The 547103-nt window shown below is 39.1% G+C and overlaps 19 protein-coding genes and 2 long non-coding RNA genes across 64 annotated transcripts in view; 10 read left to right on the forward strand and 11 right to left on the reverse strand.

Annotated features, from left to right (window-relative positions):
- The window catches only part of LOC110829151 (nucleolar protein 4), a 260141-nt gene extending 215016 nt beyond the window's left edge, over positions 1 to 45125 (forward strand). The window contains exons 5-12 of one of the 2 annotated variants that reach the window (XM_087342916.1): positions 23673 to 23724; positions 37561 to 37691; positions 37957 to 38106; positions 38621 to 38836; positions 39753 to 39899; positions 40665 to 40877; positions 41055 to 41247; positions 42416 to 45125. In XM_087342916.1, the coding sequence (XP_087199042.1) occupies positions 23673 to 23724; positions 37561 to 37691; positions 37957 to 38106; positions 38621 to 38836; positions 39753 to 39899; positions 40665 to 40877; positions 41055 to 41247; positions 42416 to 42579 (1266 nt within the window). In that variant the 3' untranslated portion in view covers positions 42580 to 45125. The remainder of the gene's footprint in view (positions 1 to 23672; positions 23725 to 37560; positions 37692 to 37956; positions 38107 to 38620; positions 38837 to 39752; positions 39900 to 40664; positions 40878 to 41054; positions 41248 to 42415) is intronic. The other variant, XM_087342917.1, reaches the window with a different exon arrangement.
- A 5053-nt stretch (positions 45126 to 50178) lies between these two features.
- On the forward strand, positions 50179 to 88448 carry B4 (imaginal disc development protein B4). Its single transcript, XM_022062625.2, has 6 exons — positions 50179 to 50382; positions 79389 to 80056; positions 84906 to 85043; positions 85443 to 85648; positions 86278 to 86461; positions 86779 to 88448. Exons 2-6 carry the CDS (start codon positions 79609 to 79611, stop codon positions 87792 to 87794), a joined length of 1992 nt encoding a protein of 663 aa, XP_021918317.1. The 5' UTR covers positions 50179 to 50382; positions 79389 to 79608; the 3' UTR covers positions 87795 to 88448.
- A 2324-nt stretch (positions 88449 to 90772) lies between these two features.
- LOC110829162 (uncharacterized) lies at positions 90773 to 125836 on the forward strand. 5 transcript variants are annotated; one of them, XR_015533660.1, is made up of 23 exons: positions 90773 to 90967; positions 92404 to 92538; positions 94037 to 94181; positions 94766 to 94923; positions 95714 to 95835; positions 96765 to 96972; positions 98215 to 98394; positions 99916 to 100093; positions 100516 to 100715; positions 100816 to 101049; positions 102511 to 102692; positions 103079 to 103298; positions 104405 to 104539; positions 104819 to 104987; positions 105381 to 105523; positions 105733 to 105960; positions 106354 to 106488; positions 106575 to 106734; positions 107613 to 107807; positions 108421 to 109018; positions 109454 to 109746; positions 110981 to 123225; positions 123947 to 125836. XR_015533660.1 is itself a non-coding variant. In XM_022062609.2 (22 exons), the coding sequence occupies exons 4-22, from the start codon at positions 94858 to 94860 to the stop codon at positions 112237 to 112239; spliced, it is 4905 nt and encodes a 1634-aa protein (XP_021918301.2). In that variant the 5' UTR covers positions 90773 to 90967; positions 92404 to 92538; positions 94037 to 94181; positions 94766 to 94857; the 3' UTR covers positions 112240 to 125836. The 5 variants fall into 5 exon arrangements, 4 of the variants coding, with proteins under 4 accessions (XP_021918301.2, XP_087199057.1, XP_087199056.1 ...); XM_022062609.2 differs by having other exon boundaries at positions 110981 to 125836; XM_087342931.1 differs by having other exon boundaries at positions 104819 to 104981; positions 110981 to 125836.
- A 1402-nt stretch (positions 125837 to 127238) lies between these two features.
- LOC110829182 (sodium-dependent noradrenaline transporter) lies at positions 127239 to 189622 on the reverse strand. 6 transcript variants are annotated; one of them, XM_022062661.2, is made up of 16 exons: positions 189366 to 189622; positions 187815 to 188272; positions 149623 to 149736; positions 146619 to 146837; positions 145473 to 145604; positions 144850 to 145147; positions 142273 to 142406; positions 141900 to 142039; positions 139288 to 139391; positions 137165 to 137289; positions 135048 to 135160; positions 134462 to 134602; positions 133845 to 133944; positions 133295 to 133395; positions 132799 to 132966; positions 127239 to 131651 (listed from the first exon to the last, which is right to left on the reverse strand). In XM_022062661.2, exons 2-16 carry the CDS (start codon positions 187999 to 188001, stop codon positions 131553 to 131555), a joined length of 2175 nt encoding a protein of 724 aa, XP_021918353.2. In that variant the 5' UTR covers positions 188002 to 188272; positions 189366 to 189622; the 3' UTR covers positions 127239 to 131552. The 6 variants fall into 6 exon arrangements, with proteins under 6 accessions (XP_021918353.2, XP_021918352.2, XP_021918351.2 ...); XM_022062660.2 differs by having other exon boundaries at positions 187815 to 188364; XM_022062659.2 differs by having other exon boundaries at positions 187815 to 188374.
- On the forward strand, positions 132792 to 135288 carry LOC110829186 (uncharacterized). Its single transcript, XR_002542901.2, has 2 exons — positions 132792 to 132906; positions 133738 to 135288. It is a non-coding gene; the product is annotated as an uncharacterized LOC110829186 (long non-coding RNA).
- On the forward strand, positions 136299 to 213010 carry IFT52 (intraflagellar transport 52). 3 transcript variants are annotated; one of them, XM_087342953.1, is made up of 8 exons: positions 136299 to 136460; positions 143929 to 144043; positions 205137 to 205267; positions 205560 to 205777; positions 206631 to 206769; positions 207461 to 207758; positions 207862 to 208107; positions 211763 to 212436. In XM_087342953.1, the coding sequence occupies exons 2-8, from the start codon at positions 144041 to 144043 to the stop codon at positions 212057 to 212059; spliced, it is 1332 nt and encodes a 443-aa protein (XP_087199079.1). In that variant the 5' UTR covers positions 136299 to 136460; positions 143929 to 144040; the 3' UTR covers positions 212060 to 212436. The 3 variants fall into 3 exon arrangements, 2 of the variants coding, with proteins under 2 accessions (XP_087199079.1, XP_087199077.1); XR_015533661.1 differs by lacking the exons at positions 136299 to 136460; positions 143929 to 144043 and adding exons at positions 204839 to 204982; positions 212479 to 213010 and having other exon boundaries at positions 211763 to 212232; XM_087342951.1 differs by lacking the exons at positions 136299 to 136460; positions 143929 to 144043 and adding an exon at positions 204839 to 204982.
- Vps28 (vacuolar protein sorting 28) lies at positions 200820 to 204665 on the reverse strand. Its single transcript, XM_022062668.2, has 5 exons — positions 204535 to 204665; positions 203720 to 203783; positions 203239 to 203434; positions 202636 to 202737; positions 200820 to 202046 (listed from the first exon to the last, which is right to left on the reverse strand). Exons 1-5 carry the CDS (start codon positions 204566 to 204568, stop codon positions 201777 to 201779), a joined length of 666 nt encoding a protein of 221 aa, XP_021918360.1. The 5' UTR covers positions 204569 to 204665; the 3' UTR covers positions 200820 to 201776.
- Positions 212486 to 352576, forward strand: eya (eya transcriptional coactivator and phosphatase 2). 9 transcript variants are annotated; one of them, XM_022062646.2, is made up of 16 exons: positions 212486 to 212571; positions 214043 to 214224; positions 318125 to 318177; positions 339648 to 339757; positions 340771 to 340944; positions 341782 to 341941; positions 342650 to 342765; positions 343166 to 343407; positions 344525 to 344750; positions 345473 to 345753; positions 346085 to 346174; positions 347017 to 347236; positions 347802 to 347913; positions 348045 to 348166; positions 348382 to 348482; positions 348774 to 352576. In XM_022062646.2, the coding sequence occupies exons 1-16, from the start codon at positions 212538 to 212540 to the stop codon at positions 348852 to 348854; spliced, it is 2304 nt and encodes a 767-aa protein (XP_021918338.1). In that variant the 5' UTR covers positions 212486 to 212537; the 3' UTR covers positions 348855 to 352576. The 9 variants fall into 9 exon arrangements, with proteins under 9 accessions (XP_021918338.1, XP_021918343.1, XP_021918341.1 ...); XM_022062651.2 differs by having other exon boundaries at positions 345530 to 345753; XM_022062649.2 differs by having other exon boundaries at positions 344546 to 344750.
- A 133-nt stretch (positions 352577 to 352709) lies between these two features.
- LOC110829159 (neuropeptide CCHamide-1 receptor-like) lies at positions 352710 to 434784 on the forward strand. Of its 10 annotated transcripts, XM_087342962.1 has the most exons (6): positions 352710 to 353831; positions 354190 to 354290; positions 354952 to 355031; positions 402274 to 402521; positions 407249 to 407307; positions 434180 to 434784. In XM_087342962.1, the coding sequence occupies exons 4-6, from the start codon at positions 402471 to 402473 to the stop codon at positions 434289 to 434291; spliced, it is 222 nt and encodes a 73-aa protein (XP_087199088.1). In that variant the 5' UTR covers positions 352710 to 353831; positions 354190 to 354290; positions 354952 to 355031; positions 402274 to 402470; the 3' UTR covers positions 434292 to 434784. The 10 variants fall into 10 exon arrangements, 9 of the variants coding, with proteins under 9 accessions (XP_087199088.1, XP_087199080.1, XP_087199081.1 ...); XM_087342954.1 differs by lacking the exons at positions 402274 to 402521; positions 407249 to 407307; positions 434180 to 434784 and adding exons at positions 355528 to 355720; positions 361159 to 362904; XM_087342957.1 differs by lacking the exons at positions 352710 to 353831; positions 402274 to 402521; positions 407249 to 407307; positions 434180 to 434784 and adding exons at positions 353839 to 353946; positions 355528 to 355720; positions 361159 to 362904.
- Positions 355757 to 359030, forward strand: LOC110829152 (uncharacterized). Its single transcript, XM_087342964.1, has 2 exons — positions 355757 to 357773; positions 358385 to 359030. The coding sequence occupies exons 1-2, from the start codon at positions 357420 to 357422 to the stop codon at positions 358949 to 358951; spliced, it is 921 nt and encodes a 306-aa protein (XP_087199090.1). The 5' UTR covers positions 355757 to 357419; the 3' UTR covers positions 358952 to 359030.
- On the reverse strand, positions 363770 to 370081 carry LOC110829157 (calcyphosin-like protein). 2 transcript variants are annotated; one of them, XM_087342966.1, is made up of 5 exons: positions 369881 to 370081; positions 368099 to 368301; positions 366317 to 366494; positions 365892 to 366104; positions 363770 to 364614 (listed from the first exon to the last, which is right to left on the reverse strand). In XM_087342966.1, the coding sequence occupies exons 2-5, from the start codon at positions 368245 to 368247 to the stop codon at positions 364513 to 364515; spliced, it is 642 nt and encodes a 213-aa protein (XP_087199092.1). In that variant the 5' UTR covers positions 368248 to 368301; positions 369881 to 370081; the 3' UTR covers positions 363770 to 364512. The 2 variants fall into 2 exon arrangements, with proteins under 2 accessions (XP_087199092.1, XP_021918299.1); XM_022062607.2 differs by having other exon boundaries at positions 368099 to 368249; positions 369881 to 370080.
- A 5144-nt stretch (positions 434785 to 439928) lies between the features above and the next one.
- LOC110829158 (cytochrome P450 9e2-like) lies at positions 439929 to 448320 on the reverse strand. 4 transcript variants are annotated; one of them, XM_087342940.1, is made up of 8 exons: positions 448168 to 448320; positions 445869 to 446375; positions 445382 to 445549; positions 444416 to 444621; positions 443291 to 443480; positions 442601 to 442822; positions 441605 to 441859; positions 439929 to 441167 (listed from the first exon to the last, which is right to left on the reverse strand). In XM_087342940.1, the coding sequence occupies exons 2-8, from the start codon at positions 446245 to 446247 to the stop codon at positions 440995 to 440997; spliced, it is 1593 nt and encodes a 530-aa protein (XP_087199066.1). In that variant the 5' UTR covers positions 446248 to 446375; positions 448168 to 448320; the 3' UTR covers positions 439929 to 440994. The 4 variants fall into 4 exon arrangements, with proteins under 4 accessions (XP_087199066.1, XP_087199065.1, XP_087199064.1 ...); XM_087342939.1 differs by having other exon boundaries at positions 448127 to 448320; XM_087342938.1 differs by lacking the exon at positions 448168 to 448320 and adding an exon at positions 447036 to 448089.
- Positions 448321 to 449603: 1283 nt separating this feature from the next.
- LOC147874822 (cytochrome P450 9e2-like) lies at positions 449604 to 460530 on the reverse strand. Of its 3 annotated transcripts, XM_087342943.1 has the most exons (8): positions 460152 to 460530; positions 459665 to 459832; positions 458452 to 458657; positions 457316 to 457505; positions 456625 to 456846; positions 455632 to 455886; positions 454997 to 455194; positions 452715 to 453377 (listed from the first exon to the last, which is right to left on the reverse strand). In XM_087342943.1, the coding sequence occupies exons 1-7, from the start codon at positions 460528 to 460530 to the stop codon at positions 455022 to 455024; spliced, it is 1593 nt and encodes a 530-aa protein (XP_087199069.1). In that variant the 3' UTR covers positions 452715 to 453377; positions 454997 to 455021. The 3 variants fall into 3 exon arrangements, with proteins under 3 accessions (XP_087199070.1, XP_087199069.1, XP_087199068.1); XM_087342944.1 differs by lacking the exons at positions 452715 to 453377; positions 454997 to 455194 and adding an exon at positions 449604 to 450740; XM_087342942.1 differs by lacking the exon at positions 452715 to 453377 and having other exon boundaries at positions 454832 to 455194.
- Positions 460531 to 462143: 1613 nt separating this feature from the next.
- LOC147874823 (cytochrome P450 9e2-like) lies at positions 462144 to 472720 on the reverse strand. Of its 3 annotated transcripts, none has more exons than XM_087342946.1 (8): positions 472577 to 472720; positions 470320 to 470825; positions 469850 to 470017; positions 468847 to 469052; positions 467458 to 467647; positions 466766 to 466987; positions 465771 to 466025; positions 462144 to 465336 (listed from the first exon to the last, which is right to left on the reverse strand). In XM_087342946.1, the coding sequence occupies exons 2-8, from the start codon at positions 470696 to 470698 to the stop codon at positions 465164 to 465166; spliced, it is 1593 nt and encodes a 530-aa protein (XP_087199072.1). In that variant the 5' UTR covers positions 470699 to 470825; positions 472577 to 472720; the 3' UTR covers positions 462144 to 465163. The 3 variants fall into 3 exon arrangements, with proteins under 3 accessions (XP_087199072.1, XP_087199071.1, XP_087199073.1); XM_087342945.1 differs by lacking the exon at positions 472577 to 472720 and adding an exon at positions 471464 to 471603; XM_087342947.1 differs by lacking the exon at positions 472577 to 472720 and adding an exon at positions 471486 to 471602.
- A 2388-nt stretch (positions 472721 to 475108) lies between these two features.
- Positions 475109 to 482365, reverse strand: LOC147874824 (cytochrome P450 9e2-like). Of its 2 annotated transcripts, none has more exons than XM_087342949.1 (8): positions 482220 to 482365; positions 481053 to 481559; positions 480588 to 480755; positions 479591 to 479796; positions 478455 to 478644; positions 477737 to 477958; positions 476760 to 477014; positions 475109 to 476322 (listed from the first exon to the last, which is right to left on the reverse strand). In XM_087342949.1, the coding sequence occupies exons 2-8, from the start codon at positions 481429 to 481431 to the stop codon at positions 476150 to 476152; spliced, it is 1593 nt and encodes a 530-aa protein (XP_087199075.1). In that variant the 5' UTR covers positions 481432 to 481559; positions 482220 to 482365; the 3' UTR covers positions 475109 to 476149. The 2 variants fall into 2 exon arrangements, with proteins under 2 accessions (XP_087199075.1, XP_087199074.1); XM_087342948.1 differs by having other exon boundaries at positions 482198 to 482357.
- Positions 482366 to 483154: 789 nt separating this feature from the next.
- On the reverse strand, positions 483155 to 490230 carry LOC110829161 (cytochrome P450 9e2). Its single transcript, XM_087342935.1, has 8 exons — positions 490147 to 490230; positions 489153 to 489557; positions 488556 to 488717; positions 488104 to 488309; positions 487663 to 487855; positions 487195 to 487416; positions 486455 to 486709; positions 483155 to 484291 (listed from the first exon to the last, which is right to left on the reverse strand). The coding sequence occupies exons 2-8, from the start codon at positions 489553 to 489555 to the stop codon at positions 484122 to 484124; spliced, it is 1611 nt and encodes a 536-aa protein (XP_087199061.1). The 5' UTR covers positions 489556 to 489557; positions 490147 to 490230; the 3' UTR covers positions 483155 to 484121.
- A 5170-nt stretch (positions 490231 to 495400) lies between these two features.
- LOC110829154 (cytochrome P450 9e2-like) lies at positions 495401 to 501799 on the reverse strand. 2 transcript variants are annotated; one of them, XM_022062594.2, is made up of 8 exons: positions 501649 to 501799; positions 499191 to 499607; positions 498537 to 498698; positions 498151 to 498347; positions 497248 to 497437; positions 496901 to 497122; positions 496410 to 496664; positions 495401 to 495954 (listed from the first exon to the last, which is right to left on the reverse strand). In XM_022062594.2, exons 2-8 carry the CDS (start codon positions 499582 to 499584, stop codon positions 495785 to 495787), a joined length of 1590 nt encoding a protein of 529 aa, XP_021918286.1. In that variant the 5' UTR covers positions 499585 to 499607; positions 501649 to 501799; the 3' UTR covers positions 495401 to 495784. The 2 variants fall into 2 exon arrangements, with proteins under 2 accessions (XP_021918286.1, XP_021918287.1); XM_022062595.2 differs by lacking the exon at positions 501649 to 501799 and adding an exon at positions 500840 to 500988.
- A 1503-nt stretch (positions 501800 to 503302) lies between these two features.
- On the reverse strand, positions 503303 to 509061 carry LOC110829153 (cytochrome P450 9e2-like). Its single transcript, XM_087342936.1, has 8 exons — positions 508895 to 509061; positions 508045 to 508454; positions 507413 to 507574; positions 506731 to 506936; positions 505932 to 506115; positions 504733 to 504954; positions 504351 to 504605; positions 503303 to 503874 (listed from the first exon to the last, which is right to left on the reverse strand). The coding sequence occupies exons 2-8, from the start codon at positions 508442 to 508444 to the stop codon at positions 503705 to 503707; spliced, it is 1599 nt and encodes a 532-aa protein (XP_087199062.1). The 5' UTR covers positions 508445 to 508454; positions 508895 to 509061; the 3' UTR covers positions 503303 to 503704.
- Positions 509062 to 510908: 1847 nt separating this feature from the next.
- On the reverse strand, positions 510909 to 515804 carry LOC110829156 (cytochrome P450 9e2-like). Its single transcript, XM_087342950.1, has 7 exons — positions 515411 to 515804; positions 514810 to 514971; positions 514147 to 514352; positions 513067 to 513250; positions 512362 to 512583; positions 511980 to 512234; positions 510909 to 511257 (listed from the first exon to the last, which is right to left on the reverse strand). Exons 1-7 carry the CDS (start codon positions 515802 to 515804, stop codon positions 511088 to 511090), a joined length of 1593 nt encoding a protein of 530 aa, XP_087199076.1. The 3' UTR covers positions 510909 to 511087.
- LOC110829155 (ATP-sensitive inward rectifier potassium channel 8) lies at positions 514847 to 524904 on the forward strand. Of its 5 annotated transcripts, none has more exons than XM_022062602.2 (5): positions 514847 to 514987; positions 521626 to 521926; positions 522889 to 523071; positions 523570 to 523797; positions 524414 to 524904. In XM_022062602.2, exons 2-5 carry the CDS (start codon positions 521639 to 521641, stop codon positions 524798 to 524800), a joined length of 1086 nt encoding a protein of 361 aa, XP_021918294.2. In that variant the 5' UTR covers positions 514847 to 514987; positions 521626 to 521638; the 3' UTR covers positions 524801 to 524904. The 5 variants fall into 5 exon arrangements, with proteins under 5 accessions (XP_021918294.2, XP_087199089.1, XP_021918292.2 ...); XM_087342963.1 differs by lacking the exon at positions 514847 to 514987 and adding an exon at positions 516931 to 519082; XM_022062600.2 differs by lacking the exon at positions 514847 to 514987 and adding an exon at positions 519448 to 520389.
- A 4641-nt stretch (positions 524905 to 529545) lies between these two features.
- On the forward strand, positions 529546 to 542648 carry LOC147874825 (uncharacterized). The gene is made up of 4 exons (XR_015533665.1): positions 529546 to 529700; positions 529800 to 529973; positions 534751 to 534991; positions 542430 to 542648. It is a non-coding gene; the product is annotated as an uncharacterized LOC147874825 (long non-coding RNA).
- The last annotated feature ends 4455 nt before the right edge of the window (positions 542649 to 547103 follow it).

Genomic DNA, 547103 nt, shown 5'->3' on the forward strand with positions numbered 1-547103 from the left:
GAACGTCTTAAGATGTTGTTGGATCTATAAATTTTTCTCTTTTTCACACGTCGTATTTACCAAATGCATCACCAATGATTTTGTTCTTATGACTAGCTGGAGGCCTTAATTTTGGTATCTGTGGTTTATTTTATTTAGTGTTCTGTCTGGCGACAGGTCCACATGAACAGGATCCTTCCATCCTTTTCTCGGACTGGGACCTGTTCATATACGTTCTTGGCAGATGATCCAGAAGTGGTTTGCCATTGCCTTCTTCTGTGTGTGAATGGAGTAATTGTTGGGATGCCACGGAGAAACCGGGGAAGCCCCCGGAGGAAAACTCCGTGTTGCCTAGACCACGGCCTTGCCCAACACAAGTTATAAATTCGGGCACCGCCGGGAATCGAACCCGAGACCCCCCAGGATTACAAGGCCAGCGTTCTAACCGCTAGACCACCGTGGCTAAAATTTTTGGTGCCGTGGTATGGGGAGAAGAGTTTTGGGTCGCCGTGTAGCTCGCAGGCGAAACCGCTGATGATAATGGCTAGGACGACAGGGCCGCCTGCAGGAACATTGATGTGGGTGTGTGGGCAAGCACTGATGGGATGCCCGGGGGTGGAGGGGTGGGGGGGGGGTGGGGTTCTCTATCACGTTGATGGGATAGCAGAGTGTGGGGTACGCTGAGGTACAGGAGCATTGATGTGGGTGTGGGTGTAATCATCCCTCGCCGAGGGTTAGAGGAGGGTCAGTGGGTCCACTACATCAAACTGTCGGGGACTAGGCCGGTAGTAAAGGGTGGGAGGACGAATGTGAAAGGGGGGTGAGGCATGACAGCAGCGGGAGGAAGAGGATGAATCAGCAAGGGTGTATATATATATACCACAGGGGGGAATGGGTAGGCGCTGTGACGTCAACTGACAGAGCTCTCAGCAACCCACAGAGGTTGGATCAAGTATACTAACCTACCTACCTAGACACCCTTCGGGCTCCACTCACGTATTTGTTATAATTGGCAAAATCCTGTCTGCTGTATCATAGAGATGATAGTGGGCTGAATAGTCTGTAGATATGTTGCCTCCTAATTCGATTTAAGGCTGTGCCAGCTATGAGTGTGTTTTAATTGTATCGTCTTTCGTTGATAAACAAACAGGATAGACTTGAAGATGGCGTCTTCTGGGTTGTACCAGGGTTTCAGAGGTCTTTGCCGCCTACCAGAAGACGGCCATCTCCATACTCCCCGCCACGAGTTGTCGCTCAGATTATACGGCACAGACATTGTTTGTACTCATATCTAATCTTCATTACGATTAAGAAAGAGGTTCGCTTTCATGGCCTGACCCTCGATGGGTGACAGCCTTGTCTTCAGTCCCTGACGTTTTCGACGATGTGGGGCGGAAGGATTAGTTAATTTGGGCGATAGAAATAATTTTTTAAGGAACAATGTGATAAAGCACCATTTCATTTACAGTAAAGGAAAAATTATTCCTGGTGATTTAATAATCACCACGCCCTGAAGACGTATGGAGGAGTGTTGGTATAGCTCCCACCATACCTCGGCACTACGCTTAGATGAAAGAGTGGCTCCGGCCGCTTTACTCCCGAAGAAAGAACCCCGGCCACTCAGCCCACAGCCTAATCACTTTCTGTCAGAAATTCAAGCTGTCTTCCAAGATATTCGTTTGTCTTCAAGTCCAAATGAGAAATTCCAACTTTTTGAAAGTATTCGTAACTGTTCAGGCGCCTGAAATTTACTCCATAAATAAAGGTGACGGATATGGAAGCCAAGCTTTGCATTTGGAGCGTAGTTTGAATTTTTGTGGATTACGAGCAAGCCAAGAAAGTACGTACTCGCCCGCCGACCGCATGACTGCAGTGTTATCACCTCTCGACCCAGCCAGGCACCGGGTCCAATGGCAACTGCTATAGCGTGGTGTCATCTACCCTGACAACTGCAGGCAAACCTACGAACCGACTATCGGCTTTCGACACTGCCATCTATAAAGCGGGATTCTCACCCAGTGTCGCGTCTCCTTCAGAGCTGGTAACAATTATCACCACAGCATGGAGACCAACAGCATATATAATGAATGAGACTCACGGACGACCGAAAGGGGGTGGTCCTGCAGACTGGTAGTTGGGTGGAGCCCTGGTAAATTTTATTGCATTTGCCCCCCCCCCCCCCCCCTCAATCCCTGTATTTTTACAAGGAAAAACTCGTCTCATATATTTCATGGCGCGAAAAATATTTTGTACCAACGTCCACATAACTGAAGTTTTAAAGCGCCTGTTGTAATCAGGACATGGCCGATTGTAGTATTGCGGACAACACTTGATTTGATGATTTTTTTTTTCCGTTAATGTCTGCAGTCCTTCCAGGACCTTGTCTTCAAATAAGCAAGAAACATTTTACAGATGAGATGCTTCCACCGCGTTTGTTACTAATTAATGTCAAAATGAATTAAATTTTCTCGAAAGAACCATGCTGTATTGTTCATTTTATTTACAGACTGGTGATGAATTAGTTTTTGAAATAAGCTGTTATTTCATTGTTAAATCCTTGCCTGACTTAGGAGCACGCATTTCAGAACGCGGTGTCGTGGCGTCGGTTAACTCATCAATATGGGCGAGAGGACCTCATCAGCCACAAGACTGAGACTGCTCTTAGAAAAGGAGTGTTCTTGGTACCAGTAATGGGCTGTCTGGCTCAATGCTAATAGTTGTGTAAATCTTGTAGAGTTCTAATAGCCTTAATTGAAGAGCTAGCTATTATACATTTCATGTCGGCTTGTGTTTTCTTTTCCTAAGCCATTCAAACAATCTGCGTCAGATAGCTATAAATCACACTCATTGACGAACAAGAGACTTGGCTACTCTCGATTTTAGAAGAATGCTCGAAGAACTTGATCAGGATTTCTGCTGTTGTCCGTGTGAATTATTGAGTTCCGTGCATAAGCACTGTTTTCTCGTCCGGAATTGCAGAAAATACATGAGAGCGATGAATCCAGTGATCCCCATATTCTATTTCTCGGGATCCCACGGGGGGGGGCTTCGACTCGGTCCATTTTTATTTTTTTCACAAAATTTTGCTTGGTAACTTTATAGGGAAGGAGACCACCCAGAAGACATAGGACAATGCTATTTATTTAGTTAGTTAGTTTGTTTGTTTAACGATGCTTTTTCTGTAGCTGAGACTATATACCGTCGAAGGGCAATGATAAATTAATCTTTCGGAAATGGGGTTTGGAAATGTGGATTGAACTGGCATCTGGCTTAGGCGCTCTTGTGAATACTGCAGTGATTATTTAATAACGCTTCCAACAGCTTGGAATACATAACCCAGGTGTTCTATGTTGATAGACGTTGATGGTATATACCTTACAAGGTGCAGTGAGTATTCTCAGGCCATCAGCCGGGAATGGTAATACGAGTACAAAGATGGCTGCCTTCTGGGTTATTTGCCTTGTAGTCTGGTGGACGTTTACCGACGTTTCACAGGTGCTTGCTGCCTCCATCATCAGGACGATGGACGAAGGCAGCAGGCACTTCGAAAATATCAGTAGAATTGTATCAGATTACAAGGCGCAACAATCAGAAGACAGCCATCCAATGTTTCGGAAGCTGTCCTTGTCTCCCTTCATCAGGGATTCAATTGTCGCATATCATACATGAATCACAGATGAGGGGAGCAGATACAGTCGTGGATTCTTTGGAATCTAATTCCACGCACTCGAGGCAGATTGCCTTAGAAGACATTATACGAATGTTTAAAAATGTTATGTCATTCAAGGGGTCTGTAAGCTCAAGACTGCACCATTGCACAATAGAATAAGTGGAATTTACAACAAACTATATTACTGATTTTATTTTTTCTATCTGTGGGTTTTGACGCCGTGTGGACTTGCAAGTACATGCCATTTTGGATAAACGTACCCACGAGTCTACACGGCCCCAAAAACTCGAAATAATAATCCTCACTACTTCGAAAACCCCATACATTAGGATCCCTATATTACTAATTCATAGTTACACTGCTAACTAGGTGGCATAAACTGATTAGTGTGTTACAAATTAGCCCGCTTTTTTTTATCCATATTATACTAAGCCCGAGTCAGTGAGCGAGTCCCCTCGCGTTGATTTATGCTTCGTTCCACTCCACTGGGTCCTGTGTTGACCACAACACTATTATCCTTGAATGAACTGAAGAAAGCTTTCCACAGTACGTGTCACGCTTCGAACCGTTTGTTAATACAGGATTGGTCAACGAACCGAATTTAAGGAATGGTAGTTAAATACGCGTTTGGGCTATACAGGGTGATTTCTAATTATATATATTAAAAAGTAAAGTAAAGTTTGTCTCACTATACGCCATGTAGGCGTTTGGGGTGAGAGGAGATATAGCTCCTCTCTTCCTTGACCTCGGCACTAGATGGGGGTGAGTGATTAGCATCACGCCCCGGACGGCTTTACCCCCGGGAAAGGACCCCGGTACCAATTGTAGAGGAGGCTGGTTGAGCCCCAGAGCCGGTCTGCACGCAGAGGCTAGAGGAAGAATCCTCTGCCCCCGTCGGGGATCGAACCCCGGTTGTCCAGTCACTGTACTGACTGAGCTATCCCGGCTCATAATTATATATATATATATATATATATATATTACTTTATTTAAATCAAGCCAAAAATATCCCTAAAACATGTCACAGCTGGGATGTGGAAACATGGCGTACCGCGAATTATTGGCATCTCAGGGCTGATTTATGATTTTGTAAAAATCAAGGCGCTGTTGTGTTGAAATGTAATAAATCCTTGTCTCTTATTGAAAGAAGTTCCTGAAAATTCTATCCCATTAGTTTGAATACATAACTGAGACCTGTGATGCGAAGAATTGTTGATACATCTCCTTGGCAGAGCGGTTGTGACTATATGCTCTTAGAACTTTTTGACTTCATTTTAGGAGCACAAAACGGTCCTTATATTTATTGTGCGTAATTAAGGATCACTCTGTATTTATAGGCAGGTAGCAAGAGAACAGGCATGAGATGAAACTGTAAAGCTGTAGTTGTGAAAGTATAGAAGATTCAGTTCATCTCACACATAAACTACTGAAATCACGAAATGACTGAAAGCAGGTAATTGTGTTTTAAGCCTCGTTACAGTACATTAACACTCTCTTCTGATGAAAGACGAACCGATCTGATGGAAAATAAGCGATAGCGAAATGAAAACGGATCTTAAAATACGAGGGTTATTAAACGGAGAGGGGCATTGAATTGGATTTCGGGGTTCATTTGCCGGTTTTTGTGTTTGTGGTAATGAACTTTTGGGGGGGTTCCATAACAGAGAATATATCAACTGGGCGTTGTCACAGCCCTTTTCTGTCAGACCTACTTTCCTGACACGGTTAATTTCCAAATGGGACGGCCTCCCAGTTGATTGCAAAAATGTGTCTTGTCTGTAGGCCAGTCTTTTATTTTGTGCGGAATTTGCACTGAAGATGTCATGACCTATTGTGCGTGCGTGCTTTATTTTTATAGTACTGTGCGATATTTTGTTGGGAAAGTTTGTTAACTGCTCACTGTAGGCCTCTGAAGTGTTATGATCATATATTATAATATTTTAAAGCAGTTTCTCCAGAGACTGCAGCTGCCTTGTTTACTCCATTCTCAATTTGAAGCATTTCATGGGCTTTTAAGTTTCTCGCGGTGGGGTTTTGATGTCGTGTTGACTTGTAGGTAGACGTTTCGGAGGAACATAACTCACTCTATTGTCCGTACGCCAAGAAGATGGTTTCAGTAATTTCTTACGAAACGTCGGTTTCTAACAACAATTCCACACGGATTTACAACCCAGAAGACCAACACAGACATTTCGTGGGGGAAATTTAAATTGTATACGTCTTTTTAAATATGATTACTCAGATCCAAAATTGGAGAAATAAACTATACTGAATGTTGCTTGGAAAGCTGTCGTTGAATGAGATATGTAGCTGTTGCACTGTTTGAAGCATGAGAGTTATGTACAAACAAGTTTATATAAAAATTAAAACCCTCAAGGGAATGCAGTTTTTTTTATTGAACACAAACACCGGCAAAGTAATCCCTAGACACGTTGTACCGTGAATCAATTTCCATATTTCCCATGTAGCACAGTGTTTATCGAGAGATGGTCCTAAAATTTTGCATGAACAGAGGTTATATTTTTGAGGGCAGACGGGAAGTGTCGCGATGTGTGATTAATCCATTCTTCTAAGTTAGCCGATTAGGATGTCAATATAGTTCTTCATCTCGCCGCCTTGAGATCCTGAAATCTCACCAAGGAGATTTGGACTTGGGAAACTAACGTAGGATACAGTCCGGGCAAGAAAGGGATGACCCATAATTCAACTGCAGTCAGTACAGAGCTATAAAATGGAAACACCTGAGAAAAATAGCATTCTCTTCTTCTATTGCGCAGTTTTGTTGGCTTCGGTGTGTCAGGATGGACTAGTAGAAACTTTACACTGTTGTCTCTCTGAGTAACTGAATAAGGTCGGTCAGACAGTTGGCTGGTTGTCCGGACGGCGGCAAGGCGAGGCTCTCTGGCATCGCAGCAAGATAGTGACCAGAGCTAGAGGACGTTCCACGGTGGATTCGCCTCATGCAGGGGTCTAAACAGGGGTGTGCAAAATGCCGTCTGTGGCTCCCGTCAGTAGCAACTGGCCCTCGGCCAAGACATATTTCCTTTATGTAAGCACACCTCTGGTAGGAGTTTCAAGGCACAATCTGCGCTTTACGGACGCAGGAATGAGTCAGCAAAGGACGACTTCTTCCAATGTTATCTAGCTGACAGCGCTGATGTCAGTGCCTGGCTAACAAAAAGAACGGCGCGGTTTTTAGTTCCGTTTCTCGCCACAAAACTATTCTTTCTTGGTTGCGCTGTACTGTACAAATACCACTGTAATCTTTCCGCAAGATATCTCCGAGCTTCGTTGACCAATGCACGTTTTTGGGTAGCCAGTCTTGAAGCCTTGCCCTTTTACTGTAATTTAACTCAGACTCGCAGATGTTTTGCGTCCCGTATACCAGTAATTCACTGATATGTAACTCGATGGCGGTGTCCAGACGACCTCTAGGACGTGTTCCAGAAGTTTTGCCCATTCTGTATGTTCATTCGCGATGAACAAAAGTGACAAAAGGGTAGAAGTGTGTTGGTCCTTTAGAAAGAACGATTGGCACAAGTTTAAGTAAATAATAATTCGAAAGCAGAATGAAATTTATGAATCCACAGAATGAGATCCAAGGTGGATAGTCAGGAGGAACGGGTGTGTAGTACGACGTGGAGATTTATGTGGATGGATTTGTCTCTCTGGCTGCTGGAGTGGTAACGATCTGTGGGACGTTTCTCCTGTCTTGGCTGACAGGTGCTCGCTTTTATGTTTCTCCTCCATTTCAGATGCCCTAATATTGACATTAACATCCGAAACGCAGCCCAAGACATGAAATAATATCAGATCTTGCTGTCCAGCAAATCAAACCACGCTGAATTACCATGAATGGAATTTGTCAGTCGTTTTGTGTCGAATTCTATCTCTAGTGTTTTGATGTAGGTTATTTCGAAGACCGCATTAAAATCTTTCTAAATCTAAATTAAAGTACATTTCGTCAGAGAGGAAGCCCCCCCCCCCCCCCAACTTAGGACCGAGGGTATGATGATCATCTCTCACTTGAAGTCACCCGGGTTTGAACCGAGGTCTACGCAAGTTACAGGCTGAGGTAAAGAGAGAAACGAAATAAATTAACGTAAAAGAGAGACAAAGAGAGGGAGAAGATAAAGCAGGTGTGAAAATGGTAAAAAAAAGTAAAGAGAGAAAGTGCAAAAAGACGACTTCTCTGGCTGTGTCGTCGCGTCTGTGATGACGCAGTGGAATAGATAGGCCAGGGTCTTTTAGGTTTGTCCCGTGTGCCCGGAGAATGCCCGCTAGTCGCCGTTGCTACGGATTTGTTGTCAGTTCGTCTGGCGGACAGGTCAAGGAGACACGAACGATAGGGCTTCGTGTAACCAAGCAGTCCCTGCTGGCGTCTGGTTTGCATGCAGTGGTCCGTGTACCCGCATTTGAAGGAACATAACTGATACGAGCTTCCAGCATCTTTTTTCTTCACGTGTCGCCCTGGTGTTGTTCGTCTTGAACAAATGCTGTTTAATGCTTTCCCGGTACTGTTCAGTGATATATTTTTAGTCCTTTGTTTACAATCCCCGTGTCTCCGATGCGTTGCTATTATTATTGTTGTTATTGAACTAGCATTTCGGCCCTAAAATTAAAATTTTTAATTCTGTTTGATGCGCATCAGGTGATAATTTTGTCTGCAGGGACTTCGATTTACAGCGAAACAAAAAATGCAGTAAGTCATATTCTACAATTACAATAACTATGGTACTTTCCTATTTAACTGATGGTAATTCTGTTCAATATACGCGTGTATGTGTCCACGTACGCCACGGTGGTCTAGCGGTTAGGACGCTGGCCTTGTGATCCTGGGGGTCTCGGGTTCGATTCCCGGCGGTGCCCGAATTTATAACTTGTATTGGGCAAGCAAGGCCGTGGTCTAGGCAACACGGAGTATTCCTCCGGGGGCTTCCCCGGTTTCTCCGTGGCATCCCAACAATTACTCCATTCACACAGAGAAGAAGGCAATGGCAAACCACTTCTGGATCATCTGCCAAGAACGTATATGAACAGGTCCCAGTCCGAGAAAAGGATGGAAGGATCCTGTTCATATGGACCTGTCGCCAGACAGAACACTAAATAAATAATAAATGTGTCCACGTATTTTCCTTTCTGGTCCTATACTCAAAATTTTGACTTCTGTCGTTGGAATCATTGTCGTCATCAAAAGGATAAATTTTCCCCTGATTTTACTACGTTGTGTTTGTTTGTTTGAGTGTTTTTTTTGTATGTTCCACGTCTCCCCCCACCCCTAACTCGTGCTCACTTCTCAAGTGGCCTTTGGGCTGTTAAGTCAGCGCACACATAAATAAAGAATTGAATTTCACGCCGTGTTGCATTGTGTATGCCCATGAATTAGGTTACAGTGTTGTCCCTGCATCTCAGTGCAAGTGGCGTCTTGAAAATACATTTGAAATTGTTGAAGTACTACTCTTAAGATCGTCCTAAGTTGTTCGCTCTGCCCAGAATGGACGTCTTTTGTAATCCTACGCTGGAATGTTTACCGGAGATGCAAATGATTAAGATGAGCTTCCAGTTCCATCGGTAACTATCAGTATCAAATTCCACCTGCTCCGTATTCCGATGAACGGGTCTTTGTATTTTCGATACTACTACTGCTTTAATCGCTACATTTCGTTCCGTTGGCATAAACGTATAAGATTAAATATTGATGTTTTTCTATCCCGAAGTGTGATATTTGATTTCTTATGTTGTCTTTTTAAATTCTTAGCTTCGTGGTACAGAAAATTAAATATCTTGACTTGTCTCGCCTGGCTTTCGTATATGTACGTACCGTTTACAGCCACGGTGGTCTAGCGGTTAGAACGCTGGCCTCGGGTTCGATTCCCGGCGGTGCCCGAATTTATAACTTGTGTTGGGCAAGGCCGTGGTCTAGGCAACACGGAGTTTTCCTCCGGGGGCTTCCCCGGTTTCTCCGTGGCATCCCAACAATTACTCCATTCACACACAGAAGAAGGCAATGGCAAACCACTTCTGGATCATCTGCCAAGAACGTATATGAACAGGTCCCAGTCCGAGAAAAGGATGGAAGGATCCTGTTCATATGGACCTGTCCGCAGACAGAACACTAAATAAAATAAATACGTACCTTTATTCCTTTCCACGTGTGGACTTTCAGGTAGAAATCAACATTAAGGAGGAGCATTCTTTAGGCTTTATAAGCATTTGATGAGGAGAGAGGACAGACACAAACATAACAAAGGCTGTCGATGTAGGTATTGTGTGGGCTGCATTCCTTGTTCCATGCGTATTTATGACGAAACACAGGCAAAGGTTTCAGACCGGACACCCCGTGTATTGCATCACAATTGTATACGACGTCAACACTGACTGCCCAAGCGACTGCGTTAAGACAGAAGGTCACACCGATTTGCGAAGCCACTTTCTGCCCAGTTTGTTACTTGCTACGTTTAAGAGTGTGGCTGTAACTAATTGTTTACGGGGCCTGAATATTATTCTAGTTTTAGAGAACATCCGTTAGTCGTATATCAACAGCGGGCATTTCGTTATGTCGACTTGTCGTGGTCTCAAGTTAACTCTAAATATAACAAATAGACCGGACGTTTAGGACACTTGCCACTCAACTTTCTCCCTCCAGTCTTAATCGATATGGCAGAAATTACAGACGAATGCTAATACTAATACGCCTAGTAGCAGTGTGTTACACAATTTGTGATTTTCACCAAATGTCACAAGTGCCATTAGATAAAGGAGCATACGATGGTTGTGGTACGTACAATGAGTAGAAGGGGCGAGACATGCATACAAAATGTTGGTACGAAAACCAGAACGAAAGAGACTACATGATAGAACTAGGCTTAGATTAGTTGATAATAACATTTTTTTATGACGATGTGGACTGGATTTACCTGACTCTGGGATAGAAACCATTTGGCAGTCTCTTGTGAACACTTGAAGACCTTCGTGAGCCAGTCATCTTCGGACAGTTGATGTGTGAAGGTATTCAATTACTTCAAGCTTTAATTAGACTCGTGTCCTCATGTCCCTTCGCCTTCTATCATGTTTGTTACTTACACTTCTCAAGGAGTCTTGCTTCTGGAGTTAATTAACAATAATTTTACGTAAAAATAAAGTGAAATTACGACGTTCCTATCGTCTGCAGGTAAGACGAATTCTTCTGAGCACTCTCGATGACGAGGTTGAAGGGGGGGGGGGGGGGCTGAGCATCTGGCTGTAACTGGGGGCCGTGTCTCGACACTGATCACGGACCGTGAAGACTCGATATTTTGAAGCAATACGGGCAGGGGAGTGAGGCGTAGTCAGACAACAAGGTGGAGAAGTTTAGTATCTGGGCCTGACCCCCGGTTCCCTTCCATTTCCGGTGCCTGATGGGAAAACAATGGCTTCTGTTCTTTTCCGTTCTGGCTAGTCGTTTCACTCTCCTTCGTCTTCCGTCTCTTTCCTTCTGATTGCTACAGCTACTTCATGTTTGTTTTCTCGTCCTCCTTGAGGCTTCATAGATTCCTGTGGGCAAGACCGGCTTAGGCCAGTTGCCTTTCATATCTCTCTCTCTCTCTCTCTCTCTCTCTCTCAGTGCAGGTTGTGACGTCGTGTAGACTCGTGGGTATATACCAGCGTTTCGTAAACGCTTCTCTTCATCTTGGAGACAGTTTGTTTCTCTGGGACGCTGGCATCTACCTGCGAGTCTACACGGCGTCGCAACCCTTCTTCGAGTCTACACGGCGCCGCTCCTCAGAGGAATAACGACGTCGTCCCTCCCACCGTGGGAACCCCAAATTTCACGTTTAACCGTGGCCAGTTTTATGGCGTTTTAAAAAATTACATCGAACTCCATGTAGGAGATTTCTCCTTGAGAAGCCAATAGTCGCTTAGCTCGTCAAATTCTTCACATTTTATGGAACCTGAATGTATATTAGCGTGTTTACAAGAGCCCACCACGGGTGTATACCCTGAGCCAGATGAATTCAGTTTATTCTATTTCCTTTAGATTAATTTTAATATTATCTTCCCATTTGCGCCGGTCTTCCGAGTGGTATTTTCCCTTAGAGCTTCGCAAGCTTAATTTTGTGGGCATGTTTCATGTGCCTTATGCGCCCTGTATGTTCTGCCCGTCTTACATTTCTTGTGTTGATCATCTAAATAATATTTTTGAAGAGCTCGGTTTTAAGTTCCTTTTGTGACTTATCTAGTCTCCTGTCAGTTTGTGCATCTTATGACCACTTAGGATAATTGATATTTTATTAATCTACGTCGATTAAGTAATGAAGGTAGCTGTCAGCTTAAATGACCCTTCATCAGGATTATTTTTATTTTTATCGAGCTAAGGGCTCGGGTTTCATGCTTTAAACGCCGACGAGATCATACGAGCATTATTCTATGATGTGTGATCGATAGTTATGTAGGTCTTAAGGTTTGGTTTCAACTTTCCGAATAAAATTAAGATACGCTAATAATAAGTTGAAACTCGCCGACATCTAATGCTTCTAATTATCTATCAGCTTCGGAGAGAAATATCATTGTAAATAATTGTATAATGGAAATTTCTTGGTGGACGAGACAAAATATACAGCGTGACGGCTAAGAGTATCCAAGGGCGACTGTAGTAGCACAGGCGAACAAACAGGCGAGCAAGCCTGCTTTAATTGCGTTAATCAGCGTTCAGCCAGTAGTTCTCCACCCGTGTAAGGACGCTCCAGAGCTCTGCAGAATGCAACTACAGCTGCAGGCCAAGGTAAGAGATGTACACTGCAGCACGCGATATGACCTCACCATAAAGGCAAACGATTAACATAACACCATGGCGACAGGATTCCACACATAATCAGACGAAGTCGCTTCGACCGTCTGTACCCCTGCCTACAGTATCTGATGTTTTGAAACCCGGATTGATGCTAACTATATTATTAAAATGATACATAAAACATATTAGGTATCCGGTACGCAGTTGTGTGTAAGATTTGAGGTTTTCACAGCAGTGAGTATGAAGATTTCTGTCTTCTGGGTTGTTGCGCTGTGTAGTCTGGTCGATGTTAAACAATGTTTCAGAGGTCATACTGCCTCCGTCATCAGGGCGATGAGTATGAAGATTTCTGTCTTCTGGGTTGTTGCGCCGTGTAGTATGGTCGATTTTAACCAACGTTTCAGAGGTCATACTGCCTCCGTCATCAGGGCGATGAAGATTTCTGTCTCCTGGGTTGTTGCGCCGTGTAGTATGGTCGATGTTTACCAACGTTTCAGAGGTCATACTGCCACCATCATCAGGGCGATGAAGATTTCTGTCTTCTGGGTTGTTGCGCTGTGTAGTCTGTTCGATGTTTACCAACGTTTCAGAGGTCATACTGCCTCCGTCATCAGGGCGATGAAGATTTCTGTCTTCTGGGTTGTTGCGCTGTGTAGTCTGGTCGATGTTAACCAACGTTTCAGAGGTCATACTGCCTCCGTCATCAGGGCGATGAAGATTTCTGTATGCAGTTGTTTGTCAAAATCTGTGCACTTATTGCATTAGGATGTGGGGGGTACAAGTGGACGAACAGAGAGATAAAAGGTTGCTACGAATAACTGTGAAGTTCCGTTACTAAATATACTGTTTACCGGTGTTTATATAACCGAGCATTGTAAACAAACACGATTCAATAGATTATGCAAGCATACTTGTTTCCGGTTTATCATGATTACTATGCATGTAGTAGGCTACTTTACACATAAACAAAATTATTTTCTTCGCCTTCATTGACTGCCTGGGAACAATAAGAGTTCAAGGATTGGACCTTGTGGTAATCAGTGTTAACCGTATTTTCCCAGCCAACACTAAGAAAAACTGAAAATATAAAATCTTTGCCGGCTACTTGATTATTCCCTCATGTCCAGCGTAACATCGCTGACAACACCTGGCTGGCTGGCTGGAAGTGGCTAATGATGCACTTTTATCTGATAGATTCTGCCGTGATCCAGTGTATACAGTATGTAAGGCAAAAGTTATTTTTTATTTTTAAGGTTTTAGCTGGGCTAATTCTGCCCCATTCACTGTGCATGCTTTTCATCATGAGCGGTTTGGGGGGAGAAATTAACGTGAATAGCCAATGTGGCTTGTTACACTTTTCCTATACTCCCGTGAAATATTTACTATCTTGAAAAAGTTTCAAATAAAAGTCGTAGTTTCTTAATTAGATACGTATTTTGTGTTATTCATAAATATTTATATCAATAGCCGTTCCTGAGAAAGCTGGTAAAACCCAGAAGACAGCAGTATTCAGATCTCAAATACCAAATTTCATCCAACCGCGATCAGTAGTTATTTTTTTCAAACTCGGAAAATTAATAAAACAAACGAACTTTCTACTTGATTAATACTCTTTTATCCGTATGTTTGTATGGAACATTTTATTTGTTTTTTAATAACAAAATAAATATTTGAAATTGATTTAGGTGCTGGAATAAGGTAACAGTTAGAGTATAATTGCCGGGTATGGCTGTATTCTTGATTTATGTACGAGCTTTTGTACTGTTTATTTTATGGAATTGCAACATTGTATGAAGGAACTGTGCAAAGCAACAGGTAGGCTCTGTGTCCTTATAAGGAGCTCGATTTACGTGTATCTGTTCTCATCAGCTGAATGCTATTGTTTAATCCCCGTTTTTATCAGAAATTAATATAGTGGGCCCAAGATTATTTGTTTTGCTCTAAAATGAATTATGTTCTCTCAGTGTTATAAATCTACTAAGAATTTAGCAGAATTTAGCATTCATTACGATTAGTTGGAACGATTCAGAAATAATAAGGAATGCCACGTGTCCTTGACAGGATGACTTCGTGTGATTACGTCACAGCACAACATTTCCAGCCTGCCTATACCAAGTAGGAAAGCATCAATTCTGTTTTCGGTCATGAAGTTTTTCATGTCGATCGATTTTTTTTTAATTCAGTGGGACAACCGTCAACTCTGAAGATGGAAACTGTGTTTGCGAGAATAATTTTCGTGGGGTTTTACCCACATTCCAGTCTTGCTAGCGAATGCAGTTGCTGAAGTAGAACGACATTGCACTCAACGAATGTTTTCTCCCTTAGAGGTAGGTTTCAGGACTCTAAGCCACTCCACGTCACAGGGAACCAGCACAATTTCCTGACCAACACACAAACATTTTCCATGCTTGAACGTCTGAAAAGGACAAGAACTGAGTTTGGTTTTACTCTAAACTACGACACGGCCAGGCCAGGGGAAACTGTTATTTGAGTCGGTCGATTCTACACGTGGCAGGGAGTTAAAGGAATTTTATCTAATGTGACAGGAGCACTGCCCTTTAATCACCAAACTTGACGTGTCATATTATTAATGCCGTTTGTATAAACTCGTTTAGTTTTGTAAGAAACAACATTAGTGATTTTGTTATTTAGTAACAAACACGGGCCTGTCCTTTCTAATCCACATCTAGAAGTATAAATCTTCGAAATTAGTTTTGCACCTCTTCGTATTAGATGTTTTATATAATTATATTATGTTGTTATGTTGTCACAGATATTCAGGCGAGGAAGGGACATTGAATCCACGAATCTCCCTTTAATACGACTATAATTTCGATCGAAAACATCTTCCGATGTAAAGCGAAACGTTTCATTTAAACAGTTTTGGAATTTTTATGGTTTACAGTTCTTTGTATACTCCGCCTTCTGTGTAATTGTATGGTGAACCTAATTTTGTTTCAATGCAGACGATGGACAAAGTTAAAAAAATATCGCTTTTCAAACGTTTCCTTCTGGACTCACACAGAAACCTTCTTCCCTTCGAACTCTCCTCCTAGCTCGTCCGTTATTTGGCTATCGTGATAACCTCCGTGTAAGGTAAGAGAAGTGAGAACAAACGATGAATTGGAAGGGTGACGGGGAACAAGTTTGTTTTATTTATAAGTAAGAAGACAGAACAAAGTCACTGAAATTCAGTCCCAGTCTTGATCCAGAGTCCTTCAGAACACAAATAAGTTGTGTTTTCATGAACCAGATAACTTAGAAATGGATTAACCGGAAGGCATTTACCCGGAATTTAGAAAGATGTATGTCTTCTGGGTTAAATCAACGTGTAGTCTGGCAGAAGTTTAACACGGTTTCATAGGTTCTTGCTGCCTCCATCATCGCCCTGATGATGGAATCAGCAAACACCTCTGAAACGTTGGTTAAGTTCTACCAGTCTCACGGGAAAAATATTAATTGAATTTTAACTTGTAAATCAGCTACGAATCATTCAGAATCCTTTTCGTTTGGGAGACCAGTAGGTTCGTGGAATAGGTTATCCAGCTCGCCTTGCCATTGCTGCTGGTGGTTATGGACGTGGAGCGTCTGATGGTCATAGTCGAAACCACACTCCAGAGAGAGAGAGAGAGATGGCTATTTCACAGGTCATTAGCGACTGGCTAAGTGCGGAGTAGCGGGTGCCCAAATCATCGTCATGTAAGAGAAGGGCGACTTTAGTTGCCATAAAACTCAGGCGCAGATGTGGTTCTTATTGTTATTATTTCTTCCATTACCGACACCATGGTCGTCCAGATCATTAAGTTCACTTGTGTCCAGAATTGGGCATCACATTATGAACTTATTATGGAAGGAATGTTTTAACCGTGGTTCGGTTCATGTTAGGAGCGTTAGGATTTTTCTTTACCCTATCAGCCAGTCCCTGTTTAGCTTTTGAGTCTCAATTCACCTCTTTTACAGGGCGTACAGAGGACTTTCCGTCCTGATATTAAACCGGAATTAGTTCTCTTGTTTCGTCTGCCATAAAGTTTCAAGTTTTCTTTATGAACACAAACACTTGTCGAAACGACTAGTCAGGTCTCAGTTTTTGAAGATATCCAGCTGAGACAGAGAGAGGGCGAAATGATCGCATAATTTTTTGACGTAAATACGTCTATACGGAAGGGTCATTCGGTAAAACAGCGTTAGGAAAATGTGTAAGATCCATACCAACAATGTGTAAATATGGACCGACAATGGTCAGCTCTTATATGACCTCCTGCGTGCATAACAATGCAAGAAAAAATGATTCGAATTTCTAACACACGCCTGCAACAATATTGGCTGAGCATGCCGTAAGGCTCTTTTCTAATTTATTATGCATGCTGTATAATTGCCTGAATAAACCGTATTGCAATCCACTCCTTTACCTAAGAAACTAATTGTTATGTCATCTGTTTATTCGGCATTGTTATGTCATATTTACTGCCGTCAACAATCCGCTTTCGTTACTGTGCAAAGAGTTCTGCTGTGAATCTCTTGTAGAAGAAGTGCGTCGTAGAGTAGATAATATTGTGCTGTTAAAAACGTTTTAGAATATCACAAGTACTTATCTTATATAAGAATTATTAAGAAATCTGTGATCCTCCATTTTAGTTTTGATTAAATTGGTCATTGACGGTGGACGTCGTGGTCTCTTACAATTGAAGAAAGTTTGAGGCAAGGGATTCCTATTTATTATTATTGTTAATCACATTTAATGTTTTCATCTGCATTTGTGAACTCGTGTAAGAGAATTAGGCTTCTCTTCTTTTGACGTAAATACGTCTATACGGAAGGGTCATTCGGCAAACACAGCGTTAGTTACGAAGATGTGTAAGATCCAACGCCGAGTCACCTTTACACTTTCATTCCTCAGGATTGGTAAGAGTAAGGGTAATGTAACCCATATGTAAAGTGATCAGTAAATAAGGACCTTTAAGAATCTGTAATGTATTTTATTTATTACGTCGATATGTGATTTGAAGATGGAGGCGGTAAGTTTCTACGAAACAAGTATCCATACGGCGTCACAAGCCAGAAGATCACGGATGCCATCTGCATCGCCTTAAGAATGTGGGATTCCTACGCTGTGGTGTGTTTTCACTTTCAAATTTGAAATTTTTTTAAATCAACCTATTTGTAAACGCAAACGTTGAGTTTATAATTATGTCTGGGGTGCTGATAATGAACGAACTACATCAGAGTCCCCATTATCTGACATTCCATTTTATCCGACGTGCCGTGTCGGAACGCTCCGTTTTATCAACATTCAACTCGGCACGTAGCGGAAGGAATCACATCCACCCTCCACGTTCCTACCTTTTGTTTTCTCAGCTGCTTTAGGTGTCGGAATTTACTAATAGCTCATAAAGTAATGATTTTTTCTTCGTTAACATGTCAAGCGAAAATAGAAAGAAACGTGGTTGTTTCCATGGAACAAAAAATAGATCCTTACAAAGAGGCGAAGGTATGAGTGAATAATGGTTCTCAAGGTCTCTGCTCCACATTTAGTTAATCAGTGGTGAGTCAGTAGGCTATACCATTTCATAGAGATTGTCATTTAAGGCATTAATTATTTCTTAGCTTAATTAACCGCGTGTTTTATAGTGTCGAGTGGAAGAACGTTCATATTACATCGAGAAGGACGTATACTTAAATCGACCGTTGCCTGTTTTAAGGACTAAAGTACTTTTCTGTAGTGACTGAGGGAAATAACGAAAATACTGCCAGGACAGCAAGCTTCCGGGCTGAGAATTGAACCCAGGACGTCCCAAACACATGACAGGACCTGATATTATGAATTTAAACAGATTATTTTCGGTGTTTATGAAGCCAAGAGAACTTTCTTTCTTGTTTGGAGTCAGTGTAACTTGGTTTCACTGTCGAACGTAAATGATGTGGCAAAGGAAATGTAACAAAGGAGTGTGCAGTGGTTACTTTGGACATGTTTAACTTGCAGCAAGCTAAGACATTTATCGCAGGTTCCCTGGGCAATGTAACGGAACTGGGGCAGGACGAGGCGGCAGGAACTTTTTCCTTCACTGACATTTAGCATTCCACAACGTCTAAGTTCTGTTTGGCTGATGTGAGCTCAGGTTGTCTTTCCTTGCGTTTCACGATAAAATGTTAACACATAAATCTGTTTCTTTAGGTTCGCACCACGTCTCGTTTCTTTGACTTTCAGAGAAGTTAGAATAGATCCTGCAGGAAGCGCTGAGACACTGTAGTTTTACATTTCCGGTCTTCACGCATTTTTATGTTCGTCTTCGGGGCTGTAACGCCGTGTAGATTTATACGTAGATATGAATATTTCAGAGGAACATGCCGCTTCCATCTTGTAAGATTATGAAGTTTTCACAGCGGTGAGTATGAAGATTTCTGTCTTCTGGGTTGTTGCGCTGTGTAGTCTGGTCGATGTTAACAAACGTTTCAGAGGTCATACTGCCTCCATCATCAGGGTGATGAGTATGAAGATTTCTGTCTTCTGGGTTGTTGCACTGTGTAGACTGGTCGATGTTTACCAACGTTTCGGAGGTCATACTGCCTACGTCATTAGGGCGATGAGTATGAAGATTTCTGTCTTCTGGGTTGTTGCGCTGTGTAGTCTGGTCGATGTTAACAAACGTTTCAGAGGTCATACTGCCTCCATCATCAGGGTGATGAGTATGAAGATTTCTGTCTTCTGGGTTGTTGCACTGTGTAGACTGGTCGATGTTTACCAACGTTTCGGAGGTCATACTGCCTTCGTCATAAGTATGACCTCTGAAACGTTGGTAAACATCGACCACACTACACAGCGCAACAACCCAGAAGACAGAAATCTTCATACTCATCACCCTGATGATGGAGGCAGTATGACCTCTGAAACGTTTGTTAACATCGACCAGACTACACAGCGCAACAACCCAGAAGACAGAAATCTTCATACTAAGAATCGCCCTGATGACGGAGGCAGTATGACCTCTGAAACGTTGGTTAACATCGACCAGACTACACAGCGCAACAACCCAGGAGACAGAAATCTTCTTACTCTGATGACGGAGGCAGTATGACCTCTGAAACGTTGGTAAACATCGACCAGACTACACAGCGCAACAACCCATAAGACAGAAATCTTCATACTCATCGCCCTGACGACGGAGGCAGTAAGACCTCTGAAACGTTGGTAAACATCTACCAGACTACACAGCGCAACAACCCAGAAGACAGAAATCTTCATACTCATCGCCCTGATGACGGAGGCAGTATGACCTCTGAAACTTTGGTTAACATCGACCAGACTACACAGCGCAACAACCCAGAAGACGAACGTCGACATCTTCACCACCACGAGAACCTCAAATGTCATCCACAGTGTTTGATTGACGATGCATTCAACCATAAAGGAAACTTGTTAAAATCTGTTCTGACGACCTTAAAATCGCGAGTGTAGTGTGAAGCGAGGTCACGAAAAGCATTGCAGCGTGTCGATGAGCCACGAGCCAAGAACACTGCAGCGAGGTGGATGAAGGCCCTCCTGCATGTGTCACCTTGGCCCAGTTTATACGATTTCACTCACTGCATAACGTGAGCGCCTCGTAAGAAAGCAAACGCCTTCATGGCATCGTGTACAGGAGCATCCTACATTATCTATGCTCGTATCTGAACAACAGTGACTTCCGAAATCATATTCTCGGGACGAAGACTGTCTTTTGGGTTGTTGCCCCGTGTAGTACAGATCAAAGAAATCGCCAGACTTCGTATTACGTAACGTAGATTATGTTAATTTCATCTTGGCGATAGTTCGACTGCAGCCTTGCTTTCATTTGTGTAGTTACCATTAACACAGGCGACAAATACTAGAAATCTGTAGTCCCAGGACAGCACGAAATAACATCTAAATGTCGATACCTCAAGCAATATTCGAACCTCAGACATCGAGGCCAACGGGATTAAAACTTCAGTACATTCTCTATACAAACGATAATCGGTCGAAGCGTGAAGCTTACAACTCACTTTCATCTATTGCAGACGTTAAGAATGAGTGGAGCTTTACATCTGTGTCTCATGCGTCGTTATGGCTTGGTGGATATTCCCCCTTGCACTTTTTTGAAACAAATATCGTATTTACCCCACTCACACTTTTTTTAAAAAAATAATTTACCCATAAACCCGGGTGCGAGGCTTACACAAGTATGAGTCACTACGTACCCAAATGTATCTCTGTACCCGCTGCTTGCCTTTTAAAAGCGGTGTTGACCATTTCCTGTTTCAGTTATTATTTGAAAAATGGGCACGAATGATATGAGAATAAGGTGTTTCGCTGCGAGGGAAAAATTGGAGGTAATTCGAGTAGCTGAGGAAATCGGAAATCGGCCTGCCGGTAGAAAGTTCGATGTCAGTGAGACGTGTATAAGAGACTGGAGGAAGAAGAAGGACCTTCTACTGCAGATTACAAGTAATCGAAGAGTCTTCAGAGAATCCAAACCGAAGTTTGAGGTAACGGAAAAGGAGCTGGCGAGCTTAATTTTCGGGAAGCAGCAGTTCGGATACGCTGCATCGACGGAAACTGCTAGGACCAAGCACGCAACAAATTTTAAGGCAAGTCCAGGGTGGTTGGTGAGGTGTTTTGCCCGTAATAATTTACTTAATCGAAAAATGGGGTGCTTGGCTTACAGGAATGATTTCTTTCCAGGCCTTCAGTTTAGAAATATTGATGAAAGGGAATTCAGTAGGCCTACTTTTCTTCGTCGTGTGTTGCCGTGGTGATATCGCGTTAAATTTCGTCTGTGGTAGTGAATACGATTGTGCAATAAAGTGAAGTGGAACGAGCGTTGAAAAACATCACCTGTTGAACGCCTCGCTATCAATTTCCCTGTAACCGAGCGAAGAAGGCAGGAGGGGAGGAAGGAAGGCGTGATATTGCCGAGAATATTTACGATTTACATAAGCTCTGCTCCCTGTGGCAGTGGGTTAACTGTCGGAGGTTGCAAATCACCCTATATTATAAGTCGTAAGTGGCGTAGCTTCCATCGCAGATTTATTACCGACAAAAACCGAGGACGTTTATGAGTTAATCTAACAAGATTTTATTAAACAAAAGACGTTTTGTGGATTACGTTATGCAGAGGTGCATTTCCAAAGACAGCAGTTAGCGCGCGCGGAATACAGAGGTCGTAAATTTACCACCCACAATTTAGTGAACGGGTTGGATCAGCGGTAAGACGCCTGACTCTTATTTGAGATGCAGCGTCGTTTGAATTGCAGTGTACAAACGACTTTCCTGAATGAACATTTTCCGGAGCGTTACGAACCACATCGAATAAAAAGGAATGCACATTTTTATGAGCGAAACGTTGAGCTTACTCATTATTTGAGATTTCAGGTTCTCACAGCTGCGAATATGTAGATGGATGTCTTCTGGGTGTGCCGTGTAGTTTGTTAGAAGTTAATCGACGTTTCAGAGGTTCTTACCGCTTCGATTATGAGGGCGATCGCCCTGCAGATACGTCTGAAACGTCGGTGAAAACTACCTGACTGCCATTGTCTTGGCCAATATGCTTGGGCTTCGTATTAGAAAAATACTGACATGCTGGAAAACCTTATAAGGCGTTCCTCGAAATGATATCATAGTCGGGAGAGTCTATGAAGTCCCACATCGTTTTCATTCTCGTGAAGCTCATCCTACCTACAATGGCGAACCCTTTCACACAGGAAGGGCAAGGAGGCACAACATGGCGCAAGGCGTGCCTGTAAGTTGAAGTGCCACCCATGGAGATGCCTCATTGCTTACGTCATGTTTTTGGACAGTCGCGATGCTTTATTGTGGTTCTTATGAAGACATTTTACAGAGAAGTGGCCGCGCCTTCACGAATTTCGATTCGTTCTTTCCTTATATAGGAACTCAGGCCTCTTTTTTTTGTACGGAAATAGTATTTCCTAAACAGAGATTTTACAAACTCGTTGCAATTCCATAGTCTTGTAATCGTGACCGAATGACAACTTCATACGCTTCGTTCATGGAAACAGCTGCACGTTACATTTTCCTGGACGCAGAGAGGAATTACGATATCAGCTGCCAGCAACTACGTATGCAGATCCTTTATCCAGGAAAATCGTCTTAAAAATTAACTCTATTGAGTAGAGTCTATCTTGAGAAGCTGATAGCCACGAAATTTCTAACCTTTCATGGATCCCAAATGTTTATTACCGTAGTGGCTTGTTCCCTGTAGGCTTTCCAATTAATGTTATCTCATTTCTCCCATGCTCGCTACGTTAATATTTCATCTTATCCTCGTCTCTGTGTTTACACTCATAATACTTGATCTGGCGAAGAGCACAGACAATGAAGCTCCTAATTATTAATTTTTCTCTGTCCTTTTACATATTTCCTCTTAACCCCTTATTATTCCCCTCGGCGTCCTTTTTTTTAACACCCGTAAGTCTTTGTTTTTACGCGATCGATGATAGAGATTTGCACAGTTTAAAAAAGGAGAGGGAGGTATATTGTTCGCCCTGGAAGTTTTTTTATTACTGTAAGTTCTTAGTCGCGTTTTCAGTACTACTTAGTTGTGTTTAAGTCACAGTTTATTAATAAGCAGACGTTCCATTTATCTTTCGGACTGTACTGCCTTACCTGTTATTTGTATTTGTTGTTACAGAATGGCCCAAAACATACCTACCAAGTTTAAATTCAATTTACCTCAAAAATTGTGAGTATTTTTGAAGGAACTTTACTGACACACTGTATTGCTCAAGCCATTTGTTTATAACTTATTTTCGATAGACTTTGTAGGTAACCCCCCCCCCCCCCAAAAAAAAAAAAAAAAAAAATTGCGGCCCACTGTACCGAGTATTGGACATTTATCACTAAAGAGAACATTCTGAGGTCAGAAGAGGGACCCAGGCAAAGTTCGGCGTCGAAGTTTTAACCGGACAGGCACGTGATTGCAAACCTCGTCAAGAAATTTCGAAAGACAGGATCAGGCCTGTAGTCACACTATTGAATGAGATTGCAAAAGGTGTTCCGTGTTTAGGGCATGCGCATTGAACACGTCGTAATATAAATGGCCTAAGATGCTGATTTGAATGAGATTTCTATGTCTTATCGTGCGGGTGAAATAAAGCATTAAACTTGATAGTTTTATTTTGGGTCACTCTGTGTATTTGCATCCTCTGTTATAAATATCTAGTAACCTTGAAGAATCACTACTGTGGCTATATTTAAAACGGTATTTTTCTGTTTCATTTTAGGACAGCGTATCGACACCAGAGCCTGACGTTACAGATGACGACCATTTCCCAGGTAAGATGTTGTTAACCGAGTAATAATACACAACTTTCGTCATTGGCCAGTGGAAGGTCACTAAATTCTGATTGGAGTTTGGTTTGTTGGAGGGACACAGTGTAGACAATTTGCTCACGAGCCCTAGGATCCGGCACAGCTCTGAAATAATCTCTAGTTTGAAGATGGCTGTCTTCTGGGTTGTGTGGTGTGGTAGAAGTTTACCATCGTTTCAGAGGTGCTTGCTGCCTCCATCATCAGGGCGATGAGTAACTCTTGGAGATACAAATTTCTTCCCGCGTAAAGTTTTATATATGAATGGGCAATGCTGCAAATTAAACATTTCCTTATTGTCTTCTTTCACTGGTTGGCGAAGATAAATACTTTTCTTTTATGAGCTTGTCTCTTAGGTGACAGATGAAAGAAAAACAAAGAATTCCTCTGAGATTCGAAATCTTGTCACTGTACCAGGATTTACCTCATCTGCTGTCTTGCTTTGCGCAACAGCGTTCGCTGTGTAAAGAGCAAGGTCAGGGCAAATTTAATGAGCTGCAAGAGAGAATTCTCACATCTTGACTTTCAAAACAAGCAGTTACAAGTTTTCTTCTTATTTGAGCAAAAATTATTCCCTTGGAGAATACAGTAGTATTGAACGAGCTTTGCTTTATAGAAATGTCGTCATCAAAACAGCATAGAGTCTCCACGTTAACGAAACAGACGTGTCTTATTCATGACAGGAAACTCTGCTGTAGTTCTGTCTTACTTACGAAATACATAGTTTATAGTTTAAATGCGTCATATTTGTGTTTTAAAATTCAAATATATAATATAATTCAAGTCTATACACAAACTTTAAATTGTTGATGTTAAAATTTAAAATAACGATGAATAGCGCAAAATACAAATATTAATTTTAAATTTTAACATCAACAATTTAAAGTTTGTGTATAGACTTGAATTATATTATATATTTGGACATAGTTTATGTTTATTTATTTATTTATTATGTGGAATAAATCGGACGTGGTCTAATTTGAGGTGCTATCCCGCAATTCGTCTGGAGTAATTGAGGAAAACCACGAAGACGTCGGCCAAAATAGTCGATGCGAGTGACGATACTTGAACTCGGGTCCTCCCAGATACGAAACTGGAATGCTAACCACTCGGTCGTGACGTTAGGCTATTTTGCCCATTTATTTTATGTACAAAGGCTGTACCAACGCACTGAACACGGATCAAGATACAGCGATGTTGCGATGTTGCTTGTTATTCAGTCATCGGAGCCACGAGTGTAAGCGAACCGATGCTGACAATGTAGCTAATGTCTTGAAGCCCATACAGCGAGATTTGATACGTTCCCGGATTACAGACGCCGTGAATGCGTGTATCCTAACAGAAACACGAAGGAATTACATTACAGCGATCACGCTCAGTGCAGTCGAGTGAAAATGATACTTTGGATTGTCTGAACGGAAGCAGAATGACCCGATACCTCCTTGGCAGGTCGTCGAAGTTGGGGGGGGGGGGGGGGGGGTCGGTCCATACTGGAACTGCACTATAACAATGCCGCCTGACCGTGCAGTGTAAGTGAGCAACAGACTTCTTGAACAGCCAACCGGAAGTTGAGTAGCCTGACAGGTTGGCCAAGCATCAGATCAGACAAGTCGAGGAGACAGACAGGTCTGGACCGTGCGAGCGAGTCTGAGGACACAATTCACCTGGCAACATGAATAATGGATAAGCATATCGCAGGATGCTTCCACAAGTTGAGTTTGAACAGACTGACTCTATTTGGTAGGGTTCACACAGAACCAGGTAGCAGTAAGCGATAGGCGATATCATATCGCCTGTGCATTTCAAAGGGATCAAATTGCTAGTTTGTGAAAATGTCGGGGAAATCACTACATACACTCACGTGCTATAGTTTGAACAAATTTAATATTTAGTTGTTTTTCAGTTACGTATCCGCTATGATGCGCTTGCACACATGATCGTTCATTGGATAATGCAACAAGCCACTACAAACAACACCTCTCTTTAGCGATAGGTAATATGGCAGAGAAGTTGCTTTCGAAACATATCGCCTGTCATCGAGCGATAATTTCAAAAGCGATATCCCTGTCATTGCAGTGTGAAAGCTTGACTTTGTAATGTACTGTTACTAGTTGGAACTTGAAAGCTTCCGGATAATCAAATGTCCGTATCTTTTTTTCTGAGAGGAATCTCGTGCGTTATGCTTACCCTCAGAATTTCATGGAGATTTAATAGCCAGTTTTATGCACCGTATTCTTTCATCTGGAGGACGCATCACGCGCTCCAGAACTGTTCTGAACTTGCTGGAAAATACAAACTTCGCACCGATACTTCCGGGAACCGATCCCCGACCGTCAAGTACGGAGACCAAGGAGCGAATCGTATCCTTAACACCTAGGAAAAGAAATTATTGGGTCTAAAATTTGGGTGATGGGAGTTAGTACCTTGTACAACACGCAGGGACGCTAGTTCCCTGGGGTGGCTGTCAAGTCTGTCATGGCCCTGGAATTGAAAAGAAAAACATTCATAAAGGGCGCTGAGGTGTCCTTAACGTGGGACGTTAACTCATCACTTACAACCTTATCTCAGTTACATGGTCATTCGTCTTCATTAGTCATGGGTCAGATGACCCACCTAGTCTCAAGAGCTCAGAATTATATCGGTTAAAATGTGGGTCATAAACGAGGCTTTATGGATCTGAGCAGCACCTCGGCGTTTTGAGGATGTTCATAGGAATAACCCACACTCGACGAAGTACGGGACTTCGGACTGAACGACGGGACGTCCACGAAGACCGGTGACTCCAGCGTACACCAAGTTCCGTACCCAGTTGATAATCATCTGCATTCAGTTCAGTAAATAAATTTTAAGTTTTTGATTTTTTTTTTTTATTCCAACTGCTCCTCCGAGAGATGAAACTTACAGCCTCTCTCCTGTTAGGAATTTTGCAGTGGTTTTAAGTTCCAAGTCAAATTTAAAGCCCTTGAACGCGAAAAGAAAATTTGGAAGTCATCTGCGCTACTGACATTCGGATATTATGTGTGACGAAGTAAACTTTGAAGGGAGAAGGGTTGAAGGTCCGACGGAGTTTTTTTTCTCCCTTGAGGGGGTGGAGGAAGCCTTTTAGCGCCGACGGCGGGCGCCGCTCTGGTCGGGTAGTGACGCTGAGAAGGGGACGGAGTTGCGTGGGTCGGTGGGGAGGTGTACAAATGGTACCACGTGGAGTGGGCGTATTGGAGGTCCGGATAGCTGCTTCTTGTGTCGTTGGAACCCTCCTGATATACTGGAAAATAATTTAACGACGCTGTCTCTGCTGTAGAGGTTTTCGGTATTTAATGACGTGGGAGGGTGATCACGCGGTGGAATTATGGGCTCAAATACGTAGTTCCTGTTTGTTTGGCTTTCTAGTTATTTAACGACGTTGCATCAGTTACCGAAGTAAGAAGGCAGGGTGATATATGATGGGCTAGAAATGACTGGGGAGGTGTGGAACACATTTCTTAATTGGTCGTGTCGTATATAATTATGCACGTGCGAGTAAGGGTCTGGCGTTGCAGTAGGCTGATCCACCACACAGGGTGTCAGACTTTTTTTTTTTTTTAAAGATTCACTGCCTCAGAATGCTTCAGGCGGAAGACGGAATTAGGACGTTTTCGGCTATCAGTGACCGGATTCTGCTACTCCCAAGTGCTCCTAAGTTGCAGTTGTAAAAATCGCGAGGTTTTGAAGATCGCCCTGCATGAACATAGAATGAGGTGTAATGCGAATTGGGAGAAAATGATCGCATAGATGAGCCGTAGTCTCTTGTAGGCCGTGATCGTGTGACGGGCTTGTGTTAGTTGCCATGATTTTGTGAACGGACTGTAAGTAGAAACAGTAAAACCGATCCTTTTTTTCGTAACGAGATGTAGTAGAAACGGACGAAAGAAATGAAGATGGGGAAAAAAAGGGAAAGGAAAATGTAAGGAGAAGAGAGGTGGAGGATGGAGGAGGCTGGTGGAAAAATTAATTACCGGAGTTGGCGGTAGAGGGTGGTACGGGGGATGGGTCCGTAGACAGGCGAAAAAGAAGGGTAGACGAAGAAACCCAAGCAAAGAGGGCGAGGTGCCGTGGTGGTGGGTACGACTCCATCTAGTTTCGGGTGGGGGTGGGGGTTGGCAGGCGAAAGAGCGAATAAAGAAGGGGCGAAGCGGAAGAGAAGACATTTTATACACTCGTAATCTAACATACAATATTGCTCATGTAGGGTGACCTCAGTCTGGAACAAAATGTGTTGCGTGCAAAATTATTTCTCATCATGAAACCGCGGCTTCTGCATTATTCAGCGCGTATGCGCCAATGTATACTTTGGCTCGTTTTGTTTTAAAGGTGTTTCAGTTTGTAATGATCTGCTCATATTTAACGATAATTCGTTTCCTGTTGGATCAGTCACGAATTCATCACTTCTAGTTCCGTTTTATATTGGGCACGAAGAGACCATTTTTAGTTTAGGTCCTGTATTATATTCATTATCTGAATATGTTTGGAGATGGTCTCGTATTAGGGCCTAATATTTACTTTGTCACCATCTGTTCTTTTTAAATGACTTAAAACCTTATAAATTCCTACATTCTGAAGGCTATACCCCCCCCCCCCCCCCCACTTTCACTCGAAGACGAATATATATCACGATCGAATTTTTCCAAATCATTCCCATATATAGATTATTTCTCGCGTGGTGAGATTTCATTGTGGCGAATTTGAAGATGTCTTCCGGGATGTTGCGCCGTGTAATCTGGTAGAAATTGACCGACATTTCAGATGTGGTTACTGACTCAGGGTGATGATGGAGGCAGCAAGCACCTCTGAAACGTCGGTAAATTTCTACCAGATTACACGACGCAACAACTTTGAAGGCAGTCATCTCACGTCTAGCATCTCATTCGACACTTAATGCCTGATTCTTGAATAATACTTACATGGACCACATCAATATTGCTAATGTAATGTTTAGCTCATATGTGAGGTCACATGTAAGGTGCTCCTTAGCAGAACTCTGATCTAGAACATGGTGACAGGCTGCAGAGACGCAGGCGTGGGTGGGTGGTGGGAGTTTGGAGTAAGATTGAAGACGCCTTTCTCCTGTGTAAGGTAGGGTAACATCGAGCTAGAGGTTCTGGATGGAGAGATAAGATGGAGTGGTGAGAGAGATGGATGCTGACCTGGGGAGTGCAAAAAGGTCCACTGCTGGTAGAAATCGGGCGAAGTAGAATATTGTGAGCTACAACGATAATGATGATGATTATTATGGTGGTGGTACGTAGCAAAGAAAGAAAGGCTCGTATACCCATTATCCTGCAAAGAAAGGTAACAAATGAAAGTCAGTTTCCACAATGGGGGAGGGTACGAGGTTTTGACAACTTTATTTTTATTTCCCCGTCTTCAATGAAGTGTTACAGAAATATTTGTATCGCACGTAATTGCAAAGACGTGGTTACTTGTGATGTAACTAGTAAGGATTATGCACTCGTAGAAGACGATCATATTTCGAAGTAGGGTAGGACGTGTAGCTTAATAGTTTTGGGGTGTTGGCTCTGTTTTTGTCTATAGATTTTGTATTCAGTGAATGATAACTTTTGATACTCTTATTAATGTCGTAAAACAAACGGGCGGACGAACAAGACCTCCAGCACAAACAACTTCATGGGACAGAGTCCTTCTTGGGAAGCTAAAATAGCACGCTCAGCTAATCGAGAAATTCCTCGCCTTTTATCCGGTATAAACCTGGATGGATAATAGCTCTACAGTTTTCAAGATATGGATCCGATGCTTGGTTAATTCGAGAACCACAGGAGTTGTGGGAAAAAGTGTACTAGGAATAAAATTTATTTCATTTTAGTTTTGCAGATTTCGTTCGGAACATTTTTCGCTCAAGTGATTATTTATCGAGTTTCGCTGAAGATCCGAGCAGAAACACGCGTAGATTTTAACAGAAGTTGTAATATCTGCTCGAATTTTAGTGTGACTCCCCGATATAAAATTTCACTAAAATCCTTCACGCTGTTCTGTAGTTGTTACATGTGGGTGGACGGACAGACGGGCAAGGCGAAGCTAAAAAGCGGCTTATGAAATGTATTAAGGGTTTTAACTTTCTGTACTTTCCGATACGACTTGTGTTGTAAAGACGTTTGAAGAAATAAAATGATTTTTTTTATAATTCTCTTGTGTTGGTATGCTTGCATGTCAGGGAACTCATTTAGAATGCTTTCGGATTGTAGTGCATCATTTCTGGCGCTGAATTAGTCTGGGACGAGTCGTGACTAGGTGATTCGGCCGTGATCTTGCTGGGTCACGTGTTCCGATGATTAGGATCGCCATACACTTGCACTCTGACCTTCAAGATAGACACTTCCGCGTCTGTAATGTTTATTTCCGTATGCTTCTGTTTTCTTCGGGCTGATTTAACTGCATTATTGCGAAACATCCTTAGAATGAGATGTTGGTGCATCGCATTGAAGATGGGTGTTAAATATCGTAATCGAACAAGCTGTTTTGACCTGTGATTCCTGAGATAAACATCACTCCACCGAATATACAGCAGGGATTATTCGTCTCTCGAAGACGGCTGTCGTCTGGGTTGTTGAGCCGTGCAGTCTGGTAGATGTCCACCAACGTTTCAGAGGTCCGCCCTAATGATGGAGGAAGGAAGCACCTCTGAAACTACCAGACAACACGGCTCAACAACCCAGAAGACAACCATCTTCAGACTTACCGTCGTGAAAACCTCAAATCCTGTAAATTTTGTCTTTGTCTTTGAGGATGGTATTATGTCATTTCTTTGTTTTATATTTTGTCCTCTGTTTTGAAAACCCCGAACACATTAAATCCTTGAAAGTCGCTATGTCTTGAAGGCCGAGTCTTCCATCGTCTTTAGGCAGAAGGGGAGGTGCAGCTCCTTTTCTGTTCGATTTGGTCCATGGAATGGGAATATTTCGGTGTTAAGCGAAGTGAAGTCTTTTATGTTAACATTTAATGTAAGACTTGAGGTTCTCACAGCGGTGAGTATGAAGATTTCTGTCTTCTGGGTTGTTGCGCTGTGTAGTCTGGTCGATGTTAACCAACGTTTCAGAGGTCATACTGCCTCCGCCATCAGAGTATGAAGATTTCTGTCTTCTGGGTTATTGCGCTGTGTAGTCTGGTCGATGTTAACCAACGTTTCAGAGGTCATACTGCCTTCATCGCCCTGATGACGGAGGCAGTATGACCTCTGAAACGTTGGTTAACATCGACCAGACTACACAGCGCAACAACCCAGAAGACAGAAATCTTCATCGCCCTGATGACGGAGGCAGTATGACCTCTGAAACGTTGGTTAACATCGACCAGACTACACAGCGCAACAACCCAGAAGACAGAAATCTTCATACTCTGATGGCGGAGGCAGTATGACCTCTGAAACGTTGGTTAACATCGACCAGACTACACAGCGCAATAACCCAGAAGACAGAAATCTTCTTAACATTTATTATTCGCTAGATATTAAACTGTAGATGTTGTTACTCATTATGTCGTGGATTATAGAGTGACACATTTATTTCAATTAGGGTGAACATGATAGTATGATATTTACATCTGTACCCCAGTTCTAGCGATCGTCAGGATAAATCCCTTCATAATTTTGGATCGTTTATGAGCCTACCTTTTCATTTCCCGTTCTTTTTAAGACTCGCTTATTACAAAGCATTTTACGCGCTGCACTGAAGTGTTAATAGTTCAGAGATTAGTCTGGAATATCACTTCTTGTCTCTCTTATCGTCTTCATTATCCACACAATCTTCATTAAATTAACAGTTTTTGTTGGTTTCATCACATCAGTACGTAATTCTCCTCGCTTCGGTTCAGATTTCCTCGCAGTAGCGAGTGTACTCGTCTTTATTTGAGACGAGAGACAGGAGGGTGGAGGGTGGTTGGTCTTAAGAGGGTGCGCACTAGAGTAGGAGGAACGCGGGTTCGAAAGAGACAGCTACAGAGAAAAGAGCTAAAACACGAGGTGAAGTTTTATAGAAGAGTGGAATTGGGTTGCTATGGAGACGAACCAAACATACACCCAGGGGCACGACGAAGGACGGCGAGAAAATATTAAGAAGAAAATAAGAAGGCAGACTCTAAAACTGCCGAAGCAGTGGGCAAGGTGAAGTTTCGTGTTGAGTACGGGAAATTCAGAAATACGCGCCGCAGCAGTAACAAAGGACGTCGTGGACGTGTTGTGATTTTGGCACGTGGTGCCCACAAATGGGTTGTAGAGCCAAGAAACAACAACAACAACTATAACCTCAAGAATGTCGTGTTTCCTATCCCATAACACGGCCACGTGGACACGAAGTGTTTGCATACCATACCCACTGTTGTCACATTTTGTTTACAGTTCTATAGCTCATTCTTGAGGCTTTATAGTTTGCTGAGCACACAGCACATTCTAGACTCACTGCAAGATTCTGTATTTTATATAAACAGGCATTGTCTCCAAGCCCTACAGAACATTTTTGTTACAGTGTTAGGTTACGACTTTGCTCTGTTTCCTTTTCTGGTGTGGGCAGTATAATTATTACCGCTGTATGAATCACACTGTATCACTTTCTTTCTAGAATTTCGCTACGTCATTTATCCCACCTGTTGAGAAGCGTCAACTTGATTATATTCTGCTTCGATAATCGATTTTCCCCCCCAATTATTTTGGGGCATTCTGACATCTAGCGGTTGCGTTAAGAAGTAGGTGAATCGTTCCTACTGCGATCCTGCTGTAGTAGTATTACGAATGTGGCGCCAGATTGCAGTACTAATAAATAACAAGAATAATAAGTGAATCAGACGCCCAAAGGGGGCGTTATTGTTAGTATTATTAGTGGAATAATTTGTAACAATTTTCATGAGCGTATAAAATTAATATGTAACATGCAGTCTGTGCACTCGAATATTTTTCTAAAGTAAAATAATTTTCTTAAAATAAAGATTTCAACATCTGCAAATTTTATTTGCAGCATTTGTCTAATGTCGTGCTTTGTTAAATAGTTTCTCCGTAGACATTCTCCATACACGTCATAATTTTTAAGAATATTCTATTTTAATGACCAAACTCTTTAGGCTTGTCACTGGTACCTGAAATGTTGTTAATCTGTTTCATTTTTGTATGAACTTGTATGCGTTATGAAGATGGCTGTCTTCTGGGTTGTAGTGCCGTGTAATCTTGTAGAAGTTTGCCGACGTTTCAGAGGTCATTGCTGCCTCCATAATCAGGACAGCTCAGAAGAGAGTCATCTTTTGAGTCATTTAATCGTGAAGAAAAAAAAAAACGAATTGGAATGTAGATTTTGAAAAGTTGGTCACGTTGCCCGTATTTAGTCACTGTAAGGACTCGTTCGGTTCGAAGTGTAGAATTGCTAGTTTTATTGAGGGGCCTTGAATAAGGATCTTATGTCTCCCCCTTTCCTGTTCTGTTCTGGTGTTTCTCTGAGTAAATAGACCGCTCGTGTACGGGAAACTTCACAGTGTTTTCATTAGAAGCGTTTTTTTCCCTCCCCTTTTTCAGCCAGGGACATTATATACCAACACGACGTTAAAGGTCACTTGAGGCAAAAGAAATCTGAAGATAAATATCGAGAACCCGTGATCTGTGTTTATTAAATCAAGGCAGGTGGTTGGATACTAGCGGTGTTTTCAGTTTAGACTTCAGCGCTGTACGTGACACTTTTGTCAAATAAGAGCATGTTTAAAGAAAGAAGTGGCTGTTCGGGGGGGGGGGGGGGGGGGGGGGGCATAACGTGGCTGAGGAAAATCATGACCGTTTGCTTTTGATAATTCGATTTATAGTTTTTCTATCTTCACAGAAACTTGAAGATAACAGAATCTCTTCTCTACTTCATTTAACTGAAATATGTATAAACAAGGTGTATATAAGTAGTTATTTGGATTGAATTTAAAACTTCTAATTTATTGAAATTTGGACATTTAGGGCCACACGTCGTGTGCAATTCGAGAAATGAGTCTGACTGTGTACAACATCGGAGAGAGCGAGAGATTGGCATGTCAGATTCTACTGAATACGAAAATGTGATCTGAACCCTAAATTCTTGATGGCTCAAAGAGTTCTTCTCCGTTGCAATCCGCATTTCAGTACCGTGGAAGTTGGCGCCGTATTCCAGTTGTGGCAGGTTCGAATCTCTGTCGGAACAGTTACTACCCTGACTGATTTTCCGTGGTTTCTCTCAGTATCTCCATACGAACCCTGGGATAATGTATAATGTCTTCAAATAGGCAACGGTCACCTCCTACCTACGAAGACAGCGAGTAATAAGACAACTGTCTTATAGGATGTTGCTTCGTGAAGTCGCGCTGATGATGGAGGCACTAAGTACATGTGAAACATCCGTGAACATTTGACAAACTACACAGCGCATTCTACAAGACAGTCGTCTTCAACCTGCGAGCCGACCATGAATCGCGTTCCTCACTACATCTCGCCGGTTCATTTTATTGGAAAACGAATTGCATATCGTACCGCGCTGTGTTGATTTAGTGCGTATGTGTATTTGCCGTGCGAACAAAAAGGGGCCACGAATTAATTACCTGTTGGAATGATTTGCAACCCGTATCTCCCCTCAGGGCAACAAAACAAACCTCAAATTATCGGAAACACAAATCGATATATAAATCGCACATCATTTCCAGGCGCAATTAATTATCCGAGATGTATATCAGCAAACATGACATCATTAGAACAATTCTTTTCATCGTCATTTTGAAATTGGAGCATATTAGGACCGTACCCATTGAACCCCTGCCCCGATTAATTAGGGAAAGGCATTCTTCGAAACGGTAACATAGCATATTATTAATTTAACATCTGTTACGTGTAACGCGAATGACGTAACTGTACTTTAAAATTCCAAAATTTCTCATCGTTTGCCATCCACATTTTAGTAGATGTGGTTGATTGTGTTTCGTTTGTGTTCATTTTGAATTTCCGTATCGTATAAACAGGAATTCTGGACACCAACCTCTGTAAATACGAACTTTTCAGAAATATTACGTACTTTTTCCTTTTGAATAGGAGAAGCGAGATTTGTTAATTAATACAAATTAACAACTAACAGTATCATACATATATTTATTCTACAAGTCTATACACAAACCATTTTAATATATATCATAGAGTCTATGAACTGACATTCACCTGATCAGACCTGACAAGACGAGGACACACGACACATCAAACTCCTGAAATAATGAACAAATAACATAATACGCCACATAATATGCAAAAGAATCAGAAGATTAAAGGAACATCCACAACTACAACCTACAATCTACAATTAGTGAAAAGCGTGCATTAAAAAATATAGAATAGTTTTAAAAAATAAAAACCTGAAGATGATGCTGAGACATCGAAACATGTTGTAATATATAGCGCAAAATTGTAACATCGAGGAAACGATGAATAGCGCAAAATATTTATATCAATTTTAATTTTTAACATCAATATTAAAATGGTTTGTGTATAGACTTGAAGAATAAATATATGTATGAATTGAAAACACAAACATGACGCATCTAAACTATAAACTAACAGTATGCGTAGTTGGCCTGACTCAACACTTCAGGCGTTGAAGAACGTAATTGAAATAGTGAGGTTTCAAGTTTTCACAGCTGTGAGTAATATCCTTACAATTTAAATAGATTTGTAAATGTTAACGTTATTGAAATTTATTTGCGGTTCGCATTGAAAAATGGCCCGCACAACTCACTGTCTTCAATAGAGATCTAGACCCCTCTTGTTTGGACACAAAGAACGTTGTCATGGTGACCCAGTTTACCCGATAACCGCCGTCTGGTGACCTCCGTGGCAGTGGAAATGAACCCATTGTTCCACCGTCGAGTTCAAAACACTTTCATAAGTAGCTTGGGATTGTGAACATTAGCTTATTTGATAAAATGCTTTCGTGTTGGTCCCCACTACAGGTAGCTGCTTAACCCCCGCCACAGTATTCAAATGTAAGTTCTTCCACGTTATTGCTGCGAGAAACCTGTTGATCTGTCCGCTTTGTTAAAGAAGATATTTGGACCCAGGAGACAGATGTAAGTGGGGAAGTGAAATTGTTACTTTGGTTTGTAGTTCCGTTGTCGGGATCTGTTGGGAACTTCCTCGTATTGGAATTGTGCTGATGCCTTCACATAAAGAGCAATGAATCCTGGAAGTGAAGTTAATAAAACGTTTGAAGGTGACTTTTCTGTGATGTTGTTCCTTGATAACCTGAAATATTACTCACTAAGAATTTTTTTTTTCATTTGTGCTCCGACGAATTTAAGTAGGTTTAAATAGAGAAATAACGAACACAATATTGAGCTTATTAAAATTGTATTCGTCTTTAAAATAAAGGGAGGATTGACTAGACATATAACACTTTTGCAAACAAGTACGTAAACATTTTGTGTTGTAGGCTGTCGAGGAAGAAACATGTGGTAGACGTAGGCACATGTGAGGATAATATTAAAATAGATCTTGTATGAATCGGTTGTGAAAATTGAACTGGCTTGATTCTATGATAATGGTTGTGTAACAGTTTTAGATCAACTGAATGTCTTCTGCTCAAGGAAGACCAAGCATAGATATCCATGGTACTCAGGACACTTAGGTATTTTGTGTGACTGTTTTTGAGTCGCTGTGCAGTTACAAAACACGAATCAGTGAGCCCACTTTACTAAATTGCGTTTCTGAGTTCCACATTTGAAAAGTTGTTGACACAAACACACAGCGTCTGAGGAATTTTGTAGCAAGCGAGGATGATTTCGGTATGATAAACGCACATGTTCATCCAATATACATGCTCTGGCAACGTAAACAGACCAGCTCATGGCGTCAGATTCTCTCCATGCGAGGAATGTAATGTTTCACTGTTGTATCTCGTATAATATGAACCATAGCAACAAAAATGTGATGTTTTCAGAGTGAAAAAATGTTTTTTCACGGTTACTATATACGGAATATAACCCCCACCCACCCCGACCGCTCGTTTTTGTTTTGAAAAGTTTCAGGAATTGTTAAAATTAAATGCGATGCTGTTTTTAAAACACACAGAGGTATACATATGCCCCTAGGTAGGGGTGTCCAGCTCTCTTGATTACGAATCGTGGAATTGAAAGTCCTGTTCGATTCCTAACCTCTATCAAGTAGTACGTATCTTACTGGCCTTTGACTTCTGTACATTTTTTGAACCTCCAGAAATACTCACATGATTTGACAGGTTTTTAAATTTTATTTATTTATTTTTATAGTTGACGTAAATTTGTCTTCTCTCCTTCTAACTAAATACGCAATTAAAAAGTTTGTGTAATTTTAATAGCTTTTTTGCATGGGTATGTAACTTGGTACCTGGCAGAACAGAGATTAAGGGTACTAGAGAACAGGGTGTTGAGGTAAATGATTTAGATAAGCGTTTCTCAATCTATGGTACACGTACCATTGGTGGTACGCGAACTAAGTAAGAAAATCAAAAGATAATATTAAAATAAATAAGTTTTCCCTGAACGCATTTGGTTGGTTGTACATTTAATGTGTTAAATTAGAATTATTGGTACGCCAGCGATAAAGAATGAGAACCTCTGGTTTAGATGAAGGTAGATTTTCACAGATGTGTAGGAAAAAGCGATATCGAGTTCGCGTGTACACGATACATCGACTTTTATCGAAGCGGTTAACATTTCGTTCGTGGTTATGTTGAGAATTACGTTTATCTGTGTGTTGGTTTCTAGAATGATTACGAAAATAACTTTTTTACTTGCTACTTGCAGGACGTAATGGTGATATGAGACTAACTGATGACCGAGAAATGTCGGGTGATGACGTGGCTGGGTTGTGGACAGGCTATCATAATGCTTTGGGACTCAAGAAGTCCACACCTCCCGGTGCCAGAGAACAGTCGGTAAGTATGGGGACTATTTTCTGTAATGTTGCGCCATACAGTCTGGTAGTTTATCAGTGTTTCAGAGTCACTTACTGATTCCATTATTATTGAATTATTTTTGTATATTGGCATGCGTTTTAGTGTTTTAAAATGTAGAATTATAGTTCACGTCATTACCATGGGCCATGATTGATCAATTATCCTAAGTTTAGTTGAAATCAGACTATTTGTCCCCAGTGTATGAGCATACAGATTTTTTTTTTAATATTCTATGAAATTCCAGAGCCCTCTGCTATTAACCCAGGAGACATGTTCAGTCCATGACGAAACTTCATCAAGCGGTAACAAAGAGGATGAAGATGATGATGAAGACGAAGGGGAGGACAAGATTGATCCACATCAGTACGATCCAGAGCGTCTCAAGGCCTTCAATGTTAGTTATATTGACAACTTTGCGAATTAGTGTTTATTTTGTCGGGCAGAACTAAGTGAGGTTAGGTTAGCTTTAAATTATGAACACAAATTAAATGAAACTACTCACAAGTATTTTGGGCAAAGGCTGTGCTGCTAGATGCTGGCTTATCACTGCAGAGACATTGGTTCAAACCTGGGCGATTTAAAGTGAGATCCGTTGTGGACGAAGTGGCGCTGGAATAGCTTTTCCTGTAGTAATCGTCATTCCACTGTTATTTCGTACTCGTGTTTGGCTGGACATAGAGAGTAAAGGTAGCTTATTTTTAACAAACAGCGTCATTTTTATGAGTTGTAAAGGTGGATTAATTATGGGTGAGAATGTTGTGACGTTTATTTTGTGATTATTGGAAGCGGGAAGAGCAGGTAATTTTTTTTGTTTGCAATTGTTATACATGTCAAGAATATGCCAGTACGTATTCACAGAGATTCAGCATTTGCGGTCCGATACATTTTGTTTTTGTGTTTGTTATTAGATGTTTGTTCGGCTGTTTGTGGACGAAAACCTGGATCGCATCGTGCCAATCTCAAAACAGCCGAAGGAGAAGATCCAGGCAATTATCGACTCGTGTACTCGACAGTTTCCAGAGTTTGCGGAGAGAGCACGCAAGCGAATTAGGACCTACCTCAAATCGTGTCGTAGAAACAAGAGGTCCAGGGAGACCAATGGAGCCTGGGATGCTGTAAGGACTGTGAGGACCCAAACCTAACCTAACCTAAACTGTCAGATTCTGTCCTACAATAGCCAACCAGTGGAAAAATACTGTCCTCAAAAATAAAAAAAATTCCCACTCATCTCTTATTATAAACTTTTTTTTAAAAGACGGTTGGTCACAATTTTAATATAGTTTTCGTGTTCATTTATTTTAATGTATGACACACCACCAGGTCCAATTTATTTGGTTTAGAATTAAAATGTGGTGGACTCAGTCTGACATTGAAGTGGGATATTATTTTCCGAATGTCGCAACGTATCAGAAGGCACGGTTCTTAGAAATTCGTAAGTGGGTGCTCTTCTGTGGGACCTCAGCACACTAAATATTTATCTTGCTCTGTTCCTGTGAAATTATGGGTGTTTCCACCCGGCCGGATTGGTCTTCATCCAAATTTTCTCATGCAAATTCGGTGTCTTCCATTTTTTTTCGTGTCAAATACACACCATTCATTGGTGGTTAGGAGGATTCACGACCGTCAGTACATGGGTTCGACCGGGACTCATTTAATGACTCACGTGGGCTCAAATTGTTGATGAATGGATTACGCGTGGAAGAATATTATTTATGTATGAGGTTTCTTAATAACAAAATGAAGAGATTGAGTTCTGGAAATGTTTATGAATTTAAATTCACTTATTCTAAAAGCACGTTAAAGCACGTCCATTAAAAAATATTTGTAGTGGACCATAAAATGGCATTTTTGTTGCCTTGTCCACCTCTCGCAAAATGAAAGAGCTACGTAAATCTGTTTGCCGACACTTCAATTTTTAATGCACTTTGTTTATCTTCATTTCTAATCGCCAGGATACTTCTTTTCATAGTATAAGGAGAAAAAACACAGTTTTTCTGTGCGCAAATCTTTGATCTCGTGTGACGTGTTTTGTCGGCACAGACACGGCCCACGCCGGCGCATCTTACTTCAGTTCAGGCAGAGCAGATTCTGGCTCAAGCCTGCGAGAATGAGAGCCACAATGCCAAGAGGATGCGACTTGGTCTTGAACCCGTCAGCCAGCCACTGCCTCTTCTACCATCCACCGCTGTAAGTACAGGAGTCGAGGAGTCGATGTAAATGTGTTCAGCGTATTGTAACTAATAATCCGTGGCGTAACAGCCCTCTGAGAGTCAAAGCCGACTAGCTTGACTGCTGGCCTCACGTTCACATGCCCAAGCAGAGGTGAACGATCATCCAACCAGATATAGGGTGATGTGTGGTTAGCACGACGAACCCCCAGCCATTGCTAGTTTCCATGACTGGATTACGCTACCCATTCTACCTCCCCATTCCTCACGATGCTGGGTTGGCACCGGTCGAAAATCTCATGAGAAAATTTCTTCTCCGCCGAGACTCGAACCAGCGCGCATTCCGTATCACCGGTCCGAAGCACGATGCCTCAGACTGCGCGGCTACGGCGCAGGACACACATTTGTAACTACTTGTATAAAATTCTTGCCACTTTACTGACTGAATTACCAGACTTCTTTTCTCGTAATTAAAAGAGCTCTTCTTCTTCTTCTTCGTCCGTACTTGTATATTTTGGCTTGTGCGTGATGTGAACACATAATAGGGGTATCATGTCTATCCATCATTCTACATATTTTATCTCCTAAACCGTGTAATGAATATAATTGTTTAATGATGTGAGAAGCCTCACAAAATTTGTATGGGAAAATTTATGTTGATCGGTTGTCAGTTTATTATAACCCTACTTTACATATTTATAACATTTCTGGTTGTGTTTTGTCGAAACTACCGCCTCTGTTATTTTGTTGTAAAGGACTGAATACGTTTATTTCTATCATTTAGACTGATAGTCGGCCGTCATCCATGGACCACTACTCATCTCCTGTCGTGGTGGCCAGTGACGCATCAACTAAGCCTACTCTGTCTACAACCGCCGCTCCCACCATCAAGTCTGAGCCGCCACCGCTGCACCCTGTAGATACAGGTTTATCGCCGGCTTTCAACCCCGCTGCTTCTGTGGGCGTCAAGAATGCGGTGTCTTCCATCGATGCGATGGTACGTTCATTGTCGAGTAATGCCATATTTTGGCTGCCACTGGCGTCAACTGAATTATACACTTCTCCTCGCAAGAAATCCAGCGACTAGGATGAAGTTATGGTTGATAATATATTGCGTAAGGTCTTCGGCAACTGGTGCCAAAAGGTTTAATAGACCTCTGTCGTGTGATTGCAGACCAAAAGCGTGAACACGACAGCTTCAGTTGGAACAGCGGTCAATGGGAATACTACGTCGTCTGCCGCCGCACCTACGGCTCTGTACAGACCCAACTTCAGCCAGGCATTTCAGCGCGCTGCTGCTACTGGACCTTACACTAATCCGTTGTTCCCTACCCCCCCATTTGGTTCCGGCAGTATGATAAGCAACGGTGAGCATAATAATGACGCAAGCTTGTACATACACTGGGATACTGGGAAAGACCCGTTGTTCAAGTGCCTGAGCACTGCGGGTCGCAACTTTTTGTTAGCTTGATCTTATGGACATTCGGTAGGACTCCTTGGACGAGGGATCGGCCCGTCGCAAGGCCTCTACCTGTACACAGGACAGCACAACACAGAAAAACGTGGACAAACATCCATGGCGTGAGTGGGATTCGAACCCACGGTCCCAGTGACCACGCGGCCACTGCGGACCCCTTGTACATATACTGAATTTATTATTTAATAAATGTGTCACGTGCTCATACACTCATCATAAATGATTCTTTTATCGTAAACCAATGAAAATAATTCATGATTAAACTGAAGACAATCAAAATGGTTAGTGCATCTTGTTTGATGTTGTTCTGTAGGATTCTTTGCATAAAGACACAGAGAATTCAGTGTTAAAACCTTTTTAATTTTATCGACTGTAAGAAAGTGAGCCGACGTAGCTCAGTCGGTATAGTGACTGGCTACGGGCTGGGCGGCTGGGGTTTGATCCCCGACAGGGGCAGAGGATTTTTCCTCTAGCCTCTGCATCCAGACCGGCTCTGGGCCCCACCCAGCCTCCTGTCCAATGGGTTCCGGGTTCGATTCCTGGCGGTGCTCAGGTTTACAACTTGTGTCGGGCAAGGCCAAGGTCCAGGCATCACGGGGTTTTCCTCCGTGGCATCCCAACAATTACTCCACTTTCGTCATCATCTCGCAAAAAGGGGGTCACAGCAGGAGTGTTAAATGTCGTGGTCCCGATCGAACCCATGTACTGATGGGTCGTGAATCCTGCTAACCACCAATGAATGGTGTGTACTGAAGGGGGAAAGAAAAATAGTTTGAATATATTCAGATGTGAGGATTCGCTGAATGTGTAAGTCTGCTAAATATAAAAAGAAATTAGCCTTTCTATAGAGATTTTTGTAGAAATCTGACAAAGAGTTTAGGTGTTGAAAGATGCAAGAAACAGACTTGGCTTTCCTGAAAGACTCGTCAATTTTGTCCTTACATAAAGACGTGAAAATTGACGCTTGATTCAATACACTTTTGCAGCAAAATGGTTTGTTATAGATACTGTCACTTTATTTCAAATTAAACCCTGATTTTCTTTCTTCCCCTTTACAGGGCCGACAGATCTCAGCATGAAAACAAAACCTCTACTAAGCCACAAATTGAACACGGCTGAGATGGCAGCAGTGCGGCAACTTATAACAGGTTACCGCGAGTCAGCTGCTTTCTTGCTGCGCTCTGCTGATGAGCTTGAACAACTTCTTCTTCAACAGCAGTAAGCACTTGCAATCTGACAACTGTTTAAATGTTGTAAAGCGTTGCGTAACGCGCTTAAACAGCAGCAAATACTGAAACTGTGAAGGTAAATACTTAGTGACGTTGAAATTCATTTCCCCGCACACACATTGAGGTGTTCTTTATCACTTTGATATTTTCTTTGTGATTTTTCTGCCGAAGTAAAGAGACCGCAAATTGACGACCGAATTTATTCCTGTTACTAGTGACAAAAACAGGTATTTGGCTGTCAGATATTCTTCTGCATACTTGGACTGTTGTGGTATTGCGTTATCTGCAGCGTATGAACTATATGAGAGGCCCCCATAAAGCATGCCATGTTAAAAAATGCAGAATTACTTTGTAAAGTGCGTTCATAAGCGTGCTTGAAAGGTGATTGGTGAATCACGTGTTTTTGGCTTCACAGACAGTGCGATGAAGCGTATTTATTCAGTTGAATGACAGGATTTGATGCTGTTGCAGAATTGCAATTGTAGTAGCTGAATAAATGTTGATGTACTAAAGCAGAAGAGGTGTTACGTGAATGTAGATGATGCAAGTCTCAAAACATAACGGTTCATCATTTATGTGTGCGAACTGTGATGAGCAGGTGATGCTAACTCTTCTTACTTATTGGCAGTCGACCTCGTTCTAACCTGTAATTCTAGAATAATTTCAATTATAATTACAAGGAGAACATTTTTCTTATAAAACAAAAAATGTGTTATTTTGATTCCATGACATTTTAGAAAAAAAATGTGTCACCTACAGAAAGACTATAAATTTCTACTCTTAAGTTTTGTGTTTGTCTCGTGTTATCTTATTTTAAATTTTACTTCACTTTAATAGTGGGAGATAAAAGTACTGCACCAGCAACTTGTTCCTTGTTTTTTTTTTATATATACTTTACAATGGATTGAAGACATTTTCACTGTTCCTTTAAATGTTGCATTCAAGCTGTGGATCCAAGAGGAGACTGCACAAAGTATTCCTATGTAAAGTTTGAGTGGATAAAGCCTTTAGAAGAGCAAATTTATTTTCACGGTAGAATAGTAAACTGGAGTCGCTACTGGACACGTCATGATGTGAACCAAGATCCGAGTAAAAGCCTCGTGTAATAGAGCTTGTAACTTGATTTCAGTTTACCTGTGATCATGTAAGCCCTATGAGATTTCATGTTTCTTTATATCGATGAATTAAATTTTATTGGTAAAGTCGAGGGTGAAAACTAAATACATAAAATGTAACCGACGAATTATATATCAGTAGAAAATTTAACATTTATAAATATATATAAATCTAAAACAAATTAAAAATAAATATATCTATATTTCAAATTGTATTTTTCCTCCTCTCAATTTTGTGTTGAAATGTGTAATTTTTGTAGTGGAAGTTGATCGTACCAAAGAGGATGTACATAATTATTAATTATTAGCAGTGTTTTATAATTGGACCACATCTGTCATTCTGTCTGTATATCTCTGTCGATGTACTATGGTTCGTGTTCATTTTTTAAGATGATTGGTTATTCACAGATTATATATATAGTATATACATAACCTAGTTTTCAAAATACGGGACAGTTTTCTGGTTTACAAGGTACGCACGCAAGGGATAAATTACAATGGAGTGTGTGTCCAGTGCAGTTATTGAAGCCTGGAGTTTATTTTCTGGTTTACAAGGTGTAAAAATTGAGTTTAAACAAAACTATAGAAAAGTGTAATTTACTTATAACCAAAGACGAACACTTATCAGTGCTTCGGTCACGATACATGATAACTAGCTTCAAAGATGTAGCAATGGGTGCTGTTGGATAGACGTAATGGAAATGGCTTTTGAATTATGTGTTTATTAAACGGAATCTTCACCTTAGGATAACTCAATACGATCTGCACTGGATTATTATAAATGTTATTATTACATTAATATTTATCCGAAGCCCTTATTGTCAGATCCTATGGACAGTTTTTACATGTTATTTTTGAATGTCATTGTTAAAAAAAATTTCAAATTATTGTATTACTATCATCCTGTACTTTCTGATTGTACTTAGAATTACCAGAGTTTTCAACACGAGTGGAAATTAAAATCCAACGTACACAGTTTACGTGTTAAAAATATGATTGAATGAATTTAACATTTTATCAAAAATTCTGCTGGTGCCTGAGTGAACGTGTAAAACAAGAATTGTTTTAAAACCCAGTTTGATGTTGGTGTTCCAGCAAAATTAACTGCGGCTATTACGTGTAATTTAGGTAACTGACGTTCAGTGACGCTGAATTATCGTCACGACAAAGTGCTCTTCTGATGCAGCGCTGTTCTCAAGCAAATGCCGCACAAGTTGTCTCCCTAAGAAAATGCATTGAAACGTGAATTTGGAATAGTAGAAAACTTTTTCTCGCATCAAAGATTAATTGTATTAAACATTGAAATGGTTATTTTTATGTGGTAATTTTTTGCTGTTAAATTTTTTTTAATGCTGGAGTGGAAAGCGATACACGTTTTAAAAAATGAGTTCCTGTTAGTAAATATACGTGTTGGTAGATCTGTACTTGTTTTTGTATTTGTTGACAACATTTTAATTGTGTGTGTGTGGTTAGGTCATATGATTTATGTAGTTACTTCATTTCAGTACAGCTTTGTGCATAATTTTGCTCGTTTTCATCATAGCATTTGATACAACATTTGTGATAAGCCATAGAATTTTAATATTATCCTAAAGTATGAAAACAGGCTTTTGTGTACTATTTATGCCATAATGCAATAGCCCGACACCAACTCGACGACCATTTGCTCCGTAAACCTATAGTTATTAATAATTGTAGGTTGTAGATTCGGAATCTTACCCTCTCCAGGCCAACATCCCTTCATCAGGAGCTAGCTCTTTGTTGGAGGAGGGGGTTATGTGATCGAAAATTTATCAGCTGTTCTCTGAGCGTGCATAATACTGTCATCAGTGATGTGAAGAAATGATAAAATATTCTTATAATGATTCTGGGACGTAGCTTTCAGAAATATATAAGTTTCAAAAATGATTTTATTGGTTCAGTTAAGTTTGAGACTAGATTTTTCTATTATTCGCATCACAAATATCGGTTTTCGTTGCTGGCATCGTTACTGGAATCTGCGTCTGAACAAATTCATGTTTTTGGTGTGAGCAGTACAAATAACTTGACAGGCTTACAAGTTCATTTGATCACACACACATATTCAGAAAAAAAACCTTTTATAATAAATGTTTTCGCAATTGACAACACGTCGGTGTGTTGAATGTCTGCGTCAAGCCCTAAGTTAGCTGTAAATTGGGGGAAGAGGTGGCGATAATTTGTTGATATTTTGTGTGTTGCGTCCACTGAAATGCCGCTGATAATGATAATTTCAGGGAAATCAAATTTTGAAATTAAATAATGTTTGGAATCTTCATTGAACCGTGCACCAGTTATGTTATCGGAAATGTCGTCTTTACTTGCCATAGTGGGATTTTTGTTCATGACACACATAACGTCAAAATACGAGTTTATTGAAACAACAGATAATAGTGACGGGGGAGAACCATGAAACACAGGATCATGGCTATGGAAATATTGATACATCTGCTGTGATCCCACGATGAACTGCGTGGTGACGATGATGCTCGATGTAATCTTTGAGTGAAAAGTTTTCATTCACATCCTGCTATTGCGGGATTCTTATATAGGATTTCGGGTTCTCGTAGCGGTGGGTATGAAGACGGTTTTCTTCTGGGTTGTAGTTCCGTGTTGTCTGGTAGACGCTTACCAGTGTTTCAGAGGTCCTCGCTGCCTTCGTCATCAGGGCGATGATGTTGGTGGTAACAGTCACCTCTGCAGCTGTAAATAGTGTACATGAAATTCATATTCATGATTGAAAGTGGCCTTAGGTAAGACATCGGTTCTATTGCAAGCAACATTAGCGTTGCTTAACTTCCTATTTCTCTTTAAATCAAATACCCCACTAAGGCACAGTAAATTAATTATGGAATGGTTTTATTTATTGTGTAATGGATTGGATTAAATTATCAAATTAGGTCGCAAATGTGACTGTAACAGGAAGGCATCAAGGATAATTTATATTCTTGTTTTATTAGCCGTCATCCTTTTCACCCCAGCTGTACTGAAAGATACTTTTATCGATGATAAATAATGAGAATAAATTACGAATTTAGTAAGCAATTTCTAGGCAACGCTTCAACTTGAGCTATATTTATAATACTTTTTTGTCTCCTTAAAAGAGAAACTCTTAAGAAACTGGAGTGTCTTCATAGTAAAGTATTCTTAGTTTTAAGAGCACGGACGTACAATTAAATATTACAAGACAAAAATAATTGAATTGATTCTAGGGTTTAATAAGTAATTCCTTAAGTCACATAATTGAAAGTAATTAGAATATGAAAATTGCTCAATTTGAAGTTGCTTGAAAAATTGTTTGCATACTGGTTATTCGATTTAAAGTTAAAAAGCAAGTTTCATTACCTCAGGACGTAAGATTAAACATTATTCAGGCCTTAAATGCATTTCGAAATTAATGTCGTACTGTTTCACAAAGGCAGAAAATGTGGAATTTACATAGAGCAAACACCGTTACTTGCGTAGTGTGTTTGGTCAATTTTCTGAGAGAGTGAAACTATAATGTTGCTGTTTCCTTTTGTAGGTGACGTAAATGTGAAGTCTATAGATCTTTCTTATGACCTTGTCATGTGATCAAAATCATTTTTAATATATCTGACAGACATCAATGTAACTTCGATCTACAGTAGTTTTTACCCGATTTCTTCCCCCTTTAATGCTCATCCTGTAGTTACATAACTTGTGTAAACATTTTCAGCGTATCTTTCTTCCACGTGTTAACCATGTTGATCGTCCTAATCTGGACTTTATTCATGATCCATCGCCATGTTATTTGTAATAAATTTTCCTTTTCTGTATTTGAGCACATTTGTGCTGGTTCGACCAAGATTTGCTTGTGTTCTGCTTTAACGACCCTAAAATATGCAGAATGGAATGAAATATTACCAGTTAGATATCAATTGAAAGTGCAGATTATAATTTGTATCAAAGAATACATTTCTGAGAATTGTTTTTTTATTTCAGAGAAATTTAACAAGAGCGGAAAGATTTATTATTTGGAGTACGCTAACATTTCAAAGGTGTTTATCGTGCCACATTGTGTCACTGTTGCACTAATGCAGTCCTAACCCTTTTTTTGTGTCTTTATTTCTTTCACTGTGACCCCAGGTAATTATTGTGCAAGTCTCTTCCAGCATTGTTCTAATGTCATTTATGTATAACATGAACCCTTTGTCCTATTGTTGCACACCAAGGGGTTGCAACAATGGGACTTTTTCCTGCCATTCCTGCAAGAAATGTGACAGACGTGTATTGGACCATAAGGTGTTATTTACTCTCACTAGAGTGTAAAGTACGCATAAAAATTAGAATTTGGTTTAGGTATTCCATACAGATTAAAAATTGTATTAGATAATTTTCAAATATTTTTTCTGTTTTTTTTTTAAAAAAAAAAGTTCCGTTTTGGTGAAGATACTTGAATTTACATTTTCAAAATTGCTGTTTCCAATGTTATGAATGTGTAAAGCATTTCAATTACTGTTACTATAGGTCATTTTTCATATACACTTAGCAGCAGTGACTCATCGAAACAGGAAAATAATATTTGTACCCATACTGAACTTCTCTGACACTGGGGGTCATAACTTCTTCCTCATAACCTTTGCAGAAGTACAAACTAAACAGTTTTAATTCATTATTCCACATGTACCTAGCTGTAGGAAATTTTATTCTTAAAGTTTTGTCCAGTAAAGCAAACCTGAATATATGTTCATTATTGTGTATTGCATGCCCCCCCCCCCTTTTTCAAGCAAAAACATCGTGGCAGTATTTGTAACAATTTAATTATAATATCATAATCCTGTAAAACGTCATAATTTACGAACTGTTGTCATGTTGAGCTCGGATAAGGACAAAAACAAGCATGTTTTGAATTAGCGTACGTAAAAATCGAGTGCTAATTTTGAAATGCCAGTGTTGCTATCATCATATTTGCTCAAAGCGATGCTAAACTGAAAGAATGGGATGGTAGACAGTTATTTGTTTGTAACACTTCCTCACACATGCTTGTAGTCAATGCTGTGTGCAAGATTTTGTTTTGGTACTGAACTTGTTTGTTCTAACTTCTCCATATGTTGTATTTCTTTTATTTTAAATTTGCACAACAACTGTAACACTGCCAGTAGAAACAATGCAGAAATAAATGTTATAATTAAAATATCAGTTTTTCCCCTTGTTTCTGTAAGTAAAGAAATTGGTTTGACAATCGCAGGTTGTCAGCTACTGTTTTTTCATTCATCTGGAGAGCCTGAAGAAAACCATGAACAAATGGCACAGTTTGTGGTTGTGTTGCTGTGTGTGCTCTTAGAGGAAAGTATTGCCTTCACTTTCAGGGTTCAACCCAGTTGGCGTCTACACTACCACGAGAAGCTCTAACCTCAAAGGATAATCATATTACACATCAACTAGTTAATTAGATAGCATTGTTATGCTGTCAATAAACAATCCAATTTTAGTTGAAATTGGACAACAACGGGCAATCTACACGAAGACGGCGCCCTTTTTTCTCGCCGAAGTGACGATATGAAATTTGCCGGATAATTCTCCGGCCATTCACAAAGGTGCCGGTATAGTTACGTTGTGTGCGTGTTTTGTAACTTGTTTTATATAAAATATTGATCAGCCAGTACAAAGCGCTTCATGAAAAGGCATGAAGTAAGGAAGTATGGAATTGTGTGAAAGGTTCGAGGTACTTTAATATTTCTTAGAACGTGTGTTGATACCGTTCCAGGGCATAAGACGATTTTGAGGATGATGTCTGTGCTAAAGGAACGCGCTGCGATAGTGTTTAGATTGTTTGATCAACACGGGATATGACGCCATTCATGGTGACGGAACCTGTATGTCCAGTTCCTCACCAACGTTTTTAAAAGTTGTTCGTCCATTGTCTATATTGTTAAGTCTGTTGCTTCATACATGTTAATTAATGTGAGACTGATATTTATTTAATGTGCGCCATCGTTACAAATTCAATCCCTGATACGCTTGTGCTGCTGTAATAATGTGTTCTGCAGGAACTTTGGTATCTTACAGATTAAATTTCGCTCACATACGTTTTTATTCCTGGTGGCTAATTATTTCAGTTTAATTGCTGTTCTGTCCAGAACCTTAGACCTTATTTGGTAAATTTAGCAGTATCTCTTGTATTTGTTCTGAATTATCCCTTTTTCATAGCTGTCTTGTGCTCGCTTGCAACTAGCATTCTTGCTGTTACGAAGTGATTTATAATTTCTTTGCTTTTTACGATGTTGGATCAGCTTGCTACTGGTCAAAGGCTTTCTTAAACACCAAATAAATATGCAATTGGTAAGAGTTGAGGGAAATTTTCTTCTATTGACCTTGAGGGCAAGTTCATATTACTAGGAACGAAAGTGACCTTTTATGACATCACCGGTACTGTGATGTTTGACAGGTGGTAGCGGTGGCGGCGCATGCGTAGTGAGTTTCACTATTGGACTGAGCGGTCCAGTTGGTCTTCTAGAAACACGTTGTGCATGGCTGGTAGAAGGAGTGGTATACGATGATTCTCGCATGCAGTCGTGCAGAAATTGACGGAAATGTTTTGTGCGCAGTGGTAAAATTGAGTAATAATGTGATGTGATATCGTTGATAGTGAGTGTTAATTATACTGAAAGGATTTCTTATTTGTGTCATTACTACATTGTGGTAAGTGTTACAGTTCGTTGTACATTAAACCAACATAAACGTAAATGTGAATCACGCACAGTGAGCAGACATTCAGGCACTACTTTGCCAATTTATTATTAGTTTCAGAACATTTGTTCCATTTCAGAGCTCTTTGCATACATTTTGCTATTATCCTTAATGATAATGAATGTGAATAATGGTTTAACATGTTTTTTCCCCCTTAAATTAAAATGCCATGACGTGATGAATTCCAGTAACCTATGATACTGTATTGGGCATTATAATAAAGGTATAGAGTTTCGTAAAATATTTATAGTAGCAGTAATTATTACAACAGCGATAGTAACAATTATGCTAACACAACATGGGAAATAGTTATAATAGAAATGAGTTCACTTTCCAGATCTTGAAGTGTCGAGGTAATAATAAGGGTTGATTGTCGCACACTAATGGAGGTCTGTTAAAATTAATTTTGTGATGTGCCTGGCAACAGCAAACTCTGAAAGGGATTCAAAATATGTATTTTAGTGACACTAGCGTCTGGGACACACTAGGCGTGTAGGTTGCCATTAAGTATGGAATCCGTCATTTCGTAGAATGCTTAAGTTCCCATATTTCATACTTAATTCAACGCTGCAGTTATAGTATGTAATCAGACATTTATACGTACACTTTAACCAGGTAATACGTATAATAACTAATCGAAAGCTGGTAATGCGTGCAATGGAATTATGGTTCTTAATTAGTGACGTAAAGTGTGTAAGTCCATAGCTAACTATGCCCAGGTTAGCTTATTATTTTAACCCTGCTTGAGCTGTAAGATTTGTTATGAGATTTAATTAATCTAACTTGACTTAACCTAACCTTAGATAATCTTAATGTTTGGAATGCCTAGTAAATATCTCATTTTAAATAATAAGTACCCTAAACAGTTACTTTACAAAGGAACCAGGCATTGTATGAACTAGGTAACTTGCCAGTCTAGAATTTTCTGCGCGTTTTATACTTAACCGTTCAGTTAATGTATGAAATGCGTACGTATTCTATGAAGTAACGGATCAACGCACTTAAGTAGTTAACGTATGCAAATGTATACGTGATTTTGATGTTTTATGTTTATCTTTGAAAGGGAACTGTTTCGAAAGAACAGTGTTTCACTTTACTTAGTACTGTTACATGAAAACGCTTAAACCTACTGACAAATGTCGCTTGGTGTGTAGTATTGTTTACCGTGTAACATACTGTTAGGAGAAGTGACCACAGTTGCAATGCTATTATGCAACCCAAGTTTATTCCGGGGATTTGGCTAAGCTCTGGCAACAACATGCCTTTTTCCGGGGACAGTCTTAACGTTCTGTTGTGCTTGGAATGTGGACTAATGAGTTTCGTTTCTTCAGAAGCCGATTCTTCTGCGAAAAGCGTTTCTATCCATACACGTGATGAAATATATTTCTGGGTAATTCCATTATATCTACAGATTTAAAACTAGAAGCCACGGGAGAGTTTGCTTGAGTAATTTTATATTATTTAATTTTAACATATTAATGTGTACAGAAGCGTTATCTACGTTTTAGGAAAACACGTTGTTGTCTGTGACGTTTCCCCCCATTTAAAACATTTTAGTCTTTAGCTAATACTGACGTCAGAGTTTATTCCCGGACCGAAGTCCACGTCAATATTTGCTGTTCGTCGTCTTGTAAATTGCTTGTCAAATGCATATGATGAAAGTGTACTAAGTAATACGTAATGCCAAACCTATTTTGAGCTCTGCAATGTTTGTGGGAAACATATTGATATTTGCCTGATAACTTTTGAGTCGCCTGTACGAAATTTAATTGAAATTAATATTAGTAGTTTTAGATACGAAGCCAGTTGGGGAGACGGATATCCTCCTTATTATGCGTCCACTTTATTTACTTCGGGCAAGGAAGGCAAAATAGACTGATATAAATTTTGTTCTGCGAATTTAAATCGGTTCTAGAAGAGTTACAATTTATCATAAGGCCTCAGTCGTCCTCGAGACGTTTAATCCTCGGTTCGCTTCAACGGTCGGCGAGACAGGTATTTTTTGCCTGGGGCCGAGATTACATTAAGAAGGATGCGAGAAAGTTCACTGGTCTTGAGCTTAGTCGTCCTTTTTTGAGGCCCAACTAAGACTCTCTTTTACTGCGTCTTTGAACGCCCGTGACGAAAACTTGGGAAGCAGGAAAATTTGGAATATACAGAGTAGGCTATTTTAAAGGGGCAGAAACTTAACTCGGTGTCGCGATCTGAGATTAGTAATATAAAATTGATTCGTGGCTTAATAATATTCAATTACCATGCAGTTGCTTGTCCTCAGAGAAGGCAGTCCTGACGAAATTCATGGTTTATGTTGTGTTTTTATATGGGAAATAAATTTTTAGCTCAGAAATGCAAACATGTCTTGCGAAACTCGTGAACCAAAAACATGTTCGTTAAATACTCATTTATAACGCGTCAGATGTGGAGTAATATCGTGAGAAATACGAGATAATTTTTTTCTAACTATAACGTAAGAATTTTCAATTTCGTATAAAAATTCGCGGCGTATGTGATGGTTGAGGAACACGGGAATACTAAAACGAATGGAATAAACAAGGAATTCGAGAAAGAAGAAGAATGAAAGGAAATATGGAGAAGCATAGAATGAAAAGCAATTGTGGTGAAATAGAACAGTGGAATGAAGAAATAAACGTAAAAGTTAATAAGGAAATATGCTAGTGGGTTAAAATCTGTGTCATGTCGGTTAATGGCGCCGTTACCTTTACCGACATGAACTCTTTTGAGACCCGTGTTTCGTTCTTTGTATGATTAATATCTCCCGATGCGGGCGATTGAATATTTATGAGGGTTTTTTTAAGGCCGATGGTCGGTCTCGCTAATTTTGATGGCGAGTGGACGGTAGACGCATATAGGCCTACGGGTATGTAAATAACTTTCACTGCTTCGGTCTTGACAAGTTTGTTGGCTTCCATCCTCGAGCGTCCTTCTGACTTCCTCATATGGAAAAGAATAATTACAAACATGTGAACGTCGTATTGTCTGATTCAATGCGCATGAAGTATGATCCATGTCATAGTCTGTAAAAGATGTTTGTGCACGTAGAATTTTCTTGGAATTAAGTTTGTTACATTCTGGCTTACTGAGATCAGTCCGTGGCCTTGTCTGAAGGTTTCTCTGTTTTATGGAACTTCCTACTGTACAATCATGGGTTTATAAATGTCCAGCGTATCTTAATTTGAAAGTTAAACATTTTGTTACGAACAGTTGATAGTATGTGAAGTCTTCCTGTGAGTTTTTTTTACAGTGTCTTTTAGTGTTGGTTAAACAAATTTTTTCCTGTTTTCATTTCGCGGTGTTGGCGAAAGCCATCCACGAAGACTGTTTAGACAAACCAGATTACTGAAGATTTAATTAAATTTAGATTATACGCAAATCAGCGTAAGGTACAAAGTAAAAGGTAAATATTTTTAACGTTTATTGTGGTTCTTTGGATTGCGACAGTGTGAAATATGCCTGAAGATAAGGCAGAGTGGTGTGTTATCCGAAACGTCGGTAACCATTTACAAGTCGTTACAACCCAGAAGATCAATACCATCGTGGAAACCCGAAATATAAAAAACAGTTTGGGTGTCGCATTTGAGTGTAAGCAGCGAAATCAAGTGCTCCCTACTGCACCACTGGTTCAGTGAACCGCCCTGGGCACAGTTCAAGATTCCTCCAGAGTTGCGTAGGACACTCGAGCAGCAAGTGTTCCGGTCTGCCGGCAGCGATGAAACAAAGGAACGGTCGGTCACCTCTGTCCCACAGTCGCTCCTCGAATGGATTTCGCATGATTTCACCAGAATGAAACGTAACACAGTGTGCTGTAACCTGTTTATCAGTTCGGATCAACTGCAGAGGTTATTTAACGTCATGCGAGACGGCGGGATAATTACGTAAGGCGAAATTGAACAGACGGAGAGAAAATACAAAAATTTACATCGAAACTTGGTTCATAATTTTTGTTCTGCACCAGCGACTATGTCACGTGTTGAACACAAATTATGATAAGATTCATGGGACTTGTAGCACGCATGGGGGAGATAAGAAATATACCAAAAAACCTCAAGAGAAGAGACCATTTGGGAGACAAGGCTTAGGTGGAAGGATAATATTAAAATGCGTCTTCTAGAAATGGTGTGTGATAGTGTGGAACGGATTAAAATATAGAGTCCAGTGGCGGATTGTTGAGAACGTGACAGTGTACCTTCTAACATGCAAGGCCGGAAGTTTCTTTACCAGCTACGCGAGTGTCAGCTTTTCAGGAACTCTGATCCATGGAGTTGATTTAGCGATTTTCATTGTTTTATTATGGAAGTTATTACAAGCATAAAATCTTATCTGTTGCGTTTTATATAGGCGTAAAATTTGATTTTTCACTCTAAGGGCAAAAATTATACTAATTTCAAAATATTTTTATTACGACTTTTTTTAATGAAAGTAATGAACCTTCTGGTTCCATAATAACTGACGTTTATTGACCATTTAAGCAGCTGTCGGCTTCTAAAGGAAGACTATTTGAACTAGGTAATTCCTTACACGTAGCAGTTAGCAAGTTTTGTTAATTTTATACAAATATTGATATGTGTTACTAAAGTACTTATATTGTGTATATAACTTGATACATCACACACAGGAAAAAAATGGTGCATTTGAGATTTAAAGTTGTTACTCCGAAACGTCAGTGACCACCTACAGTCCACAGAAAATCCCTGCTAGGAATTCGATATACGCGCATGCGCAAGACGACGTCACAGTCCAGTGTACCACGATCGTCAACGGTACACTTCTGCTTTATTAGGTTGCTGCTTCTCACAAAATGTAAACAAATGAATATCGGTACATAAACGTGTTTTGGGACGGCACACTTAATGCGAGTCAACTGTCAGAATATGAAATTCGTTCCAAACAAGCGTAACTAACGACAGTCATTACGAGGGTCGCTTGTACACAGCGTGACGATTCGAAATTCGCCTGTCAAGTGTGGTGTCTGATGAGACAGCGAACATTTCTCGTCACGATGTCTGTTTCACATCCGAATACGATGAACAAATAGCAGCGGACAGCCGACTAGTGGTGGTCCTCCGGCTTGGGGGTTGACCTTAGGGACAGCAGTCCCTCACTGTAATAAAACAAGTAGATTGTTACATACGTGGGTGTCTTCTGGGGTGTTGCGCCTTGTGGTCTGGTAAAAGTTTGCTGTTTCAGGTGAGCTTGCTTCTTCTATCATCAGGGAGATTATTACAAATGGAATGGGCAGATCCTTCGGCTGGAAGGGACTGTGAGATTTGAGGTTTTATGGCGGTGAAGATACCAGTCTTGGTCTTCAGGGTTGTAACTCTTTGTGGACTTGTAGATAGATACCAACGTTTCGGAAGAACATAATCTCTCAATCTGCAGGCCGCGTGTTGCACAGAATCGTCGGTATCTACCTGCAAGTCCAGCATTGCAACTCAGAAGACCATCGGCATGGAAAGTGTCTGGATTCAATTGCGGTGTGTTAAGACGCTGTGGTGGGCTTTTGTAAAAATGGTGATGAATCTAGGTTCCATAAATGTAGGGTATTTGATCATCAGATGAGTAACTACGAAATTTTCAATGGAAATTACTTAAAATGGGCATCATCTTCACCACCGATAGAGACTTAATAAACTGAAAATCACGAGAAACACATTTTAAAATCGCTTATTATTCCGGTGTTTTTCGTTAACTGAAAAAAATGTTGTTTCTTATAGCAGATTGATTTATATGATACACACGTATGTATCTTATGCCCCGTTAATATCCTGCAACTAACTCCATGGAACAGAGTCCTGGAGAAGCTAATTAAGAACCAAGAAGTTTAGTATTCACAAGAATCCATTTTAATATTGTCCTCCCATGATCCTACATTTTAGCTCTTAAATTATTTTATTTTAGTGTTACAGGCCCCATTAATACTGTTAGATGGCTGGGTTGCTGTTGATGATCGTAACGAAAACATATAATAGGCGTGTAAACAGATGGTAATGTTAAATTAAAAATGCATGTTTAACTAAGTTTTCAGCTTCTTACGTCATTTATTGCAGTATATGATCAGGTTCGGCCAGAATGGGTTTAATAAAATTTCCGCCTGAAAACTTACATTCACAAACAATAAAATAGTTATTTTATTATGGATGTTACGTATAAAACAACACACTAACGATGCCACGAGGACTTGGAGCATGTAAGCATTTCTCACGAATGCAGTTCTAAAAATTTAATTTAGCTGCTTAAAATATGTGACAAAGCCAGAATATCTGTCTCAGCATTTCATTGTTTTTCGTGAAACACGTAAACTTATAAATAAGGTCCATTACACCGTCTATACAATAATTCTTATTTTAGGCGTATATTAATGTTAATTGAGGTGACGATTTGGAAGGAGGCGGTCTTTTGCCAATTTCATTGCACTATTTCAACATTCGCTAGAAAAATACGAAGAATCTCAGTCCGGATAAGTGATAACTCGTCCAAGATTATAACTGGGTACATAGATAATACGATTATAGACCGTTATCAGTACATGAGCGTGTTCGTACCCAGAGGATGATTTATTACATTCACGCTCCGGCCGTCATTTATAATGGTGACCTCAAATCTAGAGGTAACAGTACCACAATCCTTTCACTGCCATTACCGATTTAATTCGTGGATAGATTGTATCTACAGTGCCAGTCACAAATCCTCAGATTACTGCCAAGATTTAAAATTCCGCTAGAAGACATGCGAGCTAATGGTACAAAAATATGACCGTTAAATGGTTAATAAATTATATGCGAATGTGTAAACATTAGGATTTATTTTTATTAGTTAGAAATTAAGCTTAATCCTACACTTAAGTCTCAATTACCAAGAGACAGGCATTTCCTTAAGAAGCTGAAGGTCTTTAGAGTGATGTATATCGGTAATGATCAACTTTAAACATGCAATGCCACTCACGTATGTGATTGAATGCAACCAAACTTCCGTCCCGGCGAACACAGATTTCGGGAGCTGATAGCTTATAAAAAATATCGTATTTGCTCCGGTGTAGTCTTGTTGCTGGATGGAGTCCGAAAGAAGGTCATGGTGGCTTGTTTGCCTTGTGTACCTTTTTCCGTAGCACTTCACAGGTGCTGCTGATGAACGTAAAAAGCTGTCTGTTGTACATAATAGATCCCACGCTTCAGTAACTACAGAAATAATTTCTTTTTAACCTGAGAAGTGAGACTGGAGGAATTCGTTTTGCAGACAGCGTCCGTAGTATGTGACTTTTTAAAAGTTGCTACGCTTAATTTCTGAGCTGTTGAAAAAGAAGTTCATTATCTAAGATTTATTAATGGCATTGCATAAACACGCAATCAAACCCTATCCTCAGTCCTTTCAATCCATTTAGAATCTCCATAACCTGTTATTTTGACAAGAATTTTATTATTCTTCTCCCATGTACACTTCAGAGCAAGAAAAGTTTGATCTCATTGTAACATTTCAAACTTGTAGTGTTTTTTAGAGATACAATACGATTTCCGAATCTTAGCCTTGTTACAGGCTATCCTGAAAAGTTTTCCCCGATTTCCGTCAGTCTGTACAGGTTAAAGTCAGGATAAAATCATACATAATTATCTTTCTTTGAAGTCTTCACTGTTATATTGACCTCACCATTTGACGTTAATTTTTTTTCCAATAGTCTATTCCAGCGTAGTCGAACTGACCACTTGTAATCGTTAATTTGTTACTAGTTAGTACAAACCCATTTTTTTCGAAGTTGATATTCCGTCACTGGTAAAAGAACATTCTGCTCAGTGCTCTCACTAAAGCCATTGACTTCAAAAGCATAAGATGTACGTTCTACTGGTACAAATTTTTATTGTATCAGATACAAGCTGTTAAAATAGCGGAGTTCAAATAATTTGTGCAAGTTTACAAGCTGTCGCAGGAGTAAATTTAAAATAATATACAAAAATAGTGACTGTAGGGGTCTCATGGCCCTTGGGGTCCAACAGGAAAACTATTCTGACCCTAGCGAGGAAAATGTTGGACCACTCTGGTCTATTCTAATTACATATGCATCAATACACTTTAGCCTATGACTGCCTCGCTATTTAAAAGTCGTTTTCAAAATCCTAACTGAATTATCCTTGATAGCTAAATTTCTGAGAAGCAACTCTGTAGTCAGTGTGACGTAAGTAATGTCAAGTGTTTATGTTATTCGTCTGGGATGTGACGCCGTATGGACTCTCAGGCAGATGCCGACGTTTCTGAGAAGAACACCGTCTCCATCTTCAGCCATGAGAATTCTCCGACGTCACATCTGTTGCACAGAAAATATCAAATTATACAGGCGATATACCGGTAATAAAATATCCATACAGATATAGATCTATCTATATATCGATATATCTTGTCCGTTCCAACTTCTAATTGCGAAATCGAAAGCGAAAAGGACAAATACCGCTTGCTGGTGTAATCGGCTTCTTAAGAGACTGGCTGAGCACTCCTGAAAGAGATTGTTCACTTCAGACATGTGAAAGTGTGCGAACTTTCCAGGAAAAGCAGTGGATTGGCATGAATTTGAAGGGGCATCGAGGAAAAAAGTGGAGGGACCCACTCATTCGGTCACTGTTTCGCTCCTTGATATCTCTTGACGTTTGAAAAATGATTTGCTTTTACGTGGGCCCAAAATGATCCGTATAGCCCACACACGCGACTGAGCTGCGATAACGCACTTAACTCTGTGAGGCACGAAGTTCGTCGAAATAATATCTGAAGATCAAGATAAAGTGAAGATCACTATTTTGGGATTGTGCGTCTGGTAGAAATTGACCGACGTTTTAGACTCATCGCCTTAACGACAAAGGTAGTTAATTACCTCTGAAACTTCGGTCAGTTTCTACCAGATTACGCGATGCAATATACTCACTGGCATGAGAAACCGAATTTTCATTAAGGTAATTTTTTTAATTCTGTTTATGGGTCGGTGTTTGTTCTGAGAATCATCAAAACCTATAAATACACCCTGTGAGGAAAAGTTATTGAATGTTATAGTGCATACTTTAAAAGAATTAATAACGTTAAGTAATTAGAAGGGTCGTTAAGTAATCTAACAATAACAAAATAAACATACCTTAGTTTAATGACCCAGGGTAATGTAACTGAAGATAAACATGGTTGTGATTAATATAGCCGGTCCCGAGAATCGAATTCCTAACCTATGAACCCTGTAATCGCTTCTCATATGTTTAAGATAAAATTAGCATAGTACGATCTGTCAAAATTGAGGGGAATGAACCTCTTTTGTGTTGAACAGTAATACAGTTTATTGCAGCGTTATATTTGCAAATTGCATTGACACTACAGCATTAGTAAATGCCCCTATAAATTAAATTAAATTAAATGTAAAAACATCTTCACGGCGACCGAAGCCAGATTCTTGCCAAACGCTTCAACAAAACCGACCGCATGGCTCCAAACTCCGGCCAAACGCAGACTTCACTAGACCTCACCGTAGGTGCCACCATAGCCTCGTTTGCATATCTTGTTACAAGAGTTGCCACCATCAGAACTTAATTTTACATTTTTCCGCATCACACGAATGGCTCATTTGACGTAGGGTATGATTTTTGGAGTCGATTGATCGTAGAGGTTAGTGACAGATGCAAGATAATGTCGTGTCTCGAGTGTGCACAGATTCTATCTGCAGTTGATACCCTGTAAACAAGAAGTTGAAGTAGACACCTTTATTGTATCCGTGTATATCGGAAACTGAAAGCTACAAGCAAGAAATCGAAACGAGAACAAACATGAGTAAAACAGAGCGAAGAATGTTACGGAAACTCTGGCGTGCGTAGTAACCCGAATTCTCGCCCCAGAAATTGTGAGAAGTATTCTTTTATATCTCTGTCTGCATCTAATGGCTACTATTGTTTGCTCATAATGACAGTGTTTGTTGGACGAAAATGTGCATTGCAGAACGCAGCAGGAAAACAGTTGGCGTGGGCGATTTCACGCTGAATTCTATCAACCGTACAATCTCTCTAATTACACACTTGCGATTTCTGTGCTTGACAACGCCATATCAGCTGAGGTCCCGATTTCCGATGACTGTATTAAATGAGAGGTTTCCGTCAGTTAGAACGCCATTCCTACACGTTGTCTGCGTGTTTTGAGATCAAGGTGATATGTGACGGATTTCGGTAATTTCGTTTGTCCTTATTTGGAGTTTAGATCCGTGTTAAATCCTACAACACTCAGTGTTAGGTTCGTGATGGACAACGCGATCGGAGCTTTATTGTCCAATCCTATTAGTTTCCTCGTGCTACACATCATTCCAACAGTACTCATTGACATCTGGTGACGAATTTCCTTGAGGAGATTTCTCCAGGTCCTTATCAGCTTCTGCCTCTTACATCCAACTGTAACTGCACGTACGATAAATAAAAAATAAAGGAAGAGAAAACTCGGAAGGCCTACAAGTAAATTGTAGGATAATATTAAAAGTCTTTACTCAGTTCAGTCTGTTGGAAAAAAGATAACGTCAATTTATGTAAGATTTGAGGTTTTTACAGCGGTGAGTATGAAGATTTCATCGCGCTGATGACGGAGGCAGTATGACCTCTGAAACGTTGGTTAACATCGACCAGACTACACAGCGCAACAACCCAGAAGACAGAAATCTTCATCGCCCTGATGATGGAGGCAGTATGACCTCTGAAACGTTGGTAAACATCGACCAGACTACACAGCGCAACAACCCAGAAGACAGAAATCTTCATACTCTGATGACGGAGGCAGTATGACCTCTGAAACGTTGGTTAACATCGACCAGACTACACAGTGCAACAACCCAGAAGACAGAAATCTTCATCGCCCTGATGATGGAGGCAGTATGACCTCTGAAACGTTGGTAAACATCTACCAGACTACACAGTGCAACAACCCAGAAGACAGAAATCTTCATCGCCCTGATGATGGAGGCAGTATGACCTCTGAAACGTTGGTAAACATCTACCAGACTACACAGTGCAACAACCCAGAAGACAGAAATCTTCATCGCCCTGATGATGGAGGCAGTATGACCTCTGAAACGTTGGTAAACATCTACCAGACTACACAGTGCAACAACCCAGAAGACAGAAATCTTCATCGCCCTGATGATGGAGGCAGTATGACCCCTGAAACGTTGGTAAACATCGACCAGACTACACAGCGCAACAACCCAGAAGACAGAAATCTTCATACTCACCGCCGTGAAAACCTCAAATCCTCTACAGACAAATTACAGAATATAATCCTAAACCCTACTACAGTCTGAGTCCAGCGGGTTTAAATATAATTTTATTTTTGTAAAGAAGGTACCTGTGAGGATGTCTGTTGTCATTCTTCATGATTTATACTCCTAGCTGCGTGCACTGGTACACTACTAAAGCCTCAAAGTACGTCATTGCATCCAATTACGCAAGTAACAAACTAGGTCAGGGTGGTCCAATGTTTTTCTCCCTCGGACTAACAGCACCTCCTGGCACTGATTTTGGAAAATGCTAGCCAGTGTTCGTTATCATTAACAACACAGCGACAAATTGCTATAGAGTTACTTAATATTTTAAATTTAGTATTTCGACATATTTTATCTGACGTAAGTTTTATTTGGAAAAAGTACTTTTTACGGCAGGGTTTTAAAAGTCAGTAATATGCATGACGCTTGTACGATAGAATCACAATTATTCTTTTTCAGATTCGTCTTGGTAAATAAAATAGATGTTCTCGTAGAAACCATTAAGAAATTAACAAATAATTTCGCGGGCCTGGTTGTAAATGATCTCGGGCCGGATGTGATCCGCGGGTCGTCAGTTTTACCACGCTGAACTAGGTGACTAATGAATTGCCTGATTGACTTGGATCCGTGGTTATTGGCCTTTTTTGGTTCACTTACTGATCGGATAGGATTTTAAAATCGAACAGACGTTATTATCACCTGAACTGAATTTTCGCAATACAAAATAATACCCAAGAGCTTATTATTAAAGTTGTCGGAAATCTCGCATGAGGTCAGGTCGGTCGGTATAAAACAGAAGGACATATAATCGTAAGTGACTCTGTGCTAAAGGATATTAAAGCTCAACAGAAACTATTCTTTCCCTAAAAGGAAAGGAGAAAGTAGCTTGTAAAATGACAGATTGTCCAGCCGTGGTAAAGTAAGCACGCATATAAAGTAGGCGAAGTAGAATTTACAGACCAGCAGACCAATGGTTGGGAAACACTAGACTGCTCAGTTGGTTGACAGTCGCAATGACTAGCTAATTGAGAAGGTGACTGAATGACCAACAGATTCAGTGATTCATTGATAGTTTTTTTCATTTTATTAGAAAGTTCGCCTTGGTTTTAAAACCTGAATATTTATCATCGTAATCACAAAAAACAAAACATCCATTGAAATGTGTTTTAAACTAGTTCAAGTTCTTAATTCAACAGCTTTTTTTTCTTACTTTAATAGTGTTCTTCCATCTATGTCTACGCCTGCTTTGTGATATCTTCTCACGAGCTTTCTAAACCTACGTGATTAAGCTGTGTTTGGGGAATGTGAAGTCTCAAATGTTATTATTTATTTTTCTGAAAACATCTTTTAAAAGTATTGCATACCACAAAATATGTTAGCAGCTTGGTTGATTTCTCTGTCTGCATAACATAATACAACGTACCTGTATTAATTAAAAGAAAACCTCTCTCACCCGTTCACAAATTACATCTTAGATTCATTTCGTAGGTCCTTTTGCGTTTAAGCTTCGAATTTATTCAGTTTCGAAAAACATAATCTGAATCATTCCCCCCCATGTGCCCCCCCCCTCCCGAAGTGCCCAAAACCATTCTTTGTTTTTAAATAAACGAGTGCAGTTCTCGGGATTGCCCTGATGACGGACAGGCAAGCAGGTGCCTGTGGCGCCGTGCTAACCTGTGATGACATTTCTCCTAAAATTCCTCAGATTCTGTTCCCGTGGTAATTACCAGAGCAGTTAAATAAATGACTAATAATTGTTTCATCCTATTTTAAATTCCTTGCTGCAAGGTTCATTAAATGTCTGTCTGGTTCATACAGACACTGGCAACAAGTTGGTAATGCAAAGGTATGGATGTACAATTCGTTAAATATGTCAAGTCTCAACGTTTATCATGCTAAAATCTGTTATAACCTTTAAACGGTGTTCCTACGACTCTGAATGTTTTGGGTTTACATTACGATAACGCAAAGGATCCAACGTCGTCCAATCAGACGAAGGCAGGAAAAAATGTATTTCTCCCATTTATAATTATAGGACATATTTCTGTTTATTTCATTAGACTTTTAAAAGATCGTGTAATAATCTAAGTATATTTATGACGTTGGTTGGTCGTTTTGTTTCAGGCAATAAAATTATCCATTTCATTTTTATTTTTATTTTGTCGGACGTTCGTGAACGTAACCCCTCAATTAAGACATCGCGCTTATGGGAAATAGCGACTCGATTTACGAACTGTCTCCAGGAACGTAAGTATTCGAAAAAGCGAAGACTGTCTTTGTGTTTCTAATTGCATCTGTCGGTAGGATTGGCAAGTAAGGAATCTGCTTGATATTCCAGCGGCAAACTCTCGTGGATAGAATTGTGACATTCTAAGATCGACCTTTAATTCAACTGTCATTGTTAGTTTTCAGCACGACTTCGTATGCCTTGTTAGCCACGATATTTACGTGCTTATAACGTTTACAATGGCCGAGGGAAGAGTCACGAATTTTGACTGACCATTTTGGTTCACACTCCCTCTTACGGATTACGCACCGCACGAAAACGTGCTAAAATGGCGGAGGTATGTGCGACAATGTCCTTGCTATTGGTCGGTTTGTTCCTAACAAGGAAACATGACCTCTGACGAGAACTGATGGTGCAAGTCTTTGTGACTAATCGCCTGATGCATTATAGCCCCTGTAGGTGGTTCTTTGGTTGCTAGAAAATTTCCCGTCAAAATGATGAGAAATCTAAAGTAGTACTTAAACACATCTAAGTGTAATAAAGCAGAATATAGAAATTAAAATTAAGTAATGATCTGTAACAAACATTTATATCATTATTTATTTTTAGTTAATTAAATCATATAATACCATTTTGTGTAATGCAGTCTCGAATATGATCTTATATCGAGGTTATAATAACTGTACGTAATTAGTAGGCCTCCCTTAACAGCATTACCATGACAGCGTTTGTTTATCTCATTACAACGGAATAACAGCACAAATGTTATCTCATAAGACATAAAATCCCTTAACACCAGTAAATGATGACCAACCAACACTGTTTAATGCATTGACACTACACGGATTGCTGACCTTACGGACGTCTAATGATATGCGCTGATGATGTTCATGTTTAATGAATTGGGAGAGGTGTGGGAAGAATCGGTCGTGACCTATTTGAAACCAGACTTACCAGAAGGACTGAAGTGAAAACGCGAAAACGTAGATCACTACAGCCTGTTCTCTGTCGAGATTTGAACTGCGAACCCCCCAAACGCGTGTTAAAGGTTCATCCATGGCGCGCCTTTACAATTGAAGCAGCAAGCACAATGTCAGTTTTTACCACATTAGACGGCTCAACGTCCCACAAAAGTCTCTTCGCGTGGTAATGACGACAAATCATTTACTACCGGCTGTTTGTGGCAGATTCATGGTCCAACAGTAAATTTCATGAAAGTGTTATTGAATGTGCATAGATTTATTATCCAGTGTAAACACATTTAAATGAAAACCTTGGGAGACAGCATTAAGAGAAATATCTTCTTTGTACCATCTTCCATCCAACCTTGTATCTCGGCCCACACAATAAGTTGCTGATGCCACCTGCAAGACCACTTCGGGTTCTGCACAAAAAGCTTCTGGAATTTCCGCACTCCACTTTATCAGTGTTTCGGCTCCACTGCTGGTTGAAGGCCTCTGATGGAAGCATGAGATTTATTTGCACGTCAGCACATCATTTGGAATGGTTCCGTATGAATTTGTTCAAAACTCCTAAAGAAATTTAATGTTGGGAATTGAAAAATATGAACGCCAGACAGACATTTGCGATGTCTGATTTTAGGTTCCTCACTGCGGTGAATATTTCGTGTTGCCTCCGTCATCAGGGCGATGAATTGCCCTGATGACGGAGGCAGTATGACCTCTGAAACGTTGGTTAACATCGACCAGATTACATGGCGCAATAACCTAGAAGACAGAAATCTTCATACTCTGATGACGGTGGCAGTATGACCTCTGAAACGTTGGTTAACATCGACCAGACTACACAGCGCAACAACCCAGAAGACAGAAATCTTCATCGCCCTGATGATGGAAGCAATATGACCTCTGAAACGTTGGTTAACATCGACCAGACTACACAGCGCAATAACCTAGAAGACAGAAATCTTCATACTCTGATGACGGAGGCAGTGTGACCTCTGAAACGTTGGTAAACATCGACCAGACTACACAGCGCAACAACCCAGAAGACAGAAATCTTCATACTCTGATGACGGAGGCAGTGTGACCTCTGAAACGTTGGTTAACATCGACCAGACTACACAGCGCAACAACCCAGAAGACAGAAATCTTCATACTCTGATGACGGAGGCAGTATGACCTCTGAAACGTTGGTTAACATCGACCAGACTACACGGCGCAACAACCCAGAAGACAGAAATCTTCAGACTGCTTGATGTTTAGAGTATTGAGAACGAAACAGCTAATTTTTTGGTGCAGAAATCGTAATCAGACGTATCTTTCTTTTATCCATGGGAAAAGAGTTGCTGTTGCGTAGTTTATGAGACGGGAAGCCCCAAATCTGTCGACGTTATGGTTAGAATTTACTTTTTGTATTACACGAAATCAAATCCCGAATGGACAGTCGTCCGTCTTGTCATGTTACTTATCTGAATTCTTAAACGTGCTTTAGTGTTAATTGTTTGTGTAAATTTTTAATTGTGGTCGTATCGTTTTCACTTGAACGTTTCTGTAACTGGAAATTATAGTTTTAAAATTGGTAGCCGAAGTAAGTCAAATATGTGCCAGCAGGATTAAATTTTAACTAGTACGACTTATATACATATATATACATTTTAACCTTGGACGATGGACAAAGTCCAAAAATCGAATGAACCCGACTGTATCGCACCATCGTCAGAAACCTACAGAATCCAATATTACAACTTCATTTTCAGAATGATTTGTTTCTACGTAGAAGCTGGAAGAAAATGTAATTAAGCAAGGGAACTGCTACATGTAACATTTTACCACTCAGTTCCAGTGGTTCATATGAAACGTTATTCAAAATTGCGAGACCCTGGAACTCCAAATAACACAGAACTCGCACTGCACCTCCATTTCTGTTGCTGTTTAACGATGCTTCTCAATCAACACGTTACGTAGCGTTCAATGGTAGGAATGCATGTAGAAGAAACCTGTTTTGATATCTCGAAAGATATCGTAGAATTTGACTTGATGAAATGAGGAAAACCGCGAGAAACTTCAGTCATTAGATCCGATCTTCGGGTCGGGGATTCTAACGCGGGACTCTGGAATACGAAGCAACGTCCATTTCAGAATGAGAGAAAGGGTTGTAGTTTTATTACCGCAGAACTGCACGATCCTTCGTTCCTTCTGCGACTGAGATGCTGCTAGTTGGACGATCCTACCTGACAGGATCAAAAAGACGTAAGAAAGAATTATTTAAACAAATATCTGGCCGTGCCACATTCTCTGAGGTAACTGACTCGATCAAACACGTTTTGTAAAAAAATAAAATAAAAATAAACAGAACAAACGCTAAGAGCGGCAACTACTATTGTGACATAAGTTGTGAGTATAACAACATATCCTTGTGAAGAAAAGAAGACAATGAGCCAGACTGTATCCTTTATGAGCGCAGATTTCGACCGAAGGTTTCACATAATGGCGGAACGCTGTAATCTGTTTAAGGACAAGAACTCTAGTATGTCAGTTTTATGGGAAAAGAATCTAAGAACACAGGAAAAACCTGATCTCTTTTATAAAACGATGGAAACAAGAATTCATGGAGGTATGTTGATGTAAGTTTGTGTTTAGAAATTCTATTGCCATTTGCAGGAACAAGTTTACTAAGCAATTTTGTTTAGACCTAAGTAAAGACTGGCTGATGTCCTTACACATTGTATTTAAATTACGACATGACAGTTGTATCTTTGCTTTATTAATAGTAGGAGAAGTATTTGTTAACTAAACTTGTCACCCTCTGGTGAACCGTGTTCTTGTTGGTTGTGACACCATATAAGCCTTGCAGTCTTGTGGCTGGTTACCAAATTTTCGGGGGAACGTATCTGCTCCATCTTCAAGGTTCTTCATGAATAATGATTAGCATTTTCCTTGTGTCTGAGGGGATATCGATTCAATTTTCTGACGAATGTCACCACAGATTCCTTCAGCAGCCTTTCCAGTTTATTATTCACTGTCATCCTCCTATTCGACACTATTTCGTCTGAGATACTATAAATTAATAAGAATGAATGTCTTTGGTTCCCAGAAATAAACTCTAGGCGGAAATAAGTCTTAGCCTAATCTTTTTCTGTTACAAAGAAAGGCAAGCCTGTATCATGTACGTGTGTATATCACTCGTAGTAACATTTTAATCAACAGACGGATTTACATAGTACTTGGTATGACCAACGTACTACTGGAGGTCACGACGTCTTCGTAATTATCTATTTCCTGTCATCAGTAGCACCAACAAGTGAGCCGTCCTCATTTCTGACATTCTCACGAAGTTATATTGTACGCAGGGCTGTGGAGTCGGTTTCTAAGTCGGAATCGGTTCACGCTTAACGACGCTTTGAGCCACATGGTGTGGGAATAAAGCTTTGTAACTTTGGCTCCGGTACCTTAAGAATACAAACTGTCTACAAATCAACCGATTAGACGTGTATTTAAATATAGGTTATAAGTCTAAAAAGTAGGCTGATGATTCACGTGGTGGTGATGAAATCTCTTATGGTGCCATTTACCATTTTTTAGTAGGTTTACCCTTATTAATACATATTGAGCTTTTATGAAGGAGTCGGAGATATTAGTATCGACTCCACAACCCTGATTGTACGACAAGGAACTTCCCACATTTTTAATAAACGAGATATGATATTTGTACTTTAATTTATTATCTCAAAAGCGTTTTTATTTTATTATTTAGAGCGATTTTTTTTATAGAAGTTTATCGCCTTCTATTGAATATACGTTGCTGAAATGTAGTTTGGTAATAGGCATTCCAGGAATATTGAACTTTTAAGGTAAACCTTTTTTAGACAATAAAAACAACTTTTCGGCCACACGAAATTTACAGAGTGTTCCAAAAAATGTATACACACAAGGTTAATATTCCTTATTATAATATGTATACATATTTTTGGAATGTGCTGTATGTTTAGCTGTCCGTTTTCTGGAGATAACCAAAGCAGCTAGTGTCTGACATTTTGTATGGAGTTAGGTCGTAAATATACGTACACACCGATTATTTAAAATCTATAATTGTATTGTAACCAAAAATTGCTGACGACACAATACATGATAAAAAATTTAAAGTAGCTTAAATCTGTGCTAGTGGAAATTATGCATACTGATAGATCGGTTAATTGTATAATTGTTACTCTGTAGTTGTTGATAGCCTCATTATAGACGGATGTATCTTAAGCAAAGGGCGTCATAGGTTAATCCCAGAACTTTTTGGTTATGTTACCAGTTTTGTAAACAGAACTTAGATGTTTTTGACTTCGTTGACAAAATAAAGACAAACCCATGTAAAGTGATTGTGACGAGACACAACCTCGTGGCAGTCGGCTGCTTCGATAAAAAACTCGGATCGTATGCGCCTATAACAAAGAACAGGCTGTTTGTTGCTGGTGGAATTAATTATATTATCCTCGCCTTATGAAGGCGCGCCTGGGCGTACAAAGACCTTGTCCAGTGCACGTGCTGGAGGGTTGGCGACATTAATAAAACATTTAACGTAAGCTTTAATTTTATGGGAGGGATGTGCCGTGTTCCATTCCTCTACCTAACTCCATGTCCGGAATACACATTTGATTTTAACCTACTTTTATTTAAAAGGAAAGGTAGGCTTATGCTATCATGTGCGTCTGGTCCTACGAATAATTAATTAATCGACGGATTTTAACGAACATCATGATTACTAGATTTCAACCCATCTCATCACCTTTTATTTTCCAAACATCATTAATAACTAACATGGAAACCATGCGAACTTCTAAAGTGAAACGACATTAGCGTCACTTGATATAGCGTCATGAAATATATATACACATATTTTTAATATAATAGCCAATGTCAGTCAGCCTTGACTGTTCGAGTGCTCTGTTCGTGCGATGTGGAACAAATTTAAATGAACTTCTGACGGTATCGACTCTGTTAGCAAGAAATTCAAACGAGGTGGTGCATGTGATGGGGGTCTGGCGGAGTCTGCGTTTGGCGGGAGTTTGGAGTCAGGCGTGTTGATGCGTTTGGCAGACTTCATTCGCCGAAAAGATATTTTCACTTTTAAATTTAGTTAAGAGAATTTATGGCTTTTATACTTTGAATGGGATTTTCACTAAATTATATTACCGTTCAACACAAAAAGTTAATTCCCGTAAGTTTTATCGTGTAATATTACGCTGTTTGTCTTATAATAGACCTCCGGAAAATATGTATCGTTTCTTGCATTCAATTTTTGTAGGATGAAAGATACATGGTGATCGTGCGAAATTTGTATTCAGCTGATGATGAATTGCGAGAATATAAAATATTAATGTATAAATATGTCATAACATGTCTAGAATTTTTTTATGACTTTATGCTTTTAACAATTATAAAAAGGTGATGGTAATACGCTTGAAGATTACGGTTAACAAATGTGATGTGGGCGGATGGAAATGACACGCTGTAAATGAATAACCAAATTACATAGCTCCTAATGTGGAGCTGTTTCAAGACTCTTCATATAGAATGAGGCCTTTGAATGGAAGTGGCCGTCATGACTTACTCCCAGAACATTTTATCCTTTGATATATTTACTCGCAGGCAGTTTCATGACACTTTAAAGTGGTAACAAATGATAACTTGTGCTATACCTGTGTGTGCAAGTGAGGTGGAGCTGCTACAAACCCACGCCTCAACTCTTGCAAAGAATCAAGAAGAATGTGGCAAAGATATAATCGTTTCTGTCAGCACTGTCCTCGTATTACTTTAATACATTAGATTTATACGCGCGTTTATACCGATTAAAATTGAGCTCCACATGACAGAGTCCACCTTGAGAAGTTGATAGTCGCCTCAGCTAGTCAAGACATCCCCCGTCTTTTGTGGAGCCAGTAGGTTCACCACCGTGTTTACAAAAGCCCAACGTTGGTGTCTGTTCTGAGCCAAATGAATGCTTCAGTGTCCTCAGTTTTCGTTGTAACATTATATTTCCGTCTACGGCAGTGTCCTCCTATTGGTCTCTTTACCTCAAGAGTTTACAATGAAAATTATGCACGAATTTCTTATATTCCCGTGCGTGCTAAACGCATATTATCCTCCTTCATTTGTCTATGGTAATAATATCTGGCGAATAGCACAAAATACGAAGCTTCTTTTTTTTAAACTTTCACCCGCTTAGGTAAAATTCTCAGTCTTTGTTCTTCCGTTCAGAGACCAAGTTTGAAACCCACGCAAACGACGGGTTAAATCTTGTGTCTACACTTGTGCATTTTAACTTTTATAGTTTTTACATGACAGTCGGGAAAACAAAAGATTTTGAACTGCATGGTAGCAAGCATTTCCTGAATTTAATATTCCTCCCAGTTTATTCGTGAGTGTAATTTTGATTTATCATCGTCTTTCCAGCCTCTGTGTGGCCACTGTTTAAAATTCAGATTCTAATTCGAGAGAGTGGTCCATTTAGTTATTTAGTTAGTTAATTAGTGACGCAGGAATAGCGTTTAACCTTGTTTTCATAAACAGGCTGTTAATATTCGTCCGCTAGTATGGGAGTGGGTCGTGTAAATTATTGAAACAAGTATTGTGGAGTCAGATTGCCCTTTGAGCCATGATAATTAAGAACAGTTGTGAATTGAAATACATGGGCACGTTTGTATTATTGTTTCGTCATTTAAATACAAGACAGCCATGTGAAGTAAGTTTAATTTAATTTGATTTAATTTACCACTTCCTTTAACTGGTTTTTACAAGGTTTTCAACAAGAACTTGCTTTATTTACAGAAATTTACAGTCTAGTTCTATCTGCTAGGTGCTATAAACGAGAAGTGGGAAAAGTTTAAACATGAAACAGTGCAAACAGAGTTTCTGCCTTAGCACTCTTCAATCATCATGCTTTAACGTGTCACGATGTGTATCAGTATTACAAAAATCCAGTTTTATTCTTGTTCTTTTATGTTCGTCTGTTCTCACAGAGATCTAAAGTTTGTTAGTGATCGCTGTGTGGCAAATATGCTCCTCTTTACAAGCGCTGCTACAGTTAGGCAGCCTTTAGCTGTTATTCTAGTAATGGTAACCGAAACTTTGAAATAAATTAGTACGTAGTGGGGATGATATTTTTTTATTATTCTCAAATTGAAGGAGATTGAAAATAAATACGGAAGAAATGAGGAAAGGAGTTAAAGATAAAGGATTAAATTAAGGGAAGAAAGTATGTGGGAAATGAAGATACGAAACGTCATTCCACGTTGAGTTTCAGCGAGCATTTTCCACTAGTTTTATAATTATCTTGCAGGATTGCACAGGAAGATTATTTTTCCAGATTGCAGCCTTTATCGATTGAGTACAGTGTCTCTTCCGTCTGGAGTAAGGTGGCCAGAGCGTGAATCTAACCACTTAATGTTAGGAGTACTTTGAGCCTTTGTGGTGATCTCCTTAAACACGGGCAATTGTTCGTTTCTGACGAATGTTGAATCTTCATACTGTGCTCCATCTTTTGTCCATTTAATCGATTATCTGGTCTCTGAGATCCAAACCCCAATCACATTCTGTGTTCACTGGTTCATAGATCCACAGTTATGAGGTGTTTAATTTTCAAGTGTCTTCAGGAAAACGCTGTTTCATGTCGTCCCAGAAATTTCAGGGGGATTTGAACTCTGCAGCGGACAACTTTGTCTGTCTCGTAACTTCCTGGAAGCATAAGTTTTGTGTTTCCTGTTTAACACTGGGTGAACGAACTTTCAAATTTAAAGAAAAATTATAACTCTAGAAGTCTGAACAAAGAATAAGGTACATAGCCAAGACCAGTTACCAATAGCGTCTGTCGTCGAAAGAAAACAAAGCTTAAGGCATTGTGCAGGTCAAGTTTGGGGTCGTCAGTTCACGAATCCGTACATGGTCAGGCTTCGGAGGTCTTTTGGTCTTGAACCGAAGACCTCTGATGGACTTTGCGTGTCGCATGCTGAGTGTCCTTGAGTCCGTTGTATTTGTTTTGGTGAAGTGCTTTAAGAGGAAATACCTATGGTACACACGCATAACCTCACATTCCAACCTACAGCTTTACAAATTAGGAAGAGTTGAAGTGGAGGTATCAGGAAATGCGCGTGCTGACAAAAAAGTGGACGTTTGTATTTACACAGATCTTATAGGCGTATATACTGTGATTTACATTACGAAATTTTGGTCTGTTAAACCTTCAGATTCTTATACTCAGAGATGCAAGGTAAGGAAATTCACTGAAATTTTTTTTTGGGACAGAATAAACTGGAAGGAGGAAATAGGGACATAGATGATTATCATATTAACAGGTTGGCAAGACTGTTTTTATATATTACCTGTATGCATTAATTTACTCTAAATATTTATGGGCCCGGATGGTTTATTACCGTGCTCGCAGAAACCCGCCACTGGCCCCTATCATAAGCCAGATAAGTCCAGTCCACACCCTCCTAACCAATTTTTCGTTCTATCTTAATAAACGAACAGAATTGTTTTGCAATATAATAATAAGATACCGCCACGGTGGTCTAGCGGTTAGAACGCTGGCCTTGTAATCCTGGGGTCTCGGGTTCGATTCCCGGCGATGCCCGAATTTATAACTTGTGTTGGGCAAGGCCATGGTCTAGGCAAGACAGAGTTTTCCTCCGGGGCTTCCCCGGTTTCTCCATGGCATCCCAACAATTACTCCATTCACACACAGAAGAAGGCAATGGCAAACCACTTCTGGATCATCTGCCAAGAACGTATATGAACTGATCCCAGTCCGAGAAAAGGATGGAAGGATCCTGTTCATATGGACCTGTCCTCAGACAGAACACTAAATAATAATAAGATGAGGTGGTCTAGCGGATAGAACGCTGGCCTTGTAATCCTGGGGTCTCGGGTTCGAATTTATAACTTGTGTTGGGCAAGGCCGTGGTCTAGGCAACACGGAGTTTTCCTCCGTGGCATCCCAACAATTACTCCATTCACACACAGAAGAAGGCAATGGCAAACCACTTCTGGATCGTCTGCCAAGAACGTATATGAACAGGTCCCAGTCCGAGAAGAGAAAAGGATGGAAGGATCCTGTTCATATGGACCTGTCGTCAGACAGAACACTAAATAAATAAAAATAAATAATAATAAGAGTGAATTACGTAATCACGACCTTCGTAATTTTATGACTCTAAATGCGAGGCACATCATCCCAAGTCTGTCTGGCCACTTCATGATGTCTCGGTTACCTCCTGACATTATCTCATCTTTAAACACCGTCCTTGTGGATAGTGCGGAAAAAATTAGAGACGTGAACAAAGGAAACTGAGTAGCCCTGTTCCATTGCATTGTCTGTTCTAATGCCACGGTTTGAACAAAAGTAGGAATCTTCCTGACAGATTTAGCGAAAGAAAAGGACGAGGCAGACCTCCGTATATCAGAAACATTTGTTTATCTCAAGCTGAGATAACTCACACTAGAACCGTGTCTTACCTGAAGGTTGCTTCAGTCGTAGCACAGACGCAAGGCAATTGTTTTAGAAATTCCCTTAAACTTTGATCTCTCTCTCTCTCTTCCTCATACTCGATGTAATTGTTTTACGACACAGACTCTTTATTCTGTTACAACATGTGTGAACATAAAATAAAGTATTCTGTTCAGTGTCTTGCTTCATATTTGTTTGTATTTCTGGTTTGTATTTGAGGCTCTCACGGCTGTCAGGATGTTGTAGTTGGTCTTCTGGCTTGTAACGCCGTGAAGATTGGGACAGCATTCTCCTCCGAAACGTTGGTATATACCTACAAGAGAGTTACAACCCAGAACGCTTTACTTTTTGATAGTTATTCACGTATTATATTGTTTGTGGCTTAATTATTTATGACAGTAGTTCAAACTATATCGAATTATACGTTGATGGAAGCAGCAAGTATCTCTGAAACGTCTGTCAGTATCACACTACACGGTGCAACATCCCAGACGACTGCAGACTTTACACTCGTCGCCGAAGAACTGCAAATAATGCATTTAAATGATATAAAAGGAAGCGGTGGTGGTTTAATTTAAGGTATTCCTGGTATTTGGCTGAAGGGACTGAGGAAAATCGGAAAAATCCATCAGAATAGCCTGTCCGAAATCCATTTAGTACCATGTGAAATGAAACATGAGAACAGATGGGCGGACTGACAGTCCTTACCTCTGTATTATGTGTTTATTTTATTAAATTCGTGCAAGGGGCATGTGACAGACTGTGGGGTGTTTGTGGAAGTATTTGGTGAAGCAAGGTTGTGGGCGTATGGCAGGAATGGAACACGGACATTTGACCTCTGGCTGATTGCAGGAATGCATACCGCTAAGTTAACTGGCCACTCCACACGCGGAAATGTAGCGAACTTAATTAATGCTGGCGGCCAAGGAAGGAAAGTGACAGGACTAATTAAGGACTGAGAAAAGAAAGCAATATTCATTCGACTTCCGAACACGTTAGCAAAGATTTTTGAGACAACTTTCGTATCGGGGAAATCAGTGAAGCCGAACGGGAGTTATCAATTGAAGAAGAACGACTTCTAAAGCAGTGGAAGAACTTTGTTTAGAGAGACCATGAAAGATTTCTTGGGGGGCCTGCTTTTCCTTTACATATATGTTCCGTATTAATCCTTTACATGCTACGAAAGAATTAACTCTTTAAGAATATCGGTCCTTACTAGATTAACTTTATGCTTGAGAAGGCAGAACCTTTCCTGGTATCTTTCAACGGTTGAAACAAACTGTTCGTTGTATCTCAAGAATAAATTGTGTTCCCTGGAAATGCGCCAAGTTTCCTGTAACGAAACTATCATGGAAAGAGTTAATCACTTTGGACTTCGCTGGTACGGAGTATCTTACATATCTGGGTCTTAAAACTTTAGCACACTATTTAAAACGTAATTTTATTCGTGCAGCTCTTTGGCGTCTATCAGAACGAGTATCTTTTCAGAGATGAATTGGGAATAATAACCATTTAAAAGTTGTCATTGAACTGACAGAACTACGCGAGCAACTCAGATTTATGCAAACTAGCTGCACAACCTCGTTGTGTTATCAAGCAAGTCAGGTGGCCTTTACTTTATGACAGCTGGCGAATATCGTTTTGTGCAATTTGCATTGTGGAAGGCAAATCTTGGGTGAAAATACATGAAAAGAGGCAAGGAGTATGGTTTATGTAAAACGATAATTTGAAACATTTCCACCTGAACAGCAGCTGCATGGGTTCTTTAAAGCGCTCCGGTCAGTGACCTTGGGGACATCTATTGTAGTTCTTTGACCTTGCATCACGAATTCAGTCTTCATTTCCTCCAATCGTGCAGTAAACTGTTATTAAATTCCTTTCAGACAGACTTTAGGATCTCTTGATTCTAAATCGGTCTTCACAGTACAAAAGGAAGATATTCGTGCTTCAAACGAGATTCGAACCCACAGTTTCAATATTCTGGCAGCCAAACACAACGCCGTTTAGGTTGTACACCTTTTATTGTAGTTGGAACAAAGATTAAGGGTGTTTGGGGAAAGTAATTGGATCTAACAGGCAGGAGGTGATAGGTCATTTGTTGGGAGAGGTTCATAACATGCTCTTTATCCAATGTCATTAGCATGAATTGGCTGTCTTCTGGGTTGCTGTGCCCTGCGGTCTAGTGCAGTGGTATTCAACCTTTTTTGTTCGCGTACCCCCAGATATAATTTCTCTTCAACTTTGTACCCCCAAAGTTGCTGGTGCATAATTCAAGTTATACATAGTATATAATCTACATCTAAAATAAATTAAATAAATTACATTACTGATTATTCAGTGTTTATCATAAAATAATATATATATATTTAAATTTCACGTACCCCCTAAAATGTCGTCGCGTACCCCAGTTTGAAAACCACTGATCTAGTGGATGTATATCGACGTCTTGGTGGTCCTTGCTGGTTTCATCATCAGGTCAATGATCTCCGTGATGATGGAGGCAGCAAGTACCTCCGAAACGCCTGAATGTTTGTACCATACTACATGGCGCAGCAACCCAGAAGACCACCGCTTCATATCGCTGCCTTGAGAACCTTAAATCTGTCTTCAAATGTTGGTATAAAGCCAATGAACGTCCATTAATTTTTTTTGAATCTATGAACGTCGATGAACGAGATGAGATTTCAGGATCTCGCGGCGGCAGATACGAAGATGACTTGTCTTCTTGGATGTTCTTAGAAATTTACTGACGTTTCAGAGGTGCTTTCAATCTGTACGAGTCTACACGGCCCATCATCTCAGAAAATAGTCGTATTTAGTGCTAACGTGTTTCCCACGGTTTTATTAAAGCTGTAAATAAGCCCTTTTTGCGCCAAGTACCCCCCAATCTTCTCGTGGTCCGTTCATCTGAAGTCGTGTGTAATTGCGAATCTCAGATCTGTATCATTACAAGCGATTTAAATTTCACTTAGGAGGGGACGGGGGTCTGTATTATCCCTTATTTGAGAGCGCATGGACTATAATTATAATTCAAGCGAGTTGTCTAACTTATGTATTACATTCTCGTTTTAATTTATGAATGACTAGCATATGGCTATTATTTTAAATCTACTTCTCAATTTTAAAAGCGCTTCTTTGAACTTGGGAGGAATAAAGTGGTAACGGAACTGGAGAAAATTACATAACGAGAGAGTTGTATTATCAGTGGAATGAATTGGACAAAAAAAGTATCATAACTGATGTAGCAATAAATGCATGCAGTTGTTTTTTAAGTCTCACGGCGAAAGATCTGTTGGGAGTTCTAGACGTACATGGGAAGATATTTAAAATGAAGTTATAATGCTCGGCAGTGTGAATGTGTGAACTAGATATAGATGGCTTGTAGCGTTACAAAGTTACGGCATTTTAATTTTCTGTTTAGAATGAAAGGCAGTTATTTAAATGAAATGATCTGACCCAGTTATATCTGTGTCATAAAGCTACTGAATAACGTACAAGCAACTGTCACACGACATTAGCAAAATGTTGCGCTGACTCTACTGGAACTAATATACTAACGGTAAGCTCAATCAGACTGAGGCTATCACCTGCAACAGAATCAAGCATCACTCTTGTTATGAAGAAATTTTGCTCTGTACGTATAAGGGCTGTGGAGGTAACCCTACGGTTCCAGCATGAGCGCTCACTTTGGAAAGAACCCCCCCATCCCCTCTACCATAGGTCCAGAGGTCCTTTCTGGATGTTTCGATGAAGACATCACATTGTCATAACCCTCAATCTTAAGTTAGGGGCTTCAGCTCTGTCCCGGCATTTGGTTGTTCTCGGAGTAAAGACAGTTTAATTTGTAAGATTTGAGGTTTTCACAGCGGTGAATATGAAGATTTCTGTCTTCTGGGTTGTTGCGCTGTGTAGTCTGGTCGATGTTAACCAACGTTTCAGAGGTCATACTGCCTCCGTCATCAGAGTATGAAGACTTCTGTCTTCTGGGTTGTTGCGCTGCGTAGTCTGGTCGATGTTTACCAACGTTTCAGAGGTCATACTGCCTCTGTCATCAGAGTATGAAGACTTCTGTCTTCTGGGTTGTTGCGCTGCGTAGTCTGGTCGATGTTTACCAACGTTTCAGAGGTCATACTGCCTCCGTCATCAGAGTATGAAGACTTCTGTCTTCTGGGTTGTTGCGCTGCGTAGTCTGGTCGATGTTTACCAACGTTTCAGAGGTCATACTGCCTCCGTCATCAGAGTATGAAGACTTCTGTCTTCTGGGTTGTTGCGCTGCGTAGTCTGGTCGATGTTTACCAACGTTTCAGAGGTCATACTGCCTCCGTCATCAGAGTATGAAGATTTCTGTCTTCTGGGTTGTTGCGCTGTGTAGTCTGGTCGATGTTTACCAACGTTTCAGAGGTCATACTGCCTCCGTCATCAGAGTATGAAGATTTCTGTCTTCTGGGTTGTTGCGCTGTGTAGTCTGGTCGACGTTACCAACGTTTCAGAGGTCATACTGCTTCCGTCATCAAGGCGATTGAGGATGAAGATTTCTGTCTTCTGGGTTGTTGCGCTGTGCCCTGATGACGGAGGCAGTATTACCTCTGAAACGTTGGTTAGCATCGACCAGACTACACGGCACAACAACCCAGAAGACGGAAATCTCCACAGTTTAATTTGTATGAACTTGTGGTTTCTGGAAGCAGTTTTAAAAGAAATTTAATACGCGAACATGGGACATTTTCCTTTAATGATTCTGCTGTACGCAGTTATGAAAGTAATCAGCCATTTAACTTGATAATTTAAATAATCTTCCTGACATAGTAACTGATTGATCGTATCTAAATATTGACGCGAACAAGGTGGAACTCAGGATCAGATCTTGGAATAGATGACAGCGTGGCTTAATTTTGATCTGCTGGAAAGAATGCTACTTTTTTTCACTCCCAACGAAAGTGACTAAAATCATTGAAAGTGTCAATGATCTTCTCTTGACCAATTATTGTTTATTTGTGCTTACAGGCGAAACGTCTTATGCTTATTGAATCGGAAGAGAACGCTCATCCAAGCGTACTTTCCTGTGCAGTGAATTGACACTATGAGAAATGTAGTGTAACAAGATGTGACAGCAGATTATACAAGCCAAAATAGTCTTGAGTGTATGTAAACACTGGCAGATCTTTCATGATATCTGTGAAGGTATTTATTTAATAACACCAGATTATAAGGAAATCAATCGGAGATGTCTTCTGAGATTTCGACAAGAAGTGTCAGGAGCAACAACAGCAGTTCTTCTGCCGGCGGGAGACTTCAGTCGCTGTTGCCATCGAACCAACACTCGTCAGTACAGTTGTCAGTAAAGTATTCGTCCAGCCTGGAACATGCCTCTCACCAGAAAGAGAATGGCGTGAGGAGATCTGCCACGTCGTCATCTCTGGAGCGACTGACACCTCGTCAGTTCTTGGACAAGTACTCCTTGCCGAGGGTTGTGAGGGTAGTGACTCCCAGTGGCGATGGCGGGGACGGCGAGGCTGATGGGGAGCAGAGGAGGATGCTTTTGGGACCACTAGCAGAACCACTGCTTCTGTTCCGCCAGTACAAGAGCACCAAGGTCCAGGCCAGAAGTCTGCAGACTGCCAAGTTGTGGAAAACCGTCGGTCCTTCTTTAGTCATACCAGACTCCTATCAGGGTGAGTACATCTGTAGGCACTGAACGGGCTGTTTAGCGTTGTTGAAGTTCTGCCAAGGACAGAAAACCCTTCGTTATCGCAGACAGCGTTCCTGTTGTTTCGCAAGTCAGTAGTACACTGACTACTTTTCGTTACTTATTTGTTTTTACGATGAAATCAGTGACAATTTCTGCTCAGTTGTTTAGGAAAGGTAAGAGGTCGAGAGTGGTCACGGCTCTGGAAACGAGATTAAAAATTATTGCTGATTGTGAAGCTGGAAAACGAGAGGTGAATATCGGACGTGAAATGAAGGTTAGAATCCAAACTCCAAATTCCATTTCAAGACGACGGATGATTCACAGATTTTGCACTCTTAACTTTCTTCAGTAGCATTATTAAAATATTAAACATTTTCTTAACATTTAATTCAAAACATATTTTTGTGTATATGATATTAATCTATTTAATGAATTACTGTTAAAACAGTCTCTCTCAAACACCTGCATGGCGTGTAGTGGGACAGCTTTTCTTTAATTTTTAATTATCTGTTATACACTGACGCTAAAGAATACAGGATTTTTCTTTCATATGTACTCGTGAATAATTTTTATTTGAGTGATTAAGTGTTCTTTGTGTTAGAATAGTGTCTAGTAGCGGGCTGGACGACGGGGGTTCGATTCCCGGCAGGGCAGAAATTTTTTCTTAAACACGTCTCTGAGGCCCTCTCATGCTAATTCTTGCATTTTTCCATTAAGACCGCCGACTTGTCTGGAAGACTGCAGGAGGATTAAATAGCTCTTCTAAAGAATTATTCAAGCACGGTAATTTTACATAACATTACATTGTATTCTTTCTATTGAATACATGGCCTATTGGTGAACTGCGCCAACTTTTACTAACATACATACAATAGTACCACATCGAGAAGAGAACAATCAGACATGACTTGGCTACATATTTTATTAGCGTTCAGCAAAGGTTGTGAAACTTTCCAAGCACCAAATAATGATCTCACACGAGTATTACCTCAGACAGTGAGAAGTATCTAAGAAACCCGATGCGTCATTGTTTGCCGATGCCTGCGTTTTTCAACTGAAGTTTCTCTGACCTCGAGGGTCATGGAAGCGTCGTTCTTTAATAGCGCATACAAAGCCTCTCAATGAACGCAAATTTGTACGGTGCCCTGAAAGATAATGCGCTGTTTCTAACCGTTGCTTTTAGTAACAATTAGTGTTATAAACACGAATGAAACACGAAGAACAAGAGAAATTGTGAAGAGTTGGCTTTTGTTATTGATGAAGTTCAGTTGAGCCCCATTCTTCGTTCTTAACGCGTCTGATCTGTGTTTTGATTCGTGGCGCACCCAACTGAGAACATCTGGAGTTATAGTCAATTGTATTTTGGTATGCGCGTTTATCTGTAAGGTACCGGAGACTTTTACCCCGGAGGAAATTTGAAATGATAGAAGACCTTCAATTTTGAAACGATTTATTACAGAATAGAAGAGATAATGAAGTTAATTGCTAAATGCAATTGCACCGTGGAAAATTTAATACATACACATTTTTTAAAAAAAAAGGCACATACACGCGCAGTGACAAACGAAAATAAATATTTGTCGTAGCTGTGTTATAGCTCAGGCGGTTAATCGCCGGCATCTCACTGCAGAGGTTTAGGTTCGCACCCACAGCAGTCCATGTGGGATTTGTGTTCGACAGGGTGGTACTCCGATAGATTTCTTTTTCTCCCGAGTTCTTCGGATTTCCCCTATCAATATTATTTCACCATTTTTTTTTGTTATGCAGTCCGTACAGTCTGTTAAAAGTCTCATGTCCTGGCTTTCTTCCAAACGGCTGGTATGAAAATACAGCGCTACCACGATTTGTTTTGTGCATTAACCGACTAACAGCCAGTTGCTGGTTTCGTTCTGTACAGCCTTTGTAAAAAAAAAACCATTATAAAGAACTTGGTTAGTGCCTGCCAATCCGTCCGTATATATAAACTCGATAATAGCTAGACGGCTTTTGATGACTTGGCAACAAATTGTCGCTGAAACGTTGGTAAACTGCTACCAGACTAGAGGGCGCAACAATCCGGAAGACATCCATCAATATATTCAGCGCCGTGATTTTTCGATTACGGAACACCGACGTCAGTGAGATGTGCAAAGTTGGAAGGAACAACTTTCACTCCGTGAATTCTAGTATAATCGCGGTGATACCCGAGTTCCCGAGGGACCTACTAGGTTTGTGATGGCCGTCGCGAGCCTCTGAGTTTGTGCTGTCCGGTCACTTTTACCCGACCCCTACGCAGAAAACATTCCTGTCCGAGATACATCATTGCGACTTCACAGTTAACTGGTCAATCAACTTGTTGAAAGGTAATGACTTAATAATGAGAATTCAGGCTCTTAACCCTCCCACATTTCTTTCATTCTCTTTCCATTACCAAGGTTATCGCATCGCATTGCATTACATGAATACTGATGTTTTAATGTTTTTCGACTTAATCACAAAGCCGGTTATCCACATGGGAAAAGCAAAGATTAGTACACACCTGTCCGGTTTATGCCAATGTTTCACAGACGTTTTTGACAGCGGTTACCATGAAATATAGTCCTACCGACGCAGTCCCGTGATGAAAAAAGGGCTGGAAGGAGTGAATCTTTCGAAAATTCATTCGGTATCATGTGGGAAATAGGTAGGAGCTTCCCTTCTGCACTGGAAGTGTCAGAATTGATTTGCATCTCTGACAGAGTCATATCTTTGTGAATGGAAGCTCTACCACGCTCGCGTTGTGGTCAGTGACCACAACGCGAGGCGTATGAAACAGCATAGCATTCTTTGCGTGTTTCCCCCCCCACTACATTCAGCCCTAATATCTTATCAGCACTGAACCCACGACTACTGCATTGCATTGTCAAAAATTGTATTGACTAGTCCATCAACAATAGGCGTACAGAGACATAAATTTTCGCTTGTAGGCCTTGTTGTTACGTAATTAACTCCATGGAATAGAGCCCCGCTTGAGAAAGTGATGATCCATTTTAATATTATACTCGAATCTATGTCTTAACTCTTTCTGGTTTCTCGTTCGTTCTGGTTTTTCGACCGATTTATCGCATCTCCTATGCGTCCTAAATGCCCCGTCTATCTCATCCTCCATGACATTCTAATAATATTTTCGGAAGAATGCAAATGATAAAGCTGATTACAGAAAAACCCTCCTCAAATGCGGATTCTATTATGCGCGTGAAGAAATGCGAACGGTAATTTTCCAAACGCTGAAATTTAGTTTATTACATAGATACTTTTGATTTCTATTTACTACTCAAACAAATGACTGTTCAGTCATCTACACGTACCTACTTGTCATAGCCTGCCATTTGCTTACCGATGTTTTAAACGTGCCCTAATGATGGAAGCAGTAATCACCTTTGAAACATCTCCATATTCACCGCCGTGAAAACTTGAAATCTCAGTATCACAAGTTTGATTTTCGTTCTGTATTCACGAGCTCGGAGATTATTGGACACAAAAATGTCCTCCTTACCCTTACGTGTACATAAAACAAGAGACAGTATAATGATCGCGACTTTTTTTTTTTCAAATCCTTCGAAGAAAATAAACAAATGAGCTTATCGTAACTAATAACAAATTAGTAATGAGTAATTTTAGGGGTTTGGTTACAATTGGTCTCGGGTTGGCTGTGGTTCGCGGTCCGCCAGTTTTACCACGCTGACGCAACCGGCTGGTACATCTAGAAAATAACTTAGAAAAAAAAAACGGATGAGACTATTTCGGAAATTGAACTGGGACCGTTCGTGCGAATGCAGCTTAAAGCTTCGAGCTGTGACCCTTCGACCCCCAGCATGCTGAAGGTGACAACAAAGCTTTACCGTTACTGTAATCAGGAGCTGTTCACGGACACCACCGGGTTCAATACCCGGAACTAATCTATTGTTTGATCCACAACTTTACTTCTTATAGCCGCAGTAGCTAAGAAATGCATTCCAGGGACATTTTGAAAAACAAATTTAAAAGACTACATTTTGATACACAGTCACAGATGCATCTATTTTCAGGGGCGTTCACAACCCACTGATCGCCCATGAAACAATTTGACAATGGATTCAGCTCACATGCTTCATTAAATAAATGTGACTTAATTAAAATTCCAAAGTGCGTGTCTGGTGTCACGAATTTGTTTTGGTTTTGTTGGCATTTTCTCCTTAACTAAAAGATTGAGGTTACTGTTCGAAGAATTTAGTCCGTACCGCAAAGAAGACACAACACTTCACTGTTGCAATGATCAGTTGGTTAAGGATGTTTTAGGTGAATTTCGAAAGTCATTGATTTTGTTCGTACTGGTAACATTAATCTAGTTATTATTATTTAGTATTCTGTCTGACGACAGGTCCATATGAACAGGATCCTTCCATCCTTTTCTCGGACTGGGACCTGTTCATATACGTTCTTGGCAGATGATCCAGAAGTGGTTTGCCATTGCCTTCTTCTGTGTGTGTGAATGGAGTAATTGTTGGGATGCCACGGAGAAACCGCGGAAGCCCCCGGAGGAAAACTCCGTGTTGCCTAGACCACGACCTTGCCCAACAGAAGTTATAAATTCGGGCACCGCCGGGAATCGAACCCGAGACCCCAGGATTACAAGGCCAGCGTTCTAATCTAGAGGCTCAAAGAATAATTTAATAAGTTCGTATACATATTTCGTAAGCCCGCAAGGGCTATTAACAATGTTAACAAGCAAAATGACTGTTGAAATTCACCTGGAAATCAAGATTCTTGAATCTGATGTTGGAAATTTAGTCACATATTTCAAATATGTGTAAATAGCGTGTTCTCTTTCCCAGGTTGGTTCTCCCTTCTGACACCGCAAGGACAGTTGGTCGCACAGTGTTACTCCACTGTTCAGCAGCTAATAACATCAAAAATCACGCGATTTCTAACAAAGTTAGAGGTCGCAGCTTACAAACTCAACGACAACAGAGGTAATGACAGCTTGTTTGATATGCTACAAAATTCTAGTTGTGTCAAACGCTTCTGTGGTAAATGATAATAGTTTTTACTTGTGGGAACAAAATATAGTTCGTTATGTAAACATCTTCGGATTGAGAGCTTCATTTGTTTTGCATAATCTTAAACTAAAGTAATCGAGTGTTTTGTCTTATTAATACCAGGAGCAAAATAAGGTTCTTGTCGACACAAAACTTCTTTATAAAGTTTCGTAATAATTGTTCTGTATAATAATTTAATGACTCATTTCTCCTATTTCTTGTACGCGCAAGCTATGTATTCATCCGCAGCCCGCTCCAATTATATAGCACAGTAAAATTAAGCTGACATATTTACATTTTGGTTATATTATTCGAGGTTTCTTTCTTCTTCAGATGTAATCCACGAATCAGTAAGGAAGCGCTTGCAATACACAAAGACCATCATACCAGCTGGACACATTCTGAAACTGCTAGCGGTGTTTGAGGATGTTAGCAGTACCCAGAACAACGGTTTGAGCAACAAAAGATTATCCCTTCCTCTGATTGGACGAAGTCATAGTAACACGAGATACGCTCAGTGTCTTAACCACAAGAATCAGGTGATAAACCTAGTAGCAGTAAATATTCATTGACAGACTAGAGGGATAAAATAGATTAGTTTTTATTACGGCCAAGTAACCAATTACGTGAGATTTGAGGTTCTCACGGCTTGTAAGCAGACAACGCGTTTCATACTGCCATTGTCTTCAGGGCTGAATCTACAGTTTAATAGACAATTGAATAAAAATGTCCTTGGATATTATCCATCGTCTAGTAAATATAAAACGTAAAACGACGTTTCGGAGATGGGACTCTATCTCCGTCTTCAGGTTCCTACACAGTTGGGCCCACTAGATAGAGCTAATCCCTATCTCCGGACAAAGTAAAAAAGTGAAAGTCCCATCTCCGAAACGTCGTTTTACGTTTTATATTTACTAGACGATGGATAATATCCAAGGAAATTTTTATTCAATTGACTCTTCACCATCGTCAAGAAGTTTTAGATTTGCTACAGTTTAATAATTGATTATTTTGTAACTTCTCCGTTGTCCATCCTCTTAGATCTTTCTTGTGTTATGTTCCTATTCACATTCTCTCATGCTTTACAATTGGTTTTCCCGTTTGCTGCCGAGCTGTTAATCTCCACATCTTGGGAGATATGTAATACCGCGTCTTGTTCTTACTGCAGATGGTGTTTGTGCCACTCAGCACCACGGGGCAGTTTTTCGAGGTGTCCGTGGGTCGCGCTGGTGTCGAAGCCGCGCATGCTCCGTTGTACCTGTTGCCACAACTGCTGCGGGACAACAGACTCCCCGCGAAGGTCCATCTCGTGTCAGGGCCACAACCCGCCCCACTCCCCGTCGGCTTCACAGGTTAGCACATCTTCCTTTGCTTTCTGTTGCAACAACAAATTATGATTTTGCATCTATGATTTCGATATTCCGTTATTTTAAACATATATAATCTGTAGTGCAAAATTATGCATTCAACAGCCTCTTCCAGAGGCCGTGGTGTACATTGTGATTCTTGCTTTAACATTCGGTGGGGCAATGGACTTGAACTCGACCAAAAATGTGACGCATTGGGCTTCATCACGAACGGACGCCATCTTACTGACTCCGAGGTCCACCCCCACCTCATTTCCCCTCCATTTGCTGGGTCTATCAAACATTTGTTTTTAACGTTACAGGTAGTTTATTGTTGGAAGCCTTCCAAGAAGAAGACGTGATCTTGGCGTGCACGCTGCCCCATGATACTATCACAATCTCAAGGACCGGAAGTAACCATTTCGCCAATACCAGTTCAGTGACGTCATCTCAACCGAAATTGCTGGAGATGGATGCTGATTCCCGTTTCTTCCTTTCAAGACCGTTATTCCATCATGAGGTTGAGTCCCGTCTATTCAAATCTCCACTTCTGCAGACAGCATTAGCTTTTTGTCGCGATCGAGGCGACTTTTGGCGGCGCCAGATAAAAGTCACCCATCACATCTTCCCATCGCAAAGAGATGTGGCAGCCGAACCAGCGGGAAAGAAGTCAACGACCCAGCAACAAGCGACTCAAGAAGGCCAAGAAAAAATGAGAAAAACCAAGAACAAGTCACGACGAACGACAAAAAAATCATCATCCTTTACTTATACACCTTCTTCGTCTAGAGCAGCAAATTCAACAACACGCGACCTTTCGGTAGCATCACAATGTAATTATAGGAACGCCATCTCTCAGCAACGAACGGAATTATGTACGCAAGAAACACGTGATGCCGAAAGGGTTCTACATAGTTTTACTGCTTCCTCCATCTGTCGTCACAAAAACGAATCACGACTTCATGAATGCTCGTACAGTGACCGTAACGACCCTGAGGCTAAAAATACGACAGTACCTCAGCTGTACTGTAGCATCCAGAATCGTGATCTTCCTTCTATAGTGGATGATCTTCCGTATAGTCATGTTGCTGATGCTGTAGGGGACATTGATAAGTGCGAGGAAGAGAATATTTATGCCGAGATTTGTGAATGTGATACCAAAGAAAACGGTAGGATAAAGCCGAAGTACTACTATCTGAAGACAAGTTCTGAGCGAGTAAGGGAAGACTATTATTACGTTCAGCTGGAAGGTGGAAGTGATGGAACATTCTCGGGAACATTGTCATCCTCAAATCCTTCCAGCCCCGACGACGACACGAACTATGACACAGTCTGCTAACCTGTACATAAGTTATATTGCTTTAGGCAGAGGAACATGATGTCCTTTCAAGGAGTGCCCAGTTGTCTAAAGAACTGAGATATGTCAGGAAATTTACATGTGAGATATTAAGATGCATTTTGGCAAAAAAAAGAAGTGACAGACTTATGTAGATTCATGCCTGGATCGGTCAGTGATAGTGACTAGGCTAAGAGGTGGACGACCAGGGTTTGAATTCTGACGGGTCAGGATTCTTCTCTTCACCTGCAACATCCAGACCAGCTTCCTGTCCAGTATCTGCTGTGATTTTTTTGGGGGTTAAGTGTCCAGAGCAGCACAACTAAACACCAGTCAGTGTTCTGCGGGATTAACGCACTTAAACAATACCACGCTTCTTTGTGTTTGATTTTCAGACTACCACCTTTTCTTCTGCGAGAGGTAGACATCCTGTGAAACATGTTCATGGCGAGCTTTCATGCCGCCAACCGGTTGGACGCTGGTTTTTCCTTGGCTTGTGCTTATGTCTAAAGCAGTGTTTTGTAAATATCTGCTGTCAGATGAACTTTAATATTAAGGAAACTTCTTCTTCTTCTTCACCCTGAGCTATGTATTGTGTGCGAGTAATTTGTAACATTACAGTAAAAATTAAAAATAAAATGGCAAGCATATAATGTATAGCTGTTTACACAGCCAGAGGAAGGAAGATTAGACTAAGAAAAAATGGTTTGGTACTGAGCTTCCCCTCTTTTATAACTTCTTTACTTCAGTTTCATGTGCCAGTTATTTTTTTTCAGTGAAAACGTCTATCATGGAGTCACAGAAGTTCAAATTGTTGAAAAAGCCTTTTTTTTCCCATGTCCAGTACAGTGTGCATTGGTGGTTAGCAGGATTCACGACCATCAGTACATGAGTTCGACCAGGACCACAACATTTAACGCTCCTGCTGTGACCCCCCTTTTGCGAGATGATGATGAAAGTAGAGTAATTGTTGGGATGACACGGAGAAACCGGGGAAGCCCCCGGAGGAAAACTCCGTGTTGCCTAGACCACGGCCTTGCCCGACACAAGTTATAAATTCGGGCACTGCCGGGAATCGAACCCGGGACCCCAGGATTACAAGCCTAGCATTCTAACCGCTAGACCACCGTGGCAGTGAAAAAGCCTTTAAGTTTAGTTGTGTACCAAGAATCAGAAAAATTACACAGCCTATTCTTTGATTGTTTCACCATTTTTGGTGAGAAAAGGGATTTGTCTTTCTATTTTCAGTGTTTTTGTTCTTAGAAGCAAAATTCCTAGAAGAAAGTGCCACATTTACTTCCCAGAAGACAAGCAGTATACTTCAATCTCGACTTTGCATAATGCATCCAGTATGGTTACGACATCAACCTTCATATAATGTAGGAATAAAAATCGGCTCTTGCATCTCCCATAACAAGATTCATCCCATAAAATCTCACATTACAACCAATCGAATTGCCTTGTTATACTTCTAAAGGACAGACTGCTGCCTTTTTAACATCCAACTATACAGCTACACTATTTTCCTCTTGAACTTAAAGTAGTACCAACTTTTTTGCCCTTTTTTATCACTTTGGTAGACCTCTGTATAGCCGATGTGAAGATTTCAATGATGATGTAGTAGCCAATATAATGACCAGAATGATAGCTCCTCATGTGGCTACTAGAGTATCCTATATAATGAGCAGAAAGATGGCCCACTGTGTAATAACCAGACTTTTAGCTGCCCAAATGGATCGAATAGCAGCCTCTGAAATGACTAGGATGGTAGCCTTCTAAGTCAGTAGAGTAGCCCATATGATTCGTATAGTAACTTAACACAATTACCTGCTTATACAAATGCCTGCGATTGCATCCCTGTCTAGCCATTATAATGTTACGGGATCGACGCCCTTATCTAGCCATTAAAATATTTTGGCACCAAGGTCTGTATCAGGCCATACAGTGTCTAGCTGTTACATACATACATATTTATTACATTCCATGGATCCATAAGTTAGTCAGATGACAATAGGATGTAGAATAAGTCATAATAATACAATACATGTTATAAAAATACAAGTCATACTATTATATAAATGTCACAAATACAAACAAAGTGTTCACCTAAAGTAGAGATAAGTTACAAATAAATCCACCCATTATATACAATAGATAAATTATGACTTACTTGTAAACATTAGAAATTCATCAACAGGGTAAAAGAAGTGTGTAATTAAGTATCTTTTTAATGCTAGTTCAAATTGTGCCTTTTTATTTACAAGACTTGTGAGATTTGATGGTAGACTGTTGAAAATTTTAATCCCTGCATAATATGCAATGGTTTGTGATTGAGGACCCTATCCAACAGTTGGAATATCTTGGAAAGGTCACTAACCATTAAACTGTCCTGGGATCGATGCACATAGCTAGCTATGACAGGTTTCGGATTGAGGCTCCTACATATCCATCAGAATGCTTTGGTATCTGCTGCTTTTGTCCATCATAATGGCCTACCATGGAGGCTTGTATCAAGTCGTAAAATGGTTTCAGATCGAGGCCTCTATATAACCATTATTATGGCCATACCCATTAATCTGGCTTGTCATGCCCGTAATCATAGTTCTGTAGACCACTGTGGTCAGGCCGTAATAATTACTTTATTGCCCCTTTCACATTTCTTGTGTATAGGCGTGGAACAGTACATTTCTTAGTGTTACAGTACGCACTTATGAAACATTCTATATCCGAATAATGTTCATCAGATATCTTAAATTCTAGAACACACCATAAATTAGGTACTAGTAGGGGTCTCTCAGGCCGGGTATGATAATGCGAATCAAAAAATTTCGTGACCGGCCTGGAGCTTCAAAAAGGGCGCTACTGTAGGTTCAAAGATGACGTGCGAACAGTTCAGTTTCTTTTATTCTGCCACCACGGTGATACGCCGCCTTTGAGCGTGTTCATCTGATTAGTTATCTGTGATACCGATCGTGCTCGTGAATATTCGCCTCGCATCGTCTGCTAACTATGGTTGCGCGCCCGCGCCTTCTTTCTGTTATCTTGTTAGGTGCATGAGAAATCGATCGTAGAAACCCAAACGGGAAAGGTATTTCTGTAATGTTATTGTAAGTAAAATATAAGTAAGCAAGTGTCCATTAACATGAAGACATCGAGAGTTTTAGAAAATTCATTGTGTAAGTAATATTTCTAATTATTTTAATATATTGGTTTCATTGAAGTGTTGAGATCCGTCTTCGTGGGGGGTCTTGAATTTATCCCATGATCATTCCACAATGCAGGTGAAGCATTTGTCAAATATATTATTATGAAGATGCAAAAAGTGGAAAGTGATGTGTGTGTTTATTGTTTGAATTCCGATTTAAAACGTGGGTTTTAAAATTATCATGCTTTGATTGTGACTGTACTACCTTGAAACTAGCAATTAGCCGTCTGTCAAATATTTAAGCTGTTGTCAAAAGTCGAAATAATACCATGTGCATGCACCTGTTTTGGGCGTATATTGTAGGAAATAACGGCTGTATGCCATGTTTGAGCAAGATTTTCAAGGTTCCAGGAACTGTAGCTGATACAGTTTCAGTTCTAGTTAAATTGAGGCATATTTTCTAGTATGTTTTCACCCTGTTTCCACATGATGGACAAGTGAAGTGGCAAATGAAAAATTTCTTTATTCTTTTAGTAGTATCAAAATTGTAATATTATTTAAAATATTAGATGTGCTGCAGGATGACTTTCCTAAAAAAGTAAGTATGTTTATAATCATGAATGAAGGCGCAAGACTGACATCATCAGTTTTTGTGTGCATGTGTGTGGAGGGCTACAAGCAGAAATCATATGTCAAACACATGAGGCAACCAGAATACTTGGATGCTTTCAAAATAAATATCTATCAAGGGAGATAAGACAAATTTGTGTCATTATGCCTATAATGACAAATACAGCAGAAACAAATTCATATATTGCAAAAAACAAAACAAATGCTGGAAAAGGTGTAAATGAGCATACTAAGTAAAATGAGGCTTGCCTATGTAGTAAGTAAGTTGAGACATCAGCTATCAATATGGGTACAGGAGATCATAGAGTGGGGAAACAAAAGAATGTATGAGTGACACAATAATGTTTAATACAAGACTTTGAAAGGATTATCGAAAATGATAACTATATAGACTAAGAGTTGTTGAGAATCTAATAGTCACTCCACTAGTCAAGAAATTCACTGTTTTTGTGTGACCCTGATCCTGTGTTCACAAGAACCTGCTTTCTTCCAAGAGCATGTATAATATGCTGGAATTTTATGGTGGGGAGTTGTTTGCCCAAGCTAGAGGACCACTTCCTTGCTGACAGTCCAGGACTGCTTTTTCTATGTATTTACAGTTACTCTCCATAACTGGGGGATATTTAATCTGTGAGATGTCATGCTAATGTGACAGGAGATATGCTTATCAAGAAATAATTAACCTGAAAGTAGAAGTTCTGTAAGGTCACACTTCAGAGAGGAAAAGTTGTTGTTAGCCTAGAAAAGAAGAAATATAAATAAATGCTGTCTTTAAATGTGGATAGTATGGTTTTAATTTTATTGTTGGTATTTAATGTTTATGTTATGCTTTTACAGGATAACTCCAGATGATGGTGTCTTCTGAACTAGAGCAAGTGTTTCCCCATCGTTATTTGCTATTAGAGTTGACTACTCACTGCTGTTCCTTTTGTGTTCATCTGCGATCAAAGTGCATCGAAGGACAAAACTACGGTCAGTTTGACATATTACTAAATAGGTGAATCCTTTCCTAGTTTATTAGTCTGGACAGTCAACCCAAACATCATCATTTGGAAGGCATTCGCTTTGCATTCTGGCCAGGCAGGAATTTTCTATTCTAAGTAGTACAGCCTCCAGGCAGATACCACTGGGATAGTAATTTATAGTAGGTCCTTACACATTTTGTTCCATCCATGTTCCAGATCTCTGGTTTGTACAGGGTCCACCATTTTGTTGTATTAGTGTGATCTAATATTGTTGCTTGCATCTATACATGCTTAGAAATCGTAAATGAGTCCAAATTGGGTTATAGTGTAAGTTAAGATAATTTTATATTATGTTTGTTTTGTGATACAACTGGTAAGCATAAGTTAACGCATGTCCTCCCACAAATTTTACATCATATATGTTTATGCTATTTTTGGAGGTTATTGTTAGTGCACACATTGCATAATGTTGAATGTTGCAGTGGTTGATAAGAGGGAAGTCTTAGTGTATAACCGAGAAGTGAGCAATATGTTTTCTTTCTATAAATTAATTGCACATTGGACATTGACTGATTAACCCTTTAAAGCCCAGTGGTAACTATATATATCATGTCCTTTAATATTAAGTAATTGAATTTTCTTTACAGAGTGTATTTATGTTTTTTGTATGATACTCAGAATGAACAGTGATTAAGCCCTGAAACAGCATTAACTAGTCAATCTTATTAATGGATATATGTGTTTGCTTTAAGGATTGGACTGAATTTTAAATATTATTCAAATGACGTTTAACTTTGAAGGGTTATGTGATATTATTTGGTAATAATGTAAGTTAGCAATGCTGACATTGCATTTTGCTGAGATCATATGTTTTCTGTGTCTTCGTTTATTTTTTAATTCCTTAATTCTCCTAGATGTGGTGAATAGTACATGTAGCAGAAACCCATACTATTTATTATATGGAGTAGGGCATTTATATTTTTGTAGCAAGCCTGGCCATATTGTTTTTGTTTTGTAATGTAAGGTCACAGTCTTAATCACATCCTGCTAATGTAATTAATACAGAAGGGGATGTTTAGTGTGTGATGGTTTATTGTTGTGTAACATGTCACAAGCGTCATGTATCATATTATCAGAAGGCAATTTGTTTCATTCAGTAAAACTTAACATTTCACTAGCTGTGACTGTCTGTATGGTCACTGCGCTCAAATATACTTAGAGGATCAGTATCTTATTGTATAATAAAGACTTTTCATCACTTATAAACCATAGAGTGGAAGAGTACATTGATTTAAGATGAAAGTGAAGGAAAATTTGGATACACCAAGCAAATGGGTAATAGTAGCCCTATATAACGAGATACTTGGTGATCTGTACAGCTGCCCAAGATAAGTCAAAGAGGGTATGATGTGCTAGAAATGTAGGTAAATTATTATTGTTTTGAAGTGGGAGACAATGTGTCTATGGAACTGCAGCTGCTAACAGGCCCATTGTCCATCCCCCAGATGATACATGAGTGAATGTGGAGCTGCGGTGGAATGATATTGACAGGGGAAAACCGAAGAACTCTGAGAAAAACCTGTCACAGGGTCACTTTGTCGACCACAAATCCCACATGGACTGCCCTGGGCATGAAGCCAGGCCTTCATGGTGAGAAGACCAACCAACTGCCTGAGCTATGGCAATATGTTAACTTCTACAGTAGAGAGTGTTTAATTACATTCTTTTAAGAGAACTTGGCTGTGTGGGGTTAAGGTACAAGGCTCCTATTTCCGATGATTTACAGCTTTTCAATATTTTAAAATCAGTTTCAGCCTTGTAAGAACTATATTCAAATATTAAAGGCTCAGCTGTATGTATGCCTAGAATTGTTAACTCCGGGGACACAGTAATAGCTTACAGAAGTAATTCTATCACATATTCAAAACAGTGTGGGAAGCATATCACCATTTTAATTTTTTACCAAGCCCTAGGTTGGTATCCCTTCTTAAATTTATTTATGCCTGTGTACATTTAATTTGTTCTTACTCTTTATTTCAAACTCATTAATGTTTATTTTTGGGTTGTCTGTTTTTTATAGGGGATAGCAAGGATGTGAAGTAATATACTAAGCTAGTCTTTGATTATAGCAGTGTTGAACCATCACATTATATTATCAGTGAGATAATTAGTTATATTTTTACCTTATCTGTATTAATAAAATGAACAAAAGTTGCAATTGTTTTCTGGAACAGGGCTGATCTCTTGACGCCAAGTGTTCTGCAGCCGCTGACTGGACCAGTATAACAGTCCTGTCAAGTGTGGCTTTGCATCGGGTTGTCCCATCATGGGTAGTGCTTCCTCTAAATTCAAGAAATATCTCCAACATGGAGATGAATTTGCAGCAATGCAGGTATATTTGTTGCAGGAGTTTCATCGTGGATTTTCAGTGTTTTGATGTTTCATGTAAGTCATGCATGTGAATACTGTTTAACCATTTTTTATACAGTTACAATTTTTTATATCCTAATAATCATATCATATTATGAATTCAGTTGTAATCAAAGCTACAGTTTTAAAAACAAGTGAGATGCAGATTGCAACACATCATTTTCTAACTACTTTCATATCTGAAATGTATAACATTCGTTAGAAAATTGTGATAGTTTATTCTCATCTTTTTTTCTGCTGTTTTTATTAAACATTAAAAATATTTGCCAGCACCCCTTTGTGCTAATATCTGTTAAAATGCTTTAACATGTTGGATATTTACACCTGCTTTATTGAGGGTTAACTGCCTTCTAAAATATGAAATTGAAATTACAGGTCTGCATGTATGTTTACTTACAACTTGAGAAGGGATACACTGAGTTGTCCCAAACATGACGTGCTTATGCTTTGAAAGCAGGAAGGTATTTTAGAAAGGTCAAAACACCAAAAAGTTTCCTTGATTCTGAGCATAAATATGATTATTTCTGTAATTAAAAATCGTTTATTATTTGATCTTTGTATAATGAATATGCAATGTGTTTTCTTTGAGGTAGGGACTGAATATTTAAATGTCATTAAAATGAGAATCTGCTTCAAATGGTTTATAGTTTAATTTACTCTTGTCATACAGATTGATACATTTAAAGGAAAGTAGATGTTATAAGTTCTTCCTAGACCTTGTTACAACATAAAGATTATGAATTTCTTTGTAGGTATTCCAAAGTTCTCCAGAACTGCGGAAGAACTTGGATCCTAATCTCAGTTATGGAGATAGCCATCATCATAATACAGCACTGCATTATGCTGCTAGACATGGCATGAAACATCTTCTTAGGTAACTAAGCTACCCCAATTCTTACATTAATGTAGTACAGTCGTATTTTATTGAGGCTTAAAGTTGAGTGAAGAAATTCAGGGTTTTTCTGACTAGTTAACGTTTGATAATGCATTAGACTTACAGTTCCATATGCCGACTTGGCACTTGGTTGGTCTTTGAATAAGAGTGATGTAGTTTTAGTTCCATATGCAGGATTTAATTTGTAACAGTTGGAAAGGAAGAGACTTAAGCCAATAAATGTTAACCCTTACAGTATTATGATGTAACAGAACATCTGATTGAACAGAGCTATTATTTAAATAAGTTACAGCTTGATAGAAGGAAATAGAAAGACAACAGTGTGCAAAATGCAAGCCATGTTGGTTGCTATGGTATATGATAATGTAATATGCATTCAGTATTACTAGTACCAAGTTGTGTTTATTGACATTGACATGGGTTATGTTAAAGATGCCTAGATTGACTACGCAGTGCACACAAATTTACTATTCTGTACATCTTATATTATGAGGATGCAGGGTCAAGGTTAAAATTTCCTCCTATTTGTGGTCCTAAATGTTTTTTTTTTTTAAATATATATCAGACAGTGTAGGTTTTTGCAGAATCCAAAGTGAAAGAATTAACATTATAAAGTAACCTGAAGATTTCTGTCTTCTGGGTTGTTGCGCTGTGAAGTCTGGTCGATGTTAACCAACGGAGGCAGTATGACCTCTGAAATGTCGGTAAACATCGACCAGACTTCACAACGCAACAACCCAGAAGATAGAAATCTTCATACTCATGCTGTGAAAACATTAAATCTTACATAAAGTAACCTGCTAATCCATAATGATATTTTAGTATATAGTTCAGTTCAGTTTGTCCAGCCATATTGCTAAGTGACGAAGCTTGGGTTTAGGTGGTCATGCTTTTATATATTGCACCAGGACATTTTTGAATGACCTGGGTGGTAATCCAAACAAGAAGAATGCTTGCAATGAAACATCGCTGCACGCAGCATGCCAGTTGAGTCAGCAGAAGTCTTTCTCAGCTCAGGAGCGACGTGCAGCGTGTGTGGCACTTCTGCTGCAGTGGAGGGGGGTTCCCCTTAACAGTGGGGGGCGGGAACGTGTCGACCTTCAGGCTCAGGACCAGGTAAGCCTTGAAAATTGCGAGGGGCAATGATTGTTTGTGGTGTGTGCTTGGTATTATGTTAAAGCAAAGCAGTGTTCAAAAACTTTCTTATTTTATTTTTAAAAACTGTGGTTTTTATGTCGCACTTCAGCTAATGTTTTATTTTCAATGTATTGATGACAACATAATATTTTTTTATAGTTACATTTGAATGTTTGGTCACATGATTTGTATATATGTGTATAGGATTGATGCTTCTTTTTATATATTGGTTGTAGTGTTGTCTGGATGTGTAATTTGCTTTAGAAAAATGATTCTTTTGCTTGCATGAGTTGCTGTTCTTTTGTATTTGTAATTAAGAAATTTTTATTGAAATCAGTGGAAAGCAGAAGAATCAGACCACTTGAGAAGGTAAGAACATGACGATAAAGGACAATGATATGTTTTTATTTACATTATGGCTTTTATCAATGTGGTATTTAGTTCATCCTGTATATTAGTAGTGTGTGTTCATGATGTTTTGCCCTGGCTGTAAATGCTCGGATTTGCGATTTCTTAATTTTATATAATGTTAACCTTTGTAGCTAATTTTCTTTTATATTTGGAATGGATAATTAATTTTGTATCACATTTATGATAGACAAGGAATTTAGAGCCAAGAGAATTTTACCTATATTTTTTAATTTACAAATTGCAAATGATCAATAATTATTTCACACGGGCATGAATAATGATTAAGGTTGTTAAAAATGCTCTTTTTTTTAAAATTTCCTTATTTCCTTATTGGAAGAATATTCTGACACCAAACAGACTACATTGCATTGTAGCCACGAAATATGATGGGATGATAATTTAGCCCTCTTCAGGCTTAGAAATTTTATTATTTCTCCAGTATGGGTTAGAATGGAAAGAATGTACACATAGCATTCATGAAAAATTAATTTATGCCATTGTGTAAGTATGGACTGAGCAAAAATGAAATACATTTAATGATTGATTTTTAAGTTGAAATATGATTAGATGTAAGTGGATAAAATGCATTTATCATTTTGAGATTGAAATGTCTAAGAATTCACAGTTTAAAGCTTTTTATTTTTAACAGTAGAGTGCTTTTTCAAAGGTATAATCTGATTTGCATGGAATAAGTTATAGAGGTGTTAAATAGCTATGACAGGTGACAGTATTGTACTTACAGTCTTGTTACAACACACGTAATTCACTTCTATTTTCACTGGTGATGAATGCTTGTTTGCTGGATGACAGAAAGGCAACACTGCGTTGCATTGTGCTGCCACATCAGGCTTGAAGCGCTGCGTGGAACTGCTTCTGAACCACGGTTCTCCTCTCTTCATCGAGAACCATGACAAGTTTACACCTTGTGATATGGCTATGCGGAGCAACCACCATGACATTGCTCAGCTCCTTGAGTCTAGGATGGTTTTTGTAAGTACATTGGAGTAGATAATTCACTGGTGAAATAGTGTGATGTTTTATACTGACATAATGGCTACTTTTCATCTACCTTCATTATTTTAAGAAGAATGAATTTGAGGATTGAATTATTGAGTTCCTTGTATAATCTCCAAATAATTTGCTCTGAGATTTTGACTCTTGGAAGTAATGGTTTAGTGGTATGCTAGTGTGACACAGCCACCTGGACTGTGCATAAACCACAGTGCACAGTTGATAAAAGCTATTAATTAACTGCAGACATACCTGTACGAATAATGTATGTCTTGTTTTTATTATTGTTTTGAGGGGGTGAGACTATGTCTCAGTAGAACTGTGGCCACTATCGGGCCAGTTGTCCACTCCTCAGATGATACATGAATGAATATGGAGCGGCAATGGAATGATACTGAGAGGGGAAAACCAAAGAACTCTGAGAAAAACTTGTTCCAGTGCCACTTTGTCCACCACACATCCCTCTTGACTGACCTGGGTGAAAACCAGGGTTACCATGGTGAGAAGCCAATGACTAACCGCCCAAGTTGTGGCATGGCCTTAATGTATGGCTTAGTTCTTTTCTTTTGTTTCCAAACATACTGTTTTGATTAGTGGCATTGCTGGCAGATTGTAATCTTATACTTGGAAGAGAGTAGCAGCAATAATTCAACACAACACATTAATCTTCGTTTTAAACAACTTTGTTAGAAAATTTTAATATTTTGTTCAAGATATTTTGGACTTTGCTTCGTTTCCGGGACCTTCTGAAAATTATCCTTCCAGAATCACCACCCCATAACAGTACCAGTTATATAATACATGTGCACTCTAGCCATTGCTGGTGGATTTAATGTAATATATTAAGATATACATTTCTTCTTTTCCTTTGACTCATGGTAAGAACTTATAGCACATTGTCCATCGTGAGTGTATGCTATCATATGTTGCACACTGTAGTACCACTCTTGCCATAAGATTGCATTGGTTGGTTGGATCATCTACCAGAAAGTAATACACTCATGAAAAGCTATGAATTGCTTAGGAGCTCAAGAAATTCTCCCCTCTTATTGAATTTGAGGTTTTATTACCACATTCTCAAAAGCATGCCAATACTGAACAACCATTACAGAGTTACCCTGTCTAATTCCCTCACCAAATGTTTTGGTGTCAATCTGGGTTTTATGATTTTTTTTATTCCTCTAAATGATATTATCACATTACATTTTATGATCTTGTGTGTATTAGAAGATGTCTGTCTTCTGGGTTGTTGCACCAAATGGTCTTGTAGAACCTTAGAGGTGCTTGCATTTTCCATCATCAGGTTGGTGATAGAAGCATCAAGAACCTTTGAAACATTGGTAAACTTTTACCAGACTATTCAGCACAACAAACCAGAAGACAGCCGTCTTCATACTTGCCACCATGGAAACCTCAAATCTCGCATTGTAAAACCTGGAATAAGAATAATTATACTGTTTTGTTGTGAAGCAATTGTATATGATTTCAATTTTTTTACAGGCTGACAGTAGTGACACTATAAATGAAGCTGAATTGTATGGCCCAGGAGAACAGGAGGAGGTATACAGTGGGCTGAGAACCCAGGACCTTCAGGAGGCAAAGGATCAGCTGCTGGTAGAGACATCAGACATGCTGCACATCCCATTGTTCACTGCAGAGGCTTTGTTACGAGACAATGGTCAGTCGATTTCTCCATCAGCGAATTTGATAAAATTAATAGTAACTGATTTTAAGAATACAGTGACTGTCGAGTTGAGAATCTCATATTTTCCTGTCTCCAATCTGAAAAGATTAGTATGTACCAAGCTCGTGTTTCATATTAGTATAAACGTGCTGTCACTGTCACTGGAAGGGAAGATACAGATAGGGGTGTTTTTGAACAGGGTGCTGAGGAGAGTATTTGAACCCAAGAGAGGCATCGACAGGAGGACAGAAAAAAATACATAACGAGCTTCATAATTTGTACTTGTTGCCCATTTTCATAAGTTCCTTGTTAGCATTATCTTTTTATTTAATCTAGGTCTTCCAAGTGGTTACTTCCCTTCAGGTTTTCCAATTCACATTCTGTACACAGTGACATTGACATGTTTCCGTTTGTAGAATGGTCACGAGAAACTCTTCTGGAGAAATGGATGAAAGACCCGGTGCAGTGTTGCCAGTTGGCTGGTGTACAACCTCCAACTTCCGCGTTGCAGCATTGTGGTTCAGAACCATCAGCTGTTACAATGGAGTACAATAATGCAGAGCCAACTAGTACCATCCAGCAACAAGGCACGACCAAGTCGTATGGCGAAAGTATCGTAAGTGTTCTGCTTCTATTAATTTTTTTAGTCTTCCAGCCTGGAAGGGACCAGGAAGATCAGAAAATACTGGTTGATGTCTCTAATGTTCTCTTTACAGTGTGAGATCTGCATGCTGGCGATGCCGTGTTGGGACCGATCAGTTCTCATGTCGTGCAATCACCGATTCTGCACATCCTGCTGGGAGAGTTACCTCACAGTCAAGATTCAAGATGGAGATGCTCACCACATCCTGTGTCCTGCCTATCAGTGTCATATTCTTGTGCCTGTGGAAGTCATTGAAAAATTAGTCAGCCCTGATATGGCACGCAGATACCTTCAATTTGACATCAAGGTAAGGTCATTTACATTTCCATGTGGCGTGCTGCGGTTTATGTATCCTTTCAACTACTTGCTTAAGAAGTGGGATAGTGAAGGTTTAGTTCCTGAAAAATCTTACCTTATTATTTATATTTTCAGTGTTCAACGCATTTATCACTTTTGGATCCTAAACTTGTATTCTTATCACACAGAATGATCCAGTTTTGATCCAGACCAAATTAAAAATGAAAGCAAAGATTGTCATTATGATAATACAGTGAAACCTCGATGCATCGTTTTCGGCGGGGGTGGGAAATAAAAACGATGAATGCGGGAAAACGATAGATGCGGGAAAGCATTAAAAATTTAAAAAAAAACAATGTTTCTCTTTCAAAGTTACTTCTTTTTACCAAAAAAGTCTTTAATGGACAACAGGTTTGTTGAAACTTTACGTTTTAGACCAAACAGAGCACTTTCCACGTTCATAATGTTTTCCTCGTCACGTTCACTAATATTAAGCGCATAAAAGAACGACTTCACTTTCGCCAATGCAGCGTGTGCTTCGGCAAAACTCGGCACAGCTTCGGGCTCGCATTCGTCGTCTTCCTCTTCCCCACCACTCCAACCCCCTTTGCGGACAATAACAGGAAGAATGAAAATACTATTACTGCCGAACTCAACGAAACGTAGCTGTAGAAGACCCTGAACCGCTGGAAACGAGATGAACCAGAAGAATGAAAAGTGCCGCCAGCCTTTCCTTTGTACTTGTAATAAAAGCATTTGTGAAGAAATTCACACTGCACATGCCATCTGGCATCGCTGGAACGAAATATGAGTGCACCCTAATTAAAATCGTAAAATTTCTGACAATGAGCACCGCCATTCACTCCAACTATCACCCCTGCACCGCTGACCCTCATTCCAAAAGAATGTGCTGGTTGGGCGACATAACAGGTCACGGCTACTGCGTATTCCAAAAACATTGTGCGTCTTTCGGTATTAATTTATCTCAAAACCCAGCATTTTAAATTCTCAGAAACGATCATTGCGGGAAAATTGTGGGCCGGGACTAAGATTTTTGAACGATCGATGCGATAAAACGATAGTTCGAGGAACGATAGAAGCGGGAAAATGTAACATTATTTTATATGGGATGTATTCGGGACCGAACAAAACGGACGATGCATCCGGGAAAACAATAGTTCCGGGAACGATGGATAGAGGTTTCACTGTAGTCACCTAAAGAAGACTGCACAGAAAACTGAAACAGTGTTTTATTAAATATATCTTAGACAGTGAATAATATTTTCTTTCAGTAGATAAATTTTCAAATGAACTGTAGATCTAGAACTAGGGAAAGATTCTCAGAAAAAAATATAATTTTAAGTGGGTACTTTTATTGTTTTTTAAAGAAGGAATTTGTGAAATGATAATGTTCTTGAACCAATGCTGTAGTACACTCCCATATTTATAAATAATTTTGCTTATCCCCAAGGCATTTGTCGAGAGTAACCGCAGCATCAAGTGGTGCCCCATGCCGGGTTGTGGCCATGCTGTGCATCTGCCTGAGACAGAGCAGACGCAGCCTAGTGACATCCTGCACAATATTCCTTCAGCCAAACCTCCATTGCTCACATCTCATGCAGTTGATTGTGGAAATGGGCACTTCTTTTGCTGGTAGGTTTGGCAGCATTTCTTTTTATTGAAAACTCTTCATTGATTGCTGACAATCTTTCAAAAACTGAATGGAAGAGAGGTAAGAGAAGATAGGCCAGTCAGAATAAGAAGGAAGAAGAGTAAGGGGAAGTAGCAATAAATGAGAACTGTCTGCTCTGAAATCCTTGCTTTTTGTGTTGTTCATTCTTGTGTATCCCTTTACTAACATTAAAAATTTAAATTTTATCAGTTTCTTTGTTTTTCTTCATTATTGACCAAGCTTCACTAACATTTTAAACCTTTAAATGGTATGTTAAGATGGATATATGTGTTCCAAGTCCTGTCTTGCTTGTTTAATACTGTTTTACTTAAAAATATATTTTCCACTTAGTGGTTCAATGTTTTAGGGAATGCCTGGGTGAGGCCCATGCTCCATGTGGTTGCAGTCAGTGGCAGCATTGGCAACAGAAGATTTCAGAGGTGAAACCAGAAGAATTGCGTGCCTCTTGCATCGAAACAGAAGATGCTGCTAACTGCCTCTGGCTCGTTACCAACTCGAAACCCTGCCCCAACTGCAAATCACCCATTCAGAAAAATGAAGGATGTAACCACATGAAGTGTTCAAAGGTAAGTATGTACTGTTTGATCCTTTCTTCAAATATCTTGCCATATTTCTTAATAGCAAAGTATAAAGTTCTGCTCGAACTGATCATAGTTGTAGGTTAGTCTCAACTTATGAATGTCCATACTGGTACTTACCTGCAGTAATGCATGTGTAATTTTGAAAAATATGAAGAAACATGAAGATTTCTGTCTTCTGGGTTAGGTTTATAGGAGCTCTTATAAACCTAGCCCCACCCACCCTATTGGCATATTCATCGCCTTGATGATGGAGGCAGTATGACCTCTGAAACGTTGGTTAACATCGACCAGACTACACAGCGCAACAACCCAGAAGACAGAAATCTTCATACTCACCGCTGTGAAAATCTCAAATCTTACATGAAGAAACATGTGTTCAGGGACTCGGAATAATGCGATAATTCACGTCAGTGATTTGTTTTTGCTGCAGTGCAATTGCCCAGTTTTTGTCAAATGTCATTCTGTGTTTGCCAAATGTGTTATGCAGCAACCACAAATTGGCCACCAACAGGACCTTCTGGTCTTCAGACTGGTCCCTCGAGGTGCTATTCAGTACTGAAGAGGCGGAGGAAAATTTCTAACGATGATCTTTTACAACCGTAATGAGAACCCTGCCATCTTAATTTGGGTCATGACCAAAGGTTGAAAACTATTTCTTACTGTGAATGAACAGCATGCTGTCGAAGACTACTCCATCCTGATTCCTTTTGACTCACTATCAGTAACAATATCAAAACACTAGTCATACATCTTGTTATAGAGTGAGTTGTACATAATTAACGACACTGTTTCATCATAGGTTATATACTATCAAATAAGATGTAAAGATGGTCATGAATAGTAAATAGTTAAGGATTCAAAACAAGAAAGTCATGGTCTGTTTTAAGGTAGCATCTTGGTATTCACCTGAAAAACTTCATGAAAATAGAGTGGTTCTTCAGTTGATATTCAAATCTGGTACATCCCAAATACAAGTCTTGAACAGTACTGTTGTACTAACCTTCTTGGTGTGTATTGTGATGGGTCCTTGAAAACACTTTTTGGAGATAAAGTAATGGTGAATCTAAATGTTCTTGCTGTGTATTTCTCAGTGCAAATTTGAATTCTGTTGGGTGTGCCTTGAGAACTGGAAGAAGCATAATTCTGGTACTGGAGGCTATTTCAGGTGTAACCGTTTTGAGGCAGTTCACAAGGCAGACGAGAAGCAAGGGATTCTCATCAGTGAAGTAAGTGGCACAACTTTGTCATATTTTAGCATTTGTGATAAAACATTTCATCTTCTTTTAAGATCCAGTCTTAAAATGTTGATATTCCCATCTCACTCTGGGGCCACCTAAATCACTTCTTCATCTTGGTGTATAATTACATGCAGTTGTTGATGTAAGATCGTCATCTGTACGATGTAGGTTCTCCCTTTTTCATTTCATAATCCTATTCCTTTTACACAATGTTTTTTGCTGTGCCAGAAATTTGAGATTATGTTTTATTGTATTATTTCATGCTAGGCAATGCTGAGGAATCAACAGATGCAAGAGTTAAACCGCTTCCTGCATTACTACACAAGATTCCGTAACCATGAGAACAGTCAGAAGTTGGAAGAGCCGTTGTTGAACAACGTGCGTCAGAAGATGGAACTCCTTGCATCTTCACTCGGCAAAGGACAGAAAGGTGAAGGTAGGAGACCATCAGTGATGAAACACGTGAGGTTGTATTGAAAAATCACGAGAACACTCCTGTAACAACACGACTGATAATACTACAGATCTTTCAAGTGATGTGGTAGAGTATACTTTTGCCATTAGCTGGACTCGTGTTACGTCCATTCCATATGTGAAGCTGTTCAGTAAAAATGTGTACTTATTTTGAATTGAGTGATTAAAGAAAAAAGGGAACATGCTTGAAGTTTTGTGTCAGGCTTAATACAACAACTTTAGAAACATTACATTTTACGAACAGCTTTTGGAGAAAACACTTTATTAAATGCTCAACATTCAACATTTAATGCGGGTCATCCTCGAAAGCTGAAGTTGTTGAGTTAATAGTTTTTATCTTATCATTTTTTTGTAGAAATGGGAGAGAAAGAGACCAGATTTGTGGAGGATGGCGTGCGAGAATTGTTAAAGGCGAGAAGAGTTCTTTGTGGCTCGTATGTGTATGGATACTATCTGGAGGACAATGGATACAACAAAACTATCTTTGAATTCATGCAGGTAATCACCGTGGTTTTTATTTGCTGTTTTAAAGACATGTACATTTAGTTTCATTGCATGAAAACTTTTTTCCAAATTTTATTACAGTCAATCAAAGGAGAAACTTAGTAAGAAAATGAGTATTAAATATGTTGTTTACTCAGATCAGAAGAATGATTTGCTTGTGATTTTATAACATTTTTTCATTGGGTGCCATAAATCCATTACAGAACGAACTTGAAGTGATGACTGAAAGGCTTTCTGAAATGGTAGCCACACCTTATATGCGCTCACCTCGCTCACTTATCATCGAGACAACCACAGTGGCGCGGCGGAAGCGTCATGAGTTTGTTCGTGCCGTATCTAAAGGACTAATTCCCCCTGAGACGCCTCCTACACTGCGAAAAGTTCGAAAGAGGAGATTTCCTGGGCTTATGGCTATGGATCCAGTTGATGATGTGAGTATCATCATAAAATCTTGTCAGATCATGGAAGAAACATGTATTATAGAATGTCGTAAGTTCCAGCATCAATTAGATCCTGTATTTTATATTTGAAGGTTATGTAGTAGTTGTAACAGCTCTGATACCTACAAATTCAATAAAAATTGAGTGAGTTTTTTGCACTTATGCCAGACTTAAGGTACTGAAAGACTCTTACTCATTGCAATTAATTTTAAATGCTGTCTTTGGTATAAAAACCAAATTTTACTTCGTATATTCAGTAAATTTTTCATAGGCAATCGGACATGTAAGTATGGAGTTACAGTGAGTGCTTTGCCATGAAAGTATCAAACCATATCTTGATTGTGTATTTTCAAAGTTTAAAAATATACATATTCTCTTTTGTAGGAGCAAATGTCTCACGCTATTGCTGCCTCTCTGAAGGATCTGGATCCAAACAATCCGTGGGTTAAAGATTCTCATGGCCGTCACACCAACTTGAGTGCCATATATGACTGGCCTGATTTTGACTCTGATGAGGAGGTACAACAAATCTGCGCTTAACTCGATGTATTTGTAGCAACAGTGACTTATTTTATGATGATGTGAATATTTGTACTTTATTCTAGGAGACTGAAGTTAATCGTGCCCTAGCAGTGAGCTTGCTTGGGGAATGTGCTCGGGTGGGATGCAGTCGTCCAAGAGCACGAAATCCTCGCACTTCAGCCATTCATGATTACTGCAGTTTGCGATGTAGCCGTGCTGCAAGACTAGGTACAGAAGATGATGGTATGTTCAAATACTAAACTTGTGCCAGTTTTTACTGCGGAGGGGCAAGTGAGTGTTGTTCATCTGTACTCCTGTCTGTTTCATTTCTCTTGCCTTATGGCTCTCAGATAATTTTCGCTGTCAGTCAGTACCACATAGCTTTCAAACCATTGTACAATGCCGTCAGTATCTGCCTTCTCACAGTCTTCTGTATGCTATGAGTTTATGGCAAACTCAGCTGTGCAAATTATTTTTTTATTATTAATATTTTTTGTAAACCCCCTCCCCCTTGTCTTTTTACATGTCTTTAAGCCCTTGCCATTTTATATATGATATAAGTTTCTTCTACACGTTAATTTCCATTAATTCTTTGGAGAATTCCTGGTCTGTAATACCTTTCTGTTACCCTTCTATGCCATTTTATGGTCTTGGCAGTAAAAGAAGAAGGTTAATTTTACTGTAACATTATAAAACCTAAAACAGTTTAATGAAATACTGCTTATGCATATGTTCCTAAACGTGACTGTACAGTGACCTGCTTGTCACTTTCATCTATGAATTGGCTGTGAAGAACATGTTACAGAAATTTTGAAAACAGTGTAGGAATGAGGGAAAAGTTTTTATGGATGGTCATAACGCATTCTGAAAAGTCATGAAAGAGGAACTTTGAAGCAGTTTGAGAATGCTAGAGGCCACAACATGCATATTAAAACATTCAAACTCCTAAAGGTGATCACTATATGTTTTATGATTTCTGTGATATGTAAGTAATTAGGTTTTCTATAATGACAGTGGTTAGTCTGGAAGGTATTGTGCGCTTTTTTGGGGCAGCGGTCTGTTCTTTCCTCTTTGTGCAATTGTCTCAATGCATAAAACTTGTTGTTTTACATTATTTGTAGTCTACGGTGTGAATGTAACAGCAGATTACAACATGGATCTAGTAATAGCATTGGAGATGTCAAGGCTTCAGATGATAGAAGACGAAATGAAGAAACGTCAGCGTGCGGATGAGGATGCTGCCAGCAAGTCCCAGCAGATGCCTGATGACTCAGCAGGGCAGGCTGGCACTAGTGTTGAGTCTAATAATGCTCCAGGTTCAGTTTTTTGTTTGTTTATAGTTACTCATAGTCGTGGATAGTAAAATCGCTATATGTATTACGCTGTATGAACGCTTTGGTTCTAGCACAATGGAAAGCTGATGTTGTGGGTCTGAATTTTGGCATTTTACATTAGTTTTATTACTGCCATTTTACTGAAAACTTTGTTTATCACCATTTTTGGCATTGCGAATAACATTCTCACAACACTTACAGCAAGGCTGCTGTGATTTTATTTTACTGGGAATTGGACTAAATATACATCTGTGTAATATTTTGGCGTTAGAATTTTTTAATAGGTATAGTTTGAATGTAATATTGCTCCAAATGACTCTTTTTTGATCTGCAGGTCTATACTTGTAATGTGTCTTTACTATCATATGTGTATGCCCTTGTATCTGTAACAGAAAAAAAAATTGGCTTTCATCTTTGCAGTCTACGCAACTATCTGATAATAAAACCTCAGGGCTCAATATGCTAGTACCATTGGGTACAATCTTGAGACATTCACATTCTCACAGCATATTTTTCTAAGATCCATTTTAATATTATCTTCACATTTTCTCTATTGTTTTCCAGTTTATAATAGACTGCTTTTATTTGCTTCCAGAAGGAGCAGATGACCATCAGTTAAAGCTAGCAATCCAACTTTCTTTACAAGAAACATCAAAAAGAATTGCTAAAAGCACATCTGCGGACCCATCAATTGGAGGTGGTATATGTGCTGAACAGGAACATTCATCAGATGGAAATATAATTACAGATGTTGCTCCCAAAACAGATGATGAGGAAAATACAGACATTGCCTCACTGATCTATCATAAAACCAGTGCTGACTTGACAGTGGATTACTTCCTCAAGAGTTTAGCCGGGCGCCAAATTGATCTTAAGAATCTGGATCCTGGTTCAAACTTGTTTTCTCCAGATGGTGGTAGTGAAGGGAGTGAAGTAATCTGGGGTTGTGGTGTTAGCAAGACCCTTGCTGACAAAGAGTTGTTGATTGGTTGTGGATTTAAACCCTGCGTTGCAGAAGATGGAAGGTTTGAAATTGGAGATATCCATGAAAATGGATGTTTCAATGATGTTGATGAATATGATGAAACAGATTCACGTCTCCTCAAGCGATCACATTCGACGGGCGATCTGTGTACGCGAGGTCGTCGGGGACCCATGCATGGTGGAGTTGTTGGCTGCGGTGATGAACCAAGGTTTCTTTACATGTTACTTACCTATGCATCATCAATCACCCATCTTATTCACCTACTAATTAATTCCTTGATACAGAATATGAGGGCTGATTATAACAATCTGAGACTGATTTTATTGTATATCATTAACAAGGACAGTAATGTAAGACATTAGCAGACATTTCAGGAACAAATACAGGGAACATCTGAAGGGCAAAATTAATGAATTTGAAACAAACAGTAAGAGCAGAAATATTAGACACTTGTATAGAGGCATAAATCATTTAAGAAGGGTTACAAATGTAGAGTGAACTTGGTAAAAGATGAGAATGGTGATCTGTTTGCAGATTCACACAATGTTTTGCATAGGAGATTTCCTTACCAAAACACATTTCCTGCTTCCTTCTCGTTTATTTATTCAGCACATCGTAACTTAACAGTATGAACTTCTTGCAGATACCACCTTGACTCAGATCACAGCAGTCAACATGAAGAGAAGCCTGAAGACATTGCTAAAAGAATACTGGCTTTCCCTGCAGCTGCTTCGTCTGGGAAATCCATGGCCGGACGACACTTTCTCTTACTTCATCACCACAGTGGTGGTAGCAATGGACATGGTGGAGGAGAAACATCTCTTGCCAACTCAGAGGATGGTGCCAGTATCTGCTATGGTGGCCAGTCCTCTGTTGAGGATACGACGACAACTTCTGATTCTCTCAATGCAGATCTTGAAGTCTGTGGAATTCTAGGTACAAACATTTCTTGTTCATAAAACCCAAATTATGTAATTTTTGCATTGAGTTTTCTCAAACTAGTTCTGTTTTTGTATTTATCATATATTTATGTTTTTGGAATGGAGCGTACATATATTCCAAGTATATTTTTTGCAATTTTTATTCATCATTCGTCTTTAAGTATGTTTATTGCACATAGAAGACTGTAAGGCTGTGGTTGTTGGGCATGATCAGCAGAACACATTCTGCACTGCATGGAGGCATAAAGTGTGTTTCTTTATATTCATATTTTATGAAATTACATTATTTTTTACCACTAATTGTGTCTTTATACAATTAGCTGTGTTTGAGAAATTGAACTGCTTCTCTGATTATCCCGAGATATCTCAGGTTGATAATTTTTGCAGAAAAAGTATTAACCCAAGTTAATTCGGTATAATAATTTTTCTTCCCTCCAGTTATTTCTAAAGCAAGTTGATTTGGGTCATGAAAAAAATACATATATTGGCTCTAGATGTCTGTAAATGATGTACTGCTGTGTTTATATATTTTCATGCTAGATTGCACATGAATAGGAGGACTTTATTCTTCTGTTGCACAGTCACAACGTCCTGTGCTGGGAGCATTGTTATTTGTGTGCTGTGATTGTAAAGAGGTTAATTTTTGCAAGCAGTGGATAGGGATTCTGAGATAACTCAGGTTAATAATTATAATTATATAAACAACATTTTATATAGTACAATTAAATATTTTGCATCAGAAACAATAATTTCATTTTTATGGGCATATTCCAAATATGAAATAAAAAATGTTTATTTTTTGGATTGTATTTTCAGAAAAAAATTAATTAGGGAATGAACTAATAAAGTTTAATTTGTGTCTCATGTAAAGAGAAGTTAAATTGTATTATGCCCCCCCCCCCCCCCCCCCCCCACCATGTTGTGTCAAAATCTGTTGGGCACTTTTTAGAGATGAAACATCTATATAGTCCAGTAAATATAACCTCTATAATTACTGATTTATTTAATACATTTTGCACAAAGAATCATAAATTTCTGTCTTCATGCGTATCTGTAAAGTGTTAACTACGTCCTATAGCTCAATGTGTATGTTTTAACAGAAACGCATTGTCCTTACTCTTAATCATTCCAGTTTTTAGTGTATACAATGGTAAAGTGAGTGTCCACTGTCTCTTACAGCTTGTGGTTTGCATGTGACAACAGATAAGTAGTTCAGTATGTTTTCGCAGGTACCACCACAGAAGATGACGAGGAAGGGAAAGGTTATATTGAGGATGAAAGCAGTGGTGCCAACTCAAGTAGCACAGACAGAAATTCATTTTCAGAACGTGAAATAAAGCCTGTGTTGAGCTCAGAAAAGAGTGGCTCAAATAATATCTTAGATACAAAAGTTAAAGTAGGTAAAGATATAGGATTAATGAGTGGAAGAGGTAGTAGCATTCCAATTGTTACATCTGGTGGAACATCAAGTGTCTCTTCAGTGAAGTCATTGGCTGCAAATTCTTTGCTTGAAGCTCACCGTAAAGCATTCAAAGCTGCGGGAGGCAAGGCTGGATGTGGAGGTGGATCATCAAGTTTGCGTATTCGTATTTGTAAATCTCCTAATAATATCAATTCCAGCATTTCTGGTAGCACCATGAGCAGCACTAGTAATGGGCGCCAGTTGGAGACAGACAGTTCCAATGAATATGAGTCTGAAACTGGTATACCAAAATCACCTACGCTCTTTATTAGTGGTGTTTCTATCAGTCGTACACCTGAACCAAGGTCACCTGCAATTGTAACAACAAACTCTTTTGTAGGTCGTCAGTCCCGCTCATCCAGTCTCACTGTTCCGCCACCCCCACCTTTAGCACCTCCACTGTCCAACACTATCCTTGGATCATCAAGCATGTCCCTTAACACTACCACCACAACTATTAATTCAGCATACCCAGAACCTCAACCTGCACTGGTGATGAAATCATCCAGTCCTGTGAACTTTACTTCAGCTTGTACAACTCTAACAAGTAACAATGTGGTCATTACTCCTCCACCTCTGCCACCCCTCCTTCCTTCACCAGGCTCCCCTGTAAACATTTCTGGTCCTAATTCAGGTGCTCCATCTCCGATTTTAACATCGGGGAATGGAAGCTCTATAGGTATCTTATCAAGTACCACTCAGACTTCTAGTAACACTACAATGAATGCAACAAAATCGAAATCAGCAAGTGAACCAGAGAGGGAAAGAGAAATGTTTCGGTTTCCAAAATCATCAACTGACGGTGCATTAAGCTCAGTGCTCCATGTTCAAGAATCCAATCTAAGTTCAGACGATTTTCACGAAGCCTTGTTCCTTCTTGAGCGCTCGCCAAAAGGTGGCAGTGGTTCCTCCAAGCGGCGGAAGAAGTCGAAGAAAGAACGTCACAAGGATAAGGAAAACAGCAGTGGTACAGGAAGTTGTTCGAGTAAAGTGAAGGAAATGAAAGAAGCCAGCTCTGCCTTATAAGGTAAGAGGATGTATCATGTTCAGTTGCTTGACGGAACCAAGTTGCTGAGACGAGATGAGGAGAGTGTATGTTTTCATGTGTTTGCTAGCTGCATCAAAACATCATGTGGAGTTAGATAATTAGATAACATAAATCAGTGCATTTCAGAACTTTGTCTTTCCTAGTCTTGGTAACCAAGTGAAAAATATTTTAGAACTTGTGGAAAAGGAGCCCTATTCTTAAGGTCTGTGGAGCAAGTCGTTTGCATCCTCTGGCTCTGCTGGTGCAATGGATCTGATAGAATAGGGTTTTCACATTACGTTTACAACATTCAGGTACAAAAATGCATTGCCCTGTTTTTGGTTCCTGATATTGCAATTCATATGTTTCTTCATATAAGGAAAATTTGTTGGTTTAGGATGTTTGAGATTTCCATTAGCACTACAGTAAATCATTTCACACATAAAGAAAGAAACAAAACTTCCACAATTTCTGTGATATATAAACTACTTCCCTTCCACACATCTTTCCTAACTTTGAAAAATTATAATTTTTTCTAATTTGAATTTGATGGACTATGGAGATAAATTAATAAAGTATTGCATTAAATGGATATTCTCCTGTTAATAATCAGTAAATGTGCAAATGTATGACCCTCATGAGTTTTCTTGGGATAATTGTTTTTGTCTGATATTACCAATAGGAATTTGGGATAGTAAAGAAGTCAGTTAATCACTTAAATGTGGAAGCAGTGTTAGTATCTGGAATGTACAGACTATAGTAATGAGTAAAGTCTACTGCCATATGCTGCACCCCAAAACACGCGTTACTTCACAACTCATCGTCTGTGAAGTGTATACTGAAATTTAAGAAACAAATGGGGGTTACAGATTATTATAATGTGCTTGTAGAAAATTATATCAGCCAAATTATTGAATACTGTATTAACTGTTTCCATGTTAAAGTTTGGTAAACCAGCTGTATGCACCGCATACTGGCGGAAATAGACTGACCTCTTGTAAATATGGTTTTGTTCACAGTGGTTAGTTACAAGAAAGAGTGAAAAACATCAAAGAGCAATCCTTCCTTGTTATTATGATATTTGACAGGTTGCATACATGCATAGTATTGCAATATATAAAATAGATATTAAAATAAATGCAAGTACTTAACCCAGTGTGGACATTGCATGTTGCTTAAATATATGTTAGAGTTTACATTGAAACAGTTAATACTGTCACACACTGCCGCAGTCTGACACGTTGTGTTGGTCAGGGTTTGGAAGTCTGATAAGCGTAACTTGGGTATAGGGTCTGTTATAATTGCTCTATACTGTGATACTACATTAATATGCAGCCATTTTGAAATTTCAATTTTAAATCGCAGGACGCGAAAAAAAACTTCTCATTACCTACTTATAGCAATTTGGCTGCATTTTCCATGTTAATTCTTTCATTCATAAATGTTAACTGTTAGTAACATCACTCAATATTCATCTTGGGTGTTGTAGTATGTTACATTTAGTCTTGTTTTTTAGTAACAGTGCATAAACAATATAAATTGATGAGTTAATAACTTAGAAGAATGTCTCTGACTATCGTAAAGCATAAATGACAGAAGTCACTACATTTTATAAAATCTTTAATCATTTTATTTTTTATATATGGAATCTGTCTCAAAAATGTGGGTGTTGTACAGAAAATTCTACAGTAATGTGATATAACACATGACTTCCGTATGTCTGTTATAGTTTTATTTCTTAGTTATCACGAATATACCATTGTTTCTAAGGTTTACACATTTATTAATTTTCATAGGCAGCCATTGTGTGTTTAGCCATTCACATTTGGTGACATATATTAAAATACTTGCCTAGTTATCTTTGACTTTATATTTATGGATGTTAAATCAAGATTTGAGTTCAAATTTTCTTTACTTAATACATTTGTAGTATATGTTTCAAGCAAGCCTATGTTATTTTAAAGGCAATTAAGCCCGTTTTGGTTGTTTAGTAAACTGAAAAATATTTTCTCTGAAACGTCGGTAAACTTCTACCAAACTACAAGGCCCCACAACCCAGGAGACAGTCATCTTCATACTTGCTGCCATGAGAACCTTACATCTCACAAGATGGTAAAATTATTTAAGGGCTCCAAAGTTTTGTATCAACACAAAGAAATAATGGCAAAAGCATATTTAGGAGTTTCTTTATCTATTTGTCCATTGTCTGAATTGGGAATCTTTAGAGTCTGAATGTTTATATTGGTATGAAATTCATGTTAATTATTAGTTTAATAAACTGCCAACTTTTGGTGAGTTTAATATTAATAATTTATTATTCCCATAATTGCAGTATTTATAACTTAATCATTTTATATCCCAATAGTTGCTTAATTATTCAAATTTAATGTCTGTACAACATTCCATTCACATCATTAATTGTAACATATGTGTAAGTGAAAAATCCATAAATTCATTAATGCATTTATTTTAGACATTAATTCAGTACAACAAACACCATGTAAAGAAGGTGGAAGAAGCGCAGACAGACCGTAGTACCAACATAACAATCTAATATTCCACATCATCAGTAATTCATTATTTTATTATGAAATATTAGAATGTACTGACATAACAAAAGTAACTGTTGCGTTAGTAACAACTTTACCCCCGAGAAGAACCCCGTTACCCACTGGATAGGAGGCTGTCTGGGCCCCAGAGGTAGTCTGGTTGCAGAAGCTCCTCTGCTCCTGTTGGGGATCAAACCCAAGTCATCCAGCCTATAGCTAGTCATTGTACTGACTGAGCTATCCCGGCTCCCAGCAGTAAGTGTTATTTGTTATATACTGACTCTGTGTGATGCTTACATACAGTCCAGCTGACCATGTATTAGCATACCACTACCCTGGAAAGTCCAGCCAGCCAGCAGCCCCGTAATACAGGAGTTTCGTCCCCTTTTCCTATACAGTAAAGAGTAAGGTATTGAACTTTCATCAATGTTGATAATAATATTTTGATATATCAGATAACATTAATGACTCTTAAAAATTTAATTGTCCCTAATTTGGATACAAATACAAAAAAAAAAAAAAAAAATTTGGAGTTAAGAGTATGTAAGAAAGTAAACTTATATTAGATTCCATTTGTGCAGCATTCTTCTTAATGTTTTAGTACTGAAGTGTGAGATTTGACTTCTGACACATATGCTTTATTAGTCATTCCTTCATTCTTTGATGCTGGAACATGATGCACTTATTTTCTCACATACTTTATCACACATTACAAAAACATATTTTGCAATAAGTGTGAGAGAAAGCAAACTACATGGGAGTGAAGAACATTCTCACAAGTTTTTCAACTACTACTACTATTTGTTATAAATTGATAGTGTGGTAGATATTTTTCCATACACCCAAATAAAGTTCTAACATCATTTCTTCATGTTTAAAGAAACATTATCAACATAGAAATAATCTAACTTCTATTTTTTAAATGCCAAACTCATCATCTCATTAGGTCACTGGTGTAATGTTTTCATCACGAAAGGGGCCAGACAAAACACAAATGATATTCAAATGCATAATATGCCCTATTCCTTTCTTTTCAGTGTATATATTTATTTATTTATTTTATATATTTGCATTATTTTAATTTGTATGCTTTTGTTTGCCACGATTTTTTCTATCTACATTGATAGTTGGATGTAACTCTTTCTTAGGGACTATGTAATAAGAAGAATATTTACTGCATTCTGTAATTTTTATGCAGGCAAATGGCCTATTATTTCATAATAGATTCAGATTGAAAATTATGAGGATTGCACAAATATAAAACAGTATGTACAATATTCTAAAGTTTTGACTTTGAGATTTATACATCATCTAACATGTTTTAAAATATTCTAGTCTATAAATAAGGAATCCATGAGACAAATTGCAGTTTGAGTATAATGTGTTGCTGTTCTAACACGTTATTACTTTAAGGGTCATGTCTGTTAAAATCAGTTGTTTATAGTATTGCTGATGTTGTATCATGCCTCGTGCTTTTGGTACATGTTACTGGTACAAAGTGGGCCTTCCACTGTATAAGTTGTGCAAGTCAGTCATTTATAGGTAAATCAAAATCTACTTATGAAATGGTTATAATGGCAGGTCGTACTGTTCGTGTTATGTTTGTGATTCTTACATAGAAAAGTTGAGTAAGAATTGTTCATGTTATTTCATGATTTTGAATTCTGTGCCAATATTAAGAATTAAATGTGACTTGGTTTGTTCCAAGCCTTAATAAATTCATGGTGTCTGAGAACATGGTACTAAGGAGATTATTTTGATCAAAAAGGGAGGTAGTAACAGGACAATGGCAAAAATTGCACAATGAGAAGCTTCATAACTTTGCTCTTTACCAAATATTATAAGGGTACAAAATTATAGTCGTGAAATGTGAAGGGAAGAAACCACTTAAGAGACCAAGGCATTGATGACAGAACACTATTAGGCTGAATCTTAAGGAACAGGATGTGATGGTGTAGACTGGATTTGTCTGGCTCAGCATAGGATTAAGTGATGGGCTGTTATGAACATTACAATGAAATTTTGGGTTCTGTGAAAAATGTGCAATTTTTTAACCATTTGAGCAGTTGATTAGCCTCTTCTCTATGGAATTAGTTTAGTTATTTGCCATTTTGTGGCAGAAAGCATTTATGTTTTCTGTTTTAGAGTTTGTATCTATAATTACATTATTCAGTACATTATAAATTAAGTCAAACTTTTTTAGATTGAGGTTGTACCTGCATAGTTGTCATAAAATGAAATTCAGCACACAGGTTTAGTTCTTCATGTTTTGCTTCGTGAAAGAAGAAATTTAACAACATGGAAGTTGTAAGGCATTGATTTCTTGTATGTCTTATTGATAACCGAAAGCAGTATATATTATTTTTTGTACAGATTCCTCTTTGTTTCTAGCAGACAACCTTTAAATAGATGTATGTTGTTCAGTACAAATGTTGTTACTGTTTGGAATTAGGAGCTTGATATGAAATGGATTATCAGGTTGTTAGAAACTGTAATAAATAATGTAAATGGTTTTATTTAAGACTTGGCTTGTTTTTCAAGACTGAGAATACTGTTATTCTGTTTTGAAAAGGCAACTTTTCAACATTCGTATCTTTAAGTTAAAAATTTACAATTAAATACATTTTAAAACAGACTTTCATAACTGTACTTTGGAGGGCTCTACCAAAACATTTGTTTATACTACAATATCAACTGCAGTTGATGTCAAGATGTGGAATACAGGTTCCATAATTATAAATATTCGAGATTTATGTGAGTGCCAAATGATTAAAATAGTGTGCCCATTGATATTGCTTACATATTTTAAGTGTTACTATTAGTGAAAGGCTTAGCAAAAGTGCGTAGTAAATGATGCTAGAATTGTTGCAAGATGAGTGTATTGTTACTCATTATAAGTTCTTTCCTTCTAAATTAATTGTTCTGTAACAGCTAAGCAGTCAAGGATTATTATAACTAGGCTGCTGTTATATAGGATTCACTGATTGACCACACAATCACAAGTTTGTCACACAGATCTGATTGGCTGCAATCAGCGTATGTATCCATTTTCTACATTTAATTTTTGGAATTTTCTTTCAGTAATTATGCATTTGCTTGAAAGAAACAGGTTATTTTCTTTTTTCCCTGGATTCAAATCTCAGCCCAGAGACCGATTATCCTGACTGATGTGTTTAATATTTTTCCTCAATACTTCCAGGCAAATGTCAGGTTATTACCTTAAATTAGGCCACAACCACTTCCTTCCATACCCTTTTAATTCATTAATCATCCTGTCATCAACACTGTATAATTTGACCTACTGACACCTTTGTTAGATTACAAATACCAATGCTGTTCTTGTGCTCTGGGCCTATAGAAGTTTTGCTAATAAATGTGAATGAGGATCATAGAAATGGAGTCTTGGATGTACTGAATCTAATTTTTCTGTATGGTTATTATTTGTATTACATAAAAAATGATTGGATAGTTTATGTATGCTTAACAGTTGTCAGTAATAAAATTACATGGCATAAATTTTCACTTCCAAGTTTTGATACTGTTAGGCAGATTTTAAAAGCATTTATAATGTGTGTTTGTGTTGAAAATATTAAAATAATAGGGATGCAAAAGGAATGTTGGAGAAAGGAGGAAATGAGATAAAAGTATGAAAGAGATAAAAAAAATTAAGAAAGGGGCTAAGGGGTAAAGGTATGAAAGAAATCACTTTCTGCTGAATTTGAATAGACCTTTTCCACCAGTAATATTAAGTTTTCTGAGGTTTTTTTAGTAATTTATTTGTGTTCAGCATATTATAATTACTAGATAGCTGATTTTTGTAGCTTTTATTGTCAATTCTACAACTGCATTTTGAAATGTTATTTCCTCATTCACATTTTGTGTTTGTGTGACAGATTATTGAGCAGTGACTCAGAACAAATTTTGCTTTATTATGATCAGTCAGTGAAGCCTTTATGACATCTGATTTGTGACCACTATTTAAGAAATGTCCACTTTTGTATTTACTGTTGAATTTCAGAAATAATGTGACCACAGCTTGAAAGTGTATTAATATTTTGTTGTGCACGTTTAACATGAAGATTTATTGAAGATTAAGTATTGTATAATATTTCTGAATGTCTGCAGTTTCATTAATTACCTCCTAGGGCTTTGCAAAATTGTATGTTTATCTTCCATTTGCAAATTCTTTACGAATTATGTAAGTAAAACTGGTATTATTTGAATATTGGTGCTTAAATAATAAAACTAGCCAATGTACAGGTTGTTTTAACTTGAGGAATTAGTGCTGCTGTATAGGTCATGCGAGTAGTGGTGGCACCTAAATACGCAATGTGTAAGCCGAGAGAGGGGAGTTAACTAGTAGTGGGGGTCACACAGCCTCAGCTGCGGTGACGCACTGATCTAAACACAGCTAGTGCTACAAACCAACTGAAGCTGAAGCCCCTCTAGCGCGTGCTTTGGATGGGTCCATCTCATACTACCAAAATCAGTCCTTTGCGCAAGTGCCAGCACTTCTCGTGCGACCTTTAACATAAATGTTATCATCATGTGCAAAACCTTGATATAATGTTTTCCAACAGCTGGTTAAACTTAACAATTAACCATAACACTGTTATGAATGGAATGGTACAGTTTCATGGTGACCGAGTCAGATTCTCATAATTTTTTATTATATATTTTTTATTTATATATACATTATTTGTGGCGCTGCTTATTAATTGGGCAGGTAACATTTACTTAGCTGATCAAGATATTCCATGCTGTTGTTCAACACAAAAGTTCATGGTCATCATCAAAACAAATACTGCTTCAAACCAGTTTACAGATCCACATATACTCTTCTTGCATGAAGTTCTCCAACAAGCATATTAAACACATTTATTATTTTGCTTATAAACACTATGTGCCCATTCCTTCTCAACCTTCTTGAGTTAATCATCCTGACATTCCCACATGAATATTATTAGTTGTGAAGCTCCTTATTATGTCAATTTTGAGACAGTATAATAAAATAGCTTTTTTATGATGCGGTATTGTCAATTTTGTGCCCAAATCCACCATACTAAGGACAGCCCTGTTTTCCTTGTTATGTAAATTTTAAGGCAGTATAATAGAATTTGTATTAAAATATATTTTTTATAGTGTGGTGTCTTCAACTCTCCCACACAGAGGATATTCCTTTGCTAGGTGGCTGTTATATGTATAACTGCTCTGCATGTCTAGAGGCATTCTTCTTTGTCCACTATCCGATGACAAGTTACTCACTTAACATAGCATATTAAATAACCACAAATGGTTTAATACTAATTAATGTTAATATGCAGTAAAATTTGTTATGATCTGTTTCATAATGTCTTGGCATTAAAAAAGGCCTTTGTTGTGGTAGGACAATTTTCTTGTCCCAAACTGCTTAAAGTTATGTTTATTTTATTTTGCGTAGAGTTCCATTGTTGATTGACTGTGTAGCATGTATGAGATTAATCATTGTTAACCACAATTGCCATAAATGTTGGAGAACATTAAATGGAGGTTTTTATGTTAGCTCAGTATATAACATTTTTATGCTGTCACAGAATGGAAATATGTTCATGCTTTCATTCCAAGAATTCTTATAAAACTTTGGACATGCAATACATTTGCACCCCCAGATAGACTGTAGAAATTAATATTGTTTTGTACAGAGTTTATATAATTAAAATGTAGTTTTTTATTGAATGTTAATAGTGTAGTGCATATATTTTTGCTCGTATTTTTGTGTTGCCATTTTAAGCATCTGTTTATCTTGTAACTTTGCATGAAGTGCCCTTTTTTTTAAGGATATCCCTTTATTCTGTGTTAAGCCTAAAATATGTAGCTGTATTTATTAATGATTAATACTCAAAGGCTGATTTTAAAGTCAATGTTAACTAAGAAATGTGATTTATACTAGAAACCCCATTTTATATCAGCCATAAAATCCTTTAAAGTGTGAGTGGTATGTAAATATAATCACCTTTACCCTGCAGACCATTTCAGAATAATGCGATGATTTTTATAGATAACATTAAAATATAAGTGAAAAGTAATATTCAAATTGTTAGACTATGTAAACTTTTATGAGGAGAAATTGCACTGGGCCGATGTATTTCAGCTCTAAAACTTGTAAAACATAGAAATGTGTGATGATGTTGCTCTTCTGGGTTTTGATGCTGTGTGAACTTGTGGGTAGATGCCAACAATTCAGAGAAACATACTGTCCCTATCTTCAGGCCTTGCCTGTGAGTCACAACCTAGAAGACCAACATTTTCATCTTCACCACTGTGAGAACTTAAAATCTCACATAGAAATGATTGTAATGTGTAGCCTCTTTGTAATTTATTTTGTATAACTAATTCAATGTTGCAGGTAACACTCAGAGTCAGAATTCTACTTCATCCCTTTCAGGCTCAAAAAAAAGAAAGGAACTTAATTTTCTCATGTTCCCCAAGTTTTGTTGCATTCTTGTTCTGCACAGTTTTCCTTTCAAGACAGAAAGGGCCATGATCTAAATTAGGAGTAAATAATTAAAACTTTGGTATTTAATTCTGCTAGTTTCCTTAGTACATATAACTACACTGAAAGTATCAAATATGGTTTTCTTTGGTCATGTGCAAGTAAAGTAATTTCATAGTACAAATATCTTTACTTAACACTATTAAAATCCTTCTTATTTCAAGATATCTTATTGAAGTGCAGTCTGCGGTATAATTAATGTACATGGAATTTCAGAAGTTGGATCTAATAACTTCATCAGATTGACAGTTATTGTAGCGTTTTAACATGCACACTGACAGTTGGGAACTATCAATGTATGTTTACTTGTATTAAACACCTACTTTTGGAAATTTTTTATGTTTTGTAAGGTTTAGCAATTGTTCATGTAGTCTGTGCTGCAGTCGGTAGAAGTCTGTTACAGACTTGTTTGATAGGGAACATTTTAGGCTACTTGTAAAAAGATGAATTCTGTAAATTGTAAATGTTTGAATTGTTTATAGCTTTGGCTTTCAGGGATAAGCCATGTCAACTGTTGAAGTCTTTATTTTTCAGCACATATTGCAGTTGCTAACTTTAGATTGAACTTTGGGGTGGAGGGGGGTAGGAAACCCTTTGTTCAGCTGTGGAAGGTGTTTGATGTGATTGGGCAAGCAGAGGATCAGGTTTTATTCAATGGAGGTGAACTTCAAATTAAATTTGCTAAATTGTCTCTTGGATGCCTGGGTTACAGGGATAATTTGATGTGTTTTCAATCATGTAATTTTGATGAACATAAGTGGATACTAAATCCATGTAGTTTTAAGCTAGCATACAAGGTAAGTGGTCAGTCATCCTGGGATGGACCATCACTCTTGCTAAACAGTACTGTAGCACTCGGTCACCTGAAGAGTGGAGATCGAGCTTCCAAAGTGCCGCACAGCCTCAAACAATCTTGATTCATGAATGAATCCACCAGTGTTACACAAGGACCTTCTAATGCTTCACTGATGTAGTGATGAGGGTGTTTGGATTGAAGAGCAAAGATAAGAGATCTTTCTAATGATCATAATACCAACAAACAGTTGCATCAGAATGCGGTCTGAATAAAACACCTCATCCTTACAACATATCAAGCTTTTCAGTATCATATTTGGCTGTAGCTGAGTGCCTCAAATTTAGTACATCGTAACATTAAATTTTAGTTTACATGCTGGATTATTACTTCTCCTTTGCTGCCCCACCCCTTTATCTGTTTCAGTACACATTTCTTTGTATTGATAATATTTTAAAGAACCTAAAGCCAATTTACCTTAAGGTTTCTGCCTCATACAGTCCTTCCCTGTGTAATGCATAATAAAATGTAGTACATAGTGACTAAAAACTTATAACAAAACAGACTGAATATAAAGTAGTAAATTTATTTTTATTATTAATGTTTTAAAATTTTGGAAGATAGTCAGGGAATCCTCCGTTGAGTAATATAATTTGATTTTGATGTCATAAGCTGACACTTTGCAATTTTGACTCTTAGTTCTGATATTCTTCCAGTTTATTGGTGACAGTGCTGATAGTTTTCTCATGTCATCAGGGGAAAATAATGACATAATTTACCACAGACAGTTCTATTTCCTAATCTTGGAACATTTTTTCTTCTTCTCATATTGATTTTGAGTCTCACATTTATAGAAATCAGTTCCCAGGATCTTAATCTGTAACATTTTATCTGCATTTGTGGCTAGCCCATGGCAAAACCCCTGGATTGAGGGAAATATGGTGATTCATAGAGTGATTGGTAGTAATGGTAAATGCACAAAAATCATGCATGAGCATGCCTTGAGTCACACAGTTCTAGTGTTACTTGTAATATTTTACCTGTTGTAGTGTGGTACACATTGGCTACACTTCTTGAATCTATCTCTGCCTGTAACCTCTTCTTTATGCAGGTATCATAAACATTTATACTTTATATTGAGGATTATTGTCTTTATTTAATATCTGTGATTTATATGTTGTGAAACTGTAACAGGCCTAAACTTTTGTAAATATTTTAATGTTTCCCCTGTGGTAAGTAGGTAGTTTAAAATATTAGGTTGCTAGCAAATGGCTTTTACAGTTTACTGCCTCTAAAAGCAATTATTACTGTACTGATTGCAACTATCTGAGATGTGATTGTAGACATAGAAGATATTTCTGGAACATGAAAACTTTGTAATTTCAGTTACTGCTGGATTCAGAGGTTCAGAATTAATTTTCTGTCTTGAAAGTTTTTTGTTTGGAATAAGTACTCAGTACTACTAGTAGTTCATTCCATATTTTATTTTATTTTCAGTATGTGCATATGCACGTGTAATGATAAAAATGAATGAGTAGAGTTGTTTTGACTTTGGTGAAATACATGTTTTACACCTGCCAGTTCCTTCAAGATACCTTTTACTGATCTAGTGTTGGGGCATATTATTTTTGTTTCTTTCCAGACACTTATTTCAATTTGAATTATTTGTATTACTGGAGAAATTGTATTTCGATATAACAACAATAGGTATTTCTGTAATATGTAGTAGTAAAACATTTTTTTAAATTTAAGATTATTATGTTATAAGGATATTTTATTTGCTTGAATCAGTGGCACTCTTATTGGAATTTGTGATGTTTTTGTGTTACAAGTTTGCAAAATTAACTTCCTGGTATGGACTTCTGGCTTTCAATTTCCAGTAGAGGCCTAAGGTCTCTTCTCTACCATGTCCAGAATAACTCCTGGGCCCTCCCAGACATGTCTTTAATGGATACCAGCAGTTATTTCCTTGGTGTAAGAGCATAAGGTGATGATTTAGCTTCCTTTGTTATCAAGGTACAGAATATCCATCTTTGTGGCATAATTAATAGTAGCCATTGTTGGTTCTGTTTGACCTAAACGTATGATAAATTAACAGCTGATAGAACAAGATGTCATCTGCATAGATGCTATTAGGCAATGTGAACTGATCTGAAAATGGAGGACTGAAAAGTGTTCGGTAGTGGTCGGACTTCTAAATTACATTTCTAGCTGACCATTTAAAAGTCTGCACGTGTTTAATTTTTCTTTTCTTACAATATATGCATTATGTTCTATATACTACATAATTACAACAAATTACATCTTAGTCAATTTGCAGTTCTTTCATTGTGTTGCTTTTAATCTTGCTGCTACTGATATGAGGTGTGTTGTGTATGACTATAGCCTAGAATACAGTCTTGATAAAATCACAGTAGCAGGATATGTTCATGTCATAATAAAAAGGACCAAAAATGATACCTGATCAGAATAATGTTACAGAAATTTAGTAATTCATTAGATTCTTTATACGCTTAGAAAATCTAAAAACTTAAGTGTTTAATTCCTTCAATGACCAATTGAGACTACACAATAAAAATTCACTTTCTTTTCCCACCTCTCCATATTTAGTTGTATAATATATGTTTCAGCACATGTATAATTCTTAATATTTATATAATATACTTTATTCTTGCATTAATGGTAGTCTGGAACCAATGCATGGGCATAACTGTACCATGGTTATTTTCCTTTCTAAAGCTCTTTTATTTTGTTTAATTATTCCACATGCAAGCAAGTTACATATATATTTTGAATTTATATTGCTAAGTCTTTATATGTATCATGTATACAGTTGGGGAAGAAAATGCATCATTATGGTTAAATGACAATACACCAAACGGTGTTTCCTTTGAAAACAATTTCACCAATTGATGTGATTGAAACTAATAATTATTTTTAAACTGAAATGTTGAAATACTTATTAGTTTTATTATCTTCATGTAACTCATGGGATTATGTAAGTCATTTCTTTTATTAAAAATGGCACATTATATGTTACAGATTAATATTTTATTATAATTATATTAGTTTTTCACTCTCACCAGCATTGAACTTGTGATTGTTGCCTATTTGGGTCTGGGTCCATGATATGCCCTTTTAATAATGCCTACATGGCGTATAGTGGGACAAACTTTACTTTTTTACTTATGTAGAAATTAAAAACTGCTGAATTTTGAAGTCCATACACATTAGTTTGATCAGCCTATTTCTCCGGGGAATTTAAGAAGGCACCCTGAAAGAATATTGTGTTTAAATCCGTAGTAAATTTGTCTCACATTTCAAAATGTAGGTGTAAAATTATAATGTTTTTATATGCATTTAATTGTAACTGGACCCTGGTATATCCAGTCTCATGAAGTAAGTGCTGTTAATAATGTCTATTTATTTACTTCATTGTTTGAGAGAGTTCAGTATAGTTATCAGAAGTTAGTGCATCCACTTACTTTTGTAAGGTTATGGTATGTTTCAGATTTTAGCAAAATATTGGCAATGTACATACATGAATTTACAGAGACTGGAGGTTGAAAAGAGATAAACAAATTTTAATGGATTAATATATCCACACAAAGAATAAAATGAAATTGTATGAGAGATGTTATGTTATACGTATCTGACATTTCAAATATTGTACAAGTGTGAAAACTGTTATTCAAAAATAAAGTGAAATGTATTTAACTGAAGATATTGTGCATGTACTGGACAGCTGAATCCCAAGTACATTTCTACCTTAAACCCTTTTAAAATTTGTGGATGGGTACTGAAGTTATGCTGTCCTCATGCCATGTAATTGACTTGATGACAGCATTTTTGTTTGGTAAAACTAAATGTAAGAGAATATGTTTTATCTACGTTCTTTTATTTGATTAAAAGAGTAGATCTGTAATGAGCGAATGTAAATTTTGAAACATTACTGTATATTGCCAGGGAAACTTTGTAAGTCGTATTGGAGTTGTATTTTTATGTATTGATACTTATAATGTTGGTGCTTGTTAAAACTTTTCTTCCCAAATTTAGATTTCAGAACTTTGAAAATTTTTGAAAAAGGAAGAGACTGTAAAATGACCCCTTGTAATCATTACTGTGTAGTAATGTGACAGTGCTTAAAAAAGAAATATCCGCTAAATGTGTTGTCCTTATTCATTGTGATATTTAGAGTTAACTTCGGTAACATAAATGTATTAGCAGAGACCAATGCAGCAAGCTAACCTTGCATGATACAGGTGAACGCATGACATGAATTATAATGGCAACAGCTCCAACTATGTGGCACACATGAGATTTGAGGTTCAGACGGTGTTGCAGTTACCATGTTGATATTCTGGGTTGTTATGCTGTGTAGACCTCTAGGTAGATACAAACATTTGAGAGGAACATGCTGGCTCCATCTTCAGGACTCAGTATGTTCTCTCAAAATTTTTTTTATCTGTCTACAAGTTCACATGCCATAACAACCCTGAAGACCAGCATCAGCATATATGGCATGCATGTTCACAAGTTTCACATTTGCCTGTTTGTGTGTCCATTTGGTGATGCTGTACCAAGTGTAACAGTTAATAGCAAAAGTGAGAAATTTCCAGATACAGATAATTAAGAACAATGAGGTAATATGAGGATAAGACAAAGAGGGTAGTGAGTGATGTCCTTTCTTAGGTATTAGCTCAACTCAGTCATCCTCAGTTAGGACAGCCAGTCTTCCATTGGGATTCAAACCAGGAATGAGTGGTGAATCTTTTGGTCTGGTTAATAGTGAACTGCCAGACCACCAATACATAATGACTATCCAGTTCCATTGCATGAAAATAAGTGGAAGAAAACAATTCATGATTGTAGTAATTAACACCCTACACTAAGAAAGATTAAAAGTAGTCTTTTGTGATAATTGCAAGAATGATGATTCTATTTTCTTGGTGATGCAGGATTTCACTGCATTTTATTTCCAGCTGTTCTTTTGTCAGGCGATAAGTATCTAAAATGACTGTAAAGCGTAACTATTGGTATTTATACAGACACCAAGAGACAGACATGCTTTTAATTAGATATTAAGAATTATATTTTCTTGGACTTAGCATAATTGAAATACCATTATACTGATAATTTTTTATTACAATTACATGCAACTGCTCTGATTATGATACATACTAATATATTTAATCCTAAAATTTCTATGTTCACATGATTATACACCTGAAACATGTATTTACACAGTACAACAATCAAGCGTACTTCTCTATTTTGTGATATGAGCTAGACACTGAATTTACTGTATTGGCACACAAATGTACAAAGTTACATTATTTGTATCCATACAAATTCTTTATCAGGAACTCTAAAACCTGTACATTTATCTCTGTTCCGTAAAGACTGACAGCCATATTCAGAGTTGGGAACACACAAAATTCTATGCTCTTTACTAGTCTAATCTTTTGTCTTGTATCAGGTATAAGCATAATACAAAGTGGATGCTTACAAGACTAATGCAACGTTTGTATATTATAATTTAAATTTAATACAAATCTTTTTTTTCATATATATATATATATATATATATATATATATATATATATATATATATATATATATAATTTAGGAGATCATATTTCATTTGGCAGATGATTGATTAAATATCTTACATTAGTGGATTACTTGTGGTGTTACAATTATATTATTTGTTGCTGTGGTAGACATACCCTTAGAACTCACACATGTATTAGTATATTATGTAATTGAGTGTTATAGTAAATGACTGTGTAAAATTCACTACTATCATCACAATTTAATATTTTTGACAACTTTTAAAAGTACTGCCCACTCCTTTTAACACCTGGGTACCGGCATCTTTCTAGAATGTCAGACATTCTGGTAAAAAAATTATTATTCTGCTTACTTTCCTTCAAATGTTTTACTATTCATGAAATTAGGAGGAACTTCAAATTAATAATTATACAATCTAGAATACATATCTTTTCATAGTTTTCACTATTACAGATTCCAGTTATATGAAATTTTGTCATATGTATCTACAAAGTTTTACACTGCCATCATGTTTGTAATTTTTAGCATATAAAACAGTGTTTCATATAGAATTTTTAGGAATATTTGATCTGTCTTTATTATTAATTCACATGGCCTCCAAGTTGATATTGTGATGGCATGAAATTCAAGATGTACAAAGATGGGGTTGCCTCAAGTCGCATGATATTTGTATGAAGTTTTATGAAGATCCATCACAAGTTATTACGGAGGAAGAATCACATGGTTGAACAGCTGTACACATGGACAGAGAGAAGTACACACGGACGGATGGGCATACATATGGACACATTAATACCACAAGCCTATATTTTCATATATATTATGAAAAATTTGCTGAAAATAGACTACAACTAATAAATTTGATTGATATACTAGAAGAAATCAAACTTAAGTTTTCATTGTGCAGGATATTGTTTGAATTCTTTACAGTTCATTTACAATATCAGATGTGAAACAAAATATGTAGGAATTTTAATGTGTAGAATAAATGCAGTTTCAAGTTTGCAGGTTACTACCGATCTTAAAAAGGAACATCAATTTTCCAGCTCATGATCACCAGACGTGGTTTTGAAGTCTAGATTGTCTGGATACAAAGCATTTAGTGACAATAAATACAAACTAAATTAATCTATGACTTGCCATGTCCACAAGTTTTTATCGAATATGAAGGATTTAGCCAAGCCACAAACTTTCCTTTATGTAAAGTTGGGAATTTTATCATTTCTGTTCTGAACCCTTTATTTATAATATGTGATAGGGACATTGCATGTCTATCCACAACATTTAGACTTCAAGTGATTTCCATGCCAGTCTGATATTCTGCCATTTTTGTGTCCTATTAGGTATCCTTTACCACTACAAATATGAACTTCCTTCTTAGTTAAATATTCCACACCCTGCATCTTGAAACTGCCTTTCAGTTACTTTGTAGATAAGATTTGTGTTGTATACTTTTATTTCTTTTTTTGGTCTAGGATTTGCAGTCTGCAATGATTTGACTGAAAATTAATTTTTTTTTAATATGGTGCTTAGAATTATTTTAGGCCTCTTAATACGTATTCAGCCATTAAAATCCACAAAGCAGTGAATTATGAAAATGAATACAATAAAATTATAAATTCGTTATTATTCAGTTTACGGGGAGTCCAAAATGGAATCATTTTATTTTTCATCCCAGAGTTTGCCAAAAGTGTAAAAGGATGAGAATTATAAGAATAGTTTATTTATTTACCTTAACTGAACAGTGTGTGAGTGGTTATGCAGTGACTGGTACCATATCACAGCAAGAACTGGCAAAAATCTTACTAGTAAGCTCTTAATGAGCTGTGAAGTGTGAAATACCATTTAAGATCTGTTTCATTAAATTTCAAATGTAGTGCCATCCAAGGTACTGACATAAATCACATGACAGTAAACATATAAATGTAAATCAAGGAAGTCCAAGCATGTAAAGTTTCATCAAAGCCTCTTTAGTAACTAAAGATTGCCACAGAGACAAAAGAGAAGCCTGCATACAAATGGAAAGCCTGTATGAAATAAATTATGAAAGAATGTGACTCAGACAGCAAATGAAGATGGCAAACTCAAGGAATGAAGCTAAGAGGAAGAATTAAATATGCAAGACATATGTGAAGTGATGCTTTGATGAAGTATCATTATCATTTTGACAATTGAGAGATATATCAGAACAATGTACAAAATATCTGAATATGGCTTTATAAACCATTACCTACTCACTGTAGTATTGAGACTAAACAGAGAACACTTATTTTTCACATTTGATTCGAGTTCATAAATACATACACAGAAAATGCTGAGGTTGCTTTTTATTAAAAATATTCTTACACGTAGATAACAGGTACATATCATCTATACCTCTTATTCAGACACCTGTAAATTGAACACACAGTTTTGTATTTTCTTTAATTTTAAACTAATTGGATTATAATAGACATATGTTTTAACATTGGCAAACAAATGCTCCTGCTATGATTTTTATGCATGTTTTAAAACAGTGATAATCCAATTTTTGATACTAACAGCATAATTTACTAATACCAGAATATTTCTATAGTCGGTCTGCCCTGCATTTCACTCCATTTGTATCCTTACATTAATATTATTGAATGATTATTGGACTGACATGTACTATTTGGCTTATACTAATATGAACATACTTTTTTTTCTTGTTCATTAAGTTAAGTGACAGTGAGCCTTTAATTCTAAAGATTATGTTTTCATAAGCTATCATTATATCAGAAACACTCTTTTCATACTGTATTTAAATGTGCGATATTATTTATTCTGTTTCACAAAAAAGAACTTGACAAAAGAATGCAAATATCAAGATGAATTTGATAATTCGTTTATAAGCCAGTATCTTCTTAATCAGTTGCTCATCACTTTTGTATTAGTTTGATTTTAAATTATCATACAATCTTTATGTCTTTAGTATCAGAGGTTTTTATGGCAGTGTGAGTTTAGACTGTGGTCTTCTGGGTGGTTGCATCATGTAGTCAGGAACATTTCCATGAAGATGGAAGCAGCATATTTCTCCAAAATATTGATACACAACCAGATTATATGGCACAACAACCCAGAAGACCACACCTAAAATCTTTATTTAAGTATTTAGAGATAAATTGTAGCTGCTATGAGAGAAACAAATGGAAGATGTTGAACCGAATTTCAGATTAGACTTAATTCTGCCAAACTTGAATAAGGGAATTGTTTCAAATTTTCCGGAAGGAAGTGGGATGAAGTTCTATTCCATTCCACCCAATTTCAAGCACTGGGTTAAACAATATAATGAAAAGAACATGTAATGATTGAATCATACAGCCAAGACATATTTTAAACTCTGTTACCATCAGTTGGTTCATCTTTGCAGTGAATATAATATTTATTCTGATAAGCACAATCCAGAGATTTAGTTTGTAGAGGGACTGCTTATTAGGTTGTCCAATATAGAGTTAAATTTTCTCTTGTTAGTTTTATGTTTTAGTACTAAAAATCAGGAACATGTTTTATCTCTATTTTAAAATTAATGTTTATTTGAAAGCTTCAATCTTTAGTTTCAAGGCAGATCATCTTTCACAATTTATCTTACATAAATCAAACCAAAAAACATTTCAGTAGAATAATCTGTTCAGAATTTGAGAATTGAATACAAATTTTAATTTTTTAATGTTTAAATTATTTGGTGGCTTTTATTTATCAAATAATTCCTTTTTTATAAGAAAATAATAGTTTTAAAATCATAAGTTATTTAATAAAGATGATGGTTATGATGATAAAAAAGATCAAATTTTCTCTCACAAACTTCCATTCGTTAAGTGCTCACGTTTGTACATTGATTGATATTTACACATAAAGCCAGTGCTTGCAGCGGAACCGGCTGACATTGTGTGTCTGCCGAATGCTCTCATGTTCTTCTAGAGGTGTGATGTTGATTGCAATTCTCTGAAATACAGAAAACAAGACTGTCTAATTTTGGCATGAAAATAATCCATAGTTTGTCCCATATAACATTTAGCTATAATCATTGAACAGTTTCACATGTCACTTTTTACTGACTTTAATGTTAACTTTACTTTAGTTTGTACTTGTGTGTGTGTATTTATTTGTTTATTTACATCTGTTACTTATACATTACCATGATGAACAGCATAGGAGACAAAAACTCCCCTGTCTAACTCCTCTGAACATTTGGACTTTCAGATTTTCTTCAATCTCTAACCCTGTGTTTGTCATAGATGTTCTTTATTCTCTTTGTTAGTTTTGGATACATTTTCCCTGTGTAACAATTTTCAAATTTTCTTTCTGTTTTTACTATCATACACCTTTTCAAGACCTACATAATCAAAACACGTATGTTTGACAAATTATGATTTTTTTCGCTAACATCTGTTTCACTGTAAAAACTTAAATACCTGATGACCTATTTCCACAATTTATTTTCCACCTGTCTTTACAGTAGCAAATTTATATGAAAAAATCTTACATTTTCCCCTATGATTTTCAATGTTTTTCCCCCCTTTTTCTGTGTCCAGTACACACCATTCAGCACGGTGTGCATTGGTGGTTAGCAGGATTCACGACCCATCAGTACATGGGTTCTATCAGGACCATGACATTTAACGCTCCTGCTGTGACCCCCTATTTTCAATGTTAACAAGTCAGGTATAAAAGAGGTAATGTGCAATACAGCCTGTTTATAACACTCGGAAAAATAGCTTGTGTTATATTATTTAGTGTTCTGTCTTACGACAGGTCCATTGCTCTGCCCAAAAAGAGCTCTCCAGTTTTCCCTATTCTCGGCTTCTCGTTTTAATTCCTGGAACGTCATCTTCTTTCCTTGTTTAAGATCGTTATGAGTTTATAATTCTCTAAATTATTCTATTTCTGAGGCATTCATAGGCAGTGATGAATATTAAAATGAGTAGCAAACTGAATAAAACAGAGGATCAGATCTCATGACTTATTCATAGTATTACCTTCACATTCACGAGAGTAGGAAAACCAGTAAGAGCTTAATCTCTGGGATTTTTTTAAAGTTCTTTAAATACAAGAAAGAGTAAATGTTTAATCAAAGCAGATACACACTGACCTCTTTCAGTGTGCCTGGTGTCTGTATGATGCTGATGATGGCAACAAGAGGAATCATGAGAATGGATGAGAGGGCCAGAGTCCAACCAATCCATTCAGCCCAGCTTGGGTAATTGTACTCATTGTACTTAAGGGGTTGCTGGTACAGTAGACCAAACATCACCACACCCTGAAAATATGAACATTTCTGATTTATAAACAGGCTGTTTTCTGCTAGAATAAAAAAGTTTGGAAGCGGAAATTATTTATTTTGTCAAGAATTATTTGGAACATTTGGACCCTCATGGGTCTTTGAAATCCAAAACAGAGAGGAATAGATTTTATCTCCTTGACCTTATGTTACAATAATCAATGAATATTTTGTTCAGTAAGAAAAATACGGAAAAATAAATTTTAAAACTATTAGGGCCATGTGATTAGAGTTGGAGGGAATGAGGTACCTCCACTGTAAAAGATGACAATTTTAATTTATTATGTTGATCTATTCTAATACTCACTATAATAAAAGCTGGACTAACAAACTTCCAGCAGATTCGCCAATATAGTCCTGGCTTTGTGCCCAACATGTCTTCAACATCTTGTGAAAATCGCTCCAGGCCTGTGTAAATGATGAAAAAAAAGCACATATCTTCCACTGTCAATTAAATAGCTTCTTCACTGTCTGTTTCTATACTAAAAGTTGTTTTATTTTAGTCTGTATAAATCCATTATAACTCTGGTTTAGTTGAAATTCAAATTAAACTTTTTCAAATTTGTGGTCTTTTGGGTGTAATGAAGTGGCTTATAAAAAAGCATTTGTGCATGACAAAATAGATAGTGTTATGATTTATATAACTTTCATATACATATTTTTTGATATGATGAATATTTAACAGATATAATGGAAAGTGATTGGTGATTGTTTGCAGTGTGATACCTGTATTGTTAATTATGTCAACAGGAGGTTTGTGTCTAAAATCAACATCAGAGACTGAGAAAAATGAACTGAAATAATACTACTAAAGAATAAAACACAATTAAGGCAGGTTAGTGCACTGGATGGCTTACCGTAAAACCACGATACTGCTATGGCTTCAAAAAGTGCAGAACAGAGAAGTGAGATGCCAGCTGAGTATGTGTCAAATAAATGGAACATGTAGATACCTCCCTGCAACGAGGATGATATTAGTAACTTGAAAATATACTTGGCACACAGAAACAGAACACAATGGGTGAGGATATTTCATTTGCTGATCACGATGCCAACAAGCTTGTTAAGTTATTCTTTTCTTATCTTTTATTTTTTACCATAAATGTTATAGTAAATTATGAAAACAGTTAAATGACTGGATTATTTTTATCATAGATTACTGAATTTACAAGGCTGTTATGGTTTTGTTTTAAATGAGTTATATTTTTATCCAGATTTATGGCTTAATTATTTAAAAGTGTATTTTATTCAAAGTTCAGTTCTTTTCTTGTTACTGTGTTCATAATCCATTGTGAAATTATTAAATTTTATGACTCATTTAGGTTTTAGCACAGAACCAAAAAAGTTCTTTAAGAACTAAAGAATTATACAAATCATATTTAAATATCCATCATAACAAAAGTACTCCAAATGTTACTTGTCGAATTTTAACCTTTTTAAAGACTGGCTTGTATAATGAAACAGTTGTACCTACTGGTGTGACATTGATTAGTGCAATGGAAAAGGAGACTACAGCAGCTGCTAGAGTGAATATTTCGCGGGCAAAACGACGGCCTTGAAAGAAGGAGTGGAATTCATCCATGAGACCAGTGATGACACATTCCATTCCTCCCATCTGAAAAGAGAATACAGGTTCTAGCATTAAAAGAAGAAATTATACAATAGAATTCAGTACTTCTGGATTTAAACCTTTCACTGTTGTGGATTAATGTGCAGTATTCATTAAATCTGATTCAATGTTAAATAATATTTGGAGTTCATTTTGGTTTACATTTAAAAAATATATAACCAAAACTTAAGTGTTATTACAAAGCTTAACAAATTAACTATACTAGGGACATGATTGTTGGTCCCACCATCAACAATTCTTTATTTTTCAACTGGTTTTTGTCAGGAAAGCACTTATTATTGCAGATACTTCAGGCAAGTTTGAGCCAATAAACCACTCCTCTAAATTTATCCCTGAGGGAAAACTGGCGAACTCTTTTTGGGCAGAACAATGGACCTGTCGTCAGACAGAACACTAAATAATAATAATAATAGAGTCTGAGTGTACTCACAGCACTGTCCAGCCCCAGCATGATAAGCATGAAGAAGAAGAGCATTGACCAGAAATTTGAGCCTGGCAGAGTGGCCACAGCTTCAGGGTACACCTGGAACACTAGGCCTGGGCCTGCACAAACCAAATGTTTACAACTAAGAAGCTTACCTGTATGAAAATAAACTACCTTCTTTAATGCATCTTTAGTGCCATACATTTAGACTATGTAATTAGCATTAATAAAGCTATGAGAAATGAAATAGGCTGGAAATGATGAATGTTACATGATAAGGAACTGTGGTAATTTTGCAAACTTAGCTCACCCAGTATAGTTAGGATACCTTGATTTTGAGGGCAGCTCATAAAGACATTTGGAAAAGACAAGAGATGAAAGCATAAGAGATAAAATTCATCTTAAATGCAAATAAGTTTTTGTTAGGAATTGTTATACATTCTCTGTACAAAGTGCATGAATTAAAGGCAATGTGGGAGACCATATCTATCCACTTGTCCCATGTTTCAGGTATGAACTACAAAAATGATTTCAATGACATTTTGCAGGAATGAGGACTGGGAGGTATATTGTTAAATGCAATTCTATTTTTAATCTATCAAATATTGTTTCAGAGGTGCTTGTTGCCTCCATCATCGTTGGCAGCTAGCACATTTTAAACATTGGTAAACTTATGCCAGACTGTTTGGTGCAACAACCCAGAAAAGTCATGTTCATACTCGCCACCGTGAGAACCTTGAATATCACAAGAGTGCATTTTCTTATCCTTGTGCTATGTTGATTAGAATTAGGCTTAACAGGTGTCTAATAACTGAAATGAAACTCGAATTCATTGTCACGTTACAGGGTTAATTAGATTGCGTCTGTGTTTCGTTCATATTTCTTGTCATGGTAAAATGGTTGTAAATCTAACCTAAAGGGACAAATAATAATTCCCTCATTACCGTTGGCTTTTCTTATCATGTACCACAGATAAAGCAAATGGATATATCCGTGCTTTGTCACGGATTAAAGGGCTACTGATGATGCCGCCAATATAACGGAATATAATGTGTATATAATGTTTTATTATTAACTATATTTATCATATATTTCAGATTTTGGAAACTGTTGGTGTTATATCGTAATATCATAACGAGAATAACTGTTTTGAGTGGTAGGCTATTTGAGAATCCTCTGTTTTGTCCTCCACCTGTTCTGGTTATTTGTACTGCTGGCCATTCTGGTATCGATATGAAGGCGCGAAAAATAAATTTCACACCTCTTTCGTCAAGCACTTCGTTCAGAACAGTTAGAGCTCAACCATGTGCCGTTGGTGTGCGTACATTTTGGTTCTTATTCTTAGTGATAAATGTGAAAGTATTCAATCCTACATCCTCAATTACCAAGATTATCGAGCATAGGTATTTGATATTGATGGTAAGTAAGTAGAATATAATTTAGGATTTGAGGTTTTCACAGCTGTGGGTATGAAGATTGCTGTCTTCTGGGTTCTTATGTAGTAATTAGGGCGATGAAGGAGGTAGTATGACCTCTGAAACGTTGGTGGACATCTACTATACTACATGGCGTAACAACCCAGAAGATGGCAATCTTCAGAATAGAATTTATTTGCATTGCTGTACCAAGGACCCTATACCTAGATTAAAACAGTTCTTGTTGGTAGTACTTGAAATTTGTTTTGTCAGAAATTAATTTGAGATAATTTGCTAGCTAGCAAATACATCATTCATGAATATTTGGAAGCAGTCAGTTTCTGAATGTAAATAATAATATTAGTATCATCTGCGACAAGTATGGGTTTAGACTGAGAGTTAAAGTTAATATTATATCATTGATATATGTGAGGAAAAGCATAGTACCAAGTACTGAACCTTGAGGAACCATGTTTTATAATGCCCCAATTTGAATAGGTGCTATTATTTGAATCTGATGATTTTATTTATATCTGTTAACCTTCTGTCATGAAGGTAATTTTTAAACTATTGACCAGTTATATTTTTTAATTCTATAAAATAGTTTGTAGTTAGATCTGCATGATTTTTCAGAGGTTATAAAGCCCTAACGTTGTATAATTCTGGTACAAAGAAAAAGTTTACAGTAAGTGGGAAGTAATTACATACCTTCAGTTGCCACATTGCTGATGTGGATGCCCTGCTTATGAGACATGAACCCCAGGTATGTGAAAATGACAAAACCAGAGAAGAAGCTGGTGAAACAGTTGACAGCAGTAGTCACGAGGCAGTCCCTATTATAACATACCCAAAAAAGAGTAAGCTTATTCAGGCTTCTCAATTGCAGTGGTTTCCAAATTTTTACCAGTTCACAAACACTTTCCTTAAAATTCTGATCAAGAAATCCACAAATGAAGGAATAATTTTTCCCTTAAGTCACATTTCTACCCCAAGGTCAATTGTTGCGCTCTCCTTGATCTGTTACACAGCTTATTTCTGAGAAGCTGCCTACCATAATTTAACAATAACATTTTGGGGCTATAAAGGGGTTTACAAACTATGGTTTAGTAACCATTGTTGGGAGTTCTTGGAGTTAATCTTTTAATTCTTTAAACATTTATTGTTTTATTTCAGTTTTAATCTGGTTGAGAAGCACAAACACCTCAGCTTACTTCCAGGATGAAATATATTAATTTAACCTAAAAATTGTAATAAGTAAGGCTGATAATAATTTGGGATTAGAATGTGTGAAGCCATACCTCCACCCCCATATGTCATTTCATTAAGTACGAAGGGAAACTTCACCTTTTCATTTATCTTTGAAGGATCAGTACCAATTAGCTTTGAATGTCTCTGACTAATTTTTGGGAAGAATCCAGTTCAGATCCTCGCTGAGGATCAACTACCCTGGCTTTATTTCAATTTGTTTGTTTTGGAAAAATCAAATTTATTCAAAATATCACTGTTGCTTCCCCAAATATCTTTTTATATCTATTGCTCACATTCATCGTACAGTGAATTTCAGTCTGTCCTACATAACCTCAGCAGATGATACGATGCCTTTAAGTAACTGATTAAACCAAAAAAATATTTCTTAACTGAGACTACTTGAAAAGTAGGATATATTAACTGGTTTCATTAATATTCTGAAATGTCTGCCCTTCATACAACTTTTTTAAGACGATACAGAACAAAGTATTTAAGGTCAAAGTCTACAGGAAAGCATATCAGCTCAGTACAGTTCCTGTTGACTGTTTTATGTCACCAGGAGATTGGATTGGTTCGATTCTAATCAGATATGGGGCGTGTGAACTACAGTATTTCTGCCATTTGTTTAAATTGATACTAGGATAGGATTTTCCCTTTGTTACAACATTTAGAGCTCCTCTGGGTTCTCGCCAGCCTCACATTCACTGGTTACGTCTTCGTGAGTAAAGTTGCCGGGGCGTGAAGCTGACCATTCACCTCCTCCTAGTTCCGAAATTAAGAATGGGTGGACATATATACCTGCATTCCCCTATACGTCTACATGGCTTAATTTTTAGTTAAATGCCAGGGGGAAATTTAACTTTGTGCGATTTGAATAACATTTTTATATTTCAACGAATACGTACAGTAGACTCACGATTATCCGGGTTGGTTGGGAAATATATTTTCCCGGATAATCTGCAAAAAATTAAAGAAATACACGCACGTGTAACAAATACGTAAGTTTATTTACAGGCATGCACTAATTAAAAATTTATAACTTGTGTTGGGCAAGGCCGTGGTCTAGGCAACACGGAGTTTTCCTCCGGGGGCTTCCCCGGTTTCTACGTGGCATCCCAACAATTACTCCATTCACACACAGAAGAAGGCAATGGCAAACCACTTCTGGATCATCTGCCAAGAACGTATATGAACAGGTCCCAGTCCGAGAAAAGGATGGAAGGATCCTGTTCATATGGACCTGTCGTCAGACAGAACACTACAAATAATAAATAAACATACCAGCTATTTTTTTAAAAAAATAATAATTCGAGTTGATGTAACGTTCTACTGTTGAAAAGTTCAGGTTTTAGCAACAATCGATTTATGCCACTCTTGTATTAATTTCGTTCTTTTTAAACATTTACAACAGGTTTCCTAGATTTTTTAAAAAAAATTCGTTTAAACAAGATTGACCACGGTCAATCCGTCCCCGGATAATCGAGAGTCTACTGTGTAGTCAATAGATTAATCTCATCTTTGTTAAAGTTTACTTTGAGACAAGAAGTTAATATTTACAGCCTATCTTACGTTTCTAGACTTACCGGAGACAGTTATTATGGAACGTATTATAACTGGCGTAGGACAAATGAACCCCGAATCCCGCACCTACCGAATAAAAAATCTGGACCGCAGCATCCACCCACACCTGAAAAATAGAAATTCGTAACTTAACTAGAAATAACACAGACATTAGAAATAAGGTAGGCGGGCGTGTAATATAACACAGTACAGTCAGTTCTGTTATAACGCGTGGTTTCGTTATGTGATTTAGCTATAACGCAATGGAATTTATGGAACACTCTTTCCGTCGACAGCAGCATTATTTTTGCATGTCGAACTGAAAGTACAACATTTATAAATTTCCTTTGTAAAGTGAATTAAATGTTGGAACAGTCTCTTAAAATACGTCAGTCGCAATGGTGGAGCGTGACTTTTCAAAAGTGTTTGTCAAATCCCAAGGCGATCAGGGGGGTCATGCTGAGAGTGAAGGCTCGGCTCCAGGTCATTTGTGTTTCTTTCCTTGTTTGGTTCTCAAGGTTATGTTTGATTGAAGGCGCTCAAGATGGTGATCCAGTCTTGATGAACATACGCCGAAGGATCTTCGGCCCGGGGGAGGGGGGAGGGTGTTGAGGCGGAGGAATGTTCGACGTTCTCTTTTCTCTTTATTGGTCGTCGCCTCGCATGATTCTCTTGTTTCGCTCCTACTTTATTGCGTTGCGTTTCTTCGTCACGAAGTTGGTGTCATGTCAGGAACTGTGATTGGAATTCCTTATGTGTTGTGAGAAATCGACCGCAGAACCAGAGTGAAGTCAGTTGCCTTGTTTTCTTTTGCACAGCTGCCCTCACTAAAACGAGTTTGGGCACTAAATATAAGACTTATTTAATCAAGACTTTGTAATAGGATACGTGCAGATTTGAGAGTAAATATTACCAGCCTCAGTTTCAGGAGTCGAATACAGTCCAATTTTATAGACGTGGCCGCTGAACAGCTCGTGAGGGGAAGTCTGGGAAGGAGTGGTGGGTCAGTGGCTAAAATTCCCAGTTAAACTTTGGACTAAAATTCCCAGTTAAACTTTGGACTAAAATTCCCAGTTGAACTTTGGACTAAATTTTCCAGTTAAACTTTGGACTAAAATTCCCAGTTAAACTTTGGACTAAAATTCCCAGTTAAACTTTGGACTAAAATTCCCAGTTAAACTTTGGACTAAAATTCCCAGAATTCCCAGTTAAACTTTGGACTAAAATTCCCAGTTAAACTTTGCTAAATATATCAACAAATTGACTGAATTAAGCAATTTACAATACATAAAGTAATGTTAGGCTTTATGGCATTATAACAGAACACAAGCTTTAAACATGCGATTACTGAAATCAGTAGCTCAGATTATATGGCGGCTAATGAACAGTGAATTGGAAAGGATGTTGAAAGAAACGATCGTGGCACAATTTAGGCACGGTTCACATTACGCGGTTTGCCCCGCGCGGTTGTTTTTACCATAGATGGCCGCGCGGTTGAATGTGAACACTTAATGAGCCATCTATGGTAAAAACAACCGCGCGGCGCAAACCGCGTAATGTGAACCGTGCCTTAAGATACTATTCCGGCATTTTCCTGGGGGGGGGGGGGGGGGCTGAGGAAGACAACGAAAAAATATCAGCGAAGACAGTCGAGATTTTATGTCGGCATATCCCGAACACAGAAGAGGAATGGTAACCATCCGGCCGTGACATTAGATTTCTTGTTTCATTTTGTGGTTCTATAACAGACTATTGCGTCTGGTATCAGCGTCATTTATTTCTTCGTATTATTTTATTCTTGTCTTATTTAGATTTTTTGATATTTGCCGTGAAGTTTGGTTGTTCTTCCTAAGCTTGTTTCATCTATTTTGGCTTTTAAAATTCCTGCCTCGTTCTTTACGCTCGCTAAGAGCGACATGTTTCGCTTACGGCATTTCCTTTCAAGACTTTTACTGAGATCGCAGCGGTGTAGTATTGCAACTGAACGATCCACTCGTGCTTCATAACGTTTTTCGAGCTCTCTTTTGTCGTCATATCTCTCGCACTTCACTGAGTGAATTCCCTCGAGTGGGTATTTCAACCCCTACAACTGTAAGATTTGCCAAATACCTTCCTTCTGTTCGTATCAGCCGCCCCCATTCTCAGGGTTTGATGGACCAAAGAATTGATGGAACTCAACTTCCTACTACCAAGGACGTTACTATTTGTTGTGCGTGTTGCTTGCGATGCAGGCGTTCAAAAATAATCTTTGTGGTTCGGTTTGGACTACCACGCTTGTTGGTTATGCGGGTATTTTACAACGCTATATTAACTTCAAATGTGATATGCTCAGATGATTGTGAATGATGGTTAAGAAAGTTTTCTTCGGACGGAAACCACGATTTTTTTTTCAGGATAGCCGATTTCTTGCCGATATTCGTAGGTCATCCCTTAGAAACATTAGAGGTTTTAACCAAGATATTAATTTAAATTAAAATTTTAGTGTTAACTGGGAAAAGAGGTGGATGTAGAGAATTGGCTTTAAGCTACATATTTAAGAATTTACAAGAGAAATTAAGGCTGTTCAGGACTTGGTACAGTGACTGGCTTTTATGTTAAATAGCATACTGAATCCCAATCATGAACATGCAATTACCTGAGTATCGGCCAGTCGCCCGAGCTCGGGTTTTAGGTAGTAGACTATACCCCCGATTGCTCCTGGCAGCATGAGGCCTCTGATGAGGAGGATGGTCAGGACGACGTATGGCAGCGTCGCCGTCGCCCACACTACCTTACCTAAGAGAGAAACTGGTTCTTAGTACACGTTGATCGTGGTCTGTTGGATTGTGACGCCGTGTCTTGTAGGTGGTCATGTCAACATTTCGGAAGAGCGTCTTCACAAGCCGACATGGCGTCAAAATCGAGAAGACCACAGTCGAGATATTTGTCGCCGCGACCTACATGCTAGATTAAAGCATTAAAGCACAGTGACAGCTTTAGAAATCGTTTTTAGGACAGGACTGACGCACCTGAGGACTTGACGCCCTTGAAGAGAGAGAGATAGAGCATGCTGTAGACAAGCAGCAGGCAAAGGACCAGCTGCCACTTGGGGTAGCCCATCTCATGGAGACCACCGCTCCGCTGCATTTCCAGGACGGCACGGCTGCAAGCACACAGCGGTGTTTGTTAATTTCACGACTTTTATAAACTGCTTATGTTATTTGGCGTTAAAGGATGAATTGGGGAAGGAGTTGGTTACTCAGCTGGTCAGAAAAAGAATTATTTGTGTTTTTATAGAACCAGATAATTTATTAATGTATGGCGGAATACGATGTTCATCTTTTATTAACTAAATGAGAGTACTGTTAACTTCTTAAGGAGTTGGTTACTTTGCTAGTTACTAACTTTCTTTCGTTAACAGGTTTACATATAGCTCAATAACTTGTGGATTTGTTGTTTTATCAATTATTCGTTTAAAGTTAAACATTTATTTTAGATGGTTGTTAATTTTTCATTATACAGCGTAATGTAGCATTACAAAGATATACGTGATTCGCACGAAATATATGGGCAGCACAAGGGCCCAGAGTCCCTGTTCACCATTGCATGTTATGTAGCACGTCAGTTGAAGCTCTTCTTAATAGATATTTAAATAGTTCTTACCTGGAAGACCACATAACTATTACAAAGACCGAGCGGTTAATGCTCTTCAAGGAAATTATCGCTGTTTTCTCTGAGGATCACACGAAATTGAAATATACAAAACATAGAATTGTTGATTTTTAATCTAGGTGGTACATATAGTTACCACGAGGATTTAGTGGTTTAAGGACTAGCCGAAATTTGGCAGAATGGAGTATTTCATGCATCATTTTTATGACAGGACTGTAAATGAATGAAACATTTTTAAAATGAGTGATTTGTTCGAAGAACGTAAGAGGAAAGATCATACTGATGTTGACGATTCGAGTAAAATTGTAAATGTGTAGGCTGTGTATTTATTGATTTGTTAAGTGGGAATATGGATGTTACATATCAAAAGGGATGAGATAAATAGGAGAACGCATGGGTGGCATAATGGAATGACGATCGAATGATTGGATAAATGGAAATGTTGAAGTAAATGGATCGCGGATTAACTATTGATGTTTGCAGTATAGGGTTTGTGACTATATTTAAACAAGAGTGAAAATGAGCGATGTCTTTCAATCGAGTTGTGTGATGTCTTATTTATCACATTGTCCTTGGACATCCAATTAGTGTCGATGCAAGTCTTGTAGCAGGATATTTAAGATACGTTACTTATTTGTACTTTAAATGCGAATTTCCACTTGTATAAAATTTACAGGATGTCTCTCTGAGACCATTTTACCTCAATAAACTTTTTTACGTATATTTTCTTTGCTTTGTCATTAATATTCACACAACGTAATATTTACATCCTGAATAAACATAGCATATGTATATCATATTCAATTTTACTGTTCATGAAGTTTGTGGAGATGAAACATGCACACGGAGAGAGACATTTCTAATTATGCGTTAAATTTATGCACCTTATGCAAACAACTCTAAAAGAGACTTCGTTTCATGTATTCCCAAAGATATTTTTTTTATTAATCAGGCATTGGTATGAAAATAACTGATATAACACGAAATTGTTTCATGATTTTTCTTCTTTAAAGTGACGAACAGTTCAGCCCTGAAGATGAATGCAGTATGTTCTTCTGAAATGCGGGTACCAACCTACAAGTCCATACGGCGTCAACCCAGAAAACCGCCATCCACATCTTCACTATGGTATGTCAGATATATTAATTCCACATATGTACAAAAGAGGCATACATGCAGTATACAGTATTTAGATCAAATGTGTGGTACTTGGAGAAAGTAATGTTTTTCAACATCTCAGTAACTGTATCAGGGAAACATGTGCTAGCTTTAATGTCCATCTTATTCCAGTGCTTTTGGATAACATAATTATATTCACGATATACATTTATTTATGGTTTATTTAACGGTGATATCAGTAGCTCATACTATATTCTTGATTTATACAATAATTAATGATAAATTGGAAAGCATATTGAAAGAATCTGCTGTGATCTAATTTAAGATAATATTTCGCCATTTATTAGGAAGGACTAACGAAAAACACGTGTAAACGCTGTCAGGATAGTCGGTATTCGTGTCGACATTTGAACCAGGGACTTCTAGAATAAGATTCAAGAGTGGTATCCACTCAGCCGCGACGTTTGGTTTCACGGAATAGACCAAGCGTGTTCCGTCTCTTCTGACTCCTTTGTCCTTTATCATCTGCAAAACTACTCATGGGAATTGGCATCTTTCCCATATTTTCCAGATGTATCACATGTCTGCATTCTTGCATTCGGTCCAGTATGTCAGAACGTATAAATCTCGTTTTATGTAGCACTGTATTTAAGTGACATCGGAATGTGTATATCTTTTTTTACTCTTGTTCAGAAATCGCATTTCGCCTTGCTAAAATTGTTGCCGAAAGAAATGTTGACAATTACTAGTAGTACTGCCAGGCCGCTGATAGATGGGGACACTTAGAGTTCTGTGAGGGTAAGAGAGGCACTTACTGGAAGTACTCTGAGGCCGGTGAGAAGTAGAGTTTCCCCGCGCCGCCGCCTGCAGCGACGCTGCCCACACTGGGGCTCGGGGCGTCGACGGATATGTTGGCGCTACCATTGTTGCTGATGTCACCCGTCCCGTTGAGCTGGCTCTCCGTGCACCAGTCCGTGTTCCACGTGTTGTTACAATGGAGCCAAGGCAGGTCGGGTGTGGCGCTCGCCACTAGGAAGTACAGGGCCCAGCCAATTATCACGTTGTAGTAGAAAGACACGTAGAATGCTACCAGTACAGCGCAGAAACCCACACCTGCAAGAGACGACAGAACGCGGTTACCTGTGACGGGTTAGGATTCCAGTACCGAGATTCGTTTCTACACAATAAATTTCCAGAATGTGTCTGCAATGACGTAGATGCTCATAATTATTCCACGCGGATTTAAAATAATAATAATAATAATAACAATAACAAAAGTTTTGTTGGCAATTGTGAGAAGGCTGCCATTGCTCATTTCAGTGGCGGAACAACTCGGTTTAGCTAGTGGGTCACCAGTGTTCCGCGAGTCATAGTTTGAGAACTATCGCTTTAAGATACATTTCCATTCCGTGTGCGTTAATGATTAGTGATTGCTCACCTTTAAACAGTGGACAAATCCTCCAAACACTGATAGGTCCCTGCCTGTTGTACTGGCCAAGGATGAGTTCCATATAGAACAAAGGAACCGCCCCGAAGACCATCATCAACGTGTAGGGGATCAGGAAGGCTCCTGTCACGACATAATAGAATCGTAATGAATAATTTATGTTGGGGGTGGAAAACTACGGCTTGTTAAATGTGCAATTCATTTTTAACTACAGACTCTTCTGTCCATGATAAGTTCGAAATAGATCCACCTGCCTTTCGGCTAAAAATAATTTATTACTCATGATCTATGCAAATGCATCACACAGGAATATTAACAAAATATTATTCGTTACCCAGCAGAAATGAAATAAACGTTTGTTGGGAAGCAAAGCGATGAATGCTACTATAATAATTATAATTTCATGTGGATCTAGTAAAAAAAAATTCCTTTGACAGTTTTGACTGCGTATTCAAAATTTTGCGATATTAACCCTTCATACCAACTGCTTCTACTCTTATGTCTCTTGATTTCGCTCACAGAAAAAAAGAGTAAATATTTTTTCATAAACATCGTTTAAATACATCTGTGACATTAATGAAATTGTATTTACTTGAAGGTGAGAACCACATTCTAACATGCTGTTTGGATAAGTTTTTTTTTCCCCTCTTTGAAGTGTTATTAAAATATATTTAATTCCTTATTCCGAAAACACGATGTTTTGTTTTGAACATATTTAAGCATATGCTACATTATTACAACAACTCTTGATATATAATTCATTCCATCATGAATATGTAACTTTCCTGTAAATAAATTATTGAAACTAGTGGTTCTGTGAGCTTACGTATAGAGATGTCTGTAGGTTTAACTGTTATTCCAGCCTTGGCTTAAACACAGAATCTAGTATTCCGAGGCGCTACAGAATTACGATAGGACAAACATTCTCCATACTTTAATTATTAAGTTAATCTGTACAATATGTATAAATGCTACGTAATTTATTAAAATGTTACTGAATTAAGTCGTGGCGATGTGAGGTGGGTGAAAACTATTCGAGACTTTATCCAATAAGAAACTTTTGTGTCAGTCGCTTTGGAAATACGGGCTACATTATCAGTTGTTTGTACAGTTAGTCACTCAGTTTGCAAGATTTACCTCCGCCGTTTCGGTAACAGAGATAGGGGAATCGCCATACATTGGCGAGGTCGACGGCGAAACCGATGATAGACAGCAGGAAGTCCGCTCCGCGGCCCCAGGTCTCTCTGCCGTCTCTACTTGGTGCTGCCCCACCGTCCACGGCACACGGGCTTCCAGAGGGCACTACCAGCGCCTCGTACCCCTTTTCGCCTTCTTCTAACTGTACTTGTAGGTCTTCTGCAAGAAATCGGGGTTCAAATTATTTGTGACGAAGTTCCAGACGACTTTCTGTGCTGTCATAGTAGAATAAACTTTGGTTAACTCATAATTTTTCTACATTTTTCATACGATGAAACAAAATTGATGTTTTGTTTATTTTTGTAAAAGTAAAGTTTGTCCCATTATACGCCATGTAGGCGTTTGGGGTGAGAGGAGATATAGCTCCTCTCTTTCTTGACCTCGGCACTAGATGGGGGTGAGTGGTCAGCATCACGCCCCGGCCGGCTTTACCCCCAGGAAAGGACCCCCGGTACCCATTGTAGAGGAGGCTGGGTGGGCCCCAGAGCCGGTCTGGACGCAGAGGCTAGAGGAAACATCCTCTGCCCCCGTCGGGGATCGAACCCCGGCCGTCCAGCCCATAGCTAGTCACTATACTGACTGAGCTGTCCCGGCTCATTGTTTATTTTTGTAATAAATTTAATTATTCGAGGATCTCACGGCGGTTAGTACACAGGTGGCTGTCTTCTGAGATGTAGCGCCGTATCAAGGTCATTGTCCTGATAATGGAGGCAGCAAGGACCTCTGAAACGTTGGTAAACTACTACCAGACTACACCGCGCTACATCCCAGAAGATTGTCATTTAAAACAGAAGAATAACCACTTCTGATTTCAGAATATGTACAATTTTACTTTTCTTATGTTTAAAATATATAATAAAATTCAGGTCAATACACAAAACTTTATTTGGATGTTAAAATTTAAAATTTAAATGTTAAAATTTAAAATTTTAAATTTGCGCCATTCATCACTTAAGGATGTTACATTAGAGCGCTTTCATTCATTTCACAACATGTTTCGATGTAATACATCATCTTCAGGTGTTGTTTTTTAAAACTATTTTATATTATAATGCATGCCTTTCAATATATTCATTATTGTAACATGTGTTCCGCTGATCCTCCCGTTTTACGCATCTTATGTTTGTTTTGATTATTCTGTAAATTTTAACATCCAAATAAAGTTTTGTGTATTGACCTGAATTTTATTATATATTTTAATCAAAAACACAAACATGACGCATATAAACCTTAAATTTTCTTATGTTGTTCGTAATAAGATGTATCAATCAGGTAATATGACGATATTTATGTAAACTTGACAGGGTATTTGTAAACCCGTGATATCACATGTTAAACTGAACTCCCATTAAAATTTAACTAACTCCATGGATCAGTGTCCTTGAGGATAGGTAGAAAATACGCTCAGCTAGTAAGAAATTCTCCGTCTGTTAATGGAACCCTAGGTCCATTTCCAACCGTGGCAGCTCTGGTAGCAAGAAATGCAAACGAGGCTATGGTGATATCAGGCCGCGTCTGCATTTTACAGAAGTCCGAATTTTTGCGGGCAGCTTTGTATTGGAGCGTTTGGTAGCAATAAGGCTTCGGTCGCGTGAAGTTTTCACACATAATTTACCTTAAAAAGACATTTTATAAATATTGTACTTTTAATGCGATTTCCAAAGATAATACTGCAATAAATTGTACTGCTGTTCAACACAAAAAAATGTGATTCCCGTCAACTTTGATGGGCCATACTACACCCGTGTCTTAATAATTACTGTCTCATCATTGGGTCAGAGCACATAGTCCATATTCTTAGCAAAGAGGGCATTGTAAGATGAGTTGACTATATATCCCGAGCTCTCGAATGCCGAAAAATCGACCGGCGTTCGACTGTTTTTCCCATCGCCTATATTACTCACAAGCTCATGTCATGGAATGTGCAGCGTACATGCCATTGTAAGCGGCAATAACTTATTCCGAATCGCTGCTATGCCGAAGCAAGAGCTCGACATGGAATGCACGCTTCATCACTGATATGTAAGTAATCGACCTGGAAGATCTTCCTGGATCTTATTAGAAACACCAGCATGGTGTCTCATATTCGGAGGGCTTGCGAATATAATTCCAGGAACGCATATTCTGACTTAGGATTCCTCATTTACAATGAGGTCCATCGGTTCTCCACGATTTTCCTGCACTCTTGTGAGCAATAAAGTGACGCTCCGGATCTTTCAGAACAGAATGGGTTCAGGCCTGATTATATTAACAACATGGAAGGCAGTCCTTCCTGAGAAGCTTCTAGTCGCTCAGACTGTCAAAAAAAATTCCGACACTGGTATCGTAAAAGTGTAGTTCTATTGGCATTTTCCGGTTCAATTATGTTTTGGTCACCATATTATTGGTTTATTTAACCACGCCCTCACTAGCTCGTAATATACATTGTCGAACGATAGGATGTTCAGTAACGAATTGGAAGGGAATAGGTGACGTAATTTAAGAGGCTATCCCGGAAATATTCCTTGAGAAATTGAGGAAAACCACGATAAACCTCAGGATAGCCGGTCAACAATTACTCCATTCACACACAGAAGAAGGCAATGGCAAACCACTTCTGGATCATCTGCCAAGAACGTATATGAACAGGTCCCAGTCCGAGAAAAGGATGGAAGGATCATGCTCATATGGATCTGTCGTCAGACAGAACACTAAATAAATAAAAATAGCCCGTCTACTTTCCGAGATTTTAACCTGGTACTTCCTGACCGACGTATTTTGCGTTTAAAAACTTTCTTCTAGTCCGTTCTTGAAGAGAATGAGGAAACCTAGCGAAAATCTTGGACTAGGTACAAGATATTTTGGCTGACTACCCGCTGGTTTCGTAGATATTACTTGCACCTACACAGTGCAGGAAATGAGAAAAAGCTAGAAAGAGCGAAATATAAGAATATCATGCACTTACTTTTGTTGGGCCATGTGAAAGTTGGTGGCAAATTTGAAGGTTTGGAACTACTGGTCATGTTCCGTGTTAGTTTGAGCCGAGCAGCGGCCGCGCCGGATTGAACCTGAGGGAGTCCTGTGAAGAGAAACAGAAAATAGAAGAAGAAACAGAAACAGGCAAAAAGACAGCGACAGAAAGCGTAGCTCAGTCAGTACAGTGACTGGACAACTGGGGTTCGATCCCCGACGGGGGCGGAGGATTTTTCCTCCAGCCTCTGCGTCCAGACCGGTTCTAGAGTCCACCCAGCCTCCTATCCAACGGGCACCGGTGTCCTTCCCCGGGGGTAAAGCGCGGCCGGAGCTAGACGCTGACCACTCACCCCACCTAGTGCCGAGGTTACACCCTCTCCTCCAAAGCGCCTACATGGCGTATAGTGGGACAGCTTTACTTTAATTTTTTTACAGCAAAGAACGAGAGGAAAACGAAAGCGGTATTTTTCATTCTCCGATAGGTGTCTCCCACAGTAAATCAGATCAGTTGGCGCAATCGCGAAACAGCCCATTCTTACTGTACATTCGCTTAAAATTTCTTGTACTCGTGTTTCGTGGTACAGCTTCTACACGTCGCTAAAATGATCGAAGCCATTCTTACTTATTTGTCAGTAAAATAGAATTTTATTATATTCAAAACACGCGTTTCAATACGAACGTTCCTCAGAATCTAAGAATTTGTCAGTCGGTACTATACCACTGGAGCGTAGATGATTACGGAAAACATGTACGATTAAATATTTTGTAACAGCGTTATTGAAACCTGCTTAATTTCCAAGCTCATATTTAATTTCCGTGTAACACATCTGTGTTCTACACACAATTATTTTTAATCTTCCGCATTAAAATACATTTCTAATTACGAAATAGATTGCCATGAAATGTGTTTGTGAGAAAGTGGTTTATTTGCCCGTTCGTGTGACCAAGTCTGTTTAGCTGTTCCAACGACATATAAATCCTTTGAAATAAGCCGACTTAATGAATGGGAAGAACACTGTACTGGTCGCCCGTCAGAGCTGCTAGTAGCCCGCAATTTGATTACGTCAGCTACATTCTTGATTCCCAATACCAGAGCGTCATTACGCTTCCATTGCTAACGCAATAAAGAGAGTTAGGAATCTCAGTCTGCAGAAACTCATCGCGTGGGGTGCCCCTAGAGGAGTCGCCCAGCAGTTAAATCAGAAAGAGGCCGAGTTTTTCAAGGTACAGTGCACCTGACATGGACCGCTGCGTGAAGCTGTGAACATTAAAAAATTTAAATAAATAAATAAAATAAAAGGCATATTCCAACTTCAAACGAGCTATAGTTTAACGTACTTCTTGTTTTTTTATCTTAATTTATTGTTTACATATCTACTGTTAATAAAGTCTTCTCGGGCTATCAGCCGTGTTAGATGGCGGTTAATCACCATCTAACACGGTTGATAGCCCGAGAAGACTTTATTAATGAAACCCGCCGTGAAAGCTTCACATAATATATCTACTGTTGATCAACAATAGATATACTATATTTCATTCATCATAAATCATACTTCTGATAAAGCTGATCCCGAGTAGAAATAATGTTCCATGTGTCGCCATCAGTTCTACTGCTAAATATAATTGTTTTGATAGACCTAAACTGTCATGCAGAATTTCAGCTCGCGAGATGAAGGCAGTATGTTCCTCCGAAACGCTGGCAAACGGGTAAAATGCTACACGGTGCAGAAACCCAGAAAACAACAGTCTGCTATCACATCGACGTGGAAACCCATTGGGCAAAGCACGTAATATAGAATTGGAGTGGGGGGCGGTTCTCGACACTTCCGTCGATGTACATATATTTATTTATGTATTGAATCTCGCGCAATTTCGCCGTTCGCGGCCGACCACTTCTCCGACAGTTGTGTGTAGCGTGAAGTCGAAACATAGTATTGCAGGCGTTACAGGAATCGGAGAAAGTTTGTGCAAAGTATAAAAATTCTGGTCTGACCTGGAGTTTAATGCATAACTATTCATATAGAGCTGAATTTTTTTAAATTTGTTCCTGCAATAGCAATATGTGATGTAATTTTTATCTAGAAAACTTAAATTGTACGGCAGTGTATTAGAGTCAACAGCATTGTGACACTTGTGCGTAAAGCAGTAGATGAGGTAGAATTATTTTCAGAATTTTCTGAGTAAGGACAATAAACGAGCTTATTGTAATCAGCAACAAATTAAATAATTTCGCGTGCCTTGTTACAAGAGGTCCTGGGCCGGATGTGGCTCGCGGACCGCCAGATTTACCGTAGTTCTAACGTGGTGGAAGTCTGTCGTAAGTCGTTTTAGAATTACGACAAATGTTAAGGCCGCGGAGCCAGTTCAGCCAACTTTTTAGGCAGAAAAACTGCTGAAATCGCGTGTTTGAATCCTGAATAATGCATGAGCATTTTTATTCATTCTTCCATTTGGGAATTAGAGCTTGCTTGTAATTCTCTAGTAATTCTTATTGGGCAGTCAGTTACGGTATTCTATGTTTTTAAATAGCCTGTATTCAGAAAAAGATTCTGAATCTCTTTCGTTTATTACATTAGTCTTGGGGTCCTTAGCCGCTGCCACATAAGAACGACATCGCGTTTGGGCATTATACGACGATCTTGTCGTAAATTAATTTGTGAGTTCGTAAATGTAATGGGTTTTAAATTGTGTGGCATACATTATACGGTATTCATTTATCTGCCGCAGAATAGAAGTGGTTGAGGTAAGATCTTTACGTGGAGGGCAGTAGTAACGACGAATTAACAGTTCCACTCATTCTTCACGTTTTATTTCTCCATCATCAGCCAACCCACTGGATGCGTGCAACAGCGGCATCCTAATAAAATCGGCCAGGATTTTTTAAGTAATTATTATCATGGATATAAGAAGACTAGATGGAAAATAACATATAAATTTGCCTCACTTGTAACCGTCACTGTTATCCGATAGATAATTATTGAAATATTTTTAAACATTTGAAACACATTGGTAACTATATGTACCGCGCCGTCTGCTTTAACAGTCAGTAATTCTCCTCTTTCCGTGATGGTACTTCTGGGTTTCGCGTGCTTCTCAGAATAAGAAGAAAAAAAAAGATTATTTCCCTAAACGCATTCACCATTTGATCTTAGTAACTGAGACGCGTTGTTTTTTATTTGAAGCAGAAACTGAACTTTAAAACTGCTTATCTTAAAATCGTGACTCAAAATACCAAAAATGTGTCTGTATGTATGTATGCATGCATACACATACTGTTACTGATTTTGTTAAAAAGATCATAGTCCAGAACAAGAGTAACTTGTTCTACTCAGGCTTCATAGCGCCATGTATTTCGATCCCTTATGCCACTCTTTCTTTAAATAGTTAAGCTATTCGTCTCTCCCCCCTCTCTCTCTCTCTCACCCCTTGCCTGCTCTCATCAAGTCTTCATCATCACGTTTAAGCGCTTTGGATCTAAGGTATTTGGCGGACTGCCTATCCGGTATTTCTTGGCTATTTCATTCCCATTGCTCCAGTGCGTATTTAAGGACGTTTTTGCTGTGAAATATTTGTTACACGAGCATACATACATATATATTGTTAACACACAAACGTTACTATATGTAATTAAAGGAAGATATGTTTTGTTTATAACATGCCACGATATTTTCCAGTTAACAGGTAGGAATTTACTCCTTATCTCCACAGTTTTACGTATCTAAAATATTCTGTTTATAATTTTAGCTATCCGTAAAGCATGGTTATATTTGATATAGTCACGTTATCGGCCTGCGTCTATATATATAAAACTAGTTTTAATCAAGGATTTTTACCAGATTTGGTATGAAAGTTATGCCATTGGAGGTTACTGTAACTTCGTTTTGTGATTTATTACAATCAGTAATAGCAACACGACGAAATTAATGTTTACAAGGTGAGAGCGACGCTATCGTCAATTAATGTTACGTTCTGAAATACCTGGTAAGAAGAAACATGCTTCTTGTGTAAAGGTACTTTTTATAGAGTGTAAAACAGTAATATGTCGATTGTGCCAAAAATGTAATGTGCCTTCCTGTCCAACAGCGACACATCTCCATTACAAAGATCAGTTGGTTAGTTAATGATGTATATATAATATATATATGTAATAACCGTTAATTATGAGAAATAATCAAAAGCTTTTAGTGTACTCTCTGGCCGAAATGACAATTTTTAACGCAAATTAATGTGATAGGGTTCATGAGATAGTATAGTTGCGTCATATTGTGATATTAATTAAAATAATTATTATATTTGTTTACCGTCAAATCACAATAAAATAGTAAGATAAGATAATTAAAATGATTAAAATATCATCTTATGTTCCATATCGAGCATTCGATTTACATCGGAACATTCACAACATGTTTCGGTTTATCAAACCGTCATCAGGTGTAAATTATAAACTTTTAAACTCAAATTACAATTATTTATAGTTTTTATAATTTTATCATCTTTCTCAGTATATTTTATGGAAGTTGTGTCTAGATATTATTAATATAACATTATTGTTGAGGTGGTGTTATTGATGTTTATACCAGTCATATATGAAATAGCAATCGGTTCAGAGGAGAGATCCAGAAGCGTTACCATCTCAGAACAAGGTTCGTTATTGACTATTAATGTGTTACATATAGTTACCACCATCCTTCAAATTCTGGTAGTTAAAATCTGGTCATTACCAATTTGGATATCTGATTATGTAAGTGACAGGTAGCTGCAGTACCGACCAGCATGTAAGACCCCTTCTAAATGCATTCTTGCGGTGAACGCGTTCTGTGCCTCTCAGCTATTCAGAACGGGCAGACGACAAAGTGAGCTGCTATATCGATGAGCGTAGTGTCTCGCGGTAGTTCCACTTTTGCATAGGGCTATGTGAGCCTGTCTGTTTTTCACTGCATTCAGCCTTGCCCCTTCTATCACTGGTCCATCACGGATATCACGTGAGCAGCATTGACCCTCATAGAGCTTGAAGCTGACATCGTCCATAATGTCTTCATTATAGATGTCCCATTTCTTGCACTCAGATATATTTACTGATAGTGTTGACTGACGATGTGACTGAGAAAGTATAAATAAACGGTGAATAGATGTATTGACTTCCCGATGTTTCAGAAGTTTAGCTTAGATTTTTAGTATCTAGTTTTTATAGCTTTGATCAGCATTCATACGAAGCACGTCCTTTTTAGGGATTTTCTCTGTGCCATTTCGAATATGCTCACAGGTTTTCTGAAATTGTGATAATATTAAAGCACTGACAGTTTTTTCTTTCGATTATGACCCTTGAATTATGTATCTGCTTACAAATCTACACGGCGTTAAAACCCAGATCAACATCGTACAGAAACATTTTCCACCAGTGACGTAATTTATCGACTTTACTTTACTTCACTTCTATCGGCTCCATTTAGTACGTTGCGCTTCTGTTAAACGTTATTCACACTAACTGAATAAATGAACCTATAATCAGAAGTTTTGTCTGATCATTCAACAGAAATTATAGGACAGATTTCGATACAATTGTGTATTTTGTTATATACTCGGACGTTATGGGGCGAACTGGAAGATGTTTCCTATCTGCTTGTTCCTATTAAGCCACGTGTTCACCGAGATCTAACGCGACCTGGTTTCTATCATTACCACCAAAAGGTAATCTCAACAGTTCGGTCTGTAAATTAAGGACGCGTAAGTCATTACCTTACCCTTCCAGATCAAAATATTTCTTTCATATTTAAATGAGAAAATACAATCTCGAGAAAATAATATATAGCGCGAGGTTCTATTTGCGTAATTCAATATTCTGGTCGTTTCGTTCGGTTCGATGGGACCGTCTGATAGGATATATGCTGCGGCTTAAAAATGTATAGATTCTCTCACATTTTGTTATGATTTTCGATCAGTCGGCTTGTCACGTTTGCTGAACAGGGCTCTGTTAGTATCACGTGTACAGAATTAGCCTATGGAGGTTTTCCTCTCGTCTGAAGATAGATTTCTTAAGACATTATGCGGCTCGCTCCGAAAGCTGAAGTTGTACATTGAACTCCAGCCGCGAAAACCTGCTACAAGGAAAAACAATTCTAGCATATTTTAATGTTAATTAATAAATATGATAATGGACTATAATTTAACTCTTTAAGGATAGCTGAACTTACCCGTTAATGAGTTACTTAAGTCTATACATTAGAAAATTTAATAGCTATCAAAAGTAGAGTGGATTCGTTCAAGAAATCTGACTGATCCAAGAGGTAGAGTGATTAGAATCTTATCTTACTGCAGAAGCTTTGTTCACGGCAGAGCTTCTAGAACGAGACTTCTCGTCAAGTTTTTGACGTAAACCTCTGAAACGTCTTGTTCAGGTTGAGAGACTTAAGTGACGTCACAGCTCTTTCTCTGCATTTCATTTAGACACAAGAGCTTCTTCTCCTTCTGTTGGGATCCAGTAAAAAGTCGCGTAAACACGAGTCTGTCTCTCCCTCTCTAATTTGCAAGTCATATGCAGGGTCGTTTCAGTATCGATCTGTACAGGACGTTAATAAACAAGCAGATTATTTGATACCTGGGTCAACACTCGTTTCATGAAATGATGGAACAATATTTAATTACCAGAACCAATTATTTTAAGACAGCTGAGTGAACCTCGCCTATTACCACTCGCAACACTTCTACGTATAGATGCACTGGGACTTCTGAATCACCTTGTACAACGTAATTGTTAGGTGGAATTTACATTTAATTGAATATTAAAGTTAATTATGCCTGTGTTTCATTACAAACTCGTCAGATTGACAAATATTTTACTCAAACTTTGTAAACTCTGGAATAATATCATAACAGTAGGTCTATTTCATGCGCATGTCTGACACTCTAAGCCCGTCGAGTGAGAGTGGAGGCGAGCGTTAATCGCCTTGTTGACAGGCCCCGTTATTCAGTCCAGTAAGTTTGAAGGCGCATCACCTGCAGATGGTTATAATGCCTATGGCATTCCGTTTGATTTTCATTTTAGGCGTTAACGCTTAGCGATCAATATAAGACGTGCACCCCACTCGGAAGGTGAAGTTCTCATTCTTAATCTTCCGGGTTCAAGGTTTATGTACTAACCATTTATCGGATCAAAACTTTCTCTCTTTCGTCCTCAGGGTCGCTGAAACATACCCGTCTCTCGGTGTTTAAACTAAATATTTCGTTGAAATTAAACGCTATATTAAATCTTGTAACTAATAATAATTTGTATTCTTTGCTTCTTACGGATTATAAGGTATATTTATTGTAATCATATTTTTCTGAAGCCTGTAAATAGTACTATAGAACTAGTCTTGCCCTTTAATTAAATACTTTCTCATTGTCATTCAGGTTGGTATATGAGATAAAATTATATATACATATAACATCATATACATTATAACACTCTGTATCACATAAAGTTCTAGAACATACTCGTGAATATAATTTTTTCCGTTTACTTTTAAAAGACCGAATTGTATCGCATATATTTTTGAGCACACTGTACTGAATTTTATGAGACCGGTTTGTGAAAATAAACTGTATAGACTTGAAGATGTTTGCCTTCTGGAATGTTGCACCAGGTAGTATGGCAGATACTAACCGACGTTTCAGAGATGTTGACTGTCTCCTTAATCAGTGTGATGAGACTTCCCCGTTCGACTCAACATTTATAATGACACATGCGATATTTCAGACACATATTCTCGGAATTTGTACCAAACGTCTTGAAAGTAGCCTATTGGTGTTTTTAAGTTTCCGTATAAAATAATTTCTCTGTATACTTAAATGAATTTAAATGATTGTATCTTGGTAATTCCCATTAACATATCTGTAGAGTTTAAGGTGACAGCCTGCTACTTACATTTCCACACCATTTCCTGAAAACGGATGTTGTAAAAGCATATTTCAGGGAAGTAGCCGATTTCACTAATTGCAAATAGACTAATGCCATGCGTAGATCCAGAGATAATAAGAATAGGCGTGGTCACAGAATGTGCGACATAATTGCGTGTTTCGTGTTATTAGCACTCATCTCCCGAGGCATTTTCCGGCTCCAGGGAAAGTAAAGTAACTGGAATAGAAACGTAAATAAATTCCAAGAGACGTAAAATGATCGAACAAATGAGATGACGAGTCAACACATCATTTCAGTTTTAATTATTCTAATCTGAACACAAAATTCAACAATTTATATTTAATTATTAATTTCTAGTGCTGGTGCGCATTAATTTCAAAATGAATATCAGGCTATAAAAATCGAATCATAATAAACAAAATTCTGGGGTTATAAGTAATTTCGTTCCTTAATTTTTTTTTCAAACAGGCCGCTAAACTCCTTAGATGGGAGATCGGTCCACAGAGCTTTACCTTCACAGGATAACAAACATTAATGCATCTAGCGGGATTCGAACGCTGGTGTTTATATGACCTACGACTATGGAATATAGCACAGTGCCCGTAGATTTACTACGGGGAAACCCGACAAATGCTTATTTCCCTTATGAATCTTCCTTCCCTAGTCATATGTGTGGTCATTCGATAGGTATCGCTGAACACCGTAGAAAGGATTGTTATGCTTAAACCCAAGGACATTCGTAAATGAGTAGGAGGGCTTATGTTTAGTCTATTGCAGAGACTGCCAGTTTGTTTCCGGGCGTGTCCAGATGTACGAAAACGTTTCATTAAAACATATCCGCTCAATTTCATTCCGGGCCCATCGCTGTCTACTTTACAAATCGAGTGAGTTGCATGCAAGAGTTGCCTAAGTTAGCGGAGTGACAGGTTTTGACGTTGGCTCCCAAGTGATTTTTACCACGCATAAATTTCGTCCCCCTGACTAACCAGTGACCTTCGCCCTACATTGCCAAAGAAAGATAAATAAATAAATAAATTCAGACCTCTTAATGTATAAAATGCGTGGTTATTTAATTTTATTCTGTAAATGATTTTTGACTTTTCATTTCTGTACTTACGACGAGTTTTGGTTGGCTGTCTGTTTGGGGGTCTCTAACACCTTTGTGTTTTCCTACTGATGTCTTTCGCTCATTTTCCTCTTTTGTGTCTGTAATATTTGTTTTTAACCTCTCAACACCGAGACCTAGAATTACGCAGTTTTATTTTACTGAAATAACTACACAGCCGGAATTTTTGGTATGTTTCTTTATCCTTACTTTAATTTCTTTCGACGTTTCTTTCTTTCTCTATTCTTGTTATTCCATTTTCTATTTTTCTTACTTCTAACCCACCCAATTCCTTTCTTTCATAAATTTATTCTTCTTTTTCTTAATTTCTGAAACGTATTTTAGTGCGTCGTTTGGAAAACAAAGGCAGAGTAGTTTTGCGTGAAGAAACGTACTTCAGAAGAAATTAATACGGACTTGCCTGACATTTGTATAGGGCTTGGAATTACCGTGGCGAATAAAGCAAGCAATAATGTTTATAAAGCTGTTTATAAACGAGACTCACGCAGTTTGTTAACAAAGAAATGCCGCAAAGAGAGTTGTCGTTTGGAGTTCATGCTGTGCTTTCAACTTCGCTTCGTGTCTCAGCAGGAACCCTCCTTATTAGTGAGTAATGAAGATACCGCGTTTTCACGGTCCTTTAATTCTTATCCAGTGAGATAGAAATATCATTATTATGATGGGTGGGACATGTAGTGCGCATGGGAGCGACTAGATATGCGCACAAATTTGCCCGATGGGAAGAGAAACGAGGCCTGGGTTGGAGGATACTGCTGAAATGAACTGGGAACTCTACTGGATTCATCTAGTTGTGTGTAAGGTCGAGTGGTGAACTCATTTCAACATAAAAATAAACTCTCAGGTCTCAGTTGGGAATATATTGTCATACCAATTTCTCATCAGATGCTTTAAAAGTGTGTGTGTATATATATATATATATATATATATATATATATATATATAGTCTAGTGGTCAGAACACTAGCCTTGTAAGCCTGGGGTCCCGGGTTCAATTTCCGGTGGTGCCCGAATTTATAACTTGTGTTGGGCAAGGCCGTGGTCTAGGCATCACGGAGTTTTCCTCCGGGGGCTTCCCCGGTTTCTCCGTGGCATCCCAACAATTACTCCATTCACACACAGAAGAAGGCAATGGCAAACCACTTCTGGATCATCTGCCAAGAACGTATATGAACAGGTCCCAGTCCGAGAAGAGAAAAGGATGGAAGGATCCTGTTCATATGGACCTGTCGTCAGACAGAACACTACAATATATATATATATATATATATATATATATATATATATATGCGCGCGCGAACACACACACGAAGTCCTTGATCCCAGCCTTAGTGTTGGACGTCATTAGTGACTCCTCAGTCCCTCCAGGTGAATACTGGAGTGTGCCACGACCGTGTCCTACCACATCCTTCTCTGTTCATCATCTTCTTCAATGTGGTTATGTCTGGTACAGTTTAGGAGTTTGAAATAAACTGAAGATGGCGCCTGTACGCCAAGGTCACGTAGCCTGGAATGACAGTGACTGAGTATGAAGAATTGTGAGTGAATCAGAAAGAAGCGAATTTGGTCCATATTAAGCTTGTATTCCAGCTGATTTGTAGAGGGAATAAAAAATAACTTGAAAACCTGTTGTCAGCATAGTCGGTTTCCTGCCGGGATTCGAAGTTTGTACCTCCAGAATGCTAATTACATGCATATTCTGAATCTCGTCAAAGCATTGATGAGCAGAAAGCCACTCCGTTCTCAGGCTTTCTTCTGTTTGAACGTGTTTAATCATGAGAGGTGATGATTTATTAATATAACGTGTCTGTTGAGCCTATGCTACGCTAAGAATCTGTCTGGCATTTCCCAATTAGAACTGGGAACAGCTTAGGAGACAGATGACCGTCGTTCAGATATACAAGCTATTACAGAGACATGTAGACGGTCCGAAGTCCCTTATTACTTCATAGATATATCTTTATGGCGCTACGAAAGGACATTTGGGGATTAACACAAGAAAACTTGTTTCTAATCGCAAATAAATTGGAATCCATTTTACTACACAAGCGTCGTTGTCTGTGGTGTAATTACATACTTGCGTCAATTACGCTCGACGTTTAAATGTGACAGTAATGTCTTAAAAGTTAATTTTCGAAGGAATTCATTAATGGTTAAATGAGAACTGCTATAAAACTGAGGAGAGTTCGTATTTCGTTTTGATACGACAGGAAATTACATTGTTTCAGAACCGCAAATTGAATTGTGGTAGCCAATGTTTATTTTAAACTTTTCCGACTACGCAGCTTGGACGTTAAAGAAACAGAGGACCGAATTTTCATTTTATATATTTCTTTAATCAAACCATAACATTTCACAGCTCGTCTGCAGAAAAATAACAGAGATACATTTCTTCGAAAGCAATGCTGTAACATAACAGACCTACAATTTAGGCGTGCCTAAAGGAATCGGTCATTAAACTAGATTTGGCTTTTTCTGACCATTATTTTTAACACAGTCAGGAATGTAATATACTTCTTTCAGTTTGAATAGATGGATGAATGAATGTAGGTGTGGGCAAACTAATAAATAGATTGAAGGGTGAATATGTGGATGGTTAGCTGGATGGGTGAATTAATGGATGTGATGGTGGGTCAACGAGTAGCTAAAAGGGTAGATGAATGGATTTGTCAGTGAATAGTTATATGGGTTGATGGATGGATCGATGGATGAGTGAACTATGAAGTGGTGGTGATGGTGTGGGTATTTTGATGAGTTAGTGGATGGATGAATATATTTAGGCATATAGAGGGCTCCTTTAATCCGAAGTAGGGACTCTTACCATTGGAATAAGGTAAATTCGAGATATCATACGTGTGTACCAAACGAGAATCAGAACTGATAACCCAAAGTGTGATTGTCGTAAGGATTCCTTGGATTTGTCACGTATTGTCACGTTTGATCACGCTTTGAGAATCTTCGCGACGTTTCGACACATGGTGATCCCTTATCACGAGGTCAAAGCAGGTCACGCCTGGTCATGCTTTGTCAAGCTTGGGCACCCGTGGTCACTAAGTCACGGTTCGGCACGCTTACGATATGTTACGTACGACTCGGTTAATTTTGGCTACTTTGCAATAAGTTGGATTAAGTTACGATAGGTTAGGTTAGGGTAGGTTAAGTTTTGTTGGATTAGGATAGGTTAGGTTTGGTTGGGTTAGGGTAGCTAGGTGGTTTGTTTAGTGAATTTTGTTAGGTTAGGTAACGTTTTGAAATGTTTTGACGTTATGACACTTATGGCCACAATTCGTCACGCCGTTACAGTAAGTCACGCCTAGTCACGCTTTGTCACGCTTTGTAAATATTCGTGGCGTTTAGTCTCTTCTGGGCACATTTCGTCAATCCGTTACTCACGCTTTTAAAATCTTTGTGATGTTTGAACAGTTAATGCGTCCTCTCGTCACGCTTTCAAAGGAAGTCACGCCTAGTCACGCTTTGTCACTAATATATAATATATATATTTGAAGATACTGGATTGGCCATTAGCGGTAGTGATGAATCGATGATATGTCAGAAAGCGATGGTCCGTGAGGTGTGGATGAATTTGAATGTGACCGAAGAGTTACGAAGAAGATAAAATTATCTAATACTGTCTGCTGTGCTAATTTTCTAGTGATGTGTAGTGTAGTGAATTAGGCTTCTCTGTGTTACATAAAGTTTTGATATTTTATATGGAGTGTACTGTACGCGGCCTGCTGCCATCCCTTCCAGCAAACTTCTTGTAAGTGACTCGCTCCGAGGTTCCAATTCACAAAGTTCAGCGGCCAAAAACGCTGGAACGCAGTATAACTGAGGTTACCATAGGATCGTGCCGTTGTTACCATGTAAAGTCGTAACCGTAGTAACTAATTTTGAGTTTGTCAAGTACCATTTTAATTCGTTAATTGGTTCCGCGCTCGGGAAGTCAGAGGCTGGTAAAGACGGGTTCATCACGAGTTGATTAGAGCGGTTGCTCATTTTCGTCGTCACAAACTTGTAAAGACTTGAAGCACTGTTTTTAACACGGAAATTCCGTCCTTACTCATTTTTCTTTCGTTCATTCCTTTTTTTTTTTTTTTTTTAGTCTTTGTTGATTTTTTATTCCACCCCTGCCTTTCCTTCTTCGTTGCTTTCTCTATTCATTCCTTTCCGTTTTCACATATTCCTCTTTTGCCCTCAACATGCAACCGAGGTCAATTTTCCGACATTTTACCTCTCACGTTATACGCCTGAGGGGTGGTTAGGTCTGAAGACAAATCTGCAATATCTTCTTCCACAGTATCGGTGAAATACAGAGTTGGTCATCTCGGAAGATTCTAAACTTATTGACCATTGAAATGAGCCCTTTCGTTACGCTTAAACCAACAGTTTTGTGTTTTTCTTGGAGAGTGTCCAGTAAGAGACAAAACCTGCCCTGAAGCCTTGCAGCCTTAATTACTCGCCTAGTTGTGTGTACGCTAATAGCGAAGTAGCGAAGGTTCTGACGCACGTAATTGTGGCGCTTGGGAATGCGATGCTCAACTGTCTATGCTGCTGGGGTAACAGTTGACGAGCTCCTGATTGGATTCCAGATCAGCAGACCGGAAGTGGACGGGGGCACTGAGAAAGGAACAGAAAATACAGAGAGAGAGAGGAAATATATGGCGCAGAAAAAAACCGACGAAAAGATGACGTAAACCAAAGTGAGACAGAAAATATGATTTAATTACAAAATACGCTACGCTGAAAACTGGACGCCATGCAGTAGAAGTCTGAGATTTAAGGTCGGAATAAGAGTGTTCAGTTACTCTCACTGATTTTTTAAATCTCTTTCTCGTTTCAATGGGCACTGTTGTATCCCGTTACAGGCTTAATTGTCTTTCATTGTGTAAAAATATAATTTATATATAAATATATATGACGCACGTGTCATATTGCATCCTTGTTATCAACGTAAGAGACTCAGCTAACTGACAGTGAATCATGTTAACTTATTTGTGTGGCTGAATGACTTTTACCCAACGATACTCCACATCAATCAGGAATTTTAAAGCTCGTTACATTTATCAGAAAAAACTTTCACTGTCGACTTGTCTAAAATAACACTTGTGTTCGCTTCAAGCCATCTGTTAGTAAGTAGAATGCCGCTTACAAATAGCACTGCTTAGATTATACGCACAACAGTACCGTCAGAGAAGTTGCAGTCCGAGCACGGATTAAACGAATCACAACGTAACACGTAACTGTCGCGTCTTTACCCACGACAGAAGCGGTAACATATGAATGATTAATTACGAAAGCGATAACTCTCTACTTAACGTTATTTATGTAAGTTATCTCTGTTTCATCGGAAATTCGATGTAGCTGAGCATGTTATTAGCTTCTCAGAAAGGACTGTGCTTCCTGGACTTAGTTCGGTTATGTCTGTTAAATGTTTCTTCTTGATTTCCCTACAATCACATTTTAGTAAATTAAATTTCCCCGAGTTAAGAATATAATGGTGTACTTTATATCTAAATAAGGGCTTAATAAACATTACCAGTATAACAAGAAATTTTTGTGTCAACCTAACAATCAATACACAACAGAGTTCACCCCTTAAAACTTGTACCTTTCCATTACTCGACCATATCATTCACTTATTCTGTTACCCCTCCCTCTCTCACAACAGATTATGTTTGTTCAATTACTTTTATTGAAATAATGGACATTTTCTAGTGTGAGCAGAAGAAGTGTATAAATTAAGACAAGTTGGAAGACACGTCTTATTTTTAAAATGTTTTAAATATAATATAATACGCGTAAAACCGACCAAGCGCTGCGATAAGTCATGATAAATTAATTATACTTCCTCGCGAATTATTCCATTAGTAATTCTGCATATTGTCGAACTGAAGTTTCTATATATGGGGCCTTCACAGTCAACAAGGTTCAACAAGATGGGTTAAGTAAGTCTTAATTTTAAAAGGCAAGGGCTTTAGTACAGAAACGATTTTAGTACCTTAATAATACAAAGTTTTAGACGAGTTTCATGTTGAAATTCAAGAATTTGAATTCCGATAAGGAAATGTGTAGATTTTTTTTTCTTAATTTCATTTACGATTTCTGACATGGTCAAGCAAGTCGCAAGTATACAGGAGTAAATAAGTATGATTAAATTATATTAAATAAGAATATGGCTTCCATAAACTGCTATTACGAGTAGCACTTGTTTTAACTTCAAAGTATTGCAGTCGACATATTCCGCTGTTGCGTGGACAGGGGACGGGGTGAGGGGAAAACATCCTTGAAACAGGCGTCCAGAGAAATTTTGGAACGGGCAATGGACGGAGCTGGTACAAGGATGATAAGGGGACGGGTTTTTTTGTGTGTGTGAAGGAGTTTTCAAATTATTATTATTAATAATAATTTTTCCTTCGGGCACAGAGAGACGCTTATGCGCTGGCATTTCATCTGTTATGAACAGGCAAGTGAAAGTAATGAAATTAGTGAAGGGATTTATTATCACGTAAGAGAGGCTGAGCAAAGCAGAATGCAAATTGTTATTGAAGTGCGGAAAATTGTTGACTTTGGAGGAAATTTATTTTGTCTGTTGGATGTACGCCATTATGAAGAGGCGTCTAGTACCATTATATGCAAAACTGAGAGGCAAATACTTCTACATCTTTCCACTGGATATTTTAGATAATAGGATTATAGACAATTTTGTAGAATATATGTACATTCAAGATAAAAACATCTAATGACAATAAGTTCCTCTGGTTTTTCTCCAAGAATAAAGAACCAGCGCGCAATTAATTTTCATAAATGCTCTGTTCCCTGTAGATTTTCCAACTGAAATCTCTAAACAAAAATTTTTAATTCGACGTGCCTTGCACGTCTTATCGTAACACTTTAATTTTAAATCTCGATTAAATAATTTCCATCGTATAAAAACCCGCTAAAATACTGAAGGTACGAAAAATGCTAGATTCAGTGATCGGCTAATTTCTTCATGAGTCCTGTAGTTTGGATGACAAATGTGGGACATCTGTTCTGCTTTGAAATCTATAAACCGATTTAAAAATGAAAGAATGATTGCAATATTTCATACACCCAACGGTTATAAATTTGTTGGGTACTTATTAACCTCTCTCTCTACCCTCCCTCCTCCCATTAACTCCTAATCACGTGATCTGCTGTTAACGACATTGTGGCGGTTTGAGGTTGATCATAATTGCAAGTAATTACCCTCACGCTCAACGTTGAGAGCGAGAACTAAAATCCCGCAGTTAAAAGTAGCCTTGCGGGCAGTTAGCTGGATGATTAACACTGCTACCACCATTCGGGCATCGTCTCATCTCCTTTGCAAGATGTAAGGATATATAAGTAAAACAATGTAGAAGTTTTTTTTTTAAAAGTCTAAGCGTCAAGTCATTGAGCACATCTTTGGCCTCTGTACTATGTGTTTCTTAGTCCGCTTTGGTTCGGATGAAAAACCCCTGGGACACATTGTGTAGGAAACTGAGTAGGCCTCAGAATTGTTGTGAACTGGGCGGTGAAGGGAATCACCAGAGATCCCCCAAGAAACCCAGGCCGTTCAACACGTAGTGAGGTAATTTACCACCTGATCTACTTACAGCTTATTTGCTTTGTATAATCGCCAGACACGGTGTATTTTTCTCAGGAAAGAATAAATTTTAACTTGGACATATATATAACATAGTGAATAATCTTATGATTTATAGAATACAAATCATGCTGCTGATGTTTGAACAGTAGGCAGTTAATTTGATAATTATGACAGTTTAGGCGTATGAAAGGAAAATGGTTCAGAAACACAGACAAAGAAGCTATAGCAGGAGATGAACAGTTTTCATTAATATTTTTATTAAATTTGATATAGTTAAAGTTTACTTATGCCAGTCTGTGCCAACACCCCTCACCCCTCGTGCTTTGATATCCCAACTAACCACAGATTGGATAACCTGCTCCACGCGAGTTTACTAAATTACCCTCCTTACATTGGCGCTATGGTCCACTAGGAATGCGGGCGTCTGATATAGCTTGACGTCCACACGGTGTATGGTACAGCCCCCACAAACCGTATAATGCTGGAACGCAATGAAAAACTCTCAAAAATATTTAAATTACGAACGGCTACAGTATATACTAATCACACAGACAGACTAACTAGAATACCTCATCTAATAGCCTTTCCTGGTGATGTATTCGTTGAAAGATTGAAATTGAGGTCATGAGATAAACTGAAGTACGCCTTCGTGAAATAATTTGCATAGATGTGAACTGGGTTGTAGTTATTCAGGATTGAGTCAGTTTTTAACTTGGCTAATCTTCAATTCTAAAGGGTTTTGACGACAGTAGTTTACACTTAAAATTATTCGTTGTCAGGACTTTTTCCATCGTCTGTTCTTTAAAATCACGACGTTTCGGAGACTGGTTCTGTCTCCGTCTTCAGGTGAGAGGTACCTACTCTGTTGGGTCCCTACAGTGACAGAGACTGGCTCTATCTAAGGGACCCAACAGAGTAGGTACCTCTCACCTGAAGACGGAGACAGAACCAGCCTCCGAAACGTCGTGATTTTAAAGAAGAGACGATGGAAAAAGTCCTGACAACGAATAATTTTAAGTTGGCTAATCTTATTTATCAGTTATTGGGTACTTGAGTATTAGTAAATATTTGTGTTTTCGATCTATCTGTATTAAACTGGTCTAAAGTCAAAACTTGTTTGAAAAATTGCGTTTCTGTAGTATGTTTAAGAATTCTGCTAGTACACTGAAGCTTAGTTCTAGTATGTTTGGAATATTTACAGCCTCGAGAAGAAAAGTGCCTGCTGTTGATTATAGCCACCGGTACGAGGATCTTCACTGGAATAAAAATACTTCGATTTTCATGAAGATACAGTACATATTCTATGCTTTTATTTCCATTATTTATTTCTGAAAGAGAGAAAGATTCATATATAATTCATAGGAATTTTACCTGGACTTCTTTTGTGTGTGCCTTGCTTTGAAAAAGAAACTTGTTTTTGTTTGAATGGAGTGCATAAAAAGCAGATTATCTCGAATGCATTCTCTGCGAAAACATGTTTTGATATCATTTGTATGGCAATGGTAATGTATTGTATGACTCATAATGCAAATATTTACCCTGATGATGGGGGCAGCATAACACAACCGAATCTTCCTACAAATTTCCAATTTCAGTAGCCGTAATAATATTATAATTCGATATATGTAATTGCCAACGTGTCAAAGCGAGGATGCTTAGATGGACCAGGCATTTAGCATGGATGGGTTTAAGAAACACGCAAAATTGTGGCCAAGAAACCTGAAGAACAAGACCTTTTGTCGCATATGGGAGAAAAATATTGACATATGTCTTAAAAATAGTGTGAAGTTGTAAGTAGAGTCAGTTGGATTGTGACAGCGATAAGCAGCTGGCTCTAATGAACACGGTAATGAGCTGTAGTTTCTGTAAAGTAGGGAAATTTCTTGACTAGCTGAGGACTATCAGGATTCTAGGAATAGTTCTCTCCTGTTATCTTATGGAACATAATAAATGTTTTGTTCCTTAGTTGAAGTCAGTGTTTTGCTTTCATTTTACGTTAATATTGCAGGAAAATATAAGGATTATTACTAACTTATTTTAGGTTGAATTGTAACTGAAGTTCTCACAGCGGCAAGCATCTGGGTTCTTGAACCGTGTAGTCTGATCGAAGTTTACCGTCGTTTCAGAGGTTCTTGCTGCCTCCATCTCATCGCCCTGATGATGGAGACAGCAAACAACGTCGGCAAACTTCTATTCCAACACATGTCGTAACGGCCCATAACGCAGTTATCTTGAAATTTAGTTGTTTTTATATTTTATTGGGATCATCATATGCAACCCACTTGTGTCTGCACGTGTGTGAAATAAACAGAGATGGTTTCCAGATAGTAAATATTTTTAAGTTAAGCGGTCACGAGAGGCCTTAATTTATAGTCCCAGGAGTCAAAATGGTGGGACGAGTCAGTTAAACTTCTTGCGTAACTCGTCGCTGCAGCTTTTACCATGGCCGCGGATGTGATACTGACGATCTTTATGTTGAGGCAAAGGAGAAGTGGATGGAAGTGATCGTGACCAATATTCGTGACCTTTGTCTGGAGAGACTGAAGATACATCGAACTGTGCACCTAATGAATGAGGAGTCTGACCTATATAGAACAACTTTCGATGACATTATATAACCTCGACAGCTGATGGATGGTAATTAACTTACCTCGCTATCAGTTTGATCGTTTTACACCGCTTATACATGTCTGTAATAATATTATAGTATTTGAACCTATAGATAAAAAAAAACATCAAAGTACCGAAACGAAATGACGTTAGAGAACGCGAGGCTCAAAGCTCGGTTATGTAGTTATAAGCTGACAGATACGAACTCAAAGCTCGGCAGCCCCCCCCCCCCTCCCAGAGAGTCTCGCCGAACGTTTTCCGTTCGTACGGCATGGACAGTAACAGAATGTCGTTTATACAACGTATGAATTGCGTGGACTCGACGCGTCACGTCGCGTCACTTGTCTTGTTACCAGTGGCGCGTCTACACTTCAAATCCGTCTATGTTGTTAACAGGACGGAATAAATCCATGAAGAGAGGGACGTTTCTTTTACGGAGAATGCAATATTGTACAATACAGCATCGGTGAAGTGTTAAACTCGATTCGCGTGGTAGTAATGGCGCAAGGGATCTGTGACAGCCCAAGATTCTTTACGTCAGCAACCACTCGTCTGTGTAATCGGTCCCGCACGTTTAAAAGCCTTTACATCTTTTTCACTCACTACACTGCAGGACGTGTAAAACAGTTACAAGTTATAAAATCGGTACCTTTAATGGATGAGTATTCGTAATATCGGCCATACTATACCCATATTATTGAATAGAGAAGAATTCTAGGATCTTAAATTAATAACACAAGAGAAAAGTGTTCCTGGACACCTGTCGGTGGCTGATAGATTACTGATCGTAGTATAAATTGATTAGGAAGGAGATACGTGTAGTAGGTCCTAGATAAACGTTGTTAAAAATGCAACGGATTTAGGAAACGACGGATAACGAGGTTTACTATATTTTTCATGACCTAATTAAAATATCTGATTACAAAATTGTTTCCACACTGCGGAGATAATTGAAAAACAAGTCTTTTATTATTTTATGAGCAGAAAATTGAAGTCCTAGAATAATATAAAAGTGGGTATTGGTGAAACAGTATGAAGATGGGAAGACGGGGTAGATTTTAATAGCGAGATTCAGTGGTGACGGTTAGCATCTTCGAATTTATTAACAGGGAATTTATTTAAGAAACATAACAAACGAGTATTGCAGAATTATGTGTTTCGTATTCTGTTTAATGACTAGTGCTGCTTTCAAAATCTACTTAATAATATTGCTCCTTTAATTCACAATATGACGCAATTATATCAACTTATCAAAATATTGCTCCTGTTCAAATGTCATAAAGCAAGACACTTTACAACTAGTAACATATTTTTTCGCAAATTTAAATTCGCAGAAATTAAATTATTTTGCTAATAACACTGTGTTTACTGCTGGGTGTTCTACGGCACCAGCTGTACATGGCGTATCTGGTCACAAGTTCTGAATTTTCGACCGTCTACTCTATATTTCGCGGTATTTCGCCACAGTGTTCAGTGTGCTAGTTATTACTGTACTAGCAAATATGTGTCTAACATTATACGTGTTTCGAGCATGTACACAACAATTAAATTTATATGCCTAAATAAACATTACAATTTTCTGGCATATCAGCGTAAGCGGTGGTGCGAATGTCTTCTGTCGTGGAGTTACCCTGTGTTCGGACACTCGGGATGGAGGCTTATCCTGATTTTCCTCAATTCCTCCACAAGAGATAATTTAAGAATATCATGATTTAGGTCTATATGGGTGTGCACAACCTCTTAATGCCACTGTCTGGAATATTTTAACTCAGGCACTAGAATAATATTAGAATTACGAAGATGATTGTCTTCTGGGTTGTTGCGCCATGTGGTCTGGTAGAATTTTACTGACGTTTCAGAGGTCCTTGCTGCCTCTATCATCATGGCAATGAGTAAAAATCCCACAATACTAAAGTTAATCTTAATGAAATAATGTTCAGCTAGTGTTGATTGACTTCAACTAGTCCAGCTTGAGAATTAGCAGCGTTGAAAGTTCAGGTTGTAATACCAGGGTGTGAGGTAGGTACAATGAAACAATTGTATTTTCTTGTGAAGTAACTAACGTTTTAAATTAGGATGTGGGCAACATTAATTCAGCTTCGAATAGTGTACTATATATGTCAGTGCGGTGGGTCAGTCTACCATTGTTCGAATCGCCCAGATTGCAAATGTTTCCGGTACTAGATCGACCTCGTTTCTTTTCAATCTATTGGCCACATTTTAACCTCCAATAATTATCAGGATAAGCTTGATCGTTGCATCGACCATAGAGTAGAAAAAAAAAACCCGCCAATTCATTGAATACGTTGAATCGTCAGTTCCGCGTCACCAACCAATTTCTATTGCTTGGCGTTATCGTACCAGTACGTAGCTTACACCGTGTTACTGACCAGAAATGTGGAATTATAATATATCATGAAATCATCAGTCTTTTTCCCATTTCGTACATAAATCTGAAAATTGAATTTACGACCCCCGAATATCGTATCTGTTATAATTAATAATACCGTTTCGGTAGTTATGTCGCGTCTCTCTCATTAAGTCCTTTCCTTTTTGCAAGATTATGAATTATGATTTGAAAAGTATTTTGACTGAATTCTATCAGCGGATAGCATTTTACTAGCATTCAGAATAACCAATGAATAAACACAGAGACCGAAAAAAATTCTAAGTCATCAGTAATGTGGAAACGGTATATCTATTCTTCAATCTACCAGTTCATCAGTTTCTTATACATTCATTCACCGATACAAATTAAAATGAATGGAGCTTTCGTTACCACAAAAAAATAAACATTTATCATTGATCTTGTGGTGGAAATAAATGATAATTTGCCATTTATTTTTATTTATTTAGTGTTCTGTCTGACGACAGGTCCATATGAACAGGATCCTTCCATCCTTTTCTCGGACTGGGACCTGTTCATATACGTTCTTGGCAGATGATCCAGAAGTGGTTTGCCATTGCCTTCTTCTGTGTGTGAATGGAGTAATTGTTGGGATGCCACGGAGGAAAACTCCGTGTTGCCTAGACCACGGCCTTGCCCAACACAAGTTATAAATTCGGGCACCGCCGGGAATCGAACCCGAGACCCCAGGAATACAAGGTCAGCTTTCTAACCGCTAGACCACCGTGGCGGTCATACCAAAGTATATCTGTGGTTTACGTCTCTTCAGAGGAAAATTCACTCATATTCAATGACAATTTTGATTTCTCGTCTTTATTTCAAGCTCTGATTCTCAATATTAAAAACCCTTTCTTCTGATCGATGTATCATCCTTCCTCTTCAGTCACACGTACAGAAAACGGAGGAGAGTTTAAAAAATGTGGGCGGAAACTGATAAAGAATTACGCGTTGCGTTTGTGGATTATTGTAAGCAGCTTATCCCAGTATTCGGCTGCCGGAGCCGAGTATAAATCCCAGATAGAGTATTCTGCTTCAGGTGCAAAGGATAAATCAGCGTTCGGAATGACATTCAAGCTACATGTTACATTCAGGCCGTCACACCTTCATCTAAAATTTGACTAATTTCTAACACGATTAAGGGAAATTATTTTCAAAGCCACAAAAGAGGGTGGTGCAGGAACAAAGATATGTCGATTAATTTATTTTACAAAATATGCAAAAAAGAGAAGGTATGTAAATACAAAATAAATAACAAATTAAAATGAACAGCGTGTTAAGGCAGGTTTTAGACACTTTACAAAATTTACCGAAGTTTTACACACACACAAATACATGCATGTCACATCACGTATTTTTCTGTAAATTTGTTCCTATTTCCGCCCATCTCAAAAACATCCCATGGAGCACACATTCTTTAAAAGCCATCGGGCTCTTCCCTTGTTAAGAAATTCCCCGCGTTTAATAAATCTCGAAGATTTGTTAACTGTGTTCACTGGACGGGTTTTTAGACTTTATCAGGAGCCAGATGAATCTAGTCTACACCCTCACACCATGTTAATTTAATATTGGTTTTAATATTATATTCACATCTATACCTAGGTCTTCCAAGTGATCTTTTTCCTTGATGATTTTCATCAAAGATTTTGTATATATTTTTCTTCTGTCCAATGCGTTCAAAATCCACCGTCTAGCTTATTCTTCTTGGTTTGATCATGATATGGTAGAAGTGCGTCGAGAAGTGTTTAATTATAACCTGGCAGAACAACACCAAAACAGAATTTCATGTTTGAATAGCGAACTTTGAAAAGAAAACGCACAAAGCACAACAAACGAGATTTCTCAGATCACTCGCTGCTCTTTCATTAAGGGATCACGTACGCAGTGAAATAATTAGAGGACGGAACTCACCAACGCAGTGGGAAAGACAGACCATAATGGAGAAGGCATATAGAACTAACACGTGGCAAAGAAGAAGGGATTTTGGCGCCATGTAATCTCGTAGAAATTGACCGACGTTTCAAAGGTGCTTACGGCCTCCATCATCAGGCCAATGAGCATCCAGGTCTGAGTGATGACGTAGGCAGTAAGCACCTCTGAATGTAGTTCAATTTCTGTCGAACTACACGGCCGTCTTCATACTTTTCGACACGGGAATATGAAGTCACCCAGATGGCAAAATGTTCGCAGAGTACACTACATTGCAAACCAGATGCAAGGAGAGAAATCGGAAGGTCGAAAGAAGATAATCCGCCCCCAATGATGAGTCCCGGAATTACTTCACGTCGCCCGGTATTTATTCGTAAATAAGAGTAAGGTGACATATAACAATTCAGGAAGTAAGTGTTGAAAGAATGGGTGTTGTTCAATTCTCGTGACCGAAATCCGCACACAATAGCTAATTGAAAATAGAGCAATGTGATATTTATAGGCCACTTTCTGAATCCAGAATTAAAACATACATAATTACTACGTAAAGAATGCTGTATTTTTTATTTATATTACGTATCGTACTTCTTGACAATTATCGACGATTTATAGCGGTTAAAGATATGCGGTAGAATCATTGTGGATGATGAATAGGAAGGGTTTTGGGAAGAAACTTTGGCGGTCTGTTTATTATATTGTCCCATCATCTGTTTGGAAGCACAAAAGAAATCTCAGCGATGTTTGAAACTGTACCTCACAAATACAAGTCAGAAGAGTTATCGCTGTGCCAAACCGCTCTCTGTTTTGACATAAGCCAGTCTTGCATTGTCCTGTCTTGCATCATTTTTCGTATTCAGAAATGACCAGAAGGAAGACGACAGTTTCGTATTTTCTAACGCAGAATTTTGAAACATAATAAATCTGTTATACATTTGCTGTTGCTTCTTGTCACTCCTTATCGTCCTCGGACGTCTTCAGACATTCACATGTTCCATACGCAAGAAGACACGTCTTTTTTCCCTTTAAAGTGAAAATCAGTTCTTCTTGAATATTTAGCAGCTCTCTTTTACATGTACGTAACCAAGGCAAAAGTCGTACGTACATACACACACACACGCATAATTGCATAACATAAAACAATTAAATACATTTGACATTCACGCTGTATAATAGTAGTTATAACATAATAAAGAGTATCCAGAGTTCAGTTTATAATATTTCAGCGTGTGGCCCTTCGCCCAAAGGCTGTTGCATCGGGCAATCTCCTATTGTGTGCAATCGGCGTTCGTACTTGGTGACGTTAGACGTAAACATTAATAGGCTTATTAGAGCTTTTTAATTTCGGTTTCGGCTGCTAGATCAACTTCTGGCCAGTTCAAAGTCCTTCATATTACTCGCGTACAGTATATTTGTCACCTTCTAACTCGTCCTCGTCCTGCGACAACCCTTACATGTTCTTCGATGTTAATTTTAAAGGAATTCTTCGTGGGTTTTTTTTCCCCACAGCGGCTGACGCTGTGGGAAAAATCAAAACCCTCTTTTAATGGGATGCCTGTGTGGTTCAACACTTTATCATTCTTCCACTCCTTTTAATGACCACCCGAAGCAAATACGACGAAGTCTGAAAGAGGGAGTTTTATTTCCAGAATTAGATTAATTTGTGGCGGCTCAAAAGATTTGAGAATTTTTTGTTACGACCTGCGAAATAAAATTCGTAATGATGGCGTTCTTCTAGATTTAGGCACCGTGCAGACTCATCAATAGATGCCAAAGTTTTCGAGAAGCATACAACATCCGCTGGCTCAAACTCTATTTCTCTAAGACCCATTTTAATATTATTCCCTTACATATGTCTTCCGAGTTGACTATTCTCTCCAGGATTTCCAGAAAATGTTTTGTAGGAATTTCTCATCTCCAACATGCGTGCTACATGTCCCACTAATCTCACTCTCCTTGATTTTATCATCTTAATAATATCTGATGAAGATTACAAATTATGAAGCTCTTCATTTTGCAATTTTCTACAGCCATCCATTAGTTCATCTCTCTAAGGTTCAAATAATCCCGTAACACCCTTTTCGCATATATTCTAACGCGAGAGAGCAGGTTTTACACCCATACAGATCAACAGGTGTAATAAAAATTTTATATTTTAATATTTACGTGTTTAGACAGCAGGCGGGAAGGCAAAATATTTTGAACTGCAAGGTAGCAGGTATTTCCAGAATTCATTCTGCACAGTGTTTCAGTTTCCGTATTTCTTCGATTTTAAAATCGATTGTAAGACGCGCCCTTAACTTAGAAATTGGTTTTGAGGAACGAATGACGCTTTATCGATTTTTAGATGCCATCGAATGTATGACGAATCCCGATTTAAGAAATTTTAAATTTAAAAAAGTGCGTCTTAAAATTGAAAAAAAATGGTATTTTAAAAGAAATTATTCTACAAATTCTATCACTTATTTGTACAAGAAACATTGAAGGTTTTTTTTAGCACCAATATTAACCCTTACACATGTGGAGTGTCTCTTATTTTATTTAATTACATTTTACTGATGAAGGAATGATATAAAATAAAAATGAAAACTAAGAGGAAATATAGAGGATAGAAATGGAATGAAAAACGATAATTAAAGGAAAGAAAGGAATGCAAGATATTAAATGTAGAAAGGAATATGTTTAACTGCTGCCACGCTGGAAATACAGGAAATTTCAAGAGCACAAAATTCCTAATAGCTTTAATAAAAATTTCTCAGTTGGATCAGAGGTTATAATGGGTGGAGAGCCGTACTGACTCACAAGAGTATGGACATAAGAAGACAGAGAAATATAACGGCACAATCGGACAAACATCCCTTGTGTAACAAACTGGCTGTTTGGAATCAGGCTGTATACGTTTCATTCATAAACCGATGAATTCGAGTGTTTAGAAATAAGCCATCTTAAGCGATTAAAGATAACTTCCCGGCATTTGTCTGGATAGGCTGAGGAAACCCACGGTAACTTCGAACCGCTTACGTCAGTAGCGTTATCTCTTTTCGTAAATATGTTAATTTTAAGGAGTGTATCTAGGGATTTTCAGAGACTGGTGCTTCACCGTGGTGATATTTTGAGCGGTGTATCAGGATCTGCACGCCGCGTCAGTCTGTGGCATTTCAACTGAATGAAATAACATAGCCCTCGTTTCGGATACGAGAGCCACTTAATCCCGCGTCCCTACTTGCAGCGTCATGGACCTGCATTTGAATCGATGATGCAGTTGTCTGTCCCATTATATGGCATCAGAGGGCATTCTTTTTCCTGCACCCTGTGTGATTGTTGATGCGAGAATTCTCCTGGATTTCAGTACCATCTGGTGTGTTTCCGGCGCATTGGTCTGCAGCCGGTGTGACGCCATTCTATGCGTCTCTTCGTGATTATGAAACTACTTCATGAACTTCAGGTTCTCAAACAGTGGTTGCCAAATTGCAAATATTTGCACAAGCGATGCTAATGTTGTGTAGATACTCTGTTATTCATTGTTCTTCTCTAGTTGTTGCATTAATTATCTTGCGATTGCCCGGATGACGACTACTGAGCTTTGTGTTGAACGCGTAAGACGTCTATTACCCGTTTACTCTTCTCATATTTTATTCATTCCGTACAACATTTTAGGTTTCTTAGCTAAAACTTTTGTGTTTACGTCAATTTCAAATTAATTGTAATAGATATTAACAGTTTCCTCGACTTCGCTGAAATCATACAGATGCACGTTAAGCACTCACCTACGTTAAGTTCCCTGCAATTCTCCAGTTTCATAAATTAAAAAGTTCCAAAAGAGAAGCCAGGTTTTCTATCCTGATTTCTTTATTATTAAACTGACTGAACGAATTTTAAATGTGCCCTTAAAACTTGAGTTGAAAGTTCAGTTGTATAATAAAAACGCAGTTATCTTTCAAAATTAGCTACCAGAAAGCCCGTTTGACTGAAATTTATTTTTATTTTCATTTATTCATTAGAGACTAAAGGTGACTCGTGAATGGGGTTGCGTTTCTGTACCAATCAAAAAGAAAATATCCCCGTCAACTGTAAGTCATACGCTAGGCTAGTAACTTCCCGCGACATTTGTAGACTTCGGTGCGCGGTCTGTGGTTTGCTCAGCCCTGAAGTAGTCTGCCCTTAAAGCCCAATGGCTCGCCGCTGCGTATAAACAAACAGAACTGCCGATGCGGAGGTCACACCTGCCAATACGTCAGCCTGATTGTTACGGCATTGTGGCTTAAAGTTGACTTTTCCTACCCTAAATGTGTTTCAGATCGCGGTAAAAGCTATCGAACGCCTTTATTGAGGCCATAGAGCGTCCTACTGGAATTCAGTCTTTGGCCCTGCCATCTTCATAGTCGTCGCCGTGAGAACGTGAAATTTCAAGGTTTCACGGGTTATCCAAAATGTTTTATAACTGAAACTGTCGGCATGCGTGAACGTTTATGGTGTGTTCAGGGCTGGCGTTGGATGTGAGGTATAACAGAGACCCAAACTTTAACTGCGGGTCGTCACAAATGTCATTACTTAGTGAAGTGTTCAATGTAGACGCAAGGGAGTAGGGAAGGAGACTGCCGCGTGTTCTTGGAAATCTTCTAAAGTGATAACACGATATATTTATTATTTCAGACCACTGACCACTGAGTGGCTTTGTTCGCTGTGTGCCATCTGCTTGTGCTTCTCATTAAATGGGCCGTGACCCTGATAAATTCCATAGTGCTGCCATGCTTATACGATATTAAAGTTAACATCATTATACGTCTTAATCAATCTACGCTGTTTACAGCGAGCGTTGGGCAAAAAAAGAAGCCATAAGGGGCACAACAAGCTATTTAGGTGGGACGTAACTGGAATAGAAGAAGGAAGGACAAATGCATTCCAGTTTGTACTAAACAAAATTTCTAAAGACTCTTTGCTATTTTTCATCCCCTCATTCCTGTTGAGATTTCTTAATTACATTAAAAGTGCAGTTGCCAGATCTGACTCGCATAAAAAATGTCATTAGACACGCATTTCCCTTAATGACCGACGCGGTCGAATGCCTCGTATTCAGGAGGTCTGGAGTTCAAATTATATTCCCGGAGACCGGCTGTCCTGACTGAGTTCTTTGTGGTTTTACTCAGTTCCTCCAGGAAAATGTCAGGATATTAGCTAAAATTAGGCCACGACCGCTTCTGTATATTTGTATTTTCACCGTCAGTGAACCTACAAAATGATTCGATCCTCTTAGTCTGAGCTGCTGACAGCATCCTTATATAATCATAAATATAAGTGTTCATACATTATAATCGAAATTTAATAAAGTTCTGGTTGAGCTTAATCAACGTTGGGATAGGCGTACAGCTGACCGATAGGAATCGAAATTCTGGAAATACAATTTTCGATACTATAATTGTAATTCGTTAAACAGTTTGGAAATTGAAATCAGATCTCTTTATTATGATATTGTGCTGTTCTCTCACGTCCATATTTTGCACAAAAAGGAATGTGATGCCAGCGTTATGCTCTGACCGCTCTTACCTCGGACGAATCACCCTGATAACTTGGAAAGAGGCTGAATAAAGTCAAGAATTCTTGCTGCTCAGGTTATGAAGGGTAACGAACACAGTTACTATGTATTTGAGCTTGTGGAAACCAGTTTATGTTAAGTAATGTATTTACTACTACTCTATGCGGTCAGTTTGATGCTAGAGTAGCCTAACAGACGGGAGAAACTGGATCAGTCATCACTGTTTCGGATTTAGGAAACTGCGAACAATTTATTAACACAGGATACATTGTACACGAAATTTTTTAAAGTTGCAACTATTTTTACGTGATCTTAAATTATATAAGATATTAATTTATTTTTACTAATTTATCTCCACTTTTGGAGTTAGTGTGATACACTTTTGTGCTGAATGAACTAACTTCTGGCATCACAGTTAATAACACTTGACATGACGCTATGACGAAACGAAGGGGGAGGGGAGGGGAGCCTTAGTGTCATGGTAAATATTTAACTTGATTTATAGTCAGTTGAACCCAGCGGAATAAAGCTGCAGTTTCTTTTCTTGTCTCGCAAAAAAAAACAAGGGAAAAGGGATATATATTTGGACAAGACGATTGTATCATCAACATGCTGTTTCGTGTGGCCCATGTCTAAACCAGATGAGTTCTGATGAACGGATCCTGACAGCATGTGGTATATTTGCTTGGAACTATATCACATTTAAAATTATTCATTATCAAGACTTTTTCCATCGTATTTTCTTTAAAAAAAACACGTTTCGGAGGCTCGTACTGTCTCCGTCTTCAGGTAAGGGGTACCTACTCTGTTGGGTCCCTTAGATAGAGCTAGTCTTTGTCACTCAGACAGAACCAGTCTCCGAAACGTCGTGGGGTTTTTTTTGTAAAAGAAAATACGATGGCAAAAGTCCTGACAATGAACACTTTTAAATGCAATCTAGCATCGTCAGAACCCATTAGAATTGAATTATGTCACATTGTATAAGAGGTGCCCGTGTCTTTGGCAGAGCGCATGCTAAGGACGCGGGTTCGAAATCCGTTAGGGAATTTGTTTGTTTTTTTCTGTCGCATGTAAAAACGCATTAAGATGAGCCGATGCCATCCAGTTATACGGCCAGGTGGTTTACATGATTTTAAATTCTGAGCAGTGAAATACAAAAGGGCGTAATACAAGATAGAAATAAGTTAATTACAAGAACTTAACGACGTCTTGCGTTTTAAGATTGCAGAATAGGAATGAGCATTGGCAATTTAGCGTTTTCCCAGTATCGAAGCGCCACATTTTGAATGATTTTGCTGGCGAAGAGGTACTTTCGTTTGCTGTGTATGTGGTATCAGTTGGAGGCGAATTGCCTGCTTCACTTTCTGTCCATGTTTACCCCTGGGAAATGCGTCCACGACGCCACCAAGATTTGAGGGTGGGAGAATCAGTTTGGGAGTGGTGATGAAGAAAAAGTTGGAAGGAATTGCAGCATCCACACTGTTAACACCACGACTGACACAGTGTGTGGAGTCTCATGAAGCATTTCCCGTGACGTAAAACGATATATATATTTTTTTGTCATGTGAGATCACTAAGTGCGCATACTGAGTGGCAGATGGCTGCTTACTTCATTTAAATACTGACATACGATATCTGCTGCTGCTGACAAATATCAATTAGGAGTTCCTCAGTCCCAACGAGAATCTTTCTTAAAAAATACCCAATGCCTTGGGTTTTGCTGACTGGGTTTTCTGTTCATTTTTTTTTGTAGTGTTCTGTCTGATGACAGGTCCATATATTATGAACAGGATCCTTCCAACCTCTTCAGGTTATCAGGGACCTGCTCATACATATATACATTCTTGGCAGAGATGATCAGAACTGGTTTGCCATTGCCTTCTTCTGTGTGTGAGTGGAGTAATTGTTGGGATGCCACGGAGAAACCGGGGAAGCCCCCGGAGGAAAACTCCGTGATGCCTTGACCACGGCCTTCCCCAACACAAGTTATAAATTTGAGCACCACCGGGAATTGAACCCGGGACCCCAGGCTTACAATGCTAGTGTTCTGACCACTAGACCACCGTGGCGGTAGTTCTGTTCATTGCTGTACTTTAATTATAACTACAAATATGTTGGTCTCCTGGGTTGTTACGCGACGTGGACTTGTAGGTAGATACTAACGTTTCGGAAGACCATACTGCCTCCATCTTCAGGGCTGAAGTGACGATGCTCGGAATCATAGAGTTAATGTAAAGTGGCAAGAAGGTAAGTCTGGAGGAATGGGTCAGTCAGGTCGGAATGAGGCAAAGATTGGGCTGGGCCAAAGGGAGACTGCAACCAAAATGGAAACCTCATTTCACAACATGATACCGTTACTTTAACGGCATGCGGACGTTAAAGTGATGAGTTCACAATCAGGCATGTCTGGCCTGATGATGGTGTGTCTAGAACACGAAACATGTTGCCTTGGGATGTAACACTTTAATGTTGACAGTGTTTAGAATTTAATATATTATTCTTGCAGAACTGAGATGCTAAAATCCATAATGGACTTTCGTTATTGATGTTAGGTATTGAACCTCAGATTTCAGAGATCAAAGATTTCACTGAGTAAACTTAGATTTGAGGGACGTGTATCACGCACGGTTAGGTCGAGAACCACGTACAGAATTCTGATAGGAAAGCTTAATGCTGCAACTCCAGTTGGATTGATTAGCTCTGAATAGGATAATATTAAAATGTATGCCTTCTCCAGTCTCATCTGGCTCCGGTGGTGACTTTTTGTAAACATGTTAGTGAACCTTGTTCCACAAATGGCAGGGAGTTCTTTGACTATCTGGGTGACTATCAGTTTCTAAAATAGGACACTGATACAATATTCATCACCCTGATGATGGAGGCAGTATGACCTCTGAAACGTTGGTAAACATCGACCAGACTACACAGCGCAACAACCCAGAAGACATAAATCTTCATACTCATCGCCCTGATGATGGAGGCAGTATGACCTCTGAAACGTTGGTAAACATCGACCAGACTACACAGCGCAACAACCCAGAAGACAGAAATCTTCATCGCCCTGATGACGGAGGCAGTATGACCTCTGAAACGTTGGTTAACATCGACCAGACTACACAGCGCTACAACCCAGAAGACAGAAATCTTCATACTCATCGCCCTGATGACGGAGGCAGTATGACCTCTGAAACGTTGGTTAACATCGACCAGACTACACAGCGCAACAACCCAGAAGACATAAATCTTCATACTCATCGCCCTGATGATGGAGGCAGTATGACCTCTGAAACGTTGGTAAACATCGACCAGACTACACAGCGCAACAACCCAGAAGACAGAAATCTTCATCGCCCTGATGACGGAGGCAGTATGACCTCTGAAACGTTGGTTAACATCGACCAGACTACACAGCGCTACAACCCAGAAGACAGAAATCTTCATACTCTGATGACGGAGGCAGTATGACCTCTGAAACGTTGGTTAACATCGACCAGACTACACAGCGCAACAACCCAGAAGACAGAAATCTTCATACTCATCGCCCTGATTATGGAGGCAGTATGACCTCTGAAACGTTGGTTAACATCGACCAGACTACACGGAGCAACAACCCAGAAGACAGAAATCTTCATACTCACCGCTGTGAAAACCTCAAATCTTACAACCAAAATATTCATAACATCAGACTCCCAGATCAAACTCAGTAATTTTCGAAAAGCTGTTCATTTCCTTTTATCGCTGTATTAATTCGATGACCCATCAACAGTTTTGGACGTCACTTGTAGACACTTGCCTTGGTTCAACTCACAGACATCTATTTTTGTCTATTCCCAAGCGGGACGCTTATCGAGTTAGTTGGATTCCCCCATTCATCACATCAGTGCCCAAGCTATTGTGTTGGCGAAACTTCCCATGAGTCGTTTCGCAAGTCTGATGATCATAATGGCGCCCCGAGCCAAAAGTCTACTTTCCAGCAATGTTTCCTTTCATTTGAGGTAGCTAGAATCCTTTCATATCGATTTAGTCCCACGTTTTAATTTCATATCCGCGTTAGTTTTTTCAATGTCTGAAAAAGACTGTTGCGTTATATACTTTACGTTTTGTTTCTGGGTCATACTAGAAAGCCCAGTTTCCGCAGCCGGTTATAATTATTTTCTTTTAAAGGTTCGGGTTTTCCTTAAATCCTTTCTGAAATTCGGGACACATTTCTTTCAGCATTACTTGTTTTCATGGGTACGACTTCTGATATCTTCTATCACACCTCCTTCATCTTAAAAATTTCGGTGTATTCGAATCTAGTACTTTCTGTCTTCATGTTAATTTCATCTGATAAACTCCAAACAGTCAGATCACAATCATTTCTCAACATTTTTGTAAATTCTTTCAAATTTTGCGAAGTTCTTATGTCGGACGACTGGATCATTCGTCATCATTAAAGTATTTCCCTCCTTTTTGAAATCTCTTACCTACACAGAAACCTGTGCTTTACATTTTATTTCGTCTATATTAATTGTTGAAGAATTTTGTAAATTTCCACGTCGATTTGAGTCGATATCGATGAAACAGAGAAGTTTGTTCTATGTTAAAAGTAGGCCTATATCGTCAATTTTTACAACTGAGTAAAACACTGCTACTGCAGACAAAACTGAATCCAAATCATACTTGCTACACGTGCAGTCGAATTCTAAAACGTGTGACTTCTCATTGTTGATGCCACCTGTTGATGCGAAACATCAGCCTTCATGTAAGCTGTTTGTAACATATTCATTTTTCATACAATGAATTGTTTCTCCATCAAGTGATCAAGTTCTATTTGTTATCAATATTAAGAGATGATAGTACTGAATCGATGTCAACCAAACTAAGTTTCATCCGTCATTTTTCACCTTTCACGCCAAAATCCATAGAAACTCATTAAGTAGTTTTGGAAATAAAGCATGGGAAAACACGGAGGGACATGTGATCACATGATGCATTTACTTTCAACAGTCAGCGATTAAAATGTATAAAATTTGATTACATTGAAATTCAATTACATTAGGCGGTCACTTGTTTAGAGCTTAGCTGCCACAAACATGGATCTTTGCACTAGTTAGCACAAAATATATTTAGGGTGTTATTAGAAGCCAGGGTGACAATCTCATCACTCTTTCAAAGGACCTGAACTATGAAATGTCCACAGAAACGTAGCTTGGGTTCTGATCCGTGTCTGACCTGAATGTGGGTTAGGCAGATTCGCGACCTCAGAATCATATCGGATATCGAATGAGGCCACACAGCTACCAACCACAGACCAGCAACTGTCATCTGATTAAATATCGCTGACTAATGTTTGTCACTCGTACTTCGTATTCAGAGGGATGTCCGCTTTGAATTCCGGTCCAGAGACCGATTCGCGTGTCTAAAGGTACGAGTATGTTCTTACGAAGCCCGTATTTAGAGCATCTGTGGCATCGTTGTCATCACTTCTGCCACTGTTTTGTCGATGTTCTTGTGGTTTGTGACGCCAGTGGACTTGTAGATGAATGCCGACGTTTCGGAGGAATATGCTGCCTCCATATTCAGGACTGAAGTGTTTGTGTTTTCTGAGAAGAGGGATCGATCAGTCAGAGCTAATTGACGAGAAGGGGAGATACGGGCATTGGACGGTGTGCCTGTGGTGCTGGTAACCGAATGAAAGGCCCCTCAGCCATCTTGTGGACAGAACGCGGACGCCCCACGGCAGGATTTGCTTACCGATTGATTCCTGTGGGATTCATAGTGAATAAACTGACCTCAATTGATTTCTCGGGGTTTCATTCGTTTCCATTCCTCTCTCCAAAACCTTGGCAGTGTCGAAGATGATGAATTTTTGAGAATAGGGTGTTGAGGAGGATATTTGGGCCTAGGAGAGAAGACGATGGAGAAAATTACATAATGACGAACTTAAAAATCTGCACTCCTCCCCCAATATTGTAAGGGTGATTAAGTCGAGAAGAATGAGATGGGAGGGGAATGTAGCGCGCATGGATGGGACAAGAGATGTACACCGGGTATTGGTTGGGAAGCCTGAGGGGAAGAGACCGCTGGGGAGACCTAGACGTAGATGGGAGGATAATCTCAGGCGGGATCTATGGGAGATAGGAGTTGAAGGAGACTGGATTTTGTTGGCCCAGGACAGGGTCCAGTGGAGGGCTTTGGTTAAGTCGGTGATGAACCTTCGGGTTCGGTAAGCCATCTAGTTAGTTAGTCAGTTAGTTGACGCTGTTCTTCTATGAAATCGCGTTCATCTCGAGGTGAAAATATACAGTGTAGCTCAACCAGATTCAGTTTCTAAAGAATCTTAAGCAAGCCGTAGAATTACCATTATGGGATCGTACATAATTTTGTGACAAATTTTTAGAGTGTGCCGCATGACTATAATGCGTTCAACTCACATTGCCAAGTTACCAGATACGAATTCCTGCCTGGAACGTCTGTACTGAGGTCTCAGTTGTTTTCTTCGTTTACTCTAGAAAATTAAATTAAATTTATAGCCCCTTTTTTGTAATACAATTTTATCACGAGAACTACAGACCGGATACCTCTGATAGTTGATATTTCAGTGTATAAATAAGATGGCTGAAAAGCGGTTGTCATTCGTATTTGCCAGATGGACTGAACCTTGAATGTATAAATATAATGACGATGATAAACTTTTTTATAAGTTTATTTAACAAGCTACAAATATAACTTTTCAGTTATATTTAAAACTTCCTTTCATCCCAAAACAACTGAGCGTAGATCATTATGACTGCGAAACGAAAATGAAGTTAACGAAGTTAATTTGTGTGTGGGTTCCTACAGATTAATAAGTGCCGTTCCACTTTAAAGTTGTTTTATATAAATAATCATTATAATGTCTGTACTGTGGGACGTTCTTCGGTCATATTTTAATGCAGAAACCGTGTCACTTCCAACAGAAACACAGCATGCAAACTGAACTCACCTATAGCTTTGGTGAGAAGAATTTATTCTGCACATTGTCTCTTATAGTTATTTTTATTTTGTTCTGTTACGTTATGGCTTATATAAACTTCTGAGATTACATAACGCGGAATAAGTCCAGTGATAAATTATTTTATCGGATGAGCTCCACGTAACATGTAATGTCTTCAATCTATAGATAGAGTAAAATAATCCTCGGCGGTTGGGATTTGTCCGAAAGAAATCTACTACTAATTTAATAACCAATATCCTTTACCCTTAACCCAACCAGTGCGCTGTTAGTGCAACGCTTTTGTGACGTAACACTCCTAAGAGAACTTTGTATAAAATGGAACTGCAGAGTAACTCTGTGGAGTTGAGTCATTCAGAAGCTGATGGTTTCTCAGCTAGACAAATCCTCGCAGTTTACAAAATCCGAAGGCTCATTACCGTGTTTACCATAGTCTTCACCGGCCCCTGTCCAGGAGTCAAATGAATCCAGCCTACACTACCACATACTATTTCTGTGAGGTACATTTTAATATTATCTTCCCAGTGTCTTCCGAGTGATTTATTTTAGTCAGGCTTCCATAATAAAATTTTGTACTCAAATAAATTAGTGTTATAATTATATGTTATGTTAAATTGTTTGTGTAAATTATTTAAACGTTAATTAATATATTCAGTTCGTAAATCCTGTGATTTGTAAATAGAATGTGGCTTAGCATAATTTAATCTTCAACATGTTTGCCTACGACAGGAAATTCAAAATTAAGGACTTTTATAGATGATATCGCTTCTCTAACCTTAAAAATTAAATTCCATTTCGGATTTATTATTAGACGTCGAGTAACTGGAAAATCTTCAGACGTATTCAATATGTAAATTCGGGCCATCTTTTCTCCAAGCTACTACAGCCCACGTAGGCTTAATGGCATGCAAATTTCATGCCGGGTCCTAAATTCTGTTGACACTTTATAGATTATTTATTCTGTGTTAACGTAGGAACATAATGACATTACAGTGTAACGTATGATACTATGATGAAACGTGGATCTTAAGGAAGCAGGAACACTCTCTGGCCGTATTCAAGAACAAAGTAATCTGGTCGAATTTACGATTAAACTGAGAACGTGATTAGGCGGTAGGTTTATTCAATACTGGAAGACCTAGGAGTAAATGGGAAGATAATATTAAAATATATGTTAAGAAAATTAATTGGTTTGTACTGTTGTGAGCACGGTAATGAAATTTGGGCTTTCATAAAAGGTAGGGAATTTCATGGCTAGCTGAGCAATTATTCATTTCTAAAGAACTGTGATCCGTGAAATTAGTTCAGTATTTGAGAGGTATCTGGTTTGGTTGTCAACTGTCGTGATTAATGCTTTTCCTGATTCTTCCAGATTTATACAGGCGAATGCTGTGATAGTACTTTGAAGTAGTCGACGACTTCCACCCTTCTGTCCTCAGCTTACACAACGTTCATGATCACCTTACCATCTCATTTGCAAAAACCACATTCGCTAACATAATTACTGGACATGAGGCGAGTGCCACAATCAACAGAAAAGAGAATTTCATAAAATATTTCAAGACATGGGACGATATTATCGCTTTAAAGAACATTATCGTACACACAGAAACCATTAAACCCTCTTGAGGATAACGTTCATCTATATTTTTTTTAAAAAAAATTCAGTTCGTGCATCAAAGAAAACAGTGCCCTGAAGATGGTGGCGATATATGCCTCCGAAACATTTGCATTTCCCTACAACCCCATACGACGTTATAACCAAGAAGACCAACACAGACATCTTCACCGTCGTGAGAAACGAAGATATCACACAAGAGTCTCCATGACAAACATAAATTAGTTAATGCTGTTTAGGAATGTAGGATAATCAATGTTTATTCTGAGAATCATACTAAACCAATTTTTATACTTTCTGGGCAAAATTATTAGTAGCTGATTATTAAAACAAATGGTACTCATAGGTTCCATTGTGCTTTAAATGTATAAATGAAGACATTGACGTTATTTATGTCACACTGTTGGACGTAAAACACGTGACTGCCATATAATTTATACTACTCTGAGAGAGACGATAAATGTATATATATTAAAAGGCGCACAATACCTGAGCTGTGTGGGGAACTATTTGAAGACCCATAGCCGTCGTCAAGGACAATGTTCTGCTGTTGAAGACAGGAGGTCATGGTGGTCATCGAAGACGTGGTGTTGGTGTCTTCGGCGGGATTGTTCTGCACAACTGCCCCGCTGCATCCCTCCTGCTGCTGTGCTGAGCGGTACAACGCCAACTCCATTCCAACACGCTCTCCCGTTTGATACGAAGAGCTTGCCTTCCGGTACTTAACTTATTGGTATCCGTGACTCACCTCACGTTCGGAGAACCCAAGAGCTCCGCTGTCATTCATTTCCAACGGAAATTTATTTCCTATATAACCCACATAAGAAGTGTCTGGTTCTTCACATCCTATCCAACGTTTCAACTTCTCTCTCAGTTCTTCGTTCATTATTAACACATTTTCAGATTGTCGTCAAATGTCAGTCAATTTTGAAATTATTTGCTGCCTTCTAAAAGACAATATGCGTGAGATGTGCGCCTTAACATCGTTAACAAATGTTACTCTACTCACCTCCCCGTTTTCTCAATTTGTTTGATGATTCTAAGAAAATCTAAACAAATTAATCGCACGATATTCCCATGTCGTTTATTATAAATCCATTTGCGTCACAAAAAGAGAAGTGAAAATAAATCACCATCATTAACTTTTCAAATGAGTCACGTGTCAAAACACGTGTTTCAGATGTAGTCATTTCAACAGGCAGAACAATAGTTACAGATTTCATTCCCGTGTTTGTTGCTCGTTATTACCATGAGATAGCGTTCTACCGCGATTAGAATAGATTACGAGGTTATCGATAAATCTCGACATTTAGAGCTCCCCACAGACAATACGTAGTTAAGGCGGTATTGACATGGAGGGTTGTTCTTTGACGCGACACCTTAAGATTCCAGAAGTTCAGAATCTGCTACTGTGACGAATTGCTTGGTAGCACTGACTGCTCCTAATAGTATGACGTCAGTGGGGTAACTTTCAATATTTTATTCATTACGAAAGTTTCCTAAAGTGTCTGAACTAGCCGTTCTCCGGGACAAAGGAGTCTTCAATAAGCAAAGCTGGTTTTCTGTTTATATACTTCTATAAAATGAAAGTTGATACAGTACAAAGACTATGGATGAAATTTTTAGAGCTAATATTGCTTTAACACTTTTTTCACTCAATTACTGACCTTTCTGTTAATATATTCAAAACCAACTTCGTTTTAATTTACAGTTTGAAACGGGATTACATAAAATTTCTCTTAAGTTTTTTCCGCACATTATTTCACAGCCACATTAATGGCTACCTCATTCAGACTCTTGCAACGTAACTTTAATTGAAAGATTCTAGAATCTGGACAAGTCAGCCTCATAATTTACGCACTATTAAAGGTGTTTGCGTGGTCGAAATCAAATATCTCATACTAATGACATAAAATATTTTTAACGTTGTGATTTCCGTAAGTTTTTAGCTGCCACCAGTTTGTTTGTAATTTTTTTCTAGTCACTAATTACACAGATTAATTTAATTACGTATTACAAAACGTTTAGATACATATTTACCCTCTTTCAAAGGGGCAAACATCAAGTACGTTTCTGAAACTGATTAAAAACGCAATGGAAAGATTGAATAGCCTTCAGTAGTGGCACTCGATTACAGGGGTTTGAAAGTGCTGTTAATCTCTTCCGCCGGTCACCTCAGCACTGGCGTCGCGCGACGAGGTTGTCTTCGGGCGTCTGGTCGACCGGCGTGTACCCTCCGCGAACGCTGGAGCGCGACTGAACTCGCTGCCGCCTTGTCCCTCTCGTTTTGTCTCTCGTACGCTTACCGCGGCACAAGTATGCACCTCACGTAACCTCTGTGACGGCGTCGTTGTCAGGGCTAACGCGAGACTATAAGCACTCTTCTGAGAGGAAGAGGAAATGTGATTCACATTGTGCGCCGTAGTTGACGGGAACAGGGCACGCATTAGCTGCCCAGACACAGGGCGTCGTTGAGACATTCACCCAAAGAGCAATGTGATTTCTTCTGTCCTGTCATTCTCTGGAGATCGGATCGATTCCCGAAACGATCTTGGCGGAGGTTGAGTGGCGTTTGCAGCCAAAGTAAACTACCTCGTCCACAGGAAGTTCGATAATCGAGTAAACATTCTGCAATGCTCGAGTCTTAGCGTATCTGCCTCGTATTCGGATTGAATTTCATCTGACAAAGGTGAGGCCGCCTGTCGTCAAGACATCGCTAGACTGAACATCTCTACTTCATGGGTAGTTAATAGGCCATATCATGTTTCATATTCTCGAGACCCAAAATTCGAATCGAGAGACAGATACGGATTATCCTTAAGAGATTTGTGGGTTTGTTTCGTCAAGTTAGACAAAATGGGAATAGTGCCGTATAATATGCCACGACCACTTCCTTACACGCCATTCCCACTTTTATTAATTGTAATCGTCATCTCCCATTCAACGCTACGAAATTAGCAGCTAAAAGTGGTCGTTAAATCAACCAAGATACTTATGAATTTGGTTTCACCATAACTACTAAAATCATGTCTTGAAATGAACGAAGATTAACTTTTATTATAATAAATATGTCACACTTCACCATTTTCTCAGTCAAGTTAGTGATTCGAGGTGCGATGTTAGAAAATTGATTTCGACATAAGGAAATAATGAAATTGTTTAGAATATATGTGGGCCAATATGTAATGCATAGTGCTGATAGAACATAAAATCTTCATTGGGTATAAATATAAAATGTATATTTCACGCAATATGACATTCCCATTTGGTTAATAGAATATCATTTTAAATGCAATGCCAGAAATAACTGATCATAGCTATAAAGCTTAAACTTATAAAAAATAATGATACGAGAACTGAGATTTTCATAGACGTGAACATTTGGATTGTGTTCTTTTGCGTTGTGACGCCGCGTGATGTCATAGGCACTTTGCATTCACCAGAAACCCAATGAAACGTAATAGTGCAATGAGCAGAGATTTAATCTTAATCAGTAATCTGATACGATTATTGATTGATTCGACACGATTACTTTCTATCGAAACAAGAACTTTGAAAGCAGCGTGAACACCATGTCGATAAGGAGTCGAACTCGGCTCTATGGTAAAATCACTGTAATGCATAAATCAATTACACACTACGCGCGTTGTAAGAATTAAACAGAAATTACGTAATCACGATTTACGTCGCCAAAGGTACAAGAGACGTATATAGAATGTCTGTGTTCTCCCGAAATGCAGTGCAGAGCGTCTTGAACTATTTTCCCATTTATTAGTGGCATTTTTCGTCGTCCTCATACGAAGGCCTCTCTGTGGAATTTTGAGTGAGCAGAGATCTACGCGTGTAGGAATTCCTCCTTTGCGTGCGTATTGGAAAACCCGGGAGGTGACTCTTAGACCTGGATGAAATGAGTTGAGTGTCCGCCCTGTGCGCAGAATACACCATTCTGCATTACTCCAAAACCCAAATATGTTGCCCCTCCTTCCCTTCTGCCATCTGAAACGTTTTACAACATAAAATTGGCGCATGATTTCCTTTGTTCTTATAGGCTGTTAATTTTTCTATGTAATAAAATATTACGCGATCAAACTGCTTAAATTAACATCTCTTACTTCGAACTAAATAAAACTGTGGCGTTCAAATGGTTATAAATTCCACATTTTTTCAATTCATTAATTTTTATATCAATCACGGTAGCCTTTTCTGAGTTCGATTTTAAACTAGGGGCGTACGTACTGAAAACTAAGGAGTGTTAGGCGTTCGATAGAGCTGGTGGTATAGTAGGCCTGTAATACACTGCAGTAGCCTGATATCATCTGTAGGCCTTGTTTATTTTATTAAACGAACGAGGGCCTGCTTGTTTATAAGAACAATTTGAGTTATGATTGTTAAAGCAGGTGGTACATATAATTACCACTTGTCTTTCAAGAGTTGAATCGAAAGACGTAACTTGAGTTATAGCCAGATTATGCATAAACCTGCTTGTGGAGTTTGAACGGATATTTTGAGAAGCGATGTATCAGTTAGTAAAATGCAGTCCCGGGTTGGATTCCTGGGACTGGATTTGGGAATTTTCCATAATATTTCTTGTTCCAGTTCGTCTTAATTTCCGATCGATGTCTGTGGTTTTGTCCTGGTGGGAAAGGGTAGTAAATCATACCATTCGCCTCTATAAAGTGCATGGTTCTTATCTTCTGCGCGTTCTTTAATGGCGTAATTTATAAGCACAGGAATAGATTTACCTCTTAATTTACTAACTATAACTACTGTTTACATTGTCGAACCTCTCCTAATCCAACTATAAAATTGAATTCGAAGTTTTCCTTAATGGTCCTGTATTTTACATCTGCTATATATTCTGGACGTGTTGATACATTTGAATATTTAATACGTGTGAAAGTCTCACTGCCGAAGATAACTTTGTATTCTAAGTACTTCTTCAGGCAACTCAACAGTTTACTTAATGACTCTGAAATAGACGATTCCATTAAAAGATACAAAGCTTCTATATTTTAATGTAATTGTAACACCTGAATGCGACAAGTTAAATCGTGGTGGTTTCCTTGCTGGGGACCTCAAAGCAAATTGATTTTCACAAGTACCAGTCGGTTCTTGTAAGGACAGAGCACCCACCACGCAGAACCGCGTAACTTTATTTACAAGCAAAATTAATGTATAATTGGCTGTTAAAGTTTATAACTTAACATGAAATCTGTCAGAATGCATTTTATTTATTTATTTTTATTGTATTTTTAAGACAAATTTCATCACTGCAACAATATTAAATACTGTTGCACAAATGTTTCTACAAGAAAAGGAAGTATTTGTGTTTTCTGGAAATCTTTGAAAATAATTGCTGTAGATAACACTGCAAAAGACAAATATTCTTGGGTTTATGGACAGTAATTTTATTTCCTGTGGGATTAAAAAACACGTAGCGGATAATCAGGACTGTGATAAACTTTCGGGAAAGAAAGCTTGAAAAGTCATTTAAACAGTTGTCGAATTTCCCCTCAGCAACACTGCGGGCAATCTGCTAGTTTTAAAATCAAATGAAACCTTTATTTGCGTACAGCTCCAGCCACGGATACCAACCGTCACATGTCATTGGCCAGCAGCTTACGCCATAATAAGGTTAAATGGCTGCCGGACAGACAAAGAGGAGAATTTCAGGCTTTTCATTTATTGCTCTGTATGTGAACGAACTTACGACGCTAATTCATTATCTGCTTCATTTTATTAGACTTAACAGAACCTAATCGATACGTGGTTATCTTTACCTGTGATCATGCATTTGAAAATATAATTATTTATTTTAAGTAATTACTTTTCATTATGTAAGATTTGAGGTTTTCACAATGGTGAGTATGAAGATTTCTGTCTTCTGGGTTGTTGCGCTGTGTACACACAGACTACACAGCGCAACAGCCCAGAAGACAGAAATCTTCATACTCATCGCCCTGATGATGGAGGCAGTATGACCTCTGAAACGCTGGTAAACATCGACCAGACTACACAGCGCAACAACCCAGAAGACAGAAATCTTCATACTCATCGCCCTGATGATGGAGGCAGTATGACCTCTGAAACGTCGGTAAACATCGACCAGACTACACAGCGCAACAACCCAGAAGACAGAAATCTTCATACTCATCGCCCTGATGATGGAGGCAGTATGACCTCTGAAACGTCGGTAAACATCGACCAGACTATACAGCGCAACAACCCAGTAGACAGAAATCTTCATACTCATCGCCCTGATGATGGAGGCAGTATGACCTCTGAAACGTCGGTAAACATCGACCAGACTACACAGCGCAACAACCCAGAAGACAGAATTCTTCATACTCATCGCGCTGATGATGCAGTCAGTATGACCTCTGAAACGTCGGTAAACATCGACCAGTCTACACAGCGCAACAACCCAGAAGACAGAAATCTTCATACTTTTCATTATTTTACTACTTATAAAATAACTTCTTTATTAACTTAAGGAACAGAATTAAAAGTAACATATTAAATAGCAGATTAAAGGGAGGCAAATGCACCATTACTCATTTAATATACTGACGCGCATGCGCAATGATCAACAACTAAGGGGTAGATTTAGTTGAATTTGATTACGTTTGGTTAAGTTACGTTAAGTGTGTGACACGCATGTGCAGACGACAGTACGCAATGATCAGCTGCTTAGCCTTAACCCAGCTCTATGTTGAAGGACCACCCTTTTTCTGCTGTCCACGACTGCTTATTCAGTGTATTAGTAGTTACCCTTCATATCAGGAGACCGTCTCCTAAGTAGGGATCCACTTATTTGTTTCGTTTGTCTCAGGGTAAGGACCGATGGCAGGCTTTTGTGAAACCTTAAAGAAGCCTTGGTGTTCCATAAAAGGTGTGAAATTTACTGAGTAGCCGAGCGACTATCAGAATCTCAGAGAAGAACTCAATGGAGTCACATTGGTGTTCTCCAGGAAGACGTTCGTTCTCTGAGAAACCTGTAAATAGGCTCTGTGAGAATTATGCAGAATTAGGCCTATGGACCCGATGATACTGTAACAAGAGAGAGAGGCCAATAAAAGATTAATTGAATTTCAATACGGATGTTACAGTCTTAAACTGCTAGTACTACGACCGTATTAAATGTAAACTGTATTTTGAGTCCTGTAGGCTATTATCTTACGTTATTGCACAAACTTAAAATTTGAAGCGGTGTCTAAGTAATTGAAATCCGTCAGTTCTGTAATGTCAAAGCTTCAAGATACGTAAATGGGTTAACATTACTTCGTTTTATGGCAGTCGTTGATTTTAATGCTTTGTTTAAAGCAATAATACTTAAATTCAAAAATTGGTTACAAATTTGATACATCTTGGTGAGACTTCAGGTTCTCAAGGCGGCAAGCATGAAGACTATCTACTAGAAGTCTCGTAGAAATGTACCGACGTTTCAGAGTTCTATACTGTTTCTATCATCAGGAAATCTTGTTTTCCTGATGATGAAGATTAAGCACCTATGAGGACTGTACTATATTCACAAAAGAAACTGTAATAAGAATAAGTTATAGGCATACTGAAATTATTTCTGTGTAAGATTTGAGGTTTTCACAGCGGTGAGTATGAAGATTTATGTCTTCTGGGTTGTTGCGCTGTGTAGTCTGGTCTATGTTTACCAACGTTTCGGAGGTCATACTGCCACCGTCATCAGGGCGATGAGTATGAAGATTTCTGTCTTCTGGGTTGTTGCGCTATGTAGTCTGGTCGATGTTAACCGACGTTTCGGAGGTCATACTGCCACCGTCATCAGGGCGATGATTATGAAGATTTCTGTCTTCAGGGTTGTTGCGCTGTGTAGTCTGGTAGATGTTTACCAACGTTTCAGAGGTCATACTGCCTCCGTCATCAGAGTATGAAGATTTCTGTCTTCTGGGTTGTTGCGCTGTGGAGTCTGGTCGATGTTTACCAACGTTTCAGAGGTCATACTGCCTCCGTCATCAGGGCGATGAAGATTTCTGTCTTCTGGGTTGTTGCGCTGTGTAGTCTGGTCGATGTTAACCAACGTTTCTGAGGTCATATTCATCGCCCTGATGACGGAGGCAGTATGACCTCCGAAACGTTGGTAAACATCGACCAGACTACACAGCGCAACAACCCAGAAGACGGAAATCTTCAAATTGTTTCTGGTTTGACACCGACTTGCGGACCACATACTGAATTCTACTAATATTTTTACCTGTGGGGGTGACTTGTGTATTTTAGTTACGTAATAATATGTAGATGTGCAGTGCAGGGTGTGTCGAGGGTAAATCCCCGGGCTGTTGAAAAGACACATAGACCGATGTCAAAACCTTATTCATAGTATGCAGAGTACAAAGAAAGTCTCTACAGCGTACTGTAGAATACGGGAAGCCAACAATAAATATTGACTTTTCAGCTTGACTTTCCATCTCATTTTACTGATCCCCGCGTCCTCTTCAGACGCGCCGCGTCGCGACGTATGCTTTCTGTAATCTCAGAACTGTAAAGAAGGTCGCTGTTTGTATATGAAAAATAACGGGTAAGCATAGAACATTGTACGTCATCACACCTGGATATCTTATTTGTACATGTAAAGATTAGTTTTATGGAATCTTTGCATCGTGTCTCGTAGATCGCCCTGATGAAGTGGAAAGTAAGAACCTCTGAAACATTGGTCAACCTCTTCCACTCTACAAGGCGAAATATCCCAGAAGACAGCGGTTTTCATATTCGCCTATGTGAACACCAGAAAGTTTATGAAACTTGGTACCAGCTCGAACAGGAAGTCTAGCACATCAGGGTGTTGTCCCTCCACGTGTCGCATGAAAACGAAGTGGAACCAACTTCCCAGACGTCGTTGTTTTAAATAAAACACGCGCTATAGATAAAAGTCCGACAAAACTATGTGCCACTATTTTTCTCTTAAATAATGCCCGTGAAGTTACTACGGCGAGTAAAGACGGCCCGAGCATCACTTAACTCTTGCCTAAATGTTAAAGTTGAATATTTATTATGATTTATCGTTTCTGATATCCGTAGTTGTGAATTAACAACCTGGAGGAAAAATAGACCCAAATATTCTAAAATCATAGGAGAAGTCTAATGTACTGGGATACTGCATTCGGTGTAACTGGCTCTGATGATGATGATCACACCAAAAGCTACTTTTAGGTGTCCGTAATGATCAAAAGCCTTAGACATCAACCAGACTAGTAGACCTAGTAGCTGGAATGATCAAAGATCGACTGTTGACTAACTAGTTAATCGCATATTCCAGAACACCGGACCGCCTCAGTTAAACAGATTAAAGAAGAGCAGGGGTAGATCAGAGTAGCGGCTAGTACACATTTCAAAATTCCCCTTGGGTCCGGGTCGTCTCGCTCTTCGTTTTCATTCCACCAGTATTCACCCTCAAACCCATCTAGAATCATGATTATCGCCAGTCCCAGAGACAACGTGATTTAAGGCGCCCACGCTGGGAATTAGGGATGGCGAAGTGAAGAGTTTCGAGTGCTCGAAAATGCAACATGCTCCAGCGGTAATTGTTTTGCGAGAAATGACAACCTTAAAATTAAAGTGCGTAATGTTTTATGATAGCCACGGTGGTCTAGCGGTTAGAACGCTGGCCTTGTAATCCTGGGGTCTCGGGTTCGATTCCCGGCGGTGCCCAAATTTATAACTTGCGTTGGGCAAGGCCGTGGTCTAGGCAACACGGAGTTTTCCTCCGTGGCATCCCAACAATTACTCCATTCACACACAGAAGAAGGCAATGGCAAACCACTTCTGGATCATCTGCCAAGAACGTATATGAACAGGTCCCAGTCCGAGAAAAGGATGGAAGGATCCTGTTCATATGGACCTGTCGTCAGACAGAACACGAAATAATAATAAATAATGTTTTATGATTACATGTGCTTTCATATATCAATGTATTTTAATGGGTGTAGGATTTCGATTCGCGGGCCTTCTGCATATCGATAAGAATCATACTAATCTCTTACTTCATACTATGTATTGCAGTGAAGGAATATATCAACACAGGATGTGCGTTATATCCCCACCGACATTAGTTGTCTTGAGAATGGTGAATATTTATCTTTAAATACTTCGACGTTAGCGGACCAAACTTTCTGCCACTCTTTGTACACAAACTAAATCCTACTTTCTGCATTTCGTCTGTGTTTCGAACTCAGTTTCTAAATCATTATATTAGCAAACAGAATCTAAATTTGTCAAAGGATATACAGGTCCTTCAACAAGTTAAAAGGGAATGGTAAAGATCAGGGAAACGGGAAATAACAAAGCAAGAGCTTGAAAGAGTGGTCTGACTTGGAAACAAGATAAGTGAAAGGAATATTAATCAGCCCAAGTAGTTATCTGGAAAATAATTACAACATTCTGGTTGAAATGTATTCCTAGATTATGGCTACATTCATTTAAAGTACAGAACCATGCCCTTCTATTCATAAATGATTAAAGTTGGGTGCTGATCATTATAAAAATTATATACTCGAGTTTCATTGTCAAGAGCCAGTCGGTTATTGTCTCGGTATAAAAATTGTATTTGATCGTAAGCATTGAAGTTAAAGCCGTTGTTGCTAGGAACTATACGACCTGATTAACTGGGATATTAGACGTCATGCTTAAGATATCTAAATGCCAGAAATTCCTCTTTCAAGCGCCCACATCTCATCACGAGGCTGGGATAGTGTAGGAATAAGGTCGTAATGGAGAAAATGACTTGGCTGAAAGAGAAGACGGTACTGTAGCAGTAATTAATACACCCGTCCGTTGGTCGTGTTTCGTGCCATTTAATCTCTTCTTCAGTAGTGAAAGAGATTTTTTTAAAGGCTTCAGTCGTAAAAACTACGATCTCTGATTCGGATGTGAGCATTGTTTGGATGTCTTTCACACAGAAGATTCGGTCAAATTAAAGAACGTGTGTGTGTTTGAGAGAATATATAAAATGAGAAATGACGTTTCTATAATTTATTCAAATTTAATTAAGTTCTTTTGAATTTGGTATTTTACTAACGTTTAATAATTCTAATCCTCATTCTGGAGGTCTAAGAAACTATTGCCAATATTTACGAGGATTGGATTAAATTTTAGTCCTGGCTAATTATTTATGGCCGTGTTATAGATTTTCAGAATCCTACTTCCTTACATCCGGCCTAGTTTACTGTAATTATAATGACTATAGCAAATAATAGATTTCGTGTAGAACTTGTGCGTCTACTGAACTCAGTTTGAACTCTTGAAAGCGTCTTTAAATTATAAATAATAATCTGTTCGATTTACCTATTTCTTGATAATGTTTTGGGTTCGGCAATGTATAGACTTGAAGGTAGATTATGACATTTCGGAGAAACACGTTGTCTCCATCTTCAGTGCTTGAAGGTTAATTCGTTTACGTGCATTCGGTTCATACCCGGTTCAATTTCTAATCGAGGATCGATTATAATGACATTTCTGTAGTTTTACCAGAATCCCTGGCAGAGAATACCAGGTAATGAACTCCAAATATGCTATTTGACGATTCACTGCAGCAATTTTTTTTTATCCATCGTAAGCCTATCATATCATTTTCAAATTTTACGATGTCATGTATGTCAAGTTCTTGTAATTGATGCAGTGGCATGAAACAACCTACAAACTATCCAGCGATAGACTTGGGAAGTGTACGCTAACTACGTCAAACTTCGGGCGTCACAGAACAAGCAATTCTCACGGCTCGGAATGCAAATCGTTACGAAGTGCTGATGGCGAGTAGTCTGGAATTGGAACAATGGAAAAAGTGGGAGGGGGGGGGGGGGGGAAGAAGGCCAAGGGCCACTCTGTGTTTGTATGATTTATATTACACTGTGACCCTCATGTCAGTAACCGAGTCTTCTTATACTTTTGCAGTGGCGAATTTACAAATGAAATAGGTTTAAGGTTAATAATTTTATAGTTTCCTCAAAGGGACTGTCGATACAAATGCGTTTGTACCGGACAAATCTTTTGCACCAAGGACAAGTTGTCTGATGGGATAACCTCTCATTAGCAGCAACAGACCATAGTTTGAACAATCAAGGCTTCAACCACTGCTGGAATTGCTAAACTGTGCTTTAAAAATCTAACTGGAGGTCTACTTAACGCTAACCGACTATTGCTACTCTTGAGGGGATGATCCCATCAAAATTTCTCCTTTGCGAAAGAACTTTTGTTGGATGGATGTCTGGGATTTGATCGCTTTGGCTGAAGGCCTCCATGAGTGGGAGTAGATTGGCCGTGATCCTTTTCCAATTTTCACGGTAAACCTCCGCATATAACCAACGAAAGGTTTGATCCACCTCGTGCATTATAACGAAATAAGACACTGCAGCTGTGTTTTGAAAAGCGATGAACACCAGTGAAATGATTTCACTGCCAATTGAATCTCTTGCGAAGACGCAGACACGCCCATCCCTATATGAGATTTCTTGGGCTTTGCGGAAAAGTCCGAGGAGGCTGTTGCGTGCTGGACTGACACGCTGAAGACGGGTGCAGTCACTGCACCACGTGCCGCCCCTGGATGGATGCTAACCCCTGCTCTTTATTACCTCATTTCCTCATTCCGCTAAGCAGGCACACTGAGATCATTGCCTCGACATCAGTGGCGGAATGGCTTTGTGCGGTACGCTGTAATATCCGCCAGTGTAATAGATCAGGGTCATTGCAGAATCGAAATGATCGCTTCCGAGGGCAGCACAGATAGGCAAGTGCTCAGGAGAGTTTCTAAACTTGTAACATAAAAATATTTTCCGGAAAACCGGGTTCAGAAAAAGGTTTTGTCATGGATTGACTTGTGTAAGTTTCGTTTATATTACAGAAAAGGCAGGCGATTTCTTGACTTCAATGACTATTAGCTTCTGAAGATGTCTGGTCTTTATAAAAGAAATCGCTGATATGTTTACAGGTAGAAACACTCTTGAAATTTGATAACAATATAGTGGTTACTGATGTTAGCCAAGACTTCTGCAGCTGGAGTATTTAGTACAATGAAAGACTTTTGTTTTTCTTCTTCTTTTTCCGGTTTAACAATGTACATTTTCCGGTACCCTTTATGGGTCCCCAACCTTTTTCAGTTGGCTTTGATCTATTAGACAGTTGGTAGGACTCCTTGGACAAGGGATCGGCCCGTCGCAAGGCCTCTACCTGTACACAGGACAGCACAACACAGAAAAACGCGGACAAACATCCATGGCTTGAGTGGGATTCGAACCCACGGTCCCAGCGACCAAGCCGCACAAGGCCCACGCCTCAGACCGCGCGGCCACCGCGGACCCCGACTGTTGTCTTTATAACAGTTTATTCTACTAGCTACCATATCACCCGATATGTTGCAAATTTAATAAATTCATGGCGTCCATTATATTATAATTTAAAGGTCAGGAAACAATGCAAGGAGGTGGAGAACAGATAACCACTGCCGAATAATAAAATTATCCGTACACAAAATAAACATTACATTTTACATTTATTTTTTTAATACCATGCTTATAAAGTTCTAAGTAACAGTAAATTATATATATATATATAATTTGTTCTAGGCATACAATGTATGAAAAATTCCCCATTGTACACTCTCAATCTGTACCCTGAACTAGATGTGGCCTTCCAATTTCTCTTATAAAGTGACACACAGAATTAATTTACTCCATCATGATGTTTGTTATGGACGAATTTTGAATCAGTCCGATAAATGCAATACTTTATGCAGATTCCATTAGGAGGCACACGATTGCTGTGCTGCCAGTTAACGAGACAGCTGACAAAAGTAAACTGACTCAAGATTAATAGACGTAACTGATAAAAATAAATTTATTTCGTCTTCAGTTTATATTAATATTATGCTTCTATATACAGGAATTAAAACGAGAAGCCGAGAATAGGGAAAACTGGAGAGCTCTTTTTGGGCAGAGCAATAGACCTGTCATAAGACAGAACACTAAATAATAATAATATACACATACGCTGGTCACCAAAATATGTGGTGATAATTGGAACATGATTCTTCCAAAAAATCTCAAAATCTGATGTCACGTTTCCACGGCAGACGTCGTTAATAAAATCTCGGGACGTAGATGGCCCTCGGCACGTCGGCACTGATCAACCGAGTGACGCGGCTCCTGGCCCGAGAAGATCTTATTAATCTTAAAATTAATAATTAAAATGAATGTGTAATGCAGGACATTTGCAAACTGATTAATGGCACAGCATACTTATTATTGATCGGCTTGGCATAATTAAGTTTACATACAATTAAACATATGAGTACATTATTAAGGAAGTGAAACAAATAACATATCACAATACAGTATACTAAATCTTATTTACAAAAAAAGAAAAAAAAATACATTTATTATGCAGATTCTCACTGTGACACATTTCCTGCACAGTTATTATAGTTTCACGTTATGAAGTATGGTGTAGTAAATTATTGAAAGCATTATATGATGATTCAAGGTCAAATATTAGCTGACGAACTTGCGTATCTGAAAGTTCATCAGATGCTTGCATTCCTGAAAGAGTGGTAAGCCAATCTGACACTTTCTGTTTGCCTTCGAATTCCGATGGCAGAAGACTGAGTCTGTTCATTGTATCCATGAGGTCACGTAGCTCTGGATGCAACTGATCCATTGCCTTTATTTCAAGCCGCAACTTGTCCATGATTGTGATAAAGAGCTGTTGACACAAACAACTATTACAATAAGTGTCTTGCTTTTTATTTCAGCGTGAAATTAAAAATATGTACTGAAAATTGAAAAATTACAGGTATATGGGTGAGATTTCATTCAGGTTCTCACAGTGCTGCGTATGAAGATGGCTGGCAATCCCTCTGAAACATCGGTAAACTTCTACCATACCACACGGCTAAACAACCCCGAAGACAGCCATCTCCATACAGGCATTTGATCAATTCTGATTATAAATCATAACAATCTTTGGAACAGTTCAATGCTTGTATCTGTATTATCTTTGTATTTATAACCAGAAGCAAACACAGCTTCTAGCCAGATTACAGAGAATGGCATGACCGTGTCGCCATCAACAAACCGGTGGTTAGAGTCGAATGTCGCTGTGAAATTTATATTTAAAATGCAACTGTTTATATAAAAATGAATCCAATGAAAACAAGTGGGAAAAGTTTGCACAGGGCAAAAGAGGTAACATCTGAAAGAAGTTTATTTAACAAAGCAAATTCCTGTAAATTTCTTAATGTAGTAACTTACTATTCACAAAAAACATTACTGTATTTTTCTTGTGTACTTACAGAAACTATATCAGCTATGCACTTGCTAGTATTCCCTTTGTCATCTTTAATTGTAATTGGTCTATCTTCTTTTATTCGCTCTAGAGCAGCTGGACAATCCAACTGTGCAGAAACATAAAGCTCATTTAACAATTATTTATTTTAAAAACCGTCTTATCACAATATTTAAATTTTTTTTTTTTAAATATTGTGATAAGACGGTTTTTAAAATAAATAATTGTTAGAATATTCACAATATGACGCAATTACACTATCTTATGAAAGCTCATTTAGTTCCTTACAATTAAAATACATACATTACTGCAGAGATGACTAAGTTCATCACACAATCTGTTCCTTCCAGATCCATTTTAACATTACCCTTCCACACATGGCATGGAGCATAATTCAGCACAAGAAACAAATTTACTTTTCAGTATATTAAGAAAACAGCCAAAAAACTCTTTAGACAATTCTTTACACTCCTTTGTTACTTTATCTCTTACAGACCCAAGTATTATTTCATATACAAGCTATTACAGTAATTAAGAAACCAATAATACTTTTGAGAACCTACAAATTCTAAATCAAAATAATTACAATATATATTTTTAGTATACTAACTCTGTACTTCTTCACAAAAGCTTCTACATTTGGAAACTCATCTCCCTGAACTTGACTGAAAGCTGCCTTATACTGTACAAGAAGTTTTGAACATGCTGCAGTATATTCTTTGGGTGTCACACAGTCTCTGATATAAGCCTTTTCCAAACTTTGTAATGTATTGATGACTGCATATAAATCAGCCATATTGTCATACCTGAAAAAGAGAAAAAGTGAGAAACAAAATTACATCCCACTGAATTGATATGAAAGGTTTTCCTTTTACATTCACCACCAAAACAACCATCACCACCTTCCTTCTAAATATTATGAATGGTCAACACTGAGACAAAACATAATAATCTTAAAATGTACCATATAGGAGTAGGTTTCAGAATGCAAATTGATCAAACGGCCCCAGGAGGATCCAATGATAGCAGAAACAAACACTTTGATTCCATTACCAGTGAATCAGTTACATAAATACACACTCAAGCCTTACTTTTCTCTTTCCCGTGCATTCCTGAACAGTTTGACTTCCTCATAGAGTTCTGGTCTGTTGGAATCTACAGGAAACAAAACAAACAATGTTATTCTTGTTTTAGGCCTTTTACATAAACAGTTGCTGCTGGGTGAAGTAATTTTAATAAAATATGTAAGAAACAATCACCGTAACGATACTGTTTTGAGGAGAATATCTTGTTCTCACAGCAATGGATCAAGGAGTCTAAAGAGAACTTACACCAGTCATGACACCTGATCTATAAACCATACTACTTTCACATGGAAAGAGATGTGTTTTAATTTATCCACATCCCTCACTCTATTACATGGCAATACAAAATGTAATTTTAAAAAAAAAACAAAATTGTATGTGCTTCTGAATGCTATTAGTCAAACATGGCTATGAGGCCTATTTCACTTGTATGATTAGAATTTTCATTTACGTTGTTTATTGACGTTAATGATAACCTCAACAAAGATACAGTTTTGCCAAATACAATAACAGAAATTTTCTTTCTAGGCAGTACGATTTCATAAATTGTGTGACAAACTCTGAACATAAAGAATTTATATTATATCTTTAATAGGTCTTAGTTTACAGCCCCGTGCTGTCTTTGATGATAATAAGAAAACCAATTTAAGTCTTCGAATACGATTATTTTCTCTCCATTTTGTGAATTACATTGAACTTAGAAAACATTTCGCAATCTAATACTTTAGTAATCGATTACTCACGAATGTGTGGCGAACGGTGTAAGTGCAAAGAACCTATTAAATTAAAATGATCATTAATGTAACGGAATTTGGCCCTACCTTGAGAAGAAGGCATTACTCCACTCATTGACATACTGTGAATTTCACAACAAATTTCTGACACACCTACAACAATCTACAGCTGTGGAAAATGTCATATAAACCAAGGCAACATGAAACAGTGGTATAAACATTACCATACTTTATGCTCAATCATGAATACCGCATAATGATACGTTCATTTTTTATTTCTCCAAATGAAATGCTTCCATAGCAGTAATAATAATAATAATGTATAATGTCCTATCAACAACATTAAATTTCATTTGGTATTATTAACTCTTGCCAAACAGAGTCAAAAAATGTATTTGTTCCAATAGTCATGGCTTTCAAGCGTATGTCTTGCTGTTCAAGACACTTTGGTTCTTTCGTCTGTGCTGTGGTACTAGTATTATCTGTGTTCTGGAATACCATTGAATAAATGTAATCCAACATGGCGCCGGTGGAGGTAATCAATTTTATGCATTTTGATATATATTTAATATAGTTCCATCTAAACTTAACATTGATAAGGCATATATTCAGAATTACTTTACTATACATTTTCCAACTGATATAATTCCCATACTGTATGCTTTCTGTAGAAAATAATTTATTTTCAGGATTTGACACCTAACGTCAAGGAAAAAGGCAATACTATTTTATTTAATTCGTCAAAAAATGAACTGTTTAAAATAAGTGAAAATTACAAAACTCTGCACCGAAAATTGAAAGGCAGTTGGAAAGTACTGACGTAAGTAGTTTTAGTGATATTTCTCATTTTGTGAATGTACTGACAAGTGATATCTCAGAACTGGAGATAGAGATGGTGGCTTGCAACAGTGCAGAGGGAAAGTTAAATGCATACATCATGGACAGACTTTATTACATTGTAACATTTAATCTCAGCAAGAGCCAGGTCAGTTTCTTTTTATGTACACCAGTTGCTTTTGTGAAGATTTGACAACCATATTAATTTGATTGTACAGTAGTTTACTGGTAAAATTAATACCAACACTTTCTGATTTAAACTATTTTATTTTCAGGAATAAAGATGACATTAGCTCTGATGTACTGTCTGGAGTAACATTATTTGTTATTCCTGGTCCTAGAGAAAAATTTACAGAAAGCGAATTTAACAGCTTGAAAAAGTATCTTGATTCCGGTGGAAATATATTGATTCTGGTTGGAGAGGGTGGTGAGAAGAACTTTCAGACAAATGTGAACTTTCTACTGGAAGAATATGGCATTATGATCAATACGGGTAAATATGACCTTTGCAATATACATACTGAACACTTCTTATCAGAAGTTACACTGCCAACATTATCTCATAAATTCAAGAATTCATGCCCCCAATATCTGTTTTGCACGAAAAAGTTAGTGCAGTATAAAACTTTACTGAACAAATTCAGTACACAAGATCACATCCACATCTTATCTGTTACCATTGTGCGAATACGGTCAAACAGTTTGGCTGAACGTCTAAGAGTTGTAATGAAGGTGGCTTATGTATTTGAAACAGAGCTGAGAATATTTGTAAGACTTGAGGTTCTCACAGCGGTGAGTATGAAGATTTCTGTCTTCTGGGTTATTGCGCTGTGTAGTCTGGTCGATGTTAACCAACGTTTCAGAGGTCATCGCCCTGATGACGGAGGCAGTATGACCTCTGAAACGTTGGTTAACATCGACCAGACTACACAGCGCAATAACCCAGAAGACAGAAATCTGAGAATATTTGCTTAGACAAATAATTGCTTAAAGAAACTGATAGGAACTGGAAGATGTGGTTGGATACTACATTCTAAGATACATTTTTTTTTTTTTGATTATATATACATTGAAACTATTAATACACCAGTAGAGTAGTGTTTATGAACAGACTGATCTAAACATTCTCAGCATCACTAAATTAAAAAAGAGAACAAGCGCAGATGTAGTTTTTGATCTGTGTAGTGTGATAGAAGTACACCAATGTTTCAGAGGTGCTTGCTGCCTCCATTGTCATGGTGATTAATTAATCTCTGTCTTGATGATGGAGGCAGCAAGAAGTTTCAATATATGGTCATTGTATTATAAAGTCATTTCTAACTGTAGCTGTGGTTTTTCCCTCTTAGATTGTGTGGTGCGGACACATTACTACAAGTATTTTCATCCAAAGGAGTGTTTGGTAGCCAATGGAATCCTGAATAGAGCAATTGCTGTTGTGTCTGGAAAATTTTCTGGAAGTGATCACTATGATCATAATATCAGCCAGTGAGTTTATAAAACTGTATGTAATCTTTTACTTTTGTTGTGGAGCATCAATCTGTATACTGAGTGGTGATTGTCATACAAACAGTGAAACATGTTTTAGAACTAACAAGCTGATGAACAGTTAAATGTTTTCAATGAAGGTGCTTACTTTTTGCTTAAAAATTGGAATCAACAAATGCTAGCTTAGTTTTCCATTTAGATAAAGATACTATTTTTCAGGTGTCTGTACATTATGCTATATGTAATTTATTTAAACTATACTTTTTAAAGCTTTCTTTTTCTTAATAACAGGCTAACTTTTCTGGGGCTCTTCTGACTGAGGCATGGAATATAGTGTTAGCATCTTCATCAGATTTATTCAGAACAGCTATGAGCACTCAGAATATCAAGTTTTGAAAATTAACATTGAAAATCTGTACTCCAATACAGATTTTACATTTTCAGGTTTTAGATGGCTGTCTTCTGGGTGGTTGTGCCATGTAGTCTGGTAGAAGTTTACTTATTGCACTGATGATGGAGGCAGCAAGGACCTCTGAAACATCGGTAAACTTCTACCAGGCTACATGGCACAATAACCCAGAAGACAGCCATCTTCAGACTCACGGCAGTGAAAACCTCAAATCCTACATTTTCCATCTTAATATTCCTTGTTTCTATTTCTGGTTCTGAGAAGGTATTTAATGTGTTTCAGAACTCTGAAATTTGTTTATCCATATGGAGCTACTTTGAATGTTGCTCGACCAGCTGTAGCAGTATTGTCTACAGGCAGTGTGGCATTCCCATTGAATCGCCCAGTTTGTGCTTTTTATACCCACACAAACACCACCTCTGGCTCTCCAGGTGGTAAACTTGCAGTACTGGGCTCAGTTCACATATTTTCTGACAAGTACATTGATAAAGAAGACAATGACATAGTGAGGGATGTGCTGTTCAGATTCTTAACTTCCTCTGATATCAAATTGAACCAGATAGATGCAGATGATCCTGAGGTAAATTCTGTATTCATTTCTTGTTTCTGCCATGTATTATATATGTCCCATTCTTCTTATTCTTCTCTTGAAAGTCAAATACAATAAGTGTTTTTTTTTTCAGATCACAGATTATATCATGGTACCTGATACAGCTAGACTAGCAGAAAAGCCAAGGGTGTGCCTTCAAGAATCAGTTGATGAGATTCCCACAGATTACACAAAGCTGTTTAACCAGCGCTTATTTTCCATTAACACGGGATGTGTTCCAGCAGCCATCCAAGCTTATCATGAACTAAATGTGAAGCATGAGCCCCTTCGTCTTATAACACCACAGTTTGAGACACCTTTACCTCCTCTGCAAGCAGCGGTATTTATTTTATTTATAGTTGGAGACTTAGGTGTGTGGGAATATTGTGGTAGTGAGATAGTGGATTTGTGATTCCTCAGTCAAGTCTTCTAACTAACTAACTAACTAGATGGCTTACCGAACCCGAAGGTTCATCACCGAATTAACCAAAGCCCTCCACCGGACCCTGTCCTGGGCCAACAAAATCCAGTTTCCTTCAACTCCTATCTCCCATAGATCCCGCCTGAGATTATCCTCCCATCTACGTCTAGGTCTCCCCAGCGGTCTCTTCCCTTCAGGTTTCCCAACCAGTACCCGGTGCACACCTCTTGTCCCATCCATGCGCGCTACATGTCCCGCCCATCTCACCCTTCTCGACTTAATCACCCTCACAATACTGGGGGAGCAGTACAGATTTTTAAGCTCGTCATTGTGCAGTTTTCTCCACGCCCCATCGTCTTCCCTCTTAGGCCCAAATATCCTCCTCAACACCCGATTCTCAAACACCTGCAATCTGTGTTCCTCCCTCTGAGTGAGAGACCATGTTTCGCACCCATACAAAACAACAGGCAAGATTATTGTTTTGTATACTTTAATTTTCAGGTTCTTAGAAATCAGACGGGAAGACAAAATATTTTGGACTGAGAAGTAGCAAGCATTTCCGGAATTTAGTCTCCTCCTAACTTCCTCACAAGTATCATTTTGATTTGTTATTGTTGTTCCCAAATATTTGAACTTTGTAACCCTTTCAAAGGATTTATTAGCTACCCTAAGATAATTTTGCCCGCCTGTCTTCTGATGACGAGATACTAACATGTACTTAGTTTTTTCTGAATTTACTTCCAGCCCCACTTGTCTACCAGCCTCTAGTAAAACTTCTGCGTTCCTCTTTATTGTATTTATATCGTCCCCCAATAAATTAACATCATCAGCATATGCCAATAGCTGATGTGTCCCGTTCAATTGCAAACCCTCCTGCCTACCTTGGACCTTCCTGATGGCGTATTCTAGCGCAAAGTTAAAGAGCAAGGGAGACAAAGCATCTCCTTGTTTTAGACCGTTCTTGATGAGGAATGTCTCAGATACATATTTACCTACTCGAATTTTGCTGCAGGTTTCATTTAAGCACATTTTTATTAGACCCACTAGCTTCTTTGGTATACCAAATTCAATAAGAATATTATATAGCACTTCTCTCTTCACAGAGTCATAGGCTTTTTTGAAATCTATAAATAACTGATGTACAGTCCCACCGAACTCCCATTTTTTCTCTAGTATCTGACGAATGCAAAAGATCTGATCAATCGTTGATCTGTTTCGTCTGAACCCACACTGATGATCCCCAATAGTTTCATTCGCATATGGGGTTAATCTTGCCAAAAGAATGTTGGATAGAATTTTGTATGAGGTTGATAGCAGCGATATTCCTCGGTAATTACCACACTCAGTCTTGTCCCCCTTCTTATAAATAGGAATAATTATGGATTCCTTCCATTGATGTGGCATCTCTTCCTTATCCCAAATTAACTGAATAAGCTTATGGATCCTCATATGCAACCCTTTGCCACCTGCTTTAATTAATTCGGCCGGAATCTGATCAATTCCTGGAGATTTATAACTTTTCAACTTCCCAATGGCTAGTTCCACTTCATCTAAGCTAGGTTCTGGCACCAACAGTTCAGCTGTATGCATTTTAATCTGTCTAATATCACCAGTATTATGAACATTTAAGAGCTCGCTAAAGAAATTTTTCTACCTATTCACAATTTTTATTGGATCTGCAAGCAAATTGCCACTATCATCCTTTACCAAATTAGTCTGGGGTTGATATCCTTTCTTAAAGTTATTAATGCCTCTGTACAGGTCTCTGATGTTTTTTTCCTTATTATTTGTCTCAAGTTCAGCAATTTTGCCCTTCAGGTATTCCCTTTTCTTAGTCCTAAAGGTTCTACTAGCCTCACGTCTCACGTTACATAGATTATCCGCATTTGTTTTGTTTGGGTTCTGCAACCATTGAAATTTTGTTTGCTTCCTTCGATCTATTAATTTTGAACATTCTTCATCAAACCACGGTTTATTTTGCTTTCTCCTGTAGTATCCTAGTTTCTCTTTTGCTGAAATTTTGATGCAGTTTCTGACATTTTCCCACTCCCTGTTGATGTCCACACTTTCATTATCCTCATTTGTCTCTAAAATTTGAAACCTATTCGAAATTTCAACTTGATATTGTTCCTTTGCCTCTCCCTCACTTAATTTTTTCAAATCAAATCTTTCTGTGTCAAAATTTTGTTTAGTTCGTCTACTTACTGAAAGCCGCTCCCTCACTTTTGCTACCACCAGATAATGATCAGTGTCGCAATCTGCTCCTCTGAATGATCTCACATCAATTACATTTGTCTGCCTTCTCTTATCTACTAAAACATGATCTATTTGATTGTGTGTTCTGCCATCTGGGGAAGTCCAAGTGTATTTATGAACATCACGGTGTGGAAATTTTGTACTTTTTACAATTAAATCTTTTGACGTAGCGAAGGTCACTGCTCTGACGCCATTATCATTACTAAGTGCATGGAGACTCTCGCTGCCTATTGTGGGTTTGAAGACATCCTCCCTCCCAATTTTTGCATTGAAATCTCCTAGCAGAATTTTCATGTGATACTTGCCAAATGTATCAAATACTGATTCCAATTCTTCATAAAAGCTATCCTTGATATCATCGCTTTTGTCTTCAGTTGGGGCATGAACATTAAGGACAATGATGTCGCACCAACGTCCTTCCAAAATTACGTAAGACAACCTGTCACTAACAAATTCTACTCTCTTAACTGCTGCCCTAATTCTGCTATGAACAAAAAAACCCGTCCCTAGCTGATGATTGTCATTCCCCTTTCCATAGAAAAATGTAAAATTGTCCACTGGGATCGTGCCCTCCCCCTCCCATCGCACTTCCTGCACTGCCACTAAGTCTAACTTATAATTCCCTAATTCCCTACACACTGATTTCAGTGCCCCAGCCCTATAGAGGCTCCTAATGTTCCAGGTACCAAATCTCATGTCCTTTTTCAATTGCCGTGGTCGTGCCAAAGAGTCCGTCCTGATCCGAGGCTTGGTTGATTTTTTCGTAACACATATTTTTTTTTAAAGGTGAAAGGTTGTTAGCCCTACACCCAACCCCCAACCTGGAGGACCAGGGTATCACTCTTAGTCTAGCGCATCTCCTTAGACCTGTCCGGCTTGGGTGACCCTACCATGAGCCGAAGCTCAGGCCGGCATAGCCCTAAGGGTCATTTGAGCACGCAAGCCTCCTCACCCGGCAGATTGCCTTCGACAAGGTGGTGATACCTTCTGCTACATGATATTGGTGGAGTTAGTTTCTGGCAATGATGTTGGCATTTTTCTTCACAGTTATGTCCAGAATTACTGTGTGTTCACTGCATTTCTCATGTGAAGAGTATTAACACTCTATTTTTCCTGGGGTAAACCTAAAACATGAAGCTGACCTCTCACCTTTGGTTATTACTGCCATTCCCCCATATTACTTCGTGGTATAGAACTTAGGCATGATGATAACCTGTTCCTTTGATCAATATCTGAATTTGGTCAGTCCCTCACCCACCATTCTGAACAATACATTCTTGTAAAACAACATTTCTTTTGTCTCTGCATGATTTTCCAGGTATTTCCACCTTCTTTTCGTGAGCTGCCACCACCAAACTTGGAACTGTTTGATCTGGACGAGGCCTTCAGCTCAGAGAAGTCTCACCTGGCACAGTTAGCAAACAAGTGCCTGAGTGGTGGAGACATTGGAAACGATGAAGCAGATTTGGAGTACTTTATCAGAGAATGCGGTCAAGTACTAGGTGTTGGCGGTTCAAATCGCGCATCAGGGTTAGAATTGGACGCTAGACAAGTATTACACAGCGTTAGCTTACGTATAGCTGAATTCAAGAAACTTGGCCATCTTGAAGAGTGATTGCATTGCACAGTTTAGTTTCTAAATATTGATGTGCCTTAACACATATTACATACTTGGAATGGCAAATAAGAAATAAGTGCACAAACACTTTTCATGTCAACATGCACATCAGTCTCACGTGTTCGGCTACCGTCCCAAGCAAGCTGCTGTGGTGTTAAACCTGTTGTAAGGTAATTAAATCATTCTGTATGTTCTGGTTGAAATTTCATCCCTAAATAGGTGCAAGTAGCCTTAGAAGCTGGTATGCCTCTAAGCCCACAAACAAACACATGAAACTTAATCCTCTTTAGTATTGAAATTGTGGTCAACTGCTGTAACCTTCATGAAAGTATAATGTTATTCTTCATAAACCAATGGCATACTTAGTATGATTATTTAATGCATTTGTCTTCAGACTCGTTACTTATTTGTTTTAGGTCCAAATACTGTATTCTCATCAGCACCATTATCAGACATCCTGTGTGTGTTCTTTCCTATGGACAAAGTTTCACACCCATACAAACCATCAGGTAAAATTATAGTTCTGTTCTAAACTGTAAACTATAGTAACAAGCCTTCCCAGAATTTAATCGTAATTTCTTCATGATTACAATTGTTATTTATTACTGTCAATCCCTGATGCCTGAACTTTACCATATTTTATGACTTTTTCTTTTCAAACATAAAAGTATATGCACATGAAGTGCTGGTAATCAATAATGAGGTGTATAATTGTTCTGTAGACAGTCTCGTGGTGTTTAAAGTAAGTAGTTTCACAAAATTTTATTGTCATCAAAAAGTAGATTTATGTAATTAAAAATTAATTTTCTGCCTTCAGTATATTGAAGAGTCCTTATGATTGCAGTCAGTTTGCTTCTGTCAGATTAGTGATTCATGGTGAATATATCTGTGAAATGTAGCAATTCCTTGTTTGATCATAATCTACATAAAATTAGTACTATGCTTGAATTGAGAATTAATAAGACAAACTATGTGAACAGCTTCTGATGCTCTCAACCTTGCTAAATTTTCACCAAAAGAGAAATTTTCCACCCTTCATCAGTAATGTACCGTGACATACAAGGTTTACACCCAATCCTCCAGGAATGACATACGGAATAGTAATTGAAGTTATTGATTTAAGTTGTGAGGTAAGTTTTGTCAAAACGTAACTAATTAGCAACGGAATCTTATAAACAGCTTTTTATATTGAATAACAGATGTCGTTGTGTACAATGCGCATTGTGCTGCTATCTGTAGTGTATCGTTCAAATTTCACGTATTGAAGAACGTGGCGTATTTATGAGCGTAATTATTTTTTAAAAAAATATTTGTTATATGTGTTTGCATTAACAAACGGAAATTAATTTGATTCATCCAGAAATTTCAATGACAGTAGAATGAATGAATGAATCTGTAGGTTTATTGTAACATCGCAGATGTCTGTATGCTGTTGTAATTTGCGTTTCTTGGTCATAAATATTATCATGTAAATGTATTTTTTAATGAGTTGTTAATTGTCCTTAATTTAATGAGCTATTTTAACAGACTTTTCATAATTGAAGTTCCCGCCTTGCACAAGCGGGAAATTTTGATAAAATGTATCCTTGCATGATGTCTCAATGTAATGTTAGTAATGTGCTGCCTTCTTTAGTGTGTCGTTCAAGTTATAATTGACATGTGAATGTCATAGTGCGCTGAATGGTTTTAAAAGTAAGGTTATTATGTTTAAAATGATTATGTTAGCATGCATTCCCATACGAACAATATACTAATATTTTCACTGAAATTGTAATGAAAGTAGGGTGAAACAGCAATGCCACCTGAATCAACAGGTTCAGTATAACCTAACATTTCAATTTTGTCTGCTCTTGCAAGTGGCATTTCTTGAGTATAATTTCAGAGATGAATACTTTCAGACATGTCTATGTGTAAAATATTAACTTGAATATGACTGAAATTATCTAACCAAGGTAGTTATTAAATAATTGTATAATCAAGGTAAACGGTGTATGGGAATGACAAGAGACAACATGGCACCACAATGTGACAGTCCACCATTTCCAGGCTATAAATGCCAGAAGAGGAAGCGTCGCTGGGATGTGACACCAGAAGATTTGGAGAAGGAAAAAGAGGAATTCCTGAGGAAACAAAAATGGAGAGAAGGAGCAACAGCAGACATGGTAAGTTAAAGAATTTGAAGCATACAGTTGTTTTAACTTAAAAAATGTTGTGTCAAGTTATCTTTGTGTATTTGGACACTTTGTTACACAGTATGAAACAGGTCCATATCTTACCTGTTTTAAAGTTTAGTCTCACACCATATCCCTGTTACTGGTTACAAGCTATATGTGGTAATAAGAGAAGCATTATTTGACATGTAGCAGGATTTTTATATATAATAATGATGCAACTATTGTTGAGTTATTTTTGGTCACCCAGAGTAAATTTTATAATAACATGGTATGTTTTTCAGTAGATAAGTGCACTAGACAATTAAACAAATGGTAAATCAGCAAATTCGTGCCACAGAATCTTCCTTAGAAGATTTGTACGTGCTTGGTCAAGAGAGTCCCTGCTTTCATAGGACCCCAAAATTCATCATCATGTTCACAGAAGCCTCTCATGGGCTCCTAACCTATGTCAGTTAATCCAGTTAAAACTTCTCATTCAATCTGCGATGCCTATCTCATTATCATGACTGAGAATATTTAATTGCATTCGTCCATTGTGGAGGCTTCAAATCTTACATATCCAGACCATGTCCATGGACATTATTTTTCCTACACAGTGACAAAATGTGGTTTGTTAGTGTTAGCCAAATCCCAAATTTATGAAAATTTTGGCAGTTGATTACGGGCCTATACATTGTACTCCATCTTCCATGAGGCAAAATCACAAGTCACAGCACGCGATGCGGCTACAACAAAATTTGTATAATTAAAGTTGTGACAAATAATTTTTCAAAGTGTTAGCTAGACTAACGCAGTCAAAATGAATGTTCCACTCTTGTGCTTAGATTTGTTTTAATGTTATCCTCCATTTCCGTATGTTCTTCAAGTGGACTCTTTTACTGAGGTATCATGATCAGAATGTTTGTACACATCTGAATTTTCGTACATGTTCTAACAATTTCAGTTTTCCAAATTTTGACATTAGCAATGTTAGGAGATTAATTCAAATTGATGAAATGCCTGAGCACATTCTCACTTACCCTCAACACGTGTTTCTGTTTTAGAATGATTAGAGCAGGTTTTATACACACAAAATAACAGCAAAATAGTGGTGTTGTGTATTTTAATCTTTAGAATTTTGGACATTTAAATGGAAAAAATATTTGAGATTGAATTTGTCGCTGTGAAAGATTATGGTTAGAAATATAACTCCATACTTTTACACTCTTGGAATTGGATGGAGGTGAGTGCTCAGCGTCAAGGTTTGAAAGCTTGTGCAGTGTTTTGACATGGTGAAGAAAATTTCTCTGCGTCTGTCATGAATCATCTTTGCGGGGAATAAACTTTACACGAATATAACTTGACCATTTACTCTGTAAACCGAGCTTTCTGTAACTAACAATTGCCATATGACATGCAAAGTGGGATTTCATGTCATGTCCGATTTCCTCGCATGTTGGATTGAAGAATTAAAAGGGATTACTGCTGGAAATTTGACTTTGAAGTAAAAGAATAAATCACAAAAGCGTATTTAACGCCTCAATCGTTGTCAGTTGTTATTATCACAGTTCTGGTCTAGTTGGATGTAAGATATGTTGGCAGCAAATGGTTTGAGAGGGTAATGGCATGTCTTGTGTTTGAGACACAGGCTTCAGTTTTTACAGTCAGCGGATTCACGACTTCCGTTGGCCGGGGTTCAGATACCAGAATGTTTCCTCCCCCATACCTCTCTTCTTGGTCTCTCCCATTCTTTTCTCTAATACGTAGACAACTAAGGGTAAACACCCCTACTACCCCCACTTATATCGTGTGCCGATGTACGAAATTTCCTTGCTGTTTGTATTCGCAAGGTTTTTTTTTTTAATTTTGTCATAATTTTACGTCCCACTTATAGGCCTATGACACAGAAAGATGAACGAAAAATCCTCTAATATTCTTTGGTATTCCCACCAATGGACCTAAATGGGCAGGGAATTTATTTTGATTGTACGCTCGGCCACAGGATTCGATAAGAGACATTTTATTATGATTCAGAATAGTACAGTGGAGACGATGATTGATAATCGAAACAAACAAGAATACAGAAGAAATGTACAGACAACGTTGAGGAACAGGGCATGTAAGCTTACAGGTTATAGCGCCTGAATTTCTGCGTCTTCGCTACCCGTATTTTCTTTGGCGAACGTCAGGGTTTCGATCTCTAAAAAAAAAACTAAAAACAAAGAAGCTGTCGATGTATCCATAGCAACGGAAGTCCTGGGCGGGGTTTTACTAGATCCGATCCAATCGTGCTGTATGTATAATGCAATGGTACAAAGGGTAATGTGTCTTAAGCCATGGCGTTTTGTCAGCCATTGTGGCATTGCTCACTGCTTTAAAGTAATTTCCGATAGCTCCCACCTCAGACACGACCACGCATAAACAAACTGGTTGAATTATGACTTTCGGTTGTTGAGAATAGTGTTCGTACTTACTTAGATGCAGACCCTGCTTAGGAGGACGTAATCTTTTGTCCGTTTGTGTCAGATGTTAGCCCCACTTAACGAATAACTTGAGAGATCGGAAGTGCTGTATTTTCAGGTATTTGGCATTTATTATATATATATATATGGAGTATAGAGTGGAGGCAAGCACTGTTTGAATTTTATTATGCTCTTAATTTTTTCGTGAATCGTATTTTGATTTGTTTTGAATTTTGCCACGTTTTTGGCAAAGAATGTCCTAATACAGACGTAATCTATGTGATTGGCGTGAATTTGATCACACGCTATGAAGCTGGTTTAAAAGGCCGTTAACTATCGATTGTACTAATCATTTACGTGTTGGGAATGAGAGTGTAGGTTCAACCCCATCAACCTCCCCCTTTTCCAAAATTCTCTAAAAACTTGGCAGTGGTTTTTGTAATCTCGCATTTGTTAATCGGTTTTAAACCCGTTAGGATTTTAGGTTTTCACGGCGTTGAGTACGAAGATGGCTGTCGTCTGGCTTTCAGCGCCGTGTAGTTTTTTTTTTAAAGTTTACCAACGTTTCAGACGTCCTTGCTGCTACCATCATCAGGGCTATCACCTCTGAAACGTCTGTCAGTTTCTGCCTGACTACACGGCTCAGTATCCCAGAAGACAGCCATCTTCCAGTCCTTATCGATTTACATAATTCATAGTGTTATCTTAATCCGGTTGGCAATTGTGTGGCTGTTGATTGAACTTTGACAGGCGACTTAAGTCGTTGTTCCTGTTCTTGGTCGCCCCGCCCCCATGCTGATATAGCTACCAGGGGGTTGGGGTGCTGGGGGCTGTCGCCGGATCAGGTAACACATCCGGGCTCTCATCGGAGAACTGATGTCTTAGTGGACCAGTGGCTTATGTCTCAACAGCCGACTACCGGTCCACTTGTTTTACTGAATTACTGTTAATCCTTTAGCGGTAAAATTGTTGGGATTTTTGTTTCTCGTTTTTGGTTGTAGCCACTGCCTCGCTCCACAACAGATTGTGTGATTCTGTAAGCTGTGTCTTTGCCATTTTCGTTTCAGATACTATTCTGCGTTATGCTTTACAGTGCATAACATTTTAACGTGTTGAAATATTCTGGGAGGATGCATTAAGCGACGAGATGAGAGACAAATAACATTATGATTGAAACGTAGTTTGTGTAGAACTCGTAAGGCATGTGTTCCTTTCTTATTTCGTATTTTACAACAGTCATTCAGTAGCTAAGGCCGTATAGTGCCCGAAGGATAAAATGTCGAATTAGAAAAGGATGTGCAAGGGTGTTGCCGTGGTCGGATTTAATATACTGTCTCGGCAGTTGCCTTGTGTGAATGAGGAAAAACACGGAAACTCGGGTTAGCCGGACTCTGGGTTGAGACTTGAATCCAGATCATCCCAAGTACGAGGAAGGAGTTGAGATTTCAGGTTCTCACGGTCTCGTGGTTGTCGTCTGGGATGTTGCGCCTTGTTAACTGGTAGAAGTTGACATAAGTTTCAGAGGTGCTTTTTACTGCCTTCATCAGGTCGATGACCACTCATACTTTTCTCTTGTGTGCTGGGCCCCTATTATCACTATCAACAGCAATAGCAGTATTAGCATTATTCATAATATTGTTTTTTAGAATAATAAAACTTATTACTGGAATTATTTTAGTTCCTGTGAAAAAGGTGTATGGAGATTTATATTCACGATTTCTTTAACAATTCTTGGAGTATTGTTTATGTACAGGGATCAACTCCTTAAAACACGAAGTTGATCGAAGTAGCGTTAAAAAGTTCATTCCCTACCTCAAAGAGAACACAGAGCGTCACAATTGCAAAGATAATTTATAATCGTTGAGAATCATAAGAAACCCCTAACTACTCCCCGTGGACAAAGCGCAGAGCTAAGAGGTTGTACGTTTAATTTACCAACGTGCTTTAAATAATCATCCCTTAGCTTACGAAAACCTTAAATCTCAGTAATCTTTGCGTAGTAGGTCTGCCTCTTACCTTGAACCTTGGCACAGCGGTAAAGTGTCCCATTTTGCATTTGAGAGGTGTTTGGTTGGAAACCCAGCCCAGCGAACCAACCGGCTTCCGGATTTGCAGACCATGCGTGCTATATTCCCTGTGCATCTCCTAACTACATCGTTGTCTCATTTGTCATTATTTCGACTTTCTTAGACCCAGACAGATTCCGTAATACTTCAGCGCGGCTGATGTGGGTATGGAATAAGAATCTGTCTGCTGCTTGTGTAGCAAAGAGACACACGACTCGATAATAATTTCAGAGGTTATTCATCGTCGAAAGTCAGGTGATTTGGGAAGACCGATGTTCCTACCCCAGACACTGGGCGAAGTACTTGTATATGTATGAAAGGAAGAGATGTAATTATAATATTAAAACGAGTGTCGAAGGAAATAAGGTCCGGGAGTGCGGAATGGATTTGTCTGGCTTAGGATAGGGACATTTGACAGGTAATTATTTTGACCAGCTGAGCGACTGTCAGGTTCTCAGTAGTGACGCTGCTTCATGGAGTCTTTATAACTTTGTGAGGGATATGCATGCGCACATGGAGGGAAGATCTACTCGTAGCATTTCTGATCGGATATTATTAAAATTGATATTAAATAAGTTGTGATGATGTGAAGTAGAGTAAGCTAGTTCGAGATAGGGTCCAGTCGTTGGCTTTTGTGATCAGTGTTTTGAGCTTTCAGGTTCCGCGGTATGCAATTTGTTGTGAGATTTCAGATTCTAACCTGTGTACCTAGTTAACAAAATGCGTCTCTTCGTTATTAGTGAACTGCAGAAGGTATGGTGTGGAAGATTTGGGTTAATTAGAAGAAGTGATTGATTGAAGTACCCACCCGGCTAATCGACCAACTGCTTTGCAAGGTTTCTTGTTGATCTGTAGAGGGGTATATTTATGATCAAGTCATGTTCTTTTATAGCTATAGAAGACAAAATGTCTTCGAATCTGTTGAACAGAGTTTGATGAAATCTCGCGTTGGAAGTATAAAACGAAGAATATCTAACTTATAATGTTTGCAAATATTGGTCTCATATAGCCTCTTCTTTAAACGAAGCTTAAATATTAATATTGTAGTAGGCTAGCAGTCAGCTTTAGGCAGCTTTTCGCCCACTTGTCACACGCCCGAACGTCACTTATATCTGTGGTTCTATTCCTCTAGAGGTCATGGCTTGCAGAACATCTTCTAGTGCCTGGCGGGACCAAGTATTAATTGATTAATTCATTATCAGTCATCAAGTCGTATTCTGCCCCTTCTCGACAATTATGCACCTCGTCTGAAATAATAAATATTCATTATTTATCAGGTTTTAACGACAATACAAGTTATGGCTTTTAATCACAGGAAATTTGCGTGCCTGAAGCTATGAAAGTACGACTTCAATATTTTAGGTACCTAGGACGTGTTTTTAACAACGAAGGGCTAAGTAAAGCTATACCAGGTTCCTTAAAAATGTCTCTTACCTAATAAATTGGCAAATGACGTAACGTATAGATATGTAAATCGAAGCCTATTTGGAACACTTTTTCGACAGGCCCATATCGAATATCTAACGAAATACAAAGGAAAATAATTTGTGACTCAGCAATAACATTAAGATGGAACTTACGGAAGTCGGTTGAGTAGATTGAGCTGGATGAAACTGGCTGTCCAAAGTACGGTCCTCAGGCCGGATGCTAGCTGGAAAATTCTTAATATACCAAATTTATTTCCCCCATTCGAATGCGAAATTTGCCTGGATTTCTATATTAGGCGTTTATATTAAAAGAAAATATATTTATGGTCCAGCTGACAATCATATAATTTATTTTTCCAAGTGCCCTACTTATAAAGGAGTTTGGAAACCCCTGTTTTGTGATATTAACGGTGTTGAACTTGCTGGCTATTGTGTTATACTTTATGGTATCTGTAAAATGCAGTCAGTAATGAAGAGACATGAGGCCAGTGCGGTTATGTGACGCCGAGGAGAAGCATTTAAAAATTCGTGTTGGGCCTACTTCACAATTTAAGCTCATTTTAAATATAATTACCAGTAAATTTTTAAAATTTCTTAACCAGAAATGCGTGCAGAACTATGATTAAAAACCATCATGTGAGGAAATTAGCCGAGATACGGAAACAAATAGGATGATATTAAAAAGAATTTAAGATAAATAGATTTTGCTCTATCCTGACTGAGATTTTAATCGTTTTCCTCGGTCCGTCCAGGCAAATACTGGTATAGTATCTTTAATTAAGCCATAACTTTTTCCGTATCCTTCCCAGTTAATTATTCATGAATCATCATTCCACGTATTGAAACATGCGCTACTTACAGCGCCGTTAAATAAACCACAAATAAATAAATAGTTCAAATGGTTTAGGGTGTGCTTTTGTTATGACAGTTCTTTCACTTCTGTTTCCATAACGAAACTGATTTCTTCGACAGTTGCATGGGTATCTGTACCTGGGACAAGATTCTGAACCACGGAAATAAACACCAGCAACTGAACCAGCGTCATCAGATAGCCAGTCATTGTTCGGTCTAACCATTCGTACTGCAACTGTGTATTGTGCCTTGAGTCAGTGTTGCTCTACAGCAGGTGCTGGTGTGCTGAGCTGATTCACTTGGTAGGTTGAGATCGGATGGGACTGGATGCTGGCGTTGCTATGGTGATAACGAGTGTACTAGAAGCTGGGGCTGTGTGCACGGATTCAGCCCTCGAAGGGGTGGGCACTTCGTTCAAATAATAACACCCATTTTACTGAACAGAAATTAATTATTTTTCTTTCTCTCGGGTAAGAGTGCATTAACTTTTGTTGCTTTTGTGTGATTTAATTAAAGATTTGAATAGGAGGATATGCGGGCCTAACAGATTCTAACGTTTAACCATGTTAATATCTGCTTGTACTACGCATATTAGTAATGAGTAGTAGGTGAGATGTTTAAAATGGATTTTCAGAGCAGGAAACCTCATTGTTTCAGGGCTTTGGATACTCTAAATAAATAAAAAGACCGAGAAAAAGTTATCATGAGGTAATCTTTAGAAATAATCAGCTACAAAATGATTTCTCTGTACTCTTCACCTCCACGTGTGAGGCAGTGAACATTACTGGATTTTTCTCCGAGGGTAAAGCGGCCGGAGCTTGAAGATGATCGCTCACTTCCACCTAATACCGAGATGATAAGAATGCGTGGGGACACATCCTCACGCCTCTTATACGTCTTCAGAAGACCACGATCGAGTAGGAAGTTCATCTAATACCGTAATAAATGACGTAAAACAAAATGTTGAATACGCGTATTTGCTGATGAGTTTGGGAACCGTCAAAGAATTAAGGCCTAGGGGCTGATAAAACGTGTTACTTTATTTATAGACGATGTTGCAACCGCAGAGGTTAATAAAGTGGACTCCCGATTATACGGGTTGGTTGGGAAATATATTTTTTGGGATAATCGAACCCCGGATAATCCGGGGAAAAAATGAAATAAAAACGTGCAACTGTAAAACAAATACGTAATTTTTTTTACAGACATACTCTACTTAAATTTTTAAAGATTTGATGATAACAATAAAATTTAATACGGTACATTCAAATTATGTTTTAAAATAGGATTCTCACTCATGGTAATAAGGTTCTGTTATCTTAAACTTTAGGTTTTGTGTACAGTTCATTTGTTAATGCGTTAAATAATGCCATTTTTGTATTTATTCAATTTTGATCATTTTAACTTTTACGATTCGCGGCGAAGAGTAAGAAATACAGGGGAAAACTTCGGGTCATGTAACTCGTTTAAAGTATTCGAACCGGGTACCTCCCGAATAAAAGTGTTATGATTTCACCAGTCTGAGCTATATGATCATGGTAATAAACGATGATGAATCATTGAAGACTGACCTATAGGGCTTGTAGTGTATCTGCAAAGAGCGAATAAGCCTCATTTTCGTTCACCATATGTCATTAATGCATTATAGAAAGAAGCTTGCTTGTAGCGCAGGGACTGAGGGTTGTGTTCGGCGTATGTATTCTATTAATGGATTCAGTAGGGATCGGACAAGATGGGCGTCTGGATTTAATTGGTAGGTGACAGTACCTTATGCTAAAGGCTTTTTCTCCCCTGAGTACAGTTAATTTCGAGTGTTTTTGTCTCGTGGGTAAAGCCACGAATTGGATCAAGGGCTGTATAGTGTCTGTAATGTATTCTTCCTACCACACTTGAGTAATATATCAGGGATGTCCAATTTTTCCGCACTCAGCCATATTCTAAATAATCGCTTGATTATTTCTGGTCTGATTTGAACTCCTCTGGTTATATTTACTGTTAAGTTCAGGGCTAAAGTAAGTGAGGTTTTTAATAAGCGTGACTTGCCTTGGCTGTAACAGATATTAATAACACTCGTGACTGAGTATTATGAGTTAAATTAAGCTGGAACTCTAATACCGCTTAAAATGTACGGCGACTCCCAAAGTCGAGATTCGAATCCGGTACTTCCCGAATGGAAGTCTAGAGCGAGACCATTACACCAGGTTACTCATTCACGTACGATAATTTTCGTCAAGTTAATGCTGTGAAAATTAAATTTTTCATATTATGTGGTGTGTGTTTCTGAGGTTAGTTCCTAATATTCAGTCCAATGGTATGATGAGGAATTTAACGATGTGGCTCTCTACTGTAATCTGCATTTATTACCTACATGTGGATTAGCTGCTACATTTTTTTTACGTAAATACGTCTATATTTTAGGGTCAGTGTCATTCGGCAAAAATGTGTTACGAAATAGTGTTACGAAAAAGTGTAACTTCATTGTTATGTTACTTAGGAAACGTCATCTGTTTACTCGGCATTGTTGTTACCTATAAAACATTACATTACATTACATTCAGCTACCACAGACCCATCTTAAGCGTAACTAATTCAAGTTAAATAAGCAAAGTCTTAATCAAACTTATCTCAATTGTAAAGCATGTATAAAGGAAATATTTAGAATAAAGCCAATATATAAACTTCCTTTCCGTATAGACGTATTTACGTCAAATTCTCCGGAACCGTGGTTCCACTATCACTTTTTCTGAATTAGCAGTTCCCAATTTCTACGCTGTTATAACACAGTAATATTTCCTATAGGCCTCTAGTAGGCCCATTTCGCTGCTTGTGGTTGTGGGTCGGTTCTCGAAGAAAACGAATTAAGTTATGTCGCTTGCAGGGTATTACAGATCACAGTAACTGAAGGAGACGCTATTCAATTTGCTCGTCAGAAAATCACATTAAAGTCTGGTTAATTGAAACGCGGCTCAAGTTACCAGTTGCAGTGTGTTTCCTGAACATTTCCACGCCACGCGATTTGAAACAGTGCTGCCAACCTTCTCTCGGTTGTACTTTCGAATGTGAACCGACATTTGGTTGATAATATAAATGAAAAATATTCTCTAAATATTTACTCTTCGCTTATCATCACGTTATCATTAAAAGAATTGAGTATGTAAAAGTTCCTTTTCAATTGACAAAACCTCGGCGAACCGTTTAATATGATGAGCTGTCTAACACTTTTAATTTTATGGAACCCGGATTTTAATTACCGTGATCCCTTCCATCTGTTTCTAGGTCTTCCGAGTGGTCTCTTTTTTTCAGGCTTTTCCACCAACATTTTGAACGCGTCTCCGTACTGCGTCCTACGTGCCCGTTATTGTCGTCATGTTTTTTCTAAAACTGGGATGTGTCGAATTTTAGCAAAACTCCCTAATGTCGCGTTTAATGAAAATCCGTTCAGCTGTTTTTGAGTTGTACAGACAGACCGACATGACGAAGCCAGTGCGGTTGGTTATTTTTGCCAACGCTTATGGAACGTAGTGAAACATATGCCTGCATTGCCTATTGCGAATGGAATTCAATGCCACGACTATCTGGCGTGCCTGGAAACGCGCTGTTATCTGGATCGGCAATGCAGAATAGTCGTAACATGATAAAGAGAAGGGTGTTTCGGGTGATCGCAGGTGTTTTGGAGCACAGTGTAGGCACGCAGACATGGCGTTTCTGGAGGAATCATCTTTCCACTACACGAACTTAATAAGTCCTCAGTTTCATTACACGTCAACACTTGAACATTCGGTGGGGGAAATTACGGCCCTTACGAGCTGATGCTTTCAGAAGGTAGCAGAGATTGCAGAAAAGATGGCTCATACCTCTCTGAGCGTCAACCAGGCTGAAGCCTCGTGCCGGCTATGGGCTAGGACCTAAACCTGCTCCTCCAGTGTGAATACCTACTGCCCTAAAGCCATGGGCATTTTTGCACTCTGTGTTATGTCGAACGACGTTATCAGCTTTACGTATGTCTTTTTATCCTCTAAAACACTGATATCTGCGTACAAGTCTGCACGATGTTTCTGCTTGGAACAGCAGCGTCGACAGATGTGGTTAAGACTTTGAATTTAAAATAAGGTACTGAGGAAATACACGAAAGTGTTTGGTGTGGGCAGCTGCCGTTCAGGGGTTGGACGCGGAACATCTATGTGGCAGGCAACCAAGTGAGTTGTACACTAACTTCGCGGTGTTTGTTTTAATTAGCTACTTGCTGAACAAGTGTTCGCTGCGATCATGCGAGAACAGTTTCTTGTGTAGCCACGAGAGGCCGCGAGATCCAAACAACGGACAAGAGACATTAAATTACTCGAGTTGAAATCTGTAAGAAGTTGACAGATGCAACCACGTGTAGTGTAGGGATAGTCTGATCGTGTAAAACTGTCTTTTGCCTCCCCGAATTCGGAACACAGTCCTATAAAATGATGTTTGTTTTATCAATTCTAATGTTTCCCCACAAAAAATGGTGGTAAGCCGCCATTATTTCTGTAAAATAGAGCAGTAAGATTTGTTTTTGTGGTTTTCTATTCAGATTCAGGAGGTGTCAGGTTCAAATCTCGGCCCGGAGACGGGCTTTTTTTTTCAGTCCATCCACGCAAATACCAGGATAGTAACTTAAATTAGGCCACGACCGCTTCCTCCAGTGTTTGTCTCATTGTATCCTTTAACAATCCATTTGATGCTGTGTAACATGAGCTGCCGACAGAATTGTTAAATGAATTTCAGTAAAACTTGTTTGTGAATGAATCACGATTGACGTTACATTTTTAAATTTTTATTAAAATGAATGAAGATGACTGTCTTCTGGATTGTAGTGCCGTCTGATAGGAGTTTACTGACGTTTCAGAGGTCATTACTGCCGCCATCATCACTCATCGTCCTGATGATGGAGGCATCAAGTATAGGTGAGGCGACATTTTGTGATGTGTCGTCGTGTGTCTGACAAATCAGGGTGTGCCGCGGGTGAAAAACGTTTGCTGAATACTGCCCTTCACCACGACCTCGTCTTCTGTACTGTACATGAACGTCCTCTTAGTGTATTTAAACATGAGTAATCTTTGTACCTGAAGCAGCATTGTTATATAAACTACTGGACCAGAGTTCTGTGTTGTCGAGTGTCATTTTAATTTTGGAGAGGCTGCTTCGCGAGTGGGCTCAGGAACGGGCTGACGTTTTCTCATTCCATCGTGTCAAAAACCTAGATTTTCTCTGTCCTTCAAGGAGAATTTCGGGATACTGCCTCAGAATTGTCACTAGATTGACCACTAAAAGGTCTGCTTTTCGATCCGTCGTTCATATTCAGCCTGCCATATCGTAGTCGACGTTGCATTAAATTAGACTATATAAAATAACCATATATATACCAGTTATCCTGACTGTCACATAATAGTTGTGTCAATGAAGACGAAGCAAGATATTCAGGAATAACTGCAAGAGATAACAGCGCCATTTAAACTGACTGTATGGAGATTTCTTTTAAAAATAATATGAAAAAAACTTGCGTGGAGAGGCGGACAGCCAACGAGCTCGCCAAGAGATTGTCTAGAAGGCAGCGTAAGAAGGTTGAGTTACAATCAAGGTTCAGATGCTCTATAGTTAGCGAACTCTTACGACTGAAACAGGTCCTGATGTCAGGAGCGATTTCCCGCCTCTTATCGACTTGCAGTTGTAGGATTGTCGTCAGCCTCCTTGGTTCAGCAGAACCATGGAAAATCTCAGTCCGCTTTGGAAGATCTGCAGCTTTAGCCAACTTGTGGGTTTATTGAAGTTTTTTTAATTGTGATGACAGTTTTCCGCAATTCCTTTTATGAACACGGTAATGAACTTTTGTTTTCATAAAAGACGGAAAATTGTGGTGTAGGGAATGTGATACGCCACGCGTGTTTTCGTCTTTTCTGTTTTATTTTATAGATGTGATCAGTTTTCATGTTATTCGTTGCAATTCAGAATTCTGTTACGAGACTAATCGCTTTGCAGGTGCTGCTTTGTGAACTATTTCGGTTTCGTTAAATGTCTGTATCAGTTTTATATAATCATCTGTTTTTTTGAGAAGACCGATAGAATTATATTTTGAGTTTTGCGTAAAGTAGGGGTTGTATTGGATCGGCACGATCCAGAATTTGATTCACGAGATGATCTTTAGATTTGCATTCCAGCACTTCTAATTTCATTCTAAATTATTCCAGTAGTTCAGAAAATTAAACATGCACGGAAAAAAGACTTCTCTCAGCTTGTGCAGAAAAGCTCGTAATCAAATATAGAATTTTGTGGGGGGAGATTGATTTAATAAAAAAAAAGTCTAGGCCGCTCATCGCTTTGCATCGCTGAGGTTCATCTTAGGTGTCCAACTCTTATAGTTGGTGAGTTGTGTAGGATTCTCCTCTTTCTCGCTGTTTCGGGCAAGGAAAAGAGACTTGACAGACGAAGGCAGCGAGGCGTGGACAAGCTGTAGACAGACGGACAGACAGCAAGAGACAGTCGGACATGTGCAGGTTGCGTTCTCTCGTACAGCTTCCTGCTGGAGCAATTCTGGCAGAATAAAATGGTATACTCCAGCCTGGAGTACAGAGGTTCCAAACGCTTGCTTTGTGATTTTGCACTCCTTGTTGGTCTTGATTTACGACAGATAAAAATCTCCGTTTGTCAGGCGATGGCGATGGACAGTAAAGTCACTACTTTTCACAGTGCCATACATTATATACGCACAAATTTATGTACATCGCACATGATAATGAAAGTGCTACGATTAGAAACCTGAATGGTGGGGTTCACCCTTGGTTCAAGAGGAAAACCTATGAAAGGATAAATATTGAAATGCAGCAGTAATAAACCAAAAATGTGGAACTGAAACACTTGCAGACATGAACGTTCAGACCGTAAATCTTAGTGAGCCAGGCTTTGTCCTAGTGTCTGCATTTAACCTGTCTTATTAATTATTTATTTATACCCAACAGTCAAATGTCAGTGGGCGCGTGATCTGAGGGAAATATCGTCTTGAACTGCGAGTTCAAATGTTTGTCAGCGATATTCTGTGCTTTGATATCCGGTGAGGTAGAGGTCTCTCGATGGACCGATGCTCCGTCCAGCGAGTGCTGCATAATACCCTAGAATTCACTGTTTCAGGGACAGGTCTGAGTACGAACGGGTCACAGGCTAAAATCTGTGAAAGGCGAAGACGAAGAACAGAATGTCCGTAACAAGGCATTGATGAGAATGATACAGCGACGGAGAGGAGGATGAAACCAAAGGTGTGAGATGAAAGAAGATGCTGTAGAGAAAAGAAAGAATTTGAAGGCAAAAGGGACTGCAAAGATGCTTCGTGCCAGTTTGTGTGTACATTATCGCTAATGTTAATCAATGTCTATGCATCACTATGCTGGTAGATACCTGGTTGCTTAGAGCAAGATGGCTTTAAGTGGCTTACTGCCTTCTCCAGAGATAGCTTACATGCCAAACAATATCTGCACTGTGTTTCTTGTGACCCCTTCATCAAAACCTTTCCCATTTAACAACGCAAATGTCTATATTGTTGTCTCATTCGGCGTTGTTCCATGTCCTTATTCCTTTCATGAAAACGTCTTTCATTCAAGACTCCTCCGTTCATTTTATTCGACGCTGTAAAATGCACAAGCAATACCCAACCGCTGACACGACTCTCATAAACAAACTAGGAAGACGGAAAGAAAGGTCCATGCGTAGACTTGACGAAGATTAAAACGTAGATCTGTCTTGCTCTGAACGGCGGGATAATGAAGAGACATCACTTAGTAAATTATGTGCGGGTCCACAGTTGAATGGCCGTGGTCGTGGGTGGTTTGGGATTGGACGAAGTGAAGTCCCATGCTGTTTTATTCATCATGGACTTGCATTAATAGAACAATGCACTTCGTACAATGGTAGTAGCTAGGCGCTTCTAAGCACTTCACATAAGCATTATATGGACCTGCAGCATCAAGATCTCTCATTGGTGGTCTCATGTACGGAAGTAAAATTGTTTGACGTGGATTATTTGTTGATGGATATTGGAATCTGGCTTCTGTCGTGAGTTACGTCCTGATACTGAAGCTGTGATAAAGTTTTGTCGTGAATGCAAATTTCACTCAGAATTTTCTGTCTTCCGGGCGCCTATCTGAGAACCTAAAGATCAAAGTATGGAAACAAAATTCTGGCTTCTTTTTTGTACGGGTGTGAAACATGGTGGTTTACCCTAAGAGACGAAAATCGATAAAGGCTCTTCATGAATCGGACTGGTGTTTTCAAGACGTTTTTGTCTGGCAGTGCCCATTGGAATTTGGTCTTGATGTTTAATATTTCTTTATGGATGCTGTCCGTAACCTCACTATTTAGTATGGGACGGTAGAGTGGAATATTCTTTATTCTTTCCATTTCGTAATTGACTTTGGTCATACCATTCTGACATTTAATCAGATAATTACAGTGATCGTAATGATGATGATGATGATGATAAGGCAGCAGTGGTAATATATTTACCATTTCATTTGTTAGTTCCCAACAGCTGTATAAAATCCAATAACGATATTAGTTTCATTCTAGAACAAAATTTCATTACCAGTGTCAGGATCAATAATCTCTTAGTTCTCCACAAATTTCTGCCCGCAACAGCAAATTTGTCAGTTTAGTGACCTCGACAGAAATACACTAATTTAACGAACAACGTGTTTACGCAATTCAATCCATTGGCTGCACTGAGCCCCCCCTCCCCCCCTTGTGTCTGTGACAGTATTCGTATGGGATATCATGGTTTCACAACGCACCGCTTCTCTGTTAGGGCTTGGAGAGCGGTGAGCATAAACTATGCTAGTTATGTAGTACGGGTCGTTCGTCGCATAGGTTTCAAGCCACAAAGCTCATGTACTAAGTATAGATATGGTCAAACAGCTTGCCGTGTGGGTGACGTCACAGTTGCAGGAAATTGTTAGCGATTGTACGAGTCATAAACACGTATTTTACATAAAATTGCGAATTACTTATAAATTTTTTTTATTGGCTTTGCTAACAAAACGGTGTCTTGAGTTGAATCTGGAACTGAAACCTGAGGTAAATGTTTTCAGCGAGGCGTGGTCAAGACTTTCGCGACACGACCTGTGCTACCGGCTCGTAACGGTCGCTCAAGCGCCAGGTAAGGTTGTCCGTTTCTTTTCTGCGCCTTGAAGACGATTTGTGAACTGGAAGAAAAGCTCCTCGCGTTCTTAACTTCAGCGTTAGATGGATCTTGGTTAGGACAGGGTCCATTTGCGGGCTGTTATGTGCATGGGTTCCTTAACACCTAGAAATTTTTTGATTGTCTCAGAATCTGTCGGTTTTTGAAGGATAGTTAGACCTCAAGATTTCTGTCAGGGCCCTGATGAAGGAGGCAGTATGACCTCCGAAACGTTGGTAAACATCTACCAGACTACACAGCGCAACAACCCAGAAGACAGAAATCTTCATACTCTGATGACGGAGGCAGTATGACCTCTGAAACGTTGGTTAACATCGACCAGACTACACAGCGCAACAACCCAGAAGACAGAAATCTTCATACTCTGATGACGGAGGCAGTATGACCTCTGAAACGTTGGTAAACATCGACCAGACTACACAGCGCAACAACCCAGAAGACAGAAATCTTCATACTCTGATGACGGAGGTAGTATGACCTCTGAAACGTTGGTTAACATCGACCAGACTACACAGCGCAACAACCCAGAAGACAAAAATCTTCATACTCTGATGACGGAGGCAGTATGACCTCCGAAACGTTGGTTAACATCGACCAGACTACACAGCGCAACAACCCAGAAGACAAATCTTCATACTCACCGCTGTGAAAACCTCAAATCTTTCATAGTTAGACCTGATTTTTTCTCTGGTTTTGTGTGAATCGGCGATTGCAAGTGATCGATACGAAGCAAAACTAAACTGACAAGAAAAACCTCGGAGGTACTTCGTAGCCTCTGTGTGAATGAACTGTGTGACCTAGAGGTCTGTTGAACAAGGTACGTAGTTAAAACTCGTTAGGGTCCACAGTCGGTTTGCACCTCATAAGACCGAACTTGCCATAAATTTCAGTAGTTCTCCACTCTGGGCAGAGGCCGCTCGCTAATGGTTCCAAAGAGAAAATTGTAGCGTTCTGCGATCCTGTTCAAAGTTTTTAACAAGGGAAGAAGAGCTGGACGGACAAGTTTAATGATGTGATCCCTGCGTCTCCTCCCTCCGGAACAAATTAGCACCCCCGCGACACCCTGCAGTTACACACCCTCCTCTACACATGCTCGTACAAACATTTTCCTTTGCATCTACCAAGGGGTGATGGATTTCCATACATCATCAGGAGGAAGACACTTTTTAAGACTTCAGCGTGCTGTTTTAATGATGAATTATGACGTCCTCCGCCCTGTATCATGGCGCCCCTACAGGAGTAATCATAATTCTCGTCTCATCTCATAAGACTATTCGGATTTAAGATTCTTGTATCTTAATTCTACTCGAATTTTGTAACGATGAAAACTGGGGTAGGAAAAAGGCAGATTATACGAATGCGTGTAGTCTGTTACGCTATTAGCATTAAGCTAAAGTAAACGGCAATTAGGTTTAGGTGCCGGCACCTTAGACAGAACATGTGGGCATGCATAATTAATGTCATTCATGGTTCACATGAGGCATGTCAAAGTCAGTTTATATTAAGGACCGGTTAAAAGGTGGCTGTTCCGGTAAACATCACGTGAGTAAGGACATGGTAACCGCCTACTTTTACGAATTCATATCTGGAAGATATATCGTTCCTATAATTTCCTATAAGAGCACAAATGTGAATTTTATTGAAATTTATTTCCACTTGAAGTGAAAGATGAAACAGGTTTTTACAGGTGGTTATTTTGCATGCATTTGAAGCTTAATGCTTAATAAATAGGAACGTTTGGAATTGCATGTCGTGTACAGTGTGGTACCCAAGTGGAAGAGGCCGTATGCAGCTCGCGGGCCGCGAGTTTGTGTTATGCCTGCTCGACATTTTTTGGCCACTCGCCATGCACAGAGGCAGCATGTATTGCATATTTGCATAAGTTGCAAGTTTTTTTATACCATCTAGGATTTGAGGATTTCACGGCGGTGAGTCTGAAGATGCCTGTCTTCTTTTCATATCATACTTCTCAACATCTATATTAATAGACTTTTTTTAAAAATAATAATTAAACTTATACTATACTATTCGTTATTGATTATTATTTCAATTACTGATAGATTTTCTTGCTCTAAACTTACATTCTCGTAAGACCTTTTTACATACAAGCTTGAATCATGCAATTATTAATTTTATCTTTTTATAGATTTTTTTTAAAACTGTTGACTTCGTTTTGCTGTATTTCATTCCTGACTTTCATGGACCCCAGTTTTCATCTCATCATTCCATATCGTGCTGGGTAGTGCCTGGAAATCCGTAGGTCTTCCTTCGCGTGGCGGAAGAACAGTTGAATTCTCACGCGTTCTATAGATCAAATAACAAACCAGGGTTTGACATCATTAACTTTCCGAAACCATGCACAAATATTGACATTTGCAGAACATACTCAGTCGCTTTTTTTTAAAAAAAATGCCGAAGCCATCCTAATAATGAATTATGAATGGAACCTTAGGAATCCGAAAGTACTTATACGACCTAAACCAGACGGTCACCTTTTGACTTCGTCCGTATTTCACTATGTGAATCCAGTTAAGACTACACGTGCGTGCCAAATGCACAGCTTCTCATCATGCGTCATGTGTCTCATTCGTGGGGCAGGCTCTTAAGACTTGAATGACTTCAGTTTGTTTAAGTTTTCCTCAGCCCCTCCAGGAATCCTCCAAAGTAATTCTCATTCGACGCCAGTTCGCACCCTTTTTAAAAATATCCAACCATGCTTGTACAGTGAAATAATAAACGTAACATCGAAGACAGTGCAGTGGGTTCCGTGGGCTCCTTGAGGTGACATGGTAAATAATGTCGTAGGCCGGGCGCAGCGGGAGCCGGTGAAGTGCTGGTACCACGCTGCGAAACCCCTGCTTCTGGGTGGCTACGACTCGCTGACATGTTCACTCGCTCTGGGAGGGTGAGGTATGGAGGTCATGGAGGTAAAATTGAATGTCTGTCCACTTGCACACAAACCCCATGGAGTCTAGAGGGCGTGGAGGTAAAATGACGTCCGTTCGCCGTTGGTGGGGGAGGTTAAAGCTGTCCTGTAAGTGTACACTACATCGTTACTGTAAGTGCAGAAACTCTTGGGAAAAGAAATGGCTTGTGATAAAAGTAATGTCTTCTGAATATATGCCAAATTTGGTGGTTATGTAGCGTGTAGTGAGATGATTTTTAATGATAAATCCTGACGTATTTTTGAAATCGCTTTCGTGACATGCTTTAAAGTACTGCCCGTATATTTACCTGAATTGACAGGATGAAGATGAAGGTAATGATAATACTAATATTAACAATAAAAATAATATAATTGATTGTAAAGGATGTCGTACCTCTTCAGTCAGTATTTTCGGTGGCGTGGCCATTAACTTGTAGGTACTGGGGTTGCAGTTTTGTGAAGCATGCTTTAATTTTATCTTCGCTTATGTCTCTAGGGGAAACGTTGAAGTAAAATACAGATCCACAGCTGATCGCTATGAGTCGACAACCGAGGAACTACAAATTATAAACAACGTGTTCTCATAAAAGTCGGAATTCTTTTTTCACTTCCTGAATACAGAATGGCTCCCAGAGGAATCATGGATGACCCAATAAGAATTCCACCAGACTCCCTCTAAAAGCATGTAACGATGATGCTAATAGTACGTTAATAGACTTGACTTCCTCATGGACAGATGAGCAGCGCATTTTTTATCAGGCCCATTTCGTTTCAGTGTCGGTTTGTCGAAATTTATCCCTGTTTTTTTTTTTTGGGGGGGGGGGTGTTACATTATGCCTTAAAGTGACGGACCAGACGTCGTGGCCAAATACTTAGCACACCTGCTTTGCGTTCTGGATATACCGGGTTCAAATCTCGCCTCGAGGCCCTTTTTTCCTGCCTGAGAGTTTTGTGGTTTCCCTCAGTTTTCTCAGACAGTTACCGAGATGGTACCTTAAACTAGACCACGACCAATTCCCTTTATATCCTTTTCAGTATATCATTCATTAATTGCACTTTTAGTGCTGACAACTTTGGGCAGTTTTCCTCAGTCTCTTCAGGCCGGGATTATACCTTAACGCACAAAGGGGCACCCTACGCCTTCTCCCCAATTTATTGTTAGCATCTTGCGCGTTTTGTCATTCGCTGTTTGACCAATCGAACTGGATCGTTGTGGAAAAAGTTAAGTTTCGTAATTTATCGCTTGATGATGAAAGAATAAACGTGTGACGGATGTAGGTAGAATGCTGGTTACCATTGATTGTTACGTTATGAAGTCTTGGTATGGAAATTGTGAGACAATGAGTGATGGAGTAACCAGGAAGGGGACGAAGGGGCAATGATACATGTGGAAGGGACGAGGGAAAATAAATACGAGACGAAGTTACAGGTACGAAACGGAGGGTTAGATGTTAAGGTACGAAATCAATTATTATTCCTCGTTGAATTTAGCGGATTTTTACTTTGACCTTGCATGCAGACTGCGGAGCAGTTGCTTACCATCCAGAAGAATCTTGTTATTACCCAGTGACCGCACATCTGTTTGTGTCGGTTGAGCAAGACAGTGTATCAGCCCCCAGCTGTCTACTCCAGCCAGTCTCATGGCTTTTGTCTCTCTTGTTACGTGAACCTGGATGTCACGTCGCGTGTTCGTCAAATTGTTCAATCGATGGATTAGAATTACCAATGTTAACAGCGCATTAATTAATAACCTCAGAGATACGATAACCGGACCGTTGTATCACTGGCGTGAACTTGGCAAAATACACAGTCGTTTAAGGGCCCCCTGTTTCTGGTGAGGCTGTGAAGTCCTTTGGAAATCAGAAAGAAATTGCACGAATGTTTCTTTGCAGTATGAAAGACCGATTCTTCTGCCTACAAATTGACGCAGAACTTCGTGCTTGAGCTACGCTACAGTAAGAGGGGAACAAGACGGCAAAGTCTCAGTACATTTAGTTTTTTTTAAAAAAAAACATGTTTTCCTTTATAATTTCTGTATAATCGGTGGCATTTTGGCGATGATGTAGGCAGCACGGACCTCTGAAACGTCGGTAAACTTTTACCAGACTACACGGCGCTACAACCCAGAAGACAGCCATCTTTAGAATATCTATACTGAGCCTCTTGAAAACAGTTGATCGCATAGAAATGGATATGTGACATGCAGAAGGATCGATTTCACTCGAAACAGTTTTCAGTACGAGGTAGCTTCTGTTTGAAGAAATATAAGGAGCGATAATTGATGCCAGTGAAGTGTAATGCTCCCTTTTTTTTAAAAGCATTGACTGTATTCCTATGCACTGTAATATCTTCAGTGTTGAATCGTTCTGTGAACGGTAGATTTTTATCTACGCCAAATAACAAGCGATGTCGAAATCTGTGTATTCCAGCCTTGCACTGTTAATACGTAGTACTCATTTTTAAACCACCAAGAAAGTATGTTTAGTATGCATAGATAAATAAGTTATTATTCATGTTGAAAAGTTTCTGAGTTTTAGAAATAATAATCAAAGAATCTCGAACACAGTCCGGGAAAATTATATGAGCCATGTGACATGTATTTTGATCTTGCCATTGGTTTTTATTTCCCAAGAATATCTGTGTGGGAATTAATATACAGTGCCAACACTCAGCAACTTATTCTTTTAGGCAAGTTGATGAAAAGTAGGTGATAATAGAAACAAGTTTACAGGAACAAAAACAAAAACAAAAATGTGTTGTGGCTGTCACACATATTAGCGACTTATTTCTACGGTGTGGCTGGACTTCAACCATAAATTGTTCCCTCTTCCCTCTCATCAAACCCTTGCACAGAACCTCTTTCTAGGATTAAAGGTTTTCACGTCGGTGAGTCGGTGGCAACCTGTAGTCTGGTCGAAGTTTGCCGACGCTGCATCCATCATTACTTCAATAATCGCCCTGATGATGGAGGTAGTAATTACGGTTGAAACGTCTGAAAACATATATCAGAATACACAGCGCAACATCCCAGCGTTAATGCGATGTGATGCGTTAGAAAGTACGCGGGTTTCCTGCCTACCAAACGAAATGATTCCGGTTCGAGATACGTCACGGACTGAGGACAAATTATCGCAGAGAATTACGGCCGTGAAATCTGCTAGCAGGTCCGTGTAACTTCACGCCAGAGTAGACGTGATATTTTAAAGTATATTTACAATAAAATCTTAGTTTAACGTACTGATGTGATTTCAAGATAATTTCCAGATAAATTGTTGTGTTTGCTCATAAATGTTAGTATGGAAATGTTTAGGTGTAATATTAGTGAAGTGCGGCTGGTATCTGACCCCCGATCTGATGGGCGACAGAGTGTGAATGCTTTAACTGGAGTTGAGTTTGTCCGTGTCCATTCCTTCTCTGGATTAAGAAAATAATTTTATCGACTCTTTGTTTTACTTTTGTAACTCCAAACTTTATTTACCCATTAAATGTGGGGATTTAAGATGGAAGAGAAATATCAAGAAGTTTAAATGTCTGTTAAGAATTCCCTGATTTTTTTTCCTTTCTCACGAGAAAAATTAAAACGCTTTTTTTTTAAATTTAAGGCCGCTTTGTCGTCTACACGAATATTTACACGTAAGAGAGAGAAAAATAGTAAAATATGATGCAGAAAATCGCATTATGAGAGCTTGATTAACATGCATATTGGAGATGAGAAATTTATAATTTATAACTTTGGTCGGGAAACGTGCCTCCATCATCAGGGCGATGAGTGGCTCTGATCACCCTGATGATAGAGGCTGTCAGAACAGCTGGATGATTGGTTAATTTCTATGCGACAACACGGCGTAACATCTCATATTCGCAGCTGTGAGAACCTGAATCTCTAACTTACAGCGTAGAAAACGTTGAGTCCTGTAGTGAGGTTTAAGGTTCTTGCTGCGGTGAAAATGTTGATCTTGGTCTAGTGTGGGCTGCGATGCCACGAGGACTGCCACCAGAACCCTTAAATTCGCCGTCGACCCTCATTTTAACACCCTCTAGAACCTGAAATTTCATGTAAGCGTAATAATTAGATATATTAGTTATTTTATTCCTGTTCGAAAGATGAAGACTTTTTAGGATGAATTTTAATTCGCTGCTTTTTTTTAAAAAAAAAAAGTAGAACACAATATAGAAGTTGCTATTTGCTGATATATGAAACAAAGTTGAAAATGAAGTGTAACCCGTATATTTTCCCTACCCAAGAGTTAATAAGATATCGGTTTAGTTTGTAGGACTTCGTGCTGTGGGGCGATCGGTGAAGGGATAAAGGATACTGGGGCTTGAATCTGAATGTTTATTAGAACAGTAAAACGAGATATTTTATTGCAGACTGGGTGTACAATTTGTAACGTGTACGTTCCAATTGAAAAGATTTCATCTCGGTGCGTGCGTGTTCTGCGTTGCAACGACAGATTCTTCCCAATTAGAGAGTTAAAGCTAGAAGCTATGGTTACACTGTGGTACATACCAAGCTGCCTGCCTGCCTGCCTGCCCGCGTATAATCTGGCCAAACATCTGGGCCCTTCTTTGTTGTTCCAGTTGATTTATCGCCATTACATACCGCTGTAGTTGTAATCGGACGGGACCAACAGTTTAGTTGAAATTCGAACTATGTATGATGTGTTAATGGAAATATCAAATCATCTTACAGTCTGGGACGGATTTAGAGCTGGTTGGGGAGAGGGGGGGGGGGTTGATACTCAAACGCTGCAAAATGTGCTCTCTTTTTTATGTTAAATTTTAGTTACAAAATAATAAATATTGGGCACCTTACTCAGCCTCAGGTCCAAACATTCTTTTTAGTAATTTGTTTCCAAATACCTTTACTCCGCAGTTTTGGACTTTTCTTATATCACACCTTCATTCATATTTCCATGTATCTACGAGTTCCAGTGCGTCTTTTCAGATTCTTGTTGTATTATTTCATTATGCGAACGTTCGCAGAGAGGAAAGTTATTGTAGAATAGCATTAGTCGTTAATACCTATTTGCCCTTTCACGGTTTAGTAGCAAACAGATAAATTAGTGTGTGGCTGAAAGACTGATTACATATGGAAAGTCATTCATCAGGTTACGTTTATGTTAATATCCCCAACAGTCAGTGATACGATTTTATGAAGAAAGAAAGAGAAATTGCAGATCTGTTGGAGGTTTTATCGTGTTACATACTGTCGCGCCATGTAGCATCTTGAGGTTAAATAATAATACGTTTCTGTCATATGTACTTGGCCGTACCTCAGGCTGTTACCGCGGAGGTCCACGATCGCGCACAGATTAGTCCATGTGTGATTTGTGGTGGGGGAAGGTGGTACTGGGACAGGGTTTTCTCCGAAACGCTCTGTTCTACTGTGTCAATAACATTCCACTTCAGTTTACATGTCTCATGTGTCATCTGGGGAATAGCTAATGGGCCGGCGAGTGGTCCAGTTTCACAGAAACACTCTTACATTTTTGCATCAGTAATAACAACAATATGGAAGTACTTTATAAAGAAGCGATTTGGTTCGACTCTGAACTGTACGCATTATAAAGCAGTTTCATGAGAGCGACGTTGAGCTTTTGGGATGTATTTCGTGATAATTGGTTGGTTATTTCGTTAGGTATTCGGTAAGCCATTCAGCCAGTCCGTCCGTCCGTGTGGTATAAAATCAGTAACCACAGCTCATTCGGGTCCTCTTTACCTGATGCTGTGCCGGACTGAGAAAGAACAGCACAAAACGTGTGCAGTGACAGAGAAAGATGGAGGTAGTCAAAGAGATGGACATGCACTCTTCTCACACGCGCTCAGAAACAAATCTAGTGTTTGTGTCTTTATAATAAAACAACACGTTATAAAACAGGAGGCAATTAACACCCACATCCCCTCGGTTATAAATTCCCTACACGATTTGCTACTATCAAATAGTACAGTCTCAACAAAGAGGTAAATGGTAAGGGATTATATTTTATTCGTTATAGATATTTCACACATGTAAATAAAGAGATTTGTCATGCAATATGAGGTGATGTCAGTCTGCTTGGGCCATTGAGTCTAGGAAAGTCACGTAATTTCATTACGGTTTAAATAGAGGAAGATGACATTGGTTGGACATAATAGCGCGCATTCTGGAAACCACAGATGCGTACACAGTTTTCGTCAGAACTCCTCAAAGGTAGAGACCATTTGGCAGATCTGTTTAGGGTAATATTAAAATAGCAACGTCCATATTGACTCCAGGGGCGACCGGGGCATGAAGCTCACCATTCACTTCATCTTGGTACTGAGCCTCCACTGTTCCAGTTCGCCTTGGCGGCACAGTGACATTTTTATCTTCTACCCTTAAGATGGAGGTAGTATTTCCCTGAAACGTTGATATTTACACACATGTTTACCTTCTGACAAGATCCAGAAGACCATAATTTGATCGGCCACTGCCGTGAATATATTAAGCCTCAAATAATGAGGTTTTACAGTGAAGGACCGTTTCTCATCTCACATCCCTCAGCTATCAAGTAGTTGGTTTGGAACTCGCAAATTAATCACCGTGACCAGAAAAACCTATTTTAGGACATTGTCCTGAGCTATTACAGTACATTTCACTATATTTCTGTCTGATGCACTTTAATATTATCTTCCCATCTGTGTGTAGATTCAAAAAGTGGTATCTTCCTTGTTAGGGTAACAGCCAAAAGTTATATACATTAATTATTTTTTATAGATCTACGTGACCCCCACTTGACTCGGTTTAATTTTGTAGTTCTACCTTGTGTAATTATCTCCATTCCCATTTCGATGCGTTCGTCGTAGGTTCGGCCTGTGGTTAGGAACTCGGTCTGAAAACTGCATTAACTGTTATGTTTATGGAGTTAATTTGACAAGTGTGCAGTCTTGAGATTCTGCCCATGTCTCGCTGTTGTTTTCTTCCCCAGCACCCAGTACATTCCTCCCCAGGTAGTCTAAGAGATAGGACTAACTTTATTATCGCTGGCTCCCATCTTCCCTTGCTTGCTAGCATCCGCGGATAACGCGCATTTATTTATAGGTTGTCCGAATCACCTGTACATCTCCCTTCATTGCAATCACAGCACGAAGTCCCGCGTAAATAGTCTTCACTCGTACTCTGGTTCATATTCGGGATGTTGCGTCTTAAAATCTCGTTGCTCTAAAAGCAGTTCTGACGTTTTTCGGGGTTTACCTTAGTCTCTCCAGGAACATGCTTGAACAGTGACCTTAATATAGGCCATAACCGATTCCTTTCCAAGTCATCATTTAAAATCTTACCGACACTACTACATGCCCAACCCATCTAGTCGACTTTTATTTAATCGTTCTAACAGTGAAGAGACAAATTATGGAGGTCCTCTTCATAGAATACTGAAATATATTGCTAAAACGATTAACCCTTGGACTGTATTGGTTCAGATGAAGGTACATTAGTGCGAAAATTTAAGTGGTGTCTGACGTTTGGAGTCTGTAATTGGGCAGTTATTTTTGTTGTTATAATAATAATAATAATAATAAATATGTTGGCGATACAAAGAACTGCAACTATGTTGCGTCAAATCATAAATGCTGAAGGATTAATGTTTCTTTAAATATGCATGTTCTTGTGTTGTTAGATCAGAGGACGGTTTGCTTTACTCTCAGCTTTATTTATATTTTATTTAACGACGCTTTTTCAGTAGCTCAGACTGTTTAGCGTCGATCTGTAGTCTGAATAAAATGTGTGGAAGAGATCGTACGTAGCAAAGAGCCTGCTTTGCTGCTTGTCTCCATTTAGTGTGGTTTTAATGTGAAGTTCTGTACTTAACATTTTTGATGTCGCTTTCTTGTTGGAACTGGTTGCTAAGGCGCTATAAGTCGGAGGTGTCGCGAAGAGACAGGTGCTTCCCTACAAAAAAGTGAAGAAAACAATTTTAACTCTGTAGGAAATCTTATGGACCACACGTATAAGTGTTTGTCAGTACTAATCACCCTTCGACCCTGCTGGTTCAGCAGCCGTAATGTATGGGTTAGGACAGCCTGTAGTTCCAGGGGCTCCAAGCCTCGGCTTATTACTGCCATGTTTCCTTATACATTTTCACATATTTAATGTTTGTTTTCATCTTCGTGTTTTTGTGTGTGTGTTCCTTCTGTTGCGCTGTCACTCCCCCCACCCCCACCCCAATTCTTAACATTTGAATCGACTGACGATTTTTTTAATATAAGTTAATATGAGCGTCATGGCGGAGGGCTTCCATCTTGTGTGTAGTGTATTGAATCCGTGAGACACAAATGCAGTGACTTTATGTCCAGATCTGTTCAGTAGTTCCTGAGATGTTAGACTGTAGACTGGCATGTTACGTCAACGTCATGTCTGTCCCACAGTTTTCCTGGAGAGACCGAGTAAAATCATGCAAAACCTCAGTCAAGAGGTCACCTTGCTGAGATTTGAACCCAGTACCTCTCTAATTTGAAGCGGGATTGTTATAGAATGTCAGAATTCGACCCTGAATCATTATAAAATGTGATAGGTGGTTACTGATGAGACTCGTAATAGCAGCCTTTGTGTTATCTGTGATGGACGATTAAGTATAGGTTTGTTACCGTAGTCGGTGAATTACTGAGTGAGTTTAGTTAATTAGTTAGTTAGCTTTATAGTTGCCGGTTATTGGGATGGTAAGTCAAGCGAAGGTGACTATGAACTCTTTTGAGATGGGATGCCACAATTTTTAAGGAAATAACTGGAAAGCCTGCTCTAAAATCGACCAGCATGTTTCCTGGGTAACACACGTCTGGTTATGTACCCCATTTTCCCTGACTATCGCAGTCTGTAGTCTGTGCACCTCCCTTTATGTCCACGTGGCTATCATTAGAAGGCTGTATTGTTAGCCACGCGATCCATTGTTGCTTGGTAAATGACTCACTGGCCCCAGAAGCAGGCAGAAATGAATCCTACACTTTTTCACATCATCTTTAGTCATCGTAGTAACACTGACTAATTAACTGCACGAGGCTGAGTTTTTCTTGAGAAGCTAATAGACGCTCAGCTGAACGTTCACACTTTCAGATACTGACGGCTTTATTAGCGAGTGTTTTCTGATTTTAGGTAGCAATTTGTTGTTGTCGAATGACAGTGTTGGCAAAAATATAAATAAAAAATAAATAAAGATTTCTGTCTTCTGGGTTATTGCGCTGTGTAGTCTGGTCGATGTTAACCAACGTTTCAGAGGTCATACTGCCTCCGTCATCAGGGCGATGAATCTACCAGCAGGCCTTCGCCTTCTTGATGGATTCTCGGAAACTGCTTGCATTGGAGCTCATGCCTCGTTGCAAGCGTTTGCTGTAACGCAGTGGAAAGCTTTCCACACCGCTTCGACCTCCACTTGGGTTTAATCTGTCAAAAAATGCAAGTATTTCACAGATGTAGTTACACAGAGAATTTAAGAGAGGATTTGAGGTTTTCACAGCGGTGAGTATGAAGATTTCTGTCTTCTGGGTTGTTGCGCTGTGTAGTCTGGTCGATGCGATTCATCGCCCTGATGACGGAGGCAGTATGACCTCTGAAACGTTGGTTAACATCGACCAGACTACACAGCGCAATAACCCAGAAGACAGAAATCTTCATATTCACCGCTGTGAGAACCTCAAGTCTTACAAAAAATAAATAAATTGAAACTAAAACCACGTGAATCGCGGCTTGAGAAACCATGGTTTTAATTATGTTTGTGATATCACGTCATGACAAGAAACATTTAGACAGATTAAAATTATATAATCTCTCTACAGGGCAATTGTACCATATAAGCGCGAACACTGGTATGTTTTAACTCATGCCAAGGTATAAAACACTTATGAATCATCAAAATACTGTAAATATCTCAGAAGGGATGCTGACATGATCCTTATTTTGTGAGATAATTCTTGGTCAACTGCTGAAACCTAATACGTTAGATAAAATACATCAAATTGTACCGTAGAATCATATTAAAAGCACTTTAAGCGATTTCTTGATATCAATGTGTCGATGTTTTTCACGTGCAAAATTATTAGTCTACTTTTCTTTTCCTCGAAAATTTGCATTTGAATCGTGCCTTTCCTGAACACTGAGATAATTATCAATAATATTTACTAGGCTGAGAATCACAGTCTGAAGAATCTAAACTTCTCCTGTTCTAGTGATTGCCCTGGCTGGACGTCGTAGAAATGTCCCCGCTTTCGTGTTACTTTGCATGAACACGTATATCTGTCAGTCGATGAATGAAGGTATAAAATAGTGTGGACACATGCACTCGACTGCACTTCCTGTCTTATGCTGTAGGTTTTTTAAGTCATCTTCCTTCCTCTGAATTTTATGGGTTTCAGTCCGTTCAGAAGGGAAGGACAAAATTAAAAAGAAAGAGTGTTTGGTGGGGAGAGATCGTGGGAGGATACAGGAAGAACGTGACAGTTGATTAGTTTCATGCATACTTAGTGCGAAGTTTATACGTGAATACGTAATGGGGAATTTGTATATGCCCTTTGTAATGATAATATTCAAAACATCATAGCAACTAAATTTGTTCTGGAAATTCAACACTAAGGGCCGTTTCACGCTATCGACCGGTCGCCGGCCGCTGAACGACCAAAACCATCAGCGACCAAACGAGGAGACCAGCGCAGACAGAGGCCTCAGCCTCAGTAAAAAAAAAAATACTTTGGAAGCAGTATGGACGTCGAGGAGATCACTATAATGATAAAAATTCGTCAAACAATTCCACAACCTCTTCCCACTAACTTTTTTCAACTCCGTCTTTGCGTAATCGGGGCTTGCAAGGTCCCAAATGGCTCTTCGTGACTCTAGAGCCGAAATAAATCTTTCAGTATCAAAACTCATGATATACAGATCACTTGAGTGACATGAACAAGACGGGAGAAAACAAGAAACGACGAATATGTCACCTCTCTGAGCTCTGGTCGCTGACTGAGTCGCCCGCAATGTGAACACGTGATTGCCATCTATGTATCTCGTGGTCGTTGGTCTCCTGTGCGTCGCTCACTGCTTGTTCACGGCGGCCATTGGTCGCGGTCGCCTTCGTGTGTAAGCTCGTACTTAGCTTTTCTACCTGGTGGTCGTTCAGCGACTGGTCGGCGGCGATCGGTCGACAGTGTGAAACGGGCCTAAAGGTTGTCGGATGAATTTAATTATCGTTCTTAGAAGTTAAGAGAACACTGGTTGTGAGTGTTAGAGAATGGAGCGCTTATGAGAATATTTGGACCTAAGGAGATTAACTGACAGAAGAGAGAAAAATTTCACAGCGAGGAATTCCAGGATTTTTAATTTTCCCAATTATAATTAGGATAGTCAAATGGAGTATGGGTGACATTTAAGACGCCGTGTACGAAGATGACTCTTCTGCGATGTTTCACCGTAATCTGGCGGACGTTTCCCGACGTTTCAGAGGTACTTGCTGCCTCTATCATCAGGACTATGATGGAGGTAGCAGGCACTCGTCTCTAAGTGACCGCTTTCGTGAGATATACCTAAAATATTCACGATAAAATTAAAAATATGCGTAATTAGATCGGGAAACAATAGTTTTTTATTTTTGTTGTTATTTTTTAAGCATTGAGAATGGATGAATCATGTGATTGCTGGGCTGTGAGACCGGAAATGCATCCCGGTGAGAGACATGCTTTATGTACCGTTACGGAGTTTTTGTTCTGGCACGCATTTGATACAAGGCAGGCTTATGATTACAACTGGAACACATACGAGCTGAGTAGCATCAGGTACACCTAACAGATTAAGTTACTTGTACACTGTCACAAAACGTTACGCTTTTCGTTCAGGCTCTCACTTTAGACATCTGGGAATCGATTTCATTTCTCAATTTTGCTATAATCGTACAAGATTGCCATAGCTTCGATTTTTCAAGTCTTGTACCTATTGTTATTCTGTTCCAAACTTGTAGAAATTGTATGGTGGGTACAGAAGAAGTTAACTGAATTATCTAACGCGAGATTCATATCGTTCTGGTGCTTGTGTGGACTGTTGTAAGTTTCTCCGTGGGCTTATCTCGGTCACTTCAGACGAATTTCGGGATATCTGCCACTCAGAGATGGCCAACTACCTCGTCCATACCTCACAGGGCATTTAGTAACATCTACAGTTGATGAAATGTGTTTGCATGTCCGACGAAACAGCCACGAGTCACTCTGTAGACAGGGAAATTATGGAAACTCTCTTTCCCTTTCCTTTTTTTCCAGATCGCAGCTTTCAAAAGTAAAGAATTAATTTCTATGTGTGATTTGTATCTCTGTGTTCTATGTCGTCTTTTCTGGCACACGTGTCAGGCAAGAAGTCTCAACGTCGCGTAGCAGGCGCTCTAAGTTGGGGAAATGCAGATAGCGTGGGAGAAAGAGTTGGTGTCTGTGATTTGTGCCTCCAGGTACGATGTTACCTTCTCAAGTTTGGAAGTGGATAGTTGCAGTTTAGGTGGAAGAAGCCACTGGATAGGGTTTACATTTTTCTCCTGGCTGATAATTAAGATGACGGTCGACAGTGGGGACCTGCAGCTTAACGCGGTATCCTAATATCGGAGGGGCCCTGTGTTCCTCTCGTTCTTTGTTAGAGTTGAGCGGAAGGAAAGATCTAAAGTGGCGAATACTCGTGTCTGGCTAGCATAAAATAAAATAAATGTTTTACTATGTACAACAGGAGCATAATAATGGTGAGGGCTATCCCACACCTCGTGAGGCTGTGATGGATGAGTATGGAGCAGTGGTGGAGTGGTGGTTAGTTATTGAAAAAACCTAATAACTCGGAGAAAAAACATGCGACCGTGTCCCTTCGTCCACCACGAATCTCACTCGAAGTCCGACCGTATGTGTCCGGAAACTGAAGTGACTGAAGAAAGCATCAGTGAAGGTAACCGTTCTCCGAACTGAGATTTGAAATCGGGACATCCCGAGTGTTAACCCAACCGCAACGTCTTTAGCTATTTGATCATTGTGACCTGATCTGACACCGGGCTGGGGTTGAGGCTACAATCTCTCGATCTTCATGTCTCTCTTCTGCGTCTTGTCATTGTCATTCGTGCATTGTCTATGGAATATATTTAAGGGCAATGTTTCACATCCAGACGCTCAGGCAGGGAATTATGCAGTAACAGCGTAGGTCCGAGCGTCAACTGACCACGCAATTTTCTTTCGGGCTGGTGATTGTTTACATGTTGTCTTGCTACCCTTGGTTGGCTTTATTGTTTGCAGCAACATCTACTCCTACGTCACACGGAGATACAGTTTCATCTCGTCATGTCACACATTTCTGTTTTGTTTTTAACTCTACAGGCACAACGATGAAGCTGTCAGTGTGATTGGCACAATTACAACAAGTTGTATACAGAGATTGTGGATGGCTATATATTCATGTATTTATAAATCCTGTTTCATGATCGGGTTAATACTTAGCCCACCCCTCTCAACTCCGATAATCATTGAATAGCGTAGGTGGTCTCCAGAGCCGTTCTGAGTGTTGTGAACTGTTCGCGACTGTAATCTTGAGACATGAAAGGAATCCAGGAAGTCCGAAGCGTTAAAGGTTACTATATAGCACAGTGGTATTCAACCTGGGGTACGCGAAGACATCTTAGGTACTTGAAATTTAAAAAATATATATATTATTTTATGATAAACAATAAATAATCAGTAATGTAATTTATGTAATTTTTTTTAGATGTAGATTATATACTATGTATAACTTGAATTATACACCAACAACTTTGGAGGGGTACAAAGTTGAAGAGAAATTATATCTGGGGGTACGCGAAAAAAAGGTTGAATACCACTGGTATAGCAGACGCTATCGTTCCTCCTTCACCCCATTTCCTCACCCCTGAAGTCTCAAGATTAGAGTCGCGAACTATAAGGGAACTTTTAAATAACTTGCGTTTTGTGCAGACAAATTTCGGAGACGAACAAATGTAATTCTACATCGGAAAGTTTTTACTCCGACACTTCAGATTTGGTGTGCCTGCCTACTGTTCGGGAGTGTCCCACAACGCAGCTTTAACTATCGTTCGCTTATTTTAAGATGTGAAGGATAGCGTTTGTGAGGATCTTGAAAACTACGTGAACATTTTGCTTCAGTGTCGAAGCACGGCCGCGGGACGTATTCAAACCGACCACAAGGATTGAAATTTTAACTAATACGAAATTAGAAATAATAATGGGGGCGTTATTAGTAAACTTTACTACTACTACTACTATGGCGTAACAGCCCAAAATCGAGCCCTAGCCTCCTCATTAGTAAACTTTGCCTCTTGGAATAGTTTGGTCAAAAGTAGAAGTTTAATTTGCAGTCTGCATTTTGTCTGTTGTGGACTAATTCTTCAGCAGTGGAATTTGTGCCCGTATTCAATGTAATGTTTTTTTTTTATACTACGACCATTGAATGCTCATGATTATCAACGGATCTTGATCTATTAAAAATGCAATTTGAAACTGAGTAGTTGATACCGGATACAAATTTCAATGTATGATAGATAATCAGTTAGGCTGTCTGGAAATAATGCGCGAAACACACACACACACATGGAAGTTCGTAGCAACAGTGGATTCAGAGTAATACACGGAAGTAAATTCCGAGAAACTATAAAAATAGCTTACGGTAATCCCTCAGCAACGTCAGGGAAAAAAGATGTTACAAACTAAAGGGACTCTATGATTTTGTCTAGAAACTTTAAATGTTACACAGAAAAATATCATCTACAGTCACCATCCAGTTTGCAGACGCCAGACGTCTTTGATACAAAACTGCTGTAAGCACGTGTCAATAATTATTGTGAAATGGCCCATTCGCTTATTTTGAGTTCAGAAGTACAGTTAGATTTTAATAGTTCTGTCGCGCTGCGAAAGAAATAAGATATATTTTTCTACGTATTGTACCCTCCTATCTGATACTAGGTCTTCCATATTGCTGTTTTCCATCAAGATTACTCACTGCACATGAGTCTGTGTTAGGTCCGTATATTTTCCTCACGGCTAAGCTTTTTGATAATTGTATTTAAATTGCTATTAAATACGTCTATTAAGTTTTAAGCGCCATATAAAAACAAGTCGTGTAGGTATGAAGACCTTCTCGAAGGTATCACCACCTTGTCGAAGGCAATCTGCCGGGTGAGGAGGCTTGCGTGCTCAAATGACCCTTAGGGCTATGCCGGCCTGAGCTTCGGCTCATGGTAGGGTCACCCAAGCCGGACAGGTCTAAGGAGATGCGCTAGACTAAGAGTGATACCCTGGTCCTCCAGGTTGGGGGTTGGGTGTAGGGCTAACAACCTTTCACCTTTAAAAAAAATATGTGTTACGAAAAAATCAACCAAGCCTCGGATCAGGACGGACTCTTTGGCACGACCACGGCAATTGAAAAAGGACATGAGATTTGGTACCTGGAACATTAGGAGCCTCTATAGGGCTGGGGCACTGAAATCAGTGTGTAGGGAATTAGGGAATTATAAGTTAGACTTAGTGGCAGTGCAGGAAGTGCGATGGGAGGGGGAGGGCACGATCCCAGTGGACAATTTTACATTTTTCTATGGAAAGGGGAATGACAATCATCAGCTAGGGACGGGTTTTTTTGTTCATAGCAGAATTAGGGCAGCAGTTAAGAGAGTAGAATTTGTTAGTGACAGGTTGTCTTACGTAATTTTGGAAGGACGTTGGTGCGACATCATTGTCCTTAATGTTCATGCCCCAACTGAAGACAAAAGCGATGATATCAAGGATAGCTTTTATGAAGAATTGGAATCAGTATTTGATACATTTGGCAAGTATCACATGAAAATTCTGCTAGGAGATTTCAATGCAAAAATTGGGAGGGAGGATGTCTTCAAACCCACAATAGGCAGCGAGAGTCTCCATGCACTTAGTAATGATAATGGCGTCAGAGCAGTGACCTTCGCTACGTCAAAAGATTTAATTGTAAAAAGTACAAAATTTCCACACCGTGATGTTCATAAATACACTTGGACTTCCCCAGATGGCAGAACACACAATCAAATAGATCATGTTTTAGTAGATAAGAGAAGGCAGACAAATGTAATTGATGTGAGATCATTCAGAGGAGCAGATTGCGACACTGATCATTATCTGGTGGTAGCAAAAGTGAGGGAGCGGCTTTCAGTAAGTAGACGAACTAAACAAAATTTTGACACAGAAAGATTTGATTTGAAAAAATTAAGTGAGGGAGAGGCAAAGGAACAATATCAAGTTGAAATTTCGAATAGGTTTCAAATTTTAGAGACAAATGAGGATAATGAAAGTGTGGACATCAACAGGGAGTGGGAAAATGTCAGAAACTGCATCAAAATTTCAGCAAAAGAGAAACTAGGATACTACAGGAGAAAGCAAAATAAACCGTGGTTTGATGAAGAATGTTCAAAATTAATAGATCGAAGGAAGCAAACAAAATTTCAATGGTTGCAGAACCCAAACAAAACAAATGCGGATAATCTATGTAACGTGAGACGTGAGGCTAGTAGAACCTTTAGGACTAAGAAAAGGGAATACCTGAAGGGCAAAATTGCTGAACTTGAGACAAATAATAAGGAAAAAAACATCAGAGACCTGTACAGAGGCATTAATAACTTTAAGAAAGGATATCAACCCCAGACTAATTTGGTAAAGGATGATAGTGGCAATTTGCTTGCAGATCCAATAAAAATTGTGAATAGGTGGAAAAATTTCTTTAGCGAGCTCTTAAATGTTCATAATACTGGTGATATTAGACAGATTAAAATGCATACAGCTGAACTGTTGGTGCCAGAACCTAGCTTAGATGAAGTGGAACTAGCCATTGGGAAGTTGAAAAGTTATAAATCTCCAGGAATTGATCAGATTCCGGCCGAATTAATTAAAGCAGGTGGCAAAGGGTTGCATATGAGGATCCATAAGCTTATTCAGTTAATTTGGGATAAGGAAGAGATGCCACATCAATGGAAGGAATCCATAATTATTCCTATTTATAAGAAGGGGGACAAGACTGAGTGTGGTAATTACCGAGGAATATCGCTGCTATCAACCTCATACAAAATTCTATCCAACATTCTTTTGGCAAGATTAACCCCATATGCGAATGAAACTATTGGGGATCATCAGTGTGGGTTCAGACGAAACAGATCAACGATTGATCAGATCTTTTGCATTCGTCAGATACTAGAGAAAAAATGGGAGTTCGGTGGGACTGTACATCAGTTATTTATAGATTTCAAAAAAGCCTATGACTCTGTGAAGAGAGAAGTGCTATATAATATTCTTATTGAATTTGGTATACCAAAGAAGCTAGTGGGTCTAATAAAAATGTGCTTAAATGAAACCTGCAGCAAAATTCGAGTAGGTAAATATGTATCTGAGACATTCCTCATCAAGAACGGTCTAAAACAAGGAGATGCTTTGTCTCCCTTGCTCTTTAACTTTGCGCTAGAATACGCCATCAGGAAGGTCCAAGGTAGGCAGGAGGGTTTGCAATTGAACGGGACACATCAGCTATTGGCATATGCTGATGATGTTAATTTATTGGGGGACGATATAAATACAATAAAGAGGAACGCAGAAGTTTTACTAGAGGCTGGTAGACAAGTGGGGCTGGAAGTAAATTCAGAAAAAACTAAGTACATGTTAGTATCTCGTCATCAGAAGACAGGCGGGCAAAATTATCTTAGGGTAGCTAATAAATCCTTTGAAAGGGTTACAAAGTTCAAATATTTGGGAACAACAATAACAAATCAAAATGATACTTGTGAGGAAGTTAGGAGGAGACTAAATTCCGGAAATGCTTGCTACTTCTCAGTCCAAAATATTTTGTCTTCCCGTCTGATTTCTAAGAACCTGAAAATTAAAGTATACAAAACAATAATCTTGCCTGTTGTTTTGTATGGGTGCGAAACATGGTCTCTCACTCAGAGGGAGGAACACAGATTGCAGGTGTTTGAGAATCGGGTGTTGAGGAGGATATTTGGGCCTAAGAGGGAAGACGATGGGGCGTGGAGAAAACTGCACAATGACGAGCTTAAAAATCTGTACTGCTCCCCCAGTATTGTGAGGGTGATTAAGTCGAGAAGAGTGAGATGGGCGGGACATGTAGCGCGCATGGATGGGACAAGAGGTGTGCACCGGGTACTGGTTGGGAAACCTGAAGGGAAGAGACCGCTGGGGAGACCTAGACGTAGATGGGAGGATAATCTCAGGCGGGATCTATGGGAGATAGGAGTTGAAGGAAACTGGATTTTGTTGGCCCAGGACAGGGTCCGGTGGAGGGCTTTGGTTAATTCGGTGATGAACCTTCGGGTTCGGTAAGCCATCTAGTTAGTTAGTTAGTAGGTATGAAGAATGTTCAACAGAGATGTTAATCATTTTATCTCACGAGGGGTGTTGACACAGAAGCAATAAGAATGGACCGGTTTTCTCCCTCTTCGGTGTTCATACGTGGTCGATCTCAGAGCCCAGTTTTAGGGTCTCCCCATCACTTCTCCATCTATCTCCCTTTTATTTTGTTAGCAAGACTTTCCAGTGACGTCACATGGATAAACGTGTTATGATTGGTTAACCATTTTCGCTGTGGGTTTGGCTTACTACTCTCATTTTGTTAGATGGGTCGGTCTGCGCTTTTGTACTATAGATTCACGAGATGTATTTAGAACAATAGTGACGCATGTACCTCATTCTATCCGGCAATGCACATTTTACTTACCTGTTTAAGTACGCCTTCTCGTTTTTGTTGTATTGTCTGTTCAGTTTGTGCGTAAGACTGCGATCGGAGAACAAGCCAAACGCCATTAGAGAGCAGAATATTTGAAAATTAGTGCAGGAATCCTTTGAATTTCATCTGTCAGATACATGACATGTGTTGTCATTAAGTACAATTCACTGCCGTGTTTAGGGGTTATACGGTCTCCCCCTTTCCCGCGTCTACAATGAAATGTTGAATTCAGTATGAAACTTTAAAACCAAACAAAATTTTGGTTAGGAACGACAGCATAAGGAAAATATTGACCATCATCAGCTTTTCACAGTTGTAATTGATTTTCGTATAAATGCCTATGTCATAACTGTCGTAAAATATACGTTTTTAAATGATGAATAAATTTTGTTTTTCCGAAAAATACTCGCAAATATGGTTTCCTTTTTAACGTTGCTCTGGGTCAGACTCACAAGCTTTATCGTGATCTTCTTCAGTGTTTGTATTGTTAGATTTTCGGTCACTGAAATGTATAAGTGAACAAATTATGGATGAGTTAAACAGCCAGTACTTCTATTTAAAACGCAGAGGACATTTCTTGAGCCATGTAAATTAGTCTAGAAAATCTTTAGGGCAGTCAGCCGTGTTAGATGGTTACACGAGCTAAAGTGTTAAAAAGAAATCTTGAATTATTGCCATATAAAGACGTTTATTATATAATAGGTTCGTTGTTAAATAATTAATCGATAGTACAACCATGTACTGCCTTAGAACCACAAGGTCGTTTACTTGTTTAAAATCGGGCGCTTAATAGGTAATGTGACGTGTTATTTATGTCGCTCTTGCTGGGAAGGTCTCACGTGATTTAGAGACTTGGGGGAAGTTTCAAGCAGTCGTCGCGTGAGGGAACCATAGTCGCTTCTCTCGGTTCGTGCCCGTGGATCGTCGTCTGTGCATTCGGTGTGCATTGCTACCCGGTTCGCACCTTTTCGGTAGATCATCCTGTTTTGCGGCAACTTTTAAATATTCGAAATTGTATTTCTGTTGTTCATTTATTTACTGAGAATGTTAATGGAGATCAGTTGAAAGTAAAACGAGTAGTGATCAGCGAATTGAAGAAGACAGACGTTTGTAACGGTAATCGGATGATTTAAAGATTTTTTTTCGTGAGACGAAGTTTTTTTTTATTTTAATTTTGCTTTTAAATGATATGCTCGTGTCTGGACAGTGAAGACCACTTGATTTCATACTTTCAGAAATAAACTTTTTTTTCCCCGTTATCGCGCGGTGTTTTAATTGTTCAATAAAGTCTTATCTGATTACGGACGAGTTTTAAATATTGGGACAATCTGTCAAAACAGTGACCTATGTGTTTTGTGAATTATACTTTTCTAACAGAAGCTCTTGTGTTACATTTTAATTTTAAGTGGATACGTTGTATACTGAAGCAACTGATATTGAATCCATACGTTTTTTTTTTACAATGATTTCAACCTTGAGTGAAGTTTTTAAGTAACAAGTGACTCGGAGTTGTGGCGGGCATTGTTTGAGTGTCATATTACTTGTCAGTTGTATAAGTATATGTATGGCGTTTAATTCGACGAATTAACATTTTCAAAGTGGCCAATGAGACGAACAATTATTACTCTGCTGCTCCTCCGTCGGACACCGCTGGAAGCTTCTTGTCTGGGACCCTCGCTCCATCGCCAGGAGCAGCAATGCTGTACAACGTCCCTTGCTATCACAGCTATTCACCTCTGTCCTGTTATCAGGTGAGATGAAACCGGAAATGACTCGTATTTAATATTTTAATCTTTACTGATCATATATCCGATCTTGAAGATGGTTGTCTTCTGGGTTGTTGCGCCGTGTAGAAGTCCCAGAAGACGGCCATCTTCATACTAGAAATCTCACATTCGATTTTGTTAATGGAGCCGATGTGACCCCTGAAAAATATTCAGGATTGTCGAAACATTCTAAAGTTTATTGCTACTGATACGTTAATGTTATTTTAATATTATAAACTGAAAATGTTTAAGTAATTTTATAGATCTGCTTTATTTTTTCATAACAGCACAGAGAGTTGGTTTATTATTTTAATATTCTGTGTGAATCTGTCCGTGTCTTGTTACCTCGTGAGATGTCTGGATGAACTCCGAAAAGTGTTGGGGACGATCTCTATGAATTACTAGTGTGCGTCATGCTTCCTTCTGCATTCTTGGAACATCCCATTGAAAATTATCGTCCTCGAGCTATGATTCATACAGTTGACACACGGCTGTTATATAACACGGTTAATTCTGTGAATTAACACAACGCGTTTAGAGACCGCACTTTTATATGGACGTATTATCTTATGTTTGCGTAGGATTTCATTTCAGAGGAGGGGATCTTTGAAATCAGTTACTGAAAGCTATATTTTATTACACTTATTCGCAGATGTGGTATATTGACATAAATTTATATTTTACAAGTGAATTTTTATCGGAAAACAAATTTTCTCCTATCTCTGGAACTATTTCGGGACGGGTGGTACAGCATCTACATATTACTGTGAATATTTTAATCTGTGAGTCTGTAAAACTTTCGGGAATGAGCAGCATCAAATGCTGTAGGTTTCTAAACGTTTCGGTGAACATTGAAGTTGCCATCTTCAGGGCTATTATTGATGCTGTTATGGTGGATATGGAATGTATGAGGTAGCTTAAAAATTCACGTGTTCACAATGATTGTGTATGAAATTTCTTGAATTTAATTGATGTAGGGGTAATGTACAAAGATCCGTTTGACTGGGAAATGTACATGCTGCCAGGAGGCACGAGTGACCCATGTCAGTCATTTTTCGGAGGTTAATTTTGGGTGTTCTTTGGGATTCTTTGAGACGATTCGATTGGAATTATCAGTGTAGTTATTTAGATGTTCATACTCTGCTTTATTTTGGTTCAACATTTGCTTTCGTCGTTTTAATTACTATAATTATTCCACCATTATATGAAGCTATCTAATAAATTATTTGGCGTTGAGGCAAAGTTCAAATTTTTTGGAACTACTGTAGAAAATCAGAACTGCTTTCACGAGGAAATTTAGATGCGAGTGAATTCGGGGAGCGCTTGCTACCCTGTGCAGAATCTTTGCCTTCCCGTCCTGCTATCTAAGAACGTAAAGATTAGAATATACGAGAATGATTTCACTTGCTGTTTTGTATGGGTGTGAAACCTGGTTTCTGGCTTTGCTGGACAAACACAGATTGGTGGTGTGTGGGTGCTGAGGGGAATATTTGGATCTAAGAGGGTTGAAGTGACTTGGGGTGGAGAAATTTGCATAACGAGAAGCTTTCTTTGTATTTCATCAAAATTGTTGCGATGATCAAATGAAAGGATAAGATGGTTATGGTATTTATCACGCATGGTGCAGATGAGAATGCTTACAAAAAATTTTGTTAGGAAGCCCGAAAGAACGTAGTCACTCTCAAGACCAAGGTGGAGATTGTAGGATAATATTAAAGCGGATCTTAAATATATACGGTTTAAAGGCGTGGATTTGACCAATGTGGTTTGTGAACACGGTAATGGACTTCGCGGTTTCATAAAATACGCGGAATTTCGTAACTAGCTGAGCGGACTGTTGTCATCAGAGACGACTTCATTGTTTGCAGTAATTGTACTTGTTTCTTTCAGTGCGATATGTGGCTGTGATATTGACTGAAATACGCCGACCACGTTAGTCATATGTTTACGCGAAATCAACGTAGCATGTGATCGTAATGCCATTTAGGAATGATCAATTGCTGTTTTAATTAATGGGCTTGAGGCATAGCCTGATTTCACACAACAGACTACGACAGTATTGATGTGTTATTCCGGAAATATGTCGTTACTCCGAATAGCAATTCGTAATTAACGTTGCGTCTGTGAGCAGGAAATTGATATTGGCATCGAATTACGACAAATGGAAATCTCCCATTTGTTATCAAGGCGCCAAGTTCAAATATTTGGAAACTGCGATAGGAAATTAGAAGTACATTCACGGATAAATTGGGATGAGATTAATTCGGGGAACGTTTGCTATCATGCAATTCAGAATCTCTTGTCTGAAGCTTAGAGGTTGAAAAATATAAACCTGTGATTTTTATCTCCTGTTTTGTATGGATATGAAATTTGGTTTCTCGCAGTAAGTGAACAAGTTGATTAATTTCCACATACCAAATTTCCAACGCCTAACCACGATAGGTTTTTCCTTTGTCTCTGTCGAACTGGTTAAAGTCGATGTTGCTGTTTTACATTCTCCGGAAAACGTTGCCTGAAAATTTGCACATTTTCGAGTATCTGTTGTCATATATCATTTCAGGATCCTTTGGTAATGGGCTCTAATGTTGTCGCTACCTCACAAGTTCGAGGCGTCCGCCATGTCATTGCCAACTGTAGGTAGTTAAAATCTGCGAATTTTGAGGAGGCTTTTAATGGCATAAAGTTTACATAATTTTGCGAAAATCGGTTACGTGTTTTTAATATGTTAAAATGGGGATTCAAATGTTAAATTTCGTTAGTTATTCACTTTCCCCACTGTTAACCTGTGATTTTGGAAAATATTTTAATGCTAACTTGGTGAAATTTCATATTATCACGGCGACGAGTATGAAGTTGTCTTCTGGGTTGTTGCGCCGTGTAGTCTGGTAGATGTTTATCAACGTTTCAGACGTCATACTGCCTCCATCATCAGGGCGATGAGTATGAAGATTTCTGTCTTCTGGGTTGTTGCGCTGTGTAGTCTGGTCGATGTTTACCAACGTTTCGGAGGTCATACTGCCTCCGTCGTCAGGGCGATGAGTATGAAGATTTCTGTCTTCTGGGTTCTTGCGCTGTGTAGTCTGGTAGAAGTTTACCGACGTTTCAGAGGTCATACTGCCTCCGTCATCAGAGTATGAAGATTTCTGTCTTCTGGGTTGTTGCGCCGTGTAGTCTGGTAGATGTTTATCAACGTTTCAGAGGTCATACTGCCTCCATCATCAGAGTATGAATATTTCTGTCTTCTGGGTTGTTGCGCTATGTAGTCTGGTCGATGTTTACCAACGTTTCGGAGGTCATACTGCCTCCGTCGTCAGGGCGATGAGTATGAAGATTTCTGTCTTCTGGGTTGTTGCGCTGTGTAGTCTGGTAGAAGTTTACCGACGTTTCAGAGGTGCTTGCTGTAGATGTTTCTGTATTGACGTTGCACGCCGTAGCTATTTATTTCGTCAACTAGACTACATTTGTAATAGAGTTTTGTATGCAACATCCCAGTATTAAATGAAACAAAACACATTTACTGGAGACTTGGATACGGTACATGCGAAGGACTGACACAGCGAAGATAACGGCTTGGTTTTACGCTTAGCGAAGGTGTCTACTTGACATTAGTCTATCTTACACAGTTCTTATTAGATACAGTGAACATTAGATGGATGCCATTGTAGAAGTTGCTGATGGAGAATATGTTGGACTTGCAAAATCACTGATATAGGAGCTTAACAGTGAGCGCATTAATGTCATTTGGCAACTGTGCTGGTGGCACGGCAAGGCCTTTCCGCTGTGCGCTATTACTGCCTCGGTTGCCGCATTTCTTGTCCTACCGGCACAGCCGCCAAATATCCTCTACTTCTTAACCAGTAAACCTGCTTTGATGGAAATTGAATAGAAAAGAAATTCGCTTGGCAACGTTACCTAAACCGCTCACATCAGGATATCTTAATGTGATTTGGAATTGGGCGGGTACCGTATCTTATTATTATGCGCCCACTTTATGATAAATATGTTTCTTTCTCTTTAGAACTGTTTAAAGTTTGCCTACTCCTTCGGAAGTAATATCCCGTTGTCTTTGGCATAATTAATTCAGAAACGCAGGCTAGTTGTGCGTGATACTCTGCTCATTAAGCCATGCTAGTGCTTGTAATTGTGTGTGGACGGTGGGAGCATATTGTCTGACTAATGGAACAGCAGTCGAAGCTTTTGTAAACACTGATATCAAAGAGATAGGGGGTGGACTGGGGGGGCACTGTCTCTGTACTTGACAAAATGTGACTTGTCTCCGTACATGAACCTGGACAGATGGCTGAATGAGTTCTTTCTGTTTGAGTAACACTCATGCCACAGTGCCTGATAGCATCAAACCAAGAATGTCGATCAGAGATGTGTTGTACTTGAATCTTAGTATGACGTCTATTGTGTTTTGTTTGAGCATAATTTGTTTTAGTGTAACGTTCGGACTGTGATGCTCTCGTATGTCGCCACCACTTCGTTGTAGTGTTGAAGCTGATTCTATAAATTTTTGTGATATGTACGCAAAGCAGAGGGTTTTGGGTCTTGGATCTTGGATCTTGGATCTTGGTTCTTTCTACTTGATAAGAAGGACCAAAGCTGAACGTAATTTGTATTGACTTGCATCACTTAGGCTTTTGGGCGAAAGTCGAAGTTATACGTTGAAATCCAGCCACGAAAACCCGCGGACAATTGTATTGACTTTGAATGCCTCATTCAGATCTTCAAAGTTAATGGCCTGACGATGCTAATTATGAAGTAGTCTACGTTATATGTTGCATGTTCCACATACAGCACGCCAGGGAGACGTGTGGAGTGGGAGTAGTCAGCTTCACGCTCCTTTCTCTTTATCACCGGGGAAAGAGCACAGGTTCGCATTCGATAGAAATTTGGTAGTCCCCAGAGCTGGTCTGGATGCGATGACAAAGAGAGATGTCCTTTTCCCTGCCGAGAATCGAACGCAGGTCGTCCGTCCCGTAGCCTATTTACAATACTCGCACTGCTATTGCTGCTCAGTCACCACCGATTCTAAAAAAATGTGTTCTTTGATTATTTGTTAACTGTTGCTTTATGTAAGGCCTTATTTATATTCGAAGAACGTCTTTGGAAACTCGTTTCAAGACGCAGGATTTAATCCTTGCGGCCTACACAAGTTTATTCCGAGCATTTGTCTCCGTCGTGCAGGCCGCAGAATGTTGCTTTGAGTCTCCTGACATAGAACTCGGATATGCGGGAGTGAAGGACCTTTGTGACTCCTGAATGTCTCAGACTGCGATTGTGTCATCGAGCGAATTCTTACTAATCTCCGCTCTGTTTAGTCTGTCGTCAGTAGCAGACTGCGATATCGGGGGACACTTGTTGGGCTAATCTTATCTTCTGCCCCTCCCCCTCCACTTCCAGCAATGTTTATGTTGAATCTGCACATAAACTTCAGAGTTTAATGCTTGTCCTCAGGCACTACAGTCCGGTAAAAAGTGTTTAAAGCGAAATGTCAAAGGATCTGAACATTTTCCTCTTTAACCAGTGTGTGTGTGTGTCGTGTATCTGGTAGAAGATTACCGACGTTAACTTCTACCAGAACACATGGCGCAACAGCCCAGAAGACTACCATTTTCAGACTCACCGTCCTGAAAACGTGAAATCCCACAATTTCAAGTCCTCCTGAGGTAGATTTATTGGCGTAAAAATAAATACTGTATTAAAATACTGTATCATTTCGATATGAAACATGGGCTGAATACAATCAACATGAAATAGAGTTTAAAGCAGCTGTCATACGTAAGTTGCAATTTTTTCGGCGTACAGGCATATCACTTTACATGACACCGGCGAAATGTTTGACATGGGGTGTGTTTTGTCGACGGTGGAGCGTCTTCGTTCCCGCTTGTGACGGGATGGCTCCTTGGACACATTCCAGGAAAGGCAGTGATGAATAATTGTGTGTGAACGGAAAACAAATGTCCCAGACAATTTCCCATTTGGCCTGTGTTAATGATCTTCCTTCATTTGCTGCCCTAAACGGATTGGGTTTCTTGTAGGTAATTTTATAGAGATTGCCACGCTGTATTCTTTGGACCAGAAGAAGTTTCCGATAATCGCAGGTTTTCATTTCATCCAGGTTTTATTTTAGACCCGCGCAGAGTCTGTTTTGTCTGATATAAGCAGAAACTTTTCACTTTTTGTTGTTTATGTTTCTTAATTTACTTAACAACTTCCTGTCTTCTGTACAAGTCATGCACATTGTATTTATGATTAATACAATGCCCACTCGTCTGTCTTACTGAGGACAATTTTCTCGTGGCTGATATTTTATAATTTAGATTGATATTCCCTGCCATATCGTCTTCGTATGTGGATTGACAGGAGACTTGTGATTTTCTCATCAATCCAATGTAATGTGAAATTGTGGGAACGTCGTTTGTTTATGTCACGAAAAACGCAAGTTCAAGGATTTAAAAATAAAAGACAGATAATTACTTTTTAGTACCGCTCTACAAGTAATCGACATAATGCTATTTAAATAAAATTAAAGCGTCATGAGGAAATCTTTTTAAAATTTCCAATGTTATGCTTAGGTACTTCATTGTTTAAAATTCCCGTGTCTTTCTTCGGTCTGTGTAAGACGCGGTATATGAAATTTTAAATTTTAAACCGAATTTCCTGTCAAAATTTTTTAAACACTTGTGTTTTCCCATCCGAAGTTACCGAACGTCGCTACCGAGTGAGTAATACTCTGTATTGGTGATGTTCTGGGTTCAAAATTCGACCCATTGGCTTTCTTCAGTTTCTCCAGGCAAATTCCAGGATAGTGCCTTCCCTTGGGCTCGATCGTTTCCTTCCAGACCATTTCTAGTTCAATAATAATTAATCTCGTCATCCGACGTTACGTAGTCCGAACTACTGACATCGCCGTCAAATAAAACACAAATAAATAAACAAACCATGCGAACATTAACATGAGAAGACCACACGTTACTGAGCTCCTCGCCATGTTATAATTCTCCTTATTCTTTGCTTAAAGTTCAGCATTGTCTTGCGTGAGTCGAATCTAATGCATTCTGAATATACCAACTGAATACACTATAAAATACAGTGTGTCGAAGTGTGACGTTTCAGTGATACTTCTTTAAAATCGCTTTTAAATATGCCACGGCCGCTGCATTCAGCTTCATTCCCCACTTACCGTTATATAGTTCCATTAAATCAATGCAGTTGCCAGATCGTCATTAAACAAAGAACGAAACAGTAATACTGGTTAATTTGTACCGTAATTTGATTTGACCACTATGAGTCTTGGGGTTGTTGTGGTGGTAAAATGGTCTCGGGGAAGTAAATTTTCCGCTGTGTGTTCTGTCTGTGTGTGTGTAATCTGTTCTTTTCGCCGTTACACCCTCAAGAACATCGCGGCAGCTGCAGCCTCATCTACCGCAGAAGTTTGGACCAACCTTGCCGTCTAACTACCGACATAAACAATGATAATTTGTTACATAAACAACCATTCTTTTCAGTCACAGAAAGCGGTTCAGAATGTTGAGCCAAGTGTAATTTGAAACTTAAGAGGCGCTTTAAAATTTAATAGCATATCCAGGAACTATTCTTTCATGTTTAATGGGTGTCGTGTCTTTTGCATAACGTTACAAGTTTTTATTTTATGTATTCATTTCTCCTTGTTCCAAGAAAATCTACTAACAGAATAATTGCTCTAATGCTTTTCGTAGCGTGATCTATTTGTTGTTCTAAATACATTTTAGTAGTGAAACTGCCGTTTCAAATCTTGGCTTTAATGTTGGCTGTACCGATTCAAATAAATATGTGAAATCCCCGAGAAATTTGGAATCATGAGAAGAAATTTTAAAAAATAAAAAAGCCCGGATATAAATTTAAGAAAACAAGCAGTTGTTTTTGAGTTTTAAAGAAGTAAGAACTACCTTTAAAATAAAGAATGTATGTACTTTCGAAAAACTCGATTGTATGGACTAGCGAAGTTAAGCGTGAACAGCATTTCGGTCTCGCAAACTTGCAAACGTGAAAACCCATATAATTCTCAATATTTCCAATTTACCACTTCGTTTATTCCCTCCAAATTTTAATTTGGTAAAGCAGAATGGGAACATTTTGCTTTGCCAAATTAAAATATAAGTTTCTTTTCATTTTCAATATGTTTCTGATGATCAGTACATTTTAATTTTGGGACAGATCCATCAACCTACCATCCCCACAGCCTATTTTGCCATCATCCATCACATTGTTATCCTCCGTTATCTTTTGTGGTCTTTTAAGTGACCGTTTTTCAAGATGTTTGCATGTTTTTCCTCAAAACAGTCTACGTCTTTAGCGCATCATGAACTTGATTTCCCAACCTAAAAAATAAAAGAAAACTGCAACTCACGATATTTCGAAGTATAATTCTGGTATTTACCAGAGAAACTGAGTAAAACCACGAAAACATTCGACAGTATGGGCGGTTTCAGACCGAGATTTGAACCCGGGGTTCCCTGAATACGATGCAGTCCAATGAAGGAGCAACATTTATGCGAACACTGGAGAATCTTCGAGTTCGTAATGAAATAACGTTTTTGTCATCGGTAATTACTTCTTCTATTTTTCGCGTAAACCGGAATGGAATCCCAGATACTTCCTGGTGGAATGTGAACTCCAGAAACTGACACGCCACCGAGATGCACTCGAATAGATTTGCTAGGAACTAGGTGAGTGGAATATCAGTTCGATTACATACACTTGTCGTGGATGCATATAAACGTGAAGAGCGCGCATTGGTTGTTGGACAGCGCCATCAATCTCTTCGTCGGTCATCACGGCGCGGCGATGGGAAGCCATTTGAGTGGTTGAGGCGCCCGTTAAATCCGTCACGAGCAGTCGAGAGTGACGTCCGTCACTCCAGAGACCCTTCCCACTGCATTCAGCAGTGGAACAAGGCATCTCGCAAAAGTTTGGACTCAGGGACGTGATGAATTACTAACTTAATGATTTTGCATCGACTGCAGTAAATGTCATATTGAAAATCGCTCTTGAAATGTTCGCAAAGGAATGGAAAAACACTGTCATTGAGTATTTATTTAAGAAAGAAAGATTTGTGTATGTACCAACATTTACGCCAGGCATTCGACCGAATGGAAACATTCTATTTTTAGACATTCTCCTTATTGTATAAGTGGAGGTAGGCGTGTGTTAGATCCATTATGTCCGTGTGTCTTCTTGTCTTTACAGCTCCTGAAACAGTAGACGAATGGTCATAGAATTTGTTATGAACGTCATTTTGATAACTACGAGCAAACCCACTATTATGCTTTATAATTTTGTACTGTCAGTAATTAATACCAGTATTTAGACCGTGTGAACTTTGGAGGTGTCATTTAATGTAGGGTTCTAGAGTTTTGTGTGGCAAATGTCTTCGGTAAGTATTACCTGATTAAATTATTTTGGTAGAGTGTTACACAGTAACATGGCTGTGAAATTCGGTCATCTCACGGAGGATAGTATGAAGATGGCTGTCTTCTGGGTCGTATCGCCTTGTAGTGGGGTAGAAGTTATCGACGTTTCAGAGGCGCTTGCTGTGTCCATCGTAGGGCGGTGTATAAACGTCTAGCAGACTACGTGGTGTAGCAACTCAAAAGATTGGAATCATCGGCTGTGCCAAGAGAATCATGTGTTCAGAAGAAATAGAAAAGTGTGTTCTGCTTGATGTGTAGCTCACGTATCGAGTATTTTAATGTGCATTGCCTCTCATAATTAGTCCCTGTGACTGGAGTCAATACGCAGTTTTGTTGCATATTTCAGCAGTGATGCGATTATCGTGACGTCTGTTTGAGGGCATTTTCTGGTTCGGTAGGCTGAACGAACAAGTGTTGGGACCCAAGTGTCATCGGTGTGGATGCAGACATTGTTCTCCTTATCTTTATAAATCCTACCGAGGAATTCTTTAGGGATTTTCTCGCTTTTTGATTGAGTTTAAAATGTACCTTTTCTAAGTTTTTCTATTCTTTTTCTTCCCCTGTGTAGCTTTTTAAAACTCTTCGGTACAGTGAAGTTTTTTTGTACTATTTCCTGAAGGTATTATCGAAGTCTTCAACATTTCGACTTCATTATCCGACCTTCTTCCCCTTACTCTATTGTGCAACTTTTCTTTACTATTTCTCTCTTTGTCCGTGTTCACTTTTATCTCTGTTCCAAATGACGTAATGTGTCGATAGGAATGTACGATACGATGCTGACCTGCTCGTCTCCTGTCGCAGCCCTTAAGACAGATGCTGCTGTCTTCATTACGAGCACAATGACCCGCAGTTATCAGTAGGCCTGTGTGTCAACTGCCCATTGCTTATTCGAGTATCTTATCGCAATAAAGCAGCAGCTTAGTTGCAGCCTCCCACTGAACCTTTAAGATCAATACAAATTGACCAGCTGAACGACTGTTAGCTTCTCATAAGACTGTACTCCAAGTAATTATGGGCTTCCAGAAATGGTGGGATTAAGCAGTCGTGATCTATTTCAAAGTGATATCTTGGCATTTGAATGGAGTGCCTGAGTAACATAACAGGATCCTGATAGTAGGCTTTCCTCCGTCGGAATTCGAACATTGCATCTCTTTTGAGTCATTGCTGTCGCGTGTATGTGAAGGGGGCTCGGAGTGGCTTCCTATTATATTAATTGAACCTCGTGGATGTGAGGATAATATTAAAATTGGGTTAGGGAAAATGGGGATGAAGAATGGGTTGAGTTTATCTGGGTCAGAAAGTCATCGGTGACACGATACTGTGATCATTAATGAACCTTCGCTTAGTTCGTTTGTTGAAAAATATCTGCTGTTGACTGTTTTTGTCGACAATAAATTTGATTTCTAAAATTTCTGTAAGACAGTGATGTAAGAAAAGTCACAACGACTTTATTTGGAAGCTTTCTGAAGGCTTCTTGCAGACTGGTTCGCCAAGATGGCAGCTAGTTTCAGTAAGTGGCAGTGTGTTGTTGGATCATTCAGAGTTGCTGACGACTCTTTCATGCGGGGTACAACAGCCAGATGAAAATCGGGATAGTAGTTAGAGATTGTGATCTTCCTCGACGGGCTACCTAGCTTATGTTCGCTGTTGAAAGGAGAAGAATTGTACAGAATCTTCTTCCTTTAATCCTGTCCTCCCGTTGTTACTCAAAACAGTGACAAAGAGACCCAGATTTTATGATTTGTGTAGCCTAGTCGTAGAAATTGTCCACGATTTCGTTTTCCTATTGCCAAATCTTCACGATGTCGTTGGTTCGATTAATTCTGCAGGAAACGACTACAACAGCGAAACGTTTCTGCCTGAATTTTGCAGGAAAACAACCGGGGAATCCCCCCCTCCCCCACAAACATAAGGAAACAAGTGGAAGGTGAAGACGCCAATTCCAGTATCGCGTTTTAAGGTTCCCAGGGTTTTAGGCATCTCATTAGAATGTTTCATATGGCGTTAATGTTTGACACGTTTTCTATGTGTTCTGTAATGACACAGGCTTTGGGATGGTTTCATCATTCAGTCTTACCGCGTGTCTTGTATCCTTGAAATTCAGTGGTAAGTATGTATACCACCTGCTTTAACACTAATTTTGCATTTTGCCGACAGGATTAATGTTGTCCTGTTACTTTAAGAATAAACTGCGATTATTTCTCTAAACAGAATTAAGCGATTGATATTTGTAACGAAAACTCGTGATGTTTTCTTCAAGGTAGGAACTGAAATTTTAAAAAAAAATATTTAAATTACTTTTGTCGTTTGAAGTGTAGGGAAATCCTTGTCAAACTGGGCTGTGTTCCCAACTTGTTTCCTTAGTGTTTAAGGTTTCGTTGAAGAGAAAATGTTCAGTCAGGAAAGGATTCCTCATCTTTTACCCATTTTATAGCCTACTCAAAATTATTCGTTCTGCATATCCCTATTACGTCTTCCTCGGATTTATATTAAGCTGGGATGATTGTACTCATTGACCCTCAGCTTCCTACCATGGACGTAATTACGTTAATTAATGCATTCCATTGAATTATCACAATTATTCAAAACTATAATATCCTTTATATCTACGTTTTCCTCGAAGGCAATAATAATAATAATTTGTCATGGGTCCTGACAGTGTTTTTTGAACAAAGTCCGGATGAGAATATTTGGACCTAAATTACGTAATGAGTGTATTTTATAATTTATACTCTTCAAGCATTATTAGCAAACGATAAGGAATGCGATAACGTATGCAGATGACCCGAAATGCATGTACAATTTCTGTCAGAAATAGATAAAGAGACTACTTGTATGACCTGTTCGTAGATGGGAAGCTTACGTGGAGGATGAGAGTGTCAGTTGAATTCGTTTTGCTAAGGATATTGTCCAGTAGTGGAATCTTTCTAATGTGGTAATGAATCTTTGGATTTATTTAAAATATTGACAGTTTCATGTCCGGCAGAATGACTGTCGTAATATCAAGAAGTACTTTGCACTTTGGAGTTCGTAACAGATCCTGGACACGGGCTTGGTACCCACCCGGGACCTGGAATTTTCCCCCCTGATTCGTTATTGTGTGATCCCTTTAATGAGGAGTAGTGCAGTTTGGTTAACAGAATTTAGAGAACTCCTAGATTAGATTTCAAGGCTTGTCGTATCAGACTTTAAGAAAAAACGAAAATGTTTCCTGCTACCATCACGCGTTTGCGTTCGAGAAGAATGGAATTCGTTATAAAACTGCCCCGTTATTGGATTTGATTGACATATCACACGTAGACGCCAATGTCAAGTAACCAGGTGGAAATTTTTAACTACGTAAGAGATCAAAGAACGTCGTATATTTTATGTTCCGTTATATTACGAGTGTGTTTTTTTAAGTGACCAGGAGTTCAGAAGAGTTTTGTCCGCGTTTTCACACCGCAGAGTGTCCACAATAGCCACCGGTCTCCCAGAAACCAGCGTGCTGTCAATCACTCCGAAATTTTGGGTCATTTCATATAGCAATTCGAAAAGCGGATAATGGTTTTTTGTGTGTGTGTGTGTGGGGGGGGGGGGAAATTGAGGTGTTTCTTGCGCGATGTTAGTTGTTGTATTTCTGCGTTATTTTGGATTTGTAACCTTTGAACCATGAATGTCTGCAAAACGTCTGGTCAGCAAAATATTCCCACTAAAATCTCTGTTGAAGCAAGTTCGGTGAGAAAATGTGTTGGATTGGGGGGACGGGTGGGGGGAATACTGTTCTCTGAATACGAAATTTTGACTGTTAATAAAAAAATTGAAGACTTTTCGGTACGAAGTTGAATATTTTAATAACATATAACCAATTTTCATACGTAACTGCGTGTGAATTTTCGCTCCACGTAACACAGATCATCACATTTCCACTTTTCGGCATGGAATGAATGTTGTTGCACATATTCGTAGCTCACGGCCGTATTTAAATGACGTATGTTTACAGTTTCATCCCCTTTCTCTGAAATACCTGCAGATTATGTTTTTGCTAAAAACAATGCGGACATTAAAGAGATTTTTTGAAAACATAGTTCGTTTGTGGTTATGTATTGTAATGACGTCTTTGTGAAAAAATTGTAACTACTGATTTGGTTTAAAATTGAAGTAAAAGGAAAAAGAACATTAAAAATTATATATTTGGCATACTTTGGTGCGACAAAAATTTGTAATTTTTTTAGAAACAATTAACGTGCCTTAGAAACAACTGCATTCATGAATTGTATACAGTCTTATAGCGTTATGTACATATTAAATTGTTTTTTCCCCCACAAGATCGTTATTCTTATACTTGTCAACAAATATGAAGTTCTGATAATTTAAAGATTGTACTTTCGCACACGCTATCTGGTGCACCAGGAACACACGTGTATTCGTCGTGGCAATGCTTCCATTGGCAATAAGAATTTCTTCACGTCTGGCACAGCTTCCAAGAAATTCACCTGTGCAGCATTTCTCACAGAAGCAGCACGTTTGTCCGAAACTTTGGTATTTAAGACCTGCCTGTGTTTCCACATGGCATTACAACCTCGAGCAGAACCTGAAGCAAATCTTACGAGTCCAGGGCTGCCAAATCAGTGACCTGTATCGATTTTACACCACAACATGGGAACCACATTTCTCGTGCTTGTCTATTTACCTTCGCTTTTATCTCGAGATGCTCTTTGTAGAATGTAGAAGGAGCCCACTTTTCTCGCTGGGTTTGTTTGGTCAGCACCTTCCTGCGGTTTGCTCAGTTATGCTGGTCATGTCAAGTGTTGTTCACTTTTCCTTCCAAAACGCCGCTATTTCTGTAAGGGTCTTTGTTCGAACCCAGACTATAAGTGTTGTGAGCGAGGAAGACCCCCAGCAAGGACAGCTTGTGTCCATTCTCGCTTAAAACTCTCTCTCAAGCACTCTTCAACAGGCACGTGTTTTCGAGGATGAAACTTTGATATGAGTATTATCCCCACTTGCCAAAGAGCATTAAATTATCACACAAAAGGAGGTGCTATTTATTCGTTTAATTCATCTCCGGAACTACCTAACGGATTTCGATGAAATTTGGATTCGGTTTTCTGCACTAGTAGTCATCTGACGAATTCAGTTATTAAAATCTGTTCTATACATATAACAGTTTACACAAAGATTTAATGGAACCAGCTTCATGGAGCAGAGTCCTTTTTGAGAAGTTTATAGTTACTCGTCTACTAAAAATGTAGCATCTTTAATGGAATACTAAGTTCATCACAGTGTTCAAAAGAGCCCTCCAAGTCCGATGACCTGTGTGACATCTCCTGGCGTGTTTTTCTACCCGTCAACCCACGCGCTGTTTTAGCACCTCCTGTCGGTTGTCCATGACCTATTATTCAACACATTCGCAGTTATCGTCTATACCTGGTGGCATTTTCTATGCGCAAGTTCATATGTTTTATTAAAAATGGTTCCTACAAACATTCCAAGATGTAGAACATAGACTTCGCCAAGATGTCTATTTATTTTGAACGTTTTTCGATATGATTATTTAACGAAATGGTGGCTCAAGCAAGGACCTCAGAAACGTCGGTAAACTTCTACCAGATTACACGCGCAGCAACCCAGAAGACAGCCATCCTTGTATATTACTCGCTGTTCCACAGGCACTTTGTATACAAAAATATCTTCTCTTAAATTACGAAAGGCGTCTCCAAACGCGTAATGAAATAAGAACCATTCAAAGGCACTTCATTTTAATATTTTTATGTTTGAATTTTTAACATTTTTCAACACTTGTTTAATTTCGTTTCAAAATAGCAAGAGCTCCAGTCTACTCAGTCTTCATTATTTAGGATACTTATAGAAGGACCCCCCCCCCCCCCGAAAACTTAAATCAAAAACCAAAACGTGTTTTTCCCAGACAGATGCATTTATGTTATAAAGACGAAGTAACCAGCGTTTATGGCAAAAGCATAGGTAATTGTAATAAAATGAAGGTTTTGTTACTTCAGTCATCAAACACTCCACGAAGTGGAATTTTAAGACACACTATCGCTAGTCCCGTGGTTAATAGGGCACTTCAATGCGAAATTCTTTGCTTTGAAGTCATAACTTGTGTACCGATAAATAGCGTCACTATTTGTTGCGTTGGCTGTACCTCTTACCATGTGTATATAGACTTATGCTTGACAGTTGAACAGTACGTCTATTATTGTAGTCTGGACAGGTCCTGGGGTGAGATACCTTTTATGCGCTTTGGGTATGGGGACAGCTTGAAAAGAGCAGTTTTGAGCCCCGGCAGAATGAATTTAGGGCGGGCTCCTGCCGAGTATTTGTAGGAGTGAGGTCGGTCGGTCGGTCGTTCGGAACCGGGCCATTCTACTGCACTCTCTTTATCGCCAGCCGAATGGACGTCGTGGAAAATCGCATTTTATATGCCAATAATGCTTTGTGTTTGCTTCGCTGATTTCTCTGTGATGATCGTACTGCTGTTTGGACAAATATAGTCTATCCACCTACGTAAAGACAGGTTATAATATTATATCTTATCTGATAAGAGCTTCTAGGATCTATTTCTGCATAGGGAGGGGGTAATATAGAGTGAGTACATTTTAGAACATAAATCAGATACGTACTTGACATGGATGTTCGTCCTTTCACCACAAAACTTTTTTTTTCTAAACTAAATTTTGTAATGAACAAACGTAACTTATGTTACCCCCAGTTTTTAAAAAGGGGATTCGATCCGAATTCGCCCTGTAAACACCCGCACGATTTCAATTTATTGTGAGGCGATTAAATCATGACTGGTGACATATACAGGCACGTGAGTAATCATCAACTTATGTCTGGCTATTTTAACTATGAACCGCCTGATCCTGTTTGATGGTCGGTTGTTTCCCCCCTGCATGAGTTTCCATTCTCTTGGCGTAATCTGTATTTCAGTGAATCTTGTTGCTTTTGTATTAAATAGTAAATACAGAGGACACTATAAAAGTACTAGATTATACTTTCGTTTTACTTTTCTCAGTTGTGACTGTACAAAAATCAGTTTATGATATTTTATGTCTGCGACTTTGGTTTTCGTTTGATGTCCTGCGAATTATTTTTGAGACTTGAAATCATTCCGCGGACAGAATAGTTTTGAAAATGCTGCTCCAGTGTTTTGCTGATCTCATACAAGTAATATATTGGACGCAGAAAGTTTCCCTCGATGGCAGATCAGACCATCGTCAAGTATCTTCATAGTACAAGCCAGAATGACGCTGATCTGACTCCAACATGCACCAAGTCTGAGATAATGTGTGCCCTGAAACTCATGGTTGTCGGCGAATTCTGAATTTTGATTTCCTGTTTCATGGTCGTGGTCCAGATGTGTTTGATGAGTATGTGTACATTTAACGATTTCAGATTGTCCCCACTCCTACAGAATTTCTAGAAACCTCGGTGTAGGATCATGTAATAGTCTTTTGACTAGTGACAAAGAAATACGACCGGCTTTACGGTGACAGGTAAATTAGCGGAGATAAAAATTGTATGTGTCAAACACAGACCTACTGTTTATCTGTTGGCGATTTAATTTTCTTGAGTTGGATGTAAATTTAAATATCCCTGAAGTTGTGCTCTTTACAAAAATTCTGCGTGATCTTATGAATCCAACGAAAGGAAGAACGCTGTACAGAATATTAAAGAGTATAAGTTTTGATGTTTGGATCCGGAAACATCACATGTCTACCACACCATTGTGATGTTGAGAACAGTTGCCATCGCAACCGGGGGGAGTCCACAAACTGAAACACGTGCCGTCCGTCCGGCCGGTTTTGTCTCTGTACACAATGTTACGTGCACGAAGAGTCGCTGTCAGCCACTGGACGGGTAATGAGATGGCCATTGTGTTTCTTGAAAGTGTAACGTGTTCAAAACGTGGCGGGCACAGACTACCCTCAATGGTTGTTATCCTCGAAAGTGATCGCAGACGTCAAATGACGCACAACAGACATTAACACACTTTGATATTGTATAAGATTTAAAGTTCTCACGGCGGTGAAGATGTCGATGGTTGGTCTTCTGGGTTGTGACGCCGCGTCGACTCGTAGGTAGTAACGGCTCGGAGGAACACCGCGACCTAATTTTCAGCCTCCATCATCAGGGCGAACGTAGCAAGGACCTCTGAAAGGTCCGTAAACTTCTACCAGACCACATGGTGTAACAACCCAGAAGAGGACCTTCGTAAAATACAGGTGTCCCAAAAAGTTGTATACTGCTTATGTATGTAATGGTTTTATATATATATATATATATACATAATAATATAGAAATAGAGAGAGGTTATAACCATTTCTCAGTGCCTACTTACTTCCCACCCACTCTGTATATACGTCTTTTTTAGATATTGTGTATTATGAACACGAAGAACTCTAGGAGGATGAGATGGGCGGGGTATGGAGGAGATAAAAAATGCGTTCAAAATTTTTGTTGGAAAGCCTGAAAGTGAGAGTCCATTTGGAAGACCTAGTCGCAAATGGGAGGACAGTATTGCAATGAGTATTATGGAAATGGTATGGAAGTTGTGGATTGGGTTAATCTGGCACAGCTCTTGCGAACACGGTAATTAACCTTCGGGTTCATTAAAAGGTTGGATATTCAGGTCCACTTTAGTGATTATCACCTTCTCAAGAATGACCCTTTCCATGGAGTAAGTGACTTAGGTAGTTTGTTATGCGGGAGCGAAATTCAAACTTGATTCCTGGCGAATAAAAATCAGTTGCGCTGAGTTCATTTGCTTGGTCACGTGGCTGAGTGCTAAATTCCTTGGCCGTGCTGTAGTTGAAGTGGTTATCCTATCCAGTCTGTACCTGGGATGTACCTAATACAGGCCCTGAGTGGCATTGTCCGCTAAAAACAACATTATTCTTTCATCTTGACGCAACGATTGCACCCGCTTTTCAGTCGACCGGATGTAAAACTCTACCTGATGGAGGTCAGGTGATCCTAAAAGCCTTACGTACTGTATTCTTTGTAGGAGGTTAATCACTTGCAAGATAAGTTCTGCCTTCAATTCAGGCCTAGATTAAATCTGTAAGGGACAAGACACAAATAGATGATGACTCTTCTGGGATGCTGCACCGTGTGGTCTGGTTGAAGTTTACGGACGTTTCAGAAGGTTTTTCTGCCTCCATGAGTAATCTCATCTCCCTGATGATGGACACAACACTTGGCATAGTGTGACATACGTGATCGGTCTGTTTGTGTTTCAAGATTTATTTTTATTGATTATATTTTTTAAGTCTAATGAATATAAAAATAGCTACCAATTTCCTATAACTGTGACATCACCCATACACAAAGTCGCTTGCCGATATGTTTACCAGTTTCGTACTAAGAAACATATTAAACCATTTGCATTACAATTGTATGATTTTAAGCTTTCACGGCGACAAAATTGAATAAAATCCTCGTGGACAGTCAGCTGGTTACAGGAAGAAACACGTTTAGGGAAACATCTTTGCCCCCGTAATCAGGGTTCGGATGTGACTGGATGCATCGGACCCTGTTGATGGGGACGGATTTATTGTGACGGCGTATGTCCGTCACAAGTATTAAGTTGAGTGTGTCTATGAAATAAATAATAATATTATTCGGTCTAACATTGCTCGAAGAAGCAGTGGGTAAATTTTCAGCAACAACATTAATTCTAATAAATGTTTTTTGTCTCTGTCGTTTGAACTAAACGAGTCGATGCGACAGTATGAAATTAGTTGTCAGTACTCGAATGTATACGCCACGGTCGTCTAGCGGTTAGAACGCTGGTCTTGTAATCCTGGGGTCTCGGGTTCGATTCCCGGCGGTGCCCGAATTTATAACTTGTGTTGGACAAGGCCGTGGTCTAGGCAACACGGAGTTTTCCTCCGTGGCATCCCAACAATTACTCCATTCACACACAGAAGAAGGCAATGGCAAACCACTTCTGGATCATCTGCCAAGAACGTATATGAACAGGTCCCAGTCCGAGAAAAGGATGGAAGGATCCTGTTCATATGGACCTGTCGTCAGACAGAACACTAAATAAAATAATAATAATAACTCGAATGTGCACTGATGTATGTATTTTCTTATTTCAGCAGGTGAGTGGTGTATTCAGATTCCCGAATGGACATTGGCATCTTTGATTTGTGCCGCGAAGTGGGAACATTTGTGGATTCTGTGTAAGGTAGGACAATAGTATTACATGGAAAGAGGGTAGGTCTCAAAAGGAATTTTTGCAGCTGTGTTTTCGTGGTATTTCTGTAGTGTTTGCAAAACCATAACATAACAAGCATGAAATGGACAATTTGCCTGTCCGTTTTGTACCAGTCGTTTATCTATTCCTCAGTCTTCATTCTGCCATCCGCATCTTCTCCTGACATAGTTTCTCGGAGGACCTCGTTTGGTAAAAGTATGAGCGACATAAGGTGATAACATTTGACATTTATGGAATTCTTACAACAGTGATTGTTCCTATAAACCGTGTCGTTTGAAAAACTTGTTATTTGTTGCATTGCTTTCCAGACTTTGGTTCGCGATACTGAATCTCTCTGTTAAATAGTATAACTGATTTGGGAAGTGCACTGGCGTTACTTACGTAATTGATATTAGAGATGCTACTTTTATTATCGTAATTTTTATGCAGAATGTAGCAAGCTTACCGTTGTGACAGATTTATGTGTGTTTTGAAGTTGTTACGGTGGCGAAGATGATGTTGAAAATGAGACAGCTTGTTTCTCCGAAACGTTGGCATCTTCCGACGAGTCTTTTTGGTTCCAAAACTCAGATCATCATCATAATACGTCTTTGTTTATTTTCATTTAATAGCATAAACTGATGTAGTGTTGTAGCTATGCAAATGAAGTTCTGTTTGAAGACAGGATGAAGTTTCAGCGGTGCAGTAATGAATCGGTTTGAACTGACACACCCAAGCTGACTTCATTGCAATGTAATTTCCGTGAAATATTTCGATTCTTATATAAAAACATTTAATAAACGCTGGAAGACATTGTTATGTGTGTATGGGACTTCGGTATTCTAGCGTGTGTTAAAAATTACAAAAGTCATAATTTTCGGAGATTTTCTCGCAATTTTTAGGTTGTGCAGAGAGAAAATTACGCAGGTTATGTACTCGTGTGCGCGGTTATTCGATTTACGTTCTGCTAATCTGCGTCCAAACCCAGATGGAAGAGAAGTGCACACCGCGAGCTTGATTCTTTGTCTTGTACTACCTCTGATGTTATGTCGTTGTTGCTTGGAGCTGACGTTGACATGAGGCAGACAGTAGTTCGCGAGACACTGACCCATTTTTCCGTATTGTTGTTCTTCCGAAAAAGAACACTGGTCCTTTTGAGAGCCAGGCTGGCGGAAAATGCACAGCGGGAAAGCCGCCAGCTTGCTGCTCTGTGGGCAGCAAGTCACAGGAGGGACACAAATGTCTGTTCTTCAGACCGGCCTCTTGCATACGTATCGGGTTCTGTAGGCCTGAGTTCGAATCCGGCTCAAGACATGGACTTAGTTGTTTCTTAACGTGTTTCAACACCGTGGCCCTTTGAGCAAATGTGTCTACTAAGCACACTCGTCACACCCAGCCAGAACATTTCGGCTGTCGAAGACCTCTTTTCCGAAGGTTCGTTGGTTGCAGCTATGTACGAGGCTGATCCGATCGTACGATCCATAAACTTGGGTTTCTTCTAGATTGTTGCGTCATATAGACAAGTGGTATTTAACCTTTTTTGTCCGCGTACCCCCAGATATAATTTCTCTTCAACTTTGTACCCCCAAAGTTGTTGGTGTATAATTCAAGTTATACATAGTATATAATCTACATCTAAAATAAATTAAATAAATTACATTACTGATTATTCAGTGTTTATCATAAAATAATATTTTTTTTTTAAATTTCACGTACCCCCTAAGATGTCTTCGCGTACCCCAGGTTAGATACCACAGATATAGACCATTGGCTGTGTACAAACATTTCGGAGAAACGTGCTGTCTCCATCTTCAGCCGAAAACCTGAAATCCTACACCAGTTTTTTTCTTTTACTCACAACTAGCTCCACCTTCAGTAACGTATGACCTCCATCTTTAGTCTGACGATGGAGACGGTACGTTTCTCCGAAACGTTGTTACCCACCCACAAGACCACACGGCGTTACAACCCAGAAGACCAATTCTTCCTCTGTTTCTCCCCAGTAAATGTGTAACTACAAGAAATTCACCACTCGCTTCGTAAACTCAGGTGTGTATTATAATGCAGGCTGGTTAGCGTTGCTATGACAACGAGGCTGCCACTTTGTGATCTCCCTGTAGTAAAATATTGTACAGGGGGCACGGACAGCGTCTGTGGTTTCAAAGCTCCAGTATTTTGTCAAAGGTTTGTTTAGGTTCCAAGCCTCCATCAAACGTTCTACCTGCTACCTACTTGTCAGAAAACATAGCGTGTTTCTTTTCATAATCATTCTTCTTTATGGGCGTTGAAAGATTGGTTGGTTAGTTACGAATGAACGGGGATGAGACCTGTGTTGCAAATATTATCAGAAGTAATTCAGAGCTTATTATATTGGTTTAATAGGATTTTTATTTTATAATACATAATTACATGATAATTTCCTTGAAAGATGTCAGTCTTTAAAAATTTATACAAAGTCGTTAACAGCAGAGAAACTGCAATTTCATTTCGAGCACAGAATCAGATAATGGAGATGAACATTTTTAAATCCGTTACATTCTTTCAAGAAATATTTTCCAAAGAAAAGTTTGAATAATTGAAATTAACCATTTCTTTATTATCAGTACTTAATGAAATCCTGTGTTAAATCAAGAAGTGAGTTTACTTCTTTCAGTATAAAAACTAATATTTTAGAATTGACCATCGGTTTTTTGAAATGAAGATACAGTGAGTTTCCTTGGAAATACGAATGAATCCTCTTCCGATCCCTTTCCCCTCCACCGCCACCAGGGTTATGCGTTGAAGCCGTTCCTAAGTTAGTGGGGTACTGTAGTATTTCCATAGTTTTATAAGGCCCCTCTACGTAGGAAACCGAATCTTTGAATTTAAAGTAATGCGCTTCGCCATTTGAAAAATTGAAAATAACTTTAAACAGACTATTAGCCTATCTTTCATGTTCGAATTCCTGTTAAGAGCATTGTGTTTTTAAAATTTTTAGTGGACTCGTTTAATTTACTTTATTTAATACGAGAAACGATTATAAAGTATCGTGCCTACTTTAATGTTTTTTCTGAGCACTCTGTTAGCAAACGGTCCATTTTTAATTTCAGATCTTGACTTTAATGAGAGTAAGTATATTTGAGACTCGTAACAAACTTTGAAGTGGTATCTATTGTAATTCTCGGTAATTCGAGAAACGATGCGATATGATAAACGTTGTCGGTGGTTTGAGATTCTCTACGTTGTATGTCTGTTATTTTGGTTTATCGCCACTGAAATACTTCGCATAAGCCTACCCAATTTCTATTTCAAAGGACGTATGTAATATTAACTGAGTTTAAAGGCAGAAACGTTTTGTCCTACACTACACCTCTGTAGACGGTCTGTGGAACTGTAGAATTTCAATACCGCATGATCAGCTAGTCTTAAATCAATTTGAGAACCACACGCGACCGTACGGGAACGGACTTGGAGGCTTCACACAAAAACCAGAGACTAATGAACGATCTCAGGTTAAATTAGAGACGCCTCCCCCCACCACCGGTCTGTAAAACAAAGCCAAATTAAGTGTGGGTCACAATGTTGATGAGGTTTGCTGTTCTTTATGTCGCTGAAGGCAGCAGATCTGACCTGACCTGCATTTGGGAATCTAGAATTTCATTTCGTGTCTTTGGTTGGAGTGTTTTTGAAGTGAATTTATAAACCTACTTCTCTGATAACGTAGACGCTGGTTACTTCTTCATAAAATCTTGTATCTTCTACAACTATCGGGGAATTAAGTCTTCTGGCCTAGTGTTATCCAGAAATAATTTTGAAACCATAATTTAAAATTCATTGGAACGGGGATCAGCACGTAGCAACGCATAATCGAGTGCAGAGGAAAACCCCGGGACATTTATCCACTGCCCAAGCGGCCATAAGAAATCTTTCATCAGTTATTTTTCATGGGAGGGTATTTGAGGTTTAACCAGAAAATTGTTAAGTACGAAACTGGGCAAGAGAGTATACACGGCAAGGCACAAGAGCTTATAATTTTGTGTACTGCATTCACGCGTTTAATCGTGAAGGAAGCGTAATCTGTTCCGAAGGTCGATACGTCTCGAAAAGTAAGATTTGAGGTTTTCACGGCGGTAAGTCTGAAGATGGCTGTCGCGGGGCGTGTAGTCTGCTAGAAGTTTGCCGACGTTTAAGCTGTCCTCGCCCTGATGATGGAGGCAGCAAGGACCTCTGAAACGTCGGTAAAATTCTAGCAGTCTACACGAATGTTTAGATTTGATGAATCATAATTGAACATGTTAAATGTAAATCTTAGTGTTTTGCATCATCCTGTGATGATTTTATTGTAATATTGAACAAAGCGTTAGGCGTATTTGACATAAATTGTTGCAATTCCAACACCGACCATGTGGGAAGATTAGCAAGTTCAAATCTGTGCACTGCATCACTGTTTTATACAGTACATCTCTATTCATTCTCTTAGATAGATTCTTTAAATCTGCTGGGGTTCCGGCTTTTTTCTTTTAGATTCATGCAGGAGGGTGGATGAATAGAGGTTAGGGGTGCGTGTATGTTGAGTCTCATTCAGTTTGCAGGAGGTTCAGACTGCGCATAATGGAGCAGGAGGGTAGCGGAAGATCTGTTGAATAACTCGCCCTTCGCCATTTAAACATCAGTTGTCATGAATTTCAATTCGTTGTACTATAATGAACAGCGTTGCAGATCCTCTTGACTGAAGTTTGGTGAACGAGTAGGCCGCTAAGTGAACAGTAGTACAGTCTGGCAAGTAGAATTTTGTCTCAACTGGCGAATTCAGGCGGCATCTGTTGGTCCTGCCGAACCCCGTGGATTAGAGCTCTTCTTGAGAAGCTGTTAGTGGCTCAGCTAGTCAAGAAATTCAACGCCTTTTCCGTAACCCGAAGGCTTGTTACAATGTTTCTGAAGCTTGCCAGTCAGTTCACACCTCCCACTGTTAAGTTCCGTTTTAATATTGTTCTTCCATTTATTCCGTGGTCTTCCGAGTGGTTTTGTTGACCCCCTTGTATGTTTAATTTGACCAATTAATTTCTTAAGAAAAGATCGTAGACTCTTGTGATCACCATGGTATGTGTGTATCGATGTGTCCACTTTCAAATTTTGGTCCATTTGAGCGATTTTCACGAAACTTTGCATGAATGTTAATGCCACTGGCGGATTCTGTGGCTTCCGAGTCTAATCATAAATAATAAGATGTCTTACACGGAAACATCTTCTGATCAACGTTTTCTTGTTTTTTCTCGGTTACAAGCGGACGCAGGGATGTTTACTTGAAATTGGGCCGTATTTCTCTAACCTCTAAAATTACGAACTTCGCTCCAGACAAAACGGGAAGCTGCAAAGCAGGCAGAGTCCACATCTCCGTCACGATATGAAATAATCGATGCATATTCAGTCAGGCTACCGGTTCCACTCTAGGGAAAAAGAAAAGTTTCATTGCCATGTTCACAAGAACCCAACACTTGGCCCTGTCCTGATCTGGTTGAATCGAAGTTTTTAAGATCTGTTTTGACGCAGCGTAAATTCATCCCATTAACGCCCAAATCTTTCAAGCGATCTTTTCCCTTAAAGTTACGTGACGACAAATTAATATGCATTTATCATCTCTTTGTCTGCTACATGTGCCGCCCATCGTAAGACGTTGATCTGATCGTAATCTTATTTGGTGAATAACACAAATCATGAAGTCCGTGTTATGCGTTTACTCATTCTCTCTCTCTCACGTAATGCTCCAGATATTCTCCCCTTTGTTATCCAACAATTTCAAACTTCAATTACACCCTTTAAAAGAGCACGTAGAATCACAGGCATTTGTGTTGTTGTCTGGGTTGTAATGCCTCGTAGTCATGGAGGTGGTCAGCAACGTTTCGAACGATCGTGTCGTGTCCATCTTCTGGGTAGATTGTGGGTAGTTGCACCTTGTGGCATGTTACACAGCCACCACGTCCTGTACTAACTGTTAAGTGATTGTCGTTAATAAATGAAATTAAGCTGCGAGGGTGATATATACCACTCATGCATGTATGATTAGTTTGAGGGTTTGAATTAAATCATAGGGGTGGCTAGAACAGAATTACTTGTACCCTCTCGAGGCTTATTAAATCCCTTGATGATAACAAGGGGCGTTTCACTTTGACCGTGATGTGAAGTGACAGGGATTGTTCGCGTATTGGCACTCGTTAGTGGCTTGTTGTTTGTGGGAGAACTTTCCAGGCGTAATTATTATTCCCTCTCCAGGTTCCAGCCATTTACTGCCTTCTGTTGGCGTTGAATCGTAACACTGATAGCTACTGCAGTTTCTGTACGATTTGTTGTATTGTAATTCGATAAAACTTCGCCGACATTTTATGTCCGATTGTCAGTTTCAGGATGGTTTTTGGATGGCGTACGCTTTATGGTTTTGTAGTTCGTAATACACAGCCACGGTGGTCTAGCGGTTAGAACGCTGGCCTTGTAATCATGGGGTCTCGGGTTCGATTCCCGGCGGTGCCCGAATTTATAACTTGTGTTGGGCAAGGCCGTGGTCTAGGCAACACGGAGTTTTCCTCCTGGGGCTTCCCCGGTTTCTCCGTGGCATCCCAACAATTACTCCATTCACACACAGAAGAAGGCAATGGCTAACCACTTCTGGATCATCTGCCAAGAACGTATATGAACAGGTCCCAGTCCGAGAAAAGGATGGAAGGATCCTGTTCATATGGACCTGTCGTCAGACAGAACACTAAATAATAAAATAGTTCGTAATATGTCAGATTTTTTTAGTAAAATATGGTTGATAGACTGTGACAATGTAAAGTGCGCATTAGACGTGGTAACTATATGTGCCACTTGTTTTAATAGGCGGTAACTCTGCATTTTTGCTAACTGAGTGTATTTGGAGTACACAGTGATTATTTCCGAAAACAGAATTAACCATTTGTTCAGTTTAATGCAGAAGAATTGTGTTTTCTTTGCGGTAGGAAATTAATTTTTAAATATAATTTAGACGAGCCTCGACTTCCAAGGTATATTATTTCTAGGGTAGTTTGGAAGAATTAGTTGTTGGACAACATTTTATTAGAAAAATCACGAATTAACCGTGATGACGTGTTTCTACTCCTGAATTATTATATCAGAAGAAAATAAATTTTAAAGTAGCTTTCAGATTCAAGAGATGCGACGACTGAAGTTCAAACTCGCAAGCACCCCTTTGCAGTTTTGTTCTGTTTGGCTGGATGTACTTGTATCATTTTAGCGTTGACTTTCGAATTTTCTGACAATTCCGCTCAGATCTGCTTGTGATTTGTCGGAGGCCGGCTTGCCTCGCATCGCTGTCACCATCCGCACCATTTCTTGGCCCAAGCAGCCATCTGCCGGTGGTGTCAACCGTTGGGACACCTGAGACTTCTTCGTCCCATGCTGAATTCTGATAAGTAAGCGGGGCCTTCAGAGTCTTTCTAAAAAGTCGCTTGTTTTAATTGCATTTAATTACGTAATTACAAAGCAAACATGACTTTAGGTGTCCCTCAGTTCGATAGTATTGATAGATAGTAGCGTAAAAATATTTTGAATGTGTGCTCCATCGTCACCAAATATAGGGATGTCAGATATGCAGTTAGGTAATTATATGAAATTAAAATTTTGGCGTGTTTTTATAAAAACCTATGTTTGGCCAGTTGCGATGTCGGCGTTTTAAGAAATAATAAACAAAGGAAAATTTGCCGACATGTTTTTTTTTTCGGAAGAAAACAATTTGAAGCTGTTCTCATATGCTCATGCAGTTGGATGGATTGATTCTGAGGAAGAGAAAGCAATTTAAATAATTATTTTTCTTGCTTTCTTAATTATATTTTTTAATTTTTCAATGTTCGTTTTTGGTACGTAACGTTTTTGAGTCCTGCCTTTGCGAATTATACTGAGGAAGTTAAAAATTTTACGAAATGTCGATTTATTTAGAAAAAGTATAACGGTTGAATTGTGTGCTTCTGCGCACAAAAAGTCAAGGATTTGATACCATTTACGAGTACTATAATGTGCCCGAGAACAAGTTTTTATTTATGTATTTATTTTTGAAATATGAAATAGGTTGAGTACCTGCACATATAATCAGTTATGGGTGTACGTTTCTCGTCCAGGATAGGATATCGCATTTTTGTGGGAAACGATTTCTTATTAGTCTGATTTTGTATTCATGCAAGAAGTATTGTGCTTGAAAGTCGAGGTTGTTATATATAAAAAAAGGAGACTGAGATTTCTCGCGAACTTATTCCTAGCAATAACAGAAACATGAGCTCACATATTTTGTCTAAATTATTCGATGCTGTTTCCAACATTCGAGTATTTTCACACGTATGCATTGTACTTGTCGTAACCTAGCAACGAATGAATATCAACCTCCTTTTTTTTTGCGTTCCCACACAGACAGACATAAACCCTTTTGCTGTAATGAAAGGATTTCAAAAACCCGGAAAAATACGAATTAAAATTGATTACGAGAGAGACGTTACTGCTTTCATGCCCATGTGTATGAAAACATGAAAGGGTTAGAATTTTTGGCGTGGGCTCATAATAAAGTATAGGGTGGATCGAGGGATGGGGAGGTAGTTTTTTTATTCTAGATCAGATTTTTAAATTAAATGAGTGCGACCTCTTTCAGCTATCGAAAGGATTGTATTTCAATGTTCTAGAAGAATGTCGATCTGGTTCTATTGACTGCCTAAAAGTTAAAAAAGGGGTTTCTTTGAAATATTTTTTCTACTTGGCCAAAAGTCACGAAATTAATTTTACCCCTTTCGAAATTGTGAATTTTTCTGGTGTAATTTTATATTTCTTATGTTATTTCACCACACAATTTCAAGATTGGGTACCTTTTTTTTTTTTCGAAATACTCTGTATAAAGCCATAAGACGCTTCTTAGATTCAACTGATAAATGGAAGTGTTCACCACCTGCTCACCTGACTTGAGAAATGTCCTACCTGGAAACTGGCTCTGACGTTTTCATAACCTGTCTTTACTTTTATGATTGAAGAACGAAATCAGGATTTCATTCAGTATTTTCATAGTTTTCCTCGATATGTGGAAAATCCACAACTGATCAAGGTTTGAGTAATAGGGTGTATCCAAAAGGGTTAAACACGTTGCCTGGTGTGGAAGGGTTGCGGTAAGGAATGGGTGCAGAGAAGGACCGCGGAGGCCACTGAAATACACGAAGGCAGATCAGACAGGTTTCATTGACTCAGAAAAATAACCACAGATTCTTTTCTGATGACTACCCAACCCCTTTTTCAATCTCTGGGAACTTTTTTGAAGTATTTCAGATAGAACAACCCTTTAGAGCCGTCGTAATTTAAATGATTTCGCATCCTGCACCCTGACAGTTGGGAATGAAGAGGGGTGGAACAGCAGAAGTAAACCTTAGGTCTGTAACCTAAATTTTGCCGAAATAAATAATAATTCCCAATCGGATATAGAAAGCGCGTATAACGGGGGTCACGTGTATTTGATTAGCAGATGGGATGAGTATGAGATTGAGGTTCTCAGAGCGTTGAAGATGACGATGTTCTGGGTTTGACGCCATGTGCACTCCTGGGTAGATAACTAGTGTTTCGGAGTAACATACCGTCTCCATCTCCAGGGGTAAAGATGGAAACATTGTTCTTCCAAAATGCCGGTGTCGACCTATGAGTACACATGGTGTCACAGCCCGGAATAACATCGTCTAAAATTATGTTTGTTTTATCTGTCGAATAATTTGTACGTAGTTGAAACGAGAATCGGGTGCCGTAAGACTTACAATTAGGCTACGAGATAACATAAAAGTGGGCTCATATTTATGCCCCTCACGGGATTCGAAGCGTCTGTAACAATGTTGGCACGTCTTCTTGATTTTTCGAAAATATGGTGTTTTTGGCCTGTACGAGGTTAAAGTGGCAGGCCGCTGTCAGTCGATTGCCCAAAAGGCACAAAGGGGTTAAGGAAGTTTGAAAATTAAAGGATTAAAACTCGTTTTATTGAACTGTAGAAAAAAAAAAACTTGATCAGAAAGAAAGAGTTTGCCAATGTGTGAACTTAATGTAACCCTTTTAAATTTCTTGAGAAGTGTTTTCTCACAGATCCAGCCCAGAATATCAAAGAGTTGTATGTCCATGGATCCGGTATTTGTGATTTATTCTGCTTTTATTTCGGTTTTAATCTCCTGCATTCTAGGTAATGTAGTGCTCTTTCAAAGCCAAAAACAAACCAGAAAACGTGCTATAAGGGCGAAAGGGTTGGCACTTGCTTGCTACCTGGGTCTAGTCGGAACTTGCTGTAACACGTCAGTGGAAGGAGTAGGAGGTAATTTATATTTTTGTTCCATATGTGAAAAATTCAGAATTATTGAACTGGATCCCAGAAAACTGAATAGCTTGTTTGGAGGGAACGGGTTAGGTTAGGTTAGGTTAGGTTAGGTTAGGTTAGGTTTTGGCTGCTAATGCGTTAGGAACTAGCGGTTTTGGTACTTGAGCGTTACTCAGGGAAATGTGTGAGAAAGTACAACAGATATCTTGAAGAGGGAATTGTGTTTCATAGAATTGAAATCCGCCGGTCAGTTGTCTCTAGCTGCATCAGCCGTTTTGAGTTGTCGCCAAGAAAACGTGTTTTTGTCAACAGTGGTCTTCTGGACTGTGACGCCGTGTGGACTTGTAGTTGGGCACCGACATTTCAGAAGTACATGATCACAGCGTAAATGACCCAGAAGGCCACCTTCCACATTTCCACTCGTGACGTATTCAAATTTGTCATTTTAATTCCAACGCGAAGTCTTACCCTTTCTAACCTCTATAGGAAATTAAAACACCAGAATGGTAACTGCGATGAGATTGGCGAGTCATGTAGCACGGCCGGGAGCTCAGACATGAAAAATGCTACAAAATAGTAGGAAAGCCGGAAGTGTGTTTTTAATTCACATGCAACTTTCTGTATATTTCTGGCACTTAATCATTGAGTTCCTGTAATTTATATTATTTACTAAGTGAATGTGAAATTCTTACAGTATGGTTCCTGTCTTTGTTTCTTGATCCTATTATTTTATTTTATTTAGTGTTCTGTCTGACGACAGGTCCATATGAACAGGATCCTTCCATCCTTTTCTCGGACTGGGACCTGTTCATATACGTTCTTGGCAGATGATCCAGAAGTGGTTTGCCATTGCCTTCTTCTGTGTGTGAATGGAGTAATTGTTGGGATGCCCCGGAGGAAAACTCCGTGTTGCCTAGACCACGGCCTTGCCCAACACAAGTTATAAATTCGGGCACCGCCGGGAATCGAACCCGAGACCCCCAGGATTACAAGGCCAGCGTTCTAACCGCTAGACCACCGTGGCTCTCATCGACGATCCATCGCCTGTTTAATATTCAGACATCAATAAATTACACACTAATTGTGATTAATCTTCTTTAACAATATTGGGTAAGTGTTCGCAGTCGAAAGCGCCCAGTTTTTACCTTCTGTCTGTTTCCCTTTATTTCACCTTTCATACGCTGTCCTCAAGACTTCATCATTCGTAACTTTTCGTAGCTTGGGCAGCTCCTCCCTACGACCAGCAAATGCTCTGTTCACTTACTCGGTTTTCTGTTTTGATGAAGTTAACTTCCGTTTCACTGGCTGAAGGGTTAAGCCGTTCAACCTAAGCTGCTGTTTGTGTCCTCATGTAGACGTTGTACGGTTTCGCCTATCGCTGTTTCTGCACGTGTTTCTTCAACTGTTGTTTCGATTACTAGCTCCTGCCTGCCGCCAGGAGACGTTTATTTCATCGCAAAGTCCATACCCTTGTACCAACACTTGCATTTGGAACTGTGAAGATGATAGGAGACTTGGAGGACATTTTCTGTTAGGGACAATTTGCTGTTTTGCGCAAATCCTTGTACATAAAGTTTGTTGCGCAGTTTTACGTATAATGGACATCAACCATAAGAACGTGTCAGTAGAATGGCTGATTTACAGGAGACTGAATAGTTATCTGGTTTGACCAATGTGTATTATTATACTTCTCCGATTATGCAGATATGTTTATCCGCCCTTGTGGCATGATACAATCAATATCTAAGACTGCTCTGCACTAATATAGCAGTACAAGCCCTCTTAAGAAGCGCATTTTCGCTGTCTGAAATATGCTACTTTTCTGATAAGGCCGAATAACTTTTATCGATTTTCCTTCAGAACAACCTAAAGGTTTTTTTTTAGTTTCATAAGTCGCTCTTGAGTTAAAGGTTTTGTATCCGTCCAGGTGGCAGCTTTACGTCATATCTGTAGGAGCATAAAGGGGTGCAAAATTACGATTTATTGCAGTTCTTTCAAAACACTGTGTGTGTACTGGAAGCGGATAGGCTTTCCTCGGTGTTAATACATCCAGGGGCCATGAGTCCTAAACCCGCGTTTCGCCGATGTGTTGTATGCTTCCCGCTTACAATTTTTTTTTTGGTAATATTCTGTCATTCTGTATGGTGATAAATTGTTACCTGATACCAGAAAACATGTTTTGTTAATGTCGTTGGTATTTGGAAGTATCTATCGCTCAGAGCAACTGTTCAGCTTAGTTCAGAACGTAATATCAATAACTAGGACGCGTTTTACTAACTGATGGACACTTGGAAGGTTCCATGGTAATCCCAAAAACAAATTAAACGTGATATTAAAAGATTATTCGAGTAAAATCCGATGTCTGATAGCTAATCAAAGACTGATTTTGTTAAAATAATTATTTTATTATAATTATTGGATAATTTATGAACTTGTTTGCGATGTTAGGCCCAGTTTTGTAGCGTTTTTAATAAACTGTCCTGGCGTTTCAGTAAATTACCCTCATTGTGGCACCAGGTCTTCAAAAGTTTAAGAACCCCTGTACTGGGCTGCACGTAGGCCTGTTTGATTTTTTTTTTTCATTGCGAGGGAGGAACAGATTACATTGAGAGACTGATTGTGTTTTGAGAACAAAGCTCCGAGGGTGATACTGGACGTGTATAGGTCTTCATGTGAAGAAACTGGCACTGTAATCAAATTTTTACCAAAAGTTAAATGTTTCGATAATTCTTAGTAAAAGTATCCGATATAAAATCTGATGAAAATCCGTTCAGCTGTTCTTAGGTTGTTGCTTGTGAACAGACTAGTAGACTGACAAAGCCATTTTAATAGGTGCTTCATTCCATGTCCTTTCGAATTTATTATTTATTAATCACCTTATTCGAAGCTGTACCATAGTCTGTCTATAGTTAAATAAACCGGTAATAAATTAAGGAGATAAGTAGGATGTCAGGACATTGGTTGGACACATCTGAATCAAGATATGGCCCATAGTCGCGATGTTATCGGTATTGAGCCTTCGGATTCATGAAATGCGGGAAATTTTATGACTAGATCCATAGATTTGGACATATTCCAGTGGCCTTGGCCACCTCATTTACGTGTATTTTATCCATAGGCTTTGTGGACGTGCTTCTGAAGTATTCTTCGTGGTCTATAAACTAATTTTTGCTAATAAATGTGAAATTAAACTGAAGCAAACATATTCATTGTGAAATTTCAGGTTTTTCTCGGCGGCGAGTATGAAGATCGCTGTCTTCTGGGTTGTTGAGCCTTGCAGTGTGGTAGAAGTTTACCGACGTTTCAGCCCTGATGATGGAAGCAGCAAGCAGCTCTGAAACGTCGGTAAAATTCTGACAAGACTGCACTGCGCGCAAGAAAACAGAAGACAGTAATCTTTTGCGTGTTCAGTAGTTCACCGATTGACTTGTGCGAAGAGGGGATATAGTACATTGATGCAGGGAGCGGACTGGTGTGTGCACAGGGTAGGCTGTGGCAAAGCGAAGAACAGCTGGATTCTGTTAGAGAAGAGGAAATCGTTTCCCGTTCTATACTTGAGACTGACTGACAGTTTGTCAGAAGTAGGGGAAATACAGACACAAAGATTTGCGGAGGCGATCAGCATACTCCATATTTGACAGTCAGATAAAAATTAACAAAGATGAAGCCGCCCAAATGCCAACACTTGACGCTTTTTTTAATAAACCGTCCCTTTGGTCCTGCAAATTCCGGAGTCAAGGAATCTCTTGTTATCAGAATCCTCCGCCATATGTTATTTCTAGGGGGTGTTGCCCATGGTCGAACCCACTCTTTCGGCGGATAATGACGTTGATGGACGCAGACGGGATATGAGCCGAAGACCGTTTCCGTCTTGGCTCTGCACATGGCTTCGAGGTAGGCTGTGAAAAATCATTCTCTAGCGGACTGTAAATAGTCCTGTTTTTTTTCCGAATTTGAAATATGAAATGGCGGTCTTCTGGGTTATGACCCCGTGTGGATGTGGACTTGTAAATGGTTACCATCGTTTCGAAGGAGCGTACTACCTCCATCTTCAGGGATAGAAATGCTATAAAATAAAACTGTGATGAGCCGGGATAGCTCAGTCAGTATAGTGACTAGCTACGGGCTGGACGACCGGGGTTCGATCTCCGACGGGGGCAGAGGATTTTTCCTCTAGCCTCTGCGTCCAGACCGGCTCTGGGGCCCACCCAGCCTCCTCTACAATGGGTACTGGGGTCCTTTCCCGGGGGTAAAGCCGGCCGGGGCGTGATGCTGACCACTCACCCCCATCTAGTGCCGAGGTCAAGAATGAGTTGGAGCTATACCTCCACTCCCCCAAGCGCCTGTATGGCACGTAGCGGGATAAACTTTACATAAAAGAAAACTGTTAGACCATGTTTTGAACGTCTTCACGGCTTGTTTATCTATTATCTATTGGGCTGTTATTATCCTCCCATCTATGCTTACATGTCCGAGTTGGTATCTACCCTTGAGCTTTCTTTGCCAAAATATGGTAAGCCTCTGAATTTCTTTTTAGATGTTTTGAGCAGAACGACGTACTTGTTCCCCTGTTCCCCGTAACATGGCTTGGGTTTTGTGCATCTAACACGAGGCCCGATTGCTCTCATATACACGACGCTCAGACGCAGGGAAAAGCTCTGAAATGAAATTAACTTGATGCTTCATCTAAACAGATCAACATCTCAATGCCCCGGTGCTGTCAAGTAGGCGGCCTATACCCAATGTGTACTTATCTGTTTCTGACGTGAACTTTTTCTGAAGCTATGAACATTTCTTGACGGGTCTTTAGCAGCCACTGGTATTTATAGATGATATTCAGTCCCGCGTTTATTCTTTCTTAGTATGTTAGTGGCATATGTGATATTTGATGGTTCTGTGCCCACAGGCAATGCATTTCTACAAACATAGTTCATTTCCGGTGATTCTTAACAAGATACTGCAGTCTTTCTGAATGTGTGATATAAAATACAGAGATTGGTGTAAACTCTATCCCCCCCCCCAAAAAAAAATGCATTTTTCAAAAATGTAATTTGATACTACGAGACGGATGAATTTTATTTAGTTCCTGTGTAAATGTAGTTTTTATCAACTTCTCGTTTTTGTATCTTACGTTAGATCGCAAATTTGAAGTGGGAGGGTTGAATCTATCCCTTCACGTGTTTGACCGCCGAATCTACTGAACGGATTTTGACGTAATTTAGCATTAACAGTTTACACAATCCGTTGTCGAGATGTAGTTAAATTTTGATTATTACTAGTTCGATATAACTCGTAATTTATCGATTAGCCTCAAGAACTGAAATGACATTTTTGTCGGTATTGACTATTTTATATTTCAAACCTCGAATTTTCAATAACTTGATATTGATATCGTATTTAGTGAGGAGGTTTATGACCACTTCAAAACAGATTTGCTTATTAATTTCATATGGATACCGCAATTTTGAAGTCAAAATTCGACTAAATGTCATTGACTGCCAGTTTCCTGTTAATTTATGGATCTAAAATTCCATTACCGTGTCAATAAAACTCTGCTTTTAGAATGTGTCGAGATATTAGTTAATCCATTCTACCGTTTCAGAACATTTTTGTCTGAGATTCGTTTTAATACAGTCCTATTTGTGTCTGACATTTCGTCGAGGTTCTCGGGGCCAAATTTTTTTTCGGATTTCTTATTCCTCCTTCCATGAACAGCAATTCAAACTCGACATTCAAATTCTTTTGCCCAGATAAAAGGAAGTGACTTCGCATTTGCATCCCCTCTCTCTCCCCCCTCCCCCCCCTCCACTGCGAAGCTCTACATTCTGTTATCTCATAATTTGTCTTTTCCTTAAAATCAAAGCACATTCACCGTCTTTGTTAAATGCCCCTATTAATAGCCCGCTGCATTGTATTTGTAGCGTTATTGAGTGCACAACTATTGATTAGACAGAAAGGGATGCTGGGCTCGCCCCCCCCCCCCCCCCCGTCCCCTCCCTCTGCAACCCTCGTCGTGACACCTGATATCCACGAGTCCTGTGCATCATCAATTTTATGACGTCATGTCTGAAATACTCCCATAACGAATCCATAGTGCGCCCTCGAGTACACTGAAAATGCCTGGTAAAAATCGACTGCAATATCGATAGCTCAGTATCGACACTGACTGTTAACCGTCGCTTGCTGAATTCATCTCTTAAGTTAGATTTCAGGTTATCTCAGCGGCGAGTGTGTCTTGTGAAATGTTACGCAGAATATTCTGGTAAAAATTGACTGACATTTCAGAAGTACTTATTGCCTCCGTCGTCCTGATGACGGGGTCTAAGCACCTCTGAAACTTCGTTAAATTTCAATAAGACCACGCGACACAACATCGTAGAAGAGTCATATACAGGATATCTATGCATTGTAGTATCTCTACTGTTGAAATGGGCACGACAGACCGATAAAGGTTACGAAATTGCGAAAAATACCAATTATGAGAATGTTGGTTGTGGTGTATTTGAGGTTCTCACGGCGGTGAAGATGTCGATGTTGGTCGTCTGGGATGTGACATCGTGTGGATACCGACTGTCTCCGTCTGAAAGGTTGAACCACCTACAAGTCTTCTCGGTGTTAGAGACCCCACGCTTTCATTTTACCTTCAGGATTTGAAATCTCAGAAGTTCTTAGTCTGATACAATTTAGAAGGAAGATGAAGTAATCGGCGTTTATGAATCTGTCTCCGTCCAGAAATGAAATTCCAGACGTGCTGCATGTTACTTAGTAAGTCGTGCACACCGAGGCTCGATGTGACCTGTTGTTTGCTTTCAATTCCAACTCTCGACGGGCGGGATTTTGCTCATTTTTACAGGAGGCAAAACTGAATTTCTTTATTTTCACTGGCGCTCCTGGGATGCTCATGATTTCCGGCCCCAGATGGGTTTACGTCTGATTCTCAACCATTTTCATGTATTATACAAAACAGCCAAAAATGGCTTAGAGCGTCGTGAAGAAACTAGGCAGGTCTAAGTAATATTCCATCACACGTTCAGCGACTGTGGCTTCATGTAGGCTACCGTTATTTTGTATGAAGGATATCAAAATATTAAAAATGAATACAGTGCGAGAAAAATACGGAATTAATATTGTAGCGTGTGAGACGTAAGAGGTTTGCTTCAGATTGTTAATGTGAGACGTGAGTGACTCCCTCACTCACTCACTCCCCTAAATCTGGTCTGAGAGAATGAAACAAACCAGTTGATGTGCGGTATTTATTTAGGTCTTTCCTTCCATTTACATTAATGTCGGGCAGGCCTGTGGTATCCCGCCCGGTTCCCCGGAGCCCTCGACTCTTCTCCGGAGGGGGTAGTCATTCCAATTTTTGACGTGTCGTTAAAAGCGTGGCTGTTAATTAGGTCTGTTTAAAAGAAGCGGTGGCTACGGAAAATTAGCGAAAATTTCGTCTGATTAACCGACAGTTTGGACATTGGCCCTTGAAATCTTTATCAGTCGTCTCCTACCTCATGGAACAGGACTTTTGCAAGGAGCGGACTTTTTTTTTGGTGGTCCTTAGTGTTTGTTCTGTCTCAGGACGTTTAGCAAAAACCTCTTCCCAGGTTTTGACTTCGTGCTCTGAGGTTTTAATTTACCTTTCTGTGTTTTATACAGGATGTTTAAAAAAATACGTGTACACACACTCGGCGAATTAAATAAAAGACATTTTAATAAACTAGACCGGTACAAACTTCAGCATTTGCACTTTGTGAATTAACGAATCGAGGTAGTTTTCAAAATGACCACCGTTTGCCTCGTGGCACAGTTAATTGATAAGAAGGTTAATATTCCCTATTAAAATGCGTCCGCGAAGTTTCGGTACGACTTGTATATTAAACATTTGTTATTCACGATTTTTCAACACTAGGTATAACCACTCTATATAATAAATTGGACATTGTTTATTGTCGGAGGCATATTGATACGACGTTTCGGGAGTTAATTGTGGGCGATTGCAAGTCTTATCACAGAACAGAGTGGATGGAGTGTTTCGTCGTCAGCAGGAACAGTGGGCCAGTTTATCGTAAGTCTTTTGTTTCAGGTGATATGGGTTTGTGCGTGGGGTTATGTTTTAAGCGATATTCTGTTGTGGACCATTCAGTTATTGGCGAGTTGGCGATCAGATTTATTTGGTCGTTGGCCTAACACGTCTGACTTTTATTTGGGAAGTGTTTGGTTCGAATCTTGCCCTGGAACCGGGCCTTTCATATATCACCAGACATTTTGGGAGGTTAGGGGTTGAACTTCCTTGTGAATGCTAGTTTTGACTGTAGTCTTATTCTGTTACTAGTTAAGAAGTCTGTTCAGAAAGAAATCAAATGAGTCCCCACCACAGTGGCTAGCTGGTTCCATGATGGCCGCCCGCCGAGGTCCACTGACAAGACAAGACAGTATCTGTGTGTGCGTGAGTAGTTGACTCATCCTCCACGTGGGAGCGCTACGCTCCGTGACAGTCCATGCCCCGCCCCTCAACAGGCTTTCTCATTGGTCAATATTGTTGGTGACGCTCCTCCCATCTGGTTCCTGTTTCTATTGGTTGTTTTTTCTCTTGTCTGTCAAAATCTTCTACAGCCTAAAACTTCCACCCTTGCCTCAAAACAGAAATGGCGGAATTGTGCTAAAAGTAACACTTATTCTGTTCTGACAACACCGAAGATGCTTTCTTCGCCCGCCTTGTGCTGGTCCACACGACTTTCCTTTATTTTTGGTTGTCTGTGGGCGTTTGACAATCACTAGATTCATCTTGACGCATGAATACGTTTAGTTGCTAAGCACGACTCTTCTGAAAGAAATGCTTTCTAGTTGCATTTGTTTACCATAGAAAATATTTCCTTAAAACCCCAAAGGTAAGTATCATTTTATGTGAATTGCGAAATATAATGTAATTAAGCCTTTGTGGCTACCTCAGATGCAGAAAACAGGGTCTTTTATTATAATGTTCAAATATTGCCCTAAAGTACCCTTTTTTAACATCCTTTAACGTGAGAGACGAAAGTTCCACTCTCTACAAAACATTACTAATGCTACTGCTATTATTAATAATTTTAGAATAATATTAACTAACTAACTAACTAACTAGATGGCTTACCGAACCCGAAGGTTCATCACCGAATTAACCAAAGCCCTCCACCGGCCCGTCCTGGGCCAACAAAATCCAGTCTCCTTCAACTTCTGTCTCCCATAGATCTCGCTTGATATTATCCTTCCATCTACGTCTAGGTCTCCCCAGCGGTCTCTTTCCCTCAGGCTTCCCAACCAATACCCGGAGCACACCTCTTGTCCCATCCATCCGCACTACATGTCCAACCCATCTACAAATGTTTAAACAACACTTGTTTTTCTTAAATACTCCATTGATGGAATGACTTATATTCTAGCCAGTTCTCTTGTTCTCCTTCCTTCCACGTTTCTTCCCTCCGTCTTCCCGTTGTCTCCATGTTCATCCCTCACCGTCCCCCACATAATCCCATTTGCTCCCTTTAATGGATTGCCTGCTTGCTGCAGTGTTAAGTCAACAACGCGGTCTTCTCCCTTGGGCCCAAGTCCCTGCTAGTAGCTCGCTACTGTATCGCCTGATGGCCTCCGTGTAGGCAAGCCTGTCATGTAGAGGACCATGATAGGTTGCATCTGTTACCGTTCAAGGCGTTGCTACTCTATCGAGTAGGCCCATGTACTCTGTGTGCATTCAGATCATTTCTTTCTGCGGGCATCCTTTACCTTCGAAACTGCTAGACGGAATTCAGCAAATTTTGGCGTTGTTGATGTACGTTGAAAGTTTCCCCGGCGAATGTAACTTTCCTTGCGAACTGAGTTCCGTACGGCAGGGAATATGGTCCTCCCTGGTGGTCTTATACGTTCTGATGCCTTGTAGATAGATAATAACGTTAAGGAGGAACATGCTGCCTCTATCTTCTGCCCTGAAGATAACCATAATTATGTGTTGGAAAAGGCTTGAAAGTCCTGCAATACAGCACAAGAAAATAAATAATTGAATCACGTTGATGTCGATGGATATCTCAGGTTTGGTTATCAGCTGTGTTATACCTTGGGGTTCTATTGCCAGAGAGTTGGTTTAGGAATTTAAGAATTCAGGCAGCTTCTCTCTGGATCCCGTTCTTGCATGCATGCATGATCAAGTCCAGCGTGTGTCTAATAAGACGTGGGAAGATTCCAGATGAGGCAGTCACATGCTCATGGTGGCATGCGACACGTAACACCTTGCCTTGAATTGTCCACTCACTCATGTTACATCTGTACAAAATGTCAGCAGATTTTATGTTGCTAATTGGGTTGATGTGCATCGCTGTTTGTTTAGTGACTTGTTGCAATTCTTCACACGCTTTACATAAGAGACCCAAGATATTTCGTTTGCAAAATACGCTTGTACATGTTTGTTTTATTTTTAGGAAAATGGAAATGTGGTAGCTGTAAGGAATATTTTTACGCTAGGACATTGACTGACGAATCATTGTGACTTGGCCTCAGTAATTGATAGAGCGACATGTTTGTCATATATTCACTGGTGTGGTATTGTTGCATCCTATACTCTCTGATGATGGAGGCAGTATGACCTCTGAAACGTTGGTAACCATCGACCAGACTACACAGCGCAACAACCCAGAAGACAGAAATCTTCATACTCATCGCCCTGATGATGGAGGCAGTATGACCTCTGAAACGTTGGTAAACATCGACCAGACTACACAATGCAACAACCCAGAAGACAGAAATCTTCATACTCATCGCCCTGATGATGGAGGCAGTATGACCTCTGAAACGTTGGTAAACATCGACCAGACTACACAATGCAACAACCCAGAAGACAGAAATCTTCATCGCCCTGATGATGGAGGCAGTATGACCTCTGAAACGTTGGTAAACATCGACCAGACTACACAATGCAACAACCCAGAAGACAGAAATCTTCATCGCCCTGATGATGGAGGCAGTATGACCCCTGAAACGTTGGTAAACATCGACCAGACTACACAATGCAACAACCCAGAAGACAGAAATCTTCATACTCATCGCCCTGATGATGGAGGCAGTATGACCTCTGAAACGTTGGTAAACATCGGCCAGACTACACAATGTAACAACCCAGAAGACAGAAATCTTCATACTCATCGCCCTGATGATGGAGGCAGTATGACCCCTGAAACGTTGGTAAACATCGACCAGACTACACAATGCAACAACCCAGAAGAAGAAATCTTCATCGCCCTGATGATGGAGGCAGTAAGGACCTCTGAAACGTTGGTTGACATCGACCAGACTACACAGCGCAACAACCCAGAAGACAGAAATCTTCATACTCTGATGACGGAGGCAGTATGACCTCTGAAACGTTGGTAAACATCGGCCAGACTACACAATGTAACAACCCAGAAGACAGAAATCTTCATACTCATCGCCCTGATGATGGAGGCAGTATGACCCCTGAAACGTTGGTAAACATCGACCAGACTACACAACGCAACAACCCAGAAGACAGAAATCTTCATCGCCCTGATGATGGAGGCAGTATGACCCCTGAAACGTTGGTAAACATCGACCAGACTACACAATGCAACAACCCAGAAGACAGAAATCTTCATACTCATCGCCCTGATGATGGAGGCAGTATGACCTCTGAAACGTTGGTAAACATCGACCAGACTACACAATGTAACAACCCAGAAGACAGAAATCTTCATACTCATCGCCCTGATGATGGAGGCAGTATGACCCCTGAAACGTTGGTAAACATCGACCAGACTACACAATGCAACAACCCAGAAGAAGAAATCTTCATCGCCCTGATGATGGAGGCAGTAAGGACCTCTGAAACGTTGGTTGACATCGACCAGACTACACATCGCAACAACACAGAAGACAGAAATCTTCATACTCATCGCCCTGATTATGGAGGCAGTATGACCTCTGAAACGTTGGTAAACATCGGCCAGACTACACAATGTAACAACCCAGAAGACAGAAATCTTCATACTCATCGCCCTGATGATGGAGGCAGTATGACCCCTGAAACGTTGGTAAACATCGACCAGACTACACAATGCAACAACCCAGAAGACAGAAATCTTCATACTCATCGCCCTGATGATGGAGGCAGTATGACCTCTGAAACGTTGGTAAACATCGACCAGACTACACATCGCAACAACACAGAAGACAGAAATCTTCATACTCATCGCCCTGATGATGGAGGCAGTATGACCCCTGAAACGTTGGTAAACATCGACCAGACTACACAATGCAACAACCCAGAAGAAGAAATCTTCATCGCCCTGATGATGGAGGCAGTAAGGACCTCTGAAACGTTGGTAAACATCGACCAGACTACACAATGCAACAACCCAGAAGACAGAAATCTTCATCGCCCTGATGATGGAGGCAGTATGACCCCTGAAACGTTGGTAAACATCGACCAGACTACACAATGCAACAACCCAGAAGACAGAAATCTTCATACTCATCGCCCTGATGATGGAGGCAGTATGACCTCTGAAACGTTGGTAAACATCGACCAGACTACACAATGTAACAACCCAGAAGACAGAAATCTTCATACTCATCGCCCTGATGATGGAGGCAGTATGACCCCTGAAACGTTGGTAAACATCGACCAGACTACACAATGCAACAACCCAGAAGACAGAAATCTTCATCGCCCTGATGATGGAGGCAGTAAGGACCTCTGAAACGTTGGTTGACATCGACCAGACTACACATCGCAACAACACAGAAGACAGAAATCTTCATACTCATCGCCCTGATTATGGAGGCAGTATGACCTCTGAAACGTTGGTAAACATCGGCCAGACTACACAATGTAACAACCCAGAAGACAGAAATCTTCATACTCATCGCCCTGATGATGGAGGCAGTATGACCCCTGAAACGTTGGTAAACATCGACCAGACTACACAATGCAACAACCCAGAAGAAGAAATCTTCATCGCCCTGATGATGGAGGCAGTATGACCTCTGAAACGCTGGTAAACATCGACCAGACTACACATCGCAACAACACAGAAGACAGAAATCTTCATACTCATCGCCCTGATGATGGAGGCAGTATGACCCCTGAAACGTTGGTAAACATCGACCAGACTACACAATGCAACAACCCAGAAGAAGAAATCTTCATCGCCCTGATGATGGAGGCAGTAAGGACCTCTGAAACGTTGGTAAACATCGACCATACTACACAGCGCAACAACCCAGAAGACAGAAATCTTCATACTCTGATGACGGAGGCAGTATGACCTCTGAAACGTTGATAAACATCGACCAGACTACACAGCGCAACAACCCAGAAGACAGAAATCTTCATACTCTGATGACGGAGGCAGTATGACCTCTGAAACGTCGGTAAACATCGACCAGACTACACAATGCAACAACCCAGAAGACAGAAATCTTCATACTCTGATGACGGAGGCAGTATGACCCCTGAAACGTTGGTAAACATCGACCAGACTACACAATGCAACAACCCAGAAGACAGAAATCTTCATACTCTGATGACGGAGGCAGTATGACCCCTGAAACGTTGGTAAACATCGACCAGACTACACAATGCAACAACCCAGAAGACAGAAATCTTCATACTCTGATGACGGAGGCAGTATGACCCCTGAAACGTTGGTAAACATCGACCAGACTACACAGCGCAACAACCCAGAAGACAGAAATCTTCATACTCTGATGACGGAGGCAGTATGACCCCTGAAACGTTGGTAAACATCGACCAGACTACACAATGCAACAACCCAGAAGAAGAAATCTTCATCGCCCTGATGATGGAGGCAGTATGACCTCTGAAACGTTTGTTAACATCGACCAGACTACACAGCGCAACAACCCAGAAGACAGAAATCTTCATACTCTGATGACGGAGGCAGTATGACCCCTGAAACGTTGGTAAACATCGACCAGACTACACAATGCAACAACCCAGAAGACAGAAATCTTCATACTCTGATGACGGAGGCAGTATGACCCCTGAAACGTTGGTAAACATCGACCAGACTACACAATGCAACAACCCAGAAGACAGAAATCTTCATACTCTGATGACGGAGGCAGTATGACCCCTGAAACGTTGGTAAACATCGACCAGACTACACAGCGCAACAACCCAGAAGACAGAAATCTTCATACTCTGATGACGGAGGCAGTATGACCCCTGAAACGTTGGTAAACATCGACCAGACTACACAATGCAACAACCCAGAAGAAGAAATCTTCATCGCCCTGATGATGGAGGCAGTATGACCTCTGAAACGTTTGTTAACATCGACCAGACTACACAGCGCAACAACCCAGAAGACAGAAATCTTCATACTCTGATGACGGAGGCAGTATGACCTCTGAAACGCTGGTAAACATCGACCAGACTACACATCGCAACAACACAGAAGACAGAAATCTTCATACTCATCGCCCTGATGATGGAGGCAGTATGACCCCTGAAACGTTGGTAAACATCGACCAGACTACACAATGCAACAACCCAGAAGAAGAAATCTTCATCGCCCTGATGATGGAGGCAGTAAGGACCTCTGAAACGTTGGTAAACATCGACCAGACTACACAATGCAACAACCCAGAAGACAGAAATCTTCATCGCCCTGATGATGGAGGCAGTATGACCTCTGAAACGTTGGTAAACATCGACCAGTCTACACAATGCAACAACCCAGAAGACAGAAATCTTCATCGCCCTGATGATGGAGGCAGTATGACCTCTGAAACGTTGGTAAACATCGACCAGTCTACACAATGCAACAACCCAGAAGACAGAAATCTTCATCGCCCTGATGATGGAGGCAGTATGACCTCTGAAACGTTGGTAAACATCGGCCAGACTACACAATGTAACAACCCAGAAGACAGAAATCTTCATACTCTGATGACGGAGGCAGTATGACCCCTGAAACGTTGGTAAACATCGACCAGACTACACAATGCAACAACCCAGAAGAAGAAATCTTCATCGCCCTGATGATGGAGGCAGTATGACCTCTGAAACGTTTGTTAACATCGACCAGACTACACAGCGCAACAACCCAGAAGACAGAAATCTTCATACTCTGATGACGGAGGCAGTATGACCTCTGAAACGCTGGTAAACATCGACCAGACTACACATCGCAACAACACAGAAGACAGAAATCTTCATACTCATCGCCCTGATGATGGAGGCAGTATGACCCCTGAAACGTTGGTAAACATCGACCAGACTACACAATGCAACAACCCAGAAGAAGAAATCTTCATCGCCCTGATGATGGAGGCAGTAAGGACCTCTGAAACGTTGGTAAACATCGACCAGACTACACAATGCAACAACCCAGAAGACAGAAATCTTCATCGCCCTGATGATGGAGGCAGTATGACCCCTGAAACGTTGGTAAACATCGACCAGTCTACACAATGCAACAACCCAGAAGACAGAAATCTTCATCGCCCTGATGATGGAGGCAGTATGACCTCTGAAACGTTGGTAAACATCGGCCAGACTACACAATGCAACAACCCAGAAGACAGAAATCTTCATCGCCCTGATGATGGAGGCAGTAAGGACCTCTGAAACGTTGGTAAACATCGACCAGACTACACAATGCAACAACCCAGAAGACAGAAATCTTCATCGCCCTGATGATGGAGGCAGTATGACCCCTGAAACGTTGGTAAACATCGACCAGTCTACACAATGCAACAACCCAGAAGACAGAAATCTTCATCGCCCTGATGATGGAGGCAGTATGACCTCTGAAACGTTGGTAAACATCGGCCAGACTACACAATGTAACAACCCAGAAGACAGAAATCTTCATACTCATCGCCCTGATGATGGAGGCAGTATGACCCCTGAAACGTTGGTAAACATCGACCAGACTACACAATGCAACAACCCAGAAGAAGAAATCTTCATCGCCCTGATGATGGAGGCAGTAAGGACCTCTGAAACGTTGGTAAACATCGACCAGACTACACAATGCAACAACCCAGAAGACAGAAATCTTCATCGCCCTGATGATGGAGGCAGTATGACCCCTGAAACGTTGGTAAACATCGACCAGTCTACACAATGCAACAACCCAGAAGACAGAAATCTTCATCGCCCTGATGATGGAGGCAGTATGACCTCTGAAACGTTGGTAAACATCGGCCAGACTACACAATGTAACAACCCAGAAGACAGAAATCTTCAAAACTTGTAATGTTTATGGTCATTTACGTTCAAATTCGACAGACCTGGTGGTAGCATTGAATGATGCAATGTACACATTAGAAGTCCCTTACAGAGCACAGAAGGCGACAACCAGCTTACTCGTAACCTTCGTTGGCTTTCTGCACGCCTGAGTTGTTCGGCACAGACAGTCTTTGTGTGGGAAATAGGTGACTGAGCAAGTTCTTGCAAGTTTGTCAGCGTTTGCGGTTTTCCCTGAAAGTTGTCTTAAGTTTCTTCTTGTTCCTACCGTCCCGTTTTCTTCATTCCACTTTTTTCTCGTTTCTTTGCTCTTAGGTGATGGAGTATGATGGATAAGATAAAATTATTGACTTGTGGTCTCCGTGACGGGGGAGGGGGGCGTTTTATTACATAATCCACTAGGGAAATGGGTGTTGTTCTGAAGGGGGTGTGTCGCCCACTGGGAATATTAAGACTGTAATACACGCCCCTTGTCAGGGGGTGTTCAGTGTAATGTGCGCAGCCAGTGTGAACTGAAGCAGAACGGGGCCCTCATGTACATAATAGGCCTAGTCTATTTCAACAGCTGTCACCGAACGTCACGACCGATGGGTCGAGGGGTTAGCACTCTTGCTTCGTATTCCGGAGGTCCCGGATTCAAATCTTGACCTGGACACCGGCGAGCTATTCTGATATTTTTTTCACGAATTTTCTCGGTTAATCCATGCAAATGCCAAGCAGGACCTTAGATCAGGCCTCTTACTTTTACTGACGAAAGGAAAGTTACACAACGTATAGATAATATTAAAACGGGATATGAGATGAATAGGGCGTGACGATGTGGACTGGATTTTTTTTTACTGCGGTTTGCAAGTGACAGGCTTTTGTCAACTCGGCGATTAACGTCCGGGTTTCAGAAACGTTCGGTATTTCATTACTAGCTAAGCAGGTGTCAGCTTCTCAAGAAGGACTCTGGTTCACGGTGTTAGTTACGAGGCAGTAAGTGTGTTTTGAAACAAAGAAACGTAGGAATCATGTGTCACTTAATCATTTCTAACAAGAAAGCAATGAATCAGATTATGTATTGACCTTAAACGTTCAAATTAATGGGGTATGGAATCTGTGTTCGAAATTCCAGAGGGAAATAGTGTGATTAACTCATTAAGGAATGTGGATTACCACCACGTGGGACCTTCGCCCCCCCCCCCCCCATGCCTGGTTTTCCCCGAACATGTACGACTTGAGATCAACACTTACGACACGTCGAAGTGTTACGATGATGGATAGCTAATCAGTGTTCAGTCACGTTCAGAGGGCCTCTTGAACTTTAACCCCTTGGCCTCCCGCGCGTTCTCTCACTTGGACAGTGACGAAACTCTCACTAACTCTGCCAGGTTGCAGCCAACTCGAGGCAATGCAAAATATTCTAAAGCAGAGGTTTCCAACCTTTTTCGCTGGCGTACCGCTAATTATAATTTAACACATTAAATGTACCACTAACCAAATGCGTTCAGGGAATAGAATGTGGTGACTCCAGTATCATGCACGGCAGCTTTGAAGATGGAGGCAGTATGTCCTTCCGGAATGTTGATATCTGCCAACAAATCCACACTGCGCAACAAGCCACAAGAGTAGCATCGACGTTTTCATCGCTATCAGAACCTCAGATCTGCACCAGTAGCTAATATACAATCACAAAGAATGTTGACTCTTGTCAAGAAAAATTAGTAAGTCTTGGCCCAATTTTCTTGTCTGGGATTGTACCGTGTTACCGTCTACCTAGATACCTAGACGAAGTGAAAAGCTTTTTGTTGGTAACAATTACACAACCCTGCCCTAGATACTAGTTTCCGTTGCTAAGAATTTGGCAATGCGCGGTGCAAGGAAGGGAACGTAGTTAGAAGCCCAGACGCTGCTGGACCATTTGTATCTGTCTCCCGAGACAAGAGCGTATTAATCACGTTTTAGAGTAGCCACGTTTCTCCCTAACGTCTCGCGTTGCTGTTCCTTCATTGTCTGTAACGTTCTTTGGAGCGAATAACCTTCAGTTAAGTCGAACCAAGCTGTTCCATTACCCGTGTCATTTTCAATGCAGAGTAGCAGTTACGGGCTCAGTAACCGTGAAATCAGAGCCAGTTAAACGAACAGTTACAGGTTTGACAAACGAAATTAAAAATCCGGTAGTCGTAATCTGAAATTTCTCTGTAACACCATTTCCACATCTATCCAAACTCAGATCAGCTGCTAACGTAAAGGCAACGTTGTCTTTGCTGTTTAACTGAGCACCATACCACCTGTGCTGAGATCTATGAAAATTCCATCAGCCATTCTTCAGTTATTATAAACACAAACAAACGAAAACATGGCATCAGAGGCATATGGCGTCATCATAGTCCCACCACAGGAATTTGAACATTTGTCACGTCGATATAGTTCGCGACTGTAATCTTGAGACTTGCGGGGTTAGGAGGTGGGGTGAAGGAGGAAAGATAGCGTCTGCCTTTAACGCTTCGGACTTCCTGCATTCCTTGCAAGTCTCAAGATTACAGTCGCGTACTGTAATTTCGATTGTATGCAGACGTAAACACACATCCAGTCCCTGGCCTGCAAGTTATCTTTATCTCTCTGACAGGATTGATTTACTGGACGATCGGTCTACTTAATGGACAGTGCAACATATGGTTAATACCTTGAAATGCGTTTCGATTTCTGGTTGCTGGATTTTATTGCAAGATGTCATGTTGTGTGTAATTCTATGCCTTTGTAGCCTGGTCTGGGACTCATGTTGGTTCCTCCTATGTACGGGAAAGCACTGGAAAGGTTTTCCTCGTCCTTATCATCCATGGTATGCAATTGCCTTCTTCTAACAGCGAGGTAAGATAATACCTCAGGCTCAAGTACATTTATGCCCTTTCACAACTTTGAACCCATGATAAAAGGCATAGAGCTAGGTTAGTATTGTCCGCGAGGCACGAGAGTAGACGTGGCCTTATCAGCCGTTGCTTGTGTGGGTTCTGCGCATGCGCTGGTGATGTATTCCTTACCTAAGAACATTGTGCTCAGTCAGTCTGTACGACGTAAGGCCTGTATAAGCTGCTGGTGTTTATCGGTCCGCTAGTAGCACAGAATTCTACCCCCACCTCCCTCAAAGATGTCAGGTCTACTCTCGTGCCTCGAGGACAATAGTTGTGTGCTAAGTTTGTAAGCTTAGATAGATCAATCATGTTTCCTCTGAGTCTTTTACGAGGACGATTTGTAAAATAAGTAATTTACACGTTTGTTAAGGTAGTAACAAAGTAAAGATATTTGTAGGATTTTACAAAACAGTCTCACAGTAGATTGACATGTCTTGTTTCTCTACGTAATCGCCCTGCGTGTTACATATCTAGTTCAAAGTTCCGTGATTCGAACAGAATACAATGCTGTTTATTGGGTCATCATCAGCGTTTGCACTTCATCTTTGAGAAACATGATTTGTGCTCATTTCGGGCGTATTTCCATGTTTGCTATTCCAGCAGTTCCAAGCTCGTCTAAATATTATTTAAGTATTCAGTCCGTACCGCAAAGAAAACACTACCCGTCTCTCCATTTCAGTGATCAGCTATTAAATGCTGTCAAAGAAAATAACTGTGTATTTTGAGAAAAATTCAAAAAATACAAAATACAGAATTAGTGAATGTTAAAGCAGATGGTACGTATACTTACCACTGGGCTTCAAAGAGCAAAATATTCTTTTGCCGTCTCTTTTTCAACTCTTCGAATTTGCACCGCGGCATCTTTTACCCTTTTTCAACGTGTGATTTCTTCTCTTTGTGTCCGATATGAATCGTTTGTATCCTTAAATCGCATTTCAGCTGATATTCCTCACTCATTTTTGGGGAAATTCAAAACGTGCACTCCTACTTCCGAAATAGATTTACATTCGATACCGCTTTGCTACTTCGCCGTTTTAAATCCACCAAAGAGATAAACCCTGTTGAGGTTGTTCTAGAGCTACATCGAGTCTGCGCACTGAATGGAATATAATTTACGAAGAAGCATTCATTCCACTCTTGTTGGCAGGGCCACCTTGTAATGACGTTACCCCGTGCCCTCTTGTTTCTACTTAATGACCGTCGCGGTCATTTCTCCCCCTTCCCCCCGCGCAAAATAAACAACATGCAGTTAACCCTCGCACTGCAGACGTCATCAGTCTTAGTCTCCAGACGTCAAAGTTCTGCGTCACGACCCAGCGTCAGTTTTCAAGCCCGCTTCGGAGACTGCGGTCACTTCGATCATTTGTTGCAAGTTCCTTTTTTGAATTCTTGTGCCAGATGGTTCGGATGATACGCGTAGCTGGGTTCTAGTATCAACCAGTCGTGTATTAATAAGATTGCTGTCGTCTGGGCTGTTGCGCCTTGTAGTCTGGTGGAAATTTACCGACGTTTCAGAGGGCCTATCGATTTTGTAATTTATGTCTGGCCGCATGTAAGAACGAATCCGATGAATTATATCAAGAATTTTTATTGGGAGCTGTACTAAAATGTGTAAGCACTTCTTCAGTTTTGGTCATGAGGATCACCAATTGAATTTTATTTATTTAGTGTTCTGTCTGACGACAGGTCCATATGAACAGGATCCTTCCATCCTTTTCTCGGACTGGGACCTGTTCATATACGTTCTTGGCAGATGATCCAGAAGTGGTTTGCCATTGCCTTCTTCTGTGTGTGAATGGAGTAATTGTTGGGATGCCACGGAGAAACCGGGGAAGCCCCCGGAGGAAAACTCCGTGTTGCCTAGACCACGGCCTTGCCCAACACAAGTTATAAATTCGGGCACCGCCGGGATTCGAACCCGAGACCCCAGGATTACAAGGCCAGCGTGGCATACAAATTGAATATCAGATTTAATTGGTAGACTTGTGAAGATCGTTTCTGTATGTTCCATAGAACGTCTTGGGGTTACAGACGAGTTGGGTGTCTTCAAATATGGACGGTAGGTTACGTTGACGTAAAGTTCCCAGACACATAACAAGGGGTGGTCCTCCAGATTTTGGTTCAGTTCACCAGTAAAATGTCCATGCTTATTTTACCTATGTTAGGGCAATTTTAGGACGTTATGATGTGTTGGAGATGTAGGACAGTTCAGTGAAACGAAATAGTTAGGAAAACCACCAACACTTAAAAAGTAGATGGAAGAATAATACTGATTTGTCTCTTAGATGCTTTGTGATGTGCCGAACTGGATTGAACGAAAATATCATATCCAGTGGTGGGTAATACTGATCTTGAACCTTCGAAAGTTTTTGTCATTCAGCTTAGGTGGTTAGTTTGTTAGTTGGATGATTAATTAGGCAGAAACTTGGTTACGTAGTTAGTCGCGTTTTCATATGAGGTTCACATGCCACGGTTGTCTCACGAACCGTTGGTTTACAGTCTCTGCTGTTGGGGGCGTGCTCCGTCACTGTGTTCAGCGACCATCCAGCCACATTTTACTCTTTAAGTGACATCTGTATATGATAAAAAAAGGTTGGCAAAATGATGCAATGTAATTAAGAAAGGGCGAGAAAGTAGTATGAGGCTGGTTGAAACTTGGGTCATTTGTTAACCACGCCACATCAAAAACATGCAGCTCGCGAGAACACACGGGCCCTTTTCCGACATTTTAGTTCTTATTGGTTTTTACTCTCCGAAACGTCTGAAGTTATCCCTGCTTGCACCTTGAAACCGCGGTTCAGTTCCGATGGTTGAGGCAGTATATTCATCCTACAATTGTGTGTCGGCTAAGGATTACCTTTACTTATGGATTTGTTCTGAACTAGGCTAACAAGTTAGATGTGTCTGTGTTAAGCTGCATGTTGAAGTAAAGTAATGTTCTTAAAGTTTATTAGCTGGCTAAGTCTGTCAGTTAAAATAGTTAAGCTAACATACTCAGTTTCTTTAGTTTCAGTTATTACATTCTAGATCAGTGGTAACAACCTGGGGTACGCGAAGACATCTTAGGGGGTACATGAAATTTAAAAAAAAATTTAAGATAAACGCTTAATAATCAGTAATGTAATTTATTTAATTTATTTTAGATGTAGATTATATACTATGTATAACTTGAATTATACACCAACAACTTTGGGGGTACAAAGTTGAAGATATTATATCTGGGGGTACGCAAAGACATCTTAGGGGGTACGTGAAATTTAAAAAAAATATATATTATTTTATGATAAACACTGAATAATCAGTAATGTAATTTATTTAATTTATTTTAGATGTAGATTATATACTATGTATAACTTGAATTATACACCAACAACTTTGGGGGTACAAAGTTGAAGATATTATATCTGGGGGTACGCAAAGACATCTTAGGGGGTACGTGAAATTTAAAAAAAAATTATGATAAACACTGAATAATCAGTAATGCAATTTATTTAATTTATTTTAGATGTAGATTATATACTATATATAACTTGAATTATACACCAACAACTTTGGGGGTACAAAGTTGAAGAGATATTATATCTGGGGGTACGCAAAGACATCTTAGGGGGTACGTGAAATTTAAAAAAAAAATTATGATAAACACTGAATAATCAGTAATGTAATTTATTTAATTTATTTTAGATGTAGATTATATACTATGTATAACTTGAATTATACACCAACAACTTTGGGGGTACAAAGTTGAAGAGAAATTATATCTGGGGGTACGCGAACAAAAATGGTTGAATACCACTGGTCTAGATATCTTAATTAGTTTAGTAAGTCTGTTATTTGTTAGGTTACAAAATTTATGTTTAATTAGTTAGGCTGCTTTTACTATTAGATTTGTGGAATGTCTAAACAAGAAAACAAAAGTTGTGCACATTTCTTAAATTTTCCTCTGACAGAAGCACTCACTGCATTTTATTGTGGGTTCGAGTCTGGGTGATATATTTGGTGTAGTAGAGCGATGTGATCTAATTCAAGCTGCGAGCTGGTGCGACTCCAGACGGGATGTTCTCGTTCATGTATGTTTCCACGCGCAGCGCTCGGAACAAAAGAGACATAACGAGTACTACTCTAATTGAGACGTACTTTTCAGCACAATGAGCTCTGACAAGACTTTATCAACCTCAAATTAATTTTGTCTTTAATTCGCTTGTTAAAATCCCCCTTTTTGTGCCATAGGGAATTGTACTGTCTTTCCTAAACTGTGCTGGAATGGGGAAACGCTAACCCGGTCTTGGCCAGAGAGCCTTTTCCCCCCAAAGTGTGTCGTAATGAAATTCAGGGATTTTCTTTAAATTCCTTCATTAACGTATTGTAGAAAACTGGAGGTTGATGGAAGGACGTAATTATTAATCTACGTAATGAACGTTTTGTTAACTTGAAAGAGAACAAAATAATATCATTCGTCTCTACTTTTAACGCACTCATGGACCATTGAGTTCGAATCCCGTTCACTGTTTGTGGACGATTTATCATTTCCTTTAGTTTGTCCTGTATAGGACGAATTATCGGGAAAGGTGGTAGGTGCATTATCGACTTATTTCATGGGACATTCTATATACATAGTTGGACTTAAGTTCTGAAGGAAGTAAAATGTTGCGGGTATTTTAAACTGTGGCATAGAGAGATGATAGGCCACAGGCTTGTTGAGTGTTGCAAACAAACTCTTATTTTACGTTACCCAAGTTTGACGGAGATGTACAGCTTTGCTTGTCCGCCAGTTTAAACGCCTTAGAAACGTGGATTAATTGCTCGGTTTTCTGAATTTTTTTTTATTTGTTGCTTTACATTTTTGAACGAATGCATCGCTGCACTTCTGTATTTTCTTTGTTAAGTGACACTTTGGATTTATCTTTCTTCTTTCTGCTGTAATAGTTGGCTCAGTAAGATGTTTGTGTGTGTGCTTCTTAAACCTTTTCATTTTCTCTCTCTCTATCTCTCTCCCCCACCCACAATTCTTGTTTCTAAGCCCTCTCCCCTTCTCTTTTACTCTGGATGTGTGTACAATCTTTTGAGCAAGTAATTATGTTCGTGGATGTCTTGGATTCTTTTGAAGGTTTTTCGATACATTTTTTTATTTATTCTGTGGCAGTGTAGCCTACCACATTTTTTCTGGGTTTTGCAAGTAATTAAATACCAATTTTTAACACCGGTAATCCTGAACCGATCCTGAACCATATCACGCCAGATCTCCCACGTAATTGGTGTTGTTCTTATTGCAATGGGATCAGACGATGTCTCTGTGGAACTGGGGCCCCTAATGGGCCCATTGTCCGTCCCCCAGATGATGCATGACGGTGTGTGGAGCATCGGCGAAATTATATCGACAGGAGAAGCCTTTAGGACTCTGAGAAAAATCTGTCCCAGTGCCACGTTGTCAGCCACAAATCCCACATGTACTGATCTAGCCGCGAACCCGATCCTACGCACTGAGAAGCCATCATCTGAGCCTCGGCACGGCCAAAGTGTAGTGTCGTATTCCTGTCCGGATCCTTAAGACAAAAGACAGATGGAGTCGGCTGAAATGAAATTCCTAAGATCGCTGTCTGTATTTGAATAGAAAAAAAAACAGACATGCAGAATATAGAACAATTTAAAATCTATACTCTGGCTAGTAACATGTCACGAAGCAAGAATTTTCACAGAACAATCTTGTTTATGTGGTAAGAGTAGTGAATAACATATATTAATAATTATTTACATCTTAATGATTTTCGCCAGTATATTTCCATAGCATATCTGAAAACTGGAATTATTTTAAAATGTAATCGTTTCTGTAACCTGAGGCTTCATCAAGTGTTTTCATTTGAACAGGAAATGCCCCCCCCCCCCGGGGGGGGGGGGCTAGATCGACTGCTCATAAGTAGACATGATGCTATCTCAGCCCATTAAATGAATTAGTTTTTGTAGCAGACTGTAGCAGTTGTTTCCGCGTCTCTACATCATCTCTCTTGGTTCGTCTTCTGGGGTCGTTTTTTCTGTCACTCTCACACACCATCCCTAAGTGGCAGCTTCTGGGCTTCGACAATTTCCGGTCCATCTACAGGCCTATGACCCCCCCGCTCCCACTTTCACTGTTTTGCAAGCTGGTCAGAATGAGCCCATGCGACCTTGAACTCTAAGACTGAAATGTCTTTACTTTAATGCTCCGTTGTTGAAATTTCTTGATTATTTCAAGCGCTCTGAAGCTAATACTTGAAATAAATAGAGGGAACACTGTGACATATTTTTAATTAGTTTCAGTATTCATCAGAGTGACTGGGGGTGTATTTAAGTGCCGTAGCTCACACCACCAGTAATTCTTGCGCGCCTCAGTGTTAATGATTTTTGGTTCTGAAGGTGATGGGGACGACGATTTTATTGTAATGCAAGAACGTGCAGTGAGTTATGCTTAAGTTAGACCAGACGATGACTGTGTATCAGAGAAGAGAGTAGCTTCGACAGAAATTATTCAAATTAAGAACTAAAATTCTGTGAATGTGGGAAGGAAATATGGCGGAGTGGACCTACAGGAATGATCCACACAATAAAGTATGTTGTTGTTGTTGTTGTTGAAGAAGAATGTTAGTGTCAGAATCCAGGTAGAACGCCGAAAGTGATGCACATTACACTTTTACATTAACACACCGAAAGTTTTTTTGGCGTAGATGCATAGAATGTTCTTCAGCAAAAATATATTTTATTTTCTACCTGGCACTTACAGTTTTGTTTATTTGCACTGTTCAAATATTAGTGTTAATTTAGTGATCCAATAAAAGCAGAAGATTTCTTACTTTCTCAAAATGTAAATAAGCAGTAGACATAACAGCTGTATTGATCGTCTCGTTTTATTTTGATCTTTTCATATAAAGTATTTCGTCGAGTTTTATCACTTTCGATTGGCACTGTTCCTAAGTCGATTGTTGCTGCCCTGGTGCCGTTTTATATATTTTCTCTTTCATCTTATTCTCCTCTATAGATACGTCGTGGTCTTGTTTTGCCCTGAATTTATTGTTTTTTTTAGGGAGGGTGTACTTCCTCGGATGAGGGATCAGCCCATCGCAAGGTTTCTCTGATAGGTAGCGCATACATACTGAAAATCGTGCATACACCTATTAGAATTCGATCCCGAAATCTTGTCACGCGTCCTTATGGCGAAAATGTTTGTGATCTGAAACTTCTGTTTTCTTAAGTATGATACATGAGTAAAGTTTTTGCCCACCATCGAAGGAAAAATAAATTACAGTTCATGATCAAATCATTTGTGGTGAGATGTGTCCTCACGGCGGTGAGTATGAAGATTTCTGTCTTCTGGGTTGTTACGCCGTGTGGTAGAAGTTGGTGTCTGCCTACGAGTCCACACGACGTTAGAACGCAGAAGATCAACATCGACTTCACCGCTGTGAGACTCCGGGGGGATTTCAGCATTTGTATCCATCAAATTGCGTTAAGGTTACCGGCATGTTCTTGTGATGACATTTCTGAGCATTCAGGTGTCATAACAAAATCACCAAACGTAGTTTTCTTGTGGTCAACTCCTTCCTTCTCGGAGAGACCCGTTTTGATATCACGGCCAGGATATGGACTGTGCTGGAGGAAAGAGTTATTTTCCTCAGTCCCTCCAGGCAGATGCCGGTATAGTACCAGACAGCTTCCTTCCATATCCTTTCCAATTCATTATTCATCTTATAATTAGACGCTATGTTAGTCGAGCTACCGAGTGTCGTTAAACTTATAAATAAGTGGAATTATTTTTGAGCAGCAGTTTAACCAACGAAGACCTTGGACAATGCTGCTGGCTTCCAGTCTTCGTGCAGAGGTTGTGATGACAGGTGTAGTAAGTAAGATTGTTGTTGGTCTTGCTTGCAGACTCACGTGATTTCTTGGTGCAGTTTTAATGTTTATTCGTCCTTGTATGAGTGTTTCCTTCTTTATCCATCATCCCATTTCATTTACTTAAGTCTCGACTGCTCTTGTTTCACGAATAGCCATTGGTTCAAGTGGATTGTAGTCGAGATGCGATTGGTCCATTTTCTGTTTCTGTTGCTCGTGCTTTGTTCTTCGTCTGACTTTAAACCCGCGTATTCGTCCCGTCTCTTTCATAGACCCTGATGCCATTTCTTTGCCGTTACGAGTTGAACTTTTGTTTTTGTTTCCTTGCTTTCTGTCCCAACATGTGTGTGTGTGTGTGTTTTGTGTGGGGGTTTTTTTAGTTGGCTCTCTACCAGTAGTTGTAGCTGTGAGCATCGGGGTTGCGTTTGTAAGTTGGCATCTTTGAAGTGTTTTTGGTCCACAGACTAACAGTTGTCATGTGCGTGAGGTAATAACATCTGTGGTTATTCGAAAACCACGGAAACTGCCCGATTGGCAGTTCTTTCTTTGGAATGTTTGTTTCAATTTTATAACAGTCGGTTTAAAGGTGATTCGGTAATATGTAAACTGCTCATAAGTGCGTTTTGGTGCTTAAGTTAACAGCAGAGTGCGTCTAGTTAGTTAGTTAGTTGATTTGTGTGATTAATATTTATTTTACGAGGGCCTGCTTGAGTGATTCTGCCACGACTCACCGATACTGTTTATAAATTAATCTGTCTCATTCGGTTTTATATAATCCAGATTTTATAATTATTAATGTTTTATGTTGTGTTATTCTTATGAAACATTCGTTTTAGTGTTTGTTATGCTGAAGTGAATAATACGTTTTGATATGTACTGTGATTTTTTATCGACTGCATTAACATCGAATGGAATAAATAGATTGTTATTTGTTTTCTGTATGTGTGCATTTCGTGTGGAATTCTTTTAACGTGAGGCATAAGTGAATGAAGAGACCTCGAAAGTGTGTGAGTAAATATTTTGAAAAGAAGGGATATTTGGCGCCTTGAGAGTGCGTGTGGTTCTTTCAACTTGTTTGCGTTTGCCCCGGAGGATATAAGGTTAGTCTTCAAAAACTGAATGGCGTAGCGGTTAAGATAATAATGATGTGTTCAGTATTATGTCAAGAACGTTCTTACACCTTGTTTCTTGGGTAATAGAACTTAACGGCAGAGACATGGTAACGCTAATACCCCATTGCTTAGCGCCAAGTCCTCTTCGATCCGTGATGGACAAATTGTTGGAACAGCAGGTAACTCCATCTTGCCATTCAGTTTATCAGCTTACAGTTTATTTATTTAAAATTAGGTACATTTAGAATAATGATAATTCTCAGAAGTTTATATATTTTTGTGTAATATTTCTTATCAAGGACTGGATATTAAAGTTTATACAGCCTGCATTCTACATATGAAAGTGTAATTTTAATAGTTTTCTTATCTGGGTGTGAAGCTCGGTGTCATTTTGAGGGACCGGCAGAGATTGAGATTGTTAAGAGTAGAAATTGTTGATGATACAGAGTGTCCCACGTAACTCCGAACCCACATCCCTGCGACAGAAATCTTAAGCATTGTGACCAACTTCTGCTGAGCCATACTGGGTTCAGAGACTGTAACTGCACGTAAAAGACTGGCCACTGTCGTAACCGTGTCCTAATTCGAAATACTGTCTTCACTATCTTCTTGTACTGCAGACGCTGTTGATAATTGACGATTAACAAGTGTTACTACAGTCTGCCGTCATAAATTTTCTTGTTATCAAAGGTAATTAACGTATACATTACAGTGCATGAAGACGTATTTTTTCTTTATTTCTCGTAACTTCGTTAACAGGCAAAAGGATTCTGTAGTCTTCTCGGGCGATGGACAAAACCCTAACGTTTCGGAGACCATCTCTGCTTCCATCATCAGGGGGAAAATTATGACGTTGGGCTCTTGTCCACAACTGACGCGGCTTGTTCAGTCCCCTTGAAAGCTTGAAATCTTGCATGTTGCAGCGTTATAGGGTCTCTCGTATAGAAATAATATTCAAATAATAGTCGCACAGATCTTTGATGAAGTCTGTATTTTATATTACGTTTCTTGTATCATCGTTATTAGTGTTTTTGTTGCAATGGAGCGAGATTTTGTGAATATGGAACAGCGATGACGAGAAATACGACGAAATCGCAGGAAAAAATGTCCCAGTGTCACGTCGTCCACCTCAAAAATCCCACATGGACTGAGCTGGGCGCGAACATGGGCGTCTTGAGTAAGGAACCGGCGACTGACGCCCGAGATATGGCCAGGCCTTCTCTGGTTTTCTGGAAATTAAGTTTTTATTGTTAGTTCACCGTCGCTCTTAGAGAAAGACATAAATCCGGGTTTTGTTTTTTTTGAGATATGTCACACAGAAAAAGGTCCATGAAATTGCATCGTGAGAAGCCTTATAATTTTTACTTTCTATCAGATATTTCAGAGTGATTTAGGATTAGATTGGCCTCGCGTATGAGATGAATATTACAGTGAAGCTTATGATTTCATAAATGCCGCGGAATTTTTTGATTATCTGAGTGACTCCCAGTTTTTGAAGAAAGAGCCTGTTAAAAAGTTGTTGTGAAATAGGCTTAATAATTATAATGGTGTGATTATGGGCCGAAATGTAGGCATAATGAAGAATATTCTTATTAAACTTAGCCTTCTTGAGAACAGTTAACGGTTTGGGAGACGAAACGGACGTGTGGCTGCCTAATTCCTATTTCATTTTGAACACTTCATGCCAAGAACGCTTACACAACGGTTTTAAGACGTATCGGGTTAGAACCTAATTGTTATTACTGGCAGGTAGAAGTTAAATGCACAAATTATGTAACTCGTATATTATTAATGTTAATGGGCTGTGTAAGTGTGCTGTTTCAGTTCTTATTCCACAGTAACTAAATGTCTCATATGTGAAGTAAATAGTCGCGATTGGTTAAGTGCTGTATACACAGCGTTTGTGTGTGTGTATGTGTGTGCTTTAGCTTATGAGATGCTGGAACGAACACAGGCACATCTGTTAATGAATGAGATTTATGCGTCACTTTTCCTGCCGTTGTTTCATATAGTGGCACTTCTCCATGAAGACTATTACCTCGTGTGTACTCTTTAAATGGGGGACACCACCAGCACATCGTACTTATTATTTGTTTTAGAGTGCTAAAACGACATTTAGGAATAGGACATATTTACTGAAAGCGAACGAGGGGAGCGTAGACGAGTTAAAAGGAAGACGAAGAGGGGGGGGGGGGGAGGAAAGATACGACTTTTGAAAATAAAGCGTAAGGAAAAAATTGAAATAAAATAAACATTTGACACTTTTATTATTTATGCTTGTAATGAGGGGGGAAACACTAAAGATCTGTTTAAAGCTTCTGTATCGTTTGCAACGTGGCATCCAGGTGCAGCACGTCCTTGTTGAAAAAGATGATAGTCGCTGTACTGATCAAGACATTTCCCCGTCTTTTATGGAACCTAAAGGTTCAGTACCGTGTTCACAAGAGCATTTTATTGGAGCCCGCTTCTCGGTGGTTGAAGCGAATCGATAACCCCCACCCCCACCCCCCCACCCCTTGGAAAAGGCTATTATTCTCTATGTAGACGTGAATGTGGCTGTCTGCTGGATTGCACCGTGTAATCGCATTGAAGTGTAGCGACGTTTCGGAGGTATGCGCTGCCTCCATCATGGTGCAGCATGTTTGAAGACAGTCATCGTCATATTCGACGTCTTTAGAACCTGATATCTGACACAACTCCTCTTGACTTCGTGATAAAATGTACTCTTAGCTATTTTGCAGAATTTTATCGTCTTTTGATGCCGTGATAAACGTGGACACGTTTTCTTTCGTTTCTTAAAAAGGTAGCCGAATTCAGGTAGTGATTTCCCCGTTCATATTCAGAGCCGATGTAGGATTCTTCGGATGATCAAACCGTGACAGAACGAAACTGAGTAACGCCGAAAATGTCGCGGTTGAATCCTCAACACTCCTGCTTCGTATGTCGTAGGCTCCGGGTTTGAATCTCAGCCCCGATATTCAGTCATATGCTGGCGCTCTTGTACACAATCATCATCCACTCGATGATATTTAACTTACGCAGTTGAGAAATCATCATTAAATATACCGACGATTAATCTGTTATTTTGCGACGTCATGTTTATTGCAGATGGTTAGATTTACATGGACATACCCGTAGTTGGATTACAACTCTGTACTTAGCGCTGTCGAATCAGCCTGATTTTGTGGCCGTAAGTAATAAGACGCTTGATAATTTGAGACAAAGCTAACTTGGCCTCTTTTATTAAAGGTAGCCTGTGGTACAGGGGGCTGAGGGTAGAGTCCTTAATTTTTGAGAGGATGGCCAATTCCATACCGGTACTCGAACTGTGGTCCTCCAGAAAACACGTCTGATGCGATTCGACTATGGTTGATAGAATTCTGAGTGTTCACCGGGTGAATACCTGCTGTGTATCTTGAAGTAAGCAAGCAAGCCAAGAGGTTCTTGAAGATTGGAGATAAATGACGAAATGGCATGCTAGTTAGATATTCATAGTCGTACGAGTACTGAATACACAGTTCTTAAAAGTATGAATGAGCACATACGTGGAGATATTGGATAAACAATTTCGACTTTACATGATGTAGGTCAAACGATACTTTGTAGTGATGGGCCTCAGGAGGTAAGATATGAGACAGAACTAATTAGAATTTATAATCATTACGAGTGAAAATACGGTACTAAGTGACTGACTGGCTGTCAACTCAGCTTTTTACCTTAGATTTCCTTATTCTTCCCAGAGTTAGGTTGTGTATAGAAATGGTTGCTGTCATTAGTGATATGCTGTGTGTTCGTTTGAATATTCTGTCATTTATTATGACAGTCCTCTCAGCACACGAAAACTTCTCAGAATCTGCATCTTCCTCGTTATCACCATCGTCATAGATTACGACATCCCTCTGAGCGACGTAGCGTTGTGTGAATCGTGTATTTGGAGAAGCTGTGAGCTTGTCTACTTTTGTATGTATCACCCTGTAATGAGCTTTCTTGAAAGTTAATGATTATACCTGATTATCTGTCGGCAACGAGCAACTGGCTCTAAAAACAAAGGCAAAAACTGTCAAGTCATGATTGGCGTTTAACTTTCTTACTCCGAAGATCGGGGAACTTGTGCCTGCAAGTCTCCCCACGTGATAAATGAAGTGCAGGCTAATTATCGCTTGTCGATCACGCACGCACACCTTGTGCATTGTGCCTTGATTCCAGACAAACGCTGTTCTTCGGTCCTGATTGATGGAAGTAATTTCGCTGCTTCAGTTTACTTCGTAATTTTTAAACTCGTTTAGTCAGTTTAATGAATTAAGTTGATCTTACGTTTAATCACTTGTTAAATTCATTGTATTTGCCTTCTTTCGCCAGTGGATTTTATCCGTAATTAGAAGTTTGAAACGGCAGTAATTAAGGTGCATATACCGGTGAGTGGACGATCGTAGACCCTCCACTGACACTGGGGACCACTGGTTTGAATTCCCTGTCTGTTTACTCTTATAGCGTATAATGATAGGATGATTAATGAATATTGAATTTGAATGGATATGGAAGGAAACTGTCGTGACCTAATTTAAGTCCCGGAATTTGTGTGCATGGACTGAGGAAAACCAGGAAAGTCATCAGAATAGCCGCACTCCGGGCCCAGGGATATTCGTCCTAGATTTTTTTTTGTTACATTATGATCCTCTGTCTTTGGAGTCCTGTCGTTTGGTTTAAGGAAAGTTTCCCTGGGCGCTGCATCACGAAGACGTATTGGGGGAGGTAGAGCGTCAGGCATTTTTAACTTTTGCAGCAGAGGATTTGTGTGGTCGGGACACGTCGGGAATGCAGAGGAAGAAGGGTGCAGCTTCGTTGCCCTCGGTGGGTTTCATCGGACCTCGGCCTGGCGCTTGGATGGAGCCGAAGTGCGAGAGCGTTTGTCGACGTAAAGCAGTGTCATTTTATCATACTGTCGCCTTCATCAGAAGTCACCACGCCAGATTTTTTTTAGATAATATGCACACTTAATTTTTACCGTAATTTCTGTAATTAAATCAACTGTAACGCTGTCAGTTGTCCTTTAGATAGTGCGGTCTTGATCATATCGAATGTAAATCGTTTTTCTGTGAGGTTCAAGCTTCAAGCTTTGTAATTTGTATAAAACAAGCCATTTCATTCCCAAATTGCTTGTATGGACTAGTATTTTGGAGGTTCCCGTTTCAAATCTCTTGACGGCGACCTCCTTGGTTTGTCGGAATCATTCCGGACGAATGCCGAGGCTGTTTCATCCCTAATTTTTTTCGATTCACTTCACGTAATCTCATGTCGCGACTTCGCAAAGTGACTAATTATCGAACTTATGTAATGCTCATTGTGAGGTTACTGTATGTGTCGAATGATTTGTTTCTTAACACGACTGAAAATTCTTTGGAACCCACATTGCGTCTCGTTCACATGCCGAGTAAAATTTCGTCAGGCAAACTTCTCCTTCACAGACGCAACGTAGTGTGTAGTTCGTTTATTTGCAATTATGACATGCCCGTTAATTGGCTGTGAGCAGTAAAACAAATTGCCCTCAATGGAAATGTATTTTCCTGTCTGTGTGAGAGCTGGCTTATGAAAGTTTGTGGTGGCAGGGAATATTTTTTATAGAATACTATATCGCGTTATTACATAGCTGTTGGTACAACCTGTTCCGAAATTTAATTACCGAAGCGTGTTTCAGTAGAATGTATTTGGTTCTTTATTTTCCGTCGCTGTGGTGACTATGGAACATCCAGATAATCTCATTGTTTTGACAACTTGGCTCCACGGCTAAGGTAATATATATAATACTATATAATTCGAGACCCTCTTCAACCAGTTCCACCCTCCGTGGAACTTTAGAATATTTCCATTGCAAAGTAGCAAAGTAGTTTTCTGTATGGAGCTGGGGAGTTGTTTTGTGCTTATGAATGATAATTTTGGTAGCGTCGAAATCCAATATCCATAACGAATGATAGGGCAGACATTCTGCTCCATTATCCTGATGGTGTTTTGTTTCTTCTTTCCCGTCTCTGCCCCCATGGCATTTTGTCTCTGTTCTGAAAGTAGTGAGTTAGGCGTGACGTCATGCGATTTAAATATCTATACAACAATTTCGTGTCCTTTATAATATTTGCTAGGTACTAAAACCTGCAGTCACGTGATTGATTATGATTTGCGTTCGGCAGTAATTGTTACACGTTTTGGTGGGGGAACGCCTAGGAAGAGGCCGCTTAAAAGGCTACAGGCTTTAATAATGAGCATATATATATATTTAATGTTATTTTTGAAGCTTGAGATAGGCTACTGTAATTGATAAATGTAATTAACTGAGTGATTCTTATTTTCAGGTGAAAGGGCACAGAGCAGATCCCGACTTAGACACACCAGAAAGGAGTCGGTAAGTCGATGTAATATAGTCCTTGAGAACCTATTAGTCGATCGGTTGGTCAAATTTCCAGCCGTTGATGCAGCCCGAATATTCATTACCATGTATACAACATCCAGTCACTAGTTGCAATTCTGAACTAATCTGGTCCACAACGTGACACCCTGTTTCTTCAAGATCATTTTGATCAGTCGGTGCTTACATCAACGAAGTGATTTGTTCTCTGTGGAACTTCTAACCGAATTTCTGTTCGCATTTCTCATATCTCTTAGGCTTGCTGCTTTCCACTCGCATTTCACCAGCCTTCATTTGTCATTCTGGTAATATTTGTAGAGTGAAATTGCACACATTCACTCCCGGAAGACAAAAAACAAAATGGAAAGACGGTAGAGGCCTGTGAAACAGAGGACGTTGTGCAAAGGGCTGTGTATAAATCAAACAGCACAGTGACCACAAAAATATAATTTCGTAATGTCAGAAAATTAAAGAATCTCACAAAGAAATCAAATAATTTAACGAGTGAATAATTTTATTTATTTATAAGTTGATATAATTGCGTCATATTGTGAATTAAAATTTAATTATTCGTGTTTTTTCCGTCTAATCACAATTGTATATAAATAAAATTTATACATAAGATATTAAAATATCATTTACATATTTGGTACATCTTTTTACTACATGTTTCGGTTACATTGAACCATCTTCAGGTGTAAAGTTAAAAGTTAAAAATTATAATCTTATAAACTAAAACTTAATTACTGTTGTGTAACTTATGATGATGTTTACTGCCAAATTTATTGGAATGAGGGTATATTTTGAAGTGATAGTGGTTCAATATTGGCCTGTATTTAGGATATGACATTGCAATAAGAAATGACACACGAATTTATTTAGAAAAGCAGTCAGAATTGTTTTAACAGTTCAAGAATGCAAACATATGTGATGTGAAGTGTTTACTAAAATGTAGCAGGTTACGTGAGAGTAGATCGAATAAAGAATACGAAAATTTTGAGTTTGTGTAAGCGAGAGGACACTCCAAGCTCTGCTTTTCTGCCTGAGTTACGTATCTCAAATCTTACATTGCGGACAGAATTTCAGACTTTTCAGTGCCAAGTGCTTCTTCTGTCCTTATAGTCTTGGGTAAATGTTGTTGACACTTTGCCAAATCGTGAATGTCTTTATGATGAGCAGCGTCATAGAGGAATTCCAAAAGAGGCAGGATACAGCAGAGAACAAATTAATTAACACCAGCAATGAGCAGTAGAATTAATTTGAGGATGACTGGAAAGAAACCCCGCGGCTGTATCGAATTTCTGCCGTCCAGAGCTCGCGGTCAGTTCAAAATGTTGCAATTTGTAACGGTAGTGGTAGTTGATATTTAGCTTATTTAATGACGTTGAATAATCTTCGCAGGTCATTGCATCGCCTAGACAGGTGTGAAACATGAGTGGAAAATATTCGGTATGAGAAACATCTCCGTTCTGTCGATTCTAGGGTCAATTTGACGACGTTGTTTCAGATATATGGGCTGCATATAGTGATCGTCGTGTTTTGTATTTAGTCCTTTCGACGTTCGCTTGGAGGAAACATGCCTCTGTAAGCCACCGTGCTATTTATGTGTAGCACGCATGGGAAACGTAAAACGGATACAGATTTTTTGTATGAAAACTTGAGAAAAGAGAACACTTTATTGGAATTGAAGTATAGGAAGGAAAGTACTGAACAAATTTTAAATAAAATTGGTACATACTGGAATCATCTGGATGAGAAACTGAAAACGGTAATGAACGGGTTCCATAAAAGGTGATCGACTATTAGCATCTCAAATACTCTGCAGCGTGGAGTCCCGATATTAAGGGCCACAAAAGTTTGGTCATTCAAGTGACTGGTCACAGGTTGGTCAGCCTTGGCTAGGTCATTAGGAAGGGCAGATGTTTTTTCCCCTGCGCCACCGTGTGGGAGCCGACACAACTTTTTATTCAATGAGGGCCGTGGGATTAAGCGGTCATGGCGTCAAACTGACCACTCATCTCCACTACGTGCCAAGATAGAAAATACGTGGCACTCTACATCCTTCAGCGGCAATACTATTGGCAAACACGTGATGGTTTCGTGACGTAAAACTCTTGAGTGCTGATTGAACGGACGATTAGATCGCGAGGATAATATATAGTTGCCGGTATCTAGTGGAATTTGAATGCGAGGAATATATGCCAGGGGCCGGCTCGTCCCACCTACCGGGTGCCCCGTTCTTTTTTACAACGTTGGAGACACTTAATTTGCTTTCTTGTGTGACGCTACGATTATTTTCCGATGTCACATTCCACCGCCAATCGCTGATGCCAACACCTTTGTAGCGTCAAATTCATGTGTTCTGCCCCCGACCTCATTTTTCAACTTCAGCTGTTCTCTTATCCTACACGCACTGTTAATCTGAAGGTACCAGAAGTTACCTCTCTCTCTGCTCTGCCCCAAAGCTTACGACATGGCGCTGATGTAAGTTTTATTGGAATTTACACGTGGTACTGCTAAGACAGTTAAGTATATTACCATGGACTGGGAATTTGCGTTATTTCGGGGGAAATTATGAACCGGGAGTGGATGGTAGAGAAAAATGCATGGTGAGGAACTTCATAATTTATTCTCTTCACTTGATTCCATATTTCCTAGATTTTAAGACACTTCTTTTCTCACATTTTAAAATTTCTTAAATTGGTGTGCGTCTTATATTTGATGGCTTCTAAGAATCGATATATCGCCCTTTTCCTGAAAACCTATTACGAAATCAGTCGATGGCGTCTTTGAACTTAGGTAATATGGCGCATTATTAAAATGGCCACGTTGAGCCTGAATGCCTGCGACGTAGCTGGTAAAACAATTTTAAGTTGGATCGTAAAGAATTGAGAGTGAGAGGGTGTAGAATGGATTCATTTGGCTCTGGGCAGGGACCAGCGCTCCTGTGAAATCAGCAAAGGAACTTTTATTATCGGAAAAGGCGTGAAATTTCGTAAGTAGCTTCTTATGAGGGATTCTCCTTCATGGAGTTAGTAAAGCAGTCTGTAGTCTTGATATTTCTTTGTCTGCGCCTGTGGCTAACAGATATTCTGCGTCCAGTATACTTTATTTCGGTCAGAGCACGGATTTTTTTCCCAAGGTTTTCATGGGCTTTCTCAGGCTCTCCAATCGAATATTGTTATAGTTTATTCAGATAATCCACCGCGGGTTCTTCCCTAATCCTTTTCAGTTTCATTACAAAATATAAAATATTCCTAATCCTAATCGACGCGACGTCATCTCTGCAGTTGATAACTGCGTCGCTCCTCCAAACCCTGCAAATTGGTGCACTGGTAAAGTTTAAATTTTTTTACGTGAAGGTTTTGTGTTTTCGGCTGAGTTTCTGCTTGTCCTTTTCCAGTTTTTTTATGTGGTTTAAAGCCAATGTATGTTCACTGTTTATGGTCATCAGATGCCTTTGAAGCAGCGTCGTTAAATAACTAAATAATTCTCGTCACACGAAAATGCAAACATATTGTTCTATTGGCGAAATTTAACTTGTAATTTCACCTTCTAGTGAGTGCTCTGTTCATTTCTTAAAACTGATTTTTTCCCCTCTCTTAATGCCTGTAAGTCGCGTTTTATTGGCCCAGCTGAAGGAGCCTTCGCCTGGTTTTATTATGTGCGACTGACCTCGTCAGAGAACAAAGATCGAGCAAAGGTTATGTCAACAAAGGAATGCTTGGGAGTTGGCTGCCAATTAGGAGGAGCATAGCGTTGCTGCAGAATTCAGCGTGGTTAATGCCTAATCCATTATACGTCCACTTCTCTATAGAAGGAACTCGTAAGCGATAATGCAGACTCTTTGCAATCTAATTAACTGGAGGAAATGCAAGCTAGTCAAAATTTCCGCTGTGGCGCGACACAGTTACGGCTTGAGACAACGAGATAAAGAAAGTGTGTTCACTTGTAACGAGCATAGAATTGCGCAGAAGCTACGGTGCCCTACGTTTATCGACGTGAGGATTTTGTCTGTTAGGTACGAAATTTAACGCCAGTTTCTGCAGTTGGCGGCACTGTCTTGGCGGGGCGAGTGACTATCCGGTCTGTTCGCCTAGGCGGCAAAATACGTCACTGTTAAGGCGTTTAGCTTATCAGATACGGAATTATTATGCTTTCATGTCGAAAAAATAACAAAGAAATTGTTGTAGAATTTTATTCCGCAAGGAAATTTTTATTCATTCACAATTTAATGTTTCTTTAGAGCGATAATTTATAATTTATTTGGGGAACGAAAAATTTAAAGACAAGTCCCTCGGAATTTAACTTTTTATGAAGAGAGAATACATTTCAAATTCAAACATCGCGGTCCAGTTGTTAACTCTTGCTTCGTTTGCCGTAGGTTCTGGGTTTAAAATTCGGCCCAGTTGCAGTTCTGACAGGTTTCTCGTTGTTTTCCTCAGTCTCTCCGGGGAAATTCCAGGATAGGGACTTAAATCCGGCTACAACAGCTTTCTTACATATCCTTTCCAATTTATTATATGCTAATGAACCGATCATTTGACTCTTCTGAGTAAATGAAAGCGTTGATAAACCAAGAATAAATGAATATATAAATGAATCGGTAAGTTCAGAGCAGGAACTTAATTTCCTTGCTTATATTCTATTGCAATTTGCAGATGTTGGCTGCCTTTACGTTTTGCACGTAGTTCATGTAAAGTATTTTAATTTTCGAACGCGTTTTCGCATAAAAATTCTGTGATTCAACTTTTGTGGGTTACCAAAGGACATGGCCGTTGTTGATCGTGTGGTTGGTAGATGAGAAACGGTGGAATAATCCCCATTCCTGAGTCATATCACCTCTCTGTAACAAAGTTATAAAACCTCTGCAATAAAGTAGGCCTCGGCCCGAGGAGGACTGTGGCGCTAGAGGAGGGGAAGAATTTGTTTGGGAACGTTTGTCGTCATAGGCATTATAAATCCTTGTCGATCCTAGCCGAGGTGTAAATTGTACAACGAGTGAGCGAGGCTGGCAGTGGACCAGAAGGTGGAATGCTTTAGATGTTTCTTGTGCCCCGTCTCATGGATAGATCTTTGTCAATGCCACCGCTGTATAGCGCTCAGACACCAACAGCGTCTCTGCCGACAATATTATTATTATTATTATTATTTTGATTGAAATACAGCGCATGTGGAATGTGAAATCGAAGGTGATACCAGTAATTATAGGCGTATGACAATCATTTAAAAAGAATTTAGATGACATCCCTGGTTAGCATCCCACCGTTGATCTTAACAAGATGGCCATTCTGGTATAGGTCACATGTTGAGGACGGTCTTAATCTTGGCATTACATTTATTTCAAATATATTTTCTAGAAGATGGTGCTATGTGGTCTTAATGAGGGTCTTGTTTCCAAGTATTATACCACAGGAAATCGCTGTATGATTAGTGGTGCCACCTGGGATGCAGACCTCACGTTGTCAATGACGGTCGAAGAGACGTTATTTCGAATTTAAAACTAATGCCGTGTGATTCAACTTGCATGCCAGATCTTGTCGTCGCCTTTATGCTGAGAAATTGGTTTTCGCTGGCCGCTTGGTTCAGAGCCCAGGGTTGGCCAGTGACACTGGAGGCGAGAATCAAGAATGTTCCTTCGAAATGATTATAATATGCATTTCACTGGTAGAAGTTTAACGCAACTGTTACTTCCCGGCTGCCGGCCGGAAGTGCATGGCTTACCGCCAAACGCCACGCGGTTTTCAAGATAGGAGTCTAGCATCCCTCTACAGAAACATTAACATGGACTTAACCTTTTTTACAATAGCAACTGCCGGAAGACGGGAAGTCAGAGCTGAGTTGAACTTTATCACGGCACGTCAGATGGAAAGAATGTCGGATAGTCGGGACTCTACTGTATCGGCCGTAGATGTTGTGCCTTATTGTTGAAATTAGTTGAGGGTTGTGAGGTGCCAAATTGTAGACATCATTTCTTATTGACTTATGACTGAAACGTCGTGTGCCTTATTTTGTAAACTGAAGGTATCAAGACAGTAGACAATACACAGATACCCAATCAAATGCCTTCGTGATCACCGAGGAAGGTCCCTAGGAGGTGGCTGAAGGATGAAATTGGGACAGGTTGGTTGTGACACATGACAGTCACTGATTAATGGCTTATGTTGCTTGTCGATCAAGTGTTGAGTCAGTCTGTTGCGTAATGAATTCCAATTTTGATTAACCCTTTGAAGCCGAAGATCGTCTGAATATTATTTATGAATTCAGTCCGTACCGCGAAGAAAACACTACACCTCACCATTACGAAAATCAGCTGGTTAACCCTTTGAAGCCGAAGCTCGTCTGAATATTATTTACGAATCCAGACCGTACCGCGAAGAAAACACTTCACTTAACCATTAGAAGTCGAATTAGGAGGTACCACATAAGATTTAACAAAAGAACATCCCGGTGAAAGCCTTAAGAGTCCCTCGCATTCGTTCTGTACTTTTCCGTCTCCGTGTAAGAAAATGGTCCTCGAGCTAGAGAAGCTGACCCTTCAACTAACACAATCCTTGTTGGTGTAAGTACTCTGCAAATTTAAAACTATTTAATCGATTTTTTTTCCTCTAAACCATTAAATCCACCAAGACGGAAGTTTTTCAAGAAGTTGAAATGTAACCTGAATAAGATGAACAGTCTTCAAAGACAAATACAAAGAACTTTGAGAGTAGGGATGGGGAGAAGTTGGTAAACCCATTGTTAGTTGGGCTATATCAAGTGTCCTTACCCTTCGAGAGAAAGTTTTATTTTGGAAAAGGCAAACAAGCTGTGAATTCCTACTTAAACTCCATCAATTACGTGGTTTAATTTACGCAGAGTTTACCAAATATTGACCGAAATGTTTTAAAGTTTTCGCCACTTCTTTATTCAGTTGCTCTGAACCACTGCCTGCTGATTTTTTTTTGGGTAAACTGCGCCATGCTTAAATGTGGGAATAAGCACGCTTAAGTCGTCCCTGTGCTCCGTTATGGAGACCCGTAATGGTTAACTGTGCCACTCTGTAGAAATTAGTCCTTGGTTTCGTGTTCTCATCTCATTTGGTGCTGTGGACGCGTAACTCCTGCTACGTATCGGGAGTTTCCGGCACTGGGATGGTCCCATAAATTAGGCCATCACAGCTTCCTTCCATATCCTTTCCTGTTATTTATTTATAGAGCCCGGGTAGCTCAGTCAGTTCAGTGACCGACCACGGACTGGACAATCGGGATTCGATCCTCAACAGGGGCAGAGGCTCTGAGTCCCACCGAGCCTCCTATCCAACGGGTACCGGGGTCCTTCCCCGGGGGTAAAACGCGGCCGGAGCCATCTAGTGCCGAGGATAAGAATGAGTAGGAGCTATTATACCTCCCCCTAAGTGCCTTCATGGCGTGCAGCAGGACTGCTTTACATATGTTACTTTTTTGTTCATTATTTATTAATTGTATTGTCATTTTAGTGATCGCATAGTTAAATGAACCATAAATACGTAGATTTGTCTACGTCTCATCCTCAAACGTCTTTCTTCAGATACGCCGAGATTTTACAAGCATATAAAATAACAGCAAACCTCAAGCTTGAACACCAACAAATTTAATTTTATATTGTCTAGCCCCCCCCTTTTTTTAGAAGGCTCTGCATTTTAAACCATGCGTTTATGGAGCGGAGCTGGAAGATAAATGATTATGAAGTTAATGCTCCAAGTTGTTTCCGAAATTATCCACAATGCTCTTCATTCCACAGCGGGCATCATTTTAACCCTTTGAAGCCGAAGATCGTCTGAATATTATTTATGAATTCAGTCCGTACCGCGAAGAAAACACTACACCTCACCATTACGAAAATCAGCTGGTTAACCCTTTGAAGTCGAAGCTCGTCTTCATAATATTTACGAATCCAGACCGTACCGCGAAGAAAACACTTCACTTAACCATTAGAAGTCGAATCAGGCGGTACCACATAAGATTTAACAAAAGAACATCCCGGTCAAAGCCTTAATTAAGTATTGTCGTTGCTAAGTAGTTGCTCTTACGGGGGCCACGCAAAAATACCTAATAGAGACTCTTTGCTTGTTACCATGGAAACAAAGGGCCTAGGAGTGTGAATGACGTAACGGAAATCATCGACTTCATGTTCCTGTTTTTGCGGTTCCAATGGAATGTGTATTTGTGTTTATGTATGGAGTTTTTAATAGTTTTTCATAGTCGCCTTTTAAAGGTGTGGGAAGGATCTTACAGAAACAAATAGAGCGTCTTACTGCTTCCGTTTGGCAGTTGATCCGCTGACTCAGAGACTTGTTAGCATCTCTCAATTCTACACAAATATCCAAAACTGCATTATTCTGCCACTTGTGCTATGATGAGCTGTCTTCTGGGAGCGAAAGTGAACAGACAAGAGAGCATTTGGCCCACAGATGTTTAAAGTGTGACGGGTATAAGGTGTTTCTTAAACTGAAGCAAGACGTTCACTGTAGAAGGAATTAAAGAAGTGTACTGTTTTAGAATTTCACCTGTCCGGGCCCGAAGTTTATCTTCATATGCGTCCCTCGTACCCTGAATTTCTCTGTTATGAACATTAAATAAAATTGTAATCTTATGTGTTGCGACACCTTGTAGATGGTTGCCAACCTAATGCCTCCGTCTTTCCGCTCTCTGAGGATGGCGACAATAAATACCTCCGAAACATGGTGACACTGTGTCATTACCCGGAGTATCACAGTCTGAAATTTTACCTGTATGAAAAGCTGAAACATCCCGTTACTTTGTTCAGAAGTTTCCAGATTTAAGTCCCGATTAAGAGACCCGTTACTTTGGATTTTTTTCGTCTATAAATCCTCCAAGTAAAATACGTCATAATTTCTTAATAAAACGTCATTTCTCCTTCCTACGAGATTCCAGCTCACCACACATGATTACTGTTTTATTCTTTTCTCGACACTGTTTAACCAAGTTTCTTGATCGAGCGTCATCAAATAACCAAGAAGCAGTGAAGCTATTCCGTTGCTTAGCAGCATGCCTTGAAGGTGTAGAGAGGAGGCAAGATTCCACGGATTCGTAACCTCAGCTTTGCTGTCCGGAAGCTTTGACGTGGGGGTGAATCGTGGTTGTGTGCTGGGGAATCCCTACCCAGCTTCTGGGGAGAGAACACGGAACGTCAATTCGTAGCTCTTCGCTGTACTTACATAGGAGATGAATAATTCGGTGACTTATTTACTATGTCAACGTGGTGTGTGTTTTAAGTAACTTATAGTTCTGTTTAGTAGCGCTGTCTTGTTGATTGGTTTCAGCTATGAGTCATTTACCCAAGAGTTTGAATAAACAAACATATTTGTTTAATAAATTTGGGAAGTACACATATTCGTTCTGCGGCTGTTTATTTGATCTTGTCGACAACATGTTACGTTAGATGTCTACAAATCAGAATTTCTTAAACGTTTCTGAAGACGAAATTAGAACGTAAGCCATTCAACTTCCTGGAATATCTGGTGAGGGGAATGTCATGTCTCGTGATCTGGTTATAAAATATTACATTTTAATCTCTATAACGTCCGTGTAACACGGTGGTGTTTTATTTTTTTGTAGTTCATGGTCCTTTTTAGAGCTTTCTTCCCGAATTATCACACAAGTACTTCCCAGGACGCTCAGCCTAAGTGGGTGAGTATTAGTCCCTATGGTAAAGTGGTGGAATGGTTGCTGGTGAAAAAGCAAACACAACCAACCACTTGCCATGCCGCAAGTTGAACTCTTCGTAGGTATTATGGAGATAGAATACAAAATTCCAGCACCACCAGATTCTGCCCTGATCGTAATAGCACCTCGGACCCCCCCCCCCCCCAAAAAAAAAAAAAAATTCTTGTTATCTCTATCAGCATAAGCATCAGATGGCCGTGTAGTACGAAATCCCCAAGGTCGCCCAGAATGTTTTCCCCTCTTTGGGGTTCTGTAATTAAAATGTTTGATGTGTTAAGCGTTATACCATGTCCCGCCTACTTATTAGTTGAAGAGTTTAAATTGTGAAGTTTATTAATTTGAATGTAGATGGCGTCATTCTGGGTTGTTGCGCGGTGTAGTCTGCTAGAAGTTTGGCGACGTTTCCGAGGTCCTTGGTTCCTCCATCACCAGGGCGATGATGACTCGCCTCTGAAACGTCGGAAAACTTCCACCAGACTACACGGCGCTACAACCCAGAAGAGAGCCATCTGCCGTGAGAACATACGATTTCACCTCGTCAGTTGTAATTTTCTTCGCCCTGATGTTTTTCGTCTTTGACACGAACGCCTAAATACCATTCCGTTGTTTATCGTTACATGACGAACCGTCCTTTAAGACCGTCGGTAATTACGAAAACTCACGAAAGGAAACTCTAGACGCAGCTTTGTACCTCGTAAAATGGGTTCAAAGTTCTGAGATTGCTGCCATTGTACTTGGAGTAATGAAACAAATCTTGTATCACAACACGTGCAGCTAGAAAACATTTCTGTGTACCCCGGAATAAAGTTTTGAATCAGCACGATTTTGTTTCCAGCAAGACATAAACCTAAAACAAGGGGCCGTTTGATTGGCGTCTATCTCGATGTAAGCGAAACAGCATCTTGTTCATTCTTTGGCTTTCGGTGTATTTGAAAGATTTCCTCTCTTTAGAACAGAATTTTGCCTGGGGCCGCATCTCGAAGTCCTAACACTGTTTTCAAAAGTGAATACAGGAAGGGCATCGTTTTTGTGGTAGAAGCGATATTTTGCGAAGAAAAATTTTGTGATTCATTTGGAATTGTGCCTAGGACTGCCAGGTGTATGAAAGATCTACTTTGTATTTCGGTGAGCATAGTTCTTTCGATATGTTAAACGGCGGGGAATCTCCAAGTAAACACTAAATAAAACTACAGCTTTGTGGGTTGTGAGAGATGAAAGGAAGATCTCTCGTCGTACAATGAAGGAGTCTGTATGTGTTTTCATTGAACACATATAAAAAAATCCCCTGTGTTTATATCTGTGGGCGTTGTTCGACAATACTTAGTTCTTTTATACAAGCTTCTTCATCAAAACGTATCGGGCAGACATCAAAGCAGTGTTTAATGCAGCGCTGGGTACGTGCGCTCACACTATGTTCGCAGTGTGTTCTTCGTTTGTTTTTCCAAAGTTTTGTGGTGTAAATGGGAGGAGAGGATTGTACTTTATTTTTTTACGTAGTCTTTAACACATGAGTGGCGTAAACAGCTCCACAATGCGTGGGCCACTCTGAGCCAATGTTTTGTTTGCTGTTGTTGGCGAGTTAATAAATAATAATAATAATAATAATATGAAACAAAATCACGAGAATTGGTATCATTTCACGGGCGGAAGCAATATTAGCAAAACATCTTGAACTCATGTTTACTTAAACCTTTTGAAGCTGAAACTGGTGTTTATGTTATTTAAAAATTCCGTCCGCGTATGGGCATTGATCAGATTCAAAGATTTTTAGGTATTTTGGGTCCCCCCCCCCCCCATCGTATTTTCTGGGATGATCATTAAGAATAGTGAACATTTGTAATAGGAAAAGCAAATTCGGAAATAAAGGAAACATTGATATAGGATTTGAGACTTTCGCGGCGAGTACAATCAATAAAAACTTCTCGGGCAATCAACCGCGTTAACTGGTTACCGTAGTAACCCGACGTTTCAGGAACCAACACTGTCCCCATCATCAGGGTTCTGATATGATTGGATACCAGAGTTGGTTCCCGAAACGTCGGTTTACTACGTTAATCATTAAGACTTACGAGGTATCCAGTCGCATCAGAACCCTGATGGTGGGGACAGTTGGTTCCCGAAACGTCGGTTTACTAAGTTAATCATTTAGACTTACGAGGTATCCAGTCGCATCAGAACCCTGATGGTGGGGACAGTTGGTTCCCGAAACGTCGGTTTACTACGGTAATCATTTAGACTTCCGAGGTATCCAGTCGCATCAGAACCCTGATGATGGGGACAGTTGGTTCCTGAAACGTCGGTTTACTACGGTAATCATTTAGACTTCCGAGGTATCCAGTCGCATCAGAACCCTGATGGTGGGGACAGTTGGTTTCTGAAACGTCGGTTTACTACGGTAACCAGTTAACGCGGCTGATTGCCCGAGAAGATTTTATTGAAACGAAACATTGTTAATACAATGCCTTGTCTGTCGCTCAGAAGACGTGAAAGAGTGATTTAATGCAATATGTGCCAGTGAAAAAGGCTCCCCATACCCATATACCATAACGTGAATCATTCACTGTAGCCTCGTGATATTAGGCTGACATCGCATTAGCGTTGTGGACTTGAATTCCACTTGATTAGTTCTTGTATTGAGAACACAAAGTGTTACCAGATTTGTTTATTGGTAATGGTGCTCACTTATTCTGAATAAGGACGAGTTGCTGGCAAAGCTAATCAGTAGAACAGAATCAAATTCTATATCTGGCAAAGCAAGTGAAGGAGAATTCTGCCATGTAGATACACGGGCCAAAATTATTTTTTCTTGTATTCTGTTTAATATAAACCACGTTAGTTTTCAAGTAAAATTGCTTTTTTTTTAACGCGATTTGTGTTTGATGCTTTAAACAAATGTATTTTAATGAAGATTGCAGCAAGGACCTCTGAAACGTCGGTAAACTTCAACCAGACAACACGACGCTACAACCCAGAAGACAGCCATCTTCAAAATCAAATCCTATTTAATACAATTTTACGATACGAATTCTGAGAACTTTAAGTTAATTTGAAATTCGTACATATTAAGGAAGGTTCTCAAGGCGACAAGTTAGAAGATCCTGTTTTCTGGGATGCAGCTTTGTGTAGTCCGGTACTTATTGACCGACGTTTTAGAGATGTTCACTGCTTCCATCGTCAGGGTGAATAGCACTGATGATGGAGGCGGTCAGCTGCCTCTCGTATTTCGTGTAAGCCCCTCTCTCAGAACCTTATTTAATCCAAATTCAGAAAGCTGGCAGAGAGATAAAGGGTCCATTGAACGAAGAAATATGACTTAACTCCCTGATCACTTAATGAAAAACTGCATCGAAACTCATTAATTAGCATTCATTGACCCGGCAGTAGAAGGTGAAGGTCGTGTTATGCCACTCATGCTATGATGTTGGGCTATTCTTTCTTTTTTTATGAGGGAACCGCTTATCTAGAGCTGAAAGAAAGTGTGTTTGGGGGGGGGGTGTTTTTTGGTTTCGTTAGGTCTTAGTTTAAACTACTGAAAAGATACGATTTTGTAATATAAACTGTATGAGGTCCTATTATGCCTCGCTTCTGTGAGTAAAAGTTTAGCTTAGATGTTGTTAGGGGTGTACAATACGCTGATATGGCCACATGCTGCGAGTGAATCTTGCTCGATGTGTTGTGACGCTTCTATAAGACTCCTGATTTGTATGTAAATGTTTTTGATTCTTCGGTTGCTTAAGAACCGACATAGTTGCGTTGTCTATTTGCAATTTTATTGACAGTTTAAAATTTCTATCTATTTTGGAACCGTACTTATTACCTTTTTGTTTATAAAATTGATTTGGCGTGTAGCACCCATGGAGAACCGAAAACTTAATGAAAGGATTTAGTTGGAAACTTAAGAAATAATATCATTTGGGAGACCTTACCGTCGATTGGTGGATAATATTAAAAAGAAAATTAAATGCATGAAGTGGACCGAACTGTCAGGATGGATTCCAGTGGAAGCTTTAATGACTGACTAAGCTTCTGGTCCCATTACGGCGAGCTTGGTGATAAACTGAACTGCTATCAGCAGTTCAAATAAAACTTTTGTACCACGGAGTAAGCGAGCGAGCTGTTAATTTCTCTGAGTTTTCCCGATTTCTTCTTGTGGCATTCTGTCACTTGGACTACGGAAGGGTTATAAATAATACGTGTGGTGTGCCGAGCGGCAGACACCCCTGCCAGAGTATTTACAGACGTTTCCTGCGTTATGCTAGGATGACAGACTGTGTCCATATTGGCTTCTCTGCCTATTTGTTTGGTGCGAGCTTTAATGTCTTGTTTAGACGTTTCCTTATTCTGTGTTTTTCTCAGATCTTACTTTGCTATCAAAGTTTGATTGTTTAATGAAGTTTCGAGTTTCTACATTTGCATTCCACCCAGTCTAATGGTTCTTGGCATCCTATTGGCTAGAAATTAGCGAACATTAGAGAAAGAATAGGTGTGTAAAGTTGTATCTCGTTAGTAATTTGGTTGCTTTACGTGCGTGTTTATTTATGGCCAGGTTTTTGACGGACTTTTATTCTTATTAATAAAATATAATTATAATAAAAGTTATATATACAAAATAAATGCGGAATATTTTTTATAAGAGTCTACCTAGGGCCTATTGAATGCCACGGTTGAGTGTGTGGCAATTCGTATGCAGATACCAGCGTTTCGGAGGAACAACTGTGCATCGTCAGGGCTTCAGCTGCCAGACTGTGTCACAACCCAGTCTTCCACACCACCGTGCGAACATTAAATCTCACAAGTAATAAAAGGCGAGTTGTATAAATTATGGTTGTAAAAGTGCATAATGCTATTTGGGTGTTGATGTGAGAGAGCACATTGGTTCCGTCTGTTGACGGATTGTTTATTCTGACAGTACGAGCCTCTAGCATCACACGGGGTTATGGATCTCATGAACATCTGGTCTTTACACATTTCACGAGAATGGAATTCTAAAAAGCAAATGGTCCTTAGATTTGGTGGCAAAAAGTACAGCTGAGCGAACTTATGCCTCGTAGCAAGTGGATACCCATGTGGGCACTTTCCGCGGCGCTCCCGAAAGACTCTGAGCAACTCAGTTTGTTGCTTATTCGGTGTTTTTTAAGACGCTGTATCAACTACAGCTTAAGTTGCGGAATGCCACTTGAGAAACTAATGATTATGATGATTTGAAAACCTCAAATCCTACCAATTCTTTGAATTTTGTTTTGAACCGGTGCTTTGGTACATGAATTTAACTTTATCCGAAACGTTCGACTGTTTTACTACGCCACCACTGGATCTCCGCCCCACTCAGAAGTCCTCGTTTCCCTTACGAGTCGTATATCACGGTCTGACATTGGCCTGTGAGGGTGGAAGTGTTTTCGTTCTTGGGTTGATGAACTGAACCACTGTTCAAGAACTATAGGCTGTTTTACAAGTACAGCTGTTGGCGTGGTGCCTGGTGGCTTTCCGGGCGATTAGTGGGCTTCATATTTAGGCATGTTTATAACGCGTATATAAATTCCACTAGTCAGCTTAGTGATTTATCAGTTATCGCTACACTAAGTTCAGTGATGTTGCCCTGAAGACATTGGCAACATCGTTTCGTAGTGTGTATTTTGTTGGGTATTTGTTTTGCCTTTGAATAAAACAGCATCCAAAATTTCTCTTCTAATCTCGCTGGAGGCTGTTCAACGCCCACAGCTGATACGAAGTTTTTGGGTAAGATACGAACAGTGAATGATTTTAGTAATAAATTTTCAGCTATTATGTTAGATTTAGGTACTTTAAAAGGATTTTTAATGTGAAAATTTCTTTGTAAATTTGTTATTTATGCAGCTACATGGTGAAACAACCATATAGCCGTCCTTGTTTACTTGCTGTAAAAACTGTAACAAATGTAGTGAAGATTATTTGGGGGCTGTGCTGGCGGCCTTTCCGCTCTCACTGTCGAATGCGTGTTTCCTAGTCCCACGACACAGTCGCCGAGTATCCCGACTGTAAACGCTGTATATACTTACTCTGTTCTGATCTGTATATTCTTCCGAATTGCAATTGATTCTGTCAGTTTCTGCGTTTCTCTCCCTTTGATTTATAATCCTGGCCTCAGTATTAGACTTTTGCCCTCTTCGTGTATCCTATCCTCATGTCCATTTTACTTTGTTTCATGAGAGGAAACGATATTACACACCATAAGATGAAAGCCTTCTGGGATATTGAACTATGCGGCCTCGTACAAATTGATCGATGTTTCAGAGTTGCTTACTGCTTCCATCATCAGGGCGATATTGCACGTGGCTTGGTGCAAAGTAGGACTGAAGTCACAGTCTGCATGCAAAACGCTGCACCAAGTATTGTCGGGATTTTTCCTTTAGACTTCATCATCACTCTTATTTCTCTTAGTTACTGTCGTTCATATGTTTTAAAGAATCAACATATGTATTTCATTTTGTTATATTATGCGTTTGTTTCAGATAACTGGTTTCTTGTCACGTTCATGTACTACTAACTTCCACATCCCGACGGATACAGTCCTGATTCATTATTATGTATGAAGAAGTACCTGGAACCCTATAATCGTATGAGCTAAAATAGATTACTAGGAAGCTGTCAGGCACTTTAGTTACAAGAATGGCTGAGAATTACAGCGACAATAAAACGTGGTGAATATGTTGGCTTGGACGTTGTAACATCCACCCACACTGTTTTGCCGACACAAGGGTCATCGTCCAGTAGCTGGATCACAGAAAAAGTAGGCAGTGTATGAGTAAACTGATTACTGACTGAAGAACGGTAGAAATCCCAACACACTCTTTTGATAGCCGATGTTGTGATCAGAATCCGAATAGGGTACCTCCTGAACGCATTGCCATTTGATATTTCAGGATCTCACGGCACCGAGTGCGATGATGTCTTCTGGAATATTGTGCAGTTTGGCTTGGTAGAAATTAACCCTTCGTTTCAGTGGAAGTTTTCTGTCTCCGACATCTGGGCGTCCTGATGATGGGAGGTGCTACTGATGTTGATGGTTCAGACGTTTATCAACCCCTGGACCTGGCTTCTGGCTGGAGGACCTGGGGTTCGACTATAATGAAGGCGTTGTAGGAAGGTGGGCGATCGGGTTATAACTATGCCTGGTGTTGGCTGCTGCACACATGTCCATACGTCACTCGCAGTCCATGTCCTTAGACAATGCATATCTCCACTAGTAAACGTGTAACTAACTATTTGTACAGAGATTTTTTGTTTGTATGCTGATAACTGTGCTCGTAAATAAATGTCCTGCCCTCTTGAGACCCGAAAGCCATTTTGTTACCACAAAAGCCCGCCATTCTGAACTACTCGAGGCTAGGCCTCCCTTTCAGAAACTATTTCTCTGAGATACGTTTTAGTATTATTCTCCAATCCACGTCTGTCATTTCAAATTTTGTAATAGTTCTGTGTCGTGTCGAAAATTTAACAATTTAAATGTACAGAATTTGAAGTTCAATTTTTGTTTAATGTGGGAGTGAAAGTTGGTCCTTTACTCAAAGAAAAGAAATTAAAGGGTACCCTAACGCTGTGCTGAGGAGAACAAGCGGACGTTAGAGGAACTAAGTAACAGGAAAATGGAGCGAGTATCATCATAATTTCGACTCATTTAATTCTACCAGCAAACGCCATGAAATACATCTGCATTATTTTCCCATGTGTTTACTTACATGCAGATATAACTCTCTTCAGTAGAAATGTATCAAGTTCGAATCTCTTCCTAGTTACCTAACGTGTCTCTTCTGTCTACATGAATGTTGGGGCAGGATCTTTAAACAGGCCAGTACATTATTCTTCCAGATGTCTACGCATTCATCATCTGTGATCTCGGTTTTATATGAATATTTGCAGGTTGGAAAAGAAACCATTCAGATTCTCAAAACTGATTATGTAAGAGGAGACACTTTGTTCGGTAAGTCAGAATGCTGTACCAGCAATTGGGTCCGCGGGCGTCTGATGTATAGTAAATACGCAGTAGGCACCTAATTGTGATGGCGCATGCGTATTCATATGACAGCGATAACGTGTTTACAGTCACCACAGTTGAAAGCGCTGAGCCATGTTGTGATAAGGAAATTATCCCTGGCACGCCTGTAATTTTAGTCAATAGTTCTGACGAAGGTTGAACAATAAACTGATGCGTATTCTCGAATTTTCCTTTGTCTACTGGTTTGAACGCACGACGTTTCGGTAACGTGCTATTTTTTCGTCCCTTGTAAGTGGAGTCGAAGCAGGCTGGACAGGCTGACCATGAAGGGTTGTGAGCTAAACCTGCGACTGCTTTGTGTTGACTGTGTTTCGATGGTATTTGCAATAATTTAATTCCAAGGTCAATGAAAAATTTCGCATTTATATCGCTAATTGCCGTTGGTCGTTCAGAATGAAACATATACCAGCAGTGAATATTGGGAGGAGATTGCTACGGAAGTCTACATCTGCGGTGAAGTGACGTGACGAATGGTTTGTAGCAGTGCGTCTTGAATCCTTATGGATTTTCCCGACACGGCATAATCAACTTGTTTTCTTTCATAAACCATATCGCTTTCAGACATTTTTTCCCCTATGTTTCAGTGAAAATAAACAGTGGGTTGCGTGGTTTTTGAAAGCGCTTGCAGCTCGGATATGAGTTTATGAATGGCGTTGCGTGTCGAAAGGAGAAATAAACAAGCAGTCAGAAACATTTGAATGCTGCAGAGTTTACCTTCATCGTCAGTATCCTTAACGTAGTCTCCTCAGCTGACGTTATTTCTGTCAGTCATGTTGGACGAAAACGGCGTCGGGGCGTAAGAATTTTTGTCGAAACCGGAATGTCAACAAATCCGTCCGGTAAAAAAAAAAACAACAACAACGGAACACTGCTCGAATTTATAAATTTGGATCTCGCCCCCTTGTGCAAGTCTTTTAGTGTTTATGAAGTGATCGATCTTAAACTGCGGGCGTGTGTGGCTCGTGTCACATTGGGCTACGGGTAACCGACCGAATTCTGTAACCAAAAGATTTCAGTATCTCAAATTTGATTCCTTGTTAGAACAGGAAAAGGACACTGTGAGAGTAGATTTCAGATGTCACGGCGATTAATATATCTTTTATGACCTTCTGGGTTATGAAACCGTGGTCTTTAGTTGGCAGAAGACCACGAGACGAAGTATTAATATGATTGTTGGAGCTCCTATAAAGAATACAAAATTTGCTTATCCTGAGAATGTGGACCCACCATCATCAGAGTTCGATGTTGACGTTGCCGTGAGCTTTTCCTCAACTTCCGGACCGGCTGTGAGGACCAGTGAGCTGTATGGAGTCTCTTACTGGAAGTAAAGTCGGCCGGAGTGTAAGCTAACAGCTCACCTCCGACTTATACCGAACTTCAGAACATCGTACAGCCGTCAGCTCGCTACATGGACTCCACAGTATTAGGGATCTAGGCGCATTACCTCGTCTCCACCCCACACCCCTCTCTTGTACCGACGCCGTTGCTCGCATTCCAGTGGGCGGCAGTGCAACACAGCTGTGCTGACTCTACCGGGGGTCATCTGGGTCACCGCGGCCATGATGTGGGGGGGAACAACAGGGTTCAGCTTGTCCTGTTCGTAGCATGACTGACCATAACATGATTCGCCAGCCAGACATGGCGTCAGGCTTCTCTGGAACGTTACTCGAGACTGCATGTTCTGACAAGCCGTCTCAGCTCCTGCACTCCTGTTAGCCCTACTGAGCAGAGTCGATTTGTCGTCAAGCTAATAAACGCTCAGCTAGCTGAAAGTTTCTTAGACGTTTATGGAACCCGAAGGCTTAATAATGGAGTGTTCACAAGTTCCCGCCACCTGTCCTTATCGACGTTTCCCTGAGATCCGTTTTAATATCATCCTCCCATCTACATAGGTCTTTCAGATGGTTTATTCCCTTCATGCATTCCAGATCAAAGTTGCTCGTTTGTGATCTCCCCTGTGCACACTGCATGTCTCGCCCATCTCTTCCCTGATTTGACCATCCTGATGATAATTGGAGCTTCTCATTCCGCTGTCTTCTCCAGGCCTTCTGTCAAATTACTCTGCGTCTTTTCTTCGTAAATGCGATTCTTATTTGTTACCGTCGTCATATATTTGAATTTGGTGCCGAATTTGAGAAGGGTTTGATGATTTTGTCGCCTGGTGACGAGACATTATCACATTTAGTTTTATCAGCATTTGCTTGTAGACCAGATTCTTACTCTCCGTATTTTTGAGCCAGAAGGTTTTCATTGCCTGTTTTCTGTACTTCAAGTAGTCTGTTATACTTTTGCTACATCTCCTTCTGATGAAATTCAAGAAACCGGCCCTCCAGGCTTCTGAAATCTCGTGTTCTGGCTGCGAAAACAGCATTGTGTGAAAGAATTCGTCAAATTAGGTGGCCCTTTAAGAGATTTCGTTGTTAGCTTTATATGACGAGTTGTTGACCCAACTTCCGAGTTGGAGTACCACTCTAATTTGACTGCCCTGATTGATTTTTCAACGCATTGTATTCTCAGAACCCCCCTCACCCCGGTATCTTGAGGCCGTCTTTATCCGAATCGACAATGAAGCAGACGTCAACAAAAAGTTCTTCCACAAATCAACAATTTAGAGACAAGTCAGTATTGTTATTGTTACTTACACGTGTCGAGTTGAAAAAGAGCAGTACTTCATCCACGCAGTGGCGAAAAAAAACCAAACGATTGAATTGTATTTTGCTCTGATCTTGTTCCTTGCACACCTACGTTCAAAAGCCTTCAAAACCCACGCCAGTTATGAATTTGGCGTCTCCATATTTGTACAGACACTAAAACGAGAGCCAGAGATATATTAACAAACAAACAATTTGGAACTCTTCACGGACTATCACACGAAGTACCAAAATTGTAAACAGTAAGCCGTCTTCTGAGGAAATTAATAGTTATATTTTAAGTCTGTGTAAGGTGGACTGTTATATTGGACAGCTGTTAACAAAAAATTACTCGCTGTAGTCAGCCCCAACACTAATTTTAATCAAAATCCATTCTGTAATTTGGGATGAACACCATTTCCCCAGTTGAATACCTTGCACAAAACGTGTAGGTGCTGTGATCTTATTTTGAAAGATGCCCGCCCAGCTTCTGACAATCCTGAGGGCTGTGTTACTTCGCCCCTCGCCCCCTCGACCTTGTGTTTGTTAAGCGTTCTGTCTGACAAGTGGCCTGCCCAGATCTCTTCTTTCGCGGTATGTTTCATCTGGTTGCAACGAGGATGTCGAAAAGTAGCTCCCGGCTTGAAGGCGGAGGTAGACCTTCCAGCCAAATTTCTCCATAGACCGCAGTGGTTGTCACTTCTTATTTGATAGGTCCTGGGTTCGAGTTTCGGCACGGAGACTAGCTGTCCGAACTTTCTTCATGGTTTTACATAATTTGCATGAAGTCTATCCTTGGATTATACCGTGCACACAATGGTCACTTCCTTTTTTTCATGCTTCCAAGTTCTTACTTAATTTATAAACATCTTGTCATCAGTTCCTTTGTTTTACCTGTGTTAAATATTTTATTCATTGAATCTGCACCAATACATAATATACATGAATCAGCTAACCTCTAAAGTAGCTTATGTCTGTCAGCTTAGAGTGTGTATCATGCATTTCTAGTCTGGTTGCAGTCCCCTCTCGTCATTACAATTGCAGCTGGGAACATGTCATAATAAACAGTTCATTTTTAGTTTCCATTATTTTCTGCAGATCTCAAGACCCTTCTGTGGGAGGTGACGCTTCAAGCCCTGGCAGTGGCCAATCTGAATCAACTTGTGGAACACCACCCACAAATCCTGACGCTGTGGCCACTAGTACAGGTATGGGAGAATTAAACAATTTAATGCAGAAACGAGTTACTTTGATTTGTGCTTGAAATTAATATGATATTTTTAATATTTTTATAAATTAGAACGCTGGCCTTGTAATCCTGGGGTCTCGGGTTCGATTCCCGGCGGTGCCCGAATTTATAACTTGTGTTGGGCAAGGCCGTGGTCTAGGCAACACGGAGTTTTCCTCCGGGGGCTTCCCCGGTTTCTCCGTGGCATCCCATTCACACACAGAAGAAGGCAATGGCAAACCACTTCTGGATCATCTGCCAAGAACGTATATGAACAGGTCCCAGTCCGAGAAAAGGATGGAAGGATCCTGTTCATATGGACCTGTCGTCAGACAGAACACTAAATAATAAATAATAATGTCTGTATGTATGTAAGTTTTATGTATTTAATTGTTTATGTAAATTATTTAAAGATAAGCCTCACAAACACATCTGAGACCCTAGACCAGTGGTCCCCAACGCGGGGCCCGCCAAGGCTTTTTTGGGTGCCCGCGTTGATACGGAAAGAGGTTATACTGAATAATAAAGGCCGTTCAACCATGAATATTATAAAATCAAAGCGCAGATCTCGACTTACTGACGCCCATCTTGACGATTGTTTGCGAGCAGCAACATCATCCTACACTCCCAAATTTGAAAAACTGGCCGATAAAATGCAGCGCCAAACATCACACTAACTTCCCACTTGAGTAATAATAATTATAATTATAAAACTACGTACTTTTGATTGCGTGGTTTCTTGTATCATTAAACGTCGTGTTGTTTTGCGTATTCTTTGGTGTCCATATCTTATTTGTCCAGAGAAAAGAAAATTTGGCTTTGTTAATCGGTTGGTGCCCGCCACGATCTCATAAACTTTCAAATGTGCCCGAAGGCACAAAAAGGTTGGGGACCACTGCCCTAGACAGTAAAGAAGCTACAATCAGCTGAGTCAATCTGTCAAATATTTGAAGTTAAGTTTATTCATAATTGCCATGTGAATCTTGTCGGCAGGATGTGCTCCGATATCAGTTTCGGCAACGGGGGGCCTAAGCAATGGCTGTACCAGGAGCAGTGCCAGTTGTGTTGTCAGCAGCAGTCACCAGCTTCAAGACCCGACCAGCTCTCCAGTCACCGCGGGCTCCTTCTCTAGTCCGCCCACCTGGCCGTCCCTGGGCGACGTTAACAGTAAGCCCTGTAAATGATTATGACTTAACGAAGACTACGATTTCTAGAAATAAATTTGTGTGGGAAAGAACTAATAAAAATTAAAATTTGGGTAACAACTTAGTGGAACACCTCGGCACTTTTAACCCTCTTGGATGTTGCCTGTCTTGAAAAAATAGTGTCTTTCACAAACAACACGAACAATTACAAGTACAATTAATACCGCAGAAATGTCCGAAGGTTGTAAGTTTCTCGCAGTATCAAAATGAACTTATCGTGAGAATGTTCAAGTTTCTATATTAATTAAATTATTGATGTGAACAAGTGACTTGTATGCAGAGCGGATGGGTGATGGGTCGAGTCTGTTTGCTATACTGTCACGACAATGACGTGAAACTCTATAACCCATAAAAGAGCACCTTTCAAAGTCTGAGTAATTGCCAGGTAAAAGATATGTCCATCAGATAAAATAATGTTGTATGGGATGAGGTTCTGCTTTGAGCCTTGTTTCTTAACGTCCATACATTGAACCCATGACTTATTTATATTCTTCTTCTTCTATGGCTCTCCGGTCCATGGCCTCCTCTCCTCTTCCATTCGGTCCTCTGTTAGGTCCGTCTGTCCGAGGCTTTGATCGAGGTTTCGAAACGTCTTCCTTTTTAAGGTGCAAGGTTGTTAGCCTTGCGATCAACCCCCAACCTGGAGGACCAGGGTACCTGTCTTAGTCTGACCTCTGCCCCCTCGACCAATCTGGCTAGGGAGGTCCTACCAGTAGCTCTTGGGGTCACTGAGGTACTCAAGCCCCACCACCACGACAAGGTGCAGGTACCATTAAGTGGGGCCTTATTTATATTGCAGCAGTGAAAAGTGAAGTTCGCAGTCCTGGTTTGGGTGACACCTCATCACTGAGCCAATCAGAGGCTTTGTACTCGGGGGCAGGAGACTCGATTGGATCGTACAGTGACAGCAAGGATTATTCGCAACACCCCTACTCATCCACTCAGCAATATTACAGCAGGTAATATTCAGAGTTTCAGAAATTACTTAATTCACCCAGTCCTCTTCTGCCTAATGGTTTCGAGATGTACAGATCTTGCCACTGTTCCCCGTCTTTGGCTCGGTTACGGTCCCTGCAGAGAAATGCTGGGATAGTAGATTAAATTACAACATGGCTGCCACTGACAGTTTTCATTAATCATCCTATCATTTGTTGCTAAAGATCTAGAGTCTCATTAAATAAATCATAAATAAACAAAACAAAGTACCATGTGAACTGCATTAATTTTTAGCAGTGTCAATTATTCTTCTTTTTCCGGTTTAACAATGTTTGTACATTTTCCGGTACCCTTTTACGGGTCTCCAACTTTTCAGTTGGCTCGATCTATGGACATTCGGTGGGACTCCTTGGACGAGGGATCGGCCCGTCACAAGGCCTCTACCTTTACACAGGACAGCACAACACAGAAAAACAATGACTTGAGTGGGATTCGAACCCACGGTCCCTGCGACCAAGCGGCACAAGGCACACGCCTCAGACCGCACGGCCACTGCGGACCCCGCGGTGTCAATTCTAAAACTCTATTTATGATTTGGTTCATGATTTTATTTATTTTTTCTCAGTTGTATTTGTTTACTGGTTGTAATTTTTATAGATGTTTTTTTTATTTTAGCATTATTCAAAGATCATTAAAGTAAATTAAGAATGTCAATTATTTGTTGCGAGCAGTATGCATCAAGCATATGGCAGTCAGTCGTCGGCAGCTGCGGCGTACATGCAGAGCTCAAGTTTCTACAATTCTCCAGCCTATGGCATGTTGCAGCAGGGATACCACAGTGCAACAGGTATATACCAGCAGCATTGGAATGAAAATACATACTTTTCAAATATAAGTAAAGAATTTTATGTGCATTTTAATATCTGGCAACAGTATGCACGTCGGAATTGGATCGGCCACGTAAAGGTCGGCCGACCAAGAGGAACGAAGTGCAGAATAAAGATTGTTAAATTGAGAATTCAGGTACTCATGGTGCCTTGTAGAAACTGACCAGTGTTTCAGAGGCAGTAAGCACATCTGAAATGTCACTGAACTTCTACCAATATCCCAGAAGACGGCTATCTTTAAGATTAAGGAAGTCTTCTGTATGGATGGACTGATAAACTACAATGTTTGTAGCCAGAAGTGTCAGATCTGAACAGTGAGGATTATAATTTTGATTAATTTATCCTTGTGTTTTTACTCAGGTGCACGTGGCTTAAATCAGCAGTGTAAAGGCTCAGCCTCCAACAGCTACCTTAGCCCATACGCCACATCTAGTACGGCGTTCGGATCCAGTTCAGGGAGTAGTTCACATCACAGTGGGCAGAGTGGAGTCTCTGCTGGACAGACGGCATCGTACGCTTCGTATGGTGCGGGTTATAACTGTACAGCGTCCGCGGCGGCAGGCTTTTCGGCTGGCTCGCAGAACTTCCCTTCCTCGCAGCAGGTATGTGTGTCGTAACTCATGTTACTGAAAAATGTGTCACGCTACAGTTTGCTTCTTGTGTGGAAATTAGGTTTAATCCTGTTTCTTGCAATTAATCTCAAAAAAGAAATGGTAGCTCACCTTGAGGTGGAAGTAGAGTTAACGTCTGAAATACTTGTATCAAAATGCGTGTATGCTTCAGTGCCAAGTTTTATCCTCTTAATAACATTTCGTTCTTCTTGTTCTATGGCTCTCCGGTTCGTATTCGGTCCGTGGCCTCCTCAATTCTCCTCTTCCATTCGGTCCTTCTGTTAGGTCCGTCTGTTCGAGGTTTAGGTTTCGAAACATCATCCTTTTTACGGTGCAAGGTTGTTAGCCTTGCGACCAAGCCCCAACCTGGAGGACCAGGGTACCTGTCTTAGTCTGACCTCTCCCCCTCGACCAATCTGGCTAGGGAGGCCCTACCAGTAGCTATGCTACCGCCAGCATAACTCTTAGAATCACTGAGGTGCTCAAGCCCCACGACGACGACAAGGTGCAGGTACCATTAAGTGGGGAATAACATTTCCTATACAGTGAAATAATGGTGCTGTTTCTTCCTGCTGATATTTCAGTAGCAGATTTGTGAATGCATGTACCACATTCTCATCATTGCATTCAACTCCGTTGAAGTAACGTACTTTAGATTTCCGTGGTGTTAGCATATGATAAGATTGTGAGCTCTGTTACTGCTGGTAACATGTGCACTGCATGTGATTAACCAGCTTAGATGTAGAAGAGTTTGTCTTAAGCGGCCCATCCACGTACGAGTCTGACTTGCAACTCTGGCTCGGCGAGCTTGACTCGTGAGCCGGGCTTGGATATATTTCACCACACATGCACAGCAGACTCGCCTCGTGACACCCAACCCACAAACGAGTTTGGCTCGATGGAACCCGAGCCGAGCCGGACTCGTACGTGGATGGGCCGCTTTAGATGCTAATCTTTTTCGTGCTTGTGACATTGCTGGGAATGTAGAGTCTGAATAATGATGTAAAGATATTTTATATCTTTTGGAAGACTGAAATTAGAAAGGTACATTAACATCTGTATATGAATGTGACAGTGTAGTGTTTATACTTCCTTATCTGTTTTACAGAAATATGAATATTACTTACAGAGCTTGGACTATGGTGGATATGGGAATACGTATGCTGGGCACCAGGTTGCGGCAGCAGCCGCCTCGCAGTATGCTAGCTATTATGCTCAGAGTTATTCCCCATATGCTGTGTCTGGGTCAACAAGTTCTGGTAGCACCGGGGGAGGAACCACAGTTTCAGGCTATCAACTATCCTCAGGAGTGCAGCACAATGCAGCATTACCAGGTAGCAACTCTGTAAAGTCCCATTATCTCTTCAAAATGCACTTTGCGATGGGAGAAATGATATTTCTTGAAAGAAGGACAATAAGAATTATCACCGCGATTTTCAATGAATATATAGGGGAGTGGAGTTGAAAATCTTTGCATTCTTAACACTTGCATGTAATGAAAGTGAATGGCCAGTTTTCACTCCAGCTAATTTAACCCCAGGGAGAGACTCCAGTACTCACTGGATACGAGGCTACGTGGGTCCCTGATCTGCTCTATATTTAGTAGGGAAAGGAAGATCCAACCCTGCAATTATCCATCTCACAACCCAGTTAATGAATCATTGATGTGGATCCTCACAATGTCATTTAGCAAAATCACTGTTTACTGTGAGAATCTAAGTAATATAATTAAATTCCACCTTTTTTGTATCAGATATTTTTATATCGTAGTGTGAATAAATAACACTGTTTGAACACCCATATAAATGCAATCTGTAGTTGTTTGTATTTCCATGAACTTGACTGGCAGTAACAAACACAAAACATCCCTATAAAAATTATTGAGATTTTTATCATACTTGAAATGGCATTATTTTTATTTTATTTTTTAATTTGGACATATTATGTTACAGCATGCCAAGTTTTCATATTATTTTTATATTATTAACATACTGTCTCAGTATTATAATTTTAATCTAGTGCCTGTCTTCTGCATTTGTTTCCATTGTTCCTACAGATAGCCCAAGTGGGTTCCAGCTGTCTGAAAATGGTCCTGTATCACCTGTTAAAACAGAATCCAATGGTCCTGGAAGCAGTGGTAGTGGGCGACGGGCACGAGAAGGAAGTGGCGGAGAGGGGGCATCTCGCTCCAGCAGAGGGCGTGGCCGTCGTCAGAACAATCCTTCACCCAGCAGCCCTGAGAGTAACCTGGAGCGAGTATTTATATGGGATCTGGATGAGACAATTATCATCTTCCACTCTCTACTCACAGGGACCTTTGCTACACGTTACGGCAAGGTGTGTTAACTTCACAGTAAATTCTTGTTTCAGTATTATTATTTTGAGTAAACATAACGAACTCTTCACCAGAAACTATTGGGATGAACAACTAAAGGAGGGTGATACATGAGACATACGGCACACATGGGTGATATGAGATATGTGTACAAAATTTTGCTTGGAAGGTCTGACAAGAAGAGACCATTCAGAACTTCTAGGTTTAAATGGGAGAATAATATTAAAATGTGTCTTGGGAAAATAGAATTAGATTCATTTGGCTGAGGATAAGGAATGGTGAATAAACTAGAATTATATTAGTACTTATAAGATGTTGTTCTTCCCTGTTTAGGATGCCCACTCTGTGGTTCAGCTGGGTTTCAGGATGGAGGAGATGGTTTTCAATCTTGCTGATACACATTTCTTCTTCAACGATGTTGAGGTATGTAACACATCATGGATCCACAGTTCCAATACACTGTTTGCTGTCCCGACCATCCCGTTATGCTGATTGGCAAACTGTTACAAACTTGGTGCATATTTAGTTTGGGTTTATATTTCATTGAACATTTTTACTTTCAATTTGTATACATGAAAATACCCATCATCATGTAAATTTGATGTTTCAAAATAATTTTGTTCAAAACTGGAAATTTGATACTACCAGTTGATATCAAACCTCACATTTGAAATCTGTAATAGGAGTTTTATGCTTTTTTTAACAGATTTGATTAAATTTAATACTGGTACTGCATAATAAAATCAGAATTCAGAATAATACTTTCAGAAACATTTCCATATGTTATATCTTCCAGTTAAAGTAAAATGAATTTGGAAGAATGAAAGAAAGATTTTTGTAGATTTTTGAGGTTGTTTGAGATAATTATCATCACTGTTGAAACTAATAAGCCTAAATATTTAAGAAATCGTTTTAAGTAATTGCATGAAATTTTCAGGTTACATTTAATACTGCCTTAGTGTATATCCTTTAAATGTGTTCACTTCCACATAAACATTTTCCTTTTCCACACACTTCAAAATGGCTGTCTTTATAGGCATGAGGCAACCACATGTTTACAAAGATTGGTTCAAGAAACTTTTCTTAATTGTGTAGAATGGTCTGAAAGTTTCATACCAGTTTGTTTACCTTTAAAAAAAGCATAATTTTCAAAATGTCTTAAAAATTTAGCTAGTCCAGAGCATGGAATTTAGCGTTGTTGCACATGATACTAGATGCATTTAACTGATTTAGCATGAGTCATGAGATGTGCTGACGTATTCCAGGAGTGTGACCAAGTGCACATCGATGATGTTGCATCAGATGATAATGGCCAGGACCTCAGTTCATACAATTTTGGGTCTGATGGTTTCCATGCAGCTGCTAGTAACGGTAATCTGTGTCTGGCTACTGGAGTTCGAGGAGGTGTCGACTGGATGCGGAAACTCGCCTTCCGTTATCGGAAGATCAAGGACATGTACAATAATTATAGGAATAGTGTTGGGGGTAGGTACACACAAGCCCATGTGTCATTTATATTCCATTAGCATTGATTTTTTAGCTATGTTGTCACTGCTTTTAGTTTGTTAATCATGGTCAATGTTAAGTTTTGCAACTTTTTGCCTTACAAAATTCTGGATCTAAGAGATTTCTACAGAAGTCCATGACTTTAATTTTATTTACATCATATCTAGAATGTACCATTTATATTCAATTATCTATGTTATCGGAAAGGAGGGGAAGTATAAATACTCTACAGACATGGATGATCCAAAATTATCGTATTTTCTACTTTCACAATGCATCAAGAAGTATGTGCACTAATGTCATCATAAGATCTTGCTTTATGAATGATATCAAGCTTGGTTTGTGATGAGGGGCAAGTGTTTTATCCAGAGACCACCGAGTTTTACGCAGTGTTAAACGTGTCGAACTGCAGCTGGACTCGGAATATCAAGAAATGCTCCTGTGTATACCATAATGAATTAGACTAAAGTTAGCCATCTGTTGCTCAATCATATGTATGGCTCATAAGTTTCTTTTAATAATAATAGATGTGTATCTCTGTCAGGACTTCTAGGTGCAAAACGGGAGCAATGGCTTCAGTTGCGCTCAGAGATTGAGGCTGTGACAGACAATTGGCTCACGCTTGCCATCAAGTGCTTAACACTTATCAACTCCAGGTGAGCACAGTAGAATGTAATACAATGTAACTCCTAGTAATGTGTGTACTGTTGTAACTATTTCCCAAATGTAAAACCACTTTAATCATTGCAAATGTTTAATAATACACTGATTATTTTGCTCTTTGCAGGTCAAACTGTGTGAATGTTCTGGTGACAACTACACAACTGGTTCCTGCACTAGCAAAGATTCTACTCTTTGGACTAGGAGGAATTTTCCCCATCGAGAACATTTACTCTGCTACAAAGATTGGTAAGTAATTACCTCAAACCTTGGATCTTACTCCAGTGACAGTTACTTTCCAATATTATGACAGTTTATTGGTTTCACTTCCCAGCATCACCACTTCAGACCTGTAGGTGAATGTAATATGTTCTCCAAAACGCTGAATAAAATTGGGTTCATTTGTTATAGATTTATCCAGTAATTGCTGCTTATTCTTTAACTAATATGAGTTTGTGTTATAGGTAAGGAGAGTTGTTTTGAGCGCATTGTATCAAGATTTGGGCGCAAATGCACATATATAGTGGTTGGAGATGGGCAGGATGAGGAAGCAGCAGCCAAGCAGGTAATGTGCCACATTCACGTTACTCGACTTACATTCGTCACTGTTACTATTAACAGTTCTCTGGTTTGAAGATTTCTGTCTTCTGGGTTGTTGCTCTGTGTAGTCTGGTTGATGTTAACCAGACTACACAGCGCAACAACCCAGAAGACAGAAATCTGCATACTCACCGCTGTGAAAACCTCAAATCTTACAATTCTCTGGTTTATTCAGGTTGATTCATAATTAATTAACAGATGTTGCTCCCAGCCAGTACCTCCATACTTTATCACATGACACCTGTTTCGTTTGCAGCTCAACTTTCCATTCTGGCGAATATCAAGTCATAGCGACACGGCCGCCCTTTATAATGCTCTTGAGATGGACTTCTTATGATGTGGAATATTGTGTGAGGTGAGAATATTATCTGAAAATAAACTGTGATCCAAGTCAGGTGTGCGTGCGTGTGTGTATGTGTGCAGTTCAAGGAAGCAGATTGCTGACTGATAAACACCGAGTGTAAAGTGTTCAAATAAATTATGATACGGGGAGTGGGTGTGGAAACCACTTTTACTTGCAAAGATAGAAGATTGCTGCAGTATTCGATCACTTACTAGCAGGTTTTGATGTTTTACATTTCTGATAACATGTTTTTTCTGAAAGAAGAATGATGCAAGTCCAATTGATCTGTAGTACATTTGAAAATATTTCATACAAATTTCCTGGCTCTTTCAGCTGTTATTTAAATATGATTTTATTTGGTATAAAAATTGTCTGAAGGTAAGTCATCTACACACCTTTGCACATTATTGAAATCATTATTCTTGATATCAAAATACTGAAGCAATGATTAAAGAATATTAATTTCACATTAAAACAGTCCACAAAATTGACAAAAAAGAAGCAAATATTTCTGTAAGGATTTAAAAACATATACCAGGGTCAGTACCAAGTTCCGTGAAAGGTTTGCTGCAGTAGTTGATTCATTGCACCAAAAATTATATTCAACATTGTTTAATATCTGAAATATATTTGAGGTACAGAATATTTTAGGAGTAAAGGAAACTCTTGAAATGTCTTGAAATATGCTTCAGACAGGAGACAATGACCAACATTCTTCTTCTTCTTCTATGGCTCTCCAGTCCGTATTCGGTCCATGGCCTCCTCTCCTCTTCAATTCGGTACACTCTTAGGTCCGTCTGTCTGAGGCTTTGATTGAGGTTTCGAAACATCTTCCTTTTCACGGTGCAAGGTTGTTAGCCTTGCGACCAACCCCCCAACCTGGAGGACCAGGGTACCAGGGTACCTGTCTTAGTCTGACCTCTCCCCCTCGACCAATCTGGCTAGGAAGGCCCTACCAGTAGCTATGCTACCGCCAGCATAGCTCTTGGGGTCACTGAGGTACTCAAGCACCACCACCACGACAAGGTGCAGGTACCATTAAGTGGGAATGACCAACATTACTGCAGTTTAATCAACATAACATAACCTATGTGGAAAGGCGAATAGTGGAGAAAATGGGCCATTTCTTAAAAACAAACCTATAAATCACTGCCTAAATTGGAATAACTCTTGCCATTTTAGGAATTGTCTACATTGCACTGATCCAAAATAACAGCTTCATGACTAACATAATGCAGTCTTTGAAGCTAAAACCTTATTTATGGGACATTCAGTCTAAAATGAGATCTGTAATACTTATGGTGTGCACTACTCTGTGGTGTGTTTCCAGACATAATCTTGTTCTGCATCTTTCAAAAATTTCTATGAACATAAACTCTGACTGTATAATGCGATCATTTCTTCGATGTGACATTTCATGTTGGTTTAAAATCCTATGTTCTATCTTCTATTTTTTGTACTTTTTATAATTCTGTTGTTATACTGTGTCTATTTGCCCCATTTATTGCAAGAATATTGAGTGAAAATGTGTGGACAACGAAGAGGAAGAATTTGATCTCACATTGTTACAAAATTAACTGATACCAAACCTTTGAAGGTTTTACATGGTGATACAAAGTCAGTAGACAAGGGCATTGGCTTCATGAAATGCAGGAAGTAGTAGCGAGGGTGTTGGAACTAGGGCAAGGAATGTGGCCACACTCCATCAGTGTTTCTTCACACCGTATCATGGGTGATGGATGACATCAGCAAGCACTCAAGGGAATAACAAATTCAACAGCTGTATTATTATAAATTAACAGTCATATGCAAGGTAACTGTTGCAGTGATAATCCAAGGTCATACTCCAACAATATGCTGAAAGAGTGCCAGATGGACATGTTCAGGCCCATAAGGTGTTCTTTGCTCAAGGTAAAAAATGGATATCAATTCATTCTTGAGTATCAGAAAATATCCCCTTTGCTATAGTATTGGTAGCTTACAAGCTTACTACATTGCTTGCTGTGAGGATCAAACCTGAAGACTTTGGGAAGGAGGGGCAAAACATTGCTGGGGTGCTATACTAGTGCAGTAAACAGTGCTTTTGCTGGTAGTCACTTGGCTACTGCTCTACATATCAAACTTTGAAACATTTTCATTAAATTTCTAAATTAATGCTAATTTAACCATGGGCAAGAGTAATGTTCCTAGAACCTGTGTCGCAGTGTGTTTGTTCAAATGCGTGGGACTTTCTTTCAGAGAGTACTGGTGTTGATCCTCTGTCACATTTGAGTGCAGATTATTCTTGTTACAGACCTAAGTGTTCATATCTGTCTTAAGATTAAAAACAACCTTTGGGGAAGTGGAATATACCTTTATGAAATTTGAGGTTTTCATAGAGGCCGTAATGTTCGTGCTGGTCTTCTGAGTTTTAATGCCGAGTAGACATTTGGAAATGGAGATGCCTGGTAGATATTCTTCTGAAACAATGGTATAATGGTGTCTACCCAGATGTCCACATGATCTTACAACCCAGAAGACCAACTCTGAAGTATACCTGCCCATGTTAAATCGTAGGTCCCATCTGCAGGCCATCATCGATTGTGATTATCTGACCATCAGTAGTAATTAGTCTTCTTTATGAGTGCTCCCACCCAGAAATGGATTCCAGATTTGCTTTTAGTTTGGCAGAAGCCAGTAAAGGCAATAACAGACCATCCTCTGGGTGCCTCAGAAACCCACCCACTACCCTTTGTTAATTTATACATCATAAATCCTTAAATACTGTTTTCAGTAATGGAGGAGCCTCTTACAAAACACATATATTTTGTTTGTCTTTTCCCCAGATCATTATGTACCAGTTTATATATTGTTGCTTGCCATATATATGAAGTATCAGTGCACGTAAGTCCCTCATTTCTATGTAATGGGAACAGTAGAAGTAATCACTACATCTGACCACAAGTGACATTTGTTGTTTGAATGCAATGGGCTTTTATATTCCTTCTTTATTATAAATGCTAAAGATTCTGTTATGTGTAAGGAATTTAAAATCGCAGCTAAAGACTTTGGTTTGCAGTAGTTGAATACTTTTATGGTTCCTTTGGCTCTCATTTGATTGCAATGATTGGATTACAAGTAAACCTTCGGATAAATCTTAATAGCCAGTTGTCAAAACAGACTACTCTCAGGCCTGTGATTAAAATATAACTCTTAATATTTGTTTGATAATTCTGATGGTTACTCTTATACTTTAAATAAACATCTGCATTGTGAATGAAGATTACAGAAGATGTGAAGATGCTAGTGTTTTAGGGTACAAGTGATGGAGTGAGCTGACAAAAAAGAATGCTTAAAACTCTTTTCCTATTAAGTGACTTGCCTAGCACAGCCATTAAAATAAGATATGAGAAAATGGCATAAAAGTGAAAATGTTGAAAAAACACGTAAAACTTGTAAATTGTAATCTGTACTTTTCTCTTGATTTTCTCTTACAAACCTAAGGTAAATAATAAATACTGTGTATATTAGTCATAGATGGAACAAAGAAAAAAAAAAGATTTTTAATTATTGTAGGTACATATCATCGAATTATTTAGTAGCATATACATTACATTCATTAATATAATTTTTTCTCCCTTCAACCAAATGTATTTGAAAGAATTTGTATAATGTTATATGAGCCAAAGGATTTGCTTTGTAAAATAAGTATGAGGATGCAGTAACACTGGAAGTTATGTTTGGTAGAACATCTTGGAAGCAATGTTTCCTGTAACTTGAAAGTGTTAAACTAATTGTTATATGCAGTGAAAATTTGTGTTAAAATACAGATGCGATGTGTGCCCAATAAAGGGAGTTAAACATCTCATTGCAGAGGATAAACTTCTGCTTAACCCTTATGCTACAATATTAAACTTTAGTCCTGTTCCCTTTAACTACATTATACTGCAAAATTTGACATTAGTCTACATCAATGAATTATCTTCTTTCAACTGTCACTTAATATTACATTCAGAGCTGTGAAAATGCTTTCTTACTGATGTGGATAGTGCTATCATTTAATTTGAAGATTATGCAAATGCTCTACATAGATCTTTGATGGAACTAATGTGTTTATCACCTTATCTATGAAGTATATTTAAAATTAGTTGATTGTTGCTTGAGATATTAAATTTTAAGATAAATACATTTCCTCTATTATAGTGTTCTGAGCAGAGTGTGGGAAAGTTTGTCTACATATTTTGTTATACTGAAGGTAACTTTTATTTGGGGGACATTATTGAACTGCACACAGCAAACAGGATCCATTGCTTCTATGGAATGTTGGTTAATATTTTTCATAACCTTTACATGTATTTTCCTTTCATCATAGCATAGTATCAAGAAGTTACAGAATGAAAAAAAAGCTTTGTCAGTTCTAAAATCAGGATGATCTTCAGTATAAAGGGATATTGTACATTCCTGCTTAAATGTATCTGTACATTTTGTGAAATGCAGTTTGACATTTACTTCCTTTGATGCATGTTTGTTTGCAATGACAAAGATGTAAAAAGTTATTTTGTAGGTGACAAAACCGTTGAAATAGCAGTACATAAATAGGATAGTTGATATTTTTCATTGTCCGTTAATAAAGAGACAGCAGGAAAACTGTAGCCTGATGTGATTAAAAATTTGTGTATGCATGTGCAGGCAAACTTTAATACAAATATTGTCTGTTGCCCCGCTTAACCCTTTACTTTCGGACGCTACTATAAATATATATACATACACCGTGCCCTGCTGGGAACTTACGAAAATATCAAATTGTACATGTTACCATGACTATTAGTCGCTCATTGCACAGGTAACAGCCAAAGATGAATAAAGAACTGAATTTTTTTCATCCGTGCACTATCACCTATGGTTATATATTATTTGGTCGAAAGAGCAGTGGTTGGAAGTTTCCGCACAAGAAAGGACCGTTGTTTTGGCGTATGGAAGTTGTGAAACTTGGTAAGTGAACATGGTTATCCGTTTTAATCCTGAAATACTTGCTATGTAGTTCACTGTCAGTAATACCTATTATAATGTCTACAAGACTGTAAATTCATCATGAACAAAGCTTACGGTAAGTCAGTTTACCCGTGTATGTTTTTTATGTGTAATTGTAGACAATGTAAATTGAATACGTATTTCGCGTACATAATATTTTCAGCAAAGATTTTTGAAACATGGAAAATGGAGTTTTAAATGGTTCACAAAATTGCAAGTTCGTACCGCCAAGGAATTAACATTCATAATCCCATCCATGTGCGAAGCATATTTGCCGTGCAAGTTCGTGCCTGCCTCCACATTTTCTTGACTTTTACAGGTAAACGTCCAGGAAAACTTTTTAGATGATGTCAGAGAAGTGTGCGATGGCTTGGGTCATAAATCAGTTTTGGACTTCAAGGAACTGGTTTGATACTATGGGTAGGTAAATTTGAATGGTTGGATAATTACATGTATGCATTTATAACTGATTTATGCAAGTTGGTATGAGTTGTATTGTGGTTGAATACAGGTGTAGGTTAGAAACTGTTTTCAGATCTGGTCTGAATGAGAGCATGATCAAGTGTGCAGTTTCAAACTGATGTTAATCTCCGTGTTCTTTTTTGTGTTTAATTAGAGACTAATTTGTGACTAAGTGGTACTTGTAAAATATTTGTTCAGAATAGTCTTGCAAGGCTACTTGTAGATTTGTCTGATAGAAAGGAATAAAAGACAACCTAAAATTGCCTGCAGTAAGTTTATTACTCTTTACAGTTCTTACTGTATTTGCCTGAAACTGACTAAATTAATTTGTGAAATCAGCTGATGGGCTTTGGAAGTTCATGTTGTTTTCTCCTGTCTGCCATTGAAATTTGTTCATTCCTGTAAAAATACACTTGAAATTTTTACATTTTTGTTGCCACTTTTGTAAATCATAACATTTTTATTACTTGGTTTCGGGGAAACATGGATTTTCATGAAACTAGATTATTGTTTAAAATGAGGGCAATTAGCAATTCAAGATGATCACATCCCTTAAATAAGATTAAATGTCTTTCTGAACCGATACATGGGCTTATGCTCCTGGTTTACCATTGAGCAGAATGTCCATAGCAACGTGGGAGCTGCCCATCATGCAGTATGGTCCTTGTTGCAGTATCGGAGAGCAGCTCTGCCGCTTAGGTAGGTGTGTGGAGGAATGGCATATTCCATGACCTTTCTGTAGTCCATTGGGCGATGATATAAAAGAAAAACCATGCCAGTTACATGAATAATAGCATAATCCTTTTATAAGTATGACTAAATAGAATAACTTGTTGGAAGCAGTGTGGATAATCATGTTGCCTTTGTTCTTGTATATCCTAAATTTTGTTTTGGTAGTGTAAGATTTTGGTGCTTCAGTTTATTGTTTATGTATGAATTGACGTTAAGTTGGATTACAAACTTAAATTATTGGAATTGTTGAATGTTCAGTAGAATAAAGTGTATGACATACAACCATATATTGCAGGTGACTGATTTTTATTCATTCAAAGAAGCGTAATCCTGTTATGTTTGCCTATCCTGTGTTATTTGTTAAACCAAATTATACCATTCATGTATTCATCTGAGCAGTGTTCAGTTATGTAATTTCAGAACTGAGTTAAAGCTTTGAGCTTAAATTTTAAAACAATTTCAGGTGAGACATCATGTTGCATATGATGAAATTTCCACGCCAGACATGTAGAAGTCTGTGGGTGGTTACCTGTATTGGAGCTTGGTAGCATGTCAAGAGTGCATCGAGAGTCATTTGCTGTTGCCAGATGGGTTGTTATGTGGAGGTGAATGAGATTTATTCCATTGGACAAAGCATTCTCACGAGGGATGACGAGGTATGTTCATGTTGCTCTTTATATATCTACTGAAACACTTTGCAGAAGAGGTGTGCTTGATAAATCTGGTGCAGTGGTTGCTGTGAATAAGCTGGTTAAAGGGTTGTTGAATGTTGTAAAATAGCCCTGAAGGAGTTAAAGGTGTGAGATTGACTTCTCAAATTTAGATTGAATTAGGCTGGATTCTAAGATTATGGAACGTCTCGAGACATAACTTCCGGTTTCCGTATTGAAGTTGAATTATAGGCTGTAACAGGATTATCATACTACTGAGATAATTAAGTTCCAAAACATGGTGCTTGAAATTTGGTTTAAACTGGACACTTTTTATTGTAATAATAATCATTTAACAGAGAGGCGTAAGAAACATTCATACTTGCACAGGTATACAGCAGATACCTGGGGCTTGTTCTAAGCATCAGTAGGACATTGTGGTAGTTGAAACAAAGAAGCCTTTTCTGAAGTTCAAGTACTTAGCATTAAATTGGATTATCAACTTAGCTGTGCTGTGTACCATATGTGTTCCTTGAAAAATTGCCTTGTTTCAAGATGCCACATAGAAACTAATGGAAAAATATTATCTTCATTTAATCTTTATGCCTAAGAATGACACTGCAGCCTGTGTAAGCTTTATAAAAATATGATGCTACTTACAAATTAGTGTGTGTCAATGACAAAGAGAACATAGTGAAAATAAATATTTTGTATTGATGTGCTGTCTTTGAATCGCGTGCAGGTTATCATTCTTTAGTGTGAGATGGATCAGGTCAGGCCTAGTTGAACCTGCCATTTTGGTTTCATTTACTTAACTGGCAGCAAATTTGAAAAAGGCAAAGTAAGACACATTACTAATAGTCGTTTTCTGTCATTTGAAATCTCTCATATATCTTACTTGTTTTGAAGTTCTTGGAAATAGACAAAGTATAATTTTTGTCCTTTGGTGGGTTGGGATGTTTTGTCGAGTACAGAATTTACTGTGTGCACAATCAGAGTTTTTCGCTGTTATGAATCACACAGTTCATACGATATTTTGTTTGGAAATTTTCATGGGAAACATCGTGTTTAAAGGAAGCATCATGTTGCCAGGAAACCTTCATCGGATGTTTGAAAGTGAGGCAAAAGAAAATGCATACAAACTTTTACAGTGGAGATGGATTACATTTCTTTGCGATATAAGGGTTTAAAAATTGTTTGTGTTGTTATATGAAGTGTTTCGATTGGAGGTGGAAGTGAGAGTGAAGGAATTTTGGTAGTTTGAGTAGGTGGCATTTTTACCGACCGGGCTACCGTATGCACTACGCACGTCGCCGTTGTATTGGTCAACGATGCATAGAGTGCTGTACAAAACGCACGGTGCTTCGTTTTTCAGTGGAATTTGAGTTACGTGTCTATAGATCGGTTACCAATCTATGTCTATGGGGTGTTGCCAAGTCATGTCTACATATATCTGTAGTGTCAACATTAGCATTGTTATCGCCCTTTTCTTGTGAATCAGTTCCTCAAGAATTAATTATGATCATCGTGAGATTCCTCCTGGCAAGTCTAGTTTCTCAGTATTATTTAAATCTGAGCAGACGTCTGTACCAAGCGGCCTAGTACACACTACCAAACAAGTTTCATCCGGGTGTGTGGACTGTTTGCGGACAATCCGCAAATAAATATTTCGTGTTTTTTGTTTCGCTTTGGAAATGGACCGCCAATGCAAGTGCTCATTATGTGGACAAGTGAGAATACGTTGAAGCTTATTGAAGACTTGCATTCTTTGCCATGTCTGTGGGATGTGCAGTCAGCGGAGTATAAAAACCGAAACAAAAAAATTGACGCATACGATACTCTGGCTAGCAAATACAGTGTTAGTGTAATGCAAGTAGAGAAGAAAATTCAGGCGTTGAAAACGCAATTTCGTAGGGAACACAGGAAATTGGTTTCCAAGACTTGCGGTGGTTCTCGGAAAAAGGCTGCTTGGTTTGGGTATGAGCAGTTGCTGTTTTTGCTTCAAGGAAATGAATCCAAAATCAGTCGAAGTACAGATAATGCATACGTACAGATCGAAGTAAGTTTCAGATACAAAGAATTGCTTTTCTGTGCTTCAGCAGTGTGGACAAGTTTTATGCATTGTGTATTGCAATGAAACTGTTGCCTTGGTAGAAATAAAGTATTCCCGAAACTCGTATGCTTGGTACATTCTGCAAATTTAGAAACTGAAAACAGTTTCAATTTCTTATTTCTAAGTTCCTCGGTTCACTGTTACTTAATCTATCAGAAGGTGAATAGCAATTTATTGAGAAAAATTTCCGAGGTTGACATACATTTTCAGAAAAATTCTTTGTTGAGTTGCAAGGCGACAGGTTCAAAAAGGAAATTCCGAATTTATCTGATTGGATACCAAGTGTCTGCATAAAACTCGTTACACTGCACATCTACTACTGCAAATAGTACCATACTAAAAGTCCCTTCTATTTACTTCCACTGTTTTGGGGTGTGCTGTATTTGTGCATGGTGTTTAAGCAATGAGGAAAATTTAACTTGCTAGTGAATCTCTTCACTATTTAACCCAATTGTTCCTCTAATATATGCATCAGAAGCATATTAAAAAAATGTATTGTGCAATTCCAATTTTGTAAAGTTGTGTGTGGGAAATACTCATACCAAATTGATTTACAGGAAGAGAATGCCCATCAATTATCATACAGTGATCCTGAAAGCAACTTTCAAACAGACTGTCATGAACGAGAGGAAAAATCAGATAAGACTTTGAATTTTCGAATCCCTGCACCTAAGCGTAGTAAGAAAATTACAAATGAAGATGGCAGTGTGCAGGAAGCATTACAGTGTATGAATGCTTTGATTGAAAGAATTTCAAAACGTGATGACCACTCTGTGTATGGGGAGCATGTTGGGAACAAACTGCGGAACTGTGGCAGAAGTATCTTCGAAATTTCAATAGCCCAGCACCACATTGACGAGATATTATTTAATTTGACGATGGGTGCATACGGTCAGCATCCCTATTCAAGTACCTATGGCACACATGCACATTTACCTTTGACGATTACTACTGGTCAACAGAACTGCACTTACAGTGATCCGTCTTCCTCCAGTTCTTCACATAGTCCATCCAGTCCTTCTCGCCATTCAGACTCGGTCCCTCCTACGTCCATAATTCTCCCCTCTTCTGATACACCTCACCATTCTCAGTCAGTAAAAGAAAATGGTATTTCTCACCCATAGAAAATTGTGTTTTGAAAATTTGTAATTTTTATTGTGTTTTACAAAATAAAGTGATGCAATAAAACTGTAATAAGCTGCATTTGTTTTAATACGTAGATGGAAGCTTTGAACTCTCTGATGAGTGGAATGTCTGGATGCGAAACGTTGTTTGCCGATAGTCCGCAAACACTTTGGTAGTGTGTATTGGTCTTCAACTAGTTTATTGTACTAATTTCCCTTTTTTTTAGTAGCATTCAAGGTCAGATTTAGATATACTGGGGCTTGGATAGTTCTTTAACATTCATTTAGCAGGAATTTGAATGCTTATGTCAAGTGGCTTCTTGTAAGTTACATCCATAAGAAATTAACCAGTTGGATTACAATGGAGTATGATCCATAAGCTGTTTTGGTGATGTGGTGGTTAACCTGCAACATTTGTGTCCATAGGGGACCAGGTATGATTCCAATAGTCACTAGTAATATTAAATAAGTACAGTTATTACATGTGTGAAAATAATGAGAAGACAGCCATGTTTATGGTATCCTGATTACCTAGAATGTTGAAAGAAAACTTTCTGAAGCATAATTTTCAGCAGCGGATAGACGATTTGTGTCCTTTGGCCCGGAAACAAGTAGAAAATGTGCTAAAAGAGTTATTATTTTAAGAACACAATATGAAGAATTTGATTCTATCGTAAGTTAAGAAAACCGTACTTTCTGTTCAAAGTTTTATAACACAAGGTATAGGAAACGTGATATGTTGCACTTCTGGTAACACATTTGGTCATGGACGTTTCGCTAATGTGCCGCGGTGTTTCCCCATAGTTATAGCTTCTCAGAAAGGACTCAGCTGCTTGCAAACAAAAATTTTTTCCGTTGCAATTTCAACGCTGATATAGAAGAAAGTCTTGCGCGTTCAGGATACGCTATAAACCAAAAAGGAAGTGTGACGTCAGTAACCAATGTCTCGGGTTTTCCCTCAGCTCTGCGTTGCTCTGCAAACGAATATTTGCTCATATTGCCAGAGGCCATTCCCAAGTATCGTGCTTCACTTGTGATCGGCAAGTTTGTGACAACACTTCCACTTCAGTTGACAGTAATCGTATTGAACATTTTATAAAGTGGTTATTAGTGTTTTTCGGTCAAGAGTGAAGTGTCGCTTTGTTCTTAAAAAAAACTCAACATGATCTTGCAGGTATGTTGTGTTCACTGGTATTTTCGGTCCATAGGTTATTTCGGTGCGGTATCACTTCATCCACCATTTGCTATTTTTCTTTTTTCGCTGAAAGATCACACGTGTTAATCTTTGTTTATTAATGGCTTCAAATTCCACTCTTGTGCATTGGCTTTTTATGACTGTTACGAAATGAAGCAAATACAAACTGAAACATGAACTTAGTCGTAATTGTAGATTCAGTGTAGGCATCGTATTTTCGTTGGAGCGACAGAACCATGCCAGAATTAATGACGTTGCTCGGGTGAGGGGGGAGGTTATCTTTTGTAAGAAAGCCAGTATTTTAATCATCCATCCTCAGATATGTTTTGTTTCTTGGAGGATTCGTTGAGAAATGTGAATAATTGTGGCAGCCATTATCTGTGCTTTAGGTAGAAGTCAGTTGTTTGTCTACGAAGCCAAGCTGCTGAATGACCTTGCCACTTGTATTATTACGTTCTAACCTTTGTGTTCCTTTGTGTTGACGTTTAAAAGCCTGATGTAATTGAACTGGATTGGCTATAAAGCATAACAATGCAGTGTATGTAACAAATGATACTTTCTATGGAATATTAATTAGAATGAACCATGGCTTAGTTATTTAGTATTGCGTGTGGACAATGCTTTAAAATGAACAATACGATGTCTTGAAGAACGAAAATACTGCACATAAAGAAGAACATTTTTTGTCAAAGCACAAAATAAAATCATGTCTTGATTCCTACAAGCTGATGGAAATCGAAGTACGTATTTTATTCTATAATTCTGCCAATTTGCATACGTGGTCTACATTAGAACAATCGCATTATTGTATGCCACAAATATATTTTGAAATACACTCTGAAGTAGGTTCCTTATTTTGACTCAAGTTCGACTTGGTATTAAAACGTAATACTTTATCGTCTCTTCTAATTATTCGCCACAATTAAAAGTGAAATGCAGTTTGAAGATTCCTAAAATACATTCTTGGCTGGATAATTTTATAAATGCACCATTAATTGTTTTCTCTTCACAGATTAGCAACTTGGCAGTAGTATTTGTACTTATTCTGCCATCTGGAATCTGTGGGCAATTTTCCGGGCATCCAGGTGCCATTAAGACTTCTAATGCCAGTCACTATTTGCTGGAAAGAAATACGATGTCAACCACCAATGTTCAAGAGTTATTAAGTTCATCAGTCCTACCAACCAACAGTGAAAATGAAACTGAGCTTTATGGCATTGTTAACAATGTAACAAAGGATTCTGCAGACGTGGATGAGGCATTTCAGAGATTTCTTCTTGTTAAGAAGTATATGGATCCCCTAATCATGGGAATTATTTTCATTTTCGGAGCTGTAGCTAATATTACTCTTCTTGTGATATTGGTACGACACGAAGAAATGCGGACTTGGACGAACGCGTGTATTTTCACGATGGCTACAGGCGACCTCTTGTCTGTTATTGTTAATATCCCACTGTTCTATGCTCTTTTGACGTCCAGGTATTGGACTGTTGGCGTAGTCCTTTGCAAATTAATGTGGTTTTTCAGCGATTTTGCAGTTGGCCTGAGCATTTTCGCGGTAACAATGCTTAGTGTTCAGCGATATTGCGGTATAGTTAACACTAACATATATATTTACAGCGGCCGTCTTGCGTTAAAATCACGCGTGGTATCTGCGTTTAATATACTGCTTATTTGGGTTTTGTCATTTGGTTTTGCTATCCGAACAGTCATTACAACAGACGTTACGGATAATATATGTTCCTCCGTTTCGGCATCGTATGGTTCTGATTTCTCGAAGAACATCGCATTACTTAACCTCTTCATGTTTTGTATTATTCCATTGTCTGTGATCGCTGTGTTCTATGGACTAACTGCTCGTTATTTGGTTGAGAGTGCTCGAAATATGCCAGGAGAAACGTCGGATAATATTCAAAAAATAATTTACGCTCGAAAGAAAGGTGCTAAGACCGTTCTTGCACTCACTGGTGTTTTCTTTGTAAGTTATATGCCTTGGTATTTGTGGCAGGTTGTGTTCTTCTGGGGAAATTTTAGCAGTGACTACAAGGTCACTGCAATCACTTATACTTTCTTGTATTATTTATTCTTTGGAAATTTGTGTTTCAATCCGATTGCACTTTATTGTGTGAGCAGTGCCTTCAGAAAGTATTTCAATCGGTACTTGTTTTGTTACCGTAAAGTAAAGGAAGAACAGGAGACAACTTTGGTGAAAAGTAAGTCTACTTGTTTGACGTACTTGACAAACACAGAAACTCGATAGTCTGATGACTGTTTCAGAAGATGGCTCTCAATTTTTGTTATTGGCTTGCGTGACAATATTGATTACACGCAATGCGTAACAAATGAATGTGGTCGTGCCCTGCTGATGAAATGTTGTATAGTCGGCGCAGTAGTTTTCGGCCGGTAGAGGAGCTGGCGGGCGGGCCTACTCTGTGTACCTGAGATGGCACGGCCAGTGCATTTCTTTTGTTTGGGCGTTCAGTCAGACAAGCTCCTCGGTGCAGTCAGCATTATACCATCGCAAAAGAGACTCGCTCCTAGCCTTCCCCTTGAAAATTCCACCGGCCAAAAACTACTGCGCCGACTATAATGACATTTTATGTGGAAGCATCCGTAGCTCGGTCACTGAAGAGATCGTTCAAGGACTGGATGGCTAATGTTAAATTCCTGGCAGAAGTGTTAACTTATCTGTTCATCAGTACATAAATAATATATGCTGTTGATTACCTTTTTTGAATAAATCGCAAATGAATTAAAATGCTTTGTTTATTTTTACCTGGAGTAAATCTGTGATGAAAGTGTGGAGCTTCACATCCATGCTTCCACACTCTATGACAGAGATCGAAGCCCATTTTCCATTTGCAGCCTCACGCAAATGGCCGCACGTTGAGTAAGCCGTGAAGCCGAGAAGTCATTATTGTAGAAGGAGTACTCGCTGACATTTTGGTAAATAGATTTGAACAAGAACTCGGATTATGAAAATTTGGCTTGTCTTATTTTGGTAGAGAGATGAGGAAAAATCTTGTTATAATAATCAGTTTTAAGTAGTGACTAAGATAAATGTAACTTAAATGTGTTTTATTATATCTCGCTTGTTGAACTTATCCACGAACTTGATACCAGTCTATTTTTATTGAATACTTCAAGCAGATTGGCTTGATCCTTATTTCTGTAAATATATTTAATACTTTGGGTAATGTTCATTAATTTATGCAGGATTTATAAAAATATTACAGAAGTTATGTGCTTTATGGGATTTGCAGTTGCAAATACGATGCTGTCACTCTGCCCCACGATGTATTATCTCAGCGTGGTTACCCTGGGGGGACGTTCCAAATGCATGTTGAAAAGATTCTGTATGAAGGCGCCAGAAATCTTTTACGCGTGTGCAAAATGTTTGGGAAGTGACTGCTCGCTGTTTTCTACTACTTCAACGTTCCTCTCACGATCCATGAAAGCAGAATGTATGTGAGTAAGCCGTAGTATAATTATAATTAGACTTAATATGCTCTGTAGTAAGCGCACGGAGAATTGGATTCGAAGGTCCAGAAACTTACTTTGATTTGCCATAAAATATTCTGTGTTCGTGTTAATATCGACCATCATACACACAAAAAGCAACAGAGTTTATAAAATTTTATTCGTATATTTCAGGCATAATTCCATCTTGAAGTTATTTTTTACAGGAATACAGTAATTCTAAACGTAACATCAATCTAAGCGGTACATATAGCAGTTTACAGTATTTACTGCTTACATTATTTTTTTTTTGCTAAGGCCGTTGTGGTGTTTTATTTAATATGTGCATTAATTAATGTGGTACACAAATCCTTTGAACCATTAGTCAAAATGTAGGGATATTCCGAAATTAGTTTGTATGGAGTTGTGGTTAAAAAGTTACGTATCGCAGTGATTTTTCTTCAAAAGGTTGATACATGTGCCAGTGTTGCACACATCAAAGGTCGGTTTGTTTCTTTAATTTCTCAGAACGTACGTGAGTGAGTAATTAATTCTTGTGCGGATACGTTCCAAAACCTCTGTTAATTCCACAATTCGACGTGTGTCGGGCTGAAGGACACTGGCGCAAGACGAATATTTCGGGAAAAATATTTGTCCCCAAGACTGGTCGTGGAAGAGATTTTGGTCATTTGTAGCATCGTTACGGGCGGTTAAAGGATTTACGTAATAATAGAACGAAATCTAATTTCGTTCTTGGATAGCAATAATCTTGAAGCTGAATCACTGATACATTTAGGTTCAGTAATAGAATTCGTTCAAGCTTTTTAAAACAAAGCCTTTCTACTGAGGTACAGTTACGTTTTATAAATTTGAAACATTGTGCAGCGTCACGTTATTATTATTATTATTACAAATTATACGCGTGGCGCATCATCAGATCGAAGTATCCGTCGTCATCGATACTAGCGCTCAAACCGGCGTAGTAGTTCACGAATTCCTCCTCAGTCACCTGTAACAAAAAAGATTCATCATATCTCATTGCGTTATTTATGGAGTTAATACACAGCGTAATGTTCGTCTCCAAGTTTCATTCCAGAATTTATCAACAGATTTACATTAATTTATTAATTCCTGGTTTATTTAACGGTGGATAGAGGAACTTAGCGTCCGATGATAGAGTGATTCGTTAATCTGCCTTTGAAGGAAAATATTAAAAGCGTGTTTCATATACGGTTCGACGTTTACGTGGTCTACCAATGTGTCGTCTTCCTCGCCGATAGTACTTCAGAATGTATTTTAAAATTCCTTTTCAGCTCTCTGTCAGGATGTTCTGTCTACTTCTGTGTGAATTTATTTTGTCTCGTAACAATTATTCGTGATTGCATCTTTGACACTTATTAAAATTGCGTCTAAGATTGTATCCTATTCTAAAAGTTATTGTGGCTGGAAGTCTAGTTCTCTCAGACGCCGTTGCAACAGAGTAGGTCGTTGTTCATGGACCGCATTTGTACGCAGTGACTTACTTTCTCTTCGTCGGATTATTAATCTGCATCAAGGTCAACAGCATTGGTTAAAGTGGAATACAGAGCCCAGCTATTGATCTCGAGGAGCGCGTCATGAACACGAGACAGTGGGTCATACGGTTGCTTCATTGCGAAGTCTACCGCATTCTCGTGCTGTTAAGACGTTTCTGCATGGTCGTAAATAAATGTTCTACAGCTATCCGATTATAATCTCGGCCTTGTTACGTGTTTTCTCCTTAATGAGGTTTGTCGTGGCATTTCCTAGTATGTATTATACAAACAGACCACGAAAATTTCCTTCAGAATATCCTTATCCTTATATTTTAATGGTTCTGCACTTGAAACAGCATTGATAAGTAATTAAAGGGAAAAAAATGCATGAATTAGAGTCGTTCATTACAAGCCAGTGAAGGAATTTCGCGTCGTTTATAGAACTCGAAGGTTAATTACCGTGTTCACCTGTCTCTATCCTGAAATTTGTATCTCGCAATTTTGACGCAATCTGAACCTGTGACATTGTAAAATGTGCCCAGAAATTGTACAATACTTATTTCTTAATAATCTCACTGTCTTAGTGAAGAATTTGTCGGCAAGTAGGCATAACAAATTCTTTCCAGAATTTATTTTTAATTTCTGATTGTATTCAAATTATCGACATTCACGAATAAGAAGTGTAGTTTAATCGATTCGAAACACATTAACCAACAACCGAGGAAACGTTTGTTAATGTAACCAAGTAGAATTCCCGACGACGCTACTGTACCTTGCCATCCCCGGCAGTTCCTCCCCTCTCGAAATTACTCAGGAATTTGTTGAGGATTTGTTCTTCTGTTTCCTCGCCGCTGATGTACCGCGGGTGGTTTTTCACCGAGTACACGCCTCTGAGGTCGTCGAGCAGAATGACACCGTCTCCTGTCTTGTCCATCTTCTTGAAAGCATCGTTGATCACTTTAAGACGCGACGCTGACATCGGCGGCTGTATCAGACATTATAATGAGGTTATAAGCACTCTCGGATGACAGCGTTAACATTGCAAATTGCGTAGAAAGTACGGAATTCGTAAAATTTTCTTTATAAAGTAAATTACACGTGAAAACATCTCCATGGCGACAGATTTCTCCCGAACCAGTCAACAGAATCCAGACTCTCCGAAGCAAACACTTCAGTCTTGGGATTATTGAGACTTACCCTGATCGCGACCAGGAACTCGTCCATATTTACACTTCCACTGCCGTCTGTGTCGAAACGGGTGAAGAGTTCTTGGATCTCCTCATCCGTGAGTTCGATGCCCGCCTCCTTCATCCCTTCAGTGAACTCTGCCTGGTTCAACGCCTTGCTACCGTCATCGTCCATGTTACGAAAGAACCTGAAGACAGTTCAGAATTATGAATGCAGTACGGCGCGATCCTCGAGTCATCAGGTCGCAGCCAGGTGATTTTAAAGTTTTCGCAGACAATTTTACAAATTTATTTTTGGAAAGGTCCTTCTTGGGTCCTCGGACTAAGACTCCTCTATTAAACGTGTTAGCCGTTTAAACCCGGCTAACACTGGAAACAATATCCCTCTATCTTACTTTCGTGGCTGTGTATTCCATACTCTAGAATACACCAGAAGCCATGAGTTAAAACGCGTTGTAGGCTAGCTAGTAGAGACTTTCGTTCGCATTTCTTATCCAGGTTTTATAAAGAATACTTTTTATGGCGTTCTAGACATTTTAGGGAATTTTGACACGTGTTCCCCCTGTAAATGTCAGTTGTTTATAACGAGACGATTTCGAAAAAGTGAATGCAATAGGACCAAGCCTTCGAAACTGAATTAAAAATAAATAATTCAACTATACAGACCTGCTCAGGTAATCGGCTGTCCTCCTTCGCCTTGGCTTATGTAACTGTAGGCCCAATGAAACGTCATATTTTTACTCTAAAATCGATAACTATTACTCTCGGCAATCAATATCAAACGTGGCTAGCGGAGATCAATAGTTTTGTACATGTATCCATGGAGACGAAGTATGAAACAGAAGTAGGTCGGGCTTTTCTCTGGAATGAACATTCTGAAGACACATTTGGTTCTGGTCCCATAATTTTGAATAGGAAGGCTCTCTTAAGGAAACTGATTTTCCTGCTTACTTGCAGCTACGAATATAATTTTAATTAATTTTAATTCTTTATTTTAAAGACTCGACAGCTACACGAGCCAATAATAATAATTATTATTATTTGTCAGGCCCACGTTATGTGGAATTGAACCCGTTGAATGAAGGATGTAATTAGGCGAAGTTTTTAATGACGTTAGATTGTTACTCAGAGCCACCTGGTGGAATTTTTTTTCATATTTGTAACTTTGATAAGTTGCGCACTGAATTATCACGTATTGTGTAGTAGGAAGCGGATGTTGACAAACCTCAAGTGATTACAGCGTGAGATATATAAAAAAAATTACAATCCATTTCCTGCACATATCGATATACATGTTTGGTTTTCCCAGTCTGTATGGATTTATTTGGTTTTCAGAAGTCACGTGTTTTTTCCGCAAGCCATGATTTAAGTTATGTAACGACCAGAGATTAAGTGACTTGTCTCGTGACTCGTGCGTCACTTGGGGTGTGTATGCGTGCACAGGGACTTTTGAATAATAAATATATTGTTCAAAATTGATAGCGGTTTCCAGGCACGGATGACAGCATAGCCATGACTTCGAATCCCATCAGAGACTGTGCGTATTCGTTATCAAAAACAATTTTAGTCAGATCATTTTGAGATTTGAATTTCTCGTGCGGATAAAGATGTCTTATTTTGGTCTTATGATTGTTGTGAACCCCGGAATGATGATATTCACGCACAACACTACACATTGTTACAGCCCAAAAGACCACGATTAATATTTATTCAAAAATTTAACCACGTTTTTCCCCTGACATTTTCTTCGATTTCGCATAAACCCCAGACGTAACATGGTAATGCCACTTACCGACCGAGCCCAAGGATGCCGGTGGCGCCCCTGGACAGACAGAGGTGACGTAGCTTTTCCAGAGGTTCCTTTGCCATCCCGACTTGTCGCTTCGACTTGTTGATCAGTTCTGTCTCCTGCATCGTGGCAGCCGACTGGGGGCGGTACATACCTGAAGCGCACAAGGTCACACTCGTTACGTCACGAACCTAATTTGGCTGGAACTATGAAACATGGTTATGGGAGCAACTGAGCTTGTTTCCTGGACAAGATGAGTCATAACAGACTCATCGTGTCTAAGAACCGAGATTTTCCTTCCAACTTCCACTGTAGAAGCGATGATGCATTCGTGGGTAATGTCCCATATTTTGTAATTTTCCTTTTACCAAAATTTGTGCATGTCGACAAATGTTAGTAGAATTTCTGAATATTAAATTTCGTGAAAGTCCGTTAGATATGGAAGAGGTGAGAAATGCAAACAAAATTTTGGCCGTAATGATGATGATATCATTTTTATTAGAACAGGGTTGCCAACCTATATGCCCACAGCGGAATGCAACTCGCATCGTTGCTTCCTCTCGTTCTCCATAAATGTATGTCGTGACGCATGGCGTATTGATCCGGTAGTGTTTTCTGAGAATCTAAGATAAAATCTGCAGCAACCATAAAGTTAATTTCTATAAGGTATATAAAAAGTAATGACACTGTTTAGAGTTATCGATAACTAAGCGATAATGGTCTCAATCCCATTAGCACTGCCGACGGATTATAATGTATTTTAGTCACGGAATCATCTGCTCACAGTTATTCTAGTTTAAGCTGTTCGCGATTTCCCCACAAGCGGGGGGTTTCTTCAACAAATATCACGGGATTCATGGTGAAACTTAAAAAAAAATGTTTGTTTTCCTTCGCGAGAGCTCGGCGGAAAAGTCTCCCGTCAAGTCAGGCCGACACATAACGCATAAAAGGAAGTTTGTTTTACGGTTGCGCTGGCTAGAAAATGTATTATATTGAACCGAAAAATGAAATACTACGCGAACATAGGGAAGAATTTAGCACGATACATGTCCGAGGCGGTGCAAATGTGTCAAAGTTACCTCGAAGCCCGTTTCACGAATATTTAGTACTTTGTAAAACAGTTGTTTCATTGTTCGCGTCAAATATTGGCACGTATTGCATAATTGTACTACAAATTCACTCACTTCATACATTTTGCGAACATTTTAACATTTCATAACGTGAAAGTGAAGTGACCCGGGAAATAGAAATCTTTACGAAGTGAAATATTGAACTCTTCTCTCTCCTCTAGGTTAAAACAAATCACTTGAACGAGTTCAATCAATGAAGTGATGACGATAAAAGATGTGGGACAGACGTGTCTCTGTGTGTGCACATTCATTGGCCTTCATGATTGTGGATCACGATTATAACATCGCATGATCTCAACACTTTAAATGGATTCACGTCCAATCCATTCAATTATCTAAACAATGAAATGCACGGAATAAAAGCAACATATTACTTTCTCTGAACAGTCTTATCTGTTACTGTCTCTACATGAATTAATCAAATTCTACTGAAAACTACTTGGAAAAAATAATATGCCTACCAAATACAACTGACATTTCACCGAGCCCGTTTTTATTTAGCCACGCTCACTGTTACACTCTGGAAGACCTATAACCACTTGTTAAACATATCCTTTCTTCACAGAAATGATATAAAAATTATCATACTTGTATCTTTCTTTTAAGTAACACGCCACACATTAAACTTGTACAAACACCAAACTCCCCAGCTTACCGTTGTGGATCGTAATTTTAAGTCGACACAGACAATTTCAGTGACTAAAAATGTGTAAAACGTATTTCTTTTCCGTGTGGTTAACACTTTATTGATGCAGATGTCTTGACTCTGGCGTGTGCTCTACGAATGTCATTATAAAGTAACTTTAACCTCACTTGATCGCGTGCAGGTTTTCGCCTTTCGCTCTTATCACGCCAAGTGGCTAGCTTCGCCCGCAAATATATTTCTGTGTATGGGGGCTCTGGCCCTCGCGTCGTCGCACTTAAGTTCTGCTAAAGACAAGGCCAAGACTCCACCATTGTACCCTCTTGTAATTCTATTGAAGACGAAAACGTATTATTGGTTGAAGATGGATGTCTTCTGGGTTGTTTTACCGTGTATTCTAATGCAAGTTTACCGACGTTTTAGAAGACTGCCTTCATCAAATGGATGACCTGATGATGGCGACAGCAGACACCTCTGAAACGTCGGTAAACGTCTACCAGATCACACGTCACAACAACTCAGAAGACAGCCATCTTCATATTTGCTGCCGTGGGGAATGAATCACTTTAGGATATCCAGAGTTCTGGCCCTAACGCAAATCGGCGATCTCTAGACTCTGTGGGGGTAATTTGATTCTGCTTTCGTGGGTTATAATTTTTGGCCTCACTCTCTGGTACAGGATATTCTTTGAAAAGTCGATTGTATACTCGGCTTGTCAAAGAATATCCGACTTTCTTTATGGAACCCGAAGGTTCATCAACGTATTCACAAATTCCCGCCACCTTTCTCTATCCTGAGCTAGTTGCATCCAGTTGCTCTATCGATTCCTATTTCCCGAAGGACCTTCTAAACGCCTACGTCTTCCCAGCGGCATCCTCTAACTCACGTTTAATTCCATAACAGTTAATATACACGACAAGTTTCTTGAATGGGGAATAATTCCATTGCAAGACTTAACAATTACAGGTAAATCATGGATGTACACTGATGCTTCAAACGGTATTCGAACCCGCTATCTTGATAATATGCGGATAGCATAACGTCCCCCGTCCTCTTCAAGCTGCTACAAACGCACCACGTATCGATTTTGTTGCCAGATACAGTTGAGCTTTCCTTAAATAGACGGGCCCACTGCCTCGCCTGAAGATAAGAGTTCGTTGTCATTCTCAGAATGAATTATTAACTGCGAGTTCGCGTGCTTGTTGAGTGGATGGGCTGTAATTACGCATACGAAAATTATGGATTATATCGACAATATTAATGTAGCATCAAGTCGTATTGAACTCGTAACGCGTTTTATTTTCCTTTAAAACCCACTGGTAACTATGTGTACCACCTGATTTTAACTGTTAGTAACTCCTTACTTTGTCCAGCATGGTTATGAGTTTTGATTTTTAGAGTCAGCTTCTTGAAGTAGCAGTTTTTTCTTTGTCATCATATTTTGTTGAAATGCTGGCCAAAAGGAACAGTAGAGTTTCACTTATGTTCTTGACTTTTCAGTGACTTCGATAAAGTAGGCTTTGGAACAGCTTCTGGTGAAAACTTACCACACATTTATAAACAGAAGGGCAGCATTCAGAGGTCAGTTAACAGATTATTGTCTACAACCTGCAATAAGTGCACAAGGATTCAGGAAGACAGAATGTAAAATAAATATGGTCATATCAAGATTCTGTACCAGGATTTCAGAATTATTAATTGCGATGTGTGAAGTATTGCAGGGAGAAGCGAAGTTAAGGGCGAGGGGGGGAGGTGGGAGGTAGGTCGAAAAGCAATCAAACGTACCGATTGGGTTACCGATTCCACCAGCATCGTCCCATTATGTTGTACTTTCCGTGCCACAAAGATGGCAGCACCGAACCTACGACGATACTAAAATTTTATGTCGTAACCGATTCTGCCAACATTTCAATTTTGGTTGGTAGAGACCCGGATATTAAGTGTGTATTTGAAAGAATCCGAGAGTTTACTACAGTTCTCAATGTTATGAGTTGTTTGGTTTATGTATGTTAATTGAACACAATTTCCTCTCTTTCAACATATTTCCGCAGAATCTTGAACCAGTAAGTTGTCTAGCATGTAATATGAGCATGGAGGTAATCCTGTTGAGGTTAGCAATCAAGGCGCAGCCGTATAAACAGAATTTGTTGCCATGTAATTTGTTTAGATTTCAAAGATCCTTCTCAGTCCAAAGCTGGAGATGCGGAACATGTCGTATACACTTGATACAGATATAAATTCATAGTCTGTTGTTATATCCACAGATGACGTAAGGATGTATTACGTAGAGCAAAGCAATTAGAGCAAAGAAATATGTTCATGTGTTTACTTTATCTAAGAATTTACAGCTAAAGTAAATTATACTTCGGAGTAGGGGTGAGATAATGCCGGATTAAGGACTTATTATGACGATTTAACCTTTCATTGAAGATAAATGGACGATAATATTCTTGTATAGGTATAGTCCATTAATTTTTTATTTCCAGTAAGGTTAGTAATAGGCGTACGTGGAGGTAACGTGAATGACGTGTTTCTACTGTGTAGGTATTAATTTCTTTGATAAAATAGGATTATGGCCGCAGTGAATAACAGCAAAAATCTATGAAACAAATGCTTTGTCATTTTAACAGCTGTTACATGGCGTTTGGTTGAGCTCCGTCCTAGACGTGTATTTGAAACAAGTTTCGATATTGTGAATATTTAAGGAAATGAAAGGAAAAGCAATTTCCTGCTTTACAGTGCAATATCTATAATGCGATTAACTTCGAGAGAATCGATTTTTGTCTACAATAAATTAACAAATCAATTGAGGAATACAGAATTGCCGAGAATAACTCTTACCAGTTTCTGCTGTTCTGTAGATGATGTACTGACGTGGTAACGCCATGAAATAGCAAACAGTTAGTGCAGTTCGTTTAGATAGTGAATTGTTAATTGTGGTAAAGTGTGTGTGATTATTGTTTTCGTGGGAAGATCACATTAATGACGGTATGTATTTATTTATTTTACTGGTATTATTTTATAGATATTTGAAACACATTCTCAAGTGTCCCTTGAGAACATGAACCGAGCATGTCACAGATGTGAGACACGAAGTGGGCCTAGGCCTGCTTATGGAACAAATTTGTATACACAAACAGTGGAAGCCGTGGAATGTAGACGATATGTAAGAAGCATCATACAAGTCAGAGGAGTCTAAATGGGGTTGCTTAAAACTAATAGATTGAATGTTCTACTTGAGCAACAACGTTCGGACTGGAAATATCAGAATTGCCTTAATGAGAAACTAGCAAAACTGATCTCTGTAGGAAAACTGTTTTGTTTTTATTTTATTTTCAGGCTTTCCAAGGTGTTCCATACTCGTGCCCCACTTTTGTTGTTCTGATAGTGACATTTTAATAAGATTTTAGCGACAATTCGGTATTGTAACGAAGAAAAAACTAGGGTAAATGTATTTATACGTGTATTTCTTTAACAAGCAGGATGCTTACTTTCGATAATATTGTATGTTTATATTTATTGCTGTGTGAGAACGTGCCGATAATATTCTCGAATATTTTGGTTAATAAGTTTCCTGCAGTACTACTTTTCTATCGAGAGAAGTGTACCAAGGATGCGTTCACACAGTTTTGTTGTTTGGAATCTAATTAGTAAAGCATACACGAGTGCAGCAAAGCTCTTAAGTGATTATAAAGCGTAACATTTTGCATCAGGAAGTGTCCTGCTTTCTCGTTTTATAATGAAGTGAAACCAAGGTTTGGTTTGAAATCCTAAAAGTAATAAGAGAAATTAATTAAAGTGAAAATGTCCATGTTCTCCGATTTTAAAGCACTGAATACATCGTATGTAGTAGGTCTGGCCGTTGTGTTTTTCGTACGTCATTGGTTTCAGTGTTCGTTTGCAGCTAAAATTTCTCAAACTAACTTAATCTCAGTGTGTTAGACCCGTATTATAATTTAAAAGAAGCTTTCATCTTGTCATAATGGGCGTGTTCGAGATGGTATATTATCTTCGAGTGTAACAGTGACAGAGGCAGGACGAAATCTTAGTTTTAAAACTATCAGTTGGCTGCAAGTAGACTTGCACTCCTTCCTACACTATATCATCCACTTTTTCAGTGCTTGTGAAACGTCTAATAACCACATAGCCTACGGCATTTGTGGTGTAAAGTTTGGATATGAAGTTGTTGGGTATCCCTGATATAAATGCTCAGAGCTGAAAATGTTTCAACGGTCATTAATTAAGAACAAACAAAATGCTTTCTCGCTGTCAGGGGATAATTTCATTATTTAAATTCGAAACATTTCAACCTGGAGCGCGTCGCAGTTGTCACAGAGTCCCCAGTTGACGCGGTTTTGAAACCATCTGGAAAAGCTGTTAAGGGATGCAGGTGTTTGGCAGGGGTGGGAAAAATCCTTTATCGACAACAGCGGAAGAGAGAAAAATACGAACTTTAGGAGATAAGACTTAGGATGGTAGAAATATCGGATAGAACGAGAAATGAAGACAAAGGAAAGAATATTTAAAAATGTAAGACTTGAGGTTCTCACAGCGGTGAATATGAAGATTTCTGTCTTCTGGGTTATTGCGCTGTGTAGTCTGGTCGATGTTAACATCGACCAGACTACACAGCGCAATAACCCAGAAGACAGAAATCTTAATATTTAAAAATGATTTTTATTTTTTTTGTCCATCGTCTAAATTACAAATATTAAAAAAAACTTTTCGTTTGCAGGTAAAAAGGAGAAAAAGGAGAGAGAAACCCTATCTGTTGGTTTAGCTAGCCTCAGACGCAGGGTCCCATATCTTTTTTAAGTGCGATATTTGTGAGTTTGTGTCTCATTGGTCCTTGTTTTAATTTATTACAAATAGGCTTTGTTGCATAGCTGATCGTACAACATAGATTATTTTTGTTGTATTACGGGATCTACCTATACAAAAATGTTTCAAATAGATCTCGATGTTGTAGAAGTTAATGATATCTTTATGTTTGAGTGTATTTATGGGTATGTATGGGTTTCGTATGATTTTCAGTAAAACAGCTATTCTTTTTCTTAAACAGTATTAACCAATTTGGTCTTTGTAATGGAGTAGCATTGTTTCTTCGAGGTATATACAGTTCTAAGTCTTATTAAGACGAGTTTCAGCTTCAAAGGAATAAATAATAAATTTACATTAAAATGTATTTATTGCTTGTATAAGTATGTCACTGGTGCCAGGTTATAAGCATGTAAGTTCAAACAAACAATTATAATCGTCACTTTACAGCCTGTATTTCACATTACCTGTAATTTAATAAAACCATCACATAAGCAATAAGTTTATGTGTAAAACCAATTCTAAAGGGTTTTGACGACGGTAGTTTACACTTAAAATTATTTGTTGTCAGGACTTTTCCCATCGTCTGTTTTTAAAATTCACAACGTTTCGGAGGTTGGTTCTGTCTCCGTCTTCAGGTGAGAGGTACCTACTATGTTGGGTCCCTTAGAAAGATCTAGTATCCATCACTGGTCACTGTAAACTGTTTAATCATATTTGGATAATGTTTTGAAAAATCAAAACCTGGGGTATGAGAAATTTTCAAAAATTATTTTCCGTCTATGACATCGGCGATATATGCAACCTTGATTTTTCATTGAACATCATAAGATAGTGTAATTGCGTCATATTGTGAATATTATAACAACAATTTATTTTTTCATCCGTCTGATCACAATATAATTTTTATTTAAAATTTCTTATAATTAAGATAATAAATATCATTCATGTTCCATATCGATTGATCGATTTACGTTTCGGAACATTTACACAACATGTTTCGGTTTTTATAAAACCATCATCAGGTGTAAAATATATCTAAGAACTTAAAACTCAATTATGATTTCTGTAGTTTTTTGGTGATGTTTCATTACGTTTGTTTTTCCATTTTTGGGCGAAGGTGTTGTTTTTCTTAAATGTTATTAGATGTACATATCGGCCAAAGATGTAGGAGTGAGTGTCCCGATGTGTCCAGAAGTACTAGTGTCTTCGAATAGGTGTGGGTCGATATGGAACATGAATGATATTTTATTATCTTAATTATAAGAAATTTTAAATAAAAATTATATTGTGATCAGACGGATTAAAATAAATAATTGTTATTGAACATCATGCTTATATATGGATCAGCTTTTTGACTGTGAAAGCGAAGTAGGAGGTATATGGGTGCAGTCGTCCTCAGAGTATTTCTGATTATAGAATTGATCGATTATATTATTAAGGGGCCAGAATTTATTACAACGGCATTGTTGATTTGCATTAAAAATTATGATACATAATACAGGGGTGCCCAACATTAAAATTACAAGTTTGTTCACATTTGTATTTTATGTTAGTTTCACAAAGATTCGTGTAAGTGTAAGTTTTGGATATCCCTGTAGTTAAGTGATTTCTTCAGGACATCCCCAGACAGAAATCGGAAAGTATTGTTCTAGTCATCTGACTGCGCTTAAGTTGCCTGCTTTCCTAACTGTCAAACACTGAACTGACAGCAGTTGAGTAAGGTGGCCTGAGTTAGAAATAGTTGCCATGTACCGAGATGTCTTCGCTAGCGAGAAACCTTTCGGCGTTAATAAGTGATGCGCTAGATGGCTGTCTGTCAGTCACACCCCACTGTGTTACGTCACCGTTACCATGGAGAACAATTGCAACAATAATTCATGGACATTTCCCACAAAATGCAGCCACGTGCAAGAGCGGAATAAAGATTTTTATTTCATTTGTAACAACAAATAGAACCCACAGAGATTACGATTACATATCGAAATAAATTAGTATTTTTATTCTTATTTAAATTTTGTCTTGGAAAATTTTAATAACTGTCACCCGCCAATAGCCTCTTACATCTTTTCAAGTGCGTAATACGTATAGTGTAGCAGTAAGTACATTGCATTTCTTTACAACTTCGCCAAGTATTTATGCTACCATTCACTGGCGCCGAATATCGTGATCAGATGGTTAGGACTCCGGCTTCGTATGCGGGAGATGACGTGTTCATATCTCGGTCCAGAGACCACATATCCTGACTCTGGTGTTATGTGATTTTCCTCAGTCTCTTAGAGCAGTGGTATTCAACCATTTTTTGTTCGCGTACCCCCAGATATAATTTCTTTTCAACTTTGTACCCCGAAAGTTGTTGCTGTATAATTCAAGTTATACATAGTATATAATCTACATCTAAAATAAATTAAATAAATTACATTACTGATTATTCAATGTTTATCATAAAATAATATATATATAATTTTAAATTTCACGTACCCCCTAAGATGTCTTCGCGTACCCCCGGGGGTACGCGTACCCCAGGTTGAATACCACTGTCTTAGAGTACGACCGCATCATTCCACATCCTTCGGTTCATTATTCACTAATCACTCTTATTTGACGTCTTTAATAAATGAAGAATAATATTATGTATTTCAGGTTCTCACGGCGATGTGAAGATGGCTGTCTTCTGGGATTTCGCGGCGTGTCGTCTGGTAGAAACTGACCAAAGTTTTAGGAATATTTACTTTTACAATCATTAGGGCGCGCTGATGATGTAGGCAGTAAGCACTTCTGAAACGTCGGCCAATTTCTACGGCAGAAGACAGCCATCTTCGAGAAAGAATATTTAGTTGCCTCTTCTAAATCACGAATTACCCCAGTTCGACCCTCATGTAAATAATGTGTACACCCCTCATCCAGCCGCTGTCTCGTCCTTCAAAGACCATGCTTGTCACGATTTTGTGGAGTCATGATACAGCCGCCATTCTTTTGTTCATCCAACGTTTGGTACAGCCACGCCACAGCGCACGGCAGCGCTTCAAATCGGCGCATGAGAAGCATCCAGCAAGTACCAGACTTTACCGGAATACCTAAACGTCTGCTTTCCGGCACCTATAAGAGTGGAAGTTGTGAACAGAAATTGACCACTGGGTTGTGCAAATATTAATTTATCGGGGCCCCTGACTTCGCGACGCACATCGAAACATCTGAATAACAACAGTTCCTATAAATCGTTCCCAGAATTCCCCCCCCCCCCCTAATGCTATAATTCCGTCTACGCCAAGGCCAACCCAAAGTGCTGAACATCAGAGTTTAACGGCCAAGGGCCAAGATGAAGCACCGGACTCTGGTCAGTGTGCGTGGCTCTGGCCTGCGTTTATGACCCTACATCCATGTGTCGCCTTTATATAACACAAAAATACTTTCTCGTGCCTTATATGTAACACTCCGCTGATTAGCCCATCTTCGGGTGTTCCTTGCGATGGTTTCATCTAAATCAGGACTGCAGTTACAATGTTGCTTCTTCTTAAGTGAAAAGATTAAAATTATATTGATATTTATTGAAAATTAGTTTGTTTGAGTCAAAATGTAGGCCCTTGTGAAGACTACTCATTTGATTAAAATGTTATAATCGAGTTCATAATTAGTTATACACTAAACAGTTTACAAATTAAAATGGCGAGAACCTCTTTTTGGGTTCGTAATGCCAAGTTGCGTGTAATGAAATTTTGTCGCATTTATGTTGGTAATGTCTTGTTGTCAATTTAGGGGTTGCTGGGGGCTCATCGTGGAAGGATTAAAGCGTTTTGTCTGTCTTCCTGTCCTCCCCTTGTGAAGAATTCTCTCCCGTTTAATCTCGCAGATGCTCCATACACGGTTATTGGCTGGACTAAATCTGAAAGGTCGAAACATCCTTCGCCCCTCCGTAGATTGTCCTCCTCCCTGTATCACTAGCGCACAGATGATCCTGACAGTGATTTTTTTTATCGTTTTTAAACGATTTTCGTCTGCACTGGCATTTGCAGGAATTTTGTTAATATCGTTAACCATAATGTGATGTGAAATGTTTATCTGAAAATTGATAAAATATTCAGTCTCATGGCTTACGATGACAAGCGATTTGCTCTCCAGTTCGTAACAACCTCGTATGCCAGGGAATTTCTTGGCCAAATGATCGAAGGATTCTACGCTGTTGCTACTGCGTGAAATGGTCTCCGTTTCCCTGTCGACGTTTGACAAAATCACGCCTCGGGAACCAGAGACGTTCGGTTACTTTCCGGTTTTATGTACAACGTGAAAGCATTTTTTATTCTACCAGACTTCGTAGTTTTAAGGTAATCTGCTTAGCAACCATTCCGCTCGGAGAAGCATGTTAACGTTGTAGACTCTCATAGTTTGCTAGTTCCGCGTCATCCCTAACCAGCCCTTCAGATAGAAGAATAAATCTCTTGCAGCTTCATATAGGGTTGGAAGGGGTGGTATCGTTTTTATAAGGGGTGGGGGAGAGTTCTGAAGCACCGCATCCTTACATCCCTGCTGGCTAAAAACCAGTTTTCAGTTTGTGTAACCGTCTTGTGGTGAGCGCTGCGTGGATTCGGACGCTGCGATGCTTCGAACGGGCTCTTCGCTCCGTTCTGTGTGGTAAGAGACCATCAGACGAGGCTGTCGTTGCAGGAAATGTTTCTGACGGCGGTAAAGATGTTGATGTTGGTCTTCGGGGTTGAAATGCCGTAGATACAAACGTTTCGGAAGAGGATACTGCCTTTATATTCAGCTCTGAAGATGGAGACAGTATGTTCGTCCGAAACTTTGGTATCTACCCACAAATCGACACGGTGTTGCTTACCCAGAAGGCCAAAATCGCTAAAATGGTGACTCTGTTAACACAGTTTAAATACTAACATGGCACTCTGGAAATGCGTGTTACTGTTGTCTCTTGTTCCGAAAATATTCACTCTCGTTAGGTTTCCACCTAATATTCAGTTTTTATTCAAGACTTGCAGCTTTATCTTGGTTACCGAGTATTCACTTTGAAATTTACTGGGTTTTTTTTCTAAATTCCTCCACGCAAATATCTTAAAAATTGGCCACGACGGCTTCACGCTACATAATTCCATTTTATTATTCACAATTATCATTCCATTTGGTAAAGTTTAAAGATTGTTAAATTTGTCTTTGTGTTTAATAAATCATTACGCCTTGAATACATATGGGGGAGTGGAGGTATAGCTCTACATATTCTTAACCTTGGCAGTAGATAGAAGAAAATTGTTATTGGAAGACCAAGAATACGTTACGTAGACTCCCTCTTAGACGTAACAGGTCATTTGTGGTTTGCCTTGAAGATGGTGAACATCTTAGAAGACACAGGGGTTCGGTGGGGGATGGATTGGGTTCCAGAATTTTTTTTTTTTCGAGCTTGTGGATTGGGTTGACATGACTGAAGACCTTAGGCGTCTTTCGTGATGGGTTTTTGTGTTAGAGGTTTTGAAACTTCAGGTTATTTCTGAATGAGTGCGAAGTGTTCATTGATTCAATAATTTTAGTGTATACGTTGTGCTAAATGTATGTACAGGTGTTGCGCATTCAACCATCTCCACCCTTGTTTCTAGTGTTATTGACACTATTTGACCTTGAGATCTTCAGTCTACGGTTTCTTGCTCATTACCCTGGCTCTGTTCCCCATTATCTGCAAATTTCGTCTTGCATTCACAATTCTGCCTTATTTCACAAGGAATTTAAATGGAAAGTGAATGAAAGCTGGCAAGATAAGCAGATATGTTTTATTTTTGTTGAACACTGTCTTTTAGATGCAACTTCAATTCTTGAGAACGTACAGAATGAAACACGTGATTTTATGGCCAGAAGAGAGATTCGCAGAAACAGAACAAATAAAACAGATGTACAAAAAGCGATTACACCAAGAATTGACAAGTCACCCGTATGAAAATAGGATATACGGAAAGTCATACGACTTTATATCGATAATCCGGCATTTTATTATTATTCCTGAGCTCATTACCAGTCAGAAATGTTATAACCCATCCTCAGCGGTTACGGAACTACGCATATTTGAAAGTATTTAAAAAGTTCCCGGGCATCTTGTATATTTAAATAAACGTACGAATTTGTATAAAAAGATTTTTGTGGATTGAAGGAATCTCTGTAATCGCCGACGGTCTGAAGCTCCAACACTGGGATCCCGGTCTCATATCTCGTTAAGGAAATTTGTGTTCACGTTTATATTGCGTGATTTTCTGCACCGAAAGAGGCACTTTGATGGACTGAACCTCCATTAAATGAAGCCTACTGGTTATATGAATAAGGACTTAGAAAGACTATACATCTTCGATAACAAGGCTCAGGTCGTATTGTAGAAGCAAGATGAATTCGTGAAGAAGGTTAGGGTGGAGAAAGATTATTCCAAAAATATAATTAAAAAGAATGTGAAATAAATATATGCAACACACATTAATTCAACAAGAGGGATAGAAAAAGAAGCTAGGAAATGTATGCATAGACCATCAACGCCGGTTCGAACGCTGTTATTTATTAAAGATTTTTAATTCTTGAATGATAACTTTTGTTTTCTTATGAATATCGCTAAACAGGAAGGGTGGATGATTAAGAACCCCGAAATGTAGAATTTGATCCATAAGTTATATAGCACAGAAAGAATATATGTTTTATAGTTACGTCGAGGACCTAAAGAACATGGCTGTCTTCTGGGTTGTTGCGCCGTGTTGTCTGGTAGAGGAGACAGTAAGGACCTCTGAAACAACAACCCGGAAGACAGACATCTTCAGACTCATCGCTGTGAAAACATCAAATCCTACAAAACCGAAAGAAATAGATCAAAAGAATACTGATATATTTTCAGACTAATAAATGGTGTATTGGTGGAGTGTTGGGGTTTTTGAACATATGTTGGTAAGAAACACGCTCCTTGGTCATCTGGCTTGAACAAAAAAGTATTTCCATTATCACACACGTCGGAGTCGTGGCGCTGAAAATATCTTCCAATCTTTGCTCTTGTAACATCTGAGTCACTCTTCACTTGCCTCCCCCCCTCCTCAAAAAAGGAAAACTTGGAGCCCTCACGAAATTACTCGAAACATTTTTATTGTGATTCGCATACGTTCATGTTCACTTCTTATTTTCGTTCAGAACCTGAGATTCAAATGACTTTTCTTTAAATAAAAAGTTTGCTCTTAAAAATATCGATCACTTCTGCTTCCTGAAAAGCTTCTTGAAATGACGTGCGGAGTGGCTATGATCTGTCTATTGAGTGTAGCTACTACTTTTAACGAGATTGGGAAAAAGGCGAGCGTTCTCCACTTCGAAATATACACAATTTTACGTATCCTTGGGCAGATTCTTGATGTTCATTTGTTGTAGACACAAATATTGAAAACTGTTAACGTACGTAATCAGCGATAGAAGCATTACACTGATCGTAATGTTCACATTTATGAATCATTTAGATACCCACAATTAGATCCAACAAAATTAAAACAGTTTGGCTGTATCGTGTAGGCGTAACCATCTTTGTAGAATTAATATCTGGTGAGATCCGAACTGAGGACCATCCTAATGCAAATCCCACTAGTTACCACCGTAATATCTGATCTTATTTTGGTAGATTTACATGCATTTTTTTCGTTGGTAGTCTATAAGAAGTGCTTAAGTCAGACGTAATTTTTTTTTTACAGAACACCAAATATATGACACCAACCTAGATTTCAGCTTCTGTTTGACACACATTCTGAATCTCCCCCTTACAAGAAACCTAACAGAACACTTCCGTTAAGGGAGCGGTTAAAGTACCGCTCGTAGGGCGTGAGAAGCGAAACTGGGCAAAACAAAAGGAAATCCGCGTTGGATGCAAGTTTGGAAACCAATAGAACAGTTTTCATGAATTCAGAGCTTAAACGCAAGACGGCGGAACTCTCGATTGTTAAGAAAGGCGAGGCGGATAAAAAAATAAGTGGTGGCCTCCCTTGCAGTAGGTCTACCTTTCTGCGATGCTTGGTTCGAGGTGCGAGAACAATATGCTCCTCTCAACCCACAAACGTTTTGCTGGTGAATTATGAAATTTCCGCCAAAATAATTGTCTCATATTTAAATCATTTTCATTCTTTACGAATTTAGAAGATCTCCATTTCCTGTCGCCTTTTAACCTACGTAATATATTTTTTTTCAAAGGGCCTACCCATTAATCAGAATATTTTATATGGCGGATCGCTGTTGAATATTGTCAAAATAAAGTTAACCCTGGTGCTTAATTAAGCACCAGGGTTAAACATAGCGTATGAGGGAGTGAAGGTAAAGATCCACACATTCTTAACTTCTTCACTAGATTGAGATGCCTGATATTTAAATGAATGATCCAGATTTTACTTAAAAAAATTACTTTTCTCATTGGTTCTTCAACCCAGTTTTTTGATAACAGCTTATTTCTTAAGAGAAATTACGAATAGCGCGCCAAGGATCTCTGTTTCACCCCGCTAATGTTTATTCTTTTAAATCTCGACCTGGAGACAGACTTGACAGAGGTTTTCCGTGATTTTCCTCGGTCATTCAGACAAATGCTGGGACAATACCTTAAATATACCACGGTCGCTTCCTTTAACATCCTCTTTGATATATTAATCATCATATCTTTCGGCGGTACATCGTCTAAGCCAGTGGAATAAAAACCTGGGGTACGCGTACCCCCGGGGGTACGCGAAGCCATCTTAGGGGGTACGTGAAATTTAAAAGAATATATATATTATTTTATGATAAACACTGAATAATCAGGGCCAGATTTAATACATTATTTTTGATGTAATTTATTTAATTTATTTTAGATGTAAATTATATATGTATAATTTGAATTATTCACCAACAAATTTGGGGGTACAAAGTTGAAGAGAAATTGTATCTGGGGGTACGCGAGCAGAAAAGGTTGAATACCACTGGTCTAAGCTACTGACTGTCGTTAAATACACCACAAACAAATAAATAGTCATCTCATCATCGCTCCGTACTCATATATCACCGTCCCACGAGGTGTGCCCTGACCAAGCAGCACATTATCACACTCCTGGTTTTCAGTTAAGGGCTTCATCTCTGGCTGGTCTTCATGTAAACGTCTTTCCAAATTGGATTGAAATTATAGAAAGAGTATTCGGCCTAAGATATCCAGAAGAATAGGTTTCTTGTTGCATTGCTGTACTTGAGTATCAAGGTAACTCCCCCCCCTCCCCCCCAGGCTACGTGCCATTGTGTGCCCTCGACAAACGCCAGTGTCTTCTCAGGACATACCCCTTATCGTGAACCTACCCATTACAATGAAGTCGTGACTGGAACTGGTTTGAACACGTTGCTTCTTTTCCACTAGGAACTAACCTATTATACAGTATTGGTGCCATTTAGAACAGTATGTAGCAAATGTCCATGTTGGACTTCTGGGTTGTCGAACTTGCAGGTAGGAGCATACTGCCTTTATTAGCCAACGTCTCTTTAGTTGCATGTGCATTCATCATTTAAGAATTCAATTCTTATATCAAACAAAACACAAAGAGTTTACATTACAAATATCAGTTGGATAATCCTGTTTAATGAGTCACTGTTTACTTAGAAAATCATACGATTCTCGTAATTACACTCTGTGGGCGTAGTAGAGTCACTTATCGTTAAAGCAGGCGGTACGTGATACTATTTATTTATTTTATTTAGTGTTCTGTCTGACGACAGGTCCATATGAACAGGATCCTTCCATCCTTTTCGCGGACTGGGACCTGTTCATATACGTTCTTGGCAGATGATCCAGAAGTGGTTTGCCATTGCCTTCTTCTGTGTGTGAATGGAGTAATTGTTGGGATGCCACGGAGAAACCGGGGAAGCCCCCGGAGGAAAACTCCGTGTCGCCTAGACCACGGCCTTGCCCAACACAAGTTATAAATTCGGGCACCGCCGGGATGTAAAGGGTTAAGGCCTCTTGACATTTCTTAGAAACTTCTTAAATTTTACTAACGTTTTTATTATCTTTAGCTAAATTCTCACTACGTTTATCTGAACGTGTGGAAATTTAGATTTATCTCTTTCCTTATTTGTCGTACTTCTGTTGTTTACCGTCCAAAATATGCCTTGTTATCGATGTATTATTCTTGACATAATGAAAAGACACATCGTAAATACATCAAGTTTGAAACTTTTTTATAATTAAATTTAAAATAATTATTTTGCAGCGGATCGTGTATTTTCTTGAAAATGCCAACACCTCGTTATTGATATTTTCCTGCAAAATCATTCAGGAAGTCAGAATTCATCTTAGTTATATTATTAATGGGAAAGAAAAGCTTTTATCACGTACGCAGTTTCGTTGCTTCGTTGTTTCGCTGTGCTAGTCGCTTGAGCGTCACTTTCGTGTTTCAAAGGACGCGAATTCATCAACTGTGTCTCGGCTTTGAAGGCTCTGCTCTATGATTGATGATTGAAAATATTGTAGAAAATGAAAAATCGGCCTATTCAGTGAAACTTAGATCAAGGCGAAGCCTCTATAATGAATAATACGTGCCACGAAAATTATACGTCACGACGTACTTTTACTAAAATCGGCCTCCTGTGTCAAATATCGCCTTCGTAAATTTCATAAGACTATGCTGGAACGTTACACAGCAAATAATATACAAATTTTGAAACAGTCAATTTTAATGATATCTTGGAGTAGTCTTTCATAAAACTACCGGTCCCTGTCCCGAGTCAGATGAATCCAATCCACGTACTCCAATCGTATTTACTTACCTCCCATCTACGTCTAGGTCTTCCAAATGTATTTTCCTTTCAGGTTTTCCAATCGTGCTACATACCTCGCCCATCTCATGACAGTGGTTATGTAATCTTACACATTTTTGAGATGGTAAAGTTGCGTCATATTGTGATATAATAAATATTATTTAAATCTTGTCCGTCTAATCACAATAAATTCTTATTAAATATTAAAATATTACAATAATTAACATTTAAAATATTTAAAATATTAAATGATGTTCTTTATCGAAATATTCGATTTACATTAGACCATCATTTTTCATTTTTCACGACATCGAATATGTTATTAAAATGGAATAAAATCTGGAAAAGAACATCGTTTGATATCTGGTAAAAATCTGATAAAAATGTACGCTAGCATAATGTATGAAAATTGTATTTGAATTATTTATCGTTTTGAAGCTTTATATAATTATATACACCTGAGGATGGTTCATTTAGGAACTGAAACATGTCGTGAAAAATGAAAAATGATGGTCTAATGTAAATCGAATATTTCGATAAAGTACATCATTTAATATTTTAAATATTTAAATGTTAATTATTGTAATATTTTAATATTTAATAAGAATTTATTGTGATTAGACGGACAAGATTTAAACAATATATACTTACACATTTTGTTTTGTGTAGTTCATTCAGCTGCTGTGGTTTTATGTGCGACACGCATGCGCAGGGCTTACAAGGGAAGACCGCAGACAGGATTAGCGTCCCGCAGGTTACAATATATTACGTCTGCAGGGATCTTGAACAAAGGGAAGGTTGAAAAGTACCGATCAGGCGTGACTTAGCAAAATAAAGGAAAATTCAGTAGAGCTGACGTTGCAAACGGACGCAGATCAGACGCGAAACTCTCCGAGCTGAAGCCCCTTCTTAAACCATGTGCCCTAGTAATACGGAATCGGCCCAATGCGACATCAAAAGTTTTGGGACTTTCCTGAATAAGGGAAAATTCTGGTTCCTCATTCCGGTATCATTTGTTGGTGTACCTCACTCTTTACAAAACCTCTTCATTCGCTTACACAGAAAATGTAGATATAAAAAAAAAAACTTGCATCCCTCTTTCTTCATCCATACCACCCTCTGTGAGGACAATGTACCCTAAAAAACCCAACCCCCATTCACTGTGTTGCTTATTTCCTCTTTCACTGACAGAAAGGGTGCAATCCAAATGCATTTGTTCCCCCATCTTTGCTCCATGAACCAAGAATTCGCTTCGCTCTTTTTATATATTATTTGAAACAACCGCGCCTATTGGTCAGGACCAGGTGACGGCGAGCTGTTCAACGGCGAACAACAAAGATTCATATCAAACGTAGGTCTGAATTTCGTTACACGGCTGTAACGTCCTTTAAAATGTGCCCTAGGGACTAACTTAATATCTGCATGGACCAAATAAAAATAATGGAGTTTGTGAAAACTATTTCTCACAGACATGGTTTCTGCGACAGATTACGGAAGTCACGTTTGTCCATCAGCACTTCTGAAACGTCGGCGAAAGTCTATCAGACTGCACAATGCAACAACCCAGAACCTCAGATCTCACTGCATACGTCCATGATTTTATTGGAACTCTCTTTGTGTAACGTTTTGTTGCTGTTATGTTCAATTAATTAGCGAAAAACAATTTTGTCACTTTGTAGTGTCATACGTTTTTGCTTTGATTAGCCCTGAACATTGAAACCTTTGAGAAATTAAAAAAAATATATAAAGAACGTATTTATAAATCTATGACCTGAAAACTGGAGAACATATTTAATTAAATTTATCCTGTGGCAAGTTTTAAGTTGACCTGTTAATTTATTTAATTAATTCCTTAAGCCTTCGTTTATGAATATGGGAGAAATAATTCTTTTTTTGTAATATTCTGTTGTTTTAAATGCGACATCGAACATGTAATTGACGTAAGTCTCATATGTCAAAACAAATGCTTCAAGTTACGCTGTGGCAGGGGTCACTGATGTGTAGGTCAGTACAAGTGGGGAGGGCAGTGACCACTCGCGGCCCGTCCCAATTGTTATTGATTGCTAGTTTGTTCGGATTCTGATTGGACAGTCCAATAATATGGGAGGTGACTTTTATCCCCCTATTTTTCCACCCTCTACATATTAAGGGACAGAATATGACCGAGAGTAGCTTGTGGTTTAGAGAGACGTGGTGACGTGTCTTCCAGTATTCAATAAATGCCACCCTCAGTTGTCTCAAATATTCTCGGTAGTAACACTAAAGGACCAGCACATTAACAACACGAAACGAAGACGTCAAACTTCAAAGTTGTAACGGCCTGTTTTCCTTAAATACTCAAGCCCTTTACAGAAATAAAGTTTATATGCGTTCAGCCATATTTAAAATAAACACTTCAGTCTCGAATCTAGTTTATGGGTTTCGTTTAGTTTTCGGGAAAAAAACGAAAGGTTGTATAGCCCTGGAGAAGTTTATCAGTTATTCTTGTAATGAAGACGTCGTGTTTTCTTTGAGGTACGGACTGAACTTGTAGATATTTAGACAGCTTCGGTTTAACAAAGGGTTAAACATGATGAGAGTTTTATTGAACCAATATTTTTACTTGGTAATAATTAGTTTATGAAAACTGTTGTTTTGTGTATAATGTTGCTTTAGACTCTGTGAAATTGTAGATTGATCCTGTGTTGAGGAAAGTAGGAACAGACAGTGTACGCCAGTACATCGCGAAACGTTACGAATAAAATCTATAACCTTGACAGATGATCAGGTCGTTTTTTTAAGGACATGAAGTTTTATTTGATTATGTTTAATTGTAACCCCTTCAGTGGTATGAAGGGTGAGACATGCCCACAAAGAGACATACACCATCCCCTCATTTTGCGTAAATATTATGCAAGGAACATATTGAAAAGCTTCTCAAAGAGAGAAAATTAGAAGCAATTAATATAATGTTGAAGGATGTTCGTTTGTTTAATTTAAATTATTTTACCAACAGTAAAAGCTATGGGAAGAAATTGAAGTTTATAGCGTAAGCTGAATTCCGTAAAACTTCTCTCCGACTATTTCGGCAGTCTTTGTCTCTAGCGTGTGGATTACACCCAGCTTGCTTAGAGCAACGTTCAAAGTTCTGCAGCCCAGCGCTAGCTGTTTAAACACATTAAACTATTAACCCAATGTGAAAGGATTACTGTACCAGCGCATCGATCCTGACACACTCGATGTAACAAATTTTCGCCCCACAGTTCTGTCCAAACTCGGTTGTGCGGATCTCTGGCGGTATTTTGATTTGCCAGAATGGATACTGTCTCTTAACAATTTTATTAACCCTTTGAAGCCGTAGCTCCTACAAATAATATTTAAGAATTCAGTCCGTACCTCAAAGAAAACATAACTCTTTACCATTATAAAGATCAACATGTTTTTGATATTTAAGGAAATAATTCGTGTTTACACTGAAAATCATACGAGGCCCATGAATACAAAACGTACAGTTACTGATCATTAAAGCCTGTGTTACGCATTGTTCTCACTGTGCTTTAAAGGGAGAAAGCATTTTAATTAAACTCTACTCCATTAAAAGATGGCGGGCTTCTAGTTTATTGCGTAGTCTAGTTTACCCGAATCCTGGGTTTATAACTTGTGTTGGGCAAGGCCGTGGTCTAGGCAACACGGAGTTTTCCTCCGTGGCATCCCAACAATTACTCCATTCACACACAGAAGAAGGCAATGGCAAACCACTTCTGGATCATTGCCAAGAACGTATATGAACAGGTCCCAATCCGAGAAAAGGATGAAAGGATCCTGTTCACATGGACCTGTCGTCAGAGAGAACAATAAATAATAATAAGATGAGGTGGTCTAGCGGTTAGAACGCTGGCCTTGTAATCCTGGGGTCTCGGGTTCGATTCCCGGCGATACCCGAATTTATAACTTGTGTTGGGTCTAGGCAACACGGAGTTTTCCTCCGTGGCATCCCAACAATTACTCCATTCACACACAGAAGAAGGCAATGGCAAACCACTTCTGGATCATTGCCAAGAACGTATATGAACAGGTCCCAGTCCGAGAAAAGGATGGAAGGATCCTGTTCACATGGACCTGTCGTCAGAGAGAACAATAAATAATAATAAGATGAGGTGGTCTAGCGGTTAGAACGCTGGCCTTGTAATCCTGGGGTCTCGGGTTCGATTCCCGGCGATACCCGAATTTATAACTTGTGTTGGGTCTAGGCAACACGGAGTTTTCCTCCGTGGCATCCCAACAATTACTCCATTCACACACAGAAGAAGGCAATGGCAAACCACTTCTGGATCATCTGCCAAGAACGTATATGAACAGGTCCCAGTCCGAGAAAAGGATGGAAGGATCCTGTTCATATGGACCTGTCGTCAGACAGAACACTAAATAAAAAAAATAATGTTCTATTTTGATTTATACTAATATTTCGGAGGAACATACTACTCTTTCCGTTTAAATTTAATGACAGCTGAGCGTACTATTGGCTACTCAAGAAGGGAGTTAGTCATGGAAAGAAAAACTTATCGGAAGTCGAAAATGGCGTTACATTTCGGAAAAATTAATATTTGTAAAAGCGTTTCTTAAACATTTTGTAGCATATTCTTTATCTCCGTGTGTGCAGTGACACAGATGTCGTTAAAATCGTCCCTCTTGCGTAAAATAAATTGCGAAGTATCAGACACGAAAGTCACTGAAGGATATTGAACTTTGTAGATGTTTGCATACGCAATTTTCTTTGCCCATGAAAGATGTCAGATTGTTGTAGGTAAAATAACTTAAAAGTATCTTTTATTATATTAGACGTTACAGTTTAAAAATGTGATTTCTGAAGAGTTGATGTCTGTTATTGATTTATGTATCTCAGTATAGGTCGAGGTTGTTGTTCGTTACAGATATTTCAAAGGATACGTGGCTTTCTTGTTAGGAATATATCTGACTTGCAGTAATTAATTTCTCATCACATGGGGAGTGGTAATTCCGTTCCAACTTCGTGATGCATCACCCAGGATGTTCATAACATTGGGGAATAATAAGGAAACACCGGATCCAATTTGCGAGTGTCAAGATAATTGAATTCTGGATGTCTAGATGTGTTGTGACATCCAGTTCTAGTGTATCTAATTCTTTTGCTAAAGTCTTGATTCTATACAATTACTGTGGCTTAGTCTGTGTGTCTGGAATTTTGTCTTCAGGATGTTGCTTAATGGTACTGCTATGTGGAACATTTATTCTGAGTTTCGCTTTTAAGTACGAAGTATCATGTCATATCTTTTGCAATTTAAGACTGCAGCATTTCAGTAATTTTGTGAGTTACTGAAGTGAAATATTTTTAACTTTGGATATAATTATACATTGACCGTACAATTTTCTTCCGTTCCATCCTGAAATTAATCTTCAGTCATATGCTTATTCTTTTAGCACACTATCCTCATTTGCTTCTTTAGTGGGTTCATATTTTATATTTCAAAATGTTTGTGTAATCTGTTTTATTGTTATTAACTTTGCGTCAGATTGCCAGGAATAGACGCTGCTTCCAATGCAGTCCATTTTTATGTTCAACTTTTAATTTCTACAGAAATCGGATATTCACGAATAGCTCAGAACTTCTAGACGGACATACGACAGCTTTTTTTGTTTCTTGTATAGCGAGGCGTGTAGAGAGAGTGCCGTATTCAAACAATCAGCGAACTACCTTCATTTGGTGATAATTTAATTATTTCATTTTAACGTGTCGCGAGTTACGATCTGTCCCAGTGTCGCACGCTGACGTGGTTAGAACTGTGAAAAAGCTTTTATGTGATTCTGAGCAACGAATGGAAGAGTGGCATATCCTGAATTTATTAAAAGTAGTGAACTAAAAATTTGCCCTCTAAAATCGAATGAAAATTCCACCTTCACATTTTTAGTTCACATGTGTTAACGACACTTCATATTAACTACGTCTTAGAACAGCAGTATGAATGCGATTGATGAATCGGAAAGGATGTGGAAGGAATTGGTCTATGAATAGCCTGTTGTAAATTATTATCTCAGTTTTTTACATAAACTAAAATAAATGACAAAGAAAGTACACGAAACTCAGGTAAACCGGCCCTGGGCTTTTACAAGTAACCTAAATTACTTGAACTTAGCTGATGATTCTTAAGTACGCGTCTGAATCAGAAGAATTATACCCATCAGGCAATAATTTTAAGTGTGTTGTATCCCCAACATTTCATGTATCTTAAATATGTCAGGGGTATACATGCTAACTACATAATAGATGCTATTTCTTAAGTAACGAGATTATAATTACAAATTATTTTCAGTGTTTAAGTAAAGTGTTTTAACTTTCGACTTCATGTGTTGCTGCCTCCATCAAAAGGGCGATCGTCAGGATACACGTCACAACATCCAATAAATAAAAGAATTCGTGTTTCATAATCGCCCTGAGAATTTGAAATCTCGCAATCCAGTATGCGCGCAGACATCGCAACAGATGCGGGGAATTCACGTAAATCACGGAGAGGGAGGAATGGTCCATATTATTCTGGAAAGATATCAAATTTCAATGTGATGGAACGAGAGGAACGAATGTGGTTTCAGCCATTGCATATCTCTCTGGTACATTTATACTCTTGTCGCAATTTTTATTTTTTGCGAGGTATGAATAATTTATCGTCTTCGTCACTGATATTGCAATATATCGGAGTTTTACAGTTGGTCGCTAAGGTACAGGGCGACCAATCTAACCTAACCTCATATTTTATATATTTAATTGTAGTTTATTTAACTAAGCGGTCAGTAGTTCAGGCTGTATAGCGTCCCATTAGAGGGTGATTAGTGAATAATGAATTGGAAGGGATTTCGAAGGAAACGGTCATTGCTTAATTTTTGGTACTATCCCGACACTTGCCTAGAGGCACTGAGGAAAACGACGATTACCCAAATTCAGGATAGCCTGTCTATGGGTCGAAATTTGTATCTGGGAGTGCTAACCAGAATGTGCACGTTAGCTGGTACCTATTTTAACAGATACAAAGACAAACATCAACGCTTTGCTCTAGTCTCGACGTATTTTTGCGTACCCAGAATAAACCTTACTTAGAGGCTACATCTTTTACATGTCCTGTGTCCAATTACTGTGAATAATTACGTAACTTTACATCAACGTTTTATTTAAAACTGAATACGATCCATTGAACATCGCCAAATAGTGGCCTCAGACGCCTTCAGCTATTTTCCTCAGTCCTTCCATATAAATTCTGTGACAGTATATTAAAACAGAGGTCTAATTCTTTCTAGAAATATTCCAAATTTCTCTAACAGTCACTGGAGAAACATTATCTATGAAATCGAGACTGAATCAACCGAATGTTGCTGGGGAAGAATGTTTGTCCGAAAATGAGGGTAATATTTAATTTTGTTGAATTAATCTGTAATGGCATAACCTCAACGTACGTCCACTGTTTGTCTGTAGAAAGTAAATAAACTTCAATACAAAGTACGTACTGAAAGCCCACTTTATTCACGTACATGATTAATGTCAGGAGCTCTCAGTCTTACCGTCTCTCGCGACAAACTTCTTTATTCCAGCATCCTGCATACTTCACTAGGATTCTAAGCAACATCAGTGCAATTTAATTTTTTTCTGACGTTCCAAAATCTAAAGATCCGACAATAAACTTGTGGATTTTTAATCTACTTGTGAATTAAAACAAATACCATTCCGCCGATCGGACATTACCACCTCCACAGTTACATCTCCAGAGAAAATTAGAGTTTAGTCCTGTTTGAGTAAAACACCACCTGAGATTCATATTTTACTCCAAGCTGTAATGAAGTACTTCATTTCTCTCTCTACGAGGGTTCAGATTGAAAGTTTTCAGAATAGACTCCTGAGAAAAACATTCGTATATTAAGAGATATGAAAGTATACTCCTCAATTTGTATGGACGACCTGTTATTGGCAGGGGATAGATCAATAAATGTACACACACGCGCGCGGATCACAAGATAGACGCGCTAGTTTGGAAATCCTCAGAGGAAAATACCGATTTGAAGGCGCTGGTGAAGATGGGGTGATATTATTAAAATGGATATTTGAAAATAATGTATTAAGGTGGAATTGAATTTCTTGGGTTGGGATTTAAGGGCACGTAGGGAGTTTTTATGAGGTTTTGATAATATTTATGTCGATCTTTCTCCTAAGTTGTGTGATGTCGCATTCTAGACCACGCACGTATAATTAAAGAACTGTAAATTTTATCGGCAAACATCTACCAGACTACACTGCGTGGACAGACAGGCATTACGCTGGAAAGATGAAACAAAGTCAAAATTGAAGAGTATGGTTATAGAAATGCAGATGTTGTAGCTGTCTACCAGATTTTCAGTTTTCGATCCTAAAACATTCTATGATGGACCATTATGAATATTTTGCTGGCCTCAGGAATTCTGTATAAAATAAACAGACGCACAACGCTTGCCACTTACGGTGACAGTATTGCCCGTGCCACCTGTAAATGGGAGAGTGAGATCCTTGTGAAATTTTAACAAGAGCTTTACGTGACCAAACACGAAAATCTCATTTGAACTGCAAACCGTGGACCAAGGATATGAACACCTGATTATCCAGGATCTAAACTCGGATATCCGACGATAGAATTAACTGCGTGTTTCATAATACGATCGCAATAATACTGCGAATGAAAATATCTGAGGCAGAAATTTGCGTTTCTCACGGCTGTGAAGATGATAGCTGTGTTGCGCTTCTGGTTTTGACGCTGCGTGGACTCGGAGGGAGATACCAGAGTCTCGGAGAATCGTATTGTTTCCATTTTCAGAGCTGAAGATCTGAAGACGTAGGCAGTATGTTCCTCCATAACGTATTGTAGAAATTGACCGAAGTTATTACGCCAAAATAAACTCGTAAATAAGATTTATATACGCTATTAAATTATCGTTTTTTTAAAAAAAAATGTTGTTGCGTTTATTTAACAAAGTCCAACGAACTCAGCAACGAGCAAATGTGCCCTTGGAATGGAATTAAAAAGGTGCGTTTTGTTTACACATGAAAGCTCTCTGCTGTTGCAACACGCACAATGCTCTTCAAATTAAGCGGACATCAACTACATGACAGGAATATAACAGGATGTTGGACATTGATATTGATGAAACACGCGACAGGTCCTACAATCACCATACGAATCGAAGTGATCTTTGAAAAAATAGATCTATGCAAACCTCATAGATGAATAAATATGAAGGGAAGATCAAAGTGTAGATGGAAACATATTAAAATAATCTTAGAGAAACAGGGTTGGAGTATGGAGTGGATTCATTTGGCTTAAAATAGGGAAAATTGGCGGGCAATTGTGAACACGCTAATAAATCTGGATGTTCAGTCAGTGTAGTAACTAGGCTACGGGCGAGCTGGACGACCAGGGTTCGATTCCTCCTTTCCTTTAACCACGTTGTATGTAATTCTTAATGTCTTTGGAAGTCTGCCTCTTTATATCGTCAACATATTGAACCTGTTACTTTTGTATTTTAAAATATTGTCTAATGTAACTTTTTTGTTCTTTTAATATGCCTTCGTTTCTTTTATCATCCATCCATTTGAATTTAGCTATTCTCATAAATTGTATTTTAGCGGCTGTAATTATGATTTTGTCTTTTCTTTTGATTAATCAGTTTTCCCTCCTATATGAATTCTCGGTACAGCTAGGATATTATAATTCTTTTCTAGAGTGTTTCTAGACTTCATAAATTTTTAACTTCTAGCTCTGTTGACTGTTGATTTTATTAGCAATAAATGAACACAAAGGCTGTGTGTACAGAGATGTAAAATCCCAAACGGTTAATTAATTTAAAAATTGTCGACTCTCCTACTGCAATTCCTCAAATTTGACTTTGAACTGCTACATATTGCTTACATTCTCCTGTTACCTCAATGGTCTGGTACTACTGAGTGTCTCTTGTCTGTTCAGACCTCTGCGGTTTATGGTCTGTGTTAGCTGAGACCCATATGAGATGACACGACGTTGTGGTGATGCTCGATTACTCCATTCATTGACAGCCAGAGATCACCAGAGTGTTGTTGAGGTGTGACCAGCTATATACGTGTACTACATCTGATACCGGAGCCGGGATAGCTCAGTCAGTATAGTGACTAGCTACGGGGTGGACGACCGGGGTTCGATCCCCGACGGGGGCAGAGGATTTTTCCTCTAGCCTCTGCGTCCAGACCGGGCCCACCCAGCCTCCTCTACAATGGGTACCGGGGTCCTTTCCCGGGGGTAAAGCCGGCCGGGGCGTGATGCTGACCACTCACCCCCATCTAGTGCCGGGGTCAAGGAAGAGAGGAGCTACACCTCCACTCCCCCCAAACGCCTACATGGCGTATAGTGGGACAAACTTTACTTTACTTACATCTGATACCAGGTACCAGCCACAACACTCTGAGAATGTCTGTCTGTCTGTGAATTGGTGTTCTAAGAAATTGAAGTGATAAAGTTCATCGTGATAACAGAAATAAGTACCTTGGTAGGCATTCGTACAGAATTGAATGCCACTTAAGGCTATCGTTTTTCTGGCACCCTCAAGACAAATGTCAGGACACTACATCCTATCTTAAAATTAGGCCACGATCACTTCCTTTCTCATCCTTTCCAATTCATTACTCACTAATCGTGATTTCGGTCTTCGCTGTATAGGATTAATATTCGGTGTCTTCAAATTTGTTATGCGCCCCGCACAAACTATTAAAGTCCCTTGTACCAGTCTTCCTTCAAGCGTTTGGTTTGGAAATAAAGTTGTATCGCAATGTATGTTGTGCATCAGCCGACTAAGAGTCAGCTGCTGGTTTGATTGCATGATTGTATACAGCTTTTGTAAAAAAAATTGTAATTGAGTACAGCCACGTTCAAAAACGAAGGTATGAAATCAGGCACGAGTTGAAAGGTAAAAGGAGAAAAAAGACGGTAACGGATACTGGGATGTATAACCCAAGATCACCAGTTCGAACACCGGCTATAATACGAAATAAAGACCGAAGTTTTTAAGTAAAATTGTTTAGCGGTCTTTGTGTGGTACCGCATAACATGAAATTTTTAAAATGTCGAACATTCAATCTGGTGACGTGGTCTATTGGCAGCGTGTTTGAATGAGGTATAACTTTATAAGTAATGCGTCGCAATTAGGTAATATTTTTTTTTTACATGGATGAAGAAGAATATTAATTTCTATCGCTGAAGTTTGTCATTTCTTTGTAGGGTTTCTCATACTAGAGGGAAAGTTTAGAACGTTGGAAACAAATACGAATTCACTATAATACAGAAATTAAAACTATCATTCATATGTCGACTGAAGACATTTTGTATTCCCCCCAGCAAACGCCGTTTGACTGTTATGACCCTTCTTCCATTTATGCAGGTACGTGAATTCGCAGCATTTTGAAACGTACGGTAGCAAATTATATTTTTATTAATTATATGTTTTATGGATTAGCTCTAAAGCATTTGAATTTAGAGCATGCATACATTTTTTCGTCCCACGAAGTGACGTCATTACAATGGCTGACAGTATCCATTGCGCTTCTGTTTAAAACAAGTGACAGTATGTGGACCGTTTTATATCGACGATATTCATCGATGCTTTCGAAATTTTATATGCATCACGGAGATATGGCACAGCATGTTTTAGATATAAATAATTAGCGATGTGGCACTAGCTTTTAAAAATAATGGATGTTCACCGTTGCACTTTTTTAAATTTCCATGACAAGCTTCAAAGGATGATTAATTATACAAAAGTCCTGAAACCAATATAGCCAGTAAAAGTTTTAATTGGTTTAGATACGAATAATTAGAACTCTGACACTCGCTTTCAACAAGTTAATTGATTTTGATTGGCTAGTTGGTTTTTGAGACAATGACGGGTTGGCTGCCAGATATGTAAGAGTGATAATGAATTACAGAAGAGTAACAGTTAAATATCTGTGCGATTTGTGAGCACAGAGAAACAAAATATAATCGTTTGTGTGTGTTTGTGTGCATGTCTCTGTGCCCTCTGACATCAATTTGAATTTATATACCTGATAATTTACAAACAATATTAATACAAGACTTTTTTGGTATAGGCCTTCTTGTGACATACCGATATTTCTGTACAAAATTTCACACTCGTAACCGAACGTCGTGGCAGAGCTGTTAGCACTCAGGTTTCGTATACGGGAGGTCCCAGGTTCAAATTTAAAAATACTCATTACAATCGGTGCTCTGGAATAGAAGTGAGTAATGTCTCGATGTTTATATCAGCGCAGGCTTTATATTATGGCGATCCAATTTCGAAAAACTGCACATGGTGTGGTTAAAATATATGCGGTCTGGTCTGGACCGCACGTTGTAAGGAACAGGCAGACCTTATGTTCGGGAACATGGTCCGTGTGTTGATTGCTGCCTTCCTTCTTCCGTACTCATTAGAGTACAGTCCATATTATCTGACGTAAACTGGACTGTCGGATAATCGAAATTGGCGGATAATACGGAAAACTAATGAAAAAAATACGAGAGTAGGGGAGCGTACAGTATGAATGGCGAAAGAATAAATGCACAGTAAAATTTGGTTAAAAACTTGTGTGAAGAAACCGTGTGTGAGACCAGGTTGCAAATTTGTGCGCATTTATTTGCAAATGCACAAATAGATAATGACCTGGTAAAATCGATTTTCCTGATGTCAATGTGGAGGCAGGTACATCGGAGTCAGATTAGCTTTACGTGTTTGAAATCGTACCAGGACACATCGTTAATAAGTAATGGACAAGTTGAAGTTTCTTGCGTCAGTGTCACGACAATAATTCATGGACACGGTTCCAAAATACGACAAAAAGGAAAATCATAGAATATTTAAAAAGGGACTTTACAGGTTAACTATACTCTTCGGAAATCTGTCCCGCTGAAATCACTGACCAGGCCATTTCGCCTGCTAATCGAGAATGATTAAATCGATCATCTTTCCGTCAGATTCCGAGACCTTAACATTTGGTAGGTCTTCTTAGAAGGGCTGTCATCCAGAAGAAAAACTTCCACGAACAAAGACGAGCACACCACAGACGCGCCTCGAGTGTATTTCGAACACAGAATGTCAGTATCGAGGATCGGCCAAGATCTGCAGCTTAGATCATCTATGATCGGCTGTTGTCGGTTACTTTATAATTTATTGTTACAAAAAGACAATCAAGCGGAAGAAACTAATTGATTATGTGAGCTAAGTACGAAGGTCTCTAACGGAGTATCACGGACTAATTTTTCCGGTCGGAATTAGAAAGGAGACGATTCGTGTTAATCCGTTCAAGGCGTGCTGACAATTCTTTTAACAACGGGCTTGCACCAGCAAGCTATTATAATATTTTTAATTTTATTTTTGGCATGTAGAATCAGGGACGGGCAAGATGTATCGAAATATGAATGTAGTATATCGATATTTTAATACTTGCGTATCGTCTGGATATTCTGATGTTTTTTTTACTCCGATAAGGGCTCGTGTAATTAGCACAATCACCTCGAGCGCTCTGCAGTGGAGCACATGGAAAGATTCTCATGAACCCATAAGAAATTTTTGGTCAGTTTGGGAACCGAATATGCAGGTCACTGATTAACTTAATTTCTAAGATACCTGTAAACCACAACCATAACCTATCTCCTTGACTTCGCTTGGAGAATTACGAGGAAACTTCTAGTACGTCGTCGGCAGTCTTCCCCCCAACACCTGAACTTTATGAAACTATTCGAGCCACAGGGGAAGGGATGGCAGTGCGATCTCGTCTATGATGTCTATTTTTATTATGTTTAAAGGAACTTTATAAATGTATCGTGCGGGGTTTGCACAGTAATACTTGGAACCAAATTTAAACCGGATTAAGTTCCACTACAGGGTCTTAAAATTTCAAATTTAATCTTTTATTCTTTGCTATAGAAACGAGAGATCGATATATTGATGTAAATTATGCTCTCAGGATTATAAACTCGCCATGTAACATGACACAAACTATATGTCGGTAAGACGTATGACTTTTATTTGAATATTTTTCTCTGTGATGCATCTTTAATCCTGCTGACAATAGATTTATAACTGATCTACATCAATATGAAGTGATGATACATAACAGCATGTGGAAAAATATTTGTTTATTGTTTATTGGACAATGCTTATATATGATTCTTCTGTAGCAGTTACCTTATACATTAGTAAAATGAAATACGGTGTACACAGATATATAATTTCCGGTAGGTTGAAATATGGATGTTTACCATTGCATCGTCTTTGTGAGAGTCGGTTCAGTAAATATAACGAATGCAGTTATGTGTGTTGGGGGAGTTCTATGTTGTGGGCAGAAATGAAATAGGAAATTTTAATATATATATATATATATATATATATATATATATAATAAAAATTTGATCATATGAAATACTATTTAAATAGCGGATATTTAAACGGTGTAACACATCATGTGGACTTAGGCGGTGATTGAAATTCGGAAGTTTCTCTGTCAGAGCCTTGGTCCACAGGCTAATGTCGAAATAATACGTTGAAATAGACCACTACCGATTTGTCCCCAAAACATTAGGTGATCAAGAAATTCCGCGTCCTTTATGGAATTAAAATGTTCGTTACTTTTTTTTACAAGATGCTGTCAGAAATTGCAAGACAAATTAGTGAAAGCGAAATAAGTGTATCCCTAAGTTAAATTAAGAATCCAACCTTAAAGAATGAGGCAGTATTTTTTTTCCCGAAACGTTGGTATCTTTACGTACAAGTCCACACGGCGTCATTGAAAAAAAAAAAACTACGATACAGACATGTTACCAGTTTTCTTAAAGTGAACGTTGTGGTTTATTGTTGAACGAAGCTTTTAAGAAGGATCACGCCTGATATCAGCTGAAGGGTGTGTGTTGGTAAGTGAATGAATGGGTAGGTGCGTTGCAAATATCCGTCCTAGACCCGCGGTGAAGTCCCTGTCACTTCTGTAACAACGTCAGGCTTCGTTCCCAACAATGCTCCATTATTGACACTTCTTCCGTGACTTTGTTCTTCCCCATTGGCCACGAAGCGGCTGGTTCGGACAGCCGACATCACAGTGCAGACATGAACAGTGCACCTTCAGTGTCACGGTGTCACTGCTTCGAATAACATGCACTGCACGTAGACCTACGATATAAAAGTACTGGGTTCTGCTACGTTCTGAGGCAGCATTCTTAAGACGAAAATAAATCGTCTATGATAAATCAGAGCCTTACTTAGGGGAATCGATCAGTGATCAGTCTCTCCCCACCTTAGCTAAAGGAATCTAAGGTGACGCTTAAAATCTCCGAGCTTTGCTGCCATTTGGTTAGTACTGCATCGCAATATGGAGACCCGGAAACAAGTTTCGGCCCTGAGACCGGCTATCTTGACTGAGGTTCTTCGTGTTTTTCCTCAGTCTCTCGAGGAAGCTCCTATATATAACCCTTAAATTAGGTCACTACCGCTACATCCATAGTTTCTCCAGTTCATTGTTAATTAAACATTCTGTAATCTGACGCTATAGCCTGAGTTACTGACAGCGTCGTTTAATAAATAACACACAGAGGGAAAGTGTTTCTCTGCAGTAACCATTATCTAGTCTAATGTACGCTATTTGTTGGGTCAAAGAACATTATACATATATCATTATAATATCAACTGGTTTTTGCTTTTTAAGGAAATAATCCTTGTTTGCAGCGAGAATTATACGAACCCTTTGTACAAAATCTAGAGTTACTAATTGGTACATATAATTACCACTGGGCTTTAAGGTGTTAATTATAGAATAGTGACGTAGTCAAAAAGAATGTAATACAAATTGATCAGTTTGCGAACAAAGGGATATTTTATAAAGATTAATATTTATTCATCTTAATCAGATGTAAAGAACGATGAAGCACTTTTATAGGCTCACTTTTTAACTAAATAAAATAATCAACTGAACGAAGTTAATTATACTTTCAGTAGCTGATATTTTTTTCCAACAGGAAAATAAATATTTATTTGCAAACATTCTCACTGACAAGTGAAGTGCATAAGTTTGGTAGTTCTTTGTAATTTAGGCCTAATTTATTTTATTTCATTTCCCTGTTTGTTTATCTCTCATAACACATCGTCGCCAGAATATATGCCTATCAGATTGTTCCTCTCGAAATTTGAAGACCGACATTTACACATATATAAGATAACAAGGAAAAATAATTGTTTCATCCACGAACGTTAATTTAAAAAAATACGAAAATCCAGAGTAAATTCTTAACTGAACGGTTTATTTTTTATTCCACTGATATTATTGCATTATCAAATATTATAGGCGAAAATTAACAAATTTTCGTTTTTATATGGGTTAACGTTTCTTCGTTTTATTAAAATATATATTAAAAATTATTACAGTCACTCACAATTATAATAATAAAATAATATTAAAAGATTTAAAACATCATTTAGATACACTACTAGTTTCGGCTACATTCAGCCATCGACGGGTGTATGCAGTATAAACCTATGACCATTTACTGATTTTTAACGTTATCCATATTTCATATTTCTTCGTTTGTTCTTACAGATAAGGATTCAAATTTTGAAGAAAGAAATTCTTCCGGTACATATTCACGCACTAAATACAAAGTCACGTAACCTGGAAAGACAATTCTTCTTGGGTTCCTTGTACCATCTTAAATATTCATATAAACTCTCAATATCAGATGTTTCAACGCATTTTTAAGTGATGTGTTTCTTCATCTGTTCCGTAGCGCTGTCCGCCATTTTGTGTGGGTGACTGAGAGTGCCTTGATTCGCCAGCGGGGCGAGGGGAGACGAGACGTAGCAGCAGCATCAGTGCTCAGTATCTCTCTGATGCTGGCAGGAGACGGTAGTGGCGTTGTGAGTGCTGAAGAAGCTTTCTGTGTGCTACCTAATACAGTGATCGGGACACCATAACACCGCCTTAATGACGCACTTGTGTGACAGAGCACCTTACCCCATGGCGAGGAATCACACGGTAAGCAATAAACAGCGAAAACATAGCAGCTCAGTTGGTAATGCTTTGCGAAACACAAATTAATCTTACTTTACAGTCGGATTGATCGCGAATCTATTTTTTTTAAAGGTATAGATTGGTTGTATACCCCTAAAAATCGAGTTGGATAGTGTTTTTCAATTGTGAATGTGGAAGGAAGCGGTCGTAGCCTATTTTAGGCCATCTCCTTTAACTTTAATGAAGGATGTGAGAAAAATTGCGAAATATCTTTGAGATTTTATATTCTCGCGGCGATGAAGATGTCGATATTGGTCTTTTGGGCTGTAAAGCCGTGTGGATTTGTAGGTAGACACTAGCGTTTCGGAGCGACATATTGCTTCCATCTTCAGGGCCAGTGGAGGCAGTGTATGTTCTTCTGAATTAACTTATGAAACTATGAATCCTTTTTTCAACCATTCGTGAGGACTACTTTTACTACGGATCGGACTGTCATGTCTCTACCTACGAACGACAGCAGATAATCATTGACACACGTACATGAATGCTTGGAGTGGGATTCGAAACCCAGGATCCTAGTGTTGGAGCGGTCTGCAGCTAAACGTTGAAAAGGAAAATATTTACTTCACAAACGCATCAGTTATTGTTAAGATACTTCCCAGTTCACTTTAATTAATGAATTATAAATTCAAGCACATTAATCGAAAACGTGATTTTCAGCTTAAATTCTGTTAAAGACGTGAAGTTGGTTGCCCTCTGTGTTTTTTTTTCTCTCTGTCTTCATAGGATTCCGAATGTCTTGAGATCATGAGTTCCGATTGCTGTCAAGGACGTATTTAAAGACGTAGTTACTGATTCAGATCCTGCCCTCCCTTCACAACCCCCAACCCTAGCAAAGATGTGTCGACATAATTACGTGTTTTATAACAGAACGTACTTAGCATAGAATGGTTTGGTAATAAAGGTACCGAAATCGATATCAGCGTCATAGGTTATTTATTATTAATTTTCGTAATTTAATGTAATTTTAATTAAGAGAGATGCATTATTTCTCTGCGTTATTTATCTGCTTCTAGGCTTTTAATGTATACGCTAATTGCTTTTGTCTAATAATTGTGAACTTGCGGTCTTCAAAACAAGTGAATGCTTTGAAACCGAAGTTCGTCTAAATAATCGCTGAGAATTCAGTCCGCACCGCGAAGAAAACACAACGCTTCTCCGTTACGTAGGTCGGTTACATTGAGAATCATACGAAACTACGATGAAAATTAATGTTTACCGGGATGTGATACCGCCTGGTCTAAATGTGGAGGATTATGTCGCCTCCAACTTTGAAGATGAAATCAATTCTTTTGAAATGTGTTAGTTATTCTTGTTGTCTGAAGTTGTACTATAAATAATACTTCCCCATTAAATATTTCTCACATTATTTACATACTTTATGTTGACGTATTCTTGTGTTCATAATTTATGCATCTCAACGCTTGCATAGCTCCCAAATCGTCTTTCAGTCGTCATTTTGTCCTCCTTTCAATTTAATTCAATTTAATTCAGTCCAATTTATTTAAGTTCACTTGTAAATAAGTTACAAGCAAGTGTGAGACAGATAACTCTTCTTATTTTACGGTTAATTGTGTATTTCATATACGCGCTATCATTTCGCTCTTGTAAGAGCTTAATATCATTATTTACTGCACTTCGCTCACCTTATTTTCTTATTACAGATTCTAAATACTGTCGTAAATGTGTTATATACGTTTTATTTTTACAATCTATTGTTTTCCTTTATGCTAGTTTTTCATTTATACATAATCGCTTATATCTCATAAACTGCATTATTCGTTCTTTGTGTTCTTAACATCTTCGTTCCTTGCCTTTTCCCTGTAGGTTCGTAATTCTAAGATATCACCAGCAACTCGTCTTCGCCCACTCCTGTTAATCTTACATATTCTCCCCTATAACGTGCTGCATGTAACTTAGTAACAATCAGTAATCTCCATTACTTTCGTCTGTTATCTGAATTAGGTTTTTACGTTCTATTTGTCTTTCAATCCTACATCCAGCTAAGGGTATTCAGTTTCTGATTTCTGCTGATTCTAGCCGTCTTTTGTCTGTATCATCTTTTATCTTTGTCTCACTGCCTGTACGTTATCACTAGTTTAAGCACAACCATATTTTTTACAAACCTTTTCGAAAAACATATGCGTTTGCCTTGTATTTCCCAAAGAAAACTTTTACTTTTCGTTTAAAGTTAGGTATTTGTTCTGCAGAATTATATCGTATTCTTTCTTCGATTCTGGCCATGACACAGTTTGCGAGGTCTGAAATTACGTATGGGAATTTATTTTCTATAAATCTTTATTTAACAAAGGAAACGTAAAGGCCAGTCCTTGTATATGAATCAGTATCAGTGCAGTCGTTTTAATAAACTAAGAACAGGATAAATGATACAAGTGTAAGAGATGAAGAAATGATAAGCGGTTATATTGAACGTTGCGTTCTGGTGGTTAACACTCCTGCTTATTGTTTGAGAGGTCTCGGCCTCAGATCTTATTCCAGAGACGGCTACCCTGACTTCGGTATTTAGCGATGTTCTTCGCTCTGTCCAGGCAAGTGCTGAGATATTATCTTCAATCAGACTACTTTCAAGATATTTTCCAGCCCACTTTTTGTGTTATCATCCGACGTTACTTAAAAACGAAGTTGTTAAAAACGTCGTTAAACAAACGAAGAATAAGAATGACTCTTAGTGATAGCTGGGCTAGAAAGTTGACTTACGCTGACGAAATTTAATAATTAAAAGTTGCACAAATTTGCGTGTTGTCTTGATCTGTCTGTCTGTCTGTCTGTCCGCGTGTAACAATTTGAAAGCCGCCGAATGAATTTTTAGGCGAGTTACATAAAAAATGTGTTGATCCGTTCAAATTTTGGTTGTAAACAAAAATTAACAGGCTCTCTATATGAAGACACGTGAGGGTTTTTTTCGCGCAGAAGTGATTGGACGTAAAATTCCTAGCCTGTGGATACACAGATATTCTCAAAGGTCCAGTGTCAAATTGTGAGGTCCACAGCAGATACGTTACGCTGTGAGTAAATTTCCGAACGAACTGCTTTATTTACTAATTACACATCTCAGTTTATGGAACAAACTTGTATTTATATGGATATAGTGCAAAACGTCCCGGACACTGGCGGATCTTAAGAGTGGACCCGTCCTTTGGACGAGCCACAGAATGTAAAGTGTGGCGTCACTATCATGCTAGAAGGCGTATCAGTTACCGCGCCAGTGAACTGAACTAAAGAGCAACGCTTGCTGAAGGTGTTGCTAATGACATTTTGTGACTCTGCGTTATCATAACACGTTTTTAAACCATAAAGTAATTAAACTGTTCACACTTTATCATAGTAATTAGCCTCAATGAGGTCACGCTGGCGTTTAGTATCTCAGTCACGTTCCCACCCGCGATTGTCTTTTGCAAATTTCATGTTCTACGTTCTCTGTGTTGTGTAGTCTCCGTTAATGTTTGATGGCTCGTGAAGGAATGATGACTTGGACCATTCACCAGATGTTATTAGGACTAGCGTAGTACGCCCCGTCAGATTTGACGGGAATCAAGTATTTTTTTTTAGCATTATCCTTGCAAATCGCATTGAAAGTACGTTGATAACCTTTCTTTGTAAAGTAAATTAAATGTGAAAGTATCTTAACGTCGAACGAAGTCAAATTCCTGCCAACACCGACACAAAAACGACCAATTGACTTCAGACCCCAGGATCCCGCCAAACGCAGACTCCGCTAGACCCCACCGTAGGTATCATCATAGCCTCATTTGCATTTCTTGCTCTCTTGGCTAGCTCAGCGCACTCTTAACTTCCCAAGATGGACACTTCTTCGTGGAGTAAGATAGGGCTTGTCTCATATAAAGGATTCTTACGCTTGCAGAGATAGGATTAATTTTGAATCCGAACTGCCAGAGAACACGGTGTGTAAAAGAAAAGATTGTTTAGCTTTCTGTAGAGCAAATATTTATACCGTGATGCTAGCGTCACCTCTTACGGTCTGTTGCCAAGTTACAGACCCCAAGAACTGGGTTACTGCCTGCTACGTTTATGCATTTTGGTTATAAACGAGCGTTTTCATGCAACGAACTTTGCATGTGTCGGCGATTTCACAAGCGATATTTTGCCATGGCGACTCATATTTTTTGAATAACATTTTTATGTGTAATCTTCAGAATGTGTTAAAATATTACATGCAAACCTTGTCTGGCAAAGCAGAGGGAAAGTCGACCCCTGCGATTAATTTAGAATTACACAATAAATTCATACGGGAGGTTGGAGATACAGCTCCACTCATTCTTAATCTCGGTACTAGGTGGGAAAAATTAAATTCAGTCAAAGTTGAATATAATTGTTTGAATCCAATAAATTATTTCAGGAGTTGAAACATGCGAGCATATGAACAATACGTGTCCATTTTGTGTTTTGTGTTCAGATGGCGTATTAAATACAGGTACCAGGCCTATTATTAGTAGTAATTGCAATGTTATTTTACTACGAAAACAAATTAAATACAACAGAATGTCATTAAAAGAGCAGTAGACCGTACGATATTGGTTCAGCACTGTGCCTGTGATTCTGCAATGAACAGAACAGACCATTATATTGGCGAAATGAACAATGACAAGAAAAATTGTTTTCTGGACAAAAACTGTAATCTAATGAATTAGATGAATTCTCTTTTGTTCCAGTTCAGGCACAGGCTGGCTGTTAATGTGGAGGGTCCCGGGATCTTATCTGGACGCCCTGAGTGAGTTTAGATGTGATGATAGCGGACGAGTGGGTAACAATATCTTAAATGGTTTATTTAATTATGCTTTTAGTGATTTTTTTTGTATTTTGACGTCAGTAAAGGCGTCGATGTGGGTCTTCTGGGTAGTAACGCCGTGTAGAATTGTAGCTGAAGATCGTAACAGTAGGCCTTTGTTCTTCCGAAACGCCGGTATCGATATTTAAGTCCACACTCTCAGGTCATACTGTATGGCGTCGAATGATATGAAGATTAACAGAATTTAATTATGTGGAAGGAGACGGTCGTGGCCTAATTTAAGGTACTCTCCACGTGAAAAAGTAAGAAAATTGTGAAAGTCTGTCAAGACTGCCTTTTTCTGGACCGAGATTCTTGTCCGGTACCTCCAGAATAAGTCAGGAATGCCAGCCTCTCGGTCGCTACTTTCGATTCAATTTAACTTGAGACACTAAACATTTTCCGTGTTGGTAGTAAGTCTGTGTATGCTTTCCTTAGTCATTTGTTAACGATTCATAATTTGTAAAACCACAAGACAAGGTATTTCTTGAGCAGTTAATTAATATCCAGCTGGCCGAGAATTTCCCTTCTCTGAAGGGACTCGTGGTTAGCCAGAAGTGTCCGCCATGGGATCCTATCCTAATCCAGCTGAAGGCTTTCTCAAAATCTGTCTTACAGTTACCTTGCCATCCACGTTATCAAGGTGTCTGCACATTATCTTCTCAAATATTTGTAAAGCAACATTTTTAGGAAACTTTTACCTGACAGAAGCATCGTGAAATACCAAATTTTAATTTAAAAAAACTCAAAAGGATATGATTTATGATAGTCTGAACTTGAGTGAGATGACTTAGGAGTCACGTGGCAGACTCTTGTGTTTGCGAACGATGCTTAGGTAATTAGTTCAATATTTTTCTTTACGTTGTGACTTATATTTATAAATCGTACTAGGCCTACACATGAAGACGGCTGATAGACGCTGTGACGTTAGTCTGCACGGCATTATAACCCCTAAGATGAGCATGGAAATCTTCACCGCCCTGAAAAAATACGTACAGAGAAGTAACATTTCCGGCTGATGTGCGCTGTAGCAATGTCATATGTACACGTTACAATTTTCACTTATTTTCACTAAGGCAGCGTTTGGTTTCAGGAAATGCATGGAAGGGAGTTTGAACAAAGTGTTCTGCTCTCAACAGTTTTTTTGTAGAGTTCTTTTTTACTACTGTGACAAAGGAACTTTTCGTATAAAGACCGTTTTACTCAATTCCCAACCATTCGCTTTCAGTCTGACAGCGATTTCGGAATGACCCACTACCACATTTTAAATCCACCGTCATAAAACATCTGAAGACCAAAGTTCGTGTTTAAATCGCGAAAGGTTTTTTTTTTTTTTTTTTTTTTTACAAAAAGAAATACTTCCGTAGAAGTGATCAGAACTTGGTGGTGTGTTATTATTTCATGGAACATCCGCAGAATTGTCAGACAAAATAACGAAACTTTAATCTTTAAAATTAGCCCACATTTTAAACTACTGTACCAAAAGGAAAGCTTGCATAGTTTATAAAATAAAAATCTGACCACATGGAGAAGAGTCCTTTTTAAGAAGCTGACAGTCGCTCAGGTAGTCAAAATTTTTTGTAGGATTTGAAGCTCTCACGTCTGGGCTGTAGCGCTTGGTAGAATTTTACCAACGTTCCAGAGGTCCTTACTGCTTCCATCATCAACGCATTTGATAAAATATTCTTGACTGTTATATTTACGAGAACTGAACTACGTGAAAAACATGGGGAGACACCTACAAAGAAAGTTTCTAATGTGTGTTATATTCAATAATAGCAAAGACGAAAGTAAGGTTGTGTGCACGTCCAAGGACTGCGTCATGAAGACTTATATGGGGACCGGAGGTAAAAATCTACGAATTCTAGACTTGGACACTACTGTGTACGCACCTTCAGGCTGTCGCCGCTTTAATTCAGAAGAAAGAGTCCCTGTGCCTTCTGGATAGGAGACAGGGTTGGTCCCAAAGCCGTTCTGCCAATGGTTGCCTGAGGCAGGCAAAGGGGAACCTAGTCCTTGCCCCGAACAACGGTATACCAGCAAACTGAAATCTAGGATTTCCCCAAAGGCAGTCAGCCAACCACTGTACATTTGAGAGCTGCTATTACATGCTTGGATGTATGAGAGGTCCCACATTGGTCTAATTATTATACGTCCCAATGAAGTGTCACAGTGCAATGTGGAGAGGTAATCAGTTGGAATAGAAACGCTGGAATATCGTCCTCCAGTCCGCAGTTGGAAACGGCTTCTTTGAACATCGAACGTTCCAGCAGTGATTTTGTGCTTCAATGGATCTTCACTAGCCGTACTCACGTGCCCATATTTGCGGATCTAAATACATTTTTAAGAAGAAAATTATAATTTTTCTGGCATATTAAAAGACATATAATTGGGCATACTTGAGGCACCATGAAACTCAAACATTTAATGTGAACATGTTGGTAATTAAGTAAATTACTGAATAAATAACCATACAAGTATGAAGATTCATCGCCCTGATGACGGAGGCAGTATGACCTCTGAAATGTTGGTTAACATCTACCAGACTACACAGCGCAACAACCCATAAGACAGAAATCTTCATCGCCCTGATGACGGAGGCAGTATGACCTCTGAAACGTTGGTTAACATCGACCAGACTACACAGCGCAACAACCCAGAAGACAGAAATCTTCATACTAAGAATCGCCCTGATGACGGAGGCAGTATGACCTCTGAAACGTCGGTTAACATCGACCGGACTACACAGCGCATGAACCCAGAAGACAGAAATCTTCATACTAAGAATCGCCCTGATGACGGAGGCAGTATGACCTCTGAAACGTCGGTTAACATCGACCGGACTACACAGCGCAACAACCCAGAAGACAGAAATCTTCATACTAAGAATCGCCCTGATGACGGAGGCAGCATGACCTCTGAAACGTCGGTTAACATCGACCAGACTACACAGCGCAACAACCCAGAAGACAGAAATCTTAATACTCGCCGCTGTGAAAACCTCAAATCTTACAACCATACAAGTAAATTAAATTAAATAAATTGACGTCTAGTTAAGCAGATTGTAAAGATAACGTGGTTACTAAGTAGTTCGCTGAGTGTCTAAGTAAATTATCGGATAACTACTTAACTGAACAATTAACCAACTAATTAACCATAAAGTCACTATGTTTTGATTCTGTGGAAGTATGGAATGCATTCGCCATTTGATTGTCAACTCTTCAAGAAGTCCAGCGTCACTAAGATGTTACTTGTATGCGCATTGCACACACAGTTTATATTTGCTATTGCGTTTAAGGCACCTAGCGAGTGACTGGTGACTTGTAACACTTGTTGACCCTGATTAGAACTAATTTGACTTGTCCATTCAGAACAAAGTGTACACGACACTTTAGACAAATATTATTTTCGATGGGAGAATCCGTGTAGTATAGTGTTTGTGTTTGTATGGACATTTTTTACACCGTAAAGCAAACATTTCATTCTGCTTCTCAGGTTCTCAGAAGCAAGACCAGCTCGAATTGCTTTTTTTTATATCAGCTGTAGTTTTGAAGCACAGAACCCGAGTGCTGCAAAAATGCAAGGAATCGTTTTTTAGTCGCTTCTCCGCATTTTTCGGTTGGGATTGTTTCTCACGCTGCTCGAGAGGTGCCCTCAGCCCCCTCGTCCAACCCCCATCCCCTTGTCAACAAGGCCCGTTAGGTTTCTTAGAAGAGGGTGATGCAGTGAAGTGGTAATGCAGCCCCTGGCTAGATTGGACCCATTGTGGATGGGAAAGTAGGTTGCACATTATGATTGTTAAAAGCGCTTAAAACGACTGAAACAGATCGGGGCGAATTGTAGTCGCATCCGTAGACATGTGTTAAAATCCTTTTCAATTTATACTCGTTCGTAGCCCTGCTGAGTGTCTATTAAAACCACTCCGTCCGTCTGTCTGTACGCACGTAACAACTCGACAACGGCTAAACGGATTTTCGTAAAACCTGATGTTAGACTTTTTACAATAAATTGTCGAACCGTGTCCATTTTAATTTAAAAGACAATTTTACACAAGGGAATTGTCTTGATGCAAATATTATTTGATTAAACAACATCAAAAAATTGTTCTTTGTAGTGGTGACGCGTTGCTTTAGTGAGGTAAGGACATAATTTTATTTAGGAATTCTGGTTGCCATGACAACGTCCGACCTATCGGTTTGCAAGTGAGTATCGAAATTTAGCGTTTACGAACTGAAAATCTACAGGCAATAACAGTGAAAAATACGCCAGAAATATTACGCTCTGCGGACAATTTCTAAGTTTTTTTTCCAATAACCTATAGGTCACGCGTATTAACGTCTGGATAGTCCAGAGAAAAGCTTAACGTAAAGTATTTGTTTTATATTTATCTGTTACGGACAAAACTAAAATGATATGAACAGGTTTTCATATGGTCTGAATAATTCAATGAAGCAGTGTCCTTGATAATCGAATAGTACACTCGGCTAATGAAAATATATCTTGCATTTTCTGGAACCGGAGGTTCATTACCGTATTCGCAAGAGCACCATTTCTCTAAGATTAATTTAATATTGTCTTTTCACCTACACTTACTTTTTCCGAGTTGCCTCTTCTCGTCAGGTTTTCCAAGGAAAACATTTCTCATCTCCAGCATCCGTCAATTCCCTCCTCCTTGATTCGATTACCCTAAAAATATTTAGTGAAAAGTACAAACTATAGAGAACTTTATTATGTAATTCTCCTTAATGCAGTATGTAAATACGAAGTCGTGGACCCTGATTTGTGCATCCCTAGAGGTGTAGCACTTATGTTCGCCTGAAGGGGCCCGATGCAAACATGACGAAGCCAGGAGCACTAATCTCCTCGTAGTTCAGTAACCTTGATGGTTCGGCTTGTCAGGACACCGTGATAAATTGTCTTTCTCTAGCTCAGGTGGCAGTTAAAGCGGCCAACACTAAATAAAGAAAGTAAGCCTAGTTTTTTATATGTGTATCTCATTTTCTTTATGATAGTTCTTTTTCACCATCAACACTTTCTTTTGCAGGGAGAGGTCCTTTTGTGGATCATGATTCCACTGCTGGCCAAAACTATGGGAACGTATGAAAATGTGAACTTTCAGTTTAGGTTCGTTCTTTGTGTGTGGGAGATCCAATCTTTAAGATGATTGCACTGGAAGACTAGTGGTGCCGAAATTAAGAATGCCTGGAGCTTTACCTTTATTTAAAGACGTCTCTTCATACCATGATGCTTTGGCTTTGTTGCAGGTCTACGTGTACCCGAAACTAATTGGATAATTGCATAATTTTTTAATTAATCCTCAGAATCCGAAGCACACATAAATAATATTTAATAATAAAGTCCGTACCGCAAATAAAACACAACATTTCACCATTACAAAGCTCAATTGATTCTGTTTAAGAAAATAGGGACTGTTTGTTCTGGGAATCATACGAAACCCATAAATTCACTCTGTGGGCAAATTAAATAAGTCATTGATTTTTTAAAAGCAGGTGGTACATGTAGTTACCACTGGCTTTAAAAGGTTAATTGAGTTTATTGCATGTAGCTTTGTTGTTTCGCTGTGCTAGTCGCTTGAGCGTCACTTTCATGTTTCACAAGACGCGAATTCATCAACTGCGTCGCCTTTGAAGGCTCTGCTCTATGATTGATGATTGGAAATTTTGTAGAAAATGATAAATCGGCCTATTCAGTGAAACTTAGATCGAGGTGAAGCCTTTCTAATTAGAATATGTGAAAGAAATTTCATGTCACATTTCTCCTTTAATGGATCTGTGATATTGATAAAGCAGAAAGGCTTGGATCATAATTTAACAAGGAGAAATAAATGTTATTCAGTTTTATGATACTGTGTTCCTGGTTGCCACCGGGTGACCTAAAATGTGCGTGTTCTTAGCCGCTCAAAAGCTGTAACTCGCAGGTCAACACTCCCAGATTACAAATATGTTTTGTTTCCATTTCACGTGTATTGTTATGTTGATCCCAGGGCTGTCTGAATAGGATTTAGTCTAGAGTAGATGTTTACAACAGTGGCGTATCGTCAATACAGATGCGCAATTTACATCTTACATAATTGTTTGGTGATTTTACTCACCGTTTATTTGCTTTCCATATTGCAACACCGAGTGCGACGTATATTTATATTTTATTTAATAATGCGTTTAATTTATAAAAACGTTACAGTCAGTTTATAAGTAAAATTAGGTACGAGCAGATTTTGTATTAGAAGATGTCTGTCTTCTGGGTTGTTGCGCCGTGTAGTCTGGTAGAAGTTCACCGATGTTACAGAGGCAGCAGTGCCTAGAAGAAAGGCATCTTCGTGTTTTTCTTAGCATGAATCAAATCGAAACTTCGACTTGTTAAAAAATTTCCAGTCCTTACTTACTGTGTCAATATTCTGTCGATACAGTCGTTGGTCCATTAGCTCAGAAAATAATTCAGTTTTGTCATAATTATCTCCAGTATCTGATATAAATTTTGGTTTGTACAGTGAAATTTCAAAGAGTAACCCTAGTGAAGTGCTCCGTTGTCATTGGTCTGTGACCGTGCATTTAATATCTGTGATTTAGGTATTTACTTCGGCTGTGGAACAGAAGTGAACAGAAAATATGCATTTTATCTGCCCGGGAAGTGGCTTTGAACAAGACAGATGAATTCGATTAACCCAAGATTTTCCAAACGTTTTACTCATGGATTTGTTTTGACGGCTTACGAAAATTGACTACCGTATTTTTCTTCAACGAAGTTTTCACACACCTTATCTGGTAATATTTCCAGTTTCACATCCCAAAGACTTTTCCTTATAGAGTCTGCGTGGTTTTATTCGCACACTCACTTTAAAATCCCCTCGCGTGTGTTTACACTACTTGTGTACAACATCGATATTAGCATTCACGAATTGGATAGTCTAGGGGCATTTATAGAGCGAAAACGCCGGAATTGTGAGGCTGTGCTAAACTAGCATACTCATTTCCTCGTTTTAAGCGTTTGTACAGCATCGCCTGATGTCTTCAATATTCGGTACAATGACGTTCGTGCTTACAATTAGCAATCCGACGCCTCTCGGCCATATTAGAGATACAGCGAATTTGTTTTTTTTTTACCAGCGCGTTCATTTAACATAGCGAAACATATGACAAATGTGAACATAATAACAGATAGAATATATTGAAGGATTTAATGATTATCTTACTAGGTTTCTGTTTCTATTTCTCGTTAAAACGGTGTTCTAATGATGATTAGGGCAGAAATAAGTTACTTTATTCGGTAGATCTGCCAACGTCTGTTCGTTCTTGTGGTTTTTCAAGGTTCGATGCAAGTCACTGACTCCGCGTTCCTCAACACATGTTCGGGCTGTTGATTTCTCATACATTAACATTGTAATTCATGTCGACTAAACATTCTTATTTCTGTTCTTATTCTGGACAATATAGCCCGCAGAGCAAATTCTTCCACAAAACGAAGTGTAGACTTGAAAATAACATTCATCTAACATTTTTTTACACTATCTTTTAGATCATTGTAAATATTAGGAAGAGAAGTGAGAGGTTCATATGCGAACGTATTCTTTCTGTTGGACTACAAGAGCTAAATTTTCGAAGTGTAATTTAATAATATCAGTTCGATTTTTTGGGGGGTGGGGAGACGATATGCATGAAGTACGCGAAGAGGGGACGTGGGTTAAGTAATCTCATACACTTTCACGGAGGGAAGAGTAATTGAAGGTTGATCTTTGGAAAAAAACCCGAAGAAAAATATTTTGAAAGACGATTCTACTTTGGGACATGCAAACTTCGCTGGGGAAAGGCTGCAACGGTATTGAGTGAAGTATATCGTTCTGCGTCCTGTCCCATCGCAAGATACAAAATTTTGTTTGTAAATCAGCTTAAAGAAATGGGTTTGTGCTTTTAAAGTTTTCTTGTCGATGGCGTAAAAAGTTTTCTCTTACATCGAACATCAAAGTGATAAGTCGCTCTGATGATGGAGGCTGTAATAATTCTTGAAGCATCTGTAAATTTGTAACAGACTACGCGGCGCAATATCCCGGGAGGCCGTCACCTTCAAATTAACATAGGCAAATATGAAATACGTGTGCCATTAACAAGTAACTAGATCGTGTAATGGCTTCCGTTCTTTGTTCTGGAGTAAATGGGTTCAAAACATTCATACTGTAATTTTGACGCTTTTGTGTAGTAGTGAAATTTATTTCATTCAGAAGAAGTAACAGCTCGTGAGTGAGAGTGTTTGGAAGCGAAGCGGTACTTTCTCGAGGATCTATCAAGAGGAGCATAGCAACCGATATAATACGAAAAATCTTAGAGGTAATCTTTACCAACTTTTCTTACAGTAAAAGTTATTTAAATAATGAAAGCTCAGTGGGTGGGACATCTACAATGCATAAGGAACGAAATCATTTAAAAAAAATATTACGTGGAAAATAAAATCTGAAAATACACGAGAGAATAATATTAAAGTGAATCTTTGAGAAATATCTGCGGACTGTGACGATATGAAGTAGATTGAACTGAATCAGTATGCATTCCATTGAGACGTTAATGAACCTAGGTGTTTCGTGAAAATGGGGGTATTTTTAATCAGGTGAACAACTATCATCTTTTTTTTTATATATCTTAATTGCGTCATGTTTGTGTTTTATTGATACAATATTTTTATTTTCCGTCTATACACAAACTTAAAATAATGTTGTTTAAAATTATTTAATTTTAAACAACATTATTTTAAGTTTGTGTATAGACGGAAAATAAAAATATTGTAACTATCATCTTACTAAAGAAGGATGTCGCCTACTTTTGATAGATTAGAAATTTCTCCTCGATAAACTATGTAAAAAATGATGGACGAATGTCTGAAGAATCTTTGTTCTCGTGTGTCTGATATGCTTAAAGCAGATAGTGGCTTCTGCTGTCTCGCCGAGAGACTACACATTCGATATAACCTTCTATTGCACGGCTAGCGAAGGGCATCCAACAAGAAAACAATAAAGGTATTGTGATATTAGCCTTCGGGCCTAGAGTGACCAGCACAAAATAACCGTACAGAATTGTCTCTGATAAAAAAAAAATAATCCCAGTACCTTTTACCCCCGAGACAGCCATTACAAAGTACTTAGGCCTACAGGTCTTTTAGAAACGGTATCAAAGCTTAGCTTTCAAAACTGTACTGACCGCAATTCAAGATCGTGCTATAATGGCGGGAGGACCGTCACGTGATACAACATAGATCCTTTAATCATACTAGATCATTGGTTCCCAAGCAGTTGTCTGCAGAAATGGTAAGGGAAATGTTTAAAATGTTTCGCAGGAAATAATCAATGCCAGCGGATTTATTTATACATTACAAAAATTATACAAAAAAGAGAGGGGGGGATAGCATGGGAGTAGAACAAATAGAAAATTAGTGGGGGAGAAGTGAGGAACACTTAATTTATTGGGGGGGGGGTGAGAAATAGCATCTTATGCTTAGAAGGTTCCCAGGCAATGCCCGCTCATCCTTCTGGTAAGGACAAAATGAAGACGTAGTGACAGCTTATTAACAGACGGCGGAATTTTGATTTCCTTGTTAGTGAATGTTGAAGCAATAATTTAGAAAATTAAATAAGTAATTTAGTGGCCTCCACTCTAAGGGGGTAAATTTTGATTAATTTAAATCGGGAGGGTTACATGAGAAGCATGCAGTGGTAACTTGGAACTTGGGAACCACCTCAGCATTTGCTTAAAGACAGGAAAAAAAACCCATGAAAGCTTGTGTCGAGATGGTCGTTTAGTCATCGTCTAAATAATGTTTAAGGATTCAGACCGTACCGCAAAGAAAACGCAACTCTTCACCATTTCAAAGATTAACTGTTTAATGCTCTTTAATGAAATGATCGCTGCTTATTGTGACAATCACACGAAATACACAAATAAGAAATGCGGGATTATTGAGTGCTGCAGCAGGTGGTACATATAGTTACCATTGGACTTTGTCGTTCGTCGTTTAAAAGCCGGCAGCGTTTCATGAGTTTCAACTAACAATTTCAGCCGAGGCGATGGTTATGTGACGACAAACGGAACTAAGTTCATTCACGCAACAGAACCTGTTGCTACTATTCTGCCACACCATTATGTTGAATAGCCACAGTTTTCAGCGCTGTCACAGGCCGGACAGCCATTGGCCTTTGTCGGGATATAGAAGACTCGTCAACTGTTACCGGCAGATGTGAACTCAGTCAGCGGTGAATTTGTTAGAAAACTTATCATCACTGTTTCGAAGGGAAAGGGTTCCTTCTTCGAAAGTGTGTCAGCAGCGAGATGTAGTCTGGTAGAAGTTTACCGACGTTTCAGAGGTGCTTGATATGGCGATTATGGATCAGTTCAACATTTTAGGATTCATACCACTAGTGTACCGCCACGGTGGTCTAGCGGTTATAACGCTGGCCTTGTAATTCTGAGGTCTCGGGTTCGATTCCCGGCGGTGCCCGAATTTATAACTTGTGTTGGGCAAGGCCGTGGTCTAGGCAACACGGAGTTTTCCTCCCGGGGCTTCCCCGGTTTCTCCGTGGCATCCCAACAATTACTCCATTCACACACAGAAGAAGGCAATGGCAAACCACTTCTGGATCATCTGCCAAGAACGTATATGAACAGGTCCCAGTCCGAGAAAAGGATGGAAGGATCCTGTTCATATGGACCTGTCGTCAGACAGAACACTAAATAAATAAACAAACCACTATTGTGTTTTGACAACGATAAAAAAATTTAACACATAAGTTTGCAGTGCTTCGTCGCTTGTCACAAGCAAACGAGATATTTCCCTGTTTATCCGTATTTATACTTTACATTTTTGTATAAAATTATAATAAAATTTTACATCTGCAAATATTTGTCTCTATACGGATACAAATGATGTGGTTCTCATACCAAATTTTGCGCAAATCAGTCACATTTTACGTAGTAGGGCGGTAACGATTAAGTTCTGTGTGGACAGGGAGTAGGCCCACATACAAACTAATCTTATAAGTCTTGTGCATTCTTATAATTACATCTTATAAAATTAAACAGTTTGAAAACTGTGAACGCGAATTCAGGGTTCGATTTTATTTTCTCGTTCGTACACATGAAGGCGATAATTTTATGCGTTTATAATAGCAACGTTTCACCCCTGTTTATATGTCGCTACGCAGATCTTGTAAAATTTCATAAACATGGTTGAAAATACGAAACAATTTGATCGTCTTAGAAACCTTCACTTCAGGATATAAAGCCATAATGCTTTTCCCATGTGTAGGCTTCTTGGCGTGAGGCGTAGTGGGGATGGTTCACTTTCGGGACAGAACTTCTGCATTGCTGAACACGGCGAATAAATCTTCTAGTAGGTCCTGTTGAGGGCAGATGATTTGCTTTATAAGGTTCTAACGTCCTACAAGACGAAGTGACCTCCTCTTTACAGATCGACGACTCTCAACTTTTATAAATCACAAACTTCAGGTTAAGTAAATTCAGAACTGTAATTTCCACACGACCTAACGTATGATTTAACTAGCAGTCTCTTTCATTTCAGTTATTCGTCGGCTTTAAGACGGAATCGGGTCATTAATACGAAAAGCCACTCACGGTTTCTGATGTAGATATCGATAGTTAAAGTAATATTAATGAAAATTTGATGTTGAAATTATGGACGGAGAAGATACTCGGCTTCTAAGATGTTATTCTTTGTTCCATAGCCTGAGGCCGGTTTGTTAGTTGTCGTAAATGGTAGGATTTCAGACTATCATGGCGGCGAGTATAAATATGTTTTTTTTAGAATGTTATTGTCTGGTACAAGTTTACCGACTTTTCATCACCCTTATGATGGAGGAAACTAGCATCTCTAAAACGTCGAACAACTTATATACTTAATTCGTAATTACAATTTACATTGTATTTCTTCACCGAATGTTGCTAGGCGAAATTTAATTCTTATCTCGTCAAACTGAAATTCATATTTTACAATTGAATCGTACGAGATTATAAAAAAAAATGCTCATCGTATTAAAATGAAATATTAATTTTATATTATGTAGGTTCGGTAACTTGACCCAAAACTGCGTTTTGTACCCGATGTTCCTTGAAATTGGGCAACTCCAATGAGGCGGAATATCTTGCATGTAGAAATAGCACAAAGATAAATTTTCTAAACTTTTGTCTACTCCGAAACGGAGTAAAATTTTACATTCATTTAGACGTAAGGTTTCCACCGCTGATGGAAGTAACCTGAAGATGAAGGTAACAGGTTCCTACGAAACGTTGTTAACCCCTACAAGACCGCACCACAACCCAGGAGACCAAAATATGAACTTCCACCATTGTGAAAACGCCACATTACTTATATGAAATATAGTTTCTGCAACAAATGAACAATTTTAGCTCTGAAGATGGAAGCGTTGTCGTAAACCAGGATAGAATCCAACGCAACAACCCAGAAGACCTCCATATATAAGCGTATTCTTCAGTTACGTTTTTGTGCGGTGCATTAATATTCATATTTCTGGGCTTCGTGCGATCCTGACTCGCGCACTGTCATTAATATACGTCAGACGCGAAGAACCTTGCTGTAGATTTTCATGTTGCCTGCGTCTACCTCACTGAAAGAGCAGGTGGCTGACTTGTTGCACAAGTATTTGCCAGACCCTCGGATCTGGCTCCGTAACACAACACATGGGGGGGGGGGGGGGAGATTCTTGCGAAGTGTCACGAGGCCAGGTCATCAGAATTCCTTCACGAGTAATGAATGAATCTGTGATTTCATGTCAGGAGTGTACTGAGATACAAGGACAAGCATGGCTCATGCGGGATTAGGAGACGAGCAGGAGATCCATTGGCTGACGCGGTGATCACAGGAGATCAGACAGCACTTCGATGACGCACGCTTTGTAGGAACCGGTATTTTCTTCTATGACTGATGTTTGTGTAAATGTTTTGTTTTAGTCATAATGTGAGTATTTCATGGATAGGCTAAAATGCTTGTTGAAGATGTAAGTTGTGATGCCATATAAGGTGGTTAATGACATTTCGGGTAAACGTATCTTCAGTTGAAGAATTGACCTTACGTTCCTCCGAGACTTTGGTAGCTTCTTACCAAAGAAGAAAAGATGTGATTACAAACGAGAGGTCTATACCCACCATCTTTCCAGCTATAAGGAACTCGAAGCTCAGTTATTGACTGTATTTTTGTCTAGAGTATGTACATAATGAGATAATTATTTTTTTTTTATTTTTTTAGTGTTCTGTCTGACGACAGGTCCATATGAACAGGATCCTTCCATCCTTTTCTCGGATTGGGACCTGTTCATATACGTTCTTGGCAGATGATCCAGAAGTGGTTTGCCATTGCCTTCTTCTGTGTGTGAATGGAGTAATTGTTGGGATGCCACGGAGGAAAACTCCGTGTTGCCTAGACCACGGCCTTGCCCAACACAAGTTATAAATTCGGGCACCGCCGGGAATCGAACCCGAGACCCCAGGATTACAAGGCCAGCGTTCTAACCGCTAGACCACCTCATCTTATTATTATTTAGTGTTCTGTCTGACGACAGGTCCATATGAACAGGATCCTTCCATCCTTTTCTCGGACTGGGACCTGTTCATATACGTTCTTGGCAGATGATCCAGAAGTGGTTTGCCATTGCCTTCTTCTGTGTGTGAATGGGATTCCACGGAGAAACCGGGGAAGCCCCCGGAGGAAAACTCCGTGTTGCCTAGACCACGGCCTTGCGTAAATATTATTTAGATTCTTAAGTAATGTGGATTTTAAATCGAATGAAAGAAAATTACATTTACACATGGTTGTTCTCGTGTTATATTAGTGGCATGCGTCAAGTTTAATCAGAATCTGGATTTTCCGGAAACAGATTTTGATACATAAGGCTTTCGCAATTAAACAGCTCAGGTTCTATTTTCTGTGATTTTGTGTCGCGTAGTCTCGTAGAAAATTACTGACGTTTTTGAGATGCTTTTTACGACCACACGTAAACTTCTGTCTTCATAATGAATTCTTCTCTTCCTGAGTACGAGGACGAAGATAGTTCTTGAAACGTTTGTGTTTTCTCCTTTAAACCACCTGGCACGGCTCGTAGCCCGAGAAGAATTCATTATTCTTATTAGTCATCGTGAAAGCTTCAGATTACGTCTTTATCTTATTCAGTGTAGTCTAAATAACACATGTTTCTTATAACAGTAATGTGCATGAGTGCGGTACACTTATTTTGTCTTTGTATATTTTCATACGACTGATTTTTACTGAGAAATTTTTTTGTAATTTAATTGTGGGTTCTGGATGACGTAAGTTTACGATTTCCCGCTTGTCTGATACGAACTTCGTCAAACTACAGGAGTGAACAGATGATCACACCTGACCAGTGGGATCGTCAGGCTGCGTCATGGTACAGTCTCTGGGACGTGTAGGTTATATATAATGATGAATCTGAGAGATACGGTAACCATATTGCAGAGGAATGGAGGCGTGGTCTAGTCCAGCAAGCATGACCAACAATGATCTTCTCTCTTTTTGAGTTGGTTCAAGGCTAGCATCTGCGAGGGAGGCTGTGGAGGTACAGCACTGTACTAAATAACTCGCGTCGTAAACCAAGGCCACAACAACCCCTGATGCAAGAGTTCCGAAACCGGGGTTCTAGAACCATTACATCTCGGAAATGGAGTTGATCTATCAGTTGTTTCAGTTACGTATGTGAGGTCTGAGGTTCTCAGAGCTTGAAGGCGTCGATGTCTGGATTGTGACGCCTTGTGGACTTGTAGGTACATACCAACGTTTCGGAGAAACATACTGTCTCCATTTTCAGGGCTCATAAATGTAAATTATTCATTTAAATCGCGGCGTGTCCCTGCTGTATTTGTGTGTGATTGTGTTTTGCCGGTGTTAAAATGTGTGTTGCTGCAAATTTGTGGTCGGGCCTTACAGGAAGTGAGGTTAAATGGATTTGCATCATAGCACATCCTTCAACTGTTCAGCCTCTGGTTCTACTGATAAAATTTGTACCATGGAATTAATTATACGTGAATCCAACATTACAAAGCTAAAATTCTGCTGTTGTGTACAGTGTTGCATATGCATTCGTGTCAGAGAAATTTACTGTAGTCATTAGTACAAATCTCCTCTGCAAGGAGTAAATACGTTAAAGGGAATCCCAACGGCTTATTTGGCGGGGATAATTTAATTAGTTTGCAGACTGGTCTGTTTCATATAAGTTAATAATTTCCGGCCAGTATGCAACACTATTAGCAGATCTTTTGGAACATAAAGTCTTTACTGAAACTCAATTGAAGTTACGCAAATAGGTATCAAAGTCTGGCTTTGCCGGAAAGGAAAATTCATCCGGGAAAATGTGTTTATAAAAATAGTGATAAACTTGTACAGTCGAGTGACTTCTATTTATTTATAACTTCTTTGATAATTATGTGTTTTAAATTATAATTGGATTAGTAAGGGTAATATTATTTTAAACGACAGGTCGATAAAACAAGAGAAGTCTCGGAACTTGACGGGTAGAAAGATCGCAAACAGTCATTGGACTGGCCCTAAAAGGGTAGGGGAATGACTGCCACTTACACGAAGTGCCCAACGAATATTGAATTATTCACGAGTATCAAATGAAAACTGGGATCCTTCGGGTATTCTAATATAGGTTTTAGAAGACTGTAAAAATAATTGAAAGTTATCAACGAATTCATTCATTCCATCAGATCAAACCATCAAAAACAAAAGATACTAGATAAAGATTGACTGGCTGAAGAAATACAAGGTTCCCAACAAAATCGACGAAGTTGATTTGTAAAAAAATTAAAGATACCGCCCTGAAAGTTTGCGTTATTACTGATTGAACGGACGTTGAATCTTTATAACGACAACCACGACGATGGAGGGACGAAGACCATCTTGAGAGTAAAAGGATCAAACCTTAATGACCCTAGAACGATCATCATTAAGGTCTAGATTAAAATCATCCGTTGGAAGATCTGTATATTTTTGATATTGTTTTCGATGGGGCTAGAATGGCAGCTAACAGACCCTTTGTCCATCCCTCAGATGGTAAACGAGTGAATACGGAGCAGCGGTTGAATGGTATTGACAGCGGAAAACCGAAGGACTCTGAGAAAAATCTATCTCATTTCCACTTGGTCCACCACAAATCCCGCATGGACAGGTCTGTTCACGAATCTGGGCCTGAACGGCGAGAAGATGGCGACTAACCACCTGAGCTATGACGCGGATCAAGTAATTTTTTCACGATAGGCACCGTTAATGAATCTGTGTCTTATGCATGTCTGACGCAAGTTCTCAGTATTGACTCTGCATGGCAGAATGTTATAGTTCACAAGTGCTGCTACCATCAGGCAGCTTTCAGACGCACTTCTGATATATATGTAAAGGTTCGAAATTATTAAGAAATTATTTGCAGTTGAATTTCAGGGAGCCTTTTTTAGTAGTACGAAAAATCATGCAATAAAATACGTACTGTATTGAATGGGGTATGGATGTTTTGGGTTATTTTATTGTAGGCTACTGCTGGACACACAAAATATAGAGGCTGGTGAGAGGAGGTTAGATACTTGAAGAAATTACGTTTTAACTGTACGAATTACAATCTATATATTTTTACGACCCTCCGCTGGTTTCCCTGTCGATAAATCCGAAAAGTCATGACCTAATGTTCTGATGACCGCAACGGTGGTCTAGCGGTCAGAACGCTGGGTTCGATTCCCGGTGGTTTCCGGATTTATAACTTGTGTTGGGCAAGGCCGTGGTCCAGGTATCACGCAGTTTTCCTCCGGGGCTTCCCCGGTTTCTCCGTGGCATCATAATAATTACTCCATTTTCATCATCATTTACACACAGAAGAAGGCAACGGCAAACCACTTCTGGATCATTTGCCGAGGAAACATATGAACTTGTTCATAATGTCACCAGGGGTCGGCTCCGACCCGATGGTACCAAAAAGAAAAGAAATCTGAAATCGCAGTTGACAAACGCGTCACGAAGTGCACTTTGCCGGGCAGTGTCAGATCAATGTCCGATCTGCGGCGAAAGAGCCTGTGGCCATGGTAATGCAGCTTCATCAATAAGAGAATGTCCGGCATGTGTAAGAATAATTCATATTGAGAAAATGTTTGTCATTAATATCGTCCTAATGTGCAGGATAGGCTGACTTGCTCAAATGGACAGGGATCGAGAAGGGACAGTGACTGTTTAACCATTTTTATGACAAATTCGTCTCAGACATTACAATATTAAAAAGGAAAGGATACGAGCTGTTTTTTGTTGGGGGGGGGGGTGGAAAAATTTATTTTAAGGTATTTATTGTAAACGGATCAACAGAATCCTTTTACTAATATAATATTTTGATTTATGCTTAAAATCTCTCCACAGAAATGAAGTACACCATAAGATACTAATCTGTACGAGCATAAACATTTTCAGATATTTGTCCAGAAAGGATTCTTGGTGAGATTTCAGGTTCTCATGGCGGGGAATGTGAAGATGAATATCTTTTGGGATGTTGCGATATATAGTCTTTTACAAATATTTTAGAGGTACTTACTGCCTCCATCTTTAGGATGAATCCCCAGTTGTAGGACTTCTGAATACAACGACGAACGTTTATGTTTTTCGTAACATGGTATTTATTTACCACCAGGGTAACTACAGTGTGTCCTAACATTTCATGTACCCCGGAGTTCGTAGTGTGAAGATTATGAATTACGTTACAGCATCTTAGAAACAGCTTCGCTTCAAAATGTGTTTCTGAACAAATTTTACTTCAGCTCGATTAATGCCATCTCATTACTGTTATCACTCATTAAAAAGGGCGTCCGTAAACAAAGGCCTGTACCATTCATCTTAATCCACATCAGACGGAGCACAAAACACTGAAACGCTAATTTGGAACCAGCAACGCATTGAAAGGAGACGAGAAAATCCACGCGCACCTGACGCGTCTCTAGCATGAGGGGGAGGGGTGACCCCGGGGTGTGGGGAGGGGATGATTAATGAATCAACAACAATGTGTATTCCGCGGTCATATCGATCATGTCGGAGTGTGACAGGGGTGACCACGTGTCGCGTTTGTCCATAGTTTCAGAGAACTATGTGTGAAATCTGAATTCTATTTTCGGTAAAAGCGTACTGTCTTTTTTTATGTAGTCCAGGACGGTTATGGTCCACGCAGCCTCTTTCTTAGGTAGGAGTAAGGAGGAAACAGTTTTGTTCACATTTCAATTCGTTCTACAAACTTATAACATAGAAGTATATGATAAATTTAATCGAAATCCTTCAAGTGATTGTGAGGGTGAACCATCCTAATTAATTAACGACATAATTAATACGTATGAGGCCATAGACTATCAACTGTGTACGTCGTGTGTTATGGAATATGAGGGAGATGATTAAAAGTAAATTAGGAGATTTGAAGAGGAAATTGTCTTGGCGTATTTCTGGAATCTGTCTGTGAACATCTAATTAACTGACTGATTAACTAACTGACTCACTACACGAAGCAAAGTCCTTCTTGAGCAGCTGATTGAGATATTCCTGTCTGTTATGGATCCAGATGTCCATTAACGTGTTAACAAAAGCCCCCCCCTACTAGCGGCTTTCCTGCGCCAGATAAATCGAAGCCGAAGTATTGAGGAAAATTACAAATATCGTCTTATGTTTCTCTCCCATCAATATTTGCGAACTTTTTTATATATAAACTGCCTAGCCATTACAGACAATTACAGTTATTACGCTCAACTGAACATACTGATTTCTATGTAAATAGTTTAATTGCGCATTTGTACTTTATTGAACATAGATGTACAGTGTCTGATGTTATGCAGTGTGTAATTTTCTCCATACTTTTCTTTATTAGGTATGAGGTTTGCATATAAAAACTTTACAGGTGTTTCTTGTGTGCGCGATCTCATGTAAACACGAAGATGGCTGTCCTCTGGGTTTTGGCACCGTGTAGTCTGGTAGAAGTTTGCCGACGTTTCAGAGTTCCTTACTGTCTCCATGATTACACGGCGCAACAACCCAGACGACTGCCGTGAAAACCTCAAATCCCTGTTGTTAACTTCTTTGTTTTACTGTTTCTCGTAGAATGAGACGAAGAACATAAATTGTGAATTGCAAATTATGCAATTTCCTGCGTCTTTTGGTCGGGTCATCTCCCCTAACTTCATATATTCTCCTCAGGCGTTGTGTGTGAAAGCGTTTTCGCATTTCCGCTCTCTCGTACTTTCGTGGTTTAATCAAACTAACAATGTTAGATGAAGAACGCACGTTATAAGGTTCCTCATTATGTAATTCATACAAGTATGAAAACTTCATATCTTGGAACAAAGTTTCGATTGGCTGAGGGTAAACGTGCCGCCCTGAGTACGCACACCAGCCTCGACGCCAACCAGCTCTTCTGTGTCAACCCTTGCAGCTGTAGAGTTGGAGTGAGCTCCGATCTGTAATTTTCCATTACTTTTCCACTTTTCTCTTGTCATAGAAATATTTAAAAATTGTATTGTTAGTTTTATGCTGTTATCAGTACTTATTAAATGTTTATCCCATGTCGAATAGTAAGCATTGAGCACATGGGGTCTTCAAATATGTCTCTAACTTTCAAGAGAATTATGTGGTACCTTATGGATCAATACAAGATCTGAAAAATGTAGTAAACCAAATTGAAATGTACATGATATCCAAAGGCGTTCTTTGCATTTCTGAATCTTCATTTGCTGTCATGATGTACAGAATATTTTATCTTCCCATCTGATACCTAAAGAATGTATAATTTACCTGTTGTTTTGTATGGGAGTGAAACGAGATCTTTTACGTCAAGGGAAGAATAAACATTGAGGGTGTTTAAGAACAGGGTGCTGAGGGGAAATTTGGACCTAGGTGGGATGAAGTACCAGGAGACTGGAAGAAGGTGAATAATGAACTTCGTAATTTCTACTCTTAATGAAATGTTATTCGGATGATCAAATCACGGACGGACAGTTGTGTTGGATTTTAAAATTTAGAGTAATTTTAAATGTAAACATGAAAATTATAAATAAATTATTACATTCTAACAAATTTAAAATGTAATTTTAATAACCGTACGCTTCCAACGTTTTAAACACGAGAAGAAAACACGTTTATAAAATTGTATGACCTTATCTGGCATTGATTTAGGAGGCAATAGAATCTTTAAATAGGCCAGGGCCGCTTGCTTGCTGCTTCATTCCTTCCAATTCATAGTTTATGTCATCGTATTTGATGCTGAACTACGTTTTAAAGGATGTACGACCCAACAAATCTATTGAATACCAAACTAGTTCCATTTTATAAAAGTATCTCCTACACAAATGAACGTCAGTGATTCCTATCTGTCGAGTTGCGTCGTCAAGAACTTGGCTGTGTGCTCTCCGACCCAGCGGGGTCATGCATCGCCCATGTCTGCAAAGTCTGGCGATGTCTGTGGAAATGTTTCACGTATTCCGGTTTGGTCACAGCCACAAAGCGTTGCGAGGTGAAAGGAACAGAACTGAAGCATAACTCAGTTTAATGTACGTGATTGTTCAAGTGCAGCGGAAGACCAATGAGCGTGTCCGGGACCTTCTTTTTTAGTTTTTCGTCTATTAGATTTCAATGTCTGACGTGTTCGGAATTTGATCACAACCATCGCGTGCATGTACTGGTTGATATTTTGTGGAATGTATTAGAACATTTTTTTCTCTTTTACTTCTTATTTCTTTCTTCTCTTTTTAATTTCTACCACGATTATCCACCCAATGCCATGCCCCGTTAGTATCAAATGTGACACGTGCTGAGCCAGTAAGGAGAATAATTAAATTAAATAATACGTAATTCATCGTCTGCGCGTTTTTCGTAGAGATGGTGATTTGTGCCATTTATTAGATACACAACGGTAATGCCTCATTATAAATTAAATTTACCCGACGACGTTATTTCAGACCACAGGGCACCGCATTCCAGCAAATCCCATTCAGCAATTTCTATATGAAACGTCCTCATGTGTTTATGCCCATTTTTGCAAAGGACTCATACATGTGAGAAGCGCTTTTGTCGTAACGATCAAAACATAATTTTAATGATTCTATTAAAGGTATGTAAAACACGATATTAATTATAGTCGATTTAAATCAACCAACAGGCAACTAAATCGATGGAGTAGTACTTATGAAGCTAACATCACGCTAAGCTAAATTCCCGCCATTTATTGAACCATAAGTTGCTTATTTCCCTACAATTTTTCCTCCCATCTTCGCCTAGGTCTTCCGAAGAATCTCTTTTCTTCAGGATTTCCAACTAAAATTTCTTACTCATTATCCATTGCCCCCATGCGCGCTACATGCTTTGCACATCTCGTCCTACTTGCTGTGATAATCATAATATTTGTGCGAAAAATACAAATTACTGAACTATTAATTATGCTACTTTCTCCAGGATCCTGCCACTTCGTCCCTCTTGGTTCCAAATATTTTCCTCGCTACCCTGCTCTTAAACTCTCTCAATCGGCATTCATCCCTTAATTCAAGATACCAAGCTTCACACCCATACAAAACTACAGATAGAATTATTATTAGTCTGTATTCATATATTAAAATATTTACGTTTTTAGACATCAAATGGGAAGACAGAAGATTCTTAACGACATGATGGGAAGAATTCTCAGAATTTAATCTGCTCTTAATTTCCATGTCAAGTAATCTAAATAATTATATTAATTCGGGCGAGGAGCATAAGCACTTCCGGTGTTATATCTAAGGCTGCAGCGGACTCAGGCGTCTCTCGATTTAACACGAAGCACAGTTCTTGGTTAGGCCACCAGCTTTTTTTTCTCTCGATCCTTCCAAATTCATTATTCCTGTCATTTGTAATTACTCTTGTCACTACCGAGTGAAATTCAGAGCTCTTGATGTGAGTAAACTAGGTCCGTGTACCCTAAATTTTAGTACAGGGAGCTGGAGTTGAATGTGGCTTTGAATTCAGGCCAAATTGTGTTCTGTAACATGAAACAGATAAAGACTAATTTGCGTGCGTTCTGTTTGGGTAAATGCATGCTAGTAAGTGTGAAACTCGAGCTGCCTGCCTGTTAATTTGCATAATATTAATTAGGTCTTGCGTTAGCCTAACTTAAACACGTACAGTTTACAATCGCCAGCGACATGTCATGGGCCTTACGTGTATTTCCATTTATCGTGGGTCTAGAAATGATCCAAACGAAAATAGGAACTTCTGCAGATGCAGAAAAGCTTTTTAGTGTACTTTTAATTTATTACTTATAATATTTTCGTGATGTACCGCCGCTTGTTTCGTCGACATGTTTCGGTTTCTATGTGACCATCAGAAGGTCTATTCAAATTACTGCACGTAATTTATTTATTATGCTAACAATTTAAAATGTTAGCAGCGTAAATTTTGTTACAAAAAAAATCGATATTTTCTGTGCCAGTATAGGAGTATGATACCATTATGCCTCTGTACCTTTTATCCAAATGACAGATTTTCATTAAACTCGGTATGAACAGCATGTTGCTGGGAAGAACACCGTGTATTTGAATTCTAAACCATTAGGAGTGATAACTTCTGAGATGGGAATGTGTATTGAAGATGTCTGTGTTCTGGGCTGTTGCGCCGTATAGTCTGGCAGAAGTTTACTTACGTTTCAGAGGTCCTTGGTCCCTCCTTCATCAGGGCAGAAGACAGCCATATTCAAACTCACTGCCGTGAAAACCCCAAATCCTACATTCCTTATTTGTAATCGGGCGTTCCCCAAGTAAAGAAGAAAGGACGAATGTTGGCTGCAGGTTCTTGAAAGGTTGAGAACTCACGCCCTAGAGGGTTGTTCTAGCAAGCTTTCAGTCTGAAGAATCTGAAGACAGCTGATAAGCTAGCTGGCCTGCTGACTATGTCACCTTCACGAACTGTCTGTCACTAGTTGTCTTTCTCAGCTGCATCCTCTACGAATTTCAGTTTGGATGTCTGCAGATCGGAATGTGCGCCTCTAAATCCGATTTGAGTGTCTCGACCCTCTGCTCACTCGACCCCTGCCCGTCTTTGTAATCGATAGTATCGGAATTGTCTTAAATTTAGTGCAGACCCTGGTAGAATTCAATGCGAAGTTGAATTGTGGAAATAAGACCGAATGCAAGAAACGTGCCAAAGTTCGATTCTGTTTAGTGTAGTGAATAAACAACAAGATTTTCGTTACCATGGGGAACCTGTCTAACTCCTTCTTACATATTTTATTATTATTATAATTATATTACTATTATTTTATTTCTATAACTATTACAATCTACCCCCGGAAGCTGAGTGTTGTTTCCAAACGGTCGGCTATTACAGAATCAAGGCCCTTATTACAGACTTTTTTTGTTAAAACCCATAATTACCATCCTTTTACGTTTGTATTGTTTTATTTTCTTGTATTTGTTTGATTATGTAATTGGCACCAACGTAAAAATTAAGCATTTCATTGAATTATTATTTGTTCTCTAAGCACAGATTTTTATTTTCCTCTTGAAACAACCAATCAGGCTTCAATTTTCATATCATAGCACTGACATCATCAAACTTATTTTCACTCGCATTTGTTATTGTTTCTGTTAAAACTCCACACGTTCGGAAAGTAGACAGCGCAGTGTGGCCATATTTCACAGTGCATCATTCACATGTTTGTTAACACGTAGTGATTTATTTACGAAGCCAGAAGTTGAGCATGTACCACAATTAATTTCATTCCGTAATGACGCTGTGTTGCTTAATCAGTTGAATCGGCCCGTAGCAGGGAGTTCGTCCAGCCGGTCCCAGAACCGCGTCTACAAATCAATAGTTACTTTAAATCCACACAGATATACCCAACACATGGCTCCCGGGCACAGGGCGACCCAAAGAATGAAATGTGTGTAAATTATTCCAATCCCGGTGACCGCACGGTCTAGAAACATCTCGATACGTGACACCTACACATTCTGATCGACAGTCGAACTATTCTCGATGTCTATTATCCTGATCATTCTTCTATGGGATCCCATACACTGAATAAGATTTAGATAACTTCAAAAGCCGAGGAAGCTATAACACGAATTAGTCTGTGGCTCGAAGAATTTACAAAATGCTTCAGAACCTTTGAAGTTAAAGCTGTATTAAATAACATTTCAAAATTCTGTACTACAAAGAAAACACAGCACTTCACCATTATGGATATCAGGTGTTTAATTCTGTTCAAGGAAATAGTTTATGCGTATTTATGTAACGACTCAAGTGTTACAGTTAAAATGTGCTGTAATGTCTCACCCCTTCAGAAGTTTAGCGAACTGAGTATTAGTTATTATGGCCCCAAAATGTTCATAATCGTTATCACAGAAACAGCAGTTGGCTCCTGTCGTAAGCTAGCAGATTAACTTCAGCTGTAACTCATGCTTTTATTATTAAGACACATTATTTGTCAAGTAAGATTTCAGGTTCTCACGGCGGTGATTAAGAAGATGGCTGTCTTCTGGGTTGTACCTCCGTGTAGTCCGGCAGAAGTTTACCAACGTTTCAGAGGTCCTTGCTGCCTCCATCATCACCTGATTATGGAGGCAAACGTTCGCAAAGTCCTGTTTATTTTCAATGTAGCTTCTTCAATTTATTAAGCAAACGATCCACAGAGCAATCCAGCAAACGACTCAGAAAACTTTATTCCAGTGATAATAATCAGACAATCACACAGGTGGCCCGTGTTTCACAGCTGTGAGACATTACCGGCACTGTATGCAAACAGCATTACACCAACCCGATGTAGCTTGCCCCGGCTGTGGGCACGTCATAAATCTTGGTGTCAGGATCGTTGAGCATCGGCTGTCAAACGCCGAAGACAAATGACTCAGGCTACCCGCGCAGCACTCTCCTCCGGGCTGAAAGTTGTTTTCTTCACACGTCCGCCCATAGCGACAATATTGTAGTGAAGAATATGTAACATTCCTAACCAAACCGTCAGGCTGCATTGAAACACGTTTTTAAATGTTCCGGAATCGACCACCGTGTCCTATAAGTGGCTGTGGCTATAAATATTCACCAATTCGCATTTTTTACTGCGTGTAGTAACCTGAAGAGAGCGTAAGAATCTGGTGAATTTACGATAGTGAATCCAAAAGTAGTGATCTGGGAGGCGCTAGTTTCGAATCTCGGCCGCGGTCAAGTTTTGATTAGCGGAATAACGCGATAAAATAGATGACTGTCTTCTGGGATGCAGCGCCGTGTAGTCTGGTACAAGTTTACCAACATTTTAGAAGTCCATGCTGCCTCCATCATTCATCGTCCTGGTGAGAGGGGGCAAGGTCCCCTGGAATTTCTACCAGACTACACGCAGAAGACAGCCATCTCTGCAATCACCGCCGTGAAAAGTCAAATCTTACCATAAAGTAGATTACATATGCCAAAATCAAATCTTTCAAATTCTGTTAATTATTTTGTTTTTCATTTAAAAACGCCCAAAACAAACGTAGAATGATACGACAATTAATAATGACTTATAAAGGATATGTAAGTTACAGTTCAAAAATAATAAGATGGTAAAGTTGCGTCATATTGTGATATAATAAGTATATATTAAATCTTGTCCGTCTAATCACAATAATTCTTATTAAATATTAAAATATTACAATTAGGAACTGAAACATGTCGTGAAACATGAAAAATGATGGTCTAATGTAAAATCGAATATTTTGATAAAGAACATCATTTAATATTTTAAATATTTTAAATGTTAATTATTGTAATATTTTAATATTTAATAAGAATTATTGTGATTAGACGGACAAGATTTAATATATACTTAATATATATTCAAAAATAATGTTGAAGCTGTAAATCCTTAGGTATTTGTTACGACGCCTTGGACGGAGGATTTACCCATCGTAGAACATCTACCTATATAAGACAATGTAATACAGGATAACACGGATGTGATGTGTTCCTCAAGCTGGATTCTAACCCGTGACTCCTGTGGTCCAAGGCCACACGCACCTTTGATCGAACCGTAACTGCAGTCGGCTTTTTATTTTTACTGTGTTCACTGCAAAGGTAATTCCGTCAGCGAAACATTTCATGTTACAGTAAACATACTGTGGCATTCATCATCCGCATAATACACTGTCACAGTCATTTAGAAATATAAAGGTCTACAAAGGACAAAATCCAGGAGCACAGTGGCAGGTACAGTCTCTGTATCTAACAGTGTAACCATTTTTCCGGTAATCGAAATAGCGAATGAACGGAAACGCGTAGGAAGGTGGGCGACCAGTCATTTGACAGCCAACTTTGTTAGTGTTATTCAGAAAAAAAATAAAGGAATTGCTATCATACTTATGAAAGTTGCTATAAAAATGATCACACAGTCACGTGTTAATACGTTACAAAATATATGCATAGTGTTACAATTCTGGATCGTTAACTATAATTTGATATTTGCCATTGACGTCAGAGTTATCTGATGTCAGTGAACTTTGACCTCCGACACAGTAGCCCCTGCCAACAACTTCCTAAACATGATTTCTTGATGACTGTTTTCTGGGTTATAGCGCCGTGTAGTCTGGTAGAAATTTACCAACGTTTTAGAGGTCCTTGATGTATCATACGTCGCGGCATCCGAGAAGACGGCCATATTCATACTCGGCTCCGTGGAGAACCTGAAATCTCATCATTAAAAAGGTCCCTGCGATAAGGTTAACACTTAACACACTTATGTCTGTGCTAATGACTTTGCTTTTTGTTCCAGGCCGTGTGGAAGGATGTCTGTTAATCGGTTATGTTCCAGTGGTCCTGGCACCGGACATGCTGACTTCGACAAAACTACCGACATGTTTAAATGTCGTGGTATCGATGAGTAAAATATGGAACTAATATCTGTGGATGTAGGACACCGAGAAATCTATTCGGTGAGGCTACGTTCTACATAGAATGACCTGTCCCAACTTCGGATAAAAATCACAGATTTTTTCAACAGTATGGTTGGTATTTTTGTTTAAATTAAGTTGAAGTCTTTGCTCTGATTCATTTCAAGATGTTTATGATTTTAATAATATCCACATTATCTTTGTAAATTGTTTTCTGCCCGCACATACGTCATGTTTTTAAATAATGCGTTTGTGTAGATGATTATGAAAATGTACTGCCTACATCCGTTTAGCCTGTCCGTCTTCATGGTCTCAAATAACAGGACTCAAACTACCAGACCGATTTCTTTTAAATTTGGCATGACACACCTATATAAAAATTATAAAACAAATTCGATTTGAGCTAGTTCTATTTTAAGAACCGCTTTGCTGTGTTACGTTTCTGTTTTGATTTCGATGTAGGAAATAAACTAAACTTGAAATGTGAGTCTCCTATTATGCATATACGTATTAACACATAAATTATATTAGCATTAATTAATTTTAACAAGCACTTTAGTCAGGGATTAAATTAACCATCACTTTTGCAATTCGACTGTTTAATCTTTTGAGCATTTTTTTTCCCCCAGAACGCTTTATAATCAAAATTCTAAGCTCCTTTCCTGTTTTTACCATTTGAACTATTTAACTGTCGCATTGTAATCCTGTGAAAATAGACGACTCAAATACTACACTGTATGTACAAATGAAGCTCATTCTTCTCCAAACGTAGTATAACATATAGCAATTAAATGGGTCGTATCCTTTCTAATAACACATTTAGAATTTAAATTATTGTAAATAAATAGCGTATAGCACAATTTATTAATGTTTTAAATGGAGCTAGCAAAGAGTCGAGCACTTGTTTTTGTGATACGCTCACAGCTTCTCTAAGGACCAGATTATATCTGAGCTCTTTGTCATATTTTTGCAATTAAAGCTCTGCCCAAAAAGGAAAAGATTATATGTGACATCCACAGCGAAGAGTCTGTAAAATTAGGCTATTGTTAATGCTTCGGAAAGTAGGTGATAAGCTTACAATTTCTATTACTATTTAATCCTATTGTGGTAAATCGATACGACCCAATTACGATATAGAAAGGTCGCAGATCTTTACAATTCTCTCCATTCTGTGGAATCATGGTAGTTAAAGCTACTGACGAAATGTTTCTACAAGTCGGAGAATGTCATCGGGGCATAAAAGCTTCAAATCACATTGCAGAAACTTAAACAAAATGGTTCAATATTCGCCGATAGCGTCGCTAAAAATAATGGGAACGGTTAACGCCATATTCGACGTGGCGTAACGGAATGAAAACTGGGACTGATGATTCCACTCAAAAGAGGAGACAATGTGTCCTACCAGTTGTGATCCTCTGTGAAAAGGGTGGCAAGGAAAATTGTCGCCGGGTCTAGCAAGGGGTGAATTCGATGGAGCAGGGGAGGGGGGTGGAATTTAATACCTTAGGCAGGTGTGACCTTAACTCTACTTATAAAAAATTTGAACTGTAAGGGCTTTGGATTCACATAACCCATTTTATATATCTGATTGGAATCTTTGTTATACACCTCTGTGAATGGCAAAGAGAAGCTAGCTCCCACCTGGACTCTACGAATACGCTCAGTTGTTTTAAACTATAAAAAAAAGAGGAAGTGAAGCGAATTTGGGAAGTTTAGAAAACGGGGTCCAAACGGATCCAGCATCTGGTACCCTTTCTAATGGGGAAGAAATAAAATAGGATGAGGAAATAAGCATTGGGGTGAATGGGGGTTTGCTTTTTAGGGATGTTGTGTACACGTAGGACGGTGGGGATGTGAAGCATTGCTAGGGGTTGCAGACTTCCCTTTTTTTATCAGTCTACATACATGGTGGAGACGCGATCTGAAGCTGGAAACTAAAAAAATCCTTCTCCGTTCTGGAGAACGTTCTTTTAATATTGTATATAGCTTCTGATGATTATAGAAACTTGAAAGTAACATTTTATCTTTACATGCATATCCCTTTCATGTCCCTTCTAAATCATAATTCTTAATAAACTTGTCGTCCGTCGTTATGGACAAAATTCTGAGCTCCTGACACCTTCGTTGAATAAACCACAAAAAAGAACGAAGACGTATCGAAAGAATTAAAGACAAACCCCTTATTGGACATTGATTTTAAATATAAAGTAAGCATAATTGGATTAATCGTGTTGGCAGAATGCAAAAAAGGCAGATATATCGAATTATTAAAAATTACAACATTAACGCATCGAAGACGAACTTCAGAGAGTCTGGACGATTGAAGCCTAAACGATTGAACAAATCGCCTAGTTCCTTGAAAACCGTGTGATGATGATCAGTCTGGATAGATGATTCCCGAACCAAGATTCAAACCTCTGAACATGAGGATAACGTTTAGTGTAACCTTTCAAGTCTGATAGTGACGCCTAACTGTGACAGTGGGTGTCTTCCCTGTATCAGTCTGTGTGTGTAGACATGCTACTAGCACATTCTCTTGCTGATGTAGACTATTATTAATAGAAAGTAAACATTACGCAATTTCACCAACAGCATGTCCAGTGGCTCAGGTAATCTTCCATACAAACATTGGTTAGAGGCTGGAAACCAGCCCTGCCATCTCCTTGGATTTGAAACACGCGAGTCAATTTAATGAATTTTTTTGATTTTAAATAAATGTCGTGTGAGTGAACTGCTTCAGGGCACTAGGAGGAGAAGAGCAGACGCGATCCTAACAGCGTCTGGAGACGACTGTCCCCTGGGATACTGCCATGTAGTCTCGTGCAAATTTCAATCTCAGAAACTACACGGCGCATCATTCCAAAAGACAGTCTCCATACTCACCGCCGTGAAAACCTGAAATATTACTAATAAATTCAGTTTATTCACGTACAATTTATTTAACAACGCTCAGATTATATAAGATCATTAATGAATAATTAATTGAAAAGTATGTGGAAGAAAGTATCGTAATTCAAGGGACTGTTATGGCATTCGGCTGGAGGAACTGAGTAAAACTAGGAACAACACCCCAAAATTCTGGTGTTTGTATGTTATCTAGGGGTACACTGTCGTGGACCCACGTCCGTAAACACGAAGACTGTGGAAATAAATTTCTACCCCCGACAGGATTCGAACGTTCTTGCGTGTGCATCTTCCCTAGTCGGCTGAAATTCAATCCAGCTTGAAGCACCTGTCATAATATTAATTCCAACATTTCGTACAAATAAAATACCGATACGAATATAATTAAATAATCGTTTAAGTTATATGCATGAATATTTAAAGTATTTAATAATTTTCAATTGAAGTAAAGTCTTTACAGGGTAGGACTGGAATAAAATAAAATCTCTCAATGCTGGCTTAAATACTCTTTGTGCCATAAATTATATTATTTGAAAAAATTAATAGATGGTACGTTCTCCAATTGTATTAATATACATGTTGAGTTGCAGATATTAGTGACTCTTTATGCTATAAGCAAGCCTTCCTTTTTTGTACGATTTCTAAGAGATATGACAGAGGATTTGATCTTACAGCGGGCCATTATGCACCAAAGTGAAATTCACTCTACACATTTTACTGTAGGTTGTGTGTCAGATTTCGGAAGTAAAATATCCGGACAGAATGACAGGTCATCTGGACGTGATGTCTCCATTACGTCCCAGAATTATTTATTTCGTGCTAAAACACGCGAAACAAGTATTGTCTGTGACAATACGTGCCATAGCAGCCAGCCATATCAACGGCCTTTCTTCTGTCTAGAATTGCCCGTCCGAGTTCGATGCAGCGAGGTCCTCCAGACGTCAGAAGACTGCTGTCTGCTTGATGCCGCCGATCTTCGTGGTCCATCTGATCCAGCTCGAAATGGAAGGCTTGTTCTTTATGTTTTTGATTGTTGCTCAGAAAGCCATGAAGTTGCTACAGGCTTTCGAGCAATAATCACAATCAGAAAGAAACAAGGACGCAGCGCTCCGAGGAGTTGAGTTCTGGAAAAGAATGCAATAAAACGACGACGTCGATTAAATTGAGGAAGGAGCCAAAAATGAAGGTGGGAGGATAATATTAATATTATCGACATGGCCATGTGGTTTGTAAGTGGTTAATAAGGTTTCAGAGAAATGTAGAAACTACATTGTACAGGCTGAAACCACTGTTGTATTCTGGATTGTGACCCCTCACCATGTAGATGGAGACAGTATGTTCTTTCGAATCACTGGTAACCATCTACAAGGCCACACTGCGTCACAGCCTGTGAGACCACATTAAGCATATTCACCATCGTGAGAACATCAAGTATCAGAATAACTTGCAGTTGCTTAGGGAGGATTCTGTTCAACTCGTCGAGTTGGGTGATTCAGTTAGAAAAAAGGAGTGATAAATATATTTCTTAAATAGACGTGGTTCAAGATGTGTAAAATATATGAATATTATTTAATATCAGAAACATTTTCATTTTATGCATTGAGTGACTAAAAGACACTGTCTTATGTAGATTAAAGTGTAAGTGGTATGTATTGTAGAATGTAGGACTTTGCTGATACAGTAAACTTTCTTACCGACTGTGCTACTGCGTCCATCTTCTTCCTCAATGTTGTTTATGTGCCTATAATTTGGAGATGGCAGCACAATACGCATGAGTCTTTGTGCCGATCTATTTCATTGAATTGTACATCTTTATTTAGCAGATCCATGCTTATCATATTCATTGATCGTAAGTGACAGCTGTTGTATAGCATGTGTTTCGGAGGAATATTCGCTGGAAATAGTGTCTGTGCCTTTGTTTCATTAGAATCTGTATATAGGTCATGGTCGTGGATGTTTCTGAACTTGAGTGTGAAGGCAAGAAACATCTCAATGTCTACCAGGACTTCCTACGATGTAGTTTACATGCTTCTACGTGTGAGATGAGGAGAATCATTTGTGGTTCCCGTGTATGTGGTCTGCAACGGAATTAGTGGTGGTGTGGGGAGGATGTTCATTCTCAGCTGGAATATGGATATGATAAAAGTAAGTAATTATCTTGCCATGTGTACCTCCACATAATTAAATTTGTACTGTAGTTGACGAATTTTCTGTGAAACTTGTTGGGGAAAAAATTGAGCTTACTGTCCTTCAAAATTTCGTCATATTGTGAGGGGAACCCCACCATAAGAGCAGACAAATTTGGCTTGAAGGTTATGCATCTAGAGGCTATTGTACCTTTTTGCTGCCTATTTTAATTTTTATGTCTCATTCAGGATCGCCTCACTATTTGCATGACAGAATCGGGGCCGCTGTTGTAGCTACTTACCAGGAAACAATGGACAGTTCAGATTTTTTGATTCTGTGTATATCAAGTGTATCAAGAACACTGACATATTCTTGAAATTGAGGGAAATTGTAAAGAGCCCTGTTTTATTAGAATGGAATAGAGTTAACAGCTTGATGTTTTTTAGTCACAACAAAATAATAGGTAACTGGATGGATGAGACTGTTGTTCCTGTTCTTTCAAATTATTCCATTTCAAGAATTTAATGTCCAAATCATCATGATTCTTGCAGCTTAATATTGCCCTTCCATTATGTTATATGTGGTAATTAAGTAAATTAATTTTACTTCAAAATATATTGATATATTTGACATATTCTTTGATTATAATACAAATTCCTGTGACAAAATTGACCATTAAAAGTATGTTAGCACTGAGAACTCATTTAATTGTAGGATATTGTATTACTTTCTAATGCACTTATTATGCAGTAAGTTATACCACAAAGAAAATTATATTACTATAGTGTGGGTAACATTTAAAAACCCTGGAAACTATTTGACTTATGGACATTCCACTTCCACACCTATATTAGAATAGTTTCTTCACCTTTTGCTGAGAAACATGCTCTGCCATTTGCTGATCTTCACTCTGCAGCTACATTGTTGCCATAATTAATGTGACTTAATGATTCAGCACATGGTGAATTAATGTGTAAAAGTTGATCACAGTGGGAAGGAAACAAAAAATATTGCATAATAATGAGCATAATATTTTAGCAGTGCATAGTAAAACTGTCTTATGATGTAGTGTGAGTAAAGTCTGGTAATTCAGCTGATATTGACATCTCCTTACTGGAGAAAGGTGAAGGGAGATGACATAACCCACAACAACAAGCACTCTGTTCTGAACATTCCAAGGTTTTTCGGCACAAAGGAAAATTTATATTTAATGTCCATTCCATATAACATATTAAGTATTGGATGTTTCATAAGAAATACTACAGGTTTTAAAAATACATTAAAATATATCTACTCAGTACCAGTATTGGTAGTTGATCAGCAGATGGATTAGATTTTCTAATCTTTTGTGATATGTATAACAGACATATCTATGATCCAGTCTTACTGATTAAATGAAGTAAATTATGGGCTTACAAGGTTGGTATTCAGGATGTTAAGTATGAAACATAAGTAAGGAACTCTCATCAGATAAAAATATGATGAGGTAGTTAAATCATATATACATGAAGTAGCATAAGAATTAATAAAGAAATATGGTTAATTCCTGATTTCTGGATTTAACTACATGCATGGTGTCAGAATTATTGATTCATGACTTTCTATGATAACATGTAAATAGAAAATTATTATTGTTCATACATTTGATTGGTTTTCTGTCGCTGTCTTAGTTCTTGACTCTTAGCTCAAGACCCATCCAGAATCCCCTGTCCACTGTCATATTGAAACCATTCTTGGTTATTTGTATTGGTATGGGTGTTTTGGAGACCACTGTCAGGTTAAAGCGGGACAATATATGGACCAATGCTATTTTGGATTCCATAAGTGCAAAACGGCTCCCTGGAACATGATAAGATGATATTGTTACCTGAAGGTAGTGGGGTAGAATGTTGAGTATTAACTGTAAAAGACCTGCTGTCAAAACAAAAATTAATATTCGCAGGTTCACCAAAATTGATACAGTGGGATGATATCTTTTATGAAGAGAGATTTCATCATTACTGATTCTACTGTGTTGGTATCTTGAACTAAGAAATGGAATAACTGGGAGTTTTGTACTTTTCCTCAGTCTGTCCATGTTTCTGAATATTTAAGTATCCATGCCAACTGTTCCTCACATTCCATTAATCCGATATACCCATAGAAGGTTAAATGTTACAGTATAATGATTATAATTATGGAAGGTCCAGGGTTTGAATCTTGGCCCAATAACTGGCTATTTACATTATACATGAAATACTGACAGAAGAAGTTGTCATTGTGATTATTGTACTTACCAATACAGTTCCTTGGGCCAGACCCAAATGGCAGGTATGTGAAGTTTTTAATGCTTTGTTTATTCTCATCGCTAAACCTTTCAGGATCAAATTTCTCAGGGTCAGGGAAGTAGTCTGGGTCATGATGTAGGGCATAAATAGGTATCCAGACCCCATCTCCAGGCTTCAGGGTATAAGTTGGCTCAGTAGGCAATGTGTATGTCTTTACGCATGTTCTGTCTATCAACACTGCAGGAGGATACAAGCGTAGCGTTTCTGTAACATAAATCACAAGTGTATAAGCCGTTACACTTTATTACTTAAATCTTTAATGCGTGTCCAGTTTTGAATCCGAGTCCAGAGACAGTCAGTCGTGGCCGAGGTTGTCCCTATAAGCAAGTACTGGCATAGTATCTCAGAATAAGTCGTGACTACTTTCTTGCACGTTGTTTCTGTTTCATGATTCGTTGTAATTCTGCGTCACTATGCAGTTGAGAAAGTGTCATTAAATAATGCCAGATTCACTCATTCATGTAGCGTTACTCACCAAACTTAATGGTGAAGTGGTTAACACTTCTGCATATTTGGGAGGTCCTGGATTTGTAACATGAGCCAAAGACTGGCTGTTTGGATTGAGGATTACGTTGTTTTTGTTTGTCATTGCAGGCAAATGCTGGGATGTTACCTGGAAGTGGCCATGGCCACTTCCTTCCATATTCTTTCTAACGCATCATTCGCAGATCACCCTGCCATAAACTTTACATGACCAGAGCAGCTGATAAGTCATTTATTAAATAAACAGATAATGAGCATTATTAACCACAGTCTGCACTAGTGATTAACTGTTGTAAAATTTCCCATTTATTTGAAATTTCTGAAGAATCATGATCTCACCACTGATTCAACTAAAGTGGCATTTCTTTTCCTGTCAATAGAACTCCTCATTCATCTGTGTCACCTCTTTCTACCCTAACCACTTGTCATGATAAGGCAGGATAACTCAGTTCTTCACCATACCTGAGATCACCATGTCGAGGTATTTCATGCCGTGGACTGCCTCATATGTAAGATTTCCTTCGCCTTCTTTCATTGTTACGTCAATCTCTTCTTGGAGTCGAGACTGGATATCTGGATGCACTGCCAATTGATGGGCTGCGAAGCACAGCAGTGTGGAGGCCGTGTCAAAGCCCGCCAGAAAGAAAAGTACAGCTTGTGCGGTGATGTCATCGTCTTCCCATTCTGTTATAACACAAAATATAATTAGTTTGCAGTACCAATAAATTTTATTCTGTTTGGTCTTTGGACTTTGTCCATCGTTCGGTGTTATGACATCACACAATGTTTTGAGGACTTGATCTGTGCTCGTCTTCCGGTGTGATGAAGGGGAAATTTCTCTGATTTGGTTCCCCTTATCAGCCATGATCTTCTGGTAGATACTGACTGACGTTTCAGATGTGGTTACTGTTTCTGTCATCAGGGAAGTTGCAAATCAGACCACAAACCATAACATCCCGTAAGACAGTCATCTTCAGAAATATTGTTCTTACAAGGAATTTATAAAAAGGCGGAGAGAAAGAATTTAGAGAAAACAGACTGGAATGAATGACATTACGGTGTATAAGGATGGGGAACCTATGAAAATGGTTGGGAAAAAATATCCCCAAGAAGGAAAAGGAGAATGAGAGTGGAGTGAATTTTATCACTTACTTGGGATGACAGTCTTGCCATTGATTGCACCATTTTCGTCTCCCTGAAGTGTCCCTTTTTTGGCCTCCATGAGCAGATGAATCATGTCGGGTCGCAGAATTCCCTTCTCTTCCCGCATTGACATTGTGTCGTGCACCAGTGACCGGAAGAAGTTGGACAGAGCTCTTGACATGAATCTAATGCGCAGAAACTGATCGCATGAAACAGAGAAGAGACGCTGCTGATGCCATAATATTCTTACTATTAAGTGACAGTTTTATTCAACACGTACACATCGGAGCTGGGAAAATGTGGGTGACCATCACTGGCTCTACTCTTGAAGGGGCAGAGCACTGGAATGGAGAATCTTCTCCGTATCTTCCTTTGGTCTTTGTAGATCAGACTCAAATCTGTTTCAACTTCAGACTTATCCTTTTAAATAAACAGTTTTCCTTAGTTTCTGTGAATTTTTGGTTTGTGTTGAAAAGCTAATGTTGGAAGTGTGTTACTATGGATTCTGTTAAGATGGGCAAACAGATTTAGTTTTTAAGATTAAGTCCTCTCTTGTAATTTTCATTTTAGCCTAATCTAATGTATCCATTCACAGTTCTTAAGAGTGTTATTCCTGTTGCTTGAATTTGACTAATATCTGTTTCTTAATCTAAATTTCACTTCTGCACCAGTGTGGAAACTGACAAATTTCTTTGTAGAATCTGAATTTTTTTTTGCTTGTTTTGGTCATTTTGTTCCCTTAATCTTGATTTCCCTTAATTTAATTTAAGTTAATTTAATTATGTTTGGAAGTTTGGTAAGGTGTGTGATGAGAATATTTACAGTATGAACAGTGATTGTTAATATTTTGCAGAAATTTAAGGAATGACAATTCTGCAATTCTAAATGATGACAGAAATTCTCTAGGCATTGATAATAGACACATTTCTCAGACTTGCAGATAAACTAACTCCCTGGTAGTAGAACCCGCAGGTCAAAGACCATAGCCCGCCACCAGCCACATTCCTGAGCAAAGTCTATCCATTTACCATCCTCACAGCCCACCAACCTAAGATCCATCTTGATATATATCCTCCCATCTCCTTCGTCTGCCCAGCTGCACAATATTCAGATTTTATTACATAAAATTCTTACCTTCATGATCTTGGGGCTCATCATGTACCCAAAAAATATTAGAGCTTTGACACCTTGAAAGTTTGTAACATCTTTGCCCATCTCATAGAACTCATTTTTGGGTTGATTTAGTGAATCACACCCAATTCCAAATGCTGATGTCGCAATTACATCATTAGTGTATCTTGTAAACAGATCTTTCATCTCCACAGCCAGAATATTGCCTTCTAAAACACAGAAGAAATATAAGGAAGTGAGGTTTCAGGTTCTCATGGTGGCAAGCCAGAAGGTGCCTGTAGAAGTTATCCAACATTTCACAGGCCCCTGCAGCCTCCATCATTCTCTTGATGTTGGAGGCAGCAAGCACCTCTGAATTGACAAAAACTTCTGCCAGACTATACAGTGAAACAACTCAGAAGAAAGTCATCTTAAAAAAAAATGTTTGATGCATTCCCTTGAAAACTGATGTAATGTGTAAATAGTTTATTTAAATTTCTTTTCTTAGTGACATGTGGCTTTGTTCCTCAGCATATAGTTATGGCAAACAGATTTGGTATAAAGTAGCCATTCAATAGAAAATTTTTAATATCCTGCTCATTTACTGATATGTGAGGAAAATAATTTTATTACGCATCCTAAGTGTCAGATATACAGGTAGGACTCGGTTTGCGCCGCTTCATTTTATGCCAGAAATCTCAGGAACCTAACTCCGGTGTACCTACCTGTATTGGTTATTTCTTGAGCTGATTTCTAAATGCATCTGGCACATCCAGTATCAGATGATCATATTATTAATCATTTCTGCTGATATTCAATAGAGTGTTGTAGGAATTACATGACCTAAGCTGTCATTTTGTAAGGACTGAACAGCATGTAACTATGATCAGGTTTTTAAGTGTTGGTATTTTTACTTCCACATAATAATCTGTTTGTAATTGCAAGAGTTACAAGAAAAAGTAGTCACATTTATGCTGTAGTATCACTTGCCTCTCTCTATCTTGCAGCCTTCCACTGACATGTTCTTGTCCTTGATACATTTCTCCAGGAAGTCACCTAGCTGTTTGCCGCATTCTGTTACCAGAAAGAACATGTTCTTCATTTTGCTTGATGTGAAGGCAGGACTCAGAGTGGATCGCATGTCCTTCCATCTTTGTCCTGTAAATTGTGGTCAAAATAGAGAAGTGAAATTAAACTTGTACATTCTCTAACTTAGATTTATCCTTTGCTTAGGATGCATGTATACACGCACTTTATTGGATGAACCATACAAATCACAAAGTTCCTTATTGTTTAATATCTCCCCTTCCTCACTTACTTATTCCTTTCAAGGCTGCAGTTCACGTTCATCCGTTCAGGACTATACAAGCATTCTGTATTATTGTAGTCTTTACTGTTTTGGGTAGCGTATTATGTGGAAACATTTTTGCATCTATCAAATCTAAGCAAAAATAGAATACATAAAATAAAAACTTACCTTTAAGATTAAACAGCGCCTTTCCAAACAGTGGGTCGGCATTTTCGTCTATAGGAGTTCGGTGATTCAGAAAGTGTTCAAAATCTTTCACGGTCACCATTTTTATGAGCTCGGGATCTCGCAAGAGTACAACTGGATTCAGAAATTCATACACACCGCCATATTTATGGCCTTCAAGCTTGTTGTACAAGTCAACAACAAAGTCAGGGAACGATACTTTCCGAAGTGCCACTGGTCCCATGTTGCCAAGAAATGGGACGGTCTTGAGGCAAGGTATATTCCTCTTGGAGAAGTGATTATGGGTCCAAGTACCAATTACGTAGACAACTACGGCTAAAAGACTGGTGCCCAGGGTCCATACCCATAGCGACTCTATCATCGTGATTTCTCTTGTCTTAAAAATCGATGTATACCTGGGTTTAGAAAAGTAAAGCACCAAATTTTTTGTTCCTTTGTGTGCAGTTGTGTGTTTTGTTCTTAGCTGGCTTCAATGTGATGGAAGATCCACTAAAATAAAACAGAAATATAAAAATTAATGCTTTTATAAATGATGTTTTTACCAATAAGCCAATAACCAACAAGCTTTAAAGTAGTGATATCAAATTTTATGAAAGAAATCAGTTGTATTTACAGAGTCATTGGTACCAATACATTAGAACACTGTGCAAATCCCAGAAATGAGATTTTCATGGCAATGAAGATGTCTTCTGGGTTTCAGTTCAGAGTGGACTCGTAGGTAGATACCAACGTTTTAGGGGAACATACTGCCTCCATCATCAGCCCTGAAGGTGGAGTCATTATGTTCCTCCGAAACGATGGTATCTACCTACGAGTCTACTTGTTGTTACGACCCAGAAGACCAACATCGACAAGTACCGAAATGCTCTTGTGGTGAAGAGTATGATTCCGACTCTAATGCCTGGCGTCGAATCTTGATCTTTTGGTCCGATGGTTTATTCGTAGGATACGTCATGAAAGTTTCTTAGTTGCAGTGTTTCTTTACTGTCAAATGTGAAGATGGGGGATTATGTACTGTGCAGCCTGTCTGAGGGTATTTTATTGATATTTGCCTAAAGAACCGAGGACGACAGAGTTCGGTCCAGCTCAGGTGTGGGCTCTGCCTGAGACATGAACGTGGTACTTACCAGAACAGGTCAGACGTATTACCTGAGGTGACTAGCTCAGTCCTGCAGCTGGTAGTAGCCTGTCACTTCACTGACTGAGCTCGTACATTGCTTTGGTTACTCCAAATTGGCCTTCACAGTGCTGCGTAGGACGAGGGCATAATTTGTTTTTGTTCCGACAATGACCTTGAAGCATATCATGTACGTAATGCTCTTCATAGAACAGATGAACAATAAAAATACCAGTACTGCGTTATCTTTAATAAGGATTTACCTCAGGGCTGTGCAAAGTTGGCGGCATGATTTCATTTCTGGATGTTTAGAAACATCACCCCAGAAGAAACTGCAGTTTATTACACACACTCACAAATAAGGTGAGATATTTTTATGAATGTTCCATTCCTTTAGATATGGCCCTGAAATTTCATTTCACGGATCACTTTGCTCCCCAATAAGGCCATGTTTGGACAATTCGACATTTTTGTTTTGTTCAGCATACGTTTTCAATGTAATCTATAAATTTTTTTGATATTATCTGAAATGATATCTATAACAAGGGAAGTACTTTTATCAGGGGTCAACATACCAGTGATGGTACTGAATAAATGCGCATTAGATGAATTCACTCCTTTATAATTCCGGTTACCGTTGTCGACAGTTAACAGACCTGTTTTGAAGCATGAATGTATTAAACTTTACATCGTGTCTTGATTGCATCAGAAAGTTGGAAGCGAGCAGGGTTTGTGGGATGAAAGAGATTGAAGAGACCCTTCGGAGATCCAGGGTAACAGATTGTGAGAATGTGAATAGGATTCTTTACGACGTAGGACACGAGACGAATGTGGCCTTCTGTAATGGCCCCTCGGATTCCCGAGACGTTATATAACCTCTGCAGACGGAAAGCTTAGAACGAATCAATTTAAATTTTGTATCTGAAACTTTTTTCGGTATTCTGTGTTATTTAATGACGTGACGAAATATAAATGCTGCTGATTATAAATCGTTGTTAGAGACTTCGCCTATTCTTTGGAAAGATACAGGGTACTTGCAAGATTACAACTTGCAAATCTGGTTACGTACATACCTTGCTGATAGAAGATATAAAAGGCTGTACAGATGCTCTATCATACTTACTGGAAGGTGACAGCTGATGTCCAAAGCCATGACATACGCACCTTTTCCAAGTACTGCTCCTAGGGAATTGATAAGATTGAGGTATCCGGGAGACGTGGACCACGAACGTCTTACGTCACGCAAACAGTTCTTACGTAACACACTGCAATGTCAGGTGTGGCTACAACTTATTTTTCATTCTTTTTTTCAGAATCTCATACGAACTTCATGGAACAGAGTCCTTTACAAGCTAGTAGTTGCTCAGCCGGCAAAGAAATTGTCACGATTTTATGGAATCGCAATGTTCACAACTGTGTTCACATCGGCCCACTTTCCAAACTGGAAGACCACCAATTGTCTGCCGACTTCTTGTTCAGTGTACGTATTAACAGCAGCGTTCCATATCCCGCGGGCACATTCTTCTTTCGCAACCTGAAAGCGTGGTGTGCCGTATGTACAAATATATGCTGATTCATTATTAACGTTACTGCATCAGCTGAAGAAGTTACTTGGCATTAAATTAGATGAGAATGTGGTCGTACACGGAGCTGTGAAAGTCAGTGGATGGAAGCTTTTGTGACGTATTAACTGCTTAAAGCTCAGGACGATTCAAAGCTCTCATTAAATACGTATGGGGGTTGCTGGGGAGGTTATTTGCAGCTTAAAATGTTTCTCCAGTTTCTGCTTGACGACATTTTACGTTGATACTATCGTTTGACAGGGGCTCCTCGTTGAGAGTTTGTGGAAGTACAGATAGTTGAGGGGCGTTCATCACACTGGGACAGTTGTACCCATAACAAATGAGGGGAATCCGCATTACCCGAACAGAAAAGTACTCGAAAAGGAGTACTGTGAAGTGACGATTAAAAACGCTACAAATGGCAGTGAAGTCAGAAGTAAAGTCACGCGTTTACAACCCAACGAATAAAAAACACTCAGTTCACAACTTGGTAATTCGTCTGTGTTTCCGCTCAGCGCTGAAGCTACCAGAGATACCGCAATGAAAAAAGTTATCAGGAGACCCGAAACCATGGCCTTACTTATATAATTATCTTTGTACTTCGTGATTACGCAAAGATGCGCGTAGTCTTGGGAATTTAACGAAACTGAAACTGTTCTTGTTACGAGTGGTAAAAGTTAATGGATTGAGACGCGGATGTAGGCGGGCACCTAAGTGATCCGTTGTTTGCTGTGTCCAAGAAATCTCTTGTATCATCGTCTGGAAATCACGGTGAAACAGGCATTTATCCATTTGAATAACTGTTTTCCAAACGTTTCTTTAGCTGTCTTTAATTACAGATTTTATATGAATGTCAACCCAACCAAAAATCATTTTTCAATTAAAATATAAGCTGTCTTACAGAGTAATCCTCTCCTGAAAACATTTCCCGTGTGCAGAATCTTCTCTCAGTAACGGTATTGCCAAAACAGGATGGTAATTCAAGATTAATGGATCACGATTGGTATTAATTCAGATTATTCTACATTGAAACAGAGATTCAGCAAACATCGATTTATTTCTAATTCGTACAGAGTTTTGATTATTCAGAAATTGTCCATTTACTGTTAATTAATGCAGATCGTGTTTATAGATGTGACGCTGTTCTAATATATCTGTGAGGGTTCCTTTCAGTGTAATTTTTGATATCTGTTTATGTTTTATCTGGTATGCATTCAGAACCAAAATTGTCGTGAAAAGTGGACTTTCGCATGCTTAAAAAATGGCAGAAAAATGGTGCTGCTAATTGTGAAAGACTTGGTATATCGTGGTTGGAAGACAAACTTTATCGTAGTAGAAGTGATTGAAGCTTAAGTCTAGGTTAGATAACAATTTCAAAAATTTCTGTTACGTAATTATAGAGTACAAAAATTAAATGAATGTGATTATTGTTAGTAGCAATTAACACATAGCCTACATGTTGAATATACTTTACGTATAGTTGAGGCACCTTATTTCTAGAACAAGGACATTTGTACACAATTCCAAAAAAATGCCAGTATCCCCTGTTTTTCATTGAGCATGATTGTTACTTATTTTCTTGTAAAAATAAGTGATCTGCCTCAATCATCTCAGAAAAATCCCTACCCCAGATATGGACTTGTTGGCAATGAGAAAAATCAGTGCCCTTGCTGGAAATTAACCCCCGGTTCTCCAGCCTTTTTTCAGGGCTAAGGTCACTTAGTTTTTGCCGTGGTAATCAGCCACCAATCATACTTGGCTGAATCAGAATGTAACAAACAGGATACAGCTCAAAAACTTTTACAAGGTTTAAAACTCTTCTGCCAGTTAAGTTTTCTGCGAGAACATTCAGTGGAATTGTGCAAGTAGTCACAGTTAAACATTGCATACATAGCTACAAATTTCAAAATTTGAGCAACAAGTTTGATTCTGTCAAGAGAGTTAGTAATATAAAAAAAGGCAGTTGGCTTCTTTAGGAGACTGACGTTATTTCTGAGACCGCACTTCAGGAACTCCTGAGCTCTAGCCCAAACCAGAAACCGCCTTCCACAGACATTTTCAATCTTGTCTGTGTTATTTTTATTGGCATTGGTGTCTTCGCGACCACTCTCACGTTGAACCGAGACAGCAGGTGTACCAGCGCCAGTTTGGATTCCATCAGCGCGAACTGATTCCCTGAATTCAAGAGGTAGACATTAGTATTAAGTACGTGGATTTTAAATCTCACGCCTCTTCATACGAGTGCTAGGAGACTATATTACTCTTTCTGTCAAGTGGTTTATTTCATATTAATATATAGGGAAGGGAACTAAAATATTCAGTAACGCTGAAAACAAGTGTATAAAACCACCTAAGCTTCAGAAGACAACTAATCCGTACGAGTACAAGGGGATATACCAGTTGACATATGAAGGTTGCCCTCTGAAAAATGTTGAACGAAACAGGAATAATATTCAGAACCAGACACGCATGTGGTTGGATATGAACAATTCAAAATACGCAACACATCTTGAGAACACGAACTTTGGGGGGGGGGGTTATATTGGATAAGAACATGGAAAGATAACATAACATACAGTAAGGCATCAGGAGTGGAGCGTTCATGTTAGTTATATTAGCCCCAGCTAACACGTTTTTAATTCCATTAATCCCTGTTATTCGTGTGTGCCATGAGATTTGTGATTGTGCACCCATGGAAGATGAAGTCGACTCATTTACGTAATTTTCGCGACCCCTGTTTCGGTATTTGAAAATAAAAGTAACGAACTAACTAGATGGCTTACCGAACCCGAGGGTTCATCACCGAATTAACCAAAGCCCTCCACCTTCTGGGCCAACGAAATCCAGTCTCCTTCAACTCCTATCTCCCATAGATCCCGCCTGAGATTATCCTCCCATCTACGTCTAGGTCTCCCCAGCGGTCTCTTCCCCTCAGGCTTCCCAACCAATACCCGGTGCACACCTCTTGTCCCATCCATGCGGTCTACATGTCCCGCCCATCTCATTCTTATCGACTTAATCACCCTGACAATACTGGGGGATGAGTACAGATTTTTAAGCTCATCATTAATCAGTTTTCTCCATGCCCCATCGTCTTCTCTCCTAGTCCCAAATATCCTCCTCAACACCCTATTCTCAAACACCTGCAATCTGTGTTCCTCCCTCAGAGTGAGAGACCAGGTTTTGCACCCATACAAACCAACAGGCAAAATTATTGTTTTGTATACTTTAATTTTCAGGTTCCTACAAATCGGACGGGGAAAAAGTAACGAAGCAAGTCGTAATTTACAAATATGAATGACAGATCGCAGCACCAGTCATCCGGCATAACTCTCCACTAACATAACCAAGGTGACGAGGAGGTTGCATTACGAAGAGAAATGTAAGTAGTACTGAACAAGGTAAACATAGATACGTAATACAGCGTTTACGTAAATACTAATGTAAATATCACGTCTGTGACAGGATGCGTAGAAAACGGTAAATCAAGATAAACCACATGCAAGTAGAATTACGATCCCAAAGGACCCAATGCATGTATAAGTTTTAAACATTCGAAATGTACAAAACGTAGCTTGTACTTATTAATAGCGTCTTTTCAGGTTAAAAAATTTAAAAGTATTCGTCGAGGTTTTTGAAGCTTCTGTTCTATTAAATCTTTCGAAACCAACCTTCATATTCTCTACGTGTTCTTGTGAATAGGCTACATTAAACATGCATTTTAGCTCAAATACCGAGTGTCAGAGTGCAGTGGTTAGCACTCTGTTTTCGGAAGGCACACAGTTCGAAGTTAATCTAGGTCAATGACGGCTTTCTCCACAAGATTTCATCTTCGGTAGGTCCTGGAGACCGGCCGAGGGTTTTTTGCGAGTTGGGTGATTCATTTAGAAAAAAGGGGTGATGAAATTATTCACCTACACCGCCATAAGGACGTGTTGGTGCCTGCATATAAGCGGCTGTATGACAAGTATTTTGGCCAATAGTGAGATTTCACAGGAAAACGAAGTACGTAAGTGTTGAGTGCTAATTGGCAATATAACCTATCATGGCACCGTGAAATTGAAATAGTTTATAATTCCTCTTGTAATGTGTGTTCATTATCTCATTGACTACAATTTGTATACTATAAGTAACTTGAAAATAGACCTGTACTTTGGTTTCAGTAATTACTGTACTGTGGTTTATTTATACTTCAGACTATTGCATTTTATACATTTCTTAAATGGACGTGGTTCAAGTTATGTAAAATATATGAATATTATTTAATATCAGAAACATTTTCATTTTATGCGTTGAATGACTAAAAGACACTGTTTTATGTAGATGAAATTGTAAGTGGTATGTAGAACGTACGACCTTGTTGATACAGTAAACCTTCTTACCGACTGTGCTACTGCGTCCATCTTCTTCCTCAATGTTGTTTATGTGCCTATAATTCGGAGATGGCAGCACAATGCGCATGACGCCCTGTGCCGATCTTATTACATTGGATTGTACTTTTTTATTTGTGAAATACATGCTTTGCATATTCATTGATCGTAAGTGACAGCTGTTGTATAGCATGTGATTCGGAGGAATATTCGCTGGAAATAGTATCTGTGCCTTTGTTTCATTAGAATCTGTATATAGGTCACGGTCGTGGATGTTCCTGAACTTGAGTGTGAAGTCAAGAAACATGTCAATGTCTACAAGGACTTCCTACGAGTAAGTTTACATGCTTCTACGTGTGAGATGAGGAGAATCATTTGTGGTTCCCGTGTATGTGGTCTGCAACGGAATTAGTGGTGATGTGGGAAGGATGTTCATTCTCAGCTGGAATATGGATATGATAAAAGTAAGTAATTATCCTGCCATGTGTACCTCCACATAATTAAATTTGTACTGTAGTTGACGGATTTTCTGTGAAACTTGTTCGGGACAAAATTAAGCTTACTGTCCTTCAATATTTCATCATATTGTGAGGTGAACTCCACCATAAGAGCAGACAAATTTGGCTTGAAGGTTATGCATCTAGAGGCTATTGTACTTTTGTGCTGCCTATTTTAATTGTCATGTCTCATGCTGGGTCGCCTCACTATTTGCATGACAGAATCGGGGCCGCTGTTGGAGCTACTTACCAGGAAACAATGGACAGTTCAGATTTTTTGATTCTGTGTATATCAAGTGTAACAACAACACTGACATATTCTTGAAATTGAGAGAAATTGTAAAGAGCCCTGTTTTATTAGAATGGAATAGAGTTAACAGCTTGCTGTTTTTTAGTCACGACAAAATAATAGGTAACTGGATGGATGAGACTGTTGTTCCTGTTCATTCAAATTATTCCATTTCAAGAATTTAATGTCCAAATCATCATGATTCTTGCAGCTTAATATTGCCCTTCCATTATGTTAAATGTGGTAATTAAGTAAATTAATTTTACTTCAAAATATATTGATATATTTGACATATTCTTTGATTATAATACAAATTGTTGTGACAAAACTGACCATTAAAAGTATATTAGCACTGAGAACTCATTTAATTGTAGGATATTGTATTACTTTCTAATGCACTTATTATGCAGTAAGTTACACCACAAAGAAAATTATATTACTATAGTGTGGGCAACATTTAAAACCCTGGAAACTATTTGACTTATGGAGATTCCACTTCCACACCTATTTTAGAAAAGTTTCTTCACCATTTGCTGATCATCACTCTGCAGCTACATTGTTGCCGTAATTAATGTGACTTAATGTTTCAGCACATGGTGAATTAATGTGTAAAAGTTGATCACAGTGGGAAGGAAATAAACAATATTGTGTAATAATGAGCATAATATTTTAGCAGTGCATAGTAAACTGTCTTATGATGTAGTGTGAGTACAGTCTGGTAATTCAGCTGATATTGTCATCTCCTTACTGGAGAAAGGTGAAGGGAGATGACATAAGCCACAACAACAAGCACACTGTTCTGAACTTTCCAAGGTTTTTCGGCACAAAGGAAAATTTATATTTAATGTCCATTCCATATAACATATTAAGTATTGGATGTTTCATAAGAAATACTACAGGTTTTAAAAATACATTAAAATATATATACTCAGTACCAGTATTGGTAGTTGATCAGCAGATGGATTAGATTTTCTAATATTTTCTGATATGTATAACAGATATATCAATGATCCAGTCTTACTGATTAAATGAAGTAAATTATGGGCTTACAAGGTTGGTATTCAGGGTGTTAAGTATGAAACATAAGCAAGGAACTCTCATCAGATAAAAATATGATGAGGTAGTTAAATCATATATATATAAAGTAGCATAAGAATTAATGAAGAAATATGGTTAATTCCTGATTTCTGGATTTCATTACATACCTTGTGTCAGAATTATTGATTCATGACTTTCTATGATAATATGTAAATAGAAAATTATTATTGTTCTTACATTTGATTGGTTTTCTGTCGCTGTCCTAGTTCTTGACTCTTAGCTCAAGACCCAGCCAGAATCCTCTGTCCACCGTCATATTGAAACCATTCTTGGTTATTTGTATTGGTATGGGTGTCTTGGAGACTACTGTCAGGTTGAAGCGGGCCAATATATGGACCAATGCTATTTTGGATTCCATAAGTGCAAATCGGCTCCCTGGAACACGATAAGATGATATTGTTACCTGAAGGTAGTGGGGCAGAATGTTGAGTATTAACTGTAAAAGACCTGCTGTCGAAACAAAAATTAATATTCGCAGGTTCACCAAAATTGATACAGTGGGATGATATCTTTTATGAAGAGAGATTTCATCATTACTGATTCTACTGTGTAGGTATCTTGAACTAAGAAATGGAATAACTGGGAGTTTTGTACTTTTCCTCGGTCTGTCCATGTTTCTGTATATTTCAGTAACCATGCCAACTGTTCCTCACATTCCATTAATCCGATATACCCATAGAAGGTTAAATGTTACAGTATAATGATTATAATTATGGAAGGTCCAGAGTTTAAATCTTGGCCCAATAACTGGCTATTTACATTATACATGGAATACTGACAGAAGAAGTTGTCATTGTGATTATTGTACTTACCAATACAGTTCCGTGGGCCAGACCCAAATGGCAGGTATGTGAAGTCTTTAATGCTTTGTTTATTCTCATCGCTAAACCTTTCAGGATCAAATTTCTCAGGGTCAGGGAAGTAGTCTGGGTCATGATGTAGGGCATAAATAGGTATCCAGACCCCATCTCCAGGCTTCAGGGTATAAGTTGGCTCAGTAGGCAATGTGTATGTCTTTACGCATTTTCTGTCTATCGTCACTACAGGAGGATACAAGCGTAGCGTTTCTGTAACATAAATCACAAGTGTATAAGCCGTTACACTTTATTACTTAAATCTTTAATGCGTGTCCAGTTTTGAATCCCAGTCCAGAGATAGTCTGTCCTGGCCGCGGTTTATTATGGTTTAAGTCAGTCCCTCCAAGCAAGTACTGGAATAGTATCTCAGAATAAGTCATGACTACTTTCTTGCACATTGTTTCTGTTTGATCACTATGCAGTTGAGAAAGTGTCATTAAATAATTCCAGATTCACTCATTCATGTAGCGTTACTCACCAAACATAATGGTCAAGTGGTTAACACTTCTGCATATTTGGGAGGTCCTGGATTTGTAACTTGTGCCAAAGACTGGCTGTTTGGATTGAGGATTACGTTGTTTTTGTTTGTCATTGCAGGCAAACGCTGGGATGTTACCTGGAAGTGGCCATGGCCACTTCCTTCCATATTCTTTCTAACGCATCATTCGCAGATCACTCTGCCATAAACTTTACATGACCAGTGCAGCTGATAAGTCATTTATTAAATAAACAGATAAGAGCATTATTAACCACAGTCTGCACTAGTGATTAACTGTTGTAATATTTCCCATTTATTTGAAATTACTGAAGAATCTTGATCATCACCACTGATTCAACTACAGTGGCATTTCTTTTCCTGTCAATAGAACTCCTCATTCGTCTGTGTCACCTCTTTCTACCCTCACCACTTGTCATGATAAGGCAGGATAACTCAGTTCTTCACCATACCTGAGATCACCATGTCGAGGTATTTCATGCCGTGGACTGCCTCATATGTAAGATTTCCTTTGCCTTCTTTCATTGTTATGTCAATCTCTTCCTGGAGTCGAGACTGGATATCTGGATGCACTGCCAGTTGATGGGCTGCGAAGCACAGCAGTGTAGAGGCCGTGTCAAAGCCGGCCAGAAAGAAAAGTACTACTTGTGCGGTGATGTCATCGTCTTCCCATTCTGTTATAACACAAAATATAATTAGTTTGCAGTACCAATAAATTTTATTCTGTTTGGTCTTTGGACTTTGTCCATCGTTCGGTGTTATGACATCACACAATGTTTTGAGGACTTGATCTGTGCTCATCTTCTGGTGTGCTGAAGGGGAAATTTCTCTGATTTGGTTCCCCTTATCAGCCATGATCTTCTGGTAGATACTGACTGACGTTTCAGATGTGGTTACAGTTTCTGTCATCAGGGCAAGTTGCAAATCAGACCACAAACCATAACATCCCGTAAGACAGTCATCTTCAGAAATATTGTTCTTACAAGGAATTTATAAAATGGCGGAGAGAAAGAATTTAGAGATAACAGACTGGAATGAATGACACTACGGTGTGTAAGGATGGGGGACCTATGAACATGGTGGGGAAAAAATATCCCCAAGAAGAAGAAGGAGAATGAGAGTGGAGTGAATTTTATCACTTACTTGGGATGACAGTCTTGCCATTGATTGCACCATTTTCGTCTCCCTGAAGTGTTCCTTTTTTGGCCTCCATGAGCAGATGAATCATGTCGGGTCGCAGAATTCCCTTCTCTTCCCGCATTGACATTGTGTCGTGCACCAGTGACCGGAAGAAGTTGGACAGAGCTCTTGACATGAATCTAATGCGCAGAAACTGATCGCATGAAACAGAGAAGAGACGCTGCTGATGCCATAATATTCTTACTATTAAGTGACAGTTTTATTCAACACGTACACATCGGAGCTGGGAAAATGTGGGTGACCATCACTGGCTCTACTCTTGAAGGGGCAGTGCACTGGAATGGAGAATCTTCTCCGTATCTTCCTTTGGTCTTCGTAGATCAGACTCAATTCTGTTTCAACTTCAGACTTATCCTTTTAAATAAACAGTTTTCCTTAGTTTCTGTGAATTTTTGGTTTGTGTTGAAGAGCTAATGTTGGAAGTGTGTTACTATGGATTCTGTTAAGATGGGCGTACAGATTTAGTTTTTAAGATTAAGTCTTCTCTTGTAATTTTCATTTTAGCCTAATCTAATGTATCCATTCACAGTTCTTAAGAGTGTTATTCCTGTTGCTTGAATTTGACTAATATCTGTTTCTTAATCTAAATTTCACTTCTGCACCAGTGTGGAAACTGACAAATTTCTTTGTAGAATCTGAATTTTTTTTTGCTTGTTTTGGTCATTTTGTTCCCTCCCTTATCCCTTAATCTTGATTTCCTTTAATTTGATTTAAGTTAATTTAATTATGTTTGATGGTTTGGTAAGGTGTGTGATGAGAATATTTACAGTATAAGCAGTGATTGTTAATATTTTGCAGAAATTTAAAGAATGACAATTCTGCAGTTCTAAATGATGACAAAAATTCTCTAGGCATTGATAATAGACACATTTCTCAGACTTGCAGATAAACTAACTCCCTGGTAGTAGAACCCGCAGGTCAAAGACCATAGCCCGCCACCAGCCACATTCCTGAGCCAAGTCTATCCATTTACCATCCTCACAGCCCACCAACCTAAGATCCATCTTCATATATATCCTCCCATCTCCTTCGTCTGCCCAGTTGCACAATATTCAGATTTTATTACATAAAATTCTTACCTTCATGATCTTGGGGCTCAACATGTACCCAAAAAATATTAGAGCTCTGACACCTTGATAGTTTGTAACATCTCTTCCCATCTCATAGAACTCATTTTTGGGTTGATTTAGTGAATCACACCCAATTCCAAATGCTGATGTCGCAATTACATCATTAGCGTATCTTGTAAATAGATCTTTCATCTCCACAGCCAGAATATTGCCTTCTAAAACACAGAAGAAATATAAGGAAGTGAGGTTTCAGGTTCTCATGGTGGGAACCCGGAAGGTGGCTGTCTTCTGGATTCTTGTGCCTGTAGTCTGGTAGAAGTTATCCAACATTTCAGAGGCCCCTGCAGCCTCCATCATTCTCTTGATGTTGGAGGCAGCAAGCATCTCTGAATTGACAAAAACTTCTGCCTGACTATACAGTGAAACAACTCAGAAGACAGTCATCTTAAAAAAAATGTTTGATGCATTCCCTTGAAAACTGATGTAATGTGTAAATAGTTTATTTAAATTTCTTTTCTTAGTAACATGTGGCTTTGTTCCTAAGCTTATAATTATGGCAAACAGATTTGGTATAAAGTAGCCATTCAATAGAAAAATCTTAATATCCTGCTCATTTACTGATATGTGAGGAAAATAATTTTACTACGCATCCTAAGTGTCAGATATACAGGTAGGACTCAGTTTGCGCCGCTTTATTTTACGCCGGAAATATCAGGAACCTAACCCCGGCGTAAACCGAGTCCTATCTGTATTGGTTATTTCTTGAGCTGATTTCTAAATGCATCTGGCACATCCAGTATCAGATGATCATATCATTAATCATTTCTGCTGATATTCAGTGGAGTGCTTTATGAATTACATTACCTAAGCTGTCATTTTGTAAGGACTCAACAGCATGTAACTATGATCAGGTTTTTAAGTGAAGATTTCTGTCTTCTGGGTTGGTGCGCTGTGTAGTCTGGTCCATGTTAACCAACGTTTCAGAGGTCATACTGCCTCCGCCATCAGGGCGATGAATGACCTCTGAAACGTTGGTTAACATCGACCAGACTACACAGCGCAATAACCCAGAAGACGGATATCTTCATACTCACCGCTGTGAAAACCTCAAGTCTTACATAGGTTTTTAAGTGTTTGTATTTTTACTTCCACATAATAATCTGTTTGCAATTGCAAGAGTTACAAGAAAAAGTAGTCACATTTATGCTGTAGTATCACTTGCCTCTCTCTATCTTGCAGCCTTCCACTGACATGTTCTTGTCCTTGATACATTTCTCCAGGAAGTCACCTAGCTGTTTGCCGCATTCTGTTACCAGTAAGAACATGTTCTTCATTTTGCTTGATGTGAAGGCAGGACTCAGAGTGGATCGCATGTCCTTCCATCTTTGTCCTGTAAATTGTGGTCAAAATAGAGAAGTGAAATTAAACTTGTACATTCTCTAACTTAGATTTATGTTTTGCTTAGGATGCATGTATACACACACTTTATTGGATGAACCATACAAATCACAAAGTTCCTTATTGTGTAAAATATCCCCTTCCTCACTTACTTATTCCTTTCAAGGCTGCAGTTCACGTTCATCCCTTCAGGACTATACAAGCATTCTGTATTATTGTAGTCTTTACTGTTTTGGGTAGCGTATTATGTGGAAACATTTTTGCATATATCAAATCTAAGCAAAAAGATAATACATAAAATAAAAACTTACCTTTAAGATTAAACAGGGCCTTTCCAAGCAGTGGGTCGGCATTTTCGTCTATAGGAGTTCGGTGATTCAGAAAGTGCTCAAAATCTTTCACGGTCACCATTTTTATGAGCTCGGGATCTCGCAACAGTACAACTGGATTCAGAAATTCATACACACCGCCATATTTATGGCCTTCAAGCCTGTTGTACAAGTCAACAACAAATTCAGGTAACGAAACTTTCCGAAATGCCACTGGTCCAATGTTGCCAAGAAATGGCACGGTCTTGAGGCAAGGTATATTCCTCTTGGAGAAGTGATTGTGATTCCAAGTACCAATTACGTACACAACTACGGCTAAAAGACTGGTGCCCAGGGTCCATACCCATAGCGACTCTATCATCGTGATTTCTCTCGTCTTAAAAATCGATGTATACCTGGGTTTAGAAAAGTAAAGCACCAAATTTTTCTGTTCCTTTGTGTGCAGTTGTGTGTTTTGTTCTTAGCTGGCTTCAATGTGATGGAAGATCCACTAAAATAAAACAGAAATATAAAAATTAATGCTTTTATAAATGATGTTTTTACCAATAAGCCAATAACCAACAAGCTTTAAAGTAGTGATATCAAATTTTATGAAAGAAATCAGTTGTATTTACAGAGTCATTGGTACCAATACATTAGAACACTGTGCAAATCCCAGAAATGAGATTTTCATGGCAATGAAGATGTCTTCTGGGTTTCAGTTCAGAGTGGACTCGTAGGTAGATACCAACGTTTTAGGGGAACATACTGCCTCCATCATCAGCCCTGAAGGTGGAGTCATTATGTTCCTCCGAAACGATGGTATCTACCTACGAGTCTACTTGTTGTTACGACCCAGAAGACCAACATCGACAAGTACCGAAATGCTCTTGTGGTGAAGAGTATGATTCCGACTCTAATGCCTGGCATCGAATCTTGATCTTTTGGTCCGATGGTTTATTCGTAGGATACGTCATGAAAGTTTCTTAGTTGCAGTGTTTCTTTACTGTCAAATGTGAAGATGGGGGATTATGTACTGTGCAGCCTGTCTGAGGGTATTTTATTGATATTTGCCTAGAGAACCGAGGACGACAGAGTTCGGTCCAGCTCAGGTGTGGGCTCTGCCTGAGACATGAACGTGGTACTTACCAGAACAGGTCAGACGTATTACCTGAGGTGACTAGCTCAGTCCTGCAGCTGTTAGTAGCCTGTCACTTCACTGACTGAGCTCGTACGACTCGTACATTGGTTTGTCATTGTAAATACTCCAAATTGACCTTCACAGTGCTGCGTAGGACGAGGGCATAATTTGTTTTTGTTCCGACAATGACCTTGAAGTATATCATGTACTGTGGAGTGACGATTAAAAACGCTACAAATGGCAGTGAAGTCAGAAGTAGAGTCACGCGTTTACAACCCAACGAATAAAAAACACTCAGGTTCACAGCTTGGTAATTCGTCTGTGTTTGCGCTCAGCGCTGAAGCTACCCGAGATACCGCAATGAAAAAAGTTATCAGGAGACCCGAAACCATGGCCTTACTTATATAATTATCTTTGCACTTCGTGATTACGCAAAGATGCGCGTAGTCTTGGAAATTTAACGACACTGAAACTGTTCTTGTTACGAGTGGTAAAAGTTAATGGATTGAGACGCGTATATAGGCGGGCACCTAAGTGATCCGTTGTTTGCTGTGTCCAAGAAATCTCTTGTATCATCGTCTGGAAATCATGGTGAAACAGGCATTTATCCATTTGAATAACTGTTTTCCAAACGTTTCTTTAGCTGTATTTAATTACAGATTTTATATGAATGTCAACCTAAAAATCATTTTTCAATTAAAATATAAGCTGTCTTACAGAGTAATCCACTTCTGAAAACATTTCCCGTGTGCAGAATCTTCTCTCAGTAACGGTATTGCCAAAACAGGATGGTAATTCAAGATTAATGGATCACGATTGGTATTAATTCAGATTATTCTACATTGAAACAGAGATTCAGCAAACATCGATTTATTTCTAATTCGTACAGAGTTTTGATTATGCAGAAACTGTCCATTTACTGTTAATTAATGCAGATCGTGTTTATAGATGTGACGCTGTTCTAATATATCTGTGAGGGTTCCTTTCAGTGTAATTTTTAATATCTGTTAATGTTTTATCTGGTATGTATTCAGAACCAAAATTGTCGTGAAAAGTGGACTTTCGCATGCTTAAAAAATGGCAGAAAAATGGTGCTGCTAGTTGTGAAAGACTTGGTATATTATGGTTGGTAGGGAAACTTTATCGTAGTAGCCGTGATTAAAGCTTAAGTCTAGGTTAGATAACAATTTCAAAAATTTCTGTTACGTAATTATAGAGTACAAAAATTAAATGAATGTGATTATTGTTAATAGCAATTAACACATAGGCTACATGTTGAATATACTTTACGTATAGTTGAGGCACCTTATTTCTAGAACATGGACATTTGTACACAATTCCAAAAAAATGCCTGTATCCTTCAACTCCTATCTCCCATAGATCCCGCCTGACATTATCCTCCCATCTACGTCTAGGTCTCCCCAGCGGTCTCTTCCCCTCAGGCTTCCCAACCAGTACCCGGTGCACACCTCTTGTCCCATCCATGCGGTCTACATGTCCCGCCCATCTCATTATTTTCGACTTAATCACCCTGACAGATTTTTAAGCTCGTCATTAAGCAGTTTTCTCCATGTCCCATCGTCTTCTCTCCTAGGCCCAAATGTCCTCCTCAACACCATATTCTCAAACACCTGCAATCTGTGTTCCTCCCTCAGAGTGAGAGACCAGGTTTTGCACCCATACAAACCAACAGGCAAAATTATTTTGTAAACTTTAATTTTGAGGTTCCTAGAAATCAGACGGGGAAAAGTAACGAAGGAAGTCGTAATTTACAAATATGAATGACAGATCGCAGCACCAGTCATCCAGCATAACTCCCCACTGACATAACCTACGCGGTGTGACGAGGAGGTTGCATTACGAAGAGAAATGTAAGTAGTACTGAAAAAAGTAAATATAGATACGTAATACAGCATTTACGTAAATACTAATGTAAATATTACGTCTGTGACAGGATGCGTAGGAAATGGTAAATTAAGATAAACCACATGCAAGTAGAATTACGATCCCAAAGGACCCAATGCATGTATAAGTTTTAAACATTCGAATATGAAATGTAAAAAACGTAGCTTGTACTTATTAATAGCGTCTTTTAGGGTAAAAAATTTAAGAGTATTCGTCGAGGTTTTTGAAGCTTCTGTTCTATTAAATCTTTCGAAACCAACCTTCATATTCTCTACGTGTTCTTGTGAATAGGCTACATTAAACATGCATTTTAGCTGAAATACCGAGTGTCAGAGTGCAGTGGTTAGCACTCTGTTTTCGGAAGGCACACATTTCGAAGTTCGGCTGGGTCATTGACGGCTATCTCCATAAGATTTCGTATTCGGTAGGTCCTGGAGACCGGCCGAGGGTTTTTTGCGAGTTGGGTGATTCAGTTAGAAAAAAGGGGTGATAAAATTATTCACCTACACCGCCATAAGGACGTGTTGGTGCCTGCATATAAGCGGCTGCCTATTTTAATTGTCATGTCTCATGCAGGGTCGCCTCACTATTTGCATTACAGAATCGGGGCTGCTGTTGTAGCTACTAACCAGGAAACAATGGACAGTTCAGATTTTTTGATTCTGTGTATATCAAGTGTACCAAGAACACTGACATATTCTTGAAACTGAGGGAAATTGTAAAGAGCCCTGTTTTATTAGAATAAAATAGAGTTAACAGCTTGCTGTTTTTTAGTCACGACAAAATAATAGGTAACTGGATAGACGAGACTGTTGATCCTGGTCTTCCAAATTATTCCATTTCAAGAATTTAATGTCCAAATCATCATGATTCTTGCAGCTTAATATTGCCCTTCCATTATGTTAAATGTGGTAATTAAGTAAATTAATTTTACTTCAAAATGTATTGATATATTTGACATATTCTTTGATTATAATACAAATTCCTGTGACAAAACTGACCATTAAAAGTATGTTAGCACTGAGAACTCATTTAATTGTAGGATATTCTATTACATTCTAATGCACTTATTATGCAGTAAGTTATGCAACAAAGAAAATTTTATTACTATAGTGTGGGCAACATTTAAAACCCTGGAAACTATTTGACTTATGGAGATTCCACTTCCACACCTATTTTAGAAAAGTTTCTTCACCATTTGCTGATCATCACTCTGCAGCTACATTGTTGCCATAATTAATGTGACTTAATGATTCAGCACATGGTGAATTAATGTGTAAAAGTTGATCACAGTGGGAAGGAAACAAACAATATTGTGTAATAATGAGCATAATATTTTAGGAGTGCATAGTAAAACTGTCTTATGGTGTAGTGTGAGTACAGTCTGGTAATTCAGCTGATATTGTCATCTCCTTACTGGAGAAAGGTGAAGGGAGATGACATAAGCCACAACAACAAGCACACTGTTCTGAACTTTCCAAGGTTTTTCGGCACGAAGGAAAATTTATATTTAATGTCCATTCCATATAACATATTAAGTATTGGATGTTTCATAAGAAATACTACAGGTTTTAAAAATACATTAAAATATATATACTCAGTACCAGTATTGGTAGTTGAGCAGCAGATGGATTAGATTTTCTAATCTTTTCTGATATGTATAACAGATATATCTATGATCCAGTCTTACTGATTAAATGAAGTAAATTATGGGCTTACAAGGTTGGTATTCAGGGTGTTAAGTATGAAACATAAGTAAGGAACTCTCATCAGATAAAAATATGATGAGGTAGTTAAATCATATATATATGAAGTAGCATAAGAATTACTGAAGAAATATGATTAATTCCTGATTTCTGGATTTCATTACATACCTTGTGTCAGAATTATTGATTCATGACTTTCTATGATAATATGTAAATAGAAAATTATTAATGTTCATACATTTGATTGGTTTTCTGTTGCTGTCCTAGTTCTTGACTCTTAGCTCAAGACCCAGCCAGAATCCCCTGTCCACCGTCATATTGAAACCCTTCTTGGTTATTTGTATTGGTATGGGTGTCTTGGAGACCACTGTCAGATTGAAGCGGGACAATATATGGACCAATGCTATTTTGGATTCCATAAGTGCAAATCGGCTCCCTGGAACACGATAAGATGATATTGTTACCTGAAGGTAGTGGGGCAGAATGTTGAGTATTAACTGTAAAAGACCTGCTGTCGAAACAAAAATTAATATTCGCAGGTTCACCAAAATTGATACAGTGGGATGATATCTTTTATGAAGAGAGATTTCATCATTACTGATTCTACTGTGTAGGTATCTTGAACTAAGAAATGGAATAACTGGGAGTTTTGTACTTTTCCTCGGTCTGTCCATGTTACTGTATATTTCAGTAACCATGCCAACTGTTCCTCACATTCCATTAATCCGATATACTCATAGAAGTTTAAATGTTACTGTACAATGATTAGAATTATGGAAGGTCCAGGGTTTGAATCTTGGCCCAATAACTGGCTATTTACATTATACATGAAATACTGACAGAAGTTGTCATTGTGATTATTGTACTTACCAATACAGTTCCTTGGGCCAGACCCAAATGGCAGGTATGTGAAGTTTTTAATGCTTTGTTTATTCTCATCGCTAAACCTTTCAGGATCAAATTTCTCAGGGTCAGGGAAGTAGTCTGGGTCATGATGTAGGGCATAAATAGGTATCCAGACCCCATCTCCAGGCTTCAGGGTATAAGTTGGCTCAGTAGGCAATGTGTATGTCTTTACGCATTTTCTGTCTATCAACACTGCAGGAGGATACAAGCGTAGCGTTTCTGTAACATAAATCACAAGTGTATAAGCCGTTACACTTTATTACTTAAATCTTTAATGCGTGTCCAGTTTTGAATACGAGTCCAGAGACAGTCAGTCGTGGCCGAGGTTGTCCCTCTAAGCAAGTACTGGCATAGTATCTCAAATAAGTCGTGACTACTTTCTTGCACGTTGTTTGTGTTTCATGATTCGTGGTAATTCTGCGTCACTATGCAGTTGAGAAAGTGTCATTAAATAATTCCAGATTCACTCATTCATGTAGCGTTACTCACCAAACTTAATGGTGAAGTGGTTAACACTTCTGCATATTTGGGAGGTCATGGAGTTGTAACATGAGCCAAAGACTGGCTGTTTGGATTGAGGATTACGTTGTTTTTGTTTGTCATTGCAGGCAAACGCTGTTATGTTACCTGGAAGTGGCCATGGCCAGTTCCTTCCATATTTTTTCTAACGCATCATTCGCAGATCACCCTGCCATAAACTTTACATGACCAGTGCAGCTGATAAGTCATTTATTAAAAAAACAGATAATGAGCATTATTAACCACAGTCTGCACTAGTGATTAACTGTTGTAATATTTCCCATTTATTTGAAATTACTGAAGAATCATGATCTCACCACTGATTCAACTAAAGTGGCATTTCTTTTCCTGTCAATAGAACTCCTCATTCGTCTGTGTCACCTCTTTCTACCCTCACCACTTGTCATGATAAGGCAGGATAACCCATTTCTTGACCATACCTGAGATCACCATATCGAGGTATTTCATGCCGTGGACTGCCTCATATGTAAGATTTCCTTCGCCTTCTTTCATTGTTACGTCAATCTCTTCTTGGAGTCGAGACTGGATATCTGGATGCACTGCCAATTGATGGGCTGCGAAGCACAGCAGTGTGGAGGCCGTGTCAAAGCCCGCCAGAAAGAAAAGTACTACTTGTGCGGTGATGTCATCATCTTCCCATTCTGTTATAACACAAAATATAATTAGTTTGCAGTACCAATAAATTTTATTCTGTTTGGTCTTTGGACTTTGTCCTAAGTTCGGTGTTATGAAATTACACGACGTTCTGAGGACTGGATCTGTGCTCGTCTTCCGGTGTGATGAAGGGGAAATTTCTCTGATTTGGTTCCCCCTCATCAGCCATGATCTTCTGGTAGATACTGACTGATGTTTCAGATGTGGTTACTGCCTCTGTCATCACGGCAAGTTGCAAATCAGACCACAAACCATAACATCCCGTAAGACAGTCATCTTCAGAAATATTGTTCTTACAAAGAATTTATAAAATGGTGGAGAGAAAGAATTTAGAGAAAACGGACTGGAATGAATGACATTACGGTGTATGAGGATGGGGAACCTATGAAAATGGTTGGGAAAAAATATCCCCAAGAAGGAAAAGGAGAATGAGAGTGGAGTGAATTTTATCACTTACTTGGGATGACAGTCTTGCCATTGATTGCAGCATTTTCGTCTCCCTGAAGTGTACCTTTTTTGGCCTGCATGAGCAGATGAATCATGTCGGGTCGCAGAATTCCCTTCTCTTCCCGCACTGACATTGTGTCGTGCACCAGTGACCGGAAGAAGTTGGACAGAGCTCTTGACATGAATCTAATGCGCAGAAACTGATCGCATGTAACAGAGAAGAGACGCTGCAGATGCCATAATATTCTTACTATTAAGTGACAGTTTTATTCAACACGTACACATCGGAGCTGGGAAAATGTGGGTGACCATCACTGGCTCTACTCTTGAAGGGGCAGTGCACTGGAATGGAGAATCTTTTCCGTATCTTCCTTTGGTCTTCGTAGATCAGACTCAATTCTGTTACAACTTCAGACTTAGCCTTTTAAATAAACAGTTTTCCTTAGTTTCTGTGAATTTTTGGTTTGTGTTGAAAAACTAATGTTGGAAGTGTGTTACTATGCATTCTGTTAAGATGGGCGAACAGATTTAGTTTTTAAGAGTCAGTCTTCTCTTGTAATTTTCATTTTAGCCTAATCTAATGTATCCATTCACAGTTCTGAAGAGTGTTATTCCTGTTGCTTGAATTTGACTAATATCTGTTTCTTAATCTAAATTTCATTTCTGCACCTGTGTGGAAACTGACAAATTTCTTTGTAGAACCTGAATTTTTTTTTTTGCTTGTTTTGGTCATTTTGTTCCCTCCCCTATCCCTTAATCTTGATTTCCCTTAATTTAATTTAAGTTAAATTAATTATGTTTGATGGTTTGATAAGGTGTGTGATGAGAATATTTACAGTATAAACAGTGATTGTTAATATTTTTCAGAAATTTAAGGAATGATAATTCTGCAATTCTAAATAATGACAGATATTCTCTATTATTATTATTATTAGTGTTCTGTCTGACGACAGGTCCATATGAACAGGATCCTTCCATCCTTTTCTCGTACTGGGACCTTTTCATATACGTTCTTGGCAGATGATCCAGAAGTGGAGAAACCGGGGGAGCCCCTGGAGGAAAACTCCGTAGTGCCTAGATCACGGCCTTGCCCAACACAAGTTATAAATTCTGGCACCGCCGGGAATTGAACCCGGGACCCCAAGATTACAAGGCTAGCGTTTTCACCGCTAGACACTGATAATAGACAGATTTCTCAGACTTGCAGATAAACTAACTCTGTGGTGGTACAACCTGCACATCCAACATCAAAGCCCGCCACCAGCCACATTCCTGAGCCAAGTCTATCCATTTACGATCCTCACAGCCCACCAACCTAAGATCCATCTTGATATATTTCCTCCTATCTCCTTGGTGTGCCCAGTTGCACAATATTCAGATTTTATTACAAAATTCTTACCTTCATGAGTTTGGGGCTCATCATGAAGCCAAAAATTATTAGAGCTTTGATACCTCCAAAATTTGTAAAATCTCTTCCCATCTCAAAAAACTCATTTTTGGGTTGGTTTAGTGAATCACACCCAATTCCAAATGCTGATGTCGCAATTACATCATTAGCGTATCTTGTAAATAGATCTTTCATCTCCACAGCCAGAATATTGCCTTCTAAAACACAGAAGAAATATAAGGAAGTGAGGTTTCAGGTTCTCATGGTGGGAACCCGGAAGGTGGCTTGTCTTCTAGATTCTTGTGCCTGTAGTCTGGTAGAAGTTATCCAACATTTCACAGGCCCCTGCAGCCTCCATCATTCTCTTGATGTTGGAGGCAGCAAGCATCTCTGAATTGACAAAAACTTCTGCCAGACTATACAGTGAAACAACTCAGAAGACAGTCATCTTAAAAAAGAAGTTTGATGCATTCACTTGAAAACTGATGTAATGTGTAAATAGTTTATTTAAATTTCTTTTCTTAGTGACATGTGGCTTTGTTCCTAAGCTTATAATTATGGCAAACAGATTTGGTATAAAGTAGCCATTCAATAGAAAATTTTTAATATCCTGCTCATTTACTGATATGTGAGGAAAATAATTTTACTACGCATCCTAAGTGTCAGATATACAGGTAGGACTCAGTTTGCGCCGCTTCATTTTATGCCGGAAACATCGCGAACCTATCCCCAGCATAAACCGAGTCGTACCCGTATTGGTTATTTCTTGAGCTGATTTCTAATTGCATGTGGCACATCCAGTATCAGATGATCATATTATTAATAATTTCTGCTGATATTCACTGGAGTACTTTATGAATTACATGACCTAAGCTGTCATTTTGTAAGGACTCAACAGCATGTAACTATGATCAGGTTTTTAAGTGTTGGTATTTGTACTTCCACATAATAATCTGTTTGTAATTGCAAGAGTTACAGGAAAAAGTAGTCACATTTATGCTGTAGTATCACTTGCCTCTCTCTATCTTGCAGCCTTCCACTGACAGGTTCTTGTCCTTGATACATTTCTCCAGGAAGTCACCTAGCTGTTTGCCGCATTCTGTTACCAGTAAGAACATGTTCTTCATTTTGCTTGATGTGAAGGCAGGACTCAGAGTGGTTCGCATGTCCTTCCATCTTTGTCCTGTAAATTGTGAGAAGTGAAATTAAACTTGTACGTTCTCTAAATTAGATTTATCCTTTGCTTAGGATGCATGTATACACACACTTTATTGGATGAACCATACAAATCACAAAGTTCCTTACTGTGTAATATCTCCCCTTCCTCACTTACTTATTCCTTTCAAGGCTGCAGTTCACGTTCATCCCTTCAGGACTATACAAGCATTATTGTAGTCTTTACTGTTGTGGGTAGCGTATTATGTGGAAACATTTTTGCATCCATCAAATCTAAGCAAAAATAGAATACATAAAATAAAAACTTACCTTTAAGATTAAACAGGGCCCTTCCAAACAGTGGTTCGGCATTTTCGTCTATAGGATTTCGATGATTCAGAAAGTGCTCGAAATCTTTCACGGTCACCATTTTTATGAGCTCGGGATCTCGCAACAGTACAACTGGATTCAGAAATTCATACACACCACCATATTTATGGCCTTCAAGCTTGTTGTACAAGTCAACAACAAAGTCAGGGAACGAGAGTTTCCGAAGTGCCACTGGTCCCATGTTGCCAAGAAATGGGACGGTCTTGAGGCAAGGTATATTCCTCTTGGAGAAGTGATTGTGGGTCCAAGTACCAATTACGTAGACAACTACGGCTAAAAGACTGGTGCCCAGGGTCCATACCCATAGCGACTCTATCATCGTGATTTCTCTCGCCTTAAAATCGATGTATACCTGGGTTTAGAAAAGTAAAGCACCAAATTTTTTGTTCCTTTGTGTGCAGTTGTGTGTTTTGTTCTTAGCTGGCTTCAATGTGATGGAAGATCCACTAAAATAAAACAGAAATATAGAAATTAATGCTTTTATAAATGATATTTTTACCAATAATCCAATAACCAACAAGCTTTAAAGTAGTGATATCAAATTTTATGAAAGAAATCAGTTGTATTTACAGAGTCATTGGTACCAATACATTAGAACACTGTGCAAATCCCAGAAATGAGATTTTCATGGCAATGAAGATGTCTTCTTGGTTTCAGTTCAGTGTGGACTCGTAGGTAGATACCAACGTTTTAGGGGAACATACTGCCTCCATCATCAGCCCTGAAGGTGGAGTCATTATGTTCCTCCGAAACGATGGTATCTACCTACGAGTCTACTTGTTGTTACGACCCAGAAGACCAACATCGACAAGTACCGAAATGCTCTTGTGGTGAAGAGTATGATTCCGACTCTAATGCCTGGCGTCGAATCTTGATCTTTTGGTCCGATGGTTTATTCGTAGGATACGTCATGAAAGTTTCTTAGTTGCAGTGTTTCTTTACTGTCAAATGTGAAGATGGGGGATTATGTACTGTGCAGCCTGTCTGAAGGTATGTTATTGATATTTGCCTAAAGAACCGAGGACGACAGAGTTCGGTCCAGCTCAGGTGTGCGCTCTGCCTGAGACATGAACGTGGTACTTACCAGAACAGGTCAGACGTATTACCTGAGGTGACTAGCTCAGTCCTGCAGCTGGTAGTAGCCTGTCACTTCACTGACTGAGCTCGTACATTGCTTTGGTTACTCCAAATTGTCTTTCACAGTGCTGCGTAGGACGAGGGCATAATTTGTTTTTGTTCCGACAATGACCTTGAAGCATATCATGTACGTAATGCTCTTCATAGAACAGATGAACAATAAAAATACCAGTACTGCGTTATCTTTAATAAGGATTTACCTCAGGGCTGTGCAAAGTTGGCGGCATGATTTCATTTCTGGATGTTTAAAAACATCACCCCAGAAGAAACTGCAGTTTATTACACACTCACAAATAAGGTGAGATATTTTTATGAATGTTCCATTCCTTTAGATATGGCCCTGAAATTTCATTTCACGGATCACTTTGCTCCCCAATAAGGCCATGTTTGGACAATTCGACATTTTTGTTTTGTTCAGCATACATTTTCAATGTAATCTATAATTTTTATTGATATTATCTGAAATGATATCTATAACAAGGGAAGTACTTTTATCAGGGGTCAACATACCAGTGATGGTACTGAATAAATGCGCATTAGATGAATTCACTCCTTTATAATTCGGGTTACCGTTGTCGACAGTTAACAGACCTGTTCTGAAGCATGAATGTAGTAAACTTTACATCGTGTATTGATTGCATCAGAAAGGTGGAAGCGAGCAGGGTTTGTGGGATGAAAGAGATTGAAGAGACCCTTCGGAGATCCAGGGTAACAGATTGTGAGAATGTGAATAGGATTCTTTACGACGTAGGACACGAGACGAATGTGGACTTCTGTAATGGCCCCTCGGATTCCCGAGACGTTATATAACCTCTGCAGACGGAAACCTTTGAACGAATCAATTTAAAATTTGTATCTGAAACTTTTTTCGGTATTCTGTGTTATTTAATGACATGTGACGAAATATAAATGCTGCTGATTATAAATCGTTGTTAGAGACGTCGCGTATTCTTTGGAAAGATACAGGGTACTTGCACGATTACAACTTGCAAATCTGGTTACGTACATACCTTGCTGATAGAAGATATAAAAGGCTGTACAGATGCTCTATCATACTTACTGGAAGGTGACAGCTGATGTCCAAAACCATGACAGACGCAGCTCTTCCAAGTACTGCTCCTAGGGAATTGATAAGATTGAGGTCTCCGGGAGACGTGGACCACGAACGTCTTACGTCACGCAAACAGTTCTTACGTAACACACTGCAATGCCAGGTGTGGCTACAACTTATTTTTCATTCTTTTTTTTCAGAATCTCATACGAACTTCATGGAACAGAGTCCTTTACAAGCTAGCAGTTGCTCAGCCGGGAAAGAAATTGCAACGATTTTATGGAATCGCAATGTTCACTCCTGTGTTCACATACGCCCACTTTCCAAACTGGAAGACCACCAATTGTTGCGACTTCTTGTTCAGTGTAGGTATTAACAGCAGCGTTTCATATCCCGCGGGCACATTCTGCTTTCGCAACCTGAAGGCGTGGTGTGCCGTATGTACAAATATATGCTGATTCATTATTAACGTTACTGTATCAGCTGAAGAAGTTACTTGGCATTAAATTAGATGAGAATGTGGTCGTACACGGAGCTGTGAAAGTAAGTGGATGGAAGCTTTTGTGACGTATTAACTGCTTAAAGCTCAGGACGATTCAAAGCTCTCATTAAATACGTATGGGGGTTGCTGGGGAGGTTATTTGCAGCTTAAAATGTTTCTGCAGTTTCTGCTTGACGACTTTTTACGTTGACAGGGGCTCCTCGTTGTGAGTTTGTGGAAGTATTTTAGGGTAAAAAATTTAAGAGTATTCTTCGAGGTTTTTGAAGCTTCTGTTCTATTAAATCTTTCGAAACCAACATTCATATTCTCTACGTGTTCTTGTGAATAGGCTACATTAAACTTGCATTTTAGCTCAAATACCGAGTGTCAGAATGCAGTGGTTAGCACTCTGTTTTCGGAAGGCACGTCGTTCGGAGTTCGGCTGGGTCATTGACGGCTATCTCCACAAGATTTCGTCTGCGGTAGGTCCTGGAGACCGGCCGAGGGTTTTTTGCGAGTTGGGTGATTCATTTAGAAAAAAGGGGTGATAAAATTATTCACCTACACCGCCATAAGGACGTGTTGGTGCCTGCATATAAGCGGCTGTATGACAAGTGTTTTGGCCAATAGTGAGATTTCACAGGAAAACGAAGTACGTAATTGTTGAGTGCTTATTGGCAATATAACCTATCATGGCACCGTGAAATTGAAATAGTTTATAATTCCTCTTGTAATGTGTGTTCATTATCTCATTGACTACAATTTGTATACTATAAGTAACTTGAAAATAGACCTGTACTTTGGTTTCAGTAATTACTGTACTGTGGTTTATTTATACTTCAGACTATTGCATTTTATACATTTCTTAAATGGACGTGGTTCAAGTTATGTAAAATATATGAATATTATTTAATATCAGAAACATTTTCATTTTATGCGTTGAATGACTAAAAGACACTGTTTTATGAAGATTAAAGTGTCAGTGGTGTGTAGAACGTACGACCTTGTTGATACAGTAAACCTTCTTACCGACTGTGCTACTGCGTCTATCATCATCCTCTATGTTGTTTATGTGCCTATGATTCGGAGATGGCAGCACAATGCGCATGACGCCTTGTGCCAATTTTATTACATTGGTTTGTACATTTTTATTTGGGAAATCAATGCTTTGCATATTCATTGATTGTAAGTGACAGCTGTTGTATAGTATGTGATTCGGAGGAATATTCGCTGGAAATAGTGTCTGTGCCTTTGTTTCATTAGAATCTGTATATAGGTCACGGTCGTGGATGTTTCTGAACTTGAGTGTGAAGGCAAGAAACATCTCAATGTCTACCAGGACTTCCTACGATGTAGTTTACATGCTTCTACGTGTGAGATGAGGAGAATCTTTTGTGGTTCCCGTGTATGTGGTCTGCAACGGAATTAGTGGTGGAGTGGGAAGGATGTTCATTCTCAGCTGGAATATGGATATGATAAAAGTAAGTAATTATCGTGCCATGTGTACCTCCACATAATTAAATTTGTACTGTAGTTGACGGATTTTTTGTGAAACTTGTTGGGGAAAAAATTGAGCTTACTGTCCTTTAAAATTTCGTCATATTGTGAGGGGAACCGCACCATAAGAGCAGACAAATTTGGATTGAAGGTTATGCATCTAGAGGCTATTGTACTTTTGTGCTGCCTATTTTAATTGTCATGTCTCATGCTGGGTAGCCTCACTATTTGCATGACAGAATCGGGGCCGCTGTTGCAGCTACTTACCAGGAAACAATGGACAGTTCAGATTTTTTGATTTTGTGTATAAGTGTACCAAGAACACTGACATATTCTTGAAATTGAGGGAAATTGTAAAGAGCCCTGTTTTATTAGAATAGAATAGAGTTAACAGCTTGCTGTTTTTTAGTCATGACAAAATAATAGGTAACTGGATGGATGAGACTGTTGTTCCTGTTCATTCAAATTATTCCATTTCAAGAATTTAATGTCCAAATCATCATGATTCTTGCAGCTTAATATTGCCCTACCATTATGTTAAATGTGGTAATTAAGTGAATTAATTTTACTTCAAAATATATTGATATATTTGACATATTCTTTGATTATAATACAAATTCCTGTGACAAAACTGACCATTAAAAGTATGTTAGCACTGAGAACTCATTTAATTGTAGGATATTGTATTACTTTCTAATGCACTTATTATGCAGTAAGTTATACCACAAAGAAAATTATATTACAATAGTGTGGACAACATTTAAAACCCTGGAAACTATTTGACTTATGGAGATTCCACTTCCACACCTATTTTAGAAAAGTTTCTTCACCATTTGCTGATCATCACTCTGCAGCTACATTGTTGCCATAATTAATGTGACTTAATGATTCAGCACATGGTGAATTAATGTGTAAAAGTTGATCACAGTGGGAAGGAAACAAACAATATTGTGTAATAATGAGCATAATATTTTAGCAGTGCATAGTAAAACTGTCTTATGATGTAGTGTGAGTACAGTCTGGTAATTCAGCTGATATTGTCATCTCCTTACTGGAGAAAGGTGAAGGGAGATGACATAAGCCACAACAACAAGCACACTGTTCTGAACTTTCCAAGGTTTTTCGGCACAAATGAAAATTTATATTTAATGTCCATTCCATATAACATATTAAATATTGGATGTTTCATAAGAAATACTACATTTTTTAAAAATACATTAAAATATATATACTCAGTACCAGTATTGGTAGTTGATCAGCAGATGGATTAGATTTTCTAATCTTTTGTGATATGTATAACAGATATATCAATGATCCAGTCTTACTGATTAAATGAAGTAAATTATGGGCTTACAAGGTTGGTATTCAGGATGTTAAGTATGAAACATAAGTAAGGAACTCTCATCAGATAAAAATATGATGAGGTAGTTAAATCATATATATATGAAGTAGCATAAGAATTAATGAAGAAATATGGTTAATTCCTGATTTCTGGATTTAATTACATACCTTGTGTCAGAATGATTGATTCATGACTTTCTATGATAATATGTAAATAGAAAATTATTATTGTTCTTACATTTGATTGGTTTTCTGTCGCTGTCCTAGTTCTTGACTCTTAGCTCAAGACCCAGCCAGAATCCCCTGTCCACCGTCATATTGAATCCATTCTTGGTTATTTGTATTGGTATGGGTGTCTTGGAGACTACTGTCAGGTTGAAGCGGGCCAATATATGGACCAATGCTATTTTGGATTCCATAAGTGCAAATCGGCTCCCTGGAACACGATAAGATGATATTGTTACCTGAAGGTAGTGGGGCAGAATGTTGAGTATTAACTGTAAAAGACCTGCTGTCGAAACAAAAATTAATATTCGCAGGTTCACCAAAATTGATACAGTGGGATGATATCTTTTATGAAGTGAGATTTCATCATTACTGATTCTACTGTGTAGGTATCTTGAACTAAGAAATGGAATAACTGGGAGTTTTGTACTTTTCCTCAGTCTGTCCATGTTTCTGTATATTTCAGTAACCATGCCAACTGTTCCTCACATTCCATTAATCCGATATACCCATAGAAGGTTAAATGTTACAGTATAATGATTATAATTATGGAAGGTCCAGAGTTTGAATCTTGGCCCAATAACTGGCTATTTACATTATACATGAAATACTGACAGAAGAAGTTGTCATTGTGATTATTGTACTTACCAATACAGTTCCTTGGGCCAGACCCAAATGGCAGGTATGTGAAGTTTTTAATGCTTTGTTTATTCTCATCGCTAAACCTTTCAGGATCAAATTTCTCAGGGTCAGGGAAGTAGTCTGGGTCATGATGTAGGGCATAAATAGGTATCCAGACCCCATCTCCAGGCTTCAGGGTATAAGTTGGCTCAGTAGGCAATGTGTATGTCTTTACGCATTTTCTGTCTATCAACACTGCAGGAGGATACAAGCGTAGCGTTTCTGTAACATAAATCACAAGTGTATAAGCCGTTACACTTTATTACTTAAATCTTTAATGCGTGTCCAGTTTTGAATCCGAGTCCAGAGATAGTCTGTCCTGGCCGCGGTTTATTATGGTTTAAGTCAGTCCCTCCAAGCAAGTACTGGAATAGTATCTCAGAATAAGTCATGACTACTTTCTTGCACATTGTTTCTGTTTGATCACTATGCAGTTGAGAAAGTGTCATTAAATAATTTCAGATTCACTCATTCATGTAGTGTTACTCACCAAACATAATGGTCAAGTGGTTAACACTTCTGCATATTTGGGAGGTCCTGGATTTGTAACTTGAGCCAAAGACTGGCTGTTTGGATTGAGGATTACGTTGTTTGTGTTTGTCATTGCAGGCAAACGCTGGGATGTTACCTGGAAGTGGCCATGGCCACTTCCTTCCATATTCTTTCTAACGCATCATTCGCAGATCACCCTGCCATAAACTTTAGATGACCAGTGCAGCTGATAAGTCATTTATTAAATAAACAGATAATCAACCATATTAATCAGAGTCTGCACTAGTGATTAACTGTAATAATATTTCCCATTTATTTGAAATTACCACCACTGATTCAACTAAAGTGGCATTTCTTTTCCTGTCAATAGAACTCCTCATTCGTCTGTGTCACCTCTTTCTACCCTAACCACTTGTCATGATAAGGCAGGATAACCCAGTTCTTGACCATACCTGAGATCACCATGTCGAGGTATTTCATGCTGTGGACTGCCTCATATGTAAGATTTCCTTTGCCTTCTTTCATTGTTATGTCAATCTCTTCCTGGAGTCGAGACTGGATATCTGGATGCACTGCCAGTTGATGGGCTGCAAAGCACAGCAGTGTGGAGGCCGTGTCAAAGCCCGCCAGAAAGAAAAGTACAGCTTGTGCGGTGATGTCATCGTCTTCCCATTCTGTTATAACACAAAATATAATAGCTTTTTAGTGTGCAGTACCAATAAATTTTATTCTGTTTAGTCTTTGGACTTTGTCCATCGTTCTGTGTTATGAAATTACACGACGTTGTGAGGATTGGATCTGCTCGTCTTCCAGTGTGATGAAGGGGAAATATCTCTGATTTGGTTCCCCCTCATCAGCCATGATCTTCTGGGGTATTGTACCATGTCGTCTGGTAGATACAACTGACGTTTCAGATGTGGTTAATGCCTCTGTCATCAGGGCAAGTTGCAAATCAGACCACAAACCATAACATCCTGTAAGATAGTCATCTTCAGAAATATTGTTCTTACAAGGAATTTATAAAATGGCGGAGAGAAAGAATTTAGAGAAAACAGACTGGAATGAATGACATTACGGTGTATAAGGATGGGGAACCTATGAAAATGGTGGGGAAAAAATATCCCCAAGAAGGAGAAGGAGAATGAGAGTGGAGTGAATTTTATCACTTACTTGGGATGACAGTCTTGCCATTGATTGCACCATTTTCGTCTCCCTGAAGTGTCCCTTTTTTGGCCTCCATGAGCAGATGAATCATGTCGGGTCGCAGAATTCCCTTCTCTTCCCGCATTGACATTGTGTCGTGCACCAGTGACCGGAAGAAGTTGGACAGAGCTCTTGACATGAATCTAATGCGCAGAAACTGATCGCATGTAACAGAGAAGAGACGCTGCTGATGCCATAATATTCTTACTATTAAGTGACAGTTTTATTCAACACGTACACATCGGAGCTGGGAAAATGTGGGTGACCATCACTGGCTCTACTCTTGAAGGGGCAGTGCACTAGAATGGAGAATCTTCTCCGTATCTTCCTTTGGTCTTCGTAGATCAGACTCAAATCTGTTTCAACTTCAGACTTAGCCTTTTAAATAAACAGTTTTCCTTAGTTTCTGTGAATTTTTGGTTTGTGTTGAAAAGCTAATGTTGGAAGTGTGTTACTATGCATTCTGTTAAGATGGGCGAACAGATTTAGTATTTAAGAGTCAGTCTTCTCTTGTAATTTTCATTGTAGCCTAATCTAATGTATCCATTCACAGTTCTTAAGAGTGTTATTCCTGTTGCTTGAATTTGACTAATATCTGTTTCTTAATCTAAATTTAACTTCTGCACCAGTGTGGAAACTGACAAATTTCTTTGTAGAATCTGAATTTTTTTTTGCTTGTTTTGGTCATTTTGTTCCCTCCCTTATCCCTTAATCTTGATTTCCCATAATTTAATTTAAGTTAATTTAATTATGTCTGATGGTTTGGTAAGGTGTGTGATGAGAATATTTACAGTATAAACAGTGATTGTTAATATTTTTCAGAAATTTAAAGAATGACAATTCTGCAATTCTAAATGATGACAGAAATTCTCTAGGCATTGATAATAGACACATTTCTCAGACTTGCAGATAAACTAACTCCCTGATAGTAGAACCCGCAGGTCAAAGGCCAAAGCCCGCCACCAGCCACATTCCTGAGCCAAGTCTATCCATTTACCATCCTCACAGCCCACCAACCTAAGATCCATCTTGATATATTTCCTCCTGTCTCCTTGGTGTGCCCAGCTGCACAATATTCAGATTTTATTACATAAAATTCTTACCTTCATGAGCTTGGGGCTCATCATGTAGCCAAAAAGTATTAGAGCTTTGAAACCTCGAAAATTTGTAAAATCTCTTCCCATCTCAAAAAACTCATTTTTGGGTTGATTTAGTGAATCACACCCAATTCCAAATGCTGATGTCGCAATTACATCATTAGCGTATCTTGTAAATAGATCTTTCATCTCCACAGCCAGAATATTGCCTTCTAAAACACAGAAGAAATATAAGGAAGTGAGGTTTCAGGTTCTCATGGTGGGAACCCGGAAGGTGGCTGTCTTCTGGATTCTTGTGCCTGTAGTCTGGTAGAAGTTATCCAACATTTCAGAGGCCCCTGCAGCCTCCATCATTCTCTTGATGTTAGAGGCAGCAAGCATCTCTGAATTGACAAAAACTTCTGCCTGACTATACAGTGAAACAACTCAGAAGACAGTCATCTTAAAAAAAATGTTTGATGCATTCCCTTGAAAACTGATGTAATGTGTAAATAGTTTATTTAAATTTCTTTTCTTAGTGACGTGGCTTTGTTCCTAAGCTTATAATTATAGCAAACAGATTTGGTATAAAGTAGCCATTCAATAGAAAATTCTTAATATCCTGCTCATTTACTGATATGAGGAAAATAATTTTATTACGCATCCTAAGTGTCAGATATCAGTTAGGACTCGGTTTGCGCCGATTAATTTTACGCCGGACATCTCAGGAACCTAACCCTGGCGTAAACCGAGTCCTACCTGTATTGGTTACTTCTTGAGCTGATTTCTAAATGCATCTGGCATATCCAGTATCAGATGATCATATCATTAATCATTTCTGCTGATATTCAGTGGAGTGCTTTATGAATTACATGACCTAAGCTGTCATTTTGTAAGGACTCAACAGCATGTAACTATGATCAGATTTTTAAGTGTTGGTATTTTTACTTCCACATAATAATCTGTTTGTAATTGCAAGAGTTACAAGAAAAAGTAGTCACATTTATGCTGTAGTATCACTTGCCTTTCTCTATCTTGCAGCCTTCCACTGACATGTTCTTGTCCTTGATACATTTCTCCAGGAAGTCACCTAGCTGTTTGCCGCATTCTGTTACCAGAAAGAACATGTTCTTCATTTTGCTTGATGTGAAGGCAGGACTCAGAGTGGATCGCATGTCCTTCCATTTTTGTCCTGTAAATTGTGAGAAGTGAAATTAAACTTGTACGTTCTCTAACTTAGATTTATACTTTGCTTAGGATGCATGTATACACGCACTTTATTGGATGAACCATACAAATCACAAAGTTCCTTATTGTGTAATATCTCCCCTTCCTCACTTACTTATTCCTTTCAAGGCTGCAGTTCACGTTCATCCGTTCAGGACTATACAAGCATTCTGTAATATTGTAGTCTTTACTGGTTTGGGTAGCATATTATGTGGATCTATGAAATATAAGCAAAAATAGAACATTTAAAATAAAAACTTACCTTCAAGACCAAACAGCGACTTTCCAATCAGTGGTTCGACATTTTCGTCTATAAAAGAACGGTGATTCAGAAAGTGCTCAAAATCTTTCACGGTCACCATTTTTATGAGCTCGGGATCTCGCAACAGTAGAATTGGATTCAGAAATTCATACACACCGCCATATGTATGGCCTTCAAGCCTGTTGTACAAGTCAACAAGAAAGTCAGGTAACGAAACTTTCCGAAGTGCCACTGGTCCCATGTTGCCAAGAAATGGGACGGTCTTGAGGCAAGGTATATTCCTCTTGGAGAAGTGATTGTGGGTCCAAGTACCAATTAAGTAGACTACTACGGCTAAAAGACTGGTGCCCAGGGTCCATACCCATAGCGACTCTATCATCGTGATTTCTCTTGTCTTAAAAATCGATGTATACCTGGGTTTAGAAAAATGAAACACCGAATTTTTTTTTCCTTTGTGTGCAGTTGTGTGTTTTGTTCTTAGCTGGCTTCAATGTGATGGAAGATCCACTAAAATAAAACAGAAATATAAAAATTAATGCTTTTATAAATGATGTTTTTACCAATAAGCCAATAACCAACAAGCTTTAAAGTAGTGATATCAAATTTTATGAAAGAAATCAGTTGTATTTACAGAGTCATTGGTACCAATACATTAGAACACTGTGCAAATCCCAGAAATGAGATTTTCATGGCAATGAAGATGTCTTCTGGGTTTCAGTTCAGAGTGGACTCGTAGGTAGATACCAACGTTTTAGGGGAACATACTGCCTCCATCATCAGCCCTGAAGGTGGAGTCATTATGTTCCTCCGAAACGATGGTATCTACCTACGAGTCTACTTGTTGTTACGACCCAGAAGACCAACATCGACAAGTACCGAAATGCTCTTGTGGTGAAGAGTATGATTCCGACTCTAATGCCTGGCGTCGAATCTTGATCTTTTGGTCCGATGGTTTATTCGTAGGATACGTCATGAAAGTTTCTTAGTTGCAGTGTTTCTTTACTGTCAAATGTGAAGATGGGGGATTATGTACTGTGCAGCCTGTCTGAGGGTATTTTATTGATATTTGCCTAAAGAACCGAGGACGACAGAGTTCGGTCTAGCTCAGGTGTGCGCTCTGCCTGAGACATGAACGTGGTACTTACCAGAACAGGTCAGACGTATTACCTGAGGTGACTAGCTCAGTCCTGCAGCTGGTAGTAGCCTGTCACTTCACTGACTGAGCTCATACGACTCGTACATTGGTTTGGCATTGTAAATACTCCAAATTAACCTTCACAGTGCTGCGTAGGACGAGGGCATAATTTGTTTTTGTTCCGACAATGACCTTGAAGTATATCATGTACGTAATGTGGAATTACAGATAGTTGAAGCGCTTTCATCACATTCTGACAGTTGTACCCATAAAATGAGGGAGGTCACATTACCCGAACAGAAAAGTACTCGAAAAGGAGTACTGTGAAGTGACGATTAAAAACGCTACAAATGGCAGTGAAGTCAGAAGTAGAGTCACGCGTTTACAACCCAACGAATAAAAAACACTCAGGTTCACAGCTTGGTAATTCGTCTGTGTTTGCGCTCAGCGCTGAAGCTACCCGAGATACCGCAATGAAAAAAGTTATCAGGAGACCCGAAACCATGGCCTTACTTATATAATTATCTTTGCACTTCGTGATTACGCAAAGATGCGCGTAGTCTTGGAAATTTAACGACACTGAAACTGTTCTTGTTACGAGTGGTAAAAGTTAATGGATTGAGACGCGTATGTAGGCGGGCACCTAAGTGATCCGTTGTTTGCTGTGTCCAAGAAATCTCTTGTATCATCGTCTGGAAATCATGGTGAAACAGGCATTTATCCATTTGAATAACTGTTTTCCAAACGTTTCTTTAGCTGTCTTTAATTACAGATTTTATATGAATGTCAACCTAAAAATCATTTTTCAGTTAAAATATAAGCTGTCTTACAGAGTAATCCTCTCCTGAAAACATTTCTCGTGTGCAGAAGCCTCTCTCAGTAACGGTATTGCCAAAACAGGATGGTAATTCAAGATTAATGGATCACGATTGGTATTAATTCAGATTATTCTACATTGAAACAGAGATTCAGCAAACATCGATTTATTTCTAATTCGTACAGAGTTTTGATTATGCAGAAACTGTCCATTTACTGTTAATTAATGCAGATCGTGTTTATAGATGTGACGCTGTTCTAATATATCTGTGAGGGTTCCTTTCAGTGTTATTTTTAATATCTGTTAATGTTTTATCTGGTATGTTTTCAGAACCAAAATTGTCGTGAAAAGTGGACTTTCGCATGCTTAAAAAATGGCAGAAAAATGGTGCTGCTAATTGTGAAAGACTTGGTATATCATGGTTGGTAGGGAAACTTTATCGTAGTAGAAGTGATTAAAGCTTAAGTCTAGGTTAAATAACAATTTCAAACATTTCTGTTACGTAATTATAGAGTACAAAAATTAAATGAATGTGATTATTGTTAGTAGCAATTAACACATAGGCTACATGTTGAATGTACTTTACGTATAGTCGAGGCACCTTATTTCTAGAACAAGGACATTTGTACACAATTCCAAAAAAATGCCAGTATCCCCTGTTTTTAATTGAGTATGATTGTTACTTATTTTATTGTAAGACTAAGTGATCTGCCTCAATCATCTCAGAAAAATCGCTACCCCAGATATGGACTTGTTGGCAATGAGAAAAATCAGTGCCCTTGCTGGAAATTAACCCCCGGTTCTCCAGCCTTTTTTCAGGGCTAAGGTCACTTAGTTTTTGCCGTGGTAATCAGCCACCAATCATACTTGGCTGAATCAGAATGTAACAAACAGGATACAGCTCAAAAACTTTTACAAGGTTTAAAACTCTTCTGCCAGTTAAGTTTTCTGCGAGAACATTCAGTGGAATTGTGCAAGTAGTCACAGTTAAACATTGCATACATAGCTACAAATTTCAAAATTTGAGCAACAAGTTTGATTCTGTCAAGAGAGTTAGTAATATAAAAAAAGGCAGTTGGCTTCTTTAGGAGACTGACGTTATTTCTGAGACCGCACTTCAGGAACTCCTGAGCTCTAGCCCAAACCAGAAACCGCCTTCCACAGACATTTTCAATCTTGTCTGTGTTATTTTTATTGGCATTGGTGTCTTCGCGACCACTCTCACGTTGAACCGAGACAGCAGGTGTACCAGCGCCAGTTTGGATTCCATCAGCGCGAACTGATTCCCTGAATTCAAGAGGTAGACATTAGTATTAAGTACGTGGATTTTAAATCTCACGCCTCTTCATACGAGTGCTAGGAGACTATATTACTCTTTCTGTCAAGTGGTTTATTTCATATTAATATATAGGGAAGGGAGCTAAAATATTCAGTAACGCTGAAAACAAGTGTATAAAACCACCTAAGCTTCAGAAGACAACTAATCCGTACGAGTACAAGGGGATATACCAGTTGACATATGAAGGTTGCCCTCTGAAAAATGTTGAACGAAACAGGAATAATATTCAGAACCAGACACGCATGTGGTTGGATAAGAACAATCCAAAATACGCAACACATCTTGAGAACACGAACTTTGGGGGGGGGGTTATATTGGATAAGAACATGGAAAGATAACATAACATACAGTAAGGCATCAGGAGTGGAGCGTTCATGTTAGTTATATTAGCCCCAGCTAACACGTTTTTAATTCCATTAATCCCTGTTATTCGTGTGTGCCATTAGATTTGTGATTGTGCACCTATGGAAGATGAAGTCGACTCATTTACGTAATTTTCGCGACCCTTGTTTCGGTATTTGAAAATAAAAGTAACGAACTAACTAGATGGCTTACCGAACCCGAGGGTTCATCACCGAATTAACCAAAGCCCTCCACCTTCTGGGCCAACGAAATCCAGTCTCCTTCAACTCCTATCTCCCATAGATCCCGCCTGAGATTATCCTCCCATCTACGTCTAGGTCTCCCCAGCGGTCTCTTCCCCTCAGGCTTCCCAACCAATACCCGGTGCACACCTCTTGTCCCATCCATGCGTGCCGCATGCCCCGCCCATCTCATTCTTCTCGACTTAATCACCCTGACAATACTGGGGGATGAGTACAGATTTTTAAGCTCATCATTAATCAGTTTTCTCCATGCCCCATCGTCTTCTCTCCTAGTCCCAAATATCCTCCTCAACACCCTATTCTCAAACACCTGCAATCTGTGTTCCTCCCTCAGAGTGAGAGACCAGGTTTTGCACCCATACAAACCAACAGGCAAAATTATTTTGTAAACTTTAATTTTCAGGTTCCTACAAATCAGACGGGGAAAAAGTAACGAAGGAAGTCGTAATTTACAAATATGAATGACAGATCGCAGCACCAGTCATCCGGCATAACTCCCCACTGACATAACCATCGCGGTGTGACGAGGAGGTAGCATTACGAAGAGAAATGTAAGTAGTACTGAACAAAGTAAATGTAGATACGTGATACATTATTTACGTAAATACTAATGTAAATATTACGACTGTGACAGGATGCGTAGAAAATGGTAAATGAAGATAAACCACATGCAAGTAGAATTACGATCCCAAAGGACCCAATGCATGTATAAGTTTTAAACATTCGAAATGTACAAAACGTAGCTTGTACTTATTAATAGCGTGTTTTAGGGTAAAAAATTTAAGAGTATTCGTCGGGGTTTTTGAAGCTTCTGTTCTATTAAATCTTTCGAAACCAACCTTCATATTCTCTACGTGTTCTTGTGAATAGGCTACATTAAACTTGCATTTTAGCTCAAATACCGAGTGTCAGAGTGCAGTGGTTAGCACTCTGTTTTCGGAAGGCACATAGTTCGAAGTTCGGCTGGGTCATTGACGGCTATCTCCATAAGATTTCGTATTCTGTAGGTCCTGGAGACCGGTCGAGGGTTTTAGCGGTTTTACTCAGTCATACTGTCATAACTACGTAATTTATATTTGTATTAGAAACAAGTATTGTATTTGTGATATGAAATCTACGTCCTTGGCTTGGTCCTATGAAGGATCTATGGAATGTAAGTAAATCCTATTCTAAACTAAGAAAAAGTTAAATCTCGGCTTGGAAACCATCTGCGCTGAGTTTCTTTATGGTTTTCCCAAGTCTCATAAGGCAGTTGAGAAAGAAATGTTGGAACTAAATTCCAGAGATTTGAGGTTTGATATTCTGGTGGTGGTAAAAATGTTGGTTGTGGTCTTGTGGGTTATGACAACAGGCGATACGTTCCTTCGAATCTCCGAACGCCGTGGCCAAGTGGTTGACACTCATGCTTCGTATTCAGGAGATACCGGATGTCCTGACTGAGATTTTTCGTGGTTAGTCTACCCAGGCCACGACCACTTCTAGGATACCAAAATCCAGAGGACTTACCGATACAGCTTCGCGGCCCAGAGCCGAAGGGCAGGTATGCCAGAGGGTTGACTTTGGGCTTGTTTGCATCGCTGAATCGTTCCGGGTCAAAGCGTTCAGGATCAGGGAAGTAGTCGGCGTCGTGGTGCAGTCCGTATATTGGTATGAAGATTCTATCTCCTGGTTGAAATTCCAGGGGAGGGTCAGCCTCCAGGCTGTAGGGCTTCACGCAGAGTCGATCACCCACCACTACAGGTGGGAACATCCTCAGCGTCTCTGTTAACACGACGACATTTCACTCACACACTCTCTCTCTCTCTCTCTCTCTCTCTCTCTACCTCCCCCCTCTCGCCGCGAGTGTCGTATATACTTGCCTGAGGTAAAATATTCTTTATACATTATTTTCTCCTTCCATTTACCTACCTGGGTACACAGTTTTCATTAATATCCATTTTAATATTATCCCGTAATTTTTTTAAGGTTTTTTAAAGTGGTCTTTTACCGTCATATGAAACATAAGACTTGAAATAAGTAGGATATTAACATTTAGGCCTATATATCCAGTCATGTTGTAGGCATACATGGTTTATTTATTAAAACACTATAAGAGCAAATGTATTTTTAATTTAGAATAGGCCAGAATTTCTTTATCGTGGTATAAATTTAAATTATATCAAGGTTATTTAGTCTTTGGATATATTTTTGGAGCTGTCAACCATAATGCCGAATGCAAACAAATAGGCCCGCTATGTTTTTCTCACCTGACACAACCATGTCGAGATATTTCATTCCTTGTAGAGCCTCATACGTGAGCTTGCCGCCATGTTCGTGCAGAGTTTCGTCAATCTCCTCTTGAAGCTTGGTCTGTATTTCCGGGTGGACCGCCATCTGGTGGGAGGCGAAGCACAGAAGTGTGGAGGTCGTGTCAAAGCCAGACAGAAAGAACAGCAGGGCTTGAGCTGCAATGTCGTCGTTGTCCAGTTCTGCAAAAAAATATTACAAAACTTTATCGTCCTCTCTGAAATAAACTAGCATCGTTGTGTTCTTACGAAATGAAAACTGAAGTGGTTAGACAATTTTCTTCATGCAAAACTGCCCAATATCAAATAAATCTGATTTGTTGCATACGTACGGACGGAGAGATGGGGCAATGTTATTCGCTCCACAGGGTTACGAACTAACCTAAAGGGAGTTCCTTACAGGTCCTACTTAATTAATGTCGTACATACCGTAGGCTCTGTCGGTGTCCTTGCTATTTTCCGAGGATGCCTCATCTTTAAGAACTCCTTTCTTCGCTTGCATGAGGAGCTGGATCATGTCTGGTCTTACGATGTTTTCCTTCTCTCGTGATGAAACAGTTTCGTGTACTATTGACCTGAAGAACTCCGTGACTTTATTTGGTATGATGGTGGCACCCAGCAACTGCACAGAACAACGAATTAACAACATCGTGTATTTTCCCACTTAGGTTGTAAAACTGTTTTTAATATCCAGGAAATTTTCTGTTGGTTTTAATCTCACCTGTCGTAATAAAAAAAATTCTCGGGTCACGTGAGTACAGAGCGAGAACGTCACGTAATTAACGGACTCTGTTTAACGCGGTATTTTACCTGAATATGTTGACCGGATATGCTTTCAGCCGAAGTGAAAGTTCTTTCATAATTTCTTACCTGCATTAGTTTTGGAGATATCAAGTAGCCGAAGATCTTGATCATACGAAGTCTGCCAGTTGTAAAAGCTTTCTGTCCCATTATGTAAAATTCATTTGTGGGATTTTTCAAAGAATCTGTGCCGATTCCAAACGCCGCTGTAGCAATGACGTCATTGGTGTATCTTGTGTATAAGTCTTTCAGTTCCAGAACCAGCATTTCGCCATCTGCGTAGAGCGAAAAACCAATATACAGAAAACTGTCTGTCTGGAGGGAATGTGCCTAAGCTATGAATAGGGCCGTCTGGGACTTGTAAAATGCATGTTTGGTACAGTTGACTATTTTAAGAAAGCGAAAATTTAAAGTTAGACCTGACAGAAGCCAAGATGTGAAGAACTGTCAAAAAATGTTCAGCAGGAAATATCTAATTAAATCCAATACGCGGTACGGGATCAGAATTAAACTCGTGGTACCTTTCTGAATATGACATTCCTGTTCAGGTGGCTGTTCGTAGCACTGCTCTAGGAAGTCTACCAACTGTTGGCAGCAGTCTGATACCAACAGGGACATCGTTTTCATCTTGCTGGATGTGAAGGCAGGACTCAGTATGGACCTCATGTCCCTCCAACGCTGACCTGAAGAAAATAATTGCCTTGGTTCTGTGTCACGATGAATTATCCGTTGTAATTCGGAAGCATAACAAGGTTAGATCCCCGGCCCTCTCTAATACAAAGTAGGAGTTCTAACTACTCGACCGCGATGTTTGAAGATTTAAAATTGTAATGTCGACTCTCATAGACGTAAAAAGCATTACAATATTGTGTGAAATTTCAGGTCTTACTGTGACGAGTTTGAAGATGCTTGTCTTCTGGGCTGTTACATCGTGTAGTATGGTATATACTGACCGACGTTTTAAAGGTGCTAACTACCGCTAATGATCTGATGATGGAGGCAGTGGGCTTCTCTGAAACGTCTGTATCTACCACACTACACGGCGCTGCGTGTTTCAGGAATACGCTTGTCAATCCTCGTTTGTTTTGAAATTTTTTATTCACGTGATGTTCACTTACCTGACAAATTGAAGAGTGATTTCCCCCAGAGTGGCTCGGTAGCTTCGTTGAAAAAGGACCTGTGGTCGATGAAGTGATCGAAGTCTTTCACTGTGATGGTTTTGATGAGTTTGGGGTCCCGAAGGATGATCACAGGTTGCATAAAGTTGAACGTACCGCCGTACGGATGACCTTTCAACTCCCTGTAGGCTCGCAGTATGTAGTCTGGGAAATGTTCCTTGTTCTTGTTGTATATGGCTGGTCTCATGTTACCGAAGAATGGAACAGGTGTGATATAAGGCACGTTCCTTTTCTTGAAATGGTTGTGGTTCCATGTTCCCCACAGATACACTACCAGTACTATCCCGGTCTGTAGGATGACCCAGAATGAGATCGACGACCACGTCCAGTCCATAATCATCATGGCTGCCGGATATAAAATTCATTTCTGAGTAGTCCGAATCATTCGAGAATGTCAGTACCAGATTGGTGCTATTTGTGGTGACATGAAGAGTCGAACAGAAGGATAACATTTATTTCACATCCTTAACGATTTGTATCTCTCAGTAATCCTACGTTTCTTTAAGAGTTGATAAAAAATTATAAAATAATCTTATATATTTAGCTAACATATTTGTGCATTTATCATAAAATATTATTCGACGTGATACAGCCGTTGATAAAAAATTAAATCTATTTTCCCGAATAAAATTTTTAAATAATGATAATCAAGATGACAGCATAGGCAACAAAAATAAATTAGAATTATCCCCATTAATCGCATTGAATTTCCTTCAGTGTTGAAACAACTTATATATTTCTTCAGGTATCTAGTTCGAATATACTCCTGGTAGGCGAAGTTTGTGTGGATTTTGTCTTCCAGGTAAAACACAATAAATGCTTTCGAAACAGCCCAAAACCGTTTCATTTATAACTGTTGTCGATTCGAAATTCGCATGAACGTACATCCTCTGCAGTTTTTGTAACAATATCATTAAATAATCCACGGTCCTACCTTTTGTCTCCCTGTGACGCTGTAGACTGTCAAACTGCTCGCCCTCTGCCCACGATCTGACACTTCTCCAGCGCGTTGCTCACACCCCAATTTTAACTATTACGTCATGGTTGTAAGGTACCGCCATCTGCTAACTGATTCTAAACTGTTCTAACCTATAGCACCCCATGTTATGACGAACTTTTTCTCTTCAAAACCACGTATCATCATATCACTTTCAGCTTCATTGATATCAGTATCACATTCTTCTTCATCATTGTTTTCATATTTTTCGCCACTTTTAATCATTTAAAAGTTTAGTGGTAACTATATATACCACAATCGGCAACAGTACGTGATATCGCTTAAAGAGCACTTTTGGAATGTCAGTGTTCTCTAAAGAGTACACCGTAATGATAATAGGTGTTATTTCAAAGAATGATTATTATTGGCCAGTCCATGTCTGTCTGGGAAGAGAGGTCGATGTTGGAAAACATTGTGACTTGAACATCTTTGGAATCTCTGGTGTACTCCAGAGAGAAAACCATAAGAGATTAGACCACTTGAAGACGTAGGTGTAGATGGGAGGATAATATTGAAACGACTCTTAAATAAATAGTGTTTTAAAGTGTTTACCGGATACATATTGCTCAGAGCAGAGTCCATTGGCAGTAAAAAATACAGAATTTATTAAAGAGTTGATCGACTGTTTGCTTCAAAAAAAGAACTCGGTTCCATGAGATTAGTTAATATCTGTATTCTTGAATAAATTTTTAAGCAGTATATTGTATCACCCTGGACAACGGAGCGCCTGTAAACGTTTATTAGCTTTGCCTAGATAGAAATCATGATTCCCCTGCGTAATGTCTCCACTGTTAACTACCTTTCTTGGTAGTGGATTTGTATCTGCAATAAATTTACCTCAAGGCCGATGAGGTATTTAGTTTTGTAAAGAAGGAATTTGGAAACTTGAATTTCATGGAGTGAAATTACCGTTTCCTAAATAGTATATGAGGTTCCCACAGCGGTGATTTTGAAGATGGTTGTCTTCTGGGTCGTAGCGCTGTGTAGTCTGGTAGAAGTTTACGGACGTTTCGGAGCTCCTTGCTGCCTCCATCATCAGGGCGGATCATCGCCCTGATGATGGAGGCAGCTTCTACCAGACTACGTGGCGCTACAACCCAGAAGACAGCCATCTTAGTTACCAGTTCCTGATCAAACCACACTGTCCCTTCCGGAGGGATTGGAGATTACCTCCACTTAACTGCGGGGGCGAGATATAAATACACTTTGTTGGTCGCACAAAAATAACCGAGTACATCATTTCTTAGCGCGATACGTCGTGCATGCGGGTGTATATGAAGACAGTTGAAGGGTGTGTGTGGAGTGGTTGTTTGTTTCTGTTATGTCATCTTCCGCCCACATTCTCGGTCTGCGCGGAGGTACTGACAGGGCTTAGTGGAATACATTGGACAGTTCATATATTTATTCAGCTGGATCTCAGTATTCGCATCCTCCTTAACAGTTTATGTATTTAACAGCCATTGGTACAAGTCGTCTTCTTCTGGGATGTTGCGTCGTGTAGTCTCGTAGAAATTTATCGAATTTACATGATTCGTTACTGCCTTCATCATTAAGGCAATTGCCTCTGAGTATCACTGAAACGTCGGTCAGTTTTATTTTTGTGATCGGAAACAAACATGAGATCACGCGGATGAAACTTTTTGACGAATATGATTGCACTTTGTCTTAGCCGAGTGGTTGGCAATCCTTTGTATTCAGAAGGCCCCGAATTCAAGTATCGGCTTGGAGACAGGCAATCCTGGCCGACGTTTCGTTGTTTTCGGTATTCCATCAGGCACATGTGCCGTAAGTTAGTCTGCGGCCCCTACGTGGTTCATTAATTGTCCTGTCATTAATGTCTGGAAGTAGAACTCGCACCGAGTGATGATTTGAAAAGGATATGGAAGAAATCGGTCGTGGCCTGATAGAAAGATACTATCCCTGCATACGAGGTGCGATCGGAAAGTTTACAGACTGTGTCAATAGCGGGCGAACCGGATGTAGTACGAGCTTCTGCCGCTAGGGGGTGCGGCCTACATTCATAGTGAATCAGTGTGCCAGCCGGCATCATCGAATTAGCATTTATTTCTTAGTTACGGGCGTTTTGGTAGTGCATTACACCGACCCTCCTGCGATTTCGGAATGGCGTGTGCATCAAATTTTGCCAAAGACTCGCCAAAACGGCTACGGAAACCTATGAAATGCTAAAGTAAGCATTTGGGGAGTCCGCAATGGGTCGTGCACAAACTTTTGTGTGGCATTCACGTTTTAAAAATGGCCGAACCTCTGTCGATGATGACGAGCGTTCTGGACGACCATCTTCGAGCACAACGCCCGAAAATGTTACGAAGATTCGGCAGGCCATTCACGAAGATCGACGTCGTACCATCAACGACTTGTGCGACATTGTTGGGATAGGCTATGGGACCTGTCAGCTGATTCTAAAGGAAGAACTCCACATGCGACGCATCCTGTCTGAGAACCAGAAGCAGAATCGACTTCTCGTTTGTCAGGAGCTCAAAGATCTTGCAAGAACCGACCCCAACTTCCTTTCTAAGCTCCGTGTGACTTCTTCCTCTTCCCAAAGATGAAAATTCAGCTAAAGGGAAGGAGATTTGAGACGATAGAAGAGATTCAGGCAGAATCGCAGATGGTGCTTGACGGGCTGACAAAGAAAGATTTCCAGGGATGCTTCCAGGCTTGGCAGCGGCGCTGGGATCGTTGTGTTCACTCCCAGGGGAACTACTTCGAGGGTGATGGATGAATTTAATACCTGAGATAAGTGTACGGGTTTTTATACGCGCAGTCTAGAAACTTTCCGATCGCACCTCGTATGTCTGGAGAGACTGATGGAGAACGCACATACAAAGCAGGAGTGCTATCCGCTCGTCTGCCGTTCTGCCCCCCACTCGAGTGTCAAGCTCATTTTTTATCTGTTTCCTCTCTCATCCCTTATAAGGACACGCCAGGTTCCAGCATCCGTAGTAGTAGGATATATTTGTCTTAGATTTAACAGTCCTGTCGATGTTTAGGGTTTCCACTTGCACGTATTTGGAAGATCACCGGTTCAAGTCTTTGCCGGAGAAACGGCAAAGGCTGTCATGACCTTTCTCAGTTCCCTGAGTCATACTGTGGAGTCTGCTTTTAAATCTGCCAGTACTCACAGCTCGAAAAGATTTTTCCATGAACGAATAACGCAAACACACGCAGGAAGGTGTAGCCACAAGTACACTCTGGAGGTAAAATGTAGAGAATCCGGCACTGAATATAAAGGCAGGTGGCATCTAAATGTTTCCACTGTGCTTAAAAGAGTTAACTCAGTTTAGTTGGGATGCATATGAAGGCTGAACTGCGTCATGGATTCCTGTGAATGAGTTTCTAAAAATATCGCAGTCTTAAAGATATTGGATTAGGTACGCAAGAAAAGTGATGGAGACCCTGACCACTGACTTTAAAGAATGCTTTCAGCAGGCTCATATGCTCACCAAATCCTGAAGTTTTAAACAAAAGCTATAGCATAATAGGACACAAGCCCCAGCTACGTTAATCGATGATTCAGATAACCTCGTCTGCTTTGTAAGTTTTGAAGTCCAAGCCTCAAAGTTTCGGACCGTCACCATATTAGTAATTGTTAATTTACGAACAATTTTTATAACATAATTTGTAGATATGTTTATTATCTGGCGTTATATCAGATTTCCGATGCTTAAATCCATTGGTTTATTAGTAACAACTGTTAACTGTCATCTAAAGAAATTAATTTATCAGGCCCCCCATATTATTGTACATGTTACAAAAAGTTACCGCAACAGAAATAGCGTATTTTTAATGTCTGCCACAGTACATCATTAAGTGGCACCAGTTTAGCTCCCACCTCAGAAGTTCGCACTCTTGTCATGTTATTACCAATTGTAAGAAATTATAAAATACAAAGTTGGACTGTCCTCCAATGGAGTGTAGCTCATATCAAGTTTTGTGAATATCAGTCACTTGTTTCAAAGAGGATTGTAACCTTGGAAGTCATTCCCTCTTTCCCCCTTAATGAAGGAAGGGTTTGGGTAGGAGTAGGTAGGCAAAAAAAAACAACTTGGTGTACAAAGAATTTGTAACTTTTATTTTATAATTTTTCCACATGTAAAATAGTTAACACCCAACCTCCTATCCAATGGGTACTGAGGTCCTTTCCCGGGGGTAAAGCCAGCCGGGGCGTGATGCCGACCACTCACCCCCATCTAGTGCCGAGGTCAAGAAAGAGAGGAGCTATACCTCCATTGCCCCCAAGCGCCTACATGGCGTATAGTGGGACAAATTTACTTTACTGAGAGAGCATTGTTAAATAAACTATCATTAATGCCTGTCCATTCTACATGCCATGCCCATCAAACCTCCATGATTTAATAGCTCTAAGATGGCTGAGATAAGGTATAGCTTGTATAATTCATGGGGGAGTGAATGTAGTTGGAGCGAACAGCAATTACAGGGGACATACCATGAATGTCTGTAAATTTCCAGTGCAACTTTTACTTTAAGGCACTCCCCCCTGTCTTCTAATGAGCCACACGTGTGTTCTTGACAGGAAGCAGGAAATGCCCTCTTTTTTGTGTCTTTCAAGATACAAGGGAGTTTTGGAATGCGAGTTCCTCCCCACGTCTAGACTCACCTATTGTATTTATAACCGTTCTCTTAGTTACATTAGCCGAACAGGACTCGTTCTTTAAATACACCTGACGTTGGTACTATCTTGTGGTCCATGAATGCAAGTTGCATCATTGTCAGGACTACGTTTAAAAATTATATCATTACATTAATATATTCTCATTTCTCCTGTATTTTAACAGGTAGGTTGTGACTCTTAAGAACCTCTTCTTCTTCTATGGCTCTCCGGTCCATATTCGGTCCATGGCCTCCTCAATTCTCCTCTTCCATTCGGTCCACTGTTAGGTCTGTCTGTCCAAGGCTTTGATCGAGGTTTCAAAACGTCTTCCTTTCTATGGTGCAAGGTTGTTAGCCTTGCGACCAACCCCCAACCTGGAGGACCAGGGTACCTGTCTTAGTCTGACCTCTCCCCTTCGACCAATCTGGCTAGGGAGGTCCTACCAGTAGCTATGCTACCGCCAGCATAGGAGGTGACTATTAGGGTAGTAATGTAGTGGAAGGCTGAATAATAGGACATTGTTTTAAGGATATTACCTGGATTGAATTACCACAGTACTATGATGAATGGTGTTTATTGGCATAGCCTGAAGGCGTAAAACCTCCGAGTACAAAGTACGCCTACTTATCACAAGCTCAAATAGACAAATTGGCTCTGTCATTAATAATCTAAGAATACTATAGATGCGTGTTTATCGAGGTGTGATTACTGACATCATATATCTAGGTAAGAAATGTGTATCATGCTTGAATATATTTAAAATGCTGATAAAATGCTATTTTATAGGCATATATTTTCTATAATAAGATATGCAAGTTAAAGAATATAATATGAAAATATTCTATACGAATAATATTCTGAGGTATAGCAAAATGATTTTGGTGTTCCTGTGACGTCAGTTAATTAACATGTTTCATATACCAACATGAAAGAATGTTTAGGTCAAGTGTTCCTCTTCTGTAGGCCCATCCAGAAACCACCTTCGACAGAAATGTTGAATCCCTTCTGTGTTAACTTGATAGGCATTGGGGTTTTGGCCACAACTCTCAGGTTGAACTGCGACAGCAGGTGAACCAGCACTGTTTTGACTTCCATGAGAGCGAAGCGGTTGCCTGGAACACAAAACCACCACTATTTAACCCTTTATGGCTCAATGGTACCGCCTGCATTTATGTAACTTTATACTTAGCGCACATAGTGTGCATACAGGTTGTTTGTTTTCACAATATGTAGCAATTGTTTCTCTAGGCAGCATTAACCAATTAATCTTTGCAATGGGGATGTGTTATGTTTCCTTTGAGAGAGAAATTGAATTAGATTATTTTATGTTTCAAAGGGTTAAGAAAATGAAGTAGCTTCATCATCTTAGTTCACCTGCCTTCAGCATGCTAAAGTTCCACCAGTAGCTCTTGGGGTCACTGAGGTACTCAAGCCCCATGACCACGACAAGGTGCAGGTATCCTCAACGTATAAAATAAGGTGGACTGAGAACAAATTGACCTCATATTCTAGTATCAAATTTGTTTCTTGACACAAGTGGGGCCAAATAATCATGAGAATTACTCACCAATACAGCTTCTTGGGCCTATTCCAAAAGGCATGTATGTCGAAGCGTTTATGTTATGCTTGTTTTCATCACTGAAGCGCTCAGGATCGAAGCGCTCGGGATCGGGGTAATATTTGGGGTCACGGTGAACTGCTAATAAGGGGATAAAGATGTTGTCGCCAATATGCAGTTCGAGGGGAGGGTCAGTTTTCAGCGTGTAGTTTCGAGTGCAAACTCGTTCCACGGCGCTGCCTGGTGGATACAGCCTGAGAGTTTCTGTGAATTTGAAAGTAAATCATCTTGTATGGTGAAACCTGGATGAAATGGAATCATTCTCATGTAGAATGTTTTCTTTGGTTTTGTGAATATGAAGAGAAAATAAAATATGAAATCTCTAATAAATGGAGATTTTAATGAAAAAGTATGTTTGAATATTTGTTCCTTTCTTCTCATGGAAGAAGACGAAAGACTACATGTAGTTTGTGTACACAGTTAGTGATGATTTTTCCCACCTGACACAACCATGTCGAGGTACTTCATACTGTGGACTGCCTCATATGTGAATTTTCCATCGTGCTTCTGTAGAGTCTCATCAATCTCCTCTTGAAGTCGACTCTGTATCTCAGGGTAGACTGCCAGCTGGTGGGAAACGAAGGACATAAGCGTGGAAGTTGTGTCGAAGCCCCCCAGGAAGAACAGGAGGGCTTGAGCAATAATGTCTTCATCATCCAGTTCTGTGGGAAAAAATATCAGTTTGCCTTTTGAATAAATCCTGAATGATTGCAATTTGGCAGTTCAAGGTTCAAGACAAGAGACAGATCCTGCAACTTTGCTTGGTTCAAGACGTGAGATGACATACGTGTCTTGGTGTTGCCCTTGTGATTCTCTTCAGAGTTCTCATCATGCAAAGTTCCCTTCTTAGCTTGCATAAGCAGATGTAACATGTCTGGTCTCACGATGCCTTCTCGTTCTCGCGTCGCAATCGTGTCGGTTACCAGTGTCCTGAAGAAATTTGTAATCTTTCCAGGTACTAGGTTAATGCCCAGCAACTGAAAAAAAAAAAAAACATAACAAACGTGTGTCGTTCAGTCAGTTAAGGTGGCATTAGCTTAGATTTCTTAAGCCATTATTCGTTAATCACTGATATGTTCTTATGTCGGTTGACAGACAAAAATGTTGTCATCTTCTGTTCAGTATCTAAACACAGAGATTTAGTTTTTATATGTTTTATCTTTATCAAATTTTAGGTTTTTTAATCCATTCATATAAACCTGTATTATTTTTTAATCAAACAATTAACTTATCCAAGTAGAACCTACTCTCCAGCCCTGAGCCAGTTCAAACAATACACAATGTGTTCCTGGGCTTGCTTGCTGCTCAAGAACCAGCGAACATTAATATATTCCTCCAGGTTGGAGGGTTGATCGCAAGGCTAACAACCTTGCACCGTAAAAAGGAAGATGTTTCGAAACCTCGATCAAAGCCTCCGACAGACGGACCTAACAGAGGACCGAATGGAAGAGGAGAATTGAGGCGGCCATGGACCGAATACGGACTGGAGAGCCATACAAGAAGAAGAAGAAGTTCTAGTAAAATCTGTCGACACATTCAAAATCTGGTTAAGATCAGACAGAGTGATACTTCCAGATACATTAATTTTTTGTGCTTCCTTCCATAATAATTCACACACAAGCTGGATATCATACAACATTATTTGAAGCTACGCACAAGAATGGTTTGTTAGCAGAAACATTGTGCTGACCTTCATGACCTGTGGTATTGCCAAGAATAAAAACCATTTGTATGAACCAAAATTGGTGGCTTCTTGTCCCAGCACATAAAATTCATTTTTCGGGTGTTTCAGCGAGTCCACACAAATTCCAAATGCTGTGGAGGCAATGACGTCGTTGGTGGATCTTGTAAACAGGTCCTTCATTTCCAGAATCAGCAATTCTCCTTCTGGAAAAGTGGAAAATGTTTTAGTGCTTCTCTTTGCACTGATGGAGGGGTAACATTAAAATGGATCTTAGGGTCGGAGGGCATCGATTGGATTTATTGAGCTCAGGAAAGAAACCAGTGGCAGTGAACATAGGTCCAAGCCACTTGCAGCTTCTCAAGGACGACTCTGCTCCATGGAGTTAGATTTACCTTTCTTAATTGCGCAGTTGTTTTCCTGTGGCTGTTGGTAGCACTGCTCTAGGAAGTCTACCAACTGTTGGCAGCAGTCTGACACCAACACAAACATTATTTTCATCTTACTGGATGTGAAAGCAGGACTCAGTATGGACCTCATGTCCTTCCAGCGCTGACCTGCAGAGTCAATTAATTCAAGTAACCAAAAACAAAAATATTTGCAGAGTACAAATAGGATATAATCCCTTGAAATTTTACAGACTAATTCAATAGTAGTAAATGTCTATTAGACTAAAATATGAATAGACTGGTGTATTTTCCATATAACGTTTTTAACAATTCCATTAATTTTATTGTAATTTATAACAAAGTCCCCCCCCCCTTTTTAGTTTTATGGGGCATCAATATTAATTTCAAAAGTGCGTTTTGCTACGGATTTACCGATATTATCCAGTAGTGGGAATTACATTTTGGATTCTGAAGCCCCCGATTTTGAGAATTACGGTGATGGGAAATATGGTACGTGTTATTGATAACTGCTCACTAACATAGATTCTCTGACCATAATTAGACCTCCTGCATCAGCGTTTACTACGCTCCCATGCGTCTTATGCTTAAAACTGAGAGAGATGACGTGACAGAGACGTAGGTGGATTTATCTGTACTCACCCTTAAGCATAATAAGTCCCTTTGACCATACTTTTTCTTTGCTTTCCATGTATACTGTTCGGTGGTCTGTAAAATAGTCGAAGTCTTTCATAGCGACGGCTTTGATAAGTTCAGGATCTGTCAGGAGAACGACAGGTTGCCGAAACATGAACACCACACCGTAAGGGCGACCTTTGAATTTCTCGTACCATCCCAACATCAAGTCAAAGAGGGATTCGTTCTTTAATACTGATGGACCCATACTTCCGATGAATGGAAGAGGTTTGAGGTGTGGTATATCTCGTCTTGTGAAACGACCGTATGTATTCGTCCCCCAGAAATACAGTAGTACTCCTGCCGCGAGGAGAAGTAGGATCCAGTTCGACAGGATCGACGTCCAGTCGAGATTAACCATCGTGCGTGTCTGGTATTCTTTTTCTGTTGAGAAAAACAGAGACGAAGTATTAAAATTAATCGTCGGTACATTTTTAAGGCAGCGCATGAAATCACCACTAAAGACAGATGTGTAACACGTAACCAACAGCCGAAGGACGAAAGGCGTGTTCTTTCTCGCCGCCGTGAGAACGTGAACTCATATTTTTTGGATGTGGTATAAATTTAACGAAATACAAGGAGAATAAGATATTCTTGCATGCAGTGTAATATCTGTACTGTTATTAGTTTTGTAAACAGCAGAAGATAAACTGTACATTCTCCTCCTTTGATAATCACTGTCAACAAAATATGTCTTCTAGTTCAGATTCGCTGATTAGGACGGCCTCCGTATGTCCACACACGATAGCAAAAACCACAGACACGTGTAGGATTTTTTGTTGGCATCTTTGTCTCTACGTGGTAGAATTAGCCTTGGACCGCGCGGCCACTGTGAGATGGTCTGAAAAATGGATTTGGATTTTCAATTGAAAGAACGTCCGAAAGAATGCATTTGGGAAATGTATGGAAACTATTCTTATATTTTATCTAGTCTCGCTCATTTGATGCTGAAATGTCCAAAAGTACATTCGCGGGAAAGAATATCATTGCGAAATATGTTTTCATTCTTGAAGAGTTTTTCGTTCTAGGGCGTAGCCGAACTTACTGCAAAACGCAGTTCGTCACACGCACTCACTCGTTCTGACTCAGCGTAGAAGAACGTGAAGGCCATGGAATGTGATGTAATGCAAATAAATGAAACTTCATGGTGGAGCAGAATCGGCCTATAGAAGATAATACTCGCCAAACTTGTCAAGAAATGGCTCGCCTTTTATGGAACATTAACGTTCATTACATTGTTCTAAAACTGCGCACTACAAGACACACACCTCACATGCAAATACACCGGAAGTCGAAGATTTCTGTCTTCTGGGTTATTGCGCTGTGTAGTCTGGTCGATGTTAACCAACGTTTCAGAGGTCATACTGCCTTGATGACGGAGGCAGTATGACCTCTGAAACGTTGGTTAACATCGACCAGACTACACAGCGCAATAACCCAGAAGACAGAAATCTTCATATTCACCGCTGTGAGAACCTCAAGTCTTACACACCGGAAGTCCTCAACGCGTGTCGAAATTTTTGTCTGGTTTTGAAGTTAAAGAGAACATTTGAACCATTAATATTTTTTATTACATAGGATATAATAGCGAACATTGAAAATAAAAACAGTGCTACCGAACGTCGTGATCGAGTAGTTATCACTCCTTCGTGTTCGGGAGGTCCCGGGTTCAGATCTTGAAATTCCTCAGTCCCTCCAGGCAACTACGAGGATAGCACCTTAAATTTGGCTTCCTTCCACATCCTTTCCAAGTCATGATTCACAATCATTCGACGTGATATAATCTGAGCTGCTGAAAAACCGACGTTAAAACTATAAATAAACAAATACAGAGCTGTGCAGTGACTTCGAACTTACACTAACCATTGTTAAATATACGTCAAAAAATTCTTTAAAATAAAATTTGCTTATTTTAACCCATTAAAACCCAGTACTGTGTGTTTCACCTTCCTTAACAAGCAGTAACTTCTCTTGTTGCCCGTAGAATGTATTTATGGATTTTGTATTGTTCTCAGAGTAAACAGCTAATTCATTTCCCCCCAACAACATTAACCACCTGAAGTCTTTGCAACAGGAAAGCAGGTATTATGAGTTCTGCCTGGAATTCATTACGAGTCCTTTGTGAGTGATTTCAAAAGTTAAAACTGAATTTTGTGTAAGGGGAAATTCTAGTGACGTGTAATATTCAAAATCGAAAATACATTTTCTGACATCTTAGATATCCCATACAAAATTTAATCTAAATCCACCGAGTGGTTCTGGGAATGAAACGTGTGAACAGACGGAGGTCAGTTTGAATCTTCGAGTGCATAAAATGTAATTCACAGGGTTTACTGATTGGTACATGCACGTGAAACAATGAACATTTTTGGAAATCCCACCCGAGAGATAACCTTGTTACATGTTACGTAATTCTTACACTTACTGTTTGGATTGTCTGCGCTTCCTCACAGTCAGATGTCCGCTCGATGTATCTGCCCCACCGTAAATTGCATCATTTATTTAATCAGTCAGATGGGTTACATAAGGACGCGACAGAACTGCCACCTGTTGTCACTATAGTTGAACCGAATGTTTTAGGCGTCATCTGGTTACTTTAACGCCGCTGTCACTAGCTCAGACGGGTCCAGTTGCAGGGCGATAAATGAATTAGAACGGTTTGGAAGGAAGCGGTTACAGTCTTGACCTCAACGTAGTATCCAAGAATTTGGCAAAACGTGTTTGATAAAATGTGAAAAACCCAGGATTATCAATCCCCGACCGGAATTCGAACCAGGTACATCCGGAATATGAGTTACACGCACGTCAACGGTCGAGAGAGAAGCCGACATGGTCCATTTTAAGATCTTTATTACCGTGTTCGCCAGATGAATTTAGTCCACATCCTGAAACCCCACTTCTCTGATACATTTTAATTTTTCTCTCCCATCTACGTCTGGTCACCGCATTTCAAACCTCACCTTTGCGCACCAAATGCCCCGCCCATCTCATCCATCTCGATTTGATCTTCCTTATAATATATTTCAGTGAAACCTACTAATGGACATTGCTGTGTGATAAATGACTCTGGGACAGAATCTGATTTTAGCTAATGACAATTGGAAATCCGCTATTTCCATGTGTGGATTCAAGTAACAATATTTGTGGCCTTGACCATGCATTGGCATGCTGGCAGAGATGTCTGCAGGTAGCTCTTGATGTTTTTTTATCTAACAGAGTACAGTGTTGACCTTGCCGTGTTAGTACGGTATTGCAGCAAGCTGTATGCATATGATGTCCCACAGATTTATCCAGCACATATAACAGTGGGGATTACAGGATTAATACTGACAAGAAAATGATAACATACAGCAGATCAGTAATACTGGCTGTGATCCAAGAAAAAAGGACCAGACACAGTGAGTGACTGCTACTTCTGGGGCGTGCATAGGTTTGGACTGATTGAAACTCATGTGGTGCATGGATGTACACGTTTCCGTGTCTTGGGTTGTCATGAATAGGTAGACATCTTGTGATCTGACATTCTTGAATCCAGAAAATTCTACCAGATGTGTAGTCATTGTTTCAGACCCAATTCTGAATCAGATGCCAGAGGGCCTGATACATAATAAATGAAGAAGCAGGACTTAGTACTGAAATACAGCTGATGGCTGCAACCATTAATAAATGAAGAAGCAGGACTTAGTACTGAAATACAGCTGATGGCTATAACCATTAATGAATGAAGAAGCAGGACTTAATACTGAAATACAGCTGATGGTTATAACCATTAATAAATGAAGAAGCAGGACTTAATACTGAAATACCGCTGATGGCTATAACCATTATTAAATGAAGAAGCAGGACTTAATACTGAAATACAGCTGATGGCTATAACCATTAATAAATGTAGAAGCAGGACTTAGTACTGAAATACAGCTGATGGCTATAACCATTATTAAATGAAGAAGCAGGACTTAATACTGAAATACAGCTGATGGCTATAACCATTAATAAATGAGTAAGCAGGACTTAATACTGAAATACAGCAATGGCTATAACCATTACCCAAGTAAAATTATAAATCACAGAAACCTCAGTTAACCAAGGATATTGGAATTTATTGGATAATGAAATTATATTAGATGTTGGTGACGGTGGCAGTTCACACAAATAAACCCAATATGATTAAGCTAACAGAAGAATTTTCACTGCTAAATATGTTCAAGTACTGGGATAGGTAGTACTTTGCATGGTTATGACTAAAAATAGATTATTAGAATTCTGCAGTAGCCTCAGTACCTACAATCCACTACACTAATACAAATGTATTAATAATAATGAAATATTCCAAAGGTTATTAACAGAATTGTAAATACATATTAGATTTATAAAAAATATCACTTCAAAATATTGACTTCAGTGCACTGTCGGTCCAAGCTGAGTTGCTCTCATGTAGCAACTGAATACCAGCAAAACTGAAAATTCCAGTAGGATGCAGTTCATGGGTTTCTCTTCTCCAGACCCAGCCAAAAGCCTCCTTCAATGGACATGTTGAATCCTTTCTGTACTATTTTGATAGGTACAGGTGTCTTGGCAACCAGTACCACGTTGAACCGAGACAGCAAGGATACTAGTGCCAGTTTTGTTTCCATAAGAGCAAAGCGGTTCCCTTGAACAAATAATTATAATTGTGTAAGACACGCTGAGATGAATCTGTGCTAGTAACAATGGAATACAGTGATAATACCAAAGCTTGTCAGTGGACACAATCCTGAGCCAGTTTTATCCACTTCCCATCCTCACATACCTTCACGTGTTGTCGGACTAGCCTTTATCTCCTTATCAGTTTCTGTTAGTGAAGATGCAGTCGTCATATTACCAACCCATAGTTTGTGTATTCATTTACGTGCCTGATAATCCATCTTCCTATTTATCTGTCTGACGCTATCAAATCTCAAGGCTAATCTCATATTTAATTTTCCATAATTTTTAAAAATATTCTAGTATATATCCATTCATGCATAAATATGTTACCGATATCTTGGATAGGATTTGATATTTTTATAAAAAAATGTGTACTAATGTCACGAGTTTTATGAGATGGCTGCAAGATGGACAGTAATGAATGATGACATTCCTACTTACCAATACAGCTTCTTGGGCCCAGTCCAAATGGGAGGTAAGTTAGCGGATTGATACCGTGCTTGTTGTCCTCACTGAATCGCTCTGGGTCAAACCGCTCAGGATCAGGGTAGTATTTGGGATCGCGGTGTAATCCGATTATTGGGATGAAGAGGGATTGACCTGGATGTATTTCCATAGGAGGATCTGATTTCAGGGTGTAGGGTTTAATACAGACTCGGTCCACAGCTGGAACTACTGGATAGAGCCTCAGCGTTTCTGTGAATACAACATAAAAAGTTAAACGAGATATACTGGTATGGTACAGTAAAATTATCTCATCCAGTTGTGAGTGCGCAGGAATAACATAATTTCGCTGTCGTCAAGCAGCGTTGTTTTCTCTCACCAGACACAACCATGTCCAGGTATTTCATGCTGTTTACTGCCTCATATGTGAATTTTCCATCATTCTTCTGTAGAGTTTCATCAATTTCTTCCTGAAGTCGAACCTGCATGTGTGCATGAACGGCCAACTGATGAGAGGCAAAGCACAGAAGGGTGGAGGCTGTGTCAAAGCCAGCTAAGAAGAACAGGAATGCTTGAGCTACGATGTCGTCGTCTTCAATGTCTGTGGGTAAGGACAAATTGTCATATTGTGCTCAGGACATTTTTGTGAATGTACCAGAAATTATCTATGGTCTCGAATAACTGTGTGAGGCTTCATTGCCTAGAATGCTTGCTTCATTGGGACTTGGTCCCCATCAGTTGTTGCTTTAGGAGTTTTGCCCCACAGGCTACTTTTCTCCTGCCTTGGCCACCAGGGCTGGTCACCTTTATGCTTTCACCATCTTGGTTGCAACATTGGTGCAAGAATTACCTAATGCCATTGTTGGAATACATTTTGGACAACAATGGCCTTTGACAACATTAGTGCAACGATGACCTACTTTCTATGGCCAGAAGAACGCCTTTGGAATGTCAGTGTACTTCAGACAGGAAACATCAGGAATCTTGTTACTTTTCTCAAAATGTTGCAGTTTGAAAATAAATTATTTTTATAATAGTAATAAACAAAAGGAACACATTTTGTCGTGTGAACAGATAATAAAATCTGGTCATTGCTTTTCTTTACTGGTATTATGTAGTTTTCATTAGGATATTAAGCAAGATAAATTAATTCTAAATGTCATTTGTGTGTATGAACAAGTCTGCTATTTTGATGTGAAAATGCATAGTTTATTTAAGTATAGGAAAATCTAGTTTTGAATGTTAATAATTTTATCCATTTGCGAGTTGTTCAGTATTAAAACATTTTGTAATCACCTGACATACATGAGTTAATGCCATTTGTTGTCCTAACCATTGACTAATTGCTTTTATCGCCATACTTTTATAGTTTGTGTCGTCATTCATTTACATTGACTTTGTTTTGAAACGGTTTTTAAAATTATTTTCATCACAGTACATTCCTCGAAATGAACCAACTGCCACGCATGCGAACATCAAACTAATTTGTGAAATATCAGTTTGGTAAAACAATCTCATTTCACTCACGTCATGAAATATTTAATTATAAATCTGATAAAAAAAATTGCCATTGCTTACTTATTTTCTTACTTCCGGGAGAGTTACTGGTATCGTCACGTAGAGTCCCTTTCTTGGCTTGCATAAGCAGCTGTAACATGTCTGGTCTCACAATTCCTTCTCGTTCTCTTGTCGCAATCGTATCAAGTACTAGTGTACTGAAGAACTTTGTAGATTTTGCGGACATCATACTTACATGCAGTTTCTGAAAAAGGATCAAATGGTTTTGCCACATTTAGTGTTAATGAACTTAACGTAAGTGAAATGTATGATACACAGAAATCTTATGTTGGCATTGCTGATATAAGTAACTGGTTAAATGTAAAAATTTTAAATGAAATAATTGCCTACAGATGATGAATATATGGGTCTGATTATAATAACAGTACAACAGCATCAAAATGTACAAATATGTAAGATTTGAGGTTTTAACAGCGGTGAGAATGAAGATTTCTGTCTTCTGGGTTGTTGCCCTGATGACGGAGGCAGTATGACCTCTGAAACATCGGTTAACATCGACCAGACTACACAGCGCAACAACCCAGAAGACAGAAATCTTCAGGTACAAATATCAATCACCTCTTGTTAATTTTTTGATTTGTTATGTTTGTTGTTTATTTTAAAACTGTAATAAACATAACCAGTTTGGTCCATTAATATATTAATTCATCACGGTCATTATTAATCACATTATTCTAAGAATTACAAATGATTGTAAGAACCCTACAGTTGTAAAAAGTTTGATTTTATGTACGATTAACTTTGTTGGATTTGAGGTTTCGACGGTGGTGCTATCTTCTGGGTTCAGAAATTTACTGACCTGTATTAGTTTGGGCATCGCCAGGTAAGCGAGCCACTTGAAGGCGCGAAGACCATGCATATAGGTGAGGTCTTGTCCCATCCTATAAAATTCGTTTGTTGGGTTCTTTAAGGAGTCAACACCAATTCCAAATGCTGCTGTAGCGATTACGTCATTAGTGTATCTGGTGTAGAAACCCTTCATTTCTAGAACCAGCACATCACCATCTGTGTGAACAGAAATACATATTTCAGTGAGATATATTTGTTGTCCTCTGTCCTTTGCTATTTCTTCTTCTTCTATGGCTCTCCGGTCCGTATTAGATCCATGACATCCTCAATTCTCCTCTTCCATTCGGTCCTCTGTAAGGTCCATCTGTCCGAGGCTTTGATCAAGGTTTTGAAACATCTTCCTTTTTACGGTGCAAGGTTGTTAGCCTTGCAACCAACCCCCAACCTGGAGGACCAGGGTACCTGTCTTAGTCTGACCTCTCCCCCTCGACCAATCTGGCTAGGGAGGTCCTACCAGTAGCTCATGGGGTCGCTGAGGTACTCAAGCCCCACGACCACGACAAGGTGCAGGTACCATTAAGTGGGGCCTTTGCTATTTACATGTTTTTTTTTACCTTGATGTTAATTTATTACAATCGCCATATGAGACCATATTTCTGTTTAGAAATTAGTCAAAGGAAAATGTATCTTACCTTTCTCTATGTTACAGCCTTTTTGTGGCGTATGTTGGTAGCACTGTTCCAAGAAGTTTACAAACTGCTCGCAACACTCGGACAACAAAACGAACATCGTTTTCATCTTGCTGGATGTGAAGGCAGGGCTCAGTGTGGACCGCATCTCTCTCCAGCGCTGACCTAACAACATATTCAGGTAAGTGACATGTTATTGTAAGTGATGCCGAGTCAAAGTAGTTTAACCCATCGGAGTCTTAATTTTGGCCTCTGCTTGTGGGTGTGTTCATAGATTTGCGCCATGATCAGAGGCTGCGTTTTCGTTGAACCTCCTGTTTTGGTGCCTGCCATTTAAATGGATACTCCATGTTACAATATTCAGAATGTGGTGATGTGTCTACTCCATGAATTGAGAAGGATTAAAGATGTGATGCCATGTGGACTCGTAGGTAGACACCAACATCTCGGATAAACCTTCTCCATCTTCTCTGAAACACTGGTGTGTACCTACGAGTACGTGCATCACGACCCAGAAGACCAGCATTTTCATCTTTATCTCGATAACTTCAAATGTTGCAATGATGAATGTACTTCAAGTGGTTTTCCTTTGATATATTGCATGGGTGCTGAAGTATGAATATGAGTTCTTTTACCTTTGAGATTGAAGAGGCCTCTTGACCACACAGGTTCCTGATCCTTTGAGAATATAGTGCGGTGGTCCATGAAGTATTCAAAGTCCTTCACAGCGATTGTTTTTATAAGTTCAGGGTCTTTCAGCATAATAATAGGTTGTTTAAATAAAAAAAATCCTCCATAGGGGTGATCTTCTAGTTCTTTGTATATCCTCATCAGAAGCTGAGGGAAATATTGCTTCATTATAAATGAAGGTCCCATGCAGCCAATAAATGGTACAGGTTTGATGAAAGGAACATTCTGCTTGGAGAAATGATTGTAGTTGCTGGTTCCTATGAAATATAGCACCGCTCCAATGACAAGGAGTAGCAGCACCCAGTCTGAGCACGACCACGACCATGACCAGTCGAAGACGGCCATCAGAATCGATCTGAGAATAAACAGACATGACAGTCATGTTAAATGAGGTTTTATAATTTATTTTATATAAGATCTGCAACTTTGTTAATTTAAAGGTCCCGGAAAACATAAGGACTGGACTTGATTGAGGCTTATCAGCTTCTGGTCCAAGTTGAAGACAGTAATTTGATAGGTGAAAACATAAAAACGTAGTGGCTCTGTTAGATCCTAGTAGGAGATCACTCAGTCCCTCCACCCCCGAAGTCCTACACTGTATCGCGTCACTTCTAAATGCGCCTTCGCGAACAAGCCAGGTTTCTAACAGCTTGCCATGGATATATTTTATCTGTGTTCATGTGTGTGTGGACGAACCACAAAAGTAGCACCTCCGACCTAACACGGCCAACACGAACGCTCCGACGCGAAACTGAATTATTTTAAAATTTAAAATGTGCGTAAAGACTCGCCCACCTTCTAGCACTCTCGTCAGTGTTGAGCCGATCACTCGGGCGGATACTCTGTGGAGGTCGAGGTGACTGAAGCGTTGCCAAACGTGCTGAAGTCAATGTCCTACGTTAGCGACAAGAAGCGAGCTGCAGAAGCAGCATGCTGTGTCATATGACATAAGGGAATCGCCTGTTGTGTCCTACGTGAGAGAAACACACGGCCTTCCTGCGCATGCCCCTTCCCTGTACTGCACAGTTAGAGCTTCCTTGCGCATGCGCCTTACTGGCCAGCGCAGCGACCTGCGTGAAAATATCAAAATATTTGATCTTGGACTTCGGCCGCTTTACTCTCCTCACCGCTTCGCTGTAACCTAGGACAGCGCCACACAAACAGCCAATTTGATATTTCCGCTTCACCCACGCAACTCGCACCGCTCGCATTTAATCCCTCACGTAGGACAGCATCTTCTGTCCGTGTTTGATTTAAATTTAAGCTTTCAGTAATTGTTAGAAAAAACTTATTGAAGGCATTAGCCACTGTTCCAGGATCCTTTACTTTTTCATTGTTTATTAGAAGAGATGGCATCTGTTCTGATATATATATTTTTCCTGTCTCCCTTTTTATTATGTTCCATGTTGTTTTTATTTTATTGCCTGATTTTGCTATAAGTCTACTGTAGTGCTGCTTTTAGCCTCTTCTATAACATTATTCAGAATTTTACAATACATAACATAAAATGCTCTTGCATTTGGGTCTTTACTGTTCCTACTGTAGATAAACAGACTCCTTTTATTCTTGCAAGATACTTTTATTCCTTGCGAAACCAGTCATTCTTTATTTTGCCTATACTTTCATATGTAATAGGAAAACTAGGTTCAAAAATATTTATAAAAGTACACAAAAATGAGTTAAACTTTTTGTTGGTATCATTGACTTCATAAACAGATTCCCATGTTTCATTCTTCAGAAGAAGCTGAAACTGCATGATTGTTTCATTATTTACTTTTCTTTTCTTCTGCTTCAAAGGTATTAAGTTAGTATCTGCAGCAATATTATTAATCATAAGGTACTTGGCATTATGGTCTGATAGTCCATTTATTATGGGAGAAGTAGAGGTTGAGCTAAATCTTATACTATCCACAAAAATGTTATCAATTGCTGTACTTGAGTCATTTTGAAATCTTGTTGCAAAATTTACAGTATGTATCAAATTATATGTTGCTAGTAGTGAGTTTAAATGTTTTTCCTGGCAGTTTTCATTTAGATAGTCTACATTCATGTCGCCACAGATTAAAAATTCAGTTTTTGGATTATACAGGTACTTTAGAGTAGCATCTAGTCCCCTTAGAAATTGTTGAAAATTACCCGATGGAGCTATGTACAGGCTTAATATAACTAAGTTAGCTGTTTTTGTCTCTAGCTGTATTACACAAATTTCTAAATCCTGTTCTTTACAGTGTTGTGAAATATCAATTTTGTTGAAACATTGATCTTTCTTAACAAAAATACACACTCCTCCCCTTTTCAGGTTTTGTCATCTTGTGATCTGACATTCTTGAATCCAGAAAATTCTGCCAGATGTGTAGTCGTTGTTTAAGACCCAATTCTGAATCAGAGGCCAGAGGGCCTGATACATAATAAATGAAGAAGCGGGACTTAGTACTGAAATACAGTTGATGGCTATAACCATTATCCAAGTAATATTATAAATCACAGAAACATCAGTTATCGAAGGGTATTGGAATTTATTGGATAATGGAATTACATTAGATGTTGGTGATGGTGGCAGTTCACACAAATAAACCCAATATGATTAAGCTAACAGAAGAATTTTCACTGCTAAATGTGTTCGTAGTACTCTGCATGGTTATGACTAAAAATAGATAAAATAGAATTCTGCAGCAGCCTCAGTACCTACAATCCACTAAACTAATGCAAATGTATTAATAATAATGAAATATTCTAAAGGTTATAAACAGAATTGTAAGAATTGAATGTGGCAGCCTGATACAACAGTGCCTGCCCCTTAATACAATGATTAATCTCTCCACGCCCTTTATTCACCTTTACTTCAATACAAATTAATGAAAAATACATATTAGATTTATAAAAATATCACTTCAAAATATTGACTTCAGTGCACTGTCGGTCCAAGCTGAGTTGCTCTCATGTAGCAACTGAATACCAGCAAAACTGAAAATTCCAGTAGGATGCAGTTCATGGGTTTCTCTTCTCCAGACCCAGCCAAAAGCCTCCTTCAATGGACATGTTGAATCCTTTCTGTACTATTTTGATAGGTACAGGTGTCTTGGCAACCAGTACCACGTTGAACCGAGACAGCAAGGATACTAGTGCCAGTTTTGTTTCCATAAGAGCAAAGCGGTTCCCTTGAACAAATAATTATAATTGTGTAAGACACGCTGAGATGAATCTGTGCTAGTAACAATGGAATACAGTGATAATACCAAAGCTTGTCAGTGGACACAATCCTGAGCCAGTTTTATCCACTTCCCATCCTCACATACCTTCACGTGTTGTCCGACTAGCCTTTATCTCCTTATCAGTTTCTGTTAGTGAAGATGCAGTCGCCATATTACCAACCCACAGTTTGTGTATTCATTCACTTGCCTGATAATCCATCTTCGTATTTATCTGTCTGACACTATCAAATCTCAAGGCTAATCTCATATGTTTCATTTTCCATAATTTTTAAAAATGTTTTAGTATATATCCATTCATGCATAACTTGTGTTGGGCAAGGCCATGGTCCAGGCATCACGGAGTTTTCCTCCGGGGTTTCCCCGGTATCTCTGTGGCATCCCAACAATTACTCCACTTTCATCATCATCTCACAAAAAGGGGGTCACAGCAGGAGCGTTAAATGTCGCGGTCCCGATTGAACCCATGTACTGATGGGTCGTGAATCCTGCTAACCACCAATGAATGGTGTGTACTGGATACGAAAAGAAAAAATTCATGCATGAATATGTTCCCGGTATCTTGGATAGGATTTGATAAGCGATATTTTTATAAAAAATGTGTACCAATGTCACAAGTTTTATGAGATGGCTGCAAGATGGACAGTAATGATGATGACATTTCTACTTACCAATACAACTTCTTGGGCCCAGTCCAAATGGCAGGTAAGTTAGCGGATTGATACCGTGCTTGTTGTCCTCACTGAATCGCTCTGGGTCAAACCGCTCAGGATCAGGGTAGTATTTGGAATCGCGGTGTAATCCGATTACTGGGATGAAGAGGGCTTGTCCTGGATGCATTTCCATAGGAGGATCTGATTTCAACGTGTAGGGTTTAATACAGACTCTGTCCAGAGCTGCACCCGGTGGATAGAGCCTCAGCGTTTCTGTGAATACAACATAAAAAGTTAAACGAGATATTCTGGTATGGTACAGTAAAATTATCTCATCCAGTTGTGAGTGCGCAGGAATAACATAATTTCGCTGTCGCCAAGCAGCGCTGTTTTCTCTCACCAGACACAACCATGTCCAGGTATTTCATGCTGTTTACTGCCTCATATGTGAATTTTCCATCATTCTTCTGTAGAGTTTCATCAATTTCTTCCTGAAGTCGAACCTGCATGTGTGCATGAACGGCCAACTGATGAGAGGCAAAGCACAGAAGGGTGGAGGCTGTGTCAAAGCCAGCCAAGAAGAAGAGGATGGCTTGAGCTACGATGTCGTCGTCTTCAATCTCTGTGGGTAAGGACAAATTGTCATATTGTGCTCAGGACATTTTTGTGAATGTACCAGAAATTATCTATGGTCTGGAATAACTGTGTAGGGCTTCATTGGGACTTGGTCCCCATCAGTTGTTGCTTTAGGAGCTTTGCCCCACAGGCTACCTTTCTCCTGCCTTGGCCACCAGGGCTGGTCACCTTTATGCTTTCACCATCTTGGTTGCAACATTGGTGCAAGAATTACCTAATGCCATTTGTTCTAACCATTGACTAATTGCTTTTATTGCCATACTTCTATAGTTAGTGTCGTCATTGACTTTCTCTTCAAACGGTTTTTAAAATTATTTTCATCACAGTCCATTCCTCGAAATGAACCGACTGCCACGAATGCGAACATCAAACTAATTTCTGAAATATCAGTTCGGTAAAACAATCTCATTTCACTCACGTCATGAAATATTTAATTATAAATCTGATAAAAAAAATTGCCATTGCTTACTTATTTTCTTACTTCCAGGAGAGTTACTGGTATCGTCATGTAGAGTGCCTTTCTTGGCTTGCATAAGCAGCTGTAACATGTCTGGTCTCACAATTCCTTCTCGTTCTCTTGTCGCAATCGTGTCAAGTACTAGTGTACTGAAGAACTTTGTAGTTTTTGTGGACATCACACTAACACGCAGTTTCTGAACAAGGATCAAATGGTTTTGCAACATTTAGTGTTAATGAACTTAACGTAAGTGAAATGTATGATACACAGAAATCATATGTTGGCATTGCTGATATGAGTAACTGGTTAAATATAAAAATTTTAAATGAAATAAGTGCCTACAGATGATGAATATATGGGTCTGATTATAATAACAGTACATCAGCATCAAAATGTACAAATATGTAAGATTTGAGGTTTTAACAGCGGTGAGTATGAAGATTTCTGTCTTCTGGGTTGTTGCCCTGATGACGGAGGCAGTATGACCTCTGAAACTTTGGTTATCATCGACCAGACTACACAGCGCAAGAACCCAAAAGACAGAAATCTTCATACTCATCGCCCTGATGACGGAGGTAGTATGACCTCTGAAACGTTGGTTAACATCGACCAGACTACACAGCACAAGAACCCAGAAGACAGAAATCTTCATACTCATCGCCCTGATGATGGAGGCAGTATGACCTCTGAAACGTTGGTAAACATCGACCAGACTACACAGCGCAAGAACCCAAAAGATAGAAATCTTCATACTCATCGTCCTGATGACGGAGGCAGTATGACCTCTGGAACGTTGGTTAACATCGACCAGACTACACAGCGCAACATCCCAGAAGACAGAAATCTTCATGTACAAATATCAATCACCTCTTGTTAATTTTTTGATTTGTTATGTTTGTTGTTTATTTTAAAACTGTAATAAACATAACCAGTTTGGTCCATTAATATATTAATTTATCATATTATTCTAAGAATTGCGAAAGATTGTAAGAACCATACAGTTGCAAAAAGTATGTTTTTATGTACGATTAACTTTATAGGATTTGAGGTTTTGACGGTGGTGCTATCTTCTGGGTTCAGAAATTTACTGACCTGCATTAGTTTGGTCATCGCCACGTAAGCAAGCCACTTGAAGACGCGAAGACCACCCATATAGGTGAGGTCTTGTCCCATCCTATAAAATTCGTTTGTTGGGTTCTTTAAGGAGTCAACACCAATTCCAAATGCTGCTGTAGCGATTACGTCATTAGTGTATCTGGTGTAGAAATCCTTCATTTCTAGAACCAGCACATCACCATCTGTTTGAACAGAAATACATACTTCAGTGAGATATATTTGTTGCCTCTGTCCTTTGCTATTTCTTTTTCTTCTATGGCTGTCTGGTCCGTATTCGGTCCATGGCGTCTTCAATTCTCCTCTTCCATTCGATCCTCCGTTATGTCCGTCTGTCCGAGGCTTTGATCGAGGTTTCGAAACATCTTCCTTTTTACGGTGCAAGGTTGTTAGCGTTGCTACCAACCCCCAACCTGGAGGACCATTGTACCTGCCTTAGTCTGACCTCTCCCCCTCGACCAATCTGGCTAGGGAGGTCCTACCAGTAGCTCTTGGGGTCGCTGAGGTACTCAAGCCCCACAACCACGACAAGGTGCAGGTACCATTAAGTGGGGCCTTTGCTATTTACATGTTAATTTATTACAATCGCCATATGAGACCATATTTCTGTATAGAAATTAGTCAAAGGAAAATGTATCTTACCTTTCTCTATGTTACAGCCTTTTTGTGGCGTATGTTGGTAGCACTGTTCCAAGAAGTTTACAAACTGCTCGCAACACTCGGACAACAAAACGAACATCGTTTTCATCTTGCTGGATGTGAAGGCAGGGCTCAGTGTGGACCGCATCTCTCTCCAGCGCTGACCTAACAACATATTCAGGTAAGTGACATGTTATTGTAAGTGATGCCGAGTCAAAGTAGTTTAACCCATCGGAATCTTAATTTTGGCCTCTGCTTGTGGGTGTGTTCATAGATTTGCGCCATGATCAGAGGCTGCGTTTTCGTTGAACCTCCTGTTTTGGTGCCTGCCATTTAAATGGATACTCCATGTTACAATATTCAGAATGTGGTGATGTGTCTACTCCATGAATTGAGAAGGATTAAAGATGTGATGCCATGTGGACTCGTAAGTGGACACCAACATCTCGGATAAACTTTCTCCATCTTCTCTGAAACATTGGTGTGTACCTACGAGTCCGCACAGCATCACGACCCAGAAGTCCAGCATTGTCACCTTTATGACGAGAACTTCAGATGTCTCGATGATGAATGTACTTCAAGTGGTTTTCCTTTGATATATTACCTTTGAGACTGAAGAGTCCTCTTGACCACACAGGCTCCCCATCCTTTGAGAATATAGCGCGGTGGTCCATGAAGTATTCAAAGTCCTTCACAGCGATTGTTTTTATAAGTTCAGGGTCTTTCAGCATAATAATAGGTTGTTTAAATAAAAAAAAACCTCCATAGGGGTGATCTTCTAGGTCTTTGTATATCCTCATCATAAGCTGAGGGAAATATTGCTTCCTTAGAAATGAAGGTCCCATGCAGCCAATAAATGGTACAGGTTTGATGAAAGGAACATTCTGCTTGGAGAAATGATTGTAGTTGCTGGTTCCTATGAAATATAGTATCACTCCAATGACAAGGAGCAGCAGCACCCAGTCTGAGCACGACCATGACCAGTCCAGCACAGCCATCAGAATCGATCTGAGAATAAGCAAAGACATGACAGTCATGTTAAATGAGGTTTTATAATTTATTTTATATAAGTAGCACAGTCAAGATCTGCTACTTTGTACAAATAGGCTACAGAATTAAAACTGCGATACAATTCTGCAGCATAGGCGATCACGTGAGGAACTGAAATGTGTTAGCAGCTGAAGTTTGGCTAACACGTTAACTTGGAAGATCACTCAGTCCCTCCACCCCGAAGTCCTACACTGTATCGTGTCTGTTCTGAAAGCGTCTGCGCGAACAAGCCAAGGTTAAGCGAAGACTAGGTGGCTAACAGCCTGCCGTAGGTATATTTTATCTGTGTTCAAGTGTGTGGACGAACCACTAAAGTAGCTCCTACCCCACTTGCCACCAGAAACAATGCTCGACGCGAAACTGAATTATTTTAAAATTGAAAATGTGCAAATGTAGTTCGAGTGCGTAAAGAGTCACCCACCTTCTAGCACTCTACTGCGTGTTCCACTGCTCGCTCGTCAGTGTCGAGAAGATCACTTGGGTTGCCTCCGGCGGCTACTTTGTCGAGGTCGCGGTGACTGAAGCGTTGCCAAACATTATCTAATCTCAGGTGTCGACGATTCAGCAAGTTACGTGGCCAGAGCTGAACCAAAGGGCGGGCCTTAGATCGGCACACCTAACCTAACCATCACGAAAGGCTTTCATCCAGTTTTAAACTCTTCGCCGTATTCGGTCAAATTTAGTGAGGGAAGAATATTAAAAGTGCCATATTTTTAAGCGTTTTGAGTGTTTTAATATAAACATTTACCGTCTGATATAGCTGATGGGCATGTAAACATTTTTGGGACACTAGAATTCAGTTGAGAATAAAAAAAAGCTCGTAAATGGAAATTCGTTGTATTGTATTTCCTCTGATGTTGCGTTGGAAGAGTGCGATGGTGGACTCGACCAAGTCATGTGGAGGCCATACGTGATCGTTGCGAAATAATAACGTGACTCGCATCCGGCTGACGACATAGTCCAGGAGTTAACAACACCGTTTAATTCTATTCAAGCGCGTTACAGAATACGGCTTAGCTTTACAGCCATTGCTTCGTATTCTGCAGGTCCCCACTTCAAACCTCGACCTCTGACCGTCACTCTCAACATCGCAACCCACTCGATCCAAAGCTCGTCTACGTATCTTTTTAAGAATCCAGCCCTTACCGCATAGAAAACACAACTCTTTATGATTGCGAAGATTAACTTGTTAACGCTGTTTAAGTAAGTAATTCCTGGAACTGATAACATGAATATTCATCAGACTGTGCAGAACAGTAATATTTTAACTGACAAAGTGTTAGTACGTACATAAAACTGTCACCACCAAACTGTAATATTCTCTCTGACATATGTTTATTTTCTCTTCAAAATATGACTCCCTCGGTCACAGGTCATCTTATGAGTTGTGTTACATTTATAATAGTCTCTGTACTATAATTACATCAACAGGAGCTCAGAATGGTTGTCACATTTATGCGAGGGATTACGACGACATAAGGAAGAAAGCATTTTTGTTTGTTAAGGCTGTAGACGAGGAATGTGCAAACTACGGTCCGCAAGAGTTTTTTCGTGTGTATGAGATGTCGCGTTAATTTAACCATTTAAAACCCAGTGGTAACTATATGTACCACCTGCTTTAACAGTTAATGACTGCATTTTGTATCGTGTTTCTTGTATGATTCTCATTGTAAGCAGGGATTTGTTTTCTTTAAGGTGCGGACTGAATTTTTAAATATTATTTAGACGTTCTTTGGCTACAAAGGTTTAAGTAAGAGGAATCCAATGCTATACTCTTTAATTATCTTACCATTCGATAAAAAAATTGATCTAATGACAGCGACATTAAACAAATAAGAAATAAATATAGTGACGTTTCGGGAGTTGTTTCTGTGACATTTGTTGTTACCATTTTAATTTTAATTTTGGTGGCAGAATTTTTGTAGTACTATGCTAGTACGCTAATCACAAACGTAGTTAAAATGACCCCGGGTTCAATACGAAGTGTCAGGAACGTCAAATCTTAAAACAATTACAAATCAGTAAAATTACAATCAGAAGACAAGAGGAGAAACATGTCTTCAACACCCAACAATTTAAAACATCTCAGACATTGGACAGTAGCGAACATAATATTTGTTTCTAGACCGATGTGCCTTGCGGGCCGCCAGTTGTAAATCGTTGTCAGGAGGACCCTCTGTCCTATCCTGCTAAGCATTTACAAATAACTTCCTCCAACGTTTATAAATCCATCCCTCGGAATGTTTTAAAAATGGGTTGATTTGTATCCGAGGCTGATAAAGAGGAACACAACTGAGATACAAAAATTACGTAACTCACGAGTAAAATGGATTTAATTCCGGACGTATGAACTTCGATCTCCTCGCGAAGGTGTCATCTGAGGTTTGTAGCGCGAAGAACGCTTCGTCAACTGGGAAGGAGACGATCGAGGTGTGTGAGAAGGGTTTTCTGTCCACTTAGTCTTCTTCAGCATTAAAATTATTTACGGGAAGGACTCGCAAAGATTATTATTATATACATAAGATTCTTTTTAATTTTATCTGTATTCATTTGTGTTTTATTTTCTCCACGTCACGTCATCGTCGACAATTTCCAACGCCATTTAATATATTATGCTGAAATTTGGCGTGGCAGTGTTTTTTGGAAAACATCCAAGAATTTTTAAGTCATATTTTTTTATATAAATTAAATGGCGAACATGGCTACCGCGCGAACTATACATTTGACGTTTAGTTTGTTAGTGATAACTAATGAATCATTGCAGTTAAGGACGTGAACTTCGTTTAGATACAGATGTTAATATATCTACACATCTTATATGAGAATTACGAGTATTAAGTTACTTCGATAGAGGAAAATTTTAATTTAAAATTATGCAGAAAGTTGGATAACTGAATTATATAATTAATTATTCTTCCGCTACAAGAAATAGTCCGGCCAAGACTCGAACTTGATGTCTGCTGCGTACAGTTCTAGACTGTGGCCACAGCATCATTCTGATCATTCTATCTTGCTTTATCTTCTTTTTCAAGTGTCGTAAAAAGATTGTATCTGGAGTGGAAAGTGTGAACCCACTACTTAACTGTTTCGTTCTTGCTATCTTGGGTCACAAATGTTTGCTGATGGCTTTGTGCTGGCGAACTCGCGGACCAAACTGACACACACAGAACTTAATGTTACGAGCGAAGAGTCTGGAAATACAGAGGTGAAGAATGTCGAAGGATATGTAAGTAAAATCAATTTAACGCTTGTATGACCAGGGGAAAAGTGATGCTAAACGCGGTACTTGAATACTCTTAAAAATCACGTAGTATCACCGGACACTCAGATATAATTACATTGCTTAGCGCAATACTGTTTGATTTTGTATACTCGATACCATTAAATCTGTTGTCCGTAAAGTTAAGTAAGATAATGATTCAGCTAGTCAAATTTTCCGTATTTTATGAAAACCGAAGGTTCATTACAGATGATAATGTTGCGTCATATTGTGTTGAATATATACTTGCTCAATTTTATCAGTCTAATCACAATAAAATATTATTATTAAATGTTAAAATATTAAAATATTATTACAATTAACATTTAAATATTTAAAATATATTAAAATGATGCTCTCATCGAAATGTTCGATTTACATTAGAGCATCACCTTTTACACTACATTTTTCAGTTCTAAATGAACCATCTTCAGGTGTATAATCCATATAAATTCAAATGTAATATCCTAAGTGCAATCCTTCGTCAGATTACAGTGTAATCAAAAGTCCGAAACCGGTTCCTGAGTCGGATTAATCCAGTTCCCGCTCTCCCACCTTTTTTAATATCGATTTTAATATTATTCTCCCATCTTCATCTAGGTTTACCGAGTGATCTCATACCTTTAGGCTGTACACCATAGATTTTATTAGCATCTCATCGCCTTCATGCGTGCTACATGTCTGACCATTCGTATCCAGTGATATTTCACATTCTTAAAGTCATCAAATACGCTGAAGTCCTGCACACTTCGAAAAATGTTAGTCGGATGAAATAGTTATGACAAAACCTACCATTGAGGAACCATTTCTTACTTCTCTCTGCACGAACCAAGATCAGTATACTCGCAGGTCCAGGCAATGAGATGGAGAAACCTTTATTCGTAATTACTGACCTCGATAAGATAAATAAACCCTGATGATATTATAATCCTGCGAAACACACGTCACCGCTGGCTTTCAAAACTGACGTCATTTAACAATTTTGTTCTGGTTAGTGGGGGGGGGGGGGAACGATCAGTTACAGCAATTTTGGATGCAACTCATAAACGAATCTCAATGAAGTAATGCTACAAGATGGCATGTCATTTGTCTACGAGGCAATCATTCACATGTTCATGTTCTGAATTTCGATGGTCTTGAGTCCACAAACGCGTTCTTAACACAGCTGTAGGCTTTGTGGTCTCTCGGAACTCGTCTCTTATAACTAATTTAGTTTTGTTAATCTTAACTTGTTGTTCATTATCAGAGTGTAATTAGTAAATAATGCAAAACAGGTTCGTTACCTAAGCATTGCTGCCAACTTTCACTATTGAAACAGGAATTTCGTTTGTTTGTTATCGTTTCGTATTGAGGACACTTTTTGTTGTTAGTGAAGTTTCTTGAATTTTGTGACTATTTAACGCATTAACTTAAGATGGAGTAATTGTATTGGTGTAATTCTGCATATATCATAGGAATATTTAACAAAAAAAAACTTTGTCCAGAATTTTAAGGTTAGGTTAGGTGAATGAACATAATTCAAAATAGAATATTCTCGTCAATGAAGTGTCGGAACCAGTGTAATCAGCTGTTGACCTGAGGATCATAATTTAAATGTAAGCAGAACTGCACGATATTATAAAGTGAGCTTTGATTTTTTTTGGGTGCCATTTTCAGGGTCTCAGAGTCAATAATTTAGAACGTGAGTGTACAGCTGATACACCTGTAGCTAGAAATTTTTCGTTTGCTATATTAATTTAGTAGGATTAAAAGTGACATGAAGTTTCAACAAATTATCACTGACATGTTTGAACTTTGGGTCGTAGGAAAAATATCTTCGTCGAAATTCTTCGCTGATGAACCAGGGTGACGTGATGGTAATCTACCGAACGTCGTAGTCCTGTAATTAGCTCTCTGTCTTCGTTTTCGGGAGGTTCCAGGTTCAAATCTCGCCGCGGAGACCGGCTATCATGATATAGATATGTTGTGGTATTTCCATTGTCCGTCCGCACGTTTTTTGAAGTAGGTTTCAACAAGCATTTGACTTGGAGAGATTGATTAAGTTGGCCGATCTCTTCACATGTACACCGCAAATACATTATACAAAGTTGTATCAGTTACTGAAATATTTTATCTAATCTCAATAATGTAATCGATCCCGGTGATTTTTAATTTGTTGAAAAAAATATATACTTCTGGTAGGAAAACCTGAAGGGACGACCAATTAGAAGACCAGGCATATAGGATAATATTAAAATGTATCTTACGACTCAAGAAGGACTTGGCTGCTTAGAATTAGTTATTTAGGAACTCTTTTAAAATTCTTATTATTATTAATAATTTGTTGTAAAGTAGAGAAAGTATCTTATAGTAGGCCACAGAAGAATCTTTCACAGCCCTTATTTCCTTACCATTTATAATTATCTTTCAGTTTCACTCGACTCCAACTGAAATGATACCATAACCTAACCTGACACTTAATCATCTGAAAATGTGTTGAACTTTATATTTCTAATTTTTGTTCTGCGAAGGGAGAATACAGAGATGGTTCAGTATATCGGAGTATCTGTAACTGAGGACAACCCACTGGTTCAAGCTAAACACCAGCATCACCGTGCCGTGCTGAAGAATGGTGTGTGCAACCTGTACCCAAGCCACGTCGCTCAACACAAATGGCGGTTCATTCAGGATTCTGTGACGACCCTTGTAGACATGCGATGGCGCTATGCCCTGTTCATCTGCACGTTTACCTTCTTCTTCAGTTGGACAGCCTTTGCTGTTCTGTGGTGGCTTATCGCTTATGCACACGGAGACTTTGAGGAAAGACACCAGGCAAGTGTTTACACTTCAGGTGGAGTGATTAAAGAACGAGGGTGGCAGAATCATTACTTTTGGCTTTTTGAAAATAAGTTTGAGGCCACAAATCCCAATGTCGTATGCCCAAACTGTGTAATCATATTAACATTCGATGGTGTACAAGACCTCATGGTGTCACTACCCATAAAACCACTGTTGACATCATCAAGACTTAATAAATATACAAATTTCCAATTGGTTATAAACACAATTTAAATAAATTTTATATCATATGTATTACTTTTCAAAATGCACCATATTCAATGATAAGTATATTAAGGCTTGGTGTTTTTCTTTGAAAAAAGAAGGCCTGACATATGAAAGGAAGGGGAAATATTTTATTAAGTTTTTTTTTTTGTACAAAATTTATGAGCCTTTAAATTTTCCCAATTATAATACTTCTTTATGTTAAATACAAGACTTTCATTTTGTTTGTATTTTACCAAATTTAAATGTGATTTAAGAAAAGAAAACATCAGAAAGTGTTAGAGTCGGCGCAGTAGTTTTTGGCCGGTGGACAAGCTAGCGGAGCTGGCGGACAGGCCTACTCTGTGTACCTGAGGTGGCACGGTCAGTGCATTTCTTTTGTTTGGGCGTTCAGTCCGATGAGCTCCTCGGTGCAGTCAGCATTATACCATCGCACAAGCGACTCGCTCCTAGCCTTCCCCTTGAGAATTCCACCGACCAAAAACCACTGCGCCGACTATACACTGGTACGGAGCACCTCATTAAGTTGTTATAAGACTAGCAACAGGTTAATTAAAATTGCTTTGCTCAGATACAATTTTTGGTAAACTTACCTGCAAGGTTATGATCTGGAGCATACGAGTTGTGCCAGGTGACTTGGCTGGTAGTCCGAGATCGCTTAACCTGCAGAGTAAATAGAAGATTCCATTGCTTTCAGTCGTTGGCTCTAATGTCATTAATGTTTTGTTCAGAACTCCAGTGACTGGACACCGTGTGTCACTCAGCTTTACAACTTCACGTCATGCTTCTTGTTCAGCATGGAAAACCAGCACACCACTGGGTTTGGGGCTCGTATGCCAACAGAAGAATGCCCCGAGGCTATTTTCTTAATGTGCATGCAAGGGATAGTAGGAGTGATATTGCAAAGCATCATGGTGAGTGCAATGGCTCAGATGATGAAAAATGTAAGGAATTAGAAATTGGAGGTCGTAGAATAAGGCGGTGTCAGTTGGAGGAGTGGAGGGACTCAGTGACCTGAGCCGAGATATTAGCCAAACCTCGACTGTTAATGCGTTACTTGTTTGCATGGTGGATTTTGACATATCGCATTTTCCATGATTTCGATTGCTTAACTTTCTTTGTATATACTTTCCATGTCGTAACTTTTGATTGTGCATCATAGAAGATAATTGCCAAAATATTTATAACTGCCTCAAAATTTGGCTAACACTTTTGAAAGTGTCTTGCTCTGCTAATGCCTATTACTAAGAATACTCCAGAATGGAGTAAGATAATTACAGTCTTGTGAATAATTTCCTTATTTAAGTTATTTACAGTAATAAAGTTACTCTGGAACACTTTGCATTTTGTCTCTGTTACCGCCAGTGGAATAATATTGTATGTATGTACGTATGTGTGTGTGTGTCAAACAGGTTGGACTAGTTTTCTTGAAAATGGTGAGGCCGAAACAGAGGACTCGCACCCTAGAATTCAGTAATAACGCCGTTATATGTCGTCGTAACGGCAAGCTGTGTTTAATGTTTCGAGTTGGCGACCTCCGCCGTTCACACATCATCGAGGCAAAGATTAGAGTGCTGCTTGTTCAGACCTGGACTACTCCGGAGGGCGAGGTCGTATCGCCTTCCCGCACGGAACTCAGGGTATGTACTGCTTTCTTGGTTTAAATTGCCACTGGACAAAATTTTGAGTCGATTTCATTCACTTCCCATACTTACAACCTATTTTCCAAAAGGCTTCCCCATCAGAATTTCTGTAGATTTGTCTTGTTTTGGCCATCAAAACTGGATGGTGAACTCATCATAACCTTCTCTATTTTGCTGTCGTAACAAGACAGAGTGGATTGTAAGACATACATTTTTATGTTATGAAATGTTAAAAATTTCGTATTTAATTCATATTGCATAGGTCCAGATGTTTTCCTGAGTACTTTATATTGGAGCACTTGCAATTTCTGTTCTTTCCTCGTAATAAGATACCAAAGTTCGCAGTCATTAAAAACAACAGGAAGAATTGTTTCATTGGTTTATATAGTAATATCAGTGTTTATAAACCATGGTGCATCATACAATTTTTTGACATGTGTGCGGTGTGTCCATCATAAATAAGATTGAATATGAAATGCAATTTTTATGATCAAATATTGATAGTGAAAAGTCGCTGGTGGGTGTGTGTGTTCTGCTTTAGAAATCCAGTAAAATAATCAAAAATTGTGTCTCTAATAGAGCACTAAGATCTGTTTTCTTTTTGTAAATTTAGGTGGAGGACACGTCTGATGTGAAGTCCAATTTCTTCTGTCTCCTCTGGCCTGAAACTGTCGTGCACTGCATTGACAAATCCAGCCTACTTTACGAATTGTCTGCCAATGATCTTCGAGAGGCAAATTTTGAGATTGTCGTTATAATGGAGGGCACAATTGAATCAACCGATCAGAGGGTCCAGGCAAGAACGTCATATCTACCAGCAGAAATTTTGTGGGGTCATAGGTTTGAACCAGTAGTAAGCTATGATAAAAGCCAAGGCCGTTACGATGTGGATTATAACCGGTTTCACTGTACCGAGCCCGTAGAGACGCCTCGAGTAAGCGCACGAGAACAGTATAACAACTCAAAAGTACCTATTACATGCAACGAAGTTGCTTGTTAGTGTTAAATTAAAACATTACCATTGATTATTGTTATTAGACATTGCAGTGGCTATTGGTTCTGTGTATACTCGAGTGTAAACGGAATTAAAACCTGCAAATACGATATTGCATTTTATTATATTGTATTCGGATCACAAAATGGAAATCAGAAACAACAAAAAAAAACTTTGATTTTCACAGCAGTGAGGATGACAATGTTCTTCTGGGTTTTGGCACTCGTTCTTTCCATTTTCAGGGCTGAAGTGGCAATGCCAGGAAGTGGAGGGATTTTTGTAGCATTGGAGGAGGAAGGCTGAGGGATCGGCTACTATATAAGTCCCTCCACTTCCCAGGACCACTACTTCAGCCTTTAAGATGGAGATGGTATGTTTCTCCAAAATTTTTGCATCTATTGTTGAATCTACATGGCATGAAAAACCCAGAACATCGGCAAAGAACTGAGGCAGGTAAGTTGACTTCCTCAAGTGGTGTCTGTATATTGGAAAGGAAGCTGATACATCATGGGCTTCTTCTTCTTTTTCTATGGCTCTCCGGTCCGTATTCGGTCCATGGCCTCCTCAATTCTCCTCTTCCATTCGGTCCTCTGTTGGGTCCGTCTGTCTGAGGCTTTGATCGAGGTTTTGAAACATAGTCCTTTTTACGGTGCAAGGTTGTTAGCCTTGCGACCAACCCCCAATCTGGCTAGGGAGGTCCTACCAGTAGCTCTTGGGGTCGCTGAGGTACTCAAGCCCCACGACCACGACAAGGTGCAGATACCATTAAGTGGGGGGTGGTGGCGAAATTTTCACTACCTCTGCTAGGAGCCAAATTCCATCCATCCAGTCCATGTCAGGGCGCTAGTGCTAATGCGATATACAATTCAGACAATCATAAACAGTTTTTTTTATCAAGCCTCAGTAAATAACAATAACTACTTAAATTACTTTGTCTGCTCATAATTAATAGCCAATGTCCATCACTGGTAGCAAGAAATGCCCATAGTTGGGTCTAGCAGAGTCTGCATTTGGCAAGGGTCCGGTGTTTATCCAAATGAGAACTCTCTTGAATCTCATTAAACTCTAATGTCAATGCAAGTATGTTAGGAAGAGGCTCATCAAAATTGTGTTATTTGTTTAGTGTTTCTTCTTCGTAGTATTTAACGTGCCAATATATGCCGCAGCTGCCCCTAGCAGTGATTTTAGTTTTCTTACTGCCATTTGCAGTTAACTGCCCATACATTTCCTTTGCAGCAGTTAATAGCGTGTTATGCCGATAAAGACCTGATTATTATTCTGGTATGTAATTGTTTAATGTTATTTACAGTGTTTTAAATACACATTTTTGTTGATCGATAGGTGAGGTTCGATAACAATTGGAAGAAAATGGGAGACTTAAATGAGAATTCGTTCAACAGATGGCAGACATGTGGAGAAGGTCGTGCTATCTGCAGGAGTTATTTGCAACTAATACAGATTAATGTTTCGTACTCGGTGGTAGGAGCTTTCTTAGGTAGGTACGTCTTCAGGGTTAGACGAACGTGTGAATAATGTGCATATCCATCCCATAACAACTTTTGAACTAAATTATACATTTTTCATTAACTTTAGTATGGACAGAATGTTGTTGGAAGCCACCGTACCGTAAATTCAAAATTAATTATCAGCAGCGATATGATGTCCGTAAGGAACTAGCTCAGTTTCATCTAACTTTCAAAAATGTTCGGTAGTGTAAGATCTAAAAGAAGTAATTTTTATAAAATTGTTTTTTGTAACAACCCCGAAATCTGTATGTAGCTTTCTCTGTGATCTCAGAATTGTAATTAATGAATACTTGCAAATAGGTATTACACAGAGAGAGAGAGAGAGAGAGAACCTCATAACCTACTTAGAAGGAATAAACCAACTGTGAAGCTGATTATGAATTAATGCTACGCGTAATATTACAAATTGTGTGAATGTGTCATCGTCTTTACGCTGGCTCGACGCGATCTGACTCCCAGATTAATTTTATTTTATAGACTGCAGCCTGCGTTATTACACAACGAGAAAACAAAAAAAAAGTTCTCTTCAGTTTTAAAACGTAGATAATTCAATTTCTTCGTAGTTTCACGCCCTGCGTGACAGAGAACTGTGGAGTGTTCCATTCTATGGTTCTTGTGAAGCCTTCGAAAATGCGATTAGCGATTTCTGCTGGTCAGACGAGAACTCGTTTGTGACGACAGAGTATGGAACGGGAAAGGATCTACATTTTTACTATGCAAACGCACAATGTTAACTATTGAAATTTAGAGTACTGACGTCACGTCCGCCTTTGTACGTGTTTGTCTCTGTCCTACCTAATTACTATTCATGAAACTTTGCATCGATGTTAACGCCATTTGAGGGGGCGAATCTATGCGCTTGAGATCTGTTATAAGTAAAAGCTGTGAGATCAGAGGGTGGGAGGGGTTGCAGATAAGGAGCGTATTTTCCATGTTATAAATATTACTTCTCAGTGACAATTCTTTATAGCTCGCTGTCTCAGTTTTCATGTTGGAAATATCTTTGGATTACTTAGTTGGCATTCGTTTATTTTTCTTATACTCGCAAGCTAATAACGTAGGGAAAACGCACAGATTTACCCCGACAACAACAAACATTTGTTTGTTTAAATACTGTACAAGGCGACCGTGAGAAATCCTGAGATGGGAACGAATCATAAGAGAAAGGAATTACGTAACTGAGATTTCAGGTTCTCATGGCGACTAGAATGAAGATATCTTATGGGCTGTTCGTGAAGTTTAATGACGCCTGTGTACCTCGAAGTATATAAATGTTTTTCTAGAACTTTCCACAGCCATTATTCACTTACAGGAGCAACGTATCGAAGACGGGCAGCGTAGAGAGCCACGACCTTTCGTTGTTAAAGAAGATATCTCAGTCACTCGACCGAATCTTGCAATTAAAACCATCTTTTTTCGCCGGATAATTCTCAGCGGATTTCAGATTAGTGTCAACGAGGTAAGGCACCGAAGAACGTGGGCGTTGATAAAAATGTCAGCCATGACACTGACACGCCTCTAACGTGTACAGACTTTGCGAGTAACGAGGTAAGTACAATATATTCTTAAGTAGACCCCCCACTCGTGATAATATTTTTAAAATAAATTTGCGCGCCATTTTTAAGGAGTAGGATGCATAATTTCTGCGGTAGTTCCATCTTCATGTTTGCATAAACGTGGCCCTGTAGACGAAAGACAACTGTCATTTGTGTTCAATTTTACTTCCATTTATTGACAGATTTTAGTTTCAAAATATAAGAAGGCGAAAACTGTCACGTTAAAAATCCAGGCTTATAATTTACGTAAATGGAACAGACAGTCAAATATCTTTATTCGCTAATTTACATTTCACACGTAAAATGACCATGGCACATTAATAGAATTACGAGTACATTTTAAACGTTGAAACCTTGTCCATATCGAAATGCCAGTAATCAGTGAGCTATTCACAATTGCACCTCTTACGGACGACAGCAGAACGGTGCGTCGTTAAACTCGATAAAGGGAAATTATTTTTTTTTTATTCGTGAACTGCAATTATTCAGATTTCAACATCACTGACAGATCACAAATTTAATAGCAGGGCATCAGAAAGTAAATTCGATTCGTAGTGAACTTGTTATATCTTCGCGTTTGAACGTGGAGTATTTCGTGGGGGAAGTTGAAATGGTTGTTGCTTAAAAACCTTTATGACGTAACTCTTTCTACCCGCATGCCAGTGACGTAGACGAAAATTACAGTTTATTTACGGCTATTTCACGTGGGTTTCGATTTATGGATATTTGCAGCGAATGATAAAATATTTCAAGGAACAGAAATATCTTTTATGACATCCGTGGAAGGAGTATCCATAAGGGATCAAGAAAGACATTAAGACACGTGCGTAAGAATTATAAAAATTGTAGCAGTTATAAGAATATTTTAGTGCTTACGGAAAGGCAGAAGAATTGTGAGAGGAAATAAACTAATTTCGAAAATGCAATGTCAATAATACATCATTTGCCACCATCGTGTGGCTAAATCCATTTTCTCGGTAACAACTCGAAATTGTATTCTTGACAAAATCAATTCTGAACCACTTACATTCCCGTGTTCAAAACCAGAATCATAGAAATTAAAATTAAAATTGGGCTGTAATTTTACCTGTTGTTTTTTATGGATCTGAAACGTGGTCTCTCCTAAACAAATAAGACATTTTTAAGGAATTTTAGAACACGGTGCTTAGGAACGTGTTTGAACCCATGAAGAATGGGGTTATAAGACGATAATTGAGCAGTGGCTTTCTTTATAAGTTGCACTCGTCACCTACTCTTATTGGGCAGGACATGTAGCTGGCATGGAGCGATGAAAAGTGCTCATAAAATTTTAACCAGAAAACCTGAATAGAAGAGATGGTGGGAGATACAGATGGTAGGATATTAAAACATTAGATAAAATAGTTCGTGAAGATGTGAACTGGATTGAAGTGGCTCAAGATGGATCCGGCAGTGGGCTTCTGTGAACACGGTGATGAACCAATATATTCTGCAAAAGATTGCTATTGCTAGACCAGCTGACTAATAGCAATCCTTCGAAGAAAGATTTCTCTGCTTGGAGCATGGTACACCCACTGTTCTGGGTCTGTTGTAGTTAATTCGGCTTATTGTATAGCTTTACGTATGTATTTTACGTTCTGCAGAGGATTAACTGTTTATCAATTTTTTTGTAGACTGCAAAACGCGATCACATAAATCACGCCAAGTTCGTATAGCTTGCAGGGTCCACGTGCACCGAATCACACGAGCTTAGAAGTAGCTATCAGTTACGTCATCAGTATTAGTTCGCCAGAACGCCGCAACTCCCATTCGCATGATCGGCGTAAACATCTGTCAAATATGTTGGTAAGACGTGTTTTTAACTCTGTATTTTGTATCAACTGTTCCTGTTTATTTCATTTAGATTTTTAATTAAATACGTTCTGATTTTTTCGTAATTTTTAGAAATGCGGTGAAGTCAGTAACTACATTTTGTTCACTGTCGTATCTGCTGTCTGTACTCCTCATGACTCACGTTTCTCGCGCCATGTGAGTTGGAGTAACCTTGAATACGCGTTTAACATGGCGGTGTGCTACGAGTGGGGTAGTTCTGACCAGAAAATTCGAAGTCAGCTAGAGGTAAGCACATTTTATGGTACTTAATACGCAGTGTGACTAGTCTGGTATTATAGCATTAGCCACCGAGAACGTTGGTTCGGCGGTAACGAAAATTACGTTAGGGAGCTGCCCGTTTGAATGCTGGCTGCAGCCCCAAACCGTCTCATGGTTTCGCGTCGTCGTTTTCAACCTTTTCTTGAGAATGCTTGTAGTTGGATATTGGCCACGGTAGAATATCTCCCCGTCAGTTTAAATTCGCATTACCACATTTGACCTAACCTAACTTCTGTGGTTGGCTTGTAGAGGTCTGTGAATAAAAATGTCTGAATACGAGATAGGCTAAATATACATAACTATAATTTTGCCTGTTATTTTTATGGGTATGAAACCTGATCTCCCGCGTTAAGGGAGGAACACCGATTGAGTGTGTCTTAGTATAGGGGTCCTGAGGAGAATATTTGGACCTATGAGGTATGACGTCACAGGAGATTGGACGAAGTTGCGTAATGACGTAGATGGGAGGATAATATTAAACGCGTCTTATAGAGAAAGGATTTGAGGGTGTGGATTGGATTAATGTAGCTCAGGATACTGACTTGTGACGGGTTTTTATAAACATGTTAATGCATTTTCTGCGTCCATAAAATACCCGGAATTTATTGAGTAGCAGAGCGTACTGTTAGCTTCTCAGAGAGGATTCTGCTCCATAGTCAACGACGAGCAGGAGAGTGTACCCCACAACACGTCTGATTTGATTTGTGCAGACGAGTTGTCCCTGTGTCTAAGCACAAAACCTTTAAGGTGTATAAGGGGCGTGGAGGTAAAGCTCGACTGTCCGTTCTGAAATTGTGGGTTTTCTCAGCCTCTCATTTGTCAGAGCATTCTGTCATAATTAAAACTAAGTTCTTAAAAGAAAAAGGCATTGGTGACAATCCCTCTAGAAATGTTAAATTCATTCCGTAATGTTCTCCTTTAGTTTTACTAGAGTTTTCCGGTTTAAAGCACGTAATAATTTGTTGGCTAGTAGCTCTCTCAACTGGTCCGGATATTTATGATTGCATAGGCCTCTGGAACACAATCTACATATAGTTAACGAACCGTGTTGAAACCGAAGCAGCGTACGTTTTATCTAAGTAATTTCCTTCTCATTACGTGGATTGGCTGTATTTACGTATATGTGATTACATCAAATGGGGGGGGGGGGGTGTTCTGTCATTTGCTGCCCACCGGATACAACGGTTACATTACCTTGACCTTGATAAACGCGCGCTCGTGGATACGGTTAGAAGTTGAGGGCGGAATTAGCAGACACATTCGACCGCTAAATCCCAAAATACCAGTTAAGTAGGATAGGTTATATTGTTCGTAGGATTCTGTGTAATTAGATGTGTAAATTCGTATAACTGTAATGTTGGTTTTGCGTCTTAATAGTAACTTAGAATGGACTATCGTAATGTTAACGTCAAACCTTAACGAGTTCTGTACCAGTCAGTACTGTAGACATTTAAATAATATAGACCCTAAAGATGAAAGCTTAATTTCTTTACATTTTAATTTTCTGATTAAAGCACATTAAGAGCCTATGTTAGAATTTATCTTAAGTGTATTTTACAAGATGCTTCGAAATGCCTTGTCATTAACGACATTTTAAAGTGACACCTAGAATAGGAAATTCCTCGGCCATTATCGTCTGATTCAGTTGTTTGCGACCCTACTTCATATTCTGAGGGCCCCGGCTTCGATTATCGACCCGAAGATCGACTGTTATAAGGTTTTCGTAGGTTTCCTCAGTCTCTTCAGAAAATATGTGGAATAGTTCGTTAAAATAGTTCACGGCTGATACTTAATCCGTTCTTTTACAATTCATCAGCAATGGAATAAAACATGGGATGAAGCGATGACCTTTCGTAAGACGAAGTAAAGACTAATGTTTTCAAGTAAGAGTGTATAATGTTTGTTGTGCGGGACTGCATGGCATAAATTCGAAGGCTTTGAACATTCACCGTAGACGATAGTTAACAGATAAACCATATGTCGGTCGCCAGTGAGCACAGGTGATGCAGAATTTATCTGTGCTATACTCTTCAAATTGGATAGCCATACGTAACTTTGCAGCGTATTATGGGAAATGTAAGCTCTCATTAGGTCAGTGGTCTGTGAAGCTGCCCCCCCCCCCCCCCCCGCCATAGGGGCCATGCTGTTGGGTGGGGGAGGGGAGGAGACAGTCAGTAGTACTAAGTAAGGTTCTGGCCTTCGAATGGCAGTAGCTACTGTACTCTAAAGACGCGGTGCAGAGTAAATGTTTTCGAATCGAATCGAAACAAAACATAGCATTAAGAGAGAAACTGTAAATATAGAAGGCTTAGTGGAGCTTAATCGAACAGAGGTAGCATTTGGATTGAATTCGTTTCGATTCTCGCGCGAGTATCGGATGTTTTGAGTTTGTTTATGTCATTTCCTGCGTCTTTCAAAACAAACACCACAGTAAGTTAGTTAGCTCCTTTCTAATTCTGAGAAATAACTTCAATTGTTCGTTACGCCTAACTTTATTTAGTGTTCTATTTTACTGCTTGTTAACAGCAGACCAATTACCTAAAGAATACACAATTTTACATAAACATAAGGCATAAAACAAAGTAATTAGTCGACTAAAAAAAAGACGAAATGTTATTTTATGACTAAACGTGGAGTAGCACAGTTTTTATTGATACAAGTTTCAGACAAATGATGTGGAAATGAAAGTCTTTAATGAGGCGAATGTATTACAAAAAAACATTTTTTTTTTCGTACGATAAATTACAGATTTTCCCTAAAGCCTTCGAAAATGGAACAATTTGAGTATTTAAATGACTCTTGACTTAATTTGGTATTGATGTCTACATAAACATTTATTTAATTATGGATTGTATCGACTAATAAATAACTGCTTTACAAGAAAGTCTGAAGGGAACTGACCACTCGGAATACGTAGGCGTAGATGGGAGGATAATATTAAAATTGATGTTATGAAACTATTGTTGTGGCTAAGGATAGGGACCGGCATTGGGCTCTTATGAGCACGGTGCCGGATAATTTTTTTAATAGATGAACGTAGTTTACTGTCAGTTTCTCAAGAAGGGATCTGCTCAGTATATTTAAGTGTGATATTTATCGATATTCTAACAGACGGCTTATAAATTTAAAAAATTCACTCGCGACATGAAATATGCACGTAATAAGGATCTGTTACTAAATTTTGTGAGTATTTAACTAAATGGGCGAAGGGCTATCATGTGATAGAGCTTCTCAGAACTCGAATGGAGGTTAGCTTACACAGTGTAACCAACAGATTAGTTTGATAATTTTACCTGATGATGGAAGCAGATTCAGCTTGCGAAGCGTTATGTTTCTTTAACCAAGAGACGAAGGAAAATTTCGTAAAGTATGTATCATTTAAACGACACGCCTTATTAAAAACTTTGGTAATCAAACCTACTTGTTATAAATATTTGTTGCAGATTCTGTTAAAATATTTGTTGCAGATTCTGTATCATGTCGATGTTTTGAAAATAACCGAAGTCCCAGCGAGTTTATGCATAACATATGAATGGGAGGTCTGTGTTGTTTCGGAGCTTTGAAGGCCCAGAAACACTCGCGGGAGTGACACAACATGTCTTTTGTGCGTAGTTTTCTCCAAACACCGAAATGACGAGTGACATTTTCCGTCTCCTTTGATCAGTTATCGTCTGTCCGCTACAGTAAGCAAGATTTGTCTCTGTCGAGTTGTCCTAAATCAGGGGTTTCAAATCTGTACTATTTTCAACCAGCACATATTTTTTGTCCTTGAAACACTAATACGGAAAGGAACAAAGTTGAAAGTTTACAAGGCCAATGGCTGTACGAGCAAAAATTGGGTACCAACTAAGAAAGTCCAGATTTGAATACAAAATACTGAAATGAATTTCCCAGGGTAAACCAAAGGCTGTACAAAACTAGACCATATAAGAAACGAAATTATAGGAACTGAAATTAATACAGATCCTTTACGTAATGTAAATTGGCTGTAACATCTGAACAGAATGTAAGGCACAAGATTACTGAGAAGAACACTTCATTACAGACCTTCTGGAAAGAGAGACTTAGGAATACCAAAGAAGAGATGGTGATTTGTATTGTTAAGACGTAAGAGGCAAACCGCCTGAATAAAATGTAATTTACAACCCTGAGGCCTGCGATTGGATAAGAAAGCGTAAATGTGGCCCCCCCCCCGAGTTTCAGAAGATTGAAAACCCCTGTCGTAAATTACAAAATATAAAAGCGAGACCGTCTGGAACTTCTATTCTTACAGTTGAAGCTGCACGTAACAGCGATTTTCAAACTTTATTTATACGCCCTTTCGTGTCCAAAAGCACCGACTATGTTTAGCGTAAACGCACTAACATGACTGTATAAACAGAGTACGTGAATAAATGTTTTTTTAACGTCCGGAGTCACGCTCGTGATTTCCCAGCAAATAGTTTACTAAATCTCGAGTTTTGAGAACTGTTACATTATACAAATACGTAATTGGAATAAATATTAGGAGTGTATACTGTAATGTTGTTTAATCTGAGTAAACGCATAATGTAGACATGTGAAGTGGATATTTTGAGCGACAACGGATTAGCCGGATGAGCTGGACCCATTAAAGTTCTTATTTAAATATGCGTTTTTCTGTTGAACATCAGTCGGTAATTGTTCTGTGGAACAGACTTTTGGATGATGCTATAAGTAAAGATAAAACTTTCTTAATTTATTTTAATGTTTTTTTTTGTTACAGGCTTGGTCGTAATGCAATAAAATAGTGAAAATGGAAGGCACATATGTGTGTGTGTGTGTACATTCAAGCAATCGTGAAAGTGTAAATTTGTCAAATTATCTTTAAAAATATTTATAAGTGCAATTTGTTGTCTTGAAAGTACTGATGGTGAGCGGTTGCCTCTGAAAACATTTCGCCTTTGGAAGACTAAATAGTGACGACAGAACGGGAGATAAAATTCCCCGGCAGAAGTTCAACGTAGGTGAGTTTGATTTCTTGTTACAAGGTTTTTGTTACTTAATCGACTGGGGAAACATTTCATATTCAAATGTTGGAAAGGAACACACATACGTTTCTTTCTGTTTGCTGTATTAGTATCTCAAAGTTAATGTGATAATTCCGGCTATTTATATGACAATGCTTTAAACTAATACAGTTTGTAATTAAGCTGATAGAAATTCCTCCTTCACTTGAAGAGCCATCTTCTGTTTTTACCCAACGGGGCTAATAGCAAAGGCACGTTCATGCATTTTAAATGTTTTATTATTAAGATTCTCGAATTCATCCAATGAAGCGTTTAATATTCTGAATAGTGAGGAAGGAGTCTACTCCCCCCCCCCCCCCCTTAGAGTTTCACCAATCTGAAGAGGTTTACCTCTTCGTTTGTTTTTGTTTGATGTTACGTTATTTGAAATTCTGGTTTACATATTTATTTTGTCTAAGAAGTCCTCCCTCATAACTTTGCATATTTTGCAACTTCATCTTTTCTGTGTTTAGGTTCTGGTACAGGCCATTATCTCTTTTTTTCCGTCTTTCTTCTCAGTACAATATACCGCAACTGAGGAATTTATATTTTGTTCAACAAAGTGCTCTGTGCTAGAAAGGAAAAAAGCCCATTTCAAACGCTGATGGACGAACGTAAACTGTAACAGGTGTTTATCCGAATATGTAGAGTTTTAAATAATAACTGGTTAGAATCAGATGTCGGATTCTTTTGTCCACGACAGATTTTTTTTTGAATGAGTAATCGTGTTTAATGTGTTTGTGTTCATATATTCAGAAGCGAGCTCTCAGAGTTTGATTCGGTGACATCTTACGTGATTTTAGATTTGTGTTTTATATATTTTCGTCTTATATCAATAAACGTAAAGATTAAAGTATACGATAGTTATAAGTTTACCATCTGTGGTAGATAGTTAGTGTCACTAGGTCTCTTGATGGTATTGGAGAACAAGGCATATGACTGTCTTCTGGTATGTTGCGCCGTGTAGAAATTACTGCCGTTTCAGAGGTGTGTACTGCCCCCTTCATCAGGACGATGAGCTTACAAGCAGGAAGCACCTCTGAAACGTCGGTCAGGTTCTGCCACATTACACTGCGCAACATACCAGAAGGCAGTTGTCACACTCGCCGGGTTGAGAAACTGAAATCTTACCAGATGACAAGAGGTTGGCGAAGTTTCATACTGAAGAGAGGAACAATTTTTAATCTTTACTGAATGTTATTAGCATGACCAAATCAAGGAGGATAAGATGGACAGAACATGCAGCAGACATGTGGGTACGAATAATGTTTACAGCATTTCTGGAGCAAATTATTTATTAGTTAATAATTAAATAATTCCTGCAACATCTCAGCTCTTATCCGACCACAAGAACGAAATTTGTTCTTCAGTGAGTTTTGCGTTAGGTGATTAATGTTAGTGGCATTAGTTATTTTTCATTTGAATATTGCATTTATTCATGAAGCATATCTCATTGCGATGTGGGTTACATTAACAATTCTGAAAGTGAGTTTGTAAAGACACCTTTTGTCAGTTGCTTATGAAAGTTTATTGGCCACAGTATCGATCATAAGACACTCAAATGTTAAGGAAAGAAGAACTCTTAACTGTCTAAATATTTGCCCCGTTCATTGTGGGCTTGTGGAAACACGGAACAACGTGCTTTGAAACATGTTTTGTGATGTTAGTGTCTTAAGCTGAATCATTACGTGTCACGTTGTTCGGGTGACGCTTATATGTTGACGTCATAGTGCCTCAGTAAGAAACAGTTCAATAGAAATGGTCCTTTGCGCTGTAAATTTGAAAATTCCGAATCTTTAGACTTCGCAGTGTTTTAATTTCTTAATTTGGTGACGAAATTTTCATTTTTAAAGTTGATATAAATGGAAAACTTTACTTTAACGCTTCTGTACCGAACTGAATGCAAGTTTCAATCTAAAGAAACAATCCTGAGTCCAGCAGAGCGTAATTTGTGTCTCCCTTTTGCACTAAGATAAAACAATTCAAGTTTCAGGTAGTAAATTCTATGGGTTTCTTGGCATTTATAAAGCTTGTTTTTGTGTGGGGCTTTCAGCAGTTTATCACATTCCTCCATTTTCATGAGCTGGGTTCACATCTGTTCGAGTGTCAGGAACTCTGCACAATATAGAAATTGCAAATGTAACTCCCCTTTCTATCAAACGAGAACATACCTTACAATGCGTGGTGTACAACGGTGGAAATTTTGTAATGTAAGAATGGTTTTTGGATCTATTTCCTGTTACACTGACAGTGATTCATTGCAAATATCTGCGGGGAAAATGGGATATGAGGAAGGCCGTCTTCTGTAATACTGCATAAAATAACTTCGATGATCGTCCTGACAATGGATACGCAAAGCAACTCTGAAACGTCGGTAAGCTTTTGTTAGACTACACGGCCCAACGTCTCAGAAGACATCAGTCTGTTTTTTTACCGAATAATGAGAGGTTAAAAGTTAACAACAGACTCTGGTGGTGATAATAATATTTTCAAAGGTTTTGGAATGGCGGATGAATATTTAGTTTGACAATAGTTGTTCTGTCCTAATAATATATATCAGGGTATCAAAATGGCTGCTCTAGGAATACAGTCTCTTACGAACTTCCGTTTGGGTCTTGAAAACAAAAGACTTCGCTGCCATATTGTGGAAGGAGTAAGACGGACAGCTAATTTCCGCTTCATAAGCGTACAGTTCCAATCTTGAAGCTGCCTTGGCGAGGTACAAAGTGTTAAAATTTAAATCTACTAAGGCTGTTTCCACGAACGTCATTTATGCAACACACAAAGGCGAGGCGTATTATCATGGGAATGTTATTAATCTTCAAAATTCTTTCTATATGTTTAAATATGTTCTATGGTAACAGTGAAAATTTTCAGATTTGTTTTAGAGTCTCCGTCGCTTTTCCATTTTAATTGACTTTCGTAATTAAGCTTTGATGCCGAAAGCATATCCAGTCTCCTATTATCATGTGCCATCTAGCAAAATCAAGCCTTCGAAATGTCGATCGATTTTTCTAGACGTGAACTTTTAACAGATAACATTAGAACTTGTAAACAGCTCAGTCAGTATAGTGACTAGCTACGGGCTGGACGGCCGGGGTTTGATCCCCGACGGGTGCAGAGGATTTTTCCTCTAGCCTCTGCGTCCAGACCGGCTCTGGGGCCCACCCAGTCTCCTCTACAATGGGTACCGGGGTCCTTTCCCGGGGGTAAAGCCGGCCGGGTCGTGACGCTGACCACTCACCCCCATCTAGTGCCGAGGTCAAGAATAAGTAGGAGCTATACCTCCACTCCCCCCAAGCGCCTACATGGCGTATAGTGGGACAGCTTTACTTTACTTTAAACGCATTCTTTAAAAATCTCCCAACCCTTACGGGTTTTAATATTTTATCACCAAAACAAAATCCGTTGTTCACCACGGAACTAATAGTTTCCAGGAGTTTCCTGTTTCAACCATTTTATTTTTCGACGGAGACTCAGAGGAACGCATTAATATTAAATTTCACCCCTCTGGGTTTAAACAGCTCCACTGCCGCGTCTGTTGGCGCTGGAAGCCAAGTTCTTCTGTACGCAACTTCCCAAGGCACCTCATTATATATAATACAGGTTTCGTTATCGGGTGAAAGCGATAATGAAGACATTGTGCTTCTAATTGGCAAACTTTCGCACCAGGGGGCCTTCACCTTTTTCCTCCCAATACAAGCCTTGAATCTCAAGGGGTGTCCTGCGTGACTCCGTGTCTTTTAAATTATATTTTGGTGCGTTACGCTAACCACCAGTTTATTTTTAACACCAATTCTATGGCAATGATTGGACAGAAAATTGATTTTGAGATGTGATTCTCGCAGAATAAATGGAGGGGTCATGAAATGTCATTGCCACGGACTGTATCTTCGTCATGGGAAAACGTTTTTCTGTGAAAATCACGTTTCGTTCTCCCACTTGATATTTTTAAACTCTTGTTATTTAATCTCTGCTTGTAGCAGCGTTGATCTTGATTTCATTCGGGGAAGAACAAATTCGTTGTAGACAGAAGGACGCGGTGGATGTCGAGTGAAGAGTCCCTAGGTCTTAACCGTTAGCATTATCGTCGATTTCGTTGACGATTTTTTTGATAATGCCTCTCGGGAGCAGAACGAACTCTCGAAACGTCGTGTAAATCAAATTGATATGATACAATGGTCAAGATGTAATATAAAAATAGTATAACATTATATGGCTTAAGAGACAATTTTCGTTTACAGTAGCTTCATACTACTGTGCTAAACCGTCTTCATGTGCTTGCGAACATCAGAACAGAGCTTAGAACTTTGGAAATGCATTGAATAATAAATTACGGCTTACGTTAATTCCTATGCTCTACTCATTAAACCCCCTCCCGAGAAGTAGAGGTATTTGGTGTGAGGTATGTTTCGTCTCTAAACTAACACGTTTGGGGTAAATGGTGTAAGAAGGTACGGGCCCACTTTGAAGGTTGATTGAAGAGTTTCATTTTGGTTCGTATTCGTCCGCCGTGATTTTTACAATACGCGAATCTCAAGCGTAACTTAACAGATTTATTTATTTATTATTTATTTAGTGTCCTGTCTGACGAAAGGTCCATATGAACAGGATCCTTCCATCCTTTTCTCGGACTGGGACCTGTTCATATACGTTCTTGGCAGATGATCCAGAAGTGGTTTGCCATTGCCTTCTTCTGTGTGTGAATGGAGTAATTGTTGGGATGCCACGGAGAAACCGGGGAAGCCCCCGGAGGAAAACTCCGTGTTGCCTAGACCACGGCCTTGCCCAACACAAGTTATAAATTCGGGCACCGCCGGGAATCGAACCCGAGACCCCAGGATTACAAGGCCAGCGTTCTAACCGCTAGACCACCGTGGCTCTTAACAGATTTATCAAAATTAAATTTATCTCCAAAGTTAATAGATAGGCCTACGTGTTGTAGTCCACAGGCTGCACAGTCTAATTATGTATTATAATTTTCAAGATTATCTTAATTACTTTTACAAAAAAATAAATGCGTTTGACGATTACGAGAGACGAAAGTCGCAAAACAGAAACATATTTTGGAACTCCGTCTACTTAAAACCAGGGCTCGCTTTTCCATTTTTATATTTTAATTATACTTTGAATTATTCAAAAGATTTTTGTCCTGTTGGAAGAGTGTTTTGTGCTCAATTTCTACAAGAATCGTGTGGGTGTTCTCATTTATATGTATTGAATTTTTAGTTACCACAGGAAAAAGTCATTTAGGTATCACTAAACATTATTCCCTGATGACTTCGTCTTATCTCTGGTTCACCACACGTCTTTACGAGCTCTGTTCACATTGGTGATGGTATGTTACGACGTGAAGTTGACAAGGAATTTTTACGGTACTGAAATGAAAGTTATGTTTAAACGTTAATGCATGTTGAGGGCCTATGTCTGTCTGTCTGTCTGTCCGTCCGTCCGTCCGTCCGAAGATTTCATATCGATAACTTATTTGATGTGTTGGGTCATCCAGTTTTGCCTGATAGGTCGTTTAACATAAGAAACGAAAAATCTAACAATTAATTAACAATTAATTGCCACCGGGTAGAAACCCATTTGCAGTTATTAATAAATATAAAAAAACTAGGAAGTAGCCCGATGTTAGGCGGGCAACTGAAGTCATTGAACTATTAATTGACCGAAAAAACTAGGAAGTTTTTTCCACGGTTACTCTCTCTAAACACCACACCGTATTACTACAATGCATATGACCAATGAAGTTGTACGAACTGTCAGCGAATTCACTAGAGCATTTTATCAAACACATATCTTAATTGCTGAACTAACAACCGAGAAATGAAGAATTTTACTTCGAAACTTGTCATATCAAGTTGAGACTTCCGTGCCTGACACAACATTGCACACACCTGCCATCCTCAATCTCCGGAACAATGGAACTGTTGCCACTTCCATGACAGTAACATCTTCATGTTTCCTGCAGAGCTCCGGCGTCTCTGGGTTATTCATATAGTCAAAACGTGTGTCCGCAAGAAGGCTGAGAGACTTTCTGCCAACACTGTTTATGATAATGCTGATAATGTCAGGCAGTATGTTTCTCCGAAACGTTTGCATCTAGAACTGAATCCACCGATTATGGCCGCTGACCTTGTAGGGAGTGCCCAGTATGCGGACCACTCATTGAAGGAAGGAAGGAGTTTCCGTCGGTCAGTACAGTCTGTATCAGTGCAGGAGTGTAGAAGCCTGATAATTGTTGTCTTGTGACTGTTCTGTGTTAACAACATGCCACCTGTTCGTTGAAACCTCCTTTCTGGTCATTGATAACGTCTCGTATCACAACACTCAGAGACAAACCACCGACGTCTTAATCAAAGAAGGACGAAATGAAAGCCTGACTATTGGAAATAAACATCCCATTTTGTGGCGTGTTGAAAGTTCAACTATAAGATTTAATCAAAATTAAGTAAGTCAAAGCACAAATATTATGTGATTAATCAGATTTCAGTAGACAAAGAACGTACCATCCCGGATTAAACCCCATTGAACTTATTTGGGCAGATTTAAAACAATGGGTTGCAAGCGAGAACACAACATTAGAAATTAAGGACGTCGAGCATCTGTGTCGCCAGAGATTCAAAGAAATTGGGCAAGAGAAATGGGAGAATGTATGTCAGTATGTGGAAAAATTAGAAGAAATTTATTATGAGCAAGAAGGCATAATCGAAGACGCTATTGAACGTATTATAATTGAAGATAATGGAGTGAACAACAGAAGCGGTAGTGATGAATAGAGTGTTAATTCTCCAGTGATTTGTAGTGTAGTGAAATCGACTCTCCTGTGTTACATACCGTGGTGCTATTTTATTTGGAGTGTACTGTACGCTGCCTGCAACCCATCCCCTAAAGGCTTGTTCACACACAGCCAGTAATTTAGTCGAGTAGCGAGTAGTCGCTTTTAATGTGTCTGGACTAGTACAGTTGAGCGTTCGAATTCACGCAAGATGGACAGACGACACCGTGCAGTTATAAATAATGTTATCAGAAACCTTGCCATTTTTTTATTAGAATAAATTGAATTACTTTGTGTTTCTCTCATTTCTGAATAGATATTTCTTAATGACTCATCCAATAAGTGGAACCATTTTACTGTTGGAACGTAAACTGCATCAACCCCAGCTCCAGATTTCTTGGAATCTTTAATTCCTGCGAATAGATTGACCTGATGTTCTTGATTTTCAACTTTATCTCCTTTTCTGTAAATCCAGGTATATTCATAGTTTTCTCCAAACTCAGGTACGCAGATTGTTTTGCTTGTCTGGTTTTGTACAGTTCACTTTTCACATTCCACAGCGATTCATGATTTAAATATTCAGTAATAAATCGAATTGTCATCTCTTTATTCCAGCGCGTCATTTTGGCTACTAATGAACTTGACTAAACAAACGTGTTCAGACATGTCCCGAGCTCAGTTGTACAGCCTACTCGACCAAGAAAATATAATGAAATGAATCTACTCGACTAAATCGTTTCACTAAGCTACTCGACTAAATTTTAATGTCCGCACATGGTAAGTAACTAAACTACTCGCTACTCGACTAAATTACTGGCTGTGTGTGAACAAGCCTTAAGTGACTCGTTCCTAGGTTCCAATTCACAAAGTTCAGCCGTCAAAAACGCTGGAACGCAGTATAACAGCGTATCTACAAAATTCAGAACATCAACACAACAGTTCGACCGCCGTTGTCAATTATTTGTTTCAGGTAACACGAAAACTTTTAGTTCCTTAAAATCTGTTCTCGTTCACTTATGCACGTTATTGATCTGACCAGGTTCTCAACGATTGAACTGAAAAGGGACGGATGTGTCGCTCACTGTTGGGACATTTCACTTCGCCCCTCGGCCCCTTCTGACTGCGACAGTCATCCTGCTTGGTTATTTTCCAATCCATTCGATTCGCGATTAATTGCAACTCGTGAGCTGTCTCCACTGTCCCGACAGCAAAGGAGTGAGACATGAAAGTAGGACGTCAGTGGTTTAATTATTCCCTGAATACCGCTCAGTACCAGTGGTTGATACGCCACCCCGACTGTGTATTATAACTCTGCGCTATTTTGTTGTGCAAATGTAAAATTATCAATCTCATGTTCGTAATACCGCGTGAGTGTTTTGTTTATTATTATTTAGTGTTCTGTCTGACGACAGGTCCATATGAACAGGATCCTTCCATCCTTTTCTCGGACTGGGACCTGTTCATATACGTTCTTGGCAGATGATCCAGAAGTGGTTTGCCATTGCCTTCTTCTGTGTGTGAATGGAGTAATTGTTGGGATGCCACGGAGGAAAACTCCGTGTTGCCTAGACCACGGCCTTGCCCAACACAAGTTATAAATTCGGGCACCGCCGGGAATCGAACCCGAGACCCCAGGATTACAAGGCCAGCGTTCTAAAATTTAAGAAAAGTAAGTCATTCATGACCTTAAATGTCTGATGCTTATGGATTATGTAAGAAGCACATAGCAGAGATTTGAAATGTGAACATAAATTTTTTTGGAGAGATTTCAGGTTCTCACGGCCACGAGTATGGTATGACTGTCTTGTGGGATGTTGCGCTGAGAAGTCTGGTAAAAAAATTTATCGACTTTTCAGACATGTTTACTGATTTTTCGTCAGGACATCGTATCTTCGCCATGAGAACCTGAAATCTCACCAATATGTTTACATTTAAAATCTCTGCTATTTATTAGTCGACGTCTTTTAATGTTGCACACTGCCGCTTACAGATATTTAACTATATAGTAAGCAGTGCTGATTGGCTGCTGATTATATGCCATTATTTTAACCTTATGTTATAATATTTATAAATGTATGTTGTTATTACTGTTGCCATGGTATGGTAATCATTTTCAGTTAATGGAATTTTAACTTCAGGGATAATATTATAATCGTTACCATGGTAATGCCGTTAAGGTAGGCCTGATATGTACCAGCATGTGTTACGATACAGCACAGTTATAAAAAGCCTCGATATAATTTCATAGTTTACGTTACTTTGTTACCCTTTTGAATATAAAAAGTCTTCTTAAGTACTACGTTAGATTCTACCGTTATTCTTGACGGGTAATTTTCTAGTAAATTTAATTTTAACCATGCATGAATTAGACAGTGGATGGGTGGACAGAGCGTCAAATAGTGTGTTACTGTACTCGGATACGTATAAAATGGCTTTTTTATCGAGTACCACGCATGATATATTGCAGCCTTTAAAGCCACAAGAACGTACCCTCAGAACTGTACAAAATGCAAACCGACTCTCATATATTGCTATCAGCCCCACCCTTCGTGCCGGCACTGACAGCTTTTGTTATTGATTGCCCTAACCGATGTAATATCCATGATTTACAGTATGACGTGTGATCAGAAAAGAATTCCAAATCTGAATACAATATGCTTGCTTGCTTCGTGACTGAAACGTCGTATCTCTTATGCGGCGTCATTGAACAGCTAATGAATCACCTGTCATTAAAGTCACTGACAAGTGACTGGACTCGCCTTCTCGTGTTCAGATCAGCTGGAACTCAACAAATTTGTATATTATCCTAAGGTCTGTTACTTAATGGAACGAAGTCCGTCTTGTAAAACCAGTAGTTACTCAGATAGACATAAATATTCGTTTATTATTATTCTGTCGAAGATTTATGTAAAACATTGATGACGTACCCTCAGGGCAATGGGATTTGCGAGCCCCCCCCCCACTTAAAATACAAAGTTGAAGGTTTATACTACTAGAAACTTGTAAAAATTATGTAGAAATGTCAAAGAACATTAGAATTCCCAACATTACATTGTGTTTGTTAGAGTCTTTGGAAATTTTTTGTTGGATTTGACGTTTTCACGGCGATGAGTCTGAATATGACAAATCGACCTGATGATGGAGGTAGCAAGGACATCTGAAAAGTCGGTAAACTTCTACCAGACTTCACGGCGTTACAACCCCCCAGAAGACATCCATCTTCGAACTCACCGCCGTGAGAAGCTCAAAATCCTACTTTGCATATATTTAGTTCCGTCAGACATTTGTTTGTCTACGTATTTGAACCGCTTTTGAACGCATAATATCCGGACTACATAAAAATGCTTTCCACCACATTAGAATTTGAGATATCACAACACTTGACTTCAGTGACCCTAAATCGCTAGGTCAGGATTTAAAATGTCAAGTCGAAGGCTTTGTCAATGCGAACAGCCGCGACGTTTTGATAGAATTCTCTGTATCAATCTGTTACGCAACGTGTCGGTTCATTGAACATTCCTCTCGCTTGAAAATGAACCAGAATAGAACCGGTGGAATGTAAGGAAACCAGTAACTCCACACTTTGTACTGAAATATACGTTTTGATGTTGCCCGCGACCGAAGACTCGCTTTCATACCAGCGAAATAGATTTAATCCCCCAGTCTCAGTACATTTGAAAGACACGTTCGAAACGTTTTCTACGCTGCGAGTTCTGAGTTCGGTTTCGCTCTTCAGCTTGCAACGTTGTACAATTTTGCTTCGACCCTAAAGCATACAATTCGATGATGACTTTTACATTGCTATTAATATTTCTCCCGTCTTATCATGGTAGTAATTTTAGGATTACAGATAAGTCCGTCGCGAAATATCTGCCACTTTTGTACGACGTAAAATCGTGTAGAATGATTATGCACCGGATATAATTCAAACCCACGATTCCCGTTGTCAATTAAGCATGTATAAGGTGAACAAATGCCACGGTGGTCTAGCGGTTAGAACGCTGGCCTTGTAATCCTGGAGTCTCGGGTTCGATTCCCGGCGGTGCCCGAATTTATAACTTGTGTTGGGCAAGGCCGTGGTCTAGGCAACACGGAGTTTTCCTCCGGGGGCTTCCCCGGTTTCTCCGTGGCATCCCAACAATTACTCCATTCACACACAGAAGAAGGCAATGGCAAACCACTTCTGGATCATCTGCCAAGAACGTATATGAACAGGTCCCAGTCCGAGAAAAGGATGGAAGGATCCTGTTCATATGGACCTGTCGTCAGACAGAACACTAAAAAGAGAGAGAGAGAGAGGTGAACAATGACCCACGCATTTAGCCATGATGGGCATAATTATGATTACTGTCACTATTAACTTTGTTAGCGCAGTTCCCATTAATTAAACTAGAAAATTGATGTGTCGGGTTCGTTCTCCCCTCTGGTACCTCCCCTCTCTGGCTCAAATCAGTAGGCTTGCCCCATCCGCGCGTGTTAACTAACCGAAGGGCTCTGAGGGCTGTGTTATACGACGAAGCTGAAAGGTGGTGTGGATGTTGGTCTTCTGTTTTGTGTAGACAACAACGTTTTGGAGAATCACACTGTCTCCATCTTCAGGGCTGAAATCTCACAATGATATATATATATATATATATATATATATATATATATATATATAGTTCACATAGAACTAAATTATAATAACATAATTCTTGTCTTTGGGTTTTCGTGATTGGGGATCAATGTACGACTTCGATCATGATTTTGGTTTTCGAGGACGAGTTGCCCAACGCTGCGACAAACATTGCAGTTGGTGTATGAAAGAGAGGTTTTCGGGAGACGTTAGATAACTTTCATCTTTTCAGCGTTCAACGAGGCTCGTCCCCAGAAGCCGAAATTGGACACGTGACATCGTCACGATAGGTACTCCTCGCCACCTTGATGACACCTCTGTTGTAATTTGTAGTTTAATTACGCCGACTGTTTTATGAATTTAAATGGCCGTGGAAGGAAGTGGTCCCGAACTAATTTAAGACACCATCCCAGTATTCGATTGGATTTACTGAGGAAAACCACGAAAAACCTCATTCAGGATAGCCGGTGACAGGGATAAACGTTCTGAATCCTGGGGACCTGTAGCATACGAAACAGATGTGCTAACTTGACCATTGGCCACGACGCGACGGTCAATATAAAACTTCTGGAAGGGGAGCATGAGCATACGAGAATTGTCGACCGGGGAGATGCGCGGGACGATGTGCGCACAATCTTACTGAGATCCACAGAATCATCGCGACTTCCATTCAT

This window comes from Zootermopsis nevadensis, unplaced genomic scaffold, assembly GCF_977971745.1.
Source record: "Zootermopsis nevadensis isolate Lab colony 2312 unplaced genomic scaffold, Znev_1.0 Znev_ptg000004l, whole genome shotgun sequence".
NCBI classification, from domain to species: Eukaryota; Metazoa; Arthropoda; class Insecta; order Blattodea; family Termopsidae; genus Zootermopsis; species Zootermopsis nevadensis.

Excerpts from the sequence above, each read along its gene's own strand:
- LOC110829162 (XM_022062609.2), top strand. The coding sequence starts at position 94,858 with ATGGGTAGTGCTTCCTCTAAATTCAAGAAATATCTCCAACATGGAGAT. Across the intron at positions 96,973-98,214 it reads ACCTTCAGGCTCAGGACCAG|AAAGGCAACACTGCGTTGCA; the intron begins GTAAGCCTTGAA and ends GCTGGATGACAG. Across the intron at positions 109,747-110,980 it reads TGAAGTCTGTGGAATTCTAG|GTACCACCACAGAAGATGAC; the intron begins GTACAAACATTT and ends ATGTTTTCGCAG.
- LOC147874823 (XM_087342946.1), bottom strand. The coding sequence starts at position 470,698 with ATGATAGAGTCGCTATGGGTATGGACCCTGGGCACCAGTCTTTTAGCC. Across the intron at positions 469,053-469,849 it reads AGGCTGCAAGATAGAGAGAG|AAGGCAATATTCTGGCTGTG; the intron begins GCAAGTGATACT and ends TCTGTGTTTTAG. Across the intron at positions 466,988-467,457 it reads TGGCAAGACTGTCATCCCAA|AATGGGAAGATGATGACATC; the intron begins GTAAGTGATAAA and ends GTGTTATAACAG.
- LOC110829152 (XM_087342964.1), top strand. The coding sequence starts at position 357,420 with ATGCAAGTGCTCATTATGTGGACAAGTGAGAATACGTTGAAGCTTATT. Across the intron at positions 357,774-358,384 it reads ATGCATACGTACAGATCGAA|GAAGAGAATGCCCATCAATT; the intron begins GTAAGTTTCAGA and ends ATTGATTTACAG.
- eya (XM_022062646.2), top strand. The coding sequence starts at position 212,538 with ATGGACAAAGTTTCACACCCATACAAACCATCAG. Across the intron at positions 318,178-339,647 it reads GACACACCAGAAAGGAGTCG|ATCTCAAGACCCTTCTGTGG; the intron begins GTAAGTCGATGT and ends TATTTTCTGCAG. Across the intron at positions 340,945-341,781 it reads GTCCCTGGGCGACGTTAACA|CAGTGAAAAGTGAAGTTCGC; the intron begins GTAAGCCCTGTA and ends TTTATATTGCAG.
- LOC110829158 (XM_087342940.1), bottom strand. The coding sequence starts at position 446,247 with ATGATAGAGTCGCTATGGGTATGGACCCTGGGCACCAGTCTTTTAGCC. Across the intron at positions 444,622-445,381 it reads AGGCTGCAAGATAGAGAGAG|AAGGCAATATTCTGGCTGTG; the intron begins GCAAGTGATACT and ends TCTGTGTTTTAG. Across the intron at positions 442,823-443,290 it reads TGGCAAGACTGTCATCCCAA|AATGGGAAGACGATGACATC; the intron begins GTAAGTGATAAA and ends GTGTTATAACAG.
- LOC110829159 (XM_087342954.1), top strand. The coding sequence starts at position 355,652 with ATGGGTTGTTATGTGGAGGTGAATGAGATTTATTCCATTGGACAAAGC. Across the intron at positions 355,721-361,158 it reads TTCTCACGAGGGATGACGAG|ATTAGCAACTTGGCAGTAGT; the intron begins GTATGTTCATGT and ends TTCTCTTCACAG.
- Vps28 (XM_022062668.2), bottom strand. The coding sequence starts at position 204,568 with ATGTCAATGAGTGGAGTAATGCCTTCTTCTCAAG. Across the intron at positions 203,435-203,719 it reads AATGCACGGGAAAGAGAAAA|GTATGACAATATGGCTGATT; the intron begins GTAAGGCTTGAG and ends TCTCTTTTTCAG. Across the intron at positions 202,047-202,635 it reads GCATAGCTGATATAGTTTCT|CTCTTTATCACAATCATGGA; the intron begins GTAAGTACACAA and ends TTGTGTCAACAG.
- LOC147874824 (XM_087342949.1), bottom strand. The coding sequence starts at position 481,431 with ATGATAGAGTCGCTATGGGTATGGACCCTGGGCACCAGTCTTTTAGCC. Across the intron at positions 477,959-478,454 it reads TGGCAAGACTGTCATCCCAA|AATGGGAAGACGATGACATC; the intron begins GTAAGTGATAAA and ends GTGTTATAACAG. Across the intron at positions 477,015-477,736 it reads CCTCGACATGGTGATCTCAG|AAACGCTACGCTTGTATCCT; the intron begins GTATGGTCAAGA and ends TTTATGTTACAG.
- LOC110829182 (XM_022062661.2), bottom strand. The coding sequence starts at position 188,001 with ATGGAGTTGGCGTTGTACCGCTCAGCACAGCAGCAGGAGGGATGCAGC. Across the intron at positions 145,605-146,618 it reads CTGTTACCGAAACGGCGGAG|GAGCCTTCCTGATCCCCTAC; the intron begins GTAAATCTTGCA and ends ATGTCGTGACAG. Across the intron at positions 135,161-137,164 it reads CAGCAATGTGGCAACTGAAG|GCCCAGGCCTAGTGTTCCAG; the intron begins GTATGTAATTAC and ends TGGTTTGTGCAG.
- LOC110829157 (XM_087342966.1), bottom strand. The coding sequence starts at position 368,247 with ATGTACCGCCCCCAGTCGGCTGCCACGATGCAGGAGACAGAACTGATC. Across the intron at positions 366,495-368,098 it reads GGCATCCTTGGGCTCGGTCG|GTTCTTTCGTAACATGGACG; the intron begins GTAAGTGGCATT and ends AACTGTCTTCAG. Across the intron at positions 366,105-366,316 it reads AGTTCCTGGTCGCGATCAGG|CCGCCGATGTCAGCGTCGCG; the intron begins GTAAGTCTCAAT and ends TGTCTGATACAG.
- B4 (XM_022062625.2), top strand. The coding sequence starts at position 79,609 with ATGTCTTCTGAGATTTCGACAAGAAGTGTCAGGAGCAACAACAGCAGT. Across the intron at positions 85,044-85,442 it reads CAAACTCAACGACAACAGAG|ATGTAATCCACGAATCAGTA; the intron begins GTAATGACAGCT and ends TTTCTTCTTCAG. Across the intron at positions 85,649-86,277 it reads GTCTTAACCACAAGAATCAG|ATGGTGTTTGTGCCACTCAG; the intron begins GTGATAAACCTA and ends TTCTTACTGCAG.
- LOC110829154 (XM_022062594.2), bottom strand. The coding sequence starts at position 499,584 with ATGGTTAATCTCGACTGGACGTCGATCCTGTCGAACTGGATCCTACTT. Across the intron at positions 496,665-496,900 it reads CCTCGACATGGTTGTGTCAG|AAACTCTCAGGCTGTATCCA; the intron begins GTGGGAAAAATC and ends TCAAATTCACAG. Across the intron at positions 495,955-496,409 it reads AGGCCCAAGAAGCTGTATTG|GCAACCGCTTCGCTCTCATG; the intron begins GTGAGTAATTCT and ends TTTGTGTTCCAG.
- LOC147874822 (XM_087342943.1), bottom strand. The coding sequence starts at position 460,530 with ATGATAGAGTCGCTATGGGTATGGACCCTGGGCACCAGTCTTTTAGCC. Across the intron at positions 457,506-458,451 it reads TGAGCCCCAAGATCATGAAG|TTTCTGCGCATTAGATTCAT; the intron begins GTAAGAATTTTA and ends TCATGCGATCAG. Across the intron at positions 455,195-455,631 it reads TGGCCCACGGAACTGTATTG|GGAGCCGATTTGCACTTATG; the intron begins GTAAGTACAATA and ends ATCGTGTTCCAG.
- LOC110829153 (XM_087342936.1), bottom strand. The coding sequence starts at position 508,444 with ATGGCCGTCTTCGACTGGTCATGGTCGTGGTCGTGCTCAGACTGGGTG. Across the intron at positions 506,937-507,412 it reads AGGCTGTAACATAGAGAAAG|ATGGTGATGTGCTGGTTCTA; the intron begins GTAAGATACATT and ends CTGTTCACACAG. Across the intron at positions 506,116-506,730 it reads CGATGCCCAAACTAATACAG|AAACTGCATGTAAGTATGAT; the intron begins GTCAGTAAATTT and ends ATCCTTTTTCAG.
- LOC110829155 (XM_022062597.2), top strand. The coding sequence starts at position 521,076 with ATGTTGTGGTATTTCCATTGTCCGTCCGCACGTTTTTTGAA. Across the intron at positions 521,117-521,625 it reads CCGTCCGCACGTTTTTTGAA|GGAGAATACAGAGATGGTTC; the intron begins GTAGGTTTCAAC and ends TGTTCTGCGAAG. Across the intron at positions 523,798-524,413 it reads CTTCCCGCACGGAACTCAGG|GTGGAGGACACGTCTGATGT; the intron begins GTATGTACTGCT and ends TTGTAAATTTAG.
- LOC110829161 (XM_087342935.1), bottom strand. The coding sequence starts at position 489,555 with ATGATGATTATGGACTGGACGTGGTCGTCGATCTCATTCTGGGTCATC. Across the intron at positions 488,310-488,555 it reads GGAATGTCATATTCAGAAAG|ATGGCGAAATGCTGGTTCTG; the intron begins GTACCACGAGTT and ends CGCTCTACGCAG. Across the intron at positions 484,292-486,454 it reads TGGGCCGCGAAGCTGTATCG|GGAATCAGTTCGCGCTGATG; the intron begins GTAAGTCCTCTG and ends TCTTGAATTCAG.
- IFT52 (XM_087342951.1), top strand. Across the intron at positions 205,778-206,630 it reads TGGCATTATGATCAATACGG|ATTGTGTGGTGCGGACACAT; the intron begins GTAAATATGACC and ends TTTCCCTCTTAG. Across the intron at positions 206,770-207,460 it reads TATGATCATAATATCAGCCA|AACTCTGAAATTTGTTTATC; the intron begins GTGAGTTTATAA and ends AATGTGTTTCAG.
- LOC110829156 (XM_087342950.1), bottom strand. The coding sequence starts at position 515,804 with ATGGCTGTGCTGGACTGGTCATGGTCGTGCTCAGACTGGGTGCTGCTG. Across the intron at positions 514,353-514,809 it reads AGGCTGTAACATAGAGAAAG|ATGGTGATGTGCTGGTTCTA; the intron begins GTAAGATACATT and ends CTGTTCAAACAG. Across the intron at positions 511,258-511,979 it reads GGGCCCAAGAAGTTGTATTG|GGAACCGCTTTGCTCTTATG; the intron begins GTAAGTAGAAAT and ends TATTTGTTCAAG.